The sequence below is a fragment of the Rhynchophorus ferrugineus genome, unplaced genomic scaffold (assembly GCF_030347505.1).
Source record: "Rhynchophorus ferrugineus isolate W39M unplaced genomic scaffold, kcgeb_rfMv2 rfM7, whole genome shotgun sequence".
In the NCBI taxonomy this organism is placed as follows: Eukaryota; Metazoa; Arthropoda; class Insecta; order Coleoptera; family Curculionidae; genus Rhynchophorus; species Rhynchophorus ferrugineus.
The window spans coordinates 25,262,920-25,729,333 of record NW_027472586.1 but is presented as its reverse complement, the minus strand read 5'-3'; the positions used below and the strand labels follow the sequence as shown (position 1 = coordinate 25,729,333).

The following is a 466,414-nucleotide window of genomic DNA, read 5'->3' as shown; positions in this document are numbered from 1 at the left end:
TTGAGTAAATTTAGGTGATCTTTAGAAAGGTGCTCTGAGTAATGTTCGATCCTGGAAAGTTTACTCTCTGATTGATAAACACTTAGAACATGAAACAAGTTTTTATTTGACACCCGAATAAAAAGTTTTTGTCACTTAAAAAAATAAAGAAACTATGTAACTTCATCTCCATTTCTATATCAATATAACCAACATGATATAGAGGGTTTTCCTTCCATAGTTTCTATGGGCAAGGCACAACAATATTCCGTAGCTGTAGTAAAGTATTCCTCGTAAGATATAAAAATAAAATCGGAACAATATGCTTTGTATTAGGTTTTTTTTCTTCCTGATAATAACCTTGGACGAACATTATATTTTCGCTTAAAGCTGGCCGAAGAAATGTCATATCCCCTGTTGTGCAATTGCAAATAATATAGTTTCCACTATCAGGAACAACATGCTAAGCCGTAACAATATCGTGGGTAATATTTAGGGGGAATAGTGTGAGATATGTCCTCGTGTGTTGAGAAAATCCCAGAGGTCATGCTGAAAATGCAGTTTGTAGCCGGTAAAAGTTTCGGAACATTCAAATTTAAACTATAAATGATTGTAATGTGCCTTGTTGTATGTTAGTAATAATCTCTAATTTTGATTTAATGTTTTGTATCATGATATGTTTATAATATAGACTATATTATGTTAGATACCTAGACTGAACTCTTTTGTATAAAAATCAAGTTTCCTTTAATTAAAGTCAGAAAAAAATTAATTAATAATTTTGTCATAACTTAGTTCTTAATTTTTGGTAGTTAATAATTTTAAACAAAATATGTGTAAACTATAAATATGTTTTATTTATATTTATATTTCCATTAGTTGCAAAATAACAATTTTTTAACTGTGAAAGATGAAACAAATAATCCAAATAAAACCGAAGCACGCTAAAATGTACAAATGTTCAAATGCGGAACTAATGGTTAGGAAACGGTAAGTGACGTCTATGGGCGTTTTCACATCTGCCGGCACCGACACGGCACCGACACGACAACGATACCAGTGGACCCGTAATCTCACGTAAACTAATGGAACCCTTTCACACTCGCCGATATGTCGGTATCGTGTGATTGCCGGCACCGATATGTTAGCCGGCAGCAATCGGTCCACTCTTTTCGGGCGGATTTTTATTGTGTACGGAGATATTTTTAAGGTTAAAAGAGAAAAATATCTGGCTTTAAATATGATATTGTACCACTAATTGAATTAGTAGAATCAATGTCTTCTATATGGGACAATACTAATAAAAATGACAAAAACAAAATACGGAGCCGTGTCGGTGTCGTGTCGTGTCAGTGTCATGCCGGCAGATGTTGAAAACGCCCAATGTCTAGTACTGCTTCAGATGGGTGTTTGACTTATAACCTGAATAACTTCAATAAAGGTGTTTTTATTTCTGAGAAAATCTTAGTAATTAGTAATAGTAATAATAATTTCAAAATAAATATATTTTTAAAAATCTCTTTATAATATATTATTATTATAAATCAATATTTTTGTTATACTTCATTACAGTCACCTAGCCTAAACGAGAAGGTATTATTTTACATAGAAAAATGTTGAAACGGTCAAATTTAAAAGTTAATTAATCTTTTTTGTAAAAAGTTTTAAATCAGTTGTTTACGTTACAACTTCGTATATTCAACATTTGACCTCGCTGATCAAAATACATGCAACCAACTCATAAATCCACATAATTAAAAAGTAAATTACACGACTACTAACTAGTTTTTAATTTAACCCAAATTGATTTACACAGTGTAAATTCCATATGGAAAAATACCTTCAAAAGAAATCTTTTGCACATTCAGGAACAGTTTTATATATTTTCCACTGAATTAAATTTTAAATGACTACTGATAAAAAATTAAAGGGCCAACTGAGCGCGTTTTATTATTTAAAAATTATTTCCTTTGAATCGCTGAATCTACAAATAAATGTATAAATATATAAATAAGTAAACGTTATTATGCGAATAAAAAAAATTGCCATCAACATCAAAGTCTCCACCAAGGGCAACAACCTCCGCAAATCTCGGAACGATAGAAAGCTCTTTGGCCAGCATAAAATATAAAAATATCTGGTAATGATTTTTAAAATACTTCTCATTTCCATATGGAAGGTATTTTTAGTATTTCTACTTCTTCCACGTTAGCACAACTTGTTGTAAATCTCGTCACGTAATGGCTAGTGTTTAAGATCAGTATAATCCATAAGATTATTTTTAAACGGTCTGTTTTCATTTTAGTTACAACCAAACCAAAATAATGGCCCTTTAATTCGATTAAAACATTACTAGCTTTTTAGGAATTACGTAAATCTCTATTTTTATTTTTACGCCAACCCTTATTTATGAAATTTCTAATAATTATACACGAGGGTATATAGATATATAAGTATTAATTAAAAAAAAACTCAATACTCCAGGCAATATTATCAAAATATTTTTCTATAATGTCTCTTCATCTCCCTTTTTCATGTTCTCTTAGTGCCATCAGTTTTATGGGATTCTGTTTTCTTATAATCAAAACAATCTTTAAGTATTTTCCTGTTAGTATAGCATTTATTTGTTTGACCCAAAATAAAATACCTAACATAATAATAAAATAAACACCTAACGATACATTTTAAAATTTTATCTTGAAAATCATTATAGAATGTAGAATTAAAACACAAAAAATATAACTACCAAACTCTTATCGTAGAATACGATCCAATTCCGAAAATTAACATTGCAGAACAGCTCTAGGAAGCTGTACTTAAGCTAACTCGCGATATTCAGCCTGCTTACGAATCTACCACAGTCGAAATTTCATCACATCCCCAACCGTGGGTAAGCAAACTTCCCGCTTCTATTAAACGTTAAATTCGCATAAACGGTACATTCAGATTAACTCGATTCACCCTCAATGCTGCAGATAAAAAGAAGGCGAACAGAGCATACAAGGGAGTCAGGGAGGCCGTCTCGACCTGGCGAGCGATTAAGTGGAACTCATTTCTCTCGGACCAAAGACTGCCCTTCTTTTTGGCATATCTCCAAATTCCTCGTGAGAAAGGCGTACAATGTCGCCCCCCCCCCTAAAGTCAGCGGTTACGGGAAAGTTCGCAGTCGCTGACCAAGAAAAAGTTGAGCTAATCACAGAGACCTGCGAAGCCCAGATGTAATGCATCCCTCTCACAGAAAACACCAAACCTAAAAACAACGCACTATCATCAGCGAATCCAACTACATCAAATGACCAGTCACATCACCCTTTCTTCTCAACCATCTCATGTCTCCAAAGTATCTACAGACTATGATCGGCTAACTTCAAACCAAAAAATTTTGATTTTTCCCCGGGTTTAGACGGAATATCGATTACCGGATTAAAAAACCACACATAAGCAGCTCGCGGAGCTACCAAATATAATTCTATCATGACGCTGCAACATTTCCCGGCGTCTTGGAAACACGCACATATAGCAGTTATTCCCAAGAAAGGAGCAAAATCATCTCCCTCTTACTACTAGCCCATCAGCCTTCTCAGTGCTATTTCGAAGCTTGCCGAGAGGACAATACTCTACACTCTCAACTCTTTCACAAAGGAAAACAACATCATTCCTGACGAATCATTCAGCTTTTGTAAAAAGCTTGGAACAGTCCTCTTGGACCTAACCAAAGCTTTCGAAAAGGTCTGGCTCGAAGGTTTGATCGAAAAATGCGTACGGTTAGGCCTCCCAGAAGACCTAACCGTTCTCATCAAGTTCTATCGGACAGATATTTCCATGTCAAGATCAGGAAAACACTTTGCAGTCGAAAAAAATAATCGACACTAGCGTACTCGAAGGTTCCTCGCTGGTCGCAACCTTATTTAACCTCTTTATTTCGGACCTGCCAAGAAAAGAACACATTGACGTCGAGTTTTACGCTGACAACAGTGAAAAAAAAATTACAAAAATTCAAAATGCGAAAAGCACAAACAGATTACAGAAATTATATAATAATAAAATACTTTCTCACATAGAGCTCCCAGCATTATTCTGACCTCGCTGAAATTTTTGACAAAATTATGATTTTAAAAAAGTTACCCTCCCGATCTTTTTTGCAATAGAGTAAATTTAAAATATGTTATAAAATCTATAAATTATGTTATATTATGTATATAATCTGGTAGGGTTAGTACAGGAATTTATAGAGAAGGTCCGCAGCAAATTTCAAGCAATCATCTTGAAACAATTGGCACACAACTTTCTTAAAGCATAAGTATGGATCGTAAAATTGTCAGAAAATGTGATCTCTTAATATTTTAGCTTTAATTTTTAGCTACTTTTAGAAAGCTTTCTATTTTACCGAATCAATAGCCCTTTAAACCATTTTATCACCTTCCTAGCTGCAATATGTCCAAAATAAAACCTATGCCGTGTTCATAGTTCTAGAGATTTTCTAAATTCAAAAAATGTATTTTCAAAGATTGAGTGAATGAAATAAAAGTTACATAATTTTTTTAAGTTATATATTTTTCTTGAATCAATGAGAAATAAATTTTTCAGCAATTGTATATGAATTCAATCGATATTAACCTTTTTTTGGTTCCGGAGACACTATGATTTATCATCATCAATTCATAATTTACGATCGGCTGCAACTATTCAGACCTTGAACAATGTCTTCCGAAAAGGTCTATTTGGCCACAGAAATAGGTAAGGAATTCACCTTTCTCATTAAGCAAACATATCCAAACCATTATAACATGTGAATTGAAAAGTCTCCGGCCTAACACATAGATGGCGTTACTAGAATTAAATCCATATATTTTTAGTTCGCCTTAATACTCAAAAGATGCGTGTATAAATTTGAGAGCTGTCGGATCAGTAGTTTGTGAATTATAGCATTTTGAGTGAAACAACTTTTGTTATTGCGAGAAAATTAATAGAAAGGCGTGTTGATAAAATATTGATTCTTGAAAGAAAAAAATACAGTTGAAGCAAAAAATTGGCCTGATGCGGAGTTTCCGGACACTGTCCCAGGAAAATCAACCATCAACGATTGGTATGCTAACGATCGTGAGTTGTTATATTTATTGTATCTTGACACAATTCTGCTTAATATAATTTCTAATGAACAACCTTGAAAAAGGAAGGACCATCAACAGCGACTATTACGTAGCGTTATTGGACCGTTTCAAGGACGAAATCTCGAAAAAAAAGGCCGCATTTGAAGAAAAAGAAAGTGCTACTTCACCAAAATGCACCGTGGCACAAGTCAATGAAAACGATGGCAAAAATCCATGAATTGGGCTTCGAATTGTTTCCTTATCCATAGTATTCTCCATATCTCATCCCCAGTGACTATTTTCTGTTCTCAGATCTCAAAAGAATGCCCGCTGGGAAGAAATTTTCATCGAGGCCTATTTTGAAGAAAAGGGCAAATCGTACTGCAAAAATGGTATCGAAAAGTTGGAGGGTCGCTATAATCAGTGTAACACCCTTAAAGGAAATTATATTGAATAAAAAAAAAACTAATGTTTCCAAAAAAAGCCTTTTTAATATGGTAGGCCCGGGACTTTTCAATTGACCTGTTAAATAACAAAAAATAATTTGTTCATTAGAAATTATATTAAGCAGAATTGTATCAAGATACAATAAATATAACAACTGACGATTGTTAGCATACCAATCCTTGATTGTTGATTTTCCTGGGGCAGTGTCCGGCAACTCGGCATCAAGCCAAGTTTTTGCTTCAACGGTATTTTTTCCCTTCAAAAAGCAATATTTTATCAACACGCGAAATTCCTTTTTATCCATTTTTTTCACAATAACAAAAGTTGCTTCATTAAAAATGGTATAATTCACAAACTAATGATCCGGAAGCTGTCAAATTTATACACACATCTTTTGAGTGTTAGGGCTAACTAAAAAACATATAGATTTAATTCTAGTAGCACCATCTATGTGTCAGGAAGGAAATTTTTCAATTAACTTGTTAACAATTTCATATATTTTTTGCATATATATTAAAAATATATAATATATAATGTAAACTGATGAAAAACGTCCTAAATTATTTATGAACTAAAATATGTGACATCAAATTTCACACCTTTCTCTGAAGTGTTCAGATAATTCAGAGATATTTTTGAAACATGAACTGATGTTGAACCATATCTATATTGTTCGATGACAAACATTGACTGAGTTTACTTAAAAACTCAACGAATAATAAATGATAAAGATATTTTTCATTCGCATTATTCAATCGGATAAAAACAATACAAATATTGACACCACTTATTGACTAGGAAAATTTTGCTTATCGTTGAATATACCAGCTTGATTAACTAAAACCTTGTTTGTACACTGTTAGGAGTAATGTTTTATTAGTCAGTGTGCCATTTAGCGGTGAACGTATAAAGCTTTGACGAAAATACTGATACGGTTTCACCTGATAATGATGAAGTTTGCTTTTCTTCCTTTATTATTTGATATTTGATCCAGTCCAGTCTATATATAAACACATACACACAAACACACACACATATATATATATATATATATATATATATATATATATATATATATATATATATATATATATATATATATATATATATATATATATATTAATGTGAAAAATTATGTAGTTTAACTTTTAACATTTTTTTATTAATCTCTTAGAACGTCAACAATCTGCCCGTGGCAATAAGTATTATTATATGATTTCCGTTATATAATATAACCATCCTGATATGTAGAAGATCACTTCAGTAAGTGATCTGCTGTACAACTTATAATCTAAATCTTATTTAGATACTATTCTAACTTATTCTAAAGACTATTCTAAATTATTCTAGACATTATTAAATCTCACTCGTGTTGTGTTTTTCCATCTCAAACGTCGATCAAAATACATTCCCAGATATTTAACGTTGTCTGCTTGTGGAAGTTCATGATTATTCAATTTTAGTGATATACATGTTCCTCTACAAAGGGTGAATGTCACATGGGTAGATTTTGTCTCATTTGCTATGGTACGCCACGTTTTCAAGCAAAATTTTATTTTGTTACGATGATGTTGGAGGTTTCTTGTGGCTGATGTTGGATCCTCGTGTAATAGGACACAGCGATTCTATCATCAGTATATCTTGCAACAGTAGTGTTTCTTGAGGTCGGTAGGTCAGTTGTACACAATAGGTATAACAATGGACCTGCGGAACACCCGAATACATTAGGTGTAGGTCAGTGTATTCGTCACCCTGTTTGGCAATAAAATGTCTGTCTGTGAGTTATGATTTCAGCAGTAGAAATTGCGTATGGGGTAAAAGCCAATTTCAATTTAACATGCAGTCCACGCATGCTACACTTTGTCGAAGGCCTGAGAAATAGTAATAAATGGAGCGGAGCAATATTTTTTATCGCTCAAGTTTTTGCTAATTTAGTTGGCTAATCTACGTATTTGCTCTTTTGTTCTGTGTTTATTACGAAAGCCAAGTTGATGGTCTGGAATAATATTTCTTTCCTGTGCAGCTATGTTGAATCTCTTAATGTAGAGTTCTTTGGAAAGCTTAGAGATCACAGGTAACAGGCTTATAGGACGATAGCAGGAGACGTAACATTTTAATAGACAATATTTTTTCTGGCAGTTACTGGAACAACTCTTTTCTTTGGATGTTCTTACTAACTTCTAAGGATGCTTTCAAAGATTACCTACAATTTCCAATGTTTTATTTTTTATAATTGAAAACAAAATTGTTGTCCCAGAATACTAATTACTAATTTGGGTTTCAAATTAAGCACGGAACTGGAGAATGAATAGATAGCAAAACAATAAATACGGACCTAAATGCTCAATGATATTTCTCAGGTTGTTGATAGTATTACAGACGGAGCTACAGGTTAAACTAAAGAAGCTTCTCTACCATCCACATTTTTAGCTAGTTCAATCGACTTATATGTTACAATTATGTTATATTCCTTGAATTAAAATGATGAACGTAGTGAACTGCATCCAATAAATTCAGGAATTCCGCAAGGTAGTGTGCACTTAGTCTAATATTGTGCCTCCTGTATACTGCTGATCTGCCCACTACAAGAACTGTTACTGTAGTTACATACTTGGATGACACAACAGTCTCACAAATATCCAATAATAGCGTCGAGAGGAATCCAACAACACCTTAATAAAATGCAACTGAAAACTTGGTGCTAAGTACTTGTAGAGAATGTCAGTGCACCAATATACTTGTCAGCTTAATGTGCGTGATAACAGTAATATTTCTAGAAGCACTGGCGCCTGGTGCATGATATACTAAAATATTTTATACTACTTACTAAAAAGTAAATACCACTTAACTCTTGTAATAAATGATAAAAACTGCAATAGAAGTACGTGCCCGATAACTAACGTGGACCAGTGGAATAACCTAACGTCGATAGACCTAATCCTACTCATACTAGACGACTGTAAAAAACCTATACACTGATTGGCTAAAACGGCATATGCGCACTTGATCTAATCTAACCTGAGAATTTTCACAACTACGCGCCCCTTTCTATATACGCCTTGTTGTTTACCAAAGTTGTGGTTAAAAGTCATTTTTAAGTTAATTTTGTATTTGCATTTTGTTGAGGTAGTATAATTATTTCAAAGGCAAAATTAGTGGCATATAATGCAAAAATAAGAGTATAAGGTGTGAATTATTAGTAAAATATTATCATTCTATTACACTAATTTTGTAGATTGTTATGGAACAGAGGATATAATTTTATGTGAAGTAATATGGAAGCCGAACTTATTTGGTAGAGATAAGAATGAAATATCATCATGTTTGTAAATGTTTTCCTCGTTTCTATTTGTTAATATACTTATATTTTTCTGATTTTACAGACATTTTAAAAGATAATTCGAATCAATACAAATACGGCAAGAGAATCTTTGAAAAATTTATTAAAATCAAATACGCTAACAAGGAATGCTAGGGTTTCAGTTGAAAAACTATTAGATTCATTAAATGATCTAGTAGATGATAATTTGGAAAAGTATTTTGAACACTGAAGGACCAAACGGTAGTATCTATCAGGATCGTATAATTATTATAGCCCATAAAAGAGCAGAATATACAAAAAATTAGTGTAAAATACAAATATTACATCAAAATATACAATGTAAGTATCAGTCAAATCTGCGAGAATAGTTGTAAAAATTTGTATAATGGTGTATGTGAGATTTGTGTGTAATAGTTATATCCGTAGCTGTCCAGACTATATGATAAAAAATACTCTGTGCAAGCATGTGCATTTGGTATATATGTATGAGAAGATAATGGACACCTAATTATTTTGCAGATAATGTAGCTAGTGCTCGGGGAGAGAAGACACTGGTTAAATTGCAAGACAAAAAAATAGAAAAGTCATACCAAAAAAACACAGTGAGAAGCAGTAACAAATAAGGAAAATGGCATCGATAACAAGAATCTCAAATCTAAATTGTTAATAACATAGAGATGGTACTTATAAATTATACAATTATAATAAAATAGTGCTTATTATTTATATGGTTTGTGTGTATGTCTCTAAATATGTATTGCTTAGATTACATTTTATTCCATTTATTGCAACAAAATTTGTTGAATGATGTTATATTTCGACATTATTTATCTGCTCCGAAGAGTTATATAAACCAAAAGAAATAATAAATCGCAAAACTTCAAATCCTATGTCATCAATTTATCCCAACCATTTTCTATTTAGTACATCTTATATTTACACTATGCTGAAAATTCATGATACTTCGTTTAAACATTTAGTTTTTTTCTTCTCTTAGTAAAGTCAAAAAGATGTGTTATAAAATGAAAATATTTTACTAATAATTTATAACTTACACACTTATTTTCGCATTATCTGCTGCTAATTTTGCCCATGAAATAATTATACTACCTCAACAAAATATAAATACAAAATTAACCTAAAAGTGACTTATAACCACAACTTTCGTAAACAACAAGGAGTATATAGAAAAGGACGCGTATTTGTGAAAGCTCTCAGGTTAGATTAGATCAAGTGCACATGTGCATTTCTAGCCAATCGAAACTTGTATAGGCATTTTCGTTTTTAAGAAATTTTCGTCGAACGAAGAGGTGATCGCAGAAACTGAGGCCTATTTTGAAGCGAAGGACAAATCGTTCTACAAATTTGGTATCGAAAAGTTGGAGGGTCGTTGTAATTCAGTTTATCACCCTTGAAGGGAATTATGTTGAATAAAAAAACTAATTTTGCCAAAAAAAATTATTTTACTATGGTAGACCGGAGGCTTTTCAATTGACTTGTTAGAGTTTTGGTTTTATCGATTATTTTAACCTGTTAAGCAAGTACGTGTATTTTTTTGGCAATCTGTAAGATATTCCTGTTTTTTTTAATAGTTCATCCCAACGAGTATATTGAACGAAACTGTTAACAAAAGGATCCCCCACGGCACTCCAACCCGTTGGAACTTTGATATACCAACAATTAATGTTGTTTACGAAATCAAAAACCATCTCATTGAGTGTATGGATGAAATAGAAGATCAACACTGCAGCAACACTGTCATAATGCAGCAGCGTTTAAATTCGCCGTAATTTAAATGATCCGATCCTCAATTTTCGGCTAATATTTTTCCATCAGGTAATGCCCCACGTGCATATCCCTTTTAACCAATTTCAGCTAATAAAAATCTAACATATTGGAATAAGAGACGCTATCAAAAATTTTGAACGTATTATTATTCAAGTTCGAAATGATATCGATAACATTAATAGTGAAGCATCAGATCAAATAAGTCATCAGCCACCAGAATTTGATCACCAAAATTTCTGCTTTAGAAGTGTGAAATGTCATAGTAAATTGTGCAAAAGATCGATGTCATTTTAAAGAGCATCTAGTAGTTGCAACACTTTTCACTTCGGAATACTTTAGAGCGAAATTTTCTAGGGATAAACTAACTTCCGTTTGTTCCTTTTATACCATACTTGATAAAGAACGATTACGAACTGAACTGTCAGTTATTTATGCAAGGAAAGACTGCAGACATTAAATGGTGTACTACCTCTTCCAAAATTTTTGGTGGCAAACAATCTAGGAGACAGGTTGCAAAAGACTAGATAACTATTAGAAACCGTGGAATAATTCCCATAACAAAATCAGGGGTCAAAAGGTGTTTCTTAAAAAAAGAACGTAGGATGGCCTTAATTTATACAGAATAAGTAAGTGTTTTTTACAAAAAATGCAGAATAAATTAAAATTTTTATCAGAAGCCGCCACCACCTTTCTGACCTTTCCGTGTATAACGCATAACGGAAAATGCAAATATCTTAGGAACTAGAAAAAAATTACCGGAGCTGATCTAGTCAAAACATCTGAAGCTACCGAATCTATTGCTATTAGCTTGAAATTATCCTACAGTAACAAATTCTTTCATAAGATGGATTGCTCTGACTACTGATTTGCTTACTAGGAATTGCTTCAACCAAAAAATATGTGCTTCTTACATGATTATTGAATCACTTATTGCAAATCTTCGGAATTAACTACATAAACTATCAACCATTTTAATTATTTCTCATTTAATGATCCTATTAATCATGAAGAAGAAAACGCTTCTCAAGTTTTAAGAATAACTTGCACTGAATGAACCTTGGTTTCCAAGCCATGTATGCTATATTACATGTTCAGTGAGAATATTAATACTTTTCTATTAATTGTAATACTTTTTCGAAAAAAAAATTGTACGTTTTACTGAATGCTATAAAAAATATTTTCTACGATTACATTTGTTTAATTAACCTGGATATTTACACTTCCAATTGTATACTCTGTATATACAAAATATAAGGTATGTATGTCTGTTTTATTAACTTTTTATTGATAGTTTTATATTTGTAGATGTCTACATAAATGTTAGATCAGCAAAGGAAAATTATTAACTAAACTACAAATGTTTATCATCGCAAATAAGAAACACTAAAATATATTTACATAGCCATTCTTGGGTGTTATTGTATAGTCAATAATGCAAGTATGACCGAATTTGTGTCATAAAAGTCTTTATTAGCTAATAAAACAGACATATCGCTAACATTATTTTATTATATACCATACTGCATTATAATTATATATTAAGAGTTACGTAGTATAAGCGTAATATACTCAGAATATTAAAAATAGAAAATTTCTAATAATTTAGATTAGTATAATATTATAAATAGTAGATATAACAGAAAATATTCATATGATATAGTTAAGATTCTTGACGACAATACCACCACCACTAAATAATAAATATCGAATAAACTATCAATAAATAGAATATCTAGAACCTAGATATACGATCTAGAACAAAAATAAAGCCATCGATGAACGATAGTATTGAAATAAATACAAATACTAATGGAATAATCATAATTTCAAATGTTACAGAAAATGAAAATCGACGTAAATTGAACAAACTGAATAACATATTGTTGCAAAAAAGGAATAAACGGAAATAACGAGCAACAGATGCAAAGTCACCCTCTCACATTGCAAGAGTTGTGACTGATACATAGATACAACTCAAATGAGAAGATCTCTCGCACCCAACGTATTCACCAGACATAGCACCTACCGGCAATATATTGTTAACGTGAAAACAAGAGAGAACATCATCATTATATGCTAAAAAATATTGCAATCGTCTACACTTCAGCTAAAATATTTAATGAGAGATTTTACATAATTTTTGGCACCTAAAATGGAAGGCAGAACCAAATAGATAGTAGATAAAAGCACCTCGTACAGTACGGAAATAATAACAGTTCGAGTGGAATCAGCTTTTCGGAGAAACTGAAAGCCTATTACATGCATCTGAAACGAAAAATTGATAGGAAAAGTTTGAAAGATTTCGTGAATAAAAAACCTTTTGCGATGAAGATTGTCGAAGCTTTAAAAGCCAAACAGCACAACAGCTTTCTTCAATTATAATTTTCAGATAAAGTGAAAATAGTCAGACAAATGCATGTAAAAGCGTTTATTAATTTATTCCTTCTCAATTTTTTTTATAAAACACCGACAAGGACATGTACCATTCAAGGAAATCATAAATCGTTCCGAGTATCTAAGGTACTGATGATTTCATCTGATAATTCGATATTTTATACATTTAACTTTGAGTCGTTTTTGAAATGCCGCTGCTTTTTAATTATGGAATTCGTAGCCTTTGTGAATACTTAGCCACAGAACACAACAGAACTGCCCTCATAACAAAAATAATTACCGTAAATGGCAACATTGTTGATGTTTCTTAGCTGTATTTGTCACATGTGACATCTTACATGAGAATACAAATACAGATCTAAGGGACGTTAGAACTTTTGAAGAATTCATTTGTGAAGACGCAACGCTCAGAGTCACTTACTCTTTTAATCAGTTGATTTTACTGTGTTTTGTACCACCCAACCTAAGTATCACCAAATGCTGTGTTTGTTCACGGAGTATTCAAGTTTTCTCACTTATTATTTTCTATTTATTATTCTTTATTTATTATTTTCTACTTATGTACCCATTTATCTTTACCTTATTTTATTCTCCTCTATTTTATTATTTATTCGTATCTTCGTACATTTCCCATAATTCTTAAATTACTGTAAATTAAAGATAATCGTTTTATGTTTGCAACTGAAAAGTATAAATTATAACTATATTATAAACCAGAGACTTCTTCTAATTCCACAAAAACAAACTACGCTAATGTGTGGGTACTGTGAATAATTGCTTACAAAATGAAGAAAAATACATTAGATTCAAACAAGAAAGCCCATCTACATACGAAGTGGGTGACGAATCTTGACCATCTTGATATTGGCTCTATTGGAGATCAAATATATGAAATCTATAAGAACAATGAGTACACAAATTGTTCTATCGATATAAACATAATTTAATAAAATTATTTCAGAGAAAATTGTTAGTCTGGAAAGTATACATAAAAGAGTTACCTGCAGTTGTTTGAGGGATATAAGGCATTCCCTTCATACACTCTCACAGGGCATAGGATTTGTCAGATACATACATACAGATATTGCGCTAAAAATAATTAAATTTTTAAGGGCCTGCAATAAAATCAAGGAAGATAAATTATTGGAATTTGTGTATCTTGATGACACTTGGATATTTCAAAATGGTTCATTGGTGCTTGTCAAGACAGTAACAAAAAAAGTGCAAAGACAACAAAAATTGATGGAAAAGATAAAAGTTACAGTAGAATTTGATTAGGTTTTGTTTATTATAATATGTATTAATAATTAATTGCAGATATATTGTTATTCATGCAGGAAATAAGAATGATTTTTTTCCTGGTGCAGAATTGGTGTTTTCCTCCAAGTCCGAGAGAATTCAGTAATTAATTTTATCAAGAATGGCGTACGCAGGTAGTAGCAGAAGAAATAAAAAATTCGATGACATCAAGATGATTTTTTTATAACATCTTTATTAAATACGCTTAGTACAATCTGAATCTACAATTAATTTATTATTACTTTTCCTATGTACTTGGATTAATTAACAAGCAAGACGAGTGCGAGAAAATACATCAGTATGTTTTCCTCAATTATAAAATTATAATTATTCATAATTATTAACATATAGCTATAGTTTACACTAACAATACACACTAAATGTTTACACAAGCTCTTATGGTTTTGTTCGTTTCAATCTCCTGACATCCTGCGCGCTGTCCAGCAGTTGTATCGCTTCCACGATAGTATGATTTAGTAATCTTCTTTCGTGTTTCAAGGCGAAATCCTGTATAACTTCGCAAATCCATTTGATTTCCAGGTCATCGTGCAGTTTTCTATTGGTTATCAATCGAAGAGCCTTGTTTTGACAGCGCTGTATGACTAACTGATTTGAATTTTTAGTGCAACCCCATATTTGCACCCCATAGGTCCAAATTGGCTTTATAATTGTATTATAGATCAAGCTCTTTGATTTTAGATCAAGTTGAGAGTATCTTCCGACTAAGCGGTATAGTTGTGTAATTTTGATTCTAATGTGTTTTGCTTTTTGTCTAACGTGATGCTTCCAATTTAATCTACCGTCAAGATGGATTCCAAGGTATTTTGCTGATTCTGCTTGAGGAATCGGGCATCCATTGAGTGATATAATTAAATTTTTATTATTTCTCCTTAATGCAAAATTAACGTGGACATATTTGGAACTATTAAGTTGAATTTTCCAATCTTTTGTCCATTTGTAGATTTTGTTGACTTGCACTTTTTCTATTGCCCTAGGCAGAGATACATCTTTTGCTATAATAACTGTGTCGTCAACAAAGGTTTCAAGAAGTGTTTCTTTTATTACAGATACAGGAGAGGTCCTAAGACGCTACTTTGTGGTACTCCAGCCGAGATATTTTTTAATGTTGAGAACGCCATTTCGTGCGATACTCTAAATTTTCTTCCGAATAAATATGACTCCAGCTATTGACAATAGTTACGCGGTAACAATTTGCTCATCTTACAGATTAATCCCAAATGCCAAATCCGATAAAAAGCTTGTGAGACATCCAGGAATATTGCAGGGCAGTATTTCTTTTCTTCAAACGCTCTTTCAATAGCCGCAGTTACTCTGTGCACTTGATCGATAGTTCAATGGTGATTTCGAAAACCAAACTGGAAATCTGGTATTGTTACCAAATGTTTAACACGTTACACAAATATCAGTTTCTCAAATAGCTTTGATATTGCAGGTAGTAGCGAAATAAGCATGTAAGATTCGACTTGTTCTGCAGGTTTGTCAGGTTTTTTGAGCATAATTATTTGTGCAACTTTAAAGCATTCCGGGACATGCTTTAGCCTTAAACAGGCATTAAATATATATGTCAACATGATGATTGCTTTTCGTGGCAGTTCTTTCAATAATCCAGGTGAAATGTCATCTATACCAGGTGCCGTTTGGGATTGAGGTTATCAATTTCAGTGACAACTTCCAGTGGAGAAATTAGATTTACATCTACATCGGGCTGATAAACAGGAGATGTATCCATGGTAGATTCTATATCATTAGGTCAAAAAATGTTAGCTAAGTATTGTGCGTACAATTCAGCTTTTTTATTGTGGCGTCGAACCCATTCATTTCGATCATTTTTAATAGGCGGTACTCGAATAATTGGTCTTTTAAATCTTCGAGTTGCTTTCCATAGCGAATAATCTTTGTCTGCTTGTGGGCTTAATTCACTTAAATACTTTTGAAAGCAATTCTGTTTATATTCTTTGATCTTTTGATTCGTCTGATTACTAATTCTATTAAACGTAGTTTTGTCAGCAGCATTTCTGGTTCTGTGCCATACTCTTCTAGCTTTTCGCCTTTCTTTTATCATTTCTCAAATTTCGAGGGGGCAAAGTACTTCATATTCTGATTTCTCTCTTGCTGTTGGGGTAGCATCTTTTGCAGCTGACCGAATTTGCTCAGTTATATGTTTGGTTTGTTACTCAAGATTATCTATAGTTTTTAGTCTTACTTTTAAACTGATTTGTTCCTGCAGTATTAATCTGAATTTGTCCCAGTCAGTATATATGTTGATAAAATTAGGCTTTTTTGCTTTTCTTAGGATTGTCGCGCCCAGTGTTAACAATACTGGAGTGTGATCAGATGTTAGATCGCACAAGCTTTCTGTACTAATTTGATTTAATGAGATGCCTTGTGTAATGTAGAAATCCAGCAGGTCTGGGACTTTGTTACTGTCTGTGAGCCAGTAAGTGGGCTCGCGCCCTGAATGATAATTACAATTTGTAAGGTTAATGTCTTTGAGTAATTCGTTTCCTTTTCCAGGTGTTATTATTCGTGAACCTCAAGCTGTATGTTTAACATTAAAGTCTCCCCCAATAATAAACCGTGGGCCTAATTTTGAAAAGATATCTTTATATGGTTGTTGTGACATTTTATATCTTGGTGGACAATATATAGCGCCAATATTTATTTCAGCCCTGTTTCTTTCGATACTAATTATCGTAGCTTGTATTTCTTCATTTTTAATCTTTTCTTGTTCAAAATGTTGTATATTTTGTTTAATTATAAAAGCTGTACCACCTCGAGCCCGTTTACTGGGGTGTAGTGTCCAGTAAGCATCATAACCCCGTATTTTAATGTAGTTTTTTTTTAGAAAAATGTGTTTCCGATATGAGAGCTATATCTGTGTTATTCATTTTTAAGAATAATTCTAGTTCCCGGACTCTTTGCGTTTGCGTTCCAAGTTATAATTCTTAAAAACGAATGAATTTGAATTTCTGATCTCATTTCAGTCTGGAATTCTTTGAGCAATTTCATCATGTCGACGATAGTTGGCTCGTTGGCCGCAGCTTTCTGCGGTTTCGTATTCAATTTGTTTATCATTTGATATTTTGGCGTTTATATTTTTTACCGATGATCTTACAGTTTTATGGTTTTTTTTTTATTTTCGGTAGATGTTGTTTCAGAGTTTTTGACTTTGTCAATTTGTCTTAAGCGTTGTTCTGCTGTAATTTTCTTTGACTGGAGTTCTTTTATTTTTTTTTGATATACTGCATATCCTTTATAATTGGCAGGGTGACCGTTTTCATTGCACAACACGCATGTTGCTACACTATTGCGTTGTTTTCTGCACTGAGTTGTATGATGTTTACCGGCACATTTCACACATCTTGGTTCCCTACTGCAAAAATTTTTAGTGTGTCCAAGATTTTAACAGTTTGTGCATTGTGGTATATTATTATTTTTCTTCGGAGGTTCCACTTTTATCCTACAGTCTAGTAAATAATTTATATCGTATATATTTTTATTATTTTCCTTTTGTGTCATGTCTACGTAGAACAACGGAAAAGTTTTAATTTGTTTTTCGCCATTTACATTACTTGTCTTATTCGCTATAGGCGTGACGGTCACTACTTCATGCCCGCAAGCCCGTAATTCCGATTTAATATCGTCCTGATTTGTTATGGATGGTAATCCTCTAATGACTACTCTATACCACTTATCACATTTTAACTGATAAGTGTGGTATTCGAGTTTATAGAATGAATTGATTTTCTTCATCTCAATGAGATGCTTTTTTACATTCCTGTAGTCCGTTTCATTGCTAAGGGTTACGTTAATATCATCGTTAGACAAAGCTTTAAACTGCACTCGGTCAGAGGCTACTCCCTTTATTTGCGATATCAAGATGATTTGACAAGTAAACACACCATCGAAAGAAACAAGAACTAAACGTAAAAACGTAAATATACTCTGGAATGAAAGTAAAATACATTATTTTAATATATAATTGTTAATTAGGTGGATAGCACTACTTAATAATATGTGGCTAGAGCTCTACCTCATGGGTGGTATGGAAACGAGTTTAATGTAAATATAATAAAACATGTCTAACCTCCAAACTATTTATTATACCTGTGCTCTTAATTGTAGTTTTAAGTCCTTCGATAATATATGCATTAGATGAACTATCAGGATAAAATAAATTATTTTATTTAGATTAGAATTTTGTTATAACGTTTTAACGTCACAAATTTCGATGATGTATATATAAATAAACTTTAAATACACTATATGTTCGCAAGGTCGGTTAATATGTCGGATCGTCAATCTGAATGTCGCTAGTTCGATTCACACTCCGCTCCAAAAACTTTTTCATTTCACGATCCCCTTAAGGCCCTTTCCGTGCATTTTTTCTTTCCTTTTTGTATCTTTTCCAAACTACCCCTAAAACCTACCCCCATATAAAAAAACCACCCACACCCCAGTAAGATTGTTTTGTAACCAGAAATCACGGTGTCGTCACAGACTGAATAGTCAGCTAAGTCATCGGCTGTATCAATATTTCAATACCACTTTAACCGCTCATAAATAATAGTTATTTAAGTAATTAGTTGTACTAGTGTTTATTGTACCGATCTTAAATCTTGACTATTATATTATTTATCTAATAAAGTTGTGTTTTTTAACCATCTTTTTAACCGTATCAAACAGGTACGGTGTCGACAAATTCCTAGGGGTCAAAGGCCACATTGACGCGCTACTACATCACCCAAAATGGGGCCCCCAACTGCCCCAGGGCCCCCTTTTTACGCCGCCTCATTGATTTGCATTGGGCAAATAGAACTCCTGAGGTGAAGGCCCCCTGTTTTGCATGTCTTCGGACGAGACTGCCAACAGGGCGTTATTTTAACCCGCCTTCTATACTTATATCATTTATATATTTAATTATCTTAAATTGTTTTATTTAATATAAGTATCCTTTTACCAACTATGGGTTTATCTGGACTGGACCTAAAGTTTAACGTGGGTCCCGAACAATGGTCCTCAGCATTAAGCCTACCGACTGGCGAGTAACCAACTTTAGAAATCATCCCAGAAGACATCCGGTCTTACCCAGCCAGATTACTGGCGTGACTGGGATATATTTTCCTTGTCGGATTTTACAATCTTGCCTAGAACATTCACAAATTTCAAACAATCACAAACTTAAATTTTTGACCGTGTCCCAGCAGGATTCGAACCAGCGGCTATCGCAAGAGTAGGAGGACCGTCCCATCGCTTTTACCAATGCGCCACCAAGCCGGCAACTTGGGTTTTAAACGCTGTAATTTGAGATACCACACCAAAGTTCAGATGGCAAAAAAAATAAAGTGATAATTTCGTTGAATGAAAAATATGATCGAAATGATAGTATTACTTAATCAGCTTAAAAAAATCATTAAAAATTTCATATTCTAACGCTCTCAAAGAGTTTTTTCTCTTTAAACGTAAATATAACATCCAATTTACAAAATATAAGCAACAAAAAATTACAAAAGATCATTATTATTTTCGAGACATCCTAATTCAATCAACTTGAGGTTACCATATCAGGTTCCTACATTGATATCATGATAGAAATAACTTTGTATGGATAAAAACGTATTTTTGTTTTATATAGGTACGCCTAATCTCTCAAATTCCACTGAATAAACGAATACGTAACGTTATGTCTGACATTACGCCATTTATGCGGCAAAAAACGCCAAGAACAAAAACATATTTTTGTTAATTAATTTTCGTCTGTTATTTTTATACGAAAGAGAAATGCCAAAAATTCGAGGAGGTATGTTATTATTTTCGCTCGAAGTATTCGAAGTATCTGGTCGATTTTTATTAATTGACCATAAGTATATCCACACTTTATTAAGAGGAATGAGAAGGCATCATTTTGATTTACGGTCGTAGAATAGGTAATACAGTGTTTTTTTTATATAATAAAAATGATCTATACAAAATTTTTCAGGTGTGTATATTGTTCAAGATAATATATACAGGGGATCGACAAAATAATATGAACACCAGGCAATAAAATATATCTTCTTATATATTAGCAACACTTCTTCCGTGTTTATAACATGACTCGTATGTATTACTCAGTTTACAAGCCAAGTCTTGTAGGTTAATTGTCATTGTATTATACGCTACATTCTTCGCTGGTTGAAAGAAGCTATCGGTGGCGTGGTTTATCTTAGATGCAGTTTAACATTTCACGAGCGACAGTATCCATGGTAATGACAGCAGGTACAAAACATTCATAGGACTACGATTGATAATCCCAAACCTCTTATAACAGAAGGTATAGCTGCAAAAGAATTGTTGAAACGATCATATAACCTGGATACATGGTTAAACTGGAAGAAAGTGGTATAGTCCGATGAATCATGGTTTACACTATTTTCTAGAAATGGCCAGGATTCCAGATACAGTAAAGCATGGGGGAGGACCTGTTATGATTTAAGCAGCAATATCCTAATCCATCTAGTCAGAAGTTCTAACTCCAAATAAATTCAGTCTTGGTTTAAGGATCATCAAAATATCAGCAAACGTCTTAGCTTCCCTGGCCAGCACCATTGCCAAACCTTAACATAATTGAACCATTATGGGGAATAGATAGTAAGGAATAAAATTCCACCTAGAAATTTTTTTATTACTATTAGTGGTTTCACAATCTGCCCAATAGGCAATAAGTATTTCTTATGTTTATATTATATATATATATATATATATATATATATATATTATATATATATTATAGTATTATATATATATATATATATATATATATATATATATATATTATATATATATTATAGTATTATATATATATATATATATATATATATATATATATATATTATATATATATTATAGTATTATATATAGTATTATATAGAGTACGGCGTGTACGATAATATGTCCCATCCAGGTGCTTTCAATGCCTCCTTGACTGGATTTGTTTTATGAGACGGTGAGTTATCGCGGTGTAAAATCACTTTATCGTGTTTTTGGACCCATTGTGGTCGTTTTTCCATCTATGCACGGCTCAAATTGATTATATTGTGTCTGTAGCGAGGACTATTAACTATTTACAAGGTTTCGATAGTTTGTAATGCGCCACGCCACTCTGGCGCTACCAAACACGGAGTATTGTCTTGCGATCAAAACGATTTGGCCTTGAAGTCGATCGGCGGGCTTCGCCAGGAAGGTAACCATGATTTTTTACGCTCAGAGTTTTCAAAATAAATCCATTTTTCATCACCCCTTACTATTCGATGCAGAAATGACTTCCTACCATACCTTTGAAGCAGCATTTCACAGACGATATTTCAATTTTCCATTTACCCACCATTCAATTGATATGGCACTCATTTTACCGTCTTTTGAACTTCCCCATAGCTCGTAAATCGTTGGTCGTCTTTTGTGACACATTTAACGCCTTTGTAAATTGGTTTTGAGTTTGGGTTGCGTCTTCATCCAATAACTCTTGCAGTTTCGCATGTTCAAACTTTTTCGACCTACCAGAACGTTCTGTGTCTTGCACATCGAGATCGCCACTTTTGAATCTTCGAAACCACGCCTCACATGTTTTTAAGGTCAGCGCATGCCCACCGTAAGTTTCTATCAGGAAACGATGACTTTTAGCGGTTTTTTTTCTTTTGGTTAAATAAGAAAAGTTATGCGAGCCGCAAATGTACGTTTTCAAGCAATAAACTCGACAATTTCAAAGAGATATGACAACAACTATGACGGTGTTACTTTTGCAAAATATAACATATATAGTTTTGAAGCTTGATGTCAGTAGAATAATATGAGATATGGTTCAAATAATAACATTGCATCTTAAGCCTAGCGACATCTGTTCTTGAAATTTTGAAATTTCTGGTACACCTAGTAAAAGCATAACTATTAAACATAAAAAAATATTACAATCAGTTCAATGTAGTAAAAACATCAAATTATAGGGCAAAAAATGTATTATACTCATCCTCAAGTCTGAAGAAAATCTAGACAGAATGTAAATTGGTAAAAGGGCTCAGAGAACTTGTTAGAAAACCTCAAAAAATAGAAAGCATATCAGGTGAGTAGGGCTACACTTCATAAATTCAACCTATGTTGGTCAAAAAGATAGATATAATATCATTGTCCTCAATTTGAAAGCCTTCACTTTTAATTGGTATCTATTGCAATTATTCAGGCATACTTTATCGGCAGAATAATATACAGAGCAGACTGTTTAATTTAATTCTCAGTGTACAGCTGAGTTACGTGCACTTGAAGGCTTCAATTTTAGAAGGAATAGTTGGTAACTACGAATTCCGACGAGTCTCTTGCAGAGAACTTGGTTGATTCCCCCTGAAGTCCACATAACCCTTCTGTAGATGGCGCGCATGCATGTTTGTCTTGAAGGTCGTGGCTTATGTGTTAGCTGGGTTCTTTAATAACAGTGTGGCACAGTTTTCCTTGGGAGCGCATGTTTCACACGCGTGCTACGTTTCACGTCATTCGTTTTTTAGTGTGAAAAAGCGTTAAAAAGACGGAAATTTTTCTGCGCTTGCAAAATCAGTTCGATAGTGAGTGCCTGAGTAGAGCTGTCGTGTTTAAATGAGCCAAATCATTCAAGGATAGCCGCAAAAACTATCGAGAATGAGCCGCATAGCCGTCGATCGCGAACTAGTATCACACCAGACAACATTCGCCGCGTAGAAAAACTGATTTTGGAGGACCGTAGGATGAATGTTCGGGACATTTCGGCTAACCCTTGAAGTGCGAGCAAAAATTTACGCTGTTGAAAGTTTGTCGCCGCTTGCTGATGCGATACGAGGCGGAGGTGGACGGTTTTTTTAACGCGAATCTTCACTACAGGCGCGACATGGGTGCACTATTACACTCCCGAAAGCAAGATGTCGTCTAAAGAGTGGAGGAGGAAGGAGGAAGGGGCGCCAGTCAAAGCGAATACAACCAGGTCTGCGGGTAAGATTCTGTGGAACCGGCGGAGCGTGCTGTATGTCGGTTTCCTGCGCACCATCAGAAAACAAACACACGGAAACACGCTTATCGCTCGAAACGGACGAGCATTCCAGCACGAAGTCCGATTCTTCTCCAAGATAACGCGTGCCCTCATACCGCGCGTTTCACGCTCGATACAATATCGAAATTAGGGCGGGAGGTACTGGAACATCCTCCTAACAGGCCGGATATATAACCCTGCCATTATCACATCTTTGGATCACTGAAAGAAGCCATCGGAGGTCAAATATTCAGCACCGATGACGAAGTAAAGTAGGTCGTGCGCACATGGCTGTCCGAGTTGCCCTAGGAATTCTTCGAAACTTTCGGGAAGATGGACAAAATCCGTAACTAATGAGTGGAAGTACCTAGAAAAACTAAAAATTTTTGTAATTTTTTTCAATAGTAAATAAACATGTCAGAGTATTTGTCTCGATCATATTTGAACCACCCTCGTATTACGGAGATGTCATCGCCGATATCATAAACAACCAAAGATGCCGTGATGGTGAACTAATTCCCAATGAAAATTTGTGTCTTAGCGCCAATTTTGTTGTTAATAAAATTATGCAAAACACTTCCATCTCTTACTTCGTGACGTTCTAGTTCGTATTTTAGCTGGGTCGGAAAATGTTTGCAGTTTCTCGTCTTCGAACGTCTTTGATAATATTAAGCGTTCTTCATTACTGACATCGAAACTTTCTGTAGAGTTTAAACACATTATTTGCGACCGTAACGATAGCGACAGGTATTGTAAAGTCTGTATTCATACGGGCAAGAGCAGGGCCTTTGAAATGGTTACATTAATGAGCTATATTAAATTGAGGTTAATTAATAAGCTTGAATATCGATCTAATTTATATACTTGTCTAGTCTAGCGAGAGAAAGAAACCATATTAAACAATATATCATATAGATCAAATATATGTTGTGCGTAATAATTTTAATGACTGAAGCTAAATATAACTTAGCTTATATACAAGGTGAAGCATAATTATTACTAAGATGCATGATGCGTTTATTGTTGAATGTCTTTATTGTGGTTAGACTACGTTTACTTTTCCTATATTTGATCTTCGTTTTCCTCGCCTCAATGACTTCAAATTAACTGTATTTGTACTAAAAAACGAATGATGTGGTAAATCACAAATTTATCAAATGAATCAATTTATTGAAATTTTAGTCAACAAATTGTTGAATGAATGTTTTTCTTATAATGTTTTGTCTACAGGTTTGAGCTCATCTTATTATGCGGACTAGCTTCATTTAAGCGGATATAACAATCAACAATACTTTAAATCTTGCAGAAAAGAAAATTCTCATTTTCTGAAGTTTATATGGAATTATGTAACTATGCCGAAAGACTTGCCAAACATTAAGAATACCAATCAGAGCGAATTACGTTAGTTCCATGTAATCTGATGCAGATGACATTTTGTTTTGTTCTTCGAAAATCTGTGTATTTTCTTTAATATTTTTACGTGCATTCATAGATTCTCTATGGTTTCTAAATATTAGTTATTTAGTTTTCGAATTCTCACAAAAAAAGCTAGCTAGCTAGCTAGTTTATCAGCCAAGATATGTTATTGTAATTACGTTTTAAAGTCTAATGCAATAGATATATGCGCTAAAATCGGTCCGGAATACAAGACCCATGCAATGTCAAATAGTAGACATGGTAATAAGACTTGACTGATGCATTGATAATGGAGGAAAAAATCTCAAATACACTGGTCATGAAACAGAGAAAATTGATGGAGGATGAAGCGAGAATTACTAAACCAGTACGACACTGAGGAAAAAAATATGTCCTAATATTTTATAAAACAATCCCATGAGAGTAGAACCATCTGTAGGAATCTGTGAAACTAGAAATATAAGTATATGTATAATAGGTATACAAAATAGGTACCCAACTGAACATCTCTATACTCAACTACAAATACATTTTACTGGAGTTTGCAGAGGTTACTTCTGTGTCGATAATTATGACTATAGTGAAGTGAAAATGTTCAAGTTGAATGAAATGATGACTATATTATGATTTACACTTTACGACTTTATCATACCAAATTCTCCATCGCACACCGCTTATAGATTGTAGAATAATTCGATTAATTAATACTTGCCTCTAAGTTCTAACATTTAGAGTTATTTACAATTATTTACTGTTAACTATTGGCTTGAAAAATATTTTTTTCTGAAATCCTTTTGAAATCAAATCTATTTTTGTACCCATTCTTGTACCAAAACATTTGCAAATTGTTTCATTAATGTTTTAGGTGATGACCCAACTAATGGGTCAAATGAGTATAATGCTTGGTATACTCACAACCGTCGTCAGCAAACTTGCCTAATGTCTGAAAACATAAACTACAAAATCGCTGCCTAGAAGGCCAATGGGCGCCAACAACACGCCAGGGACCTAAAATGGTCGTAACTGAAAAAAATATTGACATTATGATTGTTTCCGAAACACATTTCACGGATAATTATTATTTGCAATTTACAACATATCTCTACTGGCGAACCAACAAATTGAATTGAAAGAATTAAAAATCCGATACTATAAATTTCTGTATTACAAAAAATATTGATATAAAAAAGTGTCATGCAGTGTGAGTCATGTTTCGATCTGGCTTCTGATCGTTCTCCAATAATAGTAACAGTTTATTAAAAAATTACCATCAAAGACAAATCTCCTTCTCTGTGCAATAATACAACTAACTGGTCACTATTTTGAAAAACTTATACCGAAACGTCTCTATAAATTCACCATTACAAATTGAAATTGATATAGAAACAGCAGCCATAAACATTAGAAAAAATATACAGGAGGCAGCATATTCCGCGACTCCTAACAGTGAAACATTTCCAAGAAAAAATACACATATATCATGTACAATACAGAAAAAAAAAGAAAGTTACGATGGAATTGGCCACAGCTAAGAACTGAAGAGAATAAAAGAAAATTTAATAAAGCAATAAAAGAGCTGAAAGAGCTGATCCAAAATGAACAAACCAATGCATTCAAAAATATTTAGAACATTTAACATCAACTGAGGCTATAGGCTATTTATTATAGAAAGCAACAGAGAGAGCTTGAAAATCCCCAGCAGCACATTAAAACAAAAGAAAATAATTGGACTAGAAGCAATAAAGGGAAGGCGAACATTTTCTCAAAACACTTAAAAATTTTAAACCTTTTCAGTCTGAAACACATAAAGATGACGAAAATAAAAATATTAGCTTTCTAAATTCACAATTTCAAATGGACTTACCGCATGAAAAATTAACGACCAAAAAAGTTAAACAAATAAAAAAATAAAGTGTTGCATGCCATTGCTGATGGTACGTGGTATGTTTCAAATGAAGTGATACAACGCGATGTTCCTCTAGAACCCATAACGAGTGTAATTCAACGTGTTTGTGTGAAGTACTTCTAAAGAGTATTAGTGCATCCCTATGTATTAGCTAATCAATTAAATATGCGACGTGATAGCGAAGTGCAACGTTTAACACCATCTAATTTGATTATTGCACATATATAGACTTTAGAATAAGCTTTAGAGTAAGACTAATTATATATATATATATATAGTATTATATATATATATATATATATATATATATATATATATATATATATATATATATATATATATAATTAGTCTTACTCTAAAGCTTATTCTAAAGTCTATATATGATATATATATATATCACAGAAGTAACCTCTGCAAACTCCAGTAAAATGTATTTGTAGTGGAGTATAGAGATGTTCAGTTGGGTACCTATTTTGTATACCTAATATACATATACTTATGTTTCTAGTTTCACAGATTCCTACACATGGTTCTACTCTCATGGGATTGTTTTATAAAATATTAGGACATTTTTTTTCCTCAGTGTCGTACTGGTTTAGTAATTCTCGCTTCATCCTCCATCAATTTTCTCTGTTTCATGACCAGTGTATTTGAGATTTTTTCCTCCATTATCAATGCATCAGTCAAGTCTTATTACCATGTCTACTATTTGACATTGCATGGGTCTTGTATTCCGGACCGATTTTAGCGCATATATCTATTGCATTAGACTTTAAAACGTAATTACAATAACATATCTTGGCTGATAAACTAGCTAGCTAGCTAGCTTTTTTTGTGAGAATTCGAAAACTAAATAACTAATATTTAGAAACCATAGAGAATCTATGAATGCAGGTAAAAATAATAAAGAAAATACACAGATTTTCGAAGAACAAAACAAAATGTCATCTGCATCAGATTACATGGAACTAACGTAATTCGCTCTGATTGGTATTCTTAATGTTTGGCAAGTCTTTCGGCATAGTTACATAATTCCATATAAACTTCAGAAAATGAGAATTTTCCTTTCTCCAAGATTTAATGTATTGTTGATTGTCATATTCGCTTAAATGAAGCTAGTCCACATAATAAGATGAGCTCAAACCTGTAGTCAAAACATTATAAGTAAAACATTCATTCAACAATTCGTTGACTAAAATTTCAATAAATTGATTCATTTGATAAATTTGTGATTTACCACATTATTCGTTTTGTAGTACAAATACAATTAATTTGAAGTTGTTGAGGCGGGGAAAACGAAGATCAAATATAGGAAAAGTAAACGTAGTCTAACCACAATAAAGACATTCAACAATAAACGCATCATGCATCTTAGTAATAATTATGCTTCACCTTGTATATAAGCTAAGTTATATTTAGCTTCAGTCATTAAAAATATTACGCACAACATATATTTGATCTATATGATATATTGTTTAATATGGTTTCTTTCTCTCGCTAGACTAGACAAGTATATAAATTAGATCGATATTCAAGCTTATTAATTAACCTCAATTTAATATAGCTCATTAATCTAACCATTTCAAAGGCCCTGCTCTTGCCCGTATGAATACAGACTTTACAATACCTGTCGCTATCGTTACGGTCGCAAATAATGTGTTTAAACTCTACAGAAAGTTTCGATGTCAGTAATGAAGAACGCTTAATATTATCAAAGACGTTCGAAGACGAGAAACTGCAAACATTTTCCGACTCAGCTAAAATACGAACTAGAACGTCATGAATTAAGAGCTGGAAGAGTTTTGCATAATTTTATTAACAACAAAATTGGCGCTAAGACACAAATTTTCATTGGGAATTAGTTCACCATCACGGCATCTTTGGTTGTTTATGATATCGGCGATGACATCTCCGTAATACGAGGGTGGTTTAAATATGATCGAGACAAATACACTGACATGTTTATTTACTATTGAAAACAATTACAAAAATTTTTAGTTTTTCTAGGTACTTCCCCTCACTAGTTACGGATTCTGTCGATCTTCCCGAAAGTTTCGAAGAATTCCTTGGGCAACTCGGACAGCCATGTGCGCACGACCTCCTTTACTTCGTCATCGGTATTGAATATTTGACCTCCGAGGGCTTCTTTCAGTGATCCAAAGATGTAGTAGTCGCAGGGTTATATATCCGGCCTGTTGGAAGGATGTTCCAGTACCTCCCACCCTAATTTCGATATTGTATCGAGCGCGAAACGCGCGGTATGAGGGCACGCGTTATTCTGGAGAAGAATCGCACTTCGTGCTGGAATGCTCGTCCGTTTCGAGCGATAACCGTGTTTCCATGTGTTTGTTTTCAGATGGCTAGAGTAGTATGCAGCATTAATGGTACACAGGAAACCGACATACAGCACGCTCCGCCGGTTCCACAGAATCTTACCCGCAGACCTGGTTGTATTCGCTTTGACTGGCGCCCCTTCCTCCTTCCTCCTGCACTCTTTAGACGACATCTTGCTTTCGGGAGTGTAATAGTGCACCCATGTCGCGCCTGTAGTGAAGATTCGCGTTAAAAAAACCGTCCACCTCCGCCTCGTATCGCATCAGCAAGCGACGACAAACTTTCAACAGCGTAAATTTTTGCTCGCACTTCAAGGGTTAGCCGAAATGTCCCGAACATTCATCCTACGGTCCTCCAAAATCAGTTTTTCTACGTGGCGAATGTTGTCTGGTGTGATACTAGTTCGCGATCGACGGCTATGCGGCTCATTCTCGATAGTTTTTGCGGCTATCCTTGAATGATTTGGCTCATTTAAACACGACAGCTCTACTCAGGCACTCACTATCGAACTGATTTTGCAAGCGCAGAAAAATTTCCGTCTTTTTAACGCTTTTTCACACTAAAAAACGAATTACAATACGTTGCGCTACGGCAGTCGGCACTTGACGTTCACTCATGATCGTAGCACGTGCGTGAAACATGCGCTCCTGGCGAAAACTATGCCACACTGTTATTAAAGGACCCAGCTAACACATAAGCCACGACCTTAAAAACAAACATACATGCGCGCCATCTACAGCAGTGTTATGTGGACTTCAGGGGGAATCAACCAAGTTCTCTGCAAGAGACTCGTCGGAATTCGTAGTTACCAACTATTCCTTCTAAAATTGAAGCCTTCAAGTGCACGTAACTCAGCTGTACACTGACACTTAAATTAAACAGTCTGCTCTCTATATTATTCTGCCGATAAAGTATGCCTGAATAATTGCAATAGATACCAATTAAAAGTGAAGGCTTTCAAATTGAGGACAATGATATTATATCTATCTTTTTGACCAACATAGGTTGAATTTATGAAGTGTAGCCCTACTCACCTGATATGCTTTGTATTTTTTGAGGTTTTCCAACAAGTTCTCTGAGCCCTTTTACCAATTTACATTCTGCCTAGATTTTCTTCAGACCTGAGGATGAGTATAATACATTTTTTGCCCTATAATTTGATGTTTTTACTACATCGAACTGATTGTAATATTTTTTTTATGTTTAATAGTTATGCTTTTACTAGGTGTACCAGAAATTTCAAAATTTCAAGAACAGATGTCGCTAGGCTTAAGATGCAATGTTATTATTTGAACCATATCTCATTTTATTCTACTGACATCAAGATTCAAAACTATACATGTTATATTTTGCAAAAGTAACACCGTCATAGTCGTTGTCATGTCTCTTTGAAATTGTCAAGTTTATTGCTTGAAAACGTACATTTGCGCCTCGCATAACTTTTCTTATTTAACCAAAAGAAAAAATACCGCTGAAAGTCATCGTTTCCTGATAGAAATTTACGGTGGGCATGCTCTGACCTTAAAAACACGTGAGGCGTGGTTTGGAAGATTCAAAAGTGACGATCTCGATGTGCAAGACAGAGAACGTTCTGGTAGATCGAAAAAGTTTGAAGATGCGAAACTGCAAGAGTTATAGGATGAAAAAGCAACCCAAACTGAAATCCAATTTACAGAGGCGTTAAATGTGTCACAAAAGACGACCAACGATTTACGAGCAATGGGGAAGTTGAAAACACGGTAAGATGAGTGCCATATCAATTGAATGGTGGGTAAGTGGAAAATTGAAATATCGTCTGTGAAATGCTGCTTCAAAGGTATGGTAGGAAGTGATTTCTGCATCGAATAGTGAGGGGTGATGAAAAATGGATTTATTTTGAAAACTCTGAGCGTAAAAAATCATGCTTACCTTCCTGGCGAAGCCCGCCGATCGACTTCAAGGCCAAATCGTTTTGGTCGCAAGACAATGCTCCGTGTTTGGTAGCGCCAGAGTGGCGTGGTGCATTACAAACTGTCGAAACCTTGTAAATAGTTAATAGTCCTCGCTACAGACACAATATAATCAATTTGAGCTATGCATAGATCGAAAAAGGACCACAATGGGTCCAAAAACACGATAAAGTGATTTTACACCGCGATAACTCACCGTCTCATAAAACAAATCCAGTTAAGGAGGCATTGAAAGCACCTGGATGGGACATATTATCGTACACGCCGTACTCTACAGACCCTCCCCCGTCCGACGATCCACTTTTGGCATCAATGAGACACGCGCATCCAGGGCAGCACTTCGCCAATTTCGAAGAAGTTAGAAAATATCTCGAAATATGGTTTTCCTCAAAGGACAAACATTTTTTTTGGGATGGGATCCATAAATTGCCTGAAAGGCGGGCAAGATGTGTAGAATGAAACGGGCAATGTTTGAATAAATAAATTCTTGCATCTTCTTTAAAATTAATTAGTTTTTTTTTCGAAAAAAAAACCGGTACCGCGAACTTATTCATATGTACTTTAATCGATGACCTTTAGCCTGACTTTTATGTACTTAAGATATTTTTGGCATTAACAATTTCAAAGCTATTCTATAATAAAACAACTGTGAATTAATATGAATTTAATCGATATAATTATAAATTTTTCGAATACTGCTGATTAGAATCCAGATTCATCTGTCGTTTCCAGAAACCGTTCCAGATTTCCTTTAATAGACCTTCTCTCAAACAGGACGATTTAACTTGATATGCCAAATAAGGCAGCCAGAACGCCGCCTTCACCAACAACGTTTTCAGTACAACTAAACCAAAGAGAAGAGTGTGGAATCCCATTTTAACGAGATAAAGTTGAATAAGTAGAATCACCGGTATAACATACTCCAACAATTTCTTGTCCTGTGGCTTAAGATGACCGAAATGAGGTTTTTTTCGAGAAGAATCTGAAACAGTTCGAATTAGTTGACGAAAATTGAAAATAAAGTATATCATTATTTGTGATTGACTAAGAACTATTAATATTCAAATGAAACCTATCACAGATTTTATATACTCATAATACTATTTTGTATTTATAACCATTATTTTCATAACACTAGACACCAGATAAATAAAAAATCGAGTTAAAATTAATTTTTTATTTTAAACCAATTATATAACTAATAAGGATATTATTATTATTTCCATGAGTTTCCGTCAACATTATCTTGTTTCCACCTAAAAATCAATCACAAATTAGTATTTTATGTATTTACAGCATCAAGACAATCTTACTCGAACCAGGAATGACTTGGCTTGGTCTCTCCAGCGATGAGGGCTTTTTGATGGTGTTGCTGACAAACTTGCTTGAGGTGACTTAGCACAGACGGGAATGTGACGGCAGCAATGAGAATCACTTTTTTGATAATGAGTAAAACGGAAAAGACCATTGCCATTATGAATTTGATCTTGATCAGCTTGGCCATTATCAACACCGATAATATAAAGATTTTCTTTTCCTTGATCTTTCCCCTATTTCCTCTTCGTTGATCAGATTGAGATTCGATAGTACGGGCAGCTGGAACAATAGAATAGAATATTGGAAATGAAGTAGTCCTATATTGGTATAATAGAAAATGACCTCAACTTATCTGTTTTAATTTTCTGGTCACTACACTCAATAAAATTAAATGTTCACAATATTGAAACACCAACTTACTAAGAATTATTTGAAAATATTAGCTACTTTCATGTATTTAGATCAGCGATGTTTATTGATGAAAAGGCGGGATATAACTGTAAGCAACCTAACTGTGAAACTCGATGATTTTGATATTTCTCTACATAAAAAAACAGTTTTTCGATTAGTATTATTGAGTGCATACACAGTATTTTTACATTCATAAGTTTTGTTTTTTAATTTAAATAAATCTCCGCCTATGCCGTTCAAATGCTTTTATAGACTTATGGTGGTACCACTGTGTAATAACCCAATTGTAAGTTTTGGTAATTTTGATATCAGTGACAAAAACAGCCTATGGAGCCAAAGAGTGCAAAGAACATGAATTAGAGACTCAGAGACCTTTCAAACAGTTTAGCAGTTTATGAATACACTTTTTCTAATGTTTACATCTGTTGGGAAATATTCCAATAGTGCATATTCGTAACACGGGTTGAAATGGGAAAATGGAATGAAAAATCTTAAATCGCGGTTTCATTGCGTGCTACACAAAAATGAAGAGTTTTCTGTATAGTGTTATGAATAGCGATGTAAAGTGATTCGACTACGACATCCTTAAATGCAAAAAATCCTGGATCAGTCCGGAAGAATCATCCACATCGACACTGAAGTAGAATAAATGATTGGATCGCTGCCAAAGCAACATCCTTCTTTCGACAGCATTCAACATATCACAAGAAATATGCGAAAAAATTGTAAAGAATGGTGGAAAATATTTTGAATACATATATTGTACCAATTTCTCTCAATAAAGGCCCTCAAATGCGAAAATATCATAATATGTGCAAGTATCTAATAATTAAAAGTAAATTTCATAAATATCTTAACAATTGGAAACAATTTCAGTGTTCTATACAATTTCATTTCGAGTATCCCTATATAACTATCAGGACAGAGAGGCTATTTAATCTAGAAAATTTAATTAAAAAAGATTTTTTAATATTTAGAAATCTTTAGATTGTCATGATATTTGTTATGTTATATTCAAATCTAATTCATATCAGCTCATATGCTCATTCACAAAGTTTATTTACTATAGTAACATAATTTAAGATGTTTATTTCAATTCCAGCTCTTTTTAGTCAACCAAATTAACAAAAACTAAAACGATAAAAATATTACTCCACTGCATTTCTCGATATTTCTCAGGCATTCGACAAGGTGTGGCACACTGGACTGCATGTTAAATTGAAAAAGCTTTTGCCCTATACACACTTTCAACTACTGAAATCGCACCTCATTTATTAGGCATTTTATTAGGTATTTTATTGCCAAACAGGGTAACGAATACAATGACATATACCTAGTTTATTCGGGTGTTCCGCAGGGCAGTGTTCTTGGCCCATTGTTATATCTATTGCATACAAGTGACCTACCGACCTCAAGTAACACTACTGTTGCAACACAAGCTGACGATACAGTGGTTTTATATTGACACGAGGATCTAGTATCATCCTCAAGAAACTTTCAGCTGCATCTTAAGAAAGTCAAATTGTGATTGAAAATATGGCATATCGAAGCAAACCAGACAAAATCTACCCATGTGACAATCACCCTTTGTAGAAGAACATATCACTCAGTAAAATTGAATAATCATAAACTTCCGCTAGCAGACAACGTTAAATATCTCGGATTATATTTCGATCGACGTTTGACTTGGCTGTACTGACTGATAGGGCATAAATCTACTAGAACTACTACTAGGGTACTACTAGAAAATTTAACATAAATATCCTCCAGAGGTTCCAAAATAAAGTGTTACGAGTCTTCGTCGATGCTCCATATCACGTGTACAACAAACTGATTCAGCGCGATATCCCCGTAGAACCCATAACGAGTATTATTCGAAGTGTTAGTGCGAAGTACTCTGAAAAACTATTAGAGCATCCCAATGCACTCGCCAAACAGTTGTGCGCGATGACAGTGAAGTGCGTAGGCTCAAATGTAAACTACCTATAAATCTAAATTATCATTAGATAACAAGATTTTGCTGTATAAGTCAGTACTTAGGTCCATTTGAACCTATGGTATTGAACTGTGGGGTACTACTAGAAAATTTAACATAAATATACTCCAGAGGTTCCAAAATAAAGTGTTGCGAGCTATCATCGATGCCCCATATTACGTGTCTAACAAACTGATTCAGCGCGATATCTTCGTAGAACCCATAACGAGTGTTATTCAAAGTGTTAGTGGGAAGTACTCTGAAAGACTATTAGAGCATTCCAATCCACTCGCCAAATAGTTAAATGTGCGCGATGACAGTGAAGTGCGTAGGCTCAAACATAAACTACCATACGAACCCATTAATAGACGCATAGAGTGAGATTTAATAAGCCCTAGAATAAGCTAGAATAGTTTAAGAATAAGTTAGGATAATATGTAGAATAAGATTTAAATTATAAGTTGTACAGTAGATCGCTTACTGAAGTGAAATCATATAATAATACTTATTGCCCACGGGCACATTGTTGACGTTCTAGGAGATTAATAAAAATATATTCCAGCTCTTTAGCAACGTGGAATATTATTTGAATAATTGCATATGGTCAATACACGTAAGGTTTACTAGCTGACAATACACCCATACAAAACAATTTTCATTATACAGGACAATATAATATGAACCATAAAATCCAAATACAATATTTATTTATTAATAAGTAGTTGAGACACTATTTACTTTTAAAATAGCTATAATAGATCGCGAAATAAATTCTTAAAATTAGTGTCTTAAAATAGTTTCCAACGGAGCGTTGTCACTTTCTTGTACCAAAACATTTGTCAGTTGTTTCAATGATATCGGAGATGAAAATCAATTCCTCACTTTCCTAAAACTGCTCCCTTCCTTGCTCTAAAACTCGCAATAATTGTTGAATTATGTTGAGGTTTGGCGACTGGACCCAGACTAGGTCTTTTTAGCTGATTTTATGGATGCAAGATCATGGTGTAATATGGCTGTGTTTGGCAGCAATATATTAGTCACAGTAAGAACTTCGCTATGTCACAGGCCGGCGATATTAATGAAAGGACTGACAGAATACCATGATATTGCCAGTGTTTGGTAGCAATATGTTGCCACAGTAAGAATTTTATCATATCACGGACAAGTGACATGAATGGGAGGACCGATTGAATTACAATTTTATGTAGTTTTTTTTTAATCACCGTTATTTTGCGAAAAACATTTGTCCCTCCAAGACCTGGACGCTACAGCGGTAGCTGAAACAATACCAAAGAAAATGTACTCTTTTTAGTCCCTAATTTCACTAAACAGTAATTTTTCTAATTGTTAGTTTTCTTGATGTATTTCAATGAATCGTCAATAAACATTAAAAGGAACAATGTTTTTAATTCTGTTTACGCTACCCTAAAATCAAATTTAACAATCGGAAAAGTTAGTCGGAAAATGTGTCAGTTATTTTAGCGGGCATAACTGAATATATTAAATAGCGAAAATAGCTTTTAGAGCATTTTAGAACACTCCCTCATGCTTGTTTTTGGAACTTGTGCTTTAGACGTGCACAAGGAAAACATTTCAGTATGTATAAACTTCAAGAACTGCCTTAGTTACTTCATAACGAACATAAAATATTGTTTTTATATGCCTCATTGTTAAATTAGTTTCTATACTATTTTATCTCTCTTTATTGTTTAAAAGATCTAGTTGTTTTATATATACTTAGTCTGCATTAAAACTAAAATATGTATAATACAAGTAATTTAAAACTAATAATACAAGATACAATAAAAATAATTTTGAAATCACCATACCATCTGAGTAGATGAGCAATTAATAATTTAACATTTTTTTTTATTAACCTACTAAAACGTCAACGATCTGCCCGTGAGCAATGAGTATTATTATATGATTTCAGTTATATTACTATCCTAACATGTAATAGATCACTTCAGTAATCAAATTTAACAAAAAAAAATTTATCGACTTATTATTAAGATTATTTTTAGATTATTATAAATTATTATCTTAAGATTATTTTTAATCAGAAGTCGGTGTCGAGCAACAAAGTAGATTTGTTTTGTTCGTAATTTAATTTTGTAAATATGTCACAAATTTATATTATTATTTTTGTATTGTTTGGTTAAAATAATTATTGTAAATAGATAAATAGGTCTGGTTGGTATTAAGCTAAATTGTGTGTATATAATTGAATGTAAAATGCGGGTAGTAGATTTTTAGGTTAATTAAAGTTTTTGTTTATTTTTACTTTGTTATTACAATGATTATTATATACATGTTTTATTTTAAAACGTTTTTTTTTTGTATTATAAATTTTAATTTCATTATTTTTTACTTTTTAGTGAGTTCTTTAATTTTGAAGTCCGTTCAATTTTTTTGTTAAAAATATTTTATTTTTCTCTTTGTAGTGTTAGATATCAATAAATAAAGCAGATATTTTATTAAGTGTTACAATGGATAACCAAAGTAAAGGTTCAGCCCGTATGAGGAAAAATAGGAATAAAGAAACAATGATTGAATATAAGGAACGCTTCAGGCTCCGGGGTCCGCTACCTAGTCTAGGTGATTTGACAAGTGTTCCAACCAAACTAGAACAGAAAAGTTGCTGTTCCCGTTGGGAATCGAACCCGCGACCGCCGCGTGTGAGCTTAACTTTATAATCTTTACACAATAGAAACAGTGACCTGAAATATATCTATGACCAATTAATATATTTAAAAGCAAACTGAATGGCTTTTACACTGAACTACTTCCGATTTTTCAGTTCAGGTATAACATTATATAGAAATATCGGATTCTTTTAGATAAAAAAAATATGTGAAAACTTTTTACGTACCTTTGAAATTTGAGGATTTCCCTCGATATCACTCCCACTTATCCCCATCAGATTCTGATTTGGTTTCAATAGGACCATCTCGGAAGTGTACTCTTTTGAATAAAAAAATAATTTTGACAATCGGTTCATAATTCACGGAAAAATCGACGAACATACATTTAAAAAATATACAGCCGAACATAGAACATCCTCTTTTTTTTTTGAAGTCGATTAAAAATGGATAGCATGTGTTACTTTAAAATAAAGATTTAATATTTTAGCAACTAATTTATTCAAAATGTTTTATCATTAATGAATTATGCATTTTTTAAAACTTTTTATTGTTCTTTTAAACAAAACTAGCACAACCTATTCAAGGACGATATTTAAGGACTATTTAAATAGAAACATTTTTACGGCTCCTATAACTTATTTTTTGAAACATTCTTAAACTATTCGTAATTATCAGTGCTCTTAGACTATTCCATCTTAGGGCAGATCATCTTAAAACGCTGATTGACTAATTAGACTTATATTTAGATACTCTTATAGTTCAAGACGTATGTTTTTATACAGTTAAGAGCGCAAAAAGGCAGTGTCATTCCCATAAAGTCCGGATTTTACTGGATACCGAGGCGAGTGAGGAACCCTGTGGAACCCTGGATGAATTTCCCAGTCAAAAAAGAACCACCAAGTCTGAGTTGGAAAATTGGTTGGTTTTGATTATTTCGAAATTCGATCAAATAATTTTGCTACACGACACATCCTACAAAATTCATGAAATTCTACATATAAATGCTTAAGTTTAAAGTCTTAAGTCGCATGCTACATTAACAACCATTATTCCTTCCAAATGCCACTTATTTCGGCCGATGACTCATGGCCTGTCCGATCGCTACTTCATTTCTTAGTTAGAAATCAGTTATTCTTGGATCAAAAGAGGATAAAATATTCAAGGACGAATCCGTGTACCAACAGAAAATGAGAAAAGTCGTAGCTAATCACGGCAATATTATTAATAACTTACATTTTCTCAATATCTCCGAATATAATCTCAAAATGTGGACTTAAACACAGTATTAAAATAAATTGGACACACACAATTCCTCCAAATCCCATCCCAAATATTGGGTTTGCTTATACGGATAATGAACTTTTCAGACTGCCAAATTGTTCCCAATATACGAAAGCCTAAATCTGATAATCTCTCTTAATAGCCATGCTAAAGCATGGCTTATATAGTCTGATTCTGCGTGCATTTTCCTTAACATCATATTTGTCTAGATCCCCAGTTTCACACCTGGGGACGAATTGACTAATAACTTCGCCAAAGAAGTTATTAGAATGATCAACAAATTATAAATACATAATATTAGAAATCCCAATTCCAATTTGTAGATCGTAATATATATAGCCTGGTAGTATGACCATGACGGAAAACAAGCTTTGGCTCATTAGGAAGAAATTATTTTCTCCTGTTGTCTTCTTAGAAAGGAAATATAAACAAATTCAATTAAAAAACTGCTAATTGGTGATTGTAAATTTACCCATTTATTCCTTATAGATCAAACTGAGAGATATCTGTGTCCCAAATGTGAGGAACCAGTGTCCATCTCCCATATCTTAACAAAATTCAGAAACTTATTAAGTATTGAAAAAAGTCATGGCTTGTCTGATTCATTGAAGAACGTTTACTTGCCTCAGAATATGCCCAAATTATTTGATTTCCTTACGGAAATCGGTTTTTGTTGTGGTTGTCTAAATATTTGTTTCATTTCAATATTTATTATGGAAGTTTTGTAGTTGGTTTTATTAATCTATTTTTAAGTGCCAAAACAACGCAACTATTCATAAGCGGTTGCGTTATTGTTATGGGTTTTCTTGAAAAACAGTACAGACCGAGTAGTCTTTTAGTTTTCGTTAACGTTTCAGATCAAGAAATAGTTGAAAGTCATCAGAAAATGCACACATTGGGTAGGTTTTAAATCAACAATATCAATAAATCAATAATCTCTTAAACTTAAAAGAAAAAATTTAAAACTTTATACTAATTGCTGCTAGAACTGTCATTTAACTTTTTGTGTTTTTTTCAACAGACAAGTAACTATACCGCAACCAATATTTTGCCACTAAACTTTCTGAAATATCTTAGATATTCTAAAACATGTCGTTTTTTCTATACACATAAGTAGTACGTGAAAAGCAATAGTGCTCAAAAGTTATCTGCGTGGACATATATATCTAATGTCCTCATTCTTGTGTAATGCACTTATATATTCTAGAATAAATCAAATGTCATATACTAATTATATAATGTCAACATTTCCACTAAAACCCGTAATTGATATTAATGAAGTACGATTAATTGCAGAATGTCAATGTTTAATCTTATATATAAAAATGAATCGCAAAATATGTTCCTAAGCGCATAACTCAACAACGCCTGGACCAATTTGGCCAAATCTTTTTTTAAAATGTTCGTTGAAGTTCAGGGATGGTTTTTACGGCGAGAAAAAGAATTATTGCTGGAAAAACCCTAAAAATAGCCCTTTTTGTTTGAATTTGTTTCGTGTATCAGTTGACAATTCATCTGTCATCTGTCAAAAGTCATCTGTAACAGACAACTTTTTTTTTTTAAATTTGATATGACTTGAACTCAAATCCTTTTAATCCGTACGAATTGTTTTATTTATTTAAAATTTTTTATTTGTTTAAAATTTAATTCAAATTTTAAATAAATAAAACAATTTGTACGGCTTAAAAGGATTTGAGTTCAAGTCATATCAAATTTTAAAAAAAAAGTTGTCTGTTACAGATGACTTTTGACAGATGACAGATGAATTGTCAAGTGATACACGAAACAAATTCGTATATCGTGTTTTGTGCAGAGTGTTTAGTTAGTTAGTGTTTGTTTAGTTCGTGATTAGTGAAAAAATAATTTATATTTGATTCGCGTGAAGCGCGAGCGCGACATTCAACTAATAATCGCGCAAGTTTGAATCCAGCTGCTTTCAGTTACGATGTGTCAATTGACTACAGTAACTACCAATGTGTTGTTATTGGTTCTATGAACTTGGTTTGCTCACACTGTAAGGCATTAAAATACAAAAACGAAGCCAATGGATTGTGTTGCGCAAATGGTAAAGTGAAATTGATACAATTGGATCCACCACCAGAACCATTGTACTCATTGGTTTCAGGAATAGGAACAGATTCTATACACTTTTTGACACATATTCAACAATATAACAATTGCTTTCAAATGACTTCATTTGGGGCAACAAATGCAGTTCGGGAAAATTTTATGCCAACTTTCAAGGTATGTATTATAGCAGTTACTCATAATTATTTTAGCGAACAAAATTTTCTGTCACCAAAGTTAAGATGTGTTACTAATCTTCAATTTCTTAATCATTACGAAATATATCACTTAGTCATCATATTATATGGTGATTCAGTTTCAGTGACACTTTTATTATATTTTATATTTGATAGATATTAGTTAAAACTAAATATATACTTTTTAAGATCAAATATTATTTAAGTTTGATCATTGACAATCCATTAATTTATACCACACCATAATATTTTTTTTATTTACAGATACAAGGGCAAATATATCACAGAGCAGGTTCACTGTTACCAGTGTCAGATAGCGACAACAAATTCCTGCAAATTTATTTTATGGGCAATTCACCACAAGAAGTTGATCTGCGTTGTGCACATAACAATTTAGTAAAGAGGTCTATTGTAGAACAATTACAAACTTTATTTCATCAACACAATCAATTGATTATATTGTTTAAAACTGCCCTGGATCTGATGCCATCCGATAATCACAAAATTGTAATCAGAGCTGATAAAACACCTGCAGGTCAACATACAAGACGTTTTAATGCACCAACTATTGATGAAGTTGCTATCGTTGTAGTTGGAGAAAACTTGGAATCCCGTGATATTGTTTTACATCGTCGGAATTTTCAATTACAACCTATAAAGGAAACACACCGCTCATATGATGCACTGCAATATCCCATTATATTTTGGCAAGGTGAAGATGGCTACGATTTATCAATAAAAATGATAAATCCCATTACAGGTAACTAAAATATTAGTTTAGCTATGGCGATAATATCTCAGTCACTATATTATGTATTTTAATTTTATATTTGAATGTTATTAAAACAAAATCTGTTTACAGGTTCTGAAACCAACAAAAAAGTCAGTTCAATGAACTATTATTCATACCGCCTAATGATTCGGGAAAATGCAGATAATCGCATATTGAAATGTCGGCGATTATATCACAAATATGTTGTTGACATGTATGTTAAAATTGAAACGGAGAGATTAACATTCATCAGGTTGAATCAAACCAAACTCCGATCTGAAGAGTATATTCACCTTCGAGATGCGATTAATACTGATGGAAATGCACAGAATGTCGGTCGGATGACTATTCTTCCAGCAACATACATCGGAAGCCCTCGGCATATGCACGAATATGCTCAAGATGCCATGTCGTATGTTCGTCATTATGGTACAGCAGATTTGTTCATCACATTTACATGCAATCCGCAATGGATAGAAATTAAGCAGGAGTTATTACCTGGGAAATCATCCATTGATCGTCATGATATTACAGCCAGAGTCTTTAGACAAAAGTTGAAATCTTTAATGAATTTCATCGTAAAACATAATGTGTTTGGTGAGACACGCTGCTGGATGTATTCTGTGGAGTGGCAGAAACGAGGATTGCCACATGCACACATTTTGATTTGGTTGGTTGAAAAGATAAGGCCAAATGAAGTTGATGCAGTGATATCAGCTGAAATCCCTAATGTACAAGTAGATCCTGGATTGCATGAGGTAGTTATCAAAAACATGATACATGGTCCCTGTGGAACTCTTAATCAAAATTCACCGTGTATGATGGATGGTAAATGTTCAAAACGATATCCACGGACATTAATATCGGAAACAATTACTGGTAATGACGGTTATCCATTGTATCGTCGCAGATCGACAGCAGACAATGGAAAATCAACAATTGTCAAATTAAATCAACAAGATATTGAAATAGATAATCGTTGGATTGTTCCATATTCACCCATTTTATCAAAGACATTCAAAGCACACATCAACGTTGAATCTTGCCATTCAGTGAAATCGATTAAATACATTTGCAAATATGTAAGCAAAGGGAGTGATATGGCTGTGATTGAAATTGGTGCAGAGAATTCTAATGATGAAGTTACCCAATACCAAATGGGCCGCTATGTCAGTAGTAATGAAGCAGTTTGGCGAATATTTTCTTTTCCTATTCATGAGAGACACCCTTCTGTTGTTCACTTAGCTGTGCATTTAGAAAATGGACAAAGAGTGTATTTTACAGCACAGAACGCAGTACAAAGAGCTGCTCAGCCACCATCTACTACATTAACCAGTTTTTTTGAGACATGCCAAAACGATGATTTCGCACAAACATTGCTATATTCTGAAATGCCAAAATATTATACCTGGAATCAATCCTCAAGGAGATTTATACGACGGAAACAAGGAAAACCAGTTCCAGGATATACAGATGTATATTCCACCGATGCGATTGGCCGGATTTATTCAGTACATCCAAGCAATGATGAATGTTTTTATTTACGACTGCTATTAGTCAATGTACGTGGCCCAACATCATTCTAATAGTTACGAACTGTTGATGGTGAATTGTGTGGATCCTACAGAGAAGCCTGTCAACGTTTGCAATTGCTTGAAAATGACGCTCATTGGGATCAAACTCTCAATGATGCTGTAATATCATCACACACTCATCAAATACGAACATTGTTTTCTATAATCATATCTACATGCTTCCCATCAAACCCAATTGATTTGTGGATCAAGTACAAAGATTATATGTGTGATGATATTTTGTATCAAATACGGAATAGAATGGGAAATCCAAATATACAAATCAGTGAAGAAATTTACAATGAAGCATTGATTTCAATTGAGGACATGTGCTTGATAATGTCAAACAAACTATTAATTCAATTAGGCCTGACCGCGCCCAATCGTCCAATGCATGACGCTTTTAACCAAGAGTTGCATCGAGAAAGACTGTATGATCTCAACGCTTTGAAAGAATAAATTCAAACAAATCTTCCACTGTTAAATGAACAACAGAAGTATGTATTTGAAACTCTTATGAAAGTAACAAATGATGAAACTGGAGGGATTTATTTCTTAGATGCACCTGGTGGTACAGGAAAAACTTTTTTTATTTCATTAATATTAGCAACAATTCGCTCACAAAATAAAATTGCACTTGCACTCGCTTCGTCGGGAATCGCAGCAACTTTGCTTGAAGGTGGTCGAACAGCCCATTCAGCACTAAAATTGCCATTAAATATGCAAAGCAATGAAACTCCAACCTGCAACGTTTCGAAGAACTCTGCAATGGCAAAGGTTTTGCAGCAATGTAAATTGATTGTTTGGGATGAATGCACGATGGCACATAAAAAATCTTTGGAGGCTTTAGACAGAACCTTAAAAGATCTACGTAGCAATAATAACCGATTTGGTGGTGCAATGATTTTATTAGCAGGAGATTTTCGTCAAACATTGCCAGTGATTCCACGATCAACGCCAGCTGATGAACTCAATGCATGTCTAAAGTCCTCCAATTTGTGGAAACATGTTAAAGTACTTCATTTAAGCAAGAATATGCGTGTCGAGTTGCAAAATAACCAATCTGGAAACATATTCTCTAAACAACTCATTGACATTGGTAATGGCAAATTTCCTATAGACATGTTGACGGCTTGCTTTTGCTATGACTATAAACAAGTCCCAGGGGCAATCATTAAGTGTTTGTGGTATTAATCTAGAAAACCCATGTTTCTCACATGGTCAATTGTATGTTGCCTGTTCCCGTGTTGGAAAACCATCAGATTTGTTTATCTATGCGCCAGGTAATCAAACAAAAAACATCGTATACCACAAAGCAATATAATGATAATAATAATAATAATTATGATTCACATGATTAACAATAAAGCGATTACTTACTTTTCAATCCTTATATATGTTTTATTTAATTATTTTTTATTCACAACGCCCTATCACCAGGGTGATGGTTCTGTTCAGGAGAATTTTTTAAAATACGTAGGCACAAAAACTGCCACATTACAAATCTTTTTGACAGGACGAAGTCTGTCGGGTCAGCTAGTTGACAATAAAAATAATGTCAAAAACTGATTTGCTAATTATAATTACACGTGCTATAAAATTTTATTAGCAAGTAAGCTTATTAATATGTCATCTATATATCGCCTAACTCAAATTAGAATTAAGATCATAATAACAGGTCAATTCAAAATTCCCCGTCCTGACACATAGATGGCGCGCTACTAGAATTAAATCCATATGTTTGTTAGTTAGCCCTAATCCTCAAAAGAAGCGTGTATAAATTTGACAGCTGACGGATCATTAATATGTGAATTATGGCATTTGGGTGAAGCAACTTTTGTTATTGCGAAAAAAAGTGGATAAAAAGGAATTTAGCGTGTTGATAAGATATTACTTTTTGAAGGGAAAAAGTACAGTTAAAGAAAAAACTTGGTTTGATGCCCAGTTTCCGGACACTGCCCCAGGAAAATCAACCATCAAGGATTGGTATGCTAAGTTTAGACGTGGTGAAATGAGCACTGAAGACGGTAAACGCAGTGGGAGCCCAAAAGAGGTTGTTACGAACGAAAACATTTAAAACATCGACAAAATGATTTTCTATGACCGTAAATTGAAATTGAATGAAATAACAGACACTCCAAAGATATCGACTGAACGTGTACATTATATCATTCACGAATATTTGGGTATAAGCAATCTCTGTGTAAAGTCAGTGTCGCGCGAGCTCACTTTTGACCAAAAACAACGATGAGTTGATCATCAAGCGTAATAAATAAGCCGAGTTTTTGAGTCGATATGTGACAATGGATGAAACATGGCTCCATCATTTCACTCCGAAGTCCAATCGATAGTCATCAAAGTGGATTGCACACGATGAACCCGCTCCAAAGCGTGGGAAAACGCAACAGTCGGCTGGCAAGGTTATGGCGTCTGTATTTTGGGATGCGCATGGAATAATTTTCATAGGCTACCTTGAAAAAGGAAGAACCATCAACAGCGACTATTACATAGCGTTATTGGACCGTTTGAAGGATGAAATCATCGAAAAAAGGCCGCATTTGAAGAAAAAGAAAGTGCTGCTTGTGTCACAAGTCAGTGAAAACAATGACAAAAATTCATAAATTGGGCTTCGAATTGCTTCATCATCTACCTTCTTCCCCAGATCTGGTCACCCGCGGCTCTTTTCTCTTCTCAGACCTTAACATATTGCTCGATGAGAAGAAATTTTCGTCGGATGAAGAGACGATCGCCAAAACTGAGGCCTATTTTGAAGCAAAGGACTACAAAAATGGTATAGAAAACTTGGAGGGTCGCTATAATAACCCTTAAAGAGAATTATGTTGAATTAAAAAATTAATTTTGCCAAAAAAATTTGTTTAACTATGGTAGGCCGGGGACTTACCTGTTATTTATTAAAAATATATTAGAATAAAATTCGTGACGCAAAATTTGACTTGACCTTCCCGAAAATGTTACTTTACGTAGAAACCCAACAGTTATTTAGGTGTATTCTCGAATATCGAACAATATTAATGAAATTTTAAAACCACAAATTTCTGATATTATACAATGTAAAAACAGACATTCTATTTCCACGATTAAGGAAGTAATTATATCAACCGTGAAAATAAGCTTAATATATTGTTTTTAGAAATATATAAGAACGAAAACATGTAACCTCTGGCGTATTACACCACTTTTACTAAACTTAAAACATCAAGTGTCAACTATTTTTTAGGTTAAAAATTCTGTACACACTGCATAAACAATAGTGCGACAATTAATAATTATTCATGAACATTAAAATTTGATTTTAAACAAAATGAAAACACTACCTGTAGATATTTCTTGTCGAACTATGTTGGAATTATTCACTCCTCTTGAGGATATAATTTCCACTCCTTCAGGTAAACGAAATTGAAATCCGTGAGTGTTGGCAAACCTCACTAGTTTTCTTTGGAAGAACTTAATCACTTTCTCTAACTCTGTATCGGTTTCTAAATAACGAGGTGCCGTTAAATCATAGGTGTTATCTACTTTGGGTTCAATTTTAACTAATCTCACTGTTTCACTATCAGGACTCTCATATTCAAAATCGTCGATTATTTTTAAGATTCGATACTTCACACAGAAAAATGGTTTTCTTGTTTTTTTACAATACTTTTGAAGATGATTTGTGTACTCATCGGCTCTAACGTTCCACAGTAGAAACGTTAGCACCAAAAACTCAATAAATAAATTAATGAGCATTATAAGCTCGATTTGTGTTAGGGTTATCAACTACAAGTACTAAGCAAACATTTCTTGTACCTTTATTTATGGATGAAAAAGTATCACACTAGGCTAACAAAATTAATAAGATCATTTAATTTTACGGCATAAATATTAAAAGGAAATTTTAATTAAAACTCATATTTTACTGTTATATTTGACCCAATATTGGAAAGTAACTTATTGGAAAATAACCTTAATAAACAGTTCAAAATTAAATTGGCAAATAATTATACAAATTTACTGTTTAACTCTCACTTTTTGGTTTTATAAATGTTGTTATTGATTTATCAAAAAAGTGCGAATGCGCCAGACATAAAAACGTATATATGGTGTCGATTATAAAGCGGCGCTGCGGTGGATAATTAGAGCATTACTGCTTATTGTCAACTTCGTTCATCAAATTTCGTTCAGTATTGTCCTTATTTTATAGTATTAATGTGCTATTTATTTCAGAAATAAAAGAAAATATATTAATCGCATGGATATATTGCGGCTATAGCAGTTTAGCACGGCGTTTTTGTTTTGTTTAGGCGTGACTCTAGGTAGGAATTGCTTCATTATGAGTAATCACTATAATAATGGGGGCAGAGCAGGAGAAACTGAACAAATGGCCCAGCCTCAGTGTTTAAAGGTTTTTATTCCCAGGGATTATAGTGAAGGAACAATCGTCAAATTTAAAAACAGCTTTCCTCCTGAACTAGAGGGGCGGGTAATTTTTATTTCCATTTGGTGTCTAACCTCATTTAACTTATTTTTTTTACAGTTAGAAAGACAAACTTTTGAAGCAACAATAAATCGCTTAAATGCTTATTTTGCTGAAGCTGAAGAGGCTAGTTGTTCAACATACTGTGAAGGATGTCTTGCTTGTCTAACGGCATATCTAATTTATATCTGTAAGGAGACACATTATGAAAAGGTATATATTTTACACTATATTAGTATACACTTTATTAGTATATATTTTCATTTATTATAAGTGTTCTCTTAATTTTAGTGTTTAAGGAAAGTTTCAAAATTTATTGCTGAACAAAATGAAAGGATATATGAACCTAGGGGTCTTAAATTGACAGATCCCATTATGAGAGGATTGCGTGTTTTGGAAATCAGCTGCCTGGATAGGCCTCCAAATGCATGACTTACACTATCGCACTCTACGCAAGAGTTTTTCATGTGAACTGATTAAATGTCATTTACAAATCACAAAGATTTGGGATAAAACAATCTATTTGAATATGTTTAATGTGGACTAGCAAAAATTAGGCTGTGAAGAATAAAACATTTTTGAAGATTGTTTTGCAAAACAATCATATGTAGTTGGAAGTTATTTATGTATCAGTTAGTCTTTCTTTTAATTTACTACTTTTTGAGTCAGGATGTAAGTACCGTTTAAATAATGTACTCTTCAATTTTTTATCATTACTAACTATAATTTAAGTAACTAATTGTTTTAGTTTAAGTCAAATTATTGCATTTATGTCTTCCTATACTGTAGTTTAATTTTTATATATATGTATATAAATATAATTTGAACATGTACATTAAATTAAGTTATATGTTTGTCGGAATTAATGTATCATTTGCCAAAATTCTTAATAAAACTAATATTTTATGTTACTAAAAATAAATAGTGGGAGTCCTTCGTATAACTATATAATTAAATATTGAAGGGAGATGTTGGTTTATAATTATTTCAACTGAACTTTAATACTTAATCATATATTATTTTTATGATATTTAGCTGTTCAGTGTATATATTCGTGTTTAATTTTGGTCATAACTTAGTATTAACTTATATTCTGGTTCATTCAAATATTTGACATATTATTTATGCAATTTTATTGGTTCCTATTGTACATTACCAAGATTTACTCATTCTAAAATTATCAGTATGGAATTTAAGAGAGATTAAGGCTAATTATTTTTAGTCATAATTTTGCTAAAGTGTTATTAAAATGTATTATTCACTATCTCTGGTCTTTTTCTATTTATAAAAATGGGGATTTTCTATAAATTGATGGTTTTATGTGTGCACAATTATTCTATTGTACGTACGTAACAATTTTGTTCAAATGCAAATTTATATAATTTAGGACTAGTTTATTTAGTTAACAGTTACGTGACCAATTAAAGTTTCACTTAATTGGTTCTGCCTTATTTCCAAAACTGATGGGACTATACTATGGCTAGATGATTCATTGATCCTTTTTGTTTTATTTGTCTTGCCTTTAAATTTATAGTCTATTTGAAAGGTGTAATAATTATATATTTGTGTTTTTTTTTTAATTTTACTAATAGAAATACTTTAATTATTTGATGTTTTGAAAACTAAAATTTTAAATCAATTGGATTGAATTAGAAATGGTGGGTTGCTAAATAAAATTTATGTTGTACAGTAAAACATTTTTAATAAATTTATTTTCATTTCAATATACTTTTCAAGAGTATTTAGCAGAAGTATTACTTATTGCTGAGTGTGCTTTGAAAGAAATAATAGGTAAAGATAAATTTGGATGCTTAAAAAATTAGAAGACTCTTTAAAAAAAAATGGAGCCCGATAATTGTTTCTTCAAGAATTAATTACACGACGTTTGAAAGTATCATGAATTATTCAAAGCCAATAACAAGATCATCTTTAGCATGCTTTTTTATCCATGGCCTAGAGAAAACTTTTGGCGATACTCTGCTATATATCTAAGTTATGCAAGTGAAGAACACCTCAAAAAAGAGAGGCCAGACTAATTTTAAAGCAAATAATTTTTTAAACTAATTTTTGAATAACCAGTAGCCTGGAAACTTTTAAAAAACAAATAAAGGTTTTTGTGGCCGTTGTCTCGTGTGGACCACTTTTAGTTGACATACATTCTTTAGGAGCATAATGGCCTGCTGAACGGTAATGTTTCTAATCTAATTTACATATCATAGAGGCTATTAATTAAGTAGTTTTCAAATTCCAATAGTATGAAATGTATAATTTTATTTTTAACCGATTTCAAAAAAGGAAGAGGTTCTATGTTCGGCTGTATATTTTTAGTGTAAACATTGTACCGAAAAATTTTAAACAAAACACTTACAAAATTCTTTGAATGGTGTAGAAGTTGATGTTGATGTCACAGTAAAATATCGGTTTCGCCAGCTGGTTATTAAGGAACAAGATTTGTTCACACAGACGAGGTGATTTGAGGTTCAGCAACGCTTCCAAGGTATTTCAATTATTAGTCTTCCATAGTATTATCAGATTTATATATAAGGAATCCTTTATAATAAATATCCTTGATTATTTTGATAGTTACGTCGCATTATCGTTTTTATCTCCTATATACGATGTAGAATAATAAATAGAAGTACACTCACATATACTATAATTTAAAATCAGGTATATTAAAACAATTTACAGTTTTTTGAAATTTATTTACAATAAAAAAATATTAACTCTTTCTACATCAGGTTATCTGCTTCAACTTAAAATAACAAAATGAGTTATAAATTAAAACAATTAATCTACATTAAGTTATATATTTAGCCAGAATGTTTGGGTTCATGGGAAACAATTTTTCGAACGAATGAAAACTTTTCCTAACCTCTGGAACGTAGATGACCAGTAACATGAAACAGTTTTATGGTGGCATAATACTGAGGTCAAAATCCAACGGTTTCAGACGCTTTAGATATATTTTCATTCGTTTTGTTCAACTACTATTGTTTTCTTTTAATATCAAATAGAATACATCGATTTAAACTAAGTTTTATTCCACATAAATCTACCTATAATTCGCTACTTTCTATGGAATGTAAAATCCTAATACATTTATTGTAAGAATTTCAGTTATTTCTCTCCAACAGTTATATTGCTTTGTTTTGATTATTATTTTTGATAATGTCATTCACATATATAAACGAAGTACTATGTTGCAATGTTAGTGATTTTAAATACTCCTGTGTTTATTAATAATTTAATAAAATATCATTGTAATCATAGATAAAGCAACTGAAGTACTTGTGAACGAAGATGTGTACAGAAAACGCGGATAGATGTGTAAGACGTTGATGTTCTATATATACAAGACTAGAAAAGTGATCTAATACATAGAAAATGTCTTTTTTTGTCAATGCGCTCTTTAATTTAGAGTGTTGCATTTCAACATTTATAAATATTTTAATAATAATGACTAGCAGTAATTTATTCCATCCTAGGAATATTTAAAGGTTCTAAGAAGCAAAACATTTTCAAAATGGTTTAATACAATATTCTCCATGATGGAAAAACTAACTGCCCATGAAAAATCCGTTGTTAGAAAATTGTTTCGTTCTTTTTTCATGTAAAAAAATTGACAAATTTCTTAAGGTGATTACTAATTGATTGAATATAAGTACATCCTAATTTGGCCATTGACTCATCATCACTACTATCTACAAGTTCCAAATTTAAAATTTGCGTGTTTTTAGATGGTGATTCGTACCTTTTTTTAAATCTTTACAATAGTTACATGTACCTTCTACGGTTCTACGCTTTCAGAAAAAGCTGTGCAATTAACTTTAAATGGATTTAAACAGGTTAGTAGTCACAATATGCAGCAGAGTTTCTTGTGTCTCTTTTTGATTTCGATGGGTGGCGCAGACGTGACGGTGTGCAGAGTTTGGACTGTCAACTCTATGTCTTTGGTCTCTTCGGATTCTACAAATAATATTTTAATTAAATATATATTATATCTATATTTTCTTATGGTATTTGGTAAATATTCCTAATAAATTGCCCAACAATAAAAATGGATGAAAAATAGACTATTCTAATGTATTAGGTGCTTGCATGTATTCTGATCATATTTTCTTTTAAAAAGCCATTATTGTCATGATTGAGAGAACGCTTTCCATTTGAGCTGCAAGAGTATATTCTTCACAGGCTTTGCTGCTGACAGTCGGTCTGAAATGCCCTTGGGAATTTGAGCTGTGTTTTCGTCTAATAAGCCTTACAATTTGAATTGTTTTTGAACTTTTTTGATTCTCCACTGTTTTCTTTGTCATTGACATTAAAGTTACCACTTTTGAATCGTGAAACAAAAACTGGCAATAGGGATATGACAGAGCAGTATCACCATAAGTTTCGAAATATGTTTGATATGTTTCAGCAGCAGATTTATTCCAATCAAACAACAAAATTACTGAATATCGAAAATAAAGTTTTAAGTGACCTGTAACTAGTATCTGTATGCACTGAATAGCTCAATAATAGTAAAAGGAAAACCGTTATTTATAAAAAGAAATGCCAAAAACCATCGAATTTTAGAGTCAGGTTGGGCTGTTTAACGGTTTTTTACATTGATAACTTGCATTCTCACCGATAGACATCGGAAAATCCAAGCAATTAACTAATATTTTCATCTTTTGAATTTAAAAAGCACTAGATTTAGAGATAAAACTGATATTTTATATGTTCTGCATTGCAATTTGTGGGATATTTATTATTCGATATCGGAACACCTGTTAGATATAATATAAATAGAGCATAAATAATCTAACTGTTTGAAGGTTATAAATGATGACACTATCGCTGAAACTGTGAACTTCATAACAGTTCACAGTTCACATCAAATATACAGAAGTACAATTGGAACCAATTGGTCTACTAGCATTACGTCGATATGGAGCTGATAGCGGTCAGCCTTAATCATGAGCTACAGAAATATGTTACAACTTATGTTAAATTTTGTCGATATCTATCCAAGTAATACCCATTTTGACTTTCTCAGTTAGACATTGCCAGTGCTTCTTGTCTCCAGTATCCCTCATATAAGGGCTTCACAAACCAAAAATCAAACTATCGTAACTATCTGACCAAACGCTTAATTTATTACTTAATTTTATATACGCTTATTAATAGAAAAATTAATTAATTATCAATAAAACATCAATCAGGGTTTTGTGATGCCTGTGATTTAGAAAGTCTTCTCAAATCGTATAACTATAAATAGCTGTAATCATAACCCTATAGATTTCTCTTGGCTTTGGCTATTGTCAAAGGATTGTCAATAAAGAAACAGTAAAATATCGCACTTTTCTATCTTCTACCCGACTTATTCCCCATTTAGCTAGTTTTCCAGTTCCTATCCTACCCTAAACTTATGAACTGAAAGTTGTAAATTAAGTCAATATGAAAAATGAAGAACTCAGAAAGCCTTCAACATACTCTGACACTTATGTTAGAGAAAGGGATCATCAACCACATAGACTGACGGATGACGTTCGAGTCTTAATTTTTGATAAGAGATAGCAGACCTTCCAAGGTCAAAGCTACAGCAGCGGAATTTTCTGCAGAATAATCTCAGAGCCTCTTATACTAGAAAAGACAAAAAATAGTGATTTTATTGTCTATCAATTGATAATTTATAGATTCAAACGCCTGCTTCCAATAATGTACGATGTATCCAAAGAAATTTTGTATTTACGCCATCAAGATTAATGTATTGCCTGTGGCATTTTGTAAATTCGTTTTAGAATCAGACCAGTTATTCTAGTTAAAAAGAGACACAATGCTGTCTGATAATTTCGAACGTGTAACCGAGATAGCCTGCCAAAGTCGTCCGATTGTCAAACGTATGCAAAATTAATCAAAACAATTATAAACCGGCAAACGTTATTTTAATGCTTTGCTTGTTTTGAAATCCGGTAGAACAGATTGCATCTCTAATCAGTTACTTTGAACAAGAACGAGATAATGATGACCCATTCTTGCTACTAAAATTCATTAGATGGTGATGACCGCTGAGGTTCCTATTTGTTGCAGCTGCACTGAAATATATCAAAAAATCAAAAATATAATCTTGAATTCACAGAAAAAAATCGTCGTCATACGAAGCGGGTAACGAATCAAGATCAACTTGTGAATAGTTTTTCATACATAATTACATAATTTAATAGAACTATATCAAAAGAAACTGTTAGTCTGAAAAGTATCGAAGAGGTCTAATGGAACTTCTGAATATTGCTTTTAAAGGAATACAATTTTTAAAAGTATATAATAAAAAGAAGGACGACCTATTATGTCAATTTATGTATTATGAGACATGGATATTTCAGAATGGGGCCAATATAAAAATGGTGTTATGACGACAAAAGTTGATGGAAAAGGTAAATATTGAAATAACAATTGATTAGGTTTTGTTAGTTATAACATTTATTAATAACTTATTGCAGATATATTGTAGTTCATGCTAGAAATAGGAATGGTTAGTAACACCTTCAGTTTGGATGAACTCAATCAGACATATTGAAGAAGAAATTGACAAATGATGGAATTGTCTACAAATGTTAGACAGATATAGCAGCTTAGTTATTCACTTGAATGAAACTTTCTGAATATGATATGATTCAATGCTGCCAATTTCTAAGACAAGGTGATGAGAGTGGAAACAAGAAAATAATAACTAATAACTATAGGAAATATTATTGTAGAGTGTAAAAGATTTATATGCACAGATGTGTGTGTAATTGTTCAGAAAAATATACATGAGCATTTGGTTAAAATCTGTCAGTAGCGATATAATAGTAACTGTTTTGCAGATATGGCAAATGCATTAAAGAGAATGCAGTGACTAAATCTAGTTTTATCAAGAAAGATGTATGCATGTATTGACAGAATAAACTAAAGAGAAATACAGTGATATCAAATTTCTTTACAAGGAAACACTGTACTGAAGGACACAAGAACTAAGCGTAAGAGGTAACTATGTTCTCTAATGAAAGTAAAATATATTACTTGGATATACAATTGTTAATTAGGTGGATTAGGCCTCCGCCTAGAACTCTAACTCATAGGTGGTATGGAAAAGAGTTCATTGTAAATGTAATCAAACACAACCCTAACCCACAAACTATTATAACTGCGTACTTAATTGTAGTTTTAAGTCCTTTGATAATATATGCATTAGATTTACTATATTGTTAAAATAAATTATATCTAATAACAGCATTTTTGTTTAATTATTTTATTTAAATTAGAATTTTGTTCTATGGCAAGCTGAACTTAGGGTTGATACGGCAACATTGCGACGTTTTGACGTCATAAATTGAGATGACGTTTGTGCTAAACTTCTTTGGATAGACTATAAATATCATATGAAATATATTTAAAGGACAGTTGCGAGTTTGGCGAGAATTTGAGGATTTCCCAAGTCTGTCAAATATATACATATTTTGATCTTAACATTTACCTGTAAAAGCCTCCACCGGTTTATCAATTGTATCGTGATCTATCCAAGTAAGACCCATTTCGACTTTCTCGGCTAGATCTTGCCAATGTTTCCTGTTCTCCAACGTCCCTTGATACAAGGGCTTCACCCAAGGAAAAGTGTCTGACAAGACACGATACAATGGCAAACAAATTATATCAATAAATTCCACCTGCATCTGTGGTAACTCATCCTTTTTTTCTCTATCCATCATTGCCTGAAATCAAGCATTTTTAATATAAAAACAATGTGTTTAACAGGTCAATTGAAATATCCCCGGCCTGACACATAGATAGCGCTACTAGAATTAAATCCATAAATGTTTTTTAGTTAGCCCTAACACTTAAAAGACGCGTGTATAAATTTGACAGCTGTCAGATCATTAGTTTGTGACTTATAACATTTTGAGTGAAGCAACTTTTGTTATTGTGAAAAAAATGGAGAAAAGGAATTTCGCCTGTTGATAAAATATTGCTTTTTGAAGAGAAAAATACAGTTGAAGCAAAAACTTGGCTTCATGCCGAGTTTCCGGACACTGCCCCAGGAAAATCAACCATCAAGGATTGGTATGCTAAGTTTGGACGTGGTGAAATGAGCACCGAAGACTGTGAACGCAGTGGACGCCCAAAAGATGTTACCGACGAGAACATTAAAAAAATCCACAAATTAAAATTGAATGAAATGGCAGATACTCTAAAGATATCAACTGAACGTGTACATAATATCATTCACGAATATTTGTATATGAGAAAGCTCTATGCAAATTAGGTGGTGCTCGAGCTGCACACGATAAACCTGCTCCAATGCGTGGGAAAACGCAACAGTCGGCTGGCAAGGTTCTGGCGTCTGTATTTTGGGATGCGCATGATATAATTTTCATTGACTACCTTGAAAAATTAAGCACCATCAACAGCGACTATTACATAACGTTATTGGATCGTTTGAAGGATGAAATCGCCAAAAAACGGTCGCATTTGAAGGAAACGAAAGTGTTGTTTCACTAAGACAATGCACCGTGTCACAGGTCAGTGAAAACGATGGCAAAAATCTATGAAATGGACTTCGAATTGCCTCCTCATCTAGTGTATTCTCCAGATCTGGACACCAGCGACTATTTCCTCTTCTTAGATCTCAAAAGAATGCTCGCTGGGAAGAAATTTTCGTCGAACGAAGACGTAATTGTCGAAAGTGAGGCCTATTTTAAAGCAAAGGACAAATCGTACAACAAGAATAGTGTCGAAAAGTTGGGGGATCACCATAATCAGTGTATCACCCTAGAAGGGAATTATGTTGAATAAAAAAAACTAGTTTTGCCAAAAAAAAAACCTGTTTTACTATGGTAGGCCGGGAACTTTCCAATTGACCTGTTATTTACATCCAAGCTTACAATGGGTTTGACCTTAAGCTGCATTTTTTCCAAATCTCCTTGGTCGAAAAATTCATCGGCAACCAACTTGGCTATTCGATGTTGTACTTCCCATGGTTTAGCGATAGCACTCACATCGCAAGCCGTCATCATCATTCCTGATAGCACTGAAAAAATCTTGTTAGTGTGAGCGGTATATTTAATCTGTTAGTTTTTACGGTCTTTTCTGTCATCACTCTGCCAGTCGAATTCTCCATTGTCGATGAGCTCTAGAAATTTATTACGTTTCTTAAAATACATGGCCAGGTCAGTGGACAATATGGCTGTCTCTACGAGTTTCATGACTCGACGATAATCTTCAGGTGAAAGAGCCTGAAAATCAATATAGTAAAAATGAAAATTATTTATAATAACTAATCTATATATTAATCGGCTTAGCGAAAATGTTGCCTCCCTTTTTGAAGGAAATGGAGGCACTGGAGGCGTGAAATTTGGTACGGTTAAAGTTTATGTCGAGGAAGAATTTTTAGTCCTAATATTTCTGTGTAATATGCGCTACAAATAAATATATTCCAATAAAACGAAAAACGCCCAAATCAAGTAATTTGGTATAGTCGTCGGATAGGTGATAGAAAAACATATATAAGCAATTACAGCGGGTAGATGTGGGGGCTAAGAGTTAGGTTGGCCGACAATAGGGTACTAGGATCGAATCTCGCTGGGGATAAAGGTTTTTTTAAGTTTATAAAATAAAATAAAGGAAAATGTTCATTAAAATTAAGTAATTATTTGTTTTTGTTACATTTTAAACGACATTAAAACGTAAAATGAGTGATTAAAACATAATTAAACGAAATTATAATAAATTATGTTTATTAAATCATAATAAACGTTATTTAGTTTTAATCAGTGTTTTATGTAACTTTTTTTTATTCTCGTATTGTTCGAATTGTTAGAGTTATGGCAAATTTGGTTAAAAACGATTAAAAATTAGTATGGTCACGTAAACTTATATTTTACATTTTTTGCAGAGAATATAAATTAATGTGCCCGCTTTATCGGAAGGTATATGCAGCTGTGAAAGAAAAAATAGATTAACAAAATTCGAGAATAACAAGAATAGTCTGATTTCTATGCTTACGATATGTTTAAATTTTCGAGATCATAATATTGGTTTAATTTGATATCTGGTGAAGGAAAATAAAAGAACAAATATTTTTCTTGCTTAAGGACTGTTATTAATTGATATAGTTCTAGAGGCATAGTATATCATGGTACTAAAGGTAATTCAAAAAGTTCTTGAGATTTTCCTATACATTTTAGTGGTATTGACTTCTAACTGATTTCATGTTTCAATAGTAAATTCATTTCTTAACAAAGCGCTAACCGAATATTGCAAGGGTAATAATTGAAAAGGTAATAAATACGTTAGTTTGTGCATCAAGAGTTAAAATGAATATTGCATAGAATATTAACAGTTTTAATAGTTTCATAGAATTTTAATTAAGACACAAGTAGAAAACAATAGATAAATGAAAGCGATAGCCAAATAAGAAGGCAAGGAACAATGCAATTTTATTTGGTAATTTAGGTAGAGAAATTATTATTTTTATCAGCCTGGTGTATTTATTGTTTTTATAACATACATTTTAGGTGAGAAATATCTCTATATTATAATATCTATGTAAATATAAATGTCTATCTATATTATTCGTAGAAATATATAAAAGATATGGACTACATGAATACATAAATGAAATAGTGAAAATATTCAGGATTTAAAATGAAACCTAATAGATAATTTGTATAGACAGAACACATATGACAAATAGAAGAAATTAATTAATATTTTGTTGATTATTGAAATTTAATGGAAATTATATAAATTACCCAATTGTGTTCGTTATTGTTTCAAATTTTTTTTTTGATTATATATTCTCTGTTTTAATAACCAAGAATGTATTACTTCATTTATTATTCCATACTTATGTTTATAATATAAACCGAAATACCATGTATACTTATCTTATATGTATATCTATTATGTATACTTATAGAAATATCATATATATATATATATATATATATATATATATATATATATATATATATATATATATATTTGAAGCTCTGAAGTTGTTAGAGATCCTAAAAATAATCTTACTTATGATATTTTGTTATAATGTTCAGTGGCGCAGTAATTTACACTTATTGATACTTTGTTGTTTATCGAAAGTTACTGGAAATTAGATTTAATTAAATGTAATTTTAAATATATTACTAAGTGTTCTTGAGATAGTTTGCATATATTTTAATATGTTTTAATATACAGACATTTATTATTTTAATTAATTCAACAACTGACTAGGTCCACAGAATATCAGATGTTATTGAAAAAACCTACGAAAGTAATAAAGTATGCTCAGCTATATTTTTAGATGTAGCAAAAGCTTTCGATAAGGTTTGGCATGAAGGCCTTATTGATAAACGACAGAAAATGTTACCAAAACCACACACCGAACCATTAAAATCATATATTACAACCAGAATGTTTAGTGTCAAACAAGAAGAAGTTTACTCTACAATAAAAGAAGCTAAAGCAGGTACCACAAGGAAGTGTACTGGGACCAATGCTTTATCTACTTTTCACTTGTGATATACCATAAACGGAAAATATTACGATGGCTACATTTGCTGATGATACTGCGATTATAGCTGTAGGAGACAATAGTGAAGAAGCCTCAAGAAAATTACAACAGGCAAGTGACAATATAAATAATTAGACACAAGCTTGGAAAATAAGAATCCAGTTCACCTATAAACAGACCGTACAAGCACCCATAACATTAAATAATACTATCATTCCATATGACAATAACGCTAAATATCTCGGAATGAATCTCGATGCAAAATTTCGCTGGAAGGAACATATAAATAAGAAAAGAAAAGAACTGGAATTGAAATATAAGAAAATGTACGGGCTAAATGAAAGAAAATCACAATTATCAATACATAATAAATTGCTACTATATAGGGAAATATTGAAACTTACATGGACATACGGAGTTCAATTATGGAGATGTTCTGCAAAGAGTAACATAAATAAAATACAAATTTTTCAAGTCCTGTTAAAAGTAAAGTTAAAATACAAAGTCCTGAGAGTTATTGTGGGTGCACTAAAATACTATAGGACTGATTACCTACATCGGGATCTTCAGATACCCACAGTCAGTCAAGAAATCAAGAGAATTGCAAGGGGACATGAGGAAAATATTGCAACTATTGGAAACCACCAGAACAGGACACAGACTCAAAAGAATCAAGCCATCTGATCTTGTGTAGTGTTGTGTAGTGAGGTGCAAATATTAAAAAATTCAGCAGTGACATATATAAATATTATTTCACCAAAGACTGAGATAGGGCCGATTGGTCCACCTAATTATATACCTAGATTTATGTTATTATAAAGACAAATTGTAGGTTAGACGGAAACGACTAGTAACAATATATTAACTAAATTAAAAAAATTAATGTTATATATAAAATACATGTCTGGATTTATATTGAGAATACAGTGAAAACAAATTTTAATGATATCATTTTTAAATTAGTCCTTTTAATCTGTTATGAGAGAAATATGATTAATTTAATACATTTGGTAGAATTTCGACCACATAACGATCACCAGTATTAATTAATTTTGCAATCTTTTAAATACATCCTCAATCTGACGGTCCCAAACGTTTTTGGCCTAGGATAATGTCTGCCAGATCAATTTCTATGATCTCGATACATTTTGTTTTAGTTACAATTGTTTGCCCCGCTTTATAAACAGAAGGTCGATTTTGCCATAGAAATCTATGAGGAATTCGTTTACCTTGCATTCATTCTACATACTTTAATCCACTTCTCTGGATTTGTTCGTCAAGTGGGTACTGATTGTCGCATATTTATAATATGTTATAATATAATATATTATTTATAATAATATATCCCCGTAGCTATACATGTAAGATTTGTTTTAAGCATCGGATTTGATATAGTTCAAGTTTACAGATTCAGTCAGACTGAAGTAGGGTCCAAGTTTCAGAGTAATATAACAGAATTGGGAAAATAATATTTCCTGGTAGTAATATTTCCTTCGATATTCATGTTTCGATGAAACAACTTCCAATCTTAGGCAACAGAGTCCAACAGGATTCTCTTTCTAGCTTTTGTTTTTGGGTAAGTGCTCTATTTCTCAAAATCAATCAATTTTGCTTGTTTTCATTATTCTACCATCTGAAAACATTTGTCGGATAATCTAGGTTGTGATTCTTATGTAGCTGGTGGACATACTTTGATGACACCTATTAAGAATGAATTTTAAGCAAATCCTATCCAAAACTATTTTTTTGTTTACTATAATCGTTTTAATATTATTGTTCAGGATATCGATGCTGGTATATGGAATTAGTGAGAGTAATCAACTTTGAGGACGAATTGGTGGATGTATACCAGAATGGAAACCGGTAGATTAAATTAAAAATATTTTTAACAAAAAAATTGAACCGACTTCAAAAAATAGATAAGGAACTCACTAAAATATAAAAAATAATCAAACTTAGACTTTTAACATAACAAAAATCGTGTTGAAATAAAATATTTACTTAATAATCGTTGTGACAACTAAATAAAAATCAGTTTGAAGCCGGTACCGTGATCAAATAGTTATATTAAATTAGATTTGTTTTGTTCCTTTTTAATTTTCTGTTTATGACATAAAATCATATTATTATAATTGTATTATTTGAGGGCTCGGTACGGACTTCAAACTGTTTTTTTTTAATATTTTAGTGAGTTCCTTATTTATTTTTTGAAGTCGGTTAAGTTATTTTGTTAAAAATATTTTATTTTTTTCTTTTTGGTATTAGATATTTACTCAATAAATTACGCAGTTATTTTATTTAATATTACAATGGGTAGGCCAAGTAAGGGTGCAGCCCGTATGAGGAAAATTAGCAGTAAAGAAACAATGATTGAAATTAAAGAGCGCTTCAGGCCCTCGGGTCCACTAGTCTAGGTGATTTAATAAATGTTCTAACTAAAAAACAAAAAGGTATTGTCCATGCAGGGAATTGAACCCATGACCCCCGTTAGGGAGTTAAAGGCTTTAATCATTACAGCATAGTAGCAGTAGTGTATAACATTTCTACGATGTTATATATGCTACAGTTTGTACTTAAAATGCAAAATGAATGGCTTCTGCCACACACATCAGCTCAGCAATAACATTATACAAACATATCTGATTATTATAAATAAAAAATATGTGAAAACATTGTATTTGCCTTTTAAATTTGATCGGGCAAAATCATCCTAGCTGAAGCTGTAAGGTCACAAAAGTTGAAGTGAAGGTGTTCAACATCCACTATTCCCAGTAGGAAACATTCAAGCACGAACCGAGTGAACACGAGTGAAAAACACCTCTAATCCGTGGATTTCCGGGACACGGATCGCAGTTTAAGTTCAACCCAAGGGAGACTGAAGTTGCTGTGAATTAACATAGTTTAGGGGAATTTGAACAGAAGTTTGCTGTTCAGGGTGAACGTTCGCCTGTTACGGATTTCTGCAGCTCAGTTTCTTAGCCGTAGACTATTAGAATCTGGAGTCTCCAAAGCTAGGAAACCATTTCATAGAGAGTTACCACGGAAATTTGTATAAAAATAGGCGCAAGCTGGCGAAAGAAGGTACAGATGATACTCAAACATAATTTTACAACAACAACGTGGAATAACGACTACGTACATTTCCGAGGCCGTTTCTTTAGGAAGGAGGTGTTACATATCCGGTCAACAAATGAGGCGGAATGATCTGTTTTCCAGTAGCGTTAATATTTTCAATATTCGAGTTAAAAGCTTTTATTAAGTTTTTTAGTGAAGAGAAAAGGTAATTAGTAAATTTGTGTAACATAATAAATATTTGTTAATACCAGTTTCTTTTTATTTTGAATCAAATTTTTGTTTTCTATATATATATATATATATATATATATATATATATATATATATATATAATTCAAATGTCATAATGTTCGTTCCCATACTCCTCCGAAACGGCTTGACCGATTCTAATGAAATATTTTATGCCTTTTCGGTAGGTCTGAGAATCGGCTACTATATATGTTTCAAACCCCTAATATAAGGGATGTCCATCTCAAATTTTTTTATTATGTGACATTAAAAATACATACAATGCATACTTGCTTATTAATAGCAATTTTAATAATTTTATCATTTTTATATCCCGCTCGATAATATATATATATATATATATATATATATATATATATATATATATATATATTTATACATATGTATATATTTGGAATACATTATAATCTAGACACTTCACAAACGCAAATTTATTGATAAAAATAATTGTGTAAAATATTTTATTTTTATCATCGTGATAAGATTAGAATTCTAGTTCAATGGACTGTAGGTGTTTCCGTGACCAAATATAAAATATTATATATTTTACAGGAATATAGGGATAATTTTTTGTTTTACTAAAGCTTAATTATCTTTATAGTTTCGGATGACTAAAATATACCAATCGGGGGAGTTCGTTATCAATATCCATAATGGAGTTGTGGAGGGAAACGTAAATTTTAGAACTAATTAACGGCACGCAAATGCTGTTCGATTACAGTAAATCATATCACTACCCATCTGACCTAACTGGTCCAATTTACGAGTTACGACTCTTCGTGTTTGCTGTTGTAATTGCTGTAGAGATACATTGTAATTTGGTTTGACATCAGGCGAGGGTAGCATGTATTCATAGCCCGACTTTGTATTACATTAAACGTGATGCCTCTATATTTAGAATAAACAGTTATAAAATCCTCAACAACAATCTGTTCAGTGGGAAATCGGTATTTATAATTATAACTAATATATACATGACATCTAGAAAATTACCTTATTCATTTAGTGATTTTCTCTGTAAAATATGGTTCTCCAAATCTTACAGATCGCACATTTACCTAATTAATAAGCACATTGAGATAGACGACAGTAAAAAGACCCCAGCGTGTTTCTTGATTGGTCAATAATGCTCATGCGCATTTATTCTAAACTAGCTTCCTCGCAATTTTCAACAGCCACTCGTTGTTTACAAAAGTTGTGGTTAGGAAGTAATTTTTAAAAAAAGTTTGTTAAGATAATATAATTATTTATTATTTAATATAGCAAACAAAATAAGTTTATAAGGTACTAGTAAAATGTTATGTTTTAGTTAAATTGTAGTCTAAGTTACAAGAATCACAAAGGCTCTTATGTTCATGGCATGTTATGAGAACATTCAAGGCTGAAGGAAAATAAAAAATCCGGAACTTAGAGCTCAAATGAAAGAAGAAAAAAGAACAATAATTAATGAAACAGACGAAACCAAATATACAAGAGCTGACGAAGTTGAATTTTTAAATTATTTTAAAAAAATATGGGCTCATTAATTCCGAGAAAACGCTGGAATGAATACAAATATGGAGTAGAGCAGATGGATATAAAATAGAGTTCTTGGACAATCTCCTAAAACAAATACTCTAAAAATGAATGCTAGGATAAGAGAATGCTAATAACTACTAAAATAGAATAAATATCAGAGCCTCTAAGAAAGCTTACAAAAGATAAGTACATTATCCATACAGTTTTACAGCATTCAGGCATATTTGAAGTAAAATATCTAATATGTGTATCTTACTTAGATTCCTGTTTATTTTATTTCATTCATTGCAATAAAATTTGTAATTACGATATATTATTTAAATTTGTCTGCACTATTTATCTGCTCCGGAGTTATATAAAGCGAAGGAAATAATAACTCACAAATATTCAAATCTTATGTTATTATTTTATGTCATACTTTCTATTAACTACACCTTATATTTACACTATTCAAAAAATGCATGACCTTTCATTTAAACATCTACTTTTTGTTAATCTTCTGAAATAACCAAAAAGAAAAAAAACCAAAAAGTTGTAGGTATATAGTATACAAAAATGGCCATTTTAAATATTATCTACTATAATCTTTAAACGAATTCTGTTTTAATTCTTCTTAATATTTTGAAGTCTCCTTTTTACCATCTGGACTGAACCTACAGTTTAACATGGACTTCGAATCACGGTCCTCAGCATTAATCCTACCTGGCGAGTGACCAACTTAGAAATCATCCGGAAGATGTCCGGTTTTACCCAGCCTTGTTACTGGCGTGACTGGGATCATTTTCTGGATGATGTCGGATTTTGCACTCATGCCTAAGGATAATTACAAATATTAAACAAACACAAATATAAGTTCTGTCGCCCTTACCACTGCACCAACCAAGCCGGTTATTTTCATATTATTTAATATAAATATCGCTGCGTTCGTTAGCAATCTTTAAAATTGGTGTTACAAAATTATAACATTTTACTAATAGTTCATACCATATATAATTACAATTTGAGAATCAAGAATATTTTACCAACTTTCCAAATGCTAGGAAAATAATTGAAATGTAATATTAGGTTGAATACAATTAATATCTTTCATTGACTAACTTCTTTGATAGCAATTTTATAGCATATATAGTATTTATAGCAATTATATATATATATATATATATATATATATATATATATATATATATTCTAGAAATAAATACATTTCTAGGTTATTAGTGAAAATATTAGCCTTGTTTTATTTTCTGTAGCCTAATTATTGTCATTTGTCATAACGAATAGTCTTCACACTAAGTTGATATCATATTTTATGTCTTTATTAAGTTTTCTTCAGATTTTAATTGGCGTGTGCACTGGATATTTAAACAATTTACTAACATTAATCACGTCAAAAATTTGTAGTTAATCGACGAGCCATATTCTTTTAGCATCCCAAAAAACTAATGCGAACACTTTGTTGGTCGATTTCAAATTATGAACACACTTATAAGCTAAAAAGCTAGATTTTATAGCTACTTGGGTAAACAGTGGCAGTGATAACACAGTGGTAAGTTAACGCAGTTTACGATTTTTAACGATTTTTATGTCCTTATTAAAGTTGTAGTATTGAAATACTCTTAAATTTTTTATTCTACTAGTGACGAACGGAGTTTTCAGCGTCGTTGATGTTTCCTGGGACTTCTGATGGTTGTAATTGTTGTAGTATATCTATTTTCTTCAGCAATGCTATTTCTGTGAAACATATTCTTCGTTTAATTATCGCTGACATAGTATACTATATATAAAAACGCCTTTTAACGGCTTTGTGTTTCAACTCTGGTATAGTTTACTTAAAATAACAGTGAATTTATGTCATCAAGATGTATAATATATTGCCTATTGCAGTTTGTAAATTAATTTACCTTTTAATACCAGATAATATTTTTCTTCTCATTTTAATCCAGTTAAAAAGAGATAGGTGCGTTCGAACTTGTAACCGAATTAGCCTGCAAAAGTGGTTCGGTTGCCAAATTTTTCAGAACTTTGGTGAGAATAAGAGGTTATAAACCGGCAAATGCTGTTTCGGCGCTTTATTTGTTTTGAAAAATTTCAAATCGCCGCTTAATATATCATATTACTCTAATTGAAAATGCGAAAGCAATAGATTATCAGAGTAAGAAACTGATTGCCTCTCTAATAAGTTACTTCGAACAGGAACGAGATAAAATGCTTATAAGATACCCCACGAAGAGGTCTAATAGAACTTCGGAACTTCTAACGGAACAGTAAAATTAAGGAACATTTGTTATTTGAATTTTTGTATCAGACATGTATATTTCAAAATGGTATATTGGGTCACTCTTAGCAAGACTCCAACAAAAAGATTTGTTGGAAAATTAAAGTTAGAATAACATTTGATTAAGTTTTGTTAGTCCTAATATTTTTTTAATAACTAATGATCGGATATATTGTTCTTCGAGCAGCGAATAAGAAATGGTTTTCTACTTGGAACAGAGTTAGTGTTTGCCTCCAAGCCCAAAGGCGAATACCATGGAGAAATGAACCATAACATGTTTTGCTCTGGTTTGAAAATCACTTGCTAAAAAACCTGGAGAAACCACAGCTTATTGTTATGGACAATGGATCATATCATAGCACATTGATGGAAAAGATTCCAAAAAGTGCATCGATAAAGGCTGGAATGAAAGAACGGCTTGCAAAACATGAATTAAGTTTTGAAGAGACTTAAAATTGAACTATTTAAAATTAAATTATTTTGTATTAAATATTAATATAATATTAAGTAGATATTGTCAGTAAATATAAATGAAATGTTTAATTGCGTTCTTTACAATTAATTTTTTTAGAAATAAGGGCGAAAAAAGATACACAGATAGCTGAACAATATGTTAACAAAGTGTTACGTTTTTCTCCCTATCACTGCATATTGAATCCAATCAAGTTGTTAGGGGGAAAGGCGGGTTTCGACAAATAATTATTACAAAAGGTATTCTGATTGAGAAGGATATACAAGCAAAAACTGTCAGGACTTGTGGAAAGAAGCACTGTCCACTATAACTTCACCAGCCCTTCAGTTTGGATGAACTTCATCAGATGCACAGAGGAATTAATTGACAAATGGCGGAATCGTAAACAAGTTTTAGATAAATTGTAAAGTGTTTGACTTTAACAGCGACTCAGAAAGTGATAATGACTAAATGAATCTTTCGGGATAAATGATTATAATGCAATGCTAATAATTACTAAGACAGGGTGTTGAAAGTGGAAATGATGCGTATATAATTAATGGAGGATAACTGTAGAAAATTGTATTGTATGGTGTGAAAGATTTGTGTACGTACATATGTGTGTAATTGTTCAGTAATATACCTGAATATTAGGTTAGAACGTATGACCAGAGAATGACTACTAAATGTTTTGTAGATATGATAAATGCATTAGGGGAATTCAGTTATTAATTTTGCCAAGAATAGTGTACCAAGTAAAAATACAGTGATATCAAAATGACTTGAAAAGGAAATACACTCTCAAAGGAAAAAAGAACTAAACATAAAATGGTAAATATGCTCTCTACTGAATGTAAAATAAATTACTTGGACACACAATTGTAGGATTCCACGGCATAAAGAAAAACACGCCTAGAACTCTAATTCATGGGTGGTGTTTACCTACAAACCATTGTACAAAGTATTATGGCATACATTAGATGTACTAGAATTTTGAAATAAATTGTGTTTGATAACATTTTTGTTTCATTATTTTATTTAGATTAGAATTTTGTTATATGCCAAAGCTAAAATAAACTAAAAGGCAGGGTTGATGCGACCACTTTGCTACGTTATGACGTAAAAAATTCAGATGATTGAGATTGGATAGACTATACTTAACTTTTTTATTGATCTAACAACACAAAATCTAACATTTTTGTTAATTTATTAACTTCGCTTAATGTAATCGAACAAAATCTATTTAAATTGACTGAAATAATTCTTATTTTGGGAAGAATAGTTTGTTTGAAAAGGTTACGAACTCTTTCAATAACCTGGAGTGTAAGCAAAATATAACTTCATTAATATTATAGAACAGATTCAACCTATGGTACATTACATGTGCTGTTTCAAACGTATTCTATTTTGCTGCCGTAGAAAATCTTTCCACGGAATGTTTCTTTACGGCGATTTCTGACCCTTCTCACTCTGGAAAACAACATTTAAATGTGTAATAAACGCTGGAAATAAAAATAGTCGATGGAAAATGGTAATTACAATTCCAGTCAAATGCATGCTTCTACTGTTTTTTCAATCATGATAACAGACGGACATGTACGAATTTCTTCCTTAAGAGACAAAAGGACGGAGATAATTGCTTCGATCTCTGTGGCGTAAAGTTCATAGATCAGTCCATTTTAAATAATTCTCAAATTGTTTGATCTTATTTTAGTACTTTGAAAGTAACAATGATGTATATATATGATATAATTGGTTTATTTCTATTTCATTCGAATATGTTCTTACGAATGTTTTTCCAACTGCGCGATAAGTGAGATGTGCATAAATGTACGTATTCCTTCTCGTACTAATTTTGGAAAATAAATAGAAATAGATAATTGTGGGATTCTATTTATTTAGAATAATGTAAAATAATTTTTAGATTTTTAACGGACTTTAAGAAAAGGAGGAAGTTCTATGTTCGATTGTATATTTTTTTAATGTACGTTCGCCGATTTCTCCTTCAATTATGGGCCAATTTTCCTTTTATTTCCCTGTTTTTATTCGATAGACTGCACATCCGAAAGGTGCTCCCAATGGAACCAGGTCAGGATCTGATGGGAATAATAATCAGATATTTGTGTATAATGTTATTGCTGAGCTGATGTGACGGAAGACCGGAAGTCGTTCAGTTCAAAAGCCATTGTTCATTGCCAAAGCCATATCATATCAGAAGCCGTAGAAATATTGTCCAGTGACTGACGACCAAGTGATTTGTGGAAATGTAATATAAGTTTTCGACCCATATAACTAATAAAGTTTCGATAAACTATTCACGTTGAACCTTAATTATATATAATGTGGCAACTATAGAGGAAATGTGCTGACAATGACTGACGCACATCATTAACCGTTATAGAATCATTAGGAATGAACCGCCGTAATGCTTTCCTTTATTGTTTGTCGTTTGTAGAAACGGAAAGAAGGCCATCGTTTATTTACTTAGGCTTCCCCACTACAGAAAAAATCATGACTGTACACTATAGCATTTCTCATCTTGTTTTTTTATGATAAATCTGTGTCGCAGTTACATTTCCTTTATTTAAAAATAATACGACGGCCCCATATTTATAAAACTCCACCTACACCTTTTTCGATCAATGCTCTTTCGAAGCAATTCTTGAATAATGGATCAGCTATCATAGATGTTTTATTTATGGTTATATATATATATATATATATATATATATATATATATATATATATATATATATATATATATATATGTATGTATATATGGATATATATAGAGTATTCAAAGTTTTTTTAGTAATGCGTCATGGATATTTGTGACGTCGAAATATTGCAATATGCTGCATCAACTCTGAGATTTAAAGTTTTAGTTCAGTTTGGCTTTGATATACAACAAAATTCTAATCTAAATGAAATAATTGAACAAAAATGTTAATATAAATCAAATATAATTTATTTTAACATCATGAAAACTACAGATAATTATACAGTCACAATAATTTATATGCAAGAGTTAAAACCACTTAATACTATTGCATTGCATTAAATAATTTAAATAATTTTGCATACGTCTGACAAACGGACGGTGGCCGGTTGTTTAAAGGCATAAAATAAGACCAAGGATGATATACTATTTGAATTTGTGTATCTCGATGAAACTTCAATATTTCAAAATGGTTCATTGTGGCACTCTTGGCAATACTGTATCAAACTGACTGGAACAAAAAAAGTGTAAAGGCAACAAAAATTGATGGAAAAAGGTAAAAGTTACAATAGCATTCGATTAGGTTTTGTTGGTCATTATATCTATTAATAATTAATTGCAGATATATTGCTGGTCGAGAAGGATATTAGATCAAAAACTGTTTGGTTATGTAGAAAGAAACATTGTCAACTATAACACCTTCGGTTTGGATGAACTCGATAAGACATACAAAGGAAGTAATTAATAAATAGTGGAATCGTGAACATGTTTTAGACAGATTCAAAATTAACAGTCTAGTGACTGAATTGGACAGTGAGTCGGAAAGTGAAAGTGACTGAAGGAAACTTTCAGGATATGTGATAATAGTGTTCAATGCTGGAAAGTCCTGAGACAGAGTGATGAGAGTGGAAACATCTAAAGGAATGCACATCATTAATTGAATATAACTGTAGAAAATGGTATTGTAGGGCGTGAAATATTTGTGTACAAATATGGTTTTAATTATTCAAAATTAAACAGTATTAGGTTAGAATGTATGAGGAGAGAATGAATACTAACTGTTTTCTAGATATGGTAAATGCATTAGACATAATTTAGTTATTAATTTTATGAAGAATGGTGTACACAGAGAGTAGCAGAAGAAATAAAATATACAGTGATACCAAGATAACTTGATAAGTAAACACACCATCGAAGGAAACAAGAATTGAATATAAAAATGTAAATATGCTCTCGAATGAAAGTAAAATACGTTCCTCAGATATACAATTGTTAATTAGGTGGATTAGGCCTCCAGAGGGATAGCATAAAACGCGCCTAGAAACTCTACCTCATGGGTGGTGTGGAAAAGAGTTAAAAGTAAACAAAACAAATCTAACCTACGAACTATTATACCTGTGTTCTTGATTGTAGTTTTAAGTCCTTCGATACTATAAGTACTATAATGTTAAAATAAGTTATATTTGATAACATTTTTGTTCAATAATTTTATTTAGATTAGAATTTTGTTGTATGTCAAAGCCAAACTGAACTAAAACTCAGAGTTGATACGGCAGCATTGCAATATTTCGACACCACAAATATCCATGACGCATTACAAAAAAACTTTCAATAAACTATATATATAACCTTGTTATGTAATCCTGGTTATCGCACTGACTATCGCGACCATATGCCATCTCCTTTAAAACTACTTGAATAGCGAACAAGTGTTTGTCTGTTTTCTAATAGATAAAAACCTTCAGTCTTTGTATCACCGTTCAACAAGAAAATAATGTGAACACTATTCAACACACTACATCTTGTTGCATTTTAGCCACACTGCGTGTAAATAATGTAACGCGTGTGTATTACTCAGTTTACATGTCAAGTCTTGTGGGTTAATTGTCAGTGAAACATGTTATACGCTACATTCTGCGATGGTTAAAAGAAGCGATCGCTGAAATGTGTTATCTCTTAGATATTTAACGCTTCACGAGTAGTATCCACAATAATGACAGCATACATAAAGCACACAAAAAGGATTGTGGCCAAACAACATAAAACGACCGCCGCAAAAGTGACAGCAGAACACTCACTTGAGTAATACTATTTCAATAAAAAACTACGCTCTAAAATACATTTTTGTTGAAATTTCGTCGAAATTATTCCATTAAAATTATGGGTCTAATAGTTCTTTGTTATTATCAATAAAAAAATATTTGTTGTTATTTCAAAGGTCATAATGATTTATCATCAACGTTCATCAAGTCCTAGGTAATAAAATTAATACTGTGTTGTTTTTAGTTTAACACTGTTTGGCTATGGCCTTAAAATATAAAAAAAAGAAATTAATTAAGCAATATGAAACATAACAAAAATGTAAGATATAAATCATGTAAAATTGTTTCTCTGAAATTTTCCAGGGATTTTGAGTTTTTAAATTTAAATTTTTTTAAATATATTGTGAGGATGTAATATAATTTAATAATCTTTTCATATTCTAAATGTATTTTCTGATAGTGATCTTAGGGTTTATTATGATACAGTTTGAGTTGTAGAGTCATATCGATTGAAGATTAATGAAAAAAATACTAAAGTATTGAGAACTGCCAGATCGCCTGTTATTGTAAATCTCAACGAGAACCATTTAGAGCAAATGCACTTCATGGCATCTAATGCTGAAGTAATAAGCATTAATAATCGGTCGAGCTACATGAGATTTTTCTTCTTTTAAATGATACATTTAGAATAGAAGAACTATTACAACTTCTATTCTGAATGATTTTATCTTGCAAATCCATTTGTATGGTTCCGAAGCTTGAGAAATTACAAATGCGATACCTAAATCAAATTTTACATGTTGCTATATGTGTATAAGAAACGACAATCATTGCACACTTGTGGAAACCGCACATGCAGATAACAGTATTGGTCGACTGAAGGGTGAACGTATTCCTCCCAGATTTCTATTGAAACATCGAGATATTGTATGGAAAAAGCAAAAAGCAAGTAAAGATATACCAACAGCAGCGAATTCGTTACGAATTGATACTGATTCTGAACGCTGACTATGGATGAATGCTGATGATGACTTATAAAAATAATATTAATGGGTTTATTAAATATTATACATAAAAATACTTTCATCAAGATAAATTTAAAACAATAACATCTATTATGGTTAACACATAACAAATACATACGTATGACATTCTAATTACAGTAGATAATAAAACTATTGGTCATATAGCTGAATGGGTTAAGACAAAGCTGGCAAATTGTTTTTTTGGCAAAGGCATATTAAAATATATAAAAACATAGAACAATTAAATTATAGATAAGAGAACCACCAAGATGTTATTGATAGCGAAATATTCCTCTAGAAACAACTCCAAGAAACAGATGGTCATTCAACTGTGATGCTCTATCTAGAACAGCAATTACAACGGCCAAGTGTTGGAAAAAATGTAACAATAAATGCTGTTGCTCTTATATAAACTTCATATCTCTTATCTAATATATTTTAGTACTTAATTCTCGAAATAGAACTTTCTTCTAATATGCAAATTATATTACTATTAATTTTATTTAATTAAATTAGATTAGTTATTTTGTCAGTCTTGTTTAAGCAAAACTTCCAACTTAAAAAAAATAAACCAATTATTTATATTTATAACACTTGAAATTAGAAGTTAAAATTCTAAAAAATAAACGTTACAAACCTGTCATTCTTGCTAAGAAATATTGGCATTATTATATTACAATGACCAAATTTGGTTTAAAATTACCAGATGCTTTGCATTTTATTTATATTGAATTAATATTGAAAATAATATCCAAGAAATAGTACAGATTACTTTCCAGTTTGTACATATATTCACTTTCTAACAATTATATATAAATTCTTTTCGTTAATTAACTATTAAAATAATAATAAATACCGCTTTCGTGACGTAAAAATCGCCTTTATGTAACTTTTCACAAGCACCACGCATTTATACTGCGTAGTCTAATAATTACTCATCAATTCAGCTTTCAAAATAAATTTCTTGACAAAATGACAGGCGAAATGACCACGTTTTGTTTAATCCAATATTTTATAAATATTCAGGATTGAGATGGAACTCTCTGAGCATGCCACTGTTCACGAAGGATTTAAAAATTGGATGAAAAAGACGAAGAGATTTTCTACTCGAAATCTGAAAGAAGAAAGACGGCGAGAAGTGGTAGCTAACCATACACTATGCTTTTTTGTTTGAACAAGCAGCTTTAAATTTACAACCAAAAATACTCAAAATTTATTATGCAATCTATATTTTTTTATTCGTGATCGCATAATATCGTTCACTCAATTTTCTTGGTCATATGGAACAACTTCAACAATCATATGGAACATTCAACTATGGGGAATCGATAGCTAGTCTAATATATAAATCATACAACGATTTCAAATTAAAAGGTGTGTGCTATTTTCGATGCTCCGTACTGTGCTTCAAATGAAGTGCAAACAGGTCAATTGGAAAGTCCCCGGCCTACCATAGTACAACACATTTTTTTGGCAAAATTTGTTTTTTTTATTCAACATAATTCCCTTCAAGGGTGATACACCGATTATAGCGACCCTCCAACTTTTTATACCATTTGTGTAGTACGATTTGTCCTTTGCTTCAAAATAGTCCTCAGTTTCGGCGATCAACTCTTCATTCGACGAAAATTTCTTCCCAGCGAGCATTCTTTTCAGATCTGAGAACGGGAAATAGTCGCTGGGGGGCAGATCTGGAGAATACGGTGGATGAGGTAACAATTCGAAGCCCAATTCATGGATTTTTGCCATCGTTTTCACTGACTTAGGACACGGTGCATTGTCTTGGTGAAGCAGCAATTTCTTTTTCTTCAAATGCGGCCGTTTATTTTTAATAGTCGCTGTTGATGGTCCTTCCTTTTTCAAGGTAGTCAATGAAAATTATTCCATGCTCATCTCAAAATACAGACTCCATAAACTTACAAGCCCGCTGTTGCGTTTTCCCACGGTTTGGAGCCGGTTCATCTTGTACAGTCCACTCGGATGACTGTCGATTGGACTTCAGAGTGTAATGATGGAGTCATGTTTCATCTATTATCACATATCGATCCGATGAAAACTCGGGTTTATTACGCTTGATCATCTTCAAACACAGCTCCGATTCATCAACTCGTTGTTCTTTTTGATCAAAAGTGAGCTCGCGCAGCGCCCACTTTGCACAGAGCTTTCTCATACCCAAGTATTCGTGAATCATATAATGTACACGTTCAGTTGATATCTTTAGAGTGTCTGCTATTTCATTCAATTTCAATTTACGATCATTCAAAATGTTTTCGTCGGTAACAACCTCTTTTGAGCGCCCACCTCATTCACCGTCTTCGGTGATCATTTCACGACATATTCGACGACGATCATTCTAAACTTACATACCAATCCTTGATGGTTGACTTTCCTGGGGCAGTGTCCGGAAAGTCGGCATGGAGCCGAGTTTTTGCTTCAACTGTATTTTTACCTTCATAAACCAATATTTTATGAACACACAAAATTCCTTTTTATTAATTTTTTTCATAATAACAGAAGTTGCTTCATTCAAACTGCTATAATTCACAAACTAATGATCCGACAGCTGTCAAATTTATACACGAATCTTTGAGGATTATGGCTAAAAACTTATGGATTTAATTCTAGTAGCGCCATCTATGTGTCAGTCCGCGGACTTTTCAATTGACCTGTTACAACGCGATATTCCACTAGAACCAATATCGAATGTAATTCAACGTGTTCGTATGAAGTTCGAAGGAGTGTCAATGCATCCCAATGTACTCGATAATCAGCTAAATATGTGAAGTGTTAGAGAAGTGCGTACACTAAAACGTTTAACACCTTCCGATCTGATTATTGGACATATACAGATTTTAGAATAAGTCTAATTAATTTAAATAGTATTTTATACAGGAGATCACTTAATGAAGGGATTTTCTATGTATATATACATATACATATATATATATATATATATATATATATATATATATATATATATATATAACAAACATTATTGCCATGTAGGTATATTGTGAAACTAATAACGTAATAAAAAAACTTTTACCTTTCAGTTATATAATATATTATCAGACCACTGTTCAGTAATTGTTGTTGAAGATTTCTGTTAAGAGTTAAAGTTGCAAACCTTATTAAGGCGCCCTTCCGTTTTGCTATCTTCCGAAGTTAAGCGCGGATTTTATTCGTAAGAGCTTCAGACTCGACGCCTATACGTTCCAGAAAATTTATAATGGAGTAACTTTTTGCGCCACTCTAATATTCTAAATCCAATAGATGTATAGAGCGGCTTTATTTTAGTTTAGACAGGTTTATATTCTATATAATCCTAAAGCAGGTATGGATTAAAAATACCAATTAAAAACTTAGAGGTTTAGAGTCTAGGAAATCAGCTTAAATTAATATCGCAATTTTTATTCTATCCCAGAATGCGGTTCCGTGGACATTTATGTACGTAGTGATTACATTAAATTGATTGGATTTTGTCTACTCAAGGTACTTGGATGGAAAAATAATTACTGATGGAAGATATGGATATATTTATACATTTTGGGGTTTGTTCAACCAATCATTGAAAACTATTAACATTAAAAATAATTCGTTTAACAAATACATATTTAATTTTATAGGGAATATGTGCGCTTTCTCCATATCGGTGGCTAATAATAATTGCACTGTTCCGATGCTATTTCTTAATACTGCTAAGACTTGGTATGGTAAATTGGTATTTCCAGGTTAGGCAAGTTAGGCTAGGTGCGATGATGGGGAGTTGGTAACTAATGACTCACTGGTAAGTTTTCACACGCAAGGTAAAAGCTACATGTCTAGATTATTGTTTCATTGGTTCTAATAGGCCAGGATTTCGGCTACAACAACGGCTTGTATTTTATTAAGGTGTATTTGGAGCTTTTTGATGCAATTATTGGATCTTTGTGACATGTTATGTCTGGCGTGTTCTCTGCGTATGTTGCCACAGTAGTAATATTTGAGGTCTGTAAATCAGTAGCATACAGAAAACATAAATATTGGACCTACTACACTGCCTTGTGAAACACTTGAATATATTAGGTGTATTTTTTGGTGTGTCAATAATTTTGCTTTATATTAAACAATCCATTAATTAGCAGTGCTTCAGTGGCATAAATTCACAGCACTTTTCTGGGATTTATTGTGAAAAGTGTATTTGTTACAAGAATATCTAAAGTCATGGGTTAGCCCAGGAGCACTATTACAGTGTACAATACATGTGAATAAATGAATCAAAAATTATTAAATTTACAAATTATCAATACTTAAATGATCATTAGTCAAATGTACCCTAATTATTCACATTCATGTATATTTTTTAAATAAATTTTTATCTTTCAACTACTACTACTATCAGTATACTATTTGACCACTGTTTGTTGAACATTGTTGATGATTTCTATTGAGAGTCACGGTGTGATGATGAGAGTTTTCTGCTCCAGATTTTGTTATGTATTTTGATTGCTTTTTTCAACAACCGAATATAGATTACTTGAATGGAAACTGGTGAAGACTAGTGTCGCTTAAAACTGGCCCTGTTGGAAAAAATCTGCATCTCTATGTATATGATCGAGGACTTATCCTTTGTCAGGAGACAAGAAGATTAAACAATTATTTATTATACAATTCCTCTTAGGTCTTTTGTGGCGGTAATACCTTGAAATAAACATTATTTCTGCTTAGGCTTTCATGCTGCAATGCTTTCAACGGAAAGTTCATTCTTAGCTCAATAGATAACATGGGCTGGCAAATTTTTATAGAGTCGAATACTTAAGCGCAAATTATCTTCTCAAGGTTTAATTGGTTATTTCTCTCATAGGAAATATTTGCTTTGATGAATGGTTCATATAACGGATTTGATGCTTTCTTGAAGAACTGACCTTGGAGAGTTGATTCGTGGCGTCCACTAATTAGACGGCAATGCAATCGTAATTTCGTAATCCGCAATCCTAAGCTTAATATCAATTTCTACGCTAGAATCAATGAAGTCATTTGATTGATGCTGTCTAATGTCTCAATTCTGTTACATAATTATTTTGCTGTAATGTTATCGCATGTTGTAGCTTTGGATGCTATATTTGCATTTACATAACATTGAATTTAACATTTTTTAAATCAATATTATTTTACATAAATGCTTCACTAGATTGTTTTGCACACATTGATGCTATACTATTTATCTGGTATGTTATTTCTCTTGAGGCGAGAGTATCTTAGACTGCCCACTCCCTGCAGTTCAGCACCTAACTGGTAAATGTGGTGGTCTAGTCTGGCGGGATAGTTCTTGCTGTATGACTCAATTTCTTATTTCACTGTTCGCAGATTTAAATCTAGATACACATATCTATTGTTTATGTGTTGTGAAATAGTGTCTTCAGCCGATAGAAGACATAAAAACAATGTATAACAGGTCAATTGAAAAGTCCTCGGCCTGACACATAGATGGCGCTACTAGAATTAAATTCATATATTTTTTAGTTAGCTCTAGCCCTCAAAACATGCGTGTAATATATTGACAGCTGTTGGATCATTAGTTTGAAAATTATAGCATTTTGAGTGAAGCAACTTTTGTTATTTTGAAAAAAATGGATAAAAATGAATTTCGTGTATTGATAAAATATTGCTTTTGAAGGGAAAAAATACAGTTGAAGCAAAAACTTGGCTTGATGCCGAGTTTTCGGACACAGCCCCAGGTAAATGAACCATCAAGGATTGGTATGCTAAGTTTAGACGTGGTGAAATGAGCACCGAAGACGGTGAACGCAGTGGAGGCCCAAAAGAGGTTGTTACCGACGAAAGAAATTAAAAAAATCATAATTAAAATTGAATGAAATAGCTGACACTCTAAAGATATCAACTGAATGTGTACATCATATCATTCACGACTATTTGGGCATGAGAATGCACTATGCGAAATGGGTGCCGCGCGAGCACACTTTTGACGAAAAACAACGACGAGTTGATGATTCGGGGCAGTGTTTGAAGATGATCAAGTGTAATAAACTTTTTGCGTCGATATGTGACAATGGATGAAACATGGCTCCATCATTTCACTCTGAAGTCCAATCGACAGTGATCCGAGTGGACTGTACACGATGAACCAGATTCAAAGCGTGGGAAAACGCAACAGTCCGAAGGGTTATGACGTCTGTATTTTGGGATGCGTATGGAATAATATTCATTGATTACCTTGAAAAATGAAGGATCATGGACGACGACCATTATATAGTGTTATTGGACCATTTGAAGGGCGAAATCGCCGAAAAACGGCCGCATTTGAAGAACAAAAAAGTGCTGCTTCACCAAGAAAATGCACCGTGTCACAAGTCACGTATTTTCTAGATCTGGCCCCTAGCGACTATTTCCTGTTCCCAAAAGATCTAAAAAAATGCTCGCTGGGATGAAATTTTCGCCGAAAATGAGGCCTATTTTGAAGCAAAACAACAAATCGTACTATAAAAACGGTGTCGAAAAGTTGGAGGGTCGCTATAATCAGTGTATCATCCTTGAAGGGAATCATGTTGAATAAAAGATACTAATTTTGCCAAAAATATGTGTTTTACTATGGTGGACCGGGGACTTCTCAATTGACCTGTTATATTACGTTTTATAAGAATCATTAAATCAGCTCAAAACGCTTTTTAAACAAATATTCGTTAAATCATTCGTCATTAAATAATTTCAAATAAAATTAAATTTTGTCCTCAATCTATTTCAAAATATCAAAAACCCACCTACTTGAAAAATATTATTGCTATCCGTGTTGAGGATCATCACGCATTGATCGAAGTGATGGTGCTCCATCGTACTGGTTGAGTACAATATGGCCAACGGCGATTCGGTTTTCGTTTGGAATGCGTTGTTGGTTCCTCGATGATCTAAATCGTGACACAAACAAGCCACCAGCAAACCTAATATCTCCAAATCATTCATAAACCTGCAAAACAAAGATTCTATATCTATATAAATAAAATAATTGTTATAAAGAAGATAAAATTGATGGAATTTTTGAATGAAAATAAAATTATTCGGAAGACTGATTCATAATGTTATTATCAACAGAGATAAATTCTAAAATTCCGTGCTAGATATGGCAACGAATGTAATTTATCTTCGTCAAGGTAGACAAAAATTGAAACGCTTTACTATATAATACAGTTAACATTTAAGTTAACGATAATTTTCTACACCAAATTTAAAGGATAATGTAGTGTGAATTTGCTGTTATATTATATTCATTATATTTGAAACAACTTGTTGGTGTCAGTCTTTAAAATAATGTTTTTAAAATTAAACTTAACTAGCAAGCAGCTGTACTACCTTGTGCGCATTAATATTGCTTTAAATCATAGGGGTTGTCATATCATTTAATATATAATGTTGGGGATAAAGTAATTTCGGTTTTTCTTTATGATGACTTTAAATTCGGATATAGTACTAGTATTTATTAAATTATAGTCCATAGAATATATAGTCAATTCAAAATAGCAGTGAAACGAGTGTCAATATGTGTATGTCTAAAGTTGAAATTCGTTTTACAGTCAGACAATAATATCCTTGTCATTTTATTCTATTTAAAAAGATATTTTTTGTGCATTGCAGCTGCACAGAATATTAGTACGGACACGGTCACTAGTACAGCTCAAAAAATAGAAAACAATATAACCTTAAATTCGCCAAAGAGAAACCGTGTTTATGCGAAACAGGTGACGAATCAAGATGTGCTAGGTGTTTGAGAGATCAAATATATGAAATGTATAAAATAGTAAGCAGTTTTTTCAATCGAAACATAATTTAATACAATTATTTCAGAGAAAATTGTTAGTCTGGAAAGTATCCATAACATTCCGAAAGATATACAGCTATTTGAGAAATGTAGAACATCCGTTCATATATTGTTGGATAATATGGGTTTAAGTGGTGTAAAGATAACCCACTAAGGGGTTTAATGGAACTTGGAACTGGAGATTCCTTTTACAGAATACAATTTTTCAAAACATATAACAAAATTAAGGAAGAAATATATCAATTTATATATTTAAATGAGACATGAATATTTCAGAATGGTACATGGCAAGATGATAATAAATAGAGTGTAAAGACAACAAAAGTTGATGGAAATAGGTAAACGTTGGAAAAACTATCTATTAGGTTTTGTTAGACATAAAATTTATTCATTGCAGACATATAGTTCTTCATGCTGGAAACAGGAATGGTTTTATTTAGAAATAAGCCAGAGAAAAGATACATAGTAGATGACCACAGATTATTACGTCTTCATCCCTATCACTGCATTTTTAATCCAATTGAGTTGATATGGGGTATTGAAAAGAATTATTACAATAGATATTCAGGTCGAGGAAGATATTGAAACCAGGACTGTCTGGATTTAAAGAAAGAGGCATTGTCGAAAATAACACCTTCAGTTTGTGTGAGCTCGATCAGACACATTGAAGAAGAAATGGACAAGTGATAGAATCTTGAGCAAGTTTTTAATAAATTGGGAATAAATAGCTTGGTTATTAACTTGACTAGTGTTTCTGAAAGTGACAGTCATTTAATAACTTTATGAATGTTGGTTTATAACTCAATGCTGACGATTACCAAGACAGGATGATGAAAGAGGAAACCACTAAATGTCAGCATACAATCAATATACTTTAATTGTAGGGAATTGTATTATAGAGTGTGACAGCTTTATGAGCATGTATGTTATTGTTCAGAATATACATGAACGTTTGGTTAACATGTTTGAGGAGAGAAATAATACTAACTATTTTGCAGATATGGCAAATGCATTAAGGAGAATGCAGTAATTAAATGCAGTTTTATCAAGAAAGTTGGATACAGATAGTAACAGGACAAACTAAAGAGAAATATAGTAATATCATAATGACTTTACAATGATACATTTTGCATCGAAAGAAATAAGAAGTAAGCGTAAAACACAAACATGCTCTCTAATGAAAGTAAAATACATTACTCAGATATACAATCGTTAATTAAGTGGATTATTCTTTCAGAGTATACCACTACATTAAAAAACACGCCTAGAACCCTACCGATATTAGTGTGGAAAAAAGCTCAATGTATATATAATAAAACAACTCTAACCTATAAATTATTGTGCATTACAATAATTGTGCAATTATTGTTATTAAATGCATTTCATGTACTATAATGTTAAAATAAATTATATATAATAGAATATTTGTTCAATTATTTTATTTATATTAAAATTTTGTTATATGTCAGAAACAAAATCTACTAAAACTCAAAGTTGCTGCGGCAAAATTGCGACGTCTCCCGTGTCACTACTATTTTGAATTGACTATAGCCATTCTGTATATAAAGGTCACTTAGAATTAGTTGAAAATTATGCCAGAAAAATGACATTAATTTTACCCAACCTATTAAGTCAATAGTGATAGATTGATTGATTTCTAGATGTATTATTTAATTAGTTTTAGAATAATTTCTCAGATATTAAATAAATAATCACAAAGGAACATATGATTACAGCAATAAATCATTAAACATACAAATAATAGAATTTAAACATAATTTTAACACATGATAAATTAATTAACTCTTATTTAAGTTGATAATCATGAACAGGAAGGAATATCATTTTAATAATAATGTTCAGACAAATGAGTAAGTGAAGACAAAAATCGCTCTTAAGTATAAGTTTAAATTAAATAAAAATTCAAGTTTAACTGCAATAATCTTTGAGTATTGCATCTAACACACAAAGTAATGAACCTTTAATCATTGATCAGTGGGATCAACATAAGTAATTATTTAGCTTAATTTATCTTATGTTTATCTAATTTAAACATAATTTCGGATGATTTGATAATTATAATACGTACAATTAAGTTGAAAATAAATAGGAATCTATAATAAATTTTGATAGTACACAACATTTTAATTAACATATAATTTATGTTACCTTTCCATTTTTCCCGTTTTAAACATGGCGAACATGGTTTGAGCAACATTTAAAGCATGCCTCCAATTGTGATATTTCACTGGCCTATAATTCTTCTTTACGCTTAATATCCACCTGCATAATACCTAGAGAAAATACAGATTATAAGTAAATTTTATTTCAATAATGTTCGAGAATGTTTGATATTTTTAATATAACAGTTAAGTAACAGTAAATATTGTTATTATATAACAGGTCAATTAAAATGTCCACGGCCTGAGACATAGATGGCGCTACTAGAAGTAAATCCATATGTTTTTTAGTTAGCCCTAACCCTCAAAATATGCTTGTATAAGTTTGACAGTTGTCAGATCATTAGTTTGTGAATTATAGCATTTTGAGTGAAGCAACTTTTGTTATTGTAAAAAAAAATTAATAAAAAAGAATTTCGTTTGATAAAATGTTGCTTTTTGAAGGGAAAAAATACAGTTGAAGCAAAAACTTGGCTTGAAGCCGAGTTTCCGCACACTGCCCCAGGTAAATCAACCATCAAGTATTGGTACGCTAAGTTAAGACGTGGTGAAATGAGCAGCGAAGACGGTGAACGCAGTGGACGCCCAAAAGAGGTTGTTGTTGAAGAAAACATTTAAAAAATCCACAAAATGATTTTGAGTGACCGTAAATTGAAATAGAATGAAATAGCAGACACTCTAAAGATATCAACTGAACGTGTACATCATATCATTCGCCAATATTTTGGTATGAGAAAGCTCTGTGCAAGGTGGGTGCCGCGCGAGCTCACTTTTGACCAAAAACAACGACGAGTTGCTGATTCGGAGCAGTGTTTGAAGATGATTAAGCGTAATAAACCTGAGATTTTGCGTCGATATGTGACAATGGATGAAACATGTCTCCATCATTTCACTCCGACGTCTAATCGACAGTCATTCGAGTGGACTGCATACGATGAACTCCCTCTAAAGCTCCAAGCAACAGTCGGCTGGCAAGGTTATAGCGTCTGTATTTTGGGATGCGCATTGACAACCTTAAAAACACCTTTTACCTTAAAAAAGGAAGGACCATCAACAGCGACTATTACATAACGTTATTGGACCGCTTGAAGGAGTAAACCGCCTAAAAACGGCAGCATTTGAAGAAAAAGAAAGTGCTGCTTCACCAAGACAATGCACCGTATTACAAGTCAGTGGAAACGATGGCAAAAATCCATTAATTTTGTTTCTAATTGCTTCCTTTTCCACCGTATTCTCCAGATATGACCTCCTGGGACTATTTCCTGTTCCCAGATCTCAAAAGAATGCCCGCCGGGAAGAAATTTTCGTTGAAGCAAAGGACAAATCGTACTACAAAATGGTATCAAAAAGTTGGAGGATCGCTATAATCAGTGTACCACCATAGAAGAGAATTATGGGGAATAAAAAACAAATTTGGCAAAGAAATTTGGCCGGGGACTTTTCAAGTGACCTGTTATGTCGTCAAAAAACACTTTTTGTGCCACTAAAAGGTGGTAGAGGCATGTTATGTTTATTGTCTATTCTCTCTTGCTTCGTGTATAAATACCTTCCATTTTTAAGTATCTCTTTTCAGTCTTCTTGCTTTGTAAGTGTTTTGGAAGAATTTTTGTTTCTTTTGGTGTATCTCCTTGCTCCCAGTCTAATTTTACCTGTTTTATGTCCTCCATATCCCATTAGTGTCCCTACAAACTGAGTTTTCCCCTTTGAGCGTTTTTCTTATTTCTTAAGTCCCATCTTGCAATTCTTTGTTAGACAATACCTACATTTCATAACCGTGTATTGGTAATATATATTTGTACAATTCCATTTCCCATTTGGTATTTATTTTTAGTTAGTACACATATAAAATATAGTAAAGTAAAATGTATTGCTTCTTCAATTTATGTATTCATATTTTCTTCATACATTCCATTGTTATTATAATTATAATAAATAAAAAACGATTGAATGTAAAACAACGATTTACTTCGTATATCTAGTTAGGATATTTATTAGATGTATAGTGCGTTAAGTTGACAACACTGTTGTTGATGAAAACCATTTTGACAACAATCATTATTTATAGACTAACTTTAGAATTTTTATGTATAGGTAGACAGATGGCTTGAAAATTTTGTAGATTATTTTGAAAGTCATGGTCTGTATGGCAAATATATGGTATATTCAACGATGAATGACTATGATGAACATAATTATCCATTTTCGAATTTTATTCAATTAAAAATAGAATGTTTTTGCACCACGTACTATATTGTGTGTTATACCATGCACTAAAGAATAATACGCTTCCACATAAAGGCTATGTAGTAGCTATATAGCTATAGTAGCGCAACTGTTATATTCAGAAAAACTTACTGTCAATTAGAATATTACAGCTAATAGAGAACGCTATGGAGCTATGATCAACAACTTTTTCGTTCCTAATTGGATTCACTTGAATGTAGAGGATCAAAACACTGCAAAATGTCATCCAGCTAGACCTCAACCCATTTGGTGAAGAATTATGTATGAGAATGAGAACCGGCAAAAAAACATTTTCAGCACTGTAAACATTAGCTAAATTAAATGCCCAGGGGATACATTTAAAATTTAATTTAAAAGTATAAGACCTAACCATTTGTTGTCTCTTGAATTACGTCTGAAGGATCTCTCATGGCAAATACAAGTTAAAGTTGCATTAAAGCAGACCAATCGCTTTAGAAATCGCTGAATTTTTATCAAAACCGAAATGTCACGAAAGAACCGTGCAGGATAAGATCCATAAAACATTTAAGAGTTCATCCCGGGCGAAACTAATTTATCTCCGAATAACTCGTCTTTTCGTTCTTTGTCCTCTTCCTTTTCAGCGAACTGGAAATCTCTTCTATACCCTAAAATAAATAGATCGAGGACAAAGGTATATAACCCAATTCCAAAACGATTATGTAGCTTAATTTTGAGGACGTCAGGAATGATGCTACGAAATTATATATATATATATATATATATATATATATATATATATATATATATATCACTTATTTTCTCAATAATCTCTTATTTTCTCTAATTTATTAACGCAGTTCTACAGAGTAGTTAAATATTTGAACATGTAATATATTTGAGAAAATAAGTGGCTAAAAGAATTATTTTTTACTCATATAGAGACTAGTTACTAGATTCTAATAAAATGAAAACTAATTTGGGTTTCTGCGTTATGGAAGGGTTTACACAGTAGTAATATTAAAACTGTTGCAGCCACTTATTTTATTGTTAGCTTTCTACCATGTTTTGAGATTATTAAAAGGATTCAGAATAACTATTTTAGAATATAAGTGATTTTTTAAAGAATTGATAACATTTAAAATCACTAACTGATATAAAAACATATTGTTAATATGATATATAACATAAAATAATTATAACTAATAGACCAAAATACCTATAGAAATTCTTAAACAGATAGTATATGATACCAGGGGCATATGAAATATTAATGACTAAAAACAAAACTAAAGTTATGGTGATGATACACACTAATAAATAAAAGTAATCCAAATTGAATGTTGAAATGGAACATGTAAATGCTTTTAAATATGGGCATAGAAATCGAAAGTAATGGAAGTCAGGAGATGCAAATGAATGCCAGAATGGTAAAAATATGAATTTGTACTATGCTATAAATAGCAAATTCGTTAAAAAGGAATAAGGGAATATCAAGTAAAACTAAAATAGAAGTCTACAAAGTAATCTACACACCAACTCTCACATTCGGTTGCGAGACGTGGCTATTGTTAAAGAGAGATAATAGTAAGAAAAAGTTGCAGTAATGAAATACATCAGAAGAGTTATGGTCTAACAACGATGGACAGCATGAGAAGTGTTTTTACTTATATCATGCAGGGCTTCAATATTGAATCAGTTGAATAGTATATACAAAGGAGACAACTGAGTTGGTGGGCACGGAGAACACAAGGTAAAGAGAATATGGGAGGCAAGGAGAGAGGAGAAAAACAGACCTAAACCTAAGCGAATTTGTGATAACTGTATGAGAGGAACTTATACATGGAACCCAAAGATATTAAAACTGTAAACATAACATACATCATTACGTGGTATACAAACATAAAAATTTAAGCGTGTATCGTTATCGCTCAAGTGCATCAGAGCTTCATACTTAACTGTTAATTATTATGATTACCTCATAAGGAATGTGAAACTGCTGCACCAAGTTGCATTCTAGGAACATTCGTACAGTTGCTTTGCATGTGTCTTCGTCAGATAATTCGAAATCGATGAAAGTAAAGCTGCAAATGTATATAAAAATCACTTATCATTAATGTTGATAGATTAAGAAGCAAAATGAATAATTTCAATATTTGAGCAAATAAATTTATCAAAAGATTGCATATACAAGTACATGAATGCGATTGAATACATCATCAAAACAAATATCATACATCATAAGGTTGGCCCTAAAGTAAATTCGGTTATTCGTAATAGATGGTTTTACAGTCGCATATCTCTACTTGTACTTATTCGGTCAAGTCATACTTTGACGCGTTTGAAAGACCGATAGAAAATACTGAATATGATGGTATTATTAGTTTTTTTCAGTCAGCAGTTATTATTCTCATTATATTATTCTTTTTTTTTCTGCAGAAAATTGCGTGGCTCTGGAAAACGTGGACCATAAAGTATTTTCAAACCATTTTGATAAGACTGGATACTAAAAGAAGCTCGATATTTAGGTTCCGTATTAATTAACATTGAAAAAATAATTGGATCAAGCTTCTATTTGTGAGCTGCAGCTGAAATGAAATGATATCGAGCAATTTTTGAAATGAATGATTGCGGAAATTGAAAAGTGAATTGGGTACGACAAGAACGTGAGAAAAGATCACAGAGAAATTTTACAAACTGTTGCAAGGCCTGAGTCGTACCAAATGAAGGAATTATTCATCATGACGCGTTCAAAGTATTATTTTAATGCTCTACTCTCGACGAATAATACGCGTTTTCTTCCATCACGACAACTCTAGACACACGCACCTTTAGTGATTGTGGTGATTTTAGTGATTCAGCAAAAATTTAGTTTGGGTTTATCAACAAGCATTCAACAATTGACCAGGTCCAAAGAATAACAGATGTTATTGAAAAAGCATACGAAAGTAAAAAAGTATGCTCAGCTATATTCTTAGATGTAGCACAAGTCTTCGATAAGGTTTGCCATGAAGACCTTGTTCATAAACTACAGAAAATGTTACATTACAACTAGAATGTTTAGAGTCAAACAAGAAGAATCTTACTTTATAATAAAAGAAGCTAAAGCAAGTGTACCACAAGGAAGTGTACTGGGCCCAATGCTTTATCTACTCTACACTTGTGATACATTTGTTGATGATACTGCGATTATAGCTGTCGGAGGCAATAGTGAAGAAGTCTCACGAAAATTAAAACAGGTAAGTGACAACATAAATAATTGGACAGAAGCTTGGAAAATAAGAATTAATGAAAGTAAATCTGTACATGTGCAGCTTACCTATAAACAGACCGTACAAGCACCAATAACATTAAATAATACTATCATTCCATTTAGCAACAATGCTAAATATCTCGGAATGAATATAGATGCAAAAATTCGTAAACATATATAGAAGAAAAGAAAAGAGCTGGAATTGAAATACAGGAAAATGTACTAGCTAATTGGAAGAAAATCGCAATTATCAGTACATAACAAATTGGTATTATATAAGTAAATACTGAAACCTATATGGGCATAGGGAGTTCAGTTATGGGGATGTTCTGCAAAGAATAACATAAATAAAATAAAAAAATTAGAACAACAAGAACGACAAAGTCCTAAGAAGTATTCTGGGCGCACCCAAATACTATTGGACTAATTACCTACATCGAGACCTTCAGATACCCATAGTCAGTCAAGAAATCAAGAGAATTTCAAGGGAGAATGAAGAAAGACTCCATTCTCATGAAAATATTGAAGTATTGCAGCTTTCTGATACCACTAGAACAGACCATCTGATCTTGTGTAGTGTTGTGTAGTGAGGTGCATATAATAAAAAAGACAGCAGTGACATGCTTAAACATTATTTCACCGGAGGGTAAAATAGGGCTGATCGGTCCTCCAGTTTAGATTTAAGTTATCATGAAGACAAATTGTAGGATAGATGTAAACGACTAGTAACAATGTACTAATTAAATAATAAAAAAAAGCAAAAACTTAGAGATTAGCTCGAGAGTTCTGCTGTATCCACCATATAATAGTTTCGATTTCTGCAAGACTCTCTTAATGATGTAAAACCGGCTTGAAAAAGCTTGTGACAATCAGTTGTTTCTGTTTTTCACCAAGAAATTTCCGAAGCTATTCAGTGACGATATGAATTAGTTTTACAAATTGAAATGAACAAATTCGTTTTGAAAAGAAACCGAAAATACTTTTCTCTCAACCCATTATACATACTGATCTGTTATTAAAATTATAAAGCAGGATAACATGTTTTTTTGCCAATACATTACCTGTACAGATTGAAGCTTTCGGCTGATGGAATGTTTTCTTTCAGCAGCTTGCCGGTGGCCTCATTGCTGGCGGTTGCGTGATAAGATAAGCACTCGAGGGCGACTTTCTGTTTTGCCATTAGTTTGCAAGCATTCTCATACATTTGGGTGTTGTGTATGCCCAAACCACAGAATATGGCAAACGCCTCAAACAATGATACATCGCAGTCAGTGAATGACGTACCGTTTTCTTTATTAATGAGCTGAGCTACACCTAAATAAAACAAGTATTAGATATATTCAACATAATATAGTGCAATAATTTATTAAAATAATTATTTGTAATTTTAGGATAAGAAACTGTAGCAAATAGCTAAACTTTTACATGTTTACTATCTCCGTATATGAACAATAATACAATAATCAGTAACAATCAGTAATGTTATTCCCTAATTGCATAATTTGAATTAAACTAAATTAGCTAAAATTTTATGTGAAAACTCAATTTGTTTAATATTAGTTTAGACCGAAAATTATTTATTCATGCAATAATATTTAAATATTCAACGTGCTGGTTATATAAAAATTATTTATTTATAACCTGACTTTCATGTAAATATTTTGTTAAAGCTTAAATAAGGATATAATAATTAAAATAATTATTTATAATTTTAGGATAAGAAGCTGTATCAAATAGCTAAACTTTTACGTGTTTACTACGGCCGTATATAAACAACAATACAATAATTAGCAATAATCAATAATGTTATTCCGTAATTGCATAATTTGAATTAAACTAAATTAGCTAAAATTTTATGTGAAAACTCAATTTGTTTAATGTTAGTTTAGACCGAAAATTATTTATTAATGCAATAATATTTAAATATTCAACGTGCCGGTTATATAAAAATTATTTATTTATAACCTGATTTTCATGTAAATATTTTGTTAAAGCTTAAATGATGATATAATAATTAAAATAATTATTTATAATTTTAGGATAAGAAGCTGTAGCAAATAGCAAAATTTTTACGTGTTTACTATCGTCGTATATAAACAATAAGACAATAATTAGCAACAATCAGTAATTTTATTCCGTAATTACATAATTTGAATTAAACTAAATTAGTTAAAATTTTATGTGAAAAGTTAATTTGTTTAATATTAGTTTAGACCGAAAATTATTTATTAATGCAATAATATTTAAATATTCAATGTGCCGGTTATATAAAAATTATTTATTTATAACCTGATTTTCATGTAAATATTTTGTTAAAGCTTAAATGATGATATAATAATTAAAATAATTATTTATAATTTTAGGATAAGAAGCTGTAGCAAATAGCTAAATTTTTACGTGTTTACTATCGTCGTATATAAACAATAAGACAATAATTAGCAACAATCAGTAATTTTATTCCGTAATTACATAATTTGAATTAAACTAAATTAGTTAAAATTTTATGTGAAAACTCAATTTGTTTAATATTAGTTTAGACCGAAATTTATTTATTAATGCAATAATATTTAAATATTCAACGTACCGGTTATATAAAAATTATTTATTTATAACCTGATTTTCATGTAAATATTTTGTTAAAGCTTAAATGATGATATAATAATTAAAATAATTATTTATAATTTTAGGATAAGAAGCTGTAGCAAATAGCTAAATTTTTACGTGTTTACTATCGTCGTATATAAACAATAAGACAATAATTAGCAACAATCAGTAATTTTATTCCGTAATTACATAATTTGAATTAAACTAAATTAGTTAAAATTTTATGTGAAAACTCAATTTGTTTAATATTAGTTTAGACCGAAATTTATTTATTAATGCAATAATATTTAAATATTCAACGTGCCGGTTATATAAAAATTATTTATTTATAACCTGATTTTCATGTAAATATTTTGTTAAAGCTTAAATGATGATATAATAATTAAAATAATTATTTATAATTTTAGGATAAGAAGCTGTAGCAAATAGCTAAATTTTTACGTGTTTACTATCGTCGTATATAAACAATAAGACAATAATTAGCAACAATCAGTAATTTTATTCCGTAATTACATAATTTGAATTAAACTAAATTAGTTAAAATTTTATGTGAAAACTCAATTTGTTTAATATTAGTTTAGACCGAAATTTATTTATTAATGCAATAATATTTAAATATTCAACGTGCCGGTTATATAAAAATTATTTATTTATAACCTGATTTTCATGTAAATATTTTGTTAAAGCTTAAATGATGATATAATAATTAAAATAATTATTTATAATTTTAGGATAAGAAGCTGTAGCAAATAGCTAAATTTTTACGTGTTTACTATCGTCGTATATAAACAATAAGACAATAATTAGCAACAATCAGTAATTTTATTCCGTAATTACATAATTTGAATTAAACTAAATTAGAAAAAATTTTATGTGAAAAGTCAATTTGTTTAATATTAGTTTAGACCGAAAATTATTTATTAATGCAATAATATTTAAATATTCAACGTGCCGGTTATATAAAAATTATTTATTTATAACCTGATTTTCATGTAAATATTTTGTTAAAGCTTAAATGATGATATAATAATTAAAATAATTATTTATAATTTTAGGATAAGAAGCTGTAGCAAATAGCTAAATTTTTACGTGTTTACTATCGTCGTATATAAACAATAAGACAATAATTAACAACAATCAGTAATTTTATTCCGTAATTACATAATTTGAATTAAACTAAATTAGTTAAAATTTTAAGTGAAAACTCAATTTGTTTAATATTAGTTTAGACCGAAATTTATTTATTAATGCAATAATATTTAAATATTCAACGTGCCGGTTATATAAAAATTATTTATTTATAACCTGATTTTCATGTAAATATTTTGTTAAAGCTTAAATGATGATATAATAATTAAAATAATTATTTATAAATTTAGGATAAGAAGCTGTAGCAAATAGCTAAATTTTTACGTGTTTACTATCGTCGTATATAAACAATAAGACAATAATTAGCAACAATCAGTAATTTTATTCCGTAATTACATAATTTGAATTAAACTAAATTAGTTAAAATTTTAAGTGAAAAGTCAATTTGTTTAATATTAGTTTAGACCGAAAATTATTTATTAATGCAATAATATTTAAATATTCAACGTGCCGGTTATATAAAAATTATTTATTTATAACCTGATTTTCATGTAAATATTTTGTTAAAGCTTAAATGATGATATAATAATTAAAATAATTATTTATAATTTTAGGATAAGAAGCTGTAGCAAATAGCTAAATTTTTACGTGTTTACTATCGTCGTATATAAACAATAAGACAATAATTAGCAACAATCAGTAATTTTATTCCGTAATTACATAATTTGAATTAAACTAAATTAGTTAAAATTTTATGTGAAAAGTCAATTTGTTTAATATTAGTTTAGACCGAAAATTATTTATTAATGCAATAATATTTAAATATTCAACGTGCCGGTTATATAAAAATTATTTATTTATAACCTGATTTTCATGTAAATATTTTGTTAAAGCTTAAATGATGATATAATAATTAAAATAATTATTTATAATTTTAGGATAAGAAGCTGTAGCAAATAGCTAAATTTTTACGTGTTTACTATCGTCGTATATAAACAATAAGACAATAATTAGCAACAATCAGTATTTTTATTCCGTAATTACATAATTTGAATTAAACTAAATTAGTTAAAATTTTATGTGAAAAGTCAATTTGTTTAATATTAGTTTAGACCGAAAATTATTTATTAATGCAATAATATTTAAATATTCAACGTGCCGGTTATATAAAAATTATTTATTTATAACCTGATTTTCATGTAAATATTTTGTTAAAGCTTAAATGATGATATAATAATTAAAATAATTATTTATAATTTTAGGATAAGAAGCTGTAGCAAATAGCTAAATTTTTACGTGTTTACTATTGTCGTATATAAACAATAAGACAATAATTAGCAACAATCAGTAATTTTATTCCGTAATTACATAATTTGAATTAAACTAAATTAGTTAAAATTTTAAGTGAAAACTCAATTTGTTTAATATTAGTTTAGACCGAAATTTATTTATTAATGCAATAATATTTAAATATTCAACGTGTCGGTTATATAAAAATTATGTATTTATAACCTGATTTTCATGTAAATATTTTGTTAAAGCTTAAATGATGATATAATAATTAAAATAATTATTTATAATTTTAGGATAAGAAGCTGTAGCAAATAGCTAAACTTTTACGTGCTTACTATCGCCGTATATAAACAATAAGACAATAATCAGCAATAATCAGTAATGTTATTCCGTAATTGCATAATTTGAATTAAACTAAATTAGTTAAAATTTTATGTGAAAACTCAATTTGTTTAATATTAGTTTAGACCGAAAATTATTTATTAATGCAATAATATTTAAATATTCAAAGTGCCGGTTATATAAAATTTATTTATTTATAACCTGATTTTCATGTAAATATTTTGTTAAAGCTTAAATAACGATATAATAATTAAAATAATTATTTATAATTTTAGGATAAGAAGCTGTATCAAATAGCTAAACTTTTACGTGCTTACTATCGCCGTGTATAAACAATAATACAATAATTAGCAATAATCAGTAATGTTATTCCGTAATTGCATAATTTGAATTAAACTAAATTAGTTAAAATTTTATGTGAAAACTCAATTTGTTTAATATTAGTTTAGACCGAAAATTATTTATTAATGCAATAATATTTAAATATTCAACGTGCCGTTTATATAAAAATTATTTGTTTATAACCTGATTTTCATGTAAATATTTTGTTAAAGCTTAAATGATGATATAATAATTAAAATAATTATTTATAATTTTAGGATAAGAAGCTGTATCAAATAGCTAAACTTTTACGTGTTTACTACGGCCGTATATAAACAATAATACAATAATTAGCAATAATCAGTAATGTTATTCCGTAATTGCATAATTTGAATTAAACTAAATTAGTTAAAATTTTATGTGAAAACTCAATTTGTTTAATATTAGTTTAGACCGAAAATTATTTATTAATGCAATAATATTTAAATATTCAACGTGCCGGTTATATAAAAATTATTTATTTATAACCTGATTTTCATGTAAATATTTTGTTAAAGCTTAAATGATGATATAATAATTAAAATAATTATTTATAATTTTAGGATAAGAAGCTGTATCAAATAGCTAAACTTTTACGTGTTTACTACGGCCGTATATAAACAATAATACAATAATTAGCAATAATCAGTAATGTTATTCCGTAATTGCATAATTTGAATTAAACTAAATTAGTTAAAATTTTATGTGAAAACTCAATTTGTTTAATATTAGTTTAGACCGAAAATTATTTATTAATGCAATAATATTTAAATATTCAACGTGCCGGTTATATAAAAATTATTTATTTATAACCTGATTTTCATGTAAATATTTTGTTAAAGCTTAAATGATGATATAATAATTAAAATAATTATTTATAATTTTAGGATAAGAAGCTGTATCAAATAGCTAAACTTTTACGTGTTTACTACGGCCGTATATAAACAATAATACAATAATTAGCAATAATCAGTAATGTTATTCCGTAATTGCATAATTTGAATTAAACTAAATTAGTTTAAATTTTATGTGAAAACTCAATTTGTTTAATATTAGTTTAGACCGAAAATTATTTATTAATGCAATAATATTTAAATATTCAACGTGCCGGTTATATAAAAATTATTTATTTATAACCTGATTTTCATGTAAATATTTTGTTAAAGCTTAAATGATGATATAATAATTAAAATAATTATTTATAATTTTAGGATAAGAAGCTGTAGCAAATAGCTAAACTTTTACGTGTTTACTACGGCCGTATATAAACAATAATACAATAATTAGCAATAATCAGTAATGTTATTCCGTAATTGCATAATTTGAATTAAACTAAATTAGTTAAAATTTTATGTGAAAACTCAATTTGTTTAATATTAGTTTAGACCGAAAATTATTTATTAATGCAATAATATTTAAATATTCAACGTGCCGGTTATATAAAAATTATTTATTTATAACCTGATTTTCATGTAAATATTTTGTTAAAGCTTAAATGATGATATAATAATTAAAATAATTATTTATAATTTTAGGATAAGAAGCTGTATCAAATAGCTAAACTTTTACGTGTTTACTACGGCCGTATATAAACAATAATACAATAATTAGCAATAATCAGTAATGTTATTCCGTAATTGCATAATTTGAATTAAACTAAATTAGTTAAAATTTTATGTGAAAACTCAATTTGTTTAATATTAGTTTAGACAGAAAATTATTTATTAATGCAATAATATTTAAATATTCAACGTGCCGGTTATATAAAAATTATTTATTTATAACCTGATTTTCATGTAAATAATTTGTTAAAGCTTAAATGATGATATAATAATTAAAATAATTATTTATAATTTTAGGATAAGAAGCTGTATCAAATAGCTAAACTTTTACGTGTTTACTACGGCCGTATATAAACAACAATACAATAATTAGCAATAATCAGTAATGTTATTCCGTAATTGCATAATTTGAATTAAACTAAATTAGTTAAAATTTTATGTGAAAACTCAATTTGTTTAATATTAGTTTAGACCGAAAATTATTTATTAATGCAATAATATTTAAATATTCAACGTGCCGGTTATATAAAAATTATTTATTTATAACCTGATTTTCATGTAAATATTTTGTTAAAGCTTAAATGATGATATAATAATTAAAATAATTATTTATAATTTTAGGATAAGAAGCTGTATCAAATAGCTAAACTTTTACGTGTTTACTATGGCCGTATATAAACAATAATACAATAATTAGCAATAATCAGTAATGTTATTCCGTAATTGCATAATTTGAATTAAACTAAATTAGTTAAAATTTTATGTGAAAACTCAATTTGTTTAATGTTAGTTTAGACCGAAAATTATTTATTCATGCAATAATATTTAAATATTCAACGTGCCGGTTATATAAAAATTATTTATTTATAACCTGATTTTCATGTAAATATTTTGTTAAAGCTTAAATGATGATATAATAATTAAAATAATTATTTATAATTTTAGGATAAGAAGCTGTATCAAATAGCTAAACTTTTACGTGTTTACTACGGCCGTATATAAACAACAATACAATAATTAGCAATAATCAATAATGTTATTCCGTAATTGCATAATTTGAATTAAACTAAATTAGTTAAAATTTTATGTGAAAACTCAATTTGTTTAATATTAGTTTAGACCGAAATTTATTTATTAATGCAATAATATTTAAATATTCAACGTGCCGGTTATATAAAAATTATTTATTTATAACCTGATTTTCATGTAAATATTTTGTTAAAGCTTAAATAACGATATAATAATTAAAATAATTATTTATAATTTTAGGATAAGAAGCTGTAGCAAATAGCTAAACTTTTACGTGTTTACTATCGCCGTGTATAAACAATAATAGAATAATTAGCAATAATCAGTAATGTTATTCCGTAATTGCATAATTTGAATTAAACTAAATTAGTTAAAATTTTATGTGAAAACTCAATTTGTTTAATATTAGTTTAGACCGAAATTTATTTATTAATGCAATAATATTTAAATATTCAACGTGCCGGTTATATAAAAATTATTTATTTATAACCTGATTTTCATGTAAATATTTTGTTAAAGCTTAAATAACGATATAATAATTAAAATAATTATTTATAATTTTAGGATAAGAAGCTGTAGCAAATAGCTAAACTTTTACGTGTTTACTATCGCCGTGTATAAACAATAATAGAATAATTAGCAATAATCAGTAATGTTATTCCGTAATTGCATAATTTGAATTAAACTAAATTAGTTAAAATTTTATGTGAAAACTCAATTTGTTTAATATTAGTTTAGACCGAAATTTATTTATTAATGCAATAATATTTAAATATTCAACGTGCCGGTTATATAAAAATTATTTATTTATAACCTGATTTTCATGTAAATATTTTGTTAAAGCTTAAATGATGATATAATAATTAAAATAATTATTTATAATTTTAGGATAAGAAGCTGTAGCAAATAGCTAAACTTTTACGTGTTTACTATCGCCGTATATAAACAACAATACAATAATTAGCAATAATCAATAATGTTATTCCGTAATTGCATAATTTGAATTAAACTAAATTAGTTAAAATTTTATGTGAAAACTCAATTTGTTTAATATTAGTTTAGACCGAAATTTATTTATTAATGCAAAAATATTTAAATATTCAACGTGCCGGTTATATAAAAATTATTTATTTATAACCTGATTTTCATGTAAATATTTTGTTAAAGCTTAAATGATGATATAATAATTAAAATAATTATTTATAATTTTAGGATAAGAAGCTGTAGCAAATAGCTAAACTTTTACGTGTTTACTATCGCCGTATATAAACAACAATACAATAATTAGCAATAATCAATAATGTTATTCCGTAATTGCATAATTTGAATTAAACTAAATTAGTTAAAATTTTATGTGAAAACTCAATTTGTTTAATATTAGTTTAGACCGAAATTTATTTATTAATGCAATAATATTTAAATATTCAACGTGCCGGTTATATAAAAATTATTTATTTATAACCTGATTTTCATGTAAATATTTTGTTAAAGCTTAAATGATGATATAATAATTAAAATAATTATTTATAATTTTAGGATAAGAAGCTGTAGCAAATAGCTAAACTTTTACGTGTTTACTATCGCCGTATATAAACAACAATACAATAATTAGCAATAATCAATAATGTTATTCCGTAATTGCATAATTTGAATTAAACTAAATTAGTTAAAATTTTATGTGAAAACTCAATTTGTTTAATATTAGTTTAGACCGAAATTTATTTATTAATGCAATAATATTTAAATATTCAACGTGCCGGTTATATAAAAATTATTTATTTATAACCTGATTTTCATGTAAATATTTTGTTAAAGCTTAAATGATGATATAATAATTAAAATAATTATTTATAATTTTAGGATAAGAAGCTGTAGCAAATAGCTAAACTTTTACGTGTTTACTATCGCCGTATATAAACAACAATACAATAATTAGCAATAATCAATAATGTTATTCCGTAATTGCATAATTTGAATTAAACTAAATTAGTTAAAATTTTATGTGAAAACTCAATTTGTTTAATATTAGTTTAGACAGAAATTTATTTATTAATGCAATAATATTTAAATATTCAACGTGCCGGTTATATAAAAATTATTTATTTATAACCTGATTTTCATGTAAATATTTTGTTAAAGCTTAAATGATGATATAATAATTAAAATAATTATTTATAATTTTAGGATAAGAAGCTGTAGCAAATAGCTAAACTTTTACGTGTTTACTATCGCCGTATATAAACAACAATACAATAATTAGCAATAATCAATAATGTTATTCCGTAATTGCATAATTTGAATTAAACTAAATTAGTTAAAATTTTATGTGAAAACTCAATTTGTTTAATATTAGTTTAGACCGAAATTTATTTATTAATGCAATAATATTTAAATATTCAACGTGCCGGTTATATAAAAATTATTTATTTATAACCTGATTTTCATGTAAATATTTTGTTAAAGCTTAAATGATGATATAATAATTAAAATAATTATTTATAATTTTAGGATAAGAAGCTGTAGCAAATAGCTAAACTTTTACGTGTTTACTATCGCCGTATATAAACAACAATACAATAATTAGCAATAATCAATAATGTTATTCCGTAATTGCATAATTTGAATTAAACTAAATTAGTTAAAATTTCATGTGAAAACTCAATTTGTTTAATATTAGTTTAGACAGAAATTTATTTATTAATGCAATAATATTTAAATATTCAACGTGCCGGTTATATAAAAATTATTTATTTATAACCTGATTTTCATGTAAATATTTTGTTAAAGCTTAAATGATGATATAATAATTAAAATAATTATTTATAATTTTAGGATAAGAAGCTGTAGCAAATAGCTAAACTTTTACGTGTTTACTATCGTCGTATATAAACAATAATACAATAATTAGCAATAATCAGTAATGTTATTCCGTAATTGCATAATTTGAATTAAACTAAATTAGTTAAAATTTTATGTGAAAACTCAATTTGTTTAATATTAGTTTAGACCGAAAATTATTTATTAATGCAATAATATTTAAATATTCAAAGTGCCGGTTATATAAAATTTATTTATTTATAACCTGATTTTCATGTAAATATTTTGTTAAAGCTTAAATAACGATATAATAATTAAAATAATTATTTATAATTTTAGGATAAGAAGCTGTAGCAAATAGCTAAACTTTTACGTGTTTACTATCGTCGTATATAAACAATAAGACAATAATCAGCAATAATCAGTAATGTTATTCCGTAATTGCATAATTTGAATTAAACTAAATTAGTTAAAATTTTATGCGAAAACTCAATTTGTTTAATAATAGTTTAGACCGAAAATTATTTATTAAAGCAATAATATTTAAATATTCAACGTGCCGGTTATATAAAATTTATTTATTTATAACCTGATTTTCATGTAAATATTTTGTTAAAGCTTAAATAACGAAAATAATCTAGTGAAATTATTTTCGAATTACAATAATGTTTTGGACATAAAATACAAAAACCCAAATTATAGATTAATTACGTTTTCACTATTCTAGTATATTTATTATTTTCACATATATTTTTAAGTAAGTTTTGGTGTGACAGATAGATGCTACTGTTGGTCAAATGCCATTGTGTACACAGTACTTTCTGACCACTAGTTTATAAGCAAAAGATAATACAAAAGATCGACAAAATATTATTTTATGTGTTCATTAAACGTTGGTTTATGATGGGAGATCATACTGTTAACGCCTGACCAGTTCTTGTGTTGATAAATGTTGTGAACTGTACAATTTTAAAACCAATTATTCTTGACTGATCCACTGCCACCTCTTTCCTCTGAATTTTTCACCTCTTATATAACTACCAAGGCTACTACAGGCTAATTTTCGATCTCTTAAAAATGCGGTTTTAGTCACTGCTTTTATATTTAATATAATTTATAATATATAAGTTTTATATAAAGGTTTACATTATACTCTTACACGTACACGACCTATAGGTAAAAATCAAAACCGAAAGAGCACCTGAGGAACTTGAAGCGTGTTGTGTGAAGATCGTTAAGCATGGTAGTGATAGCTTAATAGTTTAGAGACACAGTGGTAATTATAAGCCCGGCGATATGATAGAAGTTGATGGAAAAGTTAATATAGAAGGCTTTCATTAGGACTGAATCCAATTGATTGTTTTTGAAGTTTTTTTTTATGAGATAATGATCATAAACATTAGTCAAAATTGTTAGGCTTTCCTACAGCAAAAACGAAATGAAGATATTTTACAAATAATGAAACGACCATCACAATCACTTCGAATCAATTAGTATTGGATGAATGTGATATAAAAGAGAGTAATCGATGAGCGAAGATCGAATACCCATTGAGGACAGCACCGTTCTAGGAATACTTGTAAATAATAATTAATAAAAAGAATGAAGGGAATATGCGGACAAGTAATTAAAAGTAATGGAAAAGAACTAAATTGAACAAAAATTGTATTAATTTGTTTCTAATTGTATGACATATATTTGATTAAATTTAACTAAATGTTAGTCGAAGGTTTGATTAATATTTGAGTGCAATAAATCATAATCATATCATATATTTTATTATCGCTTTTTTTGCTAACTTATTGTTTCCAAACTCTTGAACAGTAGTCTATATAAAATGTATTTGGTCGTATAAATAGTGCTGATATATATTTCACTATGTATATTTCGGGAATGGGCAACACTGTTGTCATGTGAGTCCATATGACGGTTCCATCATAAAGTTTGACATTTTTGAACATTTTGTCGCACGGACGTTATTTGTTTATTTTATATTTAGATGAAAGTTTCGTCTCGGCAAAAAATGGAACTGAATCCTGAACATTTCCTTGCGATTATTTTTTACGATTTTCGACGTGGGTTATCACAACAAGAGTGCATCAATCAACTTAATTTGACTTTCGGCGATAAAGCTCCATCAAAAACCATCATGTATCGCTGATTTAGTGAATTCAATCGTGGTTGTAGTTCGCTGTCCGACGAGATTCGAGAAGGTCGTCCAAAATCGGCTGTTGTACCAGAAAACATCGATGCTGTGTGCAGAATGATCAAGCAAGATCGTCATGTTACCTATTGTGAGATTGAGGCAGCCCAAAGCTTTAGTTCCACCAGCATATATGTGATTTTACATGAACACTTAGCTGTGCGAAAGTTATGTTCACGTTGGATGCCACACAATTTGACAATCGCACAAGAAAGGCTCGTGTCGATTGGCGCAAAAAAATGCTTAAGAAATTTAATCGCTGTGCCTCGAAAGACGTTTATAAAATCATGACATCGTATGAGCTCGAAACTAAGCAGCGTCGGCTGTATGGGTGTTTCAAGATGAACGAAATCCAACAAAAGTTGTTCGCGCGCGAAGCACTTCAAATAAAATGGCCTGTTTCTTCGGGAAAACTAGTCATATTGCAACAGTGCCTCCAGAGGATCGTAGGATAGTAAATTCTGATTAGTACACAACAATTTGTTTGCCAGAACTCTTCGGAGATATAAGGAAAATAAACAAGAGACACCGGATTGTTCTTCATTATGACAATACGAGCTCTCACACATCAGTTCAAACAAGAAATTATTTGAGCACTCAAAATATAGAATTGATGGGTCATCCGCCGTACAGCCCTGATTTACACACCCAATAACTTCTTTTTGTTACCATTCGTGAAGAATAAACTGCGTGGTCAACGAGTTTTGTCGCCCGAAGAAGCTATTGAAGCTATATTATTGAATCATGTTTTAAAGATATCTCATTCGGAATGGAATAAAAAATAAATAAAAGTATCGATCATCGTGGTGAGTACTTTGAAAAACAATAAAAATATATTCGCAGCTTAACTATTTGTTTTTTTCCTATTCCCCAAATATAAATAGTGACACTTGTATTGAATGCTTTGATAGTCAAAAAAATATTCACAGATATCCTCAGATCTTTAGCTGATCATATTAGTAACAAAATTAATCATGTTATAAGACAAAACAGGTAAAAGTTTCAGGAGAACTGAAATGAATATATCACTACTGAAGAAGCGTATGAATTTTTAAAACAATGTGTTTCTTAGATAGGCTGGAAAGCATTATAGAATCAAGTGATATGATAAGTATGTATGTACATTGATGTCAATCACATCAAATTCAGGTTTTGTAGTGACTGGGGATACTGATTATAGTGGGATATAAACCATGGACCTCGGTTACCGCCTAATACTCTTTGAGATACTAATATGTTTTCTAATCTTTGTGTTGCTGGAATAAGTGAATTTTTTACGTCAGGTTTTTCATTTTCGACTAAGTAGTTAGAAACATTTATATCCGTTCATTACGTTATTACGAAGAGTGCTAATTTAGGTTAAGAATATTAACATGATTTCGCTTGAAAATATTAAACATTGAATGCAGAGTGTTTCTAGGTATGTTGTCATGTTAATGAACATTATGGAAGAAATGTTTGTTATGATTAAAGTTTAATATCGGTAAAACCTTTTTATAATTTCACCTTGCATATATTGGTGTGCGTAATAATAGAAAAGTAAACAATTGATTGCACTTGAACGTTTTACGAGTATTAGATCAACTTAATTAGAAAAATCGAAAGGATTGAAAATAATTCAACTGAAGTTCAATATACAAATCATATGTTTTCTTTTGCTGTTTTGACACGTTATTAATGTAATTGATTTATTTTCAAATAGATCAGATAATTGGGATATTATATGCTGTTATTAAATGTTAAAAAAAATTCCAATTAATATTCCACTTATTTGTGTCAAATATTACTTTACTATATATATTGTAAGATGCTGATGCTGACTCTACCTATAAGCGTTCTTTGTCCGTTTATTATTGGCATACAAAGTATAGTCCGGGCAGTCTCCGCGTCTCCTTCGCTGTGTTTTTCGCAGAGCCACGCTCCCACGTCCCCGATATTCAGGATTTGTCCTGTGCAGGCTGCATATCCTGCTATTTGTGCTAGTGTGGAGCCAGCCAGATCGTAAGATGATGGTCTGCAAATGTAATAAAAATAAAATGTTACAGACGAAATAGCTTGATGTGGATTATTTTATATATGGTTTGTTTTAGCTAAAGTTCGACTTCTTATATATTTTTCCCTTTGCGCATTTGTCCAAATTTTTGTAATATTTTATATGGAATACGGCAGACGCATTCTCATTAACATATTGTTTGTATTATTATAATGGATTGTTTACATTCACAAATACATATATTTTAATCTACTAAAAATTTATTATTATATAAAAACTAAAAATTACCTAGAAACTAAGGTTTTGGTGCCGCCCTCCCGTAACTCAAAAATGGTGGTAAAAGGACTGGGCTTTAGTGTGAGATTATCGATCATGTCTTGAGCTGTCACTGATCCGCTGACCATTCTATTTAAGGGTGGATGTCGTTGTATAATTTTTCCAGGTCTCTCCACGATTCTTTCCAGGTGATTCTGTAATATAAATTATTGATAAGGAATTTATTTATTTTTATGTGTATTTATAATTATTTATGTGTATTTAAAAACAACGTTGAATCTAATATAAAGTATAAGTTATACAAATTAAATCTCAGAAATTCCACATTGACGCCATTATAGTTTTATTAGAAAATTGAGTAAAAGTCATCGATCAAAACAGGACATATGTCGTTGGTTAGTGTTCGAAATGTATGCGAATAAATTCGATCTCTTCTTGAAGTCTTTTATAAAATATCTGTTTTAGTTTATACCTATTTCTAAATACGGAGTAAAAGAAATAAAAATTAGATAATTAAAAAATGAAAGTTACAAAATATTACTTGTAAAACTACAAATTTGTAGGTTTCAATTTTAATAAAATAACTGTTTTGGTGAAATAGGCGTGTTAGATTTACTTTTGGGGTTTTCATCGATGAATGACGTATATTTTTAAATATATAACTGCTGTAAAATAATAAAATGTTTGTTTGAAAGAAGTCGCAAAGCAAACAAATATAACTTCGATATGCATGAAATAAAAATTAGAAAACGTTGTTAGGGATGTTGCAGATATAACTGAGTTAAATTTTTAATTAAATTTCTAAAATTCCAATATAAACTTCCCAAAATACCGCTTTTAGAACATCTGCATTTTTATAGATCTATGGCGGTATTTTGGTCTCTACGGTATATTGTCGTCACTATTTGATCTTGTTTTGTGACCGCTCCTGGCCTCTGGATTATTTAAGATATGGAAAAACCTTAATTATTGCCCATTGTGTAGGAGCGAAGGTGATTGGCAAATGCAGTATACTTTGGGAGTAAACGTGACATACATGCCACCTTAAGTAGTACGAATCGAGGTGTTATAATCCTCTTTTACTCTTTCAGTTAGGTTAATTAGCGCAAATAAATTGAGTAGTGTAAAGTGTTTCATTCATTCGCAAGAAAGTCTAGCTCAAATCGTCAGTTGTGAGCAACCAGGGCACGGAGTGAATTAAAGCGCTACCAAAGGGTAGCAAACGAAGAGAATTAGCGAGATCAGTTTTTCATTAACAAACGTATTATAATAAAATTCAGTTTTTGGATTCGCGCTCAGGTTTCCTCTATGAAAATCTTCGTATGCCATTAGATAAACATAAGAACATTAGAATGAAAAATAGTCAGAGGGAGCTCTTGCCCATTTTTATTGTTCGATACACTCTGAAACTCCAACTGATAATACCAAAAGAGCAAAAAAAATATAAATGAGCTAAATTAAATTATCAATTTTACTTTATAACTTGTTTGCTTGCTGTTCAGTTTTATTCATAAATTTAAATTAAATAGATAAGTACATAACATATACATCCTCTTGTAAAATTTTTATTCAAGAACAAGAAATATAATGCTATCATTCATAAAAACAGTCCGATGCAAAAATATTTTTTGGAGACCAGTATTCCAATAAGACCAAGTTAATGGGCAGGTAGGATAATGTTCTCTTTGTGCAAAGTACCTTGGGATGAATAAAATGCAAAGCTTCGTTGGAATGAGCATATCAGATTAAAATACAAAAAAAATATAGTTATTTGGAAGAAAATCTAAGTTATCCGCACATAATAAGTTGCTACTGTACGAGCAGATAGAAGTAATATCAACATAATACAAGGATTTCAGAATAAAGTCTATAAAAGTATTGTGGATTCACCCAGGTACTACTAGAATAATTACATCGAGATTTCGGATTCTAACTGCTATAGAAAATTGGGAGATTCGCAACAAGACATGAGCAACTCTTGAACAACACTGAATGAGGTTGCAGACTCAAGAGAAGTGTGGTGTGTCTAGTGTAGTGTCATGTGTAGTAAAGTACACTAAATGCTAATAACTCGGAGAAGTGCTGCTAATTATACTCTGTTATGGACTAACTAAAAACCAATTGTTCTTCCTAGATAAATACCTATTTTTAAATTACAGTAGAGACAAAGTTAATCGGAAACGACTAGTAATAATATGTTAATACATTTTTAAAAATGTCACGTTTCGGCTTGTAAAAGGTGCATGTTTTTGTTCAATATCTAAAATCATAATTTCAAGCAACAAAATTAATACTAACGTGCTTTCGTTAATGTTACATGATTTCATTATAAATTTTCAACACTACCTATGTCTTTCAGTGCTGTTAATAGAAAGTTTGAATCAAAAATCCGAAAATAATGAATTGTTAGTTCCTAACACCTAGTCAATTAATAACTAATTTAATAATGAGCATACATTTTAAAATAGACTTAGACATATAAAAATCAACATCTTCCAAAACAAGTATTTTTGGCAAAACAGTTATCTAGAAGATTTGTGAAAAAAAAAACATATTGATAAAAATCGTCTTGCACAAAAATATTTTTATGTATTCAAAGAGATAGAAAAGGGATTTTGTTTGTTAATCAACTTTAAAAGGGATGAAAAAGGTATGAGAGAATAAAGAAAAACTATTTAAAGGCGTACAAGAAGAGAAAGAAACAAAAGAGCATACAGAAGTATAAAACAAAGGTAACAAAATGTGGTACAGAATATTACCATCAAAAGAAGTAGTATAATATTAATTAAAGTATCAAAAGACAACTAATAGTAAAACTTGAACACAAAAGATACGAGAATAAATTAAAAAATTAATTAAAATAAGAGAACAAAGAACTGATGAACGTTGACTAGAAAGCGAAACACGAACATTTGAATATCGTGGTTTCTTGCTGAAAGATGTGGCAGCGTACACCGACATTTATTTTTCTTTGTTTTCCCTTCTAAAAAATATATTATTTTACAATAAAAGGTTGCACAAACGGGGGCAAGTCAGTAATTTATAATTGTGTGTTTTGAAACATCATATTGTAAGGTTAACAGGTCAATTGAAAAGTCCCCGGCCTGACACATATATGGCGTTACTAAAATTAAATCTATATGTTTTTTAATTAGCCCTAACCTTCAAAAGATGCGTGTATAAATTTGACAGCTGTCGGATCATTAGTTTGTGAATTATGGCATTTTGCGTGAATCAACTTTTGTTATTGTGAAAAAATGGATAAAAAGGAATTTCGCGTGTTTCAAAAACTTGGCTTGATGCAAAGTTTCAGGAAAATCAACCATCAAGGATTGGTATGCTAAGTTTAGACGTGGTGAAATGAGCACCGAAGACGGTGAACGCAGTAGACGCTCAAAAGAGGTTGTTTAACATTAAAAAATTCAAAAAATGATTTCTTTTCTCTTTCTATTTCACTCTAAAGATATCAACTGAACGTGTACATCATGTTATTCACGGATACTTGGGTATGAGAATGCGCTGTTAAAGTGGGTGCCGCGGGAGTTCACTTTTGACCAAAAACAACGAGTTGATGATTCGGAGCAGTGTTTGAAGATGATTAAGCGTAATAAACCCGAGTTTTTAAGTCGATATGTGACAACGGATGAAAAATGGCTCCATCATTTCACTCCGAAGTCCAATCGACAGTCATCCGAGTGGACTGTACACGATGAATCCGCTCCAAAACGTGGGAAAACGCAACAATCGGCTGGAAGAGTTATGGCGTCTGTATTTTGGGACGAATTTGCATGAAATAATTTGTATTAACTAACTTGAAAAAGGAAGGACCATCAGCAGCGACTATTACATAGCATTATTGGACCATTTGAAGGAAGAAACCGCCGAAAAACGGTCGCATTTGAAGAAAAAGAATGTGCTTCACCTTCACCAAGACAATGCACCGTGTCAAAAATCCATGAATTGGGCTTCAAATTGCTTGCTCATCCACCGTATTCTCCAGATTTGCCCCCCAGCGACTATATCCTGTTCTCAAATATCAAGAGAATTCTCGCTGATAAGAAATTTTCCTCGAATGAAGAGGCGATCGCCGAAACTGAGGCCTATTTTGTAGTACAGGACAAATTGTACTACAAAAATGGTATCAAAAAGTTGGAGGGTCGCTATAATCAGTGTATCACGCTTGAAGGGAATTGTGTTGAATAAAAAAAAAACTAAGTTTGCCAAGAAAATGTGTTTTACAATGGTAGGCCGGGGACTTTTCAGTTGACCTGTTAGATATATATTAGCAATTTAATCTGCATGTTAGTGATCTTGTAGTAGAAACACACTTCAGAGAACTTTTTTATATTAAATGCATATTCTGGAAAATGCTGGAAAAAATATCAAATAATACACTTAATATTAAAAAAATTCCTAAAAAGTAAACACGAATTTATTTGCACAAAAGCTCTTTTTAAAAACAATTTAAAATCATAAAGGAAAAGACGATATTCATCCTTTAATGAAGTTGATTTTTTGTTTCTTAAACAGTTCGCGAGTCAGAGAGAAAACTCCTGCAGCTAGATCAAACTTTTAATATATTTTTTAATTGGCAGCTGGTCGACGACGTAAAAAAAATAAATATTTGACGAAGCAATTTATCTTTACATATTAAATGAGATCATATTTTAATGGCTCCCTCTTTTTATGTATTTAAGGTTATTAGGTTTCAGGCCGAAAGTAGCTTTGGAGAGAATTTTTTCTTTGGGAACATATTCTCGCGATTAATTTTTTGTGTGTTAGCGAATTATGCATCTAAATAATTGCGGGGTTTAACTTATAATTAATTTCGATCTAATTTTAGTTTTTTAATTTAATTATAAATTTAAATGGGCTTTTCTCGTCATTATTTAGCATCTTCTTTTTACTAATTAAGGTTTATTTGAATCCGGACTGACTACTTAACGTGGGTTCTGAAGCCGAATAATGGGTCTTACTCAGTTTGTTAAATGTCGAAACTGGGATGATCATTCTTTCTCGGATTTTACAATCTTAACTATGAAAATCACAATCATACAGGGGACTAGTAAAGACAAACTTTTTTCGTCTATTAGTCAATTCATAATATATATATTTTTTAATATACCTATAGACATATATGGGGTGGACCACTAGTAACAAACTTTTTAAGAAGTATATCGAAAGAGACAATAAAAATGCATTTTCATTATTACAAAAAATAGTAGCTTATTTCTATTTGCGTATAAGATCGGATTACTATACCAGTATAATGAATACCTTTAATGAAGAACTTATCAATATTATTTTTTATTATACTTTGGAGTCTCCTTTTTACCAAATAAAGGTTCTTGATGTAGGCCTAGTACGTTATCCAATTATGTCCACGACATTAAGCCTACTATCTGGTAAGTCATCACCATAGACATACGCATCTTGATTATGGTACGAATGGAATGATCTTCACTATTGCATGAATACGTTTTGTACCATAAAAACTATCAACACTATATTATCCTAAAATTTTCATGATATTCAAGTGTATATATTAGGTAATCAAAGTGAATTGAAGAACCAGCAGCATCAGATATTTATATCAAATTATTTAGAAAACTTAAAAACCGTAGTTCGTCTTAGGAAAAGTCGAGAAGTTCTTTTTATTTTATGAAAAACAATTTTATGTCTTTTGATACTCTTCCCTAGGCTATTTACTCAGCTAATTCCAAGGACGAAGAAATAGTTAAATAAAGTACAGTGAGTGCCAAATACAAATAAATGTTGTCATTTGACGTCGAAAGTTGTGTAACTGTAAAAACCTTTTAAGAAAGAAGTAATAAAATTACTTAAGCTAAATCGCAACAAAAAATGATTGAAAAGATGCAAGCAACAAAATTTAGCCAAGTTAACGAAAATACTAGTTATGCCCAAAATATGAGCAACGTTGAACATATGGAGACAAAAAAAACAGAAGCTACCACCAACGAATTGTTTATCATGTTTAGTCAAAATGTATAAAGAACAAATTATTGCGTCATTCTCCGAAAAACCCCAAAAATTATAAAATAATAATATTTAAGCAAATAAAGATATTAGAATTAGAGTTTGCAATGCTCAAGGAATTCAACATCAGCAAACTGAACTACAAGCATTCTTGAAATTACAAAAAACAGATGTTTGTTTAATATCTGAAAGCTACCTGAAGAAGGAATTCTTAATTAAATTTAGAGGATACACGTTTTACCATATGACACATCCAGCTAATGCCGTAAGAAGAGGAAGTGCAACAATAATTAGAAACAATGTTACTAGCTGCAATTTACTGTCTACCAAGATACAATGGCAGAAGAAATTTATCTGAACCAGAATGGGTCTAGAATGATAACGGTTAAAGATAATAAGTTGCATAAAGCATAAAGCAGTTGCTGAACAAGCATGTAACTATACGTCAACAGGAAAATCAACTTATTAGCTGACTGATCATCAAATGAAATAAAATCCTACAGATCTATCTCCATGCTATTAGTAATATCTAAGGTATTTAAAGAGAAAGAACCTAATACCTACACATCATTGGGTTTGTTAACAAGCATTCATCAATTGATCAGGTGCATAGTTCAACTATATTCTTAGATCTATATATTCTAGATACAAGATGCAGTTCTAGATACAATACTATATTCTTAGATACAAGTTTTTGATATGATATGGGGCATGAGAATACGATATACAGAAGGGAATGTTCGGATTGGCGCATGTATACAATCCGCTATATTGCTCTTTTTTTCTACATATCTACCTACAGTATGCTACAATCGATCATTTCAAAATTTACCGTTGATCGAGTGAAAACAACAAATAATCTAGAATATTTAGATTTTGTGATGTATTAACAAGTCAATAACAATAACAATTAAATTGTTGTATTATTATTGTTGTTGTAACATACATTAGTTTTATATTATGGAAGAAGGGTAAAATATTTAAACAGCATCAATTTTGTTTATGGTGGGAATATTAACCGCCAAATTTGTAACAAAACATTTTCAAGGACATCAAATAGAAGCCAATATATGCTAAAAATTTCATTCCGATATAGCTGCATATTTCAAAATAATAAAAAAAGCAAAGAAGAGAATTAATCCTTTTGTTCATATAAAAACGTTGCAAAGGGCATGAGATAAATAATATAAAATTGTACTAGAACTTATACTAGACTTTTGTACACATTTTATTGTAATTAATCATCCGTTCGTGTTAGGTTAGCAAATATACAATACGTGAACCAAAAGCTAGTCAGTTCAGTAGTCAATTCACTAATGAAGTTTCTCCATCAAAAAGATTAGCAAGAATTGCATTAACTGATAAATATTAGATATATACTTTAATCAAGAAAATATTGTAGTAACGATGTAATTTTTCTTTTGTATGTAAAGTGTTGCTAATAGATGCTGACGGAAAGCTGAAGGAAGTTCAATTTAAATTATAGAAAAACTAAATAGGATTTTGCAGGGTTCAAGAATAGTGGAGGACGATACTTTGAAAAGATTAAATTTACTAATAAGAGTTGACTCGAATCGAACAAACAAAAAATATAACATTAATCATCAATGACACCCTAATGACCTAATGGCTACTATTTTGAAGTTGGAGGCGTGAAACACACAAGGAAAAAGAATATATTAAAGATAAATTATTATTATTAATATATATAAAGATCATAGCTAAATAAGTTATTGTTTTTAAATATAATGATGCTTTGATTGGAACCTTCTTTCAGGTTAAAAGTATGATAGCCTGCAAGGTGAATATTTTGCTTTGAGATAGATGAATGATACATACAAATATGTTTCTGGATCTTTTGTAAGTAATATTAGATAATATCCAGTTTTATATAAATATGGTTTGTGGACTCTAATAATGTTTCAATACTAAGTTTTTATGTATATATACTGCCGCTTACTGAAAACATATTTCAATATATAAATCAGTTTTCTAATTGTTTCCGTCAGAAAAAAATTAATATTACTGATATTACATCTTTGCTAGACTTTAAATGAGTTCCCAGCAATTAAGGAAGCTGAAGGAGCTAAATATCTTTATCGCGGGGACGATATACAAAGAACAATATATTTGACCAAAATTTTCAACACCAGTATCTTTATGGCATGACGGTCATAAACTGCAGCAAATGTTACCGAACCAACACACTGAACTATTAGAATCTTACACTACGGCCAGAAGATTTAGAGTGCCTGTTTTATAATAAAAAAAGGTAAAGCAAGTGTGTCACAAGGAAATCTATTGGGGCACCTTTCACGATATCGCGAGTACTATATTTGCTGATGAGACTGCGATTCTTGCTATCGGAGCTAATATCCAAGAAGCCACACCAAAATTACAATAGGGAAGTGACAATATAAACAATTGGAACCAAACCTGGACAATAAAAATAACGAAAGTTAATCTGTGCATGTGCAGTTCACGTATAATAATATTGTATAACCACCAATAAAAATAAATAATACTAACATTCGGTATAGCAGCAACGCTACGAATCTCAGAATGAATATTGATGCAAAACTTCGCTGGAAGGAACATGTAAAAGAGAAAAGGAAATAAATAGAATAAAATTATAGGAAAAGGTATTGGTTAATCGTAACAAAATCACAATTATCAGTAGATAACACATTGCTATTTCACAAGCAAATATTGAAACCTTGACATACGTAACAAGCCAATTGAAATGTTCCCGGTCTACCAGAGTAAAATATATTTTATTGTCAAAATTAGTTTTTTTAATCAACATAATTCCCTTCAAGGGTTATACACTGATTATAGCGACCCTCCAACTTTTCAATACCATTTTTGTAGTACGAATTGTCCTTTGCTTAAAAATAGGCCTCAGTTTTGGCTATCACCTCTTCATTCGACGAAAATGTCTTCCCAGTGAGCATTCTTTTGAGATCCGAGAACAGAAAATAGTCGCTGGGGACCAGATCTGGAGAATACGGTGGGTGAGGAAGCAATTCGAAGTCCAATTCATGGATTTTTGACATCGTCTTCACTGACTTGTGACACGGTGCATTGTCTTAGCGAAGCAGCACTTTCTCTTTCTTCAAATCCAGCTGTATCTCGGCGATTTCCTCCTTCGAACGGTCCAATAACGCTATGTAATAGTCACTGTGGATGGTCCTTTCTTTTCAAAGTAGTCAATAAAAATTATTCCATGCGCATCCCAAAATGCAGACGCCAAAACCTTGCCAGCCGACTGTTGTGGCGCCCACTTTGCACAGAGCTTTCTCAGACCCAAATATTCGTGAATGATATGATGTACAGTTCGGTTGATATCTTTAGAGTGTCTGCTATTTCATTCAATTTCAATTTACGGTCATTCAAAATCATTTTGTGGATTTTTTAAATGTTTTCGTCGGTAACAACCTCTTTTGATCTTCTACTGCGTTTGCCGCCTTCGGTGTTCATTTCACCACGTCTAAATTTAGCACACTAATCCTTGATGGTAGATTTTCCTGGAGCAGTGTCCGGAAACTCGGCATCGAGCCAAGTATTTGCTTCAACTGTATTTTTGTCCTTCAAAAAACAATATTTTATCAATACGCGAAATTCCTTTTTATCCATTTTTTCACAATAACAAAAGTTGCTTCACTCAAAATGCTGCAATTCACAAACTAATGATCCGACAGCTGTAAAATTTATACAGGCATCTTTTGAGGATTAGGGCTAACTAAAAAACATATAGATTTAATTCTAGTACCGCCATCTATGTATTTCGCGAGAAGTAATGTAATTACAATACAAGTTTTTTAGAACAATGTCATAAGGAGTATGTAGGCGAAGCCAGATATTGTCGTTAATAGAGACGTTCAGATACCGACTGGCATTCAGGAGATCAAGAAAATCGCAGATAATTATGTCGTATTTAACAGATAAAGTGCAGTTTTAATACATAAGCATTATTACACCATCGACTAAGATACTAAGATACATTTTAGGTTAGTCGGCAACGACTAGTAGCAATGTAATAAAACTATCAGGTCGAGAATAATCAGAAGGATCAGCTGGGAACAGTTATACAGGAATTATATGAATTATTAGCAATAGTAGCAGCAGTGAGTAGTCATTATACATATTTTGGAATGAAAAATGAGAAGAGATGCTGATACGAAATCGCTAATAAATTAAAGTTATAATCTTGAAATATATATATATATATATATATAAATATATATATATATATATATATATATATATATATATATATATATAATATATATATATATATATATATATATATATATATATATATATATATATATATATATATATATATATATATATATATTTCAGTGGTATCGGTATCGTTTCTTTTACATAACAATATTATTAGTTATTTATTTTTACTTCTTATACGTTCGCCTCTAAATGTAGTTATATTTATGATCTGTTTCTGTAAACTTTCGGCCAAAGATAATAGAATATTTTATATGAAGGAATGTGAAATTTTGAATTGTGTGAATTTAATTTGAAAACCTTTCCGAAGGTGTATCGATTTCGATTTGAATCATACATAAGTTTAGACTTCTTCGAGTAGTTCCGTGCTAGCTCTCGAAGAGAACGGTCGTGTCCGGTCCGCCGAACCTACCTGCGCTTCCGAGAATTACCCGAAACTTTCCCTAAGACGGTCGACCCGTTATCACGTTTCACCAGTGCCTACGTAAAAAAAAAAAAAAAAAAAAAAAGCGTCTGTAAGCGCCGAAAAGGCGTTTTTACAGACAAGGCAATGGCGTCATGTACGTCAGAGCCGACGTCGCCTCCTGAACATAATCCCAGTGTTTCAAATTCAAATGGACCATCTTCAGAAGACAGCCGAGAAGTGCTTATAACGGAATTGAGAAAACAGAACGAAGACCTGCGAAAGCAGATAGCTGACCTTAAAACGTTCGCAAAAGCCCAAACAGACGCCCTGAACAAACAGACGGAAAAGCTGGAAAAGAGCGAAAAGGCTTCCGAAGAGCTCAAGGAAGAAATAAAAACTCTCACAGCTACGATAACACAATTCATGAAGCATCAAAGAGATGCCATGGAAGTAAAGATTCCCGCTGCCATAGAAATTCAGTCCCAGACACCAGCTAAACCGACACAACACTTAGACCAAACTGAAGACTCAGAAGACGGTTTCACCTTGGTGGGAAAAAGGAAAAGAGGGCCCGTCACTCCACCTCAGGAAAGCCAGCTGCCGAAGGCCGGCAACAAGGGAAAACAGGCTCCCAGATCACAACCCAATCCGATAGCCAAGCCAGCCACTAAATCTACCCAATCGAAAGCCAAGGCTAACGTACAGCCTTCGATTACAAAATTTGCCACCAGACCAGTGCAAAACAAGCCGACCACTAAGACGGCCCCACAGCCAGTACCGAAACAAGTTACCACAAGACCAACCCAAGACCAGCCTACGCAGGTAAGTAGCCAGGTCACTAAACAAGTCTTAACCTCCACAGCAAAAACAGTGCCAACCGTTTCGGCGACTGTTTCTCAAAGTCCCCCAAAGGAAAAAATTCCGTCTATAGTGCTCCGTGATAAGAAGAGGTTCATGGAGCTCATTAGAATTACTAAGGCACAATCAATAGACATTATAACCCGAAATAAAAAGGACGGCATTTTCTTATTCGTCGCCACAAGCGACAATTACCGTAAACTTACTACCCTGCTCGAGGAAAGGAATTACCCTTACCATTCCTTCTGTCATCCGGAGGAGAGAGCATTCCGGGTAATAATAAAAAACATCCCAGAATCACTCTGCATTGACGAAGTACGTGAACTTCTCTTTGATCAAGGCTTCCATCCCAAATTTGTGCAAAGATGGAAATTAAAATCCGGGATAGAACTACCAATTATTCAGGTAGTTGTCCCTCGCGAAGAGCGACAGATCATATATATGACCAAACTCGGCGTCATCACAGTGAAGGTCGAGGTCCAAAGAGGAAACGGCCAGCCAGTGCAGTGCTTCAACTGCCAGCTTTTCGGGCACTCCAGCTCATATTGCCGAGCCCCCCCACGGTGCGTCAAATGTGCCGGGCATCACGACACTAGATCCTGTACCAAAATCCCAGAAGTACCTCCAAAGTGCAGCAACTGCGGTGAAACTCATACCGCAAACTTCAGCGGTTGCACCTGCCGTCCTGCTCCAAGAAAACCAAAAATTCCGACCGAAACCAGACCTCCACAAGGTTCTGCATGGAGTAACCAAGGTGGCAGAAAGCTAGCCCAAAAATTAGCCAGCGCTACCCAGCCTGCTCCAACTCAAACTCCTGCTCCAACCAATACACCGGACCTTAACTCCACAATGCAGGCGTTTACTGACCCGCAGGCTTTCCTACAAGTGATCGCCCTGGCTCACCAACTTGCTCGTCTTTTTCCAAATGTCGCCGCCTAAGCGGCAACACTTACCTGTCTCTATAACTTTCAGCAGCCTTTAACTCTTCGAAATGGCTGTTCCGAAATCTCTTATACTGATGACATGGAATGCAAATAGCTTACGCGGAAAGCAAGCGGAATTGGAGGACGTCATAACATTCTATGACGTCGACATCGTGCTCATCCAGGAAACTTTCCTGAAACCTTCGCATCGTCTCTCTTTCGAACACTTTTTTGTCTACAGAAACGATAGAACTCCGGGTCGAGGCGGTGGAACCGCCATTCTCGTCAGAAAAGGAGTCAAACACGAGCTCCTTCCATCGTTATCAGTAAACAACTTCGAAACAACCTCCATTAAAATCGATATCCAAGAACGTCCCTTCGTGATTACATCCCTGTACAGGAAATCTTCTGCATTCAACTATGCCGAATACCGATCACTCGTCGAAGGAAAATTTCCGAAAATAATAGGTGGCGACTTCAACGCCCACCACCCCACCTGGGGGTGTTCCAGAGCGAATCCCGCAGGTAACGCCATCGTAGCTCTAAGTGCAGATCTGGGCTACGGCCTTGCCTTGCCAGATGAACCCACCCATCACCCTAGTACAGTCTCTCAAGGCGCAGCAAGAATCCTTGATTTCTTTATTCTTCAAGACGTAAATCGCGATTCCGAAGTTCGAGTCCTTGACGAACTAGACTCTGATCATCGTCCGATCCTTCTCAAACTCGGAAACTGCGCCACCACTCAAGTCCCACTAACAAGATTCAGGAAAAAAACCGACTGGAAAAACTACCAATCTCTTCTCCTGAAATCCGATCCAATTCCGAAAATTAACACACCAGAACACCTCGAGGAAGCCGTACTCAAGCTAACTCGCGATATTCAGTCTGCTCACGAATCTTCCACAGTCAAAATTTCATCACACCCCCAGCCGTGGAAAAACAATCTTCCCGCTTCTCTTAAACGTGAAATTCGCATCAAAAACGGTTTATGCAGATTAGCTCGATTCACCCTTGATGCTGCAGACAAAAGGGAGGCGAACAGAGCATGCAAGAGGGTAAGGGCGGCCGTCTCGACTTGGCGAGCAATGAAATGGAACTCATTTCTCGCGGACCAAAGGCTGGATGGCCCCCCTTCCTTCTGGCGTGTCTCCAAATGCCTCGTGGGGAAGACGCACAATGTCATCCCTCCCCTGAAGTCAGCGGTTACAGGAAATTTTGCAGTCACTGACCAAGAAAAAGTCGAGCTCCTTGCAGAGACCTACGAAGCTCAAATGAAATGCCTCCCACCCGCACAGAACACTAAAACTAAAGACATTGACACTGTCATCAACGAATCCAACTCCGTCAAAAGACCAGTAACCCCCGCCTTTCTTCTCAACCATTTTGTATCTCCAAAGTCTCTACAGACTATGATCGGCAAACTTCAAACCAAAAAATCTCCAGGTTTCGATGGAATATCGATTACCCAGTTAAAAAAGCTCCCGCATAAGCAACTCGCAGAACTGGCAAACATTATTAACTCCATCATGAGACTGCAACACTTCCCGGCGTCTTGGAAACACGCACATATAGCGGTTATACCCAAGAAAGGAGCAAAATCATCTCCATCTGATTACAGGCCTATCAGCCTTCTCAGCGCCATTTCGAAGCTTGCCGAGAGGGCAATACTCTACGCTCTCAACTCTTTCACAAAGGAAAACAACATCATTCCAGATGAACAATTCGGCTTTCGCGCTCACCACTCATCCGTCCATCAAGCTTCCCGTCTGGCTGCACACATCCATCATGCTCTTGACCAACGTAAAAAGCTTGGAGCAGTTCTTCTGGACCTAACCAAAGCCTTCGACAAGGTCTGGCACGACGGATTGTTCGCAAAGTGCGTGCGGCTAGGCCTCCCAGAAGACCTAACCGCTCTCATCAAGTCCTATCTCTCGGACAGATCTTTCCAGGTCAAGATCAGGGCGTCACTTTCCAGTCGTAAACAAATCGATGCTGGCGTACCTCAAGGTTCCCCGCTGGCCCCAGCCTTATTTAATCTCTTTATTTCAGATATGCCGAGAAAAGAGCATATTGACGTCGCCTTTTACGCTGACGACACTGCTTTCTTCACGGCCGCCAGGTTCGAAGTTACAATTCATGAGCGTTTACAGAAGCAGCTCGATCATGCGGTCAAGTGGTTCAAATTCTGGAGGTTGCAAATCAACCCCCTGAAAACCCAGGCCATCATTTTCCACAAGAAGCGTTACGCACTGCGCGTCTCGCAACTTAAGATCGACACCGCAATAATTCCATGGCTGGATAACGTCACGTACCTAGGTCTTCACTTCGACCGGCGGTTCGGTTGGCATTCCCAAATCCAGAAAGCAATCCAAAAAGGTTCGGGGATAGCAAACCTGCTATCTCCTCTGATCTGCCCTTCTAGCAGGCTTCCTATCTCCATCAAATGCTTATTTTACAAGATGTTAATTCGGTCCGTACTCCTCTACGGATCTAATGTCTACTTCAAGTTTGTTACACCCAACCAGGTCAAACGGCTTCAAGTTTTCCAAAATAAGCTCCTCAGGAGAATATTAAACGCTCCATGGTTTGTCAGAAATAATCAAATTCATAGGGAAACTGACACTCCGGAAATCAAGCACTTCATATCTCAATCATTCCACAAACAACAACTCAGCTCAAGTTCTTCTGAAAACGCGCTTGTTCGCGAGCTAGTCGACATGCTGGGAGCTTAGCACCGCGTCACCGCTAAGCTCTCCCCCTTTTCCAGGCTGAAACGACCTCATCCGTCGCTACAGTCATAACTTTTGCCCCCATACAACAGTACCCAGTTGTGTGTTAACTCAGGTTCGCGAATCAATAGAATCGCCGGGCTCTCGTGCCCAATAACGGCTGCCCGATCAGCGGGTGCCATATCCCCAAATTTAATGCAGTAGCAGTAGTGATCCACAGGGGTCAACTGTGAGGCGGTTTCGGTTTAGTGTATTGGTAAGCCCAGAGGCAGTCCCACATAACCCGGTCCAACTTGTCACTCCAGGGCAAGTCTCCGCGACCAGGTATGCGTCATGCATTCCACCTCCTGGTTTTTAGGCCAGAACAAAAAAAAAAAAAAAAAAAAACTTCTTCGAGTTTGTTGGCTGTCTTCGCCGTAGGCAACTATTTATATTCTGTCACCGTTTCATTTTTTAGTTCATTATGGTATAAAGATATCCCTCCGAAGGATATGGTGGCGTAAATAGAAAGAACGTATAAATAATTCAATTTTGACTTTGACTTTGTTTGTTTTTTAACAGCGTTAGACAACTAAACAAGTTTTAAAAACGAGAAGATTTATGTTAAATATTTTATTTAATGTTAAAACATTTCCAACTTTTTCTCTTAAATAAAATCTATTTTTATATGAAGGTCGGTTTAAAACATCAAATCGTTGAATCATAGGATGGATATCTTAAAACAGCTTTATCTTCAAGTATTGCCGATCTTGTATAAGTATCACAATTCAGAAAATCATGGTCAATAGATCCTTCATAGTTTCAAAAATGTACCTTATTTTACATGCACTTGTTGGCGTGCTGTTTGTTTATTTTACCCTCTACTATCGAAATAACGTTTTTAAATTTCTATTAAGAGGTAAAACTCTGCTTCAATGTTCTAATAGATAATACTTACAATTTTGGTGATGTTTCTTGATGCATATTTTTAATTTTTTATATCAACTTACTCTCTTAGTATCTAATAATTAATTAATTAATACTCTTAGTATTTAATTTGTAATTGACAGAAGACAAAATATTTCATCTTTCTAATTTTATTTATATTTTTCGTCTTTATCTATAAATTTATTTGTCGGGCTATATTAGTGCAGTTCTTATCTCATTTTTAAGCTTACATAGTTTATTGTTCTTACAGACAGTATCGTTTATTCTGGTAAAAGTTATAATGTTCATATAATGTTCAATATTCAATATTCAAGCGGATATTGTTTGGACATTTTGTTTATAGTAGGGTAATTATTGTTCATCCATGAGACCAATTATCGAACTCTTTTTGCTCGAGTTTGCTTTGAAAATAATATTTCAATTAATGTAGATAAGATAGGTTCAGAGAGTTACTAATTTTTCTTCAAACTTGACTGTTCGTTTGATTGGTCTTAGACTTTTTTCCATTTCATTTTCATTATTTCGTTTTTATAAATTTATATTAAATATGTAAGTACATTAGGTATAATCATTACCATATTACCAGGTTATATTGATACCTCTACGGTTTTGTTTGGTACTTTTGGTTCCGCACCTTGAATCTTCCCTCCAAAAGGTCGGTCTGGCCTCAGGAATTTGTAATGGACATTTGTTCTCCTGTATTACTTACTACTGATCGCAAGTACTTAAACTATTGTACTTCGTCTGATTCAATACTGTTGGGTTATAATAGCAGGTGATCTGTCGGTTATCAATATAATTTTCTGTTTCATTTTTTCTCAAATCATATGACATCGCAGCAAGAATGCTCGAAACATAAATATCAAATGTTGTGAACATCATATTGATCAGATTGGTTTGTAGCATAATATTGGAGGTCATGTCACTTTTTAAATACTTTTCGCATACTGACATCCATTACTATATCGAAAAGCAGTGGAAAGACGATATTTTGTCTTGTTGCTTTTCACTGGTTTAATTCGACAAATCATTTCACACTCTATGACACTTAAATGACTGAATGACTTCAAAGAAACGAACTATTAACCTCATGATATGATTTTAAAATTTTACGTTATTTAATTGCTGAAGTTTTCGTCCGTTGAAAGTAAGTGTAAAGAAGAACGTTTTATGGAACACAAGCCAACAAATATCAGCAAAAACGCTAGATATAGTAACTAACGATCGACATATTACTCCTATATACAATTAGTCTAATAGGGAGTAAGGGAAAATATATAAAATAATAAATACATTTGCATTCGTTCATTACGTATTCCGTTTCATTTAATCCATTTAAAGTACACTTACGCGTTTAGTTAATCAAAAAGTATTTTCCCCGAAGTAAAATTTACAGAAATTAAACCGTAAATTATTCAAGAGCTTTATCGTAAGCGAGATATTTTATTTCGGCTTGTCTACGCGACACCCCATTAACCTGAAAATTCGAAATTCGCAAACGACCGTTAGCCGAAAAGTCGACTTCAAAGAAAATCGACTCCTTAATATGTCCCAAAATCCATTCGGTCCCACAATTTCGTCTTAGAGAATGAGATTACTTTGAGATATATTAAATTTACGGGGAACTGCTGCTGGAACATTATTTATGTGGTATAGGAGAGAGGGCGCTGTAAAACGATCATGTTAATAAAGCTGGTGTAACAAAATAATTTACGCAGTTACTTGTTATTACTATTATGCCACATTTTGGTTTGTTTTAATATTTTGTTATATTAATTTATTATTAGGTATTTGTATGCATACTGATCAGCGATATTTATCGGTGAAGACGACAAGTATCTGCCATTTTTGCCGACATTTTTGCTCTATAAAACCAGAGTTTTGCATCTACTGTTATTGAGTTATTCAGTGCGAAGAGACCTTAATGAATGAACAAAGTAGCATTGTCGATATTATATGCCTTTGTTGATTGATTGGAGGAAATCTGTTGCTGAAGCCCATAGAAATTTATGGTGATGGTACTCTATCATATACCAATATTCAGATCTTGTATTAACGATTTAAAAGAAGTGACATTGTTATGATTGGCAAAGAACGGCCTAGAGTAACGAAAATGTTCGATAACCTGATTCGCATTACATTTATTAAATGAAACTCCAGCCTTAAGCTCTCAAAGAAATGATACACCGCTTAGCAGTTGATGAGTCAACTGTTTGAATTTACTAGAAATGCTATTTTTTGAACATAATTCGTTATTATGTAAACCCTGTGCATTCGGGTATAATCGGATTTAGCCTTCGGGCATTTCTTAAAGAGATAAACGAGCTGACAATAGTAAATTTAAATAGTATCATTAAAACATATAATATTAATTGTCAAAGACACCTTAATTATCTAACGGCTACTACTCTCAGGGTGGAAGAGTGGAACAAAGATGAAAGAAATCATGCTTTTGATTTTAAAAAAATAGTTAACAAATTCATGTTTGGTACAGTGCTGTATTGGCTAATAATATAATTACTTGTTTAGATTAAATCCAATTAAAAAGATTCGTAGAGGGTCTTATTATCTGATATCTTATTTATCTGATAAAAAAATCCGTTACATTTTTAGCAGTAATAATGGTTAACAGTTACGCTATACAAACTTGAGGATATAGAAAATAATCATCATTGTTTCGAGTCGTAACTAATCTGAGCTTTCTTAAGATATATTTTAGCTTTAAAAAGTTTATATCGATATTCTCACGAACTTTTATAGTTTCAGCTATCACACGCCATATAGAGCTTAGTGTCAGGTAGGATGGGATTTTCTGTTTTTAACGTAGAAAAAGTTAGATTTTGATATTCGTTGTACGAATAAGCTTTGAGGCCTTGTGCAACTTTAAAGCTTTATTCAGAAAGCTAGTGCAATATATTTTATTCATTACAAGTATCATCCATCAGTACAAATTTTTCACATCTTTTCTTGAATGCTTACATTTAAAAGGTGGAGTTCACGGTTGAAATAATACGCAGAATATTTCAAGCTGGATATTATCTTCAAAATATTTTCTTGTGGAAGAATAGAAAAGTCACAATCAAGACTTGTTTTGTCAATTATTATGGATGGCTCCAACATTAGGACATTACCTAGAAATTGACTGCATTATAATTTTAAATTGAAATGAAGAGTGAACGAATTTCTCATAAAAAAACGAAATTTTTGCTTCGTGATGATCATGAACTACTAACAGAAAATGGTTTTAATTACATAGGATTAATCGACACCGATGGCAAAATTTGGCATAGAATTACATAATATAATTCCACGTTGGCATACACGTTATAGCATTAACTGGAATTAAAGTATTTTAGCACTTATTTACATTTCCTTTTGGAATATAATGAAGAGTTCTTCATTTTTCCAAGTATATAGTACACAATGCATTAAATTAATTATGTCTCTCTCATAATAGAGTAAAAGGACTAATTTTAAAATGATATGTTAGTAAAATTTTGTTCACAGTATTTTCAATATAGGATCGGAAATGTATTTGATAGATAACATTAACTAAAATAATAAATGTCTGTATATTAAAACATATTAAAATATATGCAAAATATCTAAAAAATAACACTCAGTAACATTTTTTTTTATTACTCTCTGTCCACAATCTGCCCTATTGGCAATAAATATTTCTTCTGTTTATATTATATATACATGGCATATAGAAAATCACTTCATTAAGCAATCTTCTGTATATAGTAACAATTTTAAACCGCATTTGATTAAGTCTAATTTACATTATGTGATTTACATAATTTACCAAGTATTAAAATGTGTAAATTACTACGCCGTGAATATTATAACAAAGTATAATAAGTAAAATTATTTGCAGAACTAAAACATGATTTCTCTTTACTTTTATGTTAATAAAATATATATTTAATAATAAAAGAAATAATACATGTTTGTATATTAAAACAGAGAATATGTGAATAAACCAATTTTGAAATTGATATTTGACCCTGCATGTATAATAAACAATAATGAACACAATTAGGTAATGCATTTTGTAAACATTTATAAAAATAGTATTTAATATAATTTTTCAATTTTACAAATTAAAGGATACAATTATTATATTAACTATTGATATTCCCAAACTTAAGTCTATAAAGTAAATAATCAAAATAATTGATACAAGGTTCAACTAATAAAATATCACACACGTAACTTTTTTTTATACATCTTAAAGTCTCCTTTTACCCACTAGGGGTTTATCTGGACTGGAATTACAGTTTAGCGTGAGCTCCGAACCACGGCCCTCTGCACTAAACCTACCAACTGGCTAGTGACCAATTTTAGAAATCATTCCAGAAGATACCCGTTCTTACTCAGCCTGGTTACTGACGTGACTGGGATCATTTTCCTTGTCGGATTTTACACTCTTGTCTATGACAATCATAAACATAAATTTACGACCATGCCCGCGACTATCGCAACGGTAGCTGGACCGTCTCGTCGCTTTTACCACTACGTCACCAAGTGGGCTTCGTATTTTCTTACCTTAATCATTAGGTATCTTAATAATTATCAATGCTTTAAATTGTTTACAAATGTATTGTTAATTATTCATCATTAGCTATTTTTCCTATGTTTCACTTATGCAAATTATGTAGTTAGCTTCATTTTATTCCAGCATATTTTCATTACTTCATTTAGTATGTATTCATATAGTCCTTATCTTTTATCCATATTTGTCGTCTAAAATATATATTACAAAAGCAATAAATATATCAGGCTGATTAAAATAATAATTTCTTTACATAAATGTTTAAATAAAATTGCATTATTCTTTGATTATTTATTTCAATCATCAATTTCGCCTTATCCATAGCTTACCTTTATTTTATTTTATTTATTTATTTATTTAAACCCGTCAGCCTCTTGGACTATTTAGGGTGAATTACAATATATTATATGAATATTAACAGCTTACAATATTACACAGTAGATTATAAATAGTAGAATATATACAATAAAATGTTTCAATTACACAAAAATAATTGTATGTTACAAGTGTTGAAGTAGGTCTATGGTCTTTAGATAATCAATCAGCAGATTCAGTTGCTCAGGTTGGACCAATTGTTCCAATGTTGTCGGCATCTCAAGTTGTCTCCTCAAATCATCATATTTCTGACAGTCCAGTAGGATGTGTCTGACGCTAAGTTGAATCTGGCACAAATCACATAAGGGCAGGCTCTGTCCCTTCAACAAATATTCATGTGTCAGTCTACAGTGATTCGCAGTCGTGCGAGGATGCTTGACTTGTGTCTACTGATGTTATTATGGTCCATAGATTAATAAAAGGTCCTCTTAACCTCCCATAATTTATTGTTTTTTATGAGAAGGTCCCATACTAACTAGGTCAATTGCCTATTTATGCCCTTCATATAGACTTTAGCATCTTTTTTGCTGGACAGTTGGTCGGCTCTTTCATTTCCAGATATTCCTTTATGGGAGGGGAACCAGAAGTATGTTATTTTTACACCCCTAAATTGTAACTTTGTCTGTATCTCTCTGATGTATGTGACCAGAGGGTGGACTGTCCTTGCCGATCTTAAACTATCTACGGAAATCATAGAAACCGATACTACTAGTATGGATTCGCCAATCCGTGATTCTTCCAAGGTATATAGGGCCATATATATAGCCAGGAGCTCCGCGGTGGAAATGCTACTCAATGATGGAAGCCAAAAGTGTCTCTCGAGTAGACTAGACGTATAAGCAGCACCCACAAAGTTCTCATGTTTTGAAGCATCCGTGTGGATGATAAAATGATTTGAATAGTTCTCTTCGATTATCTCTTTAAAGAAGCTTTTTATTGTAGAAGTACTATTTGTTTCCTTATCCAGAACTTTCATAAAGTAGTCTATATGTATTCTTGAGAACTGCCATGGTGGTATATTAGTGATTCTACATTTTGCATCTGGGATCACAATCATTAATCGTTTACATATCCTCTGGAAGATCAATGAGGGGATTAAGTGCCTCTTCTTTATATTGTTACAGTTTGTCTTAGGTAGGAAAAGGTACTGAACTGGTCCAACTCTGAACGGAATTTGAGGGAACTTGCATTGTTTAGTAGCAGGAGCTCTCGCCGTGACTCTAGTGATGAAATTTCTGCTTCGCATTGTAAACTTTCAACTGGACTAAAAAATGTGGAACGCTTCACGATTTTACGTGTCATCCTTGCGCAGGGGCCATGCTAATCTTCTCTGTATCGTTCCAATTTTAGTATATGTACCGCTGAAGCGAGTTCGGTTTATCTTTAGTTTATCTTCTATGATTTTTATTTATCTATTGCTTTCTACTTTGTTCTATGCCCCACGTAGGATCTAACAACTCGCCAACAAATGAAGAATACTAAGAAACTATTTTATAATTGTTAATATTCTATGAAATATGCGTTTTAACACTAGATGCACAAATTTACAGAAAAATCTTAAAAGAAAAAAAAACAACCTTTAGAGTTACCTATAGTACAATGATATACTCTGTCTCCAGAACCATATCAATTAAAAACACTCCTTAAGCAAAAACAAATTTTCTTTTTCTCTTTTTCTTCCTCAGGCATCAAATTAAATCAAAAGCTGATTTCGAAAATCTAAATATCCTGTAAGCAAAGATAACTGACGATTCTTGTTAGTCTCGAATTTTGTTAATCCATGTTGGGATGAAATTTTTAAATATGTCGAGTTTTACTTTTACAGCTGTATACACCTTCCAATAATGCGAGCACCCTAATTTGTTCTGCAAAATATGTATAACATAACTTTATGTAACCATACTATTCTTAATAATTCTTCATGCAAACTTGCCACAACTCTTTACTATTTCTAGTAATATCGAAATAATTTAAAGTTGCAGAAAATCTGACTTAAAATTAAATACCTCGTTTAATAATATCTTAACCACAAACTTTTCGTTTTAACATGATCTAAAATGTAAAATTTAAGGATTGGTTTTCTGATACAGAACTGCTTGTTGGTATTTTGCGGTACAACGTTGTCAGATTTTGATTTTAAAAATTACGCCTATGTGGTTGATTTACGTACAACAGAAACGACGAATAATCTACCGTATTAGAGTTAGAACTGGCATTTTTTAACTTATTTATTCATAGTTGCGTTATTTAACGATTTCAACACTCAGGTTAAAGAAGGGTTTCCTTTAATTTATTTTATAAAGTTAAAAAAACCTCTAACCCCAGCGAGATTCGATTCCAGAACCTTATTGTTGGCGAGCTAAACTCTTAGCCCGCACGGCTACAGTATACATTAAAATCATCGTGGTCCGGAGATTCGGCTTCTTTTGGAACTATTATATTCGTCGGTGGAATCTACTCGTCGCAAGCCGAAATGCTAAAAGTCGAAGTTGCCAAATTTACAGCTAGGCTATTTGCTTTATGGATCTATTTTATTACAAAAAAAATAAATAAAATATTTAACAAGACTTTCTGATATTAACTTTTATATTTTCTTTTAAAAAAATAATAATAATAGAATAGATACGTTTTCTTAGTATATAGTACAATGTATAGTCTTGCCCTTAGATTTGGCAACACTGCATGGTATTGCAAGCCAATCGTTTCTCAAAAGAAATGGCCATGTACCGTATTGCTTTGATTAAACGTTGGGCATTTATTTGTTTAACTACTAAAGCATTTGATACGGCATTTTTAAAGTTATATTGTGATGTTCCTTTTTTCTTAAAAAGACGGCCTTTTAGTTTAATATTTCAGCGTTATAACACGATTACGATTACGGAGAGTCAAAGGTTGGTTTAGTTTCAGTTGTTACAAATAGGATAAATTAATTAAATAACTTAAATTTTGCAGTGAAAGTAAATTAATATGTCAAGTTTGTAATATTACATACTTGGTAGCGAGAGAAAGAAAGATTTCACCATGAGCTTGCTACACAACTAAAGCGGATACCAAGAAGAATCATCTGCCTTCTCTGTGTCTCCAATTTAATGATTTTAGTATCCATACATTCTGAATTGCGGCAGCATCTTTGTCGGATCAATAATATATGCTAAACAATGTAATCTATATTTTAAGAATTTGTAAGGCTTTGAAAGTTGGAAGCCAAGGGCGATAAAGAAAAAAATATTGCTTAAAGAATTTCTTATGAAACAAGAAGTTAAGAAGCTTATATTCTACTGTATAAGAAGTTATCATCAAGGTAGTATTTTCCACAAAACTATCAATATTATTATTATCTTACGAATAAATTTTAGGTAGGGTACGATAAGTTAGGAAGGGTTACAGGCAAAAATTTAATTTGAGTCTTTCTATATCAGTTTGTTTTGTTAAGAATGTTACAAGACTCAATATTGAAGCAAATAACCAATATGAATCGCAGAATAATATTCGACAATTAAATTTTGACTAGGTAATGGGGAATTATATATTTAAGTAATTTCAATTAATCGTTCAGTTTATAGGCTTTGCAGAAGTGCAGGAAAATATTGCAACCATTAGTCCTGAAAAGGTAGCTATTTAGAAAAGGATTATACTTGCTACAGCTGTATGATTTGTTGATAAGGAAAAGTATTCTGCCAAATTACCAAGGAAGAGAAAAGCAGACCTTTAAGAAAAAAGTCCTCGATTTCATTAATTATGGTGATTTTTTTTAGATGGTAAGCTCTCTTTCTTTCTAAAGAGAGCTTCTTTCCATGAAATATATTAACCTTGCCTTTATTTGGAAATTTTCTATTGCAACTTTTATTGTATTGTAATTAATTAGTAATTAGTCTGAGAAGTATAAAGGACTGTGTCTACAAGAAAGTTGTTAATTTTGTTTGTATATTATGAATTTTATTTATATATAATACATTCGTAGTATTGTATATTTAAATATGTGGCAATTTAGTAAATAGTTTATAGCATAGTTGATATTAATTGTTTTATATTCTCTAATTTCTAATTTAAACTAATATTATATTTTAAAATATATAAATGAATATAATATAAATATTTAGTATTATGCTGTATTTTTTTTACCTCCTGTAATTGTATCGTAAATTTATGTAATGTTCTTATTGTTTTTTTAAGTCATTTTTACTATATATACATATGTATGGTATATATAGCTTAATATAAAACTTATGAACATTACTATTTATTTTAATAACTAATACAGAGTATATTTTACGCCTCGAAGACTAACACTATGCCGATATCAGAAGTTTGGTTATAGATAAGACACAGCTCTATGACATCCCAAGCAATACTGAGAATATTCAAACATTTCTAATACTTTTCTGGGGCCGCGCCCGCCAGCGCAGTATAGTCAATCTACCGGACCACGATGATTTTTAATGAATCCTCCCGATATCACGTCCGGCTCCGTTAGCGAATGAGTTATCAGGTGCTCTTAACGTAATTCGTCAACAATGCTGTTTTGTATTTTCTTAGACTACTTTGGTTGCAATTTCTTTTGGTCTAATATCTGTATCTTTTATTATGAGATTGGTCGGTGGAGTGTTTTCACCTTTCATCGTTTGGAAAGTAATTTCGAGGTAAAAATTTAAATATAAGTGTCGGGTATTAATATATATATATATATATATATATATATATATATATATATATATATATATATATATATATATATATATAATAAATATATTCTGTAGTAGTTTGATATTCTTGACAATTAATAATTTTATGGTTGCGTGTAAATATACAAAGAGGATAGGTTAAGTTGGAATATAGACGGGTAAACAGTAAGCATTGAGTAGATATTAATAATATAAGCATCTAATATAGTAAGTGTAGGGTGCAGTAATTAAAGTTAAGTGAATAAAGTCCCTAGATAGTATAGACACAGTTTATTATTTGGTGAATAGAAATCGCGGGTTAAGAGCCCCAACAATAATGAATAAGTAATTCTGATTCAAAATCATAAGATTTTAAGATGATGTTGATTACCTTACTGCTGTTGTCTTTTTCTTGTAGGGCTTAATATACTTATTTGTACTCCTAATATATACGTCTATAAAGATAAAGTTTTATTTATGTTCTGTTTCTGCAAACTTTCGACCAATATAACAACGCGTGACAAACTTCTAAATACAATTTATCCCAAAGAAAGGCGAAATATCTTTCTTCTTAACGTGAAAACTTTTGCTAAGGTGTATCGATTCAGATTTGAATCATGCATAAGGTTAGATTTCTTCGAGTTGGTTGGCTGTCCTCGCAGCAGGTAATTTTTTATATTCTGTCGCCAGTTTCTTTTTCGGGTCGTTACTGTATATAGATATCCTTCCGAAGGATGTGGTGACGTAAATAGAAATAACGTATGTATAATTTAATTTTGATGTTGGTTATTTTTTATATTATACGATAAAATGATGTTTTTTTCTTTGGAAATCAAAAAGGTTTATGTGAGTTAGTTATCTACTTTTATTCTTAATTGAATTGACGAGCAATATTAAATTATAAAATATAATTCTGGTATAAAAATAGTGTAAACAAGCTTAATATTTGATGCACAAATAAGACTAACACAAAATCAACGTCAAAAAACAACAACAAGATTATGTAAAATTCTTCTAATTTTCGGGATTAATAAGTTCATTTTCTAGCGTATAAATTATATACTGTTGCGATAGTGGCGGGTTCGAATCCTGCTGGGACATGGTCGTAAATTTATGTTTGTGATTTTTTAACATTTATGATTATCCTTAGGCAAGAGTGCAAAATCCGACAAGGAAAATGATCCCAGTCACGCCAGTAAATAGGCAGTAAATTCCTCATACTCCAAGTTTGATTCGTGATACAGAACTCTGAGCCTGGAAACAAATTATAATTTGAGAATTATCATGTAGTTATTACTTAAGATAAATACGGGGGACGGATAAAATAATATGAACAGCGATGCATCCAAAATACTTCTAACGAAATGTTCCATTATTGTACCAAAATATCCGCTAATTGCTTTAGAGATGTATATGTATATGTAGATGGATATGTACTCTTTAATCACTCCTCTAAAACCCCTCATAACGGTTCAATTATGGTGAGGTATGGCGATTATGCTGGTTGATTCATCGGACCATACCACATTCTTCTAATCATCAAGTTTCCACCTTTACTTGTTTCCACTCTCATCACTCTGTCTTAGGAATTTCCAGCATTGCACAGCATTATCACATATCGTGAAAGTTTCCTTCAGCCACTTTCATTTTACGACTCATTCTCCAATTCAATCACAAAACTGTTAATTTTTAATCTGTCTAAACCATGTTCACGATTCCACCATTTATCAATTACTTCCTTTGTATGTGTTATCGAGATCATCCAAACCGAAGGTGTTATGGTTGACAATGCCTCCTTCCACATATCCAATTATTTATCAATTGGCTATTAATAAATATAATGACCAACAAAACCCAATTGAATGCTATTGTAACTTTTACCTTTTTCCATCAATTTTTATTGTCTTTACACTTTTTTTGTTACTGTCTTGCCAAGAGTGCCACAATGAACCATTTTGAAATATTCAAGTTTCTTATATTATTTTATGCCTTTAATTGAATTCTTTTTAAGGTAATGTCTGGAAGTTCCCTTAAACCTCTCCGAGGGTTATCTTTACACCATTTAAACCCTATGCCCTGTAAGAGTGTATGAAAGGATGTCTTACATCCCTCAAAAAGCTGCATGTCCCTAATTCTTTTACGTTACTTTCCAGAGAGAGATTTTTCTCTAAAATAATTTTATTAAATTTTGTTTATATCGATGAACTAGTTTGTGTAGTTACTTTTGGCCTCGAATAGAGCCAGTATCAGGATGGTCAAGATTCGTCAACCACTTTGTATGTGGACGGGTTTTCTTGGGTGAATCAAACATATTATTCTTCATTTTGTAATCGATGTTAGTCACACTAATGTTTAGCGCGGCAGTAACTCGCTAAAAAACATTTTCAATAAATTTGTTGGGACTTATATTATTTAATATCATCAATAATTACCTCTCCGATGGAATTTACCGGTAAAAGCGGTCCTTTGTTATACTGTTCCTTTTGGAAATAACCTAACTTAAAGCCGCAATCAATTTGTGACCCGGAATATTCTATTGTTTTCGGCATTTTCAAAGAAATAATATGATATATTACGGAGCGGTTAAAATTTATCAAAATAAGGGGCTAATACAATGTTTGCCGGATTATAACCTGTAGGAATTGTAGCTAATATTTGTAATAATTAACTACTACTAATATTTTTAATTTAGCCTACATCTGACAACCGAACGGCGACCAATTGTCAGACGTACGCAGAATTCTTGAAAGCAATAGTGGTAAGAGGTTTTAACTCTCACCGATCAATTATTGTGACCTAATAATTAACTGTAGTTTTTAGATACAGTATAATGTTAAAATATTTTATATTTGTTAACATTTTTGTAAGTCATAGTTAACTGAATTAAAACTCAGAGTTGATGCGGCAACATTGTAATGTTTAGGCGTCACAAATATCCACGACGCATTACTAAAAAAACTTTGAATAGACTATATATTGTATTGCATGGTGTTCATATTATTTTGTACATCTCCTGTATTAGGCGAAAAACTGAACGAAGTGATTTTCACACACCTCTTTTGAAGACGGCTTTGAACCATTAAGAACATTTTGCAGAGACCGGAATAAATGGTGGTCAGACAGGCCAAGGTCTGGATTATACAATGGATGTATCAACACTATCCAGCAAATCTTCCTCAATTTTTTACCCAGTCAATTCTGGCTGTTTTTTAATTTTTCACTTCAATTTCATTGTTAGTTCATGACAGCAGACAGTCGAATTAAATGTTTAACGATATCTGAGCAGCTAATGATGAACAATACCTTTACAATCCCACCACACCTAAGTATAATTTTCCTTGAAATAATTTTCAGCCATTATTTTCGTTTGTGATTTGTTTTCACCATTTCAATTTTTTTTTTGGTACCTTAATAGTGTTAATATATGCTAAGGCTGACTTGAGTGAGAGAAGTTGCCTCAAAAAGTCAAAGACAAAAAAAGTGTAGAGATAGACTGGGAGTATACAAAGACCCAGAATGTTCAAAATTATCTACATTATCAAGGGATATCGCTATAGATATAATTTAATGATGAACTGAAATAATTCATAGGTTTAGGTAGAATTACCATAATTTTATCTTAACAGAAAAATATTCCGAAATATATTCACTATTACGGAATAAATGTGTGGAAAAATAATGATGACTGAATCGTCTTCTATATATCAATCGGCTTAGCAAAAATTTTGCCTCCATTTATGAAGAAAACGGGGCATATGGAAGCGTGAAATTTGGCACAGTTTAAGTTTATATCGAGGAAACATGTTTAGGCCTAAAATTTTAATGTAATATGCGCTACAAATAAGTTAATTCCAATCAAACGAAACACGTCCAAATCAAACCACCAGGAATAGTCGTAATATCGATGACATAAAATATATAAATAAATATTCAGGATATGCCAGATCCAAATAACTTGCGATAGATTATCCGTCGTTTCTGTTGTACGTAAATCAACTAGTTACGCGTAATTTTTAAAATCAACTTCTGGCAACGTGGTACCGCTAAATGACGGTTGGCAATTTTGAATCAGAATGTAAATCCTTAAATTTTACATCTGAAATGATATTAAAACGCAAAGTGAGTGAGTTAAAACTTTATCAAACGAAGTTATTTTATTTTACGTATGGTTATTTAAGATTTTGTATTACTTTCGATTATTCCCGCATTGTTGGAACTATTAAATAGTTACAGCAAACTTCGATTAAAAACAATTCAAAATGGAATAATCACGTAAAATTTTATTTTAATCTTTATCTAGAGAGAACAAATTAATGTGCTCGCGTTATGGGATAGCTGTGAAAGAAAAACGGAAATATAGGCGGAAATTTCATGCTAACATAGATTAACAAAATTCGAGAATAAAAAGAATGGTCTGTCCTCTCCGTTTATAAGATTTTTAGAATTTTGAGATCAGCTTTTGGTTTTATTTCATGTCTTGTGAACAGATATCAGCTAAGAGAAATTGTTCTTACTTATGAACTCATAGTAATTGATATGTTTCTGGAGACATAGTATATTATTGCACTTAAAAGTAATTAAAAGTAAATTAACTTAAATGCAAAAATAAGTCAAAAGATTATTAGGATTTTTCCGTAAATTTTATTGGTATTAACCTATACTGATTCATTTCAGGCTTCTTTAGTAAATGTATTTCGTAATAAATATGTTAATTTGTGCATTAAGAATTAAAATGAATTTTGAAAAGAATATTAAGAATTATAAAATAGTTTCATAAAATTTTAATTCATCATTTCTTGGTGAATTGTTAGTTCTTACGTGGGACCTAAGACAAAGTAGAAAACAGTAGATAAACGGAAAAAGGCAAGCTGTCTTCAAAGGTGGAATTATGGAAAAAATAAGCACCATGAAATTTCATTTGGAAATATACTTAAGGAAATTATTATATAGTATAGGCCTAACTTCTATTCCTATAACATACTTTTCTGATGTGGAAAAAATAAATTACCTAATTATGTTCATCATTGTTTAATTCTACACGATAAAGTCTTTTCTAAATTGATATTTGAATAAAATTAAATAAAAAAAAAACAAACCAAACCAAACATGTATAACTTCATTTGTTATTCCATATTTATGTTTGTAACGTGAAAATAAAGAAAGATCATGATTAAATGTTGTGTTTTGAAGTTGATACAGTTCTGAAAATAATCTTACTTATGACGCTTTGTTATAATGGTCAGTGGTGTAGTAATTTAAATTTCTGAATACTTTGTTCACTATTGAAATTTAATTTAAATTAGATTTGAATTTGAAATAAATTTAATTAAATGCCATTTAAAAACAGTTTGAGAGGGTTAGTTATTGAGATAGATAGTGAAAACACGTTTTAGTAACATACTATTTTTAAATTGATCCCTTTACTCTGTTATGAGAGAAACATTATTAACTTTATAAATTCTAGTCGAATTTCGACCATAGGGATCAATACTATTATAAAGTAGGGCTAGTAATGATTTGGTAATCTACTGTTTACAAATATATTAAGATAGTTATTGCACAACCTAACGGAAAGGAAGCATCTTTATATTAAAGTTAATAAAATAACTAGGTTAATTAGATTTTCCTCAAAAAAATATTTTTATTTTGTTCAATCTGGTTAATATTAATGTGTTTTTAACGTATTCTAATTATAACTTTATGAATTCTGTATCATTTTTCTGTATAACTGTTAGCAAAGGATATTGTTCGTACTATGAAGCTGAAATGATGGTCTGATATTTCTTGGTTTTTTATCATGATGTCATGTTTCTTAAAGACAAACAATTCTTCGTAACTCTTGAGAACTAACCCATATAACAACAGTTTCAATTCAAAGTTGATTTAATCATCAATTTCAATCAATCCTTTGTTTGTTTCCAGTCCAGTTTAAATTATCAGTTAAGTGTTGTCATACTGTTTCGCCCACAACGATTTTTCCCGCATATTTGATTTACTTTTCTTATATGCTTGAATTATAATATCTAACATTTCTCATTTGTTATACCAGAATTAGTTCCAGCCTGGTTAAACCATTGTTGTTTACGAAGGAAACTCTAAATGTAATTTTACACATTTTTGACGATGTTTTGTAAAAGATGGCGTCAGCCAAACATTGCCCACAATTGCGATGTAAATAGAGTGTGGTATAATGCTAAGAGAGTGGCATTTGTTCGAAAGGATACCCTTTTAATTTCAAGAAAACTACAGCTGAAGCGCGTAAAATGATAGCAATTAAATATTATGATAAGTGGTTTAGTGAAAGAATTCATCGGGAATAGTTCCATATGGAATAGGTGGAAGACAAAACGAGTCCCTGAGCAGTAAATAAATTTAAAGATGCAGAAATCCAGGGGATATTGCGGGAAGAATATTATATCAACTGAAGCTCGGCAATAACTTGTCCATTCATTAGAGGCTACTCAACAAGTAATTTTCCATCGATTAGAAACACTGGCAGAGGTGAAAAAGGAAGGACATTGGCTATCATATGAATTAAAACCAAAGGACTTCAAAAGTCTTCTTTTACGTCTCAGAAACCACTCGGATAGCCCAAGAAAGGGATTTTGCATCGCATAGTCATTGGAAACAAAAAGTGGCAAAAAATGACAACCTCAAGCGGAAAAAATCGCGGGGAGACGGTAACGTTTACCCATATCCATGATGATGTCAAATATTAATGACCCGAAGGGCGCAGTCAGGATAGGACCGGAGGACCAGTAGAGCTAACAGTATGATCTGATATCATCCCCGCGACGGTACCTGCACAACCGTTTGTACTACCCCATACCTGGCCTCATAGAGGGAATGGGACCATATATGAGGTTGGTGGGGGTCTCTATCCAGCGTGGGAGGGGTAATATCTAACAATATTGTGGCACTAAGTCGAAGTAGTGTAGGTAGGGTTACGCTATCAAATTTAGCTTACATATTTGAGCTTAATATTAGGAAAAGTGGGCCGCTCTCTAGAAATACATGACAAAGTAACCTTTTTACATGACAATGTATTATTCAATATATTTTGAATTTGATTCAATAGGTTAACCTTTATATTGAAACCCTAAAAACCCCATCCTGTCTCATCCGTCGTATTCTCCAGATATGGTTCTTTCGGATCATGATGTTTAATAGCACACGGCCTGACTGAACAACAGTTTAGGATTTTTGGAGATATAAAAAATTGGGATTAATTTTTTTTTAAATTAATTACATCTGACATTAGATATGTTTATTACTACCTTAATTAATAAACTGAATTTATTACTCTTGATTAGTTGTACTTGCTTCAGTAACAGGTCAATTGAAAAGTCCCCGGTCTATCATAGTAGGACCATAGACACATTTGTTTGGCAAAATTAGATTTTTTTATTCAACATAATTCTCTTCAAGGGTGATTATAGCGACCCTCCAACTTTTCGATACCATTTTTGTATTACGTTTTGTCCTTTGCTTGAAAATAGGCCTCAATTTCGACGACCACCAATTCATTCGATGAAAATGTCTTTCCAGCGAGCATTCATTCGAGAGCTGAGAACAGGAATTAGTCGCTGGGAGCCAGATCTGGAGAATACGGTGGACGAATAAGCAATTCGAAGCCCAATTCATGGATATTTGCCATTGTTTTCACTGACTTGTGACACGGTGCATTGTCTTGGTGAAGCAGCACTTTTCGGCGATTTCGTCTTTCAAGCGGTCCAGTAACGCTATGTAATAGTAGCTGTGGATGGTCCTTCCTTTCCCAAGTTAGTCAATGAGAATTATTCCATGCGCATCCCAAAATACAGGGGCCATAACCTTACCAGCCAACTGTTGCGTTTTACCACGCTTTGGAGTGGGTTCATCGTGTGCAGTCCACTCGGATGACTATCGATTGGACTTCGCAGTGAAATAATGGAGTCATGTTTCATCCATTATCACATACTGATGCAAAAACTCGGGTTTATTGCTCTAGACCATTTTCAAATAATCATCAACTCCTCGTTGTTTTTGGTCAACAGTGAACTCGCGCGGCACCCACTTTACACAGAGCTTTCTGATACTCAAATATTCGTGAATTGTATGATGTACACGTTCAGTTGATATCTTTAGAGTGTCTGCTATTCCATTCAATTTCCATTCACTATCATTCAAAATGATTTTGTGGATTTTTGTAATGTTTTTGTCGGTAACAACCTCTTTTGGGCGTTCACTGCGTTCACCGTCTTTGGTGCTCATTTCACTACGTCCAAATTTAGCATAACAATCCTTCATGGTTGATTTTCCTGGGGCAGTGTTCGGAAACTCGGCATCAAGCCAAGTTTTTGCTTTAACTGTATTTTTTCCCTTCAGAAAACATCCATTTTTTTAACAATAACAGAAGTTGCTTCACCCAAAATGCTATAATTCACAAACTAATAATCAAACAGCTGTCAAATTTATACACGCATGTTTTGAGGGTGAGTGTTAACTAAAAAAAATATGGATTTAATTTTAGTAGCGCCATCTATGTGTCAGGCCAAGGACTTTTCAATTGACCTGTTATTCAATCTGTGGGATTAATATAGCAGCATTTCCCAAGTACTACTTAAGATAAAGTTAAGAGTAATACTTTACTCTATAGAAGTTCATGTGGTTTGGTTCACATCAATCTTCTAATTTTCTGCGTGTTGTTGAGTAGCTGTGATTTTATAGCCTAATTTAATGTTTTAAAGCCAAATCTTGTGCAACCTGGGTAACTCTGCGTAAATCCCTTTGATTTTTAGGTCAACGTGTAGTTGTTTCCTCGTTACATAGCCAGACGCATTGGTAATTAATCAAAGAAGTTTATTTTGCCATCTTTGGATTATAAGGAGGTTATTTTTGTGCAACTCCATAAATCCAAATAGTCTTTACTAACTAATCAACTAATTTATTTGATTTTAATTCATATTGAGAGTATCTTTCGATTAACCAATGCAACTCTTTGATCTTGAGCCCGATATGCTCTGCTTTGTGTCTAAAGTGATTTTTCTAATTTAACCTGCCATCTAGATGGATGTTAAGACATTTCTCTGATTTTGCTTGAGGAATCGGGCGTCCGTCAAGGGGTTACTTTTATAAATTTTTGGATTTCATCACTTCGCTACAACACAGATTTAGAGCTGTTAAGCTGCATTTTCCAGCCCGTAATCTATTTGTTGTCTTGTTATTTGTTATCCGAAATATGGAGCAATGCTGTGAATAAATATATTATTGGTTTTTGTTAATAAAGCTTTGAAATAATGTAGCTTTTCAATTTATATTTTTAATATATAAAATGAAATTTCGATTGGAAATTCATATTTTAGAACGGCGATTAACAAATAAATAATGAGTACCTTTCAAACGGACTTAAAACGAGAAAAGCAATCGTGAAGCCCCCTTACAAGCAAATTCGTCTTGACGGGCTTATTTATTAAAGTAATATTTATCGTAGCGAAGTTGAAAGTCTACTCTTTGGGAAGACGGTTCGCCGAAAACTTTCTTTGCGATATTGCAGAACAAACAAGCGGAGGTAGTTGGGGGATTTTAAAAGTCGGTGACGCTTCTTCGTTTTTGTTTGTTCGGTGGCCAGCGGACCTTGGAAAATCAGACAAAACTTGAATTTAGTCGGTCAGGTATTTTCAAGAAATAACTCGAAAAGTTTCTCTAGCTATCAGCAGACAGCATCAGAAAAGTTATCGCCTGGTTAGTTTTCAATGCTGTGGAATGCGTAATAATTCTTGAAAAATATATTCATCGTTTTTTATGTAGATTAGTGACCGAAATTCGACCACAATGTTTTAAATTAATAATGTTTCTTTTGTAATAGAGTAAATAATATGTTACAAAACATGTCATATTGTTTTCAATATAAGATCAGAAATGTATTTAATATATTTAATTAAAATAATCTATCTCAAGAACCAACACTCACTAACATTTTTTAAATTGCATATGGAATAATAAATGAAGTAATATATGTTTGTTGTCTATTAAAACAGAGAATATATGAATAAAACAATTTTTAATTGATATTTACCTTTAGCATGTATATCAAAACAAATACGAATACAATTAGGTAATTTATTTTTAACAATTTGGAGATGTGTATTAATTAAAAGGGTGTCATTATAATCAATAAACTAACTATTGATTTTCCAAAATTTAAGAATATAAAGGTTCAAATAATAAAATGTTATATATCTTATTGTTTTAATTATTTAATACCTTGATATTTATCAGTGCTTCAAAATGTATACAAATGTACTGTTAATAATTCATCATTTCTTCTATCTGTCCTATATGATTCATCTATGCAAATTATGTAGTTAGTTTCATTTTAACTCTGGCATATCTTTATTTCTTCATTTATGTATTCATGTAGTCTTTATCTTTTGTCGATATTTGTTACCTAAAATATATATTACAAATACAAAAATACATGAGTCTGATTAAAAGAATAATTACTCTACCTAACTTCTTAAATAAAATTGCATTGTGTTTTGTTTATTTATTTCACTTTCCTATCTCGCTATATTTCACTTTCCTTTATTTTGTCTTTTATGTATTTCTTTTATCTATTGCTTTCTACTTTGTCTTATGTCCCACGTAGGAATTAACAACTTACCAACATATGAGGAATTAAAAATCTATGAAACTATTTTGAAACTGTTAATATTCCATGGAACATACATTTTAACTCTTTGTTAAGAAATGTATTCACTAATGAAACCTGAAAAGAATCAGAAGTTAATACCACTAAAATTTACAGAAACATCTTAATAGACGCTTTTTAAATTTAAACGGTGCGGCGTAGTGATTTTGACGTCAATGACGAAAAACGACCCGGAGGACTACAAAAGCCTAGGACAATGAATTATAGGACTTATTGGGTGGAAAAAGCAGAACAAACTCTCAAATAAGAGAATGAATGAGAACGAATCAATAAGGACAAGGAATTATTCCCAGCTGTTTAGATTCAATTCCCATGGATCCAAAAGGATTGCAAATTACTATCGGATGAATTGACTGAAAATGTAATTTCAAAAAATTCATTGACGTGTTGTCGCAAAAAGACCAGTAATACCAAGTAAAAGACTCATCAATCTCTTTCATGCCAATGCTCGATCGCATGTAGCAACAGTTGTGAATTATACACTATTTTAACTCGAGTGGGTAATTCTGGGCACCCAATGTACTCACTAGACATAGCGCCTTCTAATACCTCGTTCGCATACTTGTTCATATCGATACACCATGGCTTGGCTGGCACATGTCGTTTTCGAAAGATAGAGCGTTAGAAAATATTTCCCAATAAATGCCCTTTTAAAGTGAAAAAGTGGTCACACATGCAATCATCCATATAATATTTCATCGAAACAGATACCTTTTAAAGTACTACTGGAAAATAAAATACTTTAGTTCATATGAATCGTTTCCTCTTAATTCTCCGTTACAGAAATTTAAATATTCTTTTACAGAGAATCTTTACTCCCATTTCTTGTTTTTAGGTCAAACCCATCAAAGGTGAGGGGTCTTGAACGGTATTCATTTCCACAAATAGCAGCAGCCTTATATCCTGAGGCTAATTAAAGTAAACATTTTCAAATATTTTCTCGGGAAAATATCTTTATTTTTATTTTGAAGACATTGGGGTATTGCAAGTTTGCAGAAATGAATTGAAAAATATCCGTAAACGGCAATGATACATGAATGTCTGTAGATACAGTTATTACTTATTTTTTCAGTGGAATTATTCTCAATTCCAGTACATTTATTAGAGTGATTTTTTAATTTATCAGCACAGGTATAATAGCAATAATTGTTTTCCACGAAAAGCAATCAGAAATCAGAGGGAGCTAAATCCGACGAATTAGCTGGATATTGAAACAATTCTTACTTTGATTCTTTGATTTTAGCTATATATTTTTCTATTTTAGCATGTACGTTATATTTATAGAAAATATTTGTTCCATAATTTAAATTGCATTTAATTGATTTCGTATTCAGTTATGTTTTCAGTGTCGTCAAAAGGTTAATAAGAATTCGAGTTTTTATGTCTATTTTTATTTTTTGTGTATTAGATATTTTTTATTTCTGCTTTGTCCCAAAAAAACTGATGATCGCTTCATCTTCGTTTGAAACTAGCCGAAGAGCTCGTTCGACGCTAACCAAAAGCCTCTTGTTTTAGTTCTGAATACGTCTCGAAGTATTATTTTACTTCAAGAATTCATTATCGATTGTTGCTATATATGTAACTATCTACATATTTATATTGACTATCAAAACAAACAAAATATTGAAATAATCTTAGTTGTTTTATGTGTTTTATGTGTTTATGTTAAAAATAGTAAAATTTGTACTATGGGTTTCAATTATTTGATTATATTTTATATGAGAATAATGCTTCAACATACATATGTTATATATCAAGTTTAACCTTACAGTTATTGGAAAGGAAATAGCACCTGGAGATAATACTTATGGTAACGTTCATTTTATTACAGGAGTTATTTTTACAACAAATAAAACTAACCGTAACCGTAACAGCAAATTCAGTATCAGTTTAGAGAAACAATATTTTTATACTCCTTTATTATTCTGTGACTTACTTTTTATCCTGTTTTGTAAATAATGTATTGGATATCACATTATTTCTTTGTTACATTTTGGAGTCTCTTTTTTTACCAACTTTTCTTCATATTTTCTAACTCTTAAAAATGTCAAAGAGATAAATGAGTAAAATTGTTAATTATCTGTGAAATTTTAATAATTAATTCCCTAGATATAGCTTTTAGAAATAATTATTATAGAAATAATATTTTCTGCATTTTTATAGATTTATTTTGGTATCATGTTTTGTAACCGCTATCTGGTCTCTGGCTTATTTGGGATATGGAGATACCTTTATAATTGACCAATGACTAGAAAAGACAGTGATTTGCAAAGGCAGTACATGGCATATATTCTAGGAGTTCTAATCCTATTTCAAGAATTCATTATCGATATAACTTGTGTGTAACTCTTAATATGGGTTTGAATTAATTGATTATATTTTATATGAGAATAATGCATCTAAATATGTATCGAGGTTAAACTTACAATTACCGGAAAACGATATGGCACCTGGGAGACACTGCTTATGGTAACTTTAATTTTATTACAGGAGTTGCCTGGATACTAAACTTCAATTGCAGGTTTAACGGCCAATAAGAGTAGTAAAATAAATGAGGAATAGCGATCTCAAATGCAATAACCACAAATAGTTTTAAAGGTATTACAAATTTGTTAATATTGCTTATGTGAGATCTTTTTTTTACTTTGGTATAAATTTGATAGAACTGAAAATTAATTTCTGAAACCGAAACTGAATTTTAGTTTAAATATGTGTTAAATCACATTATTTCTTTTTTCCTAAACTTTCGAGTCTCTTTTTTACCAACTTTTCATCATGTTTTCTAACTCTAAAAAATAACAAAGAGATAAATGAGTAAAATTGTTAATTATACCTGTAAAATTTTAATAGTCAGTTCCCAAGATACCGTTTTTATAATATCTGCATTTTTATAGATTTATTTTGGTATCATGTTTTGTAACCGCTATCTGGTCTCTGGCTTATTTGGGATATGGAGATACCTTTATAATTGACCAATGACTAGAAAAGACAGTGATTTGCAAAGGCAGTACATGGCATATATTCTAGGAGTTCTAATCCTATTTCAAGAATTCATTATCGATATAACAAACAAAAATTAACTAACAATCTAAATATTTTTCATTTTAAATAGTTTTCATTTTTATGTTATAACTTGTGTGTGTAACTTTTAATATGGGTTTGAATTAATTGATTATATTTTATATGAGAATAATGCATCAAAATATGTATCGAGGTTAAACTTACAATTACCGGAAAACGATATGGCACCTGGGAGACACTGCTTATGGTAACTTTAATTTTATTACAGGAGTTGCCTGGATACTAAACTTGAATTGCAGGTTTAACGGCCAATAAGAGTAGTAAAATAAATGAGGAATAGCGATCTCAAATGCAATAACCACAAATAGTTTTAAAGGTATTACAAATTTGTTAATATTGCTTATGTGAGATCTTTTTTTTACTTTGGTATAAATTTGATAGAACTGAAAATTAATTTCTGAAACCGAAACTGAATTTTAGTTTAAATATGTGTTAAATCACATTATTTCTTTTTTCCTAAACTTTCGAGTCTCTTTTTTACCAACTTTTCATCATGTTTTCTAACTCTAAAAAATAACAAAGAGATAAATGAGTAAAATTGTTAATTATACCTGTAAAATTTTAATAGTCAGTTCCCAAGATACCGTTTTTATAATATCTGCATTTTTATAGATTTATTTTGGTATCATGTTTTGTAACCGCTATCTGGTCTCTGGCTTATTTGGGATATGGAGATACCTTTATAATTGACCAATGGCTAGAAAAGACAGTGATTTGCAAATGCAGTACATAGCATAATTTCAAGGGGTTTTAATCCTCTTTCAAGAATTCATTATCGATATAAGTCAAAAAAAATTAAATAACAATCTAAATAGTTTTCATTTTTATGTTATAACTTGTTTGTGTAACTTGCAATATGGGTTTGAATTAATTGATTATATTTTATACGAGAATAATGCATCAAAATATGTATCGAAGTTAATGTTACAGTTACCGGACAACGATATGGCACCTGGGAGACAATGCTTATGGTAACTTTAATTTTATTACAGGAGTTGCCTGGATACTAAACTTCAATTGCAGGTTTAACTGCCAATAAGAGTAGTAAAATAAATGAGGAATAGCGATCTCCGATGCAGTAACCACAAATAGTTTTAAAGGTATTACAAATTTGTTAATACGACTTGTGTGAGATCTTTTTACTTTGGTATAAATTTGATAGAACTGAAAATTAATTTAAATGTTGTGCTATATGGAACATCCTTCACATTAACCGCACAGATTCCAAGAATTTTTGCCTCTTGATTCTCCGAATAAGTCAACTATTGTCGAGCAGATGAATGCAGATTAATTTTTGTATTTTTTTAGTCTTTAAGACCCTATTATATATATTTTATACTCTCAATGACTGCGGGTGTTCTTTCACAGTTCATTGTAGATATCTGCATTTCTAGCGTATGATGAAGCGTTGACAATATGGATACTGAAAATATCGATATAATCAATTTCAAAAAAATTTTTTTGAAAAAGAAAATCGATATTTTTCGCCGATATTTTTGAGCCGTATTTTTCGATATTTTGTTGTAAAAAGATTGATAGCTGTAAATGAGAGTATCCAACTTTTAGCCCCAAATTCATATAATGGTATTAAAAACTTAGGGGTTTTAAGGGAGAGTATAGAAATTTTGTTTAGCGACTTCTTCGGTCATCAACTTAATTTTGCGTGGAACAGTGGGATTGAAGTGAAGAATTATCGATTATGTTAAAAATAATATCGATATATTTTTATTCACCGATATATTAAATCTATATTTTTTTCCGCAACTGATATCCTTAGCTGACAATATTCTAAAGCACTTTGTAGAAATGCTTGAATTTAATTTTGTATTACTTTTTGTATCGCGGCAGTTATTATAATACCAATTTGTTATGTAAAAACACATTATTGTTATCCAAATAACAACCCAATACAAAGAGTCTAATATAAAGTTCTGCTGTTTTCTTTTTAAAATAGCTTTTCCTTTTGAGCTTGGGATCTAATGTGATACTCAAATATTCCACTTTTAGGGCAGTGGCAGAAATTATTTCAGAGCCAGCTATTATTACTATTATTAGCCAATTAACAAAGAAATTATAGCAAATTTTTACAACGTATTTACTGTGATCTTCTTATTATTACTCATAGCGAGTAAGGCTGCACAATTAGTAAAAAAATCCCACTTACTGGCCCACAGACAGTAATAAAGTCCCAGACCTGCTGGATTTCTACATTACAAAAGGCATCTCATTAAATCAAATTAGTACGGAAAACTTGTGCGATCTAACATCTGATCACACTCCAGTATTGTTAACACTGGGCGCGACAATCCTAAGAAAAGCAAAAAAGCCTAATCTTACCAACAAATATACTGACTGGGACAAATTCAGATTAATACTGCAGGAACAAATCAGTTTAAAAGTGACTTAAAAAGTAATCAGACTTAAAACTATAGATGATCTTGTGCAACAAACAAAACATATACTGAAAAAATTTGGTCAGCTGCAAAAGGTGCTACCCCAATAGCAAGAGAGAAATCAGAAACTTTAAAGAAAGGCGAAAAGCTAGAAGAGTATGGCACAGAACCAGAAATGCTGCAGACAAAACTACTTTTAATAGAATTAGTAATCAGACGAATCAAAAGATCAAAGAATATAAACAGAATGGTTTTCAAAAGTATGTAAGTGAATTAAGCCCACAAGCAAACAAAGATTATTCGCTATGCAAAGCAACTCAAAGGTTTAAAAGAAATTATTCGAGTACCGCCAATTAAAAATGATCGAAATGAATGGGTTCGACGCGACAATGAAAAAGCAAAATTGTTCGCACAACACTTAGCTAACATATTTCAACCTAATAATACAGAATCTACTATGTATACATCTCCTGTTTATCAACCCGATGTAGATCTAAATCTAATTTTTCCACTGAAAGTTGCCACTGAAATTGATAACCTCAATCCTAAAAAGGCACCTGGTATAGATGACATTTCACCTGTATTATTGAAAGAACTGCCACGAAAAGCAATCATCATGTTGACATATATAATTAATGTCTGTTTAAGGCTGAAGCATGTCCTGGAATGTTTTAAAGTCGAAAAGTCGATTCGCTACTACCTGCAATATCAAAGCTATTTGAGAAACTAATATTTAAACGTGTTAAACATTTGGTAACAATACCAGATTTCCAGTTTGGTTTTGTAAATCACCATTCAACAATCGATCAAGTGCACAGAGTAACTGCGGCTATTGAAAGAGCATTTGAGGAAAATAAATACTGCCCTGCAATATTCCTGGATGTCTCACAAGCTTTTGATCGGGTTTGACATTTGGGATTAATCTTTAAGATCAGCAAATTGTTACCGCGTAACTATTGTCAATTGCTGCAATCATATTTATTGAGAAGAACATTTAGAGTATCGCACGAAATGGCGTTCTCGACATTTAAAAACATCTCGGCTGGAGTTCCACAAGGTAGCGTCTTAGGACCTCTCTTTTATCTGCTCTACACTGCTGACATTCCAAAAACAAAAGAAACACTTCTTGGAACCTTTGCTGACGACACAATTATTATGGCAAAAGATATATCTCTGCCTAGGGCAATAGAAAAAGTGGCAGTCAACAAAATCTAAAAATGGACGAAAGATTGGAAAATTCAACTTAATAGCTCCAAATCTGTCCACGTTAAATTTGCATTGAGGCGAAATAATAAAAACTTATTTACATCACTCAATGGATGCCCGATTCCCCAAGCAGAATCAGCTAAATACCTTGGAATCCATATTGACGGTAGATTAAATTGGAAGCATCACGTTAGACAAAAAGCAAAACACATTAGAACCAAAATAAAACAACTATACTGGTTAGTCGGAAGATACTCTCAACTTGATCTAAAATCAAAGAGGTTTATCTATAATACAATTATAAAGCCAACTTGGACCTATGGGGTGCAAATATGGGGTTGCACTAAAAATTCAAATCAACTAGTCATACAACGCTGACAAAACAAAGTTCTTCGATTGATGACCAATGCCTATTGCTATGTAACTAATGAAGAAATGCATGATGACCTGAAAATCAAATGGATTTGCGAAGTTATCCAAGATTTCGCCTTGAAAGACGAAAGGACATTTCTAAATCTTACTAACGTGGAAGCAATACAACTGCTGGGCAGCGCAGGATGTTAGGAAATTGAAACGAACAAAACCATACGAACATATATAAAGTGTATACATTTAGTGTAAACTATAGCCATAAGTTAATAATTAATAAATAATTATAATTCTATAATTGAGGAATACATACTGATGTATTTTCTCGCACTCGTCTTGCTTGTATTGTACTAAGCGTATCTAATAAAGATGTTATAAAAAAATAGATTGTTAAGCTTTGCCATTAAGTTTTAAGAAGATGACAAGTATCGAAAAAGCTTTCCGGTTAGAGAGATTTCACATGGAAGCTTTTCGATATTTACTCATCACTGGTTGATGGAATACTTAATGCTTGCATGCATTCTGTTGCGATTTTAACACGAAGAATATTCATTAAAATATATTTTCTGTCATTTAATTCAACTTTCTCCCTCCTTGTTGGTTTAGTTGCGATACAATATTCGATCCATCTTCGTATTTCTTCTAGATTTCGAAACTCTGTGTCACCTAAGTTATGCTGCATTGATCTAGGTAAGTAGTAAACAGAAAGCGCTGTGTCTGCTGCTGGAGCGAAAAGAGATGTCTCTTCGATGTCGTCGTGAATGGCTCACTTAATTTAACGGTTGAATTTGTGTGCTTCCTCTTTTGAAGCTTCTAAGAGGGGGTTTAATCATGCAATAAGTGCAATTTTGAGTGTTCCATAATTACCGTATTTATACACTGAATTACGCAATAAATAGAAAAACTGTTATTTTGTATAGAGAAATATCAAAAGCAACAAATTTATCAATTATTTAAAAGTTGTTTACATTGGTATCTTGCAAAATATATACAAGTACCTCAAAGATTCATTGCTTATTTATAATTATCAAATAAATTATTGTATGTAAACTATTGCTAAATGTAAACTATTGTTATGATATTGAGTGGAATTTCACTGTCAATTTCACTACATTTATTAGAGTGATTTTTTAATCTATCAGCTCATGTATAATAGTAAATATTTCTTTTCACGAAAGGCAATTTTGATGTATGCGAAGCGAAGAGCTTAATCAGGAATCAGAAGGAGACAAATCCTGCGAATTAGCTGAATGTAGAAACAACTCTTACCTTAATTCTTTGATGATATTTGCAACTACCTCAAAGTATCACTGCTTATTTATACTGATCAAATAAATTATTGTATGTAATCTATTGCTATATGTAAACTATTGTTATGATATTGAGTGGAATTTCACTGTCAATTTCACTACATTTATTAGAGTGATTTTTTAATCTATCAGCTCATGTATAATAGTAAATATTTCTTTTTACGAAAGGCAATTTTGATGTATGCGAAGCGAAGAGCTTAATCAGGAATCAGAAGGAGACAAATCCTGCGAATTAGCTGAATGTAGAAACAACTCTTACCTTAATTCTTTGATGATATTTGCAACTACCTCAAAGTATCACTGCTTATTTATACTTATCAAATAAATTATTGTATGTAATCTATTGCTATATGTAAACTATTGTTATGATATTGAGTGGAATTTCACTGCCAATTTCACTACATTTATTAGAGTGATTTGTTAATCTATCAGCTCATGTATAATAGTAAATATTTCTTTTTATGAAAGGCAATTTTGATGTATGCGAAGCGAAGAGCTTAATCAGGAATCAGAAGGAGACAAATCCTGCGAATTAGCTGAATGTAGAAACAACTCTTGCCTTAATTCTTTGATGACATTTGCAACCACCTCAAAGTGTCACTGTTTATTTATACTTATCAAATAAATTATTGTATGTAATCTATTGCTATATGTAAACTATTGTTATGATATCGAGTGGAATTTCAATGTCAATTTCACTACATTTACTAAAGTGATTTTTTAATCTATCAGCTCATGTACAATAGTAAATATTTCTATTTTATAGCAATTTTGATGTATCCGAAGCGAAGAGCTTAATCAGGAATCAGAAGGAGACAAATCCTGCGAATTAGCTGAATGTAGAAACAACTCTTACCTTAATTCTTTGATGACATTTGCAACCACCTCAAAGTATCACTGCTTATTTATACTTATCAAATAAATTATTGCACGTGAAATATAGCTGTAGTTATGGTATAGAGATTGAAGCATGCTTAAGTTTTAATATAATTTGAATAAATTTAATATATCATAAACATTTGGATGTCGAAAATTAATCATATTTCATCGCTACAATAACAGGTTTATTTACCAAACATGTTGTAGAAATAATTTCTATATTCTCATATAAAAATAACGATTATAAGTAACTGATGACACTCATAACAATGACACAAAAAGAAAATAAACCTAAAAGGACAACATGCTATCCGAAGAGAAAGTCAATTTTCAATTTTCTCGCTAAAACGTGTGATTCGAACTCGAGCCATTCAAGAAAAACGCCGGAGGCTAAATTGATAATTTGTCCACAAATAAACCGTACAAAAGAGAAATGTTTATGTTTCGATTCACTCACCGCTTCGCAGCAATCCAGATCCAGGAGGTAGACCGCACAGCTTTCGCATTTCAATAAATCTTGCGCCTCCCTCATTATTTTCGTTACCAGACATTCCAGGTTGTTTTGCTCTTCGAAGATGCTTCGTGCTAGATTGAGTAGGATCTGTAACGAACGGGATACGTTAAACGCCAATGGCTACCAAATAAAAACGATTCAAGGCAGGGTAAACATAAACAAAATATACGTATGTACCTGTTCTCCAAGAACAGGACTTTTTTAGATAATCTATTATTTGTAATTACGTGCTGAAAAAAAAGGTAGAGGGTTTATTGATTCCATTTAAAAATATCGAATAAATACCTTGTTAATAAATGAGTAAAATTAAAAATTATACAAGATTGGAGAAAAAATATTAAAAAAGACGTTTATTCTAGTAGATCTAAAGTCGCATATCTCTAGTAATATTTATTCAATGAACCGACAGTCTAGCGCCCTTGAAAAGGAATAGCCTATAGAACATTTTGTATATATAAGTGCTAGTCGCTTTTGTTCTATTAAATCAATGTCATAATTGGCTTCAGATGAGATGAATTAATAATGAAAAATGCAATAAATTGACTTTTTATACATAAGTTGCTGTCGAAACGAAATGATATCTAAATAACAGTAAAAAAAAACGATCGTGGCCAAAGCCTGGAGCAGCTTCACGAGCGGAAAGCAAGGTGAATCAGGTATTTGTTGGCTTTTGAAAGGAATTATTCATTATGGGCTTCTGGAATCTAACAAGAAATCGTTTTACATTACGACAAATTTAGAGGATACTCATATTTAGTAATCAGACAAAAATGAGCGTGATTTGCCAGAAAGTTTGAATGTATCCACTACGTAGTGGAGACCTTGCCCTATACGATTACCGTTTGTTTCATGTACTGCAAATGCACTGTTCCATGCAAGGCTGGTTTTTGAGGAGGTTTGTGAATATAGCTTGATTGAATTTTTTGCTCAGATATCTTGATCACAGATATGCTTTTAGCAGAAAAGTCTCGTTTTCCCAACTATGGGTTTATCTGGACTGGATAGTTTAACGTGGGCTCCTAACCGCGGTCCTCAGCATTAAGCCTACCGACTGGCGGGTGGCCAACTTTAGAAATCATCCCAAAAGGCATCCGGTCTTACCCAGCCTGGTTACTGGAGTGACTGAGATCACTTTCCTTGTCGGATTTTACTCTCTTCGACAATCACAAATTTTAAACAAAATTTTAAAAATTTTAAACAATCACAAACATAAATTTACGACCATGCCCCAGCAAGATTCGAACCCGCGGCTATCGTAACAGTAGGAGGATCGTTCTATCACTTTTACCACTGTGCCACCAAACTGGCTTTTGTAAATATTATATTATTTATCATTATTATTTTATCAGTATTTTTTTTGCTATATTTTAGAGTGTTTTTTACCAACTTTTCATCATATTTTCTATATGTTAAAGATATCGGAGAGATAAATGAGTAAAATTGTTAATTATATTTTTAAAATACTAATAGTCATTTCCCAAAAATTCTATTCTATAATATCGACATTTTATAGATTTATGGCGGTATTTTGATGTCATATTTTGTAACCGCTACCTGGCTCTGGTTTATTTGGGATTTGGAAAAACGGTGATTGGCAAATACAGTATACCTTGGGAGTAGGCGTGACATACCCCCTTAAATAGTTCGAACTGGGGTGTTCTAAACCCCTTTAATTTTTCACTCTTTCACTCTTTCAATTAAGTTCGTTAAACTCACTATTTGCGATAATTCGTGAGGTCAGGGTCGAGAAGTCTAGATAGAAAAACCCATATGAAAGCCTTGGTTCACTTGGTAAAGTGTTTGATTAATTCAAAAGAAAGTCTAGCTGAAATCGTAAGCTCTGAGTAACTAAGGCGTAGAGTGAATTAGCGGACAAAAAAACGGCTTCAACGGCAGTTCGCTATGAATAAGTCGTTGACGATGAGAGAACTAGCTAGCTAGCTGAGTTAGTCTAGCTAATTTTTTTATAAACAATAATAACGGTTGATCTGGAATGGACAAACTGTTTGAAGTGGACTCCGAATCAAAGTCCTCGGCATCAAGCCGCCCTGGCCACTACGCCAACCAAGCCAAACAAAAACACAATCACTACAGAAGGTACTCGGTTAGAAGCCGCAATATTAACCATTAGTAAGAGTCATTGTTTGACTATACCCATTTTAGAAGTACCAATGATGTCTCCAGCCCAAAATGTGTACAATTAATTAACATATTATGAATGTTTTTGTGGTATATCTACGATTCACAAAACCATCAACGTATGAGCTTCACCGATTAGGATTAGAAATTTTCTCCAAAAATAAGCAGTCAGTTCTTGGTCTCTTGTGAGTATACGCTATAAAAAGGTTCTTGATGTATACATCTCCTATCCTCGCGAATCTTGGAATGTGTTGAAATACTGTGTATGTCTCTCAACTAACGAGTCAATTTTATTGATCTTGTCTAGATGACTGTAGAGAGATTATTAAAAATATATTTATTTAAAAACTAAAAGTAGGACTATTAAAATTTTACCAAAAATAAAAACATAAAACTTTAAAATTCTTCATTTTCAGTCACCTATCAAAAACGCGACGATACGTTAACGAAATGATGGTTAGGAAACGATAAATAGTTTTCTAACCACCATTTCTGCATTCCAACATTTGAATTTGATTTTATTTGGATTATTTATCTTTTATTTCACAGTTAAGACAATGGTTTTGTGAAACCAACGAACGAAAAATAAAAAAATTAAAAAATGAATCTGCGATTTATCAAGGCCTGAATTGACCTGAATCGATTGGTTGATAATGACTGCATTGTGTGACCGTAACTGATATAATCACTTAAAAATAATACTACAACTTTTATAGAATTGAAGTTTAGTCAGTATTTCAGGCACATTAATCATGAAATGTGGTAGAATATTGAAGAACATTTGTTAAAAATACTATCAGTATAACACACGGCAGAAAAATTAATAAGTGCTGGTAATAACCCCCCAATAATAGAACAATCACCAGTTGGGAATATTGGGAATAGTATTATTGAAATCAAATACCATATATTAGCTAAAACAAATCAAAGTTTTTTCGATCGCAAACTTACTGTACAATTTTATGCTTAACATTTGAAGATACAGATATAAGTGTTTTTTGACAGGGCTACTAAAATATTCATTTTACATAGTTGAACAAAATTATTAGGACACAATAAAAAATAAATCAGGCCCAACATCAAATGTTGTCAACAGAGTTATTTACTCCCACACAAAAAAAAGTTTAAATTATATACATTTGATGATGCAGGTCCGTATTGTATCAAATTACCTTGTAATACTTGGGTAAATAAATTGCACAAATTGTAATTCCGAACTTCATTTTAATAATACTACTTTACAAAATCTGCGTTTAGGTGTGCTGTAACATATTAAGTTTTCCTAAAAATTCATTAATTAGATATCTCTTTAGTTTCTTTTACTTTACTTCCAGTTTTAGTCCCAGTGAAAAAATTTGGTTCATACATTGTCTGTATGTAAATATTATTCGATGTATTTTAAATTTCTGTTTGCAACAACACACATACCAGACCGTAAAAACTTTATAAAATTACATTGATCAATCAAATATTGTCACTTACTTTTAGCCTGGTAAAGTATTCCACATGGTACGAACTATTTAAGAAACTCGATATTTTATATTGCCCTTTCGTAATCTAATAGTGGTGGGATTCGATTGAGACTTGTTGAAGGCTTGAATTTAATAAAGATTTTTCTTTGTATTTTGAGAATATATGGCCAGTAGTGAACAACAGTGAATGTTCAGTGAGTTCACTTTGTAGCTCATTTTCTTCTGTTTAGTTGGTATTCGAATATTATAGAAACATATATTGATATCATGCACATTTATACCACTAAATGAATCACATTATATTAGATATAATTTTGTATACGATTTGGTAACTGAAAAAAGAAAAAATTATTAGGAACTCATATACACAATAAACAAAACAAATGAGATCTAAACTCAAATGTTATCAATAGTAATAATTACCTCGGTATTACGCTAATTATAATATAGACAAAATTAAAAGTACGCAAAATAGTAAACAATTAGATTAGAATAATCTTATTGCTGTCAATAAATTACTGACGTTTACCGATGTTGGAACAATACTAATAATGAAAATGAACTAATTGCAGTAATGTAACAAAAACAACTAAATGGTATCAAATTCAAATAATGAGTGCATTTGGGGACAGCTTTATTATAGTTGTGCCTGTTAAATAATTTAATGTCTATTTCCCAGCCAATATGCTGGTAGTTAGTTATGCCGAGGGACTTCTTCTAAACATTCTTCACTAAATCTCGGCAGTTGGTGATCGGCCGCAGCTGTTCTGGCCTCCAACAATGTTTTCTTGATTCATGTCATTTTCGGAGGTCTTCGTTGAGTCTTCTACACAAAAGGTCGATTTCGTTTTTTCTAATGGTTTACTTAAAATAGTAAACAATTAGATTAGAATAATCTTTATGTTGTGAATAAATTACTGACGTTTACCGATGTTGGAACAATACTAACTGATTCCTATCTTGCCAGATTTTTCTGCCTAAGAACGAAAATGAACAACTTATTTGGGGTTTTTAGCGATATATAATTGCAGTAGGGGTTCTGGTACCATTAATACACGATAGTATGTCTAATTATAAGCAAAAATTGTTAAAGTAATGTATTAATAAGAATTGTGCCCATATAAACCAAACAATGCAACAAAAACAACTACGTCACGCGCAGATTTGGAGCGGTTTTGCGTAAAATGTAGTTATTTCAAATGTCAATTTTTCTTTTAAAAAATCGATTTAAAATTATTTTTTAGTAATAAGTTCTAAAACCAGGTAAATTAAATGCATAGAATTATCACAAAGTAGTTTTTTAAAATTAGTCATCGAGCCTATTGTATTTTTAGTGTGACACCTTGCCACACTAATGGTATCAAATTCAAATAATGAGTGCATTTGGGGACAGCTTTATTATAGTTGTATCTGTTAAATAATTTAATGTATATTTCTCAACAAATATGCTGGTGTTTAGTTATGCTGCGGGACTTCGAATATTCTTCACTAAATCTCGACAGTTGGTGATCGGCCGCAGCTGTTCTGGCCTCCAATAATGTTTTCTTGATTCATGTCTTTTTCGGAGTTCTTCGCTGCGTCTTCCACCCAAAAGATCGATATCTAATACAAGTTTAAAACATCGTAATCAGCGTATTGATTCCGTAACTGTGCCCTGATTAAACGTATGACTTCATTTCTGATACGATCTTGGAAAGAAACATGAGGAATTTTCCTTAAGCACTGCAAATCAAATACCGCAAGCGTATAAATCTCAGGCAGTAACTATGTCCAAGTCTCTCTGATTTTAGTCTTGATTGTAACACTTCCACACTCACCATCTTGGAAGTAAGTAAGAAGTAAAAGCTCCTAGAGCTTTTATCTTTTAAAACATTTCTATTTTTTGTAAATATTTTAAGATATATAGTGTTTAGTCATATTGAATGCAATAGTCCATTCTGATAGTATTTGTTTACATATTTTGTAAATTAGCAGCAGGAGTTCTTGTACCATCGATATACGATCATAGTATGTCTGTCAGATAGTATGTTTAATTATAACGAAAAATTATTAAAATAATGTATTAATAAGGCCTGTGTCCATATGATCCATACAGTGCAACCAAAACAACTACGTCATGCGCAGATTTGGAGCGGTTTTGCGTAAAATGTCGTTATTTCAAATGTCAATTTTTCTTTTAAAAAGTCGATTTAAAATTGTTTTATAGAAATAACTTTTCTAAAACCAGGTAAATTAAATGCGTAGAAGTATCAGAAAGTAGTTTTGCCTTGCCACACCAGTGGTATCAAATTCAAATAATGAGTGCATTTGGGGACAGCTTTATTATAGTTGTGTCTGTTAAATAATTTATTGTGAATTTCTCAGCTAATATGCTTGTGGTTAGTTATGTCGAGGGACTTCGAACATTCTTTACTAAATCTCGGCAGTTAGTGATCGGCCGCAGCTGTTCTGACCTCCAACAATGTTTTCTTGATTCATATCTTTTTCGGAATTCTTCGTTGTGTCCTCCACCCAAAAAGTCGATTTAATTAGACAGACATGTTTAAACAATTGTAATCTGGGTATCTGAATTGGTTCCACAACTTTGTACTGTTTAAACGAATGACTTAATTTCTGATGCCACCTTGGAAAGAAACATGAAGAATTTGCCCTAAGCACCGCATTTCAGGGACCTCAAGGTTACAGATCTCAGACAGTAACTAAGTCTCTCTGATTTTAGTCTTGATTATAACACTTCCACACTTACCACCTTCGAGAAGCAAAAGCTCCTACAGCTAGGTTGATTCGGCTTATTACTTCAGAGGTTGATGCCACTTTTTTCTTTTAATATATTTCTATTTTCTGTAAATTTTTTAATATATACTGTTTAGTAACATTAAATTAAATAGTCTATTTTGATGGTATTTGCTTACATATTTTGTAAATTGATATTAGTTATACAATACATATTTTTATTTATTACAATTAGATTTTTCTATGTGCGAAATAAAAAACCTTTTCCCAAAAATGTTGGACCTTTTTTATATTTAAAGGTGGTTGAATTAATAATTGTACCAATTTATTTTCAGGATTGCTTCAGGTAGAGAGGTGGGGGGAGGTGATGTGCCTTGAAAATCAACCTATCATGTTCGTTTTTATTTTTAGCAAGTACGTGGGCAGACAAGGCACTGGGAAAAAACCGGAAAACGTGCGACTATTGAGGAAAACCCTGGGAAACAAACAAGCGGCTAATTTTATAAATCGTCATTTTTTTCCTCTTCTGTATAGGAGAAGTAATAAAATATAGATTCCGTGACCTATTCCGTGTTTCATTGCTAGGATATAATTAAGTTTCATTGTAGCGAACATCGTTGTTTATTGAGGACAGTTATTCGTAAATTTTTAATGAACAATTAATGTTAATGGGGTTTATCCTATCTCCTTTGGCCGGTAGAGAACGAAATAAATGATTAGTATAGATTAGAAAGTAACAGTCTGGAGGAAAGTGTGACAAGGAGAAATAAAAACAATTTGAAATAAGCAAACTAACTTAAAACAAATTCTGGACATTTTTATTTACTGTTACATTATTTCGTTTATAAAAATTGGTTATTTTCAGCCTTTAGGATTCCACAAAAATTATACATATTAAAATATTGTGTTTAATAGCACATCTTCGACATAGATATAGCTACAATATGTCTAACGCCGAAGATGAATAGTATACTATAACATTAAGTAACACCATCTACTACAATCTAACGTTACGATTATTTAAATAAAAATTTCTCCAAACTAGCATTGGGAACTATCGACTGAAAATAGTCGTCAGGTCTAGACAATGGTCAAAAAAGAAGTCGACTGAAAATAGTAATTAATATTTCAGTCAAATTGAACCGAATATTGGCAAGTGGGAGTATATAATTAATTTTGCATTTTACTGTTAATTTGAATTTATAAAAAGAGGAATTGTATATAATTATTTATCGACAATTGAGTATATATTAAAATTATTATTCGTTGAAACTTCTATGAGAGACGTTTTAATTACTGTTGGGAACTACCGACTGAAATCGACTATCGACTGTTTAGTAGGTGACTACTTTTTATTATCGGCTGTTTCAGTGGCTATTTTTGGTTCGACTGGTTTTACTACCTTTTGCCAATGACTGTTTCAGTCGACTGTTTTCAGTCGCTATTTTCGGTCCGACTGATTTTGTTACTATTTACTATCGACTGTTTCAGTCATGTAGTTTTAGTTACTATTTTTGGTTCTACTAGTTTCATTCGACTGATTTTTAAGGTTGTGGATCTGTCGTCCTAGCCGCGACCCTGACAAAAATTTACCCAATTTATGCTTACATAGATTTATATGTAATAAATATTTATATGTATATAGTTTTTTGTAGTTTGCTTGTAAATAATAGTATATTGTATATTAGTATAGCAGCATTTTGGAAGGATATTTATCAAGATTCGTAATGTAATAGGGTAAAAATATTAAAATTTTCAATGATAAATAGTAAAATACTTTTGACTGATTTTATGGCAACAATAGGTTATTTTTCGATTACTCTCTCGATTTTTGTTAAAGCTCTAGTAGTTATTGTGTTATCATTTTTAATTATATCATGAATTTTTTTTGTATGATTAGGTATATGTTCAATTTTTATTTAGTATTTATGGTTATTATACATGTTTAGTTTTTAGGTTTTGTTTAAGATTTATTGCATTGTCTATATTTATTATAGTATATTGTTTTAAACTAAACAATTAACATATTAAAATACGATAAAATATTTATTTGTGCGGTATTATTTCATTTCATAGAAATATTCAATTACTTTTTGCAGATCCACAAAACATTCAAATATAAAATTAATTCTACATCGTTTAAAATGAAATTACTTTTTGCACGTTAATAGTATTCAGTAATTATTTTTTTCCTTTTCTTTTTTAAAGTTAGTACGTGAAAGAATATGTACATCTCCGTCTAGCTTATACTAAAGTTGGAAAATATATGCACATATAGAATTAAATTATCTCCGTCCTTTCCTCTCTCACAATTTTTACACAAAAGTGTGCGTACATCTTCGTCTGACATCACGAATGGAAAAAAACAGTCGAACCGTGCATTTGACTGAAAATAGTGATTACAATTTTCAGTCGCTAGTTTTTTTGTCTATCGACTGTTTCGACTCTTTTCAGTGGATAGTTCCCAATGCTAGTTTCAACACTTAATCAGCCTAAAATAGAGAGACGTAAAGATCAATCAAAAAGAGCGTTACCTAATCATTTTCAAGATAATATAAATACAATAAAAATATTTTATTATATATCAATAGATAATTTACCCTATTACATTAATAAATATTTTTGAAGAATAGAGTTTCCAAATCGTACTATATTAATGTACATTGTTATTTACAATCATATTACAAACAAAATTCACATGAACGCCTATCATCTATCTAATGGATATTATTTTGAAGGAAATAACATGAATATAGATTATTTTTGGACATACCCCCTACTTTTAATTGAGAATGATAAATTAATTCCAATGCTTTTACAACTTTTCGTTGCCTTTTTCTTGAACAATTTTTTAGCATTTTGTATATTTGTCACTGGTTGTTACCCACTCAACAGGTTAGTATTTTAATTAAGCTCTTTAGTAGTGAATTCATGTTCCATCAATAACTACACCAATATAAATAATCCTGGAATATTTCACTTCAACATATTTAAATAGTGCTTTGGATTGTCGAACCGTTGTTGTTGTTCGTTCAGCATTATTAGAGGGCACAATTCCGAAATGCAGAATCCGGCAATTCCGCCGTACCATCCTCAAACCCTTGACATAATAATTCAAGTAGTTTTCGGAGTTACACAAATATTTGAAGATTGTTAAGATAATTGTACAACAGTTGTTTGTAAGAGGCATTAACGTACAAATAAGATATAAACTATCTGGTCAAATTAAAAAGATGAACATTGATCCCTTTAATTTTGTTTAATTTAAGAAATCAATTGAAAAGCCCCCGAGCTACCATAGTAAAATATATTTTTTTGGCAAAATTTTTTTTTTATTTAACACAATTCCCTTCAAGGGTGATACACTGATTATAGAGACCCTCTAACTTTTCCATACCATTTTTATAGTACGATTTGTCCTTTGCTTCAAAATAGGCCTCAGTTTCGGCGGTAACTCAATCGACGAAAATTTCTTCCCAGCGGGCATTCTTTCAAGACAAGTTTTTGCTTCAACTGTATTTTTCCCTTCAATAAGCAATATTTTATCAACACGCGAAGTTCCTTTCTATAATTTTTTTTTCACAATAATAAAGGTTGCTTCATTCCAAATGCTATAATTCACAAACTAATGATCCGAAAGCTGTCAAATTTATACAAGCAATTTTTGAGTAACCCTCGAACTAACTAAAAACATATGGATTTAATTCTAGTAGCGCCATCTATGTGTCAGGCCGGGGACTTTTCAATTGACCTGTTAATTTTTTCAGACAAAACTCACATAATTTTGTCACTTTAATTGATTTATTGTTATATTATATATAATATAAAATTGTTTGCTTACTTGCACAAATTTAAATTGCATTTTGTTGAATTTGATCTAACAACGAAGATTAATAAAAAGCTGAATTTATACAGTGCTCCGACTTTTCATTATATATCTGTAAACGTGGCATCTCGCTATTATCAAACGACAATCCCGAAATCACGGAATTCGAAAGAAATGAGATCAAATAATCTAGGTGTGAACAAAGGCGATATAGATATAGAAGGTTCAGCTTTTCGTAATACATTTTAAACAGATCTTATGATATCGTCGACGTGTTACTACAATATATTCATATTTTCAAAGCTTCAATCTTTAAGAATATGCCCTTAAGAAGATAAAACTCTTTTTCTTGGAAACTACATTTTCTAAACGATTGACATGATGACAAAAAAACTGCATGAAAGTTTAATTTACCCTAACACGAAAGTATTGTACTGTAATAAATTAATTTTTGTTTTATCTGATTCTGCGCGTATTTATGGACCTTTGTGTTAAGTTTCGACTCTATGCTAACTCATTTTGTTTCTCATTCGTGTTTCTCGGATGCCAAACAAACGTAGTGCCATTTTGGAGCTGCTTCGCCAATGAAAACGCTAATGTAATATGGTTTGTTTTCTCACTGTTAGGCAGTTGATTGCTTCTCGCGTCATCAATCATTTCAAAGAGTTTGGTTATGATGACCTGTGTCCAATAGGTAAAAGAATGTGAACCTCCAACATTTCCGCCAACCGCAAGGTCATCAAGAAGTGAAAGCAGCGAAATTCGAGAATCTCCATGAGAAAAGTGGCCGGGAGACTGATATAAGTAAGTCATCGGTTCATTCAATAGTCAAACTCAAGGCGTATAAACTCAAAAAAATTCAGTTCCTTACAGATGAGAACAAGCGGGTACGGCTCGATATCGCCAACTCAAGCGTCGGGCCGCTGCTCAGAGATGGGAGCGCATCCTCTTTACGGACGAGAAGTTATTCACCGATGAGCGCGTCGCCCATCGTCGAACTCCGCCACAATCTACCAAGTCCGCTATGGTCTGGGCCGGAATTTGCGTCAGCAGGACGACCCCCCGCGTTTTTGTGGATCAAAATCAATCAAGAGGTGTATCCTCGAGACATTCTCTAGACTGTCGTAGAGCAGCACTTGCACAGGCGATGCAAATTTGACGTTCCAACAGAACTCTGCTCTGGTCCATAAGGTCCATAAGGCAGGAAGACTGGCCCCCCTACTCGCCGGGTCTCAACCCGATGAACTACATCATGTGGTCTATTTTAATAGACAAGGCAAGTTTTACACACCACAAAAGCTTAGAGTCATTGAATCAATCGCTGCGTCTAGAATAAAATCGATGGTAGCCTGTGCTGTCCATTAGTACCGAAAATTTCAAGTCACGTTTAAATCTGTACATAGCCGCGGGAGGAGGCTACTTCGAAACCAGGCATATAAAACTGAGCATATTATTGATAAAGGTCCATGTTATATTTTTGTATTGTATAGTTATATTATTTCATAAAATTATCAATTAAAATATTGCATGCAGTTTTTTGGGACACCCTGTAAATTCCTCTTCAACATAATTTGGATTTGTACAATTTCTAAAGAATTAAGGAATGTTAAAAAAATCGCAACTACTCGTTACTGGAACAAGAGAATATTCTTCTTTTTTCGTTTAAGATTGATAGTTTGCAATTGTTCAACGAGAGCGTGCTATCGAACTAAATATCAATAAAATTATCAATTAAAATATTGCATGCAGTTTTTTGTGACACCCTGTAAATTCGTCTTCAACATAATTTGGATTTGTACAATTTCTAAAAAATTAAGGAATGTTAAAAAAATCGCAACTACTCGTTACTGAAACAAGAGAATATTCTTCTTTTTTGGTTTCAGATTGCTAGTTTGCAATTGTTCAACGAGAGCGTGCTATTTAAGATTTCTTCACATTCCCTATATCCTTTGGTATTTTTTATATTGTTCACTTTTTTCTTTTATGTATTCTTTAAATATTAAAAAATAGCTAATAAAATATGGATAGTAAAACGATTAATTTAATAGAAATATTGTATGTTTTTTGTTATTTAAAAAGAGTTCAAATTCATCTAGACTAGAATTCATTAACAGTTAGAAATAAGCTATAACCAAAATATATTAATTAAAAATATGCAGAAACAGAAACGACGTTTTTAATTTTAATAATCTGAGAAACGATTAAAACAAAAACTCATATTTTAAAACATTTCATTCCCTTCTGACATGTTTAATCGCTGAAAAGAAAAACACGCCCCAAAGTATCATTTCCCAATTCAATACTCTTTGGTGTTTAAAATTTGGAGTAATAAATCTAGGTGGTTACCCATTCGAGACTCAGAGGACTTTTAAAAACGAAAGCTCAAAAGTCGTCAATACACACCCGAATCAGGAGGTCGAGATAAATTCTTGTCGTTCCCTATTTTGATCGGCATATAAATTTTTAAAGAATGATAAATTAGAGGGCTTTATGGTTCGTTTCTTCCTTTCGCTTTATTTTTACTTTTCCGTTTTTTTTTATATCGGAGCGGTTTTGTCACCATTGGTATTTATCTTTTTCGGCCTCGTTGTGTGTTTTCTGTTTTTATCGCTCTTTTTGAAAGAATATGGCGGTGTTTTTAGCGTTTCCATTTCATTTATTTACTTGCGGAAATTTAATATTCGTACAATCAAATCCGATATATTCTCGATATTCGATATATATATATATATATATATATATATATATATATATATATATATATATATATATATATATATATGTATATATATATATATTTTTATATATCGTATCCTGCTGGGGCATGATCGTACATTTATGTTTGTGATTGTTTAATATTTGTGATTGCCCTAGGCACGAGTGCAATGTTCAACAAGGAAAATGGCCCCAGTCGCGCCAGTAACCAGGTTGGGTAAGACTGGATGTTTTCTGGGATGCTTTTTAAATTGGTCACTTGCTAGTCGATAGGGTTAATGCCGAGGACCGTGGTTAAACCCGAGCCCACTTTAAAAAGTAGGTCCAGTCCAGATAAACTATAAAATGGTAAAAAGAGACTCTATAATATAACAAACAAACAATTAAAGCAACACATAATAATCATAGTCTATAAATTACACTTGAACAATTTTTAGAAAATGCTGTAAATGTAACGAACATATATTTAATTCTATACACGTAAAATATTTCTGACTAATGTTGTTTTATATATTATTTATCTTCTGTTTTAGTTTTGTAAAAAACCGTCCGCTCCATCAAACACTAAAACTAAAGAGCAAAACGTTGGTTTGCTGACTTAAAACGTGGTCGTAGAGATGGTGCAGAACGCAGTAATGAGGAGGTAAATTTTATTGATACAAGTGATACTATTGAAAATTAAAAATTGACTGATTACAATCATTCAGAGGATCTAAATAATCTATTCCGGCAAAATAAATAGCTGATGCACGTCATTATGGCGGCAAAGATGTTGCCAATTGAGATTGTGAAATGCTGTTTTATAGCTGGGGTGGATTTTTCCTTCCTAATTTTATCCTAGTTAGGAAGGAAAAGAACGATACCTGATGGGTCGGAACATCAATTGGGTTTGGTACTGATGACCATGTTGCCAAATGTCCGTAAAGTTTTTCAAAACATAAGTGGCAATAATTAGAGGTCATAAATCCAAAAACGCTATAAAACAAAAGTCAAAGTTAATGCAACTATACATACTTAAATCTGAATTGTACTACAATATTTTTTTTTTATTACTCTTCGTGAGTCCACAATCTGCCCTATTAGCAATAAGTATTTCTTCTGTTTATATTATAATGTTTATATTTATATACATGGCATGTAGAAAATCACTTCATTAAGCAATCTTCTGTATAAAATATTATCTTAATTAATTAGACTTATTCTAATGCTTATTCTAAACTCTACATATGTCCAGTAATCAGATCAGGTGGTGTTAAACGTTTTAGTCTACGCACTTCACTATCACGTCGCATATTTAGCTGATTAGCGAGTACATTGGGATGCACTGACACTCTTTCGAAGTACTTCACACAAACACGTTGGATTACACTCGTTATAGGTTCTAGAGGAATATCGCGTTGTGTCACTTTATTTGAAATATAGTACGGAGCATCAACAATGGCACGCAACACCTTATTTTGGAACCGTTGAATGATGGATATATTAGATTTGCTAACGGTACCCCATAGTTGAATTCCATATGTCCAAATGGGCTTGAGTATAGACTCATACAGCAATACCTTGTTATCTAATGATAACTTGGATTTGCGCCCAATGAGCCAATACATTTGATATAATTTTAGTCCTAGTTGTTTCCGTTTAGAGAGTATGTGCTTCTTCCAGGTTAGGCGTCGATCTAAATGCATACCAAGATATTTAACATGCTCTGCTTGGGGGAGTTGACGATGATTGATATTTACTGGTGGACATGTTCTTCTACGCAGGGTAAACGTTACATGCGTGGATTTTGTTTCATTGGCTTTAATACGCCATGTCTTCAACCATAATTGTATTTGCTCCAGGTGGGTTTGTAGGTTTATTGATGCTGTGACTGGATCTTTATGGGATGCTAAGATTGCTGTATCGTCTGCATATGTTGCCACAGTAGTTATTTTTGTGGTGGGCAGATCAGCCGTATACAGAAGATACAGTACTGGACCCAGTACACTACCTTGCGGAACTCCTGAATATATGAGATTTAATTCGGTATGTTCATCACCTTGATTTACAATAAAATGTATGTCAGTGAGATACGATTTTAGTAGCTGATAGTCCGGATGAGGGAGAAGTTTCTTTAGTTTAACCTGCAAGCCCGTATGCCATACTTTGTCAAAAGCCTGAGATATGTCTAGGAAAGCAGCCGAACAATATCTTTTGGCATTTAGGTCAGCGTTTATTTGGTTTACAAGTCTATGCACTTATTCTATAGTCCCATGCTTATTGCGAAAGCCAAACTGATGTTCTGGAATAATTTTTCTTTTTTCTATTATATAGTTTAGTTTTTTTATGTATAATTTCTCGAAAACTTTCGAGATTATTGGTAATAAACTTATAGGTCGGTAGGAGGTCACATCTTCTGGTATTTTTCCTGGTTTAAGTATCATTAATATTTTAGCTACTTTCCAGATACTAGGGAAGTAATTAATTCGTAGCATAGCATTAAATATATATGTTAATAGTTTTATAGCCTTTTCTGATAGTTCTTTTAAAATTTTGCCAGTAATTAAGTCATAACCAGGAGCTTTTTTAATATTAATCTCTCTCATTATTGTATGTTTAACTTTTTTGACCGTTAATTTCTCGTGTGGTAAATCCATTTGAAATGGCGAATCTAGAAAGCTAGTAATTTTATTTTCGTCATCTTTATGTAGCTGAGACTGGAAAGGTTTAAAAACATTTTTTAAGTGTTTTCAGAAAATGTCGGCCTTCGCTTTATTGCTTCTCGCCCAATTATTTTCGCTTGTTTTAACCCACCTAGGTTATGCTGCTGGGATCTCCTAAGCTTTTTTGTTGCTTTCCACAACGAATAGTCTGTAGCCTCAGTTGATGTCAAGTTTTCTAGGTATTCTTGAATGCCTTGGTTTTGTTCAATTTGAATTAGATCTCTCAGCTCTTTTATGGCCCTATTAAATTTTCTTTTATTCTCTTTGTCAGTCCTTTGCTGTTGCCAATTTCGTCGTAACTTTCTTTTTTCTGCTATCTTTTTCTGTATTGTACATGATATATGTGTATTTTTTCTTGGAAATGTTTCACTGTTGGGAGTCGCGGAATATACTGCCTCCTGTATATGTTTTGTAAGATTTATTGCTGCTATTTCTATATCCATTTCAGTTTGTAACGGTAAGTTTAGAGAGATATTTTGGTCTAAGTTTTCTCTAAATGAGGGCCAGTTAGTTCTATTATTGCACAGAGAAGGGGGTTTATCTTTGATGCTAATTTTTGAAGAAATTGTTAGTATTATTGGTGAATGATCAGAAGACAGGTCGAAACATGATTCTGCCTGACACTTTTTTGGATCAATATTTTTTGTAATACAGAAATCTATTGTATCTGGTTTTTTATTTCTGTCTGAAGGCCAATATGTTGGTTCACCAGTAGAGATATGTTGTAAGTTATCTTTCCTTATGGTTTTTAGCAGTTCTCTACCTTTTGAGGTTATTATTCTTGAACCCCACATTAAATGTCTTGCATTATAATCTCCTCCTGCTATAAATCTATTACCTAGCGTACTGAAGAATTCTTGAAATTGTTCTGCCTTGTTGTTATGTTTGGGTGGGCAATAAATCGCAGAAATTGTTAATGGTCCATGGGCTTCCTCTATGGTTATACTGGTGGCTTGCAGGTAGTCTTTGCGGAATTTTTCTTTTTCGAAATGCTTTATATCATCTCGAATTATTATGGCTGTACCTCCATGTGCTTTATCATCAGGGTGATTTGTATGATAAAGCTTATATTTAGGAACTTTCAGATAATTCTTGTTCGTAAAGTGTGTTTCGGAAACCATCATAATGTCAATATTTTGTTCATTTACGAACATTTTTAGTTCCCTGGCGTGTTGTTGGAGCCCATTGGCATTCCAGACGGCGATTTTGTAGCTATTGGTTTCAGGCATTAGGCAAGTTTGCTTACGACGGTAGTGAGTAGACCAAGCATCGTACTCATTTGATCCATTAGTTTGGCCATCATATTTTCTAATCTTGAGATGTTGCTAGTTTTAGTAGGTTGAGATATTGTCTCTCGTTTTTGTGCTGAACCATTTTCAACTATTTGGGCATAAGTTATGTCTGGTTGACTTGTTCTGGTGGGTAGTGGTAGATTGGTGTACTAAAATCTAAAATTAGTAAAATTAGGATTCTTGAGCTATTCCGAATGATTATCTCCAATGTTATTTTAGAAATGAAGTTAGAGAAGCAAAATCTATCCACAGTTGAAAATTCCTATCGAATTAGAATCATCGATCAGCAATAGCTGCATCCTATTGTCACGGTATACGGTGACAGTTCTTTGTAATTAAGGACGAACGATGTAAGTAAATATATAACAAACATAGCGCATATAAGAAAATAGTTGAAACTAGTTTTCGCTAATTAGTAATTTTATCTCAATATTGACATATATGTCTATACCTAAACTTTAAAACCTAAATATATATTACGTTTGTTGAATATACAGTTTGACTAGTATGCTAACGCTTAGGCCTGTGGATATAAGCTTAGGTCTTGGTAAGATGTCCCAAGTTCTAATGTACTATACTATGGATCTAATATACTATAGATTTTATCTTATAATGGAATTGGATTTCTTTGTGCAATCACACAATAACATACCGTAAGTCATCACTGGCTTCAACATTTGTTTATACAGCAGCAATATCTTGGGTAAGTACAGCTATGAAGAAACTAGATACAAAGCTCTGTTCCACTTGAGCTTAGTATCTAGTGCAATGCATTTTTCGAGACCAGCATATCCCTGGTAGGTTATTCATATTTTTAGATGTGAAATTTACGTGAACATATTTCGTGGTAAGTAGTTTTGTTCTCCATTTCCTGGTTGAAGACATCCGTTAGGAATTAATTTGTAGCTATATTAATGTTATTTATTATATCTGGGTAATAAAAGTACTGTTTTAAGTTTAAAGTTCACATTTTGTGATTTTCTCTACCTTCTGGTAAAACCGCAAGGGATATGTTTTAATTCTGAATATGTCATTTATGAAGTTATCATTTGCATTTGCTTCCACAAGATAGCGTCTTAGGACCTCTTCTGTATCTGCTCTACACTGCTGATGCCAACAACAAAAGAAACACTACTTGGAACCTTTGCTGATGACACAATTATTATGGCAAAAGATATATCTCTGCTTAGGGCAATAAAAAAGTGCAAATGGCTGTCAAAAAAATCTACAAATGGGCGAAAGATTGGAAAATTTAACGTTAATTTTGCATTGCGGCGAAATTATAATAACTTAATTATATCATTCAATGGATGCCCCATTACTGAAGCAGAATCAGTTAAATAGCTTGGAATCCATCTTGACCATCTTAGATTAAATTGGAAATATCACGTTAGACAAAAAGCAAAACACATTAGAACCAAAATAAAACAACTGTGCTGGTTAGTCGGAAGTTACTTTGAACTTAATCTGAAATCAAAGAGGTTGATCTATAATACAGTTATAAAGCCAATTTGGAGCTAAAGGGTGCAAATATGGAGTTGCACTAAATATTCAAATCAACTATTCATACAGCGCTATCAAAAAAAGGTTCTTCGATTGATTACCAATGCCTATCGCTACGTAACCAACGAAGAACTGCACGATGACCTGGAAATCAAATAGATTTGCGAAGTTATCCAAGATTTCGCCTTAAAATACGAAAGAAGATTACTAAATTATACTAACGTGAAAGCAATACAGCTGCTGGACAGCGCCCAGCATGTTAGGAGATTGAAGCGAACAAAACCATACGAACTTATACAAAGTGTATACCTTTAGTGTAAACTATAGCTATAAGTTATTATAATTTAATAATTGAGGAATACATATTGTTGTATTTTCTTGCACTCGTCTTGTTTGTGAATTACTCCAAGTACATAGGAAAAGTAGTAATAAATTAATTGTAAATTAAGATTGTACTAAGGATACCTAATAAAGATGTTATACAAAAGAAAATTGCATTTGCTAGCAATTTGTATGAGGTGTAGTATAAGAAGTATACTAGCTGCAATCCGTTCAGTAAAACAGTGAACTCACGTCATCTGAATTGATGACTTCAAAACATCGCAATGTTGCCGCATCAACTCTGAATATTAGTTCATTTTGGCTTTGACGCAACGAAGTTCTAATCTACATAAAATAATTAAACAAAATACTGTTATCAAATATATTTTATTTTAAGATATTAGTATACCTAATACATATATTATCGAAGGACTTAAAACTGCAATTAATTATACGGTTATGTATAATTAAGTTTGTAGGTTAGAGTTGTGTTTTATTATATTTACATTTAACTATTTCCACACCACCTAGGAGTTAAAGCTCTGGGCAGGTTTTTTTTGTGTAATGGAATCCCCTGCAGGCCTAATCCACTTAATTAACAATTGTATATCCGAGTAATATATTTTAATTTCATTTGAGAGCATATTTAACTTTTACGCTTAATTCTTGTTTCCTTCAGTACAGTGTTTTCTTGTAAAGTCATGTTTGATACCACTGTACTTCTCCTTAATTTGTTGTGTTACTACCTGTATACTCCTTTTCTGATAAAACTAGATATAATCATTGCATTCTCCCTAAAGCACTTGCCATATTTGCAAAACAGTTAGTATTTCTTGTCTCCTCACACATTTTAAGCAAATGCTCATACATATTCTGAATAATTAAACATATTTGTGCACATACATATTTCACACTCTACAGTAAGACTTGCTACTTATAAGTTATGTACACTCACCTTTAGTTGTTTCTACTCTCATCACGTTGTCTTGGAAATTGTCAGCATTGAATCATAATCCCATATTTAAAAAGTTTCATTCAAGTGAATAACTAACTGTTAATTTTCAATCTACCTAATATTTGTTCGCAATTTCATCATTTGTCAACTTCGTCTTCAATGTTTTTGATCGAGTTCATCCAAACCGAAAAACAAACATCTGCAATGAATTATTAATACATTTTATTACCATTATTAATAAAACTTCCTCAGTTCTAATTCCAAAGTTTACCTTTTTCTATTAACTTTTGTTGTCTAAACAATATTTTCTTGCCATCTGTTTAGATGATATATATTTGGATATTATATATTTATATCAATTGAAATAACAATTCTTCCTTGATTTTATTATATGCTTTTAAAAATAGTATTGTTCTAAAAGCGATGTCTAATATTTGCATTAGACCACTTCGTGGGTTATCTTTAGACCATATAAATCCTATATTCTCAAAAGTGTATGAAGGGATGTTCTACGTACCTTAAATAGCTACATGTATCTAGGCTTTCTATGCATAATTTCCGGACTAACAGTTTCTTCTGAAATAATTGTGTTAATTTTTGTTTATATTGAAAAACTACTCACGGTTTTAATCATTTCATATATTTGATCTCTGATAGAGCTAACATCAAACTGATCTTGAATCGTCACCCCATTCATATAAGGATGGTTTCTTTTCGGTGAATCCAAGATTATATTTTAATTGTTTGAGATTTTTCAGTGACCGTGTTACCAATATTCAGTGCAGCTGCAACACGGTAGAAAATTTCCAACAAAAGCCGCAGCAACTTAATATATAACCGTATAATTATTTAACTCTCTAATGAATATTGCTGACAAGACGGGGCCTTCATTATCCCGTTTCTCTTCAGTAACTGACTAGAGACGCAATCTGTTCTGTCCGACTTCGGCATTTTCAAACAGAGGAATAGTCAGCAGCGATTTGCAATTTACCAAAACAATTCTTTAAAACAGCGTTTGCTTGTGTATAATCTGTAGTTATTATAATTAATATTTTGAAGAATATTGCAGACGTTTGACAACCGGATGACTTTTGCAGGTTGATTCTGTTACACGTTCGAACGTATCAGACAGCATGTAAAATGAGAGGGAAAATATTGTCTGATTCTAAAACGAATATACAAATTGCGGCCGACGATACATTAAACATCTTGATACCGTGAGTTCACTGTTATATTAAATAGACTAAATAGACTATATATATATATATATATATATATATATATATATATATATATATATATATTATTAGCTAGATTTATGTGTAATTTTTATACACGAAACAATACAAAGACCACCATGGCACAGGCGACCTTAAAGGTGACGTCGAAACCAAACTATATATATCATCCCGGTCATAAATGAAATCAAATATGGGTTCCGTCACGCATCGCCATAACAAACAAACAAAATATCGAAATAAAAATTCAAATACCGACCTGATTCCTTTTATATTCGAGCACGGACACCTCGAAGAGTTGCGCGTTCTGAATACCGATGCCGCAGAACGTCAAGTATCGCTGGAAGACTTCGACGTCGCGATTGGAGAACTCGGTGGAGTCGTCGGTCTTGTTGATGATCTGGGCGACGCCGATCACATCGCCCTCGTAATTGCAGATGGGCATGCAGAGGATCAGGTCGGTCTTGTAGCCCGTACGCAGATCGATTTCGTTGTTGAATCGAGGATCCTGTAACAAAATGTACATTTAGTTTTAAGCATAAAGAGGGTTGGAGCTAAGAATACGGTTTAGTACATTAAACATATTCAAAAATTAAAAGGCACTATCCGGTTAACTTTAACTAATTTATCATCTTCTTAATAGTAACTAATTCTAATCATGTTAAGTTAATTATAAAGTGATAAATGGTAGAGAGTAGTTATTTGGGGACTACCGTCAACAACAAGTCAGAATGATAGACACGAAGTAGAGGCTTACGGGTATGAAATCGTGACGGTTACGTTTATAGTGAAAAGAGCGATAAACTCAAATGGCGTAAAATTATTAAGGTCCTTCCGCTGTTTTACGTAAAATTTTGACATAAAATGCCTAATAGATTGTAAAATAAAAGTAAAACCATAGAAGAAAAATTATAGTATTCCCCAATGCACAAATTGCCAACAGCTTGGGCATACAAAAAATTCTGCAGTAGAGAACCTTGATGTGTGACGCGTGTTGGTAAATATTAAACTAATCAATGCAGGAAGTAACGTAATAGCTTAGAAACATGTGCATTATAAAACGAAAAATTACACCCTGTCAGTTATAAAGGGTGTGTAGTGTACCAGAGGAAAATAAAAGAACATCAGCCAAATAAAATTACAGCTGTACAACGATTTCAAATTCGAAGGCAACTCGACAAAATAAAATAAATACTATTGAAACAGCAAAAATATATGCGACAAAAATCTAAAGATAAACAGATTAAAGTAATACAATATTTTTAGCAAAAAAAAAACTGAACAGACTTCAAAAAATAAATAACTCACTAAAAATTAAAAAATAATCCAACTTAGAATTTTAACAGAAAAAAACATTTCAAAATAAATATGTACATAATAATCGTTGTAATAACTAAATAAAAATAAACAAAAACCTTATTTAACTAATTATATATATTTATTACATATACATTATCATCGACATTATACATTATATCCGAGTATTGACCGAGGCGGACCTCGATTGCGGCCTCTCGATAGAATACATTTGCTATAGAATAGATAGTGAAGTGTTGTACGGAGCAAAAATGGAAGGATCGAGTTCCACACCCAAAAATGAGATCATTCGAGACAGGACCAAAGTCAGTGCTCATAGAAGGTTACTGAAATCAGAGAGTCTCAGAGATGGCAACCACCCGGATAGCGGCGATAACAAACGAGTCAAAATCAAAGCTTTTAGACGATTGCAGCAGCCAGGAGCATTAACAGACATGAAGAAACATGCCTCTATTTGCATTGGCGAATTTTCAGAAGATGAAATTAGCCTTGACGATGTTACTTTATTTGGATCGTGGTCGGGATCATCTGTAAGCAATTTTCCATCAGAAGAGGAAGATGTGTGTTTTTCTGAATGCGGGGAAACATATATAGGTGTTGCATATACCGATTCCGAAAGTGATGCTGATGACTCTTATAACAGCAGTGATAAACATGACCATCGATGTGCCGATTTAGATAGTGTGCAATACCTAACAATGGACGAAGAAGAGATCTTGGCGTATCAATTTAAAACTAAATGTACTATTTAGCACTTTACCATACACTACTAATGTTGTATATTTTTATCGAATTTCAATTGAACTAAATATTTGTATATATGTATAATTAACTAATAAATATAAAAATTATTAAGTATAACACTTCTCTTTTGTTGAAACTTCTTAAATTAGGTAAATAGAACTTAATCGTCCTTAACCCTAGCATAGAGTAGGCCATAGATTCTATCTTTCGGTAAATTAATCAAATTGTCGAGAATCAAATGAAAATTTATCAAATATTGAATAGCTTTACCGGATATCAGATTATTCTACATACAATTTATTTTTTTACCAATGCATATTGTGCTATTTCCCAGATAATTATCAATTTTAATATCAATATATTAATTAAGTAAATATGTTATACACGACTATATCGTATGACATTCAATTTGACTGTATCATTCGACTGAAAATAACTTTTCATAATAAAATAATGGGAGCCGCCTGATTTGACAGTCGATTAGGGAGGAAATTATTAACGTATAAATATTGCGGCTTTCTAAGGAATAAACTGCATCTTAGAACCAAACATTTGGCTACCTGGACAAATACAAAAAAAGTGTTTTATTACTGTCATTATTATTTTATTACCCCAATATAATTGGGGGCGCAGTCACCGTATTTGTTTATATATATATTACTCTCAAATACCTGAATTTCTTCATTGTGTATTTGTGAGAGTATCAGTGTACAGGCTACTTTGCTATATTATCACCATGAATTCAAATGTGTTGTTGGCTGAACTGTTTGAAATGTATAAAAAGCTGGTGAAAAACAATCCCTTGATGAGCCACGCAAACCGTCTTAAAGCTATTGAGAACAAATTGAAGCACTACCATGTAGATCTATATGATGTAGAGTGTGATTACCTACTGCATCAGATAGAAGAGCAAAATTCTGAAATGCGCCAGAGCAAGAAGAAACTACGTTTCACTGAAGACATTCCAACAGGATGCGAATGGGCGGACCTCGATTGTGGCCTCTCGATAGAATACATTTGCTATAGAATAGATAGTGAAGTGTTGTACGGAGCAAAAATGGAAGGATCGAGTTCCACACCCAAAAATGAGATCATTCGAGACAGGACCAAAGTCAGTGCTCATAGAAGGTTACTGAAATCAGAGAGTCTCAGAGATGGCAACCACCCGGATAGCGGCGATAACAAACGAGTCAAAATGAAAGCTTTTAGACGATTGCAGCAGCCAGGAGCATTAACAGACATGAAGAAACATGCCTCTATTTGCATTGGCGAATTTTCAGAAGATGAAATTAGCCTTGACGATGTTACTTTATTTGGATCGTGGTCGGGATCATCTGTAAGCAATTTTCCATCAGAAGAGGAAGATGTGTGTTTTTCTGAATGCGGGAAAACATATATAGGTGTTGCATATACCGATTCCGAAAGTGATGCTGATGACTCTTATAACAGCAGTGATAAACATGACAATCGATGTGACGATTTAGATAGTGTGCAATACCTAACAATGGACGAAGAAGAGATCTTGGCGTATCAATTTAAAACTAAATGTACTATTTAGCACTTTACCATACACTACTAATGTTGTATATTTTTATCGAATTTCAATTGAACTAAATATTTGTATATATATATATATAATTAACTTATAAATATAAAAATTATTAAGTATAACACTTCTCTTTTGTTGAAACTTCTTAAATTAGGTAAATAGAACTTAATCGTCCTTAACCCTAGCATAGAGTAGGCCATAGATTCTCTCTTTCGGTAAATTAATCATATTGTCGAAAATCAATTGAAAATTTATCAAGAATTGAATAGCTTTACCGGATATTAGATTATTCTACATAGAATTTATTTTTTCACCAATGCATATTGTGCTATTTCCCAGATAATTATCAATTTTAATATCAATATATTAATTAAGTAAATATGTTATACACGACTATATCGTATGACATTCAATTTGACTGTATCATTCGACTGAAAATAACTTTTCATAATAAAATAATGGGAGCCGCCTGATTTGACAGTCGATTAGGGAGGAAATTATTAACGTATAAATATTGCGGCTTTCTAAGGAATAAACTGCATCTTAGAACCAAACATTTGGCTACCTGGACAAATACAAAAAAAGTGTTTTATTACTGTCATTATTATTTTATTGCCCCAATATAATTGGGGGCGCAGTCACCGTATTTGTTTATATATATATTACTCTCAAATACCTGAATTTCTTCATTGTGTATTTGTGCGAGTATCAGTGTACAGGCTACTTTGCTATATTATCACCATGAATTCAAATGTGTTGTTGGCTGAACTGTTTGAAATGTATAAAAAGCTGGTGAAATACAATCCCTTGATGAGCCACGCAAACCGTCTTAAAGCTATTGAGAACAAATTGAAGCACTACCATGTAGATCTATATGATGTAGAGTGTGATTACTTACTGCATCAGATGGAAGAGCAAAATTCTGAAATGCGCCAGAGCAAGAAGAAGCTACGTTTCACTGAAGACATTCCAACTGGATGCGAATGGGCGGACCTCGATTGCGGCCTCTCGATAGAATACATTTGCTATAGAACAGATAGTGAAGTGTTGTACGGAGCAAAAATGGAAGGATCGAGTTCCACACCCAAAAATGAGATCATTCGAGACAGGACCAAAGTCAGTGCTCATAGAAGGTTACTGAAATCAGAGAGTCTCAGAGATGGCAACCACCCGGATAGCGGCGATAACAAACGAGTCAAAATGAAAGCTTTTAGACGATTGCAGCAGCCAGGAGCATTAACAGACATGAAGAAACATGCCTCTATTTGCATTGGCGAATTTTCAGAAGATGAAATTAGCCTTGACGATGTTACTTTATTTGGATCGTGGTCGGGATCATATGTAAGCAATTTTCCATCAGAAGAGGAAGATGTGTGTTTTTCTGAATGCGGGGAAACATATATAGGTGTTGCATATACCGATTCCGAAAGTGATGCCTTATAACAGCAGTGATAAACATGACAATCGATGTGACGATTTAGATAGTGTGCAATACCTAACAATGGACGAAGAAGAGATCTTGGCGTATCAATTTAAAACTAAATGTACTATTTAGCACTTTACCATACACTACTAATGTTGTATATTTTTATCGAATTTCAATTGAACTAAATATTTGTATATATATATAATTAACTTATAAATATAAAAATTATTAAGTATAACACTTCTCTTTTGTTGAAATTTTTAAATTAGGTAAATAGAACTTAATCGTCCTTAACGCTAGCATAGAGTAGGCCATAGATTCTTTCTTTCGGTAAATTAATCATATTGTCGAAAATCAATTGAAAATTTATCAAGAATTGAATAGCTTTACCGGATATTAGATTATTCTACATAGAATTTATTTTTTCACCAATGCATATTGTGCTATTTCCCAGATAATTATCAATTTTAATATCAATATATTAATTAAGTAAATATGTTATACACGACTATATCGTATGACATTCAATTTGACTGTATCATTCGACTGAAAATAACTTTTCATGATAAAATAATGGGAGCCGCCTGATTTGACAGTCGATTAGGGAGGAGATTATTAACGTATAAATATTGCGGCTTTCTAAGGAATAAACTGCATCTTAGAACCAAACATTTGGCTACGTGGACAAATACAAAAAAAGTGTTTTATTACTGTCATTATTATTTTATTGCCCCAATATAATAGGGGGCGCAGTCACCGTATTTGTTTATATATATATTACTCTCAAATACCTGAATTTCTTCATTGTGTATTTGTGCGAGTATCAGTGTACAGGCTACTTTGCTATATTATCACCATGAATTCAAATGTGTTGTTGGCTGAACTGTTTGAAATGTATAAAAAGCTGGTGAAAAACAATCCCTTGATGAGCCACGCAAACCGTCTTAAAGCTATTGAGAACAAATTGAAGCACTACCATGTAGATCTATATGATGTAGAGTGTGATTACTTACTGCATCAGATGGAAGAGCAAAATTCTGAAATGCGCCAGAGCAAGAAGAAGCTACGTTTCACTGAAGACATTCCAACTGGATGCGAATGGGCGGACCTCGATTGCGGCCTCTCGATAGAATACATTTGCTATAGAATAGATAGTGAAGTGTTGTACGGAGCAAAAATGGAAGGATCGAGTTCCACACCCAAAAATGAGATCATTCGAGACAGGACCAAAGTCAGTGCTCATAGAAGGTTACTGAAATCAGAGAGTCTCAGAGATGGCAACCACCCGGATAGCGGCGATAACAAACGAGTCAAAATCAAAGCTTTTAGACGATTGCAGCAGCCAGGAGCATTAACAGACATGAAGAAACATGCCTCTATTTGCATTGGCGAATTTTCAGAAGATGAAATTAGCCTTGACGATGTTACTTTATTTGGATCGTGGTCGGGATCATCTGTAAGCAATTTTCCATCAGAAGAGGAAGATGTGTGTTTTTCTGAATGCGGGGAAACATATATAGGTGTTGCATATACCGATTCCGAAAGTGAAGCTGATGACTTTTATAACAGCAGTGATAAACATGACCATCAATGTGACGATTTAGATAGTGTGCAATACCTAACAATGGACGAAGAAGAGATCTTGGCGTATCAATTTAAAACTAAATGTACTATTTAGCACTTTACCATACACTACAAATGTTGTTTATTTTTATCGAATTTCAATTGAACTAAATATATGTATATATATATAATTAACTTATAAATATAAAAATTATTAAGTATAACACTTCTCTTTTGTTGAAACTTCTTAAATTAGATAAATAGAACTTAATCGTCCTTAACCCTAGCATAGAGTAGGCCATAGATTCTCTCTTTCGGTAAATTAATCATATTGTCGAAAATCAATTGAAAATTTATCAAGAATTGAATAGCTTTACCGGATATCAGATTATTCTACATACAATTTATTTTTTTACTAATGCATATTCTGCTATTTCCCAGATAATTATCGATTTTAATATCAATATATTAATTAAGTAAATATGTTATACACGACTATATCGTATGACATTCAATTTGACTGTATCATTCGACTGAAAATAACTTTTCATAATAAAATAATGGGAGCCGCCTGATTTGACAGTCGATTAGGGAGGAAATTATTAACGTATAAATATTGCGGCTTTCTAAGGAATAAACTGCATCTTAGAACCATATATTTGGCTACCTGGACAAATACAAAAAAAGTGTTTTATTACAGTCATTATTATTTTATTGTCCCAATATAATTGGGGGCGCAGTCACCATATTTGTTTATATATATATTACTCTCAAATACCTGAATTTCTTCATTGTGTATTTGTGAGAGTATCAGTGTACAGGCTACTTTGCTATATTATCACCATGAATTCAAATGTGTTGTTGGCTGAACTGTTTGAAATGTATAAAAAGCTGGTGAAAAACAATCCCTTGATGAGCCACGCAAACCGTCTTAAAGCTATTGAGAACAAATTGAAGCACTACCATGTAGATCTATATGATGTAGAGTGTGATTACTTACTGCATCAGATGGAAGAGCAAAATTCTGAAATGCGCCAGAGCAAGAAGAGGCTACGTTTCACTGAAGACATTCCAACTGGATGCGAATGGGCGGACCTCGATTGCGGCCTCTCGATAGAATACATTTGCTACAGAATAGATAGTGAAGTGTTGTACGGAGCAAAAATGGAAGGATCGAGTTCCACACCCAAAAATGAGATCATTCGAGACAGGACCAAAGTCAGTGCTCATAGAAGGTTACTGAAATCAGAGAGTCTCAGAGATGGCAACCACCCGGATAGCGGCGATAACAAACGAGTCAAAATGAAAGCTTTTAGACGATTGCAGCAGCCAGGAGCATTAACAGACATGAAGAAACATGCCTCTATTTGCATTGGCGAATTTTCAGAAGATGAAATTAGCCTTGACGATGTTACTTTATTTGGATCGTGGTCGGGATCATCTGTAAGCAATTTTCCATCAGAAGAGGAAGATGTGTGTTTTTCTGAATGCGGGGAAACATATATAGGTGTTGCATATACCGATTCCGAAAGTGATGCTGATGACTCTTATAACAGCAGTGATAAACATGACAATCGATGTGACGATTTAGATAGTGTGCAATACCTAACAATGGACGAAGAAGAGATCTTGGCGTATCAATTTAAAACTAAATGTACTATTTAGCACTTTACCATACACTACTAATGTTGTATATTTTTATCGAATTTCAATTGAACTAAATATTTGTATATATATATATATATAATTAACTTATAAATATAAAAATTATTAAGTATAACACTTCTCTTTTGTTGAAACTTCTTAAATTAGGTAAATAGAACTTAATCGTCCTTAACCCTAGCATAGAGTAGGCCATAGATTCTCTCTTTCGGTAAATTAATCATATTGTCGAAAATCAATTGAAAATTTATCAAGAATTGAATAGCTTTACCGGATATTAGATTATTCTACATAGAATTTATTTTTTCACCAATGCATATTGTGCTATTTCCCAGATAATTATCAATTTTAATATCAATATATTAATTAAGTAAATATGTTATACACGACTATATCGTATGACATTCAATTTGACTGTATCATTCGACTGAAAATAACTTTTCATAATAAAATAATGGGAGCCGCCTGATTTGACAGTCGATTAGGGAGGAAATTATTAACGTATAATATTGCGGCTTTCTAAGGAATAAACTGCATCTTAGAACCATATATTTGGCTACCTGGAAAAATACAAAAAAAGTGTTTTATTACAGTCATTATTATTTTATTGCCCCAATATAATTGGGGGCGCAGTCACCGTATTTGTTTATATATATATTACTCTCAAATACCTGAATTTCTTCATTGTGTATTTGTGGGAGTATCAGTGTACAGGCTACTTTGCTATATTATCACCATGAATTCAAATGTGTTGTTGGCTGAACTGTTTGAAATGTATAAAAAGCTGGTGAAAAACAATCCCTTGATGAGCCACGCAAACCGTCTTAAAGCTATTGAGAACAAATTGAAACACTACCATGTAGATCTATATGATGTAGAGTGTGATTACTTACTGCATCAGATGGAAGAGCAAAATTCTGAAATGCGCCAGAGCAAGAAGTAGCTACGTTTCACTGAAGACATTCCAACTGGATGCGAATGGGCGGACCTCGATTGCGGCCTCTCGATAGAATACATTTGCTATAGAATAGATAGTGAAGTGTTGTACGGAGCAAAAATGGAAGGATCGAGTTCCACACCCAAAAATGAGATCATTCGAGACAGGACCAAAGTCAGTGCTCATAGAAGGTTACTGAAATCAGAGAGTCTCAGAGATGGCAACCACCCGGATAGCGGCGATAACAAACGAGTCAAAATGAAAGCTTTTAGACGATTGCAGCAGCCAGGAGCATTAACAGACATGAAGAAACATGCCTCTATTTGCATTGGCGAATTTTCAGAAGATGAAATTAGCCTTGACGATGTTACTTTATTTGGATCGTGGTCGGGATCATCTGTAAGCAATTTTCCATCAGAAGAGGAAGATGTGTGTTTTTCTGAATGCGGGGAAACATATATAGGTGTTGCATATACCGATTCCGAAAGTGATGCTGATGACTCTTATAACAGCAGTGATAAACATGACAATCGATGTGACGATTTAGATAGTGTGCAATACCTAACAATGTACGAAGAAGAGATCTTGGCGTATCAATTTAAAACTAAATGTACTATTTAGCACTCTACCATACACTACTAACGTTGTATATTTTTATGGAATTTCAATTGAACTAAATATTTGTATATATGTATAATTAACTAATAAATATAAAAATTATTAAGTATAACACTTCTCTTTTGTTGAAACTTCTTAAATTAGGTAAATAGAACTTAATCGTCCTTAACGCTAGCATAGAGTAGGCCATAGATTCTCTCTTTCGGTAAATTAATCATATTGTCGAAAATCAATTGAAAATTTATCAAGAATTGAATAGCTTTACCGGATATTAGATTATTCTATATAGATTTTATTTTTTCACCAATGCATATTGTGCTATTTCCCAGATAATTATCAATTTTAATATCAATATATTAATTAAGTAAATATGTTATACACGACTATATCGTATGACATTCAATTTGACTGTATCATTCGACTGAAAATAACTTTTCATGATAAAATAATGGGAGCCGCCTGATTTGACAGTCGATTAGGGAGGAGATTATTAACGTATAAATATTGCGGCTTTCTAAGGAATAAACTGCATCTTAGAACCAAACATTTGACTACCTGGACAAATACAAAAAAAGTGTTTTATTACTGTCATTATTATTTTATTGCCCCAATATAATAGGGGGCGCAGTCACCGTATTTGTTTATATATATATTACTCTCAAATACCTGAATTTCTTCATTGTGTATTTGTGCGAGTATCAGTGTACAGGCTACTTTGCTATATTATCACCATGAATTCAAATGTGTTGTTGGCTGAACTGTTTGAAATGTATAAAAAGCTGGTGAAAAACAATCCCTTGATGAGCCACGCAAACCGTCTTAAAGCTATTGAGAACAAATTGAAGCACTACCATGTAGATCTATATGATGTAGAGTGTGATTACTTACTGCATCAGATGGAAGAGCAAAATTCTGAAATGCGCCAGAGCAAGAAGAAGCTACGTTTCACTGAAGACATTCCAACTGGATGCGAATGGGCGGACCTCGATTGCGGCCTCTCGATAGAATACATTTGCTATAGAATAGATAGTGAAGTGTTGTACGGAGCAAAAATGGAAGGATCGAGTTCCACACCCAAAAATGAGATCATTCGAGACAGGACCAAAGTCAGTGCTCATAGAAGGTTACTGAAATCAGAGAGTCTCAGAGATGGCAACCACCCGGATAGCGGCGATAACAAACGAGTCAAAATGAAAGCTTTTAGACGATTGCAGCAGCCAGGAGCATTAACAGACATGAAGAAACATGCCTCTATTTGCATTGGCGAATTTTCAGAAGATGAAATTAGCCTTGACGATGTTACTTTATTTGGATCGTGGTCGGGATCATCTGTAAGCAATTTTCCATCAGAAGAGGAAGATGTGTGTTTTTCTGAATGCGGGGAAACATATATAGGTGTTGCATATACCGATTCCGAAAGTGAAGCTGATGACTTTTATAACAGCAGTGATAAACATGACCATCGATGTGACGATTTAGATAGTGTGCAATACCTAACAATGGACGAAGAAGAGATCTTGGCGTATCAATTTAAAACTAAATGTACTATTTAGCACTTTACCATACACTACAAATGTTGTATATTTTTATCGAATTTCAATTGAACTAAATATTTGTATATATATATATATAATTAACTTATAAATATAAAAATTATTAAGTATAACACTTCTCTTTTGTTGAAACTTCTTAAATTAGGTAAATAGAACTTAATCGTCCTTATCCCTAGCATAGATTAGGCCATAGATTCTCTCATTCGGTAAATTAATCATATTGTCGAAAATCAATTGAAAATTTATCAAGAATTGAATAGCTTTACCGGATATTAGATTATTCTACATAGAATTTATTTTTTCACCAATGCATATTGTGCTATTTCCCAGATAATTATCAATTTTAATATCAAAATATTAATTAAGTAAATATGTTATACACGACTATATCGTATGACATTCAATTTGACTGTATCATTCGACTGAAAATAACTTTTCATGATAAAATAATGGGAGCCGCCTGATTTGACAGTCGATTAGGGAGGAGATTATTAACGTATAAATATTGCGGCTTTCTAAGGAATAAACTGCATCTTAGAACCAAACATTTGGCTACCTGGACAAATACAAAAAAAGTGTTTTATTACTGTCATTATTATTTTATTGCCCCAATATAATTGGGGGCGCAGTCACCGTATTTGTTTATATATATATTACTCTCAAATACCTGAATTTCTTCATTGTGTATTTGTGCGAGTATCAGTGTACAGGCTACTTTGCTATATTATCACCATGAATTCAAATGTGTTGTTGGCTGAACTGTTTGAAATGTATAAAAAGCTGGTGAAAAACAATCCCTTGATGAGCCACGCAAACCGTCTTAAAGCTATTGAGAACAAATTGAAGCACTACCATGTAGATCTATATGATGTAGAGTGTGATTACTTACTGCATCAGATGGAAGAGCAAAATTCTGAAATGCGCCAGAGCAAGAAGAAGCTACGTTTCACTGAAGACATTCCAACTGGATGCGAATGGGCGGACCTCGATTGCGGCCTCTCGATAGAATACATTTGCTATAGAATAGATAGTGAAGTGTTGTACGGAGCAAAAATGGAAGGATCGAGTTCCACACCCAAAAATGAGATCATTCGAGACAGGACCAAAGTCAGTGCTCATAGAAGGTTACTGAAATCAGAGAGTCTCAGAGATGGCAACCACCCGGATAGCGGCGATAACAAACGAGTCAAAATCAAAGCTTTTAGACGATTGCAGCAGCCAGGAGCATTAACAGACATGAAGAAACATGCCTCTATTTGCATTGGCGAATTTTCAGAAGATGAAATTAGCCTTGACGATGTTACTTTATTTGGATCGTGGTCGGGATCATCTGTAAGCAATTTTCCATCAGAAGAGGAAGATGTGTGTTTTTCTGAATGCGGGGAAACATATATAGGTGTTGCATATACCGATTCCGAAAGTGAAGCTGATGACTTTTATAACAGCAGTGATAAACATGACCATCGATGTGACGATTTAGATAGTGTGCAATACCTAACAATGGACGAAGAAGAGATCTTGGCGTATCAATTTAAAACTAAATGTACTATTTAGCACTTTACCATACACTACAAATATTGTATATTTTTATCGAATTTCAATTGAACTAAATATTTGTATATATATATAATTAACTTATAAATATAAAAATTATTAAGTATAACACTTCTCTTTTGTTGAAACTTCTTAAATTAGATAAATAGAACTTAATCGTCCTTAACCCTAGCATAGAGTAGGCCATAGATTCTCTCTTTCGGTAAATTAATCATATTGTCGAAAATCAATTGAAAATTTATCAAGAATTGAATAGCTTTACCGGATATTAGATTATTCTACATAGAATTTATTTTTTCACCAATGCATATTGTGCTATTTCCCAGATAATTATCAATTTTAATATCAAAATATTAATTAAGTAAATATGTTATACACGACTATATCGTATGACATTCAATTTGACTGTATCATTCGACTGAAAATAACTTTTCATGATAAAATAATGGGAGCCGCCTGATTTGACAGTCGATTAGGGAGGAGATTATTAACGTATAAATATTGCGGCTTTCTAAGGAATAAACTGCATCTTAGAACCAAACATTTGGCTACCTGGACAAATACAAAAAAAGAGTTTTATTACTGTCATTATTATTTTATTGCCCCAATATAATTGGGGGCGCAGTCACCGTATTTGTTTATATATATATTACTCTCAAATACCTGAATTTCTTCATTGTGTATTTGTGCGAGTATCAGTGTACAGGCTACTTTGCTATATTATCACCATGAATTCAAATGTGTTGTTGGCTGAACTGTTTGAAATGTATAAAAAGCTGGTGAAAAACAATCCCTTGATGAGCCACGCAAACCGTCTTAAAGCTATTGAGAACAAATTGAAGCACTACCATGTAGATCTATATGATGTAGAGTGTGATTACTTACTGCATCAGATGGAAGAGCAAAATTCTGAAATGCGCCAGAGCAAGAAGAAGCTACGTTTCACTGAAAACATTCCAACTGGATGCGAATGGGCGGACCTCGATTGCGGCCTCTCGATAGAATACATTTGCTATAGAATAGATAGTGAAGTGTTGTACGGAGCAAAAATGGAAGGATCGAGTTCCACACCCAAAAATGAGATCATTCGAGACAGGACCAAAGTCAGTGCTCATAGAAGGTTACTGAAATCAGAGAGTCCCAGAGATGGCAACCACCCGGATAGCGGCGATAACAAACGAGTCAAAATCAAAGCTTTTAGACGATTGCAGCAGCCGGGAGCATTAACAGACATGAAGAAACATGCCTCTATTTGCATTGGCGAATTTTCAGAAGATGAAATTAGCCTTGACGATGTTACTTTATTTGAATCGTGGTCGGGATCATCTGTAAGCAATTTTCCATCAGAAGAGGAAGATGTGTGTTTTTCTGAATGCGGGGAAACATATATAGGTGTTGCATATACCGATTCCGAAAGTGAAGCTGATGACTTTTATAACAGCAGTGATAAACATGACCATCGATGTGACGATTTAGATAGTGTGCAATACCTAACAATGGACGAAGAAGAGATCTTGGCGTATCAATTTAAAACTAAATGTACTATTTAGCACTTTACCATACACTACAAATGTTGTATATTTTTATAGAATTTCAATTGAACTAAATATTTGTATATATGTATAATTAACTTATAAATATAAAAATTATTAAGTATAACACTTCTCTTTTGTTGAAACTTCTTAAATTAGATAAATAGAACTTAATCGTCCTTAACCCTAGCATAGAGTAGGCCATAGATTCTCTCTTTCGTAAATTAATCATATTGTCGAAAATCAATTGAAAATTTATCAAGAATTGAATAGCTTTACCGGATATTAGATTATTCTACATAGAATTTATTTTTTCACCAATGCATATTGTGCTATTTCCCAGATAATTATCAATTTTAATATCAATATATTAATTAAGTAAATATGTTATACACGACTATATCGTATGACATTCAATTTGACTGTATCATTCGACTGAAAATAACTTTTCATGATAAAATAATGGGAGCCGCCTGATTTGACAGTCGATTAGGGAGGAGATTATTAACGTATAAATATTGCGGCTTTCTAAGGAATAAACTGCATCTTAGAACCAAACATTTGGCTACCTGGACAAATACAAAAAAAGTGTTTTATTACTGTCATTATTATTTTATTGCCCCAATATAATTGGGGGCGCAGTCACCGTATTTGTTTATATATATATTACTCTCAAATACCTGAATTTCTTCATTGTGTATTTGTGCGAGTATCAGTGTACAGGCTACTTTGCTATATTATCACCATGAATTCAAATGTGTTGTTGGCTGAACTGTTTGAAATGTATAAAAAGCTGGTGAAAAACAATCCCTTGATGAGCCACGCAAACCGTCTTAAAGCTATTGAGAACAAATTGAAGCACTACCATGTAGATCTATATGATGTAGAGTGTGATTACTTACTGCATCAGATGGAAGAGCAAAATTCTGAAATGCGCCAGAGCAAGAAGAAGCTACGTTTCACTGAAGACATTCCAACTGGATGCGAATGGGCGGACCTCGATTGCGGCCTCTCGATAGAATACATTTGCTATAGAATAGATAGTGAAGTGTTGTACGGAGCAAAAATGGAAGGATCGAGTTCCACACCCAAAAATGAGATCATTCGAGACAGGACCAAAGTCAGTGCTCATAGAAGGTTACTGAAATCAGAGAGTCTCAGAGATGGCAACCACCCGGATAGCGGCGATAACAAACGAGTCAAAATCAAAGCTTTTAGACGATTGCAGCAGCCAGGAGCATTAACAGACATGAAGAAACATGCCTCTATTTGCATTGGCGAATTTTCAGAAGATGAAATTAGCCTTGACGATGTTACTTTATTTGGATCGTGGTCGGGATCATCTGTAAGCAATTTTCCATCAGAAGAGGAAGATGTGTGTTTTTCTGAATGCGGGGAAACATATATAGGTGTTGCATATACCGATTCCGAAAGTGAAGCTGATGACTTTTATAACAGCAGTGATAAACATGACCATCGATGTGACGATTTAGATAGTGTGCAATACCTAACAATGGACGAAGAAGAGATCTTGGCGTATCAATTTAAAACTAAATGTACTATTTAGCACTTTACCATACACTACAAATATTGTATATTTTTATCGAATTTCAATTGAACTAAATATTTGTATATATATATAATTAACTTATAAATATAAAAATTATTAAGTATAACACTTCTCTTTTGTTGAAACTTCTTAAATTAGATAAATAGAACTTAATCGTCCTTAACCCTAGCATAGAGTAGGCCATAGATTCTCTCTTTCGTAAATTAATCATATTGTCGAAAATCAATTGAAAATTTATCAAGAATTGAATAGCTTTACCGGATATTAGATTATTCTACATAGAATTTATTTTTTCACCAATGCATATTGTGCTATTTCCCAGATAATTATCAATTTTAATATCAATATATTAATTAAGTAAATATGTTATACACGACTATATCGTATGACATTCAATTTGACTGTATCATTCGACTGAAAATAACTTTTCATGATAAAATAATGGGAGCCGCCTGATTTGACAGTCGATTAGGGAGGAGATTATTAACGTATAAATATTGCGGCTTTCTAAGGAATAAACTGCATCTTAGAACCAAACATTTGGCTACCTGGACAAATACAAAAAAAGTGCTTTATTACTGTCATTATTATTTTATTGCCCCAATATAATTGGGGGCGCAGTCACCGTATTTGTTTATATATATATTACTCTCAAATGCCTGAATTTCTTCATTGTGTATTTGTGCGAGTATCAGTGTACAGGCTACTTTGCTATATTATCACCATGAATTCAAATGTGTTGTTGGCTGAACTGTTTGAAATGTATAAAAAGCTGGTGAAAAACAATCCCTTGATGAGCCACGCAAACCGTCTTAAAGCTATTGAGAACAAATTGAAGCACTACCATGTAGATCTATATGATGTAGAGTGTGATTACTTACTGCATCAGATGGAAGAGCAAAATTCTGAAATGCGCCAGAGCAAGAAGAAGCTACGTTTCACTGAAGACATTCCAACTGGATGCGAATGGGCGGACCTCGATTGCGGCCTCTCGATAGAATACATTTGCTATAGAATAGATAGTGAAGTGTTGTACGGAGCAAAAATGGAAGGATCGAGTTCCACACCCAAAAATGAGATCATTCGAGACAGGACCAAAGTCAGTGCTCATAGAAGGTTACTGAAATCAGAGAGTCTCAGAGATGGCAACCACCCGGATAGCGGCGATAACAAACGAGTCAAAATGAAAGCTTTTAGACGATTGCAGCAGCCAGGAGCATTAACAGACATGAAGAAACATGCCTCTATTTGCATTGGCGAATTTTCGGAGGATGAAATTAGCCTTGACGATGTTACTTTATTTGGATCGTGGTCGGGATCATCTGTAAGCAATTTTCCATCAGAAGAGGAAGATGTGTGTTTTTCTGAATACGGGGAAACATATATAGGTGTTGCATATACCGATTCCGAAAGTGATGCTGATGACTCTTATAACAGCAGTGATAAACATGACCATCGATGTGACGATTTAGATAGTGTGCAATACCTAACAATGGACGAAGAAGAGATCTTGGCGTATCAATTTAAAACTAAATGTACTATTTAGCACTTTACCATACACTACAAATGTTGTATATTTTTATAGAATTTCAATTGAACTAAATATTTGTATATATGTATAATTAACTAATAAATATAAAAATTATTAAGTATAACACTTCTCTTTTGTTGAAACTTCTTAAATTAGGTAAATAGAACTTAATCGTCCTTAACGCTAGCATAGAGTAGGCCATAGATTCTCTCTTTCGGTAAATTAATCATATTGTCGAAAATCAATTGAAAATTTATCAAGAATTGAATAGCTTTACCGGATATTAGATTATTCTACATAGAATTTATTTTTTCACCAATGCATATTGTGCTATTTCCCAGATAATTATCAATTTTAATATCAATATATTAATTAAGTAAATATGTTATACACGACTATATCGTATGACATTCAATTTGACTGTATCATTCGACTGAAAATAACTTTTCATGATAAAATAATGGGAGCCGCCTGATTTGACAGTCGATTAGGGAGGAGATTATTAACGTATAAATATTGCGGCTTTCTAAGGAATAAACTGCATCTTAGAACCAAACATTTGGCTACCTGGACAAATACAAAAAAAGTGCTTTATTACTGTCATTATTATTTTATTGCCCCAATATAATTGGGGGCGCAGTCACCGTATTTGTTTATATATATATTACTCTCAAATACCTGAATTTCTTCATTGTGTATTTGTGCGAGTATCAGTGTACAGGCTACTTTGCTATATTATCACCATGAATTCAAATGTGTTGTTGGCTGAACTGTTTGAAATGTATAAAAAGCTGGTGAAAAACAATCCCTTGATGAGCCACGCAAACCGTCTTAAAGCTATTGAGAACAAATTGAAACACTACCATGTAGATCTATATGATGTAGAGTGTGATTACTTACTGCATCAGATGGAAGAGCAAAATTCTGAAATGCGCCAGAGCAAGAAGAAGCTACGTTTCACTGAAGACATTCCAACAGGATGCGAATGGGCGGACCTCGATTGCGGCCTCTCGATAGAATACATTTGCTATAGAATAGATAGTGAAGTGTTGTACGGAGCAAAAATGGAAGGATCGAGTTCCACACCCAAAAATGAGATCATTCGAGACAGGACCAAAGTCAGTGCTCATAGAAGGTTACTGAAATCAGAGAGTCTCAGAGATGGCAACCACCCGGATAGCGGCGATAACAAACGAGTCAAAATCAAAGCTTTTAGACGATTGCAGCAGCCAGGAGCATTAACAGACATGAAGAAACATGCCTCTATTTGCATTGGCAAATTTTCAGAAGATGAAATTAGCCTTGACGATGTTACTTTATTTGGATCGTGGTCGGGATCATCTGTAAGCAATTTTCCATCAGAAGAGGAAGATGTGTGTTTTTCTGAATGCGGGGAAACATATATAGGTGTTGCATATACCGATTCCGAAAGTGATGCTGATGACTCTTATAACAGCAGTGATAAACATGACAATCGATGTGACGATTTAGATAGTGTGCAATACCTAACAATGGACGAAGAAGAGATCTTGGCGTATCAATTTAAAACTAAATGTACTATTTAGCACTTTACCATACACTACTAATGTTGTATATTTTTATCGAATTTCAATTGAACTAAATATTTGTATATATATATAATTAACTTATAAATATAAAAATTATTAAGTATAACACTTCTCTTTTGTTGAAACTTCTTAAATTAGGTAAATAGAACTTAATCGTCCTTAACGCTAGCATAAAGTAGGCCATAGATTCTCTCTTTCGGTAAATTAATCATATTGTCGAAAATCAATTGAAAATTTATCAAGAATTGAATAGCTTTACCGGATATTAGATTATTCTACATAGAATTTATTTTTTCACCAATGCATATTGTGCTATTTCCCAGATAATTATCAATTTTAATATCAATATATTAATTAAGTAAATATGTTATACACGACTATATCGTATGACATTCAATTTGACTGTATCATTCGACTGAAAATAACTTTTCATGATAAAATAATGGGAGCCGCCTGATTTGACAGTCGATTAGGGAGGAGATTATTAACGTATAAATATTGCGGCTTTCTAAGGAATAAACTGCATCTTAGAACCAAACATTTGGCTACCTGGACAAATACAAAAAAAGTGTTTTATTACTGTCATTATTATTTTATTGCCCCAATATAATTGGGGGCGCAGTCACCGTATTTGTTTATATATATATTACTCTCAAATACCTGAATTTCTTCATTGTGTATTTGTGCGAGTATCAGTGTACAGGCTACTTTGCTATATTATCACCATGAATTCAAATGTGTTGTTGGCTGAACTGTTTGAAATGTATAAAAAGCTGGTGAAAAACAATCCCTTGATGAGCCACGCAAACCGTCTTAAAGCTATTGAGAACAAATTGAAGCACTACCATGTAGATCTATATGATGTAGAGTGTGATTACTTACTGCATCAGATGGAAGAGCAAAATTCTGAAATGCGCCAGAGCAAGAAGAAGCTACGTTTCACTGAAGACATTCCAACAGGATGCGAATGGGCGGACCTCGATTGCGGCCTCTCGATAGAATACATTTGCTATAGAATAGATAGTGAAGTATTGTACGGAGCAAAAATGGAAGGATCGAGTTCCACACTCAAAAATGAGATCATTCGAGACAGGACCAAAGTCAGTGCTCATAGAAGGTTACTGAAATCAGAGAGTCTCAGAGATGGCAACCACCCGGATAGCGGCGATAACAAACGAGTCAAAATCAAAGCTTTTAGACGATTGCAGCAGCCAGGAGCATTAACAGACATGAAGAAACATGCCTCTATTTGCATTGGCGAATTTTCGGAGGATGAAATTAGCCTTGACGATGTTACTTTATTTGGATCGTGGTCGGGATCATCTGTAAGCAATTTTCCATCAGAAGAGGAAGATGTGTGTTTTTCTGAATGCGGGGAAACATATATAGGTGTTGCATATACCGATTCCGAAAGTGATGCTGATGACTCTTATAACAGCAGTGATAAACATTACAATCGATGTGACGATTTAGATAGTGTGCAATACCTAACAATGGACGAAGAAGAGATCTTGGCGTATCAATTTAAAACTAAATGTACTATTTAGCACTTTACCATACACTACTAATGTTGTATATTTTTATCGAATTTCAATTGAACTAAATATTTGTATATATATATATAATTAACTTATAAATATAAAAATTATTAAGTATAACACTTCTCTTTTGTTGAAACTTCTTAAATTATTTAAATAGAACTTAATCGTCCTTAACGCTAGCATAGAGTAGGCCATAGATTCTCTCTTTCGGTAAATTAATCATATTGTCGAAAATCAATTGAAAATTTATCAAGAATTGAATAGCTTTACCGGATATTAGATTATTCTACATAGAATTTATTTTTTCACCAATGCATATTGTGCTATTTCCCAGATAATTATCAATTTTAATATCAATATATTAATTAAGTAAATATGTTATACACGACTATATCGTATGACATTCAATTTGACTGTATCATTCGACTGAAAATAACTTTTCATGATAAAATAATGGGAGCCGCCTGATTTGACAGTCGATTAGGGAGGAGATTATTAACGTATAAATATTGCGGCTTTCTAAGGAATAAACTGCATCTTAGAACCAAACATTTGGCTACCTGGACAAATACAAAAAAAGTGCTTTTTTACTGTCATTATTATTTTATTGCCCCAATATAATTGGGGGCGCAGTCACCGTATTTGTTTATATATATATTACTCTCAAATACCTGAATTTCTTCATTGTGTATTTGTGCGAGTATCAGTGTACAGGCTACTTTGCTATATTATCACCATGAATTCAAATGTGTTGTTGGCTGAACTGTTTGAAATGTATAAAAAGCTGGTGAAAAACAATCCCTTGATGAGCCACGCAAACCGTCTTAAAGCTATTGAGAACAAATTGAAACACTACCATGTAGATCTATATGATGTAGAGTGTGATTACTTACTGCATCAGATGGAAGAGCAAAATTCTGAAATGCGCCAGAGCAAGAAGAAGCTACGTTTCACTGAAGACATTCCAACAGGATGCGAATGGGCGGACCTCGATTGCGGCCTCTCGATAGAATACATTTGCTATAGAATAGATAGTGAAGTGTTGTACGGAGCAAAAATGGAAGGATCGAGTTCCACACTAAAAAATGAGATCATTCGAGACAGGACCAAAGTCAGTGCTCATAGAAGGTTACTGAAATCAGAGAGTCTCAGAGATGGCAACCACCCGGATAGCGGCGATAACAAACGAGTCAAAATCAAAGCTTTTAGACGATTGCAGCAGCCAGGAGCATTAACAGACATGAAGAAACATGCCTCTATTTACATTGGCGAATTTTCAGAAGATGAAATTAGCCTTGACGATGTTACTTTATTTGGATCGTGGTCGGGATCATCTGTAAGCAATTTTCCATCAGAAGAGGAAGATGTGTGTTTTTCTGAATGCGGGGAAACATATATAGGTGTTGCATATACCGATTCCGAAAGTGATGCTGATGACTCTTATAACAGCAGTGATAAACATGACCATCGATGTGCCGATTTAGATAGTGTGCAATACCTAACAATGGACGAAGGAGAGATCTTGGCGTATCAATTTAAAACTAAATGTACTATTTAGCACTTTACCATACACTACTAATGTTGTATATTTTTATCGAATTTCAATTGAACTAAATATTTGTATATATATATAATTAACTTATAAATATAAAAATTATTAAGTATAACACTTCTCTTTTGTTGAAACTTCTTAAATTAGGTAAATAGAACTTAATCATCCTTAACGCTAGCATAGAGTAGGCCATAGATTCTCTCTTTCGGTAAATTAATCATATTGTCGAAAATCAATTGAAAATTTATCAAGAATTGAATAGCTTTACCGGATATTAGATTATTCTACATAGAATTAATTTTTTCACCAATGCATATTGTGCTATTTCCCAGATAATTATCAATTTTAATATCAATATATTAATTAAGTAAATATGTTATACACGACTATATCGTATGACATTCAATTTGACTGTATCATTCGACTGAAAATAACTTTTCATGATAAAATAATGGGAGCCGCCTGATTTGACAGTCGATTAGGGAGGAGATTATTAACGTATAAATATTGCGGCTTTCTAAGGAATAAACTGCATCTTAGAACCAAACATTTGGCTACCTGGACAAATACAAAAAAAGTGTTTTATTACTGTCATTATTATTTTATTGCCCCAATATAATTGGGGGCGCAGTCACCGTATTTGTTTATATATATATTACTCTCAAATACCTGAATTTCTTCATTGTGTATTTGTGAGAGTATCAGTGTACAGGCTACTTTGCTATATTATCACCATGAATTCAAATGTGTTGTTGGCTGAACTGTTTGAAATGTATAAAAAGCTGGTGAAAAACAATCCCTTGATGAGCCACGCAAACCGTCTTAAAGCTATTGAGAACAAATTGAAGCACTACCATGTAGATCTATATGATGTAGAGTGTGATTACTTACTGCATCAGATGGAAGAGCAAAATTCTGAAATGCGCCAGAGCAAGAAGAAGCTACGTTTCACTGAAGACATTCCAACAGGATGCGAATGGGCGGACCTCGATTGCGGCCTCTCGATAGAATACATTTGCTATAGAATAGATAGTGAAGTATTGTACGGAGCAAAAATGGAAGGATCGAGTTCCACACTCAAAAATGAGATCATTCGAGACAGGACCAAAGTCAGTGCTCATAGAAGGTTACTGAAATCAGAGAGTCTCAGAGATGGCAACCACCCGGATAGCGGCGATAACAAACGAGTCAAAATGAAAGCTTTTAGACGATTGCAGCAGCCAGGAGCATTAACAGACATGAAGAAACATGCCTCTATTTGCATTGGCGAATTTTCAGAAGATGAAATTAGCCTTGACGATGTTACTTTATTTGGATCGTGGTCGGGATCATCTGTAAGCAATTTTCCATCAGAAGAGGAAGATGTGTGTTTTTCTGAATACGGGGAAACATATATAGGTGTTGCATATACCGATTCCGAAAGTGATGCTGATGACTCTTATAACAGCAGTGATAAACATGACCATCGATGTGACGATTTAGATAGTGTGCAATACCTAACAATGGACGAAGAAGAGATCTTGGCGTATCAATTTAAAACTAAATGTACTATTTAGCACTTTACCATACACTACAAATGTTGTATATTTTTATCGAATTTCAATTGAACTAAATATTTGTATATATATATATAATTAACTTATAAATATAAAAATTATTAAGTATAACACTTCTCTTTTGTTGAAACTTCTTAAATTATGTAAATAGAACTTAATCGTCCTTAACGCTAGCATAGAGTAGGCCATAGATTCTCTCTTTCGGTAAATTAATCATATTGTCGAAAATCAATTGAAAATTTATCAAGAATTGAATAGCTTTACCGGATATTAGATTATTCTACATAGAATATATTTTTTCACCAATGCATATTGTGCTATTTCCCAGATAATTATCAATTTTAATATCAATATATTAATTAAGTAAATATGTTATACACGACTATATCGTATGACATTCAATTTGACTGTATCATTCGACTGAAAATAACTTTTCATGATAAAATAATGGGAGCCGCCTGATTTGACAGTCGATTAGGGAGGAGATTATTAACGTATAAATATTGCGGCTTTCTAAGGAATAAACTGCATCTTAGAACCAAACATTTGGCTACCTGGACAAATACAAAAAAAGTGTTTTATTACTGTCATTATTATTTTATTGCCCCAATATAATTGGGGGCGCAGTCACCGTATTTGTTTATATATATATTACTCTCAAATACCTGAATTTCTTCATTGTGTATTTGTGCGAGTATCAGTGTACAGGCTACTTTGCTATATTATCACCATGAATTCAAATGTGTTGTTGGCTGAACTGTTTGAAATGTATAAAAAGCTGGTGAAAAACAATCCCTTGATGAGCCACGCAAACCGTCTTAAAGCTATTGAGAACAAATTGAAACACTACCATGTAGATCTATATGATGTAGAGTGTGATTACTTACTGCATCAGATGGAAGAGCAAAATTCTGAAATGCGCCAGAGCAAGAAGAAGCTACGTTTCACTGAAGACATTCCAACAGGATGCGAATGGGCGGACCTCGATTGCGGCCTCTCGATAGAATACATTTGCTATAGAATAGATAGTGAAGTATTGTACGGAGCAAAAATGGAAGGATCGAGTTCCACACTCAAAAATGAGATCATTCGAGACAGGACCAAAGTCAGTGCTCATAGAAGGTTACTGAAATCAGAGAGTCTCAGAGATGGCAACCACCCGGATAGCGGCGATAACAAACGAGTCAAAATCAAAGCTTTTAGACGATTGCAGCAGCCAGGAGCATTAACAGACATGAAGAAACATGCCTCTATTTGCATTGGCGAATTTTCAGAAGATGAAATTAGCCTTGACGATGTTACTTTATTTGGATCGTGGTCGGGATCATCTGTAAGCAATTTTCCATCAGAAGAGGAAGATGTGTGTTTTTCTGAATGCGGGGAAACATATATAGGTGTTGCATATACCGATTCCGAAAGTGATGCTGATGACTCTTATAACAGCAGTGATAAACATGACAATCGATGTGACGATTTAGATAGTGTGCAATACCTAACAATGGACGAAGAAGAGATCTTGGCGTATCAATTTAAAACTAAATGTACTATTTAGCACTTTACCATACACTACTAATGTTGTATATTTTTATCGAATTTCAATTGAACTAAATATTTGTATATATATATAATTAACTTATAAATATAAAAATTATTAAGTATAACACTTCTCTTTTGTTGAAACTTCTTAAATTAGGTAAATAGAACTTAATCATCCTTAACGCTAGCATAGAGTAGGCCATAGATTCTCTCTTTCGGTAAATTAATCATATTGTCGAAAATCAATTGAAAATTTATCAAGAATTGAATAGCTTTACCGGATATTAGATTATTCTACATAGAATTTATTTTTTCACCAATGCATATTGTGCTATTTCCCAGATAATTATCAATTTTAATATCAATATATTAATTAAGTAAATATGTTATACACGACTATATCGTATGACATTCAATTTGACTGTATCATTCGACTGAAAATAACTTTTCATGATAAAATAATGGGAGCCGCCTGATTTGACAGTCGATTAGGGAGGAGATTATTAACGTATAAATATTGCGGCTTTCTAAGGAATAAACTGCATCTTAGAACCAAACATTTGGCTACCTGGACAAATACAAAAAAAGTGTTTTATTACAGTCATTATTATTTTATTGCCCCAATATAATTGGGGGCGCAGTCACCGTATTTGTTTATATATATATATATTACTCTCAAATACCTGAATTTCTTCATTGTGTATTTGTGAGAGTATCAGTGTACAGGCTACTTTGCTATATTATCACCATGAATTCAAATGTGTTGTTGGCTGAACTGTTTGAGATGTATAAAAAGCTGGTGAAAAACAATCCCTTGATGAGCCACGCAAACCGACTTAAAGCTATTGAGAACTAATTGAAGCACTACCATGTGGATCTATATGATGTAGAGTGTGATTACTTACTGCATCAGATGGAAGGGCAAAATTCTGAAATGCGCCAGAGCAAGAAGAAGCTACGTTTCACTGAATACATTCCAACAGGATGCGAATGGGCGGACCTCGATTGCGGCCTCTCGATAGAATACATTTGCTATAGAATAGATAGTGAAGTATTGTACGGAGCAAAAATGGAAGGATCGAGTTCCACACTCAAAAATGAGATCATTCGAGACAGGACCAAAGTCAGTGCTCATAGAAGGTTACTGAAATCAGAGAGTCTCAGAGATGGCAACCACCCGGATAGCGGCGATAACAAACGAGTCAAAATGAAAGCTTTTAGACGATTGCAGCAGCCAGGAGCATTAACAGACATGAAGAAACATGCCTCTATTTGCATTGGCGAATTTTCAGAAGATGAAATTAGCCTTGACGATGTTACTTTATTTGGATCGTGGTCGGGATCATCTGTAAGCAATTTTCCATCAGAAGAGGAAGATGTGTGTTTTTCTGAATGCGGGGAAACATATATAGGTGTTGCATATACCGATTCCGAAAGTGATGCTGATGACTCTTATAACAGTAGTGATAAACATGACAATCGATGTGACGATTTAGATAGTGTGCAATACCTAACAATGGACGAAGAAGAGATCTTGGCGTATCAATTTAAAACTAAATGTACTATTTAGCACTTTACCATACACTACTAATGTTGTATATTTTTATCGAATTTCAATTGAACTAAATATTTGTATATATATATATATAAATATAATTAACTTATAAATATAAAAATTATTAAGTATAACACTTCTCTTTTGTTGAAACTTCTTAAATTAGGTAAATAGAACTTAATCGTCCTTAACGCTAGCATAGAGTAGGCCATAGATTCTCTCTTTCGGTAAATTAATCATATTGTCGAAAATCAATTGAAAATTTATCAAGAATTGAATAGCTTTACCGGATATTAGATTATTCTACATAGAATTTATTTTTTCACCAATGCATATTGTGCTATTTCCCAGATAATTATCAATTTTAATATCAATATATTAATTAAGTAAATATGTTATACACGACTATATCGTATGACATTCAATTTGACTGTATCATTCGACTGAAAATAACTTTTCATGATAAAATAATGGGAGCCGCCTGATTTGACAGTCGATTAGGGAGGAGATTATTAACGTATAAATATTGCGGCTTTCTAAGGAATAAACTGCATCTTAGAACCAAACATTTGGCTACCTGGACAAATACAAAAAAAGTGTTTTATTACTGTCATTATTATTTTATTGCCCCAATATAATTGGGGGCGCAGCCACCGTATTTGTTTATATATATATTACTCTCAAATACCTGAATTTCTTCATTGTGTATTTGTGCGAGTATCAGTGTACAGGCTACTTTGCTATATTATCACCATGAATTCAAATGTGTTGTTGGCTGAACTGTTTGAAATGTATAAAAAGCTGGTGAAAAACAATCCCTTGATGAGCCACGCAAACCGTCTTAAAGCTATTGAGAACAAATTGAAGCACTACCATGTAGATCTATATGATGTAGAGTGTGATTACTTACTGCATCAGATGGAAGAGCAAAATTCTGAAATGCGCCAGAGCAAGAAGAAGCTACGTTTCACTGAAGACATTCCAACTGGATGCGAATGGGCGGACCTCGATTGCGGCCTCTCGATAGAATACATTTGCTATAGAATAGATAGTGAAGTGTTGTACGAAGCAAAAATGGAAGGATCGAGTTCCACACCCAAAAATGAGATCATTCGAGACAGGACCAAAGTCAGTGCTCATAGAAGGTTACTGAAATCAGAGAGTCTCAGAGATGGCAACCACCCGGATAGCGGCGATAACAAACGAGTCAAAATCAAAGCTTTTAGACGATTGCAGCAGCCGGGAGCATTAACAGACATGAAGAAACATGCCTCTATATGCATTGGCGAATTTTCAGAAGATGAAATTAGAATTGACGATGTTACTTTATTTGGATCGTGGTCGGGATCATCTGTAAGCAATTTTCCATCAGAAGAGGAAGATGCGTGTTTTTCTGAATGCGGGGAAACATATATAGGTGTTGCATATACCGATTCCGAAAGTGAAGCTGATGACTTTTAAAACAGCAGTGATAAACATGACCATCGATGTGACGATTTAGATAGTGTGCAATACCTAACAATGGACGAAGAAGAGATCTTGGCGTATCAATTTAAAACTAAATGTACTATTTAGCACTTTACCATACACTACAAATGTTGTATATTTTTATCGAATTTCAATTGAACTAAATATTTGTATATATATATAATTAACTTATAAATATAAAAATTATTAAGTATAACACTTCTCTTTTGTTGAAACTTCTTAAATTAGGTAAATAGAACTTAATCATCCTTAACGCTAGCATAGAGTAGGCCATAGATTCTCTCTTTCGGTAAATTAATCATATTGTCGAAAATCAATTGAAAATTTATCAAGAATTGAATAGCTTTACCGGATATTAGATTATTCTACATAGAATTAATTTTTTCACCAATGCATATTGTGCTATTTCCCAGATAATTATCAATTTTAATATCAATATATTAATTAAGTAAATATGTTATACACGACTATATCGTATGACATTCAATTTGACTGTATCATTCGACTGAAAATAACTTTTCATGATAAAATAATGGGAGCCGCCTGATTTGACAGTCGATTAGGGAGGAGATTATTAACGTATAAATATTGCGGCTTTCTAAGGAATAAACTGCATCTTAGAACCAAACATTTGGCTACCTGGACAAATACAAAAAAAGTGTTTTATTACAGTCATTATTATTTTATTGCCCCAATATAATTGGGGGCGCAGTCACCGTATTTGTTTATATATATATATATTACTCTCAAATACCTGAATTTCTTCATTGTGTATTTGTGAGAGTATCAGTGTACAGGCTACTTTGCTATATTATCACCATGAATTCAAATGTGTTGTTGGCTGAACTGTTTGAGATGTATAAAAAGCTGGTGAAAAACAATCCCTTGATGAGCCACGCAAACCGACTTAAAGCTATTGAGAACAAATTGAAGCACTACCATGTAGATCTATATGATGTAGAGTGTGATTACTTACTGCATCAGATGGAAGAGCAAAATTCTGAAATGCGCCAGAGCAAGAAGAAGCTACGTTTCACTGAAGACATTCCAACAGGATGCGAATGGGCGGACCTCGATTGCGGCCTCTCGATAGAATACATTTGCTATAGAATAGATAGTGAAGTATTGTACGGAGCAAAAATGGAAGGATCGAGTTCCACACTCAAAAATGAGATCATTCGAGACAGGACCAAAGTCAGTGCTCATAGAAGGTTACTGAAATCAGAGAGTCTCAGAGATGGCAACCACCCGGATAGCGGCGATAACAAACGAGTCAAAATCAAAGCTTTTAGACGATTGCAGCAGCCAGGAGCATTAACAGACATGAAGAAACATGCCTCTATTTACATTGGCGAATTTTCAGAAGATGAAATTAGCCTTGACGATGTTACTTTATTTGGATCGTGGTCGGGATCATCTGTAAGCAATTTTCCATCAGAAGAGGAAGATGTGTGTTTTTCTGAATGCGGGGAAACATATATAGGTGTTGCATATACCGATTCCGAAAGTGATGCTGATGACTCTTATAACAGCAGTGATAAACATGACCATCGATGTGCCGATTTAGATAGTGTGCAATACCTAACAATGGACGAAGGAGAGATCTTGGCGTATCAATTTAAAACTAAATGTACTATTTAGCACTTTACCATACACTACTAATGTTGTATATTTTTATCGAATTTCAATTGAACTAAATATTTGTATATATATATAATTAACTTATAAATATAAAAATTATTAAGTATAACACTTCTCTTTGGTTGAAACTTCTTAAATTAGGTAAATAGAACTTAATCGTCCTTAACCCTAGCATAGAGTAGGCCATAGATTCTCTCTTTCGGTAAATTAATCATATTGTCGAAAATCAATTGAAAATTTATCAAGAATTGAATAGCTTTACCGGATATTAGATTATTCTACATAGAATTTATTTTTTCACCAATGCATATTGTGCTATTTCCCAGATAATTATCAATTTTAATATCAATATATTAATTAAGTAAATATGTTATACACGACTATATCGTATGACATTCAATTTGACTGTATCATTCGACTGAAAATAACTTTTCATGATAAAATAATGGGAGCCGCCTGATTTGACAGTCGATTAGGGAGGAGATTATTAACGTATAAATATTGCGGCTTTCTAAGGAATAAACTGCATCTTAGAACCAAACATTTGGCTACCTGGACAAATACAAAAAAAGTGTTTTATTACAGTCATTATTATTTTATTGCCCCAATATAATTGGGGGCGCAGTCACCGTATTTGTTTATATATATATATATTACTCTCAAATACCTGAATTTCTTCATTGTGTATTTGTGAGAGTATCAGTGTACAGGCTACTTTGCTATATTATCACCATGAATTCAAATGTGTTGTTGGCTGAACTGTTTGAGATGTATAAAAAGCTGGTGAAAAACAATCCCTTGATGAGCCACGCAAACCGACTTAAAGCTATTGAGAACAAATTGAAGCACTACCATGTAGATCTATATGATGTAGAGTGTGATTACTTACTGCATCAGATGGAAGAGCAAAATTCTGAAATGCGCCAGAGCAAGAAGAAGCTACGTTTCACTGAATACATTCCAACAGGATGCGAATGGGCGGACCTCGATTGCGGCCTCTCGATAGAATACATTTGCTATAGAATAGATAGTGAAGTATTGTACGGAGCAAAAATGGAAGGATCGAGTTCCACACTCAAAAATGAGATCATTCGAGACAGGACCAAAGTCAGTGCTCATAGAAGGTTACTGAAATCAGAGAGTCTCAGAGATGGCAACCACCCGGATAGCGGCGATAACAAACGAGTCAAAATCAAAGCTTTTAGACGATTGCAGCAGCCAGGAGCATTAACAGACATGAAGAAACATGCCTCTATTTGCATTGGCGAATTTTCAGAAGATGAAATTAGCCTTGACGATGTTACTTTATTTGGATCGTGGTCGGGATCATCTGTAAGCAATTTTCCATCAGAAGAGGAAGATGTGTGTTTTTCTGAATGCGGGGAAACATATATAGGTGTTGCATATACCGATTCCGAAAGTGAAGCTGATGACTTTTATAATAGCAGTGATAAACATGACCATCGATGTGACGATTTAGATAGTGTGCAATACCTAACAATGGACGAAGAAGAGATCTTGGCGTATCAATTTAAAACTAAATGTACTATTTAGCACTTTACCATACACTACAAATGTTGTATATTTTTATCGAATTTCAATTGAACTAAATATTTGTATATATATATAATTAACTTATAAATATAAAAATTATTAAGTATAACACTTCTCTTTTGTTGAAACTTCTTAAATTAGATAAATAGAACTTAATCGTCCTTAACCCTAGCATAGAGTAGGCCATAGATTCTCTCTTTCGGTAAATTAATCATATTGTCGAAAATCAATTGAAAATTTATCAAGAATTGAATAGCTTTACCGGATATCAGATTATTCTACATACAATTTATTTTTTACTAATGCATATTCTGCTATTTCCCAGATAATTATCGATTTTAATATCAATATATTAATTAAGTAAATATGTTATACACGACTATATCGTATGACATTCAATTTGACTGTATCATTCGACTGAAAATAACTTTTCATAATAAAATAATGGGAGCCGCCTGATTTGACAGTCGATTAGGGAGGAAATTATTAACGTATAATATTGCGGCTTTCTAAGGAATAAACTGCATCTTAGAACCATATATTTGGCTACCTGGACAAATACAAAAAAAGTGTTTTATTACAGTCATTATTATTTTATTGTCCCAATATAATTGGGGGCGCAGTCACCATATTTGTTTATATATATATTACTCTCAAATACCTGAATTTCTTCATTGTGTATTTGTGAGAGTATCAGTGTACAGGCTACTTTGCTATATTATCACCATGAATTCAAATGTGTTGTTGGCTGAACTGTTTGAGATGTATAAAAAGCTGGTGAAAAACAATCCCTTGATGAGCCACGCAAACCGACTTAAAGCTATTGAGAACAAATTGAAGCACTACCATGTAGATCTATATGATGTAGAGTGTGATTACTTACTGCATCAGATGGAAGAGCAAAATTCTGAAATGCGCCAGAGCAAGAAGAAGCTACGTTTCACTGAATACATTCCAACAGGATGCGAATGGGCGGACCTCGATTGCGGCCTCTCGATAGAATACATTTGCTATAGAATAGATAGTGAAGTATTGTACGGAGCAAAAATGGAAGGATCGAGTTCCACACTCAAAAATGAGATCATTCGAGACAGGACCAAAGTCAGTGCTCATAGAAGGTTACTGAAATCAGAGAGTCTCAGAGATGGCAACCACCCGGATAGCGGCGATAACAAACGAGTCAAAATCAAAGCTTTTAGACGATTGCAGCAGCCAGGAGCATTAACAGACATGAAGAAACATGCCTCTATTTGCATTGGCGAATTTTCAGAAGATGAAATTAGCCTTGACGATGTTACTTTATTTGGATCGTGGTCGGGATCATCTGTAAGCAATTTTCCATCAGAAGAGGAAGATGTGTGTTTTTCTGAATGCGGGGAAACATATATAGGTGTTGCATATACCGATTCCGAAAGTGATGCTGATGACTCTTATAACAGCAGTGATAAACATGACCATCGATGTGCCGATTTAGATAGTGTGCAATACCTAACAATGGACGAAGAAGAGATCTTGGCGTATCAATTTAAAACTAAATGTACTATTTAGCACTTTACCATACACTACTAATGTTGTATATTTTTATCGAATTTCAATTGAACTAAATATTTGTATATATGTATAATTAACTAATAAATATAAAAATTATTAAGTATAACACTTCTCTTTTGTTGAAACTTCTTAAATTAGGTAAATAGAACTTAATCATCCTTAACGCTAGCATAGAGTAGGCCATAGATTCTCTCTTTCGGTAAATTAATCATATTGTCGAAAATCAATTGAAAATTTATCAAGAATTGAATAGCTTTACCGGATATTAGATTATTCTACATAGAATTTATTTTTTCACCAATGCATATTGTGCTATTTCCCAGATAATTATCTATTTTAATATCAATATATTAATTAAGTAAATATGTTATACACGACTATATCGTATGACATTCAATTTGACTGTATCATTCGACTGAAAATAACTTTTCATGATAAAATAATGGGAGCCGCCTGATTTGACAGTCGATTAGGGAGGAGATTATTAACGTATAAATATTGCGGCTTTCTAAGGAATAAACTGCATCTTAGAACCAAACATTTGGCTACCTGGACAAATACAAAAAAAGTGTTTTATTACAGTCATTATTATTTTATTGCCCCAATATAATTGGGGGCGCAGTCACCGTATTTGTTTATATATATATATATTACTCTCAAATACCTGAATTTCTTCATTGTGTATTTGTGAGAGTATCAGTGTACAGGCTACTTTGCTATATTATCACCATGAATTCAAATGTGTTGTTGGCTGAACTGTTTGAGATGTATAAAAAGCTGGTGAAAAACAATCCCTTGATGAGCCACGCAAACCGACTTAAAGCTATTGAGAACAAATTGAAGCACTACCATGTAGATCTATATGATGTAGAGTGTGATTACTTACTGCATCAGATGGAAGAGCAAAATTCTGAAATGCGCCAGAGCAAGAAGAAGCTACGTTTCACTGAAGACATTCCAACAGGATGCGAATGGGCGGACCTCGATTGCGGCCTCTCGATAGAATACATTTGCTATAGAATAGATAGTGAAGTGTTGTACGGAGCAAAAATGGAAGGATCGAGTTCCACACCCAAAAATGAGATCATTCGAGACAGGACCAAAGTCAGTGCTCATAGAAGGTTACTGAAATCAGAGAGTCTCAGAGATGGCAACCACCCGGATAGCGGCGATAACAAACGAGTCAAAATCAAAGCTTTTAGACGATTGCAGCAGCCAGGAGCATTAACAGACATGAAGAAACATGCCTCTATTTGCATTGGCGAATTTTCAGAAGATGAAATTAGCCTTGACGATGTTACTTTATTTGGATCGTGGTCGGGATCATCTGTAAGCAATTTTCCATCAGAAGAGGAAGATGTGTGTTTTTCTGAATGCGTGGAAACATATATAGGTGTTGCATATACTGATTCCGAAAGTGATGCTGATGACTCTTATAACAGCAGTGATAAACATGACAATCGATGTGACGATTTAGATAGTGTGCAATACCTAACAATGGACGAAGAAGAGATCTTGGCGTATCAATTTAAAACTAAATGTACTATTTAGCACTTTACCATACACTACTAATGTTGTATATTTTTATCGAATTTCAATTGAACTAAATATTTGTATATATATATATATATATATATATATATATATATATATATATATATATATATAACTTATATATATATATATAATTAACTTATAAATATAAAAATTATTAAGTATAACACTTCTCTTTTGTTGAAACTTCTTAAATTAGGTAAATAGAACTTAATCGTCCTTATCCCTAGCATAGATTAGGCCATAGATTCTCTCATTCGGTAAATTAATCATATTGTCGAAAATCAATTGAAAATTTATCAAGAATTGAATAGCTTTACCGGATATTAGATTATTCTACATAGAATTTATTTTTTCACCAATGCATATTGTGCTATTTCCCAGATAATTATCTATTTTAATATCAATATATTAATTAAGTAAATATGTTATACACGACTATATCGTATGACATTCAATTTGACTGTATCATTCGACTGAAAATAACTTTTCATGATAAAATAATGGGAGCCGCCTGATTTGACAGTCGATTAGGGAGGAGATTATTAACGTATAAATATTGCGGCTTTCTAAGGAATAAACTGCATCTTAGAACCAAACATTTGGCTACCTGGACAAATACAAAAAAAGTGTTTTATTACAGTCATTATTATTTTATTGCCCCAATATAATTGGGGGCGCAGTCACCGTATTTGTTTATATATATATATATTACTCTCAAATACCTGAATTTCTTCATTGTGTATTTGTGAGAGTATCAGTGTACAGGCTACTTTGCTATATTATCACCATGAATTCAAATGTGTTGTTGGCTGAACTGTTTGAGATGTATAAAAAGCTGGTGAAAAACAATCCCTTGATGAGCCACGCAAACCGACTTAAAGCTATTGAGAACTAATTGAAGCACTACCATGTGGATCTATATGATGTAGAGTGTGATTACTTACTGCATCAGATGGAAGGGCAAAATTCTGAAATGCGCCAGAGCAAGAAGAAGCTACGTTTCACTGAAGACATTCCAACAGGATGCGAATGGGCGGACCTCGATTGCGGCCTCTGGATGGAATACATTTGCTATAGAATAGATAGTGAACTGTTGTACGGAGCAAAATATCCATTATCATTATACATTATATCCGAGTCATCAACTCGTCGTTGTTTTTGGTCAAAAGTAAGCTCGCGCGGCACAGAGCTTTCTCACATCCAAATATTCGTGAATAATATGATGTACACGTTCAGTTGATATATTTAGAGTGTCTGCTATTTTATTCAATTTCAATTTAGGGTCATTCAAAATTATTTTGTGGATTTTTTAATGTTTTTGTCAGTAACTAGTTCATTTGGGCGTCCACTGCGTTCACTGTCTTCGGTGCTTATATCACCACGTCTAAACATAGCATACCAATCCTTGTTGGTTGATTTTCCTGAGACAGTTTCTGGAAATTCAGCATCAAGTCAATTTTTTGCTTCAACTGTATGTTTTCCCTTCAAAAAGCAATATTTTATCAATAAGCGAAATTCCTTTTTATCCATTTTTTTCACAATGACAAAAGTTGCTTTATTAAAAATGTTATAATTCACAAACTAATGATCCGATAGCTGTCAAATGTATACACGCATCTTTTGATTGTTAGGGCTAACTAAAAAACATATGGATTTAATTCTAGTAGTGCCATCTATATGTCATGCTGGGGACTTTTCAACTGATCTCTTACAAATCCATCACCAAGTCAATCTGGATATAAGCCATTCAATTATGGGACACAGGAAGTAATGGCAATATAGATATATTGGGAAGATTTCATACCAAGGCTCTAAGAAATATGTTAAATATTCCTCAAAACTCGAAGCCTTTGTCTGTATATCAAAGTATTTTTTACCAGTCATATTCTTTTGGAACAATGTTGGTCCCTTGTTCTGCAATCGCACTCACATATATGTAACATGGACTGAATATAGGTGAATAAAAGGACAAATATTAATTCAAAGAAAAACCAACTGCTGTGTAATTTATCGGAATTAATAATATTTCAAGATTTTTATATATTTTGTTTGAATAAATTGTATATAAAATTTGTAAAAATTAGATTCCTATAAATTACAAAAAATTTTTGAAAAAGTGTTATAAACATTGGCTTGTGCAATCCGAAGCTTTCTTAAATCAAATTAATAATTTAGATATACATTTGCAGGGGATGGCAGATAATCTGAATACCTGACATATACAAAATATTTATTTATTAATAAGTTGTTGTGTTACCACTTGCTTTTAAAACAGCTGCAATTCGCGGAATACATTCTTAAATATATAAATAAATTAATATATAAAATATCCGCTGATTGCTTCAATGGCTTTGTAGTTAGAAATTTGCTGCTCACTGTTTGCTCTAATACTCACCATAACGGTTCAATTATATTGAGGGCAGCCGATTGTCTTAAAAATAAGATTAAACCTTTTAGGTTGGGTGTATGAAAGTATTGTTATTTTAGTAGTAAGATGCTTGACTGTAGGAAGCAGGCAGTCCGTATAGTAGGCTCCTTTTGAAGTTCTCCATGCATAATCCTTGACGTTTGTAGGAAACAATATGCATGATGATTCGTCGGACCAAGCCACAGGATTTCAACGATCGAGTGTCCAGGGATTTGCTTTCTCAGTTCTTCCATGAATGTTAACTTTGTAGAGTTACCGCTGTACTGTTCTTGCAGAAAGAGCAATACTCAAATACTCACTTGAGTATTGCTGTTAGTTCTGAGGTCACTTTTGCCGCGGTTTAAGTTGACTGGCCTTTTTAATGTTATGTGAGTTAACTTTGAGTATCGCCCAATATTCCTCTTCACCTATGTATTCACCTTCGTGTATGTTTTACCATGCTTTATGTATGGTATCATTATCATGGATAGTATCGATCATGAAACGTTAGACAACCTCCGCGAAATCAAATAGTTCACTGATCGTTGGTAACCGTCGCAGAATAAAACGTATAATACACTGGAATATAATCTTCAAGACATGAGGCAGTCGTTACACTACACGGAGGCAGTGTAACGAGATGTAGAATATTGCATGGTGTTCATATTATATTATCTACCCCCTTTACATATAGGTATAGTTCTAATAGTATGTTCAAGAACCACAAGTCTACTCTATATTTCAACATTTCAATTATACTTAAAATATAGACACACGAAAAATTTTACGTAAAATTTGGTAACATAAAGTTCATCAATTATTTCATAAAAGATATAAAATGCGTCTGTTCCTGAAACTATTCATTATTCCTAACGCGATTTTCGACCTATGAGCATTAATTAAAATTTGAACAGTGTTAGGAAAACTATAGCGATAAACCTAAATTGAAAAATTTACGAGGTACCCTGCGACGGAGTAATACAGAAACTTTTACGACAAGTAGTAATTCTCATTCGTTCACGTTTCTGTCCCTTTTACTTATATTTTGGTGTTCAATATGTTCGCGGAACGAAAATAAAAATACTAATGATTAATTTACTTTTAATTCCAATGTCGTTATTTCCAATTTGTCAACGTTAATTTTTTTTTTGGCACCGAAGGGTTAGATCAAAATCCTCGAGCTCCTCTATAACGCTATAAATGGTGCTGCCAAAATTATATTCGCTGATGATTTTATTGCATTAATTATTGAAACCCAAGAGTTCAAATAACCATTTCCCAAAACCTTATTATCTGTTTTCGCGACAATTTCTGATTATAAGGCAGCTTTTGGACGTCTTCAATGTCAATGATCGCTATCAAGACTTATAAGACTCCTTTAAACTCAATCAGTTCATTCACCAACCTGGCCTAATAAATTTACAGTTTCATGTTTAAAATGCAACATTAAAATGCGACATTAATTTTAAGTACGTTATAAATAGTGAATCGTTTAACAGATCAAAAGGAAATATTCTGATATTTTGTATAAAATATGAACGTATTTTTAGTACTACTATTAACGAATGGATTGAGCTTCGCGAACTTATTAAATAACCTAGTATAGACTAATCGTACACTGGATTTGCTTTGTTACATAGTTGGAAGTTTCCCTTGCATAAGTCAAATATGCATGTACCGAGTTTAGTTGGTCCTAGATGCCGTTGAGGGTTTTTACCTGGATTTATGTTCCATTATCGTAGTGTTTCGGCTACTAAATATTTAAAGTTAGTAGTTTAACCTAAGGTTTAGTTATAGATTATGTAAATTCAATAATTTGGTGTGACCAAGAACAAACTTTTAAGTAATCTTGGTAATTCTTTTAGCAGCAAGTCTCTCTTGCCTTGAGTTATCATACGTCAGCGCTATAAATCCTATATCGTCAAACTTTCGTCCTGTTCCAACCTTGCTGAAAAAGCGAACAATTCGGTTTTCGTGCCAAACATTCAAGCCTTCATCGAGCTACCTGCGTCGCAGCAACAATCCACCAGGCATTATGAAATTTTCGAAAAACTGGAGCCATCCTTTAAGATGTCTCCAAAGCTTTCGATCAAGTATGACCGCACGGTCTAATATTCAAAGCACCTTGGTCTACTGCAGGACCTAAACTCCCTGATAGATTCATACTTGGATGGTAGGTCCTTTCAAGTGAGGATCGGTGACGCAGTATCTTCTTGTAAACGGATTTACGCAGGAATCCCGCAAGGTGCTCCACTAGGTCCACTAGCCCCTACCCTCTTCATCCTCTATATGGCTGAATTCCCATTACACAAACTTACCGACACAGCATTTTATACAGATGGCACCGCTTTTTTCACAACCGGTTATAGTCCCGACGCTATTCGCAACAGACTTCAAGACCAGCTAAACCAGGCCATTGCGTGGTACAAATTCTGGCGGCTGCAGATAAACCCGAGCAAAACTCAGGCTATTCTGTTCCACCCCAAGAAGGCGCTCCAAGCCTATCGCCTCCATATTGATAGAGTCCCAATCCCCTGGCTCCGGAAAGTTTTCACCTCGGCCTCCATTTCGATCGCAGATTCCAATAGTCAGCTGAAATACAGCACGCTATTTGCAAAGGCAATAACGTGTATAGACTTCTATTTCCACTGCTTTGCAGAAAAATTAAAATTCCAAACCCCCAGAAAGCGACTCTGTACAGAATACTACTCCGTCCAGTCTGCCTCTACGGAGCACAGGTGTGGTACAGGTATGTTTCTGAGAGACCACTTGAACTACTCCAAGTGTTCAATTCCAAAAAATTACTCAATGCCCCATGGTTTATAAGGAACGTTAACACACACTTAGAATCAGGCATCCCGTTTTTGAAGAATTTCACAAATATTCAGTGTAAAGTTCTCCATAGGAACCTTAGAACACGACAACACTTGATTAAATCCCTACCGATTACAAACCTCGGTAGTAAACCAACCACGACAATCCCAGTTGTAACCCAGGGTCTCTGTCGCTCGCAAAACAGTCACAATTCCGAACCCGAAGCAACATCAGCAAAAGATCATTGGTTCTAGCTGGTCATCATGGAAGAAGAAAAAAAAAGTTAGTCCTGTCGATCCGAGACATGGCTAATCTCTGTCAGCGACATTATAATGTCTATAACATTTGTCTTAATGTTTATTTACACTTTTCAAAGGACAATTGCGGCGAAAAACATATTCCTTGTTAAAATTCATATATGATGTACTAGGTGCAACATTTCTTTTATTCTGAAGTTTATTCCGAACATATTTTTGATTGCTTTTCTACTTATAATGGTGCAATCATGTCAATTAGGACTAGAAGCTTCGTTCCATGATATTTTTGTTCGGACAGAGCATTATATGTAAATAACGGAGACAACTTTTTAATGATTTATATAAATAATAAGAACTAATGTAACTATTTTTCCTAAATAAGTTTTTTATTAGACATATATAAGTTTTTTTCTCAGATAACTCAGTTATAAGAAAGCAATTATAATAAGTGCGTTTGGAAAAGTTTAACTTTAGCTTCGATTAGCCTGCCAATTCGTAGGTGATGCTTCAAGGCTCTTCTCATTTAAAAATTTTTGCTGAAGTATTTCCTAACTAGATGCTTTATCTAGTTTCTGCGTTATTATTTCCAAGACAATTTTAGAAATGCAATTAGTTCTCAATGCAATATAATTAAATATATGGATTGGACATGTCGAAATGCAATTACTTTCTTATAGTCTTTTGTTGTAAAATTGATAAATCAGGTCTGGTTTGAAGTCATATTTGAATTTGGTGAAGTTTATTTGATGGCAAAACTTCTTATTCCGTATATTAGTGATATATTGGATGAGAAATATGCAGTTTAAACAATACAGAGTTTAGGACAGGTTCTTTTAGGTTATATTAAAAGTGACAACGTGTGAATTAGAAAGAAAGACATTCGTTTAAGATACAACAATAAATGCACAGGAACAGAGACGTAGATTGCAATGGTTTAGTCATGTCTATTGAATGAAAGATGAAGCAATTTTTTACTGCAATAGCGAAATCAACCTTTTGGACGGAATATCCAGAGAAAATGTTTAAAAAAAACCTGGATAAAGGCTATAGAGAGCGACCTGAAATGCCAGATTAGCGAGAAATGGGAGATTTTGAGAAGAATATTCGAAATATTGCGGTACAACAAAAATCTCAAAAATTCAAATATTTACGATGTATTAGTAAAAATAAGATTAGAGAGTTAGCAAGTGAAAACAGACATTCTGTTGATCAATCATATCAATTATATAACGATATTAATAAATAATAATCTATTCATTTTCATTAATCATTACCAAATTAAATACAAATCATTTTATTTTGATTTATTTCCGACTCTAATTCGTATACGTATCGAAAGCGATTACGATAACGGCTAAATATGTATTGGTATTGATTGGTTTGATACGATTATGCCCCAGATATACTTAATTAGCAAGCAGATTAATCTGATCTAAGGCTGTATAGGCCTAAAGGCTTCGAATAACTTCCAAAAGTTCATGAACAAATGTAATTATTTAGATGATCTCGATATTAACTTAACAAGACTTAAGCGAAAGTTTGATTTAAAGTTCAAGATTTAGAATTCTACCATTTTCGTGTTCCTTTTCTTATATTTATATCCGAATATAATATTCTGATATATTTACACGATTAGAATACTCTAATTAATTTTAAATATGAGATGAATTTAGATCGATCTTAAATATGAATTCTTCTTTTAAATTTGGGATTAGGTTGCATTTACCTTAATTTTTGTAATCACTTTAACTAATATCTGAAAATCAACTAACCTGTAAGGAACCATATTATTTTTAAGGAATAGTGCAAATGCAGTTAGAGATATATTGAGAAATGTGGATTCATATAAAGGAAAGTTAAATTCCTAGTTTTAATTTGTAGTAGCAGAATTTAGCACAAGAATAAAGCTGATAAAACGTATGTTATATAGGTTATAAAATATGAAATGGTTTAGAAGACAAATATTAATTTATTTGAAAAACTATTTTACTGAGGGAAATATTAAAATCTATTTGTATTAAAACCAAACTGCAATAAAAAATTATGTCTAGACGTCTCACTTATCACCAGTCATATGAGCCTTACTCTTCTTCAAATAATAGTTGTCAGGCACGTTAACCGTCGCATGATGTACACTCCCTCCTCGTTAATACTTCTCTCCTAAAGCAACGACCACAGGGATGGACGTGGCCGATGTCTCGTCTGAACAGTTTATAGCTCTAATAAAATATTTGTTAAGCATCGCTTGTAGTTATCTTTGTCGGCCAACTTGCCTTTGAGGATCTTCGAAATGGCACTGTTCCATCCAAATTTGCATGGTATCCTTTTATCGAATGGTTTTCCAAGTATTGGTGATTCCAGGTACCAATAGTATATGGTTGAGAAATTGAGCTACTATAATCCGAATTTGATAACCATTCACCATAAACTGCAAGCTTTTGTTTAAAATCCAGTAGGCTGTTGTTCACAGAAATTTCAGTTGGCCTTTGGTGGTCTTACACTCTCAACTGGGTTACTTGTGCCAAGAATCCATGAACTAGAAGCGTGTACAAAGCTTTACGTTTCCTAACTGAAATACTTTATGTCTAAGTGTCTTTAATCGAACCTGTTGTGTCTTTAGAGCTTAAGTTGCGATACTTTTGACCAAACTCCACTTAAATTCATCTAGAAATGATTCGAGTAACTGTGGAACAATTGCCAATCCAACACTAATCTTCCCCTTCTTTTCATAATAATTAATTTTATTTCAGTTCATGAATTCAAACGAGAACAGCCGTATGTTTGCAAAAGCGTGTTTTCTTTGTCAATAATTTCTCATTTATTTTTCTCAAACTACAGAGAAAAACATGTACTATTGGTCTTCTAATTTTGTTTTGTAATGTTGTTAAAAAACGTTAGAACTTCATAAGAGTTCACTTGTGAAAACGCGATGCTCAGAGTCACTACCTTTTTATTATTCAATTTGTTTTACTGTATTTTGTGCCGTCCAATGGTGATTGTATTTATAGAGTATTCCAATATTCTCTTTGTAATTTTCCTTTATTAAACCTCTAAATTTATTACCTTATATTCTATTTATTATTTTCTATTTATTATTCTTCATATATTATTCTCTATTTATCATGTTTATTCAATATCTTCTATTTATTTGTTTATCCATTTATCGTCGCCTATTTCATTCTCTTCTATTTTATTATATCTTCGTATCTTCCCATCTTTCCCATAATTCTTAAATTATGGTAAATTATATTATAATAATGATAATAATTTTATGACTGAAACTGTAAACATAAATTATAACTATTTTATGAACCTGAAACAACGCCAATATGACCAAAGTTGATTTGTAGTTATGACCTATGTATAATAAAACCTACACAAACGCCACCGAAAGTAGTTCCTGCTGGTTCTTGATGGCATCTAGCGTGTGACCTTTCGCTTTTTCCCTTCTGCACACTGTATGTTCATCATTGCTGAGGCTGGAGATGTTAGTGTTCAATAGCAATACTTTTGCTTATTTATTTATTTGAGATTATGGCTTAATCCTAGCGATGTTTACTAACCTTAGTTGTACGATCTCGCGCGTTTGCTTCCTTTGATCTCATTGCACGTCCATTATTGTTAGTATTAGGACATAAGAGCTGGTACGTCGTCTGTTACCTTCCATTCGTACCGTGTGCACATGTCTTACTTTATTCTAGTATAGGTTAGCATTGCTATCAATTATTACTATTGTCGATTAAATGTTACTGATGTTACCAATACCATCCATTATCAGTACTTGTCGATACATTTATTTATCGATACCATTATCTATATGTACTGCATAATTAATTACCCGTAATTTTATCTGCCAGTATATTAACTGTTGGTGCCGATATATTTCAATATCATCTGACATTAAAAGTATCTATCGTGATAATAACTGATCCTTACACGAATTACCGTTAGATGTCATTATTTATATTTAAAAATTCACCTTTGTCATTGAAAATTGGTTGCTCAGGTACGTTTCCATTATGCTTTACGAACTGTTACCCAACCACCTGGATATCAAGACCGTTTAGAAGTAGTAAAATTGTTTCATATTGATTTATTAGATATAATTTTCCTACAAATTTTTCTACTAATTTTCCAGTTAAAATCCTACACGATATCTCCGGAATCCTACGAACTACGCCAGTTATAAAAAATCAAAAGTGAGTAAACACAAACAGTAATAATTTACATGAAAAACTATTTTATATAAGGAAAAAAGAGGCGACTTATTAAATGGAGATACAGAATGAGGTTGGTGATTTAAATATTTTCATACATGAACCAAACTAACTAGACGTCTCACTCATCACCAGCATTCAGTCATATAAACATCACGCAATCGAATCTAGAAATTTGAACAATCGTAATTAGGCCCGTTAATAGTCGCATGATAACAGATCAATTGAAAAGTCCCCGGTCTACCTTAGTAAAACAAATTTTTTTGACAAAATTGGTTTTATTTATTCAACATAATTCCTTTCAATGGTGATACACTGATTATGGCGACCCTCCAACTTTTCGATACCATTATTGTAGAACGGTTTGTCCTTTGCTTCAAAATAGACCTCAGTTTCGGCGATTACCTCTTCATTCGACGAAAATTTCTTCCCAGCGAGCGTTCTTCTGAAATCTGAGAACAGGAAATAGACGCTGGGGGCCAGATATGAAGAAAACGGTGGATGAGGAAGCAATTCGAAGGATTTTTGCCATCGTTTTCACTGACTTGTGACACAGTGCATTGTCTTGGTGAAGCAGAACTCTCCTTTTCTTCAAATCCGGCTGTTTTTTGACGATTTCGTCCTTCAAACGGCCCAATAACGCTATGTAATAGTCACTGTTGATGATCCTTCTATTTTCAAGGTAGTCAATAAAAATTATTCCATACGCATTCCAAAATGCAGACGCCATAACCTTGCCAGCCGACTGTTGCGTTTTATCGCGCTTTGGGGCAGGTTCATCGTGTGCAGTCCACTCGGATGACTGTCGATTGGACTTTGGAGTGAAATGATGGAGTCACATATCGACGCAAAAACTCGAGTTTATTACGCTTAATCATCTTCAAACCCTGCTCCGAATCATCAACTCGTCGCTGTTTTTGTCCCCGACTTTGCACAGAGATTTCTCATACCCAAATTTTCGTGAGTGATATGATGTACACATTCAGTTGATATCTTTAAAGTGTCTGCTATTTCACTCAATTTCAATTTAAGGTAGTTCAAAATCATTTTGCGGATTTTTTTTATGTTTTCGTCGGTAACAAACTCTTTTGGGCGTCCACTCCATTCACCTTCTTCGGTGCTCATTTTACCACGTCTAAACTTAGCATTCCAATCCTTGATAGTTCTTTTCTGGGGCAGTGTCCGGAAACTCGGCATCAAGCCAAGTTTTTGCTTCAACTGTATTTTTTCTCTTCGAAAAGTAATATTTTACCAATACGCGAAATTCCTTTTTATCCATTTTTTTCACAATAACAAAAGTTGCTTCACTCAAAATGCTATAGTTCACAAACTAATGATCCGACAGCTGCCAAATTTCTACACGCATCTTTTGAGGGTTAGGGCTAACTAAAAATCTATGTGTCAGGCCGTGGACTTTTCAACTGACCTGTTTTGACACACATGCCTCTGATTTACTTCACACTTTCTATATTGCAGTATTCTTATAAAATATAAATTGTGTTCATATAAAATATTATACTCGACTTACCTTCTCAAAATGCGTTAGAATCTTTATTATGTATACTTTTCTTCCTGATTAATATGACGTGCAAGAACTTTATGGAATCTAATTACAGCCATCAGCTCTTTATATATTGAGCGCGATAAAGTACATGCATAGCTGTAGTGCTAGGATAAAGTACTAATCGCTAAAGGGAATGTAATTCTAGAGAATCCAGTTATAACAAAACCTATTATTATTCGAAATTTCTGCAAGAAGGCGATTCCTAATTAGTGTTCTGTCTTCATAGATAGGGAAATATAGGAAAATGCTAGATAAATATGGAAAGTGATCATATCTCTCTTGATTAAATGTATGAGTAAATGTTTTATTTATATCTGTTACATATTAGTGCTTATTTATTTTAATTCACTATTGCCGGTATTGTTTGCAGCAAAACGTCGTTCATTTTGTCAAATTGACTTTCTAAGTAACAGTTGTAACATATTAACATATAGAGTAACAGTTTAGTTTGATTGCTACTTAGATTTCATGGCCATAAATATTCTGCTTCTGTGAATCTATGTTGAAATGGTCTGAAATGATATTTTAAGTGAATTTATGTGGTAGAAATTTCCCCGTTCTTTGGGGATATCCAATTGCAAGCACATAAACATTTGGAAATATTTGATTCATCCACTGATAGGTTATCTAAAAGTTCCTTGAGAAGTTTTGTTGTGTGTTTGCAAAAATGCAATTTTGAGCGGTCTATGATTAGCGTCTCTATAACCTGAATAACTCAAAAATACTAAATGGAGAACTATTTTATGTTGAATTATTAAAACCGTTGACTTCATTAGTTAAGTTAGAATGCTTAACAGTTGTTTACATACTTCGAACTTTCACTAATAAATATCGCGAATAAAAATACACGAAAAAACTAAATATAAGGCCTATTCAGATAGCTAATAATAAAATAATACATTGAAATAAACGGTCATATAATTTTGCTGTCTATATAATGGCGTCAGTAAGTTGTAGAGTATTACGTGCTGCCATAACAAGTTGATTTCAATTGAATAAGTTGATCGATTATTGCAAAACAGAATAGCACCAGCGAGTAACAGACGCCAAGTCATCATCTTGCAGGATAAAACTCGGCCACGATGATGATTGGATAGCTTCAAAGCAATATTAATTTTTTCGACGCGGTAAAGATACTGTTACGTCAAAAGACAATATTTAATATATCTGTAGCCGGCTTGTTTGGTGCGGTGGTAAAAGCGACAGGACAGTCCACCTATTGTTACTATAGCTGGGGGTTCGAATCATGCTGGGACATGGCCGTATATTTATGTTTGTGATTGTTTAACTTTTCTGATTGTTTTTAGGCAGAAGTGCAAAATCCGACAAGGAAAATAATTCCAGTCGCGCCAGTAACCAGGTGGGGTAAGACCGGATGTTTTCTGGAATGATTTCTAAGTTGGTCACTCGCCAGTCGATAGGCTTATTGCCGAGGACCGTGGTTCGGAGCCCACGTTAAACTGTAGGTCTACTCGTGTTAAACCCTTGTTGGTAGAGGGAGACTTTAAAATATAAAAAAAAATTCTGTAAAAATATATTTAGTAACAGTCCCCCCAAGATAACACAATATATATAAAAATAAAGTATTAAATAATTGTGATATTTTAATACACTTTAATATATTTCAGATAACTTCCAATATTTTACTATGTGAATGTTTCCCAGAAAACTGTTATTGTAACTGTCATAAAGATAAATTACAATCTGCGAAATAGAAATGTTTGCTGTTTTGACTTGAAAGATCTTAATGGTCTTTATCAATTGAACGTTCCCTAAAAATATATTTTGTAACGGTATTACGTATATTTTATATAGTTAAATCAAAAATAAAACTATTGCATGGTAAAGAGGCACCCATAATGAGTGTGACTCAATATGCCGGCGTAAATTATTCTGAAAGAATATTAGAGCATTTAGATGCATTCTCCAAACAATTAAATGTATGAAATGTCAGTGTATAAATGTGTGTAGGCTAAAATGTTTACTACTATATGACCTGATTATTAAAAACCTAGAATAGTTATCAGAATAACATAAAATAGTAATGAAATTAAGTTCGGCTTTATACGTTTGTACAGGCGATTACTTACTGCAGCGATCTAACACAAAATATATCATACTTATTACCCATTGGACAGAGGACGAATTCTAAGAGATTAAAAATGAAAATACAATAGATTTCTTTTGTCATAGAAATGGGAAAATAATTTCAAGAATATTATTTCAAGAAACAAACTACATCTAATAGTATTCCTGTAAATCTATTCAACTTAACCGACAAAAACATTAATTAATCAAGAAATGTTACTAATAATATTCCGATCTACATAACGACTGTTTGCGAAAACCACAATTCATATTTAATGTAACCCGCAATGAATCCCATTTGCCATCATAATTAGTTGCGGTTGATTAGTTTCCATTCTAGTATCAGTATCGTTGATATCATTATTTAAAAACGCGCGTGAATTTTCGACTCATATGGATTAATAAAATAATCAAGTCATAGTCAATAAGTCTACTATGCAGACATGTCAGTAAGCTAAAGAGGTTATAGGAATCGTTGGAAAATATTTTAATTAATATCGATTGTACTTTTTTTTTCGATAAATTCTTATATTATGTGAAAGATCATCAAAGCATATGCTTCTTGGTTCTTGTGCAGTACCTTGCAGTAAATTTATTAGTGTTATATATTTGATCAATGCATCACCTAATTATGAGACAAATGATAAAAAATGTTCCAAGAGATGTAATTATAAAATTAATCAATCTGATTAATGTAACATTCAGATTGAAACATGTTATAAAATGCTGAAGTTAATATGATACCGAAATACGAAAATCCACCAAATTTAATGTTAATAATATAATAATATGTACCAGTAATATTTAAAGTATCATAAAAACCCCTGTTAAAAAGGCTAAAATTAATGGATAATTAGCTGGAAAAAATATAATATCTACCCTTTGGTTGGATGAACGAACATTCAATAATTAAGTGAAGATGGAGAATAAAAGTTAACGATAGTAAATCAATGCTTGTTAAATTGACCTACAATCAAACTGTACATATACTAATATGTACCAATAACACAAATATGCCATAAAGTAACAACGCTAAGTACCCTGAGATGAATCTGCATGCAAGACTTCGGTAGAAATAGTATAAAAAAGGAAAGATAAAAGCCGAATTAAATTTTTAAAAATGTATTAGTTATTTAGAAGACAAACTAAACTATAAGTACTTTTTAATTTACTGGTGTACAAATAAATCATAAAACCTACATGGACCTGTGAAATTCAGTTATATTTTGTGGGAAGTAATATCAATATAATACAAGTATTTCAGAATAAAGTACAGAGAGATAATTATTTTTATTGAGACCTTCGGATTCTATCATAGAGAAAATTAAGAGATCCGCAACAAGACATGTAGAAAGACTGCAGTCCCATGTTAACATCAAAGTGTTACAACTCTTGGATGGTACTGAAGTAGGACGCAAACTTAGGAGCAACAAAACGTATCATCTTGTGTAGTTCTGTAGTGAAGTGTACTGAAGTAAATGGCAAAAAAGAGAAAAATGAAATATGTTTAACAAAAAAATAGAACTGACTTCAAAAAATAAAGAACTCACTAAAAATTAAAAAATAATCAAATTTAAATTTTTAAGACAAAAAAAACATTTTAAAATAAAATGTGCACATAATAATCGTTGTAATAACTAAATAAAATAAAGAAAAACCTTATTTAACCTATTTACTACACGTATATTATATACACTACATACACACAATTTAACTTAATACCTACTAAAACCTATATAATATTTTAACAACTACCAACTTATCATTGTAAAGTTGGTGCAAATAATTAGCAACAAATTAAATTTGTTTTGTTCGTAATTTATTTTTAAGAACCCAATGGAAACCACAGAGTTATATTAATTTAGATTTATTTTGCTAGTAATTTAATTTTTTGTATATGTCACAAAATACCTTATTATTTTTGTACTGTTTGGGTAGTAGATTTTTTGTGTGTTAAAAATCTAAGTTTGATTATTTTTTAATTTCTAGTGAGTTCCTTTTTTCTAAGTCGGTTCAATTTACTTGTTAAACATATTTTATTTTTCTCTCAACAATAGCATTATGTACAAATATCTGATTATTTTAGATAATAAATATGTGACAATTTGCCTTTGAAATTTGAGCGTCTCCTTCGATTTCCTCCAAAGTCAAACATAGAACCTCCTCCATTTTCGAAGTCGGTTAAAAACAATGAAAACTGCTGTAAGTTACAACCAGTGACCCTTCCTAGATAATAGTCAAGTTTTAAATCAGTGTAGAGACAAATTATAAGTTTGTTGCCAACGACTAATCATAATATGTTAGTAAAATACAAAATAAAATACAATTGTTTTGGTTATTAAATACTTTCGTCCAAATCGTATTATGTATCATATTTACTCTACAGTATTAGATTAATATTTTTATGTGCATTAATATTTATTGTTGTTGGGGCAGTTTCTCGTCGGCTTTATCTATAACGCTTTTAATCGAAAAACTTTAATTAACATAAAATAAAAGAGATAACTGTGGTAACGTAACTCTAAAAATGATGCTTTCTCATTTCGGAACCGAAACATTAATTAACGAGAATTACGATTTCGTGTAAAATTTACATTTATCCAGAGCATATTCCCGAGTTTACTTTCACCGCCTCTCTCCGCTTTCGCCGCCGCCCCGGACCGCAAAACTACGAAATCTCGTAAATATTCCAATCTAAGGCTTTATCGCCACAATCTTCCGAACCTTCCTTATTCATAATTAAATCAGGTCAGTTGCAGACTCAAGACCTCTCGAAGCCTACTCCCCGATCCTTCATTATTTCCCTTAATCAACAAAGTCTTGTTTAATCTTTTATTCAAATAAACATAATTCCTTTGTTTTCCTAAAATTAATTATATTTATTAATATTATGTTAATGTGATATTATGTAATATAATATACATTTTTTTGACATTTTTGACGATATAAGTACTCAGAACATTTTGTCACATGGACGCTATTTATTTGTTTTATGTTTAGTTGAAAGTTTCGTCTGGGCAAGAAATGTAACTGAATCACGAATATTTTCCTGAGATGATTTTTTACGATTTTCGACGTGGATGAAACTCCACCAAAAACCACCGTGTATCGCTGGTTTAGTGAATTCAATCGTGGTCGTAGTTCGCTGTCCAACGAGTTTCCTGAAGGTCGTCAAAAATCGGCTGTTGTGCCAGAAAACATCGATGCTGTGTGTGAAATGATTAAGCAAGATCATCATGTCACCTATTGTGAGATTGAGGCATCCCTAAGCATTAGTTCCACCAGCATATATGCGATTTAACACTTAACTATGAAAAGGTATGTTGGCGTTGGATCGATTGGTGCAAAGAAATGCTTAAGAAATTCAATCGCGGTGTTTCGAAAGAGGTTTATAAAAACGTGACAGGTGACGAATCATTCGTATGAGTCCGAAAGTAAGCAGCAGTCGACTGTATGGGTGTTCCAAGATGAACCAAATCCAACAAATGTTATTCGACACGAGGAAAATGGTGGCTTGTTTCTTCGGGAAAACTCATGATATTGCAATAGTGCCTGTAGAAGATCGTAGAACAGTAAATTCTGATTGGTACATAACAATCTAGAGTCTAGGGTGCAGCAAAAACGAATAGAATAAGAAGTAAGAATTCAAAATACCAGTGGAAGAGAATATAAAAGGGGATATTTGTTGAAATTAAGAATGAAATTAAGTTGAAATACAAATCCAGAAGGAAGACTGGAAGAGATATCTGCTTCACACTACCCATATACCTAAAGTGGAGGCGAATTACAATAGCTGCAATCTCGGATGATACTCCGTTAGCAGTGAATAAGAACTAAGAGCATACTTCCAGGGAATTTTGTCAACAAGCGCGGGAAACGCATAATGAATCATACAAAAATAATACCAAATACCTACAAACACTTTAAAATTTCAAACTTAAGTGAAACAAACATGTTAGTTAGAAATTAGCTGAGCTCTGTAGCCAAAAAGAATAGTGGATTAGTGGAAAAAACTAAAATACCATTACATAATAAGACTTCAATTGAAGTTAGAACTGAATACATTGAGAAAATTAGAAGTATTATTGTAAAGAAATGTTATACAACATAACCTAACTGTTTGACATTTATCTGCATAAATAATAGTTTCTTATTAGAATTACTGCCAGAGTTATTCAGTATATGCAGAGGGTAATCATGGAACGTCAAAATTTGTATTTTCAAAAGTGTTTGTTGTTTTATTTGAAGAAGTTTACAACCAAAGCACAGCACGCACTCTTAGAGACTAAGGGCGATGCTGTTCCGTCTTATTCCAATTGTCGGTCTTGATTTCAATGATATAAGTGGTGATTTTGACCAAAGAACATTCTGGGGTGTTGAGAAGTCGATGAATTAACAGCGCCTAAATACAATGTCCAAAATCGAAAATGATGGACCACACGAATTGACTGAAAATACCATTTTAAATCATTTCAACATCGTCCAGTGTTCTCGACAGATATAGAGCCTTCTTACCACTCGTTCAGATTAATGCAACATGGGTCGGTTGTCACAGGTTTCGATATTACACGATAAATTCTTTTTGAAGACAGATGCAAGCACCTAATAAATATACAACACATTTTTTGTAGACTGGATAGGACCCATAGCTTGGGATTTCCGTGCGCAAACAGTGCGCTAATAACAATGGTGAAAATTGACAAAATGCCTTATCGAAAGAAAGAGATGGCAATCGATCAAATTATATTTCTTACCAATCTTCATTATTTACCATGACGTAAAACCTAATTTTTATTAACAGTTAAAATGAAAATGCTGTCGTGTGCCAAAGTTTTGTCGCGCACTGTATATACACCGTTGAATATATGTGAGCATATAGAAGCACCTATACACAAGTGTCCAGATAAATCTCATAGAAAACATCAACCTTTCCAAATTATTTGCATCGTCATAAAACGTTACATGGAAATACGTAATAAATGGAAAGCTTTTAAAATAATGGATTTTTGTACCATCCAATCAAGCCGTTTTCATTTTTCGTCGTAAAAGTGTTTCTTTTGTAGCTTATTTTTATCGCGTAATAAAAACCGTAAATGTCATCCAGATATAGGGCGCAAACATAATAAACTGAAGCCATTAAATGCAGTCAAGACTCGAAAAGTGTTAGAAAATTCAATGGACCTCGATTAATTTCAAAACAGAAATCTGCTTAAAGAATTTCCGACTTATTATCTGACTAAGCTAAAAAAAACGGTATCTCTATATCCAGAAGTAGTAAAATTATTTAGTGAAGATTTAGAACACAGTCTCACTATTTAAAAATGCTTTTTTCCGAAATAGATATCCTACAGAAAAATCCTTGCCGAATGGATTAATTGATTAGGAATATCATAATGAGGTTTTAGACATTTTTTAAGTAAATTGCAGTAGAAGTTTAAGGGAACAGATTCTTTAGGTATTCCCTTTATTAGGCTACACCAACAGTGATGACATTCTGTTTGGGGGAAGGAAAGGTTTTGTAATGATGAGTTTCGAATGACATAGAAATTATTTTAGAGAGGAGGTTTCAGGGTATAGTTTAATATATGAATTAGAAACTGTGGAATGGCTTACTATGGCCAGTTCAGCTAGTTTATAGAATAAGATAACAAAAGCTGGAAATGGTTACCCGAACCGCATTATTGATGAACAATGAAAAAACATTTTTATATATTTATTAATATATTGTTACTAGTGGTTGTCGGCTAACTTACAATATGTCTCCACGGTCTTTTTTTGTAATTTATTAATATATTACATAACCCGGCAAACTTCATACCGTCTAACAGTTAATGAATATCGTGTTACTTACTAGCTGAACTAAATTTACGATTTTATGGAAGTAATAAAATGAATATAAAATAAATATTTAGTTCCGTACTTGTGTTAAGATAACAATACACACAACAATATTAAGAGTACAAAAATCAACTATATCAATCGGTTTAGTTCTCTTCATCAAAGCATATATTGTGATATGTTTGAATCTGGAACGGAATTCGTTTAAACTGAAAGGGCATATCCGTTGAGCCCATCGGAATCCTCGTAATGAGAACTAACTTATCTTTAAATTTTCCGCCATCATTTTCGATTTAACGTATCGTCGTGTGAAACATATTATTCATCAGCTTCCTTATCACCAAGCGCGTTCCACTGCACAGTTTTGGTTGGTTTAGATCATAGAGTATATATAGAGGTTTCATTTATATAGGCGAAATCGAGGAAATGTTTTGTGTGGTCCAACCAATGCTCTGAGACCACTATTTTTCCTCACAAAAGCAAAATATTGCCCAAATTCTATAACCCGATTGTTTGTTTCTATGGTTTGTTTAGGACGCCATTTTTGTGTGTCTGCCATTGAGTACGATCAGAATTTTAAATTATATTCACTATTATTTGATCATGTGTATAGTGTGCGTAGTGTGCAACCAACTACTATGCAGGAACAGTGGCCAAAATAAATGACATAAGTGTCGTTCCAGTGCCACCAAGGGCATCTGTGGTCTTGTGGAATTTCCGTTCCAAATGAACTCATTTGAAAACATCCATTGTATTTTTGAGTGTTTGATAAAATATGTCGTGATTCCGGTGTTTCGCAACAAAACAAAGGATGCAATGGCTTTGGTAGCGGAGTGATTAATGGCAATTTCACTTTGCCATTAAAGCATTGCAAACCAAGTGTTTCTCCAGGAAACTTCAGTACCCGACAATGCTAGCAAATTATGTCTATTAGAGCAATTCAAACGAAGGCATGCGACCTATAGCCGATTGTGCAATCATATACTATATAATCATATACACTGCTCGATTCAAATCAACACTTGAAGTATTTCTTCTTGCACTTCGACTATTATCGCGTTGTTGGTTTGATCGATAAGCTCTACGATTTCTCGTTTCTAATCTAGCCAGTTCACGGGCTGGCTCTTTCTGAGTTCTTGTGTTTGAGAAGCATGTAGTAGGACCCTACTTTCATTCATCCAACGCGGCGCTCTTCTAGTGTAATTTGTCGTTATTTATCAGTTAATTAATTATTTCTGCTGTACACGTGGCCTCCGAACCATGATCCTCAGCATTAAGCCTACCGACTGGCGACTGACCGATTTTAGAAATTATCCCAGAAGACATCCAGTCTTACCCCTGGTTACTGGCGTGACTGATCATTTTCCTTGTCGGATTTTACACTCTTGCCTAGGACAATCACAAATCTTAAACAATCACAAACATAAATTTACGACCATGCCCCAGCAGGACTCGACTCCGCGGCTATCGCAACAGTAGTAGGACCAACCTATCGCCTTTACCACTGCGTCACCAAGCTAGGTATTAGTAATTAACAGTGCATTTGTAAACATTTTAAAACATTGATAAATATTAAGTTGTTTTATGATTAATGCAATAATATATGGATATATGACATTTTATTTTATTATATCTTCATTCAAAATAATTCCCTTCAAGGGTGATACATTGATTATAACGACACTCCAACTTTTCAATACCATTTTTGTAGTACGATTTGTCCTTTGCTTCAAAATAGACCTCATTTTCGGCGATCACCTCTTCATTCCACGAAAATTTCTTCCCAGCGGGCATTCTTTTGAGATCTGAGAAGATTAAATAGTCGCTGGGGCCATATCTAGAGGATTCGGTGGATGAGGAAGCAATTCATGGATTTTTGCCATCGTTTTCACTGACTTGTGACACGGTGTATTGTTTTGGTGAAGCAACACTGTCTTTTTCTTCAAATGCGGTCGTTTTTCGGCGATTTCGTCCTTCAAACGGTCCAATAACGCTGTAATAGTCGCTGTTGATGGTCCTTCCTTTTTTAAGATAGTCAATGAAAAGTATTCCAGGCGTATTCTAAAATACAGACGCCATAATCTTGCCATGTGACTATTGCGTTTTCCCAAGCTTTGGAGCGGGTTCATCGTGTGCAGTTCACTCGGATGACTGTCGATTGGACTTCGGAGTGAAATGATGGAGCCATGTTTCATCTATTGTCACATATCGATGCAAAAACTCGGATTTATTACGCTTAATAATCTTCAAACACTGCTCCGAATCATCAACTCGTCATTGTTTTTGATCAAAAGAGAACTCGCGCGGCATCCACTTTGCACAGAGCTTTCTCATACTCAAATATTCGTGAATGATATGATGTACACGTTCAGTTGATATCTTTAGAGTGTCTGCTATTTCGTTCAATTTTAATTTAAGGTCATTCAAAATCATTTTGCGGAATTTTAAATGTTTTCGTCGGTAACAAACTCTTTTGGGAGTCCACTGCGTTCATAGTTTTCGGTGCTTATTTCACCACCTCTAAACTTATCATACCAATTTTTGATGGTTGATTTTCGTGAGACAGTGTCCGGAAATTCGGCATCAAGCCAAGTTTTTGTTCAACTGTATTTTTTCCTTTCAAAAAGCAATATTTTATCAACACGTGAAATTCTTTTTTATCCATTTTTTTCACAATAACAAAAGTTGTTTCACTCAAAATACTATAATCACAAACTAATAATCCGACAGCAAAAAATATATCGATTTAATTCTAGTAGCGCCATCTATGTATCAGGCCGGGGACTTTTCAAATGGCTTGTTGCAATATTGTTAATTATTAATATTATATGAATAATTATTAGCTTATGCCATATTCGTAAACATACTTTGCATTTCCTCGTAGTCAGGCATCATTTCATCCCACAATTTCTACGGGAAATAGCTTCCTCCTCTTGGCCAAAGTAATCAAATTATATTCCAGATTCGAGACCTTCCACCTAAGGGATCGTTAAATTTATTTATGACAATGTTATTTTGTCCTAATTATAACGTCCCACTAAATTGGTTCAAATTTACCTTGAAAGGGAAATTCGCTTTCGACGACCTTTATGAACATTGTCCAATTTCCTTAATAGTATTTTTGAAAGAAACTTAATTTTGACACGTACAGTTCCTTAATTTTCTTAATTATCGATTAGAATTGTTTTTGGTACAAACGTTTCTTTGCTGGTTTAATATATTTTAGTTAGTTTTAGTCTCTTTGTTTACGTACATTATAAACTTGTAAATATTTTTTAACCTCGTTTAAAAGGCGTTATCTAATATTAACTTTCTTGTAATTCTTTATTACCTTGTTATTAGTCGTTGCCGACTAATCTACAATATCTCTTTATAAGAACTTAAATCTAGGTATACATCTAAGGGGACCCATCGACTCTATCTTAGTCTCAAATAATATTTATGTATAAACCCTGCTGTATTCCTACACTAAACAAGATTAAGAGCAAATGCCTTAACCCTTTTGAGTCTGTGTCCTCTTCTGGTGTTATCCAGTTATACCAAGAGTTGCATTACCTCGAGGTTGATATGAGAATGTCCTCATATGTCCTTGTAATTCTCTTGAATTACAAGGAGAACTTCCTGAGTGACAGTCGGTATATAAATATGTGTCGTAGTAAGTAATCAGTTCAGTAGTCTCTTGACGCGCCTAAAATAATTCTCAGAACTTTTTTCTGAAAATATTGTATTGTATTTATATTATTTTTCGCGGAACATTGTTATAATTGAATTTGGTATGTCCATAGAGGTTTAAAAATTTACTTGTATAATGGCGATTTATTATTTACTGATAATTGTGATTTTCTTCAAATTAACCAACTCCAGTTCTTTTCCTTTCTATTTACATATTCGTTCCAGCGAAGTTTTGCATCAAGATTCATTCGGAGATATTTAGCATTGTTGCCATATGGAATGATTCAATGATGCAATCATAGCCTTCGTGATATTTTCCACATGTTGTATACCACATGTGTAGAATAGGTAGAGAACTGGCCCTAATAGACTTCATTGTGGCACACCTGCTTTAGCTTCTTCTATTGCAGATTATAAGCTTCCTCTTGTTTAACTTCAAACATTCTGGCTATAGTGAAATGTTTTAATAGATCAGTGTGTTGTTTCAATAACATTTTCTATAGCTTATGAACAAGGCCGTCATGCCATACCTTATCGAAGGCTTGTGCTACATCTAAGAATATAGCTGAACACGTAGACCTACATTTAAAAATATAAATAAAATTAAATTAAATTAAAAAATATTTACAGTGCCTTCTCTAGGTGCATTCTATAATTTACAAATCGTATAAATAAGGCTTCTTTTGTTTATTATTTTATTCTAATTTACTTATTACAGAAAAATTTCAGGATAATTTATATCCAATAAATTTAATGTGATGACCTATATTCTTGAAATAATAAGTCTATTTACAAGAGCTGTGGAAAATTAGTATATGTCCAAGTTGTTTATGAATAGGCTATTACATCGCAAGATCTTTCTAATATGGGTAAATAACAAACGAAAAGAGAATACGTTTTCTCTTCTATAAAAAAAGGGACAATGATTTCAAGAATATTTTATGCAAATAAAAATCAATCTCGAAAGTACCTCGTAACCTATAACTCAGTAAAAGCCAGTAGTCTTCAAGTAAACTACATTTTAAGTAATTAATAAACGTTTCTATTATATACCTATCCACAAAACTTGTTAACTAATCGTCAAATTCCTAATGAGTTTTGTTTCTCAATTTATTATTGAAATAAAAAGATATATATAAATGAAATTTAATAGTTTAAAATACATATATACTGGATATTTTTCACCATTTGCTGAATGCTCTTAACCCATATATTTTTAAATGTAAAATCTCAAACAATCGAATTCTATTTGCTGCGACGTATAAGTGTCTATCTGTAAAGACTGGCTCAATAAATTTCCACATTTTTCGAGCTTGTTTATCAGACTTATTTATTACAAGCACAAATACAACAACGTCGATATTTTATTTAAGAGTATGCCGTCAGATTTATTGTCATACAACATCTAGGAGTTTTTATTATATGTCAATGAAAGATTTAATCTATCTAACAGATAATTGATAGATTAAAAGTAAATTGGAAAAAGCCATGTTAGAATATTAAAATTCTTTACTTAAATTTAGTCTGACATATTAACAGCCTTCAATTTTTTTAACGAAAATTAAAACCTAAATATTAAATCTCAACTGTATATTATATGGTGATATAAATCACCAAAAATAAGTAATCTTTTAAACAAAAAAATATACTTATTTTTTTATTAATTGCTAATCTAATATTCTCTTTCTTTTTGACAGAAACTTAATATTTTGACATGAGGCTAGACTATAATTAACTCAAATTATTCCATAGGCTCTGGAATCCTATAAAATATGAGAAATTATTGTTTACTCACTCTTAGCAACTGTTTTATTTGACCAGAAACCACAGATTAGAAGAACATATTCAAAGGAATATGTTTTCTATAAAGATACTTTGAACTTTTTACCGAGCGTTCCAATATTATAGGACTGTAAAGGAAAGAAGTATTTCATAATATTAATATAACATTTATTAGGGACGTTTAACGATTATCTCCTGGACTATCGATATAGCTTCTTTAAACGAGAGTCAGAATTTGATGACATAATAAATAAATTAGTATTAATACTATCCAATATTAGGAAAACAGTCTTTTAAAAAAATGGCGAAGGCGTCACCGTGATTTTTATGCCGTATATCCTATGTTATATATTAATTTTAACTGCTTCAGATAAATTTTAAATATGACAATTTTCTTTGAACATATTCTTAAAAAGACGGTAGATGTATTAACTATGGTTGGATTTAAAATAAATGTTTTTCTTTATGTGAAATTTAATTTTTATTTAACAATATTACGCTGATTAATATTACTTGTTAATTAAGTTACTAACATATCATAATAGAGTATAATATATAATATATACAAAATTTTATCAATAGACAAAATATTCTTAAATAAAATTATATTAATTATTTTACTTTCATGGTATGTTCTTCTAATATATTGAATACTAAAGATCTTTACAACTGATGTATGATAAAAAACAAGCACACTAAATCTGATTGGTGTATACTAGGATATAATGGAATACTAATGGATTCGCAATAAGTTAAAACATATTTTTGGTAGCAGAGATGCAGGAGCACTAATCTGTATCGATTCTAGGAATTCTTAGTCTGGTAAAAAGATATAACATGGAAGAATCTGGAAGGTAAAAATTAGACTTAACTTAACTTTAGAGCATAAGAAGCTGCATATTCACATTGAATTTTGGTTCCAGACATAATGAAAAGTGATAAAAACAGCTGAAGTGACTTGAAGACAAAAAAACCGACAAACAGTATAAGTGCTGACAACAATAAAGAACACAGGTACTGATATGAATGAAAACAGAATAATTATAAATTTTCTACTTGGTTTCAAAAATTCACAGGCAACAATAACAAATATCAATACACTTTAAGAATCAGAAAAGTAAATTGTTGTAAGCTAATATTATGAATTAGCTGTATATAATCGTAATTAGTCTTAATTTGTTCTAATGCTAGAATACTCAAACAATGAAAGTTCTGGTAGCGGAAATAATTTTTACAGTTTACAATTAAAACTATTTTAGCATTAAAGAACAACTAATTTCGGTTTTTTCAAGTAAATGCATAGTAATATGTTCATAGTAATGAGTACTTAAATGATTGCCATTGCAAGAATTGGTTTATTTGTTTACGTTTCGGAAATATTCGTAAAGGTAACAGAGTTCTTAACAGTATCAAGCTAATCTTCATATGATAATGAATACCAAAAGAAACTCGGTATTTGTGTTCTACATGAATTAATAATGAAAAGTTGACTGAACCAAGCAAGCAAGACTCTGTAATGGCTACAACTAATGCTTTAGCAGTAGTCTAATAAAAGGGCTTTAATTGATCATAGAAAGACAATGTCTTCCCACATAATAACGTCGGAGTACATGCATATTTAATAACTAACTAACTTTGATATATCCAACAGGTAGCCCAACAATAAAACGACAAAACTCTCTAAATAGAGTCGTACTCAAAAAAGGCTTCTGAAAATCAGTTGATTCAGATTTTCGCTCAAAAATCTCAGAAATCTAGAGGGACAGCGGCATAATTATGCAAAGTGGCGAAATTTAAGTCATTTACTGATATTTAAAATGTATCTGCTTCTATATATTATTTAGCTAAGCGAAAACTTTGTCTCCCTTTTTAACGAAAACTGGGTACTTGGAGGCATGAAATTTGGCACTTTAATCGTGCTTATATGAAGGAAAAATATTTTAGACTTAAAATGTTTATGTAAAATGCTTTTCAAGTAAAATTCCAATAAAACGAAATACGTCCAAAATCAAGCAACCAGGTATAACAAATATTTTAGGCTATGGTCGACGCGCTGCTAGCTCCAACTCTTATACGGTAAATTATTCACCGTTTCTGTTCTACGTCAATTAACAACAGACACGGAATTTTTAAAATCAAAATCTGTCAACGATCTACCGAAAAATGTCGGCAGGCAATTTTGAAAAGGAAGTTAAATCCCTAAATATTACATCTGAAACAATAATAAAACGGAAACTGAGTGCGGTAAAACATTATTAAACAATATTATTTAATGTTAGGTAGTTTTATTTAAGATTTTGTTATTTTCGGCAGGCAAGTTTGTATAAAAAACGATTAGTATGATCGCATAAAACTATATCTTAGGTTTTGTCTAGAGAGAAAAAAAAAAGTATCTTTATGATGCTTTAAAGTATATATATATATATATATATATATATATATATATATATATATATATATATATATATATATATAGGTCTTATATAATATAATATCTTAGGTTTTGTCTAGAGAGAAAAAAATAAAGTATCTTTATGATGCTTTAAAGCATATATATATATATATATATATATATATATATATATATATATATATATATATATATATATATATATATATATATATATATATATATATATATATATATATATATGCGAAAATTTCATCCCACCAGACATTCAAAAATTTGAGAATAATATAGTTTATCTGATAATCGTCCATCCTCTGTTTACAATATATTTGTACTTTTGACATTAGCTTTTTGATTTTATTTTATCTGGAGAACAGAGTACAGCTAAGAAAAATTGTTCTTGCTTAAGGACTGATAATTGATAGTAATTGATATGATTCTGTAGACAGAGTATATCATCAAACTAGAGGTCTTTATGAAGGTAAGTAGATTTTTCTGTAAATTTTACCGGTACTATCTCCTAATTTATTTATTTTTTTTTTGTTAGAAATGCATTTCTTAACAAAGCACTGACCAAATATTGCAGGTAGTAAATATGTTAATTTGTGCATTTGTGTTTGAGTGTTAAAATAAATGTTGCGAAGAATATTAAAAATTATAAAATAGCTACATAGAATTTTTATTCCTAATTTGTTGGCGAATTTTTAGTTCCCAGGTGGGACATATGATGAAGTAGAAAGTAGAACCATATATGAATTTGTTTTTTTGAACCTTGTGTCGTAGTATCTTGATTATTTACTTCATAAAACTGAGTTTTGAAAAATTAATAGTTAATTTAATGATGTACACTCCTTTCCAGCAGTACAGTCCTTTAATACATATTTATAAATTGTAAAAAATAAATCTCATTTAAACCAAATAAATTAACTAATTGAGTTCGTTATAGTTTTAATATCCATACAAAACTCAAATATCAATTTCAAAAATATCTTATTCATATATTCTCTGTTTATGTATACAAACATCTATTACTTCATTTATTATTCCAGATTTGTGGTTATAATATACATTAAATCATACAGTTCCGAATTCAGAAAATGATTTTTTTATGATATTTTGTTATAATTTTCAGTTTTGCAGTAATTTAAACAATCAATACTTTTTTGGTTATTGAGATTGTATGGAAACAAGATTTAACTAAATGCTGTTTAAATAAATAAAGTTAATATGATTTCTTGAGATAGTTATTTTAATATGTTTTAATACACAGAAATTTATTATTTTAATTAATATAACATTAATTAAGTCAAATACATTTCCGATCTTATATTGAAAATACTGTGAAAATAAGTTTTAGTGACATATCATTTTAAAATTACTCCCTTTACTCTGTTATGGGATAAGCATGATTAAGTAAATAAATTGTGGTTGAATTTCGACCACAGGGTGGTCACTAGTATGAATAACTTTGAAAAACACTGAAAACTCCATTATATCAAAGAGTGTAAGTTTATAATATCTTCAGTGCATAAACACAACTAATAAAGTATTGATGAAAAAAAGAAAAAGATATAGTTGGCACATTAAACGGCGTATCATATTACCGAAATCGCTATTTCCTTTTTGGCGTGACATACGATCGTAATATCAACGTAATGCTCGACATACATCCCGTTCGGTACGTTATATAAACGGAAAAACTAAATCCTAGATATACGAGTGAAAATCTATCGGCAGATTTGAGCGAAGGCGAAAAGGGCATCGCACAAATAACTCTATATTTTAGACCGGATTTTTTTCTTCGAAAAATCGAATCATTTTAGTTTTTTTCCGGCGAATGGATTCTGGAGAGAAATAGCGGTCCATTTTTTATTTCTTATTATGAATAAAATATATATTTGGATCGGACTTTTCAGTTTAACATTATGGGTAATATGGAATTTGTTATCATTGGTATTATTGGATTATTATCGACGAATTGTGAATGAATGAGCAGAACTCGCGAGCAATATACGTTTGTTAATTTTTTTCTAATATAGAATTTTTCCATAAGAGCTGGTTGATGTAGAAATGGTGGACGTAAAAAGGTATGCGCGAGATATTAAGAAAATGATTTTTGATCTGAAATGCTAGTATATGCTATTTTGCTTGAAATATACATTAACTCAAGTGATCAACGCGATTCCCATGGTGACATGAATTCGCCTGGCTTTATTGCATGACTGGATAATGTTGATATGAAGGTCGTTGGTTTATTCTGGCTTATTAGCATAAGCCTGCTACTTCGCAACTCCCACAAAAAATGTCCAGTGGGATCAAATTGCTCAATTGGTCAAATTGGTCAATTGAAGTAAATCCGTGAGGGATAACTATATCCAAAAATCGTTCGTGTCGAATGGCCACTGTATCCGTTGTTTGGAGTAACTTGATGGATTTGCTACTGAAAATTAATGAGTAAGAACGCATCATATACTACATTATATCCAAAGAATCAGTGAACATACGTCATCAAGATATTTAATGAATTTTCTGCCGCAATTTGTAGATCCGTTTTGGAATCAGACAATATTTTCCTTCTCATTTTATTCCAGTTAAAAAGAGATATAATTTGATACGTTCGAGCACGTAAACAAAGGAGCCTACAAAAGTCCTTCTGTTGTCAAATGTATGCAAAATTTTTAAGAATATTAGTAATAACAACTACAGGTTATAAAAAGCAAAGTTAACGCTTTGCTTGTTTTGATAAATTTCAAATCCGTGCTCATCAGTTACTTCAGACAAGAACGAAATAATGGAGCTTCCCCCCTTGCCAGTAAATTACTTTAGAGAGCTAAAAATTTTTACTGTTAAATACTTTTTTATATATATTTTAAAGTCTCCTTTTACCAAATATGGGTTTATCTGGACTGAACCTAAAGTTTAACGTGGGCTCCGAAACACGGTCCTCAGCATTAAGCCTACTGACTGGCTAGTGACCAACTTTTAGAAATCATCCCAGAAAATTTTTTCCTTGTCGGATTTCACACTTTTGCCTAGAACAATGACAAATTTTAACAATCACAAACATAAATTTATACGACCAAGCCCCAGCAGGATTCGAACCCGCGCCTATCGCAACAATAGGAGGACTGTCCCATTGCCTTTACCACTGCGCCACCAAGCTGGCTGTTAAGTATTTTGTTGCAAGGCTTTTTATTGAAAGTAGTTTTAGCGTGTTGCAGCTGCACTGAATATTAGTATGGATACGGTCATTAAAATATCTGAAAAAATTACAAATATAATCATGGATTGACTGAAAAAAAAGCGATCTTCAAGCGAAGCGGGTGATCAGCAGGATAAAAATATATGAAATGTATAAAAACAGTGAGTAGTTTTTTTCAATATTAACATAATTTAATAAAATTAATTCAGAGGAAAATGTCTGGAAAGTATCCATAGATAGCTTAAAACTATGAAATATGGTCTTTGAGGCTTCGTACACTGCTAGTTAATATAGAAATTAAAATGGTGTAAAGATAACCCAAGAAAAGGTCTAATGGAGCTTCCAGACATTGCTTTCCAAATAATAATATTATTAAAGCATATAATAAAATCAAGAAAGTACATTTATTAATAATGTTAGATAGATTAGAAACCAATGGCTTAGTTATTCACTTGAATTAAATTTTCTGAACATGGAATTATGATTCAATGCCAATTTCTAAAACAGTCTGATGAGAGTGGAAACAACTAAAGGTGAGTATATAGTTAACATACAATAACTGTAGGAAGTTGTATTGTAGAGTATGAACGATTTATGTCCATAGATATGTGTGTAATTGTTCAGAATTATATATGAGTATTGCAGCCCACGTTTGACTTTCACAGAGTAAAGACGTATTCGGAGATACGGTCAGTGAAACAAAACAAAAGTGCAACATCTGTGTCACAAATGCGGCGTTAAAATAAAGTCTAACAATAATATTTTAGACTGGTGAAAAAATAAAAGTGCGATCGGAAAAAAGGTCAGTACAGTAGAAAATAAATGCAAAATGCCACAAAACGTTAAGGATCGAAAATTCAACATCTGGACGACAAGTGCAGCCTAGGATAATTTGAAACATAAAAATGATTGTATTATTTCAACAATATGTAAAAAGTACGGAGAAGAACACTGTACAAAAACCAGATAAAATGGAAATATCGACATCAGGCGTATCACATATTTCAGTTTTGAATCTAGAGAACACAACTAGAACCCAGAACGAACAGGCATTATACAATGCGTGGATGAACGAAAAGTCGGTGCGTGAGAGTCTTGAAATTGCATTAACCAATATGCAAAAACAAATAAATGCCCTTCAGCTACAACTAAATAAACAAAGCTCTGCGGGAAAGGACAAAATAACGATAAATCACCAAGCCAACAAAAGCAGTCCAATTGTTACATATGATACAGATGAAGAAGGATTACAGGAAGAAGTAGGTTAGAGAACGGTTAAAAATAAAAAAGAAAAGCAAATAATTCCCCAGGACCTCCACTGCAGCAAATAAAAATAAAACAAAATAATTAACAAAATAAAGAAATAGAATGCCCAGACTATCCCCAATTATCGTAAGTAATGTTGCCAACTTTGACTTGCTTTACGAAACACTGAGGTCCAACTACATAATATTCAAAGGAACGGTACTAAACAATGGACAAATAAAACTGAACGCCGAATATCGTACAACATTCACAAAAATAATAGATTGTTTAGAGCTGCTGAAACTGCAATGGCGCCCTTATGAAGACAAACAAACCAGAGATATCAAAGCTATGGCAAGGGGGCTTCCACCAACAGCTAAAAGTGAAAAAATTATCGCAGAACTAATCAAAAATGGGCTTAAATGCTTAAATGCGACAAATATTTAAAAAAAAGAAAAGACCAAAAATAACAAAGGAGAAGTTTTAGTTCACAAGAAGCCACTACCTCTATTTATGTTAGCCTTTAAACATGATACGGACACAAAGACAATTTTTGGTATTAAAATAAATTTAGGGGTCGAAATAAAAATCGAACCTCTAAAAAAATTGAACTTAATATGGCAATGCAAAAGATGCCAATTGCTTGGACACGCACAGAAATTCTGCAGAAGGGAACCTAGATGTTAAAAATGTTCAGGTAAACATATCACCACAGAGTGTAGAAAACCCAAAAAAGGTAAGCCGAAATGTGCAAACTGCAATGAAGCGCATCTTGCAATGAAGCGAATTTATAATTGGAGGTGATTTTAATGCAAAAAATACAAGATAGGGATCCAGAATGACAACAATTAAAGGCAATGAACTGCATAAAGCAGCTACTGAACTAAGATGTAGATACATGTCAACTGGAAAACCAACTTATTGACCCACTGATCAAGGGAAAACCCCAAACCTATTCGATTTCTTCATAGTAAGAAATCTAACATTTAACTATATAAAAGTCGAAGAAAATTTTGAGATAAGTTCAGATCATACACCAGTGATTCTGACGTTGAGCGAAAATATAATAAGAAAAGAAAGAAACCCAACGTTAACAAATAAGAGAACAGACTGGGTAGGATTTTCAGAAGAATTGAACAAACGAATTCAACTAAATGTACCCCTCAAGACAATTGAACAATTACATCTTGAAGCAGAAAAATTCGTAGTAGATATTCAACAAGCTGCTTGGAATAATACTCCAGAAATTAAGAGTACAACCAAAGGAATTAATTATCCAAAAGAAGTGAAGGAAATGGTAGTTGAAAAACGTAAATTACGAAAAAAATGGTAACAGAACAGAACACCTGAAAATAACATTAGTTTAAACAATATAACTCAAAGACTGAAAAGAGAATTACTGGAAATTAAAAACAAAACCATAAATGACTATCTGAGAAATTTAACAGATGACAAAGAAACTGATTACTCACTCTAGAAAACCACAAAATATCTAAAGCGCTCATGTTTACACAGTCCACCTATAATAGACCTATGTGGAAATTGGGCACGTGATAATCAACGTGACTCCATTCTCATACGAATATTGAAATATTGTAACTTTTGGATACCACCAGAACAGGACACATATTCAAAAGAATCAAACCATTTAATCTTGAGTAGTGTTGTATAGTGGGGTGCATATATTAAAAAATTCAGCACTGACATGTATAAACATTATTTCACCAGAGACTGAGATAGGGCCGATGGGTCGTCCTAGTTATATATCTAGATTTAAGTTAATGTAAAGTCAAATTGTGAGTTAGGTGGCAACGACTAGTAACAATGTATTAATTAAATAATACAAAATTATATATGAATATTTGATTAGAATGTATGAAGAGAGGATGAATACAAATTGTTTTGTAGATATGGTAAAGTCACTAGAACTCAGGTAGTAACAGAAGAAACAAAAATATACAGTGATATCAAAATGACTTGATAAGGTAACACGCCATCAAAATTATATATATATATATATATATATATATATATATATATTCTTATATATATATATATATATATATATATATATATATATATATATAATAAAACAACTCTAACTTATAAACTATTATGGCTGCATAGTTAACTGTAATTTAAGTTATTCGTTAATAAATGCATAAGATGTACTATACTGTTAAAATAAATTTTATTTGATAACATTTTTGTTTCACTACTCTACTTAGATTAGAATTTTGTTACATGCCATAGACAAAATCAATCAAGTGATGTAGGCGTTTAAGCAAGTCGGGGTATTATATAATAATTGGACAAGTGATGCAAAATCTATCGAGAAAAGGAATTATAAAACTCACTAAAGTGGTTGTTGCGGCAGTTTTATTACAACATGTCCCTGGTGATCGAATGTAATGAAATAAAATATTTTCGGTCTTATTTCCTAATATTTTCATCGCTGTTCTTTTAGTTAGTCCTAGTCCCTTATACAATTCATTTTTTTTTCCTTTTTATAGTAGTTGGTGATTAGATCTTATTCGTCATTTGGATAATCTCTTTATTGATATCATCCCTCGAGCTGTATCCATTTTGTGAAAAGATACATATGACACCATTAAGGAGAATTTAGGAGGATATTGCTTTATATTCGATATATTATGTGTGTTGGCTATCATAGAAGGCGTGATGGAAAATCACGTTGTTCTATCGCTTATCCATATATGGTTTAAAATACTTTTTAGAATTCCATATATATATGCCCAAAAAACATCATTGATGTTCGAATGAAATGAAGTGAAACCATGTAGAACTATTTCACTGCTGCTGGTATTTGAACTTATGACTCTGTTGAAAAGACTAAAATCAATTAAATGGAGAAAAAACTTCTGCACATCAGTTTGGTTTTATAAATAAACATTCAACAATTCATCAGTTATATATTAACGAATATCACTATCAAATATCGTTGAAAAATTCTATCAAGGTAATAGCTAAGTCTTATCTTCTATATTCTTACACGCAGCCTAAATCTTCGAAAAGGTTTGGCATAAGAACTCACTAGTAATCTCCAGAGAATATTAACGAAGTAACGCAGTGGATTTTTAAAACTATACAGTCGAGACAAAATATTTAATGTCAAACAAGAGGAAGTAGTCTTACTTTATAATAAAAGAAACGAACGCAATTGTTCCACAAGGAAGTGTATTGGGCCAATTCGCTACATAGTTTATAGAGGTAAGGTATCACATATTGAAAATATCACCTGCCCAAAATACTTGCAGTGCATATTAAGTTATATAACCAAACATTTGCATAGAACTACACTGAATATACCAACACTGAAAAGTTTTATTATTCCATATAACCACAAAGTTAAGGATGAATCTCGATGGAAAACACCGTTGGAGGGAGCTACTGGTGAAAATGTGACGAATCAATATAAACAAATCTTAATCAAACCAACAACCAAAATACGAATTTCGAATAAAACGAATGGCCAGGCTTATTGGGTGAGCTCTCAGAAAACATTCAGAGAGCTTAAGAGTTAATGAATCAAGTGTTTCTGTCCATCCGAAAGGATGCAAAATGGCTATAATACGAATTTAAGACCAAAAAGATTGGCTGTGTGATATGGCGAAACCACGAAGCTAACAGTTTATTTGAAAAGACCCCGAAATTACACGTAGATGGCGCTACTGGAATTGAATCCATAACCCTTAAAAAATGCGTTTATAAATTTGACAGCTGTCGGAACATTAGTTTGTGAATTGTGAAATAATTGGATAAAAAGGAATTTCGCTTGTTAATAAAATATTTCTTTTTGAAGCGAAAAATTAGGTGTGCTAAGTTTAGACGTGGTGAAATGAGCACCAAAGACGGTGACTCAGTGGGCGCCCAAACGAGGTTTTTACCGACGAAAACATTAAAAAAATTAACAAAATGATTTTGAATAACCGTAAATTGGAATTGAAAGAAATAGCAGACACTATAAAGATATCAACTGAACGTGTACATCATATCATTCAAGAATATTTGGGTATAAGAAAGCTCTGTGCAAAGTGGGTGCCGGGCAAGCTCACATTTGATCAAAAACAACGACGAGTTGATAATTCGGAGCAGTGATTGGAGATGATTAACCGTAATAAACCCAAGTTTTTGCGTCGATATATGACAATCAAGAAAAGATAGCTCCATCACTTCAGTCCGAAGTCCAATCGACAGTCATCCTAGTGGCCTGCAAACGATGAAGCCGCTCCAAAGCGTGGGAAAACGTAACAGTAGGCTGGCAAGGTTATGGCGTCTGTATTTTGGGATGCGTATGGAATAGTTTTCATTGACTGCCTTGAAAATAGGACTATCAACAGTAACTATTACATAGCGTTATTGGACCGTTTGAAGGACGAAATTGCCAAAAAACGGCCGCTTCTTCAACAATATAATGCACCGTGTCGCAAGTCAGTGAAAACGATGGAAAAATCCCTGAATTAGGCTTCGAATTTCTTCTTCATCCACCGTATTCTCCAGATCTGGCTCCCAGCGACTATTTCATGGTTCTCAGATCTCAAAAGAATGCTCGCTGGGAAGAAATATTCGTCGAATGGAGAGGTGATCGCCAAAATTTCCAAGCAAAGGACAAATTATACTACAAAAATGTATCGAAAAGTTGAAGGTTCGCTACAATCAGTGTATGTTGAAATAAAAACTAATTTTGCAAAAAAATTGTGTTTTCTATATTAGGCCGGGGACTTTTCAATCAACCTGTTCTAATGTTAATTTAGAAGTAATTTTAATTTAGAAGCTGCTAAAACCGAATAATATTATTACTGTAGATGTCTACTGATGCTAACTGAACAAATAAAAAAATAATAATAGCGAGTAACAGATTTATAGTCATCCTGTTGCATGACAGAAGTCAGCCGCACGTAGCCAGCTACACTTTTGCAGCTCGAGTTAGAAGTTCTGTCACACTTGGCTTAATCACCAAATATAGCACCATCTGATTTCCACCTTTTCAGATTGATGCAGCATGGCTTCATATGAAGGCGGTTTCGAAATGTCAAAGTGCGAAACTGGACCAATGATCACTGTGAAACCGGCACAAGCATGTGAGATATATAGCAAAAAGTTGCAGAAAATGACACAAAATATAATGATAATGTATACCAATTGTTCTCAATAAATGCAGTTTTAAAATAAAAAAATGATCAGAGTACACACAAACCCCTTTAGATATGACTCGGGAAATCAAAAGAATCACAAAAGAAACGAGGAGAGACTCTACTCTGAGGTTAGTACCGAAATATTACAAATCTTAGATAGCACTCAAGCAGAACAGAGACTAAAAAGCATCAAACAGTCTTTAGGGTCAGTGGTGTTATTTAATAAATGGATATTGTTGCGAGGCAAATTTATTATGAATGGTTGGGACAGCACTGTAAAATTGTAGAAATCTTTTGGTTTTATTAGAGGGTCTAATTTATTAGACCATTTAAATGAAGTTTTTAATATATATGACATGGAAAATAATTATGACCTGATAAAAACATTTTCACAGTATATTGAACCACTGGTAAATATAGACAGGCAAAAAGATACCAAGTAAGCAGAACAAACGTGTTCAACAAGGATGATTCCCATCGGCTTGTTGTCAAGTGTTTAGGATAACGAGAGTTTATGTACACCGAGGCTAGACGAAACGTGTCGGATGTTAGAGGACTCTTTATGGCGCCAAACCATAAATATATCAAGAAGACCCGAAATCGTGGAATTTTTGGAAATTCCTTAAGAGTCCGAAATGCACATGTTTTATCAGCGTGAGAAGTTCCTAGCTGGAAGAGTATTTCCCACCCCGATATTTTCAGCGAATCGGAGTACAGAAAAGGGTTTCTTGGACCAGCCTTGTCCACCACCACCAAGAACCCGAGGGAGGAGCTTCAGCGATAAAACAGTGTGCATCAGTCTGACAGTAATTTGCATGAATACGGAGGGAAAGACTTGCAAAATGAGAAGAGTAAAGTATTACTGAGAGAGTGTTATCGAGAATGTAGAAGAAGAAACTATTGAATTGAATGAAGAAGAAAGAATTGAATGAGCATTAATTGAAGAAATTATTTTATTAATTGAAGTATTGTTGAAAGCATAGAATTCCTGTCTACATTAGCCAGTCTAGATTTTTCGTTAATAGGAGGTACATGCGATTTGAATCATAATCCTTTTCCCATGACGTATTAAGTAATATCTTTTAAATGCATATATATATATATATATATATATATATATATATGTATATGTATATGTATTCTTTATTATCAATTAAACAACTCGTCTTTAGGTATTAATTTACTCAAGGAAGAGAGAAAATAAATTTTATTTAATTTACAACCTTGTTTACTCTCCCGCATCTCAACAGATATTACTACTGCAAAGACAAGGGTAAGGCCTGAGGGGGTTCTCATAGACTGTAAAAATTAGTTTTAGAGTAACTAATAAACAAAACAAATTGCCTAAATGCCTTTCTTGCAACTATAATTTAATGTTTTCCATTGCTCAAATATTTCAAAAAATCAACATTTCTTAAATCAAAATTATAGTGATTTAAATATCATCACATAATTTTAATGAGACCAAATTCCGCCATCGTTCTCTGGAAATACAATCAATTCGTGTTTATGACGTAAATTTGCTAAAAATAACTCCAGCCTATCCGAGAATATAAATATTTTGATCATTTTCCATTGAGAGTCATTTAGAATCGACTCCTTTAAGAACTCGTTATTATCGAGTCCCAATCTCGTCGCCGAAGACCGAACAGGAAAAAAAACGTCAAACCATTTTACCGAGAGAAAGAAAAAAGAAAGAAAAGCCGGTAAAATCGGTTTAAGCAGATGCCCGAAGTAATTTTCCTCAGTTTCACGGCGAAGTGATGTTCGCCACTCCTTATTGCCGAGTGCTTTTGTCCAATCCGAAGCTAATTACTCCACAAGCGGTTTGAATTGCTTTTGTAACAAGTTTTTTTTGTTTTCTCTTTTTGTAATTTTTCAGATACGGCCACTGTCAGGAAAGTAAATGTAGAGAGGGAGGTATTACGTCACGAATAAGTTAAGCCGGGATTTTTTAAAGCAATACTTGTGTGAATTGATGTCGGTTATTCCCTTGTTTCACTTTCTTGTTTTAAGTTGAATTAATTTTTTTCAACCATTAATTTTCAGATTTTTTGTTACTTTTTGAATCTGAGGAATTAAATCCATATGTTTTTTAGTTAGCCCTAATTCTGAAAAGTTTCGTGTATAAATTTGGTAGTTGTCAGATCATTAGTTTTTAAATTATTCCATTTTGAGTGAAGTAACTTTTGTTATTGTGAAAACAATGGATAAAAAGGAATTTCGCATGATGATGAAATATGGCTTTTTGAAGGGAAAAGCGCCAGCTCACTTGTGACCAAAAATAACGAGTCAAGCATAATAAACCCGAGTTTTTGCGTCGACATGTGACAATGTATGAAACATGGCTCCATCATTTCACTCCGAAGTCCAATCGACAGTCATCCGAGTGGACTACACATGATGAACCCTCTACAAAGCTTGGGAAAAGGCTATAATCGGCTGGAAAAGTTATGGCGTCTGTATTTTGGGATGCGCATGCATACTTTTCATTGTCTACCTTGAAAAATTGGACGGTTTGAAGGACGAGATCGCCGAAAAACAGCCGCAATTAAAAAAAAAAGTGCTGCTTCACCAAGACAATGCAACGTGTCAAAAATCATTGAAAACGATGGTAAGAATCCATGAATTGGGCTTCGAATTGCTACTTCATCCACCGTATACTCCAGATCTGACCCTCAGTGACTATGTGCTGTTCTCATATCTCAAAAGAAAGCTCACTGATAAAAAATGTTCATCGAATGAGGAGGTGATCGCCGAAACTGAGGCCTATTTTGAAGCAAATGACAAATCGTACTACAAAAATGGTATCGAAAAGTCGGAGGATCTCTATAATCAGTGTACAAACAAACTAACAAAAGTACAAAAAACTACAAAAATAAAAACGCTCAGGTGATAAAGCACAAGGAGGAACATCCATAATTATTCGTAAAAACATAAAACACTATTAAAGAGATTTCAACGAAGACTATTTACAAGCCATCAGTGTAATCAAAGAAGAAGTACATGGGCCATTAACAATGAGTGTTATCTATTGTCCACTTAAACACAACAAAAAGCCAGATCAAAAATCGCGGTTTCTTTAACACGATGAGTAATAGATTCATTGCCGAAGGAGACTACAATGCAAAACATGTAATGTGGGGTTCTAAATTAATAAGACCAAAAGGCAGAGAATTGGTCAAAGAGATAAAGGCACAAAATCTAGAGCATATCTCTACTGGTGAGCAAAAAATTGGCCGTCAGATTGAAATGGAATTACCGATACGATACAAGAAATTGATGAAAAGAGAAGTCTGCGAAGAATATGGCCACAAATAGGAACAGAAGAAAACAAGGGAAAAGTCAACAAGGCAAGAAAAGGGCTGAAAAAGATAATAAATAACGAACAAGGAAATCAAAATTAATTTGAAAACCTAACGCCAACTGATGGAATGGAACATTCTCTCTGGGAAGTAACAAGAAAGTTTAAAAAACCTCAACAACACAATCCTCCCATTAAAATTAATAAATATACCTGAGCTAGTAATTATTAAGATAAAACGGAAGTCTTCTCTAAACACTTAAAAACAGTATTTAATCCGTACTCGTCTGAAATATCCGCATCAGAAGAAAATGTTAAGTTAACTTCCTTAATACTCCATTTCAAATCTATTTGCCACATGAGAAATTTACTGTTAAGGAAGTTAAACTATCAATGGTTATAGAAATTAATATTAAAAAATATCCTGGTTTTGACTTAATTACTGGAAGAATCTTAAAAGCTGCTCTCAGAAAAGTGCATCAACTTAATAACGTGTATACATATATATTTAATGCCATGTTAAAACTTAATTACTTTCTTAGCACATGGAAAGTTGCTGGAATCAGTATGATTCTTAAACAATGGGAAAAATCAGAAGACGTCTCGTCTGATCGTTCTATTAGCCTGTTACCTGTGATCACTAATTTTTTTGAAAAACTATACATTAAGAGACTCAAAATAACCACAGAAGAGAGAAATATTATTCCAAACCATCAATTTGGCTTCCGTAATAAACACGAAACAACAGAACAAATCCATAAATTAGTTAACCAATTTAAAACCTAACTAAAAACTTCAAAATGGTTTATAATTTATTATATCTTGGCAAGATAGTAACAAAAAAGTGTAAAGACAATAAAAATTAACGGAAGAATTAACGGCAAGTTATAATGGCATTTAATTAGGTTTTGTTGATCACAATATCATAATAAGAATGGTTTTCTTCCTGGTGGAAAATTAGTGTTTTCCTCCAAATCCAAGGGCGACTACCATGGAGAAATGAGCCATAACATGTTTTTGTTATGATTTGAAAATAAATTGTTAAAAAACCTGCTGGAACCATCAGTTATTATTTTGGACAGTTGCACCATATCATAGCACACTGGTGGAAAAAATCCCAACAATAGCATCAACATAGGCTGTAATGAAGGAATGGCTTTCAAAACATGAATTGAGTTTTGGAGAGACTATGCAAAAAACTGAACTATTTCAAATTGTTACAAGGTAAATACAAATGAAATATTTCAATGCGTTTTTTTAAATTTACTTTTTTTAGAATTAAGCCCGAAAAAGATATACATTAGATCAGATGGCTGAACGATATGGTCACATAGTATTATGACTTCCTCCCTATCACTGTATATTTAATTCAATCCAGTTGATATGAGGGGTAGCAAAAACTTATTATAATAGACATGCTGTTCAGTTTGGAATTACTTGATAAGACATACAGAGCAAGTAATTGATAATTCAGTGGTTAGTTTTATCAAGAATGCTGTACACAGGTAGTAGTACAAGAAATAAAATATACAATGATATTAAGATGACTTGACAAGTAAATACACCATCGAAGTAAACAAGAACTAAGCGTAAATAGGTAAATATGCTCCCTAATGAAAGTAAAATACATTACTTTGATATATAATTGTTAATTACTCATGGGAGGAACGGAAGAGTTTAATGCAAACAAAATAAAACAACTCTGACCTACAAACTATTATACCTGTGTTCTTAATTATAGTTCTAAGTCCTTCGATAATATATGCATGTACTATAATGTTAAAATAAACTATATATGTTTGATAACATTTTTGTGTCATTATGTATTTTAAAAATAGAATTTTGTTGTATGTCAAAGCCAAACTGAACTAAAACTCAGAGTTGATGCGGCAACATTGCGATGTTTTGACGTCATAAATTTAGATGAAAAATAACTTGGAATAAACTATACATCATTATGCGATTTATAAAAATTGAAACGTTAATTATTATCGTTCAAGTACATCAGAGCTTTATACTTAACTGATAATAATCACAAATTTCGATGACGCATATACAAATAAACTTTGAATAGATCATAATGACAAGACATAAACAGCTTGAGCTTAAACTGAACCACATGTGTTGGCTGATAAGGAGTAAATCTAAATTATCCTTAGATAACCAGGTTTTGCTGTATAATTCAATATTTAGGTCCCTTTGGACCTATGGTACTGAACTGTGGGGTACCGTTAGCAATTCAAACATAGCTATCCTCCAAAGGTTCCACAATAAGTGTTGCGAGTCATCCTCGATGCTGCATATTACGTCTCCAACAAACTAATTCAGCGCGATATCCCCTTAGAACCCATAACAATTGTGATTGAAGTATTAGAGCAAAGTACTCTGAAAGACTGTTAGTGTACCTCAATGCATTCGCCAAGCAGTTAAATGTGCGCGATGACAATGAAGTGCGTAGGCTCAAACGCAAACTACCGTACCACTATTAACCAAATTGATTAATAGTCACATAGGGTGAGATATAATAATCTCTAGAATAAGTTAGAATAGTATTTAAAATAAGTTAGGATAGACTTTGGAATAAGTTAGAAAACGGTACGATGATCACACATTTTTATAATCTTCTTTCTGTCGTCTTTTTCAATCGTGCTTTTATCTTTCAGTCTTCTTTTCCTTTCCTTGTTTCATTATATTTGTGCTACAAAGAGCGTATATTTTTTACGTGCTGTAGCTTATACAGAACTGAATGCATTTTCCTAATAATATTATCTATAAGGAAATAATTTATTCAATGAACAAATTCAAGCATATATTTCATTTCCATTTCGTTCATTCTTAAAAAAAAAAATTCCTCATCTTCGATACTTTTCATTGAAATTAATTTTGAAATTAACAGTATCAATATAGTTTGAATACCACTTTTGTAGGAATAGAGAATATAAATAAAGCCAAGTTTTCAACACTAATTTATTTAGTTGAGTTGTTGACAGTCACCAAATACATCGATTCTCGGAACCTTTCCTTTCGATAAATCGTTAGTTTCAACGGTTTAGTAACGTGTAATCTCCCTCACGATTACTTTACTGGATTGTAATGGGACTTTTTGTTGGTCTTTGCCGAAAATGAAATCCCTTTTTGTCGAAAATCAATTTTTGTAAAATCTCCTTTTGCATCCCAACAGACCCATTACACAACCTATTCACTTATTGAAAAGGGGACTGTGTACAGAGGACGTCAACGAAAGGTATAGCAGTATTGTTGCTTGTTTATTTTATTCCTTTGTATAGCAGGAAATTTCTTCAGGTAACATACTATAATATTAAATCGGTTTTTTTATTAAAAGACTTCAGTATTTGTACAAAAGTCCAATATTCGAACGCAAATATTTTGCGTAACCAGGGGATGCCTAATAGAATTGGAATGCTAGTTTCTTAAGTAATTTCCGGGAAAATACTTATTCGTCACCAATTGAACTTAAAAATTCTACGCCACTTTAATGATAGGGTACGCCGTACCGCTCCGTACCCTGAGCAATAATTTCCTAGCAATATTTAAAAGTATAAAAAGACCAATTCATTTATTACGTAAGATGATACTAATCTCGTAGGAAGAATTGCTTACACCGAGAGCTTACCGACATTATTAGAGAATTACCGACAGTTGCTCAGAAAATCAAAATAATTACAAAGAGACATAAGAAATGAGATATTCTCATGTTCATATCGGAGTATTGCAACTTTTTGATAAAACTAGAACAAGACACAGACTCAAAAGAATAAAACCATTTGATCTTGTGTAATGTAGTGCAATGAGATGCATTTAATACGAGAAAAGAGCACATTGACGTCGCGTTTTACGCTGACGACACCGCTTTCTTCACGGCCGCTAGGTTCGAAGTTACAATTCATGAACGTTATTACAGAAGCAGCTCGATCATGCGGTCAAGTGGTTCAAATTCTGGAGGTTGCAAATCAATGGCCTGAAAACCCAGGCCATCATTTTCCATAAGAAGCGTTACACACTGCGCGTCTCGCAACTTAAGATCGACACCGCAATAATTTCATGGCTGGATAACGTCACGTACCTAGGTCTTCACTTCGACCGGCGGCATTGGGAATTGGCATTCCCAAATCCAGAAAGCAATCCAAAAAGGTTCGGGGATAGCAAACCTGCTATCTTCTCTGATCTGCCCTTCTAGCAGACTTCCCATCTCCATCAAATGCTTATTTTACAAGATGTTAATTCGGTCCGTACTCCTCTACGGATCTAATGTCTACTTCAAGTTTGTTAAACTCAACCAGGTCAAACGGCTTCAAGTTTTCCAAAATAAGGTCCTCAGGAGAATATCAAACGCTCCATGGTTTGTCAGAAATAATCAAATTCATAGGGAAACTGACACTCCAGAAATCAAGCACTTCATATCTCAATCATTCCACAAACAACAACTCAGCTCAAGTTCTTCTGAAAACGCGCTTGTTCGCGAGCTGTTCGACATGCTGGGAGCTTAGCACCGCGTCACCGCCAAGCTCCCCCCCTTTTCCAGGCTGAAACGACCTCATCCGTCGCTACATTCATAACTTTTGCCCCCATACAACAGTACCCAGTTATGTGTTAACTCAGGTTCGCGAATCAATAGAATCGCCGGGCCCTCGTGCCCAATAACGGCTGCCCGATCAGCGGGTGCCATATCCCCAAATTGAATGCAGTAGCAGTAGTGATCCACAGGGGTCAACTGTGAGGCGGTTTCGGTTTAGTGTATTGGTAAGCCCAGAGGCAGTCTCACATAACCCGGTCCACCTTGTCACTCCAGAGCAAATCTCCGCGACCAGGTATGCGTCATGCATTCCACCGCCTGGTTTTTAGGCCAGAACAAAAAAAAAGATGCATTTAATAGAAACAGCAGTGTTAATACATAAACATTATTACACCAGAGACTAAGACAGAGCTGATGGGTTCTTCTAGACATATAGCTAGGTTTAAATTATTGTAAAGACAAATAGTAGGTTAATCCGCACCGACTGCGATAGTCGTTGCGATAGTCGCAGGTTTAAATCCTGCCCATAAATTTATATTTATGATGAACAGCAGTCATTATAGTAACACAAAATTATAAATTAATCTGCAACGACTATTAATAATATTCCATATGGCGGAAGCATATTCTTTATTTATTTTTTCTTAGTTTTACTTGGGTTTTGACGACTTTTTATTTCAATAATTACAAGAACGACATTGGTACATACTGTACATTTCTTAAAATTTTCCTATAATTTTATTACTTACATCTTTTAGGTCTCACATAACCTATAATGTCTCTTTTCTTACTCTGTCAAATACCTTTTCCAAATCAATAAAAGCTAGATATATCTATTTTTTTGGGACTGAACTTTTTCCGCTAAATGTCTTATATTAAATATATGGTATTGTATATTTCTTTTCTTTCTAAGATTGCTCTAGATTTTGTTGCCAAATTATTTACTACTGATTTCAGACCATTTTATTTAATTTTCTCATGTATCCTCGTGACATTGCATAATATAATAATCCTTTTATAATTATTACAGTCACTTTTAGGTAAATAGGACGAGGTTCGTGGTTCGGAGCCCACGTTAAATATTGGGTCCAGAACCGATAAGCCATCGTTGGTAAAATGAAACCTTAAAATATAAAATAGAAAGAAATGAAGAGCAATAAGGAGTGTACTGAAGATACTGAAAGGAAAGCACTGAGTCAAGATAAGGTGTTGAAAAGATGATTCAAAAAGTTACAGAATTATTAGTGAAAATTTACAATATATTATAGAAAGGGAAACAAATTCTACAAGATTGATAATTAGTACGTATTGTGTCGATATATAAGAAAACCTTTTCATATATATCGACACAATACCATCTTTTCAACACCTTATCTTGACCCGGTGCTTTCCTTTCAGTATTTTCACTACACTCCTTAATATTTTAAAGTTTCATTTTACCAACGATGGTTTATCGGTTCTGGTATATTAAACCTACCGACTGACGAGCGACCAACTTAGAAATTATCCTAGAAGACATCCGGTCTTACCCAGCCTGGTTACTGGCATGGCTGGGATCATTTGCCTTGTCGGATTATAAACTCTTGTCTAAAGGCGATCACAAACATAAATTTAGGACCATGCTCCAGCAGGATTCGAAACCGCGACTATCGCAACAGTAGGTGGACCGTCCTGTCGCCTTTACCACTGCGCCATAACATACAGACATAATATTCATAGAGATATACATAGAGACATAATAGTCTCCTTTCTAACCGTTTATGTGTCTATAATTTTATATACAGAATAAAAATTTATTATATATATATATATATATATATATATATATATATATATATATATATATATATATATAAATATATGTATATATATATATATATATATATATATATATATATAAATATATGTATATATATATATATATATATATATATATATATATATATATATATAAATATATGTATATATATATATATATATATATATATATATATATAAATATATGTATATATATATATATATATATATATATATATATATAAATATATGTATATATATATATATATATATATATACATATATATAAGAATATATAAACCATGGAGCGTTTGATATTCTCCCGAGGAGCTTATTTTGGAAAACTTGAAGCCGTTTGACCTGGTTGAGTTTAACAAACTTGAAGTAGACATTAGATCCGTAGAGGAGTACGGACCGAATTAACATCTTGTAAAATAAGCATTTGATGGAGATGGGAAGAATGCTAGAAGGGCAGATCAGAGAAGATAGCAGGTTTGCTATCCCCGAACCTTTTTGGATTGCTTTCTGGATTTGGGAATGCCAATCGAACCGTCGGTCGAAGTGAAGACCTAGGTACGTGACGTTATCCAGCCATGAAATTATTGCGGTGTCGATCTTAAGTTGCGAGACGCGCAGTGTGTAACGCTTCTTCTTTACCACTGCGCCATAACATACAGACATAATATTCATAGAGATATACATAGAGACATAATAGTCTCCTTTCTAATCGTTTACGTATCTATAATTTTATATACAGAATAAAAATTTATTATATATATATATATATATATATATATATATATATATATATAAATATATGTATATATATATATATATATATGTATATATATATATATATATATATATATATATATATATATATATATATAAATATATGTATATATATATATATATATATGTATATATATATATATATATATATATATATATATATATATATATATATATATATATATATATATTGGTGATATAATAATTACAAAATGTGGGACGAAAAAGAAAAAAAACTGTATATATTCGGAAACGAATTTAGAAACGGAAATTTTAACACCATCCTCTGGATGGCACCATGAATACTATGAATAACATTCATATTTATACAACGAGCTCCCATATTATTTCCTTCGAATATTATTAGTAATGTTTTCTTTCCCTTATATATGCTGGAAGGGCGATAAATTTATTTTTTTATTATTCTGCCACTGCCTACCAAAACGAGTTATCATTTGATATACCGAGAAGCATATCTTTCTGCGTTTATGAGGTTTAAAGCGACGCCTTTGTTGTAATGAAATATTCACGTAATATGGCCGTCTGCCATTGAGTCGGTTATAATATTTTCGGTATCACAATTCACTTTTTTTTATAGATAGAAGAAAAATTAATTTGTCTATCTATAACATACTCATCAATAATTCAAATTTTTAAATAATATTTTTAATCTTATGCCACTTTTTTACAATCTCCATTATTTCTTAATTTTATTCATAGGACTGTTTGTATGTGCTTAGATTATTGACAGTGACAGTGTTATACAGTGTTTATCTGATCACCGTAATATATTATTATTGTAATATTTTCTCTTTTACAAACGCACCTCCTTGAAGAAGCAAAAATTGCGATATTATTGATTGTAAATACTTGGAACTCTTGCATTTGATCTAGCTAGATGTGGTTGAGCTTTACGATAGCAGGCGATCCATCATTTGCCAATATTTTGTTAGTTTCCTCAAGCCATATTGATCTGTATTGCGATGTGTATCGTGAAGAATGTTGTAAACTGCATTATCATTATCACATCTTCCAAGAAGTTTGTAGCATCATATTGAACGCCACGTTTCTTTTTAATCATTTTTTTCGTATTTGCATGTTCTACTATGACAAAAACCCTTTCGAATCTCAAATGAATTTGGCTAATAATTTCACACTCAGTTAATGCTCATTTTTTATTTTTTTAGTTTAGTTTTATTTTTCTCTTCTACGAACCCTTTAAACAAGCTTTTAAAACCGACTCAAGTAGGGATCTGTGCATGCAACTAAAAATAGAACGAAAATTAATAAAAAATGAAAAATGAGAAATTATTTTTTTAATCAGCATGGTGTATTAATTGTTTTTGTAATATATATTTTAGGTGGCAGATATGAATAAAAGATAAGACTATGAGAATACATAAATGAAGTAAAAAAAATACGAAGGAATTAAAATAATATTAAGTACATTATTTACATAGTTGGAACACATAGGACAGATAGATGAAATTATGAAATATTAAGGTGTTTAACGATTAATGCAATAATATATGGGACTATATAACATTTTATTATTTGAACCTTGTATCAATTATTTTAATTATTTACTTTATAGTCGGAGACAATAATGAAGAAGCCTCACGAAAATTACAATAGGCAAGTGACAAAATAAATAATTGGACACAAGCTTGGAAACTCAAAATTAATGAAAATAAATCTGTGCATGTGCAGTTCACATACAATCAGATCGTACAAGCACCAATAACATTAAATTATACTATCATTCCATATAGCAACAACGCTAAATAGCTAGGAATGAATCTCGATGCAAAACTTCGCTGGAAGGAACATATAAAGAATAAAAGAAAAGAACTGGAATTGAAATATAGGAAAATGTACTAGCTAATTGGAAGAAAATCACAATTATCAGTATATAATAAATTGGTATTATATAAACAAATACTGAAACCTATATGGACATACGGGGTTCAATTATGGGAATGTTCCGGAAAGACTAACATAAACAAAATACAATTTTTTCAGAACAAAGTCCTGAGGGGTATTGTGGGGGCACCCAAATACTATAGGATTGATTACCTACATCGAGACCTTCAGATACCCCCAGTCGGTCAAGGAATCAAGAAATTGCAAGGGGGCATGAGGAAAGACTCCATTCTCATACGAATACTGAAATATTGCAACTATACATAGCACCAGAACAGGACATAGACTCAAAAAAATCAAACCATCTGATCTTGTGTAGTGTTGTGTATTGAGGTACATATAATAAAAAATACAGCAGTGAAATGAATAAACATTATTTCACGAGAGCATGGGATAGGGCCGATGGGTCCTGCTATTTATATACCTAGATTTAAGTTATCATATTACTCCAAATAATATTTCTAAATTTTTAAAGATAAATTACATTTAGCTTCCATAACCTAATCAATTTCAAAATATTTTTTTCATACATTCTCTGTTTTATATTATAAAGAAGTACTACTTCATTTATTATCCTCTTTTTGTTTATAATATAAAAATTAAAGAAAGGTCATATATACTTATATTCGATGCTCTGAAGTTGTTACAGTTCTGAAAATTATCTTACTTATGATAGTTTGTTATAATCTTCAGTGGTATTTTACATTTCAGCGGTAATTTACTCTTATTAATACTTTGTTGATTATTAAAAGTTAATGAAAATAAGATTTATTTAAATGCAATTTAAACAATATTAGTGTTAGTGTTAGCTCGTGAGTTAGTTTGCATATATTTTAATATAGAGACATTTATTATTTTAATTAATGATATGTACCAAATGCAATGCCGATTTTATATAGAAAATACTATTTAAAGAAGTTTTTGGTAAAATTTCATTTAAGAATAGCCCTTTTGGGCTATTATAAGAGAAATTTGATTGATTTAATATATTGTGGTCGAATTTCGACCACAAGGCGTTCACTAGTATTTACTTTTATTTTTCAATATAGATTCCCTTAAGTTTGCTGAAAGTATTACAACTATCCAACAATTTATGCTAGTAGTTTCATCGTTGTGGTGATTTTCCAGAAGTCTAATGAAATATCCATAGAGCGAAAGAACCTTGAAACTCTTCATTTGGCTTAATGTGTTTATATACTTACATAATGTGTTTTTAAAGTAAAACAGGTTTAGGTTTTTGTTCCTTAAAATCTTCAAAATGTGAACTAATTTATGTCCAAAGTATATTCTATTAATTTGTGAAATTTTGACTATTTTGAAAGAATAACTGAGCATTTCGTACAGCATTGTTACCTAAAACAACATATACAAGATATCAAGACAGTTGTGATTTCATCACAAAAAATCTTAGTGTTATAAAATATGAAGCCAGTGAAAAGTAGTGATCAAATATATTAATCTTAGATAATTCCATATTAATAGCTTCATAAAAAAACCGAAGCTGACATCACATGTTTAACCTGATTTTTTAAACCTACTTTAAAGTGCAAGCGTCGTTAATGGAAAACCTTGCTTATTTCTTCATTCAACCTCTATCAATTTCCAGTTAATCAACAAAATTTTATGCGCTTTCTAAAATACGGAGGTGATAATGTTGTGAACTTATGAGTTCATGTTTTTTATATCGTTACACATCGACATAAAATATTCTGTTTGTCTCTCTAATAGCTTCATATCGTGCTTTGAATCATCGGTGCGATTAAATATAACAAGCAAAGTGGTATTGTTTAGATCACCGTAAATTTGCTAGATTGTTAAATAAGCGCCAGAAGTGTTGACGTCAGGTGTTTAAAAATTATAACTATTTGATTATATTCAGTAATTTTCCGAAAATTAGCTAAAAGGGGCGTTATATATCAGGCCCGAAACTTGTGTGATGTATAATATCTCTTCTATTAAATTGAACTGATATTTATTTATTATAGAAATTAATTGTTATTAAATGTTATTTTTACTGGAAAATATACGCAGTTCTAAAATATTATTTCAAATTATTATTCAAACTGTACGTACCTTGTAAGCATCACGTATATTAATCATGACTTTATTTTGAGCAACGGTACCAGCAATACCAACACCAAAGGGTATCTTGATCTCCTCCGCTCTCGATCGTTTGATCGCTTCTTCGAACGTCGTGTCATATCGGACGTCAAAAAATTTCGACACCAGGTATCTGGAATCCGACGACCCCTTGGCCAGAAAGAGCGATCCTCGGTCGGCACTGGTCAGCAACGAAACGTTCCTGAGTATCTTGTGGCAGAGCACGTCGATATTGAGTTCGTTCGCGATATCCCGGATGAGCTCCATGAACAGCTCGGACTCGTCCATGGAGGCGAGATCGCGACTTGGACGGACATTTTGGAGATTGCGCCTGGTCCCTGGAGGGTACCACACCTGTAACTGGCCGTTGCCGTTGATGCGGTTCTCGGTTGGTGCGGGCTGGCTGGTAGCGGCCGACGAGAGCGCGTCTATGGTACGGCGTCGCAGCTCATCGGAGGCGTGGTCCCGAAGCCAGCGTTCCAGGACCGCAGGATTCGATTCCAGCCACGTCCTACGAAAAGAGTCAAATTAAGAGACATGAAATAATTAGAGAATGTGATCTAAGAAAGCAATACTGAACCATAAATGAGAGGTATTTCGCGAGACTGAATAGCAGAAGTTTGTTTTGCCCAAAATAAAATTCTAATTGTAAGTTCTTTGGTGTGATCTTTGCAATACTATAGATATATAGAAACGTCGAATAAATGCTGCCGTATGGTTATTATATTGGGTGCTTACATGAATTTTAATCAGCGATATTGGTAAAAATGCGAAGTATCAATGTAAATATCCTAAACTTATTGTTACATTTTTTAGTTTTAATATCTCTCTACGCAAAATAGTGCTTTTTCATTTAGTATTATTGAGTCCACTTTCCATGTCCATTTACTTCTGTGGCTTAACTTAACTCAATAAAAATTTTTAGAATCTTATGGTGATGCTGCTCCATAATTATCGGTTTTGGTTTCAAAATTTTAAAAGTGAGGACCAAAAAAATGTTTAAAAATGTTTAGACGTTTGCATGCTATGGGATTTTTGCATGCATGCGAATTGGCTGAAAATTCCTTTTCGAACTGTTTCAACTTCGCGATGTCATTACTTGTCAAGCAAAAAATTAAATTTTTGTCTAGTGCATTGTGACTGATAATGAAAAGTGGATCAACCATGATAATCTCAAGCGTAAAAAGTGATGGGTTATCTCGGGAGAGTCATCCACATTGGTACCGAAACTGAATGTTCATGACCATAAAGTCTTCATGCGCAATATGGTGAGATCAACAAGTTGTAGTGTATCACGGGCTGCTAAAACCGAGCGAAAGTATTACTGCGGATACCTATCGGCTTTATATGATCAAATTGAACAATGTATTGTTGCAAAATAGACCAGCAAAACGAGTAATATATTCAAAATCATCTTGCAAGACAATGTGAGGCCGAGCGTTGCAAGAATTGTAAAAGATACATTGTAGCACCTCGAATGAGAAGTTCTGCCATATTCAGTATACTCATCAAACATAGAGCGTTCTTATTACCGAATTGCTGAAAGAATGCGAAAATGGATCGATGATTGTACCGTAATCAACACCAAATTCATAAATGATGAAAATACATGCAAACATCTAATATTTGGAATATCTGGCTAATTTTCAAGATAATTTGGAACTATTGAAAAGAAATGATATTTTAAAAATGTATAACAATTTGTATAATATCTGGAAAATATTCATTAATCTTCTAGAAATGAACAGGATTAACTAATTTAACTTCTTAAGACGTATTATTATATATGAATTTCTAATGGATTAAAAAATTCCTAATTTTTTATCTAACCTCTTTTTGAAATATTTACTATACCATTTAGTGCTGATTCTCCACCCATTAATGGTCAAAATTATTCTATTAAAATATATTCCCTCAGGATGACATTTTGTCAGCTAGATCGTATCGTCTAGATTCATTCACAATTATAATATAAGAATAACTTTAAAAAACTAATCACAGCTATAATATAATACAAGAAACTAAATGAAACCGATATTACAGAATTTAAAAATTAACGAATATCTTAAGATAGATACCAAACTGTAATCTCCGAAGACGAAGTTTTAACATTTATAGTTTAAGTATTAAGTTTAGTAATAAATTTAGTTCTTGCAATTAATTCTCTAATAAGAAAAAGCACAAAATTGTAAATAGTTTCTTACTAACCCTACCCTTATCACAGAATTTTAAAATGAGTTCTATTTTATAAATTATATAATATAAAACATTATTACACCAGTTATCTTGGTGAAACTAGAGCGGCAAACTTGATTATTTCGATGATTATTGATGGACAAATTGCAACCTTACAAAGTTATAGCGTTTAACGAGGCATTGAGTAAATTATGAAATTTAAGAGCTGTTGGTAAATGATAATAGACAGTGCCAGGCGTTGACGAGAAGGGAAATGTGTAGTTTGATTTCGAACATATTCGAACTTGATACTTATATTCAGTGACGAGATGTATTTTTGGATAAGTAGCCACGCCAGTGAGTAAAATTGTAACTTCTAGTAAGATTGGGATTGATATTAAACCTTGTAATTTTGTAATTTTGGGCGCTGATGTCAATTGGTGCTTGTATGTCTATTATAATATATAATTATAAGTTTACTCATTAAGAATCCGTGCATATTCAAGAGAAGATTCAGAGAAGTTGGTGATGGAATAGGAACTGTCCCCAACACATATTGTAGACTAGAAACTCATTGGGATGATGAAAATACTTAAATAAAAACAAAGGGATTACATTCAAAACTAAAACATTTCAATATTCAATATTGTATAGTGTCCATGGTGCCAAATGTTAATGTTCATTTAATAAATATTATTATTATAACAAGTTAAGTTTAATAGCAACATATTTTTATAGTTTATAATTAGTGTTAAAGTTTCTTTACATCATCATACTATTTTAACATAAAAATATAGTAAAATTATCTTAATTAACTAACATTTGTAGTAAAAGTAAATGTTTCATTATGTTTTTAAAAAACCAATTACTGATGTATACATCACTCAAAATAAAATAAAAAGGAAAATAATAAAAATAAAAATAAAATGGAATATTTTCAATCAATCAATCAATTAATCAGGGATCTCTCGATAACAATTTTTGGAAAGAAGTTCTTTGGGTTTTACACCAGCGCTACTACCAGACACTTTTTGGAAATAAGACAATTCGAACGTTACATACTGGAAAGTTGTTGAGGTACTATATTAGCACGAATTGAATAAGGAGGCTGCCTAAGCATGCGAAAAAATATGTGTTGGGTAGTGAAATGGTAATTTTATTGTGACAGATGAGTCACGCTTTGATGGAGGTGTGGATATTAGTATGGCGTTAGGTTTAATATAAAAAAATGTTTTGAACACTGATACCAAACAGGATGTACAACGTGGGGCGAAAGTCCCACAGCTATTTTGATTGCCTATGACTTTGCTCAAAGAAAAGATCCGTAAGTTTGGTTTTCATGGAAAGTTTATACGGTCTTTATATATTTTTTCGTTATGATTGAAAAAATTATATCGGCTAAATGGTGACCGCGATTCTCTATGAAACTTTCATGATGTTTTTAAGGCATTTTTCATGACATACTGCAACATCTGTGGCTGAATTTCTTCAATTTCGGGACAAATATTTTCTTTAAGATGTTGAATCGTTTGGGTCTTATTCACATAAACTTTTGATTTTAAAAAACTCAATAAGAAAAAATCTGGTGCTGTTAAATCGGGAGATCTGGCTGGCCATGCGAAATCACTAGTTCGCGAAATTAATCTTCGTCAATTAGTCAAATGTCATCCAATAATTGAATTGTGTGTGCTGTGGCCCTATCTTGCTGAAACCATATGTCCTCTAGTCCCTGCTCTTCCATTTTAGACACAAGGAAATTTCGAAACATGTCAAGATACAGTTCAGTAGGAACAGTAACTGTAACACCTTGGTCATTTTCAAATAAAATAGGTACCAATGATGCCTCCAGTATTAGTACCACACCATAGAGTTGTTTTTAGTAGGCGAATTGATGTTTCATGAATTAATTGAGGATTCCGTGTTCCTCAAAACCGACTGTTCTGTTCATTGAAGTAGCCACTAAGAAGAAAATGGGCTTCATCGCTCATTATCGATTTAGACTAAAAAACTTCAATTTGACTAGATAGCCTTAGGAATGCATTACTGTACTCAACTCGTTAATCAGGATCTCTCGGTAGCAATTTTTGAACTAATGGAAATTTGTACGGGAATATTTTCAAAATTCGCCTTAATCTGCGTGCAGAAATGTATAATTGAAAACCACGTCACCGAAATGAAAGCTCTGGAGACTCTGCAAAACTATTGTACACCAGAGCCATATTTTCAGCGTTACGAGACGTCCGTTGTCTTCCATAACGAGGCCTATCTGCTGTTGTACCTTACTGTCTAAAATTCCTATGCAAACGATAAATTGTGGTTTTGTGAGGCACTGGACGATTAGGACATTTTGACGCAATTTCCACTGAGTGACAATAATGGAACTATTATTTTCAATCAATTTTGTCACTCTTTCTGTTCGTGCTTGTGGCGTATATTTACCAATAATAAAATTTGGACGTCTACACAACACAATGGTTAAGCGAAACTGAGCTAAACGTCACATGGCCAAGATGGCGCGCAATCAAATTGGTGGCGATACTTTTGCCTTATAGAAACCTTATAGAAAGATTGGATATATGAATTCGTAATGAACGTAATATCTGCGATACACTGCCAAAACGTAATAAAATCGACTCATTTTTGAACCATTATACAATCAATGATAAAAAAACGTGCACACGGATTGATGGATATATTTGACAATATTTGCTGAACTATGATTGTCATCGAAAAAGGTGATGTATGTACGTGGTGTTACTGGAAGTAGTAGAAAAACTACTCTACTCTTGAGAGCTGCAAATATCACTTCAGGTAATTGAAGGAATAATAAGAAATAATGAAATAATAGAAAAGTTATTATATTCCTCCTTGAAAAAATATTTCATTGGTTACCTGCATGTAGAGGTCTATGGCAGCCTCTGCCTATTATTTCTGGCTGTAGAACTCCGTTATGTCAAAACCTTAAAACAAGCCATTTTTGTATATAATAATATATGTATGTATATATATATATATATATATATATATATATATATTATATAATATATATAAGTTTTATTAAAATAAATTCATACACAGTACAGTCGTGAAATATATATAAGCTTCAATAATGTGATAATATCCTTAAAACCCCTAATTTTCTCTCAAAAGAATTTTAGAGCGGAAATGTTTAGACCATCTTCTGGAAGACATCACGAATGGGACGAATAATGCTCACATTTATACGACGAGTTCTCATATAATACCTTCAAAACATTATTAGTAATGTCTTCTTTCCTTACATAAGCTGGAGGTACAATAAATTTATTTCCTTTATTCTGCGACTGCCTACCAAATGACCTGTCATTTGATATACCGGGGAGCGAATCTATTTGCTTTTATGAGATCTAAAGAGCCCTTTTTGTTGGAAATGAAATTTTCGCGTTATATTACCATCTGCAAAAGGCAAATTAAAACTTATTTTAAATTATGGAATGGAAGAAATTATATTTCAATTCTAAATTGGGGATGATTTTAAATAAATTTAAATTTAAATAGGAACAAGTCTTGTTGATCCGTAGCTCTAAAAGGCGAAGGTTTTGGTTCCATGTGTACCATGGTACCTAATATTGTTAACTATTTCAAAAATTGTTATACTAGTCTAGTATAAGAGCTAGACATATCTTTTAGTTTCGTATTGAAGATATACCTTTTAAAGTATTAATATACTTTTTAAAGAATCTATTCAACACATTCATTAGTCTAGTATTCCACTTATTCTTAAACTTAAACTCTAGATCTAAGATTTCAGACCTAAATTTTATTAAGGTTGGACGAATATATTGCCAGTGGTGTTCCACGTTTTTATGTTCACGCAATATCTCTTGGTGTTTTTGTGCCTTTTAAATGCTTGGTTGATACCCCTAGATCTTTATGGATATCTTCATTTCTAATATATGATATGGATGGTGGGTTTATTTGTGCTAACCTATAGTTGCATACCGTAGGTCCACACTGGCTTTAAAATTTGTTTATATAATAACAATTTATTATTATAAAATAAAATAAAATATTATTCTAAAATAATACATTAATGGGCTTAGCGAAAATTTGCTATCCCTTTTTTATGAAAACGGGGACACACCTGGAGGCCTGAAATTTGACACGGTTAAAGCTTATATCGAGGAAAAACTTTTAGACCTAATATTTTTGTGTAATATGCGCTACAAATGAATAAATTGAAATAAAATGGAAAGAGTCCAAATAACCCGGAATATCTTACAAATCACTTATGATTCGGGACGGGACGGCATTAATAACACCACTTATGGCTTTGGAACAAAATAGAAACTTTATTTGCATCGTTGGTCTTTTATACAATTTTGTACAGCCTCGATACAAATTACAGCATCTACTAGTTGTCCTTCTTCTTTGCTACACTGATTCTTGTATCGATATGAATCATATATTTAACAGAATAGCCGCGAGTTTGGTGGCGCAGACGTAAAGGCAACAGGACGGTCCTCCTACTGTTAGTATAGACGCGGTTTCGAATTCTGCTGGGGCACGGTCGTAAATTTATATTTCTGAATTGTTTAATATTTGTGGTTGTCCTAGGCAACAGTGTAAAATCCGACAAGGAAAATGATCCCAGTCACGCCAGTAACCAGTTTGGGCAAGACATGACGTCTTCTGGGATGATTTCTAAGTTGGTCACTCGCCAGTCGGTAGGCTTTATGCCGAGGACCGTTGTTTGAAGCCCACGTTAAATAGTAGGTCCAGTCCAGATAAACCCATAGTTGGTAAAAAGAGACTTTAAAATATGTAAAAAAAACCCAATAGCCGTCAAATCGATGACACAAATCTTATAAACAAACCAATCGGGTAGCCGTGCGAGTTAAGAGTTTGGCTGTCCGACAATAATAAAGGTTTCTTTTAAGTTTATAAAATAAAATAAATGTTCCTTAAAATCAAGTTAATCCTTATTTTTTTACCTTTGACATGATATTAAAAACTAAGCTGAGTTATAAAAACATTATTATACAAAGTTAGTTAATTTTAAGCAGTGTTTTGTGTTACTTTCCTTTATTCCCGTGTTACTGCTATTATTAAAGAGTTATAGCAAGTTTTGGTAAAAAAAACTATTAAGAACAGTATGGTTATGTAAAGTTATATTCTACGTTTTTAAAAAACTTCTAAATAAAAATAAATTAGCAAATAACACTGCAATTTTATTTAAAAATTTAGGTAAAGAAATTATTCCTTTAATCATCCTGATGTATTTATTGTTTTTGTAAAATATATTTTAGGTGAGATATATGGATAAAAGGTAAATAATATATGAATACAAGTAACAAAAATATGTAGGATTTAAAATAAAATTAAGTTTATAATTTGCATGGATGGAACACATAGCATAAATAGAAGAAATTATGAATTATTAACCATACATTTGTATACATTTTAAAGCATCGATAAATATTAAGGCGTTTAAAGATTAATGCAATAAGATATGTGACTATATGAGAGTTTATTCTTTGAAGCTTGTATCAGTTGTTTCTATTTTTTACTTTATAGGCCCATTTTTTGGATAATTAACAGTTAATTTAATGATTGTAAATGCATTCTTTTAATACACATTTATAAATTGTAAGAAATAAATTTTGTAATTGTGTTCGTTATCGTTTTAGTATATACGCTAAAATCAAAAGTCAATTTCAGAGTTGTTTTATTCATATATTCTCTGTTTTAATATAGAAACCTGTACTACTATAACATAAAAGCTATAACATATTACTAAATACTATAACATATTACTATAACATATAATATAACACATTTATAACATAAAAGTAAAGAAAGCTCATGTATATTTTCTGTTCTGAGAAGAGCTCGCGCCACTTTGGATCCTGAGGATAAACGCATGGCAGAGCGCGCAATTAGAGAAGTCAGGGACAGGGTTAGAACCTGGAACGAGAAGAAATGGGAATCATTTCTTCAAAATCTAATCAACCCCACTGCCCCGAATGACCACTGGCGCGCCGCCAAAAACGTAATGGGGAAAAATTCGAACGCAATCCCCCCTCTGAAGGTCGATTCCTCTACGGATATCACCTTTATAAATCCCGAAAAAGTCGAACACCTCGCTAATTCTTTCGATAATCAAATGAAGTGCAATCAATCTCTTAGCCCACGTCAACAGACTTTATCCATCATAAATGACAATATCCCCTCTATAAAGAGGAAATACGTCCAGTCAGTTCATCTTCTGAAGAGCATGGTCTCTTCCAGAGACTTTCAGCTCTCCATAAATCGTCTGTCTTCTAAAAAAGCCCCAGGCCCAGAGGGTATAACAGCAAATCATCTAAAAAACCTCAGTAGCAAGCAACTATCAGAACTAGCTAACATTATTAAATCCATCCTGAGGTTAAAGCATTTTCCAAACTATAGGCCCATCAGTCTGATAAGTTCACTCTCCAAACTTGACGAAAAAGTCATATTAAACGCTTTAAACGATTTCACAGACGCACATCACATAATCCCGAACGAACAATTCGATTTCCGCGCCAACCACTCATGCCTCCATCAAGATGCCCGCTTTTACAGCAACAATCCACCAGGCACTGATAAGAAGAGGTCGATAAACTGGAGCCATCTTTCGATCAAGTATGGCACTACAGTCTAATATTCAAACCGAAACAAAGCTTAGTCTACCGAATGACCTAATATACCTGATAGATTCATACTTGGACAGTAGGTCCTTTGAAGTGAGGATCGGTGACGCAGTCTCCTCTCATAAACAGATTTACGCAGCAGTCCCGCAAGGTGCTCCACTAGCCCCAGTCTTATTGAACCTTTATATGGTTGATTTTCCCGCTCTTTAATAACTTTAACTTTCCCACACAGCATTTTCTGCAGATGATACCGCTTTTTTTACAACCGGTTATTGGCCCGACGCTATTCGTAACAGACTTCAAGTGCAGCTGAACCAATCGATAGCGTGATGCAAATTATAGATAAACCCGCGCAAAACTCAGGCTATTCTGTTCCACCGCAAGAAGGAGTTCCGCGCCTATCGCCTCCAAATCGATAAAGTCCCTATCTCCTGGCTCCAGAAAGTTTTATACCTCGATCTCTAGTTCGGCTGCAGATTTCAATGGTCAGCCCAAATGCAGCACGTCATTTGCAAAGGAAATGACGTGTACAGCCTACTATTTCCACTCTTCTGCAGAAAAAGTAAACTTCCAATCCCACAGAAAGCGGCTATGTATATAATGCTAGTCCGTCCAGTCTGCCTCAACGGAGCACAGGTGTGGTACAGGTATGTCTCTGAGACACCACTTAAATTACTACAAGTGTTCCAATCCAAAAAAAGTCCGCGCGTTACTCAATGCTCCATGGTTTATGAGGAACTTCAATACACACCTTAGAACACAACAACACCTCGATTATATTCCTACCCATCCACAAACCCCGGTAGTAAACAAACTACGGCAGTCCTAGTCGTAATCCAGGGTCTCTGTCGCCCGTAAAACATCCACACCCCGAACCGGAAGCAAAATCAGCAGAAGACGGCAGAATTTGGTTCTAGCTGGTCAACTTGGTAAAAAAAATGTATACTTATACTTGATGCTCTGAAGTTGTTAAAGTTCAGAAAATAATGGTATCTTACTCATGATATGTTGTTATAATGTTCAGTGGCGTATACTAACATAGTAATGTACACTAATAAATACTTCTTTGATTATTGAATGTTAATGGAATGTAGTGAGTTTGCATATATTTTAATATATTTTAATATAGACACTTATTTTAATTAATGCTATGTATCAAATACATTTCGGATCTTATATTGAAAATACTGTGCAAACAAGTTTTTGTAACATATAATTTTTAAATTATTCCCTTTACGTCCACAGGGCGATCACTAATATTAATTAATGCTTCACCAGCAAATGTAATAATTTTAATATATAAAAGTATCCGAGTAATATAATATTTCTATATATAGATCCGATATTGAGAAATATAAATATCCGAAACCGTAATCTGTGAAATTTTAGAATTGAGATGTGAAAGCTGGCGAATGTTTATTTTGAAAACCATTTATGAGGCTGGATAAAAAGGGAAAATGTTTACTCATCAGATGGGTATGTTTTGTTTCAAAATAAATTGAAAATACGATTCAGTTCGGAACATTGCAAATATTTTTGATTCCGTAGCGCACTCGATGGGATATTTTCAAAAAGTATTTTATTTTACCATTAAAGCAACAATACTGATATATGTTGCTAATAGATACATTGAGAATAACATTGATAACGAATAATTAAATTATCAATATTGAACAATAGTCAATAATATAAAATTTACTGTTACTAAAATTTTTTTAAATAAATCTATTTTAGGACTGCTATTGTTTCAACACATGCAAAAGAAATAACTATAAGCACAAATTATTATTCAATATAGTAATTTGTGTTTAAATAATATTAAAGATCATATCTATAAATATGTTAAGCAGCAAAAAAAACCATTTCGGGAATTAATAAAGTTATAACATTGCAAATATTTTTGGTTCTGTTGGGAACCCGATGGATTGAGAACGATTTTTCAGCGGGAAATATATAACATACTTCGTTCATTCATATTGTTTCATGTTAATTTCAAAATATTTGCCTGTCAGAACATACATTAAAAATATTAAACAGTGAGTATAAATTAACTTATTTCTTTTCCTTTCATAAAGTTATATCATATATGGGACTGGGAAAATTGTGTTTTATTCCTGGGTCGATATAGTACGATAAATCATAGGTACTGGGAACTATTTGAAATTGTTTATATGGTTAATCAGTCACTATTATTCAACTTGTTATATAAATTACCGATTAAATAACATGTCAGTGATAATTGGAAACCACGTAGTGTTTTAATAGCGGATGACTATTGATTCAGAATAGAAACCTTTTTCGGATTGCCGTATTTAGATGCGAAAAACAATTATTTGTAATGAACTAGAAATAATTTGTGTGGTCTTATTAACAGAAGCGATAAAACAAATTATTTTAGAAAAATATGTCTTAAACTTTTAAAATTTATTTATACAATTATGTGATTATGTTGCATTTAAAAACGTTGTTTTATTTACATGGTGTTGTAATTGCAGAAAGCTCCACGGGAATAAGTGTATCTTGTTATATGTTGTTCTATATTCAGCAATTATACCTGTTAACATAGTTATTCATCTAAGCATGCTTCTAGTAGCTAAAAGATTATTTATCGACACAAATGTTTAGTATTAACAAACATTTCATTTCGTAATAAAGTTTTATCATAAGAATATACTAGTTAATCGCTCCTCTAACAAACTAAAAACAACATGTCTGCCAGAGATTGCTTGTTTCATTTCTCAAGGCTCTATATATATTACTAATGCGCGAATGGAAGAAACGAAAAACTCAAACAGAGGAAAAAGAAAAAATATGTGAAGCTAACACAAAATCCCTAATGCTTGAATCAATCAATTAATAGTAAAAATAAAAATAAATCAAAAAATATACCCATTATTTTTTAATGGAATTGAAGGCTTTATTTTGGGCCGTTTTACTCTATAAAACAATTATTACCACTTTGAGGGTATTTGCATTATGTCTCTCTCATAGAAATCCTTACTATCATCAAAAAACTCTGCCAAAAAAGCAAAATAGCTTATCATGATCAGGTCCTGGTGGTAATCACTTGGTGTTACATCTGGGCTATAAGGTAGATGCATAAGAACCTCCTGACGAAGCTCCCGGAGTATCTCTCATAGAAATCCTTCTTACTATTGTCAAAAAACTCTGACAAAAACAGCAAAATAGTTCATGACGCATAAGAATCTTCTAACGACTCTCCCGGAGTTTCTGGTGAGACGTTAACTATATTTGCGACGTATTACTGACGAGAAATCATTTCTATCCTATTAGTCAAGATTGACCGCTTCTGGGTGATTGATCTTTTCAGAAGGTTCAACATTCAGACGGTTATTCACAGTACAGGTTCGAATTAAGAATTTGGTTGTAGGGGAATCATCGTAGCATATAATTCTTTGTCAATCAAACACCCTTCTCCTCATCTTTTCAGTATATCGATTTTGTTGCGATTCAAATGGAAATTCCCGTGAGGTTCGTGAGGTTTTTGTTGATTTAGTTCGTGGTGCACCTTCTCCCAAAAGTTCTAAACGACTTTTTGGGTAATTCCTAGCTCTTGAGAATAAGAAAGAGTATTTATATGATGGTTCCACTCGGCCATTTCCATGATTTTATTCTTGAAATTGGGTTTGTTTAGAAATAACTGGACTGAGAGCCTCTTTTTAAAATCTAAATACATTTTCTTTGGCCTTTATCGATTGTTGGTGTGGCTTCAAACAAAATTGGATTTGTTTAGTTTTTAAAATCTAAATACATTTCCGCAAAGCGTAAACTCATCGAATTTTTGCAGTGCGAGATATAATTTATTAATGCGCAGTTATTGGAAAAATAATGGATTTCTTTCTTCTAGAACTATATAAGCATTCTGCCAAGATAAAATAGTACACGGAACAAAACGGCTTATCTCCGCTGGGGATGGAAATTAATACCATAAATACCAATACCAATAAAGTGACATAAAAAAAAGTGATAAGCATGAGATGAGCATAAAAATATTTAAAATGTAGAACCACTAGAGTAGTATTGCTTTGACCGTATAAATATCAAAATTGGTATAGAGGTAGTTCAGTGTAATGCGTTAAATTTATATATATATATATATATATATATATATATATATATATATCAACAAATGCAAATAACATTGACAACAAATAATTAAATTATCAATATTAAACAACAGTCAACAATAGAAAATTTACTGTTATTAAAGATTGTTAAAAATAAATCTATTTTAGAACAGCTATTGTTTCAACGCATAAAAAAATGTATATAAGCCCAAGTTACTATTCTATATAGTAATTTACATTCAAACAATATTAAATAACATATCTATAAATATGTTAAGCAGAAATAATAAGTACCATTTTCGGAATTAATAGAGTCATTACCTTGAAAATGTTTTTATTCCATAACGAACCCGCTATGAAAAAATTATTTTCAAAAAGTATTTTGTTTTACCCTTGAAATAACAATATTGAAACATGTTGCTCATATGTATAATTTTTTTATTCCTCTTTATTCCAATTAGGATCTAAATTAAGTTTATTATTTTTTTATAAATTACATTATAATTAATTGTAAATGTTTACTGTTTGTAACTTTATTTTAATGTAATATTTTTGTACCCAAATATGTTTAAAAATTACACAATATGTTTTGTAATATAGATCTATATAAACAAAATATAGAACCACTAGAAAAGTAGTATTGCTTTGACCGTATAAATATCAAAATTGGAATAGAGGTAACATAGTTCAGTGTAATGCGCCTGGAAATAGAGAAAAGCAATGAAAATTCTGCTTTATTTTCCTAAATTATTTATATATTATAGAGAAAGTCGCTGCGTAGACTTGTGAATAAAATACGTTTCATGTATGATTTATTATTCTAGTATACGTCTACTTTATAAAAATCCACTACTTGGAAATTGGTCTGGCAATTTTTGGAATCTTATTTTGGTCATCCAACAAATGAAAAAATGGATGAAAGTATTCAAAAAGTTACCAATAGAAAAAAACCAGACATAACCGTTAAAAGTTAACAAAACCGCTTACAAAAATTTGGCTACAAAAATAAACTTGATTCTTCAAATCTTGAGTCATAACAACATGTAACTAGAAGTGAATCGTCCACCACCAGCGTTTCCTAGTTCTCAAAAAATATATAACCTCTGTGGGAAAACCATGACTGGGGAACAAAATTAGAACAGCTTTCTATTTTCCTCGAAATACCCTGAAGTACGCCTAAGTAACATATTGTTATATTTTCTACGATATTTGACAATATATTTCGGAAACTATCTCCATGGCAAAGTTTTTTTTTATATTTTGGAGTGTTTTATAACAAATGGGATTGAGTGTGCTTAGAACTAATATTCTATCAATTGGCGAATTATCAATTTAGAGATCGTCCAAAAGACATTTTGCCCTACCCAGTCTGATTGATGGATTTTCGTTGTCGGATTTTACAAGACAACAAGCCATCAACCGATTTCGACTAACATTTATTTCATGATATATACAAAACATTTTCAAACATATAAAAATTGAAAAGTACCTTAATGATTCCTTAGTTTGGAAGACTATAGAAGAAGTCTGCCATTTTGTATAGATATCAGTGGATATTTTCGTTTCAATTTCTGACTAAATTTAAAAATATAAAAATCGTTTTTCCACAAATAAGCAACTATTTTATATTTACCAATGTAAGAAAAAGTTTCAATACTCGCAATTCAAAATAACATCTATCAGCTTATAATCTGATTATCTGAGATTATAGAATATTTATAAATTTCATTAAAAGTACCAAAGCACTAGAAGCCTGAAAGTTTGCGTTTGATAGTGTGAGATTGTTTGGAAGTTGGAAAATACACTAGACCCTTTACTTTATCTTCCAGTCATCTCCCTGGGGCTCACCCGACAGTTTAATGTAATTTCCAGTGGGAGAAAAAACAAATAAATTTGACATTTTATGGCTAACTTATACCACTATTGTTAGCAAGTTATAAATAAACAATTTAACTTTCTCTGGTTTCTTGACAATTTGATGTACTAAAATTATACACACACATTAATGTTCTTTATGATGTGGCATGATTAAAAATATTTGAAATAATTGTTAACAAAAATATTTTATATCTCCATTAAAGCAACAATATTGATATATGTTGTTCATATATATATATATATATATATATATATATATATATATATATATATATATATATATATATATATATATACATATATATATATATATATATATATATATATATATATATATATATATATATATATATATATATATACATATATATATATATATATATATATATATATATATATATATATATATATATATATATATATATTTTATCCTCTTTTTTCCAATTAGGATCTAAATTAAATTTATTAATTTTTTTATACATTACATTATCATTAAGTGTAAATATTTACTGTATGTAACTACACAAAATATTTTTTAATTTGCATTTATAAATATTAAAAAATACAAATAATATTGATATCAAATAATTAAATTATCAACATTAAACAATAGTGAATAATATAAAATTTGCTGTTACTAATTTTTTTTTTAAATAAATCTGTTTTAGGACTGCTATTGTTTTAACACAATAAAAAAGAAATAACTATAAGCATAAATTACTATACAATAGAGTAATTTCTATTTAAATATTATTAAATAATATATCTATAAATATGTTAAGCAGCAAAAAGAAGTACCATTTTCCAAATTAATAAAGTCATAATTATTCATATAATTTTGGCATAAACAATCAATGATATCAACTACTTTTTTTTAAATTAAATTTGTGATGAATTACTGATTTTAAACTCTAGCTGAATAAAAACACTAGCTATATAAAAACAGATTCGGTTACAAAATTATTGGTGCCCAGATGGTAATGACTCTTGTTTGGTTCGATTCGAATTTTTCGAATGTCAATGATACTATTATTAGTGAAAACGTAAATTGGTGACTACTCGTGCAAGTAATACTAACCCAACCGCGGCCAAATCTGGTTCGCAACCGTCGGCCTGGGGTGGCGGCACCATAGCGGGGTCAGCATGTCCCTAGGACGAGACCGGGACCGGTGGAGAAGGCGCCCAAATTTGTGGCGTCGCGACGCTGCTGCAGCCGGCGTCCGCGCGAGCCAACTGCTGCATTCTGACTGAAAGACCAGTCGCCAAGTCCTTTTGGCCCACAACGTGCTCCCCAGTCGGGCATTGATTTCCACATTTCGGTTGGAGGCGAAAGATGCGCAGTTTTGGGGGGACAGGCCGACCTACGATCGATTATTCTTAACAGTGCTCGAAGACATCTGGCGGGAGAACGAATAAACACCACCTGTGTAATTGTTACTGTGATGTGATTAGGCGCGTTCACCTTTTTGTCATGAATTTTTTCTCAGCGGTTTAGCTTAACAACCCCAAAGACAAAACTGATTAATATTTATTCACCTATCCTTTTATGGCCTTGCTACATACATGTATTGTCGAAATATCGCAATGTTGCCGCATCAACTCTTGAGTTTTAGTTCACTTTGGCTTTCACACATATTACACACACATGTTACAATTAATTATACAGTTTTTATTATATGTTATACCACCTATGAGTTTCCAAGTGCGTTTTTCATAAGCAGTGATATCTCATGGAGATCTAATCCAGCTAATTAACAATTGTATATCCAAGTAATATATTTTAATTTCATTAGAGAGTATATCTACCTTTTACGCTTAGTTCTTATTTCCTTTGATGCAGTGTTTCCTTCTAAAGTAATATTGATATCATTGTATTTCCCCTTAGTTTGTTCTGTTACTATAATATATGTACATATTACTCGATAAAACTAGATTTAATCACTGCATTCTCCTCCATCTGCAAAACAGTTCAGTTTTCTTACTCTCCTCACGTATTTTAACCAAATGCTCATGTCTATTCTGAACAATTATACACATACTTGTACACATAAATCTTTCACATTTTACAATAATAAATATATTAATTATGTGCCCACTTTTAGTTGCTTCCACTCTGATAACCGTGCCTTCGAAATTGTCAGTATTGTATCATAATTCCATATTCAGAAAGTTTCATTCAAGTGAATAACTAGAAATAATCAAGTGAATAATAGCTATTAATTTCCAATCTATCTAACATTTGTTCATAATTCCATCTTTTGTCATTTTTTTCTTCAATATGTCTGATCTAGTTCATCTAAACCTAAGAGGTTATTCATTCCTATTTCCAAAATGAAGAACAATATATCTGAAATAAATGTTATGACTAATAAAACCTATTTAATTGTTGTTCCAATGTTAACTTTTTTCCATAAACTTGTCTGTTTGTTGTCTTTTTTATCATGCTACCATTAGTGAGCATTGGCTATATTGGTACCATTCTGAAATATTCATGTCTCATCTAAATAAACGTATTGAAATAGATTTAGCTAACATCAAACTGATATTGATCTGAAACTTGATCTTGATCACCCCCTTCGAATAAGAACGCTATTTTTGGTGAATCCAATATTATATTTTTCATTTTTTGAACAGGTTCCGTGAACGTTTCAGCGAACGTGTCCATATTAATAGCAGCTCAACGCGCTAAAATATTTTTAATAAAAATCGAAGCAATTTAATATTTAACAGTAAAAATGCTTACCTCTCCAACGATTTTATTGGCGAATGGTGGCCCCCGTTATCTCGTTTCTGTTCGAAATCACTGATTTGAAACGCAATATATTATATCTGGCTTCGGCATTTTCAATCAGACTAATAATAAGCAGCCATTTTAAAATTTAGCAAAACAATTAAAGCGTTAAAGCAACGTTTGCCGGTTTATAAGCTGTAGTCATTATAATTAATATTTTGAAGAATTTTGCAGACGTTTGACAACCGGGCAACTTTTGCGGGCTGATTCGGTTAGATGTTCGAACTTATCAAGACTTCATTCTTTTTAAATAGGATAAAATGAAAAGTAAAATATTGTCTGTCACTGTTATTTCGTATAGACTATATATATGAAAAGGATACATTGGTGTTAGTTGTGAATTCGATGGAATTTGATTTACATGTTGAACATTCTTCTCCATACCTCACCGGAATCATGATTTTTAAATTTTTCTTTGGTTGATTGTTATATCTTTCGTCCAGAAGAGCAATTTTGTTGCAGAAGTTGTTTATTCCTCAATCAAAACACTTTTTATCTGGGTTTTAGGATTAAGAGGTTTAGCTTTAAAGCATAATTCCATTGAAACTCTGGATGGTGTTGGAGAGATTGGATAAATAATCAATTGTGTCATGAACAGGAAGTATCTTATTGAGAAAGTCCCATTATACCCATCTGCATAATAGATATTAACTGTTGTTGTGTTGCTTAAGTTTTTGAACCGAGCTCAAGAGGTATCCATTCATCATTAATATCTATGAATTTTCGTTGGTTTTCGTAGGCAAATCGATAAACCTCAGTTCTCAACATGTATCAAGAATCACAACTTCGAACTTACCGAGCTTGCTTACTAAACCAAACCTTCCTGGATTTATATTACGATCGGTAAGATCTTTATCATCATTAAATTTTATTGTTTATTGTCTTACAGAAATAGTTATCTATTATTTGTCCAATTGTTCCTTAGATCTTAATAAGCATATCCATTCCAATACGAGGGTCACTATTTATATTTCGGGAATTGACAACACTGCCATGTGAGTCCATCTGACGGTTCCATGACGATAAACATACTCAGAACCTTTTGTCGCATGGACACTATTTGTTTATTTTATATTTAGTTGGAAGTTTCGTCTCGGCAAAAAACGGAACTGAATCGTGAACATTTTCGTGCGATGATTTTTACGATTTTCGACGTGGATCATCACAACAAGAGTGCATCAAGCAACTTAATTTGAATTTTGCCAATAAAGCTGCCTCAAAAATCACCGTATATAGCTGGTTTAGCGAATTCAATCGTGGTCGTAGTTCGCTGTCCGACGAGATTCGTGAATGTCGTCCAAAATCGGCTGATGTGCCAGAAAATATCGATGCTGTGTGCGAAATGATTAAACAAGATCGTCATGTGACCTATTGTGAGATTGAGGCATCCCTAAGCATTAGTTCCACCAGAATATATGCGATTTTACATGAACACATAGTTGTGCAAAAGTTACGTTCACGTTGGATCCCACATAATTTGACAGTGGCTCAAAAAAAGGCTCATGTCAATTGGTGCAAAGAAATGCTTAAGAAATGTAATCGCGGTGCTTCGAAAAACGTTTATAAAATCGTAGCAGGTGAAGAATCACGGGTATATTCGTATGAGCCAAAAGTAGGCTAGTCGACTGTATGGGTGTTCCAAGATAAACCAAATCCAAAAAAAGTTGTTCGCACACGAAGCACTTCAAAGAAAATGGTGGCCTGTTTCTTTGGGAAAACTGGTCATATTGCAACAGTGCCTCTAGAGAATTGTAGAACAGTAAATTCTTATTGGTACACAGTCAGTTGTTTGATAGTCTAGAAGTATTTGGTGAAATAAGGAAAACAAACAAGAGGCGCTGGATTGTTCTTCATCATGACAATGCGAGCTCTCACACATAGGCTCAAACAAGACACTATTTGAGCTCTCAAAAGATCGAATTGATGGGTCATCCGCCGTACAGCCCTGATTTGGCCCCCATTGACTTTTTTTGTTCCCATCTATGAAGAATAAACTGCGTGGTCAACGATTTTCATCGCCCGAAGAAGCTATTGAAGCGTTCAAAAATCATGTTTTGAAGATACCTGATTGGGAATGGAATAAATGCTTTGAAAATTGGTTTAAGCGTATGCAAAAGTGTATCGATCATCGTGGCGAGTACTTCGAAAAACAATAAAAAATATATTCGCAGCTTAACTATTTGTTTTTTTCCTATTCTCGAAATATAGATAGTGACCCTCGTATTACTTAACCGCGGGCGCTATTTTCTTCTGTATTAATAATCAGAATCTGAATTTAAGCATTACTCTTACTTATATTATATACTGAGGATATATCATTTTTGATGCAATTCCATAGGACTTCCAGATGGCTATTTCTTGTGGAATTTTAGGTGCAAGAGAGGCACGTTCCTATTCATAGCTGCGATTATTACATCAGTTGTAGAACTGTTCCATTGTCCTAACCGTGTGTATTAAGTTTAACATTATTATTATGTTCATATGCACATTTAATTTGTTATTTATTTGAATATGTAAAACATACTACTCACCGTTATGTATTTTACACTGCGGCAAGTAAATCTCTTATTTATTTTATCGCAAATAAAGCGTCATAATAATTATCATCATATTTGTATCATTTCTCATATTCCTTTTCACAGACATATTTACATCACTTTGGTATTAACTAATTGTTTTCTTGATATTAATTAAATTTTTACAATTAACTGAACTGAATGAATCGAATTGGTCAACGCAATCTATTTTAGCAAAATAATTAACTTTGTTGTTAATGAGTCAAGGGTATGTCCATTTTTAAGTTATTAAGACAGTATAATCACTTGCAGAGACTAAATATAATATAATACTGGTATAATATAATACAACGTTGACATTGGAAATTATTCCAATGAGCTATGCATTTTACTCACGCAATTATTTTCTCACTAATTCCTTACGAACAAAACTATGACATCACTATCTCACTATTTCGATATAAAATATTATGCCAACAGTACCTATGTAATAAAATCAATTTCACCATGTTTTACAAGACAAGAATCATGTCATCTACACACAGGTATAATATATATCCGAACACAGAAGTTTCAGTGCATCGAAATATTCTTCACTACTTACGCTTAGGTACAAAACATAAGGACGAAACATATTTCAGGGGCGTGTTACTATAGTTTTATTGGGCGCCCAATGACAGCAGAATTCATTAACAGTAATATCACAAATTAAATGCGATCTCTGGATTTTGAATTTTTGGAAGATGCACTTTGTCTTCTGTTTTCTGATGATCTATTCTATTAAATTGTCCAAATGAAACTACCATGTTAGGACTTGTTCTTAAGAAGTTCTTATATTATTTGATCTATATTCTTACGTATATTTCTTTAAGTAATGATGATGACGGCAGTAATCATTAATTATAATAGTATATTATACCACAAGGGCCGAAAGTTGAATTTTCAGCCCGTGTGGTGTATACGATTTTTTTATAGCCGGTGGAAAGTAGGTTTTTGATGCCTGCCCCCGACATCAATAGACTTCTTCGACAACGTATCTGTATTTATTATCAACATCTTCCTCGTCCGTGAATTCATTAGATGATAACGTATAGTTCATTTTTTCTGGATTATTGAATCGAGTGACGACGAAACAACATTGATGATTAGTTTTAAGGTTAGAGGTAGCAACTTTAAGGACAGCGGTAAACAATTTATTGTAGCGACAGAATAAATAGTCCCTAGTTACGAGTATAAATACGCCGTTACAGAGGGCGCGCGTGTACTTCTCACAGGGAGTAAATGTTTAACTTTCTTCCCTCCCTGTTATTAGGGACGAAAGTACGTATTTTTGATCGAGGTATGAAAAAAAATGTATTCAAATTTGTATCTATTCATTTTCGTAGAAGGTTGTTACTGGATAAAATGTAATGGGAACTTTTTTTTTCTTGTGTTTGACAGTTCGTTTGCCGCAAATATCGTTTAACAACTGCATGGGTCGGTATATGTCGATAAAAACACTGTTCATTCATTTCTTAATACACAGTTCAATTCAATATCGATTTTTGGGACGTTTTAATAGACTAACACGTGGTATATATATTATGTAATACGTGCTAGACTATTAGGCCATTTGTTTTTTTACTACCAGACGGGCGAAGGAGTGAGACGGGTTGGTCTGTTTTCTAATAGACCGCCAGTGTCGCTATGTAACGACGTTCAACTACTCGCCTCTTCTCTCTAATAGTTTTTTTGTTTAATATTGTTTCGCAAAATATAATTTATATATACGGTTATATGGGAACACTAAGCGAGTCAATATTTTATTTTCATGTGAGTTTAGTTCTTCAAAATACCATCAATTAGATGTAGCAATTTAGGTCGCAGAAATCGCAATGCTGCTGTAAAAGTCAAAGATATATGCGTGGAAGTCAAACTGACTAGCAATGTGAAGCGCAAAATGAAGTTAAGTAGTCGGTTTGCGGTGAAGAAATTAAAGAATTGTAGCGACCTTGAGCATGTCGAATTTTACATCGTGGAATAACGGTCTACAAAATACCCAGAAATATAATCCCAGATGTTGAACACGGGCGGGGTGCCAACTGGAACCCGACAACGAATAGCTGGCGGCAACCCCGACACGTTTATCTGGGATATTATTGAAGGGTATTTCGGTCATTCAGTGCTCAACCCTCGTTTGGTTAAGACGTGCCACCACCGACTGCCCAAGCCTCGTCTTCAGGTAACTCCGCTGCCATCCGTTTTATTATTTGTATATTTCACATTTTTATCTAGCCAATAAATAACGGTCACATAATGTAAACACCACTGTTTCATTTCGTTTTACCTCCATTCACCGAGCCACATCATTTTACCCTAAAGAATAATGCTCAGAGGCCTCAATTTTGAAAGGGAAGTATAAAGACGAAGATGTTATGATTTGACACAATTCTATGATTTCCAACGACATGTTATTCAACTTGTAGGAATGTTCGTCTGCTCGGTCGGTCGGAATGTGTGGTTGTCGATGCGTCTGTTTGTCCGAACACTCACAACTATTTCTGGAAGGAATTTGCATGCGCATTAAAAACACTGATTGAAGAAATAATTGTTTATTTCGATTTAAACTGATACATGTGGTCAACGGGTGACAAGATATTAGGTTATGGTAAAGGTTATTAAGTACGATAGCGCTGTGGAGGTACTGTTACGAGGGGGTAGGGAAAAGAAAAGAGAGCGAGACGTCATCGTGGTGGTCTTTTATAGCCGGGACCGCATGGTACCAATTCACCGGCGTTGCCAACCTTTGAACTTGCTGTAGGTGAATGCGTGGTGGCCTAAAAGGTCGTAGCGGTCTCTATATCATTCCTCTCCTAGTGGAGCTGCCGTGGAACCTACCTCTAAATGGTGCAGGTTCCGGAATGCACCGGCAATTGCTCAGTGAATTGCCTAGGTACTGCTTATGAGATGGGGATCCCAACATGAGCGAGGAGTTTTACAGGATCAGCTGATATCGAAGTTGTAGCAGGACGTCTAAGTGTGGTGCCTTACGTGTCCCGTTTCGTGATGCGAGGGTGTTCAAGTGTTGATGTTATGCATGATGGGCTTCTGTGGTTTTCGTCCATCAGGCTAGTCTCGTGAGATAACGTCGACCATATGATGTTGATGGATTGCATTCCTAGTGCTATCCTTCCATGCACGTGTTAAGCGCCTGTCGAGTGGTTTATGTTGAGCTGGTTTACCTGTTAGGCAGTTCGATCACGTTGGGGTCATCAATTGTAGAAATGTTCGTCTGGTCGGTCGGTCGGTATATGTGGCTGTCGATGCGATTATTTGTCCGAACACTCACTACTATTTGTGGAAGGAATTTGCACGAGAACTAAAAACACAGGTTGAAGAAATACTTTTTTTATTTTGATTTAAACTCATACATGTCGTCAACGGGAGAATGGACAGGATATACGATAGCGCTGTGGAACTGGTACTGTTACAAGGGGGTAGAGAAAGAGAGCGAGACGTCATCGTGGTGGTATTTTATAGCCGAGAACCGCATGGTACCAATCCACCGGCGTTGCCAACCTTTGAACTTGCTGTAGGTGAATGCGTGTTGGCCTAAAAGATCATAGTGGTCGCTACAAATGTAAGTTCTCATGTTGAAAAATCATCAACATTAGTTATTTACGCGCCAGAAAACTAATTAATAAACTAACTAATAAATAATAACAATTTTGATGATAATGATTGATGATAACTAATGTTGTGTATTAAAAAGCATTGCTGTAAACACTATGTTTTGAAATATCTTTAATTATTTAATACAGTTCGAATTGAATATTCACAGCTCAAACAGGATAACCTCTACCAGGTCAGCTAGTATATTATAAGTTTAGCGCCATGTCAACCTAAACAACCAGGTCCTAGGTCTGGAAAATACATCGGTTTGTTGAAAAAATATAAATATTTCGATATTTAGAAAAAATAGTCAGGTTTTCATTGATTTTTTAAATATATCCCTACTTTTTAATCAAGTCTACAATGCAAACGTCATTTTGTTCCGTGAGACTTTGATGGATTACACACCATTTGTACACATTATAATTCATAATTAAGATGCAAAATAGATTATTTTGATGTTCATTCATTATTGACTAAGTGTATGCTATCGCCGTGCGATATTGGCAGATGTTTTGGCACAACTTCATTCTTAAAATAGAAAGAAGCTCAGATCTCATATTTACTAATTCTAATTATATAGTTTATGGTTTCTTATGTTACAAATAAGTTCCCCGCCGGCTTGGTGGCTCAGTGGTAAAGGCGATGGGACAGTCCTCCTACTGTTGCTATAGCCGCGGGTTCGAATCCTTCTGGGGCATGGTCGTAAATTTATGTTTGTGATTGTTTAAAAATTTGTGAATGTTCTAGGCAAGAGTCCAAAATCCGACAAGGAAAATTATCCCAGTCACGCCAGTAATCAGGCTGGGTAAAACCGAATGTCTTCTGGGATGATTTCTAAAGTTGGTCACTCTCCAGTCAGTAGGCTTAATGCTGAGAACCGTAGATCAGTATATCTTTATATCGGAGAAATAAAATATCGAAATTGTTTTCGCAGCATTCGAGAAAAATATCGATATTTTTCAAAAGATGTACCGATATATCTAAGAGAAATAAAAATATTGATATATCGGCCCAAAAAAATGTCTATATTATCTAAACATTCTAAAAAGTAGTGATATTTCTTTAGAATCCCTAAAATTAATTAGTAAAAATGCAATAAACATTTAAAATTAGGTACCAATGTAAAAGATTTATTAAAAATAATTATAAGGTTTCTAAATGTCTAAGGCATCTCTATGACAAACACCATTCAAATAGTAAATATGACAAATAAATTATTAATATATTTGTTTTTGCTTCAATGGTGCGGGCGATCCAGTTTTACCATCCCCAATTCAAGGCACGAGGAAGCTTGTGTTCACTGATGCTTCACCCGGCCGTGTGAGTCGTCCCAGCGTCAGTTGCGTTCGTACTTCGTTCGATGGTGTTACGTATCGCTCGTTTCGTTTCGCGCAACGTCGTCACGTGTAGCGGTGTTCAATTGTTTACAAAACAAAGCGACTTTTGCATGGATTTACATTCGTCATGTGGTCTTTTTTTGGATAGTAATTGTGCTGTTTTGTGAACAAACGAGGGGATGTATATGTAATTAAGAATATTAAAGTGAGTACATGCAGAATTTATATTTTATATATAGAACAATTTTATATATATTTTATTTTTCAACATTATATATATATATATATATATATATATATATATATATATATATATATATAATAAAATATATTAAATAATTGGTACACGTTATTTTCAAAATTAGGACCTATTAAAATGTCAACTGCAATCTTTAAATACAGGTGAAACTAGGCAGGTGAATAGTAAACATAGACAGGTGATATTGAACTAGTTTATTTAAGGAAATATATTAGAACTCGGACAAGTGATATCCACAGCATGGATATTATATTAATATGAATATATTATATATTATAATTAAATTGTTCTAATATATGATAATACATATAATTTCTTCACTTACCATTGGTATCCATAGGTCTTTGCGGATATTCTCGTTTCTAAAATACCATGGATATTTGGAATATAATGACATTTCTTTGTGCAATGCCACAGTTCCACATTGTCTTCAAAATTTGTTTATATAATAATAATTTATTGTGGAGTGATAACTCGGATTGTCGTCCAAATAACAAACACAATTTATTGAGTTTCACGCAAAGTTCTTCCTGTTTATTTTTAAAATACCTATTCCACTTGACATTGGCATCCATGTTTTTTTGTTTGGCCTGGAACCGGGTGGGGAATCCTGTTACGGATACCTGGTCCGGAAGACCCGCAGGAATAAGCGAGTTGGACTGGTTATGTGGAGGTTGCCTCTGGGCCACCCACTAAACCCCACCCTATCAACTGATCCAATGACCCTAACTGATACTTCTTACGGTAAGTAAGGAGGGTGCCCGTAACCGGTAACACCGTTAAGAGGCACAAGGGCCAGGTAAGGACGTGGCGTCGTTATCACTCCACGCAGCTTGCGGTACATTAGTTAATCGCTCGCCGGAGAAGGTCGAGACAATTAGGAGTTAGAGCACGACGGGATAGTGTCGGCTGTGATAGAATAAGGCTACGAAGAGCCAAATGAGTTATTGGCCTAAAATATCGGCCAGCTCGGTAATACATATATTATCCGAGAGACGAAGAGTGGAGAAATATCTCGAGTAAACCTCGGATATAAAATCGTGAACTTGGGGGACGTCTGTTTCTCTGTGAATTTGATTATTCCTGACGAACCAGGGGGCATTGATTATTTTCCTGAGAATTTTGTTTTGAAAGACTTGGAGACGTTCCACCTGGCTAGGTGAGACGTATTTTAGATAGACACTGGAGCCGTATAGAACGACTGATCGAACCAGCATCTTGTACAGGAGAGATTTAATAGAGAGAGGAAGCCTGTTGGCCCGGTTAGTAAGCGGGAACAGCAAATTAACAATACCTTGACCTTTTTAGAGGGACTTTTGAATGTGGGAATTCCACCTAAATTTGCGATCGAAGACAAGACCGAGATAGGTGGCTTCTTCTGACCATGGGATTTCGGCGTTCTCGATTTTAAGACGCGAAATACTCGGTGCAAAACTCTTCTTGTGGAAGAAGATGGCCTGGGTTTTCTGTGGGTTGACCTGCAACCTCCAGATATGTAACCACTGGACCGTCTCATCGAGTTGTTTTTGGAGTCAGCTTCGGATGTGCGGTGCTACTCTTGAAGAAGCAAAGTAAGCAGTGTCGCCTGCGTAAAAAGCAGCCTCAACTTGTGGTTTCCTAGGGATATCTGAAAGAAAAATATTAAATAGAGCGGGTGCCACGGGGGAGCCTTGTGGAACTCCTGCATCGATGGTTTTCCGGCTAGAGAGAATATCAATCTTTACCTGGAACGATCGTCCTGACAGAAATGATTTGATAAGAGCTGTTAGGTCATCAGGTAGACCTAATCGGATGCATTTCGCCACTAAGCCTTCGTACCAAACCTTGTCAAAGGCTTTGGTTAGGTCCAAGAAGACCGTTCCAAGTCTTTCACGTCGGTTAAAAGCAGAGTTGATTTTTGCGGACAGCCGATGGGCCTGATGAACGGCTGAGTGCTTGGCGTGGAACCCGAATTGCTCATCTCGAACGATATTGTTTGTCTTCGTAAAGTTATTAAGAGCATAATGAATTGCTCTTTCAGCAAGTTTGGAAATGCAACTTAGTAGGCTGATAGGTCTGTAGTCAGAAGGTGATGACTTAGCTTCTTTTTTTGGGGATAACTGCGATGAATGCATGTTTCCATGTGGATGGAAAGTGTTGCAGCCTCAGAATGGCGTTGATGATATTACCTAGTTCGGCGAGCTGCTTGTAAGGGAGATTTTTGAGTTGGGCTATCGAAATATTATCGAAACCCGGGGCCTTTTTGTTCCGAATCTTGCTGATCATTTGCGTGAGTATTTTAGGAGTGACTTGATGGTTTAAAAGATAACACGGAGGCACTTGAGAACGAACGGAGTTGACTTTGGCATCCAGTGTCATGTACAAGTATTTTACTGCGTACACATACAGAATTATTCCAGAACCAATTATCACTGGCAGATAACCTTTTTTTATATATTAACTCGTACTTTGTAGCATTTAATTCGGCATTTCTTATTGAACTGAGTAATGTTATTGACTGCAGTTCTGTAATCTGTTTACAATTATCTCAATGTTGTTACTTGTTGATAGATGGGTTTCAAATCAGTCGTTGGCATATTTAATTTTAAAATCATCTCTCATTGCAGCTTATTGTTTAGTTGACTTGTTTGCTAACACATATTCGAGACATGGAACATATTAGGTCTATAAATTGGTTTTAAAGGATTTTTTTAATATGAAGCTTTATTGTTAAAAGCCGATACTATGTATTTTATTTTGTAGTGTCTTCTGTTTTCTGAAGATCTATTTTGTTAAATTATCCAAATTAAACTACCATTTTAGGACTTGTTCTTAAGAAGTTCTTATATTATTATATCTATATTATTACATATATGTCTTTAAATGATGGTGATGACGGCAGTAATCAATAATCATAAAAATATTTTATTCATTTAATGTAATCGGAAGTTTAAGTTTTCGTAGAAGGTGGTTACTGGATAAAAGTTTTATGCTAAACGGGAACTTTCCGAAAGTATTGGTGAGTTAACATGTAACCTTCTTGTGTTTGACAGTTCGCTTGCCATAAATGTCGTTTAACAACTGCATCGATCGGTATAAGTTGATAAAAATACTGTTTATTCATTTCTTAATGCATAGTCCAATCAATGCAAGTCATCGATTTTTGGTACGTTTTGATTGATTACGTTACGATTGATTGAACTATGCATTAAGAAATGAATAAACAGTATTTTTATCAACTTATACCGATCGATGCAGTTGTTAAACGACATTTGCGGCAAGCGGTGAGCCGGGTTAGTCTGTTTCCTAATAGACCGCCAGTGTCCCTTTGTATCGCCGTTCAACCACTCGCTTTTTTTTGTTTAATATTCTTTCATAAAATATAATTTATTTACATGGTTATACAGAAATACTAAGCTAGTAAATTTTTTATTTTCATTTGAATTTGGTTCTTCAAAATGAATTAGATATAAGTCGATATAATGTATTTTATTCTAAGTATTAATAGCCGCTACTTTCCCCAACTTTCAGGCAATTTACGGATTCATATCTCTTTGAACGATCTATCTTTTGAGCCTATCCACGAACTGACCCATTTTCTGGTACCTTCACAAGAAGTGAAGCGCCGCTGAGGCAGGTTACGACTCATATGTCATAAGAAATAGTAACCAAAAAGGGCATGGTCTGAAGACTACGATGGGTTGATTTCAAGTATGTTCTCATCGGTTTTGCTACATATGTACAAGTGTTCCGGCAGGTTTTCGTGTTGTGCTCAGCTCAAACGCATCAATTGTAGCCGGTGGCGATCCCCATCGATGAATTCATTGAGTAATGCCGTAAAATCCTCATCTGCAATTTTTTACGCTCTTTATCTTTTGTGTGAGAATCATCACTTTTAAAGGAGACATTCAGACATTCTCAACATATTGGAAACATTATTTCTTCACACTTCGACGATATGACATATATTGAAAAGTCAAGGAGGCTTGAACATGAAGTTGGTTACAAATGTGCCCGATGCGATTTAATACACGGTAACACCATCTGTTGTAAATCCTATTAAACATTTTTTAAATTTTATAATATATTGTTTTTGTAATGAAAACTATCTTTGCTATTTAGTACATAGTACTATAATAGATAACTAATATCATTTTAATGGTAATTTTACTTAAAATATTCTATACATAATGGGATCCACGTAACATATGGTGACCAGTCTCTTTTGGCCTGACTAACAGCATCAACAGGACTTTTTAAATAACTTAATTAAATTACAAGGAATACATTACATAAATTTTAAATATATTCAATTGACATTCTATCAAGATTGCACGAAAAGAATATAATCAAAATAAACAAACGACATACTCTCTGACATACTGCGTATTTTAAATTTAAATCAACTTCGTTTAGTAACGAGCTGATTGCATCAGGGAATAATTTTATTATCAAATGAGCAGGACATTCAATTATTGCCACTCTATTGATGCGTTAATATTCATAAAGTCGTTCGCTAATTAAAAATACACCTAATTAATTATTTATTGATCCAATGGGATTAAGTCGGATCGGTTTACCATCTAGGAACAAAACAAAACGTGTTTCCATCTCAGGGCGTCCTCTTGTCGTCTAATTTAATCACTTGTCGTGTTAGTGCTGATTATTCTAATTAGAATGTGACGTTGTTAATTAGTTTGTGTGTGTGTTCGTGGGGATAATATTTTTTATTGATTAAAATATCTGGTTTGTGATTTTTTTATCGATTAATTATTAGGTGCTTGCATGTATTTTAATCATTCATAAGAATTTTTTTAACAAAATTAGTTTTTTGTATTCAACATAATTCCCTTCAGGTGTGATACACTGATTATAGCCACCCTCCAACTTTTCGATACCATTTTTGTAGTACGATTTGTCCTTCGCTTCAAAATAGGCCTCAGTTCCGGAGATCACCTCTTTATTCGACGAAAATTTCTTCCCAGCGAGCATTCTTTTGAAATTTGAGCATTGATTGAGTGGATGAGGAAGCAATTCGAAGCCCAATTTATGGACTTCTGCTATTGTTTTCACTGACTTGTCACACGGTGCATTGTCTTGGTGAAGCAGCACTTTCGTTTTGTTCAAATGCGGCCGCTTTTCGGCGATTTCGTCGTGCAAACGGTCCAATAACGCTATGTAATAGTCGCGGTCCTTCTTTTTTCAAGGTAGTTAATGAAAATTATTCCAAATGCATACCAAAATATAGACGCCATAACCTTGCAAGCCGACTCTTGCGGTTTCCCACGCTTTGGAGGGGGGTTCATCGTATGCAGTCCACTCGGATGACAGTCGATTGAATTCATATTTCATCCATTGTCACATATCGATGAAAAAACTCGGGTTTATTATTCTTGATCCTCTTCAAACGTTGCTCCGAATCATCAACTCTTCGTGGTTTTTGGTCAAAAGTGAGCTCGCGCGGCACTCACTTTGCACAGAGCTTTCTCATACTCAAATATTCGTGGATGATATAATGTACACGTACATGTATGATGTATTTTGATTCAACTGTATTTGTTCCCTTGAAAATACAATATTTTATCAACACACGAAATTCCTTTTTATCCATTTTTTCCTTGTTGCTTCACTCAAAATGCTATAATTCACAGACTAATGATCCGACCGCTGCCAAATTTATACACGCATCTTTTGAGAGTTAGGGCTAACTAAAAAACATATGAATTTAACTCTAGTAGCGCCATCTAGGTGTCAGGCTGGGGACTTTTCAACTGACTTGTTAATTTTTGACAGAAAGCGCCCTTAGAAACTTTTTCTTCTAAGAATGTAAAAGTAGTAATTGTAATGTTAATGACAAGTAATAATCTGAAGGACCAAAAAAAGTTCGAAGGCAATGAATTGTAAAACTTTTTCAATATTTTTGAATTTCCATTTAGATGTGAAAAAACCGTCCGAATACATGAAAACAACTAATATTACCAAACATTTTAAAAATGCTCGCATACATATGACAGGAGTAAATTATTTTGTAGTATTGAACACGGTAGGAGTAAATTATTCTACAGGTAGCATAAAAGTGGCAAGCGGTGTCAGTTTTGTGGCGATAAATTTAAAAAATCAAGCACTGGAATAGAAAAATATCAACAAGGACTATTTTCACCGGTCAATACCAATATGTTCCTAAATAAAGTCGCGCATTCGATTTCTGTTGGAGAATAGTCGTAAATTTACGTTTATGATTGTCCAAAACGCAAGAATGCAAAATCCGACAAGTAACCAGGTTGGGTAAGACCGGGTGTTTTTTGGGATGATTTCCAAGTTGGTCAGTCGCCAGTCGGGAGGCTTAGTGCCGAGGACTGTGGATCAAAGACCACATTAAAATGTAGGTCTAGTCCAGATAAATCCTAGTTGCTAAAAAGGAGATTCTGAAATATAAGGGAAAAAATCCTAAATTATTATGATGACAGTGTTTCATTCCTTAAAAAATTACATTTACATCATAAAATAATGCGAGTAATATTACTTTATTTTCGGATTTTATTTTATTGATCGGATAAGATTATAATGTCGAATAAGCATTCCATTATTATTCCATGCTAATATAAGCGCGAAACAAAAATATAAATTCGCATTTTTTGCATCTTAAATAATCCAAAAATATTTGTAGGAATCAATTTGTAATTCTTTGGTATTTGTCTACATGTAACTGATGAAAGCTTTATAGAATTCTTGATTAGCAAATAGCAATTTGTTGGAGGAAAGGTATAATGTATTTTATGGCCGTGTTCCTGGAAAAAAGATACGTTGATCGTTTGATTCTATAGTTGAGAATTTCAAAGATTTTAACAGGCATCGTGATTGATACGTTTCATATATAAGCTATTAAATGTTTTATCTAAACCTTTATTCAGATGTGCTTGAAAGAATCAATTGATACACTTTATATGTATTTTGGTTTCTAGATCACTACATAGTATAAAACAAAGTCGCCTTTTCTGTCCCTATATCCCTATGTGCGCTTAAATCTTTAAAACTACGCAACGGATTTTGATGCGGTTTTTTTCAATAGATAGAGTGATTCAAGGGGAAGGTTTATATGTATAATACATGCATAATATACTAAGGCAACATTGCTAATTTTAGAGGTTTCTAACGTGATGTCGTAAATTAACCTATTTTTTTAGGCTTATTAGCAATTAGCAAAAACGCTGCCTAACCCTACGAGTTAGATCAAATTAATGTACTACAGTATTGTACACCATAAAAAGGTCTACAAAAAAGTCCGCGATGGTATATGTTTATCTTTTAGGGATAACCCACATTAACCATTTTTATTGTTTACTTTTTACGTGAGAAAATGGCTTATTTACGAAGCTATTTTAAGCAATACGGCATTAATCCTTATCGAATTAAGTACCTTAAATACAGTGTGCAATTAATATAAATCAATATGGTTCCTTACAGCATGTAAATTAAACAAATATTTTCGGAGATATTACAAATTTAAAATTTGCGTTTAAAAATGTGTAATGTAATAAAAATTGTATGAATTTAGATATTCCAAAGATAGCAGGAAATCTTCATAGTAAGTATAGGGGAAGAGGAATTGTTTTACTCCAAATTTAATGCGTGCAGGCCAAGGGCAGTAATGAATGAACCAAAAATACTGGATCGATTTTAATCATGTTTTCATTGAGTGACATAGGCATATATATTTTATGCCCGTGCAAAGTCGGAGCGGGCCGCTATGTTTTTATATACAACGTTCATATTTTTTCTGTAGTGTATTTAATTTAGTATCAGCATTGCACCCGTGCGAAGCCGGGGCGGGTCGCTAGTAATATATATAATGAAGTAGAAATAATATTGTAGAAATATTTTCTGCTTTCATAGAATCATTATTAGTTCTATGCATCTAGGCTTACATTTTTTGTTTAACTGCTACCTTGTGTCCCACTATTTTCTGCAATTGCTCTATATTCCACAGTCATCGTTTGAAATGTTTTTCAAATTTTGCAATAAAGTGTTGTTTTTTGTCTCTGACAAGACATCTAAGAAAAGTTATCTTAATTGGATATTCAATTTTTAATGCGAATGGAGAATGTTCGTAGGTCGCCAGGTAAGTGATGAAAAGGACGTTTTTCTTCATTAACCTAGTCATAAACAATTCATTTCATGCAAAATTTTAATATTGCTGTATAAATATGGATTTGATAATCCTTAATAATTTAAATATAGCTGGATAAATTGCGTTGAGTCTTCATACAATAACGTAAAACATGTAGAATGCCATATATAGTTAGCGAGGTTATGTTTCTCGTGCGCTATCGTTTAATTTTGAATTGGAAATTTCCGACCTATTTTTTCAGTTAACAAGTTAATATAATATTTTTATTCTAAATATAGTTTTAAGCCCAAAGAAAAAAATATATAATCACTAGTAATGGGCCTGTGGTTTACAGGTCAATTGAAAAGTCCCCGACCTACCATAGTAAAACACATTTTTTTAGCAAAATTTGTTTTTTTTTATTCAACATAATTCCCTTCAAGGGTAATACACTGATTATAGCGACCCTCCAACTTTTCTATACCATTTTTATAGCAAGATTTGTCCCTTGCTTCAAAATAGGCCTCAGTTTCGGCGATCACCTCTTCATTCGACGAAAAATTCTTCTCAGCGAGCATTCTTTTGAGATCTGAGAACAGTAGATAGTCACTGGGGGGCAGATCTGGAGAATACTGTGGATGAGAAAGCAATTCGAAGCCCAATTCATCGATTTTTAACACGGTGCATTGTCTTGATGAAGCAGCACTTCCTCTTTCTTCAAATGCGGTCGCTTTTCAGCGATTTCGTCCTGCAAATGGTCCCTTTTTTAAGGTAGTCAATGAAAATTATTTCGTGCGCATCGGAAAATGAAGACGCCATAACATTGCCAGCCGACTGCTGCGTTTTCGCACGCTTTGGTTCATCTTGTGCAGTCCACTCGGATGGCTGTCAATTTGACTTCGGAGTGAAATGATGGAGCCATGTTTCATCCATTGTCACATATCGAGACAAAAACTCGGGTTTATTACGCTTAATCATCTTCAAGCACTGCTCTGAACCATCAACTCGTCTTTGGTCAAAAGTGAGCTCGCGCAGCACTCACTTTGCACAGAGCTTTCTCATATTCAAATATTCGTGAATGATATGATGTACACGTTCAGTTGATATCTTTAGAGCGTCTGTTATTTTATTCAGTTTCAATTTATGGTCATTCAAAATCATTTTGTGGATTTCGTCGGTAACAACCTCTTTTGGGCGTCCACGGCCTTCACCGTCTTCGGTGCCTCATTTCACCACGTCTAAACTTAATATACCAATCCTTGATGGTTGATTTTCCTGGGGCAGTGTCCGCAAACTCGGCTTCAGGTCAAGTTTTGCTTCAACTATATTTTCGCCCTTCAAAAAGCAATATTTTGTCAACACGCGAAATTCCCTTTTATCCATCTTTTTTACAATAACAAAAGTTGCTTCACTCAACATGCTATAATTCACTAACTTCCGACAGCTGTCAAATTTATAAACGCATCCTTTGAGGGTTAGGGCTAACTAAAAACATATGGATTTAATTCTAGTAGCGCCATCCATGTCTCAGGCCAGAAACTTTTCAATTGACTTGTTATGTCTCCAGGACTATATCAATTAATGATATAGATATAGATATCAATTCTAAGACAAGAACAATTTGTCTTTTTTTCTTTTTCATCACCAGTCATTAAGTTAAATCAATATTGTGATCTTGAAAATCAAAATATCTTGTAAGATACTCTATTACTTCGATTGAGCGTATTAAAAAGGATAACAAGGGCCACAAATAAATTATTTTCCTTCTTATACACGTACCATATAGGGTTGAGTTTTGAATGAAATATAAAATTATTAATTATTTAACACCTAAGCATATTGAATGATATTAATGAATGTTATATATCTAAAATTTCCATATATTTATGTGAATCTGTCTATTTTAAAGAAAACCTGCATTCTTAGAATAAAAAAAATAATAACGGAATTGACTTCTTGGTAAATATTTGTATAATCTATGAAAGTTGGCCGAGAAACGCCAGTCATTTTCAAAACTTATTATTCGCGATTAAATATACCTGTTCAATAACTCATATTAAGCTTAAGTGCTAAGATAAAGCGTCGGTAATAAATAAAATTATTCACGATGGATTACTTCGATTCGAGCGATTCCGACGATGACTCGCTACACATATATTCCTCTTGCGGACGGTATCAAAATTGTAGCATAAAGAGGAGGGGTTAGAACTCGGTAATTACGAATTTGTCATATTACGCAATATCACGATGGTCATCTGAAATTTAACGAGTATCATGTACCGAAATGCGACCCAGCCATGGAAAAAGCATGTCAAACCAGATTTTTTTACTCGACTGGCTTTAATTCAAGTCCGGTCCGAGATCAGCAGTACGGTAACTTACAGATTAACAACGTGATTCTGTATTTTATTATTATGGAGTACCGTACAACCGATTGGTGCGAGGTGCTAGAAGACTTTTTCATATATAGTTGTAACGTTGTTGGTTTACTTTCAAAGTTATTCAAAGTTTTAAAAGATCCTACTAAATTGACAAGAAATTAGGTTTCATTTTGTAGTGTAAAATGAAATTATTTTTAGTACGCAGATGTACTTCTAGTCAGAATAAAATTCAGTTCATCGGTACTACATTTTAATAGTTATACGTATTTGCTATTTGTAATTTAATTACTTCTTTAAAATACAGTTGGTAATTGGCATTTAGAATATCTGATGCAGAGGTATTTTTTAGTTCGTATTTTAAACACTTTATGGCTTCAATCTTGTTAATGTGTGCGTTCTACAGAAAATAACGCTCGCCAGCTTTGAAAAGCGAAATGGTGACTGCTAAATATTCAATTTTTTAAGTTGGTAACACTTCATCTGTACTATACATCAAATTGTCAATTATCATTTTCATACCTAAACGATTAATTTTACGAAACTTTTTTGTACGAATTATATAAGTATTTACTATATAATTACAGAACATTATTGTATTGCATTAAACATATAGCTAACATTAAAGGTACTACTTTGAAGAATGTATGTCATGCTACCTACCGCCCTAGTTAAAAAATGCATTGGTTGACAGAAAGCATCAGATCAGATGAGAAGCAAGGGATTCAAAATCTTGTAATACATGTCTTGGAGACAAATAACAAGAATATGAAATAATTCCTGAGAGTAAAAGGAGTAACAGTTCTAGTAAAGAAGATGATGATTTTATTGTTTGTGCCTACCATGACGGGACAACAATCAAGCACATACATCAAACATATAATTGGAACTTCAAGAATCAGCTTTTTAAATGATAAAAATAAAAAGCTTACCATCCCTCAACACTATCCAAATATAAAATATGTGTTCATACAATTTATCACATGTTAATACTCATCAGGACCTATATAAATATTGTTTTCTTTAGCAGGTTTTATGCATTCTTCAACAACAGGTAATCGTTTTCTGATATTTAGAAATTAGAATATTAATTTTTATACCGTAATAATTATAATATTATCATGTAGTCGCCCTTTTAAAAATTACATAATCACATAGAGAAATAACTGATAAATAACAGATAAACCCTGTTGAAATCTAACCAAAATTTTCATAACTTTTTAACTATTTATTTTTTTATTTTGAAATTTTCCGGAACAGAAAATGATCAAGTAAACATCTGATATAGTTAACATAAACCCTATTGTTTTTACTAAAAGTTAGACAGTATATATTGTGCAATTTCCGTATGTACATATATTTGTATTAAGTCAGTATGTATTATGTTATATGTAATCATTATTACCACACAATTGTTATAGGGATACTAAAACATTAATTAGAAATGTCCGAACAACCCTGTTATAATTTGTTGTTATATTATATCGCTTATGTTGCAGTAAATATAAGAATGAATATTTTAATATCGCTTAATATAGGTAGATTTGCTTCTACGGAAGTAAAAGTAATAAATTAAAAACAAAACAAACAAAAAAAAAACAAGAAATTAGTAAAAGTAAACATTATAGAGACATGTATAGTAATTAAGACTTGTAAAAATAACAGATACGACTTTTTAACGATAGATCAATGACATGTATAACTTGTCAAGTGAGATTTAAACCCGAAATTCCTTTTTGTCCATTTTTTTCACAATAACAAATGTTGCTTCACTCAAAATGCTACAATTCACAAACTAATGATCCGACGGCTGTAAAATTTATACACGCATCTTTTGAGGATCAGGGCTAACTAAAAAACATATGGATTTATTCTAGGAGCGCCATCTATGTGTCAGGCCGGGGACTCTTCATTTGACCTGTTATGTTTCCACCACTATATAAATTAGTAACTGTCCTAAAGCAAGAACAATTTTTCTTTTTTTCTTTTTCATGACCAGTCATCAAGTTAATCTGATATAGTTAACATAAACCCTATTGTTTTTACTAAAAGTTAGATAGTATATATTGTGCAATTTCCGTATATACATATATTTGTATTAAGTCAGTATGTATTATGTTATATGTAGTCATTATTACCACACAATTGCTATAGGGATACTAAAAAATTAATTAGAAATATCCGAACAACCCTGTTATATTTTGTTGTTATATTATATTGCTTATGTTGAAGTAAATATAAGAATGAATTTTTTAATATCGCTTAATATGGGTAGATTTACTTTTATGGAAGTAAAAGTAATAAATTAAAAACAAAACAAATAAAAAAAAACAAGAAATTAGTAAAAGTAAACATTATAGAGACAAAATGCTACAATTCACAAACTAATGATCCCACGGTTGTAAAATTTATACACGCATCTTTTGAGGGTTAGAGCTAACTAAAAAACATATGGATTTATTCTAGGAGCGCCATCTATGTGTTAGGCCGAGGACTTTTCATTTGACCTGTTATGTCTCCACGACTATATCAATTAGTAACTGTCCTAAAGCAAGAACAGTTTTTCTTTATTTCTTTTTCATGACCAGTCATCAAGTTAATCTGATATAGCTAACATAAACCCTATTGTTTTTACGAAAAGTTAGAGAGTTTATATTGTGCAATTTCCATATGTACATATATTTGTATTAAGTCGGTACGTACTATTTTATATGTAATCATTATTACCACACAATTAATATAGTAATCCTAAAAAAATTAATTAGATATGTCCGAACAACCCTGTTATAATTTGTTGTTATATTATATCGCTTATGTTGAAGTAAATATAAGAATGAATATTTTAATATCGCTTAATATAGGTAGATTTGCTTTTGCGGAAGCAAATCAATATTAAAGAGACATGTATAGTAATTAAGACTTGTAAAAATAACAGGTACGACTTTTCAACGATAGATCAATGACATGTATAACTTGTCAAGTGAGATTTAATCGATTATCACAAATTAGATATCTAATTGCTTTATTAAATATAACTTCTTATATGCATTAACTGATTTACAATGAAATTCCAATATGAAAAATGGAAAGTGCATTAACAATAAAAACAAAATTCTTGTTGAATATTTTATAATATGTTTCAAGACGGTAACTCATACGTATTAATTAAACAAAATGAACAATAAGTCATTAATCTGAAGATAATGGTTAATCTGATGAATAACTAAGAAGAGATAATTAAGTGATTTTATTTATCGTATACCAATACTATATTTTGACGTTATTTTCAACAATTTAAATATCAAAACCCCTTAATTCCATCTTGGACTGAATTAAATTGTATGCACATAGAAATTTATTTTATTTTATAGTATCTAGATTTAGTTAAATATTACCCGTGATATAGACAAGAATATCTTTATTATTTGAGATGGCCATTCTTATATCGATATAGATATAGAAATATTGAAATTATTCATTAGAACCATAATTGTTGCTGACATAGTATAAGCATGTTATACATAGAAATACATAGAAATAGTTAAAAATTATCTTGAAGCTACTTGAAAACCAAATTCGTTTTATCTATTTAACATCATATTAACTGCATGCGATGTTTAACAACATACAAATTACTAATAAAATTCTGAAGCTGAAATTATAATATATTGTGTGTGTTTATATTACAATGAAAGGTATAGTAAGTGAAATGAATTAATTTTTAAATATTTATAACAGATGGTATTATAAATGTATGACTGTGTATTAAGTCGCATTGGGTACATTTGTAACGATCATTGAATGGCTTCACTTTTCATTACGTCTCATTTCGACGAAGTGTTTTGGAAATGTCTGAAGTTGTACCGAGTAAATTGCATTTGCTGAATTTACGTTTTTTACTTCAATTCAATGAAGAAATAGGCGACTGAAAGTCATCGATTGCTTTGTGAAAGTTATAGTAACCCTGCTCCATTGATTTCAACTAGTTTCGACAGCAATTTTAACACAAAGAGCGTTCTGGTCAGCTAAAAATTATGAAGACGAAGATTTGAAAGCATTAGTCGATGAAACAATCAATAGAGATAGCTATCGACTATATTTGATGTCTTTGGGTCGTGGTTGGGCACTGTTTCAAAAATGGCCAGCTGAAAAATACGAGCTGAACAAGTCACAACAATGTTATTCTTCAGTATGACAAGCTCGACCATATGCCATTGGAAAACCGATGAAAACATGCTTGGAAACATTAAAATCGGAAGTGTTTTCCCACCCGCCGTATTCTCTAGACCATGCTCCTTCTGATTACTATTTGTTACGACATATGAGTCAGAACCTGACTGAGCCACGCTTCACTTCTTATGAAGATACGAACAAAATGGGTCGATTCGTGGATAGCCTCAAGAGATACGTCGTTCTTTCGAAATGAAATTGCCTGAAGAATGGGAAAAGCAGGGGCTCTCGATGGACAATACTTATAATAAAATGCATTGCACGCATATTTTCACAATAAAGTTTTACATTAAAAAAATCCTGATTTATACACCCATTATATTAGAATATATTTAAAAAAGTCGCCATTTCCTTTAGAAAATTGAAATAGATTTTTTAAAGTAAAATAAACTCAATCAATCAAATAGACTCAATCCTCTAGGTTGGTTGGATCAACGTACCATATTTCCTCTTTGGTTCGCAGGATATTTTTGGTGGTTGAGATGTCTGTCCAATTTTAACTTGTTTATGTCGATAAGACACGAACGACTACGAAATTCTCAGAAGAATTTACAAAAAGAATCTGTTTATTGATACAAAGTGAGGTATTTTTTGTTAGAGTAAATTGCAATATATATATATATATATATATATATATATATATATATATATATATAATTTCTATTCTTTCTTCATGCACTTTAGTTGAACCTCGCAGTTGGTCATAAACGTTCTCCTTCTGAAACACCCTATAACGCACCTGCTTCGTTCGGATATACAAGCAATAACGTAAATAACTTGACGTTATACTTTTCTTAAATGTATCTTCGAATTTCTAACCGTTATCGTGCCACCAGTTAAACGGGAGAAAGCTGCAAGTGTTATAAAAATAAACAAGCTGTTTTTTTTTTAAAGCAAAACGACCACGCCAACAAAATGCACCATCCAAATATTTAGGTACGTTCTAACAGAAATGCTTTGGGTTTTAGGAGAGCTATAAACAATTAGGTATTAGTAGCTGACAGAAGATGAGATGCATTTTTATGTTGTGTCTGACGAAATGTATATATAGGCAGCTGGCGGTGTAAATTTTTCCAAATATTAGTTCATAGAATTGATAGGCTTAGAACGCGATCTCTCCTGTATACGGTTGCTAGCAAGTTTTGTCTATCCGCGCCACCTGAGGGCGAGGCGATTGAAATATTATATATATTATAGGAGAAATTTAAAAATAAAATTTTACTGGTATATTTTACTTAAATACTAGTTAACATCTCTATAAAACCTTTTGAAAATACAATCAGAAAACGATATCTAGTATGACAACTAATAACTTATTTTCTAATTGGACATTATTAGTGTCTTAAATATTATAAAATAAAAATAACTATAAATAAATTGAAAAATTATCTTTGTTCAAAATATATTTAAAAATCTAATATTTGTATTTACTAAATGTACGGTAAATCATGTCCCAATTTTGATTGGGGAATGTCCTTTTCTTCTTTATATATTTTGTATAAATACTTAATTGGACACTATCCATATTATATGTAGCCATGCAGATTTAATGCATTTTCCATATTTGCCTTTTACAATCCTATTAATTTTTTTCATCCACCAGAATAAGCTAAGGTTCTTGGTACTATTAAATAACATTTATATAATAAAACACAGATTTTCAAATATATATATATATATATATATATATATATATATATATATATATATATAATGCAAATATGGGTTTGCACACTAAAAATTCATCTAGTCATACAACGCTGTCAAAAAAAGGTTCTTCGATTGATTACTAATGCCTATCGCCACGTAACCAACAAAGAACTGCACGATGACCTGGAAATCAAATGGATTAGCGAATTTATCCAAGATTTTGCCTTGAGACAGGAAAGAAGATCATATCAATCATACTAACGTGGAAGCAATACAACTCCTGGACAGCGCGCAGAATGTCGGGAGATTGAAGCGCACCAAACCATACGAACTTATATAAAGTGAATACCTTTAGTGTATACTATAACTATAAGTTATTATAATTTTATTACTGAGGAATACATATTGATGTATTTTCTCGTACTCGTGTACTAATCCATATATATATATATATATATATATATATATATATATATATTTATATATTCAAAATATTAGTATCTATATCTATATATATATCAATAATATATATATTCAAATTATTCACTACTTTTCATTTGTACTTGGATTAGTACACAATATTCGTTTCTGCGCTTGAACAGAACCTTTGGAAAATACTTTTTTTTTCTCAACCTTCACATCCTGGAAAATAACATTCATATTATGATTTTGCATTTAAATAAGTAATATTTATCTTAAATACTGTAAAAATAACGTTATAACAATAAAATGCTACACAATTATACTTTATAATTATACAAAAATAGAAAAAAAAATTATAATCTATCACAAAGATGTCACATTGTCACAATTACTAGTGATTCGGACGCGCAAAACATGGTTATGGGTGTGCCCATTTATGTTCCCATTCTATGTTTCTACAGTAGTTAAAATAATAGTAGTAAATAGCCGGCTTGCTGGAGCAGTGGTAAAAGCGATAGGACGGTCCTCCTACTGTTGTGACAACCGCGGGTTCAAATCCTGCTGGGGCATGGTCGTAAATTTATATTTGTGATTGTTTAAATTAAAGGCAATAGTATAAAATACGACAAGAAAAATGATCCCATTCACGCCAGTAACCAGATTGAGTAAGTCCGAAATGTCTTCTTGGATGACTTCTTAAGTTGTTCACTCATCAGTCGGTAGGTTTAATGCCGAGGATCGTGGTTCGGAGCACACGTTAAACTTTAGGTCCAGTCCAGATAATACTTTAGATTTTTGTTTATTTTTATTTATTTTTTACAACGATTATTATTTACATATTTTATTTTAAAATGTTTTTTTGTCTTAAAAATCTAAGTTTGATTATTTTTTAAATTTTAGCCAATTCCTTATTTATTTTTTGAAGTCGGTTCAATTTTTTTTTTAATATTTTATCAGACATTTGATAGAAAATAGTTTTAGTAGAAGTAAGGTTGTCATGCGTTGACATGTAATATATGTGTTAATAATAATATATCAGTATTTTTTAAAAATGGAATATATATGAGGCATCTTTTGTAACTTTTAAGAGCTTACAAGTGTTTTCATTATCGATATCTATTGGTATTGGTTAAAATTGCTATTGGTAAAAATCAATAAAAATCCAGTATCAAGTGTTAAAGATCCGAACTGTTAAATGCGATGGATTTTACTATTTATCTACATATAATAACAATTTTTCATTTAGTAGTTTTAAGTTATTTGGAATGTTTTGGACATTCATTAGTTCCATTGTTTGTTTTAAATAAATATGCTGTGAAAATTGATGAAATATATTTAGAATCTTATGACGATATTAGGCCCTATCATCTGTTTTGAATTTAACAGTATGAATGTGATGATTTTGATGTAAGTGACAAAGGTCGGTACAGATGACCAAGAAATTTCAAAGACCATCCAAGAATTATTGGACGACACACAGGATTGGACAAAACTCTCAGACGGCTGCTTTTTAAGCTTATAAATACTCTAGTGTATTGAAAATTTCGAATAGATCCGGGTAATTATTTATTTATTTAGTTCGTTTTATATGTTGATAATCATTAACCTAAAGACCTATCAATATTTTAATAAGAGAAATATAAAAAATATTTTAACAAAAAATCGAGCCGATTTCCATAAATAAATAAGGAACTCACTAAAAATGTAAAAATAATAAAACTTTCTACGTGCCTTTGAAATTTGAGCGTTTTCCTCGATTTCCCCTTTCCTCCTCACCCAAACAGATAATGACTTGGTTCCAATGGGACCACCTCGGAAGTGTACTCTTTCGAATAAAAAATAATTTTGAAAATCGGTCCATAATTGATGGAGAAATCGGCGAACACACATAAAAAAAACTGTACAGCCGAACTGAGAACCTCCTCCTTTTCGAACTCGGTTAAAAATTAGACGAAGTAAACGAATTTAATATAAAGAATGGGTTTCAAAATTATTTAAACTCGTTAAATTATATGACTAATTTAATTCAAATGCTTCAAAATTGTAAAACATTGTAATTTTAGAAGAATTATCATTTTGGTGGCCATCGTGTATTACTCATGTCAGCTTAACAAGTTTCATAATCTAACATAAAATATGTGCTAAAAGTGACCAAGCGTTCGATACAGTTAGCAAATAACGTTTATTGAAACCAAAATTATTTAAAACATAAAACTATTATCGACGGATAATACGTTTAACCCAGCATTTAAAGAAGAAAATACTTAAATTTTATAGTTAGGTACCATTTCCCTATGCGATTACCAAATGTTTATTACTTGTATATAAAATTATTTCATTTCTTTCTGTAAAACTACAATTACTTCCTCACCAAACTAATTAAAAAGGTTAATTAAATTCAGGAGAATTTTAATTAAATCATTTAGTAATATATATTATCGTATAATAAATTTATTTCCTAATAATATTATCACTGCATTTCTATATATTTATTTAGCAATATAAAAATGTTCGACGAAATATCAACGTACAATTTAAATGTTTCAAACGCTTTATTTAATGGCATTAGAACTGCGACTGTGCATCCGTATAATAAATGAAATTACTTGTGAGAGGCAGTTCTAACAAACATATTCAAAAGAAATTGGCTATCGTTTTAATTATCGTGGTTACAGAAGTATAATGACTCGTGAAAACCGCTTGTTTTGCTTTATGTAATAATATGTATGCACGTTATATATATAGATAGGCACTCTGTGTAAGGAAACAAATTTATTTTCCTTATTTCTCTTTATGCATACATTTCATATACTTTGTATCATATAAAAGTGCACATTTAAATATTGAGGTATCATACTTCCTTGACTTTTTATCCTGTCCATCTTTGTTACACCTCCGACTCTTCTAACGTATTTAGAAGTTTCATTTATGCTGCTTTATCTAGGATATTTATTGCTGCTGGCTCTCTCATCACCATTTTCGTTTTGCATTTATTCACTATGATTCATATTCAATCTGTTTAACATTTTCTGTCGTAATTCTGGTCTAACAGTTGTTGTTATTATTTCAAGTGCAAACGTTCTGATTTGTCTATTTTACATTTCTTTTTTATTTCATCCATTAGTTTTATATACAGGGTTGGGCTCAAAATTCCGCATTATCGTAGTTCTCCTTGAGTTTTGAAGATTTTTCAAGTCTCCTTTTTATTAACTGAACTGCTTTTCTGGACTGGATTTACTAACATGTCGAATAGCAGATTATCACTATAAACCTGCGACTCGATCACATCGGTAGGAGGAGGTTTGAAAGTTGCTAGCATCTTTTGAAAGGAAACGAAATTTGTAGATACAATATTCAGACCCAAAATTTATGCTGAAATAAACTATAGTCATGAAATGCTTCTAAGAATCACTAAAATTGCTTGAAGAAAACAGTTTGTAAGTAGTAAGATAAAGCTAATGAGATTGATATAAAAACTGATGAAAGTTTTTCAGATTTCAGTTAAAAATATTGGGAAACAGGATCTGAAATTAAAATGGAGAACTTAATAGTTTGGAGTTTCTTCTACTTTATACGTACATCATAACTTTAGTGTTTATTTATTGTCACATTGTTATGACGCTGTCATACTTAATTTTAAAACTCGATTGTAAATTATTTGTCTCTAACTTCACTTATAAGTTATTCTTACAAAGATATTCGTAGTGGTCTTCAACTTGGATCTAAAATATTGCTATAATAAATAAAGTTGGTTTACTTGTCACGGTAAGAAGATATATGCCGTCGTATGACGTTGAAAATAGCCACAAGTCTATTTATTTTGAATAAAAACTAATTTATTGGCTAACTAAATTATAGTTCAAAAATATGGTTATATATGAATATATATGGAGCAATTTATTACTGTTATTTATAGTAAAAATAGTAGTTGTTCCATGTACATATAAAGAAAATGTTTTATTACAGATGCAGGCTAATTACCTGAATGATTCTAATTGGACTAGGATAATATTAGTCCAGAAAAGAAATGATTTAATATTGATTTATTTGTAGTTTTTTAAAAAATATTTGTAATAATTTTGTCGCTTATTTTTGAGTTTTTCTTGGTTTGTTTCTTTTTCATATCAATAACTAATTATCTTAACATTTTATATATCATTTTGGTACTGTTTTAGAATGGAATGATTTTGTCTTCGCGTAGTGCAACAATTTGTATGGAACTTTTTGTTTAAATTGATCAATATTTAGTTATGTTAATACTATTCAACATATATATAGTATGAAGTATTAACTCTGATATTTTAAAAAGTATTTTCTCAGATAAATAGATTTCAACATGCAAGAACAAACTTATTTATATTCACGTCATAACGAATTGATCTACGGTCATCTCATTGTTATTAATGACCTTGTGTTGCATATATTTGCTTCGATAGTTCATTCATAAGTACACCTGCAAAATCCTTATAGTCAATAATTTTTCCGATAATTGTCATCATATTGTAAATATATGTTATATATACGAAAGACTAATTGTCATTATTGGTTTTTTTAATCTAAAAAGCCCTAGACAGTTTATTATCTTACAATTTTTAAAGTTATGTATGTGATGTGTATAGATGTTATGTTATAATCCCGTGAACACCAGACTAACATAGTGTTATAAAAGATTTTTTTGCATTTTCGATTTTGGATATTGATTACGAAATAGTTATGTCATAAACTATCAGACTGTTGTGAATATAACTCTATTTTATAAAACCTGGATTTTATAAATGTTGCTTAGGCAACTGTTCAAAGCACTTTTTCACGTAGCTGGAGAGAGAGATTGAGAAGGTAACAAAGTCTGCTGGTATTAACAAAGTACTGACAAATTTCGTTTTCGAATGTTTCCATCTAAGAAATTTCTGATATACTCTTTTTGCGTATAGTTGCTGTCATAATGAACATTAAAATGAATATTTCAAGTCAGATAAAAGGAGGCTTCGACTTATTCTATTTTGGTGTGTTCATATTGTTTTCCTTATGGCATGCTGGCTCCTCTGATTGGATGTTGTGAAGGTAGAATTATATCAAATATATTGACAGAAAAAATGCGAAACATTGTGATTTTAGTTAAAATACAGGCTTTTATTTGTATTTTGAGACAATTTGACTATTTGTGGCTATTCTTATCTCTTAGACTTTTGTTTTTAAACTCCATTAAATTATTTGTTTACATAATATGATATAGAATGGAAGATAGTTAATCCAAACAAAAACTGTGTTCAAACTGGGCTCTGAATCTCATTCACTGAGTCTAATGTCATGTATAAAGTGTCGGAAGTTTTCAGCCAAGAACTTAACAATATAAAATGTATTTAAATAAGCAGAACTGGCAAATATCCTACTTCAGTTTTCTTTTTAAAATATTAAAAGCTGATATGGAAAATAACAAGTGTTTGGTTTGTAACGAATTCATACACGGGGCTGTAAAATATAGGATCCTATAACCCAGAAATGTCTTTAAGGTCTGATAAATAACTACATAAACACACAGCACAAATAGTCAGTCATCAAAAATAGATCAAAAATGCTGTAAACGCTAGAGTATGGAGACACCAAAAATTAAGAAACCATACAAGCTATACCATGGATATTCGGTTACAAATAATACTATTCGGAAAAGTATTAATTGAACTTGAAGAGTTGACCAGATGGAATAACAACCGCTTATATATATTCGCTTCTTCAGGAGGGAGGTATAATAATGCCCTGCTTGTTGAAAAAAAAATGGTATGTTTAGACTAGCTTTAAGATTTTATGAGTGAGAAGTACGGGTTATATCAAAAAATTGGATTGTTTCGATAATATCGTCTATACCGTCGTTCGAACAAGTCATCACATATATTATTTAATTCGTAAATAAATTAAATGTTTTTGTTTCAAATCCTACACGTTTCATCACTTATATGTCTTGAAATGGTTAATAATACTTTTAATAAGTGTAACTTCCAACAGTCTCAGTAAAAATATCCAATCTGTCAGCAGTGTTGTGATTGTTTGATTTTATTAATACTTGATACTTTCGAAAGCGTCGAACCAGTCTTGGCGAATCATTATATACGAATACGTATCGAACGAAGAGTATTTATAAACAGCTCAACCATGATCCTCATTAAAAACAGCCGCCTTCTTCTGATCATTAGCTGGCGTAATTTTTGGCATCAATAAAGGCGATACCCGAACATTGGGTTGAAAGATGGTTTCGATTACGAGTTATTTCTCTTAACGACGAAGCCGTTATGGTTATGCATGCATGAGGTTTAGAAAAAGCCTTTGTTCAGTGCAGTTTAACAAGTTTTATATATATACGCAGTATTGTATAATCCAAAATATCTAAATTTAATATTTTAGTAATACTTTGTTATTAGTCATCTTCAATTAATCTATACTCGTAAAATAAACATTATATTTAAGTAAAACAATATAAGTCAATATAATATGTTTTAACAAACAAGTAAAAATAGAGAACATCTACTTACAAACACAATAAATCTATAGATACAATAAATATATGTCAAGATAAATTTGAGTAACCAGTTTCACTAACGATGGATAAAATTTAACATACACATGGAATATAGTGAGGATAGATAATTATCATGGCAGATACTTTTAATGTCAGGTAATCAAGAAATATAGTAGTACTAACAGTTAATATTACTGGCTAGTACATATAGATATATTATCAATTTAGTATATACTTAATAGACAATAACAACGATAGTCAATAAGAGAGTTAGAATAATCATCATCGATAATAAGAATATTAGACAATAGTAGTCCATAATACAATTATACAATAGCGATAAACGACAACAATGATAGACGCGGTTGAAGTATGACATGTGCACACGGTACGAAAAGACTGAAGGCCACATAATAACTATAGTTAGGGTAAAGCTGAACAACAACAAATAAAACAGTGAACACATTTCTCATAACTCCAAGTATAATGAATGTGTAATACATATAAGAAAAATAGGGTACAAATGGTTAAATACGCTGTCACCATAATATCATCAGTGACGTTTATGTACGTTTCATATTATTACATTAGTTATAGTTGCAGCTTACAACGCTTTTATCTTAAATTTAAGGTAATTTTTTATTACTGTTTTAGTTGATTTTCAAATGCCATGGATATTTAGTACATTTCATGATTTTCTTGAAAGACTCATGGCATCGTTAGCTTGTTAAGAAATTTGAAAAAATTAGAAGGAAAATATAAACAAAAGAAACTCACTCTAACATATCTAATAATATAATGTAAAGTTCATGTACTAATATTAACGTTATTTACTATATATTAAACTATTATTTCTGTTAAAGGCACTTACTAGAGGTGCCATATTTTGGCATTCAAATTGGGTTGGAAGTGCTTCTCTTCATTTCTCTTTGCAATTCTTCTTTTCGTGAGTAACAGTCGGTATGTGAAGGTCTAGGTGTAAGTAATTATTGATATATATCTAGGTGCACCTCTTCAGATTTTGTTCTGAAAATTTTATATCCTATTTATAATAATTTCGGTGAAACATCCCTACAAATGAATTCTATAGATCCATATCGGTTTTTCCATCTGCTCATGCAATAAATGAGGATTTCTTCCAATCAGTCAATAACTTTTTTATATCTAAATCTAATCAATATTAATAGATGTTTTATATGGGCATAAAATATAAAATTCAACTGGTATCGAAATAATTACGAAAGTTTACAGCGGTCTTTATTTGCACGTTGACAATACTTATTCATAGATCACTGGATACTAAAAAAAGGAACGATGGAATGTTGATAGTGCCCATAAACCCGTGTGCTATGTGGGCGAGCTGAATTTCATAATGCCGGCAATTTGTTCGTGTTGTTTTATTAGTAACGGTTTATTGATTTAAATTCTGTCAGCGTTATTATAGTTCAAAGTTATATATTATTATGTGATAATTTATTTCATTATTTATAACGCGAAAACAGTCATGCCGTGTTAACCATGATATGATATGAACGGTTTGAAACTGAAATAAATTTACCTCAAGAAAGAAGTTTCCATAGTAGTCTCAAGACAGTAACATCTTCTAAATCATTACTTTTCTCTTCTTTTGTCATACGATTATTCACTAATTTTTGTATACAGTTAGACCAAAGGATTGCAATAATCTGAGTTTATCCTTTTACTAGTTTTGGAGTAAAAAGTTCTTAATCTTCATAGTAATAGTTCTTAATTCTTTCTTTACACCAAATTCTATTGGCAGCTAAAAACTGGGTTTAAATCTTTTTTATATCCTGTTTTTACTCAACATCATGATGGTAAACCCAAGTTTTACCCGTTTTAAAGTTAAAGTGGTAAATTAGTGATAAGTAATCAAGTCGAATCTACCAATCAGTAGGAGCTTCTGTTTTTTTTTAAGATAGTGTGCGTGGAACAGGAAAATATTACAACGACGACTAAATTCCGATTTAATCCTCTATTGTATTAAAAATAAAGTTATTCGGTTAAGAAGCATGATTGAATGGTTTGGATTTTTGTCATATGAAAAGACAAGCGGTCCCAGACATCTTCTCAACTTTTTTGATTGAGGACGCAACGAGAAGTTTCAAAAAATATATGACATCTAAACAATAGAAAGTTAACACTATTTAAGGCCAAAAAGGATGCGGTCGATCGCCAACAGTGGTTAAATTTGGGAAGAATAGGAGAAGTCCTGCGATACTAATAGCAGCGGATTGATTGACGAGTAGATCAATTATTTTGCTTGTATAAAGCACGCGAAATAACTGAAAGTTTATATGCTTAGTTGCCTAGTGGTCTAAAGTGATATAAACCCTCCCAACTGATTATTAAAATCGAATGAATAGTTTTTTTATGTTTGTTTTAAAATCTCCTTTTTATTAACAAAGGTTTATCTGGACTACAGTTTAACGTGGGCTCCGAACCACGGTACTCGGCATTATGCCTACCGACTGGCGAGTGACTAACTTAAAAATCATTCCAGAAGACATCTGGTTTTAGACAGACTGGTTCCTGGCGTGACTAGGATCATTTTCCTTGTTGGATTTTGCGCTCTTGCCTATTTACGACTTACGACCATGCCCCAGCAGAATTCTTCCACCTTGTCTTTGTTCTGCTTGGGTTTTGAAGGTTTTTAATTTTATGTTGTCTGCAATGACGTAATTGGTATTTTTCCTATATAAATCTTCATTTATTTTTACAATTTTATTATTCACACTTCTTTATACTATCTTCTTTGTTCTTCTTCACTTCTTCTTTGTTCTACTATAACCCCTAGCGTTTCTCCTATTACTCTTCTTTTTTTGTTATATTTTAAAGTCTCCTTCTTATCAAGCCGGGATCTCGACTGTACTTACTAAACCTGTTTCTGACAGTTTTGTACAACCTAGTTATTGGGCTAATAGGGATACATATAAATAGATATAAATGTAAATAACTTGTAAGTAGTAACGTAAAACAAATGAGATTGAAAAAAAAGTTAAAATCAGTTAAAAAATAATTTCAGTTAAAATCTTCAGGGAAACAAATGTGTGACATTAAAATGGAGAACTTAATAGTTAGGAGTTTTTCCTACTTGCGATGTATAATTATACGTATAACTTTAGTGTTTATTTATTGTCCCACTTTTGTGATGCTATTATACTTTATTTTAAAGTTCTATTGTAAATTATTTGCCTCGAACTTCACTTATAAGTTATTCTTACAGATATATTCGTAGTGGTCTTCAATTTGGATCTAAAATGCTACTATAATAAATAAAGTTGATCTACTTGTCACGGTAAGAAGATATATGCCGTTGTATGAGGTCAAAAATTGCCAAATGGTCAAAAGTCTGTTTATTTTGATTAAAAACTAATTTATTGACTAACTAAATTATATTTCAAAAATATGGTTATATATGAATATATACGGAGCAATTTATTACTATTATTTATAGTAAAAAGAGTAGTTGTTCCGTCTACATATAAATAATATGTTTTATTAGAGATGCAGGCCAATTGCCTAAATGATTCTAATTGAACTAGAATAAAATTCTAGAAGAATTCTAGATTCGTCTAGAAAAGAAATCATAAAATTGTTTAATTTATAGTTTTTTTAAAATCTCGATAATAATTTTGTCGCATATTTTTGAGTATACGTTGGTTTCTTTCTTATATCATTAAATAATCATCTTAAAATTGGATTTATCATTTAGGTACTATTTTAGTATGGAATGATTTTGTATATTTTGGGTTCTAATAGTGCAACCATTTGTTCGGAGCTTTTTGATTAAATTGTTCAATATTTATTTATGTTAATACTGTTCAACTAATATATAGTATGAGGTATTAATAGTGATATATTAAAAAGTGTTTTCTCAGATAAATAGATTTGAACGTGGACTTATTTGTATTCACCTCATATTGATTTGATCTACGGTCATCTCATTGTTATTAACGACCTTATGTTGTATATATTTATTTCAATAGTTCATTCATAAGAACATCTGCAAAATTTTTATGTTGTAAACAATTTTTCAGAAAATTGTCATTATATACTAGATAAGTTTAACATATACGAAAGACTAATTGTTATTATTTCTTTTAATTTGAAAAATCCAAGCCAGTTTATTATCTAACATTTTTTAAAGTTATATATCACAATTATATTTTTCTCTGTTTGCGACATTGTCTTACTGAAAAATATAATCCTGACCGGCAATTTCTACCATATATAGCTAACTGTTCTATCAATTCTATCAATTTAATATAACTTATACTATTAATTTTCCCATAAATTGACTTTATATCTATTATTTTATTTTTTGTTAAATCCTGATAATAATACTTAATCTCTTTACTGATAAAGCTGTGAAAGCTAGGAATAGAGGAGGATATATTCATTACTGAAATAAAAGATATAATTGATTGATAGATGTGCTATAGTTTTGACGCGAGGTTCGAGCGATACGATTTTACGCGAAACCTATAAGTAAACAATAGCTGTGTCTCTTTGTAATGTTCACATAAACACTAACAGTCTTTAATCGTATAATCGAAAATGTAAACGTTTATTTTTATTAAGAATTGTAATAAAAAATGTGTAATGAGCTTAAATTTCTCTTGCGAAGTGGACGGCCATATTGGCTTCTTCGAAGAACATCCAAAATGTCAATATATAAAACGCTTTTCGTTTACAGTCAAGCGATAAAACCAACATACGTATATACTGTGCAACTATGAGGTTACACCCAGGAAATCGGTATAAGGAATATTCAAATATTTCAAGACATGATGTGGCGTGAAGCCACAAATCAGTCAAAGTCAGCCAAGGAAGAAATCAGGTTAGCCGGAAATATGAAGCCACGCCACTAGGCTCTACAGGTACGAGATAGGTCACACTTTGTTCCTAAACTGAGGAGGACAAAACAATAGGAACTTGTGCAAGAGTAAAAGGGGTATAAAGTGAGAGAACAGAACAACATCTTATTATTGGATGGACTATAGTTTTTGGGTACTAGTAATTTTTAGGAATAACTTATTGTTTGGTCTAGGAAATCAGTTTTAATATAGAATTCAACAAATTAAAAGTTCAAGATACTATACGACCAATTTTTATATGTATTATATACATATAAATGTTTGCAATCAAAAATTTTATATTTTAATGGTGGCTTTAAACATATTAGTCCTATCTATTAGAGAGATTACAGTTAGCATACGGGTACGATTTTATAGCAGCTCAATATCGAACTGGAACTACAGCCTTTTCCACCCATGTTGCGTGGGTACGGGTATAAATGCCTTCGACTATAACCTTTCCTCTGCTGACCATAAATTAGCCTTTATACGTTGTCTACGCGGGCTTAGTACTCATGGACAAATTGCACGAGCGACAATAAATTTTGGACTTTTGGCGTGTGGCCTAACGTATCTTCTGCAATATATATTCATATATATTATTTCGATTTTTTGTACGTTTTAAAGTGATTTTATTTATATAAATTTCGAATAATATGTGACGTTCTAATAAATGATTTTTTGGCACTTTTCTAATAATAAAGCAACTTGTCCGGCTCACCACTTTGGATTTATAAATAATCACTCGACAATTGGTCAATCATATCGTGTTACAGATGTAACTGAAACAATGTCTGAAAAAGCAAGGAGCTCATTCAGCTGTATTTCTAGATATGGCACGAGAATTTCGTATATAACACTTCAAAGGCTACGCAATACCAGGGTCACTATTTATTTATATTTCGGGAATAGGAAAAAAAATTAAGCTGGAAATATATTTTTATAATTTTTTCAAGAACTCGCCGCGATGATCGATATACTTTTGCATACGATTAAACCAATTTTCAAAGCATTTATTCCATTCCGAATGAGGTATCTTCAAAACATGATTTTTGAATGCTTCAATAGCTTCTTTGGGCGCTGAAGATTGTTCAGTTTATTCTTCATGGACGGGAACAAAAAGAAATCATTGGGTTCCAAATCAAGGCTGTACGGCGGACAACCATTCAAGTTGATGTTTTGAGTGTTGAAGAACAATCCGGCGTCTCTTGTGTGTTTTCCTTATTTCACCGAAGACTTCTGACAAATAAATGGTTGTGTACCGATCAGAATTTACTGTTCTACGATCGTCTAGAGGCACTCTTGCAATATGACCAGTTTTCCCGAAGAAACAGGCCACCATTTTCTTTGAAATGCTTCGTGCGCGAATAGCTTTTGTTGGATTTGGTTCATCTCGGAACACCCCTACAGTCCACTGCTGCTTACTTTCGAGCTCATACGAATATATCCATGATTCGTCACCTATCACGATTTGATAAACGTCTTTCGAAGCACCGTGATTGAATTTCTTAAGCATTTCTTTGTACCAATCGACACGAGACTTTTTGAGCGATTTTCAAATTGTGTGGGATCCAGCGCCAACATACATTTCACACAGCTAAGTGTTCATGTAAAATAGCATATATGGTAGTGGAACTAATGTTTAGGGATACCCCAATCTCACAATAGGTGACATGATGATCTTGCTTAATTATTTCGCACAAAGCATCGACTGCTACAAGTGCAAGGTTGACGTTGAAGCTGTCAATAACATTAATGAGTAGACTAAGATATAGCATATAAATTTAACTGTTACGGGATCTACATATAGTCTAGCCAAAGTAGCAGTGCACTCACGTCGTCAAAAATTGCAGTTTATAAATTCGTATTAATTCCCGACAATATTTTCTTTCTTATTTTATTCCAGTTAAAAAGAGATAAAATACTGTCTGACAGGTTCGAACACGTAACCGAAACAGCCTGCAAAAGCCGTTCGGTCGTTAAATGTCTGCAAAATTCATTAACTTACAAACTATTGTGGCTGTTTAATTTACTACAGTTTAAGCTCTTAGATAATATATGGATTAGATATACTATAACGTTAAAATATATTATATTTTATAACATTTTAATTAATAATTACTTTATTTATATTGGAATATTGTTAAATATTGCCTTGCGACGTTTTTACGTCATAAATTGAGGTGACGTGAGTTCACTGCTACTTTGGATAGACGTGTGGATATGTGAAATTCTCATACAGAAAAATAGATTATATGCGAGTAATGATTGATTCTAGAGTAATTCCGTATGTGAACATAGAAGGATACTTGGGATTGCCGCCGGAAGCCAAGCTCAATTTTAAGGAGCATGTTAAGAAGAATTATCAGAACTTTGCATAAGGATTAAAAATGTGGTGGCTGCCTAGACGATAAAGCGAATTATTATTTCACAACAAACTGTTATCATGTGAAAGCATATAAAAGAAACTAAAGCAGGTGTGTCATAAGGAAGTGTCCCCAGTACACATTTTTACCAATGCTTTATTCTAATTTTTTTTACTCATTCTACTCTACATTTGTGATATACCATAAAAGCAGAATATTACGATGGCTACACTTGCTCTCGAAGACAATAGTGAAAAAGCCACACGAAAACTACAACAGGCTAGTGACAATATAAATAATTGGACACAAGCTTGAAAATTTAAAAATTAACGAAAATAAATCTGTGCATGTGCATTTCACCTACAATCAGACCGTACAAGCACCAATGAAATTAAATAGTACTATTATTCCATATAGCAACAACATTAAATATGCCGGAATACAAAGAAGAAAACAAAAGATCTGAAATTGAAATATAAGAAAATGTATTGGCTAACTGGAAGAAAATCACAATTATCAGTACATAATAAATTGCTGTTATATATGCAAATACTGAAACCTATATGGACATACAGAATTCAATTATGGGGATGTTCTGCAAAGAGTAACATAAACAAAATACAAATTTTTCAGAGCAAAGTCCTGAGAAGTTTTGTGGGAGCACCCAAATACTACAGGACTGAATACCTACATCTAGACCTTCAGATACCCACAGTCAGTCAAGAAATCAAGAGAATTGCAAGGGGGTATGCGAAAAGTCTCCATTCTCATGACACAGACTGAAAAGTATCAAACCATCTGATCTTGTATAGTATTGTGTAGAGACGTGCATATAATAAAAATACAGCAGTGACATGTATGAACATTATTTCACCAGAGACTTACATAGGGTCCTCCTAGTTATATACCTAGATTTAAGTTATCATAAAGACCAATTGTAGGTTAGTCGGAAACGACTAGTAACAATGTAATAATTAAATAATAAAAAAATATATATCCGCATACCCAAGCCAGTGTGAAACTACGGGGTTGTACAGACAAATTCAACATCAATATGATTCACACTTATAAAAACAAAGTTCTTTCTGGTATTGTTGATGCCCCATGGCATATTATAAATGAGAACTTCCACTAATACCTAAAAGTACCGACGGTCAGTGATGAAACTAAACGGTTTGCGACTTCAGCGGCAGTGAACGTGTCGAAATGATATACTGAAATCGATATTTTCAATGCGAAACAACCTTTAACTGGGTAAACGGGCACCTATAATAAAGCCACAATTATCGAAATTATTTTTCCCTGATCCAAATACAGTAGCTTTTATATTATGGGCTATTCTAGCTCTTGTTTTTGTCACTATGCTCCTTTTCATACAACATTGATTCTTCGCGACTTTCTCATAAAAAATTAACCCATATTCCTCAACCAACTGATTTACCTGATTTAACTCCACCAAACTTTGGTCATTCCTTAAAATAAATTCGAAAAAACTAAACTCGAGGACAAAAAACACAGTAAATGTTATTGTGTCGAATAGGGATTATATTAAAGGGAATGAAATAAGTTTAGAATATAAAAAACCGAATATAAGATAAGCATTCGAATTAGGTGGTTCGGTATATATATATATATGTATATATATATATATGTATATATATATATATATATATATATATATATATACAGATATATATATATATATATATATATATATATATATATATATATATATATATACAGATATATATATATATATATATATATATATATATATAATAGATATTATATATAAGGATAGATAGGATATTATATATAAATACAAGGGGAGATATTTAATGAACAAATATTTTAATTTTGATTTGTTTATAATTATTTGATTAAAACGAATAATTTATTAATATTTCTTCTAATATTTCTGAAAAAAATCCTAGTATTTCTATTCTGACCAAAATAATTTTAATTTTCTTCCTTTACGGTGATTATTAATTACTGTTTATACTCCTCTGGCATATATCAAGCAATTGAATTACTCTTTTTTGAGTTAATAAATGTGATGTGTTAACAATCACCTTTTCGTTTCCAGAACGAAATTATTCTGGGTGATATGTGGACGGGACATATGGCATGTATTCACGCCGTGTACCTAGCTAAATTTACTGAAACGTTATAAATACGTCTATATAACCCATATGTCGGTAAAGCGGACCGTAAACACGTGGATAATATATCTATATAATCTAATTACGTCAGATTAAAGGTTTGACGGTTGCCTTTTCCTTCTATATGACCATCATAAATTGTCCATTACAATGGCCTTTAGAGCAGATGCGAGTTAGTTTCAGTTTACGCATGACTTATTTCCCCAAATCTGATGATTTTCCACCATTTGCGGACTATGCTGCCTTGTTTAGTTATATATAGGGGACAGACAAAATAATATGCAATATAGATACATCTTGTGGCATGTTGAGAACATTGTTTCTGTGAAAATAATGCGTAGATTATAATTTAGTGTATTATACGCTTTGTTTTGCGATTATTTAAATAAAGCGAACGGTGAAATGAGTGATCTCTCAGATGTTGCTAACATTTATGGAAGGGCTGCAGTTGCTAAACGAAATGGAAGCGAAAAGAGTACTGCCAGGATCATAAGACCTGGAGACTTGAATGAGATATGGTCCGATGAATGACTGTTTACATTTTTTCTTACAAACGGCAGGGTTTATGTATGGCGAACTGCAAAAGTAGTTATGATGCGGACTGCTTGCTTCCTACATTTAAGCATGGGAGAAGTTCCGTTATGATTTGGGTGGCAATAGTAATATACAGTTGGTCCTGCCAATCATATCACAGACCGACTTACTTTAAAATTCTTACTATGACCAGAATGAATATTGTTGCCAAACAGTGCCATATTCTATGATATTCAAGAGCAGTTAATTTCTATCTCAAACATCATTAACGCAAATGGTGGAAGTTTTAGTACAGGAATGGTATATATGGAATTGAAATTGTATACCTATACCTGTTATATTATTGGAATATTGTTCTATACAATATTACATTGTAAACTATTCAGACGCTCTACGAGTCTATTCCAGAATTGCAGCTATTTTAAAAGCAAATAGTGGCTCAAGACTAGTGTTGGGAACTATCGACTGAAATAGACTATCGACTATTTAGTAATTGACTACTTTTTACTATCGACTGTTTCAGTCGCTATTTTTGGTTCGACTGATTTTACTACCTTATACCAGTGATTGTTTCTGTCGTCGGTTTTCAGTTGCTATTTTCGGTTCGACTGATTTTGTTACTATTTACTATCGACTGTTTCAGTCGTGTACTTTTAGTTAATATTTTTGGTTCTGCTAGAGTCATTCGACTGATTTTTAACGTTCTTGCTCTATCGTCCTAGTCGCGACCTTGAATTTAGTATACACAATTTATGCTTACATAGGCTTATATGTAATATATATAGTTTTATATTCTTTTTAGTAGTTTGCTTCTAAATAACAATATATTGTATATTAATATAGCAGCATTTTGGAACGATATTTTTCAAGGTTATTAATATAATAGAATAAAAAGATTAATATTGTGAATGATAAACATTAATTGTTATTGTTAAAAAATATTTGCGTTAAATAACAAATAAATATTTACTTTATTTAAAAAAGTTCTAGTAGTTATTGTGCGATCATTTTTAATTATATCATAAATGAGTTTTTTTTCTATGATTAGGTAAATCTTTAATTTTATTTGTAATTTTATTGTACATCCTTAGCATTTAGGTTTTGTTTAAGTTCTACTGTATTGTCTGTATTTATTATAATATATTATTTGAAAATAGCAATTAACATATTAAAATACGAAAAAACGTTTGTGGGGTATTATTCCACTCCATAGAAAAATTCCATTTCTTTTTAGGGATCCACAGAAAATTCAAATATAAAAGTAATTCTACTTCGTTTAAAATGAAATTATTAATTGCATGATAATAGTACTCAGTAATTATTTTTTTCCTTTTGTTTTCTAAAGTTAGTACGTGAAGGAATATGTACATCTCCGTCTCTTTCATACTACCGTTGGAAAATTAACCACGTATAAAATTAATTGCTCCAAGCAATTATCTCCGTCCTTTCGTCTCTCACAATTTATACAGGAAAAGGTTCGTAGATCTTCGTCTGACATCACGAATTTGACAAAACAGTCGAACCGTGCATTTGACTGAAATTAGTAATTACTGTTAGCTGACTGTTATTTTTTGCTATTTTTACTGCTAGTTTTTTGACTATTGACTGTTTCGACTGTTTTCAGTCGATAGTTTCTAACGCTACTCAATATCTTATTAATAAATAAATATTGTGTATATGTCAAGTTTTCGTATTATTTTATTCAACCTCTGTTATTTTACATTATTATTTTACCCTTTTTAGATTTAGTCTTGATTCTATTGTCAAGTAAGTCAATAGTATTTCTTATATTCGGAAATCAAATAATACAATTAAAGGAATTGTTGGTAGTCACAAGCCATATTCGATATAGCAAGCGACGTAAAGTCCACTCAACTTCGATCCATTACTAAGCACAAAAATATCACTGCCAAAACGACCTACCGTTATTCAATTGTTTTCGCCGATATAATATCCGCTTCTAACGAACCAACACAAAGCCACGATTTTTTCCTTAACTAAACCATAAATATTCACCATAATATTAAACCATAAAGACTTCACGAACTGAAGAGAGAAGAACGACCTGAACTCTAACCTTGCAGATCCGGCCTCAAGACAGCGACGTTGGCAAATTTAACAAATATACGGTAATTGAGATAATTTATTTGGCTTTATAGAAATTAGAAATTTTATGTTTAATGAGTGATAAAATTGCACATCTAATTTCGTATCTCCAATATATATTAGAACGTGCCTGGTCCAATTAATAGTTAATTAACCAGAAAATTACCGGCTACGGAAAAACAAGAGAGAATAGCTGTTTTTATGTTCAATAATGTTCAATATTTACACTTAATATACAATATAAATTCTCAACTTGTATTGGTGTTTTTATAGTCAACTTTCACAATTTCAACGACTATAACCTAGAAATCAAATAAAATAACGTTTGCTACACGATTTGCAGGTATATTGATTTTAGTGAAAATTATTCTTTAGTAAAGTTAGGTTTTATATTTAATTTTATACTTAAAAGACTTAATAAATTATGACAAAAACCAGAATTAATTAAAAAAGGCATTTAGAGCTTTCCCATTATATGCTTGCATCTGCATTCTGGTCATATATATGTGTTGGTAAAAGTTATCATTTTAAACAAGTGTTGAACAATGTAACCTATTTTTTGAATTCGATGATTTTGACCTTTCTGTATGCAAAATAACAGTTTGCAATTTAGTATTCTTGAGTAACTCAGCGTATAGAGACGCTAATTGTGGAACACTCAAATCAAATAATTTTGGAAACTTATAGTGATGCTGTTTTGTCGTATCCCAAATGTCCGTTTTGGTTTCAGCGATTTACAAGTAATTATTTCGTTAAAAAAACAATTACTAGAAGGATTTATATAAAACAACGAATTGCAAAACTGATCATCATCCGCTTGCATAACAACGTTGTTGCACTTTGAATGGATCGAATGGTAAAGAAGTGCGTAAATGTATCGATGATTAAATGATGGTGCTGCTGAGCCAATATCGTTTTTTCGATAGGACGCGAACTTGAGCTTATATTTTTAAATTAATATATATTATATTTATTGTTATTAACATAATTAGTTCTACAAAACCTTTATTCACTAGTACATCTATATTTACCCGAACATCAAGATGCAAAAGTTGAATATATCATACCAATTAAAATTCAGCAAATCTGTAGAGTCATTAATAAAAAACGCTGTAGATATTATGACTGAAATAGGTTCAAGAAATATATGAAACTATGGACGAAGGATTGAAAATTGGTGACGACAAATGGAAAACGAATTAAAAAAGGATATAAATTTGGGTTGATAACATTACTGTAGACTCCAATATAGATTAATTGCCTTAAAGGCTGCTCAATTTCATTTTTGAAGGACAAAAAATCGTCTTCAGTTTTTAGAACATTAATTCTACTTTAATGAAGTCCAAGTTTAAGGCATTTAAGCAGACGATTATCCCTCTTTATATACATTAAAATATATTATGTTTTCCATTTTAATGATAATTCATAATCATCCTTTACATTACAATGTATTAGATACGAGTCTATATCTCTTAAAAATTGTTCTGGAGCTACCAGATTCCTCAAGAATTGCCTCTATATACAGTAATAAAAACTTTTAATTGTAGGTATGAATCCATTTTATAGATTTAAAATTACGGGTAATTAACAAGACATTAAAGGTACATCCACAGTGATATTTTTGCTTCAAATTCAGTACACCCGAAGCTTGTAACTAAGTACTTTGGCCATTTACATGGAAAGATAATTATGGTTTTTCCTTTGTCCGATGAGAAAATCTTGAACTGTGGCAACATCACAGGGGCCAGCGACCTGATAGCACGAATTCGAGATTTTACTCGTGCACGTTGTTTTTCACGAAAAAAAATGCCGGCCTCAGGCTTTTTGTTTCGCTGCAAAAACGGCTTTAAAATTATTTGCAAAAAATGCTATTAATTAATAATGGTATTAAAGAATACGTGAAAACACCTGTTTCGTGTTTTTTCTTTGATAATTAGGTTTTTGTTAATTATTTTTGTATACCAAATAGGTCGACCTCAAAATATTTTAATACGTCAAGTGAAAAGTGTCTGGTCCGGATCGATTTTCCGATCGATGATTCGACAACTTAAATAAATCATTTTGATGTATAGATATTCAATTCTCTATAAACGTGTCTACAGAATTTTGATAGATGTCGGGAAATATGTCTGAAAATGGGATTACTTAAATTTTATGGAACAGTACATTTTAATAGAAGAGTGTAGCACCTTCTACAAACCATAATTTCGGCACTGTAGTACTTTATGAGATTTCTGGATAAAAAAAACATGAATAAACTGTACAAGCCTTTTTCGAAGCCAATTTTACACCATTAACATTGTTTTGGCGAAGCTGGAACAAACAGTAGTTGCACGATATATAGGAAGATGCTACAGGATGACTTCGTCAAAACTTTGCATCCAAAACAGTTTTTTACCGAGTCACTAAAAATGTGTATGGTCTAAAAATTGATGGTTTGGCTAGTTTCGAGCAGCTCAAGATGGACAATCCATTTCCAATAACATCAAACACTTAGCGCCTTATCCTTGCCAGCTTCCTTGACTTTGTAAGTGTTTGTGGAGGTTTTTCAGACAAGGACCACGATATTTTTGTACATTATTGCATTAAACTGGCTTTAATTTTGTTTCGGCAGCGATTTTATTGATGCAAATTGTTCCAAAATGTTTATTGATTAGTTCTGCCGTTATATCGGGGGTTATACAAGGCGAGGTACAACTTTAACATTGAAATTTCCATAATGAAAAAGAGCACTCCATTTCTGACACTGGCGTTCTCATAGAAAATATACAATTTTACATGTAGAAAAAGCGAAATATATCGAAAATTAACGAATACAAAACGTTAGTTTTATATCTACAATATTATATGAACTTTTATGTTTTAAATACGCTGCAAAATGGATTCGTGGAACAAGTATTACTGGATACAGGGGATAGACGAAACAATATGAACACCATGCAATACAAAATAACTTAATGCATGTTCGCAATACTGCTTTCGTGTAAATAATGCTACGCGTATATATTATTCAGTTTATATGCGAAGTGTCGTAGCTTATATTTCAGTATATTATAGGATTTGTTCTGCGAAGTAAAATCAAGAATGGCGAAATGTGTTATATCTCAGACTGTAATAGGGAAAATCGTTTGTTCTAGGTTAGCAGGAACGCCTGTGACGAAAACAACTGAATTGTTTAACGTTTCACTAGCTACAATAACTATAATAATGACGGCATACACAAAATATGATAAAACATCATGGACAAAGAGGAGTTGTGAGTGAAATCCGAATATGACTGAAACTGAAAGAACGATGAACATCTAAAAGAATTGTGGTTAGGCAACTTGAAACAGTCGCGGCAAATCTTATAGCAGAACACAACACTTACTTGAGTAAATACTGTTTCGACAGGAACAATACGGCAAAGCTCCTCAAATCCATGTAAGGGCTGCGATTGCGAGACCCCTTATAACGGAAGACTACGCTGCGAAAAGAATGGTACAACGATCATAAACCTGGACACTTAATGATTGAAATAATATGGTCCAATAAATCAACATACATAGTTTCTTACTAACCATCGGATTTAGTTGTGTATTGTGAACGACAAAAGAAACCTACGATCCGTTATGATTTGGGCGACAATATCGTGGTATTCATCTGGTCCACATATCCTCAATGATAAAGTTCTTACTGTGATAAGCATATTACTACCAAACACTGCCAACAGTCTTGATTTGAGCAACATCAGAATATGATCAGACATAGTTGAAACGTTATGGACAATTTAAGAGTAAAGAGTGAGGAGTAGATTTCCGTCTCCAACATCATTGAAGTAATTGGCTGCGGATGTTTAGGTACAAGAATAGGCCAAAATTCCTTTGGAAATATTCAGACGCTCTACGAATAATTGCAGCTATTTTAAAAGCAAGTAATGGTTCAAACCTTTATTAATAAATGCATCTGGTGTATTTGTTAGGTGTTCATATTATTTTGTTCATCTCCTGTATATGCGACTTTACATCCATCTATCAGGAAACTGGGATTTAAACATCCATTCGTCCTTATATAAAAAAAAATTGTCAGGGCAATTTTGTTTAATATTTATTACTTATTACCATTAATATATACAGTCTATTCTAAGTTTTTTAGTAATGCGTCGTGGATGTTTGTGACGTCGAAACATTACAATGTTGCCGCATCAACTTTGAGTTTTAATTCAGTTTGGCTTTGACATACAAAATAATTCTAATCTAAATGAAATAATTGAACAAAAATGTTACGAAATATAATTTATTACAACATTATACTATATCTAAAAACTACAGTTAATTATACAGAAACAATAATTTATAGGTAAGAATTAAAACCTCTTATCACTATTGTTTTTAAGAATTTTGCATACGTCTGACAACTTGTCGCCATCCAGTTGTCAGATGTACGCTAATTTATTCAAAATATTAGTTACAATTATTACAGGTTACAAAACGGCAAACATTATTTTGATATTTTGATAAATTTTAAGTCGTTCCGTAATATATCATATTATTTCGTTTGAAAATGGCAAAAAACAATAGATATCATAAAAATCATAAATTGGTCATAAATTGGTTGCGACATTAATAGGTTATTTCGAAAATGAACGGAAGCGCTCTTTTGCCGGTAAATTCCGTTCGAGAGGTAATTATTGATGATATTAAATAATATAAGTCCCTCCAGTATTATTGAAAATGTGTTTTATCAGGTTGCTGCCGTGCTAAATATTAGTGTAGATACTGTAGTAACATCGATTACAAAACGGAGAATAATACGTTAGATTCACCCAAGGAAACCCGTCTACATATAAAGTGGGTGACGAATCTTGACCATCTTGATATTGGCACTATATGAGACCAAATATACGAAATGTATAAGAACAGTAAGTACACAAACTATTTTATGGATATATACATAATTTAGTAAAATTATTTTGGAGAAAATTGTCTCTCTGGAAAGTATACATAAAAGAATTAGGGACATGCAAGATTTGTGTGCACAGATATTATTGTAATTGTTCAAAATTAAACATAAGCATTAGTTTAGAACTTATAAGGAGAGAATGAATACTAACTGTTTTGTAGATATGGTAAATGCATTAGACAGAATTCAGTGATTAATTTTATCAAGAATGGTGTACACAGGTAGTAGCAGTAGAAATAAAAATACAGTGGTACCAAGATAACTTGCCAAGCAAACACCATCGAAGGAAACATCGAAAAGTTCTTCGATAATATATGTATTAGATGTTCTATAATGTTAAAATAAATTATATTTGATAACAGATTTGTTCACTTATTTTATTAAGATTAGAATTTTTTTGTATGTCAAAACCAAACGGAACTAAAAGTCAGAGTTGATGCGGCAACATTGTAATGTTTCGACGTCACAAATATCCACGACGCATTACTAAAAAACTTTGAATATACTATAATTATTACCGCGTTACAAAATTGGTGAATTATTTACATTATTTTAAATAAAATTTGAGTTAAAACACAAAAAAGTTAATCGCGAAAAACCTTGAAATTGCGGAAACGTTACTACAAGCCCATCTTCAGTCATTAAAACACTATTAAGCAATAGATACTTTGTTCTTTGCTTAACCGAAACAGGATGAACTGGTCTACTCGACAAGGGTATTGAGGCTAACGTAGAATATTTTATACTATTAAAAGGTAAGATGACGTTGTTCGTGTCCTGAACACTTGTTTGACGCGAAACAGTTACTGGTAGTTACGTTATTTGGAGTTGTGTGTTGTATCATTCCATATATTACTATATTACGGGTAATTTATATCGACAAAGTTGCTATAAAACTTATTTTACAAGTACTAATAAGGTAATAATAATCGGACGATCAATAACAATTAATATTATTAATTGCTATTAGTTCGAATGTGTATATTAATATAGTTTTAGATATTTTATACTCTCAGTTTCTGCCTTCAAAGTATTTCAAGTATCTTTTTTTTAACGGTAATTAAATTAATTTATTGTAAGAGTATTCAAATTAGTCTACAGATGATTGATTCATTTTCTCAACTTGTAAGTTTCTGCTTGTGAATAATAATATTGAGGAAAGATATATTACATTTCCACCATAACTAAAAACAGAGAAGTTGTATTATTAACACCACCTCAAAAGGCTAGCATATTTAATTAGGTATTTCTTAATTGTTTTTTACGCTCCTTTCTTACTTCCGTCGATTGATATCAAATTACATAAGAATATCCGGGTAAAAATAGGATTCTTCTGTTTTAAATTTTCATACAATGTTTGTCTCGACGGTTTAGTTAGTTGCCGGATAGCTGGGTATGGTAGTCTATCCTGAATCTTAGGCTGATTTATTCATGAATAAGAACTAATTGTCTAAAATAAATCAATGAGTAGATACGCACAACCAGGAAAAGAACTTGACAAGTTATTCTTTAAGTTGAAAACACAACTGAGAACAAAGCCCAGAAAATACATTAACATATATATTAACAAGGCTGTGGAAAAATAAATTAAATTTTTCCTAATGGATAGATTTAAAGATAATATTTCCTAGACAATTCTAGAGAGATAATAAAGTATTTAATCAGTTAGAAGTTATTGCGTCTTGAAAACAGAAATTCTAGAATATTTACAGTGAGTATAACTTTACCAGATAAGTAGCAAAAGGTCATCGATCAATAAGCGATAATGAAATCAAGTTGAGAAACTTGAAATAGCAAACTTTCTTACCTATGTATGTGTACATAAGAGAAAAAATATCACATATATTTATTTCCTCATAGTTTATGAATTTGCTATTTGTATTACTAGAACTATTTACAAATGTTTTATGTAATATTCTTGGTATATGTTTAACACTCAGCCTGAAATATCTACACATATTAGAAACAAGAAAAAAGATTGCAATTGCTTGTGAGTTATTTAGGTTTTCTTAGTTATTTTAATAATCTTGTTGCTGTCAGAGACGTGCTACATAATTGTTCTGGTAAGCCTTATTTTCATTGCAGTAATTTTATTTCACTTTAATTTTTTATATTACATACGTTCATTTATATTGATATTTAATACAAACTAAATGAAAAATATTGAGATATTTGTAGGTTTTTCAATATTATATGATATATAAATATATAATTTATTGGTCCATGGTTTAGAAATAAAAAATAATTATTTAAAACGCATTAGACTCAAATTATTTTACTAAATATTAATCCGAAATAATAGCATTCTCTAATATTTTTTACTGATATTTAAATACTTACTTAAATTAATGATATTGATAAACAAATATTTAATATACATTAGATACATTTTTCAAAAAATATGAATCTTAATTTATAAGACCTTTTAGAACATGTCTTAAAATGCATCAGATAAATCAAGATTTACGAAGAAGATTACTTATATCTCCAGGTAACTTCACGTAAATGAAAAACGACCACCGGGTGAGCCTAAACAGAAAAGGTGGGACACTATTCAGAAATTTCAAGGATGTCCGGTTCCATAATCGAGAGTTTTCAATGTTTGAAAGGATCCTCGTGTCTACAAAATATAATATATCAATTAAGTTTTGACCACTTTTATTAATGGACTTCAAAAATGGAGGAGGTTCTATGTTCAGCTGTATATATATTTTTTATATATGTTCACAAATCTCTCCATCAATTGTGTACCGATTTAAAAATTCTTATTTTATTTGAAAGAGTGTACTTCCAAAGTGATTCCATTAGAACCAAGTTAGGATCTGATGGTGGAATCCGCGGAAATCGAGGGAGACCCTCAAATTTCAAAAGTATGTACAATGTTTTCACATATTTTTTTATCTAAAATAATGAGATATTTGTTTATAATATAATTGCTGAGATGATGTATCGAAAGACGCAACTCGTCAATAGTTAAGAGTTATAGGATATTATTTAAATATTATGGGAACATACAGTACAACAATTATATACTTTGAGGTTATTTAAATAAGCTGATGATGAAAGCAGGGGTTTTTCAGGAGTTTTTAGTAAGGGTTTGCTTACCAAAGTCGTTTAGTGGAAAATTCGTTCAGTTTCCTTTTTAAACAATAACCATATCATACGAAAAGCCGTAGAAATACAGTAAATTGCCTCTATGCTGTAGTGGTTAGACCATTCAGCTCACACGCGGAGGTCGCGGGTTGAACTCCTTTCGATTTTGTTGTTCCAGTTTGGTTTGGTTCATTGTTTTTTTTATTCCGATTTTTCCTCATATGGGCTTCACCTTTAATTTACCTACTCATTGTAATACTTAATAAAATAACTGCATAATTTTTTGAGTAAATAGCTAACACTAAACAGAGAAAAATAAATTTTTAAAAAATATGAACGACTTCAAAGAATAAATAAGGAACTCACTAAAAAGTAAAAAATAATCAAACTTAGATTTTTAACAGAAAAAAAAATTTTGAAATAACATATATACATAATAATCGTTGTAATAACTAAATAAAAATAAACAAAAACCTTATTTAACCCATCTACTACACGTATTTTATATTCTACTATATACACACAATTTAGCTTAATACCTACCTAAACCTATTTATCTATTTACAATATAGTATTACACAGTTATAATATTAATATAAATATATTTCTTTTAAAAATATTCTTTTGATATATATCTTAACTTTATGAACATTATTGATTTGTACTACTACTTTGATATGTAATAAAATAAAATAAATAAATAGAAATAACCAAAGTTATTAGAAAGTAAACTTTGATCTGAACTCTAGTTTTATTCTTAAAGCTTTGACAACATATCATAAAGAGCAAATATAGAATTCTAGCAATTCTAGCGATGCAGCCTTTAATGCCAAAGCAATAGACGGTTTAGTTTGTTTTTTATCAATTGAAATGTATCTAGACTGGATCTACTACCCTACATGAGCAATCATTTTATTCAGTCTGAGATGGTCAGATATCATCTTTGAGATCTTTCGTACCAATTTACTTAGAATTTTCTAATTTAAATTCCATTGTGTTCATTTTAATGATATAAAGTACACACACAATTTTTAAAATGTTAATATACACGTTAATATTTTTATTACTTTTTTTAGAAAATTTACAAATATTGCTTCAATGAATATTTTACGGTTAATATATTATACTGCTCTGATGTTTCTTGGATTTATGAATAAATTAGAACTTGTTTTGACTAGACAATTGGAGCATCCATTATATTTTGAAAAGTTCGCCTAAAAAACAGACGACCCAGTTAATATATATGTATCTCTTAAGTTTAAAGTCCCATAACTTTCTTTCCTTGCTATCTGTCTAATAGACTAATTTAAAATACCATTTTAGTTACAATAATGCTACATAAATCAAGTCGACTGGAGATTATGTTTTATTTATGCTTTCGGACGGTCTGTTTTGCCTTGAACTTCAGTTTATTTTTCTTTTAATTTGATCATTATCATAATGATCCTTTATTTGAATTTCTCGGGTAGTTTCACATTGGGATGATAAAAGTATGCCAACTTTTATTTGTGCCAAATATAATTAGTTTGTGATTCTTTGGAAAGTTAAATAAAATTTTTTGTAGAATTTGACAGATTCAATTTTAATTTAAGAAAAAATGCATTTGCGAGCAATTAAGCTTTTGATCGGGTTTGGCATTTGGGATTAATCTGTAAGATGAGCAAATTGTTATCGCGTAACTATCGTAAATTGCTGGAGTCATATTTAATCGGAAGAAAATTTAGAGTATCGCACGAAATGGCGTTCTCGACATTTAAAAATATCTCGGCTGGAGTTCCACAAGGTAGCGTTTTAGGACCTCTCCTGTATCTGCTCTACACTGCTGACATTCCAACAACAAAAGAAACACTTCTTGGAACCTTTGCTGACGACACAATTATTATGGCAAAAGATATATCTCTGCCTAGGGCAATAGAAAAAGTGCAAATGGCAGTCAACAAAATCTGCAAATGGACGAAAGATTGGAAAATTCAACTTAATAGCTCCAAATCTGTCCACGTTAATTTTATTTAAATTTATTATTAAATTTTTATTATTAAAATAATAAAAATTTAATTACATCACTCAATGGATGCCCTATTCCTCAAGCAGAATCAGCTAAATACCTTGGAATCATTCTTGATTAAATTGGAAGCATCACGTTAGACAAAAAGCAAAACACATTAGAACCAAAATAAAACAACTATACTGGTTAGTTGGAAGATACTCTCAACTTGATCTCAAAATCAAATAGGTTGATCTATAATACAATTATAAAGCCAATTTGGACCTGTGGGGTGCAAATATGGGGTTGCACTAAAAATTCAAATCAACTAGTCATACAGCGCTGTCAAAACAAGGTTCTTCGATTGATTAGGAATGCCTATCGCTATGTAACCAATGAAGAACTGCACGATGACCTGGAAATCAAATGGATTTGCGAAGTTATCCAAGAGTTTGCCTTGAAACACGAAAGAAGATTGCTAAATCATACTAACTGGAACATCATACTGGAAGCAATACAACTGCTGGACAGCGCGCAGGATGTCAGGAGATTGAAGCGAACAAAAACCATACGAACTTATATAAAGTGTATACATTTAGTGTAAACTATACCTATAAGGTAATAATTAATAAATAATTATAATTTTATAATTGAGGAATACATACTGCTGTATTTTCTCGCACTCGTCTTACTTGTGAATTAATCCAAGTACATAGGAAAAGTAGTAATAAATTAATTGTAAATTAAGATTGTACTAATAAAGTAATAAAGATGTTATAAAAAAAAAATTGCGAGCAACTGCTTTCAAGACATTTTTGAGATCGAAGCAGATATATTTTTTAATTTCTTTTATTTCTGTGCAATTAATATTCACACATAATTGGTTTAATTTTGAAGACAAATGAGGTTCTGGTTAATACTTACTGGCTGTACTTTGTAAATTAACTATCAGGCCTATCAATTACTTTTTATATAATATTTTTATTGCGTTGAACTTATTTTTACTTTTTTACATCAACTTGAAGAAAAAGGCGGCGGAAAGTCATTCAATGTTGTGTGACGCTTATGACCACTATACTCCATCGATTTCAACGTGTGAGTGCTTCGACGTTTTAAAAATGGTGATTTTGACACCGAAGGCAAAGAGTGTTCTCCACAGCCAGAAAAAAATATGAAGGCATTACTCGATGAAATCAGCAATGAGGATAGCTGTCGATTACAATTGATAGGTTTGAGAAGAGCACTGCGCTAAAAACGGCCGGAATACGAGCAAGGGTACAACAATGTTATTCTTCAGCATGATAATTCTCGGCATGTTGAAGACAAAACCAGCGAAAACATGTTTGTGTCAATATATCAGCCCTGAAGTATCTGGGCAGTACTTCACTTCTTATGAATATACCTAAAAATAAGTCAATTCGTGGATACTCTCATGGAATCCATAAATTGCCTCAAAATATGAAAAAGTTCTTATGGACAATACTAATATAGGCCTAATACTATTATAGGCCTAATATATAGATCAAATGAATCTATTAGAGAAGATCAAGATTAGTACAATATATGCGTTTGCACAAGTGTTTGTTTTTATATGTTTTACAAAGTTTTATAAAGAGAAAATATTTGCTGGAAGAATAATATTGTATATAACACTAATGATACTGTGATGCTAAGTAAAATTCTGTTGTATCTTGAAAAATAGTCCATTTATGGATGCACATGTTTCAATTATTATCTAGTAAGTTAACGGACTAGTTGTTATTAATTAATTTGATGGCGATACCATGGTCATATCTTTGCGTTATTACATGTGGTACATATCTTTAGATGTTATAATGATATAATAATTGTTAATAAACATAATAAATGAGGAATGTTGGTATAGTTTACGTTTTGATTATTGTGGTAGTTTTTATCGCAGTTTCTTATTATTTAGCAAACTCTATTCCTATTAATTAAGTGCTTAATACTTAAATATGTACGCCACAATATCTTTCATCATTTAAATCTTAAGCTCTTCTCCAGAAGATATGCACCCATTCTTTTGTATGCCCTAATATAAGACAATTCGTTTGTTAAATAGTCTGTATTAAAACATTCGTTGTATAAACTGCATTTTACATACATGTCATAAAATAATATTGAAATATGAGCACGCATCGACATATTTTACCAAAACTCCAAATTCAATCATAATTTATAATGTTAATCATGTTTTTCTTATAATAGGCTAAACAGAATAACTTGAAAATGATATGTTGATGATACTAAGGCTTGTTTCGATAATATTTTCAATATAAGATCTTATAGATCAGAAATATATATTATATATAACATTAATATTAGTAATAAATTTCTGTATATTAAAACATATTGAATTATATGCAAAACTATCTCAAGAACTGATACTCACTGAACTCTTTTAAATGACATTTAACTAAAACTAATTTACATTAAGTTTAATAATCAACAAAGTATTAATAATTTTAAATTGCTACATCACTAAACATTACAACAAAAGTATCATGAGTAAGATTATTTTCACAACTGCAACAACTTAAGAGGACGTTTGTCCTCTTCGTCGTCATTAACATGGACTATTAAATGAAATAATTAAATGAATAAATAATATATATTAATTAATGTGAATTAATTAAAACAATAGCGAAAACAATTCAGTAAAGTGCTTAATTTTACAATATTTTTTACAATGTAAAAATTATATTAAAATAATGTATTTATAATTATTAAATGTACTATTGACTTCTCAAAACTTAGGTCTAAAATGTAAATAAATAAAATAATTGATAAAATGTTCAAAGAATAAATTGTCATATAGTTACAAATTTTATTGTATTAATCGTTAAACATTTAAAATATTTATCAAATTGTTATTAATAATTTATAATTTCTTCTATTTGTGCCATGTGTTCTATCTAGGAGAATTATGTAGTTATTTGCGTTTTATCTACATATTTTCATTACTTCATTTATGTATTAATTTTTATCATTTATTCATATTTTTCACCTAAAATGTATATTCAAAAACAATAAATTTGCATCGTTCTTTACTTATTTATTCTTCTATTCGATCTTTAAAAGAGTTAGTGAATGTATTTATCTCAAACTATCATTAAATTTGTTTTCTATGGCTTTGGTTAATCTAGTGATTTCTATTTTGCTTCGTGTCCCATATGAGGATTAAAAATCCACACATGAGAAATTCACTTTAACTTTTGATGGACAAATTAATATATTTATTACCCGCAATAATCGGTTAGTGCTTTGTGAAGAAATGCATTTTCTAATAAAATCAGAAGTCGGAAATGTATCCGAAGTTAATAAATAATAAAATTTACAGAAAAATCTTAATATATTTTATAATTATCTCTAATACATTGATATGCTATGTCTCTAGGGCCTTATCAGTTCTGAAGCAAGAACAATTTTTCAAATTAATCAAATTAATTCAAATTCTTAAAATTAAAATGCATTGATTGATGTTTATATTATGAATCTGAAAAGGCTGCTTGCGAAAATCTAAAGACCTTTTAAACTGAGCACAGATGATTATTGTTATTCTAGAATTTTGTTTATCTGTGTTGGGATGAAAATTTGGAATATATCCTGTTTTTCCTTCACGGCTAAATATACCTTCCTATAAAACGGATCCGTTAAGTTGTCCCTACAAATAAAGTAAAATATAACTTTATATGATAATAATTATTTCTTAATCGTTAAATCATAACTACCCTAACATTTTAATAATTGGAACAATACGGGAAGTAATACAAAATCTTAAAGAACACTGCTTAAAATCAATCAAAAACATTTATCAATATCTTAACTCAACGAATTTCTGTGTTAGTATCGTTTCAAATACAAACCGTAAGGACATTTCTACCGATTTAAAATTGCTCTGCTGGCATTTTACAGTACTGCGTTGCCAAATTTATCTCACAACGTACAATTTCACGTCCGTAGTCGATTTACATACCATAGAAACGGCGAATAATCTACTCTGTTATAATTTGAGCTGGCAGCGGGTCGGTCTGATTATCCGTCCCCGATCTGATATATGACCAAGTATCGACATATTTTACCAAAACCTGGAAAACCTGCTGGTAAATACTTAAACAAGAACTTCTCAATCATATTCGCCATATATTATTCTTTCCTATAACGAGTTTGTCTCGACCTCCATGGCATAGTTTAATTCACTAACACTGTTATTTCTATCAGGCAGCAGGTCTCCCAGATCCAATGAAAATGGAGCCTAAAATATTTGTTTATATATTATGTGCCACCGATCTGATAGCTATTCCTGGTGGCTTGATTTGAGCGTATTCTGTTTTATTGGAATTTATTTATTTGTATGGCATATCACACAAAAATTTTATATATAGATTATAATATTGCCCTTCGTCCACACTACGTAGCAGCAATAAGCGTCTACAGCATGACCGATTGGGCTTATTAGTTCAACAGAGCTTATTACTTATTTAATTATTGCATAATACAGTTCCCAAGTTCTCGAATCTGAGGCTATTGTAATTTATAATATCAGATAATACGTCAGTAATGATATCACTGATTTATTTTTTTAAATTAATGCTCAAGTAATCTGTAGCTTTCTGCAAGCCATAGCTCTTGAATATTTTTACGTATCACTATGTTGAATAGGAATGGAGGGAACGAACGAACAAAAGAATTAGATAAATGGTTTCGCATCCTCACACATCCAATAAGTATTGTAAGATACGAAAAGCATATATAACCGCGATTTGATTGAAACCTCCGTTGCTATTCTTGGCTTGTTTTTTACAAGATCTTTGATTTCTCTCATGTATAATTATGAAGAACACTTATTCAGCAGTTAATTTACTTATTACTTGATAAATTTTTATAGTCTCCGCTATATTCTTTTTTCATTATCAGAACCCAGTTTTGCTCTTTCTTGCTGAGGGTACCTCCTTCGATCGCCAATTCGTGCATTATGATATTTTAGGCGTAGTTACCAAATAATTAAGAATGTTCTGTGATAATTAAATAAATAAAACAATTATATTGGATTATCATATTTTCTGCACAAATATATGTTGAATGTTCTTCGTATATATTGCGGTATATAACAATAAAACAAAAGGAATACATCAAAGGTACTGTTTTAAATCATGTATGTATATAACCATTCCTTCGGTAACTGTACCTCAATTGACAGTTTCCTGTTTTACCGAGTCGCGTTTGAACCACGGCAATTTCGAATTTCATAAGGAAATTGCAATGTCAGGTCAGACGGGACGAATCATGAGAAATATTAGACAATAGAGACATTTAATCCGTTTATTTCTTCACAGTTAGCACGGCAATTTCAAGAAATTATTATAAATCAACGCAGATAATTAAAATACGTGTATTTTATAAAAAAAAACTGGAGTCCTTTTATGGTAATAAAAACATTACCGTATATCTCTCACCGAATATAATCGTTTACCTTGAAGTATCGTTGCTTATTTGTATTCTTGGGCATCATATCGCTTTATTTGTGGAGTGTAACCAGTCCTTCCTGGCGAAAATAAATCCGTATCTGACTAGAAATGTATTTGATGTGCATGAGTGATGTGCTAATAAATTCAGAGATGGCTTTTAAGTTGCCATTCGTACGAATTCATCATCATCCATTTTATGATCGTAAAATAGGAATACTGTCAGGTAGTGCGATGTTAGCTAGAAATTGATTGTTGCGTTCTTGAGGAAGAACCTCATTTAATAAGGCTTTGCGCTATTGAATCAATCGATGAATCTCGATCGACGAAAACAATTATCTTAAAACTTCACCATTAAAATAATATGAATGAGAGGTTTATCATAGATTAAATGGTAGTTGATATTGTTTTATCAAAATTTCATTACACAAAATGTCTGTGATGTTATATAATTTGAGCAAATATTTATTATTTTTAACAATAAAAATGTTTTGAGCACTGACTTTGATTGAATTTTAAAATCACCATAAAAACTACCGATAAGCTCTAATTTTTGTGGTACTAATAATCTAGCTGCTTTTTTATCTTTTGAAGTAAATTTAATTATAAATTTGGAGGTTGGGGACTAGGATAACGACACAGGATAAGTCAAGGGCACCAAGTTAGAACTTAAGTTTAGTTCCATTATACGAATAGCTGAAAGATAATGCGTTTTGCTGTACCTATGGTTTTACGAGAACCTACAAACTATATAGATGATTTTATCATGAAACAATGTACAAGTACTCCAACTGCTATTCGGCCTATTCACACAGTGTATGAAGAAAGTAGAACTCACCTTTCAATATTCCTGGTTTTTATCTATAAAGATGACCAACTGCATAGATTGAGCCAATAAGTCGTTGGTTTATTACGTAAGGCGCTTTTAGCATATTTTTGAACCCCCTTTCCCTATGTCAGAAAAAATATGAATAAGCCCACACTCACTGTTTAATATTTATTACCAATGGGAATTAAATACACCTTTTGGGTTGTTTTATCTTTTATTTTGTACTTTCAAGACCCTTCTTAATCCATGCAAGAAAAATAAGAGCTTCCAAATCGTCTCAGGTAATAAATAAGTGGCCCTAACGTTCTAAGATCGTGATTTGTCATAGCTTATGGAGTCAAGATTATAGCAATGTAATCTATATAAGCAACAATAATAATAATTTTCTAGCAACGTTAAAGATACTTTCTTCCTATTTCTAAAGATAATTATAAATAAATAGTTAATAAAAGTGTTTCTTTGTTATATCCGTTTTTGATAAGTAAAAATTAAAAATTGTTAATTAACAATAACTTATTTTTCTTGTCAAATATGACTGTAATAAAAAAATGGCAAGATTTTCGAGATATTAAATTTTCATAAAGTTTTAAAATTTACTACACAGGACATTTATGTAAACGGTTCTTTGAGTTGTGAAAAAAATTTTCGTCCTTTTTACCGATGGGGTCTTTTGTTGATTTATTGATTATTTTTTTTTTGAATGTTTATCTTACATTAGATATGCTTAGTACGATATTAAATTACGATATTAAATTAGACTACTTAAGCTAAACTTAAGATTAAGATTATAAAGTTGACACATATACGTTTATACGTTTATAAGTTCATGTGATCTGGTTCGATTAAATATTTTGATTTCCTGCGTGTTGTCCCGTAGTTATATTGTTACTATGATTTAGTAACCTTATTTCATGATTTAAGGCGACATTTTGGGTAGCTTCGTAAATCTATTTGATGTCGAGGACATCGAGTGTAGTTATTAATTAGTTACGTAGCTATAGGTATTGGTAATTAACAGAAGAACTTTGTTTTGGCATCGTTGTTGTACTAGTTGATTTGATATTTTAATGCCAGCCCTTAATTGAACCCCATAAGTCCAAATAAGCTTTAAAACCGACTGATAAACCAATATCTTTTATTTTAGGACAAATTGGGAGTTTCCAACTAACTAGTATAGTTTCACTCAAATACAATTTCTCTATAAAACCATTATTTCAAAAAAAATGCAGGAGTCTCTGTAAATCAAATCTGGAGGATATTGGTCAATGGGGAATAATTCGAAGTATTACATGCTGAACTGTTTTGAGAATATATGTTTTATTTGCTATTGATATTGAGCTGGTTCAAATGTATTGAAGTCAGGTCTATAATATTGGAGCTGGCTTCACATATTGAAATGAGATATTTTTTATTACACTTGAACAAATATGCTTAAAGAATCAACTGTATCACTAATTTTGCATAGGCATAGCCTAAACAGTTATAGACTTGGACAACGGTTAAGGCAATATTTTTCAATAGGTTTAGCAATTTCCTGAGGGTAGAGACTCAGTAACGTTTATCAAGTTACTGTTTTATTTCTATAGTATTTTCTTCACCACAAAATAACATAATCTACAAACATCAGAAATATTATCGGTTTGTTAGTAATATTTATTGAATGTTACCTTATTTCTAGATCTATTATCATTTAATTAAATATATGTTTATTATTATCAAGGATATTTAAAATATGATATTGGCTAATTAATGCCTATTGCATCATTTATAGGAAGTACATAGTTACAGTAGGGTGTACCTTGAAGGCTACATTTATATTATCAAACAATCAAATTACAAACATGAATGAAGCAAAAAAAATATTAGTCTATTGTTTGACATAGTAAACCAGCTGAAAGAGATTCGTTCAGCAGCAAGCTGTCGTAACATTAATTGTAAATTCAAATTAGCACAAAAAACCAAACCACGGAATGTTTTTTAGATGAATAAATTTGTCTATTTATTCAGCACATTCCAGGAAGTAACTAGTTAAATGGTTTGACATGAGAATTTAGCAATATTCGATTTCTTGGCGTCTTATATTAAATAGGGAGTGAATTTTTTCGACGAACTAAGGATAATAATAATCAAGAAAATATTTAAAATTATTCCGAATTGCTTCGATATCAACAAAATTAAAAAAGAACTAACGGGTACCTCGAAACCTTATGAATATTAATAAGCATTAGCCCACATTTCCATTTTTTAGTTGTCTGTTTGATTGTTACGCATTTGGAAGCTATAGTTAACGAAATTTATCAGCTAATTTGTTTTTTTACAGGACGTTGAGTTTTTAGAACGCCTGTAACCTAGTAAACAAAAATATTGGTGTTGCTAGTATTAGTTTTCACTCAACCTGAATAATATTTATAATAATTGATTATTATTAGGATTTTTAGAACAAAAATTATAAGATATAACATATTAGGTAAAACGCTGATTAGCACCAGGTGACGTCACGCTTTATCAAACATTATTTTAACATTTTTACATCTCGTTTTAATAATAGACATTAATGCTAAACAAAAGGATAATTTTAGTTAAGTAACATTATACTAATTATTTTTTGATGGGGTTCTTATAGATGGCGTAAGTTATCACTCTGGAAACATCTTTAACTAAAGCCAGATTAATACTTTCTCACTTGCTACACGATTCGTGAAAATCTACGGCACATATGCCTTATATTACAGTAAATGAAAATATTTTTAAAAAGCAGCAGTGCCTGCTGATGGGCAGTACTTTAAAAGGTAATAATTTTTTCATTTTGACTATTCGCATAGAACATAATGGGATTTTATGCAAAATCGGAAAAAGTATTACTGACATTTTATATGTATGTAAGAAAGCACTCGAATTTTCGTCATAAAAATAAACTGAGTTTTAAATCCTTGACAGGTTAGCAAGACATTCAAACAAAATAAATGAAATAAATAAAAAATAATAAAAAAAATATATTAGCAAGTTGAAAATAAAATTTAATTTATATAAAACAAATACAAACACAAATATAAAATGTTAATATCACTACATATGCCGATGGTACTGTGACACTTGTTTTTGAAGACAATATCAAGGAACTGCAACACGCAAGTGATAATATAAATAAGTGGACTCCAGACATGGGAGAAAAGGACTCGAACTAAAATACAAAAAAAAATATTGGTTATTTGGAAGAAAATCTAAATTATCTGTTCTGAAGGAAATTCTCAAGAACATAACATGAGGAAAGACTCCACTTCCATGTAAACTCCGAAGAGCTGCAACATTTGGACAATACTAAACTAGGACACTAATTCAAGAGAATCAAACCAAGTAAACTTTTATTTTATTAGTAATTAAGTAAAGTTCAATAGGTAGATAATTACCTGGTGTTAAGATACAGAAACAAATTGTAAGTTAGTCTCTTACGACTAGTGATAAAATATTAATAAACAATAAAAAATATCTTTTTTTTAAATTTTTTTTCAGGTAATTGATATTGTTTTATCAAAATTTCATTGCATAAAATGTCCGTCATGTTATATAATTTGAGCAAATATTTATTACATTGCCCAATAATAAAAATGTTTTGAGCACTGACTTTGATTGAATTTTAAAATCACCATAAAAACTACCGATAAGCTCTAACTTTGGGGGTATAAGTAATCTAGCTGCTTCTTTTATCTTTTGAAGTAAATCTTTTAAAGTTCAATAGGTAGATAATTACCTGGTGTTAAGATACAGAAACAAATTATAAGTTAGTCTCTTACGACTAGTGATAAAATATTAATAAACAATAAAAAAATTTTTTTTTTTTAATTTTTTTCAGCTTTTGATATAAACAACTAACAAATATATCTCTCATATCATAGAATGAAATGAGTATGTATGCGTTATCGTCTGAGGTAAGTTTAAATTGTGTAAATCAAATGAAATAATGTGACTTATAGAGTGAAACAAGTTCTTTGATATCCTAAACAGTATTAAAGTATATTATTTCTGGCTAAAAGTAGCATCCAAACTAAAGGAAATTTCGAGCCAAAGTAACAAAATACTAATTAACTAATTAAAACGAAAACTAACTTTTTCCATAGAAAACAATGTTTTAGCCATCACAAAACCCAAATTTAAGTCGACTTAAGTAAATATGATTTAAACATATTTGTTATTTATATTACACAAATTATTCTGAAATTATATTGAATAACTATATGAAGAACTATTGATAGTTATTTATTTTAGAGTATTCTTATCAAGTAGGGTTTTTCTGGACTGGATCTACCGCTTGACGTGGTCTCCGACCCATGATCCTCGGCATTAACCCTATCGATTGGCGAGTTAACCAACTTAGATATTATTCCAGAAAACATCCGGTCTTACTCAGCCTGGTTACTGGCATGATTGGGATGATTTCCGTGCAGGATTTTGTATTTTTGCCATATGGATAATTATAGTTATGAATCACAAACATTAATTCATAACCATACCTTAACAAGATTCGCGACTATCACAAGAAAACATATTTAATAAAAAAAAATTGGCAGAGTTTTGGTAGGGAAATTTTGGATAAATCCATCGTATGGTCCAGACGAAGCATCTTCTGATTATTATTTTAGCAATATCTCGAGAAATCGCTCAATGAAATTAAGTTGTTGCAAAAGAGTTGATGCAGCTTTTTAACGAAAAACTTGTGAGCGTTTTACAAATAGACTCTACAGCAAAAATGACATAACACTTTTAATAAGAACAAAGCTTAAAATTGTCAATAAAAATAATAAATACGAATCTAAATAAATCGATTTTCACACAAAGGCAACCAGTTTAAAAGACGCTACGAACTTTTTCCCAGACATAATATTACACTCGCGACTTATCTCCGTAAACGAGGGTCGTTTTTTCGAACCGACTCCAGCATTTTCTTTTGTTTTGTCTGCGGTCGAATTCGAACTTCACGACGGCGATGTATTTTGACCTCAGGCAAATTTTTCGAATACCTGTTACCTTAAAAGCTTGAAAGGTTTCATAATGGCACGGCCCATTTGTGGGAAGGTAGGGTCAAATGTTTCTTTCCCATGAATATGTTTTTACAACACGAAAGTACAAATAAATACAAACAACAAATATTTACTGTTTTCGTTATATTTGTTTTTGGTTTCTAATATGCTATGGTACTTTAATAATGTTTCCTAGCAATTTTAACTTAATAATCTCTCAATTTGCCTGAAAATATATTTTAAAGTTGCTGTCAAAAATTTTACTTTTCTCGTGTTTTATGACTGTGACGACATGTGAAGTAAAAGAAAACTAACTAAATCATTAGTTTCTGTGAAAGTACTACAAATCATAGATAAAATAGTAGTGTTTTTTTTTAGTTTTTCAGTATTATTACTAGTGAACAGTTTTGGGATAACTGATGAAATGAAATAATGAAATATTTTTAAGTTCTACATAATTTCCGTGAATTAAATACTCTTAATTTAACGTTTCTCCAACATCAGTCCAATCTGGGAAGTTTGGGAAGAAATAAAATGAGGGTGGCAAATCTGGAGAGTATGGTGGATGCTCGAGCATATTGTACCCCAAATGCTGAGGATTTTGTATCTCCAACGCATCTTTGTGTAAGTAGGTTGTCTTGGTGAAAGATGACCGTTTTCTTCTTCAAGGTATCCTCTCGCAAATTCTAGCATATAATTGGTAAGGAAGTTTGATCAATATTCGCATGTAAATGTTATTTTATTGCTCAATTAGCAGGATCCCTTTTGAATCCCTAAAGTACGATCAACTTAACTTTTTTTGACATTGAGTTGCTGCCCATGTCTCATCCATGGTGACAACATCACCACGCCATTCAGCTAATACAGCACACAACTTTAACAGAGGTTTCACATTCCTAGTTATTTAAGTTTTGCAGTTCTTCTGACAATTTTAGCTATCATATTAGTGGCTACCACTATATAGCGCAACTTTCGCTGGTTTTCTCTGTCCATCTACGCATCTTTAAGGGACGTGCAATCACATTTACATTCAGCCTCCCACTTTTTAATGATTGACGTGGAAGAAACAATGTCTCAGTGATTGGGACGCCATTTTTATCAGGCGGAAAACTTTTCACCTTACCTTCGTATGTATTAACAAATATACTCTATCCAATAAAATATCCAATGCATGTCATCAAAATGTATGACGTCAGCACGTTGTTGTCGCATTAACTTACTTTAGCTTACTTAGCTTACGTTTGCCGGTTTGTAACCTCTATTTAGCACAATTGTTTTGAAAAATTTTGTAGATTTAACAAGAGGATCGACCAGTTCCAATACAAATCGATTATTATGGACTGATACGGTTACATGTTCTGATGAATCAGATAGCATTCTGTTTTTAACAAGTGAAAAATGAGATGGAAATATTCGTTCCGAGTTTAAAACGAATTTTGCATTTTCAAACTGCATTTGGCAGTACATTCGACGTCATATATGACATACGCTGGCTGTTTTATCGGACGGACTAACAGGCCAATTGAAAAGTCTCCGGCCAGTAAGCATAAAAGCCAGTATAGTAAAACAAATTTTTTGGCATAATTGGTTTTTTTTAAATCAACATAATTCCCTTCAATGGTGATACACTGATTATAGCGACCCTCCAACTTTTCGATACCATTTTTGTAGTACGATTTGTCCTTTGCTTCAAAATAGGCCTCTGTTCCGATGTCAAGATGTCGAATCCCAATTCATGGATTTTTGCCATCGTTTTCACTGGTGACACGGTGCATTATATTGGTGAAGCAGCACTTTTTCTTCAAATGCGGCCGTTTTTCGACTAGTTCGTCCTTCAAACGGCTCAATAACGCTATGTAATAGACGCTATTGATAGTCCTTCCTTTTTCAAGGTAGCTAATGAAAATTATTCCATGCGCATCCCAATATAAAGACGCCATAAACGTGCCAGCCGACTGTTGCGTTTTCGCTGGCTTTGGAGCGGGTTCATCGTGTGCAGTCCACTCGGATGACTATCGATTGGACTTCGGAGTGAAATGATGGAGCCATGTTTCATCCATTTTCACATATCGATGCAAAAACTCGGGCTTATTACGCTTGATCATCTTCAAACACTACTCCGAATCATCAATCCGTCGTTGTTTTTGGTCAAAAGTGAGCTCGTGCGGTACCCGTTTTGCACAGAGCTTTCTCATACCAAATATTCTGAATAATATGATGTGCACTTTCAGTTGATATCTTTAGAGTGTTTGCTATTTCATTCAATTTCAATTTACGGTCATTCAAAATCAGTTTGTGGATTTTTGTGATGGTTGAATTTCCTGGGGCAGCGTCCAGAAACTCGGCATCAAGCCAAGTTTTTGCTTCAGCTGTATTTTTTCCCTTCAAAAAGCAATATTTTATCAACACGCGAAATTCCTTTTTATCCATTTTTTTTTCACGATAACAAAAGTCGCTTCACTCAAAATGCTATAATTCACAAACTAATGATCCGACAGCTTTAAAATTTATACACGCATCTTTGGAGGATTAGGGCTAACTAAAAAACGTATGGATTTAACTCTAGTATCGCCATCTATTTATTTTGCAGAAGTTATTAGCCGACATAGTTTCTAATTTAGTTTCAGCTTCCAATTAGATACAAAGTAGGCGAAGCGAAGGCTGTTAGAAATTTTCTGCGTAAGATAACATACACTGATATCAATAATAGATATATTAACTCTATTGTCTAGACAATCTACTATGTCAAGTTAATATTTTTCCAAGTAGTTTCAAGAATTGCTTCCTCATCCACCGTATTCTCCAGATCTGGCCCCCAGCGACTATTTCTTGTTCTCAGATCTCAAAACAATGCACGCTGGGAAGACATTTTCGTCGAATGAAGAGGTGATCGCCGAAACTCATTTCTATTTTGAAGCAAAGGGCAAATTGTACTACATAAATGGTATCGAATAATCAGTGTATCACCCTTCAAGGGAATTATGTTGAATAAAGAAAACTAATTTTGTCAAAAAATGTGTTTTACTATGGTAAGCCGGACTTTTCAATTGTCCTGTTATTTTAAAAGGCTTCATACTTGCAATGTTGCAGGAGTACACCTGTACAGCCAGACAACAAGACAAATCGTCATGAATGGGTTTCCTAGCGGTACACCGAATCGCTCATTAATTGGCCTATGTTAGTATTTTATTCAATTAATTCAGTCAAATAAAAGCAGCACGAGAACGCGCATAATAGATTATGTTAATATCAGCTTACTCCTTCTTGTTGCACTCTTGACTAAGGACAGTCACAAATGTTAAACAACCACACACATGAATTTACAACCGTCCCCCAGCGGGATTCGAACTCGTGACTATCACAACAGTTGGAGGATCGTCCCTTCGCCTTCACCACTCTGCTAACCAAGCCCGCTAAAATAAGTTCTTTGAGCATGAAAATAAAATAATTTTAACAGTTGTTCCAATTTTTTAAAAATTTAATACTATGGTTGTTATAATACCACCTTGTACATTAATATAAAACAAAGAGTGACGTGCACTTGTAAAGACACCTTTATTCAGTGTTACCTTCAAGAGGCTTGCTTCCAATTTTGATTTATTTTCGCTTGTTATTGTATACTGTAGGAAAACTAAATATATGTTAAAAACCGATACGGCCTTGTTGGAATTTGCGATACCACCATGCGTATCCCCATATATCTTGGAACCATCTGGCGTAACAGCCCATTTCTTCGTAAACTTAGCAACAACAACGTATTATTTGTTATTCGTCTTTTTATCTTCGCCCCTACACTTCTGTCCGGAATAATATACGAGAATATATATTTGTTCTTTACGTTGTGTGTTGGCTAATGAACTTTCCTTGGTATTTGTATTTATTTAAGCGTATTATTATGGAACTTAATAGCAAGTAGGTGTAAGAATACAGGCAGTATAGGTGTCACTAGATTTGATGATAACAAACTATGTTGGAAAAAGCAATTAGTTAACAAATCTTATTGACTAGCATTGCAATCAGGATAATAATCAACAGAAAATTGTATATCACTATACCACTAGTTATTTCTATGTATTATATCTATATATTAATCGACATATGTCAAAATTTCATCCCAACATAGATTAACAAAATTCGATAATAACCAGAATTGTCTGTTCTCTTTGCTTACAAGATATTTAGATTTTCGAAATCAGCTCTTGATTTAATTTGATGTCTGGTGAAAATCGAGAGTTAAAATTAATGTTGAAAAGAATATTAACAGTGACAAAATACTTTCACAAAATTTTAATTCCTCATTTGTTGGTGAGTTGTTAGTTCCCCAATGGGACATCAGACGCAGTAGAAAGCAGTAGATAAACGAAACCTATAGAAGACAAATTAAAGATGAGCTATCTGCAAGGGCGAGATCGAAATGTGTGATAAATAAAGAGCAAAGCTATATTATTTAAAAAATTAGGTAAAGAAATTATAACTTTAATCAGCCTTTCAATTGATTTATTGGTTTTGCAATATAGATTCTATGTAAGAATTATAGATAAAATATAAGGACTACATGAATACATAAATGAAGTATTGAATATATGCAGGAGTTGAAGTGTAACAAACTATGTAACTTGAATAATTATGCTTAAAAAACCTAAGAAAACGAAAGTTGTATTTTACCTGCGATATTACAATTATTTGAGAAACTTCTGTTAACACGTATAAAACATTTAGAGAAATACCAGATTTTCAGTTTGGATTTCAAAATCACCACTCGACAATCGATCAAGTGCACAGAGTAACAGCGGTTGTTGAAAATGCATTCGAAGAAAAGAAATACTGCCCTGAAATATTCCTAGACGTCTCACAAGCTTTTGACCGCTTATGGCCTTTTCGATTAATATATAAAATAAGCAAACTGCTATCGCGTAATTACTGTCGACTGTTGGAATCTTATATTTTCGAAAGAAAATTTAGAGTCTCTTATGAAGGGACATTCTCAACACTTAAACCTATTTGGTCTGGAGTTCTAGAGGGTAGTGTATTAGGACCACTCCTATATACTTGGAACACGTATATAGGTATACTTGGAACATTTGCTGACGACACAGTTATCATGGCAAAATATGTATCTCTGTTCATGTTAATTTTGTGTTGCGGCGAAGATAAAAAACTAATTATACAAATTGACGGATGCCCGGATCCTCAAGCAGAATCAGCCAAATACCTCGGAATATATCTCGATTGTACTGGAAACATCATGTTAGACAAAAAACAGAGCAGATTAGAGTTAAAGTCAAGAAAATTTACGGGTTAGTCGGAAGATACACTCAATTTGGACTAAATTCAAAGAAATTGGTTTGCAAATATGAGACATCAAACCAACTAGTAATCAAACGTACCATATAAAAGTTCTACGATTAATTACCAATGCTTATCGCTACGTAACTAACGAACAGCTCAACGATGACAGCGAAATCAAACGAATGCACGAAGTGATCCAAGATTTTGCGTAAAAACCTGGAATAACTTTGCTAAATTACAGCAACGTGGAAGCAATAGAGCTACTGGACAACACTTGCTTGGTGTCATCAGAAGATTGAAGCGAACCAAACCACACTAACTTGTTTAATGTATAAGTGTATTTTTAACTTTAGTAGTAAACTCCTTGCTTTTTTAAACTTTTTTAACTCAAGTAGATCAGTTTTATTTTAATTTGGGAAATACATACTGATGTACTCCCTCACTCTCACACTCCCCCTAATCCCTCACTCGCCTTGCTTGTGCAGTTACAACGGTAGTAACAAATTAATTTAAATTAATTAATTAATTACAAGTTTGTACTAAGCATATTTAAGGTAAGATGTGATAAAAATATACAAAATTAATACTCTGCTGTTGGTGCCATATAGCTTGCCAATATTTTTCACTAAACTTCACCATCGTTGACGATCGACTGCAACCATTTTGGTCTCGGATAAACAACAGATGTCACTTTCTGTTCTGTACTACAGTAGTTGCATTACTATGACGTTATGTTGAACGCCATATATTTTTTTAAGCACTTTAGTTTAATAAATAGTTTATAATAAAGTTTAATATTGGCTTTTCTATTGCCCCAATATTTGTATTGTTCGTTCAGCTTTCAAAGTATCTGAAATTTATTTAATTAATGTGTAATAATTAATTGATATTGTTAAGTATTCATTATTCTTTCCAATAATAAACAATTTCAATAACAGCTATTATGTAGCATGAATTTCTATATATTTTGTTGTATATACAAGCATAGAAAGTTAAGGTTAACCCCCGGATACTATCAAAAACAATTGGCAAACCAATCTGGCTATATTGTGGGACTAGAAGGATATAATATAAAATGAAATTAAATTATTAGAGACACTAATGTTAATAATTATTATAACTAAATTAATTTTTAATTAAAAGAAAACGCTATTAATTTAATGTAATCCCTAATAGAAATATGTACATCGACAAATTATCTAAAAAATTTTGAGTTAACATGGTAAAAATGATCTAACACATCTTATTACATGAGGTCATTATCTAACACAGAAAGAGAAATATCGCAAATTCCAGAAAGCCTTTGCCGGCTTTATATCTTATTGTAAGCTGAAACTAAATAAGAAGCGATGTCGGGCTAGTAACTTCTGCAAAATAAATACTTTAAGAGGCTTTACACTTGCAATATTGCAGAAGTACAACTAGACAAGACAAATCGTCAAGAATGGGTTTCCTAGCGGTACACGGAGTTGCTTATTAATTGGCCTTCGTTACTATTTCATCCTATTAATGCAGTCAAATTAAAGCGTTATATTTGTTGTTTTTTATAACGAGTACACGCATAATAAAATACGTTGATATCTTAATGCATTAATTTCGTTTAATTAGCTTACTCGTTCTTGCTAGGGGAATATATAAGGAGAAAAATTTACCTAGAACATATTAATTGTGTATTTTTCTTAACTAAATATTGACATCTTAAAATTCTGACTAAATGGTTGCTAACTAAATGCTTAACCTCTAATATAACACAAAAATCAACATCTGAAATTGTCAAAGTGTAACAGCATAACAGATAATCCATTATTTCGACTAGTTCATGAAATGTAATAAATGTTTAATATGCATTTATATTTAATTATTTGCGTTTTACTGTAGTCTCTCGTAGGAGAAATTGAGGAAATATAGAGTGCTATACGTAATAGATTAATAGACGCAATTACTTTAATAATTGCGTAAATTATATGCGGATGTAAAACAAGCCATGTGAAATAATGTTTTTCTGTATACCAGCTTTATCATTATAGTGAACAACTATTAGTGGAAATTCTCATCGGTGAAAACTGCATCTACTTTATTTTCATATACTTTTATTAGCATGACAGTATTCAGAATATTTTTATTTACTTTCATTTTAATTTGGGCAATACATACATATAACAGGTCAATTGAAAAGTCCCCGGCCTACCATAATAAAACACATTTTTTTGGAAAAACTAGTTTTTTTTCATTCAAAATAAAGACGCCATAAACTTGCCTACCGACTGTTGCGTTTTCCCACGCTTTGCAGCGGGTTCATCGTGTGCAGTCCACTAGGATGACTGTCGATTGGACTTTGGAGTAAAATGGTGGAACCATGTTTCATCGATTGTCACATATCGGCGCAAAAACTCAGGTTTGTTACGCTTGATGATCTTCAAACACTGCTCTAAATTATCAAGTCGTTCTAGTTTTTATTCAAAAATGAGCTTGCGTGGCACCCACTTTGCACAGAGCTTTCTCATACTCAAATATTCGTAAATAATATGATGTACACGTTCAATTCATATCTTTAGAGTGAATTCACTCAATTTCAATTTATGGTCATTCAAAATCATTTTGTGGATTTTTTAAATGTTTTCGTCGGTCACAAACTCTTTTGGGCGTCCACTGCGTTCACCGTCTTCGGTGCTCATTTCACTACGTCTAGACTTAGCATACTTGATTACTCAACTTGATGGTTGATTTTTCTGGGGTAGTGTCCGGAAACTCAGCATAAAGCCAAGTTTTTTCTTCAATTGTATTTTTCCCTTCAAAAAGCAATATTCTATGAACACGCGAAATTCCTTTTTATCCATTTATTTCACAACTAGCTGACCCGACAGACTTCGTCCTGTCAAAAAGATTTGTAATGTGGCAGTTTTTGTGCTTACGTATTTTAAAAAATTCTCCTGAACAGAACCATCACCCTGGTGATAGGGCGTTGTGAATAAAAAATAATTAAATAAAACATATATAAGGATTGAAAAGTAAGTAATCGCTTTATTGTTAATCATGTGAATCATAATTATTATTATTATTATCATTGTAGTGCTTTGTGGTATACGATGTTTTTTGTTTGATTACCTGGCGCATAGATAAACAAATCTGATGGTTTTCCAACACGGGAACAGGCAACATACAATTGACCATGTGAGAAACATGGGTTTTCTAGATTAATACCACAAACACTTAATGATTGCCCCTGGGACTTGTTTATAGTCATAGCAAAAGCAAGCCGCACTGGAAACTGTAGTCGTTTAAACTCAAATGGCACATCAGTCGGAATCATTGGGATGCGCGGTATGAGAACATCTTCTCCTTTATACTTGCCTTTGAGTATAGTTGCTTCTATCACATTGTTTAGTAATTTTTTTATCGCTAACCGTGTACCGTTGCAAAGACGCGGTTGGTTGATATTTCGCAACATTATAACCACCGATCCAACCTTTAATTGAAGATTGTGAGTTGGCAATCCTGGCAAATCCAGCGAGTTTAAAAATTCCGGTGGATAGTTGACTACATCATCTTGATTAGTAGCCGAATCAACTGATTTATATATCCTCAATTCGCCTGTAATTTGTTCTTGAATTTTGAAATTTAATTCATTTACATCTATGTTTTTTGCAGCCAGTATAGCTCGTTCGCTCAACCAATCATGGTTTCTGTAATTTTGAGAAACATCTGGAAACACCTTCTGAATAAGTTCATCTTTTGATCGAGTTAACTGACAAAAGCTTTGAGGAAAGTTAATGCAGCCAGTCAACATGTCTATAGGAAATTTGCCATTACCAATGTCAATGAGTTGTTTAGAGAATATGTTTCCAGATTGGTCATTTTGCAAGTCGACACGCATATTCTTGCTTAAATGAAGTACTTTGACATGTTTCCACAAATTGGAGGACTTTAGACATGCATTGAGTTCATCAGCTGGCGTTGATCGTGGAATCACTGGCAATGTTTGACGAAAATCTCCTGCTAATAAAATCATTGCACCACCAAATCGGTTATTATTGCTACGTAGATCTTTTAAGGTTCTGTCTAAAGCCTCCAAAGATTTTTTATGTGCCATCGTGCATTCATCCCAAACAATCAATTTACATTGCTGCAAAACCTTTGCCATTGCAGAGTTCTTCGAAACGTTGCAGGTTGGAGTTTCATTGCTTTGCATATTTAATGGCAATTTTAGTGCTGAATGGGCTGTTCGACCACCGTCAAGCAAAGTTGCTGCGATTTCCGACGAAGCGAGTGCAAGTGCAATTTTATTTTGTGAGCGAATTGTTGCTAATATTAATGAAATCAAAAAAGTTTTTCCTGTACCACCAGGTGCATCTAAGAAGTAAATCCCTCCAGTTTCATCATTTGTTACTTTCATAAGAGTTTCAAATACATACTTCTGTTGTTCATTTAACAGTGGAAGATTTGTTTGAATGAATTCTTTCAAAGCGTTGAGATCATACAGTCTTTCTCGATGCAACTCTTGGTTAAAAGCGTAATGCATTGGACGATTGAGCGCGGTCAGGCCTAATTGAATTAATAGTTTGTTTAACATTATCAAGCACATGTCCTCAATTGAAATCAATGTTTCATTGTAAATTTCTTCACTGATTTGTATATTTGGATTTCCCATTCTATTCCGTATTTGATACAAAATATCATCACACTTATAAACTTTGTACTTCATCCACAAAACAATTGGGTTTGATGGGAAGCATGTAGATATGATTATAGAAAACAATGTTCGTATTTGATGAGCGTATTTGATGATGATATTACAGCATCATTGAGAGTTTGATCCCAATGAGCGTAATTTTCAAGCAATTGCAAACGTTGACAGGCTTCTCTGTAGGATCCACACAATTCACCATTAACAGTTCGTAACTGTTGGAATGATGTTGGGCCACGTACATTGACTAATAGCAGTCGTAAATAAAAACATTCATCATTGCTTGGATGTACTGAATAAATCCGGCCAATCGCATCGGTGGAATATACATCTGTATATCCTGGAACTGGTTTTCCTTGTTTCCGTCGTATAAATCTCCTTGAGGATTGATTCCAGGTATAATATTTTGGCATTTCAGAATATAGCAATGTTTGTGCGAAATCATCGTTTTGGCTAGTCTCAAAAAAACTGGTTAATGTAGTAGATGGTGGCTGAGCAGCTCTTTGTACTGCGTTCTGTGCTGTAAAATACACTCTTTGTCCATTTTCTAAGTGCACAGCTAAGTGCTTCATTACTACTGACATAGCGGCCCATTTGGTATTGGGTAACTTCATCATTAGAATTCTCTGCACCAATTCCAATCACAGCCATATCACTCCCTTTGGTTACATATTTGCAAATGTATTTAATCGATTTCACTGAATGGCAAGATTCAACGTTGATGTGTGCTTTGAATGTCTTTGATAAAATGGGTGAATATGGAACAATCCAACGATTATCTGTTTCAATATCTTGTTGATTTAATTTGACAATTGTTGATTTTCCATTGTCTGCTGTCGATCTGCGACGATACAATGGATAACCGTCATTACCAGTAATTATTTCCGATATTAATGTCCGTGGATATCGTTTTGAACATTTACCATCCATCATGCACGGTGAATTTTGATTAAGAGTTCCACAGGGACCATGTATCATGTTTTTGATAACTACCTCATGCAATCCAGGATCTACTTGTACATTAGGGATTTCAGCTGATATCACTGCATCAACTTCATTTGGCCTTATCTTTTCAACCAACCAAATCAAAATGTGTGCATGTGGCAATCCTCGTTTCTGCCACTCCACAGAATACATCCAGCAGCGTGTCTCACCAAACACATTATGTTTTACGATGAAATTCATTAAAGATTTCAACTTTTGTCTAAAGACTCTGGCTGTAATATCATGACGATCAATTGGTGATTGCCCAGGGAATAACTCCTGCTTAATTTCTATCCAGCGGATTGCATGTAAATGTGATGAACAAATCTGCTGTACCATAATGACGAACATACGACATGGCATCTTGAGCATATTCGTGCATTTGCCGAGGGCTTCCGATGTATGTTGCTGGAAGAATAGTCATCCGACCGACATTCTGTGCATTTCCATCAGTATTAATTGCATCTCGAAGGTGAATATACTCTTCAGATCGGAGTTTGGTTTGATTCAACCTGATGAATGTTAATCTCTCCGTTTCAATTTTAACATACATGTCAACAACATATTTGTGATATAATTGCCGACATTTCTATATGTGATTATCTTTATTTTCCCGAATCATTAGGCGGTATGAACAATAGTTCATCGAACTGACTTTTTTGTTGGTTTCAGAACCTGTAAACAGATTTTGTTTTAATAACATTCAAATACATAATATAGTGACTGAGATATTATCGCCATACCTAAACTAATATTTTAGTTACCTGTAATGGGATTTATCATTTTTATTGATAAATCGTAGCCATCTTCACCTTGCCAAAATATAATGGGATATTGCAGTGCATCATATGAGCGGTGTGTTTCCTTTATACGATGTAATTGATCATTCCGACGATGTAAAACAATATCACGGGATTCCAAATTTTCTCCAACTACAACGATAGCAACTTCATCAATAGTTGGTGAATTAAAACGTTTTGTATGTTGACCTGCAGGTGTTTTATCAGCTCTGATTACAATTTTGTGATTATCGGATGGCATCAGATCCAGGGCAGTTTTAAACAATATAATCAATTGATTGTGTTGATGAAATAAAGTTTGTAATTGTTCTACAATAGACCTCTTTACTAAATTGTTATGTGCACAACGCAGATCAATTTCTTGTGGTGAATTGCCCATAAAATAAATTTGCAGGAATTTGTTGTCGCTATCTGACACTGGTAACAGTGAACCTGCTCTGTGATATATTTGCCCTTGTATCTGTAAATAAAAAAAATATTATGGTGTGGTATAAATTAATGGATTGTCAGTGATCAAACTTAAATAATATTTGATCTTAAAAAGTATATATTTAGTTTTAACTAATATCTATCAAATATAAAATATAATAAAAGTGTCACTGAAACTGAATCACCATATAATATGATGACTAAGTGATATATTTCGTAATGATTAAGAAATTGAAGATTAGTAACACATCTTAACTTTGGTGACAGAAAATTTTGTTCGCTAAAATAATTATGAGTAACTACTATAATACATACCTTGAAAGTTGGCATAAAATTTTCCCGAACTGCATTTGTTGCCCCAAATGAAGTCATTTGAAAGCAATTGTTATATTGTTGGATATGTGTCAAAAAGTGTATAGAATCTGTTCCTATTCCTGAAACCAATGAGTACAATGGTTCTGGTGGTGGATCCAATGGTATCAATTTCACTTTACCATTTGCGCAACACAATCCATTGGCTTCGTTTTTGTATTTTAATGCCTTACAGTGTGAGCAAACCAAGTTCATAGAACCAATAACAACACATTGGTAGTTACTGTAGTCAATTGACACATCGTAACTGAAAGCAGCTCGATTCAAACTTGCGCGATTATTAGTTGAATGTCGCGCTCGCGCTTCACGCGTTTGTGATATCCGAATTCTTCCACGTTCATTTCCGTCGTCACGTTCTTGTGCAGTACGATTAAATCGGTAATTAGCTTGGTTTATAGCATTTCTGGTTTTTCTACCTAAATTGCTTCGTCTTATAGGAGGCATATCAAATATAAATTATTTTTTCACTAATCACGAACTAAACAAACACTAACTAACTAAACACTCTGCACAAAACACTATATACGAATTTGTTTCGTGTATCAGTTGACAATTCATCTGTCATCTGTCAAAAGTCATCGGTAACAGACAGCTTTTTTTTTTTAATTTGATATGACCTGAACTCAAATCCTTTTAAGCCGTACGAATTGTTTTATTTATTTAAAATTTGGATATTAAAAATAATAAAACACTATTGGTAACGCGATTTTTGTTTGACTGATGTAATGACGTGGAAACTGATGCATTTTATCTCGCGTGCCGAAACTAATACAAAAGAAACGCGAGTTTCGGAACGCGACATTAAACTCCTCCAACTATGTATTCTGTGCTCCAACGCACACACGCACATTGTTTTGATAGATATGATCTTTGACGTTAGACACACCTACATTGCTTAGACAACAGTGAGTGCTTGTAATTTAATATGAACTTTATACCATAGCAATAAAGCTCAAATTGACTACGTTTTAGTTACAAATCATTTGTATGGGAAAAAGAAAAGGGCTATTTTTAGGGTTTTTCCAGCAATAATTCTAATTTTTCTCGCCGTAAAAACCATCCTTGAACTTCAACGAACATTTAAAAAAAAGATTTGGCCAAATTAGTCCAGGCGTTGTTGAGTTATGCGCTTACCAACACATTTTGCGATTCATTTTTATATATAAGACTAGCTGACCCGACAGACTTCGTCCTGTCAAAAAGATTTGTAATGTGGCAGTTTTTGTGCCTACGTATTTTAAAAAATTCTCCTGAACAGAACCATCACCCTGGTGATAGGGCGTTGTGAATAAAAAATAATTAAATAAAACATATATAAGGATTGAAAAGTAAGTAATCGCTTTATTGTTAATCATGTGAATCATAATTATTATTATTATTATCATTATATTGCTTTGTGGTATACGATGTTTTTTGTTTGATTACCTGGCGCATAGATAAACAAATCTGATGGTTTTCCAACACGGGAACAGGCAACATACAATTGACCATGTGAGAAACATGGGTTTTCTAGATTAATACCACAAACACTTAATGATTGCCCCTGGGACTTGTTTATAGTCATAGCAAAAGCAAGCCGTCAACATGTCTATAGGAAATTTGCCATTACCAATGTCAATGAGTTGTTTAGAGAATATGTTTCCAGATTGGTCATTTTGCACCTCGACACGCATATTCTTGCTTAAATGAAGTACTTTAACATGTTTCCACAAATTGGAGGACTTTAGACATGCATTGAGTTCATCAGCTGGCGTTGATCGTGGAATCACTGGCAATGTTTGACGAAAATCTCCTGCTAATAAAATCATTGCACCACCAAATCGGTTATTATTGCTACGTAGATCTTTTAAGGTTCTGTCTAAAGCCTCCAAAGATTTTTTATGTGCCATCGTGCATTCATCCCAAACAATCAATTTACATTGCTGCAAAACCTTTGCCATTGCAGAGTTCTTCGAAACGTTGCAGGTTGGAGTTTCATTGCTTTGCATATTTAATGGCAATTTTAGTGCTGAATGGGCTGTTCGACCACCTTCAAGCAAAGTTGCTGCGATTCCCGACGAAGCGAGTGCAAGTGCAATTTTATTTTGTGAGCGAATTGTTGCTAATATTAATGAAACAAAAAAAGTTTTTCCTGTACCACCAGGTGCATCTAAGAAATAAATCCCTCCAGTTTCATCATTTGTTACTTTCATAAGAGTTTCAAATACATACTTCTGTTGTTCATTTAACAGTGGAAGATTTGTTTGAATTTATTCTTTCAAAGCGTTGAGATCATACAGTCTTTCTCGATGCAACTCTTGGTTAAAAGCGTCATGCATTGGACGATTGGGCGCGGTCAGGCCTAATTGAATTAATAGTTTGTTTGACATTATCAAGCACATGTCCTCAATTGAAATCAATGCTTCATTGTAAATTTCTTCACTGATTTGTATATTTGGATTTCCCATTCTATTCCGTATTTGATACAAAATATCATCACACATATAACATTTGTACTTCATCCACAAATCAATTGGGTTTGATGGGAAGCATGTAGATATGATTATAGAAAACAATGTTCGTATTTGATGAGTGTGTGATGATATTACAGCATCATTGAGAGTTTGATCCCAATGAGCGTCATTTTCAAGCAATTGCAAACGTTGACAGGCTTCTCTGTAGGATCCACACAATTCACCATCAACAGTTCGTAACTGTTGGAATGATGTTGGGCCACGTACATTGACTAATAGCAGTCGTAAATAAAAACATTCATCATTGCTTGGATGTACTGAATAAATCCGGCCAATCGCATCGGTGGAATATACATCTGTATATCCTGGAACTGGTTTTCCTTGTTTCCGTCGTATAAATCTCCTTGAGGATTGATTCCAGGTATAATATTTTGGCATTTCAGAATATAGCAATGTTTGTGCGAAATCATCGTTTTGGCATGTCTCAAAAAAACTGGTTAATGTAGTAGATGGTGGCTGAGCAGCTCTTTGTACTGCGTTCTGTGCTGTAAAATACACTCTTTGTCCATTTTCTAAATGCACAGCTAAGTGAACAACAGAAGGGTGTCTCTCATGAATAGGAAAAGAAAATATTCGCCAAACTGCTTCATTACTACTGACATAGCGGCCCATTTGGTATTGGGTAACTTCATCATTAGAATTCTCTGCACCAATTCCAATCACAGCCATATCACTCCCTTTGGTTACATATTTGCAAATGTATTTAATCGATTTCACTGAATGGCAAGATTCAACGTTGATGTGTGCTTTGAATGTCTTTGATAAAATGGGTGAATATGGAACAATCCAACGATTATCTATTTCAATATCTTGTTAATTTAATTTGACAATTGTTGATTTTCCATTGTCTTCTGTCGATCTGCGACGATACAATGGATAACCGTCATTACCAGTAATTGTTTCCGATATTAATGTCCGTGGATATCGTTTTGAACATTTACCATCCATCATACACGGTGAATTTTGATTAAGAGTTCCACAGGGACCATGTATCATGTTTTTGATAACTACCTCATGCAATCCAGGATCTTCTTGTACATTAGGGATTTCAGCTGATATCACTGCATCAACTTCATTTGGCCTTATCTTTTCAACCAACCAAATCAAAATGTGTGCATGTGGCAATCCTCGTTTCTGCCACTCCACAGAATACATCCAGCAGCGTGTCTCACCAAACACATTATGTTTTACGATGAAATTCATTAAAGATTTCAACTTTTGTCTAAAGACTCTGGCTGTAATATCATGACGATCAATGGATGATTTCCCAGGTAATAACTCCTGCTTAATTTCTATCCATTGCGGATTGCATGTAAATGTGATGAACAAATCTGCTGTACCATAATGACGAACATACGACATGGCATCTTGAGCATATTCGTGCATATGCCGAGGGCTTCCGATGTATGTTGCTGGAAGAATAGTCATCCGACCGACATTCTGTGCATTTCCATCAGTATTAATCGCATCTCGAAGGTGAATATACTCTTCAGATCGGAGTTTGGTTTGATTCAACCTGATGAATGTTAATCTCTCCGTTTCAATTTTAACATACATGTCATCAACATATTTGTGATATAATCGCCGACATTTCAATATGTGATTATCTGCATTTTCCCGAATCATTAGGCGGTATGAATAATAGTTCATTGAACTGACTTTTTTGTTGGTTTCAGAACCTGTAAACAGATTTTGTTTTAATAACATTCAAATATAAAATTAAAATACATAATATAGTGACTGAGATATTATCGCCATAGCTAAACTAATATTTTAGTTACCTGTAATGGGATTTATCATTTTTATTGATAAATCGTAGCCATCTTCACCTTGCCAAAATATAATGGGATATTGCAGTGCATCATATGAGCGGTGTGTTTCCTTTATAGGTTGTAATTGAAAATTCCGACGATGTAAAACAATATCACGGGATTCCAAGTTTTCTCCAACTACAACGATAGCAACTTCATCAATAGTTGGTGCATTAAAACGTCTTGTATGTTGACCTGCAGGTGTTTTATCAGCTCTGATTACAATTTTGTGATTATCGGATGGCATCAGATCCAGGGCAGTTTTAAACAATATAATCAATTGATTGTGTTGATGAAATAAAGTTTGTAATTGTTCTACAATAGACCTTTTTACTAAATTGTTATGTGCACAACGCAGATCAATTTCTTGTGGTGAATTGCCCATAAAATAAATTTGCAGGAATTTGTTGTCGCTATCTGACACTGGTAACAGTGAACCTGCTCTGTGATATATTTGCCCTTGTATCTGTAAATAAAAAAAATATTATGGTGTGGTATAAATTAATGGATTGTCAATGATCAAACTTAAATAATATTTGATCTTAAAAAGTATATATTTAGTTTTAACTAATATCTATCAAATATATAATATAATAAAAGTGTCACTGAAACTGAATCACCATATAATATGATGACTAAGTGATATATTTCGTAATGATTAAGAAATTGAAGATTAGTAACACATCTTAACTTTGGTGACAGAAAATTTTGTTCGCTAAAATAATTATGAGTAACTGCTATAATACATACCTTGAAAGTTGGCATAAAATTTTCCCGAACTGCATTTGTTGCCCCAAATGAAGTCATTTGAAAGCAATTGTTATATTGTTGAATATGTGTCAAAAAGTGTATAGAATCTGTTCCTATTCCTGAAACCAATGAGTACAATGGTTCTGGTGGTGGATCCAATTGTATCAATTTCACTTTACCATTTGCGCAACACAATCCATTGGCTTCGTTTTTGTATTTTAATGCCTTACAGTGTGAGCAAACCAAGTTCATAGAACCAATAACAACACATTGGTAGTTACTGTAGTCAATTGACACATCGTAACTGAAAGCAGCTGGATTCAAACTTGCGCGATTATTAGTTGAATGTCGCGCTCGCGCTTCACGCGTTTGTGATATCCGAATTCTTTCACGTTCATTTCCGTCGTCACGTTCTTGTGCAGTACGATTAGATCGGTAATTAGCTTGGTTTATAGCATTTCTGGTTCTTCTACCTAAATTGCTTCGTCTTATAGGAGGCATATCAAATATAAATTATTTTTTCACTAATCACGAACTAAACAAACACTAACTAACTAAACACTCTGCACAAAACACTATATACGAATTTGTTTCGTATATCAGTTGACAATTCATCTGTCATCTGTCAAAAGTCATCGGTAACAGACAGCTTTTTTTTTTTAATTTGATATGACCTGAACTCAAATCCTTTTAAGCCGTACGAATTGTTTTATTTATTTAAAATTTGGATATTAAAAATAATAAAACACTATTGGTAACGCGATTTTTGTTTGACTGATGTAATGACGTGGAAACTGATGCATTTTATCTCGCGTGCCGAAACTAATACAAAAGAAACGCGAGTTTCGGAACGCGACATTAAACTCCTCCAACTATGTATTCTGTGCTCCAACGCACACACGCACATTGTTTTGATAGATATGATCTTTGACGTTAGACACACCTACATTGCTTAGACAACAGTGAGTGCTTGTAATTTAATATGAACTTTATACCATAGCAATAAAGCTCAAATTGACTACGTTTTAGTTACAAATCATTTGTATGGGAAAAAGAAAAGGGCTATTTTTAGGGTTTTTCCAGCAATAATTCTAATTTTTCTCGCCGTAAAAACCATCCCTGAACTTCAACGAACATTTTAAAAAAAGATTTGGCCAAATTGGTCCAGGCGTTGTTGAGTTATGCGCTTAGGAACATATTTTGCGATTCATTTTTATATATAAGATTACTAAAGTTGCTTCACTCAAAATGCTATAATTTACAAACTAATAATCCGACAGCTGTCAAATTTATACCTGCATCTTTTGAGGGGTAGGGCTAACTAAAAAACATATGGAATTAGTTCTAGTAGCGCCATCTCCGTTTCAGATCGGGGACTTTTCAATTGACCTATTACATATCTTACTTACATTAATACTTATTCAACTATCATTCAAATCATTATTTTATTTCTCATATTTCATTTCAGATACAAAGGTAGTATCATTAATTTACTCAGTCAAAAGCTATTTCAGCACATTCTAGTGGAAAATAGATTGGCGTTTATGCAGATGAACTGCTACATGAATTTTTGATGTTGAAGGTGAGCCTCGACTTAGCCGGTCAGTGGTTGAAATAGTTCATAAATTGACAAAAGGTCATCCATCAAAATGACATCGCCTTGAAAATCATACAAAAAAAAACTAAATTTATTTTCCCCAACCTATTATTATATTTCTTTCTACGTGCGTATAGTGCCTTTTTCGGCCTGAAACCGGGAAGATAAACCTTGTTACAGATATCCAGTCGCGAAGACCCGCAGGAATAACCGAGTTGGACTGGTTATGTGGAGGCTGCCTTTGAAAGGAGGTGACCACGATTGAATGGTCGTGAGTGTCAACCTGGATGGAGGTTGATTCGATGTTTTCGTGGCAATACAACTGACGGCTGAAGGTTGTGTTTGATTTCTTTTTTGGTTCCACCGCCGCAGGCTAGGACATTCCTTTATATCGTGTAATTAAAAAGAGAAAAACGATAACGTGGCTTTAGAAGAATCTCCTGGATAAGTACTATATCAAAGTCCGAAGACGAAAGAACGATTTCCAACTCCACTTTTTTATCGCGTATGCCGTTGGCGTTTACACGGAAAAGGGGCGGCTACATTTGAAAGGGATTGTTGGAATTGAAACAACTGCGCGATGCTGATCATCTGCTGCAGCGTGGAAGTAGTTGGGCGTCCCGCTGGCAGTGCAGAAGTGCACTGTGGCAGGGGTTGGGATATTGGCGGGAGCAGCCCAGTTGGAAGACGCCACAGCTTTTGGACTAACCTCCTGCAACCCTGATTGCTCCCCGCAATATTTGTGATAGCATAAGCTTGTCGGAACTGGGCAGGTCTGGAATTTCTGGGAGCAGGCAGGCAATTACAGCCGATATAATTTGCTCTGCGTAAATCTCGACAATTGTAGCACTTGGGTGGATCTTCGCTTACCTTGGTGCGCTAATGTATCATGGTGACCGCCGTATTTGACATACCTGGGAGGCGCTCTACAACGAGAGCTGGAGTGGCCAAAGATCTGACAGTTTTAGATATACACAGGTTGCCTCTCTGAAGTTCGACTTTTACGATCGAGAGATCTATTTTGGTAAGACTAACAATGTTCCTTTCTTCATTAGGGGTAATGAAGTGGATAATAGGAAGATCTTCGCCTGATTTAAGTTTCCATCTTTGAACAGATTTTAAGTGAAAGCCTTGAGAAATGAGGCGTTCTTTAGTTCTTTCAGAAGGCAGGCAGAAGCAATGACACATTTGAGGGTGGTACAAACAAGCGAATTACTTTCTTACGATTTAAAGTTTTATTTATGTCAATCTTTTGCGACTCAGATGATTACTGAATATCTTCTTGACCTGAAGGACGATGGGTCTTTTTCGTTTTTAGTAGCCGTGGTCGGATTCGGATACGCTGAAGAAGTTGGGTTGGAATTTGGGAGACAGTTGCCGATTAGGTTGGCACTGAGGTTGCTGGAACAGAGGTATTTGTTGATGGTCTGGCTACTTATCTGAGTAGGCTGGCTTGGGATTTGGCTGGGTAGCCGTCTTGGTTACCGGCTTGGTCGGCGTTGGTCTGACGGCGTTTCTGGAGATGGATGGCTGCGAGTTAATCTTGGTTCTCTGCTGGCTGGGTTTGGTAGCCGGCTTGCCTGTAGCTGCCTGTCTCGCCTTTTGGACGTCCTTCGGCAGCTGAATTGAATGTGGCGGGGTGATGGGACCATCTTCCTCTTTCCCACCACGGTTAATCCGTCATCCGGGTCTTCGGCTTTGGTTGTCATGGTTTACAGTACCTTTTAATATATGTGATGTACTGGCAGTGTTAATGAGAACTGATTTCATTAAATTTTTAAATTTCCATAAGACTAGTTCGTACATCCAGTACCTTCTTATAATCAACATTCTTATCAAAATAGAACAATGCTTAACACTTCGTTATTCCCAATAGTAAGATATAATAGATATGTTAAACTAAATGTAAAATACATTTCCTTTGCTGATGATAATTAAGTTATAATAATTGTTCATAACATAGTTTTGGCGCTAAGTCATATAGTTTAATGTTTGTTATTATTATATTCCATTATTTGTTTACGCGCTTTTTAAAGCTAAATTGTCAACGTATTTTAGCAGTAGAAGAAAAGACAATATCATCCAACTACAAAATTCCTTCTAGAGAAAACTTTGTGAAAAGAGAGATATTATAGTAAAAAATGATTTTTACATTGAACAGACTACTATATTATTAAAAACTCATTTGAAACGCTTCTAGAACGCCATAGGGTTACGATTACATAATATAATACCCATTAAGTCCCTGAACTGCAGAATGATTTCATAAACAACTAGCTGTGAATTATAGACGATTAAATACCAGTAATAGACTCCATGTGTTTAGAGTTTTATTAGAATAGCACCATAAAAAAATTAGTTTAAATTATCTATCCATCTGGGTGATATTGATTAGATTGATTATTCGAAGGTTATGATTAATTAATATCAACAACAAATCAAATAAACTCGTTGAATTTAAAAATTTGTAATTAATTTCTAGCCAAATTAATCATTACTTGAATGATATGAATTATAAGTTTGTACATACATATGTTGAGTAATATAATTATTAATTATTCTCTCTCTGTCTCTGTTTGATATACTGGCTTCTCAATAAACCTGAACATGTTAATATATCTTTTTCAAGAATGAATAGAACGCATAGGGAGACAAACTAATGTTATCTATCAACTTCGTTCGAACCAGCTGAATCATTTGGTACGGTTGCAGTTGCCTTTCTTACTTTATTCATCATTCTTATCGAACATCTCCATCTCCCGGTATTCACTTACTCTCATACCCACACGCCCGTTGAATCAGTTCGGTTCATAGTCGTGCCACTTGAAACTACTGGCATAATGAATATATATGTACAATGCCCAATAAATATTGGGAAATCGTTTTAACCATAAAATAACTTAATTTTTATGAAAAATCAGGTATCAGGTACAGGGGATAGACAAAATAATATGGACATCCTGGAATATAATACATCTTGTTGCATGTTGGCAACACTACTTCTGTGCAAATAATGCGACGCGTATGTATTACTTAGTTTACGTGTCAAGCCTTGTAGGTTATATCAGTGTATTATATGATTTGTTCTGCGATGGTCGAAATAAGCGATCGGTGAAATATGTGATCTCTTAGAAGTTGTTTAACGGGTGACATCATCATGGATTAGTGATAGTAGAATTCACTCACTTGAGCACAAATCTTTATAAAATAATGGAAGTCAACATTAAACTGCGAAGGAAGGGGCGCAGTAATCATGAAATCTGAACAGTCCGAGATTAGAATGTACTGTAATGAATAGTCCACATTATTCCACTCCTGCCTAAAATTCCTGCAAACTATGTTAAGAGATTCTTAAAGCATGAGTAACATAATAAAGTAATAATCTCCCCGAAATAATCGTAGCTACTCTGCCATTTTTTATCTATATAGGAATGAAAACACACTTTAATATACTTCGACAAACTTATTTCAAGTACCAGAAGTGGCGACTTGTTAAAATTACCGAAACCCTAACATTACCGATCTTTATCTTTATCATGTTTTAATATAAATGGACGTTCATAATATAAACTAGTGATTGCCCTGTGATCGATATTCGACCACAATGTATTAAATTAATCATGTTTTTCTCATAATAGAGTAAAAGGGCTAATTTAAAAATGATATGCTACTAAAACTTGATGAACAAAGTTAAATCGCCACTGAACATTATTACATAGTATTATAAGTAAGATTATTTTAAAACTGTAACCAATTCAGGAAATCGAATATAAGTATATATGATCTTTCTTATGTTTATGTTACAAACATAAGAATGGAATAAGAAATTGTTTGTCTATTAGAACAGAGAAAATATAAATGAAACAATTTTGAAATTGATTTGACTTTAGTATTTATATTAAACACGAATAACGAACACACTTAATTAATTTATTTTTTACAATTTGGAAATGCACAGGGAAGGAATGTAAGCACAATCATTAAATTAACTATTTATTTTCCAAAACTTTAGTGAAAAAAGTCTATAAAGTTAGTTATCAAATAGTTAGTTAATGATTTCTAAAAGTGAATCAGCATGCAAAAGTAAGAATCGTTTTCCAGGTTTTGTGCTTTCCTTCAAGTTAACCTCTTAATAAGAATATTCTTCTTTTTGTCTGACAAGCCATGAAACCTAGCTGTTGAAAAGCTACGAAATTATATTTTCAGTCCGTTCATGGGGTAGCTTCTAAAATAGTTTTATGGGCTTTAATACCATATTGCTTTAGAGCAAACAACAAAAGTAATGAATGTTGAAAATGTAATTTTGGCGTCTAACGTCTAAACGAAAAACTGTCATTTTATGTAGAAAATGCCAAAACCATCGAATTTAACAGTTAGGTTAGGTTGCTTAACAATTGTTTTCAATTGCTGTTCAAATTACATGTAAAAACTTAGTACAACATGATTTTAATCAATACTTTTCTTTTGTAGATGGAAATCTTCCTCACAAGAAGAGTGGTTGCTTTTTGTTTCTATTTTAATAATTCATCAAATATATGACAAAAGAAACTTGTAATCTTAAACTTGTCATATAACTCTTCAGTTTGTAATTAATGTATTTAAGATCAGATTTAAAAATAGTAAATTACAACTCCAGCTACAAATTCGAAGCAAAACTTACCAGAATATTTGGCAAAACGCCAGACATCTCAAGCCACTTTTGTTTTTTATATAGTATTAACGAAATTATGCAAACACCAAAACAAGACATTTAGAAGAAGAAGGAGTTTCTATTTTTTCAATATTTTCCATTGTAACTGTAGACAGAATCGCACGACACTGACTGGATCCTGCATACTGATTTAAGGTTCTAAGACACGCAACAAAGGTAAAACTAATTAAAGCTGAGACGAATTTTCTGCAAGATGTAAAAAATCGACCTCTAATTGAATTGGCTCATTTCCAGGAACAGCAAATCTGGTTCCTCTGAGAGAAGTCGTGGTCATTTTAGTTGTCGTGTTGGCATTTTACGAGAACGCAGTAATAGGTAGATTGTAATTTTGTAAAACGAGTAGTTAGGTGTATTTTTTATGTGCTAACGATGTGAGAAAAATGTAGCAAGAAAATAGTCGAGAAGTTTATGAAATTATCTGCCCGTACTATTCAAACATATTTCAAAATAGATCTTACTATAGAATAATATTACGATATTATTGGTATGTCCATTCAAAACGAAAAAGTGGAATATTGTAGAAACCACATATTAAACAAACTGTTTTGAAAATGTGGGGTTATGTAGTAACATCAGCATGAGTGCTTAGAAATATTTAACAAATTAATTTATTTATATAAATTCGAAAATATTTTAAATTATGTTTTCTGACACATTTCTGACAAAATACTAAGATAGTAAAGTGATTTTTAAAGTCACCATTACATAATTAGTAGAGTTTTTGAGAGCCCGGAACAAAATTTCACAATGGCTTCACTAAGTCACCTATACTGCTATGCTAATGAAGCACCCCAAAGTTTCACAAGAGGCTTTTGAACATATGGTTGAACAACTGACATATATTCACCATCCACATGTTCATTTAATGAATACGGGCACAAAATAGTCTGATATGATTTAATATTAGCTACGCTATCTTATCTAAGTCCTCTAAGACTCATTTATATACAAAATAAATTTAATTTTTGATACTGCTCTTCGCTTTCTAGGGCCATATTAAATTAAATTACATCACTACATAGTATAAAACAAAGTCGCCTTTTCTGTCCCTATATCCCTATGTGCGCTTAAATCTTTAAAACTACGCAACGGATTTTGATGCGGTTTGATTTTGATAGAGTGATTCAAGAGGAAGGTTTATATGTATAATACATGCATAATATACTAAGGCAACATTACTAATTTTAGAGGTTTCTAACGTGATGTCGTAAATTAACCTATTTTTTAGGCTTATTTAGCAATTAGCAAAAACGCTGCCTAACCCTACGAGTTAGATCAAATTAATGTACTACAGTATTGTACACCATAAAAAGGTCTACAAAAAAGTCCGCGATGGTATATGTTTATCTTTTAGGGATAACCCACATTAACCATTTTTATTGTTTACTTTTTACGTGAGAAAATGGCTTATTTACGAAGCTATTTTAAGCAATACGGCATTAATCCTTATCGAATTAAGTACCTTAAATACAGTGTGCAATTAATATAGATCAATATGGTTCCTTACAGCATGTAAATTAAACAAATATTTTCGGAGATATTACAAATTTAAAATTTGCGTTTAAAAATGTGTAATGTAATAAAAATTGTTTGAATTTAGATATTCCAAAGATAGCAGGAAATCTTCATAGTAAGTATAGGAGAAGAGGAATTGTTTTACTCCAAATTTAATGCGTGCAGGCCAAGGGCAGTAATGAATGAACCAAAAATACTGGATCGACTTTAATCATGTTTTCATTGAGTGACATAGGCATATATATTTTATGCCCGTGCAAAGTCGGAGCGGGTCGCTATGTTTTTATATACAACGTTCATATTTTTTCTGTAGTGTATTTAATTTAGTATCAGCATTGCACCCGTGCGAAGCCGGGGCGGGTCGCTAGTTTTTATCATAAAGAAAAGTACTATCTGAAATAAGATAAGGAGGTCGAAAAGGATATTTGTTTTGGTATGTAGAATAATTGCAAAGCTCTTCAAAGTATCAGTTTCTTAATTGTATTTGATCTTTTCCCGCTTAAATTTATTTATCTCGCAATTTCTATTATTATAAAACCAGGCCAGAAATGTAATTGGTAAAATTTCGTTTCTGTTAAATTATACTAATTACGACATTTGATTCAAGTCAAATGTTCTTGACACATAACACCAAGCAGAAATAATAATTTTCCGGCTAATTGGTTTACTTTCAATGTTTAAATCAATTTCAGTTAATACATTCCATAAATTAATATCGTACCATCGTTATATCGATAATTAGCGTGAGAAATAATAACGGAGTAACGGGAATTATTTAGGTCTATTCACACTAATGACGTAATAAAATATCGGTTAGTTCTATATTATCCAGTAGGTTAGAATGTAATTATTTTAACAATATATTTTGTTCTAGTTTTTTCTCAAGATTACAACAATTAAATACATAGCGGTACGGCGTTAAACTGATGTTTAATTGTTATACTCATCCAAATATTATAACGTAATGTATCGACTGAAAAGGATCGGGTTTAACCTCTAAATTTTTTTTTATTTCTCTTCGTTATTCCACAATCTGCCCTATTAGCATTAAGTATTTCTTATGTCTATATTATATATACATGACATGTAGAAAATCGCTTCATTGAGCAATATTCTGTATAAAATATTATCTTGATTAATTAGTCTTATTTTAAAGTCTACATATGTCCAGTAATCATATCAGGTGATGTTAAACGTTTTAGTCTACGCACTTCACTATCACGTCGCATATTTAGCTGATTAGCGAGTACATTGGGATGCACTGACACTCTTTCGAAGTATTTCACACAAATATGTTGAATTACAGTCGTTATAGGTTCTAGAGGAATATCGCGTTGTATCACTTTATTTGAAATATAGTACGGATCATCAACAATGGCACGCAGCACCTTATTTTGGAACCGTTGAATGATGGATATGTTAGATTTGCTAGCGGTACCCCATAGTTGGATTCTATATGACCAAATAGGCTTGATATACGGAAACGACTTGGACTTAAATTATATCAAATGTATTCGTAATAGGGCGCAGATCCATGTTATAATTGAATAACCAGGTATTGTTGTATTTGCCTATTTTGTCATCCAATTATATAGTACCGCTACCAAATCTACGGTCCCAAAATACAGTGTTGCGTGCCATTGTTTCACTATATACTATATATTTGGTCATATGGATATAATTGTTATTATTGTTATAATTATTATTGTTATTATATATATATATATATATATATATATATATATATATATATATATATATATCCTACGTGATGATGATAGTCATAGTGGAGTATGTAGATCTGATCTGATTACTGGACATATATAGTCTTTAGAATAAGAACTATTAACTAAAATAGTATTGTATACAGGAGACCACTTAATGAAGTGATTTTATACATGCCATGTATATATGTAATATAAACATAAGACATACTTATTGTCTATTAGGCAGATTGTGTAATCACTAATAGTAATAATATATATATATATATATATATATATATATATATATATATATATATATATATATAGATAAAATACAAAATAGATAAAACGTATGGCAGCGGTAATACCTGGAGACGAGGCTTGGGCAGTCGATGGTGGCACGTCTAAACCCAACGATGTTCGATTACTGGATAAACGGAAATATCCTTCAATAACATCCCAGATAAACGCCTCGGTGTTCCCAGCTATTTGTTATCGTGTTCTAGTTGACGCTGCCGGCACCCCGCCCTTGTTCAACATCTGGAATTATATCTCTGGGTACTTTGTAGACCGTTATTCAACTATGTAAAATTCGACATGCCTCAAGTTCACAGTACTATTATTCTTGAATAAATACGCAAACAATATAAGTGCAGCATATGTATATTAGTATGTTTTCCCATATAAAAATTAAAATAGTCTACTTAAGCTAACTTTAGGAATAATACACTTATACACTATGAATGTTTGGGTGTTTTGATTTGCTTCAATCCTTTGTCCTTTAGCGGTATTGCGTTTCCGCGATGTTGTGATTTAGAATTGTGTGTGTGCTTCTTTAATGTTTAACGTGAAATATTGGATAACTTCCTAGCTCCATCTGATTTCGAAGTCATAGTACAGTTTTTTATTAATTACGTAGTGCCAAGCATTGATAATTAATTGACTTTTATTTTAACAGCGTTGGAATACCAATCGGTTTGATGTTTTAGTCTATTCAGGTTTTATAATTGTCTGATAAACCAATAGATTTAATATTAGTCAAGTTGGGAGTATATTCCGACTAATCAGTACAGTTCCTTGATTTTGAGTCTGATCTGCTCTGTTTTTCGCCCAAGATGATAGAAATATAGATGCCAGTTTTTAAAACATTATTTATTTTATAAAAATAATTTTGCTATAGCGGATTTTATGCACCTTTGTTGTCAATTGTCAATTTTGGTCCGGTCAGCCTTATCCAAATTAGTTGGCTAGTTCAGAAATATTTTAAAGGAAACAAAGAAGGAACCATGTTCAAATAGTAGAAGAGCCACAAATTACAGATATTGGAGAATTTTCAATTTAATGTAATTGAGTTTTTTTTTCGAAATTTTCTCTTTTTTTCAATTTTCTCGAAAAGGATTTTTCCCGATTTTTAATTCATAGTAGTAAAAATTATTTAATTTTTTCAGCTCAATTTCTTCTAACTTTAACAAACTTATTCCAATGATTTTCTAATTTTAGATTACCTATATAAATTATTTATGTCTTTAGTTGATGAAACCAGTATTCCACAATATTGGAGGGCACTAAGTCTGGCATATAATCTGGATATAATGCGTTTACCAGTTTATATTTTTTCGGCATCATTGTCAGATTCCCAAACAGTTATGGTAATAAACACGATCAACCCATAAATGACTTAAACATCGAGTCTCTTCTATATTCAGGTTTGCGTTCAATTTCTAACTCCACATCATCGCTAAGAATGCTGTAATTTTTCTCCATTTCAAACAAAAAGGACTATCCAATCTTTGCACCACTTTCTATTATTTATTCACTCAAATGTATTATTTAATTAACATATTGTTACTAGTCGTTTCCGTCTAACCTACAATTTGTCTTTATGATAACTTAAATCTAGGTATATAACTATGAGGACCCATCGGTCCTATCTCAGTCTCTGGTGAAATAATGTTTATACATATCACTGCTGTATTTTTTATTATATGCACCTCACTAAACAACAGTACACAAGATCAGATGGTTTGATTCTTTTGAGTCTGTATCCTGTTCTGGTGGTATCCAAAAGCTGCAATACTTTAATATTGTCATGGTAATGGAGTCTTTGCTCATGCCCCCTTGCAATTCTCTTGATTTCTTGACTGACTGTGGGTATCTGAAGGTCTCGATGTAGGTAATCAGTCCTATAGTATTTGGGTGCAACCACAATACCTCTCAGGACTTTGTTCTGAAAAATTTGTATCTTGTTTATTTACTCTTTGCAGGACGTCCCATAATTAAACTCCGAATGTCCGTAGAGGTTTCAGTATTTGCTTATATAATACCAATTTATTATGTACTGATAATTGTGATTTTCTTCCGATTAGCCAGTACATTTTCCTATATTTCAATTCCAGTTTTTTCGTTTTCTTCTTTATATGTTCCTTCCAGCGAAGTTTTGCATCAATATTCATTCTGAGATATTTAGTGCCGTTGCTATATGGAATGGTAGTATTTTTTAAAGTTATTGGTGCTTGTACGGTCTGTTTATAGGTAAACAGCTTTTTACTTTCATTAATTCTTATTTTCCAAGCTTGTATACAATTATTTATATTGCCACTTGCCAGTTGTAATTTTCGTGAGGCTTCTTCACTTGTGGTATTCCTGCTTTAGCTTCTCTTATTGTAGAGTAAGCTTCTTTTTGTTTGACTCTAAACATTCTGTTTGTAATGTACGATTTTAATACTTCGGTGTGTTGTTTTGGTAACATTTTCTGTAGTTTATGAAGTTTATGCTACATCTAAGGATAGAGCTGAGCTTACTTTTTTGCTTTGGTAGGCTTTTTCAATAACATCTGTTATTCTGTGGACCTGGTCAATTGTTGAGTGCTTGTTAATAAACCCAAACTGGTGTGTTGGTATTAGGTTTTTTCTCTCTATGATCGGTTTTTTTTCAAAAACCTTAGATATTACTAACAGCAGTGATATAGGCCTATAGGCTTTTATTTCGTTTGGTGACTTCCCAGGTCTTGGGGTCATTATAATTTCCGCCATCTTCCAAATACCTGGGACATGTTTTAATCTAAATGCTATGTTGATCAAGTTGGTAATTCCCTTTCTTGGTAGTTTTTGCGGTAATTTTCCTGTTATTAAATCGTAGCTTGGTGATCCTGGGGTTAATATTAGTTTCATTAACTTTGGTTAGCTCTTTGGGCGTGAATAATCTATGTCCGGTAATTTATATTCAATATTAGTTTCGTTTGGTTTGAAAATTTTTCCTAGATATTCAGAAAACGTTTCTACTTTTTGGTGATTGTCACGTGCCCAATTCTCACATAGGTATATTATAGGTGGACTGTGTAGTCATGAGCGATTTAGATATTTTGTGGCTTTCCAGAGTGAATAATCAGTTTCTTTATCATCTGTTAAATTTCTCAGGTAGTCATTTTTGATTTTCTTTTTAATTTCCAGTATTTCCCTTTTCAGTCTTTGGGAAAAGGGTCACATGACAATAATTCTCTACTTAATGTATTTTCATGAAGTTTGAATTATAACTGCCAGCAATTGTTATTTGTTCACATGCCTCAAAAGGTGGCTTCTGAAAAATAGGTTTGACATAAATAAAGAAACCTTATAGTAAATTAATACCTATATGTAAAACAAATATAAACGCTTTCGGTAATACAGAAAATGTATTGAAGTTTATATGAAAATATAACCAATATTTTATATATCAAATTGGAGTAGAAATTATAGCAATCCGCTAAAATATATTTGCCTTCAATACATCTTAATTTTAAGAAAATAAAATTGTACGACCAGAAATTAGTTAAAATTCTCCAAACGACTATCGGTGATACATAGTGTCACATAAAGTATACATTTTTATATCAGTTCGTTTCTATGTTAGATTTTAATGAATTATTTATGAGGGTCGTTCTTATTTATGGAGCTCTACCAGTATCCATTAAAAAATTATGAAACTTGTGAATATTAATCGTAAAGCTTGTACTAACGAGTGTAATGAATGACAACGTGCAATTTCATCAATTGTCAGTCGATAATTTCGCAGTTCCAGGAGTTTATATTAACAGTAATATGTTGTGGCTGTGGGACAAATTATTTAGATTTTTCATGTCAGCTTTTCGTCAGGTAGTTTTGCAAACAAATGTAAAACAAATATTTAAACAAAACTTTCCAGCAAATTTCTCTCCAATTTTGTCATTAAAATCTATAGCGTTAGTCTAGCGTTATTGTTGACGGAATAATAGGTCAATTGAAAAGTCCCCGGCCTATCATTGTAAAACATATTTTTTCTTTGCAAAATTAGTTTTTTTTATTCAACATAACTCCCTCCAAGGGTGATACACTGATTATAGCGACTCTTTAACTTTTCGATACCATTTTTGTATTACGATTTGTCCTTTGCCAATTCATGAGAATTTTTATCATCGTTTTCACTGACTTGTGACACCGTGCATTGTCTTGGTGAAGCAGAATTTTCTTTTTCTTCAAATGCGACCGTCTTTCGGCGATTTCGTCCTTCACATGGTCCAATAACGCTACGTAATATTCGCTGTTAATGATCCTTCCTTTTTCAAGGTAGTCAATGAAAATTTTTTCATACACATCCCAAAATACATACACCATAACCTTGCCAGCCGAGCATCTTCCCACGCTTTGTAGTGGGTTCATCGTGTGCAGTCCACTCAGATGACTATCGATTGGATTTCGGAATGAAATGATGGAGTTTCATGATGATGATGTTTCATCCGTTGTGACATATCGACGCAAAAACTCGGGTTAATTACGCCTGATTATCTTCAAACACTGTTCCGAATTATCAACTCGTCGTTGTTTTTGGTCAAAAGTGAGCTCGCGCAGCACCCACTTTGTACAGAGCTTTCTCATACACAAATAATCGTGAACGATATGATGTACATGTTCAGTTGATATCTTTAGAGTGTCCGCTATTTCGTTCAATTTCAATTTACGGTCATCCTAAATCATTTTGTAGATTTTTTTATTGTTTTCGTCGGTAATAATCTCTTTTGGGCAACCTCAGTGTCCGGAAACTCGGCGTTGTATTTTTTCTCTTCAAAAAGCAATATTTGATCAACACGTGAAATTCCTGTTTATAAATTTTTTTCACAATAACAAAAGTTGCCTCACCCAAAATGCCATAATTCACAAACTAATGATCCGACAGCTGTCAAATTTATACACGCATCTTTTGAGGGTTAGGGCTAACAAAAAAACATATAGATTTATTTCTAGTAGCACCATCTATGTGTCAGGCCAGAGACTTTTCAATTAATCTATTACAACACCTTCCCCATTTGTCAATTTTTGCCATTTTTCTAATGGTTTGGTTAATCCTTTTTCTTCATTTTTGTTTTTTATTTTACTATATATAATGAAGTCGTGTTTGTTCGAACCTATAACTCGAGAACGGCTGGATTAATTTTCATAGTCGAGAACGGCTGGATTAATTTTCATAGTTTTTGATTTGTTGGATTTATCTCCATCCCTAATAACAGAATAAATATTGAAAACATAGGAAAATTGAGGAAATAAAATATTTTTAACAAAAACATTGAACCGACTTCAAAAATAAATAAGGAATTCACTAAAAAGTAAACAATAATCAAACTTAGATATTTAACACAAAAAAAACGTATTAAAATATGACGTGTATATATAATAGTTTTAATAATTAAATTATTACACCTACCTATATACTACACGTATTTTACATTCTACTATATACACACAATTTAGCTTAATTCTTACCTAAATCTATTTATCTATTTACAATATTATTTTAACTACTAACAACTGATCAGTTTGAAGTCAGTGCTGAGCAGTAAATTTGTTTTGTTTTGTTCGTAATTTAATTTTGTGTATATGTCACAAAATTATATTATTATTTTTCTATTTTTAGGCTCGGCACCGACTTCAAACTGATCAGTTGGTAGTAGTTAAAATAATATTGCAAATAGGTAAATAGATTTAGATAGGGATTAAGCTAAATTGTGTATGTATATTAGAATTTAAAATACGTGTAGTAGATAGGTTAAGTAAGGTTTTTGTTTATTTTTATTTAGTTATTAGAATTATTATTATATACAAATTGTATTTTTGTGTTAAAAATCTAAGTCTGATTATTTTTGACTTTTTAGTGAGCTCCTTATTTATTTTTTGAAGTTGGTTCAATTTTTTTGTTAAAAATATTTTTTCTCTTTTTGTGTTAGATATTTACTCAATAAATTACGCAGTTGTTTTATTAAGTATTACAATGGATAGCCCAAATCAAAGTACATCCCTTATGAGGTAAAATAGAAATAAAGAAACAATGATTGAAAATAAGGAATGTTTCAGGCCCTGGGGTTCGCTACTTAGTCTAGGTGATTTGACAAATATTCCATTAAACTAGAATAAAAAAATGTTGCTGCCCTGTTGGGAATCGAATCCACGACCTCCGCGTGTTATCTTAACGTTCTCATCACTACACCAAAAATAGTTGCTTGGAGTGTTTCTACGACGCATTGTGGTGACGTCAGGCCTCTTTTTCTTATCGCGAACTTAACACTAATACTAACATTATATAACTAATTAATATTATATATATATATTATAAATAATTAATATTATAATAATTATAATATAACTAATTAACTAATGAAAATGTATGAATGTTTGATTATTGAATGAATGATTGTTGATTGAATCTAAAACGCTTGGACGTCGAAAGATGAATGAATTTGCCGTCTATTTTTCTGCGTGCCTTTGATCGTTTTTGGTCAATCTTATTCTGTGGCCAGTTCGCGATAAAAAGAAGAGGCCTGACGTCACCATAGCCTCATATGGTATGGTTAGTGCTTAGAAACAAACTGACTGACTTTTACACTGAACTACTTCCGATTTTTCGTCACATCAGTTCAGCAATAACATTATACACCAATATCTGATTATTTTGGATAAAAATATGTGAAAACATTGTAGGTATCTTTGAAATTTGAGGTTATTTCCTCGACTTCCCACCTTCCCCCATCAGAGTTTTACTTGGTTCCTATGGGACCACTATTGGAACCATTTGGTATCGAATAAAAAAATAATTTTGAAAATCGGTCTATAGTTGACGGAGAAATCGGCGAACATACATTAAGAAAAAAATTTGCAGCCGAACATAAAAGTCGGTAAAAGTAATAAGTCGGTTAAAAATAACATGAACGAAAAAATATTGTCCCATAATGAATCTCGTGTCAAAATGTTAACTGTCAAATCGATTGGTGTCACTTTTACGGCGCGAAAGTTGACTGTAATTTATTTTGAAATATGTTTTGTGTGAGTATTATTATCAATTATTATGAATAATGTCGCGACCAAGAAGATCTAATCTTTCCTAACGGAACCGTAATTCGAGGAGGCTACGGAACATTGCGAATCACTTAACTGAAGAAGAACGACAAATTGCATACACTCTGCAATAGCAAAAAAATGAAATAGCCTCAAAAATCATCATCTTGGACGAATGCACAAATGCACATTGGAAGTTCTTGATCGGACCTTGAAAGATCTGCGCAGTGACTCGAGAATTTTTGATGGCGCAATGATTTTACTATCTGGCGAAACGCTGCCATTCAAAGAACGACTGCTCTGGACGAAATAAACGCTTGCCTCAAATCATTAAATCTGTGGCGATATGTGAAGAAGCTTCACCTGACAGCAGACATGAGAGTTGCAGTGTTGAACGACCCATATGCTGAAGATTTCTCCAAGCAATTGAAGACTATCGGAAATGCCCGTGTTCCTATCGACGAATCGAGCGGATTTCATTTCGTCAGATTTTTTGCAATTTTGTCCCATCCATAGAAGAGCTTATCAGCAAAATATTTTCGAACATGATTGCTAACCACACAAATATCAAATGGTTAAGTGAGCGAGCAATTTTGGCGGCTAAGAATAAAGATGAGGATGACTTAAACTTTATAAATCAGAATCAAATCGTTGCTACTCTGTATTCATTCAAATCTATTGACTGTTTAACAAACGAAGACGAAGCCACTAATTACCCAACTGAATTTTAAATTTCTTGGATGTGCCTGGTTTACCACCGCACAATTTAAAAATGTAGGCGGGCCACGGTAGTCATCGGGGTTCGAAATCGAAACCAACCATAGCTATGCAATGGAACGCGCTTGGTGATAAGAACACTAATGGATGAATGAATGAAAACTAATGTTATTTACGCGACGATGCTCAAAGGAAAGTTTAGTTAGTTTAGAGAGTTAGTTCTCTGTCCGATGATTCCGATGGTCCCAATGGATATGCCCCTTATGTTTTGCTTTCGCCATGACGATTTACAAATCGCAAGGCCAATCCTTGCTTGAGGTTTTAACTTTGAAAACTCATGGCTTGTTCACGTGTCGGCAAACCATCCGCTCTATTTGTTCTTGCGCCTAATAAGAAAACAAAAAATGTCCTATATCACAAGGTGCTTCAATTAAGAGATTTAAACCTGTTGATATAGTTGATTTTGTAGTTGAATATAGTTTTGTGTTAATATATTAATAAAGTGATGAACTTAATATTTATTTTATATATTGTATTACTTTCATAAAATCATAAATTTAGTTCAGCAAATAAGTAACACGATATTCATTGACCGTTAGGCGGTACGAAGTTCGGCGGGTTGGCTATTATCCAATAATTAATGGTTTGGTCAACATCAAGCATTATGAATGATTTCTTTTCAATACCACTTTGCATCACATTCTCAGGCCATTTTTCGCATATTAATTTCGTAATGTAACTCATCTTTAATCGCAAGTTATCATAGCAGTGATTAAAAATTATAATCTAGATCCAACTATCGATATTATTTTGGTATCCAGTCTTGTAATAAGCGATACCACGAGATAAAATATGTCACCTAACCTCGAATCATTTAAGAATTTCATCAATTTCTTCAACGATAGTCATCGTAGATATTGAAATATCCGAAACGTAAACACCAAATCAATTCTGACGCTGGCATTTACTAAAGCATTCGTCACCATTAACGCCACACAATTTCCAATAACCTGGCGCAGAATTTTTTTTTCATTTAAAGTTGCTTTCTGCAATTCCCATTTTCAAAGAGCAATGACTTTATGCCTGTATTGTTCTGTACATTGTTATCTTTTACTATGCTATATTAAAATATTACTTATTTAGAGCCATCTATTAGGAAAAGTCGAAGATAATTTTTTCCCAATCATATAGCTTGAAATTTCCTAATTATTCTTGTTATAATTTGAACTGAATTTTCATAGTTTTATATTGACTCTATTATGGAAATTTATTCAGATGTATATAGTAAGTATTTGTATCAAATTTTATTAAAAAAATTGATAACAGTATGAATTTCATCCAAGCAAAAGATACCTATTTACCCATAAGATAGTGATCAAGGTAATAGGACAGTCACCGGGTAACGCTGGACATCTTCTAGGATGGTTTAAGTTAGTTAACCAATGCAGATAAACTCAAAATTCAACAAAATTCGTATTATTCATATTCATAGTATTATATTACAATTCATGTTATTTTGATTAGAGCTTGCTTAATTTGTTTAATAGTTACCAATTCGTATCAAAGCTGAAACAGTACAAAAATAGATGAGGCAATAGATATATTTCTTTCAATTGAAATTTCAATTAAGTTGTTAATTTAATGACGTTGAATTTTCATACTTAAGCGTCCTCCTTATATCACAAGCTTTTCCTCATATGAATTTCATTAAAAACCATTATAATATTTGTTCATATGAATTCTTAAAATGATAGCTTTTGCTTTTGCAAGATTGAACATTTTGACCTTTCGATGGCTTTCTATAATTAAGAGCCAGTTTTATTATCATTGGCGATTTTACTTAAGTAATCTTTCGAGATTATCATTAATTACTGGTAATGGTTAGATTTAAAATAATATAATTGGTAGACATTTTTTAGTAATTTTCTAATAATCATTGACTGAACATGTAACAAAATTCCATCATAGAAACAGAACCGATAAATATATTATAGCCTTTAGATTTTATAGCCTTCTACGCTTCGAAACTCCAAACGGAATACGAAACAAAAGAAATGAAAAACAAACCGGTGAAACCAAACACTACTTCCTCATATTGAGTCGTTTTATTATTCGACTTTGGTCTGCCAGCATAGCTGTCGGTTATTTAAGATTGCAAAATACCGTGACTGAGACATTAGAAACACCTTAAAAGTAACTCATTTTGTTGTGACTGTTTTAAGTGAAACTGTTACTATTTAACGTTGTAATTAGGAGCTGTAGTACGGTAATTAGGTATTAGGTAGAGGAATTATTCTTTATAATTTATTTCTTCTTCTTTTGCATCTATTCGTTTATATTGATTTTAAGATTAATTTTTCGCTTGGTTGTTAGGAAGTATAATACAATTATGTCACCATTAAAAAAATCTTCCGTATATTTTACGGAGGGTGGTATATAACCTTGCACTGTTTTAAAAAAAAAACTGTTGTTCAAAATTGAACTATTCCGGAGCAAATCAAATAGTGGCTCTCATTATACCAAAACTTATTGTTATCACTACATAGTATAAAACAAAGTCGCCTTTTCTGTCCCTATATCGCTATGTGCGCTTAAATCTTTAAAACTACGCAACGGATTTTGATGCGGTTTTTTTCAATAGATAGAGTGATTCAAGAGGAAGGTTTTGTATGTATAATACATGCATAATATACTAAGGCTACATTGCTAATTTTAGAGGTTTCTAACGTGATGTCGCAAATTAACCTATTTTTTTATGCTTATTTAGCAATTAGCAAAAACGCTGCCTAACCCTACGAGTTAGATCAAATTAATGTACTACAGTATTGTACACCATAAAAAGGTCTACAAAAAAGTCCGCGATGGTATATGTTTATCTTTTAGGGATAACCCACATTAACCATTTTTATTGTTTACTTTTTACGTGAGAAAATGGCTTATTTACGAAGCTATTTTAAGCAATACGCAATATGTAAATTAAACAAATATTTTCGGAGATATTACAAATTTAAAATTTGCGTTTAAAAATGTGTAATGTAATAAAAATTGTATGAATTTAGATATTCCAAAGATAGCAGGAAATCTTCATAGTAAGTATAGGGGAAGAGGAATTGTTTTACTCCAAATTTAATGCGTGCAGGCCAAGGGCAGTAATGAATGAACCAAAAATACTGGATCGATTTTAATCATGTTTTCATTGAGTGACATAGGCATATATATTTTATGCCCGTGCAAAGTCGGAGCGGGCCGCTATGTTTTTATATACAACGTTCATATTTTTTCTGTAGTGTATTTAATTTAGTATCAGCATTGCACCCGTGCGAAGCCGGGGCGGGTCGCTAGTTTAGTAAATAAATCATTATTCAAGTAGCAGAATTTTGATTTAATGGAAAATTTTAGTAATTTAGGATGACAGGATTACCCTTTACATTGATGTAGAATATGAAAATTGTCTGGATTTTGAAAATTCAGAAATATGAAAAATACCAAAATATTGACTCTTTTTATGCTATATCTATTCTATCTTGTTCCATCAATAAATTAATTCCATGGTTTCTTGTCTTTTCAATCTTTGTCCAGTTTTCTTGCTTCGCTCCAGGCTTTTCCGCTCCTTTGAAGCATTCTCACCAGGTGCCCTCAGATCGCCCTCTGATTTTTCTCCTCTGTGTTCTTGCTTCTCGTATTAGCTTAGTTTGTTTTGCCTCCATATGCTGTAAATATCCACACCACTATATACTTTTCCACTTTCCATTTCCATTTCAATTTTCTTTTCCATTTCTATGGCTTGTTTCTTGTTTTCTTGTGCTTGTTTTTACTATTACCTATTTTTCTTACTATTACAAGCCTAAGTACCTTTATCTATGTTAAAGTATTATATATGCTAATATCCATTAGATATGGGACTTCATTTCATATGATTCATACATCATTACTAAATACTTTCTTTTAATATGCATGTACAAACTTTCTTTCAATGTAAATATATTTTAGAGAATGTTATAGTAATTATAAGCGAATATATATATGCAAATTTCTTTGGCATAAAATGCAATAAATCTCATTCGTAAACAATCGGAAATAGTTTGAATGCTATTTATGATAGTTGTATCATTATAGTTAATTACATATACATGCACATATTACATTTTTTGAATAAAAAAAAAATAATTATATTAACCTAAGTGATAATTAGCAAAATAACTATACTTATACAAAATACGACGACTTGGAGAATATTAGAACATTTTTACTGTGATGTAGATGTCCCTATTATAGATATTACGAGTAACATTATATCTTGCTTCACTATTGTTTGTTTACTTTCTGCTATTACTTAAGGGTAATAATCCTTACTCTATTTAGTTATTACAACGATTATTATGTATATATTTTATTTAAAAAAAATGTGTTAAAAATCTAGTTTGATTATTTTTTAATTTTTAGTGACTTCCTTATTTATTTTTGGTTATCGGTGCAATTTTTTTGTTAAAAGTAGTTATATGGACTGGACCTACGGTTTAACGTGGGCTCCGAACTACGGTCCTCGGCATTAAGCATACCAACTGGCGAATGACCACCTTAGAAATCATACCAGAAGATATCCGGTATTACCCAGCCTGGTTACTAGCGTGACTGGGATTATTTTTCTTGTCGGATTTTGAACTTTTGTCTAAGGATAATCACAAATATTCAACAATCGCAAACATAAATTTACGACCATGCCCTAGCAGGATTCGAACCCGCGACTATCGCAAAATTAGGAGGACCGTCCTGTCACCTTTACCACTGCGCCAACCACGCCGGCATTTTTAAAATTAAATATCTGAAAGATAAAACACTTTTTTTAATATTATTTCACTGTGTTTGCATATGAGGTAAATATAAAACATTCATAATATTATATATGAGCCGCGTAATAATCAAATCGTTTTACAGTTTTGTATTAAATTAATGCAAATAAAACGATACTCTAACAATCTCTGTGAGAGTGATTTAAAATTAAAACTGTTTAAGGTAATTATAAAAAGCCAATATATTATCTTGATGTAATAAAAGTTAAGACTTGGTTTTTGTTTATATTTGAGTCCCGTATATGTAGGTCACTGAATCTGAAATTTCATTTAACTTTTCCTATTATACTTTTATCAGATGTATATTTAAATAGTCTGTTATATATAGTTGAGTGTTTAAAGAACGGAAATGAAAATCCGGTTTTGTAGTTTCATTATAATTTCCGTGATCTTTAGTATACATTGTTCTAATGGCATCCAACGGAATTTCCATAGAACATTTTTTTGGGTTATGAAACGGGCCAAAGATTGAGAGAGGAAATGTCGAAATGAGTCCTAAATATGTTGAATATACTGGATTTTGGAAATATTATTGCTGTAATTGACAATTTTTAGCGATTATTTTTGAGATGTGTGAACTGGTCCGTTATTTTTGTAGAATCTATTTCTCTTCAGTATGCCGGATATTTTTTATGGCTGCACGCATCCATTTGTTACCCAGAAAGACATATAATAATTATGTAAGATTATTGTTTTATGAGTTTCAGGCTAATTCAAATGAAAAGATTTTGCTTTCCAAAAAGTTACTTTTCCATAACTTTCTTGTCCGATTTTTGAAAACGAGTTCGCTTTAGATTCAAATTACTACACTTTTGGTGTTTGGTTTTTGTGCAGGATGCTGATAAATCCAAGTCTCATGCTTAATATCGAAGAGATACACAAAATCCCTTTTATTTTTTTCTGAAATAGTTGGTAAAAAAAGGTTTTCTTCTGTGTTTTTGTAAAATTCTTCAAGGTATGATTACTTATAGTCAAACCAGCCCATGTAAAATCATTATTTTATTTTTAAGGACAAATAATGTAATGCATTTACTTTTTACTATGAGTTTCCATTATTTTTAACTCTTTTTATACAGAATTTAAGCAATATACGATACTTAACTGTAACTTTTAAGCTTAGTATGAAAAGTTCTCCTACAGGTGTCATATTCACCAGACTGTCCCCTTTTGATAACATATTTATCGGGATAATTTAGTGTTAGGTATTTAAAGTTTCAATATTCCACTGTTAGTAATTTTGGTTGCAAGAAATATTTCATTTTGTGATATAATATATATATATATATATATATAGATATAGATATATATATATATATATATATATATATATATATATATATATATATATGATATATATATATATATATATATATATATATATATATATATATATATATATATATATATATATATATATATATATATATATATACATAAAACCACAGAATCATCAATCAAAAGTGTATATGTGAGATAATAAAATATTTATATAACAAATGTTCCACATTAATATCAAATTAGATACAATTTAAGATACAGTATTCTAGTTTCGGTAAAAGGCAAGTTTGTAATTTGAATGAGTAATGTTAAGTAGCACTCTACTAGGTACATATTCACGTGATTATATCTCTACAATCTACAGCAATGGCTTTTGCAGTTAGATTACTTTTGGATCAACTTACACATTAGCCAGATCATTATAGTATTGTATGGCACTTATAATTTTGTTGGTGAAACTATACGAAAATTCTTACGATAAACACCAAAAAATATTTCAGATCAATTTTACTTTATTTTAATACGGTTCTTCTGGATACGTTTCTGGAAAAAACTACGAATATTTTCTGCAATCGAACTGTAGTTCAATTGCAGTTTGCTAATTTGTTTTATATTAGTCTTTATTAGTTAAATATTAAAGTCTTCTTTTTGCCAACTAAGGTGTTATAATACATTATATAGGGATTATAATTATCATTTCAATATGTGCCTACATCAAAGACATGTCATATCTAATGAAACTGGAGAGATTTGGGAAAGAATATTCGAAGTCCTGCGACACCAACAGAAGAGTACTGTTTGTGAATTATAGACTCTCTCAGAGCGCTCAGAGGCTGTGGGTTAATGAAAGAACGTAATATAATTGAAAATATATTGTTATTCAAGTTTAAATCTATACACACCACACATTAAATCCTATGCAAAACATCATTAATAACAGGCATCCTGTCCACAATCACTACAAAAAAAAATCGAAAGTAAGCTTTTTCATATAATAATGAATTCATTCCAAAGCGTTCAGTCATTCACCCCACAGAACGACGCATACCTTCATTAATATTACCTTTAACGAAACTGAAAATTAGTCCGGATCTTTCATATGACCCAACCGCAAGGAAGAGCGACAAAAAAAAACACGAGCAACAAAGAAACAATGCAACATCTGCCTCTGGTCACGGCCTACTGGGTAAGAACGGCCGTTAGCCATGCGTCCGTCCGGCAGACGGAAAGCGGGTGACAGTGGAGTCAGTTATAGGCTCTCATAAATCATGAACATTTTTGGGAGCGAGGAAAATGGCTAGGGAGATGAGTCCTTAGGGCAAGCGCAGACAGTTTATCTGTGCATGTCGGGGGTCATTGGTGATGAGGTATTATTCGCTTTTACGGCTCGATACATCAAAGTCAACGGTGATGGAAGGTGCGCATTGTGGTTTCTTGTCACTGGGATTGTTTTCGTGATATGCAATTGAAATCTCTCTTGGTGGGGATGTGTTAAATTATTCCTTTTTGGATTTCTATTAATATTCTCATAACATTATTTTCGAACATATATTTAGGTTCTTTGTTATCTAAAGCATTTGCAAGAGGAATTGTGTGTATATTTAAAACTCTATTCGTATATAGGAACTAAACAATCATAATTAAAATAATAATTAAAACTAGTGATCGCCCTGTGGTTGAAATTCGACCACAGTTCATTAAGTTAATTATTTCCCTCATAACAGAGTAGAGCGAATAGTTTAAAAATGTTTCTAAAACTTGTTTTCACAGTGTTTGAAATTTATTTTATATATAATATTAATTAAAATAATAAATCTCCGTACATAATATATTAAAATAACTATATCAAGAACTAACACTAACTGACCTTTTCCAAAACTAAGTTAATTAAATCTAATTGCCATTCAGTTTCGGTAATCAACAGTATTGATAAGTTTAAATTATTATACTACTGACCTATATCTAACAAATGTATCATAACTAAGATTATTTTCAGAATTGTAATAAGATCATTAAATATATGTATAAAAAATTTTCTTTACTTTTTATGTTATTTTTATTATAAATATGGTATAATAAGTAACAGAGAATATTTGAATAAAACAATTTTGAAATTGATATTTGACTTTAGCATATATGTTAAAACAATAACTAATCTAATTATGGAGTTTATTTTTTACAAATTGGAAATGTATATTAAGGCAATATATTTAGAATCATTAAATGGCTTGTAGAGTATTTAAAACTTAGATCTATAAATTAAATAACAAAATAAAATTGACCCATGGTTTCAAAGAATAAAATGTCATATAGTGACATATATTATTGCATTAATGTTTGAACAAATTTATTGTTAATAATTCATAATTTCTTATATTTGGCCTATATGTTCTATCTATTCAAATTGTGTAGTTAATTTCATTTTAACTACTGCATATTTCCATTACTTCATATTGATCACCTAAAATATACATTGTAAAAACAATAAATACACCGGCTTGATCAAATGCATAATTTATTTAATTAAATTTTTAAATCAAATCATTATTGGCTCCACTCTTCGATCTCACCCTGGCAGATAGCTCATCTTTAGTTTGTTTTCTATGACTTTCATTTATCTATTTGTTTCTATTTTGTCTTATGTCCCACTTGGGAACTAACTAATAAATCAAATTCACCAATAAATGAGAAATTAAATTTGAACTGTTAATACTTTATGCAATATTTATTTTAACTCTTGATGCATAAACTAACGTATTTATTACCTGCAATTTTCGGTTAGTGCTCTGTTAAGAAATTAACTTACTAATGAAATTAATCCTAGGTCAGTATCACCACAATTTTCAGCAACATCTTACCAACATTTAGAATTTCCTCTAAAATAATATGCTATGTCTCCAGAATCATATGAATTAATAACAATCCTTAAGGAAGAACAATTTTTCTTTTTTTCTTTCTCTTCACCAGACATCAACTTAAATCGAAAGCTGATTTTGCAAATCCAAATATCTTATAATTAAAGGAAACAGACGATTCTTGATATTCTCGAATTTTGTGAATCCATGTTGGGATGTAATTTTCACACATGTCAGGTTCTTCTTTCACAGCTGTATAGACCTTCCGATAAATCAGGCACAATAATTTGTTTTTTTTGCAAAAAATTTAACATATAACTTGACGTGACTATGCTATTCTGAATCGTTGTTTATTTGAACTTGCCATAACTCTTATAATTCTAACAATACGGGAATAACCGAAAGTAACACAAAATTTTATTACATATTTATATACAAAATAACATTGCTTAAAATTAAATAACTTTTTTAATAATATTTTAACCACCCACTTTCAGTTTTAATATAATTTCAATTGCAGACAACAAGCGCTCACTTAATTTTAATGAATAGTATCCTTTATATTATTTTAAACTTTTAAAAAGCTTTAGTTGTAGCGAGATCGTAATACGTTATTGTCGATAAGCCAAATCGCATGGCTACCCGCTGGATTTGTTTATATAATTTGTGTCACCAATTTTTCTGTTTTCACTGGTTGTTTGATTTAGGCATTTTTCGTTTCGTTGGAATATATTTATTTGTAACGCATTTTACACAAAAATATTAGGCCTAAAATTTCTTCCCCGACATATCCTTTAACCGTACCAAATTTCACTGCCCCGGATTTCTTCAAAAAGGGAGACAAAATTTTCGCTAAGCCGATTAATATATATATATATATTAAAAAACTGTAGTTCAATAATATGCAACACTATATGAGGAAGATTGTGATGTTGATGACATTGCTACATTTTGGAATATATTATGTGCAGGAAAAATGCTCTAGAGATATTTTTAATTTATTGTTGAAAAAAAATTGTCACAACCTAATGTAAAAAATAATTCGAAAAAGTATAATATTAAACAATTTTTTAAACTACAAGTAAATGACAAAATATGCAAATCTTACATATTTTGTTATTATAATATCCTATATGTCACATATAAAGACTGATCTAAATTTCACAAGTTTGCCCGAAAATGTGTTCGCAACCCCTCAAAAAACTGCTTTATAGCTGAGAGATTAGTGTTAAAACAACGTATGAATACATTAAAACAATATATCATTACTATTATTTATAAGTGAAAAATAATTCAAAGTCATTCTTACAAGCTGCTGCAGAGCTAGTTAATATTACCAAATTCATCTTGAGGATACAAAATATTTCGTCAAAATATCAGTGTTGTTTAAGGAGAGCAAACTAAGATCTTCTCAGTGAAGCGGCAAAAATTAAACATTATCCAAGTTGAACAGTTTAGAATTCGAGCCCAATTAATGAAGGTGTGGGGCTAGCAAGCGAAGTAAAGTAATTTTCTGGGATTTGACCAGGACCCCTGACAAGTGCGGCACCAGCTTCTAATCTCCAAGGCATTAAAGTTAGGTTATTTCGTGACTTGACTTGAAAAAATATTTGTTGATCAATATGACTAATTCTGGTTCAATTAGGAGACTCATCCAGTTTCCCAAGACTTACCATTTGAAACCACGGTGCTACACGACCGATATCCTCAAAGTCGAAACGGTAAAAATTGCATTTTACACCTACAATGAGGCTTTCTTTTTTAGGGTAAATGATGTGGCTCGGTGAATGGAGGTAAAACGAAATGAAATAGTGGTGTTTACATTATGTGACCGTTATTTATTGGCAATATAAAAAAAATGTGAAAAATACAAATGATAAAACGGATGGCAGCGGTGTTACCTGGAGACGAGGCTTGGGCAGTCGATGGTGGCACGTCTAAATCAAACGAGGGTTGAGCACTGAATGAATCGCAATACCCTTCAATAACATCCCAGATAAACGTCTCGGGTTTGCCGCCAGCTATTCGTTCTCGGGTTCTGGTTGGCGCTGCTGGCACCCCGTCCGGGTTCAACATCTGGGATTATATTTCTGGGTATTTTGTAGACTTTTATTCCACGATGTAAAATTCGACATGCCTCAAGGTCGCTACACTTTCTACGATCTTGATTGCTCAATTACATATGTCTCAGACTTCAAAAACAGTTAACTATATGTCGTAATAAATTAACTTTTCGAAGCTGAGAATTATTTCACCAAAAAACACAAGCGATAATTTTCTCCCTCGCCTTACTGAAACCAATATACTGGTTGAAAATCTTCCATTGCTCCTATCGGACTCCATTTCCATCGACTGTCCACTCCAATCTAATCTAGCATTTCGAAAGATTATGGAATATTGAAAGCATGGCATATTAAAATCCTAGTATACTAAGTATGTTCTCTATGGTTTGCAAGTATGATCTTGTTTTTCAAAATAAAATGTTGAGAATGTTGCTAAATGCTCTATGATATGTCAAAAACAGGCAAATTCTTGGAGAAACACAATTGTCATTAGTCTTTGAACTCAATAACCGTTTAACTCGATCCATTCCTCACTTATTACCACGTTGTCAATTCTTACAATTCATAACAGTGTATCGGTTGGTAATTATGTTAAGTAAGATTTTCTTGGCTCCCTAGTTATCATGTCCATAAATTAATAAAGGCCTTAAAATTACTCTGAAATGTATGAATATAATGATCTACTGGCTACCTTTACAAGGTTTTGTATCGATTTAGACAATGCCAACAAAAGTTCAATAAACAATCAAATTAATTCAACGACAGACCTCAAAGTTATACCATAAGTTTTTCGCTATTAACGTTGCTAATGCGTTACAAAAGACCGTCTGCTGCGCCAGGGACATGTTCCGACTACCGATCTTATAGCTGAACGTTTTCTGGTTCCATTTTGGGCCTGACGAAGAATATATAAGACCATAGCGAACGGCTGAACCATCGATTGCGCTAAACAACTCGGCGAAGAAGTCGGCGGTTAGATTTTTTTCCTCTCGACACCGTAGATGTTTCGCATAGTTCGGAAGAATCACAGTCGCGAAAATGGTGTGTTCTTTGTATGTTTTTAGCTCGTTATGTTGGTGTTAATTTATTGATACTGCTACAGTTTATTTACGACGGCTTCTTTGTTGCTTGAAAAACAAACTGCAAGCTAGAGTAATGCTGTTGATGCATAATTTGGTAACACTTCTATTAGCTTTCACATCCATTAACTTTTTCTCGTAACACTGACCACACACATACAACGACCATGTACTATAGTTCTGTAATTAAAAAATAGCAGGACCAATTTAAATCACCCGACGGTTTCCAAATCGGATTAATTAATCAATATGTGTTAGTAGAGTAATATATGATAAGGACCTTAACTGCTCTGTCTAAAAATATTAAAACCACAGCGTCAGTGGTTGCGTCAAAAATGCGTTTCTCTATTTCTAATTTGAATTTACAATTTCAGCAATAAATTTAGATAAATTTGCTTTAAAAATGTTTTTTTAAAATGATAACTCTGAACAGCTTGGTTTTTTTTTGTTCTGGCCTAAAACTAGGCGGTGGAATGCATGACGCATACCTGGTCGCGGAGACTTGCCCTGGAATGACAAGTTGTAGCGGGTTATGTGGGACTGTCTCCGGGCTTACCACTAAACCAAAACCGCCTCACAGTTGACCCCTGTGGATCCTTACTGCTACTGCATTAAATTTGGGGATATGGCACCCGCTGATCGCGCAGCCGTTATTGGGCACGAGGACCCAACTGGATACTGTCGTATGGAGGCAAAAGTTATGACTGTAGCGACGGATGAGGTTGTTTCAGCCTGGAAAAGCGGGGAAGCTTAGTGGTGATGCGGTGCTAAGCTCCCAGCATGTCGAACAGCTCGCGAACAAGCGCGTTTTCAAAAGAACTTGAGCTGAGTTGTTGTTTGTGGAATGATTGAGATATGAAGTGTTTGATTTCTGGAGTGTCAGTTTCCCTATGAATTTGATTATTTCTGACAAACCATGGAGCCTTTAATATTCTCCTGAGGATGTTATTTTGGAAAACTTGAGGAGTACGGACCGAATTAACATCTTGTAAAAGCATTTGATGGAGATGTGAAGTCTGCTAGAAGGGCAGATCAGAGAAGATGGCAGGTTTGCTATCCCCGAACCTTTCTGGATTGCTTTCTGGATTTGGGAATGCTAACCCGATTGCCGATCGAAGTGGAGACCTAGGTACGTGACGTTATCCAGCCATGGAATTATTGCGGTGTCGATCTTAAGTTGCGAGACGCGCAGTGCGTAACGCTTCTTATGGAAAATAGTGGCCTGGGTTTTCAGCGGGTTGATTTACAACCTCCAGAATTTAAACCACTTGACCGCATAATTGAGCAGCTTCTGTAAACGTTCATGAATTGTAATTTCGAACCTGGCGGCCATGAAGAAAGCAGTGTCGTGAGCGTAAAATGCGACGTCAATCTGCTCTTTTCTCGACAGATCTGAAATAAAGAGGTTAAATAAGGCTGGGGCCAGCGGGGAACCTTGAGTTACGCCAGCAACGATTTGTTTACGACTGGAAAGTGATTCCCTGATCTTAACTTGAGATCTGTCCGAGAGCCTATCTCTGGATGACTTAATGAGAGCTGTTAGTCGTGATCAAACCGTCGTGCCAGATCTTGTGGAAGGCTTTGGTTAGGTCCAGAAGGACTGCTCCAAGCTTTTTACGTTGGTCAAGAGCGTGATGTCTGTGTGGGGCCAGACAGGTAGACTGATGGACGGTTGAGTGGTGAGCGCAAAAGTCGGATTTTTCATCAGGAATGACGTTGTTTTCCTTTGTGAAAGAGTTGAGAGTGTAGAGTATTACCCTCTCGGCAAGCTTCGAAATGGCACTGAGAAGGCTGATGGGCCTGTAGTCAGATGGAGATGATTTTGCTCCTTTCCTGGGAATAACCGCTATATGCGCGTGTTTCCAAGATGCCGGGAAATGTTGCAGCCTAATGATGGACTTAATGATGTTTACCAGTTCCGCGAGCTGCTTATGCGGGGGTTTTTTAACTGTGTAATCGATATTCCGTCGAAACCTGGAGATTTTTTGCTTTGAAGTTTGCCGATCATAGGATGGATCATGGATTGATAGAGTTGGATTCGTTGATGACAGTGTCATTTTATTCAGCTTTAGTGTTCTCTGCGGATGGGAGGCATTTCATCTGAGCTTTGCAGGTCTCTGCAAGGAGGTTGACATTTTCTTGGTCAGTGACTGCGAAATTTCCTGTAACCGCTGACTTCAGGGGGGGATGACATTGTGCGTCTTTCCCACGAGGCATTTGGAGACATGTCAGAAGGAAAGGGGGCCATCCAGTCTTTGGTGCGCGAGAAATGAGTTCCATTTCATTGCTCGCCAAGTCGAGACGGCCGCCCTTACACCCTTGCATGTTCTGCTCACCTTCCTTTAAACAGCTTGGGATTATGCTCTATGACAGTATTTCTGATTGGCATACATTTATGGAAAATTCAATTTGGAATATGTGAAGGGCGATGAAAAACCTGGTCATCATTCAACGTGTCCCGATGAAATTTTGATGCTCAATAATCATCATATCAAGACAAGAAGACATTTTGGGCCTCAAATGTTTATCTTCTCGTTTCGAATCAAAGAAAACCTTTTTTCGATTCATTTTGTTAATATCTATTATTGGTGACTACTTACTATTATTGATTACTACTACTCACTATGTACTTAACAGTTTTAATTATCGTGATGTGGTTCATTATGACCTTCTCCTGTCAGGCCATACTCTCAAATATCAACTTTTTAAATAGAACATTATTTGAACGTTAAAATCAATAAACAATTTTTGTTAAATTTATGGTGCAATAATTTAAATTTTTAATTAATACGTTGCATCTTATCTACTCAGAAACTTTTATCTTTTGTGGAATTATGCCCCTCTATAAGAATGCTGACTCTGTTTTTAGCCGCAAATCTGCAAATAAAAGAAACATTTAATGAAATACCGCAATCTTCCATTTGCTATTGGGCTTCTTCCACATTTATTCCGTGAATTAATTTCTTCTCCGATATCAATTTTTTTATTAATAAGAATTCGAAAATCTTTCGACATTCCATGACTCTGAGATTGCTGATCCAATCGGATGTGAGTGATTTCATTGGAGACTGATTTGTCAATTATTAAATTATTGGGACTGTGAATAGTGATGTTATAGACAAGAACCAATAGTATTCAAAAATAATTGATATATAAAAAGAAATCTTCAATATCTTCAATTGATTTATTTATAAAATAGATCTATAATTAACTGTAGCAGTTTAAAAATATTCAAGAGCAATTTCCGTTAGTTAACTAACATTATATATGACATATCGGGCGACCGATACGGTTCTGTGTATTCAAAGGAGATGACCTATTTTTTAAAAAATATTCTTTAGAGTCTTCTTTTTACCAACTAGTGTCTTTCTAGACTGGACCTACTGTTAAACGTAGGCAGTGAACCGCGGTTCTCGGCATTAAGCCTATCGACTGACGTGTGACCAACTTTGGAGATTAACCCAGAAGACATCTGGTCTTACCCAGCCATCCAGCCATGGTTACTGCCATCGCTAGGACCATGTTCCTTGTCGGATTTTGCACCCTTGCCTAAAGACAATCACAAATGTCAAACAGTCACAAACATAATAATTATGCCCCAGCAGATTTCGAACACGCGGCTATCGCAACAGCAAGAGAACCGTCCTGTGGCCTCTACTACTGAGCCACAGACTATGTACTTATATTACCAATGAAGAAGTGAAGAAAAGTTGACGTTAGATTGACAATTGTTTTACAATTACTAGAAGCTTTCTTTGGTGTAATTAGGTGGAGCTCTACCACATTTATAAATTAATATTATTATATTTTTATTATTATATATAAACTATTACAGTTAGGAAACGTGCCTACCTGCAAGGCAACCAAAGGCTGACTGAAGTTGCTCTAAGCTAACATGATTTGTTAGAATTCGTACAGAAGCTTGCAATTCAAATTATTTAAGTTGCCTCTTATTTCCGTGAAATAAAATAAAATAATAGAAACCTTTTTTGAAGTGAAATACACATGTTTATTGTTTTAAACCCTTTACATTTCATAACTCATATATAGTGAAGGTATCAAGCAATACGAATTAATATTTTTAAAATACAGTTTCAGATTAATTTTGATTCACGACCGTGTCCAGTACCACCCAAACCTCAATAAGATGACGTCATGACGTCAACAGCGCCCTTGAGAAGTCCAACTCGATCTCGTAGTCAAACCAGCAGCAGACACCCCAGACCATCCGTCCATTCGGACTGTCCACCGGAAGCCGACACAGACCCCCCCAGCGAATCCGGCCCTGGCCTAGGTCAACGAAGTGCATCTTTGGTGGGTGAGCTATTAGCGGCGTACTATACTATATATCTATAGTTTATATAAAGTACAAGCTCTCTTCTGTTATTTTTATGTCGATTATTTATGATGAGTCGTGCCTTAGATGTTAATAGAGCGTGTATGTATAACATCTGGTAAAGGTGCAAAATGAACACGATAAAAAATATCAGCGATGAACGATGTGTGTTGTAGAAGATTAATAGTAACAACTTTATAATATTAATTCAGATATTCAATTTAAATCAGATACATTCCTGCTGCTTGTTTGTTGGAAGTGTAGCTTTATTTTAATAATATCACCAATGAATACACCTAAATAATTATGTATTAGAAACTATAACTGTTACCCATGTTTCTTCTGAAAAAAAAATGTATGTGTGTAATGTATTTAGCCAATTTTAGGCATACATAAAGTATATTAAGTGTTTTCTACATCGACGGAGGCGTGTGATAGTCAGAAAGGACTAGATATCTATACCAACCAACAACCACATCCAAGCCTTTAATACTAACTAACCACCAAAATACTCCATCTAACCAAAACTAACTATACGATAAACTTAAGTACAATATTTTATTAACAATAACCGAATTTCTGGGGGTGTTTCTGTAATTTATCTCTATCTTTACAATCTACATTTTGTTGATATAAACTTAATGATAGAAGTTTTAGATACAATTTCTAATTTGCAGGGCATTAAAATTAGAATATTTCAAGAATACGTTAACCCAGATATTTTCATACAGAGAGAAAAAGATCTGTTGATCAACGTAGGTAATTCTCGTTCAATTAGGATATTCATCCAGTCTGGAGTTACCCAAGACTTACCACTTGAAACCACGGCGCTACATGCCGACATCGTCAAAATTGCAATTTACGCAGATAATTAAACTTTCTTTCTATGCTCTCGATTGTTCAAATACATATGTCTCAAATTACAAAAATACTTAAATATATGACGAAATAAATTAACATTTGGAAGCTGAGAATTAATTCACAATAGCGATCATTTTCCTCGTCGCCTTACTGAACCAAATTTACTGGTTGAGAATCCCCCGTTGCTCCGATCGGACTCCATTTCCATCGACCATCTACTCCAATATTACCTAGCATTGCGAAAGATTATGGCATATTGAGAGCACTGTTCACTCACTTCCAGAGATCAAGCAAATAGTCAGTCTCAATTTGTGTATCAGTTGTGTATCAGGTACGTTTTCTATGGTTAGCAAGTATGATCCCGTTTTTCAAAATAAAATGTTGAGAATGTTGCTAAATGTTCTACAGTATGTCAAAAACAAACAAAATTCTTCGAGAAACACAATGTCCATTCGTCTTTGGCACTAATAATTCTATCCATTCATACCTTATTACCATAATATCAATTCTTACAATTTATAACAATATATCGATTGATAATTAAGTAAGATCTTCTTTGCTCCGTAGTTATCGTGTCCATAACTTAATAAATACCTTAAAAAACTCTGAAATGTCCGAATATAATGATCTACTGTCTACCTTTACAATGTTTTGTATCGTTAGAGACAACGCCAACAAAAGCTCAATAAACAATCAAATTAATTCAAAGACAGATGAGATACATTCCTGCTGCTTTTTGTTGGAAATGTAGCTTTAATATTCTGCGTTATATGGGTATATCGACATATTTTAGGCGCTTAGTCGATTTTAGGCATATATAAAGCATATTAAGTGTTTTCTGCATCGACGGAGGCATGTGATTATTGTACTTGATTCAGTTAAACTGAAAACTTTTTTTTTATTCTCAGAGATTTCGATAAGGCTTAATACTTAAGACGCGGTAGATCGTACCAGAGTTTTTATTGCTCATAGCCCCACTTAGGAATTTATAACGTGAATTAGTAGGTATATAAATGTTTTGGTAAATAAACACCAAAATTATGGCACAATATTTTATTAATAAAATCCTAATTTCTGGGGTTGTTTCCGTAATTTATCTCTATCTTTACAATCTGCATTTTGTGTATATAAACTTAATGATGTAAGTTTTAGGTACAATGTAGAATCTTACCAAATATATCCATGAATAAAGCTAAAAGTTAACAATAACCAAAATATTGCAACCCATTCAACTCCCAACTGGAGAAGATCACTTCCGTTTTTGGACCAGGAATTTCTAATTCTCGACTCTATTTCATTGAATGTGTAAGACTAATATCAAGGCGTAAAATAAAAATTATATTTTATAAAACTATATAAAATAATTTAATACATTAAATAAATAAATGCAGAGATCTAAATAAATTATATAACAACTATTTACACAATAAATTGCAACATAAAGAAAATTCTAAGCTTGGGAGGTCTTAATGTTGAGATTGTCGGGTAACAGTTCTGAAAACATAATGAAAACATACCTGAGTAATGAATTTTCAGTGACAAGGGTGATATTAAAAATGTACATGAAATATAACAAGAATCTGTGACTATCGCGACAGAAACTTTTAACGTTACGTAATATTGAAATATAATGGTACTGACAGTTATGTACTAGCAGCTAAAAATATGGGTAGTTAATTATGCTGGCGGATCATAGTACTGATAATCAATATTCGATATTTATTAGTCGATAAACAAATGCACCGACAAGTACTGATAATGAATGGTACTGATAATATTAATAATAGATAATGACAATGGCAGTCAATAGCAATGATGGAATAATCAGAATGGTTAACAACACGTTTAGTCTGTAGTAGTCATTATCATTGACGGACAATCATAACAGACAATATAACTGATAGCTATGATAAACTATACTAAAATGAAGTATGACATGTGCCTTGTGCAAGGTAATATATAATACAAACACTAATAAACAAGTGAGTGTGCAAAATATTGCATACTCACTTCTTCATCTGCAGCTATAATTAGTATGGGAAGGGGGAAAAGAAGGGAAAAGCCAAAGGCCACACGCTAGATTTGCTGCCACCAAGAGTCAGCAGAGACCACTTTCGGTGGCATTTATGTATGCTTCAAATTATCCATAGATCATAAATACACTATATAAAAAAATATAAATCAGTTACTTTGGCCACTTTGGGGTCAGATTATGATTTATAAAATAGTTTTAATTCATATTTACAGTTCGAACAATAAAACTACTATCTTTAGTTAACCGTAACATAAGAATTGTGAGAGAGATACGAAGATACGAAGAAATAATAAAATAGAGGAGAGTTAAATAGATAAATATAAATGGATACATAGATAAATAGATAGAGGATAATGGTAAAGAAAAGAAAGAAACATATGAAATAAAGAAAACCGGATTATTTTGCGAACAAACTCACCATTTGATGGAACTCGGTTTTGGCGGCACAAAACACAGTAAAATAATTTGAATAAGAAAGAGGTAGTGACTCTGAGTTCCGCGTCTTCACAAATGAACTCTTATGAAGTTCTAAAGTCCCTTGAACATGTCAAGATATGACATCTGGCAATTACAGCCCACGAAGAAACATCAATTATGTTGCTATTCGTGGTAATTATTTTTACTGCTAAGTATTTACAGTGACATATTCCACAGTTTAAAAAAAGCGTTAGTCCTGCCTAGTTAGCTCTATATTATCGATTAAACGCTTTTAAAAAACATAAACGACCCATAATTAAAAGGTCTAAAGTACCATAGAAATTCAAAACGATTTTTCAATTCAAACGATTCAAACGATGATTTTCTTGAATGATACATGCCTTTAACGGTGTTTTAAGAAATAAAATATCGAGAAAATATAAACAAATAAAACTCGTTTTTACAAATATTCCTTATATAACTTTAAGTAGAATAATTATTGTCAAAACAAATATATATTTTACAAGCCTGTAATAAAGAAGTTACTTTCGTTATATACAAAATGATATTTATTATAATTTCCGAAATTCATTATTCAAGTAATTAAGGCGTTTGCTATTAAGGCGTATTACCGAGATATTTCAGGTTTTGTTCCTCGGTCGATAATTAAGTTTCCGCGTACTCCATCGCGCCAACCAAAAGGAAACAAACCGAACCTAGAACTAGTTAAGGATTTAATTTAAATTTTTAAGTGGTTAATGTTACTTTTTATACAACTGTGACTTGCATATCCGCTAGAGATAAGTGAGTTTGCGACGACAGGCCGGACGACTGTTATCTAAATTGAATTCGTTGTAGAGCAATGTTGGCGAACCTGCTTTTATTATCAAATAATAAACGATTGGTTATAGAACTTCACGTTATATAAACAATATATTACAAGCAGCATTTTGCTTGTCGTTTTCGCTGATCCGATCTAATAGGTATCCAGTTTTATCTTCGATCTTTTATAATGTCCAAGTTAGAAGTTGTTTTGAAAGTGTTGAAACTTCCTACGATTTATTTTACTACTTAGATATTCGAACTAGTTTGCTTTAATAAAGTATATATATATATATATATATATATATATATATATATATATATATATATATATATATATATATATATATATATATATATATATATATATATTATATTTACATTTAACTCTTTTCTAAACCAGCTTTGCCATGCCAACCCTGCTGTTGCACGGTGCTGTGTTTCGTTGCCAAGTCATTCTGATATTGTATTTCTCTTAATTTCTTCTGTTACAACCTGTGTTAATTTTTCTTGATAATATTGGATGTAATCACTGCATTCTCCATAATTCATTTGCCATATCTGCAAGACAGTTAGTATCCATTCTCTCCTCGTACATTTTAACCAAATGCTCATATATATATATATATATATATATATATATATATATATATATATATATATATATATATTGAACAGTTTATGTATATAAATCTTTTGCATTCTACAGTATAATTTTCTACAGTTATTCTATATTAGTTATATAGTCACCTTTAGTTATTTCCAGTCCCACCAAGCAGTCTTGGTACAACACTAGTTTACAATTCCACTATTTGTCAGTTTCTTAATTCGTTATTGTACTAATTTTTTACCACATCCCTTAATTATTCGATTTGGTTGAATATGCAGTGATTGGTGAAGATGATAGGGTTAATATACAGGTAATTTTAATGTTACAGAATGTTAGAGATACTCAGTAAATTACATAAAATACAATTTAATTTATATTTACCAAGTAACAATTTGAATAACTTCAATGTCTAACATGGGGTCTTCAAACTTTATTTGTGTTTTGCAAGCCATTCCTTAAACACAGCCTTTGCCGGCCACTTTTTGGGATTTTTTTGTTAGAATTCCATTTTTAACATGAAGAACAATATATCTGCTATGAATTACTAAAAAATATTTTGATTTTCCCCCAATTTGAAAGCCCAATTAGATATGATTCTTTCACCTTTTTCCATTAACTTTTGTTCTTTTTGTTATATTTTAGTCTTTTTATTTGCCCTGGTGGCCTAACGTTTTGTTTTAAAATATAATTTTCTATACACAAATTGAAATAACAACTCTTCATTAATTTTAGTACTTGTTTTCAAAATGTTATTCTTTTAAAAGCAATGTCTAAGAGTTGCATTAGACCTCCTCATGGGTTATGTGTACTCTATTTTCCCCATGTTTCCTAACATTGTTTGAAGTGATGACTTATATCCCCCTCAAAAAGCTGCATATCCCTAAGTTTTCTATGAGTAATTTCCAAACTAACAATTATTTCTGAAATAACTGTATTAAATTATGTTTATATTGAAAAAACTAATCCCTGTTTTTATATATTTCGTAAATTTGATCTCGAATTGACATAACATCAAGGTATGTAGACACATTCTTCTCGGTGTCATCATTTTAGTCATAGTATTGTTATAGTACTTCTATTTTGCATAGACCTTATATGTTTATATTATATCAGAAAGAGTAACATTCAAAGAAAAACCCGCTAAGTAGACTGTCACCATTGTCGGCAAGAACCACTGGTATCAGTGGCATTTATCTATCAAATTACGGCTGGGAAACGTTATACAAATTTCATATACCAATTAAAACGTATTTTAAGGAGTAATATAATTAAGATGGTTACGATGGTACAACTGATATAATAAAGTTAATCGTTAAGAAGAAAGAAAAGAAAATGAAAGAAAATTTTTCAGCATGTAATTTGTATGCTTCCTAAGGTATAAAATAAATTGTAAATATGTGTGGAGAACACTTTGAGTAAACTATATTGTACCAGTTTCTCTGAAAGAGCTTACATACAAGGTACTATATTCGGGATTCAGCATAAAAAATGATATAGGTATAAAATGTTATTGAACTTCTTTTATTAACGAACATACTTTGTTTTACTAGAAAATTGGAAAAAAAATCTTTACGACTAAGAAAATATAAAACTTGATCAGAAATATTTGTGAGTCTCATAAAGATGGCAATGAAATTTCGCTATAAGAATTTCTAATACCTCGGTCATCATATTTCTGCGAAGCCTCGCATCGTGTTTGCTGGAAATATTCGAATTTCCTTTTCGAATTCCAATAGTTATTCCGAATACCTTTGTGTAATTTTCCTATGATATATTGATCATTCTATGTTTAACCATGTTAATTACACTTTGATAACTTTAGCCTATTTAATTATTCTCTTTAAAATATGTTTTAATTGGTATATGGAATTTGTATTCAGATATCATATTAGATCATCAGGGATATAAGACGATAAGGAAACGATATGATTACATATATCGGTATTATTCCTTATCGTCCTACCTCCCTGATGATGTGATCTTCCTACGAAGATTCTTACTAACATGACTGAGTTTACGGTGAATAATAGTAATTACATTTCTTTATAAAGGCTAAAACTTTAATTTTAGTTCTTATTAAATAGTGTAATATAATGTACTTTATAACAAACTAAAATATAATTTTTTTGGTTTGCAAGCAATGAAACCGCTATATTGATATAGTTTAAAGTGGAATTTTCCTATTGCATATAAAGTCCTTCCTATTGCATATAAATATCTGGAAGCAGTTGATTCATCATTGACATTACCTTTTATCGTTTTAGGTCGTCTAGACCGTTTTCGGTCATTGGCATCAATATAATCGCTTTTAAATCGTGAAAACTAAAACCCACGATGGAGATATGAAGGATTAGTATTACCGAAAGTTTCTAAAAGTGTTTCTGATGTATTTTGGCAGTAGATTTCTTCAAATCAAACAACAAGGGTAATGAATGTTCAAAGTCCAATTATGATTAGCGTCTGTATACAGTTATTTTTTGTAGGAAAATGTCAAAACTATCGAATTTAACAGTTGTTTACACTGATTTTCCATTATCACCAACTTATACCGCTTATAAAAATATGTGTAAGGATATAGTTGTATTAATAGTTGTATGTAATAACAATATAGTTTATAATGAATGTAATTACTTCTAGGACTTTTGAAGTATATATAATTTCAATATTGACAACACTATCGCGTTCACCAACAACAGATGCCAATATATTCTGGCCTTATTGTTGAAATTGAAAATGTTAACAGTGGATTGACACCGATTGTGAAGACTGTGATAAGCTGGTCCAGGAGCTATAAATATTCTACGGCAAACCTGGATAAAAATAAACAAGATATCTGCAGATAAAGATCGGGACTCCAATTATATGGTTCAGAGCCGACATACATATTCTTAGATCATTCATTAGTTCGTTGTCGAAATTAGGTCTATCTTGTATCCTTTATTATCTCCAAACTTATGTTATTAACTTTTTGACTATTTGACTCTACCCTCGACATAATGTCGTGGCAAAATAGAAAATCGAAGACTCTACCGGTGTGAATAAGGAATTCTTAGCATATTATAATTATTATTTGTATTACAGTGCCATTTTTATTTTATAGTATAGTGATTTTCAAAATATTTGCTAGGACTTTATTACTCATTATTTTGGTCTAGAAGCCTACATTACGTTTTACTGATTAGATTGAAAACCATTTTTATCAACCGATCTTTCACAAGATATTAATTGAGGTTTCGAGAATATGAAAAAATACTAGAACAAAAACTCAGAAATTCAAAATGTTAGGTTAGCGAAAAGGTGGCTAATAAAGGTGCATCCTATTCGACATGTTCCCAACCGTTCTAGTGCCCTAAAAGAAAAACAACAAGCAAAAAACTTGACGGAGTGAAGAACATTGGAAATAAAGTAAAAACATCTTGTCACAAAACGGCGACAAATAATCAGACTTAATTATATTGTCCGTATTTGAAATTATTTAAGAAAATTCAAACTTCTGAATGCAGATGGATATACAAAGATTTTTAATAAATTTAAAATAAACCGGTTAAATAGAACTTGAAATCTTCTCACTGACGATAGTCACACGTTCGAACACCGGGCATGATTATAATTGTATGTTTGCGATTATTTATAATTGCAGCTCCCTACAGGTAAGTGTAAAATCTGATAAGAAAAAAAAACAACTAGCCTAGTTACGCCAGCCATCCTACTAGACTGAGTAAGGTTGGTCATCTTCTGCAATCAGTCGTCAGTTGCTAGTCTCATGCTAAGAGACGATAGTAAAAAACCTCTCCATTCATGTCTATACAAGTTTCTGTTGGCTAGGACTGCACATTAATTCTTTTGCAGATAATCTAGCTAGTGCTCAGGGAGAGAACACACTGTTCTAATCTAGTCTGACAGTTTAACTCGCTCCTTTTCTATCACAGTTTCGTACCACAGTCTCATTTGGGGTTAGATGTCATTTTTAGGTTAATTTTGTGTTTACTTTATGTTAAGGTAATATAATTATTTCATAGGCAGAACTAGCGGAAAATAATGCGAAAATAAACACTTATTATACACATAAGGTATGAAATATTAGTAAAATATTATCATTTTGTATCACTAATTTTATAGATTGTTATGGAACAAAGGATATATTTTTGCTAAATAATATAAGTATAAATATAATGTGTACTTAGTAGAAAGTGGATGGAATAAATTGATAACATATGATTTGAAGCTTTGTTATTAATTATATCTTTCTGATTTTACAGATATTTTAAAACAAGAAAAAAGCTAAATGTTTAAATGAAGTATCATTAATTTTCAGCATAGTATAAATATAAGGTGTACTTAATAGGAAGTGGTTGGAATAAATTGATAACATAGGATTTGAAACTTTGTGATTTATTATATCTCTCCGATTTTACAGATATTTCAAAACAAGAGAAAAGCTAAATGCTTAAACGGTGTCATGAATTTTTAGCATAGCGTAAATATAAGGTGTACTTATTAGAAAGGGGTTCGAATTATTTATTTATTATTTATTATTTATTTATTAGTTTGCGATTTATTATTTCTTTCAGTTCAGAGCAGATAAATAATGTAGAAATATTACAACATTTAACAAATTTTATTGCAATAAATGGAACAAAATAAATAAAGAAATTTTAATCCAAACAATACACATTTAGGGATATATACAAAAGCTATATAAAAAAATATTATAATCTTCAAATAAGTCCTGTTTCCATATTCTTTAACATAAAAATATATCCTTTGTTCCATAACAATCTACAAAATTAGTGTTATAAAATGATAATATTTCATTAATAATTTATAACTTATACAATTATTTTCGCATTAACTGTCGCTAATTTTGCCTATGAAATAATTATATTACCTCAGCCAAATGTAAATACAAATTTAACCCGAAAATGACATCTAATTATCACTATCTAACCACAACTAAGACTGTGATACGGAAGGTGTATTAGTAAAGGACGCAAGTTTTGAAAACTGTCTGGCTAGATAAGAACAAGTGCGCATGTGCAGTCATAGTCAACAGATACTTGTAGAGGCATGGATGGAGAGGTTTTTTACTGTCGTCTTATGACAAGGGCCGTAATTCGGACCCCACGTTAAGTATTAGGTTCAGTCCAGAAAAAAAACTCTAGTTGGTCAAATGTACGCTCTAAAATATAACAAAAAAGTTTGTATTAACGAATATAATGATTAACTACTGTTTTGAGTTTCTGCTTTAATTTTCTTTACGTGATCTGATCTCATAGTTTTAGATTATTCACACAACTGCAAATATTTAAAAATGAACTTTAAAAACGTCAACGTAATACATAGGTTATTGTATAAAATTACATTCGAGCGATAATACGAAAAACTTAAGTGAAGTCATATAAAGTACATAAGTTGTTAGGAAAGGAGCAACTACACTATTTCACTCAGATTAGTATGAGAAGCAGATTGCTAAATTGTAGAGAGCTTTTGTTAGCGGTACCAAAGTATAGGTTATCCTTGGTCATCTAAGGTTATAATACCGGTTATAACTCTGTGCTGGTTTCATTGTACTGAAGATATCCAGTTATTAATATGACAGTAAATTTTATTTATGCCTCGCGATCATTATTTAGGTTTAGGATCTTCTTGAATCTTGCAATACAAAAAGTTTATATTTTTGAGTTTTATGTAAATACTGGGGCGTTCAGTAAGTTCACCGTTTGCCACTTATTTATATTTTGTAAAATATAACCAAAACATTTTATTCATTCAAATCAATTAATTAATTATTAATATATATTTAAGAATTAGCAATGAACAAAAGTTAAGTTTTAAGTATGTTAATAAGTGGGCTGCTTCATATCAAAAAGGTCTAAGATGATTTACGTGAAGAAAACAAAATATAACAAAAACTCATGAAAGATGGATTAAAAAGTAACTATCTGCTATTAGGCGCTTGCATGGTTTTTTTATAATTTTTTAATATACATATACAATTTTGGTAAAAAGTTGGTACAATATCTATTAATTAAAATATTTTCCATAATGTTCTAAAATTATTCGTTCCTTCTCACTGATATCACAACACCACTTTTAAATCGTTAAAATAAAAACCAACAATTGGAATATAACAAGCGAAGGTAACTAATGAATTGCAAATTAATTAGTGAACTGAAAATGCAATTTTGAAGGCTCCAGGAATAGCTTGTGTATGCAAAGTGGACTAACAACTCTTTTACGTAGAGAAATATCAAAACCATAGAACTTAGCAATTGTGCTAAGTTATTGAGCAATTATATATTACTTACATTATGATACTTCTTGATACTTAAATGATACTTGTACTTGATATATTGTACGTCGTTTCATAACTATGGATGAGTCTACAAAATGCTATAATACAGAAGCCACCATTAGTGTCTAGAGTTTAGTAAAAAGAATACTAGCATGAACTGTTTAGATTGCAAAAGGAATTTTGTTGCCAACTGGTAAGATATCAGCCTTCAAACTGATGAAATAATAAGCTCAGATGCCTTTTGACTGAACTAAATGCAAGAATTCAATGTTTATAGAGGAAAAAACATTTTCTCTAAATTCCAACCAAACAGAAACTAATAAAAATTTATTATTTTTAAATTCTTTTGGAATTGTATATTATGTACTGAATAAGACTCAATTTCCAAATCACTTGTTCATTTGGTTTATATTTGTGTCAGATATGTCATAGTGGATCATTGTTTGACGTATGATCACATATTAACGTAATAGTATTATTATCTTGCTTGAACAGTATCGAATAGCACACGTTGAGGAGATATCCACCCTAAAAAAAACAAGATTTAATCAACACAACGCTTAACTCTATTAACATTCAACCGTAGACCCGTAATTAATATTCCATCATATTCATATTTTTATAATTGATAAAAATTATTTTATTAAACTTGTCGTTGATGCTGACACTTATTGATTATCTGTCGTATAAATTTACAGTTACTGAGCACAACTTTTAACAACCTATGTTTATATAGCAGGGAATAGCTTACAGCTAATACCATACCGCGCACCTATCTTAGTTAATAACATTAAATTTAAATTGCAAAACAGAAAATCAATTTCTGGAGTTACATGGCTCATTAAAAATACGTCACGGACGTTTCTGAAACAATAATGTAGGAACCACTAAAAATGCAGTTAAGTTATCCAAGCTAACGTCGTCTGATATGGAAAAAAATTACAATAAACCCGCTTGAGTAAAATAGTAACGCAATTTCTGCACCCAAACAAGCGCAGTAAATCATCTCGATGTCTACTAAAAAATGCACATAAGCTTTTATACTTATATACGAAACGGGAAAGGCGTAATGCTCGTATTCAGTATTGTTGCACGGTAAATTTCAAGGGGATTGTGGATCGATCTCATGAATACAACTGCCATGGTTCAACAACTCTATTAGATCTAGACCGAACGAAGTACGCTCACAATACGCCCGTAAATTCCATAGAAACTGTCACCGCATTACGGATACGACTACCGCATTTTGGAGTGACAGCTTTAATTTTTCAACACAAAAGAAACCCGTTTCATGCTTTATCGACCATCCCTTATCATTATTGTGTCACCAAAAAACTTGTTCGATCAATTATGATATAAAATCATCATCATAAATATCAATATTAATATGAAATGTGTAAAAGGAGACAAATAAAATTAACAGCTAATAATTTATATAATATGTATGTAGTCCTATCTAAATATTAGGAGACTACAGGGAAGTGAACAAGATGTAGCACCTGATTATTTCATTCTGCGCATGCGCATTACTATAATCTACAGCTGGTTATGTTTATTACTTGCTAATTCTAACAAGTCGATTGAAAACTCCCCGGCCAACCACAGTAAAACACATTTTTTTTGGCAAAATTAGTTTTTTATTCAACATAACTTCCTTCAAGGGTGATACACTTGATAAGTGATTATAGCGACCCTCAAAATTTTCGATACCATTTTTGTAGTACGATTTGTCATTTGCTTCAAAATTGGCCTCGGTTTCGGCGATCACCTCATCATTCAACGAAAATTTCTTCCCAGCGAGCATTCTTTTGACATCTGAGAACAGGAAATAGTGGCTGGGGGCTATATCTTGAGAATACGGTGGATGAAGCCCAATTCATGGATTTTTGCCATCGCTTTCACTTGTGACACGGTGCATTGCCTTAGTGAAGCAGCACTTTTTTTCTTCAAAGGCGCTCAGTTGATATCCTTGGAGTGTCTGCCATTTCATTCAATTTCAATTTACGGCCATTCAGTCATTTTGTGTATTTTTTAAATATTTTTGTCGGTAACAACCTCTTTTGGGCGTCCACTCCGTTCACCGTCTTCGGTGCTCATTTCACCACGTCTAAACTTAGCATACCAATCCTTGATGGTTGATTTTCCTGGGGCAGTGTTCGGAAACACAGCATCAAGCCAAGTTTTTGCTTCAATTGTATTTTTTTCCCTTAAAAAAGCAATATTTTATCAACACGCGAAATTCCTTTTTATCCTTTTTTCCCATATTCCATTTTTTTCACAGTAACAAAACTTGCTTCACTCAAAATGCTATAATTCACAAACTAATGATCCGACAACTGTCATATTTATACACGCATGTTTTGAGTGTTAGAGGTAACTAAGAAACATATGGATTTAAATCTAGTAGCGCCATCTATGTGTCAGGCAAAATCGATTAAGAAATCGTTGACACTAATTCTTTAAAATATTGTCTAAAATATATTATGCGGTATATTTCATCTTTATATTTTATATTTTAACTTTCATCAGACTTAGTCACGTATGACAATAATAATGTGTAAGGTATATCGTTATTGAAGCCCGGGGAAGCATCATAAAACGTTGCAAAGATGCCAAGCAAGGGGATCATCATGATCTAATGGAATCTGGCCAAAACATTAATTCACCTTTTTCTTGTTACACGCTATTCTAGTGACTCCATTGTATAATGTAGTCTAGACGTTGATGTAACAGACTACTAATTGTTTCGGTTTTTGCAAAACCCTCGTAATGGTCTAAAGTCAGCTTCATAAGTCACATATTGATTGAAGATTGAAAATTGACTGATTGATGCGAGTGATTATTTGTACTAGTTTTCCTTCAAGGAATATCGAATCTAATGTCACCAATAGTCCTCTTAAAATAGTCTGATTTAAAGCTTCACTTCATTTAATTTGTTGATATAATTTGTATAATAATAATATCATAATATTTTGTTACAAAATCAAGCCTTGCAATTTGTGTCGAATTAGTGTTATTTGCTGCGAAATGCGATTGTTTCAGACGCATTATCCATTAATCTAGTTGTCATCGTGTGACTTCGAAATCCTCCTTACTACTTCAAGAACTTCAAACAAATGTATAATTATTGGGTATATTAAAACTAATACTTTATTAGGTGTGAAAAAGATGAGAAAAAAGTCAATAAAATATATTTTGCCAATTTATATTAAATGAAATAATTAAAATTGGCAAGCAATGAAAGCGCGATGTTGAAATATTTCGATATGGTAATTTTAGTCAATGTGTGCCTTATCTTGGAACTTTTTTGATCCTTCAGGTATTTCGTCGTCATTGACATTCAAATCTTCACTTTTATTATATTTTTAATTTTGTAAAATGAAACAGATGTCAGCAACAGATGTCTTCAAATCCAAGAACCACTTTAACGAATGTTGGAAATTCAATTTTGAGTTTTATATTATTAGGATCTGTATACATCGAATGGGTGAGTTATGCTAAATGAAAAATTGAAAGTTTATATAAAAAATTGTCAAAACCACCAAATTTAACAGTTAGGTTATGTTGTTTTTTTACATATTTTAAAGTCTCCTTTTACCAAATATGGGTTTATCTAGACTGGATTAATATTTTATGTCGGTTTCGAACCACGGTCCTCGACATTTAGCCTACCGACTGGCGAGTAACCAACTTAGAAATCATCCCACAAGACATCCGGTCTTACCCACCCTGGTTACTGGCGTGACTGGGATCATTTTCCTTGTCGGATTTTACATTCTTGCCTAGGACAATCATAAATATAAAACAATCAGAAACATATATTTACGACCATGCCTCATCAGAATTCGAACCCGCGGCTATCGCAACAGTAGGAGGACCGTCCTGTTTACATCTGCGCCACCAAGCCGGCTAGGTTATGCTGTTTAACATATATTTACACTGAAGCTTTACATTTTTATTAATAGATATTGATGAACAAGGCACACGCAAGCGCCTAATTGGTGATTTGCTATATTACTCACTGTTATTAAAATCTCAGTACAGTCAACATAAGTTCATAATAAATCAGAGAGAATTATTTTGTAACGAAACCAGTCTGTAACACAACATTGCATTTAGCTGATAAAGGTTAATGAATTGTTAGCGCAGAAGAATGAGAAAACGACTATCCTACACGGATTTCGAGGCGCCGCATTACTAGCAACTATTATTATTGCTAACAAGATTGTGACCCGAAATATAAATAATATTTATGCGTGTCTGTATCGACATCGACATCGACTTTTACCTAACGTTTTTTTTTTCGTGTTGTCTTTGATGTCAACAATATGAACATTTACTATTGACTATTGACAATTACAGCTTTGAAAGAAGGTTCGAGAACGGGCGCTATTAAAGCAAATTTTGTCATCGTTCTATTGTTGTTTTTTAAATCAATTGAAATTGTTTCCAAACGATTAATTATTTTGTAATGATGTTATGAAACAGTTTAAACTCTATTATTAGATTGAAAAGTTATTGATAAAGTTATTCCATTTTCGGTACTTAAAGGCAATATTTTTCAATGGCAATTGCAGTTAACTGTAGCTTTTATTTTAACATTACTATTCAGCTCAACTGGTTTTCCATTGCTCAAAATATCCAAGCATTATTTTTCTGTATAATCATGGTTGTGTCGACCTTTTTCCTGTTACTCTTCGTGATTCCACAATCTGCCCTAATGGCAATAAGTATTGCTTATGTCTACATTATATATACATGACATGTAGAAACTCACTTCATTAAGCAATCTTCTGTATAAAATATTATCATAATTAATTACTCTTATTCTAAAGCTTATTCTAAAGTCTACATATGTCCAATAATCAGATCAGGTGGTGTTAAATGTTTTAGTCTACGCACTTCACTATCATGTCGCATATTTAGCTGATTAGTGAGTACATTGGGATGCACTGACACTCTTTCGAAGTACTTCACACAAACACGTTGAATTACACTCGTTATAGGTTCTAGAGGAATATCGCGTTGTATCACTTTATTTGAAATATCGTACGAAGCATCAACAATGGCACGCAACACCTTGTTTTGGAACCGTTGATAATGGATATATTAGATTTGCTAGCGGTACCCCATAGTTGGAATCCATATGACCAGATCGCTTTGAGTATAGACTCATACAGCAATGCCTTGTTATCTAATGATAAATTGGATTTGCGCCCGATGAGCCAATACATTTGATATAATTTAAATCCAAGTTGTTTCCGTTTAGAGAGTATGTGCTTCTTCCAGGTTAGACGTCGATCTAAGTGCATACCAAGATATTTAATATGCTCTGCTTGGGGGAGTTGACGATGATTGATATTCACTGGTGGACATGTTGTTTTACGCAAGGTAAACGTTACATGCGTAGATTTTGTTTCATTGGCTTTAATGTGCCATGTCTTCAACCATAATTGTATTTTCTCTAGGCGGGTGGTTTCTTTCTTCCAGGTGGGTGGTTTCTTTCTTCCAGGTGGGTTTGTAGGTTTATTGATGCTGTGACTGGATCTTTATGGGATTATAAGATTGCTGTGTGGTCTGCGTATATTGCCACAGTAGTTATTTTTGTGGTGGGCAGATCGGTCGTATACAAAAGATACAGTACTGGGCCCAGTACACTACCCTGCGGAACTCCTGAATATATGGGATTTAATTCGGTATGTTCATCGCCTTGATGTACAATAAAATGTCTATCAGTGAGATACGATTTTAGTAACTGATAGTCCGGATGAAGTCCGGAAATTTCTTTAGTTTAACCTGCAAGCCCGTATGTTATACTTTGTAAAAGTCTGAGATATATTCTAGAAAAGTAGCCGAACAATATCCCGTGGCATTTAGATCACTGTTTATTTTGTTTACAAGTCTATGCACTTGTTCTATGGTCCCATTCTTATTGCGAAAGCTAAACTGATGTTCTGGAATAATTTTTCTATTTTCTGTTATATAGTTTAGCGTCTTTATGTATAATTTCTCGAAAACTTTCGAGATTATCGGTAAAAAACTTATAGGTCGGTAGGAAGTCACATATTCTGGTATTTTTCTTGGTTTAAGAATCATTAATATTTTAGCTACTTTCCGGATACTAGGGAAGTAAATAATTCGTAGCATAGCATTAAATATAAATGTTAATAGTTTTATACCCTTTTTTAACAGTTCTTTTAAAATTCAGTAATCAGTAATTAAGTCATAAACAGGAGCGCTTTTAATATTAATCTCTCTCATTACTGTTTGTTTAACTTTTTTGACCGTTAATTTCTCGTGCGGCAATTCCATTAGAAATGGCGAATCTAGAAAGCTGGTAATTTTATTTTCCTCATCTTTAGACAACTGAGACTGGAAAGGTTTAAAAACATTTTTTAAGTGTTTTGAGAAAATCTCGGCCTTCTCTTTATTGCTTCTAGTCCAATTATTTTCGTTTGTTTTAATAGTTGAGTTATGCTGCTGGGATCTCCTGAGCTTTTTTGTTGCTTTCCACAACGAATAGTCTGTAGACTCAGTTGGTGTCAAGTTTTCTACGTATTCTTGAAAGCCTTAGTTTTGTTCATTTTCAATTAGTTCTTTCAGCTCTTTTATTGCCCTATTAACTTTTCTTTTTTCTGCTATCTTTTTCTGTATTGTACATGATATATGTGTATTTTTTCTAGGAAATGTTTCACTGTTAGGAGTCGCGGAATATGCTGCCTCCTGTATATTTTTTGTAAGGTTTATTGCTGTTATTTCTATATCTATTTCAGTTCGTAACGGTAAGTTTAGAGAGATGTTTCGGTCTAAGTTTTCTCTAAATGAGGTAGCCAGTTGGTTCTATTATTGCACAGAGAAGGGGGTTTATCTTTGATGGTAATTTTTGAAGAAATTGTTACTATTATTGGTCAATGATCAGAAGACAGGTCGAAACATGATTCTGCATGACACTTTTTTGTATCAATATTTTTTGTAATACAGAAATTTATAGTATCTGTTTTTTATTTTTATCTGAAGGCCAATATGTTGGTTCACTAGTAGAGATATATTGTAAATTATCTATTGCTTTTAGCAGTTCTCTATCTTTTGAGTTTATTATTCTTGAACCCCACATTAAATGTTTTGCATTGTAATCTCCTCCGGCTTTTAATCTGTTATCTAGCGTACTGAAGAATTCTTGAAAGTGTTCTGCCTTGTTGTTATGTTTGGTTGGGCAATATATCGCAGACATTGTTATATGTCCATGGGCTTCCTCTATGGTTATATTGGTAGTTTGCAAGTCTTTGCGGAATTTTTCTTTTTCAAAATGCTTTATATCATTTCGAATGATTATGGCTGTACCTCTACGTGCTTTATCATCAGGATGATTTGTATGATAAAATTTATATTTGGGAATTTTCATATAATCTTTGTCCGTATGTCGAACTTGAAACCATACATGTACATAATTGTAATTTTCAAATATTAGGCGCAAGGAAAATAAGTTCCTTTAGTCTAGCTTCTGATCGTAGCAATCTTGAGGCATGTCGAATGTTACATGGTGGAATAGCTGTCTAAAAAATACCCGGAATATAATATATAATGAAATGAAAGGTCTTATTATTTCAATGTATCTATTTAGATGAGACATGGATATTTTAGAATGGAACCAGTATACCCAATGGTCACTCATGGCAAGATTATAATGAAATAAATGTTATGACAATAAAACAAGATCAATGTTGATTATGATATATTAGTCATAACATTTATTAATAGTTCATTGCAGATATATTGGACTTCATGCTGGAAACATGAATGGTTAATAACACCTACGGATGAACTTTGTCCCGCCTATTGAAGAAGAAATTGACAAATGATGGAATTGTGAACAAATGTTAGATAGATTGGTAATTAATAGCTTAGTTATTGGCTTGAATGAAACGTTCATAATATGATATTTGCACAGATATGTGTGTAATTGTTCAAAATATATATGAGCATTTGAAGAAAGAATAGTAACTGTTTTACAGATATGGATAATGCAGTGTTTAATTATAGTTTTATCAAGAAAGATGTATACAGGTATTAACAGAGCAGACGACGGAAAATACAGTGATATCAAAATATCTTTACAAGGAAACACTGTACCTTGGATACAAGAACTAAGCGTAAAATGTAAATATGCTCTCTAATGAAAGTAAAATATTTTACTTAGATATAAAAGTGTTAATAAGGCGTATTAGGCCTCCAGATGATACAACTACAAATGCGCCTAGAACTCTAACTTATAGGTGGTATGTAAATATAATCAAACACAACCCTAACCTATAAGTTTGAAGTCCTTCGGTAATATATGCATTAGACTTACCATAATATTAAAATAGATTATTTGAAAATAGCATTTTTGTTTAATTATTTTCTTTAGATTATAATTTTGTTGTATCTCAAAGCCAAACTGAACTAAAACTCATAGTTGATGCGATAACATTGCGATGTTTTGACGTCACAAATTTAGATGACGTATGTACAAAATAACTTTGGATAGACTGTATATTTAGTTCCTCTACAGTAATAAATTCATCGACAGTAATAAAAGTTAATTAGGTTCTTCGAACATTCAACAACGTAATAAATAAAATACACACAATTTGGTTTTCTAAATAATTGGACATGTATATGTTCTATCTTCGCGTATATGGAAATAGGCGGATCTATTCGAGATCTCTCCGTATTTTATGAGAAATTTATATACATCTACCGAATTGGTATCTAGTTCGGCTGCAAATATTTTATGGTTTCTCCGTTCAGATCTCTAACGTAGAAGAGGAATTTTCGAGATTCTGCTATAATAAACGGGCTTCGTATTAAATAACAGGAAATACACTTTACAAGTTTGGCAGTTACAAAAATGTTATTATTTTAGGTATGTTTTTTTTTCTATAGAACAGAAACTCAAAATGATATTTTTCTCCCTCTCTCTTTGCTATATTATTTTTTTTATAACATCTTTATTAGATACGCTTAGTACAATCTTAATTATTATTACTATTACAATTAATTTATTACTACTTTTCCTATGTGCTTGGATTAATTAGCAAGCAAGACGAGTGCGAGAAAATACATCAGTATGTATTCCTCTATTATAAAATTACAATTATTTATTAATTATTAACTTATAGCTATAGTTACACTACTAATACACAATAAATGTTCACACAAGTTCGTATGGTTTTGTTCGTTTCAATCTCCTGACATCCTGTGCGCTGTCCAGCAGTTGTATTGCTTCCACGTTAGAATGATTTAGTAATCTTCTTTCGTGTTTCAAGGCGAAATCCTGCACAACTTCGCAAATCCATTTGATTTCCAGGTCATCGTGCAGTTCTTCATTGGTTACATAGCGATAGGCATTGGTAATCAATCGAAGAATCTTGTTTTGACAGCGCTGTATGACTAACTGATTTGAATTTTTAGTGCAACCCCATATTTGCACCCCATAGGTCCAAATTGGCTTTATAATTGTATTATAGATCAACCTCTTTGATTTTAGATCAAGTTGAGAGTATCTTCCGACTAACCAGTATAGTTGTTTTATTTTGGTTCTAATGTGTTTTGCTTTTTGTCTAACGTGATACTTCCAATTTAATCTACCGTCAAGATGGATTCCAAGGTATTTTGCTGATTCTGCTTGAGGAATCCGGCATCCATTGAGTGATTGTTAATGCAAAATTAACGTGGACAGATTTGGAGCTATTAAGTTGAATTTTCCAATCTTTTGTCCATTTGTAGATTTTGTTAACTGCCACTTGCACTTTTGCTATTGCCCTAGGCAGAGATATATCTTTTGCCATATTAACTGTGTCATCAGCAAAGGTTCCAAGAAGTGTTTCTTTTGTTGTTGGAATGTCAGCAGTGTAGAGCAGATACAGGAGAGGTCCTAAGACGCTACCTTGTGGAACTCCAGCCGAGATATTTTTAAATGCCGAGAACGCCATTTCGTGCGATACTCTAAATTTTCTTCCGAATAAATATGACTCCAGCAATTGACAATAGTTACGCGGTAATAATTTGCTCATCTTACAGATTAATCCCAAATGCCAAACCCGATCAAAAGCTTTCTTTGCTATATTATGCCTACTAAATTTATAAAAAAAATATTATGATGTTCAATGAGTGAATGGTCATTAAGTGGATTGATTGATATTAGCGGGCTAGCATCTCTCCAACGTGTTATAGTTTTTCTGGAGACTGTCAACATAGCAAAAGATATATTACCGAAAACTGAGAAGTTAGAGTGTGTTAGTCTGTTGCGCTTTCCTAAAGAAGCTATGTATTGGGTCAAATTAGATTTTAAAATATAGACTAATTTCCTTAAGGAAATCAAATAATTTAAACAGATTTTTAGCCAAGAAAATATCCCTCGATAGACAAGCCTAATAGTTACAAAGTTTCTCCATTTTTTTCATATATGGTAGACTGCCAATGGTTTCTCCTAAATGGAACACACAGGTCGGATGGACCAACACTCTGCTCTCTCAAGTTGCACCAGACTTATAATATATAAATGGGGATTTTTTTATAATATAATGTGTTTATAATTTGTTGACCATGTGTAATAGCATCTTTGGTGACGTTATCAATTAATTCGTTTCCATATATACCTTTGTAGTTGGGTATCCAGGCGAATACAATGCTGTTTTGTCAAGAGATAGCCAAACTGTATAACTCAAGAATTTAAATTATATTATTAAACTATTATTATATTTATAATTACACTGTAGTGTAAGGTCTCATTTATTACGAACATTTCAGCAGTAAGAATAGTGAAAATTGACGGCAATCTGGAGAGTTTATTGTGAAACCTTTGATATAATGCACCGCCTAATTGTATGTAGGATTTAGGGCAATCCGTATAGACAATCTTACAATTTGGGCACTCTGATAGGATTTGAAGGAAAAATTTCTGAAACTTTAGTGAAATTAAATTTTATTTATTATAAAACGCTAATATCTAATTTATTTGTATAATGGACAAAGCCTTTGGCGGCTCAGCTGTTTATCTTAATAGCTTATCTTAATTTTTTTATAGCTTATTGCCGAAATATTTTATTCTTCTGCAGGAAGCGATTTCAGAGCTGTCACCAGTCCGAACAATAGTCCTTATATTTTTTCTGAGAGCTATTATCATTCTTCGATATTTAAGTGGTTCAATAGAGATGAATTTTTGCAGGCTGGTTATTGGACAAGGTATTAAGGCCCCCAATGCCGTTCTCAAGGCAGCGCTTTATATTGGTTCTATTTTAAATCAGTTTGAAATGAAAACCAGATTTATAACCGTAAAACGGCAGTTTTTCTAAAAAATTTAAATCAATATTGCTTGGGCCATACCTCAGGACCAAGTGCTATTAAATTTGTCCTTTAATATCAATGCTTGTTGTCAATTCTTGCAAATCTACTTAAGCAAGGAGCAGCACATAAACACACCCCGCTAGTGCAATCACATCAAAAGGATAGAGGAGTGTGAAGTTGTAACTATTCTGGAATACTTTTTGAGAAATCACACTTAGTTGGTGTGGTAAGAGAACTAATATACAATTGTTACCAAAGCAGATAAAGTACCATCTGCGGAGTAAGCGGACTGATATAATGTTATATATTGTCCTGACGATTCAAATGTTGTCTTTATTAACCCCTCGCTTGATGGAAATCACTTTCTACAATCATTTCTCTAAGTTTTCTTTACTCGAAATATTCAAATCAAGAGATTACTATAATAGTCTGTATTGTTTTACAAGTTTGTAAGTAATTAACGAACAAAGGTCCTCTTAGATGTCAAAAACTGGCGCTAATGCTTTCCTGATGGATTTCTGAATGTGATTTGTTTTATAGCTGCTCTCGAATGTGGCGGAAGCAAATTTGTATACAGCTTGCTCATTCAGAATTAGTGTAACAGGTCAATATAAAAGTGCCCGGCCTACCATAATAAAACACATTTTTTTGGCAAAATTAATTTTTTTTTATTCAATATAATTTCCTTCAAGGGTTATACACTGATTATAGCGATCCTACAACTTTTCGATACCATTTTTGTAGTACGATTTTTCCTTTGCTTCAAAATAGGCCTCAGTTTCGGCGATCACCTCTTCATTCGACGAAAATTTCTTCCTAGCGAGCATTCTTTTGAGATCTGAGAAAAGGAAATAGTCGCTGGGAGCCAGATCTGGAGAATACTGTGGATGATGAAGCAATTCGAAGCCCAATTCGTGGATTTTTGACATCGTTATTACTGACTTGTGACACTGTGCATTGTCTTGGTGAAACAGCACTTTCTTTTTCTTTAAATGCGGCCATTTTTGGATAATTTAGCCCTTCAAATGGTCCAATAACGCTAAGTAATAGCCGCTGTTGATGGTCCTTCCCGTTTCAAGGTAGTCAATGAAAATTATTCCATGCACATCCCAAAATACAAACTTCATAAACTTGCCAGACGACTGTTGCATTTTCCCACGCTTTAGAGTTGGTTCATCGTGTGCAGTACACTCGGATGACCGTCGATTTGGACTTCGGAGTGAAATGATTGAGCCATGTTTCTTCCGTTGTAACATATCGACGCAAAAACTCGAGTTTATTACTTGTTATTTTATTACTTGATCATCTTCAAACACTGCTTCGAATCATCAACTCGTTGTTGTTTTTGGTCAAATTTTTTTCACGATAACAAAAGTTGCTTCACTCTAAATGCTAAAATTCATAAAATAATGGTCCGATAGCTGTCAGATTTATACACGCATCTTTTGTGGGTTAGGGCTAACTAAAAAATATATGGATTTAATTCTAGTAGCGCCATCTATGTGTCAGGCCGTAGACTTTTCAATAAAATATTGGTTATATTTTTTATTAAAAATGCATAGATTTATAAATATTAGAATGGCGTAAAATATCTACTCTTAACGAATGTACAGCACTCCATGAACTTTATGAACAACATAGTATACAATATTCCATCTGTTCCATGACGAATATCGAATAAAATTATAATAAAACACGCAATCAGGTAGTTTCACTGATTTAATTTTTTTCAATTAATTATGGCGATAGTCATAAATGTACATAATTTTCTGATCGGTAATGGAGTGAATATTTCACTTTTTCTTTTACAGTAGTAGTAAGTGATCGATTAGTTTATGTCATACCATTATAAACTAAATATGAAATGAGCTCTGGTAAAAGTTGTTTTAGATTTATTTGGTATTCTGTATGGCATATGCATATACCTTTTCTAAAGGCATTTAGTTTAGATTTAGAAGTATACTTTTTTAATAATTTGCTACATTTAATCACTTTAATTTATTATAAATACTTGTTCTATATTAATAAGCTGTAATAAATTATGGAGGCGATATAAACATAGTTTCATATATTAAATTTGATATATTATCGATTATGCTAGTATGAAGATGAAGATATTTTGATCTTGGCTGAAACTGTGATGTTCTGCACTCATTTGTCTTTGGAAAACTCTCTGAAAAATTATTATGTGGAAATCATATATCGCGATGTAATTCTGGGATTGTTACTTAACCTTGAGATATTTAAAAGTGCATAAATATTAGTTCATCATTTTATTCCAATCAATTTTTCACATTAACTGGTGTTAAAAGAACATGTTGGTTGGGCAACGATGGAATCTTCCCTCTTCCTCAGAATTTTGAAACCGTGTGCCAGCCAATCCATGTTGCATCGATCCAAGCAAGTGACAATCACAAGGCACTAGCTGTGGTGAGGACGGTGGGTATGGCAGAACTTCTCATTTGGGCTATAAGAGTGCATTCTTCAAAAATTTTGATTATGTTGTGCTTGTTAATCGCTGTTGCTGCTCTCTTTTGGAACAATACGTCATTCAATTTATTCAGTTCATGTGGATAGTAATTTACAATAACAGTTTCATTCGTTTTTACAATCGAATGCGGAGGATACGATCTTTTCATATTAGACTTCTGTGGAGGATCATATTACAATTAGAAGCAAATGATAACTATTTCTAATTTGTAAATGACAGTTGTTTCCTCTAGTAGTAAAACAAGCACAAACTTGAGTTGGTTTATTTTGTTATAATACGTCATTTATTTAGTCATTATTTGTTTCTTTACATTCATTAGTCCGTTATTTATAGTCCGTTCAATAAAGCAGTGAACTCACTGTCAGTCATCTTATTTGATGACGTCAAATAGTCGTAATGTTCTGCGCTACCAACTCTGACTTTTAGTTAATTTTAGCTATGAGTTAGAGTTTTAGTCGCGCTTTTTATGTAGTGGTATATCCTGGAGGTTTTGCTTTCATTAGAGAGCATATTTAACTTTGACGCTTAGTTCATTCCTTTGAATAAAACTTCTTTCTTGATAAAAATAGATTTAATCACTACATTCCCCTTAATGCACCTGCCATATCTGTAAAACAGTTAGTATTATTTGTCTCCTCACATGTTTTAAACAAATGCTCATGTACATTCTGAACAATTACACACATATCTGTTCATATACATCTTTCACGCCCTACAATAAGATTTCCTACAACCTTATATTAATTATATACTCATCTTTAGTTGTTTTCACTTTCATCACCCTGTCTTGGATAATATCAGAATTGAATCATAATCCCATACTCAGAAAGTTTCATTTAAATGAATTACTAAGTTGGTAATTTCCAATCTATCTATCTAAACTTGTTCAATTCCATCATTTGCCAATTTCTTCTTCGATGGGCCCGATCAAGTTCATTCAAACCGAAGATGCCATTCCTGTTTCCAGCATGAAGAACAATATATCTACAACGAATTATTAATAAATATTATAACTAATAATATCTAACCAATTAATCGACTTTTGTTGTCTTAACACTATTATTATTATCATCTTGCCATGAACCACCACTGCGTATTATAATGGTCATATTTTGAAATATTAATGTCTCATCTAAATACACAAACTGACATAATAAGTCTTCCTCGATTTTATTAAAAGCTTTTAAGTATTGTATTCTTTTAAAAGCAATGCCTGCAAGTTCCATTAACCTACCTCTTCGTAAACTTTAAGCTCTTTAAATCTCATATTACCCAACAATCTATTAAGGGGTGTCCTAATTCCCTCATAGATCTACATATTTCTAAGCTTTCTATGGATACTTTCTCAACTCTCAACAGTTTCGTCTGAAATAATTGTATTAAATTATTTTTATATTGAAAAAACTACTCACTGTTTTTATACATTTCATATATTTGATCTTCAAGCTGATCTTGATTCGTCACCCGCTTGGAATGACGACGGTTTCTTTTCGGTGAATTCAAGATTATATTTTTAATTTTTTAATATATTTAAATAACTGTGCCATACCCATATTCAGTGCAGCGGCAACATGCTAATAAATATTTTCATTAAAAACCGCAGCTACTTATTATCTAACAGTAAATATGCTTACATGTCTAACGAATTTTATGGCGAGGAAACGAATTTTATTTTTTATCCATTATCTCGTTCCTGTTCGAAGAGACGCAATCTCTTCTTTCTGGCTTTTTCAGTCAGAGTAGTAATAAGTAGCGATTTGAAGTTTAACAAAACATGCAAATTGTTAAAATGTTTTTTTGGTTAATAAAATCTGGTTATTATAATTAATATTTTGAAAAAAAATTTGACAACCGGACGACTTTTGCAGGCTGATTTGGTTACATGTTTGAAGGTATCAGGCAGCATTGTGTCTCTTTTTAGCTAGAGTAAAATGAGGAGGAATATATGGTCTCATTCTTAAACTTTCAAAATTTATAACTTACGACAGGCAATACATTGAACATCTTGATGACGTGAGTTCACTCTTATTTTGAATGCGGCTAGTTTCATAATTAATTTTATAGAATATATGGAGCTTATAACATGGATATATTATAGCTATTTACTACTCCGAAAAAAAGAAGTAACGTAATAATATTAGTTTTTCAGATTATGTCCATGAAATTACACTGCTATATTAGTATAAAAAAGTGAAACAGAAATGTTTTACTTCTTTGCTACAAATATAATTAAAAATTCGACGGCATTTTAATGTTTCATATGTCATCGGAACCAACATCTTCAGTTTCAATTCAATTTAATATTAAAATTTTAAAACATGGGAAATTGGGTGTACAATGACTCCCTATAAAAAGGGAAGAAAATTATGCTTAAGAAGACATACTTAGAAATTGTTGAACAAACTAATATATCCATCAAATGGTTGTAGGTATTGCTTGATAGCTGATGAAAATTAAATTTGTTGAATTTGAGTAATAATCCATAATGTTATATGTATGTTAAAAACTAGCATTGATGTTTAGACCCGGCTATTTACCATTTGTTAATGTGAAATTAAATAATTTTCTTTACCTGCAAATCTTCGCAGTTTTTAGTAATTCAATTATTTAATAGTTCAGTTTCAAACCCAATAGTCTTGCTTCTGTATTATTTTGTATATTTCATTACACAGACAATTCTTGTAACTGTTATTTAAATTTGTTTTTATTATTTTTAGAATACTCTTCAACCAACCGTTATACAACCGAGAATGGCACAGCTGGAAACCTTAGAAGCCAAGGTAAATGGTTTTTTTATTTTGGTCTAACAATTCTGTACAGTTACAACAAACTGAAATAATAACAAAACAAGATTTGGAATTATATCTAACGGTTCTCTGAACGCCTTTTTCTCTTCTGCTCACCCTATACTCCTTCGTCTGGTAGGCGGTACAATGATATGACAATTTCTGGTTACAACAATGTAATGCGGTTTAATAACATTGCTTTTATTATTTATTTATTGCTTTCTTTATATATTCATTTTATTATAGTCTAGTATATAGTATATATATATATATATATATATATATATATATATATATTTATATATATATATATATATATATATATCCTAATAATGAAATTTTATCAAAATAGTACAACGGCTGAATATTATGAAAATAAATTTGCCTAAAAATCAATTGTTATTAACATTAACGGCATAGGAACTGACAAATCTGAAAGAAAGTGATGTTATAATGAATAAGCAGAATTTTTATTAAATTAATTTCTTTTTTAAGTTCATTGTATTTGCTAAATAATTTCGATAAAGAGTACACCCACTCTTTTTTTTAATATGTTTATCCTAATTTGGTTTTTTTGGGTTGTACAAGATCGGACTCAGGTCTTGCTTTAAACTGTTACTAGAGTAAACTATTTTTTCACCTAATTTAATTAGCGGCCCTCCCGCCTCCGAAGTTTCATCAGTGGTAGTGCCCCTGTATTTATATTACCTGCGGTACTGCCGCTCTGAAACTTCCATCCGAGGTACTGCCTCTCACATAACTTATTCTAATAATAATTCTCTTATTTTAAGTTATTATTATTAAATCTGTATGTTTATTTGTGTGTGTATTTTGTATTTTAAGTTATTATTCAAAATTTATTATAGAATTAAATTTGTTAAATAATTACAGACAAGACAACAAGACAATATGTTCTAGTGACCGACGCGTCCAGATTAAATTTAAGCATCAATCTTGTGGTGCTTACTAATAGTGTCCTGTTAAGATAGCAATGAAAAATATATAGATGGAATGGGACATTTATATGAATTACAGTTTTTGCAAAATTGCAATAAAAATTTAACTCATTCATTCCCAAAGGTTACTAATTGTACATTACGTACAGTTCTATATTATCTGAATTTTTGTACTTAAAGTAGATACATATTGAAAATGTTATTGACGAATTTTCCAAGGCAATTCCAATTTCTATAAGATATTTCGTTTTTTTTTAAGTAAAAAATGTCTATTTAGAAGGCAAGTAATCTAAAGATATTTTATTGGTCCTTTTGCTTGTGAATAATTTGGAATACATGTTCTATAACTTTAAGTGTGTTCTTTTGTATGTGTGCAATACAAGTTTTAATAATATTTCTTCTTGTATGTAAATACTGTTTGCATCAATGAAAAAATCAGACGCGTAACAAGTCTGAGGTGTTCTGTACTTCTGTAACGGTTACATTTTGGCGATACAGTTACTGTCTTTTATCTTAAATCAAACAAATCGTCAAAGAGCTAACAAGCATAAAAACTAAACGGACATTAAAATTTAAGGTTATCATACTTTTGGCTCAATATTTGGCACGTCATTGTATTCTATTTTGATCTGTATTTAAGTTATCAATTCTTTAAATTTTTTGTTAAAATTAATTAGCTATATTACTTAAGATCCGTTCAGCCATTCTGCTAATATATGGAAATTTAATAATGTTTACTGGGTATAATCAAAATAACTAAAATACGTTAAAAACGTAGCAGGTGATTTCTATATTCGAATGCAAGCGTTCTTGTCCGCCTTTGCAAGTACATAACGCTGCCGATGATCGAGGAATCTTCCAACAACCGCAGCGTAATAGATAGATTCGGGTTTAGCCAAAATTGAAGCAAAGTAAGACAACAATCGGTAGACATTAGAATTCATATTATTTTCTTTTCTTCTTTATTTTTTACGGAAACCTGCAGTAAACTGAATACAGTACGCATCAAACGACTTAACTGATAATTTTATTTTGGCATTCCAGTAACTTGGTGGTGTTCTGTATTCTTTTTAATATTAAGTTTTGTCTGCAGTCTTTTTTAGAATGACATACAGCCAAAAGTATTTTAAAAATGCGTCCGTTATAATCAGAACTTTAGTATAACCCTGGCCTTTTGATCGAAGGACCTACATAATCAATATATCATGCATATCAACATGTTTTCACTCTGAACGGAATTTTCTCAATATGCATCACATACACGTCAGCTGCTGCGAATACATTTTAGGGAAACGAAATACGGCAACATTTTGATTATGCATTTCTTCGTCATCATACAACTGTCTATATTAACCTCTTTCCAACATATCATAACTTTCGGAATGTAAATACATCTCAGTCTATGATGACATCCAATTCCTGGAGCAATGCGTTATCGTTTAGAAGTAATAAAAAATATCAACCTGCATGATCCGTCTTATTCATCATCAAGTTTTTGGGACATAATTAATTGCTAATATCTTGTTCTCACACAACAGGGAATTTATGAAAATTTCCTTTGTTGTGTAGTAAAATAATATTATTTGGTTTAGAATTTTTCAACTGACAACTATTTTTAGTATAGGACTTATTGCAATGAATATTTTTGGTTTGCGTGCGTCAAATTTGCTTAAAATTTGTAAAACTTCTCATACATTCCCAAGATTTGCTATTCGTATTGTCGCTTAAGCTTTAAAATGTACAAATATAATTCAGTGGTAGTTAATACAGTGCGCCAAAGGAGATCGTTGTGAAAAAAGACTCATGTGAAATTTTCCATAGTCACAAAGGGTCGACATTTCGTTACTGCATTATAGGCAAAATAACTCGGAGATTATTTGTTAGCAAACTCAACAATATGGTCTAAAACACTTTTTCCATGTTCCGTGATTTGTGATGAGATTGACTAACCTAAATAATTATAATGCCATCCCTTAATATCCAAACCATTCCCCATAAAATAACTGCTATTAGGGATCAAATTTTGACAGTATAATTGGCGTGATCAGATGAGGAAGGTTACCACGCTATACTGAATTTTTACACTAATTCAGTTATTTCTAGCTTCTGTCCTGATAAGTTGACAAGCAAAGTTTCTACGCAGTCGGATTTTACCACCTGATGGTGGAATAATACTTATTTAACTCACTGTTATTCTTCATTTCTACAATTTCGACACAAATGTTATAGTGTTTGAAATGTTTACTTTATTCTAACTACACACTTGATTGGATAGGAATCCCACTTCATATGTTAGAACTTAAAATAAAAAGGCCATGTTTGGTTAAATAAAAGCCTTTATTCGACAAAAATACTGGTTTATTGGTCCGACAGGTAAGGCAGGCCAATATGTTTCAGTCAATGAACCAAGGGAGACTGTTCTGGAATAGGGATGGTAAACTCGATTCCGATTCTAATCGACAATCGAGTTATATAATTAAATAACAATAATTAAATTAATTGTTTTTTGAGAATCGACGTTTAATTCTTGAAGTCGACATACGATTTTACGGATAAGTGATTAGTTTCAAATTTTACATACGATCACAACAAACCCTGCGATAAAAAATAATACAAATATAAATTCATTATTTGATATTTATTTATATTAAATATTATTTCTTGTCAATATATTGATTAAAATTGCGCCTAGCATCGTATGAAATTATTAAAAAAAAGTGAACAACGGATATAATCTCCAGTGTCGCCAATGTTGAAAGCAACTAAAATATAATAATTGTACGAGCAGTTTAATTAAACACATCAAGAAAACACAGAAAATTGAACTAAATGAAAATCCTAATCAAAATCGCACTAGAACAATAAGTAAGAAAGACAATGACGATGAAATAATAACGGTGTCACAACCCAAACAAGTAAATATATATATTTTTGTTTATAACCTTCAAATCTATACTTTTATCTTTACCATTTTCCTTATTTATATTTGGATGTCAGTAATTTTATTATATAATTTAATGCTTAATTTTGTATATGTTATTTTTTCTACAATCATGTCTTTACATCTCGCCTATCAGAAGCCTTTTCAACTTGTTCTTCTGCGTACTTATGTATGTATTTACGGGTGTATTTAAGCTTAAATAATTTAATTTCTTTTTAAATTAAATGTAATACGCTTGATATGTTATTCATAAAAAAATAGAGTTTTTTAAATATTTTTCTGCTTTATTTAATAAATTTGTATAATTCATACATTGCATTGCGATTCAATAAATAAATTTAATTTAGAATCGGTTCTTGCGCTCGATTAAGTAATTAATTAATCCTTAGAATAGAAAAATATGAAACTACAACCGGAATAGAGAATCGATTCTTTGAGAAATCTTTCAATCCCTATTCTGGAACCATTCCCTAGTGCTGGCGTGGCTCATTTATGCTGACTTAGTATCTACTCGTTATACAAGACCGTATCTTGGATTTAAATGCTAACATTTTTAGAACAATTTATCATTAGTATTAACTATTCCTTATAGATATAACGGTTTCTAAAAGGGCACATTGATTTTATGCAGAGAATAATTGGAATTAGAATACGAAAAGTAATTCGGACTAGCTTTGGAAGGAACACTGGGTTTTTGAAAAAAGCGAAGTGATATTTGAGCGAGTTTATATCATAAAATTTCAAAGACCAAAAACCGTATATAATCCATACTTGATTGTTTTGGCAGTGTGTCTAATCTTTAAGTTCTCTATCTATTATATTAAACCTCCTATGTTTGAATGTTTTTTTCAGTTAAAAGTCCATTTGACGAAAATGATTTTTGAAAGTTTGACGATCCTTTGAAATTTTTAGATCATCCGGTATGTTGTTATTACTTCCAGTGATAGTAGTTTACTAAGCTTATTTTCTGTCTATGATGCCGTTGATACGCTGATATCTCTGGTGATTATTTATATATTACGTTGGTTTGAATCTTCAATTTCCTGTTTTTCAGTTTTTTTAATTAACCAGCCCTTTATCAATCACTACTTCGCCTTTCATTTATATGAGAAGAAAAAGTTTGACCTAATTTAACATAAAGCAGAAATGTCTGACCTCAAGATTCAAACAATTGTAGCAAAAGTAGAAATATGCGAAAGAAATAATTGATACAAATATTTGCTAAAGTTCATATAATATTCTAAAAGAAAGAACACATGGTTACCATACTGTGAACATGCAAAGAAAAAATGTTGCGGGTTATTTGCATACAACTTTTCTTGTCAATAATAATCGTACGTATTGTATGCAAAATATGATACCATTTGAGTCTTGCAACCACAATAATTCGGCTAGCATGTGTAGCGGCACTAAGAAAAATAATATATATTTTCATTTACATTTTAAAAATAATCACGACCGCAATTTTTGAACTCTTGCAAAGGTCAGACGGAGAATACGTTAAGTATAGTTTGAAATTCCCACGAGACTGAAATGTTAAAAATGGGAAAAAAGTTTTAATATATCATTCTATTTGTTTCATTTATGCATATATATTTTACAAAGTGAAGGTTTTAATGCGGTTCAATATAAACTATTTAATACATTTTTTTATATTAGATGAAACATTTTTGCTATCCTGCTAAGACCAAACTTCTGTCCCGACAAGCGCTGTGCTATTTATCCAAACTAGTAATCACTCTATGGCCGAAATTCGACCAAAATGTATTAAATTAATAATGTTTCACTCATAATAGAGTAAAATCACTAATTTAAGAAAGATATGGTACTAAAACTTGTTTTCACAATGTTTTAAATATAAGGTCAGAAATATATTTGATACAAAACATTAATTAATATAATAAATGTCTGTATATAAAACACTAAATATATGCAAACTATCTCAAAAACTAATACTCACTACCATTTTTTAAAAAACATTTAATTAATTCCGATGTCCATTAACTTTCAATAATCAACAAAGTATCAATAAGTGTAAATTAATAAAACACTGAAAATTATGACAAAGTATCATAAGTAAAATTACTTTCAGAACAGTAATTGAAATTCGAAGCATTAAATATAGGTATACATGATCTTTCTTTACTTATATGTGATAAATATTTATGTAATATTTATGTAATTTTATGTTTGACTCTACCATGTATATTAAAACAAAACAAACACAATTAGATAATTTATTTTTAACAATTTGGAAATGCATACTAATCAAATCTGAAATTAATCAGAAGTCAATACCACTAAAATTTACAGAAAATTCTTTACAACCTCTCTCTCTCGATATATATATATATATATATATATATATATATATATATATATATATATATATCTTCATTTTTTTATATTAAAATGTTGTTATATATCAAAGCTTTATCAAAGCATATATATATATATATATATATATATATATATATATATATATATATATATATATATATATACACACCGATTTCTCCGTCAATTACGGACGGATTTTCAAAATTTCTTTTTATCCGAAAGAGTGAACTTCCGAGGTGGTCCTATTGAAACCAAGTCAGGATCTGATAGTGGAGTCCGGGGAAATCGAGGGGAACCCACAACTCATCAGCTAAAAGAGTCATTATAAGTGGTAGAGATATTCTTAGTCGTCCATATTATATGAACTTATATCCCATTGTTTTAACTAAAATAAACGGTCTTGTTCAACTGGAATGGGACTTGCGGAAGGGCGTTAATAAATTATGATTCATTAAGATAGATGAGATTAAGATGTTAAAGAAGCAAAAAAATGCTGCTTTAACATTGTCTGTTCTCATGTTCATATCTTATGACTGGCGATGTTCCTCCTCTGTGTGATTACTGTGGATCAGTAAATACAGTCCAATATGTTTTACTATCACGCGAAGCTCTAAGGTGGTATATTCAAGATATTAATCAACTCACTAAAGAATATAAAATAATCAAACTTAAATTTTTAACACAAAAAAATCATCTTAAATTGAAATATGTACATAATAATCGTTGTAATAACTAAATAAAAATAAACAAAAGAAAACAAATCTAATTTGTTGCTCGTATCAACCTCAAAGTGATCAGTTGGTAGTAGTTAAAATAATATTGTAAATAGATTAATAGGTTTAGGTAGGTATTAAGCTAAATTATGTGTATGTAGTAGAATATAAAATACGTTTAGTAGATAGATTAAATAAAGTTCACCCATTTTATTTTAAAACGATTTTTTTGTTTCAAAAATGTACGTTTAATTATTTTTTACTTTGTGGTGAGATTTTTAAAGTCGGTTAAAATCCTTTTAAACTAATTTATACTTAATATCATGTAAAAGGTCAATTGAAAAGTCCCCGGCCTGATACATAGATACATTTTTTAGTTAGCCCTATCTCTCGAAAGATGCGTGTATACATTTGACAGCTGTCGGATCATTAGTTTCTGAGTTATAGCGTTTTGAGTGAAGCAACTTTTGTTATTGTTAAAAAAAGTAGATAAAAAGGAATTTCGCGTGTTGATAAAATATTACTTTCTGAAGGGAAAGGTACAGTTGAAGCAAGAATTCTGCCCCAGGAAAATCAACCATCAAGGATTGGTATGCTAAGTTTAGACGTGGTGAAATGAGCACCGAAGACGGTGAACGCAGTGGACGCCCAAAAGAGGATGTTATCGACGAAAATATTGAAAAAATCCAGAAAATGATTTTGAATATTCGTAAATTGAAATTGAATGAAATAGCAGACACTCTAAATATATCAACTGAAGATAATCAAGCGTAATAAACCCGAGTTTTTGCGTCGATATGTGACAATGGATGAATGCGGCTGGCAAGGTTATGGCGTGTGTATTTTATGATGCGCATGGAATAATTTTCATTGGCTACCTTGAAAAAGGAAGGACCATCAACAGCGACTATTACATACCGTTATTGGGCCATTTGAAGGCCAAAACTGCCGAAAAACGGCCGTATTTGAAGAAAAAGAAAGTGCTGCTTCACCAAGATAATGCACCGTGTTGCAAGTTAGTGAAAACGATGGCAAAATCCATGAATTGTGCTTCGAATTGCTTCCTCATGCACCATATTCTCCAGATCTGCCTCTCAGCGACTATTTCCTGGTCTCAGATCTCATAATAATGCTAATAAATTTTCGTCGAATGAAGAGGTGATCGCCGAAACTGAGGCCTATTCTGAAACCAATACTGCTACAAAAATGGTATCAAAATGTTGGACAAAATAAATTTTGCCAAAAAAATGTGTTTTACTATAGTAGGCCGGGGACTTTTCAATTGTTCTGGTAGCAAATACATTCCTAAACTTATTGAAAATACTGGGAAAACAAGTTCTGGTAACATCATTTTTAAATTAGTCCCTTTACTCTATTATGAAAGAAACATGATTAATTTAATAAATTGTGGTCAAGTTTTGGCCACACAGCGATCACTAATATTATTTAATATGTAAATTTAGTATACTTTAAACTGTTGAAATAATATTTAGTTTAATCGCGTTGAGGATTTATTTTTGCAGATTCCCGAAATAGATGACCGATATTGACCCAATACGTATCCCGTGTCACTAATACCACCGAAATACATTTTAATTCGATTAGTTGTTCATTTACTTGCCCATACAAACCGCAAACAGAACCTGATAGCAGTCGTTTCAGTTCACGCGCGACCGGACCGATCTCCATCTTCTGCTCGGTCCGTGTTCGGACGCTGCGAACTGTACGATATACCTACCGCCTCGTTTCGAGCGAACCTCTAATTCACGGCGATAAGTTTTAAAAGACGACATGCTAATGTGAAAAATCGATGCACGAGACATGGCCGAACGGTTGAATTTATAGTCGCCGAGCTGCATTATGTTAGGGATGCACCGTCGGAGTTAATTCCCCGGCCTTGGAAGGAAGAAACCATCTCCGAGACTAGACTGTTGTTATAGGTTTCGATCATTTATACAAGAATGAACGTCTGGATGCCTTGGATGTCTTAAATTATCCTGGAGGCATGTTTTATGATCGTGAATTCGTGAAACCCTTATGAATAATTTTCAAACTAGTTCTAAAATTAATCATACTTCTCTTATAAAAGAATAAAAGGCCTAATTTAAAAATGACACGACAACAACAATTTTTAAATTTCTTTTAATTATATCTAATTGGCATTAATTTTCAATAATCAACAAAGTATTGTAGGAATGTTCGTCGGGTCGGTCGATCGGTCGAAATGTGTGGCTGCCGCTGCGATTATTTATCAGAACACTCACTACTATTTTTGGAAGGAATTTGCACGGGAACTAAAAACACTGGTTGAATCAAAGTTGTTTATTTCAACTTGCGATTGATACATGTGGTCGATGGGAGGATTGACAGGATATTAGGTTAAGGTGAAGGAAGTACGGTAGCGCTGTGGAAGTGGTACTGTTACAGGGGGACGGTGATAAGAAAGAGAGCGAGACGTCGTCGTGATGGCCTTTTATACTCCAGAACTGCATGGTACCAATCCACCGGCGTTGCCAACCTTTGTAGTTGTTGATGGTGAATTGGTGGTGGCCTAAAGGGTCGTGGCGGTCGCCACATAACTCCCCTCCTAGTGGAACAGCCGTGGAACGTACCTATATGTGGTGCAAGTTCCGGAATGCACCCGCAATCACGCAAACAAACGCCCGGGGACTGCTGATGAGATGGGGATCCCAACCTGAGCGAGGAGTTTTACGGGATCAGCTGCCATCGGAGCTGTAGCAGGACGTCGTTCGTCTTGAGGCGTTTAGCTTTGTTTGAGGGTACCTGTAAATGTGTTACGTGTCCCGTTTCGTGATGCGAGGGTGCTCATGTGTTGCTGGTATACATGATGGGCTTCTGTGGTTTTCGTCCATCGGGCTAGTCTCGTGGGATGTCGTCGACCACGTGATGTTGATGAGTTCCGTTCCTCGTGCTATCCTTCCATGCACGTGTCAAGCACCTGTCGAGTGGCTTATGTTGAGTTGATTTACCTGTTAGGCACTTTGATCACGTCGGGGTCACCAATTGTAGGAATGTTCGTCGGGTCGGTCGATCGGTCGAAATGTGTGGCTGCCGCTGCGATTATTTATCAGAACACTCACTACTATTTTTGGAAGGAATTTGCACGGGAACTAAAAACACTGGTTGAATCAAAGTTGTTTATTTCAACTTGCGATTGATACATGTGGTCGATGGGAGGATTGACAGGATATTAGGTTAAGGTGAAGGAAGTACGGTAGCGCTGTGGAAGTGGTACTGTTACAGGGGGACGGTGATAAGAAAGAGAGCGAGACGTCGTCGTGATGGCCTTTTATACTCCAGAACTGCATGGTACCAATCCACCGGCGTTGCCAACCTTTGTAGTTGTTGATGGTGAATTGGTGGTGGTCTAAAGGGTCGTGGAGGTCGCCACAGTATTAATAAGTGTAGATTATTTCCAGATCTGTAATAATCTCAGAGTATATAATATAATTATACACGTACTTTCTTTACTTTTATGTTATAAACAGAAGTATGGAATAATAAATGATGTAATACATGTTTGTACTAGGGTGGTTCAAATATGATTGAGACAAATACGTTAATTTACTATTGAAAAATTTTTCAAAAATTTACAGTTGTTCTAGGTAGTTCCGCTAACTAGTTACGCATTTTGTCAATCTTTTCAGAATATTTTTGATGCCGGTATCGAAGAATTCCTCGTGCTGGGCGTAATGTTGGATCTTTCAGCCGAGGGCTTCTTTCAGTAATCCAAACATTTCGTAGTCGCAGGGGGATAACTCCGGACTGTAGGAGGGGTATTTCAGCACCTCCCACCCTAATTCCGATATTGTATCGGCATGAGACTCGCGGTATGAGGGCGCGCGTTATCCTGTACAAGAATCGCACTTCGTCCTGGATTGCTTGTCCCTTTCGAGCGATAAGCGGATTTCACGTGTGTTTTCAGAAGGTTAGAGTAGTGTGCAGCATTAGTGATATGTTGGGTATGCAGAAGTACAATCGACGTACAGCACGCCCCAGCAGCAGAGACAGGCGCCTAAACTTTACCCGCGAACCTGGTTGTCTTCGCTTTGACTGGCGCCACTTCATCATTTCACTCCGAAGTACAATCGACAGTTATCCGAGTGGACAGTACCCGATAAACCCGCTCCAAAGCATGGGAAAACAGTCGGCTGGCAAGATTATGGCGTCTGTATTTTCGTATGAGCATGGAATAATTTTCATTGACTACCTTGGAAAAGGAAGGACCATCAACAGCGATTATTACATAGCGTTATTGGGCTGTTTGAAGGACGAAATCGCCGAAAACAGTCGCACCTGAAGTAAAAGTAAGAGCTGCTTCATCAAGTCAATGCACCGTGTCCCAAGTCACTGAAAACGATGGCAAAATTCCATCCGTCCATCGTATTCTCAAGATCTGGCCCAAAGGACAAATCGTACTACAAAAATGGTATCGAAAAGTTGGAGGGTCGCTATAATCAGTGTATCACCCTTGAAGGGAATTATGTTGAATAAAAAAAAACTGAGTTTGCCAAAAAAATGTGTTACTATGGTAGGCCGGGGACTTTTCAATTGACCTGTTATAAACTGTTCAGATGGTATAGCGACCACGTACATCCCTGTGGTCGGTTCAAACTATACGGCTATTTGTTTATTTGACAACCTGAATGGTTAACTAATGAATGATTGGTTTGTTTTTACCCTCAGTGTAGCTTTGTATCACCGTTCAACAAGTCATCTCTTCTTTCCTTTAAATTATATATGTATATATATATATATATATATATATATATATATATATATAATATATATATATACATATATAATATATATATACATATATAATATATATATATATACATATATAATATATATATATATACATATATAATATATATATATATATATATATATATATATATATATATACATGTAAACAAACAAACAAAATATGCAATTAGCTACCTAAAACAATTGTTATTCACGCTAGCCTTTTCCGACGTATAGTCCTTTGTTTATACGTCGCATTGTTTTATAATTCCTTCTGCGATTATTCGGACAATTACATAGTGTCAAGGACACCATTTATATAAATATCTCGTTCTATACCCGACGATATTTCACGCCATTGCATAACACTCACACATACTACAAACAATACAGAAAAATCCGTTTGCTTTCTACACAGTTGACATAATTACGCAGTCGCAGAAAGAAAAGTAGAATTACCGACGGCTTAACGAATTAGTTATGCACCCCTTTTATTTTTCCGCGTTTGACATCGAAATGTCCGTGACAACTAAATGTAGGTACGTGGACCGGCAAATCTTTTCAAACGCATGAACCGCGTCTTTTATTATAATCCGAAACAGGTTTGGGGTGATATTTTTTTGTTAATTCGGAGGGGCGATACAGTGAACCGTCCTGTAATCCGATAGGATGTTAATGTATTCTAGATGGGCGAGAAGCACAAAGCAAATCAAAATACTTCATTATAATTATATTTACGATTAAATGGTATTCTATTGTTGCGACCAACTACAATGTAGCAACTGTAGATAGCCAAAAAATAAACAAGAGTGATTTACTATCATAATTTGTATTAGTAATTGCTCAGAGGAATATTGATTTAATTGATCCTATTAGCGATTAAAATTCCATCAGAGAAACACATTGCTGAGTAAGTCGCACTTATATATGTTAATGTTAATGTTTAATTATCTTATTGTGTCTGGAAAAACTGCGTAAAATTGTCTATATGAATATGAAAATTCGAGCACTCAGCAGCTAAATATAGCTAGCAATATTATAAAAAAGAAAACCACTAGCATAATAGGCTAGATGACTGTAATAAAGGAACACAAAAATATTGTTTTATAATAATAACATATTATAGAGAGATTATTCAAAGTATATTTATTGTAATATCAATAGTGTTGTTATTAAAGTTTTGCCAAAAATAAAAATACAAAATTTCAAAATTCACGTCACTTACCGTTTCCAAACTACGATATCCGCATCCAAACATTTGAACTTTTTAGCGAGCTTCGATTTTATTTGGATTATTTATCTAACAGAATGTCCTTTTGCTGTTGCAATAGTCGCGGGTTCAAATTTTGCTGCGGCATGATCGTAAATGTATGTTTGTGATTGTTCTTAGGCAAGAGTGCAAAATCCGACAAGGAAAATGATCCCCGTCACGCCAATAACCAGGCTGGGTAAGACCGAATGTCTTCTGGGATAAGTTGGTCACTCGCCAGTCGGTAGGCTTAAATCCGAAGACCGTGGTTCGGAGCCCACGTTAAACTGCAGATCCAGTCCAGATAAACCCTCGTTGCTAAAAAGGAGACTTTAAAATATATATAAAAAATATTTTGTAACCAGCGATAGGAAAAGAAAAATATTAAAATTGTACTGGAGTTTATCAAGGTAAATAACCTACATTTTTTGTATAATCGATTTATTCGATAGTGACTGTACTATGTGACCGTAACTGAAATAATAATTTTAAAGAGTACTACAACTCTCGCATAATTGAGTGAATATTCCAGACACACTAACCATAAAATATGTTAGAATATTAAAGAACATTAAGTAAAAATTCTATCAGTATAGCACTAGGGAAAAAAATTAAAATGCAGGTAATAAATCGAAAGTGTACCTAATAATAGTACAATCGTCACTTGGGAATAGTGAACAAATTATTATTGAAATCAAGTGCCCTATATTAGCTAAGATAAATCAAAACTGTATCGATGGCAAACCGGCTGAAAAAATTTATAATAATAATTTGAAGACACAGATGCGAATAAATTTAACAGAGCTATTAAAATATTTATGCTACATAGTCGATAATAACTACAATTCAAAATACGGTTTAAATTACCTACATGTAATGATGGATGTTTGATTTTCTAAAATGTTTAACAGCTCTGTAGAACTGAAAAGTTGTATCTAGTGTTGTATTAAATTACCTTGTAATATTTGCATGTACAATCTTATATGAATGTGCAACTACTATACTTCAACAATACAGCAATTATTTTACAAAATCTGTATTTAGACATGCGTTAACATGTTCTTTTACTTTACTTAATTTCATTGACATTTGGGTTCATATGTTTATATATTTTTCTTTGTATTTTGAAAATATATAATTCAGTGTTGAACGCCATTGAATATTCAGTGAGTTCGGTTAGAAGCCCATTTTCTTCTGTATAGTTGGCATTAGAATCTTGTAGAAACATATACCGGTCATAGTATATTAAATATATTTATTAATAATTATTAAATTATTAATAAACTAAGTAACTGAAAAAATAACATTATTGGGGACAAAGTAAACAAACCAAATGAGGCTTAACTGCAAATGTGATCAACAGCGCTATTTACTTTGATATTATCTTAATTGCATATCAGATATAATTAAAGGTAGTAAGTATTCACATCTTGTTGCTGTTAAACATTTATAGATGTTCAAACTATATTGGGTGGTTCTCTACTTATAAGATTTAGTTATGTTTTTCTGCCTTTGAACGAAAATATAGAACTTATTTAGAGTTTTTGTCGATATATATTAGATTTGAGGCTCTCACAGCATCGATGCATATTAGAATGTCGAATTATAAAATAAAATTATGAAAATAATGTATACATAAGGCAACCGCATTGCATATACCTAAGCAAACTGTAATCACTAAATTGACAGTATCTATATAGTTAAAGTGTCTATAAGTTAGGTCTTGATAAGGGTATAGAACCATGACACCTAACGAAGCTACACAACCACAAAGCAAGATACACTTATATTCTTCCAAAAAATACAGGATTATCATTATATATTCTAGATGGTGCTTTTACGATGGTGAAGATATTAAAGATCCAGAAGAGATTTTTTCAATCATAGTTTCATTATTTCGGGAACAAAAATTACCACCGTTTTGTTTTGTTATAACCGTTGAAGGAGTGGTTATAAAATGAACAAGTGTTGATTGCTCAATGTTCATGTCAAGCAAAGTCTAGGTAGAGGGTACTGATAAGAAGTTTGATTAATATTTGTTCTATTCCATACAGATGAATTTTACAAAAAAAATATATACCTTTCACAACTTTTTAGAAATTCCACAATTCTTGTAGCTGAACTGGATAGAAATTAGTTTCTATTTTAACTGAATGAAGAATGTAAGATTTATTTGCTATTTTTGAGGTAAAATTTTCAGAAGTTTGAAAAAATCAAATTCAAAAAACGTTTTCGCAGAAAATAAAACTTTATTGTTACAGACAAGAGTAACCTGGCAATCATCCTTTTTACATCTCGTTCGGATTCTAAATTTTAAAATTTTAGTCCGATTTAAATCTGCATCGGTACGAATTTCTATTCGTCTAAATTGCAATGAAACATAATTTCTTGAATTTACTTAGAGTAAGAATGTAAGATTTATATAAGAATTATTGAATAATGTAAGATTTATTTGTTATTTTTGAGGTAAAATTTTCAGAAGGTTGAAAAAATCAAATTCAAAAAACGTTTTCACAGAAAATAAAACTTTAGTGTTACAGACAAGAGTAACCTGGCAATCATCCTTTTTTACATCTCGTTCAGATTCTAAATTTTTAAAATTTTAATCCGATTTAAGTCTGCATCGGTACGAATTTCTATTCGTCTAAATTGCAATGAAAACGTGGAGTATTTAGTAAATGGTTGTAGATTTAAAATGTAATTACAAGTTAGATCTCAAATTTGAATGAAAGATCATATTCAGTAAATAATAAAAATTATCCAGTAAACGAAGTTGTAGTTTGGAATATAGTAATCAGTTTAGGATAAAAAACTATTGGATATATCGTATTTCCTTTAAAATTAAGCTGGCGTAACGCAAGTGTTACAAGACGACGTAATATGGGGCATCGACGATGACTCGCAACACTTTATTCTGGAATATCTGAAGGATATCTATGTTAGATTTGCTAGTAGTACCCCGCAGTTCAATACTATATGATCAAATGGGCCTAACTATTGACTCATACAGCAAAACTTTATTATCCAAGGATAACATAAATGTACGTCCTATTAGCCAATATATTTGGCTTAGTTAGTTTCATTTATTTAGCCCAAGCTGTTTGCGTTTTGTCACTATATATTTTTCACATGTTAAGCGTCGATCAAAATGCATTCCCAGATATTTAACGTTGTCTGCTTGCAGGAGTATATAATTATTCATTTTTACTGGCGGACAAGTTCTTGTACAAAGGCTGAATATCACATGGCTAGATTTTGTCTTATTTGCTTTGATAGGCCATGTAATCAACCACAATTCGACTTTGTTTAGATGGAGTTGTAGGTTTCTTGTGGCTGATATTGAATCCTTATGTGATGATAAGACCGCTATATCATCGACATATGTTGCAACAGTTGTGTTTCTTGAACTTGGTAGGTCAGCTATATACAAAAGATATAATGGCCCAAGGACACCGCCCTGCTGAACACCTGAATATAATTGATATAGATCAGTGTATTCGTCATTGTATTTCAGAACAAATTGCCTGTCTGTGAGGTATGACTTCAGTAGTTGATTAGTGCATGTAGGGCAAAAGCTTTTTCAATTTAACTTGCCGTCCAGTATGCCTTGTCGAAAGTTTGAGGTATATCGAGAAAGGTAGCCGAACAATATTTTTTATCATTTAAGTTTTTGTTAATTTGGTTGACTAATCTGTGTATTTTTTCGGTTGTTCCGTGTTTATTACGGAGACCAAACTGATGATCTGGAATAATAGTTCTCTATTTTGTGATCCTTTGTGTCTCTTAATGTACAGTTTTTCAAAAACCTTGAAGATTACACGTAACAGGCTCATAGGGGGAGACGTTTTTCTGATTGATTTTTTCCCTGATTTAAGAATCATAATGATTTTAGCCGCTTTCCAAGTGCCTGGAAAGTCATTAAGTCTTAACATAGCATTAAATATAAACATTATTAATATGATGCATTTTTCTCAGAGCTGTTTTAATATTCTTTATCATTGCTAGCCCAGGTATTTTTATCAATTTTCAGGGGTGGATTATGTTGTTGAGGTTTTTTGATTTATTTTGTAACTTTCCAGAGAGACTATTCCGTTGCATCATTTGTAATTAAGTTTTCTAAATATTTTTGAGTTCCTTGATTTTTTTCGTTATTTATTTTTTTCATTCAGCTGGTTTGTTGCGTTATTGAATTTTTTCTTGTTTTCTTTTGTTCTAGTTTGTTGGCAGGTTTTTCGCAGTTTTCTCTTTTCAGCAATTTTGTGTTTTCAGTTGCATACCATGCGGCCTCTTGTATATTTTTTGTCATATTTATTGCTGCTGTTTCTGTATCTATTTCAGTTTTGAAGGGTAAATCTAGCGATATTAAACTGTCTAGTTTATCTCTAAATTATGACCGGTATTATGTGGTATATAAGGTGGTTTTGTTATGTTGACAATATTTGAGTTATAATAATTGGTGAGGTCTATGGTATCGGGAATTTTATTGCTATCTGACGGCCAATATGTGGGCCACTAGTAGATATATACCGTGGATTATCTGCCTTCATTGCTTTGACCAATTATCTGCTGCTTAGTATTATTAACCTAAAACACTACGTTGCATAATTTGCATTGTAGTCTCCTTCGGCAATGAATCTATTATCCAGCGTGTTAAAGAAACCGTGGTATTGTTCTGTCTTGTTGTTGTGTTTAGGTGGACAATAGATAGCACTCATTGTTAATGGGCCGTGTACTTATTCAATGGTTACACTGGTGACTTGTATATAATCCTCTCTGAATTTCTTTCTTTCGTAGTGTTTTATGTCTTCACGTATAATTATGGATATCACTCCATGTGCTTTATCATCTGGATATTTTGTTTGATATAGCTTGTATTTCGGAATCCGTAAATAATTTCTCTCAGTGAAATGTGTTTCAGATACCATTGTAATATCAATATTTTGCTCATATATGAACCTTTTAAGTTCGCTGGCATGTTGCTGCAGCAACTACCATTCCAGACGGCTATCTTTGCTGACTGTATTTGCTGTGATAACTATCAGTCATTAAGATAGCTTGCTAACGATAACGGTAAACTACAATTTAATAATCCCACGATATGTGCAGCACTATATGTTGGCCATGACTATTGTACTTCGGTCTCAATGTGGATGGCTCTTCTGGACTACCCCATGACTTTTTGCGCTTGGGTTTGTTATAATATATACTCTTTTCATCATGAATTGGAATAAGGCACGCAAAACTTTTTTTTGGCCTGGAAAATATTGAAACCGCGATATTGAAACGAGTAAGTTCTACAAGATATATTGCAAATTAATCAAAAACCTAGTGATTAAATCATGGGCATTAATATAACTGGTGTGTTTTAGTGAAGCATGTACACATAGTAGGGAATAATAAAAATTTGTATTTAATAATAATAACATAATTGCTTAAAATCTCATACAAATAACAAATACGCGTATTTCAGCTTTTCTTGGCAGAAGCAGATGTACAAATATATTTACGTTCACATTTCTCTCTTTTTTGGTCATAAATTTTCACTTTATTACCAGGTTTTAAGTATTTTAATTGGCAGACGAACTAATATCAGTGGCGTAGAGTGTAATATATTCGTAAGGGTTTTAACTACACTTATTTATTTTTTCCAGATGGCCAGTATAGAAGTGTCCCTTTCTAGCACCCCCAGGAGAAAGAAAATTAGTCCGATATCATTAAATTCATCGATCCGATCGATTCCCAAGGAATTGGCGACGAAAGAATTGGAAAATTTACGAAATGCCCTGAGAGATAAAGAGAATATAATTCAAAGTCTCAAAGGACAATTGACAGTGCCTGGATTGAGACTAAACGCCATACTTAATGGTAAATGAAGTAGTTGAAAATATTTCATAATACTCAGTGTATTTGTAATTATTTAAAGTATGTTTAGGTAATAATAATAATAACAACAACAATGGTACAAATAACAGAGAATTGACAGAAGTAGAGAAGAAACAAGCGGAGGATAGGTTAGTTCGTTTAAAGACTGATATTGATAACAAAAGATTAGCGATTAAGAATTTGAAAATGGCCCTAGAACGTCTTGATATCACCGAGTAAGTTAGCTTTGTCAGGTTGATAAATTAACTTTAATTTAATGGATCAATTGCTTTTCTAGTAATATAGATGTTCGGATTCAGCAGGCTGAATTAGAATATCAACTAGGACGGGAAGAACTTAATCTACTAACATTATTAGAAGAAACTAGAGCTCTTCAACTGTGTATAGAAGAATCTAATAGAAATTCTGTGGAAGCTAATACGTTATACAGGTAAATATTAATTGATTATATTACTCTTACCAGTCATTAGATGTGTTAGTCGTGTAGTAAATTTCTATTCGAATTTTTGTTCTAATTTTCGTCTGAATTTAATTGCTTTTGGATGCTTATTTTTGTTTTTTTAAATCTCCTAGAACGTCAATAATCTGCCCGTGGGCAATAAGTATTATTATATGATTTCAGTTATATAATATAACTATTCTGGCATGTAGAAGATCGCTTCAGTAAGTGATTTATTGAACAACTTATAATCTAAATCTTTTTTCTTCTAAATACTATTCTAACATATTTTAAAGTCTATCCTAACTTTTTTCTAAAAACTATTCTAGCTTATTCTAGAGATTATTAAATCTCACTTTTTAATAATAAAATATAAATCTCATACTTTGCTCTCAGCGCGCATACTTAACTGTTTGGCGAGAGCATTGGGATGCAATAATAGTCTTTCAGAGTACTTCACACTAACATTCCGAATCACACTCATTATGGGTACTATGAGGATATCGCGCTGAATCAGTTTGTTGGACACGTAATATGGGGCATCGACAATGACTCGCAAAATATTTATTAGTGCTACCCCACAGTTTAATATCATAGGTCCAAATCGGCCTAAGTATTGACTTATACAGCGAAACCTTGTTATCTAATGATAATTTATATTTACGCCCTACGAGCCAGTACATTTGGTTTAGTTTAACCTCAAGATGTTTGCGTTTTGTCACTATATGTTTTTTTCCATGTTAAACGTCGATCCAGATATTTAATGTTGTCTGCTTGGGGAAGCTCATGATTATTCAATTTTACTGGGGCACATGTTTTTCTACAAAGGGTTAATGTCACATGGGTAGATTTTGTCTCATTTGCTTTGATACGCCACATTTTTAACCACAATTATATTTTGTTAAGATGAAGTTGGAGGTTTCTTGTGACTGATATTGGATCGTCGTGTAATGATAAAACCGCTGTATCGTCAGCAATGTTGCAACAGTAATGTTTCTTGAGGTCGTTAGGTCAGCTGTAGACAGTAGATACAAAAATGGGCCAAGAACACTACCCTGCAGAACACCGGAATATTTTGGCTGTAGGTCAGTGTATTCGTCACCCTGTTTCACAATAAAATGTCTGTCTGTGACGTATTTCAGCAGTTGAATGTACATATGGGGCAAAACCTTTTTTCAATTTAACATACAGTCCTGTGTGCCACAGCTTGTGGAAGGCCTGAGAAATATCGAGAAATGCAGCGGAGCAATATTTTTTATCATTTAAGTTTTTGTTAATTTGGTTGACTAATCTATGTATTTGTTTTATTGTTCTGTGTTTATTACGGAAACCATACTGATGGCCTGGAATAATTATTCTCTCCTCTCCTCTGATTATTTTGAGTCTCTTAATGTATACTTTTTCGAACAGTTTAGAGATCACAGGTAACAGGCTTATAGGACGATAAGAGGAGACGTCTTCTGATTTTTTCGCAGGTTTAAGAATCATAGTGATTTGAGCCACTTTCCAAGTGATAGGAAAGTAATTAAGTCTTTAGCAAGGCATTAAATATGAAGGTTATTAATTTGATGCACTTTCCTGACAGCTCTTTTAAGGTTCTTCTAGTTATTAAGTCAAAACAAGTAGCTTTTTTAGAATTGATTTCTTTATGTGTTGTTTTACTTGTTTAACAGTTGTTTTCTCATGTGGCAGATCCATTTGAAACGGAGTGTTAAGAAAGTTAATTACGTTATTTTCTTCTGTTCTGGATATTTCCACTTCATCTTTATCATTCCTAGCCCAGGTATTGTTATCAAATTTAAGAAGTGGATTATGTTGTTGAGTTTTTTTTATATTTTCTGTAATCTCTCTACAAATAATAATATTGGTATATTACACAATACAAATTAAATTGTATATATAAATATTTCTAATTAGTTAGGTTGAAGTTGAATTGAGTCTTGAAAAATTTTGTCGTTTTCTTCCTTATAAATAACGTCAATTATAAATAAGTTATAATAAGTTACAAACGAATTTTTTAGCTCTTTGCCTTTTTTTTAGCAAAACGTAATGTTTATTTTTATTTGCATATTAAATTTAACCGAATCTATATATTAGTCAATCTTATAGTCTTGGATGGATCAACTTATTGAAACTTTAATAAGTTGATGTATACAATCCTTAGGGTATCATTTCTCCTTTAGAGCTTTTAGGCTGTTTATTAACCATATTTTTGATTACAAAGGTAAAATATTAAACATGTCAAAAATATGTCAACTTCATAATTATAGTCTCTATTTCTTAATTTTCAGTTTTTCAAAAACCAATGAACAAATCTAATATAGAATTTTATCAAATCCACATGTGACCCATATTATTGGTCGTATTTATCAAGCCTGATATTTAATATTTTCTTGCAAAACAATTTCATACACTAACATTTTCGAAGCAGACGACGCCAATTTTAACTGAACATTTTTAAATATATAAATATTCTTAATCGACGTAAAATTAGAAAAACAAAAAGAGACAACAGTACTTTTATTTCACAATGTATCTCTCCAGCATAAATATCATATAATTAATTTAAATTTAAATTTATTACCTTGTAAATATTTTCTAATTTGACATAATTTGACTATCAACTGTTTATAAGATGTCAAGAATACTATATTAATGTTGTTCATATATATTAACTGTATATTTAACAATAAACACCTACGGATTACCAAAAAAACCTTGCGCCTCGTTACTTAAAACCTTAATGCTAAACAATAGAATTGCCTCCATATACTCATATTTCATTCGAAATATTTTACAAATTATTTACATAAAAATTATATATATTATTTTGTATTCACTTGTCATAAAATATTTTTAAAATCTTTGCTATAACATCTGATCCTAAATCAATGAATAATTTAGGTTTAGCTGCGGAATTTGAAGTTAATGGCACTAAATTAGGAGTTAATATCGAGTCTTATCAGATATAAAATATACGTAAAACTTTGATTCGTTATTGTGAAAGGATAATAAAAAGGTCATGATGATATTAAGTAGTCCTTCCCATTAAATAAATACAACAAAATTCTTTATTATATTATTTTTGTTTGAGACCATTTTCCAATATATTCATCACGAACGATGTCTTTGTAAATACATTTCTTAGTTATACACATATTATATATATATATATATATATATATATATATATATATATATATATATATATATATATATATAGAGAGTTTATAGAGTTATATTATTTTTTTCTTTTTTATTTTTCTTCTTTTTTCCTTCTTTTTTTTTTTCATTCATTTTTTCATTATTTTTTCAAGCCAGACTTATACCGTTATGGTGATTTTGTAGATATAATAAAATGGTAGTCGGACAAGCTAAGGTTTGGATGATAAGGTGAGTGTTCTCATCCAATATGTCTCAATTTTTGTCGACTAACTAATCGTATGTTATCTATTGTTGCAGTGATGCTAGACAATGATTTTTATTTTTGCCTAGTTCAGTCGCGTTAGTTTTGACAACAGAGGGTCTAATTAATGGTTCAGCCAGGTTCATATAGGACATGATAGACATTTTCTTTCCAATCCCTCCAAAGTACTTAGCATCAATTTACTTGAAATGTCTTTAATGTTTTTCAACAATTTGTGAAGATTTTTCATGCCTGGACCACGATCTTTTTCTTTCCGTGTGAATGTTAAATCAAACTTGGTAAACGACCCAAGAAAAAATCCTGATTATTTGGTCCGAATACTGGGGTTCCTTTCCAAAAAATATGGTATCATTTTTTTACAACTTCAAAGCGTCTTGCAAATGTGATTATTAAGGGTAATATCACAATAAAGTACTGAAGAATATAGTTGATATACAAAAGTTGTATTTGATTGTTGGTTCGATCTGGTCTAATTTGATTACAATATTCTATACTTTGCAATCAACATTATTTTATTTATGTGTGAAATGGGTATGACGAAGATGTACAATCTTCATAAACTTTGCTAAGTTCAATTTTTATCTCATTTATTTCTTGCGTTACTTACAGGTTAATTGTAAAGTCCCCAGCCTGACAAATATATTACACTACTATAAATTAATCCATATATTTTTTAGTTAGTCCTAACCCTCAAAAGATGCGTGTATAAATTTGGCAGCTGTCGAATCATTAGTTTGTGAATTATAGCATTTTGAATTAAGCAGTTTTTGTTATTGTGAAAAAAAATGGATATAAAGGAATTTTGCGTGTTGATAAAATATTGCTTTTTGAAGGGAAAATAAAGTTGAAGCAAAAACTTGTCTTGGTGTCGAGTTTCCGGATACTGCTCCAGGAAAATCAAGTATCAAGGATTGGTATGCTAAGCTTAGACGTGTTGAATTGAGCACCGAAGACGGTAAACCCAGTGGACACCCAAAAGAGGTTGTTACCGACGAAAACATTTAAAAAATCCACAAAATGATTTTGAATGACCGTAAATTAAAATTGAATGTAATAGCAGACACTTGAAAGATATCAACTGAACGTGTACATCCTATCATTCACGAATATTTGGGTATGAAAAAGCTCTGTGCAAAGTGGATGCCGCGCGAGCTTACTTTTGGCCAAAAACAATGACGAGTTGATGATTCGGAGCGGTATTTGAAGATGATCAAGCATAATAAACCCGAATTTTTGCGTCGATATGTGACAACGTATGAACCATGGCTCCATCATTTCACTCCGAAGTCCAATCGACAGTCATCCGAGTAGACTGCAAACGATGAACCCGTTCCAAAGCGTGGGAAAACGCAACAGTCGGCTGGCAAGGTTATGACGTCTATATTTTGGGATGCGCATGAAATAATTTTCATTGACTACCTTGAGAAAGGAAAGACCATCAACAACGACTATTATGTAGCGTTATTGGACCGTTTGAAGGACGAAATCGTCGAAAAACAGTCGCATTTGAAGAAAAGAAAAGTGCTGCTTCACCAAGACAATGTACCGTGTCACAAGTCAGTGAAAACCTTAGCAAAAATCCATGAATTGGGCTTCAAATTGCTTCCTCATCCACCGTATTCTCCAGATCTGGCCCCCCAGCGACTATTTCCTGTTCTCAGATCTCAAGAGAATGCTATGAAAAGGTGATCGCCGAAACTGATGCCTATTTTGAAGCAAAGGACAAATCGTGCTACAAAAATGGTATCGAATAATTGGAGGGTCACTATAATCAGTGTGTCACCCTTGAAGGTAATTAGGCCAGGGACTTTTCAATTGACCTCTTAACACTTTGAGGAACTTCTTGGTTAATAGATAGTCACTCATACAATAAATAGAAGTTCGCCTTTAATGGCATCTAGTGTAAATCTACTGGACTTTTACAGTGAGAGATTCAATTTGTTAAAGTCATGCATTGAAAAAACAATGTATTTCACTTTACCAGACCATGTAATTTAAAATATAGTAAACCAAATTCAAGGTATTTTGTTACCAATTTACTTACCAATATATGATATGACTATTGATATGTTTCAGTTGTGTGGAGGGCGGCGAATATGTGATAATACAAGCAATCAAACTGGAATACGACCCGAAGAGTCCCAAGTTTGCTTTCGGTCCCAAAGAGAAAATACCCGGGCTTTGGATCGACTGGGCCTTGGAAGAAACGGGACTGCAGAAAGACGACAGGTAAAGTATATCGTTCGACCTAATCACATCCGAAAACAAAAAACAACAGTATTCTCTAACGCGAAAGAAAGCACCGGATGGTAGTACCATTCTTTTCTTTACTAATTTCTACCTACCTATTGTTGGGTAATCTTGGAATGTTTTCAACGGCATTTGCGTAAGTGATTTCAGACAGTGAGATAAATTAATTATTGTTCAGATAATGGCGCTAGTTTAGTTAATGGCCGGGAACAATGGCTTGTAAAATTCATGTGTTCGATGTTGGTGTGGGAATGTTACTTATACAAATAAAAGTAATACCTCATCCATCATTTGTAATCGTTGTTATTCTGTTATTCTAGCAATGTATTATTTATGAGATAGCGTCAGTTATTAAATAATAGTTTTTATACTAAAAGGCGAAAAATTTACTAGGATTCCGAATTAATTATGGAAAATTTTGAGAAATGTAACTCATGTAAAATAGTTATGAAAAAAGTAGGGTTTAAAAATTAAAACTTTTATTTTAAGGGAATAGGCCGTGACTGTTCTTATTCCAATATAAACGAAACCGTATGCCTAGATACCTAATTTATCACATCACACCACCTCACTTTCCGTCCAACACAATATAACATCTAAAGCCTTGTTAAAGGTGTACCGTTAAGTCTTACCTTTATATGATCTATTGCTTTATTACTATTATATTACTTTAGGGTAACTGATGTGGCTCGGTGAATGGAGGTAAAACGAAATGAAACTGTGGTGTTTACATTATGTGACCGTACTTATTGGCTGTATAAAAAAATCTGAAAAGTAAAATTAGATAAAACGGATGGCAGCGGTGTTACCTGGACGAGGCTTGGGCAGTCGTTGGTGGCACGTCTAAACCAAACGGTGGTTGAGCACTGAATGAATCGAAATAACCTTCAATAACATCCCAGATAAACCTCTCGGGGATGCCGCCAGCTATTCGTTATCGGGTTCTAGTTGGCGCTGCTGGCACCCTGCCCGTGTTCAACATCTGGGATTATATTTCTGGGTTTTTTGTAGACCGTTATTCAACGATGTAAAATTCGACATGCCTGAAGGTCGCTACAATGCTCCCCTGCCAGAATTTTACATACAATTACTCCAAGCAACAAAAATACAAAAATGTATGAAAAATATCAAATACAAAAAATATATATATACCAACCAAAATGTGCTGCATGAAAAGGGTTTTGAAAAACATGATAAATCGAAACAGTTGTGGTTGGTACAGTTGCGATCTGGTACGGCTGTTGATATATTCCGGTCCTACAGATACCGTTGCTTCATCGTCGCTTTGGCGCTTGAATATGGTGCATCGACGCTGTAGGAGGATCGATTCATCGACGACGTGGTAACTTATTTTCTTTGACGACGAGACGTTAGCAATTCTGGTACCTCGGCGAAGACATGATGAGTCTACGGTGACTGCAATCGGTACCTAACTTCTGGAGCTGCTCTGTGACTTATCCGTAGTCACATACGTTACGGCAATTCAGAAAAAACAAATAACGACGGTATCCGACCGAAGCTGCCCACAGCCTTTCAAATCAAAATGTCTGCCATTATGACGGAGACGGCGAGCGAAGGAAGACATTATGATTTAAACATAGCGCTGAAAGAAATGTTTAGCCGAGACGTTGATGATTAAGCACTGATGTAAAAATATCTATAAGTTCAAAAGATTGTCAAGGAAAATTTTGACAAAAAATTTAAAAAAATGAATTGGAAATAATGAAATGAATGGGAATAAAATGAAAAGGAATATTGAAGGTAAAATCGAAAACGAATCGAATTAAAAATATTGAAAATTTTGAAACAAAAAATATAACGACCACGTAAAATACACCATGTTGCACGTACCCTCCATTCACTAGTCCAAATTCAATTTTGCGAAAGATCACGTCGGGGTCACCAGTTTAGGGTAAATGATGTGGCTCGGTGAATGGAGGTAAAACGAAATGAAACTGTGGTGTTTAAATTATGTGACTGTTATTTATTGGCTACATAAAAAAATGTGAAAAATAAAATTAGATAAAACGGATGGCAGCGGTGTTACCTGGAGACGAGGCTTGGGCATTCTATGGTGGCACGTCTAAACCAAACGATGGTTGAGCACTGAATGAATCGAAATACCCTTCAATAACATCCCAAATAAACGTCTCGGGGTTGCCGCCAGCTATTCGTTATCGGGTTCTAGTTAGCGCTGCTGACACCCTGCCCGTGTTCAACATCTGGGATTATATTTCTGGGTATTTTGTAGACCATTATTCCACGATGTAATTTTTATCAGAAAAAATGTAATTTCTCGAAAAAATTTTGAATATCATTCGTTTCTTGAAAATATCACTTGATAAATAACGTCCTGTTCAGTCGAAAGTGTTTGTGGATGAAATTGGTCGTCGTAAACAGAAACGCGGCAAAATGCAATTAGTAATATGACAAGGCTTAGTTACATGTTGTAAAAACCAGACATAAACACTCAAATGGAAAATTCTACCCACCCGCTGCATTAACCAGACATGCCTCTTCCATTCGATGCCATACGGTCTATTCGAGAAGTATTTTATGAAGACAGGCGAAATTTAACCGACACTTGGATACAGTTAAGGTGACTGTCGTTATTTCGATCTCGAGTTTAAATGCTGGCCAACAATAAACGATAATACATATAAAATAAATATAATCTACATTAACATTTACCAATATTCATTATATAATTATTAGCGTTGGAACTTCTCGACTGACAAGAGTCGAAACAGTCGATGGTCAAAAAACTAGCGACTGAATATAGTAATTACTATTTCCAGTCAAATTCATGTATATGTTTTCTTTTGTAAATATAGCTCTCAACACTAACTACTATTTTCAGTCAAATACACGGTTAAACTGTTTTTTCAATTCGTGATGTCCGACGAAGATGTACGAACCCTTACCGATATAAATTGTGAGAGAGGAAAGGACGGAGATAATTGCTTGGGGCAGTTAATTTAATATGTGCTTATATTTTCCAACGGTAATATAAACGAAACGAAGATGTACATATTCCTTCACGTACTAACTTTAAAATAGAAAACGAGAACTTAATACTATTAACATACTATTAATTATTTCATTTTAAAAGAAGTGGAATTACTGTTATATTTGAATGTTCTGTGGCTCTGTAAAAATGAATGGAATTTTTTTATGGAATGGAATAATTCCCCACAAATGTTTTATCGTATTTTAATGTCAATTGCTATTTTTAAATAATATACTATAATAAATATAGACAATACAATAGAACTTAAACAAAACCTAAAATATAAAGATGTACAATAACCATAAATACTAAATAAAAAACATATACCTGATCATAGAAAAAAATCTAATCCATGACATAATTAAAAATGATCGCACTATAACTACTAGAAATGTTTTAAATGAAATAATTGGTTTTTATATTATTGAACGGATATATTTTTTAACAAAAATCGAGAAAGTTAGACCCAAACCAAAAAGTCAATAAAAAATTACCTCTTATCTATTTATCATTTTCAATTTTAATCTTTTTACACTATTACATTAACAATCTTAGCAACTGTCATTCCAAAATGCTGCTATATTAGCATACAATATATTGTTATTTACAAACAAACTACGAGTAAAACCATAAAACTATATATATAAATCTATGTAAGCATAAATTCGGTACATTTTTATCGAGGTCGCGGCTAGGACGACAGAACCAGAATGCTACAAATCAGTTGAATGAAACTAGTAAAAGTACAAGAATGGAAGTATAGTCGTTTTCAGTCGATAGTTACCAACGCTAATAATTATATTATCCATCTTCCATATTATAGTATATGCTTATATAAATATTCTTGATCTAGCTTGAGTTGTATATCAGTTACATTTGAGTTTTCAGTAAGTAGATGTGTAGGGGATGGACAAAATAATATGAACATCTGACATATACACAAACAACTACAATTTTTCACGAAATAGTATCGTAGAATATCTGAGTAATTTATAACGAAATGTCCTATTGTTATTCCAAAGTATCCGCCAATTGATTCAGTGATGTTGGGGATGAAAATCTACTCATCGCTCTGTGCTCTAAAACTCCCCATAATAGTTTCATTATGTTGAAATTTGACGATTGTGCTGACCAGTGAAGCCGTTTGATGATATTCTGATGCCCTCCAAACAAAAACGTTTTTTAATATTTGTTTTTTATGGATATTTACTCAAAAGTTAATTAGTACTATAGGAACCGTTCGGACCGATGTCCTCCTGCCACTTTTCTGGTATCATCTTATTTGCAGTCAACGTGATCATCTGGCCTCCACGAGCTTTTCCAGTCTCGATGCCATATTGATACACCTGATTTATCGCTCGTAATCCTTAGTTTTAAAATTGGTTCAATTTCGTATTTGCGGTATTTATTTTTTACATATTTAAGAACTGAGGGCACTTTTTTCTAAACATATGTTAATCCGAATCTACTTAAGAATTTAAAGGCTAGGTCTTTTAAGACAGGAATGTTTGTACCAATTACCAAATATTCTGATAATTTTTGTGTTTTCCAAGATATTTTTTTGAAGAAAGGTTGTTATCCTAAGCTATGGAGCTCATTTTCATCTTGATTGATTCATTAATCGTCGCAACTGAGACATGTGGAATTCTGATGACTCATATTTAATTGACAAAAAAAACCACTTTATTGTCTATACGTTACTGGTCGGTGTGTATTTTGAGACCATTTGCCATTACCTCATCGAAATTGAAGGGTGATCAAGCAGAAACTGTTGCTGGAGCTCGATATAGTATCGTAGAATATCTGAATAGTTTCTAACGGAATACCCTATTCTTATTCCAACCGATCCGCCAATTCACTCAGTGATGTTGAGGATGAAAATCTACTACTCGCTCTATGCTCTAAAACTGTCCATAATAGTTTTATTATGTTGAAGTCTGAAGATTGTCTGACGATTGATGCCCTCCAAACAATAACGTTTTTTAATATTTTTTTATGAAAATTTATTCAAAAGTTAATTAGTATTATAGGAACCGTTCGGACCGATGACCTCCTGCCACTTTCCTGGTATCGCGTTATTTGCAGTCAATGCGATCTTAGCACGCGTTTGTGATGCTTCGTCTGGCCACCACGAGATTTTGCCATATTGACATACCTGATTCATCGCTCGTAATCATTACTTTTAAAATTGGGTCAATTACGTATTCAGTATTATGAAAAATGTTCATATTTTGTTTTGTTGTCGATATATAGTTCCGTATCTTTATTGTGAGTTTAACATAATAATTCATAAATTTTTTCAATGATTTACCAGAAAAATTATTTTGACAATGGCATTTGCTGAGACTTTATGGTGTTGAGATTTTGTATCAAAACTGAGGATACCACGCAATTTCCGATAAGTTATATTTCTCCTTTTTGGAATTAATGACGCTAGCTTTATATTTATCGTCCCTTCAATAAAACGGTCAATGCGCGTCGTAGATACACTGCCAAATTCAGTTTGTAATAATGTAAAAACATCAAATTTATAAAACTGGATTTATTTTAGTACTTGTTGACCCTGTTGTCAAATGTCTACAAAATTCTTCAAAACGTTAGAGATAATAATTAGAGGTTACAAACTGGCAAATATTGTGAACCAAAAGTCGAATTTCATGCGGCAACATTGCAACGTGCTGACGTCATACATATTGATGACGTGCATTGGCTGTTTTATTGGATAAAGTTAGTTTTATAGTATATCTTCATCGAATAAATATTATTAAGGACATGCGTCTTTAAAGCCCTCTATAAGGAGAAACCGTAATTACTTTACCCCAAGCTTATATTATGCATGAATATTTTGCATCTATGAGGGCAAAAAAAAAAAATATATATATATATATAGCAATAAACTACTATTCTAATTAAAATTTAATTTTTACATCAATAACAGCCATTAAGTTAACAAATTTATCTAAAAACAAAGTAATTAATGCCAAAAAAATTAATTTATTCATATTATTTGTTCTTTTTAAAGTTTTTGTTCTATTTTATTTATGTCGAATCTATATTCGAAAGGTATACATATTCAATTGAAATTAGAATTTCAAACGTCTTACAAAAGATGGCTTGAGTTAGCGTAGCACTCTGTTATTCTCTCTAACAATTTACTATCCAAAAACTAGCTATTAAGTGACAATTTTACTGCATTATATTTGAGTAACATTTAAATGAGAATAGTGTACGTAATATATAAAGTCCAGTATATGAAACAATAAATATCCAAATTATTAGAAGCTGAATTAACAGTGGATAGAGGTGTAATAGCCTTGGGATTTACATAAAAGGAAGGTATTTGATGATCCTATCAATTAAATCCTATTGACATTGAGAGGAGTTGTTTGATTTGTGATGTGATTGATACTATTTTTAACATTTTGTCCTTCCTTAAATAAGCTATTTTTAGCAAAAAAATAAATCGTAATATAATATGTGATATTATGTATTTGTTGACACAATATATTCTACATAATTTCAACAAATATAAATAAGCTTATAACTTAAAAGAACATTATACAATATGTTGTTTAGCGCTATATATAAAAAGATTTACGTGAATGAAGAATATTATTATTACCTTTTTTATATTTCTATATTGCTAATTTAAATATTAAGCATTCATTTATACTCATTATGTAAAAACAGAATATGAGGTCTTCTAAAAGGTGTCGCAAAATTTACGCAAAATTTCAGTTTGCTGCCATATGTGCGGTTGGCAATAAAAAACGGTTAACCGGTAACAAAATGTCTTCATATTATTTCATAATAATGAAATTTTGGAGGTTACAGTTCGCAAATTTGTTTTTTTTTTAATAAACTATGATTATTAGATCAATTGGTGCTGTTAAATCCATTTTCCATACAAGAACAAGCCGTGCCAATATTAATATAGAAGCAGTGCATGAGGGTGATGGTGAAAGTCCACCAAGATCAATTCAGTGTCGTGGACAATAATTTTTAGAAGTGCCCTATATCGTATAGTCCTAAACACAATTATTCCAAGTCAAGGCAGCTCAATTTTTTTTATCAATCGGACGAAACAAACGATTAAAAAAATTTTGGCGGCCCATAATTACTTTTAAGGCGTTTGCCATGACAAATGTGGAATAATTGCATGTATGTATCTTAAATAATATAATATTCTATCTTAAATAAAAACTAAGGATTTCTGACATTGTTTCTGTTGTAATATTATTTTATGTTGGGCGTCAAATAGTTTGTTACTAGTAATTAAAAGCCACCAATATTTGTTCAGCTAGTGATGTGATTTCGGCGCACTTTTTCGTAATCATATGTTAATCCGAATCTACTTAAGACTTTCAAGGCTAGATCTTTTAAGACAGGAATGACAATTACCAAAAAGTTTCAAAATATTCTGATGAATTTTGTGATAAAAATTGTGTGATATTTTTTTGAGAAAAGGTTGTTTAATGCAAAATGGCAATGGTTGAGCACCCTTCTCCTAAGCTATGGAGCTCATTTACACTCTCATAACTGAGACATGTGGAATTCTGATGACTCATAATTGATTGTCAAAAAAAAAACAAATGTATCGTCGATATGTTACTGGTTGGTATGTATTTTGGTACCATTTGCCGTTACCTCATTGAAAACGATGGGTGATCAAGCAGAAACTACAGAACGACATGACAGGAGCATGTTACTACCTTAACTGGATGATATTGACATTGAGAACATGTTGTTTCAACGGGACGATTGCACATGCCACAGTTCTTTTATTATGATGATGTTATTTGATCCCAAAGTTCATTGTCAAAAAACCCATAACCACTTGTCTTTTGAAGGAGGATATTTAACTAAATGTATACAAAATGGCCATGGAAAAATTCGGCAGAAACGTCTGTATATAACACCAAAAGAGCCGTTAAGTAAGACGGACAGACTGACTATTTCTGTATCAAAGTTATGTACTTTATCGAACATTATTATATTACAAAATTTTGTAATAATAATTAAATGTTATTTAATGCAAATCTTGCGTAAATTTTGAGACACCGTATATTTATTTTAAATGAGACGTATACTATGTTAGCACCTAATCATCAAATTGATGACTATATTAACCATCTGCACTGACCTATAGCGTTAGAAATAAATAAATAATTAAATATTAGCGTTTCGAAATATTACTCGCAATAAAAAATCAATACATTTTACATAATTTATTACTTGTTAACAACATTTATGTATTAATTAAATCGCTATTAGATGCCAATATCGGTGCTGTTTCTTACTAATAATGAAAATAAAATTATTCTCTGGTCTGGGTAAAGTTGAAACAATTTATATGTATAAGCAAGGTCAATGACTAAAAGTCATCGCATATTGTTTGTGCCTCACTTGACAAGTTATAGTTATGGCGTCTACACAATACAGGTGTATGCCGGATATACGGATGAGATAGTATGACCATTAAGGTGTCGTGCTATTATAGTGCCTTACTCATATAATCATTATTAGATTTGACTGAAACCTTGATATTTAAAAACGCCAGAAAGAAATGAGCTTCATTAATTTTTGAATTACTTGACTTCTAGTACTTTTAAAAATTGTTTGATAATTATTGTTACTGTAATATTCTATATTATTTTGATCTATATTATTTAAGATATATTTTGTTTCATTAATTGGATTAAATTGTTATAAACTAGTAATTTTTTTCAGATAGAGCAATATAGATGTTTTTTTAAACATTGGATACTTTAAAAATAACTGCATATTTGATCTTAAAACAGGGACGTATAACGCTCTATATGGTGGAATTCATTTCAGTATATATAAGCTCATATTTGATATAATACATCCAAATAAGTAATTGTTTCAGATTACTCTTAATATTATCAGTAATCATTTATCTGCATTTAAATATCATATCATAACAGCATGCCTATAATTATTCCGGAGGGAGTCGCTATAATACTTATGAATGTAATTCATTTTTTGAACTGCAGTATTCTAACAAAAAAATCAAATTAAAAGTTAATCAAATTATTTTTCTTCTAACACCATCAAGTTACACTTACTTAACATATCTATACAATATAATACGTATAGGTATGGGGAAGTGCGCTATTCGGTATAAAATTTGTGTAGAGGAAAAGTGTTCGTAAAAATCTTTTAGAGAAATCCCACAATAGTGGAACACTGTAAAGAATTTTGAAACATTTTTTTTTACGTGATCTTTGTCCTTTTCAAAAAAAAGTATTATATAGTAGAGAGTACAAACTTACAAAATCAATATAATATTATGATTCGACATTCTAATGGGGATAATTTGAATTGACTTTGGTCTATCCAAATATATTAGAATCATTAGAATTATTAGAAATTATTAGAACCAAAGAGAAGAATTAACTTGTAGTGCATTCTATTATTTATATAGTTAAAAATTATTAGGGATTAAATAATTTAACATTTAATTTACTTTAAGGCTTACTTTTAACATTTTAAAGTCTTCAATTCGCACTCTTCTGCTTCCTCAGCTTAGTTCCATTATGTATTAACACAAAAATAATGAATAATGAATATATGTGAACAACTTTTGGTCTTTATAACGTATTATATGAATTAGGAAAATTTCCAAAATAATTGACTAAATGAAATGATTGAATTTCTTAAATATTTCTTTCTATCAAGAAGTTAGCAAAAACATAAAATGATCATTAATTTTTTTTCCAAAGGAAACATAAATTTTTTTTATAATTTATTTTATTTTCCATTTTTAATTTTTCCATTATAGTCAGTTTTTAATGAGTTCTGTATACAAATAACAGGTCAATTGAACAGTGCCCGGCCTGACACATAGATGGCGCTACTAGAATTAAATCAATATATTTTTTAGTTCGCACTAACCCTTAAAAGATGCGTGTATAAATTTGACAGCTGTCGGATTCGCGTGTTGAAAAAATACAGTTGAAGCAAAAACTTGGCTTGATGCCGAGTTTCCGGACACTGTCCCAGGAAAATCAACCATCATAGATTGGTATGCTAAGTTTAGACGTGGTGAAATGAGCACCGAAGACTGTGAACCCAGTGAACGCCCAAAAGATATTGTTAACGTCGAAAACAGTTAAAAATCCACAAAATGATTTTGAATGTCTGTAAATTGAAATTGAATTAAATACAATACACTGTGAAGATATCAACAGACGTGACGTGCACATCATATCATTTTCGAATTCACGATTCAATCGACAGTCATCCGACTGAACTGCACACCATGAACCCGCTCCAAAGCGTGGGAAACCGCAACAATCGGCTGGCAAGGTTATGGCGTCTGTATTAAGGATGCGCATGGAATAATTTTAATTGACTACTTTGAAAAAGGAAGAACCATCAACCGCGACTTTTACATAGCATTATTGGACCGTTTGAAGGACAAAATCACCGAGACATGACTGCATTTGAAAAAAAAGAAAGTGCTACTTCACCAAGACAAAGCACCGTGTCACAAGTTAGTGAAAACGATGACAAAAATCTATGAATTGGGCTTCGAATTGCTTCCTCATCCACCGTATTCTCTAGATCTCTCCTCCAGCGACTATTTCTTGTTCTTGAAGGGAATTATGTTGAATAAAAAAAATTTGCCAGAAGAATTTGTTTTACTATGGTAGGCCGGAGACTTTTCAATTATAATTAAACAATCTTGTTTTCTCTTCATTTTCAAACATATTCGCTTTTAATCAGTTTTAGATGTTAAGCAATTTCTTACAATGAAATATAGAAGTATAACCATTTATTTACGTTTTATTTAGAATTTTCAGAGTACACTTATTTTTAGTAACAAGGCTCAGTCTTCAAAGCAAAATATAACAACTTAAAAATATTAGCACAAATAGACCTTCAAATAGTCTTCTTGTTCTCTCTTTTTGAGTTACTATTACAACTAATACTTAATTGAATATACTTACTATAATATAATAATATAATATAATAATATACTATAATAATAATACTTAACGAAAAATAATTTCTAATCTCTTGGAGAACATAGGAATGATCCATAGGCTTGGATATATTTTAAAGTATATTTAAGCCAAGAGTTATTGAAAGACTTTTAGTTATGTGTGATATTCTGCTTCAGCAGAAAATTTTTTGCATTATACTGTTACTAATGATGCTATGCTATTTGAATATATTATGGTAAACCAAAGAAAGAAACATCATGCGAACGACCTGGTCATGCATGCATTAACATTTACCACAAAGCCCAGTATCCATGGCTTCAAGGTAGAGCCCTGTATTTAACGGATTCAGCTCGCTGTGGTATACTATGGGCTGCTTAAACTTAATGAAATAATCAATGGTAATCGCTATATACAATTGATGCATTTAAGCCGAATACCGCGCGAAAAACCATAGGAGTACGAGTACATAAATAACAAAGTTGTTCTTCAGCATGACAGTGCTCGATCACATGTTGCAAAACTGGTAAAAACATACTTGGAAACATTAAAAGCAGATGTGTTACCCACCCGCCGTATACTCCAGACCTTGCTCATTCTGATTACTACTTGTTCCGACATATGAGTCGTGACCAGTCTGAGCGGCGCTTCACTTCTTATGAAGACTAATTGGTATACGTAGTGGAATACGTAATTTGCCTGAAAGATAGTAAGAAGTAGCGGCTATCGATAGACAATACTTTGAATAAAATACGCTGCACTGACTTTTTACAATAAAATTGCAAATTAAAAAAATCTTTTAAAGCTAATTTATAGGCCTTATTAATACACTATATCGTTTTTTTTTATCAAGAAAACTGCTGTTTTAAGTTTTTAAAACCACCTGTTGCCCAGTAACCAATCAATAATTCATAGATGCATTTGTTGACATTTACCGTTTTCTTTCCAATCACACTCGTCGATTCTCCTAATGGATGTGTTTCGTAATCGCTTTAGTAGGATTAAACGACAGATGGGCAACACAGATCAACAATTAGATAAGTCTGCGAGGGATTAACAAATATTTTATTTCTGTTTTTTAGGTTAATCGAAGTGAACGGCAAAATCGTCTTGACCAAGACCCGAGACGATCTGGTCAGACTTCTAGCAGCGGACCCGGATCCCGCGCAGTTGGTGATTCTAAGAAAACTGAGTGATACCGGCAACGTCGCTCCGTCGACGGCCGTCGTGCCGACGCAGGAAGTAGCGACGTTGAGGTCCGAACTGGAGAACGTTAAAGAAAGGGCCGACGAGGCCCAGAGGATAAAAGACGGCCTTAAATCCGATAACATTCGGTTAACTCATCGGATATCTTATCTGGAAGAACAGGTTGGTTTCACGTTAAACTATTTTTGTTCACCGGCCTTGCCGAGAAGATTTAATGGAGTTCATTTAACTAAAGTCCGCGGGAAATTGAATATCCCAACATGTTAATGAAAGCGTTAAATTGAAAATAGATAATTTATTCAACTGATGCAAATTATTAATTTTTTCTAATATATTTCCCCTTTTGGTTAATTTATCAATAATTTATGTTAATTGATACCAGCTTTCAGTTTCTATATAATTAGTATTAGTAATTTTTAATAAAAAGTTTATAATATCGATTATTAAAGTTATCTGTGGGAAAATAGTGAAAATGCCAACAATCTTGTAAATCAATTTGATCAGCAACATGGGCTTACAAGTGATTTAAAGCAATCAAGCAACCCATAATATTCTTGTTCTGAGCAAATTTGTTCTGATTTAAGCAAAAAAAAAACATAATTCAGTAATTAATTCAGATTCTCGAGGAGAAAGATGAAAGAAAAATATTATACGATTAAAAAAAGACTAAATAATCTCGCATTAAAATCCCTTTTGGTGGGTACAGACCTGAGCATTGGGGGCAAATTTTCAGAGAATACTGAAAACGCGCTTAACCAGAACGGAATTCGGCGAAATTCTTGTCGAACAGGTTTCGAAATTAGTTCAGCGTCGTAGTGCGCATGCACTTTGCTTAGTTTCAATGTTCGCCGCATGAATTTCAGCGCTTAATGACGAACAAAATGTTTAACAAATTTGACCGAACGTGGGAAAAATTGGCGAGGTTATGAATGACATAGGTTTTGGTTTAGAGAAAATCAACCTGTTTTTATTTGTAATTTAACTATTACTATAAAATCTTTGAACGATAAATATGAGTTTAATATCTATCAATGATTAATAATACATAAGATTATATAAAAATCTCATAAAAAAATATGAATAAATAATTTTTTTATATATCTTAAAGTCTCCTTTTACTAACCATGGGTTTATCTGGACTGGACCTAAAGTTTAACGTGGGCTCCGAACCACGGTCCTCAGCATTAAGCCTACCAACTGGCGAGTGACCAACTTTATAAATCATCCCAGAAAACATCCTGTCTTACCTAGCCACTCTTGCCTAGAACAATCACAAATTTTAATCAATCACAAACATAAATTTACGATCATGCCCCAGCAGGATTCGAACCCGCGGCTATCGCAACAGTAGGAGGACCGTCCTATCGCCTTTACCACTGCGCCACCAAGCCGGCTAAAATATTTTTATTTTGATTACAAGAACCTTGTTATGAAATTTGAAATAACATTTAACTCTAATTTCTATTTTCAAATGGTAATTGCAAAATAACGTGTTATAAAAATATGGGTTGTTTTTCTTATTTCCCATTGATGGGAATTACATTTATTAATACACTTCATAGTACAAAACTTGTCAGTTGGGTGAGAGAAAAGTTTAATAATAATCTCATATAAAATAATTATTAATAACATAAAAAATTAAGTTTGCCAAGGGTTGCATTATACATTATATTCCGATATATTATTATACAGAGCATATATGAAATTTGTGCAAATACTAGAAATACCAATTAAAAAAATGTTGAAAATAATATAATAATGTCATATTCCTACTAATTTTTTTGAATTCATGGAACAATGTAAACATAATAAAAACATAACGAATATATCAACATGTAAAAAGAACCACCCATTAATCGCATTATACTCAACAATCGGTTTTTAGCTTCTTTCCCAAAGACTTTTGACCTAAAATATAAAGTAAAGCTCATTAAATACAGTAATTTTAGAAGACTCACTTGCCTATGTTATTCTTTAGACAATAGATATCATATCACTGCAGTTTCAAGGCGTTATTCCTTCATTTTTTCCAAAATATGTCTCAAATGTAATGTGTCCATCTTGGCTCTGTGGCTCTTCCAACCAAACCATGTTGTACTGGTCAGCTTTTAAATTTTAAATACTACTTAGCCGCTGTGTCTGAAATAATTTAAACAGGTAACAAATTTTTCTATAAATATAATACTATATATAGGTCATAAGTCATATAAACATAAAAGTTTTTAAAATATTATTCGTATATTCTTCTTTATCATAACTTTCTTTATTGTTACCGGCCATTCTTATAATAATTTGATACACTTTAAACAACATTTTATTTTCGCGTGCCATTGTGAAAAATAAGGTTATAAACAAAATAATACACGCCTCTGAACCAAACGGAGAAAACCGCCAAATTATTTTTGGAGACCGAAACTTTCCGAGAGAAACCGAACGCGCCACGAGTTGATTTCGATCACCGCGAATGGAGAGATATTCGCTGAATCCTTGCCGAATATTCGCGCATGATCTCGCGCAGATCCCGAACCGTTCGCTTCGTACATGTCTATATTCATCATTAGGGTCCATGAATGTGTTCCCATATTAGTGGGACATATAACAAGTACACTAGCGCTATAGTCTGCTTTTGAACTAATTCTACCAACACCTGTTAAAAGTCCTTTTGAGTCGTCTTGTCCGATCCAGGCCGTCGAGAAACCTGACAGACTCAAAGATGCAGATCCCTGCTTCTGAAATACGATAGTAAATTATCAGCACTCGTCCATAGTTTATTCTAAAACCGTTGAAATAAGGCCAGATTGCCCTTCTTTAGACCACACCATATCTATAGTCCGTTCAATAAAACAGTGAACTCACATCATCTGAATTGATGACGACAAAATTTTGCAATGTTGCCATATCAACTGAGTTGTAGTTCATTTTGGTTATGATATACAACAAAATTATAATTTAAATAAAATAATTAACCTATTGAAAATAAAAAATTATGTTATTAAATTAAAAAATACTGTTACAAAATATAATTTATTTTAACATTACCGTATATCAAATGCTTATACTATCTCCTAACTACAATTAAATATACAGTTATAATAGTTTGTAGGTTAGGGTTGTGTTTTATTATATTTACATTGAATTTTTTTCCATGCCACCTATGAGCTAGAATTCCAGATGCGCTTTTTATGTAGTGGTATTCTCTGGAAGCCGAATCCACCTAATTAACAAATGTACATTCAAGATAGCATATTTACCACTTATGCTTAGTTCTTGTTTCCTTCGCTAGAGTTTGTCCTTGTAAAGTCATAGCTCGCTGGGAAGAAATTTTCGTCGAATGAAGAGGTGATCGCCGAAACTGAGGCCTACTTTGAAGGAAAGGACGTACTATAAAAATGGTATCGAAAAGTTGGTGGGTCGCTATAATCAGTGTACCACCCTTGAAGGGAATTATGTTGAATAAAAAAAATTTATTTTACCAAAAATATGTGTTTTACTATGGTAGACCGGGGACTTTTCAATTGACTTGTTATATGGATATTTTTGATCGATATTTTTTTGACCGATATATCGATATTTTTGTAAGCCGATCCTTTTCGATATTTTTCAAAAAAAATTATATTACCTAAACATTATAAAAAACATTCAATACATTTTTACACTATTTAAATTGGTACTTAGTTTTACTGGTTTGGTAATTTTTGGTCCTTAATTATAACGGTTTAAAAAAATATCGATTTTTTTTTCTCCAATATATCGATATTTTTTTTTGTTTTTTGTAATTTATTTTGGATTTATTTTTTGTAATCGCAAATGATTTTATGAGCAAATTATACAAAATATACCATCACTAAGTTTAATTTGTTTTGCAGGTGTCAGAACTTCTGAATCGGAAATCCGAATCGGACATACGCATCACTTCACCTACGTCATCCATCTCCAAGTCCAACCAAAACGTAACCAACATCAACATCACCACTCAACACTCGCCAGTATCAACTCACTCGTCCACCCACTCTAGTGATATACAAGTGTTCCAAAAAGGGCCGCAAATGACCACGTTGGTATCTAACGGAGACGTCAAAGATGGACTGATGTTACGATCAAAAAGCAGTTTATCGAATGTATCCAGCACGCATATATCAGCTGTTAGTCCACAACCCGACTATCACTGTCACAAAAACCACCGCCACAAATCGCCGAGGAAAACTTCAACAAGCAGAGAAAGTTTGGACCAGGTTGAAAAGATCTCATACCGAAAGCACCATCACCATCGCGAGAAGGATTATAATTCTGAAACAAATTCGAATGGTGATCGACGATACAGCAGAAGAACGCAAGAAAATAACCGATATTCTGTTGATTTCTCTAGAACAACTTCGGAAAAAGAATACGGCAATGATGTGATGGATCAGAGTTATAAGAAAGCGACGAAGATTGTTCACGAGTTAACCAGAGGATGTAAGGATCTCAGTTTATATGAGAAGCATCGGCAGAAATGTATTACAGCCTCCGAAAAGTATGATGCGGATATTCTGAAACATTACAACGCACGAAAGTCAACTTCAGTGCTGGACTTTCGATCGGAAGTTCATATAGGACCAAAATACTACGATTCTAGGAGCGTAGAGGATCTGGACGCACCTGAGAGTCCATCCAAAGGACTCAACAGGTTATTTAAAAAGATACAAAACACCAGAAGTGTCAAATCGCTGGATTTCGATAGCGACTGCAACTCGACATCTACCAGAAACGGATATAAAAGCACAGATTACGCATCGGAGGCTGATAGTACTCGGAAGCCACCCCATTATCAAAACCTTTACGAAAACTCGAAACCACGACCGACGCCACCGAAGAAGCCTCTTCGGCTCTCCCTGCACAAAACCCACAGTCTCCAATCTGTGGATTCATCCAACACGGTTCCTAATGAACAACAGCTGAAGAACGAATCGAGGAAACGTAATCACAAAGGACAAACACAAGTTTACATTCACGAAAAGAACCTGAATGATAATGGTGATATTAACGGTTTCAAAGAACAAGTGAAGTGGAACAACTACAAGCGTGGGATCGAGAACGGGACTTGGTGTTGAAATATTAGTTTATAGGTTAGATGTTAATATATTTGTAAGAAATGTTTATATATAGTAGCTTAAAAAGCATTTTGTGACTGAAAGAAAATATTACAGTATTTTACCCTATACATAAATAGTTTCATTTATACTATGCGTCTCAAGAAAAAGTTTTAAATTGTTTTCAATAATATGAACTAATTTTTGTGTCATTTTATGTTATTTCAGAAGCCCTTGGTACACACATTACAACTAGTTTTTAACTTCAACGATCTAGAAATGTTTCCATTATATTGTTCTTAGAGTTAAAATCTAAAAAAGAATTTCATACCCAAACTTGATTAGCGTTGGCTAGACGTACTCCCATTGGTGCACTCTACATATGTCAAACAATTGTAGTACTTCGACGCTTTTATGTTCTCAATCTCTCTTGGTGCTTTTTTCGCAAACCGTTTAACTTATTCCTTGACCGTTGTTGGAAATATTAGAATTAATCACCGTGACGCATTCGCCATTTTAAAATAATTCTTAAACTAGGATGTTCATGACATTGATTGCATTAAAGGCTATCAAAGCTAAATTATATTAAATGCAAAAATTATTATATTATATTTATAAAATTGTTATAATTATATTGATAGACGTACTCAAACTGATGCACTCTACATAGTTTTAAAACACGGCACAGTTGTTATACATTATTTATCCATATTTGTTCAAAGGGTTTTGCCACTTCAACCTCCAGGTAAGTTCACTGTTGTCGAACAATTGTAGTACTTCGACGCTTTTATGTCCTCAATCTCCCTTGGTGCGTTTTTCGCAAACCGCTTAACTTATTCCTTGACCGTTGTTAGAAATATTGGAATTAATCAGCGTGGCGCATTCGCCATTTTTAAATAATTCTTAAACTAGGATATTCATGATATTGATTGCATTAAAAGCTATCAAAGCTAAATTATATTGGATGCAAAAATTATTATATTATATTTATAAAATTATCATAATTATATTGATAGACGTACTCCCACTGGTGCACTCTACATAATTTTAAAACACGGCACTGTTGTTATTGTTAATTTATCTATATTTGTTCAAAGGGTTTTGCCACTTCAACCTCCAGGTAAGTTCACTGTTGTCAAACAATTGTAGTACTTCGACCCTTTCATGTCCTCAATCTCCCTTGGTGCGTTTTTCGCAAACCGCTTAACTTGACCGTTGTTAGAAATATTGGAATTAATCAGCGTGGCGCATTCGCCATTTTTAAATAATTCTTAAACTAGGATATTCATGATATTGATTGCATTAAAAGCTATCAAAGCTAAATTATATTGGATGCAAAAATTATTATATTATATTTATAAAATTATCATAATTATATTGATAGACGTACTCCCACTGGTGCACTCTACATAATTTTAAAACACGGCACTGTTGTTATTGTTAATTTATCTATATTTGTTCAAAGGGTTTTGCCACTTCAACCTCCAGGTAAGTTCACTGTTGTCAAACAATTGTAGTACTTCGACCCTTTCATGTCCTCAATCTCCCTCGGTGCGTTTTTCGCAAACCGCTTAACTTATTCCTTGACCGTTGTTAGAAATATTGGAATTAATCAGCGTGGCGCATTCGCCATTTTTTAAATAATTCTTAAACTAGGATATTCATGATATTGATTGCATTAAAAGCTATCAAAGCTAAATCATATTGGAGGCAAAAATTATTATATTATATTTATAAAATTATCATAATTATATTGATAGACGTACTCCCACTGGTGCACTCTACATAATTTTAAAACACGGCACTGTTGTTATTGTTAATTTATCTATATTTGTTCAAAGGGTTTTGCCACTTCAACCTCCAGGTAAGTTCACTGTTGTCAAACAATTGTAGTACTTCGACGCTTCTATGTTCTCAATCTGTCTTGGTACTTTTTTCTCAAACCGGTTAACTTATTCCTTAACCATTGTTAGAAATATTGAATTTATTCACGGCGGCGCATTCGCCATTAAAAAAATTCTTAAACTAGGATATTCATAACATTGATTGCATTAAAGAGCTATCATAGCTAAATTATATTAGATGTAAAAATTATATTGTTAATTTAAAATATAACCGTTATGCGTCTCTAGAAATATTAATATTTTTAAAAATCATTAATCAAATTAATTAAAAACATTTGTATATATGTATATACATTCGCTAAGATCTGATATATATCTATGTAATTTATATCTCGCATAGAACAGATTGCTATAGCAGATTAAAGTATTTTGAAATGGATTATATAAGGAATTCAATATCCTAACGGTTAATTTCAATTAACTTAGTCTTCTTGTAACTTTGTATTTTTATATAAATCGTTATACCAGGAATATGAGTTAGTTGAGAAAACAGAAACTACAATAACATAAATACATTTACAACCTTTTCTACAATGTTGGACACATAAATAATTGCGTGACGGCGCCTATATAGTGACGGTCTTCGTATTGCATAAATAAATGTTAGAGTAGTTGCCTTAAGATATAAAATTGTATGAGCGCTACAGCCATATAGTAATAGAGATGCAACTCAATAGGGGACTCTGGCGCAAAGTTTTTGTGGGTTCTATGCGATGCAACCCACACAATAACTTAGTAAAAACAAGGACCACGTGGAATTCTTTGTTTACAGACAATGGTCCGGCACGACACAAGGGGCACTTCTTCTGACAGCGAAAAAATGAGAAAGAGGGTTTTTCGAGGGTTGTAATTTGGATTTATACCTGGCCGAATGCGATGGTGCCAATTACACCAGTTGGCAATCGGCCAGTGTAAAGTATAAGAAGAAGAAATACCCTTCACTGTTGTCGGTTTTATTTTTGGGCTTTGCGCGTTGTGCAGTATGTCTGGTTGCCTAAGCCGCCACATCACTCCCCCCCCCTAGCGACCTAGATTGGGAGCGAATGTGACGCGCTTTGTTTTGGGTCCTGGATACGTTCTAATACATGATTCCGATTCTTTGTTGTTCGTTTCTTCAGCCTCTATGAATGCTGGTTTCAGTCGGTCTATGTTGATCTCTGTGTCTTTGCCGTTGATGTTTAACCTATAACAATGTTCATTAATTCTGTTTATTATCTTATACGGCCCTTCATATGGCTGTTCTAAAGGTTTCTTGACACGGTCGACTCGAACGAAAATGTGAGTGTATTCGTGGAGCGCCTTGTGTGTGAAAATTCGCGGCTTGATATGGTGTGCTGTGCCTTGAGGTCTGATTTTTCGCATGGTGGTCCGAAGATGCTCAAGGAAAATTCTGGGATCTTGATGTGGTTCCTCCTCGGTGAAATATTCACCGGGTAATCGTAGCGTGGTCCCGTATGTCATTTCTGCTGCTGACGTTTGCAAATCTTCCTTGAAACTGTTTCTCAGTCCCAACATTATCACGGGAAGTACCTTGACCCAATCATTTGTTTGATGGGCTTTTATAGCTGATTTGAATGTTCGATGCCAGCGTTCGATCAGTCCGTTTCCCTCCGGATGGTAGCTTGTTGTCCTGATGGTCTGAGTTCCTATCATTTTAGCAAGTGCATCGAACAATTGAGAATCGAACTGCGATCCTCGATCTGTAGTTATCTTCTTTGGCGTTCCAAATCTAGCTACCCATGTTCCAAAGAATGCGTCGACTATGGTGCTTGCAGATAGGTCCTTAATTGGTGTTGCTTCAGGCCACCGTGTTAGTCTGTCGATCATTGTAAGACAGTATCGATAACCTTGAGATGTCGGCATCGGTCCTACAATGTCGATGTTAACGTGGCTGAATCTCTCGTCTGGTATGGTAATATGAAGAGGCTCTCTGCGTACGTGTCTGCCAATCTTCGATCGCTGGCACGGCAGAAAAGTGCGAGACCAGTGCTTGATTTGCTTGTTCATACCGGGCCATATAAATTTGTCGGCAATGCTCTTCAGGGGTGCGCGGCTACTTCCGTGTGCGGTGTTATGGACGACGTCGAATATTTTCTTCCGGAGAGTCTGCGGGATATATGGTCTAATGGTGGCATTCGACATGTCGCAATATATTGTTGCTTCTGTATTGTCCAATCGGGGTGATTTCAATGTCAACGACATCGGTTCTCGCAACAGTTTGTGTAATTCGGCATCTCGTTCTTGTTCACGTGCGATATCTGCAGTAGAAACTATGACGGGCATGGTGATGTCGTTAATACGGGACAATGTGTCGGCGACATTATTCTTAAGTCCCTCGATGTGTCGGATGTCTGTTGTGAATTGTCCGATCAAATCTAAATGTCTCTGCTGCCGTGGTGATGCCTTGTCTGGATTTTGGTCGAAAGCGTAGGTTAACGGTTTGTGATCTGTGAATATCACCGTCTCCCTGCCTTCGATTATGTGTTTAAAGAATTTGATGGAGTCGTATATCGCCAGTAGTTCTCGGTCGTAGGTGCTGTATCTCGCTTGTGTCTGCGAGAACTTTCTAGAAAAAAAACCAAGTGGTTGTCTGTTACCATTTGATATTTGTTCTAGTGCGGCGCCCATCGCTGAATCAGATGCGTCGGTGATGAGGAAAAGTTTACTTTGTTCCATTGGGTGTGGCAGTAAGGTTGCCTTGGTGAGTTGTTGTTTGCATTCTGCAAATGCGGCTTCTGTTTGCGGGGTCCATTTTACGGGTCTTTTGTCTTTCTTTTTGGCGCCTGCCGTGAGCCCATGAAGTGATGCTTGCGGTTCTGCTGCATGTGGGATGAATCTTCTATAATAATTGATCATACCCAGGAACCGTCGGAGCTCTGTGACTGTTTGGGGCTTCGGGAAATCCTGGATTGACCTGACTCTATCCTTCAATGGTTTGGTACCGCTGACGTTCACTTCGTGTCCAAGATATTCTACTGATAGTTTACCTAGGACGCATTTTTCGGTCTTCAGCGTCAAACCGTGGAGCTTCAGCCTATCCAGCAACTGGTTCAGGTGGTCTCGATGTTCTTCTTCGGTCTTGGATGCCACAAGTATGTCGTCTATATAACAAAACGCAAAATCAAGTCCCCGGAGTATGTAGTCCATAAATCGTTGAAAGGGCTGTCCTGCATTTGTTAGACCGAATGACATCACGTTGAATTCGAAGAGGCCGAATGGCGTGATTATAGCAGTCTTCTCACGGTCCTCTTTGGCCATTGGAATGTTAAAATAGGCTCTTTGAAGGTCCAACGTCGAAAAAACTGTACAGCCGTGGAGTTTGTGTGCAAAATCTTGAATATTAGGAACTGGGTACTTATCCGGAATCGTTGTATTATTCAAGTTCCTGTAATCACCACATATTCGCCAGCTACCGTCTTTCTTTTTCCGTAGCAGAATTGCGCTGGAATATGGGCTCTTGGATGGAGTGACAATCCCATCTTCAATCCATTCTTCGATTTCCTTTTTAGCTGCTTTGTATCTTCCGGGTGACAACCGTCGTGCCTTAGCGGTGCATGGGGGCCCGCGCGTTATAATGTGGTGCTTGACGCTGTGCTTCGGTTCCCGGATCTTAGCTGGTCGCGTTACTTCCACGTGTTGTTCGAGAACTTTATGAAAATCGGCTTCGCCATTCACGGTTTTAATGGTCGGCGTCCGTGCATCTTGCGAGATTTGTCCGATGGAGGTGAGGCTGGTTTTACGGTCGATGAGTCGCTGGTTTCGCAGATCGGGTAATAGGTCGAATTCGTGAAGAAAATCGCTTCCCACGATCGGTTGGGCCACGTCAGCTATAACGAACGTCCAAAGGAATGGTCTTCTTAGATTGAAATCCAACGTCATCCGTTTTTCTCCATATGTTTTAATCGCAGTTTTGTTGGCAGCATAGAGAGTTTTTTTCGTTGGGCTCGCATAACTCGAATACGATTTGGGGAGCACTGAAATGTCGGCACCGGTGTCTATAAGGAATCGCGTGCCAATTTTGATGTCCTTGATTAGGAAGCGTTTTGTAGCGGAAACCCCAGCGGCTGCCTCGACACGCGCTGGAGTATTTAGTTTTCCGACTGCTTCTGCGATGGTTTCCAGCTGCATGGGAGTGTGCAACGATACGCTTCGGAACCGAATCTTTGATGGTAGAAACATATCGTTTGATCCGCGTTTCGTCGTGGTGTCCGTTCTCGACTACTGGCCCTGCGTCTGTTCTGATATAGTCGTGGATTGTGTTGACGCTGTTGTGGTTGTGCTTTCATTTCCTTCACTTCCTGCCGTAGTTCTTGCACCATTCTCGTGAGTTCATTTATTTGTTGGCTATTGTTATCCGATTGTGAATACGCTTGCGGTGTTGGCATCGTAGCCGGCGTTGCTCGTACTTGGGATATAGTCGGTTCCAACAATTCCATTATGCGGTCGGCCATTGCAGCAAGCGCGATCAGACTGGTCCCATCGTTTATCGCCAAAATTGTCTTCACTTGTTCGGGCAATTGTTCCAGAAAAATGCGTTTGACTATTGCATCTGGGAATTGTTTCCCGCCTAGACTGCGT

The 466,414-nt window shown here is 32.4% G+C and overlaps 6 protein-coding genes and 1 non-coding gene across 10 annotated transcripts; 3 read left to right on the top strand and 4 right to left on the bottom strand.

Moving 5' to 3' along the window:
- Positions 1 to 32,132: 32,132 nt before the first annotated feature.
- On the bottom strand, positions 32,133 to 46,959 carry LOC143200209 (uncharacterized). The gene is made up of 3 exons (XM_076410608.1): positions 46,545 to 46,959; positions 32,284 to 32,566; positions 32,133 to 32,226 (listed from the first exon to the last, which is right to left on the bottom strand). The coding sequence occupies exons 1-3, from the start codon at positions 46,957 to 46,959 to the stop codon at positions 32,187 to 32,189; spliced, it is 738 nt and encodes a 245-aa protein (XP_076266723.1). The 3' UTR covers positions 32,133 to 32,186.
- LOC143199563 (uncharacterized) lies at positions 41,310 to 43,368 on the top strand. The gene is made up of 3 exons (XM_076409451.1): positions 41,310 to 41,398; positions 41,456 to 41,623; positions 41,726 to 43,368. Exons 1-3 carry the CDS (start codon positions 41,347 to 41,349, stop codon positions 43,219 to 43,221), a joined length of 1,716 nt encoding a protein of 571 aa, XP_076265566.1. The 5' UTR covers positions 41,310 to 41,346; the 3' UTR covers positions 43,222 to 43,368.
- Positions 46,960 to 47,361: 402 nt separating the features above from the next.
- Positions 47,362 to 49,415, top strand: LOC143199729 (golgin subfamily A member 7). Its single transcript, XM_076409735.1, has 3 exons — positions 47,362 to 47,692; positions 47,747 to 47,899; positions 47,978 to 49,415. Exons 1-3 carry the CDS (start codon positions 47,543 to 47,545, stop codon positions 48,116 to 48,118), a joined length of 444 nt encoding a protein of 147 aa, XP_076265850.1. The 5' UTR covers positions 47,362 to 47,542; the 3' UTR covers positions 48,119 to 49,415.
- Positions 49,416 to 51,402: 1,987 nt separating this feature from the next.
- Positions 51,403 to 272,421, bottom strand: Pde6 (Phosphodiesterase 6). The gene is made up of 14 exons (XM_076409732.1): positions 272,239 to 272,421; positions 256,340 to 256,877; positions 170,869 to 171,117; positions 149,657 to 149,800; positions 103,599 to 103,780; positions 103,144 to 103,331; positions 89,080 to 89,332; positions 86,744 to 86,849; positions 82,553 to 82,677; positions 79,336 to 79,534; positions 56,790 to 56,943; positions 56,593 to 56,738; positions 55,188 to 55,422; positions 51,403 to 51,655 (listed from the first exon to the last, which is right to left on the bottom strand). Exons 1-14 carry the CDS (start codon positions 272,289 to 272,291, stop codon positions 51,543 to 51,545), a joined length of 2,685 nt encoding a protein of 894 aa, XP_076265847.1. The 5' UTR covers positions 272,292 to 272,421; the 3' UTR covers positions 51,403 to 51,542.
- Positions 125,875 to 125,981, bottom strand: LOC143200399 (U6 spliceosomal RNA). The gene has a single exon (XR_013006724.1). It is a non-coding gene; the product is annotated as a U6 spliceosomal RNA (small nuclear RNA).
- Positions 272,422 to 281,420: 8,999 nt separating the features above from the next.
- Positions 281,421 to 460,063, top strand: sprt (PDZ domain-containing protein sprite). Of its 4 annotated transcripts, none has more exons than XM_076409730.1 (9): positions 281,421 to 281,663; positions 389,821 to 390,042; positions 417,641 to 417,703; positions 436,330 to 436,543; positions 436,611 to 436,776; positions 436,839 to 436,991; positions 442,504 to 442,656; positions 454,740 to 455,025; positions 458,730 to 460,063. In XM_076409730.1, exons 2-9 carry the CDS (start codon positions 389,884 to 389,886, stop codon positions 459,951 to 459,953), a joined length of 2,418 nt encoding a protein of 805 aa, XP_076265845.1. In that variant the 5' UTR covers positions 281,421 to 281,663; positions 389,821 to 389,883; the 3' UTR covers positions 459,954 to 460,063. The 4 variants fall into 4 exon arrangements, with proteins under 4 accessions (XP_076265845.1, XP_076265843.1, XP_076265846.1 ...); XM_076409728.1 differs by having other exon boundaries at positions 436,602 to 436,776; XM_076409731.1 differs by lacking the exon at positions 281,421 to 281,663 and adding an exon at positions 316,914 to 317,063.
- On the bottom strand, positions 353,953 to 355,730 carry LOC143199662 (uncharacterized). The gene is made up of 2 exons (XM_076409625.1): positions 355,241 to 355,730; positions 353,953 to 355,138 (listed from the first exon to the last, which is right to left on the bottom strand). Exons 1-2 carry the CDS (start codon positions 355,653 to 355,655, stop codon positions 354,273 to 354,275), a joined length of 1,281 nt encoding a protein of 426 aa, XP_076265740.1. The 5' UTR covers positions 355,656 to 355,730; the 3' UTR covers positions 353,953 to 354,272.
- Positions 460,064 to 466,414: the final 6,351 nt, after the last annotated feature.

Bases quoted from the DNA above. Each gene is read 5' to 3' on its own strand.
- LOC143199563 (XM_076409451.1), top strand. From the start codon at position 41,347: ATGCCATCCGATAATCACAAAATTGTAATCAGAGCTGATAAAACACCT. The intron at 41,399-41,455 runs GTCAACATACAA...CTATCGTTGTAG, and splicing joins AGCTGATAAAACACCTGCAG to TTGGAGAAAACTTGGAATCC. The intron at 41,624-41,725 runs GTAACTAAAATA...ATCTGTTTACAG, and splicing joins AATGATAAATCCCATTACAG to GTTCTGAAACCAACAAAAAA.
- LOC143200209 (XM_076410608.1), bottom strand. From the start codon at position 46,959: ATGCTCATTAATTTATTTATTGAGTTTTTGGTGCTAACGTTTCTACTG. The intron at 32,567-46,544 runs GTAGTGTTTTCA...CTATTGTTCCAG, and splicing joins TCGACAAGAAATATCTACAG to CTGCCCGTACTATCGAATCT. The intron at 32,227-32,283 runs GTAAGATTGTCT...ATTGATTTTTAG, and splicing joins CCAAGTCATTCCTGGTTCGA to GTGGAAACAAGATAATGTTG.
- LOC143199729 (XM_076409735.1), top strand. From the start codon at position 47,543: ATGAGTAATCACTATAATAATGGGGGCAGAGCAGGAGAAACTGAACAA. The intron at 47,693-47,746 runs GTAATTTTTATT...TTTTTTTTACAG, and splicing joins CTCCTGAACTAGAGGGGCGG to TTAGAAAGACAAACTTTTGA. The intron at 47,900-47,977 runs GTATATATTTTA...TCTTAATTTTAG, and splicing joins AGGAGACACATTATGAAAAG to TGTTTAAGGAAAGTTTCAAA.
- Pde6 (XM_076409732.1), bottom strand. From the start codon at position 272,291: ATGGTGCCGCCACCCCAGGCCGACGGTTGCGAACCAGATTTGGCCGCG. The intron at 103,781-149,656 runs GTGAGTGAATCG...TTTATATTACAG, and splicing joins ATCTGGATTGCTGCGAAGCG to AATCACCTGGAAAGAATCGT. The intron at 82,678-86,743 runs GTAATCATAATA...TATTTTCTCTAG, and splicing joins AGTTTCACATTCCTTATGAG to GTATTATGCAGGTGGATATT.
- LOC143199662 (XM_076409625.1), bottom strand. From the start codon at position 355,655: ATGGGCAATTCACCACAAGAAATTGATCTGCGTTGTGCACATAACAAT. The intron at 355,139-355,240 runs GTAACTAAAATA...ATCTGTTTACAG, and splicing joins AATGATAAATCCCATTACAG to GTTCTGAAACCAACAAAAAA.
- sprt (XM_076409728.1), top strand. From the start codon at position 389,884: ATGACGTCAACAGCGCCCTTGAGAAGTCCAACTCGATCTCGTAGTCAA. The intron at 436,777-436,838 runs GTAAGTTAGCTT...TTGCTTTTCTAG, and splicing joins GAACGTCTTGATATCACCGA to TAATATAGATGTTCGGATTC. The intron at 436,992-442,503 runs GTAAATATTAAT...GATATGTTTCAG, and splicing joins GAAGCTAATACGTTATACAG to TTGTGTGGAGGGCGGCGAAT.